Raw genomic sequence first — 576,716 nt, 5'->3', positions numbered from 1 at the left:
ACGAATGTATGAAGCTTATCAGAACTGATGATATCTAATAATGGAGGAAGAAGTATCTTTTCTTGTAGTTCGCTATATTATGACAATAATAAAAGCAAAAGGGTGCTGGGGTAAACCTACTTTTGTTACAATATTTCCCATAAATGACTGTTAATGCAAATAATATCATGGCACATACTATAAATGCAAACTCTCTGATGTCGGTATAAATTTGCTTCTATATCTATGACTGTTAGAACTATTAGAGAAAGATGACTTCTACTTATCCTTTACAAAGTTACAAGAATTATCTATAATTCGCTCTCAAGCATTATTTGGTGGTAGTTTTATATGAAGACAGCTGGCTGGTCAGTGAAATGATAAAGAATACATATTTATTATGTTGCTATAACATACTGCAGCAGAGGATGATTTTAATGGTCCAACAAGTATGGTCTTACAAGGTGTTCTCATAAATAAGCTTTCAAGAATGATAAAGTGGTCCATTAAAAGGCATCATTAAACAGTATCGCACGTTATCTCATTGTCTTTTTCCTTCCAGAATCAATACTCCTACACACAAAAGTTATTCTGCGTGAGATAGTGGTAAAATATTGAATACGGTTTACTAATAAGTGCTTGGATGTATAATATAGGAATATTGAAACCTAGGCAGCAGCAATACTGCAGAAAAGCAACATTTGTCCTTCTGTTAAAGGGGTTACAGTTATCCTTTAATGACACCTTAAAATGGATCCTAATAAGTTGTCCTGTATACAGGTGGCATATACAGGAGGCCTATATATACTATATACAGGTGACCACAGGTTTATACTTCCAGTAGTCAAAACTCCATACAAATGTTGCACTGCCTGTCAGACCATATACGTTTAGACTAGAGTCTCCCAAGAATTCCTTTTAATCAGACCCAATTGACTGAATTGTATCATTCAGTAACCACAACTCAGTTACATAGGAACTTTACTGAATGATTCTCCCTTGTGTCGTCTCCTCTTCTCCACACCACATATAAAATATATAGTCTTTTATTCAATGGCTTCCCAATGGCTCCACGGTTTCCATTTTGCATATAAAGTCTTTATTGCTAATAAGCAGGAGTTAAGCCATGATACAACCAGCAGAGGGAAACATAGGAACTTACCTGAAAACTTCACAATAGATGAACTTCATTGAAATCCACAGATATAACACATTTTGGGGTTTTAGCACTGCTTTGTCAAGTGCAACAAGTATACGCTACTTACTTCCTGACATAGTAGGCAGATTTAGATTGTATAGCAAGAGTAAACAATAACAAATGACCTATTGTTTAAATTAAGTTTTTATGTTAAACATATTATTCAGACATTTCTCTAGCCCCCACCATTCCCGAGCAAACAATGCTATTAGTTTTGGTGCCTGATATGCTATTTAGTCTCTGTACAGTCTGGAGGGCAGGGTCAGGCAGGAGCAAACAAGGGGTGTGATTCTGAGCTCTGACACTGGCTGCCTCTGATTGGAGCTCTGAGCCACACCCTCTGTCTAACACCGCCCTTCTGACATTACAAAGCTCATAAATAGCATATCGGGCACCAAAACTTACTGCGCTTGTTGTTCAGGAACAATGGAGGCTAGAGAAAAAATTCCAACTGTGCTGGATTCAGTGGATCAGCACCTATTAACAGATGGTAAGAACTTGGTTTGGGGGAGGTGATGAAAGGTCCACTTTAAGTCCTGTAAATTGTCAGATGAGCCTTCTATAAATTGATCTAAATTTAGATTCTAAATAGAATCTAAATTGATCCATTTGGCACTCGATCTAAATTTGATCTTGGTAATGAATTAAAGAGAGTCTATCACCTCCCCCCAGTATATTCAACTATCATCACCATATTACAAATCACTCTCCAGTGATAAATAACATACCCCTTTGCAACCAGAGAAATCAGTGGAAAAAGTTGCAGCTTTCTGTCCTGCGTGGAGCAGCTTTAAAAAAAGCTAAGTATAAAGCGAGTGTGGGAGCTTGCGAGTGTGGTTTGTTCCTAAGTGTGACTTAGATTAAGTGACTTTAGATTCAGGAACTTTACAAGGAAAACCCTTTCACTCTTTATTTGAATTTGTGTGTATTGCTGTAATATTCCCCGTCAGGTAAGATGAGCTCCATATTTACCAATGTTGTCCAGTGTGCATCTTGCAACATGTATGCTCTGCTTGAGCAGCCGCTTGAGGGGGCATACTGTTGTGAAAGATGCAATCACATTGCACATGTAGAAGCCCAGATCATGGATCTAAATGGGCAAATTGAAACACTGAGATCCAGTGATAACTTGGAAAGGAGTTTGTTGCTCACAGAGCAGCAACTCGATGGGGCAAGTTCAGAGGGGGATGGTAGCATGGAGGTGCAGGAACTTGAGGCAGCTAGCTGGGTGACAGTTAGAAAGCAGCGGGGTAGAGGGAAGAGTGCCAGGGAGGTTAGTCCTGAACTGGCACACCCCAACAAGTTTGCTAAATTGGCAGATGAGGGGGATGTTAGTACAGGGGTAACACTGCTGCAGCATGACGGTTCCTTTGAAAGCCATAGGAATGTCTACTCCAGTAAGACAGGGGATAGCAGCGCAGAGAAGACTATACAGGTGCTGATAGTGGGAGATTCAATTATTAGGGGAACAGATAGGGCAATCTGTCACAAAGACCGGGATCGTCGTACGGTGTGTTGCCTTCCTGGCGCTCAAGTTCGACACATAGTGGATCGGGTTGACAGATTACTGGGTGGGGCTGGTGTGGATCCAGGAGCACGTTGACACAAATGACAAAGTTAGCGGTAGGTGGAAGGTCCTTAAAAATGTTTACAGCGATTAACGGCCCCTTCACATGGCTGATACGCTGGCTGCTTTAGAACGTGTAAACGTTCCGTAGCAGCGGCGTCTAAAGCAGATCGCATTGTTTTCTATGGGAGCCGGCAGACGCGCGCTCGCCATAGAAATGAATGGGCTGCTTTTTCCATTCATTTCTATGGGGAGCGCACGTATGCCGGCTCCCATAGAAAACAATGGGAACTGCTTTAGACGCCGCTGCTACGGAACGTTTACACGTTCTAAAGCAGCCAGCGTATCAGCCATGTGAAGGGGCCCTTAGGGAGCAAGTTGAAAGCAAGGATCTCCAGGGTAGTATTCTCAGAAATACTGCCTGTTCCACGAGCCACACAGGAAAGGCAGCGGGAGATTAGGGAGGTAAACAAGTGGCTCAAGAGTTGGTGTAGGAAGGAGGGGTTTGGGTTCCTGGAGAACTGGGCCGACTTTGCTGTGGGCTACGGGTTCTATGCTAGGGATGGGCTGCATCTCAATGGGGAGGGTGCAGCTGTGCTGGGAGAGAAAATGGCTAGACGGTTGGAGGAGTGTTTAAACTAGGTACTGGTGGGGAGGGTAACAGATGTAGAGGGCAAGATAGTGTAGAAATGGAAAGAGGGCTAGATACTGTAACTGGGGGTGGAACGGGGGGGGGGGGGGGGTTAGAGCAGTCAGTAGGCAGTGGAAGAGTAGGGAAGATAAATCTATGAAATGTATGTATACGAATGCCCAAAGCCTTACTAACAAGATGGAGGAACGAGAAGTGATGATGTTGGAAGAAAATTATGACATGGTGGGGGTAAGTGAGACATGGCTGGACTCTAGCTATGACTGGGCTGTAACTATACAAGGGTACAGTATGTTTAGAAAGGAGTGTACACATAAGAAAGGGGGAGGGGTTTGCTTATACGTAAAATCCAGCCTTAAGCCAGTCCTGCGTGAGGACATCTGGGAGGAAAATGATTATGTGGAGTCCTTATGAGTGGAAATTATTGGAGGAACAAAAAATAATAAAATACTGTTAGGGGTTTGTTATAAATCTCCAAATATAACGGAAGAAGCTGAAAATATACTAATAATGCAAATAGATGAGGCTGCAAAGCATAACAAAGTCATTATTATGGGGGATTTCAACTACCCTGATATCAACTGGGAGGCAGAAATCTGCAGATCCAACAAAGGGAACAGGTTCTTGTCAATAATAAAAGACAATTACCTATCGCAACTAGTGCAGGACCCAACAAGAGGCGAGGCACTTTTAGACCTAATTTTAACAAATGAACCTGACACACTGTCAAAAGTGGAGGTTGGGGGACATCTGGGTAATAGTGACCACAACATACCGTAATAAGTTTTCTTGTACACATTAAGAAGATGTTCATTAGAGGAGATTCAAAAACACTAAACTTCAGGAAGGCCAATTTTAACCAGCTGAGAGAGGAGCTTAGCAGCATAAACTGGGACAATGTCCTCAACGTGACGGGAACACAAACTAAATGGGACATCTTCAAAAATATACTAAATAAGACCACTAGAAAACACATACCCTATGGGAATAAGCGGGCCAGAAATCATAGAAAACCAACATGGCTAACTAAAACAGTACAAAATGCAATGAGGGATAAAAAGGAAGCATTTAAAGAACTAAAACAAGAGAGTAGCGACACAGCATTAAAAAACTATAAGGAGAAAAATAAATTGTGCAAAAGACAAATAAAGGAGGCGACGATTGAGGCTGAGAGAAAAATTGCCAAGGAAAGTAAAAGTAATCCAAAATTATTCTTCAATTACATAAATAATAAGAGAATAAAAACTGACAATGTGGGCACTCTCAAAAATAATCTGGGTGTATTGGTGGAGGAGGATGAGGAAAAAGCACAAGTATTAATTGTCTTCTTCTCTACAGTGTTTAGGGCTAATGTTAACTCTCAATTAAATGTCATCTGCTTAACCCAGAAAGAAGTACGTCGCCGCCTGCAAAACACTAAAATAGAGAAATCGCCCGGACCAGATGGAATACACCCCCCAATTCTGAAGGAATTAAGCATGGTCATAGATAGACCCTTGTATCTAATATTTAAGGATTCAGTAATGACTGGGTCTGTTCCACAGGATTGACGAATAGCAAATGTGGTGCCAATTTTCAAAAAGTGGTGTAAAAGTGAACCTGGAAACGATAGGCCAGTAAGTTTAACTTCTGTGGTGGGAGAGATATTTGAGGGCTTTCTAAGAGATGCTATCCTGGAGTATCTCAATGTAAATAATCTTATAACACCAAATCAGCATGGGTTTATGAGGGATCGGTCCTGTCAGACTAATCTGATCAGCTTCTATGAGGAGGTCAGTTCAAGACTGGACATGGGTAATGCAGTAGACGTGGTGTACCTGGACTTTTCAAAGGCTTTTGATACTGTTCCACATAAACGGTTGGTATGCAAAATGAGAATGTTGGGACTGGGGGAAAACATCTGCATTTGGGTTAGCAACTGGCTCACTGATAGGAAACAGAGGGTACTTGTTAATGGTAAATATTCAGACTGGGCTACAGTCACCAGTGGGGTGCCACAAGGGTCAGTATTAGGTCCTCTCTTGTTTAATATCTTTATTAATGACCTGGTAGAGGGATTACAAAGCAGGGTGTCCATATTTGCAGATGATACTAAACTATGTAAGGTAATCAATAATGAGGAAGATAGTAGAATATTAGAAGGGGATCCAAGGACGCTGGAAGCATGGGCAGAGACTTGGCAATTGAAGTTTAATGTTGACAAATGTAAGGTAATGCACTTTTGTTGACGTAATAAAATGTATGATTAATATACTTAATAGTAAATTACTGTGTAAGACTGCCAATGAAAAAGACTTAAGGATTTTGGTGGACAGCAAGCTTACCTTTAGTGACCAGTGCCAGGCAGCTGCTGCCAAGGCAAATAAAATTATGGGATGCATCAAAAGAGGTCTAGATTCTCATGACAAGGACATAGTTATGCCTCTATACAAATCACTGGTACGGCCACACTTAGAATATTGTGCGCAATTTTGGGCTCAGATATACAAGAAAGACATAAGTGAACTTGAAAAAGTGCAAAGACGGGCAAACAAAATGATTAGGGGAATGGGTGGACTGGAGTACAACGATAGATTAATAAACTTGGGGTTATTCAGTTTAGAGAAAAGACGTCTACGGGGAGATCTAATAACAATGTACAAATACATGAAGGGACAATACAAAGAACTTTCTAAGGATATTTTTACTCCTAGGCCAGCAACAGTGACAAGGGGACATCCTCTACGTCTGGAGGAGAGAAAGTTTCACCAGAAACATAGAAGGGGATTCTTCACAGTAAGAACAACGAGGCTCTGGAACTCTCTGCCCCAGGAAGTGGTGATGGTGGATTCATTAAACAAGTTCAAAGAGGGCCTGGATGCCTTTCTTGAAGAGAAAAATATAACAGGTTATGGTCTCTAGATTTTAAGGACACGTTGATCCAGGGTTTTTATACTGACTGCCAGATTTGGAGTCAGGAAGGAATTTTTTTCTTCTTTCTGTTCTCCAAACCATTCCTATACCTTCCTTATCATTTATAAATAACCCCTTTGTGTCTGCTATTTGTAGTGATGTGCTTTGTGTTCCCCATGTCTCTGTGTGTCTGTTTTCTTTGTGTGTGTTTTTGTTAGAGGTGTGGAAAGTGCTTAAGAGGCAGGAATTAGAGGGAGGAGCTCTGTGGAGACAGTGTTAGTTGGTGAGGAGCCATCTTGAATGATAGGAGCTCCTGGTGGCATAGTGATAGGCGTGTTTGTGGGTGAAATTGATTTTTTATATCCAGCAGCGGGGTAGATTTGTCTTGGATTTTTTCTTACAACTCCGACAACAGAAGTGTTGGGCATACCAAGAACACTCTGTACCCCTGTTGTTTTTGAGATGCCTTTAGACAGTCATCTATCCATTACCATTGGGACTTTGTCAAATTTATTCAGATATTTACACTTGCCCCCTTTTCCTGCGTTCAACAAAAGGACTTGAAGAACTGAGTGTTCATTGGCACCCAGTATATCCTACCCCTTGACAGGTGTCATTGTCACAACATAATGAATGTTATTTAATTTCCCTGTCACCTGGTTTTAATGTTATGACTGATGGGTGTATGCTTTATAATTCTAATTATCTTGGGCATAAGCAATACAACAGAGCATGACATGTTCATTTATGTAGCTTAAAATGTTTTGTTGTCTCTAATGATGTCATCCATCATGTACTGGGCAGTCAACAAGACTACTTATTGGTTGCCAACTTAATTTATGATATAATTGAGAGCCAGTTGATCTTTAAGGACGAGGATAAATTTGAAGTTATTATCAACAGATTTGTTTCGAGATAAAAATCCAGATGGACAGTATAATATAATGGTAGGTTTACTTTAGATTTATTACATTATTTATATTTGCTATGTATATTTCTATACTTGTATTTGGCTTATTTTATACCATGAGCCTCGAAAGAAAAGCTCATTCATTTAACAGGGGATCTCCATGTTTCTGAACAGTGAAGACAGAAAGTACAATACTAGGATTCATTAATTTTATTCACTAAAATTACCCTTGGTGATGCCTACCCTGCTGCATTGGATAGAGGTAAGGAGGGGACTCCTGCTGTCCTAAATGCAGGAGAGAGGACACCGACATGTTGCATAAATTTTAGGAGTGTGGCAGGCTCGGAAGATTCTGAAAGTAAATCCTTAAAATAATTTGACATGTATATGGGGTGGTGGTACCTGGAGAGCCCAGATAGTGTGTATTGGGGATGTTGAGGATGAATCTAGATGATAATATGGCTCTAGGGATACAGCAAATTCTGTATCAGGCACGAGACAATTAGAATGGTGTGGGGAGTGTATCTTAAACTTAAAGCAAAATCTAAATTTGAAGATCCTACTAATATAAAGTTTGTGTGTTTGGATGTTTGCGGGTTTGTGTGTTTGGATGTTTGTGGGTTTGTGTGTTTGGATGTTTGTTCCTCAATCACAGCAAAACGGCTGAATGGATTTTGTTGAAATTTCACACATATCGACATATTGCCCAGGAAGGAAGGATAGGCTACTCTAAATGTTGGTCACTCACCCCAAATCGCCACCGCGACCCTCAAAAATTCACTCCTGCTCTGCTGTAGGAGCTGGCATTACGCCAGCCCAGGTCTTTCCACGCACCTCCTATTCGTGCATGACAGGGTGTGGGCCGGCAATGGAGCCAGCGCTGTGGCACCATACATTGCCGGCGAAGTGTGGGCGGGGCGATTAACTGGGGAGATGACAGTCAACATGGCGGCAGCCCACATGTTCCGGCCGCGGCTGCCATCCCAGGCTGCCTACACACTGCCAGCATGCCGGCCAGCTACACAGGACCGCTTATACCGGCAGATGTTGCTGCCTAGACAGCATGCACAAGATGAGTCCAGCAGGGTGGGGGGTGGCCGGTGTCCGCAACAATCGTCCCCATTAACCCTAACAGCGCCTCAGTTACAGCTAACCGAGGCGCCATGTCCTCCGCCAGCGCTGCAATGTTCCTTCTCTGCTATGTTCCTTCTCCGCGCCGGCACCCGGACCAAGCTCCGGGGCCGGCATCACGTTGCTGTGGCAGCCGAGAGCGGCGCTTCTACTGCAGGCTACGTAGCATAGGCTGCAGTAGGAGCGAAAGACCGACAGGCCGGGGACCCTGCGCAAGGCTCCCGGTTGCCATAGCAACATGACGCTGGCCCCGGAGCTTGGTCCGGGTGCCGGCGTGGAGAAGGAACATAGCAGCGCCTACGCGCTGGCGGAGGAAATGGTGCCTCGGTCAGCTGTGACTGAGGCGCTGGAAGGGTTAATGTGGACGATCATTGCGCCCACCGACCGGTATTATGCAAAGCATAGCATAAAACCCACGGTTCTTTTCCAGCCTATGCATTGCATAAACCCAGCACCTCTATTGCAGCCTATGCTATGTAGCCTGCAATCGAGGCGCCGGATTTATGCAATGCATTGCATAACACCGTTGCTTCTATTGCACCCTATGCTACGTAACTTGCAATAGAAGCGCCTGGTATTATGCAATGCATTGCATAAAACCGGTGCTTCTTTTGCACCCTATAGTACGTAGCCTGCAATTGAAGCACCAGTATTCTGCAATGCATTACCATTGTAATGCAATGCATTACTAATCACACACCCTGGGGTTTGAAACCCCTAGAGAGTGCAATAAATGGAGAAACAAAATTTACAAAAAAATGACCAAAAATAAAAACCTAATAAAAAAACACCACTTTCCCTAGAACACATTAAAAACCCATTACATACTGTGAAACACATACATCTTAGGCATACCTCCCAACTTTTGAAGAACCAAAAGAGGGACAAAATGTGCGGCGCGCGTAGTGCGCCGTGGCAAATTTGGCCCCGCCCACTTTTGTGTTGACTCCGCCCGTTCTCATTAATTTTCCATGTGCCCGCACACAGTATAATCCTCCTACAGTCACCCGTAAATTATATGTTCCCCCTCTATCTCTCCCCCAGTTTCATATACACCCTTCATCTGCCCCCAGTTTCATGTCCCCCCTCCATCTCTGCCCCCAGTTTCATGTCCCCTCCATCTCTGCCCCCAGATTCATTCACATCTGATTTGGTCACAAAACTCATGTAAGAAAGAAGCGCTGTAAAACTGAATCCCATTGAGTTCAATGGGTTCCGTCATACGCGCGCTGCCCATTGAACTCAATAGGAGGCTTGTTTTTACCTAATACCCTGTTTCCCCGAAAATAAGACCCCCCCCCCTTCACCTTCTGGATCACATACAACCAGCAGTCATGCCGGCACTCCGCTAATTGTTCCCCGCTTTGTTTGCCGATTGTTCCCCGCTCCAGCCGCTGCATAAAACATCCCCCGAAAATAAGAAAGGTCATATATTTCGTTAGCTAATTAATTATAAGAACATGTCTTATTTTCGGGGAAACAGGGTACTTTCAATGTGTTAACGCGTGTACGCTTAAAGCGCGTAACACATTGAAAGCAATAGGTAAAAAAACCTCCCACTGAGTTCAATGGGCAGCACACATACGACAGAACTCATTGAACTCAATGGGATTCAGTTTTACAGCGCTTCTTTCTTACATGAGTTTTGTGACCAAATCAGTGCTACAAAACTCCATGTGAATGGACCATAAGACACCATAGAACTGCAAAGTAAGGCTCTACAAGGAGACATAGTACCCTTCCTGATCTGTCTTTTTAAAGAGTACCTCCAATTATAAAACAACTTATCAAAAATGAATAGTAGAGGTGAAAATAAGGAACTTTGATGGAGTGCAGAATGTGGTAGGTTGGACCATTGGACCTCAGTGCCATGAGGTCTTATAGTTTGAAGGTCATATGCTGAAATGCCCCCCGGAAAGATGACCCTGTGTGCCTGAACTCACTGGGAATGGCGAGTCTACTGAATCAGTCCTATTACACTGCCTGTTTCACAGCTTGTGAGCACACACCCTTATTTGTCTTGCAATGAGGATTTTTTATAGATTCAGTAAGAAGACCAGGCTGTAATTCATTACATACCTCCACTTATTTATGTTATACTGCATGTATGTCATGTTTCACCACAGAATCAAGGGATGGGGATCTCCTTTATAGGACCCTTCCAAGATCTAGGTGGAGGAGCTGTGTTATCATATAGGTTCCTTCCTCCCCCACAATCCTACCCCCCTTTTTTGTAGAAGGGAATGTAATCAAGCATAGCCTCATTGATGCACACTTGGGTTAGCAACCAAGTGAAAGCCAGGAGTATTTACTCTCTGAGTACCTTTTCACTCTGAAGGTTGGGGAGGCTTATAGAGACCTATCTCTTAGAGAGATCTTGCAGTAGACCTCACAATGGACCTTTGGTAGCACTCCTTTTTCCTGATGGGTGATAGAAAGCATGATCTCAATAATAAAACTTTGCAATATATATTTTTAAAGAAATTACCACCTATCAGCCTAAGTTGCTTTTACATAGAAGTCTATAGAAGGGGAATTCAAAGGCTGCTGGAGAGGATACACAAATTACAGTAGCTGCTAAACTCTGATAAGACTTAATGAGTGGACTGAATGAGGCAATTAACAGCCTCTTCCTTCCACCTCGCCCTGTATAGAGTGCTGTGCATGAGCTGAGTACAAAGACAGATTCTATATAAGCAATCTGAATGAAGAGGAGGAGAAAGAAAGCAGCCTAATAAGCAGAGAAGGAAAAAGATTTATTTAATGAGATACTGTATATTACAAGCTTTCTGTTATTTACATGTAGTATTCATTTATGAAAAGTAGTTTAATAATTGTTGGTAAGCTTTAAACACTTTCCTTACTTATTATTCATTATACTTAATGTGTATTAAATATATAACATAGAATATCGTGACAATTGGGGGTAATTTAGCATCAAAGGTAAGCGGTGTTCCTGGATTTACAGAGGTGTTGGTGGCTCTGGGTGCCAAATAAACAGCAGATTAGGTGGTACAATCCAAAAGCTTTATTCAGCTTTAAACAGGAATAACAAACAGCCTAGCCCACATACAGGGCAATAGCTCACTTCTTGAACCCTCACTAATCTATTGGGACAAGATACTCTCTGAGGTTTCAGCTCACCAGTCTGGCTCAAAGTCCTTTATGGAATCCAGTCCTCTTGGGACAGACCTCCTGTCTGTCTCTAACTGCTCCACCTTCCACCCGCTCCTGCAGGTCAACAGCAACCACTCCCTCTCTGGAGTTGGGCTCCTTCTGGAATCCAGTCCTCTTGGGACAGACCTCCTGTCTGTCTCTAACTGCTCCACCTTCCACCTGCTCCTACAGGTCACTAGCAGCACTCTCCTGCTGTGTGCACTCCCTCTGGAGTTGAGCCCCTTTCTGGTATGGGTGTGGTCCAGGTCCTTTTCAACCCTGTTTTGGGTCGCTCTACAGCGCCCTCTTGGTTCACACCCTCACAATATATAAGAAACTACTTTAAAACATATTTCCATGGTTGAGCTTTACTTCTGAATATCGTCAGGAGTAATTCATTTTATATATATATATATATATATATATATATATATATATATATATATATATATATATATTAGATTGTGAGCCCCATATAGGCATATACAGGCAGAATGTTATCTACTTATTTTAATAAAGGATCAAGGGACTTGTTAATGCAATTATTTAACATACTCTCATAAATGTACATTTTAGTGGTCACCCATGTCTGATGTTGGTTAACACAACACTCCCCCTTCATCTGAAACAATAGGGCCTGTCACATTGTCCTATTCAAGCCCCATACTGAAGAAAAGAGTGTCCTTGGATAATAACCATCTCCCTCGTTTGTAGACATAGCACTATCTATAAGGAAGAAGAGCTATACCTGTATTTACACTGCCATGGTGAAGGTAGCTGACATGTTGTGTGACTCCCATTTGGAATAATTTGGATTATGATTCTAAATAACTCATCTGCAGTAATGGCATATCAGCAAGTTATGCTGTTTTTCCAGTTGGTAGGGGTCCACCCGCTGTGATTTCTGCTGGTCAGTGGAATGAAGGGGCAGTGGTACTAGAATAGAGGTATACCATGAATTATCTGCCTGTTTTGGAGACTGTATAATTATACAATATAGTTAATGACAGACCTTGCAATCTCCAGAAAAATACAAGCAGCAGGGCCAACAAAGGTGTTACACTGCTTTCCTCTCACCACTACCATTTTGTTCTAATATTCAGAAAGGTGGGGATTCACAGTGGTCAGACCCCCTTTGATTAGACATTGGTAGCATATCCTAGCCATAAGCCTTCAATATTTGCACTGAGATAATCCCTTTAAAATGAATAGCGATCTTAAAACAAAGAGAGAAAATGAACTGCTTCCGAAGACAGATCTCAGATTTACAGCCTGCATTAATAGAATTATTAAGAATAATTTTATAGGAATAATTTTTCTAACTGGAGGTCAGTATTTAAAGGAAAGAAATATATCTTGTGCATCTCGCAATAGAGAGAATAAATTACTCCTACAAAATTATCCTAAGACTAGAGACCATTTTCAGTATTATCATTCTGTTACAGGCCTATGGTGATTCAAGGAACATTTGAGCTAAAGTTTTCATTAAATACTGTCACACAGAGCATACATCAGCAGAATCATTCCTTGCATCAATACCCAAAAGGGGCTGCCCAAGTCATAGAGCAGAAGAAGCTACTATTACTGCAAACAGTGACATAAGGTCATGCAGACATCCGGTAGGACGTGTGACACGAGCTTCTGCTGTAACCTAAGATCAAGTGACATTTCTGGTGTATATAAATAATGTCAGGGGACTCTGTTTGTACTGAGGAAACCTAGCAGTACTGTATGAATATTAATATACAGTGCTATTACCTACACCATGTTTTTCCCAAAATAAGACCTACAACAAAAATAAGTCCTAGCATGATTTTTCAGGATGTTTGAGTATGCTCTAAATATATGTTTCAACTCTGAAAATAAACCCTTATTAGATCTCATTAAAAAAGTGTCTAGGCACCTATACATGTAAAAAAAACCCCAGATACAATAGACCTTCCATCAAGTAAAACAGATACCCTGAAAAGAATAGCACCCAAAAAAAAAAAAAAAAAACCCACCCCCAAAAGAACATTGACTTTAAGGGATCTATCTATACAAGATGGCACTAATGAGAGAGTTCTCCACTAGGGTTGAGCCAATCTTGACTTTTCAGGATCGATTTTAAAATCCGATTTCCGATCATTTTTCATTCGAACCCGATCTCGATCTCAATTCCGATCCCAATGCAAGTCAATGGGATTTTTTTATTAATTGGAGATCGGATTTTAAAAGCAATCCTATTCACTATACAGCATGGAATCTAACAATTGTTAGAATCCACACTGTGTAGTGAATCACTAAAGTAGCCAGAGGATTTTTTTTTTTAATCCTCTGGCTACTTAGTCCCCCCTGGTGTCCACTTACCTCCAGAGATGGCTGGTCCGGTGCCCGGTGCCTTCCTTCTTCCTTGTCTTGCTGCCGCTCCACGCTGCTCTTCTCCCTTCGCTGCCCCCTCCCTGCCAGGTTAGGAGAGCGTGGGCGGGTTAGGAGAGTGTGGGCGGGTACTGGGAGGGGAGACGTCACGTCACAAGCCACAAGCCCCACCTACCTAGCGCTTTAAACACTAACCTGGGAGGCGGGGCAGCGAGGCAAGAAGAAGGAGGGCACCGGAGCAGCCATGTCTAGAGGTAAGTAGCTGCTAGAGATGTTTAGTTTAGCCTCCCATTCGAGTGAATGAAGGCAGCTGGCGCACAGGGGGTTAAGGCTGTGTGCCGGCTGCTTCCATTCATTCCTATGGAACTGCAGCGGAGCCTTCACACTGAGTATACAGCGTATACTCAGTGTGAAGGCTAAGCAAAGCATTGTGGGAAAAGATCACTGATCTCGATCCCACATAAAAAGATCGTGTTCGGACATTTTCTCGATCGCCGATTGGAATCCGATCTTTTCCGAACACGATTGCTCAACCCTATTCTCCACAACAATAAGAGTTGACTGCTGGAAATTTTGGTTTCTCGCACAAAGATTGGGTAGTCCAGCTGGCATCACTCCATTGTGACTGCCTCCGGTAACCAGAGGGAACCAGCTGCTACACTTGTCTGCGGTGGAACACTGCTGCAATGGCAAGGGGCCTGACAGTGACGGGCCTTTGACAGGAGTGACTTAGTGTGTGTGAGCCCATCCACCATTGACACTTGCAGACTCTAATTGTTTTGGATATAAGGGACTCTGGTGAGTGGATTATTGTGAATAGAAAAAAATAAGACATTCCCTGAAAATAAGCACTAACCCATCTTTCGGAGCAAAAAATATATATAACATCCTGCCTTATTTTGGAAAAACATTTTGCTAACAACTAATACATGGCAGAACATTAGCATAGGCCTGTTAAAATGAACACAATACAGCAAATCACTCAAGGATATTGAGCCATCTGCTAAGGGCAAGTTATTAGATGTAATAAACAGACTGTTACGGGGAACACATTGCTTTTCAATATATTAAGGTTGCAGAATTGAACCAATATGTTCACTGAAGACAAATGATTGAAGAGTTAGTAAATAACATCATTCAGCAGTGATACATGGTTCCATACGTAAGCAATGTATTTGGGAATAGGACTGGATTCTGGCAGAAAAATTCAAGGGAGGTTTTGTTTGGTAAAGGCTTTTTTGCTTTGCACAGACTCGATTTGCTCCTTTCTTGACTTTAAGGCTAAGGCCCCATGGGACGATACGCAGCGCTAAAGCGCTGCGGGAAAAACTGCGGCGGGAATGCATCGCAGCGCTGTAAAAAGAAAGTCCTCAGAGTTTTCCTCTGCGGAATTTCAGTTACAATTATATCTAAGGGGAAGCCGCCGGCATTTCCGGAGATATAATTGACATGCTGCGATTTCCAAAAACGTGCCAGTTTTGGAAATTGCAGCGTGTCCGCGCTGCGGTTTTCTCGCAACATGGGCATGGGATACGCAAGAATCCCATCCACTTTGCAATTAACGTAAAACGACGCGATTTTTCCTGCAGTGTTTCCACCGCAAGAGAACTGCAGCGTTTCCGACCCATGGGGCCCCGGCCTAAAGGGCATGACCATTTTTTTACACTTATTACGTTAACTCCACAGGATAGGTAATAAGTATCTAACTGGTGGGGACAATGTCCTCCTGCATGAATGGAGCGGTAGCCGTGCATATGCCCTACTGATACACTGGGCTCTATGGAATAGGAGTATGAACTCGTACTGAAGCCCTTGTTAATTCAGTATCCGTACAGCCATTTCCAACATTTCTTAGCTCAAATGTAACGGTCAAATATAACAAGTGTTAAGTCTAAAGAAAAAAAAGTCTGTGAATGATATTGTTAAATCTTACATTATATAAAGCTAACGTGCATTAATAACCAACAATAAGAACAAAATAAACTAGTGCTAAAGGGTCAGTGGTAGGATTCGTAGCTTGGTGTCAGATGACAGTAATATGCTTTTCATCCTGATATCAAACTCAGCAATGCTATCATATCCCTGGTATAACTATGCACCATAATATCTGCAGCTGCCAATAGCTAGGGAGCCATCTGCAGGCTACAAGTCACTAGTTAAAAGTCACTCGTATAGAACATTTAATAAGGAGAATTGTGAAAGAACTCGGCATTTATTATCTGGAAAATGACAGAAAACTTATGGATGGTTGGTATATAAGACAATACCTATACCTGGAGCATATGATTGTGTCACAAACCTAGGTCGAGTTATTTTTGACATGTTAAAGAGAACCCATCACCAGATGTGAAAAGGCCAATGACATTCCTGTTCTGGCAAGAGCTGTCACCCTGAGTATTTTATCTGTTCGGTTGTTCCAAGCATATAAGTCCTATTAGTGTTTATGCTAATTAGGGTATACTAACCAAGTGGATATTACACATCATGACATACAGCATACAGATCCCGCCCCGGAGAAATGGGCAGCAACACTACGGTCATGTGGTGTTATCGCCCACTTGGCTGGTAAACCATAATATGTATTAATACTAAAAAGGCTTATATCTTTGGAATGGCTGAACAGATTTGAATAAACAAAACACCAAAATGTTTTGTAGACCCATCTACAGGGGTTTATAGGATTTATTTGACCCTAAAATGCAACTTATTTTGCAGCTTATTATCATTGGTAGCTACCAGTAACCACCAACTCTCCACATTGCCCTATTTTGTTGGTTAGGGAAAGAAGATCATTGGTGGGTAAGTACAAGTGAACAGCTGCTTGGTAGTATGTGATTCTGCCAAACTACTTATATACCAGCTTTTTAAACCTGTGAATGTGACATTGGGAAAAGTACAGAATGATACTGGGATTAAGGATAATATCACACACTTGTAAGTTCAGCATATTTGGCAAAATCCTGGACCTAACTGGGAATTTTAGAAAACTGCCCAGAACTGTTGGTAACTATGTTTCAGCTAACCACAACCACAGTTTTCCATCTTAGGCCTGGTTCACATCTGCGTTTGGTATCCGGTGAGTCCGCTTGGGGATCCTCAAACGGAATACCGAATACATTGACAAGCGCCCAGCACTGAAAGAACACGGACCCCATTATAGTCTATGGGGTCCATGTGCTTTCATAAGCTCACCTCTTGCCAATGTGTTCGATATTCCGTTCGGGAGGTCCTCAAGTGGACTCCCTGAACGAAATACTAAACGTAGATGTGAACCAGGCCTTCTACTTTTTCTCTCATGGATATAGATAGCTTTAGAAGTGGAGGGTGGGATAGATACTCATTGCAACCTTCCACTTATTTCAGAAGGCATTATGATCTATAGGGATCTACTTTCTAAAAGGTGGTGCTAGAGCAAATTTTCCTTTACAACCAAGAAGAATTTATTTGCATATCTGTAGAACACTAGAGACATGAAGTATGGAATGAGCTGTTTTCACTCAAGGAAAGGTAAATGAGGTCAAGTCATAATATTTCGACTCCACATATTTCTCTATGTTTAGTCCCATTGTAAGCACACTTCCAAATATTATGGTGGGAAATGCTATTTTTTGCCCTTGTTGCCAAAGCCTGAGATTACTAATAATATTGATCTGCGTGCACACAGTAGGTACTTTATTCAGCATATAAATTGGCTAATCCTAATGAGCTAATCAGATTAGAGAGGTGCTCTTCTCCGCCTGGCTCTAAACTAATATTACTTTAAAAGCTTTACTTTGGCTTTGTACTCCACCAGTGTTTTTTTTTACAAGATTAGAGATTTATCAGTACAATAAAAAGAACTAATCCTGCGACAGACAAAGGTGTTTTCTATAGCAGGGATATTATACAGGGATAGGGTGAAATGAGTCTAAGAAGAAAATAAACACTTGCACAGCTGTGGCGTACCCCAGACTGCCTTGTATCAGAGATCCCATCTCTGGAGTTGTCCCAGCAGAAAAGCCATATTGTCTGGTGACACTTCATACTTACTTGGCAGATAGTTTTTTGAAAAGATGTATTCTACAACTTGCTTTGAATACGAAGGAAAATGGAAGTGACAGACCTGCAGAAGAAAGCCAGATAATAATCTGGCACCCATGGACGAAAAGATTAGCATTTCCTTTCCTATAGAATGTCAGGAGGAAGACGTAGAAAGGTTAAGGACTATAATAATATGGCACATATGTTCTCTCATTTATCTGGAAGGAGAGGTTTGTGAAAATTCTCTGCGGCTTGCAGGGGGAAATCTGGCTTTAGACAGGTATGCTGATTAAAACCAAGTAGAAACCAGTAACCCGCCCCTCGCATAAGGAATATGATTTATGCTCTGCTCACCAAGGTATCTTAAAGCACCATCTCTCTCTTGAGATGACTTATCAAAGCAATATTCAACTGTTTAAGCGTTTAGCAGGCGAGGGGGCGCAGACTTTGACTAAAGTGAGATAAATTAGCCTATACCTAATTATTCCTTCAGCATCAGTTAGCATCTATCTAGGGTTCAGTGCAGACGTTTCACCCACTCACTGGTGTTTTTAATAAAGTCTATATCCAGCCCAATGCAGCTAATCATTGCACAGTCAATCATTCCGGTTTACGATGCAGCAACTACTGTTGGCTGCGTAGAGAGAGAGGAAGAGAAGATAAACCCGTATTTTAAATGAAGAACAGATTTCCATTCACATTATAGAACACAAAATCAACTATTGCATTTTATAGCTTTGAGCAATCTGAATACAAAGGAAGGAATTTATACTTTCTGGACAATTTCCATAATAGCCTATGCAATAGTGATCCCAGCATGCCTGGCTTGCAAATTGCAAACATGAAAACTCCACATAGTGAAAATTCATTCTTTATGTGATTTAACAGGAAGTTAGTCTTTTCTGATTATTTATGTATGTATTTTCACCGTACAGTTCCTAGGAAAAAAGTTGGAATCTAAGTTTTTGTGCTTGATCTTCTTCACATACAATATATAAGGCATAAAGGAAACCTATGACTTAATATGAGGCCCCTAAACCACCACCACCTTGTTATACATTCAGGGAACAGCTTTATAAGGATAATAATAATAATAATAATAATAATTAATAAAATAATACATTTTATTTATATAGCTCCATCATATTCCGCAGCACTGTACAATTTGTAGGGTTCAAGTACAGAAAAAAGATACATTACAAATAAATAGTCAATTCACACAATGGGACTGAGGGCCCTGCTCGCAAGAGCTTACAAGGTATTGGGTAAAGCGGGTGACACAAGAGGTAGCAGAGGCGGCATCGGAGGTAGCCCATGTGTAAGCAGTCTGTTTCAACATTATGCAGAAAAAGAACTTATATTGTATCACTGGCTATATACCACTTAGAGATAAATAGTCATGGGGCAGTCCTGTAGTCCAGTCTTCAAACCCTCCCTTCTTCACCGACATCCCTCTGCCTTCTCCAGGTCTCACATGTACCTTTAAGGTGAGCTTTCTAGGCATTCACAGTGCAGCAATGATGTCAGGCAATGTACACCTTACTACATGCTACTCGAGCACAAGGAAACAGAGACTTGTTGAAGGCAGGGAGATATCATTTAAGTTGGAAAGGATGGATAGAAGATGAGATTGCTTTATCATTCAGGTTACTGGTGCTGTTCCCATGACTATTCAAACTCAACAGTGTTTTACTCTCACTTTCTATAGAGTGCCATGTAACTAGAATTCATGTGGGGGACCCAACGTAAACACAATTGTTTGTCTAAATTGGAATTAAAAAAGGGTTGTCTAGTTTAGAAAGCCGACATTCAAGTATCTCATGGGGGGGAGTTAGGTTTCAGTGCTCAGAACTCTGATCCCTTATCCACATGAGGGGTGACCAGTGTCAGACTGAAAGGCCTGACACTGGTCACTCCTAGGCCTAGGGAACAGCTTCCTGCTAATAACCTACACAAAGGCTCCTTAACTGAAGTCTTACATGTGTGATGACTATTATCTGACGGTACATAGTATTTTACCAGTATGGTCATCCCCTATAGTACTGTGAAGGTCACAATAGCCCCATGGCTGGTTCATTCTCAGTACTCTATGGAAACGTCATGGCCATGGAGAATCCCATGCATGTAGAAGATTTTAGTGAAGGAGCTATCTTGCAAGCAATAGCACACAGGGCTGCCATCAGAAATGTTGCTCTCCAGTGGCCCCACACATTATAATATACTCTTCAGAGTCCCCACACAGTTCAATACACCATAGTGACTTCCACAGTATATGATGCTTGCCAGAGCCACCGCAGTATAATGCTCCACAGTGTCCCTCACACAGTATAATGCTCTACAGTGTCCTTACACAGTATAATATATTCTCTAGCAGCCCCACTCAATATAATAAGGTTCCCACAGTGCCCCCCCCCAGTATAATTCTTGACAGTGGCCGCACACAATATAATATGCTTCCCAGAGGCCCCCCAATATAGTGCTCCACAGTGGCTCCACCCAATATAATATGGCCCCCCAGTATAATGCTCGACAGTGCACGCTCATAGTACAATATGCTCCCCAGAGGCCCCCTCCAGTATAATACTACATAGTGGCTCCCCACAGTATTATATACTCCCCAGCTATTAGGAGCTCAGATGCAGGTACAGGGCCCAGAGTAGTCAGAATAGAGAGATTCAGCAGAACTGTACCTAATGGTCGCTAGCAGAGAAACCGTAACCAAACTACTACACAGCCAGTATGAGCCAAAGCCAGTCTCAGGACATTTTCATCAAAGCTCCTAGTAGTGGAGATGGACTTGGCAGAATCCCAGACGGAGTTGACAACACAGAGGAATGTGCCACAATGTGATTAACCACGAGCAGAAGCCAGAAAGCAGAATTGCAAGCAACACACCAAAAACTAAATGACAGAGCAAGGTTGGCAGCGGAGATAGCAGCGAAGCACTTTGTGTGCTGCCATATGAAGCACTGCTTTTAGGGAGAGAATTCTTCTGTTTTTCACTATGCTGTATTTTTCCATCAGAATCCATCATTGAAAAAAGCCTCTGTGGTATAGTACAATATAGGATTTAGTTATATGGATGATATACAGTACTTGTGACTTGAATAGCACACTGTGGATTTTCCTATAGAATGACACATGTACTCCTGATAAAGCTGAACAAAATATAAACAGGCGTTTTTAGGGATAGGAATTCTATACATATTAATAACTGTAAATACCTGCAATATTTTGTGTGGTGGAAACTATTCCTACAGTATATTCCACACTTAACTCAAAAATAGAGTTGTTTCAATTGCTACTGAAAAAGTTGCTTTTATTTGCACTGTCAGGTTAAATAAATCTTATGTGTAACCTGTTGTCGCTTTTCATCCTTTGCAGAAAGACAGAATACTGTTGACGGCAGAGAGATGACCCTCCTGCTCACCTCCTGCTGATTTGTTCATGCTGTCCATTTCATTCAAACCTCTTAGTGTTAAAAGCAGAAGCAAGTCCAATGCTAAATTGGTAGTTTTCTGCCGTAGTCAAGTGTTTGATGACCTAAAGACACATATACATGCAATCCAAAAGCTACATATAGATTGTTAAGTTTACGATAGACCATAACATTTTTGTTTAAGTAGTAGCTCCAAATCTTTGCTGAAACAGTGCTGGTATGTAAGGCCCCATTCACACGGAGTAACGCCAGGTGTTTTTGTGCTTATTTTGTGCTTATTTTTACGGCTGTACCATTGAGTTCTATAGTAAAATACGTCCGTAAAAAAACGGACGCAAAAAACTGACGCAAAAAAACGGACGTATTTTTCTATAGAACTTAATGGAAACGTCTTTTTACAGCCGTAAAAATAAGCACAAAAAACACCTGGCATTCTTCCGTGTGAATGGAGCCTTAAAGAGGACCTTTCATGGTTTGGGGCACAGGCAGTTCTACAGGGTAGCCATAAAATAACCTCAGGTGTTTGGAGTCGTGTGCAGGCTGGCCCAATGGACGGAATTGCCTGAAAATTTGTATGTGTGCTAATCAAGGCATGGGGAAACGGACGGCATGAAAAAAAAAAAAATTAACCCTAAAAATCATCACCAACTGTTTCCTCGTGACAATGACACCCGCATGACATTTGCATTAATGTTTCTGGCCAGAGTGGAAGTGGATACCAATTGGCCATGGAATATTCTGTGGAGCGATGAAGCGCATTTTTACCTGAATGGAATGGTCAACACACAAAACTGTCACATATGGGACTCTGAAAACCTGCATGCGCTCAAGGGGGTTCCGCTGCATTCGCCCAAGGTGACCGTTTGGTGTGGGTTCACTTCATCATTCATCGTTCATTTGGGCCCAACTGGGGTTGTCACCTGTTCCGTCACAGCAGCGAGGTAACGGACAATGCTGGAAACAGTGGTCGTTCCCCAACTCCAACAGTGGCAGTGTCTGCAGACAATCCCCTTCATGCAGGATGGAGCCCCTCCTCACATCACAAATCCTGTGAAGAACGCTCTTCGTGCACATTTTCCCGACGACAGGATTTTGAGCCGCTCATTCCCTACAGTGTGGCCACCACGCTCTCCAGATCTCACACCTTGTGATTTCTGGTTGTGGGAACACTTGAAGGAGCGTGTTTATCGGGGTAATGTCGAAACCCTGCCTGACCTCAAAGACCGCATCACGTTGGAAGTGCGCAGCATCTCACCAGAGATGTTACACGCAAGCATCGAGCACATTCTGCATAGGATGACCATGCTCACCATGCATGATGGCGGCCACGTTGAACAGTCATGCCAGTCGGTGGTCTAAATGGGACATCCCAAGTATCGACAGACGGGTTTTGCACCACGCGCTCACTGTACAGCGCCACATTATCCCCTGGTGGGGAGTTTTGGTATTCAATTTTTTTTCATGCCGTCCGTTTCCCCATGCCTTGATTAGCACACATACAAATTTTCAGACAATTACGTCCATTGGGTCAGCCTGTACACGACTCCAAACACCTGAGGTTATATTATGGCCACCCTGTATATACTGCTGGAAAGCCGACAGTGCGCTGAATTCAGCGCACTGTCGGCTTTCCCGATCTGTGCCCCAGGTAAAGCGCTATCGGTCCCGGTACCGTAGCTCTTTACAGTCAGAAGGGCATTCCTGACAGTCTGTCAGGTACGCCCTTCTTCACAGCAGCGTCTATCGTGCAGTGCTGTGTGAGCGGGGAGGAACTCCTCCCTCCCCTCCTGATAATATTCGTCTATGGACGAGCACTGTGAGCAGAGGGAGGGGGCGTTCACACTGTACAGCGCAATAGGCGCTGCTGTGGAGAAGGACGTTCTTGACTGACTGTCAGGAACGCCCTTCTGACTGTAAAGCGTTACGGTACCGGGACCGATAGCTCTTTACCCGGGGCACAGATCGGGAAAGCCAACAGTGCGCTGAATTCAGCGCACTGTCGGCTTTCCAGCAGTATATAGAACTGCTTGTGCCCAATCTGATGAAAGGTCCTCTTTAAGGAAGTGCACTTACAGTAAAATGTAATAAACCATGTGTGGTTTTAGCACTGTTCTTTTTATTTGTTGAGGTTTTTCTGAGCAGTGCAGTAGAGGGAAAAAAAAATCTTTGCTGTTACCATGAGAACGTTTAGAACAGTGGTTTCCAAACTTACTGAGGATATGAACCACTTTTAGGCAAGACTTTTGTTTGTGACCTTCCCTCCTTGCATTCATCTAGCTGCCAGCTTGTTTTCACCAGTATTAGGACTGTGCTGCCCATCTGTTTCGATTTCAAGATTGGTGTTAGACAGAGCTCTTGAAAACCCTGCATGTACATTGAATAGGCATTGTCCTCGGTACCATTGCAAACTATTCCCTGGATTGAGCCATCAGTAATGTCTTCGCTTTGATCCCTACGCTTCAGCGTTGCTCCGAGCATTTGATTCACATATTTTATTCCATATGACTCCTTATTCTATCCGATTCTGCTATCTGACAGGGTGTTTTTAAACTGGCTCCACCATGGCATATATCAGGTTGGCCACCTCCGTGATGACACTGGATGGTATGTGGGCCAGATGTTACCCTCTCAAGCGATCTCCCGGCCCTAGACGCATGGTGCTTGCTGCAGCTCCACCGCTTGGTCCAATCTATCCCTCCCCAAGTGGACTTCAGGTGTGAGTATAAGTGTTTAGAAAGACTCTGCATGGATGGTAGTCTCCTCTGCCACTCACTTGCTGTGCTGCCATTTACAAATTACTGATTGAGTCCCCAAATGAGGTAGACCCACAGTCATGCTGAAGTGGGAGACCCAACTTATCTCTTACTCAAATACAGAGGGAATGTATATTCCATCTCACCTATGAATTAGCTCCTGATACCAAGAGGCCAGCTACAAAATACTGTTTTGTTGGTATCACGTCCCTTCAAGCCTGTACACTCTTTTCCCGCAGGTACCACCAATATGTTGGAGATGTGGTATGGAGGAAGCTACCATACTTCACTTTTGGATTTCAGGTGAGGAATGGTATGGTGCAATTTTTTACTTGTGTAAGGCTATAAGTGCCATATTGAAACTTTTAAGGTTCTAAGGAACTGTAATTTTCACCCTAAAGTTATTTATATATATAAAGGTGGTAGACTAGTCCAGACCTTTAGGTGCAAGGGTATACATAGTTTTACTACTATACTGACATTATTAATGCCTAAATGACTCAAGAACTCTTGTTCTACTGATCTCTATTTATTTTCTATTTGGAGAGACAGGCTCCTCGGTTAGTATATTTTCCATTAGAAGCTTACCAGTACACGCAGTTAATAATACAGGATGCATTTGTGTCCAATGGTCTACAGAGCTACTTGGAATGTTATTTATTTGCTGTTGTCTCTCTTCAGTAATAAAGTAATTTTTAATGCCATGTGCAGTGTGCCTTGGGTCCAGAATTTGTTACTGTTTTATGGATTGGCATGTTGCTTCTGACATTTTCTTCAATTTCATTTGTTCTGATTGTAAAAGTAATGTCCGTATTTCAATAGCTGTCATCATTCTCAGTTTGAGTATAATCAAAAGACTTAGAGCTCCTACAAATAAAATTGTACCAGACTGAAAAATCTGCCGAATGATAAACTACCTGATCAAAAGCCAAGTAATCAAAGCAGTATGCTCGTAAAACTGGTTTAATATTGTCACATGTGGAAACACTGTATCTGGTTATAGGAAGGCTATATCCTTCACTCATATTATGGAAATAAGAGATACACCAGATGCAGACTGACTGTCCAAACCCAGAGCATTAGGAGGGAAACACAGTCAAACTGAATCATATAGCTAAACAGGTGGTAAGAGCGCCATTTTTTATAGAGCTACGCACGCAATTCCCTGATTCCTATCATAGAGTTAAATGATAAAACACTACAAAAAGATTACTTTATGCTGAGGCCAAATTACGTAACTATAGTCTTGTGGGCCCCGGTCCAATCTTTTGTCTGGGGCCCCCTACCTCATCCCTATAGCGAATTCTTGATAATGATTAATACGGGTGCTAAGGAGTTTAATCAACCTTAGTGTGGTTAGGGGAATCTGTGGGTCTCCTTGGTTTATGGGCCAGATGGAAGCTGCAATCTCAATACTGATGCCAGTGCTTATGACCACCCTAAGGCTCTTGGGCCCTGATGTGACTGCATCCTCTGCACCCCCTCAAGTTACGCACCTGCCGTGCCCTCACATTACGGAAACACAGCAATTTTTGTTACAGATTTGGCTGAACCAATATCAGGAGTGGCTTAAAAAAGGAATAGAAAATATAAAAGAAGTATTTAGAAGATTCCCTTCTGATTAATCCACACCTGGCTTTGGCTCAAAAAGCTGAAGCAAAATCTGCAACAAAAAATGCTGCATTTCTGCAATGTGGGGTCTCAGCCTTAAAAATGTTTTAGGCTAAGGACCAATGTTGCCAAAAAGCTGCTTTTTTTGTTGCAAATTTTGCTATGGTTTTTTGAGCAATGAATTGAGCAAAAGGTAGAAGTATAAGTGCTTCCAATATATTTCCCATTCCTTTTGTAATCACTCCTGGGTTTGGCTAAATCAAAATCTGAAGCAAAAAAAAGCAACTTTTTAGCAATGTGGGGCCTAAGGCTAAAGCCCCATGTTGCAGCTTTTTTTATTGCTGTTTTTTGAGTCAAAGCCAGGAGTGGATTGTGCTGAAGGTAGAAGTATAATAACTTCCCATGTATTTCCCCCCCAAAGAAAAAAACGCAGCAACATCTGCAACAAAAAAAGCTGCGTTTGCTCAAGGTGGGGCCTCAGCCTAAGGGCCCCTTCACACTACTGATACGCTGCCTGATTCTGAACTTTAAAACACGGTCAGCATCAGCGCGTATAAAGCAGAAAAAAAAAATAGCAAAGGCCAGTAATGTTTTCAAAAAGATTTTTAGAAAATGCAATGCAATGTTGTTCTACCGATCTTCCACTCCAGCTGTACCACCAGAATCCTTCTGTGTAAATTCATAAAGCTCCCCATAATGTCAGCTACAGGTAAACAGAATTATATAATTTAGCTCTAGGGTTGGCTCCAGAGTGAGTGACTTAGTAGAAGAGAAGGGGGATGAGAGTTTGGACGGCCATATATGGACCATGCCTGTGTTTCTATTATGCAGATACCAGTCCGGAGTTCAGTGCTATGACCCAATAGTCAGATATGAGAGCAGATCATTCTTACACACGAGTAATGTACAAACTTGAGGAACTGAAGTTAGGATCTAGAAATAACATTTGTGACGAGTGTCGACAATAAGTGAGAATACTCTGAGCGTGTGTATTACCTACCTAGTTATATCAAGTTGAGGCATCCTTGTGGTATTAGAGATGGTCCTGATGGAAAGGAAGGAGAACAGAGGGTCAGTGTCAAAACAAAGCCTAAAACTTTAACAAGGACCAGATGACTGGAATGGTAGCCTGGTTTCATGTCAAAAAGGCATATGGCTTCATAAATAAATTTAGATGGGACAGATGAGGAAGTGGAAGTGGAAGAGGTTCACACCTCGAAACGCGTCAGCGGTATCCAGCATGTAACTTTGGTCCTGTCTCCTTTGTTTTTTCATTGGGTATGTTTTTCATGATTTTTTTTCTTATAATTTTTTGCACTTCGTGTCTTGTGATTATTTTTATATGGACTATGTTTTATCATTAAAAGCTATGTTTTAATTATATTTTCTCGTATCTCCTTGTTATGGTGGACATTCATATGTTTTGGTTTTGGACATTCTGTGAAAGCCTGAATTATACCTACATGGCTCCATTCTCTGCAATGAGGAAAGAGGATGGAGTTCATCAAAGTGCAGGGGCCCTGTGGATTGAGGGAAACCGGGGTCGCTAGACCCTAGTCCAAGCTACAAACCAGTGAAGGGTAGCAAGCCATAATTTTCTGAGCGGTAGTGGTAGAACAATGGAATGCAAACTTGTAAGCAAATTTCTTTGGGTTTGGGCTTTAGACTCCAGGCTTGGGAATAAGAAGGTGTCTCCTTAAGAAAATTGGAAAGTAAAGCAAATAAATGTCTAGTAAGACTACTGTTACCTGTTGCACTAAGTTAGCCTAATGGTTGGTACTGAGCGCTGTTGCCAACAATGGCAATCATTAACTGGGGGAGGGTGTAAAAAGGTAAGAGAGTATGGTGTTGATGTAAACTGTGCTTGTCATTATCTTATGAGCTGTTACATACATCTGTATGTTATGTGTCTTAGGTGAGGCCGGTTGTCCCCTCTTGGCATGGAGGGAGCATATGTTCCACTGCCAAAATAATAGTGATATGGGAGTAGGACTCTATTTATGCTGGCACCACAGTGAGTCTATATAGTATGAAAGCCTGTGTAGTACATTGACGCCCCCTTAATTTTATTCTTATAGGGAAGCTAAAACCTATTTCTAACTATTTTCAACCAGAAAAAAATTAAAATATATTGGCTTATATTGGATAAAATGTAAAGCTCTAATTGTCTCACCAAAAAGGGTAAAACGAAAATGAGAATTGTTCTCTTTATGCAAAGGACCATAAACCCTCTGGACATGAAGGCGATAATTGAATTTCCATTCAGTTACTGATGAATTCTTGCAATTCAGTGCTCATGACAGTCAAACAAGAAGTCTGGAATTGGTACACTGGCTACTATTATTCAGGAAAGTATGTTCTGTGGAGGATTTCCCTGTTTATCTCTTAGTACCATCTCCAAGCATACATGTAAGTTGAAATACACATTCTCTACTGACACATTGTTAAAAATAGCAAAATGGGCACATATCGACCGTGTCACACCATTTTACATTTATATATGGAATAAATGTGCATAGAAATTAAGTGAGATATACTATAAAATAGATCTCACCAATATTTTGTATGGATCATGAGTAACAGACTAGTTCAGAACTGTATTCATAAGTTTGCAAACTGCAGGGTTGAAATAATCCTAGCATTCTTAGTTCGTTGCCTGCACAAATTGTGGAACATGTATAGTAATCCACTCTTTCTAACTTTCAAAAGACTGAAAGAGGGACAAAATCTGCCCCAAAGAATTTAGGTATTGTAAGTCCTACCTGGAGTCTCCCATCCTGCCCATTTTTTTATTTTTTTTTTTTATGTAGATTGTGAGCCCCACATAGAGCTCACAATGTACATTTTTTCCCTATCAGTATGTCTTTTTGGAATATGGGATGGAAATCCATGTAAACATGGGGAGAACATGCAAACTCCTTGCAGATGTTTTTTTGCCCTTGGCGGGATTTGAACACCAGGACTCCAGCGCTGCAGTGCTAACCACTGAGCGCCCCCCCTCCCCCCCATTTTGGTTCTTGACATGCCCATCCATGTCCCTTTGAATCCCAAAACAGTACAATGCCCCTTTAGTGGCTCCAACATTGTATCCTGTTCTTTGTGGTGTCCATAAAATATAATGTCCCCTTGTATCTGCTACAGTATAAAGCTCTTCTCATTGTGGTTACCACAATATAATGTCCTGATCATCGGGGTCCCCAAAGTATAATGTCTCCCACAGAAAAATGTTCTGTTTAATATGGCCTCCACAGTATAATATATCCCTTGATGTACAACCCCTGGCAAAAATTATGAGATCACCAGCCCCTGAGGATGTTCCTTGAGTTGTTTAATTGTGTAGAAAAAAAGCAGATCACAGCCATGGAAAAAAAACTAAAGGCATTTCATATGGCAACTTTCTGGCTTTAGGAAGCACTAAAAGAAAGCCGAAAAAATAATTGTGGTAGCCAGTAACCGTTAGATTTTTAGAACAAGCACAAGAAATAAATTATGGAATCACTCAATTCTGAGGAAAAAAATAATCATTAAATCATTAATGATTAATTAAAAACAAACAAACAAAATAACACTCCAACACATCACTAGTAGAGATGAGCAAACAGTAAAATGTTCGAGGTTCGATATTCGTTTCGAGTAGCCCCTCAATATTTGACTACTCTAATCGAATATCGAACCCTATTATACTCTATGGGGGGAAAATGCTCGTTTCAGGGGTAGGCAACATTCGATCAAATTATACTTACCAAGTCCATGAGTGAGGGTCGGGCTGGATCCTCCGAGAAGTCTTCTCCTTGCAGCGTCCCCACGGAATCTTCCGTCTCTGAATTCACTCTGCCAGGCATCGGGACTGGGCAGAGCCGACTGCGCATGCCTGCACTACAAGCGGACATGCGCAGTCGGCTCTGCCCAAGCCCGATGCCTGGCAGAGTGAATGAAGAGCCGGAAGACGCCGCGGGGAAGCTGCACGGAGAAGACTTCTAAAGGTAGGAGAAGAATCAGCGTTGATTGGCCGACTGTATAGCATTCGGCCAATCAATGCTGGTTCTGCATCGAACTTTTACATTCGAATAGCGAGTGGTACTTGATCGAGTACGAGTATTTCGAATACCGTAGTCGATCGAATACCTACTCGATCGAGTACTACTCGCTCATCTCTAATCACTAGTACTTTGTTGCACCACCTCTGGCTTTAATAACTACTTGCAGTCTCTGAGGCATTGACTTCATGCATGATAAACAGAACTCTTCATCAATCTGGCTCCAGCCTTCACTCATTGCTGTTGCCAGATCAGCTTTGCAGGTTGGAGTCTTGTCATGGACCATTTTCTTTAACTTCCACCACAGATTTTCAGTTGGATTGAGATCCGGACTGTTTGCAGGCCATGACATTGACCATATGTGTATTTCTTCAAGGAATGTTTTCACAGTTTTTTCTCTATGGCAAGATGCATTATCATTTTGAAAAATGATTTCATCATCCCCAAACATCCTTTCGATACATGGCATAAGAAAAGTGTCCAAAATTTCAATGTAAACCTGTGCATTTATTGAAGATTTAATGACAGCCATCTCCCCAGTGCCTTTACCTGACATGCAGCCCCATATCATCAATGAATGTGGAAATTTGCATGTTTTCTTCAGACAGTCATCTGCATAAATCTCATTGGAAGGCACCAAACAAAAGTTCCAGCATTATCACTTTCCCCAATGCAGACTCGAGATTCATCACTGAATATGACTTTCATCAACAGTCCACTATTGCCTTTCCTTAGCCCTTGTAACCTTGTTATTTCCTGTTTAGGTGTTAGTGATGGCTTTCTTTTAACTTTTCTGTATGTAAATCCCATCTTTGAAGAGTTCTGTTTATCACTCATGAAGTCAATGCCTCAGAGACTGCAAGCAATTATAAAAGGTCAGAGGTGGTGCAACAAAGTACTACCGTAGTGATGTGTTGGAGTGTTATTTTGTTTGTTTTTCATGATTCCATAATTTTTTCCTCAGAATTGAGTGATTCCATAATTTATTCCCTGTGCTTGTTCTAAAAATCTAACTGTTACTGGCCACCACAAATAATTTTCTTGATTTCTTTTAGTGTTTTTTAAAGCCAGAAATTTCCCATTTGAAATGCCTTTAGTTGTTTTCCATGGCTGTGATCTGCTTTTTTTTCTACAAAATTAAACAACTCAAGGAACATTCTGATGCACTGGTCATTCCATAATTTTTGCCAGGGGTTGTATAATGTCACCATTAATAAAGCTTCGACAGTATAATGCCCACTTAATGTTCCCTTTAATGTGGTCCTCACAATATGTCACCCTTAATGTGGCCCCTAGAGTATAATGTCCACTCCTGGTGCACCCACAGAAAAATACACAAACAAATATAGCAAGGGTGGGGACTCAAAGCTCAGAGACTGTAAGCCTCTGATTGGAGCACTGCGTGGCAACACTTTGTCTGCTCCTGTCTGACACCATCCACTTGACATCTGAGAGTCTAGTTAGAATATCAGGCACAAAAACTAACAGCGTTGATTGCTTGTGGTCGGTGAGGGCTAGCGAAAAAATTCCAGGAACACTAGAATCAGTAGAGGGGCATCTATTGAAAAGCTCCAGGTGGTGCATGTGGTGAAAAGTCCTCTTTTAGGGCTAGTTCAGACGGTGGAAAAGTTTTCCGCCGTGTGGATTTTTGACACGGCTAGCTGTGACGGGATGCCAATGCAGTGCATCCCACTTCTGATTAGGCCTGAATGAATGGGCCTAAACAGGAGCGTATCTCAAGCCACGGACACTGCGGCTGACTCAGTCGTGGAATCCGCGGCAAGATAGGGAATGTTGTTTCTTTTTTCCACTAGCTAGCTAGCAGGAAAAAAAGCGAGCAGTTCCCATTGAAGTCAATGGAAGCCTTTTTTGCAGGTGGATTTTTGAGGCAGATTCCGCGTCCCTAACTGGTTTATCCAGGAATAACCCATACTCTCCTGTCCCAGGTGCTCTGGTATACCCCACCGCGGTCTGGTCCAGTGTTGGCTGGGGACTTGTTCCTGCGGGCACATGTTAGTGACATTCTGATTCTTTCCTTAGGTTTCTAATTGGCCTAAGCGGTCACTTGCAGGGAGGACCTCTGCCAGAACAAGCCCCTGTGCACTGCTGGACCAGACCTCGGTGGGGCACACCAGAGCACTAGGGACAGGTGAGTATGTTTTTTGCTTTTTTTCACTTCTCACCTTACAGAAACCTATAACTTCTAGACAACCCCTTTAGGTATACTGTAAGTTCTACTACTGGCATCACTGGTCATCCATTTAATCCTTACAGCTATTTTTTAGACACTGCCAGAAATGCCAAGTTTTAACTACTTTAGAGCAAAGTATGTACTATTGTAAAAGAAACCGAAGCAGCTCTAATTCATAAAATGAAACGAAATGAAATCTAATATCCAACCTACACTACAGAAGTACAGAAGTATAAATTTAACCTTACAATAAAACAAATCACAGTTACCACATCCTAAAATAGCCATGCCAACTTTCTTATATGTCCTAGGAGACATCACAATGATGAGCTGTGTGTTTGTGTCTCAGACAAAATTCCCCTCAGCTTGTGTTTGCTATCAAATGACACATTCTATGTCAAGCACCAAACGTTTAGGAAAAGTGAAGGCGGAAAGGAAATGTCTGGGATTAAAGTTTTAGGAATGTTTTCAATCGTCATAAATATATTTTATGACTTTGGAATTGTGTTATATAAAATATAGTTTTACATTAAAAAGAAAATCATGAAAATGTTGAGTGTATTTTCTGATATCCAATTTAATATTTGTTAAACAGACCAATAATAAAAAGTAGGCAAAAATCTGAAAATGTTGTTCATATATTCAACAAGTCATAAAAAGGTTTGGCACATCCTTAGAAATTTTGTGTAAAGTACTTTTCCAGAATGCATTTTAAAACAGTGTTCATTGCAGCATAAGACAAAATTGGGGTATTCACAGGACATCCCATAAAATCCTGATATGGAACACTCACTTTTCGACAGAGTAGGAGTAACCCTATAGGATACAACGAAGAGTTGTCCTTGATTAACTTCGGCTCTAACCACTGATGCATGGAATTAGAGGTTAAGCTGAGTAAACAGTAAACCAATTAATGGGGGTCCCCAATGTATCAGTAGCATTGCCACACTGAGGTTATACACTAGTGTAGGATGATGATATGTCATACTGGACATTTGTTTTCAGTAGTAAGTCACTACTAATAACAGTGATTTTCTATTAACCCCTTATGGACACAGCCCATAAGTGTGCTAAGGACCAAGCCTCGTTTTTCAATACTGAAGTGTCACTTTATATGACAATAACTTTGAGACACTTTAACTTACACAACTGATTTTTAGATTGTTTTTTCGTAACACATTATACTTCATGTTAGTGGTAAACACTAGAGATGAGCAAGTAGTATTCGATCGAGTAGGTATTCAATTACATACTACGGTATTCCAAATACTCGGACTTGGTGACTCCAATTGGTCGAATTTTGGTTTCCCTGAAACGAGCATGTTTTTCCCATAGACTATAAAGGGATTTGATATTCAAATGAATAGTCGAATATTGAGGCCTACTCGAATCGAATTTTCGAATATTTCACTACTCGCTCATAATTTGCTGAAAATTTGTAAAAATCTTTTACTGCAAGTATCACTAAAACAAGATATTATAAAATATAACAACTCATGTGGTCCCTTCACTTACTTTATTAACAACATCCACTGATCCCCAACAATCCTGAAACACTGGGTGATGAGATAAGGTAAAATATATGACTGTGCCATATTAATTGGTCATCTATGCCAAACTTATAAAGGACCCCTAGTGATACACAGAAGTGTGGAAATGTATAGGAAGAAGCTTGTGCATCAACAGATGGCTGTCATACTGTGATGACCAGTGAACAGTGATCTTGTTTGATACCAGGGTTTGGCACACATCAGACCTCCATTCCCAGACCCACAACTCCTAATGTAGGACATTGCAACAACTAATATCGATACCAGGATTGCTGGGGTTCTATGTTAGTGGGTGTTTTTATACCGTAGGTGAGTTATTACATTTTATTATTTCTTTCTGTTACTTGTATAGCATCAACATATTGTGCACTACTTTACAGACATTGTCAGTCACTGTCCCACATAAGGATCACAATCTAAATTCCCTATTAGTATGTACTTATAGTGTGGAAGGAAACCCCTGCAAACAAAAATACATAAACTCAGATTCAAACTTAGGACTCCAGTGCTGCAAGGCCACAGTGCTAACAGCGAGCCACTGTCATTATATCTTATTGTAGTTAGACTTGCAATAAAGGCTATTTTTTAGTTCTTTTTCAGCCATTATAGTCAGTGAAGTGTGTATTGCAGTGTAAATTGCTTAATGTAATCAGGCTAGCTTGAGTGAATTTACAGTAGCAACATGTTTGATCAATATTCCCAGTAAGACTTTACCTCCCAGTGGTTTCGGTAGCATGCATATTATCTTTTTTCATTTCCTGTTGCTAACATAGCACAACATAATCTGCAGTGCTGTACAAGGATTGCGCTCATTCATATCAGTCCCTGTCTACAAAACTCATAATTTTTCGGTTTCAGCCATGCCAGAGGCGTTGTCTATTTATGCTGCCTCATTGTGATAGTAGAGATAGCAGTAGAGTACCACCTAGTGATAATAGGAGTCATGTCATTCAGGTATTATTATTATATATTAGGAAATTTAGTTTTAAAGATGTTTAGTATTTTTTTTACCATGCTTTCCCATTGGAACCAATCATTAAAGGTATTGTACCACTGAAGTAAGTGATCACATCTTGTATCTATTGTACCTTTCATGTCCTCCTGCACATGTGGTTTTATAAACCACTAGAAAACCAACAGTGCGCTGAATTCAGCGCACTCTCGACTTTCCCATTATGTGCCCCCGGGCTGCAGATATTGGTGCCATTAGTTTCGGCACTGATTTCTGCCTACCATTAGAAGGGCGTTCTTGACAGTCTAGCTGGGCTGTGAAGAATGCCTACCCATGACAGTACTCACGGGTAGGCATTCCATAGCCCTGCAATGATGCTAAGCTGTGAGGATGCCCCCAGTACAAAGCTATGAATGAGTACTGTCAGGTGAAGCATTTTTCTCAGCCCAGCTAGACTGTAATGGTGGGTAGAGATTGGTGCTAAAACTAATGGCACTGACATCTCCAGGCATGGGGAATATAACGGGAAAGCCATCTGTGCGCTGAATTGAGTGCACTGTTGGCTTTCTAGTTGTATATAACATCACATTTGCAGGAGAAAATGAAAGGTCCGCTTTAAGCCATTACTTACCGATCAATGGGAGTCCCACTGCCAGGACCCTCTTCAATTCTAAATCATGTTTTGCCTTTTTCACTAATTCTCCTGGCTTTTCTTCCCACCCGTTCAATAGCGCTGTGTTGCTGTTTGTTAAAGTTTACTCCAGTTTAAATCGTTACTAACTATTCAGACAACAGACTCATTTCATTGAACATGTGATTCTGGACCAAAATGTAATTCCCTTTTTCTTAACAATTTGGCTGCTTTCTGCCTCAAAAACCTCTCTAAAGTTCATGCCACTAGGTATCTCTCTTCTAGCTAATTCTAGTTCACTCTTCTGTTACTAAGCAAGTCTGTCCATAGATACATTCCATCCTGTCTCAGTGAGTGTAGAGGGATGTCCTTTTCTCTCTTCTGCTCACAGCCTGCACTGCATGGACGTGTCTACAAACTGTTGCTGAGGATTCTACAAATCTTACAGCTCATAATGCAAGGAAAGTCTTCTACGCACTTCTATATACTTCTGGCTACTGTACTAAACATCAAGCCAAAAATGCAAAATGTGTTTAAACCATAATGTGATTATTAACAGCAGAAGAATTGATAGGCCACCATGTATGAACATAGAACACATTATCCAGGAAGACCCTGCACATTTTTCAACTTTTCATGAAAACTCAGGTACCCTTTAAGTGAATACAGAGTAGGACAGTCTGCTATATCCCAAGCAGAAAAAGTAAAATTTGAATCACTCCAAGTGCATACATGAAACAGACGATTTTTCCAGAGAAAACCATGTTCAAAACATTATTATGAGCTTGTAGTGTGTTCACACAAGCCAGCAAATGTCTGCAGTGAAGTGACCTTTGCAATATGTCTTCAACACTAATTCTATTACCAACATGTTACTTGATCTTTTCTCTGAACCACAGAGCACTGGAATGTATGGTCTGCCTTGTGAATCCAGTAGAAGCAACAGCGTTTGGGACTGGGAGCTGTAAAGCTCATATGGTGCTCAGACATAGGATTTACAGTATTACACCATGTAACTGATTCTCTAGATAAACTTGTCACTTTTCTAAACAGAGGTTTTACTAGGGCATCTATAAGATATAAAGCTACTTGTCTGATAGTAAGGTTAACTGCAATATTTTACTTTTTCACGTGGATGCCAAGCACAGTATACAGCCCCCCAAATTCCAGTTCTGGAAATTGTATAATGGAGGTCTTGGGACTTCCAAATGTAACTCATGAAACAATTTTCATTTTCACAGTCACATTATTCTTTTTTGCATTGATTCACCTTTAGGGCCCCTTCACACGGAGTAAACGCGCCGCGCATTGTGGCGCGTTTACGGCGCGTGTACGCCGCGTTTTTTTACGGTGCGCGATTACGCCGCGTTAACGCCGCGTTTACGCGCGTTTACGATCATTGGTCACGCAACGGTGATGAGGGCCAAAACAGCCACGCAGCTCCGGCCTAAATTCTGACAATACCCATAGCAGGTACAGTTACAGTCAGCTTACTTGACCCACCCATAACTGACATCCATGTACTTGAGGCACACTTATACAAAGGATGCTGTCATTCAGTCTGTTTGCGCATGGCAAGCGGAATCTCACTGTCCCACCAGCTCCAGGTTTGTGTGGGCGCTTGGGTGACAGAGCCTCAGTAGGCCCCTTTTGGAGTACCCCATGCACACTGCAGCAAAAAAAACAACAAATTTGGGTGGGTTTTTTTTTTTTGCTGAGGAGGACCTACTGGAGTGGCGGGTAATACAGTCCATTCCATACAAGTAGGTAAAACCTGTTCAGATGTCAAAAAGTAGAGAGGGATTTTTGGCAGACATCTGCCTCAGATTCCTCTTAATTTACTCCCCCCCCCCAGCTCACGGTGGTGGATACAGAGCATCAGCAGGCCCTTGCAGCTTTCCACCACTGATTAGGACCAAATACAGTCCTATGAAAAAGTTTGGGCACCCCTATTAATCTTAATCATTTTTTGTTCTAAATATTTTGGTGTTTGCAACAGCCATTTCAGTTTGATATATCTAATAACTGATGGACACAGTAATATTTCAGGATTGAAATGAGGTTTATTGTACTAACAGAAAATGTGCAATATGCATTAAACCAAAATTTGACCGGTGCAAAAGTATGGGCACCCTTATCATTTTATTGATTTGAATTCCCCTAACTACTTTTTACTGACTTACTGAAGCACAAAATTGGTTTTGTAACCTCAGTGAGCTTTGAACTTCATAGCCAGATGTATCCAATCATAAGAAAAGGTATTTAAGGTGGCCAATTGCAAGTTGATCTCCTATTTGAATCTCCTCTGAAGAGTGGCATCATGGGCTACTCAAAACAACTCTCAAATGATCTGAAAACAAAGATTGTTCAACATAGTTGTTCAGGGGAAGGATACAAAAAGTTGTCTCAGAGATTTAACCTGTCAGTTTCCACTGTGAGGAACATAGTATGGAAATGGAAGACCACAGGGACAGTTCTTGTTAAGCCCAGAAGTGGCAGGCCAAGAAAATATCAGAAAGGCAGAGAAGAAGAATGGAGAGAACAGTCAAGGACAATCCACAGACCACCTCCAAAGAGCTGCAGCATCATCTTGCTGCAGATGGTGTCACTGTGCATCGGTCAACTATACAGCGCACTTTGCACAAATAGAAGCTGTATGGGAGAGTGATGAGAAAGAAGCCATTTCTGCACGTACGCCACAAATAGAGTTGCCTGAGGTATGAAAAAGCACATTTGGACAAGGCAGCTTCATTTTGGAAACAAAAATTGAGTTGTTTGGTTATAAAAAAAGGCGTTATGCATGGCGTCCAAAAAGAAACAGCATTCCAAGAAAAACACATGCTACCCACTGTAAAATTTGGTGGAGGTTCCATCATGCTTTGGGGCTGTGTGGCCAATGCCGGCATCGGGAATCTTGTTAAAGTTGAAAGTCGCATGGATTCCACTCAGTATCAGCAGATTCTTGAGAATAATGTTCAAGAATCAGTGATGAAGTTGAAGTTACGCCGGGGATGGATATTTCAGCAAGACAATGATCCAAAACACCGCTCCAAATCCTCAGGCATTCATGCAGAGGAACAATTACAATGTTCTGGAATGGCCATCCCAGTCCCCAGACCTGAATATCATTGAACATCTGTGGGATGATTTGAAGCGGGCTGTCCATGCTCGGCGACCATCTAACTTAACTGAACTTGAATTGTTTGTCCAAAATACCTTTATCCAGGATCCAGGAACTGATTAAAAGCTACAGGAAGCGACTAGAGGCTGTTATCTTTGCAAAAGGAGGATCTACTAAATATTAATGTCACTTTTCTGTTGAGGTGCCCATACTTTTGCACCGGTCAAATTTTGGTTTAATGCATATTGCACATTTTCTGTTAGTACAATAAACCTCATTTCAATCCTGAAATATTACTGTGTCCATCAGTTATTAGATATATCAAACTGAAATGGCTGTTATAAACACCAAAATATTTAGAACTAAAAATGATTAAGATTAATAGGGGTGCCCAAACTTTTTCATAGGACTGTAAATGGATCTAACCAGTGCGGAGTTCCAAGTCGCAGAATCCGAATCAGCTGTTACTGTCATATTACTGTTTTTAGCAGAATTAAATAAGAAGACTTATAGGCTGCATTAGATTGGTCTGCCCTTGTTTTTCGCAGGATTGATATTTCTAAGCAGCCATCATATTCACAAGGAAGGTGGAAGTGACATGGAATTAGTCAACACACTACATTATAATGTTTGCCATGTGGACTAGTCTTCCCTATACACTAGATAGATGACTTGATGTCACACTAACACCAGGTATATTATGTTAACTACTGAAGCTTTAATTAAAGGGACATACATTTCTGTAGACCAAAGTCAATCTGCCTAGTCCAGGTCTCATACATTTTTGATTTCACTAGATCCAAGCTACAATTTATTGTGCAACAAAAATTACTGCATTTATAGCAACAGATCTATTGAGATAAATTACCATTGCGGTTTACTATGCTAGATGCTTACTGCAAAATAATGTGAAACTGTCCCATTCAGAAAGGTGATTTATCTCAATAGCTGATCCGTGTTCCTACAGCTGGTTCTTTGTGCAGTCAAGCACCAGGGTGAGATTACAAGGAGCAAAGAACTAAAGTGTTTTCACCTTGAAAGGCATCAATCAAACATCATGAGCCGCCTGCTTCTCATACTCCTTCATAGGGTCTTGTGTGCAGATGTCATTTGTATTCTTCTCTGTTACCTCTCTTGAAGGCTAACTTTATCTGAGTGCTACATTTAATGCATACAGTCTAATGGTGCTGACGGAGGCAGGGGAAGAAATACATAACCCTTCACCAAAGGCCCCTTTGTTTTAAAGTAACAGAAAATTAACCTTGGAATTCCAATGGCAATATACTTGGGTTATGGTTTGGATCTTGGTTTCTGTGTTTACTCAGGTGGGAAGGAGTCTGCAGAAACATTTGTAATCCCAATTAAAAAAAAAGTATTCTTCCAGTGCAGATGGTAATATTAACACATAATCCCTGGGAAGTGAAAATACCAGAAGCACATGTGGAGGCCTGCCAGCGCTACAATGTGAATGACCTGACTCTAACACAGAGACTTTGGGGGAAATTTAATATTAGGGAGCGTTCACACTACCGTCAGTGTCCGACAGGTAGTGTCCGCTGCTAATGTCCGTTCAAAATCTTGCACGGACACTAGCTGTGTCCGTGACATTTTTCATTCATTTAAATGGCGATCGGGTGCGTTGTTTTGCACTCCGTGCCTGTCCTTAAGTGTCCGTTCCTAAAGATGTCCGACTTTTCAAGCGGACAGAAAAACCCGACATGTAACAAAATAACTGCCAAGGAACTGTGATTAGTAAGCTGAAGTGCCGTCCACCATGACTATTTCTAGTATATTTATATACAGTATTCTAGTATAGTATATTTGTATACACCCAAAATGACATTTTCCTCAACATGGTGGCACTTATGCTCTGCCGACCTTCAGGTACTACAGTCACACTGGACTGATGCTTTTGAGGTAATTGGTTAGCCTCTGAGCCAAGAACAGGTTCACATTCTCATCATTCGCAGTACAAGAACAGCGAGAGTCATCAAGGGGTTAAAGACACATATATGGAGGATGTTGCAAAGAGGTTATTGCTTTAAGAGGATACAACCACATTGTGCCCATAATGACAGATTCAGTGTCCTCTGAACCACAGCTACAATTTCTTAGCATAATGCAAGGGATTGTGTGAGCTAAACCATCTGTAACACTGAACTGCACCCCTTACAAAATATGCATCTGAACTGAACTGTATTACTGTGCTTTAATGTTATTGTCCCATTGAAATTAACAGACGCTTTGGTGTACCAGTACCAGTGGTAGTCACAGTTTCCTGTACTTAACAGTCATTTTCTTTTATTTAAACCAGTAGGAATTTGAGGTATAATAGTATTATATGGGGTCTGAATATACTTAGATATGCCCTTTTACAAAGGCCATGCCCCTTGAAAAAGTCCCTCCTATTGTTGCTGGGCCTCATTAGCATTCACTTCAACAATAATGAGGAGGTTTTTGGGGATCCTCCTATTTAACCTCTGCCCACCACAGCCATATTTCGAATTTTGTTTCTTCTTCCCTCCTTCCAAAAGCCAACTTAATTTATGTAATTTTTTTGTTCACAGAATTACATGGGGCATTCATAATGGTACTATTAATATTCACGATGATACACTGGGAAAAAAGTCAGAATGGGGTAGAGTTAGAGAAAAACTGGTGACGGCCCATACAGTTTTATGTTTGCATAATGACAGTCACCTCTATTACAAAATTGTCTGACCACTGTATAAGCAATGCCGCCCCTGCTACCTCTTGTGTCACCCCCTCTACCTCATAGATTGTAAGCCCCTTGCAAGCAAGGCCCTCAGTCCCATTGTGTGAAATGACTTTCTTTGTAATGTATGTTTTTTGTATGTATTTGGACCCTACAAATTGTAAGGTGCTGTGAAATATGTTGGCGCTATATAAATAAAACATCATTATTAGAGATGAGCGAACACTAAAATGTTCGAGGTTCGAAATTCGATTCGAACAGCCGCTCAATGTTTGTGTGTTCGAATGGGTTTCGAACCCCATTATAGTCTATGGGGAACAGATACTCGTTAAGGGGGAAACCCAAATCCGTGTCTGGAGGGTCACCAAGTCCACAGCAGGGGAAGCATGTCTGGGGGCATCTAACACACCAAAGACCCTCTATTACCCCAACATCACAGCCTAACAACTACACACTTTACACACTCAATACCACATCTCTGACAGTAGGAAAACACCTTGAAACATGTGTATTTGGCACTTGCAGTGAGGAGAGCTTGTCACCAGCAGTGAATTTGGCCCTTGTAGTAAGTTGAGGTTGGCACCAACATTTGTTTTGAAAATCAGGGTGGATTGAGCCTCTAACCAGCAGAGTTTGGGCAAATTCATGGTGGAGGGAGCCTCTAAACACCCCAGTTTGGGCAAATTCATGGTGGAGGGAGCCTCTAAACAGCCCAGTTTGGGCAAATTCATGGTGGAGGGAGCCTCTAACCAGCCCAGTTTGGACCAATTAATGGTGGAGGGAGCCTCTAACCAGCCCAGTTTGGGCAGATTCATGGTGGAGGGAGCCTCTAAACAGCCCAGTTTGGACCAATTCATGGTGGAGGGAGCCTCTAAAAACCCCAGTTTGGACCAATTCATGGTGGAGGGAGCCTCTAACCAGCCCAGTGTGGGCAAATTCATGGTGGAGGGAGCCTCTAAAAAACCCAGTTTGGACCAATTCATGGTGGAGGGAGCCTCTAACCAGCCCAGTTTGGGCAAATTCATGGTGGAGGGAGCCTCTAAAAAACCCAGTTTGGACCAATTCATGGTGGAGGGAGCCTCTAACCAGCCCAGTTTGGGCAAATTCATGGTGGAGGGAGCCTCTAAAAAACCCAGTTTGGACCAATTCATGGTGGAGGGAGCCTCTAACCAGCCCAGTTTGGGCAAATTCATGGTGGAGGGAGCCTCTAAACAGCCCAGTTTGGGCAAATTCATGGTGGAGGGAGCCTCTAAACAGCCCAGTTTGGGCAAATTCATGGTGGAGGGAGCCTCTAACCAGCCCAGTTTGGACCAATTAATGGTGGAGGGAGCCTCTAACCAGCCCAGTTTGGGCAAATTCATGGTGGAGGGAGCCTCTAAACAGCCCAGTTTGGACCAATTCATGGTGGAGGGAGCCTCTAAAAAACCCAGTTTGGACCAATTCATGGTGGAGGGAGCCTCTAAACAGCCCAGTTTGGGCAAATTCATGGTGGAGGGAGCCTCTAACCAGCCCAGTTTGGACCAATTCATGGTGGAGGGAGCCTCTAACCAGCCCAGTTTGGGCAAATTCATGGTGGAGGGAGCCTCTAAACAGCCCAGTTTGGACCAATTCATGGTGGAGGGAGCCTCTAAAAAACCCAGTTTGGACCAATTCATGGTGGAGGGAGCCTCTAAACAGCCCAGTTTGGGCAAATTCATGGTGGAGGGAGCCTCTAACCAGCCCAGTTTGGACCAATTCATGGTGGAGGGAGCCTCTAAACAGCCAAGTTTTGGGAAATTCATGGTGGAGGGAGCCTCTAACCAGCCCAGTTTGGACCAATTCATGGTGGAGGGAGCCTCTAAACAGCCCAGTTTGGGCAAATTCATGGTGGAGGGAGCCTCTAAAAAACCCAGTTTGGACCAATTCATGGTGGAGGGAGCCTCTAACCAGCCCAGTTTGGACCAATTAATGGTGGAGGGAGCCTCTAAACAGCCAAGTTTGGACCAATTCATGGTGGAGGGAGCCTCTAAAAACCCCAGTTTGGACCAATTCATGGTGGAGGGAGCCTCTAACCAGCCCAGTTTGGGCAAATTCATGGTGGAGGGAGCCTCTAAACAGCCCAGTTTGGGCAAATTCATGGTGGAGGGAGCCTCTAACCAGCCCAGTTTGGACCAATTAATGGTGGAGGGAGCCGCTAAACAGCCCAGTTTGGACCAATTCATGGTGGAGGGAGCCTCTAAAAAACCCAGTTTGGACCAATTCATGGTGGAGGGAGCCTCTAACCAGCCCAGTTTGGACCAATTAATGGTGGAGGGAGCCTCTAAACAGCCAAGTTTGGACCAATTCATGGTGGAGGGAGCCTCTAAAAACCCCAGTTTGGACCAATTCATGGTGGAGGGAGCCTCTAACCAGCCCAGTTTGGGCAAATTCATGGTGGAGGGAGCCTCTAAACAGCCCAGTTTGGGCAAATTCATGGTGGAGGGAGCCTCTAAACAGCCCAGTTTGGGCAAATTCATGGTGGAGGGAGCCTCTAAAAACCCCAGTTTGGACCAATTCATGGTGGAGGGAGCCTCTAAAAACCCCAGTTTGGACCAATTCATGGTGGAGGGAGCCTCTAAAAAACCCAGTTTGGACCAATTCATGGTGGAGGGAGCCTCTAAACAGCCCAATTTGGGCAAATTCATGGTGGAGGGAGCCTCTAAAAACCCCAGTTTGGACCAATTCATGGTGGAGGGAGCCTCTAAAAACCCCAGTTTGGACCAATTCATGGTGGAGGGAGCCTCTAAAAACCCCAGTTTGGACCAATTCATGGTGGAGGGAGCCTCTAAAAAACCCAGTTTGGACCAATTCATGGTGGAGGGAGCCTCTAACCAGCCCAGTTTGGACCAATTCATGGTGGAGGGAGCCTCTAAAAACCCCAGTTTGGACCAATTCATGGTGGAGGGAGCCTCTAAACAGCCCAGTTTGGACCAATTCATGGTGGAGGGAGCCTCTAAAAACCCCAATTTGGACCAATTCATGGTGGAGGGAGCCTCTAACCAGCCCAGTTTGGACCAATTCATGGTGGAGGGAGCCTCTAACCAGCCCAGTTTGGGCAAATTCATGGTGGAGGGAGCCTCTAAAAACCCCAATTTGGACCAATTCATGGTGGAGGGAGCCTCTAAACAGCCCAGTTTTGGCAAATTCATGGTGGAGGGAGCCTCTAAAAACCCCAGTTTGGACCAATTCATGGTGGAGGGAGCCTCTAACCAGCCCAGTTTGGGCAAATTCATGGTGGAGGGAGCCTCTAACCAGCAGAGTTGTGGGAAAGCAGGGTGGAGGGAGCCTCTAACCAGCAGAGTTGGTGGAAATCAGGGTGGAGGGAGCCTCTAACCAGCAGAGTTGGGGGAAATCATGTTGGAGGGAGCCTAGTATTAGCAGAATTGTGCAACGCTTATGGTGGATGAGTATGAGGATGCGGAGGAATTGGAGAGGTTGAGTACAGACATGGAGTTTCATGTTGGGGTGCTTTACACAGGTGGGCACAAAAATGAAGGCTCTATCCAGTGGTGGTTCATTTTTATCAAAGTGAGCCGGTCGGCACTCTCAGCTGACAGACGGGTGCGCTTGTCAGTGATGATGCCACCGGCTGCACTGAACACCCTCTCAGATAGGACGCTGGCGGCAGGACAGGACAGCACCTCCAAGGCATATAGGGCAAGTTCAAGCCACAGGTCCAACTTCGACACCCAATACGTGTAGGGCGCAGAGGGGTCGGAGAGGACAGGGCTGTGGTCGGAAAGGTATTCCCGCAACATGCGCCTATACTTCTCACGCCTGGTGACACTAGGACCCTCCGTGGCGGCACTTTGGCGAGGGGGTGCCATCAAGGTGTCCCAGACCTTAGACAGTGTGCCCCTCGTTTGTGTGGACCGGTGAGAACTTGGTTGCCTACTGGAGGAACTGCCCTCCCTGCCGCCAACGTCACATGCTGGAAACATCTCCATCATATTCTGCACCAATTGCCTGTGGCAAGCATTGATGCGATTGGCCCTCCCCTCTACCGGAATAAAAGACGAGATGTTGTTTTTATACCGGGGGTCAAGGATAGCAAAGATCCAGTACTGGTTGTCCTCCATGATTTTGACAATACGCTTGTCGGTTGTAAAGCACCCCAACATGAACTCAGCCATGTCTGCCACAGTGTTAGTTGGCATGACTCCTCTGGCCCCACCGGAAAGTTCAATCTCCATTTCCTCCTCATCCTCCATGTCTACCCATCCGCGCTGCAACAATGGGACGATTCGAAGTTGCCCGGAAGCCTCCTGTATCACCATCACATCATCGGACAACTCTTCTTCCTCCTCCTCCTCCATTAAACGCAGTGAAGCGGACAGATGTGTGGACCTACTCTCCAGCTGTGACGGATCGGATGCTATCCCTAACTCCTCTGTGTGATCTGAGTTATCCCTGATGTCAATCAGGGATTCTCTCAGAACACACAAGAGCGGGATTGTAAGGCTCACCATCGCATCCTCAGAGCTCACCCTCCTTGTGGACTCCTCAAAGACCCGTAGGATGTCACAAAGGTCTCTCATCCATGGCCACTCATGGATGTGAAACTGAGGCAGCTGACTTTGTGGCACCCTAGGGTTTTGTAGCTGGTATTCCATCAAAGGTCTCTGCTGCTCAACCACTCTATTCAACATCTGAAACGTTGAGTTCCAGCGTGTGGGGACGTCGCACAAAAGCCGGTGTTGTGGCACATGCAGGCGTTGCTGGAGAGATTTTAAGCTAGCAGCGGCTACTGTCGACTTGCGAAAGTGGGCGCACATGCGCCGCACTTTCACCAGTAGCTCTGGAACATTGGGGTAGCTCTTTAGGAAACGTTGCACCACTAGGTTGAAGACGTGGGCCAGGCATGGAACATGTTGGAGTCCGGCAAGCTCCAGAGCTGCTACCAGGTTCCGGCCGTTATCACAAACGACCATGCCTGGGCCCAGGTGCAGCGGCTCAAACCATATTGCCGTCTCATCGAGGAGGGCATCCCTCACCTCGGAGGCAGTGTGCTGTCTGTCCCCCAAGCTGATCAGCTTCAGCACAGCCTGCTGACGTCTACCAACGCCAGTGCTGCAACGTTTCCAACTCGTAGCTGGGGTCAATCTAACAGCGGAGGAGGAGGCGGTGGCGGAGGAGGAGGCGGTAGAGGAGGAGGAGGAGGGGGGTGTTCTTCTCGTGTCCCTGCCAGGAATGTTAGGCGGGGAGACGAGGTACACCGGGCCAGTTTGGGAAGCAGTCCCAGCCTCAACTACATTCACCCAGTGTGCCGTCAGTGAAATGTAGCGTCCCTGTCCGCATGCACTTGTCCACGCGTCGGTGGTCAAGTGGACCTTTGTGCAAAGCGCGGAACTAAGGGCCCGCCTGATGTTGAGTGACACGTGCTGGTGCAAGGCGGGGACGGCACACCGGGAGAAGTAGTGACGGCTAGGGACGGCATAGCGAGGTGCCGCAGTTGCCATCAGGTCCAGGAAGGCGGGAGTTTCAACAAGCCGGAACGCCAACATCTCCTGGGCCAGCAGTTTAGCGATGTTGGCGTTCAAGGCTTGCGCGTGTGGGTGGTTAGCAGTGTATTTCTGCCGCCGCTCCAATGTCTGAGAGATGGTGGGTTGTTGTAAAGAAACGCCTGATGGTGCCTTTGATGGTGCAGGAGAAGGAGATAAGACAGGACCAGGGGAGGATGAGGTAGAAGTCAACAAAGTGGCGGAGGCAGATGAAGTGGTGTCCTGGCTCGTCCTCTGGAGTGCATCGCCAGCACAGTCAGCAGTGGCAGTGGCAGAGGCAGAGGCAGTGGCAGAGGCAGTGGCAGTGGCGTGAACGGCAGGCGGCCTTTGTCCTGCCGTTGCTGCCTGCCACTGATTCCAGTGCTTGGATTCCAAATGACGGCGCATTGAAGTGGTGGACAGGTTGCTCTTCTCAGAGCCCCTAATCAATTTCGAGAGGCAAATTGTGCAGACAACACTATATCTGTCCTCGGCGCATTCCTTGAAAAAACTCCACACCTTCGAGAAACGTGCCCTCGAGGTGGGAGTTTTTCGGGGCTGGGTACGAACTGGAACATCTTGGGAGATTCCGGGTGTGGCCTGGCTTCGCCTAAGCTGCTGACCTCTGCCTCTAGCTACCCTTTTTGGTGCTGCACCTGCCTCAACATCCACACTACTTTCCCCGCTTGACATCCTCCCTGTCCAGGTCGGGTCAGTGTCCTCATCATCCACCACTTCCTCTTCCAACTCCTGTCTCATCTCCTCCTCCCGCACAATGCGCCGGTCAACTGGATGCCCTGACGGCAACTGCGTCACATCATCGTCGATGAGGGTGGGTTGCTGGTCATCCACCACCAAATCGAACGGAGATGGAGGAGACTCTAGTGTTTGAGCATCTGGACACAGATGCTCCTCTGTTAGGTTCGTGGAATCGTGACGTGGAGAGGCAGGTTGAGGGACAATGAAAGGAGCGGAGAACAGCTCTGGGGAGCAGGGACAGTTTGGGTTATTGTTCTGTAAAGCTTCGGAATTTTGGGAGGAAGGAAGACAAGACTGTTGGGTAATAGGAGGAGAGGAGGCAGAGTCTGACTGGCTGCTGGACAATGTGCTGTAAGCGTTCTCTGACAGCCATTGCAAGACCTGTTCCTGGTTCTCGGGCCTACTAAGGTTTGTACCCTGCAGTTTAGTTAATGTGGCAAGCAACCCTGGCACTGTGGAGTGGCGCAATGCTTGCTGCCCCACAGGAGTAGGCACGGGACGCCCTGTGGCTTCACTGCTACCTTGCTCCCCAGAACCATTCCCCCGACCTCGCCCACGGCCTCGTCCACGTCCCTTTCCGGGAGCCTTGCGCATTTTGAATTCCTAGTTAGAAATTGGCACTGTATACCAGTAGTAAAAATTGTGGGTGCACGTAACCCCAATATATTCTTTGAATTACCAGTCAGAAACTGGCACTATATGGCAGTAGCAAGAAATGAGGGTATTTGTATTCCCAATATATTCTTTGAATTCCCAGTCAGACAATGGCACTGTATACCAGTAGTAAAAATTGTGGGTGCACGTAACCCCAATATATTCTTTGAATTACCAGTCAGAAACTGGCACTATATGGCAGTAGCAAGAAATGAGGGTATTTGTATTCCCAATATATTCTTTGAATTCCCAGTCAGACAATGGCACTGTATACCAGTAGTAAAAATTGTGGGTGCACGTAACCACAATATATTCTTTGAATTACCAGTCAGACACTGGCACTATATGGCAGTACCAAGAAATGAGGGTATTTGTATTCCCAATATATTCTTTGAATTCCCAGTCAGACAATGGCACTGTATACCAGTAGTAAAAATTGTGGGTGCACGTAACCCCAATATATTCTTTGAATTCCCAGTCAGACACTGGCACTATATGGCAGTAGCAAGAAATGAGGGTATTTGTATTCCCAATATATTCTTTGAATTCCCAGTCAGACAATGGCACTGTATACCAGTAGTAAAAATTGTGGGTGCACGTAACCCCAATATATTCTTTGAATTACCAGTCAGAAACTGGCACTATATGGCAGTAGCAAGAAATGAGGGTATTTGTATTCCCAATATATTCTTTGAATTCCCAGTCAGACAATGGCACTGTATACCAGTAGTAAAAATTGTGGGTGCACGTAACCCCAATATATTCTTTGAATTCCCAGTCAGACACTGGCACTATATGGCAGTAGCAAGAAATGAGGGTATTTGTATTCCCAATATATTCTTTGAATTCCCAGTCAGACAATGGCACTGTATACCAGTAGTAAAAATTGTGGGTGCACGTAACCCCAATATATTCTTTGAATTCCCAGTCAGACACTGGCACTATATGGCAGTAGCAAGAAATGAGGGTATTTGTATTCCCAATATATTCTTTGAATTCCCAGTCAGACAATGGCACTGTATACCAGTAGTAAAAATTGTGGGTGCACGTAACCCCAATATATTCTTTGAATTACCAGTCAGAAACTGGCACTATATGGCAGTAGCAAGAAATGAGGGTATTTGTATTCCCAATATATTCTTTGAATTCCCAGTCAGACAATGGCACTGTATACCAGTAGTAAAAATTGTGGGTGCACGTAACCCCAATATATTCTTTGAATTCCCAGTCAGACACTGGCACTATATGGCAGTAGCAAGAAATGAGGGTATTTGTATTCCCAATATATTCTTTGAATTCCCAGTCAGACAATGGCACTGTATACCAGTAGTAAAAATTGTGGGTGCACGTAACCCCAATATATTCTTTGAATTACCAGTCAGAAACTGGCACTATATGGCAGTAGCAAGAAATGAGGGTATTTATAACCCCAATATATTCTTTGAATTCCCAGTCAGACAATGGCACTGTATACCAGTAGTAAAAATTGTGGGTGCACGTAACCCCAATATATTCTTTGAATTACCAGTCAGAAACTGGCACTATATGGCAGTAGCAAGAAATGAGGGTATTTGTATTCCCAATATATTCTTTGAATTCCCAGTCAGACAATGGCACTGTATACCAGTAGTAAAAATTGTGGGTGCACGTAACCCCAATATATTCTTTGAATTCCCAGTCAGACACTGGCACTATATGGCAGTAGCAAGAAATGAGGGTATTTGTATTCCCAATATATTCTTTGAATTCCCAGTCAGACAATGGCACTGTATACCAGTAGTAAAAATTGTGGGTGTATATAGCCCCAATTCTATTGCTAGGGGACTTGCAGGGTATTTCTGGGGTGAAGGTGGGGGGGCACACCGTTGGAACGGGTATCGGGGTATATATCGGGTATACGGGAATACACTGTCAGTGTATTCCATTCAGGATCCTGGGAAAGCTGGGTTGCGGCGATTGAGCCCGTCAGTGCCACGTTACACTGACAAGCTTCTCCCTGGAATTTAGCTCTTACAAGAGCTGTTGTGGTTGTCTTCTCCTTCCTATCCTAGCCTGTCCCTGCCTACCCAGAATCTAAGCCCTAGCTAGCTGGACGGAAACCTCCGTCCTCGGTGAATTGCAAGCTCAGAATGACGCGAACCTGGGCGGCGCTGTTCTTTTAAATTAGAGGTCACATGTTTTCGGCAGCCAATGGGTTTTGCCTACTTTTCTCAACGTCACCGGTGTCGTAGTTCCTGTCCCACCTACCCTGCGCTGTTATTGGAGCAAAAAAGGCGCCAGGGAAGGTGGGAGGGGAATCGAGTAATGGCGCACTTTACCACGCGGTGTTCGATTCGATTCGAACATGCCGAACAGCCTAATATCCGATCGAACATGAGTTCGATAGAACACTGTTCGCTCATCTCTAATCATTATTATTATTATTTGCGTGACTTTCTTACAGGATTTGTTTTTACGGTGTTCAAAATGACTTGTTACCTGTATTTTGCAGGTCGCCATAATTAAAGCAATATGAAAGTTATATAGTTTTTGTTATGTTTTAACACCATAAAGTCAAAAACTTTTAGAAAAAACTTCTTGGAGTCCAAGAGCCTCTTTATAAATCTCTCATTCCCGGGGCCAGTTGGGGCCTTTGTTAAGACTCACTTACTATATGTCAGTCTTAATAAATCCCACATTGTTTTGTGCATTCTCTGTGCATTTAATGCTCCGTTACAGGCCTCTATAAATCCTGATATGACGTAATATGCGGTGCCCCCTAGAGCCCTAAGTGTAGACCACAGTGTACAGGAGTGGGAATGTATAAGTGAAAACCAGCTGCTACCCGCTGGAGTAATCCAGTGGGTAATGGCCTATTAAAAAATGTAGGGAATCAACCGGCAATCATTACACCCCAGATATAGTCAGACTTGTGAATGGCATAAAAATACATCTTTAAGGCTGAGGCTCCACATTTTGTTGTGTTTTTTTGAGCCAAAGACAACAATGGCTAGAAAAGGAATTGGAAATACTGTATAATTACTAATACTTCTGGTCAATCTATTCCTGGCTTTAGCGCAAAAAACTGAAAACTACAAAAAAAATTAAAAAATGTCACAATTACTTTTTTCCCTATGCTCCCACCCGCAGGAAAAATAAAAATAAAATTCAGGTCTTTTTGGGACAAAGGGATTTAGTGTCCAAAAGACCTTGTTTTAATTCCATATGTGACCACAATTTACCGTATTTACTCGAGTATAAGCCGACCCAAATATAAGCCGAGGCCCCTAATTTTACCACAAAAAAACGGGAAAACTTATTGACTCGAGTATAAGCCAAGGGGGGGGGGGGGGAATGCAGCAGCTGCTGGAAAATTTCAAAAACTAAAATGGTCGGAGTTTTTGGGTGCAGTAGATGCTGGGTGCTGGGGAAGGGGAGGGGGTGTTTTGGTTGTCTGTCTGCCCCTTCCCTGAGCTTGAGGACTGGGTTTTTTTTCCCCCACTTGGAATTCAGTCTGGCTGAAAATATCTGCAGTGTTCCTATTAACCCCTTTCTGACAGAAGAGGAGCACTGCAGATTCCCTATATTCAGCAGACCAGGCACTGTCAGACACAGGATACCTAATGTGTTTGTGTTTCACAGTAATTTTCTACTTTTGTGTCTATTCTAGGGAAAGGAGTGGTTTAGAACTTTTAATTTTTTTTTTTTTAAAGGTTCTTTCCCCCCCCACACACACTATTTTATGGGAGATTCTATACATTGATATTGCTGCTGGTCATAGACCTCCCCCCCTAAAAGAAAAAAAAATATTTTTTTTTTGCTGACTCGAGTATACTCCCATCATCTGCAAATTGGATGGGATTCTAGCAAATCCCATATACACATTAGTATAAACCCAGCGGACATGCTGCGATTTCCAAAACCATTGCTGTTTTAGAAATTGCATCATGTCAATTATACCTATAGAAATGTTGGTGGTTTCCCTTTAGGTATAATGGAAGTAGAAAGTCTACAGAGCAAACCTCTGCACCCTTTCTGTGAAAAGCACTATGGGAAAAACTGTAATGCGTTGCTGCCAAAGTTTTTCCCGCAGTGCTTTTCTACAGTGGGCAGCTACATGGGGCCTTAGCCTTATACTTACCTACAAATGAGTCCGATGACTCTCACTGGACTCATCTCTGGTGCCTCTGGTGACCAGTTCTTCAGAGAAGCCGAGGCAAGTGCTAGTGGTAGAGGGCATGCACACTGAAGTCAAGGTGTACGCCTCTGGCTTCAGCTTTGCATATAAATGTAAAAGAATTACTTGTGAAACACACACATTAGGTATCCCTGTGTCCAAAAATCCCTGGTCTTCAAACTTATAAAAATCCGTAGCGGAAAAAAAAAAATCAAAAGTGCCGAACTGCCTTTTTTTTCGCTGTTTTAATACAAAGTGATACAAAGCAATAGACATTCCCCCAAATGGCCTACGTCAGTTCAGTGCAACATCCTCACCTTCAACTCAAGTGCATGGATCAGAATTAGGCCCGAATTGGGTTAGAAGGGAACTGAAGGTAACTGCAATAATACACCTAGATACTCATCCTAACTAATGCAATACCTACACACTGTCACAAACAAGAATGCTTACTACCTTAATCCTTTCACACATAATCACATTAATTTACATCATTATGCGGGAAGAGATGTATGACGAGGGCTCATCAACCAGACATTCAGCGTCTCCCACTCACAGACTACCTTGTCACTGCGTCCTCTTTCTGTAGATGTGCCCCAAGGCTCTGTCCTAGGATCCCTCCTGTTCTCCATCTACACCCTTGGCCTTAGCCAACTCATAAAATCTCGCGGTTTTCAATACTATTGCTACGCCGATGACATTCAGATATATCTTTCTGGGCCAGATATTACTACTTTGTTGTCCAAAGTGCCAGATTGTCTAATAGCCATAATCTCCTTCCTCTCCTCCCACTCTCTCAAACTCAACATGAAGAAAACAGAGTTCATCGTGTTTGCCCCACCTCACACAGCCCGCCTACCTATGCCATCTTTCAAAGTTATCAGAACCACACTTACCCCAGTCCCATAGGCCTTGGGATAACCTTTGACTCTAACCTTTACTTCAAGCTACACGTTCAAATCCTCAACACCTCCTGCCACATCCAACTCAAGAACATCGAATCTGCTCCTTTCTCACCCTTGAATTTACAAAAATACTAGTCCATGCCCTGATAATCTGCTTAGACTACTGTAACACCCTTTTCCACACACCCCTCGATTCCAATTCGCTTAATCCATCACTCCCCCGTTCTTCATCAGCCGTCCCTTCTGCCAATCTCTTCACTCTACCCATCACCCAGCAAGAAGAGCTCAAAATACTAACGCTGACATTCAAAGCCATCCACAACCTGTCCCCTTCATACATCTCTGACCTAATCTCTCACTACCTGCCCACATGTAACCTACAATCTACTACTCCACTCTGCTCTTATCTGCTCTGCACACAACCATCTCCAAGACATCCCCATATTCTGGAACTCACTACCGCGACACGTAGGACTATCCTCCACAATCCCAAGAAGACCTTAAAGACTCTCCTATTCAGGAAGGCCTACAACCTCCAATAACACTACTGGCAACACACCACTATCTAAACAGCCTCTCCATCACCTTCTGTCTCTACCCCTCTTAGATTGTAAGCCCTTGTGGGTAGGGCCTTAAATCCCACTCTGGCAGTTGGTCATTGTTTATTTATTATGCTTACTTATATAGCGCCATCATATTCCACAGCACTTTTCAGACATTGTCAGTCACTGTCCCATATAGGGCTCACAATCTACATTCCCTAACATTTCCCTATCTTTGGAGTGTGGGAAGAAATGTACGCAAACACAAGGAGAATGTTCAAACTCCAGTATTGTACTTGTTTTGTATATTTTATGTACTGTATGTAAACCCTCAAATGTAAAGCACCATAGAATTAATATAATAATGTACAGCACCATGGAATTAATGGTGCTCTATAAATACATAATATAATAATAATAAGTATAGTTAGCCCTGCAAAAAAATACGCACTATGCCTCCCCTTACCCAGAATTATAAAAAAGTTATGGGTGTCAGAATATGGGGAAGTGGTTAAAATATAAATAAAACTATATAAATTTGGTATCCCTGGAAACGTTCCGAAACATAGAATACAGGTGCAATATAATTATGGCTGCTCAGTAAAAGCCACATAAATGAAAAAAATGAGGTCCTTAACGTCGCACAATTTCCTCCAATTCGCACAATTTTCCTCCAATTCCACCCCATTCTGATTTTTTTTTCCAGCTTCTCAGTACAACGTACAGAATATTAAATGGTAGCAACATGAAGAACAATTTGTCCCGCAAACATTAAGCCTTCATATGGTCCTGTGAATCGAAAAATAAAAAAATTATGAGATTTGGAAGGAGAGGAGTCAAAAACAAAAATCGAAAAATGGCCCCAGCAGTAAGGGGTTAAACAGGACATATATTCGGAGGTGTACTGTATAGATGAATCCTGCTATTTGACCATATGTTTTAAAAACTGGATAATCCCTATAACACATATAATAGGATTTCCTCATGGGAGATATGGCTGAAGCTTTTTACTACACTCCCGGACAAGCCTTTGGTGAAGGATGTGACTCTATTTTAGTTATGTCCGAGCACTATCCTGAGCTCTCTCTCTAGTGTGCTTAGACATCATATGGTGTGACGAATGAAACATAACGGGATACTGGCAAGTGCCCGAATCAAACATGGCCGCTGTGAGCGCTCTCCTGTGTACGGAAATGTTTTCGCTGAAGTCATCAGATCGCGACACCAGTTGTATCTTGTTGTAGCGGGCGAAGTGGAAACCGGGAACAGAAGCAATGAACAGCCGCCTGCAGGAGATCCGGGCCCGGCAGAAGCTGCGCAGGAGACTACTGGCCCAGCAAGTAAATGCTTGTGCAGTGCAAAGGATTGGCGGGCGGACGGGAAATGCGCAGGGTCACAGTGCGCAGCCTGACTACATGGGTGTGCACGCTGGGAGTTGTAGTTCTGCACGACCGCTGAAAAGCCCTAAATTGTAATCCCTGGCTATACAGCAAGCAGAGGCGTCACACTCACCTATCAGCTATTCCTATAGCTATAGGTAACTTTTAAGGATTCTTTCTAGGCACCATTGTTATGCCCAGCCCCACATCCCCCTACCTATACCACAATGTCTTCAGTAGTGGAATCCACAGCAGGATTGTGCAGGCAGTTTATATTTCCAGCACCAATCTTTGCCTCCCCTTTTATGCAATGAGAGGCAACTTTAGGTCAGAATCTGCCTATTGGGGTGGAATCCACCTCAAAATCAGTGCCAGAAAGTAGGACGTGGATTCTCCCTATGATTTTGTGTCTGTTGTGTCCCCCAAATCAGTGGCACATTCCACCCCAATTCTGCCTCCAGGCAGAGATTGGAACAGGACACGGAATAAATAAGCGTCCTGCGCGATCTTGCTGCAGATTTCGTAGCTCGTGACTCGCTGCTGATTCATCTGGGCCTAATCTGCAGCTAACAAAGAGGAATCCGCGGAAGTTCGCCTCAAATTCTGCTTCTGAATCGGCCCTTAAAAAAAACCTGTCAGGTTTTTGTAGCTGGATTTCAAACTCAGTGTGTAGTTTGGTTCTTCTAAGGCTGACTTTAATGGGTGTTGTCTTATGCGCACTACACATTGACAACAATGGGAGGCTTTTTAACCCATTGATTTCAATGTGTTGCGCGTGTAAGACGGGACCCATTGAAGTCAATGGGATTCTGTTTTACAGCGCTCACTCTGACACGTTTACATGTCAGAATGAGCGGAGCGTTACTCAGCAGCCTTATGGAGATTACTTTTGGTGCTGTTTTTTAGCTTCCCATTGATTCCACTGGAACATTTATCTTCCTGGGGATAGGGCAGGATGGTTGTTTTTCATCTAGCTATCTCCCATTGAAATCAGAGACATTTCAGATGTTTTTGAAAAGCCTCAAAAAACAGTTGCAAGATTTGTCATACATTCACCCTCATATAATAAACATGGCGGACGCTTTCTTCTGTTATGTTGTTTACATTAGAGTCTATGGGAACAGACAAGGAAGGGTCTCCATCTCTACCATTACCGTCTGTTGTGGTCATCCTATAACAGTAGTGTGAGCATAGCTTTATTTTACTGTAACAGGTAATGAATGTGTACACAGCCCAATTTACATGACCAACAGATGTGGTTAAACAGTCCTGGATCGCCAGTCTGATGCACAGGTTTACACCCCTTGGCTAGGGCAATATAGACAAATCCAAAATGGCAAAAAAAGAAGAAAATCCAACATTGCTTGGATTTATTCTGCTGTATACTGCAGGGCTGTGAAGCTGGAAAAAAAAGTACTGACTCTAACTCCAGCTTTAAATTAAAGTGATCAATTATTTTTTAATTAGATTATAAAATTATTGGTATTGTATAATTAATTAGATGCAGTTTGTGATTATTGGGTGTCCGTTGGGTTTCCGCTTGGTTTTATACTAAAATCAGCGTAGAGAAAAGTCTTCCTTGCAGGACTTTTCTCTTCAGTGATTTTAAATGGATTTTGCAGCTATCAGTATGTGATCTGTGGGGTCTGACACCTGAACCCCAAAAAGAGTATCTGTTCTAGCAGCTGGGTGCTAGTGGACAGGTGGAGCGTGCAGTACCATTCCTGTTCAAGTAATAAGAGTGGTGCTGCAGTTCACTGGAGCCACTTCTTTTCAGTGGACGAGGCTACTGTGCTGTTCCTATTACTTGTATTACTAGAACAGATGATCTGTATGGGCCCCACGTGCCTGACTCCCACAGATCACATACTGAGGACCTATCCTGTAGATAGCTCATCAGTATAAAACCCAATTTGTGACCGCAAAACCCCTTTACGTTAAAGAATAGTATTTATTGGTTAATTGACTCACCTTGTCTCTGAAGATTTACCTACCAGGTTTAGCCTCACACTTAGGTTATTACAGTAGAGCCTTGGCTGCTCAACACATTCAGACACTGCATTAAAGCAGCAATGTGCTTAAAGGGGATTTCCAGGTTTACATATTGACCTAGGATAGGTCAATTGAAGATTGGAAGGGAATGACACTTGGACCCCTGTGTATTCACTGTTTGATGAAACCATAGCATTTGGGTGAGTGCTGCAGTCAACTTCACTGAAAACCAAGCTCCGCATCATACATTGTGTAAAGGCTGGACTTGGTTTTGCTTCATTCACTTGCTGCTGCTTGCAGAACATGAGATGAAAGAATATAACGTTACATGAGCCATGCTCAAGGATTGCTGGTGTAGCTTCAAAGAGCCGATCAGTGGGTGTCATGGGCATCTGATCTGAGAATGATGACATATTCTAAGATAGACCATCAGTCACAAAAGCCTGGAAAACCCCTTTAACCGTTTCCCAACAGGGATTGTCTGGTATTTAAATATGGCAGGTGTTCAGGAGCTGTGTGGCCGCCATAGCTGCTGGTTCTCCTCTGCATTATAGACAAGGCACCATCATGGGATAGATCACCAGTCCCCAAAACAATATCTGGGGGCATTGATCCATTGTCACAAGCAGCTGGGAACCTATTGAAGGCTCCCTGGCTTGTCACTTTACAAGTTCTATTATAGGCTGTGCTAGGCAGCCTGTCATAGATCCCTTTGTAGTTTTTCAATGCATTAGCTGCTTTGCAGTACAGTGTATTAGGAATCACACCTCTTGGGGGTTGAACACCGTGAGGGGGGTAAAAAAATAACAGTAAAAAAATAAATATAAAAAAATTAAAAATTCAAATTACTTTGCTTTCCCTATAACACATATAAAAATAAAGTAAAACACACACATTAGATATTACTGTGTGCAAAAATACCCAATTTACAAACTTATACAAATATTTTTCCCTTAAAATTGGGATAAAAGCTATCAAAAAAATAAACCTTCTCTAAAATGGTATATATATATATATATATATATATATATATATATATATATATATATATAAATGGTCCCATACAAAAACATGCCTTATACAGAATATGGTGACTCCAAGAATTTTTTTTTTTATTTTTGGAAAGTTTTGTTTTTCAATTATTTTTAAATGCTAAAAAAACACCTGTAAAAATTTGGTACAGGCATAATTGTACCAGCCCACAGAATACAGGAGACACGTTGTTTTGGCTGCACAATGAACGTCATAAAAACAAGGAAAGTCGTGCAAACCCAATTCCACTCTAATTCCACTTTAGTCTGAATTTTTTTTCCCCGCCTCCCAGTACATCATATGAAATGATAAATGGTACCATTACGAATTACAATTTGTCCCACAAAAATTAAGCCCTCATATGGCTCTGTGAATGGAAAAATAGAAAAGTTATGGCGTTTGGAAGGCAGGAAATGAAAAAACGAAAAGTTATTTTCAACCTATTTAAGTATTTCTTCTGAGTCACACTCTTAAACGCTCCTATTAAATGGCTCACCTAAACCTGAAGTCGACGCCTGCATAGTTGTTATTGTGACACCTGGTTGGTGATATGACTGCTGTGACTCCTACCAGTGCCAGCTTATACAGCAAAGTTTAGTAATCAATAGAGATGAACGAGTACTATTGGAAACGGCCGTTTCGAATGGCATGCACCCATAGGAATGAATGGAAGCCGACCGCTTAACCCCCTGCGTGCCGGCTGCGTCCATTCATTCCTATGGGTGCGTGCTATTCGAAACGGGAGTTTCGCATAGTACTCACTCATCTCTAGTAATAAAGCATCTATAGGTTACAAGGTGCACCTTTGTGTTTTACAGCTGGGAGCAGAGAGTGCTGACAATATTGGAGCTGTACTAAACAGCAAAGATGAGCAACGAGAAATTGCAGAAGCCAGAGAAATGTGTCGGTAAGTAAATGTAAACTATAGTCATATGAAGCCTTTTATCCTACTGCTGTGAGGCCTGGATGTTGTACAAGACTTTGATCGACGTGAAATAAGGTGAGGGTACAACACAATGAAATAGAATCAGACAGGGACAATATCGCTGTAGACCTGAATGGAAAGATTTCTAAAGGTTATGCATTGACAAGACAAGAAAGTTGATATTCTGTCAAAAAAGCAGAGCCAGACTTATACTGTGGTGGTGGATTTCACAATGGAAATTGATTGCAACAAGGTTCAACTGTGTAGGTGTCTCATGTTATCAGTATATGTTTTATTTCCAGGCAGCTATAGACTGTAAGGATCACTAGTGATTGATGGCTGCTGTGTATTTGTCTGCATGTACACTTGCCATCGCTCAGTGGTGGGTAGGGGGTTTGTTGTTCATGATTTCGGTTTACGTATAACTATGATCCTGCTGCATTCTGTCTTAGCTGATACCAACCTAACAATTTTTTTTGTTCCATTTTATATACAGTGGCTTGCAAAAGTATTCAAATCCTTGAACTTTTCCACAAACTTAAATGTCTTTTATTGAAATTTAAAGGGGTTGTCCAGGATAACCTAAAATCCCTACTCTAATTTAAACATCCTTCCCCCTCCTACTTTCTAAATAACATTGATTATCAATAGTTATAGTTACCCATATCTCTGCATTTCCGGAAACGGATCGTCACTACTATTCCCCCCCCACACCATCCAAGCCATCATACTTACCCATCTTCTTCCTGTCTGGGCTTCCTTCCCCGGGGGAATAGCTCCTCCTCCTCCGATGCATGCGCAATAGGATCACTGAATCCCACAATACATCTCAATTGTGCATGCTTCTGGGGGGAAGGGGGGGGGGAGAGAGGATTGAGCTGGAGATAGCGTGAGAGCCTACAACTAACAGAATGCATTGCAGCCGGAAGCTACACACCTTGTATAGGTACAGAATATGCTAGGCCTTCCCAGAGAAACTCAGAAATCACTCAAAACACTGCTAAAGTTAGATGGATGCGCTTATTAACCAATTAACAACACTAACATGTTTTGGGGGGTTTTTTGTTTTTTTTTAACTTTGCCTGGAAAACCTCTTTAAGTGATAGAACAACACAAAGTAACAGATAATTGTGAAGTGAAAGTAAAATGAAATTTTTCTTCAAAATTTTAGTACTATAAAAACCTGAAAAGTGTGATGTACAAAAGTGTTCATCCCCCCTATATCAATACGTTGTAGAGCCACCTTTCACTGCAGTAACAATGGCAAGTCTTTCGGGGTCTGTCTCTACTGGCTTTGCCCATCTGGAGAGAGATTTTTGCCCATTCTTCTTTGCAAAATAGCTCAAGCTCAGCCAGATTAGATGGAGAACGTCTGTGAACAGCAATTTTAATGTCTTGAGACAGATGCCAAATGGGATTTAGGTCTGGACTTTGACTGGGCCATTCTAACACATGAATATTTTTTGATCTAAAACATTCCACTGTAGCTCTGACTGTATGTTTAGGGTCATTGTCTTGCTGGAAGGTGAATCTCCTTCCCAGTCTCAAGTCTTTTGCGGCCTCCAACAGGTTTTCTTCCAGGATCGCCCTGTATTTAGCTCCATCCATATTCCCATCACCTCTGACCAGTTTCCCTGTCCCTGCTGAAGAAAAGCCTCCCCCCAGCATAATGCTGCCACCACCATGTGTCACAGTGGAGATGGTGTGTCAGGGTGATGAGCAGTGACACTTTTCTACACCACATGACGCATTGCATTTAGGCCGAAAAGTTCAACTTTGGTCTGATTTGACCAGAGCACCTTCTTCCACATGTTTGCAGTGTCCTCTATATGGCTTGTGGCAAACTTCAAACAGCACTTCTTATGTCTTTCTTTCAACAATGGTTTTCTTCTTGCCACTCTTCCATAAAGGCCAGATTTGTGGAGTACACGACTTATAGTTGTCCCGTGGACAGATTCTCCCACAGCTGTGGATTTCTGCAGCTCCTCCAGATGGGCCTCTTTGCTGCTTCTCTGACCAGTACTCTCCTTGCTTGATCTGTTAGTTTAAGTCAGGAGTCCTCAAACTACAACCTGCGGGTCACATGCAGCCTGCCGAGGACGTTTTTCCGGCCTGCTGGCAGGACCGTGCCATCGCCCCGGATCACTCACTAACAGGGAATCTAGTACAGGATTCCCCGTTAGTGAGTGATCGCTGCTTTCAGTTGTTGGTACAAATGCCCATACAACTGAAAGCTGTCAGTGTGGTCTGCGTGACTGCGGTCTACACTGACTAAAGAGTGTGACCTCTGCCCTGATGCAGGCGCAATGACATAAGTCATCGGTGTCAGCATTCAGAAGAAGGAGGACGTGCGGTGGCTCTTCATGGGTAAGTATAATACTGTGTGTGTGGGGGGAGGTGCATACTGAAGAGCATATAATACTGTTGGGGGGGTACTGAGAAGGATATATTACAGTGAGTGGGGTGTACTGAGGAGAATATACTGTGGGGGGGCGTACTGAGGAGCGTATAATACTGTTTGTGGGGGAGGCGTACTGAGGAGCATATAATGGGGGTGTGGGGGTTACTGAGGAGCATATAATACAGTGTGGGGGTGTATTGAGGAGCATATAATACGGTAGGGGGGCTGTACTGAGGAGCATATAATACTGTGTGTGAGGGGGTGTAATAAGGAGCAGATAATACTGTGGGGGGGGGGGCGTACCGAGGAGCATATAATAAAGTGGGGGGGCGTACTGAGGAGCATATAATACTGTGTGGTGGGGGCGTACTGAGGAGCATATAATACTGTGTGGGGGCATACTGTGGAGTATATAATACTGTTGGGAGGAGCTATGGTGGTGCGTATAATCTTAAATTTTTTTTAAACTATATTTCGGCCCTCCATTCGTCTGAGGGGCAGTGAACTGGCCCTTGTTTAAAAAGTTTGAGGAAGTATAGGTGGACGACCATGTCTTGGCAGGTGTGCAGATGTAGAATACTTTTTCCTTTTTTGATGATGGATTGAAAAGTGCTCCTTGGGATGCTCAAAGCTTGGACTATGTTTTTATAACCTAACCCTGTTTTAAACTTCTCCACAACTGTATCTCTGACCTGTCTGTTGAGTTCCTTGATCTTCATGATGCTGTTTGTTCACTAGTGTTCTCTAACAAACCACTGAGGCCTTCACAGAACAGGTGTATTTATACTGAGAATACATTACACACAGCTGGACTCTATTAACTAATGAAGGCAACTATCTTCACCGGATTTTATATAGGGGTATCAGAGTGTAGGGGGGCTGAATACTTTTGCATGTCACACTTTTTTCAGATTTGTATTTGTTTAAAATCTTGAAAATCATGTATCATTTGCGTTCCACTTCAAAATTATCTGCTACTGTGTGTTGATCTATCACTTAAAATCCTAATAAAATACATGTAAGTTTGTGATTGTAAGGTGACAAAATGTGGAAAAGTTTAAGGGGTATGAATACTTTAGCTAGCCAGTGTATAATAGCCCAGTATTGACAAACGGTCACTAAATGTATTTTATTATATCTTATAAGAATAATGAATACCTTGTATAAATACAATATTTATTATCATGGCACATGCAGTACATCTAAATGCCTGCAATGTTTTCAATTTTCAGCTTGGGCTCTTTGGTTTGGGATAGGTTTTAGTCTTTTTCGTCTCTGGCTGGGAACAAGTATAATGTTTCCCTCTTCTTACATTTGACATCAGCAGAAAAAATTCCTGCTTCATTTCAGACTCCATTCAAAAAGAAACCCAAGGAGTAAAGTCCCCTGCTTCCTGAAGTCCCCCTGTCTCTGGTAGATTTCTATAAGCAGAACACTGAATCTTATGCACCACTTCATTTTACCTTATTCATTTCAAGGTTTACTATTTGTTTGATACCTACATTTAGCAAATATTTACCTAATAAATAAGATGGAAGATAATACTTCAATGACTAGATATGACATTTAAGTCATTCTTTATTTTTTCCATCAGTTCTAATCTATGTTTACTAGATGAGCATAATAGATATTTTAAAAAAAATCAACCCAAACCAGGTTATATATCAAAAGTTCTTCAAAATAAGTGGTCAGATTCTCTTTTGCACTGATCTTTATAAACCAATTCTGTGTTCATAGATGATTTTGTGAAATTAGATATTTATCCTGCAAAATGTTTTATTTATCTTCAAAGAGCTTCATATGATACATCCGCACCTAATCTGAAGAGGAAACCTCCAGAGGAAGGGGAGGCTGATGAGGAAGTGGTAGAAGAATGCAAGGTAATGTGCACAATCTCATTTTGACCACCCCTTTAAGAGTTTCAAGGCGCAAACTGTATTTTAATAGCTATAACTTGTTCATGGCTGCGTACTTTTGCTGATAAACAACGTTCATACTTCCATTGTTTAAAGAGGACCTTTCACCACTTTTGGGCACATGCAGTGTTATATACTGCCGGAAAGCTGACAGTGCGCTGAGTTCAGCGCTCTGTCGGCTTTCCCGATCTGTGCCCAGTGTGAAGAGCTTACGGTCCGGTACCGTAGTGCTCTATGGTCAGAAGGGCGTTTCTGACCATTAGCCAGAGACGTCCTTCTGCCTCGCGGCGCCTATCGCGCTGTGCTGTGGAGCGGGGAGGAACGCCCCCTCCCTCTGCTCGCAGTACTCGTCCATAGACGAGTCAGCTTTCCGGCAGTATATAGAACTGCATGTGCCCGGATATGGTGAAAGGTCCTCTTTAATGTCCGTGGCTCTCATCATCACAGGACGTTTTTGTGATGAATTAGAGTAGGTGGTCTCTCTCATGCATGTGTATATGTGTTAGGTACTTGCCTTCTTTGGCTTGTGGCCGGTGCTTTGGCACTGCTTTTTGCCATATGTTTTGATTGTTTTTTTTGTTTGATCCATGTATGTATTCCATTCATGGAAGTTACATTTTTTTGCATATGATATATTGCTAGTCCTTTTTGTCTCTGTTACTTACACACGTATTTGATATGTATTATCTATCATTTCCCTGCGTATCACATGCTGGTATTTCTGATATTTATATACACCTTCCAAGTCTCCCTAAATTATTTTTTAATTATTTATTTTGTCTGTTATATCCTTCCATGTTTTTATTGGATATTTATTAAATTTATACATGTTTTACTATTTTTGTGTGGATTCCTTTTGGTTTGTTGGGACTGAACACTGCTGAACCTAAACTGCTATTGTACTCTGGGGTCAAGGAGACCCCAGAGTATAATAATCGGAGGCTCAGGGGAGGTCATCAAACATAAAAACCAGTGTTACTCCCCTGTCCTTACAGGACTCCCTGCTGTCTTCAGCGCTTATGATTGGCATCAGAGACCACTAAGGCCTGTGATTGGGTCTCATAGTCAGGGAGTGTTTTTTTTTTTTTGTTTCCTCCCTTCCCCTGGACCTCCATTTATACGTCTGGATCTGAAGAGACCCCCAGAGTAAAGTTACCCTTTCAATTCGGATGCGTTCAGTCCGAATGAAACTGCAAATAGAACCCTGCAAGTATTCTAACAATAGACGTAAACAAAATCATGTTGTTGATTTTCGGCCAGCCCTAACTGTAAGTGCAAACACTAGTGTATGGCCTGCACTACATTGTGTATCCGTACCTGCAGATGGTCAGCAGGTAATAGATCTGTACTGGTATGGATGCTGATATCCATGACTTCCGGTGGTTACATTTTCCCTACAATGTTTGTTATAATGGAAATGTAATAATACAGGTTCATGGACCTGATATCCGTGCTAATATCCCCCACATAACATCCATATGACCTAATAGGAATATTTTTTCCCATTAAATTAACAAAACGAAAGATGAACTCTGATGGATTAAAGAAGTAAGTTACGTAGCATCAGCCCTGTTTAGTGACCGCCGCAGTTTTGACCTTTACGTGAGAGAAGACATGTGTTTTATCTTTAAAGATTATGTTCAATGGCAAGACATATGGTGGAGAGATAATTCATGCTTAATCTAAATATTGCATGAAACACATGCAGACCAGAAGCATATTGATATACAATGTGGAGGAAGTCCTGTATGGGTGAGATTCCACTGGAGCAGTATTTGGACAAACTGTAGGATTCTGGGTTTTCCTACGTGCTTTTTCCAATATACTGTTCCTAGAGTTGGCTGATGTCTGTATATAAAATACAACAAATCTGCATAATGGGACAGATTTACTGTCTAAAGGTAAGAGAGGACGGTCTTAAATTGCCAGTTTGGCCTAGTTGTATACTATCCTGCCAAAATCATGCACATCCCCCCCTTTCCCATAAAGTCATGTCCCCTTTCCTCAGTCACATTATCCATACCCCCTTTTTAGTCAAGTCATAAAAAGTGTATAATATCAGTTTTTTGGCAGAAATTGTACCAAAATTTTTGGAGTATTTTTATTTTAATTGATTTGTTGTTTTCCAGGATGCCATTGAACCACAGAAAGAGGAAGAGAATTTACCCTATAAAGAAGAAATTTACAAAGATTCTAGCACTTTCCTAAAGGTAATAACTGCTATTTTCTTGCTTTTAAGTTTGTTTTTCATTTTCCATTGTATATAGCAGGAATTAACCACACCTGGAATTGACCTCATTTTGTCCAGAGAACCTTTTTACACAATGCAAGAACACAAAATTAGTATAGACGACGTAGTCGCTGCACTACAATGGGGTTTAGGGGGCTGGAAGGTCTTGTAAATCTATTGAGCTTGAATCATTACAAACTTAATGTAAAAGATTATACATTAATAAATTACCGTATATACAGTTTTTGTGCTGAAAAAGTCCCCCTCGGCTTATACTCGAGTCAAGCGCAGGGGGATATTGTTATATACACTTCAGACACTGTATTGTTTGCACGGTGTAGGTTGCACTCACATTCTGCTGCAGTTGTTCCATGGAGAGAAGGTTGTCCAGCCGGAAGGTCCATGGGGAGTGCAGTGGGATGCCCTCACTGTCCGGCTCCTGCGGCAGCTCCAGGCTGGTGATGGTTAAGGTGCAGCTGCTCCTCGCTCTCTGCCTTCAGCTGCCGCCAGACCGGACCACGGGGAGCGCCATCTTCCTGTGGACCCTTCCAGCATCGTCACTTACTGCACAGAGAGTCAGCAGTTTCGGCGTCGAGTCCACAGGAAGATGGCGCTCCTCGCAGGTCCGGACCTTGCCGCCAAAACTGCTGCCGCTCTGCACAGTTAAGTGACGATATTGGCGGGGTCCACAGGAAGAAGGAGCTCCCCGCGGGTCTGGGCCGGCGGTAGGTGAAGGCAGAGAGCGACGAGCAGCTGCACTTCAACCATCACCGGCCTGGAGCTGCCGCAGGACAGTGAGGGCATCCCCCTGCACTCCCCGTGGACCTTCTGGCTGGACAACCTTCTCTCCCTGGAACAACTGCAGCAGAATGTGAGTACACTGTGCAAACAATACAGTGTCTGAAGTGTATATAACAATATCCCCTTCCACCCCCACTTGAAATGAATAGTAAGAGTGATATTTCAACTATTTATCCCCTATCCATAGGACCCCCACACAACTGGAATTCAGTATGACTACAGCCAGGTTGAATATAGGGTATCTGCAGTGCTCCTATTCCATCTGGAAGGGGTTAATAGGAGCACTGCAGCTACCTTATATTCAGCCAGGCTGAATTCTAAGTGGGGGGAAAAAACCCAGTCCTCAAGCTTAGGGAAGGGGCAGACAGACAACCAAAACACCCCCTCCCCTTCCCCATCACCCAGCATCTACTGCACCCAAAACTCCGGCCATTTTGATTTTTGAAATTTTCCAGTAGCTGCTGCATTTCACCCCCTAGGCTTATACTCGAGTCAATAAGTTTCCCAGTTTTTTGTGGTAAAATTAGGGGACTCTGCTTATATTCGGGTTGGCTTATACTCAAGTATATATGGTAATAAAAAATGTAATTGTCCTAAAGTCTCTACTCTACTCTATTGTCCTCATGAGAACACTTCCAATCCTTTTCTAAGACATCCTATTATAGCTGTATGTGAAAGACCTTTCCACCCATAAGGGGAACCTTATGATCCAGGGATTAGAGTTCCAAATATCTTTGTTGTAAAACTTGTTCCAAAGCAAGTCAGATTTATATCATAGTACAGGTGAAGATAAAATCTGTAATATACACTATAAAGTGTTTCTTCACTTATGTCCCTCCTCCTGCCACTGATTAAAGAGAACCTTTCATCACCTCCACCAAATCAAGTTCTTAGCACCTGTTAATAGACACTGTTCCTCTTATTCCAGCACATTTGGAATTTTCTCTCTAGTCTCTACTGATCCCAAGTAATAAGCGCAGTCAGTTTTGGTGCCTGATGTGCTACTTAAGCTAATACCAGAAGGATGATGTCAGGGAGGGGGCGTGACTCAGATTGTGACTCAGCCAGTGTCAGAGCTCAGAATCACATCCCTTGTCTGCTCCTGCCTGATACTGCCCTCTAGACAGTACAACACCTAATTAGTGTATCAGGCACCAGAGATCATAGTATTGATTGTTCAGGAACGTTGGGGGCTAGAAAACAAAAAATCAACTATTCCACAATCAGTGGAGTAGCACTTATTAATTGATGTAAAGAGATGAACCTTTTGGAGGTGGTGAAATGTCCTCTTTATAGTTATACAGTACAATAGAAGTCTATAGAGGGCACGGAAGAGGACAGCTACTTAATTCAGAGAGACATTTGCACTGAAGAGAAACAATTGGTTATCAAGAATTACTATCCAGCCTTCCCATGACAGAAATGAGACATTTAATGCCATAGATGGCCTCATATCTCTGACTTTTGCCTTTTCTTCCCAGCCTTCCCCTCTTCATGTACTTCATTGTAAACTGATTCTGCTTGTATAGGGTGGGACAAAATCACTCAGATAATAAGAAAAGATAGAAGTAATGAGCAGCACCCTCTACAGTTGTGGTTGTAAAGCGATGTGTCATGTACTGTGTGTGTTTCATATGGTTCATGCTTACCGTGTGCAATGAGACCAGTGATACTGTGATTGCACTGGACATGTCCTGTCGAAACAAGACATGAACATCTACACTGGACAATGAGCTATGCTTTGGGTTTTGGGTATAGCCCTTTAATAACTGGAATTCTTCACTAGTGTGGCTGCTGTTCGAGCTGTCTATTCTTTGGTTTTCTTGATCTTCTATAAATAAAAGCCGTGGGAAGGGAAATCACAACACACCGTGTAAGAGTTACTTGGGAAAATCTGCTTGCCAGAGATTTCTCCGAGCGCCCGGGGAAATAGCTGTCACATAAAATGACAAAGGGGCAGTCGAACGAACAGCATAAAATCAAAGGTTCGCGCTAATGTGGAAAGGTTACTAATATATTCCGTTGAATGGTTTCACGTTTCACAAATGGAAAAGTCAATTAGCCTAGTGACTTGTCTCAGGCCATTACTTTACTCTGGACATGTAATCAGCAACAGGACCAAGCAAGAGATTTCTGCAGACCAAGTCTTTGAATGCTTCCTGGTAATTTATCTTGTGATGCTCGGGTTTGCCAGAACACTTATAAGACTACTACTACTGTATTCTCAAGCATGCCGCTCATAGCATTGTATTTAAATCCCTTTATTGAAGGGCCAAAATCTGCTAATTCAGCAATCTAAAATCTAATGTGTAAGGCCAGCCTAAGGCTCCAGGTTTTGGAAAAGCAGCTTTTTTGATGGTGTTTTTATTTTTTATTTTTTTTGAGCCTAAGTCAAGAGTGGCTTGAAAAAAAAATGGGAATATAAAGAAAGCGTTTATATTTCTGGTAAAAAAAAAAAAAAAAAACGCGACATAATCTGCAACTAAAAAAAAAAACAGTTTTTTTGCTAATGGAAGAGACCATAGCCTAAGGGTGGTGACACACTATAGGGCACATTTATCAAGGAACTTTAACTGTTTAATTTTTATTTATTGTGCTCCTTTTGTTTTTTCTGTTTTTTTTTGGGGGGGGGGGGGTTGGGACATGCACAAGATTTACTATTTATTTCTGCCTATTTTCTCGGAAAATTTTTGTGATTTTGTAAGGAAAAGGGCATGTGATTCATTTTGAGACCCTTTTTTTGGCACCTGTGACCCCCATACTGAGTGCAGTTATAACTACATCCAGGTAGATGGCGTGTCGCCCCCCGCTACTGAGTATGCCTGGTATACTAGGTTGCTTTACAGCTGAAATGCATTTTGGAAAATGCATCATGTAATCCAAGCCCAATAAAATCAGAAATGAGTCAAATCCAATGGGCTATCGGACCTCCAAAATAAAAAGATGAACGGTAACAATCGTCCAAAAACACAATCTTAAATGCATCCAAATAAAGATGAATGAACAGAAATTACATACAGTATATGATGTATATATGTCCATACTAATGTCAAGTATTGGATATATCATGTGGGTTACAGTATCATTAATCATTGCCCAATTATTTTCTTGGTAACTGCATTTATTGCCCTTTGACCTTTTCTATTTGCAGGGGACCCAGAGTTTGAATCCACACAATGACTATTGCCAGCATTTTGTTGACACAGGCCACAGACCTCAAAACTTTATCAGAGATGTTGGTATGATGTTTTCTGATATATTAGCATGCTGTCCACTTGTGATATTCCATTTCTTATGCATTACTTTTATCTAGGTGTATGTGGCTGCAGGCAAAAGCTTTATATCCCCAAGCGTTAAAACAGTCAGTGTCATTCATGGGATCCTCTGAATGGTTTTCTAGGGTTTGCAATATTAATATGCTTTCATCTCAGGTCTAAAACCTGACCGTGGAAAGTACATAATGTATATGTATCAGCAAGGAGTTAAGGGATTAGCCCTTTAATAAGTTCCTGTCTAGAGGCAGCCAGACGCATATGGGATTGCTTTATGATCTTGTACTATCTCCGATGTAATGCATGATTGTCTGCACATGTTTTCCAGGGTTTGTTTTGCAGAACCTGTTAACACCTTTTCCATTTCCTGTTTAGGATTAGCAGATCGGTTTGAGGAATATCCAAAACTCAGAGAGCTGATCAGACTGAAGGATGAGTTAATATCAAAATCCAATACTCCTCCAATGTAAGCGTTCCTTTCATAGAAATACATAAAATATATATCTAAATAATTATATATAAAGTTACTGCACTTCATTAGGTTCACGTGACTTATTAATTGACTTAATAGCCTATTTTCAGCAAGGTTCTAATTCTTTATTGAAAAGTGGGAGATGTTACCGAGATATTTACACTTTATGATAACATTACATCAGAAAGTGCTGTTACGGTAAAACATGCCCCTATAGTGCAACAGTGATGCAAGGTACATATCAAATTCGGTGTGTAATAAGTTATAATTCATATAAAATGTTCATGTTTTAAAATACAATGTATTATTCACTGACATAATCTATAATCGATGTATACATATTTGTAGGGTGTATGGATGCCCACCTATGGTGTGACCCAGCCTCAGTATTTACTTGCAGCCTGGCAGTTATTGATAATTGCATGTGGTTATGGTGGCTGGTTCATCATTAAAAGATCAGTGGGTAGTCCAACACCTAGGACCCCCGCTAACCAGCAAATTCCAAGGGGCCACAAGTTTTGTGCAAATGCTGTGATCCCTTTTCTGTTTACATTGGATGCTATTAGAGATGAGCGAACACTGTTCAGATCAGCTGTTCCAAACAGCACACTCCCATAGAAATGAATGGAAGCAGCTGGCACATACACTTTGCTGGCGGCCGTCGCTTAACCCCCCGCGTGCCGGCTACGTCCATTCATTTCTATGGGAGCGTGCTATCTGATTCCTAGGGGCCGTGTAATGTAATTACAGCTTCTTCCAATAGAAGTGATTTTGACTAGAGTCAGAAATAATATACCGATTCCGACTCCATCTTCAAAAGAAAATGATTAAATGTTTTCTGTATATTATACAGTTATTAATATTCTATAAATAATTAGATATATAGTTATATATTTACTTTCATAGGAATTCAGTCACTAGCTTTTTATTAAGTTAGAAGCAGTAAAGATGATCTGACTGATCATAAGCTATTTATGAAGAAGTCTTAGACCCTTACCATCTCCTGCCTGTGCCACCACAAGTAACCATTGACATCAACCATCCTACTAAGCAGCAGTAGCTCTTTTCCAGGGAGCTGAAGCCCCACCCCCAGTGCACCAACTACTTCATTTGCATAAGACTTCAAAGTTGTTTTTCTCCAAATCTACAAAAGTGACATAAATAACAGAGGTATTTTGTTTATCACTGTAATGTGCTCCATAAGCCTGTGCAAGCAGATGAATATACTTGGGTGAGGTGATAGACTCCCTTTTGAGCTAACTTTTGGTTATTTTGTGATTTTAAATATAATATATATATAATTTTACATTTTTATATCCATAGTAGAAAAATGGATTGCAGGTAACTGCAAAGTGACTTATTGTTCCATGTAAAAGGTACATTCATTAGGAACCTTTATGAAGTTTGTGACTTGAAATGTGGCAATTTTTGCAAGGAATCAAAAGCCAACTTTGCCAATACCTGCTGGAGTCCTGCCCTTTTTTCTGCTATTAGCCAATATTGGATGGGCTGTCGCCCACAGATCTGCGTAACTCCTGTTAAAGGCATGTCACTGTCCGGGCCCTAGCCGCTGCAGCAGCGTTCCACTGCAGCTAAGTGTAATAATTAGCTCCCCCTGGTGACCAGAAGCAGCCTCAATGCTTGGGCTCAGGAATGGAGTGATGGTCGTGTGACTACCCGTTCTGTGCGTGAGAGCTCGACACTACCGATATTCAGCCCTTATTGTTGTGGAGAACTATCTCACTAGGTCCATCTTGTACAGATAGCTATGTCAATGTCTGATTCTTTTTAGGGGGGTGTGATTCTTTTATGAGCATCTGCTTTCCTTGATAAAGTTTTTACTATGTCTGTCCTGCTGTATTCTATTTACTGTTTTACATATATAGCTGCCTGGACACTACTTTTAATGAACTGTGACTAGGGCTCATTTTTGGAGTAGGGCTTATATTTCAAGCATAAAATCATGAAAAATCATGCTAGGGGTTATTTTTGGGGAAAGCGGGTATCTATCCATCCATCCATCCCATCCATCCATCCATCCCATCCATCCCATCCATTTTAGTTGTTGCTATATATCTTTTCAAGATGTACCTTCACCCCATCAGTCAGTGCTTTGTGCTGGAGTAGGTTTACCATTGTTGCTTTAGGCTCTTTCTCAGACCTTTTCTTGTGCTTTTAAGCTGTCATGCAGCTCTTGATCCCTCCCTAGTGGCAATGCATTGTTTTTGCAGCAGATCCAAATCTCCAACAGTATTGCAACTGATGTTATGGGTAGTGTTTTAAAGAATCTGTGACTTTATAAAATGAATTGGTTTAGCAGACTGATAATTATTTTTCAGCATTTAGGTGTTTTCTGTTAAGATTAAGATGGCAGACAAATATTATCCATATCAGGCAATGTAAACTAGACAGCCAGAGTGTAGTATTCTAGCAGTAGTACTTGCATATTCCACAACTTGTTAAAATAAGGGTAGATGTTGATCCTAAGGACCCTTGTAATGGGCAAGAACTGCACCACCCTGCTGCCCACACAAGTCAATGAATATTACCAGTCACAAGAAAAGTAGTAGAAGCTTAGGGTACAGTAAAGACAAACTATAAGCTGTTAAAGTGAGATTCCAACTAAGGCCCGGTTCACATTTGCGTTTTCAGTCGGGGAGTCCACTTGGGGACCCCCCTGAACGGAAACCTATACACATTAAAAAGCGGTTACCTGGGGAAAACGTGGACCCCATAGACTATAATGCGGTTCGTGTGGTTTCTGCTTCATTTCTGCACGAAACATGCAGAGAGAAAAGTCCTGCAAACAGCACTTTTCTCTCCGCGTTTCATGTGGAAACAACATGGAATGCAGATGTCAACTGAAGCCAAATGTAAAAAGAAATTGTCCTTAAAGAGGACCTTTCATGGGTTTGGGCACAGGCTGTTTTATATACTGCTGGAAAGCTGACAGTGCGCTGAATTCAGCACACTGTCAGCTTTCCCAATCTGTGCCCCGGGTAAAGAGCTATCGGTGCCGTAGCTCTTTACAGTCAGAAGGGCGTTCCTGACAATCTGTCAGGTACGTCCTTCTTCACAGCAGTGCCTATAGCGCTGTACAGTGTGATCACACAGTACAGCGCTATAGGCGCTGCTGTGCAGAAGCATGTTCCTGACAGATTGTCAGGAACGCCCTTCTGACTGTGATTGCTCTTTACCCGGGGCACAGATCGGGAAAGCTGACAGTATATAAAACTGCCTGTGCCCAAACCCATGAAAGGTCCTCTTTAACCCCTTCCCGCCGATGGCATTTTTTGATTTTCGTTTTTCGTTTTTGACTCCCCTCCTTCTAAACCCCATAACTTTTTTATTTCTCCGCTCCCAGAGTCATATGAGGTCTTAATTTTTGCGGGACAATTTTTTCTTCATGATGCCACCATTAATTATTCTATATAATGTACTGGGAAGCAGGAAAAAAATTCAGAATGGGGTGGATTTGAAGAAAAAATGCATTTCTGCGACTTTCTTACGGGCTTTGGTTTTACGGCGTTCACTGTGCAGCCAAAATGACATGTCCCCTGTATTCTGTGTTTCGGTACGGTTCCAGGGATACCAAATTTATATGGTTTTATTTACATTTTGACCCCTAAAAAAAATTCCAAAACGGTGTTAAAAAAATTTGTTTTTGCTAAAAGTCGCCATATTCCGACGGCCGTAACTTTTTTATACATAGGTGTACGGGGATGCATAGGGCGTCTTTTTTTGCGGGGCCGGGTGTACTTTTTAGTTCTACCATTTTCGGGAAATGTTATTGCTTTGATCACTTTTTATTCAAATTTTTATCAGGATTAAAACAGTGAAAAAACGGCGGTTTGGCACTTTTGACTATTTTTCCTGCTACGGCGTTTACCGAACAGGAAAAATATTTTTATAGATTTGTAGAGCGGGCGATTTCGGACGCGGGGATACCTAACATGTATATGTTTCACAGTTTTTAACTACTTTTATATTTGTTCTAGGGAAAGGGGGGTGATTTGAACTTTTAATACTTTTTATATTTTTTTATATTTTTTTTTGCATTTATTAGACCCCCTAGGGGTGTTGAACCCCAGGGGGTCTGATCACTAATGCAATGCATTACAATGCTAATGCATTGCAAAAAAGCATCATCTCTTTTGCAGGCTGTATACACCAGCCTGCAAAAGAGAGAATTTGCAGACCGGCTGGGAGCCTTTAACAAGGCTCCCGGCTGTCACTGCAACATGACGTCGGCCCTGGAGCATGCTGCAGGAGCCGGCGATCCTTGCCAAAATGGCGGCGCCCATGCGCGGAGGGGTTAATGCCTCCGATCGGTCCGGGGACCGATCGGAGGCATTAGAGCCGGTTGTCTACTGCTTAAAGCAGTAGACACCCGGCGGCTATGACGGCCGCCCGGCTCCCAGGCGGTCGCCATAGTTACAGACCCGACACGCGCCGTACTATTACGGCGCATGTCGGGAAGGGGTTAAAGCGTACCTCCAGTTATAAACTATTTTTCATAAATAAATAGTACAGGAGATATATATATATATATATATATATATATATATATATATATATATATAAATATATGAAACTTTGTAATAGATCTTATTACATAAATATGTTTTTTTTTCTCCACTTTTCAAGCATTACTTTCTCCATATTAGTCTATGAAGAGGGGGGGTAGAAAAGTCCTTCAAATAATTGCTGTTTCTTCACTCTGAACTCTATCAACACTACTAGGTTGTAGATAAGAGGTTTCTATTGCACAGCAATAAATACATTTACTAGCCTGCAGGGGAACCCTAACTCCAGCCCTCTGTTCTCCATAGAGTTCTGCCTGTGAGAGTGAATAGGGACACTAATATGTAAACCAACTGTCAGATTGCAGATAAAGTACAGGAGAATATTCTAAAAAGAAGTGAACACTTCTCCTAAATATGATACTTTTAATCTGAGGTTTTCCCCAATTTATCTCTGCTCAGTCTTTTGCTGCTGGCTATCTGACATTCCTCACGTATTATTGTAGATCTCTTTTGATATAACTGCCGGATTATAAGACACTCTGGATAAGGAAAGTGAATTTCTTATTTCTCTGTTTTTATTGATACAGGTACTTGCAAGCAGACCTTGAGACATTTGATCTGAGAGAACTGAAAAGTGAGTTTGATGTAATCCTCCTTGAGCCTCCACTAGAGGAATATTTCCGAGAAACTGGCATTGCTGCCAATGAAAAGTGGTGGACCTGGGAAGATGTGAGTATCCTAAGTTAAATGTATGAGTCTGTAAGGCTGGTGACTAAATCGGCATTGCATGTGAGAAATACTTATGTGTAAAAGGGTATTGTTCAGTCTATTGCGGTGTCAGTCGTTAACATGTATGGGGTTGGTGAAAGCATGGGCACCTCACAGATGCTGAGTGCTGTTCATTCCATTTCCTCATAGGCGTGGCATACAGCTGTGTGTGCCTGTGGCCTTCTTTAGAATTTGCTCATAGGCGTGGCATGCAGCTGTGTGTGCCTGTGGCCTTATATAGAATTTGCTCATAGGCGTGGCATGCAGCTGTGTGTGCATGTGGCCTTCTATAGAATTTGCTTGCAGCCATGACTTTTGCCTGTAACACCATATTAAGGGATTACGGTTTATGCAGTTCCCCCCAACCATAATTTCTATTTTGTCTATAGTTGGACATTACAGTTTATGTTTTAAAAAAGACACAAAGCCATCAAGTTCTTTGATGTATAAAGAAAGGGGCAGTGGTAAACGTTAGGGTATGTTCGCACGGCGGGAAAACAAATTCCTCTTCATTTTCCGCCGCCAGCATTTTCGCTGCAGTCTACCAGCCACGGGATAATGATTCAGTGCACCAACATTCTGTCGTGGCATCCCGGATGAATGAGCATAATCTACAGGGAGTATTGCTTCTTTTTTCTGCGTCCTGCTGTGATCACTGAATACCCAAATCCACAGCAAATTCCCCCATGTGAACACAGCCTTAGATCGTTACCATTATGTGGATCATTGGGGAAAGCAAGGAATATCCATAAGACATGAGTGAATTTTTGTAAATGATTTCTGATGTTACCTGCTCCTGGGTACATACTGTAACATGTAGCCAGATAATGTGGTTTGTGCTTAGGTAACAATAAGAACTGAAATCATTCTATTCACTGCCACCCAGTAGTTCAGGGCTGTCGGCATCCAGCGCTCTCGTGCAGGCACCTTTTCTTATTTGGTCAAGCCACAAGCAGGGCAACCACAATATAAGAAGAGATTGTCTGTCATCCCCTGAGACTACAACTTTGACCAAAGGTTAAACCTGTCACCAACCTGTTAGAGGAAGTAGATTGATCTCAACCTGTACTATTTGTTCACACTGCTAAAGGAATCCATTTCATGAAAAGAATTGAATTCTGCCTCAATGTGCCATGTTTTAATTAGGCCCTTTGATCTGTCCTCCTTGGTTGTCAAAGGTCACTACTTCAATAATTTCTGAAATATTTGGATTTGTGTCTGTTCACACTTTGTTTTTGTTTTATGTGTGACATATGTATTGGAAAAGCTCCCAGCTCCCATATTGAACATATCCATAGACACCCCCCCCCCCATAAACCCTACAAAAGTGTCTCTTTTGCCTGCGCACATTTCTATTCACTGAATTCAAAAGCATTGCCTTTGTTTTTCTATACATAGAGACACATTAGAAAAAGTAACAAAAATTACAGTAAAAAAAATAGTATGTTAGTAGTATGTTTTTGTAAACAATAGCAGTCAGTGGCTGATGTTTGCCACAGTATGCCTATGGGCTCGTTCACACGTGAGCCCAGGGGAGGTTTTTGACAGCGGATTTCGCGTCAAAAACCTCCCCTTACAATGGTGGTCTATGTAGACCGCCAGGCTTCTTTTTTCCGCTAGCGGCGGGCTGCTGCTAGCGTAGAAAAGAAGCGACCTGCCCTGTCTTCAGGTGGAAGCCGCGCGGGTTGAGCCGCGCGGCTTCCGCCCCCGGCAGCACCCTCCTATGTCGGCTCATTCATTTGAGCCGACAGCGGAGGGGAAAGCCGCGACCAGGCGTGTTTTGACCAGAGAGAGACGTGGCTCGCCTCTCTCGGTGTCAAAACCCGCGCGGGCAGTTCACGTGTGAACTAGCCCTATGTAGTGGCATAGGTTGGGGGTACGCATCAGTGAATGGGATGTAAGCAGAGCCTTAGTTTATTTTGTTTTTCTGTCATCTATTCTGTGTAACAGTGAAGCGGGTTGCTTGTTTTAGCTCGGCGCTTACCTGTTCCATACGCAAAGCATGCACTTCGTCAATAAATAGAAAATAAACCCTTTCAGTTTTGCTGTTCATTCTGCAATTTACTAGGCTCGCTAAACATCTGATTATGGATTGAGGGGATTGAACATGTAGGATTTCAGCTTGTCTAATACTTTTTTTTTTTTTTTCCTGTGGGAGATAACTTGAGTCAAAGTTGCATGTTAAAGGGATCCTATCATTCAGACGTCATTTTTTCTAAGTACCACATCGGAATAGCCTTAAAGGCTAGTCATCTCCTACCTTTTGTCGTCTTCTCCGTGCCGCCGTTTGCCTCCAATCCCGGTTTCTCTCGGTATGCAAATTAGCTCTCTCGCAGCACTGGGGACGGGCCCCAGCGCTCAGACAGCACTGGGGTGGCCCCAATGCTGCGAGAGAACTCTCTCCAGTGCCACCTCCATCTTTGTCAGGAACGGCCTCTTCATTCTCTTCTTCCGGCGGTGTCTTCTTACTTCTAGGCCTCAGGCAGAGCAGAATGCGCATGCCCACAAGCCCCCGAGAAAATGGCCGCTTACAATACTATGCAATTGGCCATTTTCTCATGGCCTATGAACATGCGTAGTTTGCTCTGCCCAAGGCCGGAGGCCTTAGAAGTTACAAGCCACCGCCAGAAGAAGAGGCTGAAGAGGATGCTGCTGAAGAAGAGGAGGCGGCGCTGGAGAGAGTTCTCATGCAGCATTGGGGACGCCCCCAGTGCTGTCTGAGCGCTGGGGCCCACCCCAGTGCTGCGAGAGAGCTAATTTACATACAGACAAGAACCGGGATTGTAGGCGAACGGCGGCACGGAGAAGACGACGAAAGGTAGTAGAAGAATAACTTTCTTAAGGCTATTCCGACGTGATAATTAGAAAAAATGTTGTCTGAATGATAGGATCCCTTTAATGGTAGTAGGGAATAATAGGATACATAAAATTTGCCATGTTTGGTGAGGCCCAGTAATATTGGATTAGCATATTAAAGAGGACCTTTCATGTCCTCGGCACCACCAGTTTTATATACCGCTAGAAAGCCGACCATGTGCTGAATTCAGTGCACGGTCGGCTTTTCCGTTATGTGCCCCGTTGCAAGAGATATTGGTGCCCTTACTGATATTTCTTCACTGTTAGAAGGACATTCCTAATAGTCTAGCTGGGCTGTGAGCAACGCCCCTCCTGACAATATTGTCCATAGCGCTGTACTGTCAGAGGGGGCGTTTCTTACCAGCCAGCCGCTTCTTGGGTCAACAAGGCCTGCATTTTCTGGGCCAAACAGCTCCAGAAGGGTCTCTCCAATGAATCCCCCCTGCAGGACAACCATCTGTTCATCTCTCAAATCCTGAATGTTTACACGTACCTTTGCCATGCTTCCCTGGAAGCAGTTTGCCGTAAGATGGCTGGCAATGCAGTGGTAATCCTCCCCGTACTGTTTGGATCCATATGTGGAATGCTAACTCCACCTCTAAGAAGGCAGTTGTGACTATTTCCTTCTATCAGGACGAACAGGGCTAGCTTTTTGGTAAAAAAAAAAGTGTCACTGGTAGTGTCGGCCTCCTAGTGGCCAGGTCTATCCCATGGTGTTGCGCCCCCAAATGAATACAGGTATATAACGAGAAAAGGCTTTTATAGTGAGCATAAAGCAGCAGAGTCTGTTTCTGGCACTTCTGAGTGCAGTTGGACGAGTGAGGAGAAGGTGGTGATGTTTGTCAATCTTGTCAATGACAAATACTGTATGTCATCTTTCCTATGGACAAGTGATATTTGGTGCCGTGCTTAAGATGTCCAAATCAGAGTATTACATTGTTTAAGAGACCTAGGCAGATTTATAAGATTGACATATCTTACTCCAGTCTTTAAGTAGAACTCTCACAAAAATGTTTATTCTCTATTCTATTAGGAAGACACATAATGTAAATGATAGTGATGGTAATGTTCTTCATAGTTGCTGTATTTGTGAGGTAATCACTTTTTCTGGTTCATAACTGTGTTATGTGACCAATTTACATCATGTGTCTCTAACAGACCAGAGAATAGCACTTTTTGTTAAAGTTCTACTTTAATAAAGGCTCCGATTGGGAACAAGAGTTTAGATTCATAAAGCCAGATTGGAAATGTACGCCAGTTAGGCTAGAGCAGACCTGGGCAATGTGCGGCCCGCGGGCCACATCCGGCCCTCTGACTGTTTCTATGTGGCCCGCATAGCTAGTGGAAGGTTTTTGAAGGACCTGTGATGATGTCATCACAGCCTATCACCAGGATAGGCTATGACTCATTAGTGGGCGGAGCCACACGGGACTGTGTGCTTTCTGCAAGCTGCCGGCAATGGGGGGCTGCTGGATGATAAAGAAGAGAGAAGAGACAGCATGTGTGAGCAAGAGGGGGGAACTAGGGGCAGATGTAGGGGGCAGTTAAACTGAATTCACATGCAGGGGGGGCATATGGAGGGTGACATTAAACCATGGGTGACATGGGGCAGCTGGAGGAGGATATTAAACCATGGGGGAGTAGCTGTAGGGGGACATGTATGTCTCTAGTTGCCCCCAGTTTAATGTCCCCCTCCAGCTGCCCCAGTTTAATGCCCCCTCTAGTTTCTACTGGTTTATACTGGGGCACCAGGAGAGGGGTTTAATACTGTGGGACATTTGGAGGAAAACGTTATAATGTGTGTGTGGGGGGGGGGGGGGTATATCGTTAGGGTGACTGTAGGAGGATTTTACTTTGTGGGGCACATGGAAAAATGATTGAGAATGGGCGGAGTCAGCAGAGAAGTGGGTGGAGCTAAATTTTCCACAACGCGCATGGCCCTCTAGAACCGTTACAATTTCTCATGTGGCCCCATGGGAAAATTAATTGCCCACCTCTGGGCTAGAGGGATTGATGAATCCCCTCCCGTGTCCTGCTTTGCACAATCCCTTTATTTGGTAAGTGATCCCCAGCAATTCTAATAGGATATCTCACTAGCAGGACTTCTACTAGTGTTACCAATGGTAAGAATTCTGGTATTGCAAGTTATTCCATTCACTACCTTCAGTGTAGGACTTAGTTATACACAATATGGCTGCTGGGGGAATTCAGTGGCCTCACTGTCAGCAGACTCCAGGCTATTGTATTACATTACGTATAGTGTTCTGTGTTGAAAGCTTTTTCTACCACAGTTCGGCCATGGTATTTCAATAAGTGGCGATAACAGTTTTCAGGACAGCACGGGGACTGTAACCCAGTATAATTTCCATTACACCGCTTCTCCCATGTGTATTGTCACATCTGCTGCACATTAGAGCGCAGGTCCTGATGTCACACTTGGTGCTCTCATAGCGTGAGCTCTGCGATTTGATGGCCTGTCAGAATGTCTGCACCATATTAAAGAAGTCATTCATTTCATCGTCTCCTCTGCTCCCAACAAATCAACCTTTTTTCTTTTTCCCATTTTAGATAATGAAATTAGATATTGAAGGCATTGCAGGCTCCAGGGCCTTTGTGTTCCTGTGGTGCGGATCTGGAGAAGGTCTGGATTTTGGTAGAATGGTAAGTGGGATAATCCCTGTTATAATGCTGCAGCTGGTGACTGCTTCCGACATCGCTTGTCACAGACACACTGACAAATTAGGTCTGTATGAGGCTTTTGATGCAGGTGGGTAAAATAATATATGAGAAGATGTCAGAGATGGCTGCTACTAGAAGCGGCCATGTGCACTGTATTTGCATGGTGAATGTCATATACATGAAGGCAGGTGTTTCATTACACTGTCTACATTTACTGGATGACAGGGACACGTTTCCGAGTAATAGATTTTGCATTCTGGTGGAATTTATTACAAATTCATTTTTAAGGTGATATTAAGTGAATAGTGCATTGTATTGTGAATGATAAGAAGGAGGAAGTCCACAGCCAACAACAAATCAATAATATATTGTAGGATTTCCTGATGCGTGGACGAGGACGAAGACACAATGCAAAAAGGGAGGTATATCCAGCAACCAAGGAGAGTCCAATAGTAAAATAAAACTTAGCTTTTATTGATACATGATACAGTCCATAAAAAACATTGAGATACTGTGTGTGGGTAAAAAATTATTGTCTACAAAAACATACCTAGATGGAAAAACAAATTCACATACGCATGGCTAACCGCTGACGCGTTTCGAGTACTTCAACTCTTAGACATAGCGATCTGAGTGTATGTGAATTCGTTTTTCCAACTGGGTATGTTTTTGTAGACAATCCGTTTTTTATCCGCACACAGTATCTCATATTGTTTTTTATGGACTGTACTATGTATCAATAAAAGCTAAGTTTTATTTTACTACTGGATTCTCCTTGGTTGCTGGATATACCTACCTTTTTGTATTGTGAATGATCACAGAAAACGTTGGTCATTTTATAGTAGAATTTCCTAACAAGCCAAAAACAGTTTCTTTTGTATTACATGTAAATTCACTCACTCTTTACTTAAGGACAACTTTTATGGGATATGGACAGCAGCGCCTCAGTGTCGATAGGATAGCGGAAAGCATTGGCTTTGTAATTTACCCATCTTTCCTATGCTCCATCCCCTTCTGAATGTGCAGGGCGGCAGCATTATCTCGGTCTATCTCCCACTGCATATCTTTGCATACATTGGATGCATTCAGATAATCTTCAGTAATGGTGGCAAAGTGTACACAGCAAGGGAAAGCCTGGGAAACAGTGGTAAATTACCCCCACTAAATGGACACCATTTACATTTCCCATCTATGTACAGCCGGGTAAAAGAAAAGCAAACCCTAGTAAACTGTAAGTACTGTAGGCCAGTGATCCTTGCACATTATTTCTCAATGGTCGCAGCAGTAGCTCTGCTACCTTTGTACAATGCTTCTTTCCTGAGTGCTACTAATGACAAAACAACCAGAAACCAGGGCTGTGGACTTATAGCTGGAAATAAGTTACCAAATCCACCTTCAAAATAACATTTTGTTGGTTTAATTTTTTATAGTATACTTTATATCTATTTGTATGATTAATTAACTGAATAGTTTATTGAGTCAGTGGTTTGGCCTAACAACTCCTAGTAATTGTAACTGGCATAAATTATTGCATAAATCTATAGCAGTTCCTAGATGGCATAGATTTAACACTCTGGTACGTACAGGGCCGGAGATGTGCCTAATTCATTAAGAGGTGCATATCACACTGATGGACAGGTCATAAAGCCCAGCATATGTCCCTCCTTAATGTATGTGTCATACTCAGGTACATGAGGCTCCCTAAATCTGTAATCTAAATTTCCAATTGAAGGTAATGTATTGCACTGGCTATTGTACAAAGATGTCCATCCAAGATTCTCCAGTTCTACAACCCCTGGCAAAAATTATGGAATCACCAGTCCCTGAGGATGTTCCTTCAGTTGTTTAATTTTGTAGAAAAAAAGCAGATCACAGCCATGAAAAAAACTAAAGGCATTTCATATGACAACTTTCTGCTATCTGCTATGTTTGCAGTCAGTAATGAGGGATTGGTTGTAAATGCATTACCACAGTATGAAACTGATGTAGCAGAGCTGGATTTGACTCGGCTTGCATTACATACAGAAGTAACGGACTCCTTCTCTCAGCCCTTATCAGCCAAATTCAATTAAACCAGAATCAGAATTGCCGGAGCTCTCACCTCCCCCCTCCCCTATCTGAGGAGCTCCGTTATTTGTCAGACATACACAGCTCAGAGCTGCTGCCGAGCACTCGGCCCCTCCCTCCCCCCCCCCTTTAGAGCAGGCAGCTACCTCACTTGGGAACTGAGCAGATTAGCCCAGTCATTGAAACGGAGTGTAAACAATGAAGTGAATAAATTAAGATAGCGGCCAAACAAAGCAATTTTGATAAAGCAATGTATTTAATAAAAGTCTTAAATCCACATAAACTAGCAGTATAGATAGGATCCTTGTTATGGGACAGCCCCTTTAACTTCTACATCATTATACTAGTAACATCCTAACTAAAGTCCCCATCCCCCTTACATGGTTATATTCACCCTTACTATGCAAGGGTGAAAATTGACGGCCCTGTTGAAATAATTTGTCTAAGGACCTTATACTTTTATAAGGAAGCTACAGAAAGCTATAATATACATATACAAACACTGGAAACACATTGCACACACACCAAACGTACAGTGTGTGTGCAGCTCTGCCAGTAACTTAAAGAGGAAGGCCAAATTTGTGTCTTATCTGCCTTAGCATAGAAATGTGCATAACTTCTAGGATGTCTGAAGAAATAGCATGCCCTTAGCTCGGCCTGTAACTAATGCAAGACAGGGGCCATGTTAGCTGCATTAGTGCTTTTATGGACTTGTGATATGTCTGCACATTTATAGAGTCCTCCGAGTATACACTATATTACTTGTACAGCACTTGTGTTTACTTGTGCAGTTGCTAACCACAAACACACTAACTGTGGCAGACATATGCTATATAAAATATATTATACTATTGTTTTCATGGTCCCTTGTGCCACATGGCAAGGAATGAACAATTTCTACAGACAGCCTGTAGTTTAGTTATGTAATGTTTCATACCAGGACATATAATGTTCGATAGTCCTCACTGGTCATTGTTTCGTGTCAGTAGGAGGTAATGCTAATGCTGCCACCTGCTGGCTATAACAATGTCTCATACTAAGCAGAAATGTTGCACTTATGGATGGTCTGTGTTAGAGGATCCCTTTTATACTGGACTTTGTACAGCTGAATTGGCTGCACGGGTGATATGCTTGCCCTGTGACAGCGTCCCCATCTCTTGTGCGCCGTTTCAGCAACATGGATACTGTATTATTACTGCCCTGACTGTACTCCAGCCTCATTCTTTTCTCTAGTATTGCTAGTCATTCCCATTAAGGAGGGTGCTGCATATATAGATGGTGTTGTCAGGTTCTGCAGTAAAGCGGCCATGGCACTCCAGCACAGCTGCCCCTTCGTTCTGCTAAGTGCGAGGCTATAGTTTAGACCACCAACTATCACGCATTGACTGCTTTTCTTAAAGTTAGAGAGCAGTGCTCTATCCTAGACAACCCCTTTAATTGCACCATACATAAAATGCTTCTGAGCACGTCAATGATTTCCATCCATTTTGTGTAATAGAATGTACTTGTCACGGTTCAGTATGTTACTTACATATAATAGTAGGAGCTGCTAGTTTCTTTGATTTGTTATATATGTTATTCATCTAATATATAATTTATTCCTTAGCATAGTAGTATGACATCTATTCCGTAATGCCAGGTCTCTCAGGACGGCGCATTTTAACCTCTCTTGGAAATATAGTGTTTATTTCACTGTACTTTTTCTGGTTAATATCTGCAGTGCTTGCGGAAGTGGGGCTTTAGACGATCCGAAGACATTTGTTGGATAAAAACTAATAAAGACAATCCTGGCAAGACCAAGACCTTGGACCCTAAGGCAATCTTCCAGAGGACAAAGGTACAACGTTCCCATCTGTCACTTGAATGAGACATTTGTAGGATAAACAAGATTGTGTCTAGATTCGAGCAGCACAATTGGAGCTGTATCTTTTAAATCATTGTGCCTGCTATGGGATGTGTGCTGTGAACGCGGCAATATATAGCATGGTAAAGTGCCGCCGCATTAAAATAAAGTACCGGCTAGGAAAATACCCAAGTCTGCTCCTCCAGGTGATGGATGTTTTCATTTTTTAATGTGATGATGAAAAAATTATAGAAGTGGTGCATCATCCTGACAGATATCTGTCTGCACATTATAGCAGGTGACCATTTCATAAATCTTGAGAGGAAGCTGTAAGAAAAGCAATTTTTATACAAGCCGCACGGTTACAAACTTATCTTTAGTAAAAAGTGCATCAGTCTCACCCCTTTCTAAAATATATTTAGAGCAGCCAACCCTCTGCACACCCTCATATGTGACATCTATATGTCCTTTGCACTTCTCTCTATAGGAGCACTGCCTTATGGGTATTAGAGGAACCGTGCACCGCAGCACTGATGGCGACTTCATCCATGCCAATGTTGACATTGACCTCATCATCACAGAAGAGCCAGAAATCGGAAACATTGAAAAACCTGTAGAGATCTTTCATATTATTGAACACTTCTGTCTGGGACGAAGGCGGCTCCACCTCTTTGGTAGAGATAGTACAATCAGGCCTGGTAAGAGTAATAATTATGTCTAAAGTTTATAGTCTGAACTCTGTTCAAAGGCTGGAATGTAGAATCTTGGGTCTGTTTATTCTTTGTTCTTTACATATCATTTCCAGAACTGTCCAAACAGCTGATTAATGAGGGTGCTGGGTGTTAGACCCCCCACTCATATCATACTATGGACTTAGGTGATTAGGATTGGGGCCACTAAACTCTATGGTCTTGAGGTCCCGAACCTGGCAAGGTCAGTTCCAGATGATGATCTTTTTTTAGGTTTAGTGGCATTTAAAGGGCTTTTCGTGGTCTCATCCAGTCACCAGCTTACCACTCTTGTGGTCTCACTTCCTGTTTTGGCTGGCAAGCTGGTGGATGAGCTTAGAATAGTTCATGGGCAGATAAGTAGAGGCAGAACTTAAAGGATGCCAGCAGGAAAAATGGTTTACTGAGAATGGAGGATATTGCTTTTGCTCTTCTGTCATCACTGCTTTGAATAATATTGGGTTCCTCCTATGATACTATCATTCAATAGAATCCTAATAATTAGGTGATTATTCCAGTCAGTGGAAGACTGCTAAATAAACTTTCAATCTTTGCCTTTATAGGGTGGCTTACTGTTGGGCCTACGCTGACAAACAGCAACTTTAACTCCGAGGCGTATGCATCGTATTTTAATGCTCCTAATTCAACTCTGACTGGATGTACCGAAGAAATTGAGAGACTGCGTCCCAAAACTCCACCACCAAAATCAGATCGTGGCTTTGGTACAGCTAGAGGTGGTGTTCGTGGGGGACCCCCTGTGGGTAGAGGAGAACGAGGTAGAGAGAGGAACAGAGGAAGCTTCAGAGGAGATAGAGGAAACTTCCGAGGACGAGGAGGTCCACACAGAGGTGGATTTGCTCCCCGCTGAATCATTCCAAGAACATGCTTTTACTTTTTTCTTTTTATTCTCATGTAACAAATGTAATGCCGTTAAGAAGAAAATGTTTTTCACGAAATGCAAGTTTTAAACTTGATGTAGTTGGATACTGGTGTTTTTGTTAATATTTTTTATAATTAAAAAAAAAAAAAAAAAAACCTCATGAAATGGCTTTGTGTACTCTTGGATAGGTTGCCTATAATATAGGAAGCTTGGGATGAATATTATGACTCATTTACGCTACCTATTATGGAGAAGGACTTGTCCCAGTGGCAGTGGCCACTCTATGTAATCTGCTCTACAAAAAAATAATTTTAGGACTGGTACAAGGTTGGGTTTGGTCTTCAAATTCTCCAGGTTTAAATCCGATGGGACATCTGTGGGATTTACTGGAGAAGGGGGGGGGGGGGGAGTTTATTAGACATGTGGTTTTAGTGGTACGGGTGATCAGTGTAGTTACATCACCGATTAGTATGAGAGGCGCTGCGGGAAAAATCGCGGCGTTGTACAGTGCAGGCAAAGTGGATGGGATTCATGTGCGGCTTTGCAAATCGCAGCATGTCAATTATATGTACGGAAACGCCGGTGGCTTTCCCATAGATATAATAATAAGAGAAAGTCTGCAGCGGAAAACTCTGAACTTTCTCTTAAAAGTGCTGCGGAAAGAACCGCAATGCGTTCACGTAGCGGTTCTTCCCACAGCGCTTTAGTGCTGCGATTACGGCCCGTGGGGCCTTAGCCTTAGACGGAGCCCCACACTGTGAAAACCCTGCAATTTGGCATTGGAAACGCGGTTCCATATAAGTATAACAGAGACAGTTCCTCTGAGGACTTGGCAATGTGTTGCTGAATATATAGCATTGCTAATGTTAGGGTAATATTCACACAGAGTTTTTTGCAGGATGATTTTGAGGCAGAAAAACATGACCTATCTTCAGGTGGATTCCACCTTGAAAAAACAGAGGCACAAAAAACTCACCACGGTTTTTGATGTGTTTTGTGTGAAAACTGCAAGTGTTTTGTTAAAGGGAAGTTTCCAGGACCATACAGTGTGTTTGAGCAAAAAAAAAAAAAAGCGTAAAAAAGTAACAAAAAAAAGGCATCATGTAAAAAGAAAAAAAGTGCATCAAAAAATCATTTCCTAATTCCTGAAGCAGATTTTTTCAGCTGTGAACATATTCATGTTCGTTTGTCTGGTTCTAGTTTCTATATTCCTCCATGTAAAGAGCTGATTTTATTTTTATCTCTTATAGATGCACCGAGAGGTGGCAAGTGCAAGAGCAAATTTTGGTAAAATTTAATTCCTCCCCCAAACCATTTTAAACATAAAACAGACCATAAATACAGCTGGGTTTAGGCTATGTGTGCATGCCCACCCTCTTATCTAAGTCCTGTCTCACTGTGATATGTGCAGCCCTTGTACAATAAGTTGGGTTGCCCTCCACTGCCCCACAGGTTGCATGGGGCTCTGCTGCTGTCAGCTGCATTTATCAATCGCTCATAAAGCTGTATAATACTTACAATACAAGTCATCGCTCTTATTTTATGTCACGTGATAAGTTTGCTCCTTTCTGTAAATAACCCTGTGATATGGCTATAGTAATAATTATGGATTCCATACTACTTGAGATGATATCGATCACTGCTGAAGTCTGAGGTCAGCCCTGCTTGCATTCAGTACCATAACTAAAAGCCCTGAGTGACAAGGGAAGATTGCACTGAAAAGCTGCTGTTTTAATAAGCTCATTCTGATTCCACAGAAGACCATTTAGTTTTATGTAAGGCTAAGGATACTAGACACCTCCTAACACAAATGCTGCATAGAATATATGAAATCTAAGCAGATGAACTTTCTAAGCCGAAAATCTGTCCATTCCCTACGTCAGGTTGTACGTCTGACCATGATACAAGGTCGTCTTTCTCCCTGTAACCTATGCTCAGGCACTGAATGGTGTGGGGTTTCTTTATTATAATATAGGCAAGACCAAATTTTTTATTTTTGCCATCTTTTTATATTTGATATTTTATTATCGTTGTATTGCACTGCTATACTCTGAGCCATTGTATGTTTTTACATCAATAACAATGTACCATTGATGAAATGTTCCAGGCAAGATTACAATCATAAGAAAATATATTCTTGAGCTCAAAGGTCAATATAAAGGCACATATTGGGGCAAATTCAGGATGTTGTAATGTGGTTGTAATATGGCCACAAATCTCGTCCCAACCAGAAGTCTGATGAGCTGAACTAACAGCATTGTGGATCTATTAAATTTGTGGTCAGGACAAGATTGGTGGCCATAGTGGCGACTATGAATCAGCCCTTAGATTTGGGTCTTCCTTACACAAACAATTCTTAACTTTAAATATTTGTAAATCAGAAAAAAAAAAGGTCCTTAAATAATCCCGGTGGTGTGTTTTTTTTTTTTTTTTGTTTTTTTTTCTTTTAACTCATAATGAGAAAAGCACCTGGAAAAAATTCCATACCCAGAGAAAATATGGCCATAAACTCCTCCCCCCCCCCCCCAAAAAAAAAAAAAAAAATGTTTTATGTAGCCTTTTCAAAAATATGCTATACATCTTACGGCAATGATTTACCATGAAAAATACGTTAAAACACTGAGAAATACACTGCAAAACAGTGTGCGACTCCAGCCTTATATTCTTATCATGGAGACGTATAGTATGGCTGCTGGGGAGACTTATTTTAGCTGCTGAAAATGCGCAATGTCCAGGTAACCGGTTGTACTTTTGGGTTACCAGTTTAGTGGATCTTAAAACATGTGCTTTACATTGGACATTTTTCTCTTACAGAGGTTGCGTTGCAATGTGGTTAGTCAGAATATTCTAAACCAGGTTTTGGACATAAATAAGTAGAAATTAATTCCTTCTTTAAACACACGAGCATACTGTATTTCTTTACAAATATATGTGTATATTCCTTTGTCACACTAGTCAATCAAGAATTTCAATATATATATATATATATATATATATATATATATATATATATATATGGAATTATTTGTGTCTAAATGTGAGCCTGAACCTTAGACAATGAAATGATGGACATTGTGAAGTGGCTCACATGAGCTCTTGCAGCACACGCTACCAACCAGCACTGATGGTAGCATGGAGTCATGTGTTAGTTGACATGTAGGTGGACATTTTATAGTTTCCATGGGGTTTAAGTAAGAAGCTGGCGGATCTCTTTGTGAACACAGCAGAGAAAATCCATGTAAGAGGTTCCTCCAAGAAGGCCTTTGTCTTCAACCAGTAACTGTCTGAAAGCCATCTCTGCTTTGTCCTTCTGCTTCACTAAGACGAGCTGCAAGATTTTCACAAAAAAAAAAAAAAAAAAAAAACACTAGTTGAATATTTGAGTTTTCTTTTACTATAGTCCAGCGGTCCCTTGATATGGCCATAAACACTAGTTACAATATAGTAAATACTGGCAATATTGAATATGTATCTGAACCTCTTAGTGGCAATGTAGACTGTACAATACTTCTAGTATAACTAACGCTAAACATCTGCAGATGTTTGCAATTTTATCATTTATATCATTCATTTATGTACCCCTCCTTCAATCGATTGTGGCTCTCAACCACCAAAGTTGAATGTAAGCTCACATTGATGAAAAGGTTCAGGGCCTATGCAATGGGGCACTATGATATCACAATGATGTATTGTATAAGCAAGGATCTAGATAAGACGCTTGATCAGAGCGCTGAAATCAAGCCTTTATGAATAAGACACATGTAATAAACGCTTGAAGCAGATTTATTATCAATCTACATCAGGTTTCTGGCATAAAAAAAAAGGTCAGATACAGCATAAGTTGTCAAAGCTTTGCACCACACCTGCCACCTTCCGATTCAGAGGGAATGGTAGGGTGGGCCCATCAGCTTCACCAGATTTATTTTCATTTGCGCCAGTATGAGGAGCATCCTCCGCACAAACAGCGGATATACCTTGAATACATCATAAATCTCCTCCTATGTTTCAAAATATTATTGTTAATGTGGTGATGCCCGTTTAAACAAATGTGTATGTGTATTGTCTTATATATTGCAAACCAGATGTGGGTAAGTCATGGGTATGAAATCTCAATTTGGGGCCAGAAAACCCCTTTGAAGAAGTTTTATACACCGTTACTGAATTCAGCGAGCTGTCGGCTTTCCCGCTATGTGCCCTGACAGAGGAAATATCAGTACCGTTAGTTTCAGCACTGATATCTCCCCACTGTCAGAAGGGCAGGCCTTACAGCCTAGCGTCATCACTGAGCTGTGAGGAATGCCCCCCTGAATGTAATACAATATTGTACTGTCAGAGAGAGGGCGTTTCTTACTGCACATTTATGACACTGAGCTATAAGGAACGCCATTCTGACGGTGGGGATATCATACCAAAACTAATGGCGCCGATCGCAGCGCACTGTCATCTTTCTAGCAGTATATAAAACCGCAAAAGGTCCTCTTTAAGAAGAAAGCAGGCATGTTGATTTATGGTTTTTAAATTGGATTTAAGTAATAAGCATCTCTTCCTATGAGCAAGCAGCTCCAAGTTTTAGCCGCCATTGTAAGCTGAATGTATCTGAGAATGAATAAAAGTCTGTTGAGCTATGCTATAGTCCTAGAACTAATGATAGCGTTTAGTTATTACTGTATCTACTTATACAGTAAGATTCCTATCTGGAAGATAAAAGGCAGATATCCATAATCTTCTCAATAATGAGCTACATTTTAAAAGGCCTGAGTTAGGCGACCTACTAGAGAATGAAGGACAGGCACCTGTAGAGGACTCTGCTGCAGATGTATTACACTTTTTCACGTGTTGCTTGGCCCTCATTATAGTAATAGTTTCTACAGTGAATTGATCATTGCCTATTTTATATGGTATGCCTATCCGTCTTACAATGATAACATATACATTTAGAAATAGGTTACCACTAACATAGTACAATGTGCCACGAAAAAAATTTTGAATCTCAAGGATAAGTTATTGCCACATAAAATGACACATTCCGATTTGAAAAATTGTGCTGTGTCCTTCAGGGGCTAAGCTACATAATAGATGATCAGTGACGTCTTATAAGTGACTCTCGTACCTTCATTGAGTAGGAACTTTTGCTCTGAATGGCTTCTATAATTGTCCTAAGTTTCTTGGATAGAGGGCTGTCCAGTTCAGGAATGGAAGTCTGTAAGGAAATTGAATGATGAGAACACAATATTATAGGGATTGCACCAATTTTTAAACTTATTACCTCTCCACTATAAAGGTGGTAAGTCTCTGGTCAATGGGGGTCTCACTACTGAAATAGATGTCTTGTGACAGAGTGGTCAAGCATCCCGTTATTTCTATGGAATGGTTGAAGATAGTTGAGTTTCTTTTTAGCAATACTATAGAGATGAATGGAAGGGTAGTGTGCATATGTGACTACTGGAGATGAGCGAACACTGTTTGGATCAGCCAATCCGAACAGCACGCTCCCATAGAAATTAATGGAAGCACCTGTGACGCTGACTTTGCCAGCGGCCGGCGTCACAGGTGCTTCCATTCATTTCTATGGGAGCGTGCTGTTCGGATCGGCTGATCCGAACAGTGTTCGCTTATCTGTAGTGACTACTGCTCCGTTTGTACAGGGGTACATCGTCCCAGTGGTCAGAAGCCCATTGATCAGACAATAGTCACATATCCTATGCGTAAACTGAAAAGTTGGTACAATCCATTTAAACAAATAAAGGTACAGATGTGGTATAGTTAACCTGGATCTTGCAGCAACGTGATACCTTGCTGCAGATTGATATATTAAAAACAATATCATTGAAAAGTTACTGACACGCCCAAGATAAAATAGTTAATAGAGATGAGCGAGTAGTGAAATATTTGAGATTCGATATTCATTTCGAGTAGAGCCTCAATATTCAACTACTCGATTGAATATCGAATCCCATTATAGTCTATGGGAAAAAATGCTCTTTTTAGGGGAAACCACTATTCGACTAAAGGAGAGTCACCAAGTCCACGGGTAGCAGGAGGAGAGTGTTTAGGAGGAGCGCTGTGCAGTTAAAGCGCACAGATCCCATAGATTATAACGGGTCCGTGTGCTTGCAGTGCACTGCTCGCACAAATGATTCATGTGAGCAGTGCGCGGCAAGCACATGGATAGCATTATATACTATGGCATCCGTGTCCAGCGCTTGCAGTTGCACTGATAATCCATTCGGGGGGTCCTCCTGTAGACTCCTTCTGGACGGGAGGCAAGCGCTAATGTGAACCGGCCATTACTCGTCCTGCAGAACCAGCATTGATTGGCCAAATGCTATATACACTGTATAGCATTCTGCCAATCAACGCTGGTTCTGCAGCAGGCTCGCCTTTGCTAGTTGGGAGAGATGGCAGCTTGCGTTATGCAGGAGCTGTCTTTTTCTCATAGGAATGCATTGACCAGCATTGACTAGCCGAATACTATACAGTGTACAGCATTCGGCCAATCAACGCTGGTTCTGCTGGAGGCTCGTCTGTGACGAAGCGGAGTCTAAGATTGGACCACAATGAAGTCTGCTGTGGTCCGATTTTAGACTCCGCCTCCTCACAGACGAGCCTCCGGCAGAACCAGCGTTGATTGGCCGAATGCTGTACACTGTATAGCATTCGACCAATCAACGCTGGTTCTGAATCGAATCTTTACTGCGAACAGCGAGTAGTATTCGATCGAGTACGAATATTTTGAATACCGTAGTATTCTATTGAATACCTACTCCATCGAATACTACTCGCTCATCTCTAATAGTTAATGCATTAAATGTGAAGAGGTAATCGGGGTTTCCAGGACTATTACATTGAACTCCCACTTCCTCCTCTCAGTTATTGACATCACATCCATTGATCACATGACCATGTTGCTCAAATGAATGGGGCTGAGCTGCAATACTAAGCACAACCACTATGTAATGAACAGTGCTTTGCTTGGTAAGTAGTGAAGAGGCCACAACAAAAAATCACGGTCCCGGACAACCCCTCTAACTCATCTTCATTTGTATAACACTACAGCTTTTAGAAAATGTACGAGGCCCATTACATCAGTATTTTGTCACTAATCTTTCATACCTGATATAGCAGCCTCCATCAAAGGTCAGATGGATACAATATGAGTCACAGAATAATGTCCCATATAGATAACTGCTGCATTTTCTTTCTACCATACTTGTTCTATTAGTATTATAATATAATAAGCATCATCATGTCAATAACTTACAGCTTCTGGGGTGATGTGAGCAAAAGATGGAACGTTAAAAATTCCTTGGATGAATTCTGGAGGACAACTGACTCCTAGCCACAGGAACAGGTTTATACCATTAGCCAACAGGAATATTCCTCCATCAGACAAACGTTCCTCTGAGCAACGCACAGCCGAGGGAATGGTGTCACTCTTGGCGTCCATTGTGTGCTAGATAAAAATGAGTACAGTTACAACACCCATGCCTGCGTCTGATAAGTGCCCTATATTGTAATCCAGTGTATGTGCTGCCATAATTACAATATTCACTTACTAAAGGTAAAAGAAGTGGATAGTAAAAGAGCTGTGAGCTGGCCACATCCATGGACATGAGCAGCTGTCTCTGAAATGTCCTCTCATCAGTGGCAATCTCTGGGCTCCCAACCAAAACCTCATTCTTTAACAAGCAATTCATGTAGACTGGCAGCACTTTCATGGAGTCAGGGAGGATGAGCTGGGGAATAGAGATGGCAAAATCATAATCAGCAGCATTGTGTTTAATGAGACGTCTCATCCAACCACATTCTGTCACACATCATTTACTGCCTGCACAACGGTATACGTAACAAAAAGACATGGAAAACATCTGTACAACAAAAAGAGCTATAGTGATGTCTGATGAGGAAGAGACACTGAGAGTAATGACATTAAATCTAACTTGTAGACAATCATATAAGTGTAGTTATAATCAGGACTAGTATGTACCAGATAGATAGATAGATAGATAGATAGATAGATAGATAGATAGATAGATAGATAGATAGATAGATAGATAGATAGATAGGTATATGTCAGGAATTGCATCTGTGTTATAAATGATATGTATAGATTTATAGATTAGAAATGTTTGCTTTACATATTTAAGATAAGATAATCCTTTAATAGTCCCACAGTGGGGAAATGTCAGTATGTTATAGCAGCATAGTAATACAGATACAGGATAATAAAACAATATATTGCAGTAGTCCGTATCAGCTAAGTAAGAGAAGAAAGAAGGAAGACTTCAGGGTCACTTAGTTCTTTGTGTGGAGTGATTTTCGCTAGGTCTGGCGTAGATTATATAAGCAAATTTTACATCTTATGGGTAACTTTTTTGTTTGTTACATACCTGACTGACAGCTGAGGGGCTGGCACAGTTCTTTCTATAGCAGGCTAGCATGTGAGCTGTCTGGCTGACCAGCACATCACGGACTGTCTTCAAAGGATGATGCAAGATTGCTTTGTAAGCTGCAAAGAAACAGTGATGAGCAATGTAACATGCCTGAGCCGCACAAGTATGTCACTATAGAGTAGCAAAACATTCAGTTAATGACACAGATTTCTAAATGTACCTGATTTAGAGAAGAAGTTTATGAGGGCATCGGTTTCACAACTCTTGTATATGTCTGCAAGTTGTGAACTGCAGCTCAGACTGATGTTATGTACAAGCAGACGTCTGTGGCCAGCAATGGTTGTGTATAACAAAGCGCACTAGAATGAGAAAACACAAAATCAGACAGGTAGATAGGGTCAGCAGGTTATATACACCTAGATCTTACACTGCCTATATACATACATGTGTCCTTTGTAAATGCTCACTTGTGTGTACTTGTTTAGAGCTGGACTTGGTAGCAGTTCAGAAACAGAAACTTAAATGCCCCAGCTGAACTTAAAGGGAGTCTACTACCCCTAAAATAATTTCTAAACTACATATATGCAATTGCAGGGGCTGACAATGGCATAGTGAACATATCCTTCTCATATATCAATGCAATATTGCTGCCAAGAAAATCTACTTTTTATCTGTGTGCAAATGAGCTGTTCAGTACCTGAACCATGGCCATGTCGGCCAGAACACTCATCTTTGCTCGTGGTGACTGCACAGCTGGATTTGTCAATCTTTTCGTTACAGGGTGGAGACCATAGGTGAAAACAGGCCCCCTAGTGATCACACTGGAGTCATGGTTTCTGACTTTAAAAGATCCTAGGTAAAATCTTGCCTGTATTTTAATTGAGGATCCACAGCAGATATACAAGGTTGATACTTGGATTTCTGCTACAGATTTGTTCACGATTTTGCCCATTTTCATTCAATTTGGTTAATATTTGCTTTTCCTGTAGAAGACTCTGTTCAGTCTATGATACTGAGACTGTCACCACATGGCTGACCATTTCATTCATATGTCTGCAAAGCTACAAGACTCCACAGCAAGCAGATATATGAACACCTTTTCCACTCTATACAGCTCAATATACTGGGAAATAAAAAATATGTTATCTCCAATTATTTTATTAAGAATACCTGAATTAGTGCTCCAACATCTTCGCTGAGTTTGTCATCATGTTTAAACTCTACCGTCAAGGCTTTGTCTGAGTCCACAGCAGCCATCTCTACATCCGTCGTGTTGTTCATATATATAGCACCAAAGAAGTCCGTTGCTCTGAACCCTGTGAAATAACTATTTAAGTGCCTAGCTCACAAGAAGAGGCAAAGTCCATTCATTATGTAAAAAGAACACGAAATCAGAACCTGTCACCATCAATCTGCTAGCCAATCGACCAGCCATGTTTTAGAGCAAGAGGAGGTGAGTAGATTGATACAGTTTTGGGGGATTCGGCAGAATGTATACTTTATTGATTGAAATCTCTGTTCTTTCCATGCCTAAGAGTCCAGAGTGCAGTCCTAACCAGTGACTGTCAATTATTTCTGTAGGGATTCAATCACTATAAAGTATAAATTATACAGGGTTTGTTTTTGTTTTTTTTACCAAAAAATAATATTTATCAATCTACTAAGTTCATCCTGCTCTTCAAAATGCTGCCTGCAAATGGGACTGAATATTTAAAGCATGCTGAATGAATGAATGAATGAATGAAATCTGTATATGCGGTATGCTGTCATGAGCAAAACAAAGAACATCCTCCGTGAATTCTATGGTTTTATGTATCACAACGTAATAAAAGCACGTGTTCCTTAGACAGTCTTAAAGGTAGGTAAATACAGCCTCTGGTGAACAACAGACCATTATTTCTTTAACAAAAAAAAAGACTGGAAAAGTCATGTATGAAAACCCAAATATACACCATGATTCAATACCGTGTAGAACCACCTTTATCAGCAATAACTGGAAGTAATGGTTTTCTGTGTGATTTATCAGTCTCTCCCGTAGTTCTGGAGGAATTTTGGCCCACTCTTATTTACAATGTTCTTTCAGTAAACTGAAATTTTTAGACTTACATTTATGGACAACACTTTACAGTTGTGCCACATTATTTCAATTCATCCATTTATACACTTGATAAAGGTGCTGTGCCCAAAATGTTTTGTGTGTTTTATGGCTTTAATACACAATACGTTCAGTGGTCCAGCGCGGACTGCTGCCTTCTTCTTGGAGTATTTTTAGAGGTCTAGACATTGACTGGGCCATTGCAACACCTTCATTTTATATTTCTGTCACCCTGTTATAGATTTGCTGGTGTGCTTAGGATTATAGTCCTATTGCATGATCCAATTTCAGGCAAACTTAGCTGTTGGATAGATGGCCTCACATTTGACTTTAGAATACTTTGGCTGACGGTTGCCCAGCTGTAGCTCTTGGTATTTTTGTCATTTCTCTGAACTTTGAATGGTGAATTTACTGGAATGTGCAATCCTGGGAAGGTTGTTAATACGTTTTCCTCTTGTTATAATCTTTCTCATTGTCGAATGATTGACTTTAAAATGCTTGCAGATAGCTGTATAACCCTTCCCATTTCAATGGGCAGCAACAATTGGCTCTGTAACATCACTGCTGATGTCTATCATCTTTGCCATTGTATTAGCACTTGAATGCTCAAGACTAGAAATGAGCGAACACCGTTCGATCGAATAGGTATTTGATCGAATATCAGGCCGTTTGAGGTATTCGTTCCCAATCGAATACCACGCGGCATCCGCTGTAAAAATTCGTATCCCCTCCCACCTTTCTGGCGCGTTTTTTGCACCAATAACTGTGCAGGGGAGGTGGGACAGGAACTACGACAACGGAAGCAGTGAAAAAAATTGAAAAAAAAACCATTGGCTGCTGAAAACATGTGACCTCCCATTTATAAGAACGGCCACCACCATATTCGCCAGATTTGCAGTCAGAGATAGGGAGAGAAACATATCTGCTGAGGGCTAGATAGGCATTAGCTTCAGATAGGCAGGGAAAAACCGAAGAACAACAACAGCTCTTCTCAGAGCTATACACTGCAGGGACAGGAGTCCAGCTTTCCCTGGACGGTGGAAAACAGGGATACAGAACAGTTACTTGTTGCTATATACAAGCACACCAGCTTTTGTTAGGGGTGTCCTCACACAAAATAGCAGGAATCCGCAGCAGTTACTTCTTGCTATATACGTGCAAAACAGCTTTTCTTTTCCATTTCTTCCATTTTCCACTCCCCTTCAGACCATCCGTGCTGAAGCAATGGGATGCACTGAACTTCACCCTCAAGCCTCGTGTGGGACAGTGACATGAAATGACACTTCATCCCCCTCGTCTTCCTCCGCCAGCCAACGGTGCGAAGATGAGAGGAGTGTGCTCTGAATGTTTTCAGCCTAGCAGAGTCTACTTCTCATTTACGAAAATGGCTACACTTTGACCAGTATATCAGGCACAATGATGTAGGTTTCAAAGAACCTTTGCACCAACAAGTTGAAAAAGGGGGCCATGTGTGGACCATGTTTGAGTCTGGCAAGCTCCAGATCTGCTACCAGGTTCTGCCCATTATCACATACGCAAACATGCCTAGGCCCAGGTGCAGCGGGGAAAACCATATTGCCATATCATCCTGGATGGCATTCCTCACCTCGGAGGCAGTGTGCTGTCTGTCCCCCAAGCTGATGAGCTTCAGCACGGCCTGCTGACATCTCCCCACGCCAGTGGTACAGCATTTCCAGCTCGTAGTTGGGGTGGAGGTTGCAGCGCAGGAGTAGGCTTTCAGAGAAACCCTGCCATGAATTTTGGGATGGGACAGACCACCCCAGTTTGCACCCCGGGTCCAGACTCCACTACATTCACCCGGCCTGTCATTAAAGATAAGCAGCATCCCTGACCGCAGGCGCTTGTCGATGCGTCGGTGGTCAAGTGGACCTTGCAGCAAAGCGCGGAACTCTGGGCCCGACTGATGTTATGGGACACGTGCAGGCGCAAGGCGGGGACAGCACACCAAGAGAAGTAGTAACGGCTAGGCCCAGCATAGGGAGGTGCCCCAGCTGCCATCTGGTGACGGAAGGCCTGGGTATCCAGAAGCATAAACGCCAACATCTCCAGGGCCAGCAGTTTTTAGATGAGGCCGTTAAAGGCTTGGGCATGTGGGTGGCTTGCGCTGTACTTCTTCCTGCAATGAAACGCCTGGGAGATGGGGAGTGGCTGGGTAGAGGCGCATGATGGTGCAGGCCAAAAGGGCGGATGAGGGTGAACTCCCCAATGTGTCAGAGACAGATGTGCAGGTGTCCAGGCTGGTGTAAACAGTGGAAGAGGCAGTGTCGTCAACGCCGGGCGATGATTGTCCTGCGTTTGCGCTCTCCTACTGAACCAAGGACTTGCCTTCCAAATGACAGCGCATGCAAAAGGTGGTAAGGTTGCTCTTTTCAGAGCCCCTACTCAGTTTAGACTTGCAAAGTATGCAAACCGCACTAAATTTGTCATGTAACTGGTGACACTAGGCACTTCAGTGGCGGTAGTTTGGCCAGGGGGTGCCGCTAGCCTCCTTTGTGACAATGAAATCATCTGCCACTTCTGCTCCTATGCCCGACTCCTCAGCATACAATGTGTTATCCCTGATGGTGACGAGCTATTCCTGCATCACACACAGGAGCGGGATTGTTAAAATCAGTAATGCTTCGTCAAAGCTGACCCTCTTGGTGGACTCCTCAAGGACACGGAGAGATCTTGCATAAGTCTGGCAACATGGGCGAGTTTTGCATGAGTGGCTAGTACATGGAAAATCTTTGGCCTTGCTGCCTCTGGACATGCCTCTGCCTCTAGCCACCCATTTTCCTGCTTAGCTCACCTCCATATCTACACTGCTTTCTCCGCTTTACATCACCCCTGTCCATGCCTCTGCCTGTAGCCACCTTTTTTGCTGCTTAGCCTGTCTGCATATTTACATATCATTTGTGCAAATTTTTTTGCCCTCCTGTACCAAAACAAAGGATGAGATTTTTAACTTATACCGGGGGTTGAGGATTGCAAAAATCCATTATTGTTTGCTCTCCATGATGTGAACTATGCCTTTGTCTCTTGAAAAGCAACCTAACATGAAGTCAGCCATGTGTGCCAGTGTGTTACTTGGCATGACTTATAATGAGCTTCTAACCAGCAGTTGGGGGAATCAGGGTGGATTGAGCCTCTACCAGATGAGTTTGGGGGCATTAGTATGAATTGAACCTAGTAGAGCAGAATTGTGCAACGCTGATAGTGGAGGAGTATGAGGAGGAGGAAGAATTGTAGAGTGAGCACACACATCAAACTTCATGACAGGGTGTTTGACACTGCTGGACATGAAAATGATGGGTCTATCCAGTGGCTTTTCATTTTGATCAGTGTCAGCCGGTCAGCACTGATAGCTGACGGCTGGCTGTGCTTATCCGTGATGATGCCACCGGCTGCGCTGAAGACATTTTCCGATAGCACGCTGGCATCAAAGTAGGAAAGGACCTCCAATGCGTAGAGCGCAAGTTCCAGCCACAAATCCAACTTGGAGACCCACTAAATGTAGGGCGCAGAGGGATCGGAGAGGGCTGGGGTCGGCCAGGTACTCCCACAACATGTGCCTATACTTATCCCTCCTGGTGACACTAGGCCCCTCAGTGGTGGTAGTTTGGCCAGGGGGTGCCATTAATGTGTCCCAGACCTTGGAGAGTGTGTCCCTGGTGAGTGTGGACCGGATGGCAGTTGTTAGCCTGTTGTAGGAATTAGTCTGGCAATATGGGCGATTTTGCATGAGTGGCTAGTACATGGAAAATCTTTGGCCTTGCTACCTCTGGTAATGCCTCTGCCTCTAGCCACCTTTTTTGCTGCTGCGCTTGCATCTACATCTACACTGCTTTCACCCCTAGACATCACCCCAGTCCATGCCTCTGCCTATAGCCACCTTTTTTCCTGCTTAGCTTGCCTCCACATCTACACTGCTTTCCCCCGCTATAAATCACCCCTGTCCATTTAAGGTCAGTGGCCTCGTCGTCCAACTCCTCTTCCAATTGCTCACTCTCCTCTTACTGCAAACCGCACATGACAATAGCATGCCCTGATGGCAACTGTGTCTCATCATCATCCCTGAGGATGGAAAATGCTGGTTGCGGTTCCACAACCACAAAATTGCCAGGTAATGGCAGATGCTCCAGTGTTTGGGCATCAGTACACACAAAGTCGTCTGGTAGCTCCTGGGATTCGGTAAGTGGTTCAACAGAGGGAGAGACAGTAAAAGGACCCTTAAAAAGATCCTGAGAGGGGGCAAGGGTGGGATGACTATATTGGGAAGATTGGGCATGTTGGCAGGAAGGAGGGCCAGACTCTTGGGTATGAACACGACTGCAGGTAGTGGCTGACCGGCTGCTGGAAAAGCAGCTGGAAGCATTATCCGCTAGCCATTGTAACACCTGTTCCTGGTGCTTGGGCCTGGTCTGCGTTGTACCCTGCACCCTGCTTAACGCAGCTTTCATATCAGCAATTGTGATGAGCGCATGCTAATGTTTCTTGTCCAGTGGAAAGGATGGGATAGGATTTCACATAAGTCTGCCACCCATGGAAACTCATGGTGCATAAACTGAGGGAGCTTTGATGAATCCTTGGGTTTTGTAGATGGAACTCCATCAAAGGTCTCTGCTGCTCACACACCCTGCTCAACATACGGTACCTAGGGTTTCAGCGTGTGGTGACCTCGCACAACAGCCAGTGCTTCAGGCAGATGTAGGCGTTGCTGGAGTGTATTGAGGCTAGAACCAGGTATTGTAGACTTGCCAAAGTGGGAGCACAAGCGCTGGAATTTAACCAGTAGCTTGTGTAAAATGGGGTAAGTTGTTAGAAACTGTTGCACCAATAATTTGAAAAAGTGGCCATGTGTGGACCGTGTTTGAGTCTGGCAAGCTCCAGATCTGCTACCAGGTTCCGGCCATTATCACATACGCCAACCTACACCTGGGCCCAGGTGCAGCGGAGCAAAAGACATTGCCATCTCATCCAGGATGGCATCCCTGACCTCGGAGGCACTGTGCTGTCTGGCCTGCTGACGTCTCCCCACGCCAGTGTTGCAGCGTTTCCAGCTCGTAGCTGGGGTCGATTTAACGGATGAGGAGGAGGTTGGTGTTTCAGCACTCCTGCCAGGAATATTGGGCGTGGAGACAAGGCAGGCCACCACAGTTTGCGACCTGGTCCCAGCCTCAACTACATTCAGCCAGTGTGCCGAGATTGAGATGCAGCATCCCTGGCCGCATGCACTTGTTTACACGTCGGAGGTCAAGTGGAACTTTGTGTAACTAAGTGCAGAACTTAGGGCCCGCCTGATGTTACAGGACACGTGCTGGTGCAAGGCTCAACTCACCCAAAGGACCAAAAACACTACTGGTGAATTTTGTTCCATTCCAAAGGACTCTGTGTTTAGATTTGGCTCAGTCGCAGCTCCAGAACATGCCTTTGAAGGCAAGGTTTCCTTTAGTGGCTCCATCTCAACAGGATGATGATGGTGAAGCTTCGTTAAATCTGCTGTCGGAAGGGAAAATGGTTTCTGATCTACATCTAAAGTACTGGAGCATGTTGTTCGGACTATTAACACCTGATCAGAACCCTGTAGAGGTAATGTAGAGTCCGATATTAGAGGACCATTACCGGTAGTAGTAGTTGCAGCCAATTCTCCACCTTTGCGGCCCTCTAAATAAACGTTACCCTCAGGACTTGATGCCAAAATGTTATCAATTTATCAAAATCAAGGCCAATGTTTGGGTCCTCAGTCCAACCCACTGCATCAATCCAACACAATGAGAGTGATGGTTCTGGAACCACCGTTTTAGGGGCTAAGAATTTTAAAGGGGCTAACACTCTGCTGGTGCAAGGCTCAACTCACCCAAAGGGCAAAAAACTCTGCTGGTGCAAGGCTGAACTAAGTTAAAGGGCCTAAAACTCTGCTGGTAATAGGCTGAAGTCACCTCAAGGGCCTCAATCTCTGCTGGTAGCTCAGCTTAACGGCCTCTAACTTAATTCGGAAGGGCTCATGTTAAGGGCCATAAAAGTGAATTTTGGAAGGTCTTACCACATCACACACACACACATACACAATGACAGTTCAGGGTGGGTACTGTTGGATTTCCCATTGCCTATTCCATCTGTGGTTGTCATGGGCAACATGATTTAAAGGGGTGCTTGTTAATGTTTCTTTAGCTTAAATTTGGGTTTCTGTCCATCCATTTGGGGAAGAAAGAAGGTTTCCAGGTATTTTCCCACTTTGATAGAGTTTTTTTTGAGTGTGGAAAGTGTGTAGTTGATGGCTGTGATGGTGGGGTAAAACTGTAACTTGGGCTTGTTAGATGCCCCCAGGCATGCTTCCCCTGCTGTCCCAGTTGCATTACAGAGGTGTTGGCATCATTTGCTGAGGTGTCATAGTGGACTTGGTGACCCTCCTGAGTCGAATGGTGGGTTCCCCTGAAACAAAGCATTTTTCCCCATAGACTATAATGGGGTTCGATATTCGATCGATTCGAATAGGCGAATATTGAGCGGCTATTCGAAACGAATATCGAATATTTTACTGTTCGCTCATCTCTACTCAAGACCAAAAAACTGCCAAAACTTCTGCTGTTATAGAAATGTTCACACTTGTTGATGACCTACATGTATTAGAGTAAAACTATGAGAAATTATTAATAAATGTTATTTAGAAAGTTGGAGAGGGGGGCATGGGGGCGGCTTATGTTTAAAAGATAGATTTGTCTTGGACAACCCCTTTAATTTTTCATACACTGCTTTTGCATTTTGCCTGAGCCTTTTGTAAATAAATAATAAAATTTTGGAATTTGTGTGTTGTTCATCTGAAACTGTACTTACCTCATTTTAATATCTTTTATGGACCAGAAGTTTTTGTATTTTGTATGTAAACCATAGAGTTAAAAAAGGATATGCTCAGTGACAAATTGCCCTCAGATGTTATAGAAAGCCAGAACTCTTCTGCTGCTGTGAAAAAATTTAACTGTGGTTTTTTTCTTCAGAAATACAACACTGTCCCACATTTATCAGTGTATTTATGCCTTTTGGTGCATTCTACTGCACAGCAGATTCTTGTCTGGTTTCAGACATGTAGGCCCACATTTACTATTATAGTAAAGTGTTTGAACCAAAGACCATTTGCCCCCATTTTTTTCATATACACAGAGTGAGAAGTGTGTGTAGCGTGCTGCTTGCACAAGATTAAACACTTTATATAAACTGCACTACTGTAGTCTGCACAGACCCTGGCATAGAAAAAATGTCATCAATTTAGCCCAATGCAAAACGTAATGTCAGTGAAATATGTAGTAAAGAAAGTACATGTGGTCACAAACATACCTCAATACTTTAGCCAGACGTTACCTCAGAAAATGGCTAAAGTAACCACTTTTGATAAATATGGTACAGGGATGTCTACTACAAAGTCTCCTGTGCAGCCTTGACATTATTTAAAGGGGTCTTTCCATGAACATGATCACATCTATATTTGTAGATAATTAAAGTTAAACATTTTTGCAAATATAAGTAGTTAAAAATTCTGCAGTGTATTAAAGATTTTCTCTAACTGTCTCAGTGGTGACAGTCTGCTGTTTTAATCATTTGTGACCACAAATGCAGAAACTTTCTATGGTCTGGGACTTGTCAAAAATCCAGCCATGATCTTATTGTAGCTGTGTTATCAGGCAGGGATACTACATGTATGAGAAGATATCCCGGCCACAATAAAGAAATCATAGCTGATTTTCTGACCTTAGAAAGTTCCTGCATTCATGGTCATATCCACTGGCAACCGATCAAGACAACAGACTGTGACCACAAGATATTTAGAGAAAATCTTTAAAACTCTGCAAAATGTTTAAATACTTATATTTGCAAAAATGTTTAATTTTTAATTATCTACATATTTGAAAATACTTATGAACATGAGAATACCCCTTTAATTTTATAGATGCTTATTCAAATAAATCAAAGTCAATGGCAACTGAAAAATGGATTGAAAAACAAATGTAAATTGATGCAATTTTGTCAAATCTGCCAACCCTTGACCTCAGTGCTTAGTGCAAAAAAATTGGATTGTGACAGGCAATTTTTTAACCCAAGAATGAAAGGTACATAATGTTTTTTGGTCACGTAAAAAACCTGACCCTGATTGGCTGATTTAATTCTGTGTTCTTCAAATAATAACAATAATTTATGTAGTTATATATATATATATATATATATATATATATATATATATATATATATATATATATATATATATATTAAGGAAATGTAAATGAAAACTGCTAGTGTGACAATAGCGTAAACATTTCTAATATAAAGATAACAGAAATAAATCCAGACCTGTTCATAAAGATGACAGTTTTAATATTTTATAATAAACTGTTACCTGTACTTGTACGGACTCTCATGATAGCATCAAATCCTATTCTCTTCTCAATATCCTTCCTGAGATCACTTATAAACTGCTGTCCATCAGTATGCACCTATAGTAGTAATAAGACAAGCTAAGGGCCAGTTCACACGGAGTTTACGGGCGCGCATTCTGGCACGCATACACATGTCAGAATGTGAGCGCTCAAAACAGATCCCATTCATTTCAATGGGTCGTTACGGGCGTACAACGCACGTAATTTTGCGCACGCAATTTTGTAGCCACAAAATTACACGCGTTATACGCCCGTAACGACTCATTGAAATGAATGGGATCTGTTTTGAGCACTCACATTCTGACACGTGTATACGTGCCAGAATGCGCGCCCGTAAACTCCGTGTGAAGTGGCCCTAACATTAAAGACATGTTGACATTATTTAGCCAGTAGATGGCAGCAAAACACCAGTTGCTTGCAGGCAAGAAACCTGCCTAAATATCTAAGATAAACCCCTTTGAGATGACAGATTCCCAGTGAAGAAATGATGTAGGTGTCTGATTGCTGGTGGTCCTACCACTGAGACCTCCACTAAATGGGAGTACATATCTGAGTGCATGTGTGAACCCTGCTCTATTTACTTCTATAATGAGTACAACGATAGTAAATTGTACATTATTATTTTAGTCTCACAGAAGTTTTATACTATTATCCCCGAGTTCTGGAAACCATATGTCGCAATATGTAAGATTCAGGCTCACATCATGTTGGAATTTCCATAGGAGACTTCATAGCAGATTCCACCTAAAATAGGCAGAGAGAAAAGTCCTGTATGGAAGACTTTTCTCTCTGTTGGTTTCAGTATAAAACCGGTGCAAACCTGGCGGACCCTGTAGACCAGGGGTAGGGAACGTACGGCACTCCAGCTGTTGCAAAACTACAACTCCCAGCATGCATACTTGCTCTGCTGTTCTTGGAACTCCCATGGAAGTGAATGGAGCATGATGGGAGTTGTAGTTTCACAGCAGCTGGAGAGCCGAAGGTTCCCTACCCCTGCTGTAGACTATACCCCAGAGAGACCAATGCTAGTGTGAACCTAGCGGAAATTGTATATTGTAGAAGTTTATTTTATTTCATTATGGAATACATATTTTTTTAGAGCTTAAATTTTATTTCTTTTTTTGGGAGGGGGCAAAAGCCAAAAAATTCTATCAGCGATTTTCACTGTGCGGGATAAATAAAGAATTCAATTCATGGTTGGGTTGTTACGATTATAGAAGTATCAGTTATATGTAATTCTTATAGGTATTTTTTTAAATACCATGCTATTAAATGTTAAGGTTAGGGGGGAAAAAAGAATTTTCTTTTTATTTACTTTGGATTTTTAATTATTTTTTTTTTAGTTCTACAGATCTGTGACACATAATAATTTGATCACTGCTACACGGGCCACCACATGGCTACAATGTTTCTAGGGGAAATTGCTACTGCTCAATATTCTGGGGGGGAAAAAAAACAATAGTTTTACCTGGAAATTATTGTACTTGTAAAGAGTTCCACCAGTTAGCATTGTTACCAGACCCATGGATGCCACATCAATATACTGGTTAGGGAACAGGAACAGGTCAACACAACATGCATTTGCCACACAATCCTTGGCAAGGCTTTCATATACATTAGACTGGGGTAGGAAGAGAGCCTAGATTTATAAACAAAAAAAAATCAAACATTAATTAAAATACAGAAATGTGGGGGTTTTTTTTACATTTGCTATTATGCATATAATAATCGTATCATATGACAACCAAACAAGCCACAGCCAAGTCTATAAATGTATAAATGTATGCCCGTTCTTCAGTTGGCAATTCCACAAAGCAGCCCCCACATCCAGATAATTACTAATACATTCAGGTCTCGTGACAACATGGGGTCAATTCACATTATTGCTGTGGTAACCAATGATGACATTCTGAGAAAAAGGCTATTCCTAGGAGTGTTTGTTCCTGATCATTCCCCACTATTTTACTGCATTTACTTGCGCCAGATCATCGCTACTTTATGGGGATGAACAAATCGTTCACCTCCATCCAGACACCGCCATTTTTACTGCCAACTATCTAGCATTCCTATAATGCATCCGACAATTAAATGTTTGCTCAATTATCAGGTGAGCCAAATATTGGGTACGACTGTTCCTAAGGGTAAGTTCACACAGGGTTTTTTGGTCAAGATTTTGAGGCCGTATCCGCCTCAAAATCCTGACCATAAAGATGGCTCCCAATGAAATCAACGGCAGCCGGTCAGTTCTTCTTTCCGGGAGATGCTCATTCCTTTAGGTGGATTCACCTCGCAACATCCGCCTCAAGACAATCCCTCCCGACTAGGCTCACTCATTTGGGCCTAATCCGGAGCTGAGTGCGCGACTGGATGCACTGGCATCCAGTTGCAGCGACCCGTATTTTGGACCGGAACCTGAGACGGCCTCCTTGTGAACTTACCCTAAGTATGCTTGTTCCCCTTAACTGGCCAGATAATAGAATCATGTAAAGATGTCAACGATGCTAATCTAAAATGAAAACATCAGTCTTTTTTTATTCTGTCATCATAATTTAGACAGTTCGGGGAATATATTATTTACATGTTTTTAGTCTCTTTTTTTGCTGTCAGCACCTTTTCATCAAGGTGTGTTTCCATGCATCTAGTTTACTAAAATGGTACAAGATGTAACCTTAAGTACATTTCGATCCCACTGATGACAGATATTTTGGGTAATTTTTACACTGTAATAGGATGCTGTTGTTCCTTTTTTGCACCTTTTTTTAGAAAAGGTGCATGTCATAAATTCATCTTAAACTGTTACTATAGATACACCCCACCCACTTGACCCAACAAAAAAGTAAAATCATGAGTCTTGTGTAAGGGTAAGTTCACACGATGTAACGTGCCGCGTGATCTGGCACGTATACGTGTATACGTTTATGCCCTAAGAGGCATAAACACATGAGAAATCTTACACACATAGTGCAAAACATTAAAGGGGGACAAATGTTGAGGAAAATAGCCCCTCTCAGTGTATTCTATTGCTATGTATAGAAGAAATGGATAATTCAGTTACAGTGTTGACCAAAAGTATTGGCACCCCTGCAATTCTGTCAGATAATACTCATTTTCTTCCAGAAAATGATTGCAATCACAAATTCTTTGGTATTAATATCTTCATTTAATTTGTCTTTAATGGAAAACCACAAGAAGAATTGTCAAAAAGCCAAATTGAATATAATTCAAACATAAAAAAGGGGGTGGACAAAAGTATTGGCACTGTTTGAAAAAACATGTGATGCTTCTCTAATTTGTGTAATTAACAGCACCTGTTACTTACCTGAGGCACCTAACAGGTGGTGGCAATAACTAAATCACACTTGCAGCCAGTTGAAATGCATTAAAGTTGACTCAACCTCTGTCCTGTGTCCTTGGGTGTACCACATTAAGCATGGAGAAAAGAAAGAAGACCAAAGAACTGTCTGAGGACTTGAGAAGCAAAATTGTGAGGAAGCATGAGCAATCTCAAGGCTACAAGTCCATCTCCAAAAACCTGAATGTTTCTGTGTCTATCGTGCACAGTGTCATCAAGAAGTTTAAAGCCCATGGCAATGTGGCTAACCTCCCTAGATGTGGATGGAAAAGAAAAATTGAAGAGAGATTTCAATGCAAGATTGTCTGGATGGTGGATAAAGAACCTCGACTAACATCCAAACAAGTTCAAGCTGCCCTGCAGTCCGAGGGTACAACAGTGTCAACCCGTACTATCTGTCGGCGTCTGAATGAAAAGGGACTGTATGGTAGGATACCCAGGAAGACCCCACTTCTTACCCAGAGACATAAAAACGCCAGGCTGGAGTTTGCCAAAACTTACCTAACAAAGCCAAAAACGTTTTGGAAGAATGTTCTCTGGTCAGATGAGACAAAAGTAGAGCTTTTTGGAAAAATGCATCAACATAGAGTTTACAGACAAAAAAAAGAGGCCTTCAAAGAAAAGAACACGGTCCCTATAGTCAAACATGGCGGAGGTTCCCTGATGTTTTGGGGTTGCTTTGCTGCCTCTGGCACTGGACTGCTTGACCGTGTGCATGGCATTATGAAGTCTGAAGACTACCAACAAATTTTGCAACATAATGTAGGGCCCAGTGTGAGAAAGCTGGGTCTCCCTCAGAGGTCATGGGTCTTCCAGCCGGACAATGACCTAAAACACACTTCAAAAAGCACTAAAAAATGGTTTGAGAGAAAGCACTGGAGACTTCTAAAGTGGCCAGCAATGAGTCCAGACCTGAATCCCATAGAGCACCTGTGGAGAGATCTCAAAATGACAGTTTGGAGAAGGCACCCTTCACATCTCAGGGACCTGGAACAGTTTGCCAAAGAAGAATGGTCTAAAATTCCAGCAGAGCATTGTAAGAAACTCATTGATGGTTACCGGAAGCGGTTGTTCGCAGTTATTTTGTCTAAAGGTTGTGCTACCAAGTATTAGGCTGAGGGTGCCAATACTTTTGTCCGGCCCATTTTTGGAGTTTTGTGTAAAATGGTCAATGATTTGACTTTTTTTCATTCTCTTTTGTGTTTTTTCATTGCAAGTAAAATAAATGAAGATATTAATACCAAAGAGTTTGTGCTTGCAATCATTTTCTGGAAGAAAACGAGTATTATCTGACAGAATTGCAGGGGTGCCAATACTTTTAGCCAGCACTGTATGGAGTAAAGACGACGAGTCCATATTACCAGTCAATTAACTATAAATAAGTCAGCTAACAAGTAAAAGAAGTAAAAACTATGTTATGCATAGTACATGCTTTCATGTGTAGTGCCATAATAATCCCCAGCACAGGTGTCTGTGCACTAAAGGCTTGTAAAGTTTCCAGTTTGGCACATGGGAAATAACACAGTATCGGTTATATGGGTTATGCAGTGCGACAGAACTGCATCAATCCTGCTGTCAGGTCTTTTCCAGATTCAGAATACTAAACTGTTTTAATACCTTTTCTTTGTCGGTGTTAATCAGTCTTTTGTCATCTCGGTTCTTCAGCTTTCCTGGGGCTTCTGCAGTCGGAAGGGATGAATGGAAGATAAAGAGCTTCCCTGCACATTCTGCAGCCTGGCAGGAAAAAAGTGGAATCATTTACATGATATTTACCAAGTAAGAACTGCCCATCTTATTAATGAGTATAAGTGGATATGTATTCACACAAAGCGGTATAGTATGGTACATTAGACTTTATTTTCAACCATCCTGCAAATTCTCATTTTCATGTCAGCTCTGATATAAGTCAAGCTGCTATTTATGCACTAATTTACCACATAGGCATTTAGGAAGTCCCTACATTTGTGATTGTTTTACTTTCACTAGTGTGGGCCTGTGACAATGGCCACTGTAATATATTTATCTGCATTCTCTTCACAGCTAAAGCCATACAAACAAAGTGAGAATAGGGTTTTACTGCAAAACCTGGGCCTCTCAAAAGAAAGCAATTGCTTACAGATATCATCAGATTGTAGGTAATGTACTCAGAGTAACCTAAGAGTAGCTCTCCCTGTTAAACATAGCCGCTGCCTTGGATAGTGTCTCCATATTGTCTGGTAAAGAGGATCATGAAACAAGAACAGTATCAGTACTCCAACAGTAACAATGCTGTACACTGACTTTATTTAGTGAATTACACAGAATCCATATGGTACTGTTAATAGGTCACTGTATGTAAATTCATGGCATAAATGCATATACTGTCAGTTATCAGTGGTTCCCTATAGATTCTATGTAATTCACTTAATACAGTCTACAAAAGGAATCTAAACTTCTGGAGTACTGTCTGCTGTTCCAACCAAAGAAAAATTGGAGAAATACTGTCTTACGCTAGGTTTACACTAGCGTTTCAGTCTCAGTAGGACACTCCGTCCTCCATTCCACTTAAAATAAGCGGAGAGAAAAGTCCTGCAAACATATATCGGTTTATGACTTTGTAGAGAATTTCAACCAGTCATTGCACAATACAAATGGGATAAGAAACTACTATACAGTTAGGGCCAGAAATATTTGGACAGTGACACAATTTTCGCGAGTTGGGCTCTGCATGCCACCACATTGGTTTTGAAATGAAACCTCTACAACAGAATTCAAGTGCAGATTGTAACGTTTAATTTGAAGGGTTGACCAAAAATATCTGATAGAAAATGTAGGAATTGTGCACATTTCTTTACAAACACTCCACATTTTAGGAGCTCAAAAGTAATTGGACAAATAAACATAACCCAAACAAAATATTTTTATTTTCAATATTTTGTAGCGAATCCTTTGGAGGCAATCACTGCCTTAAGTCTGGAACCCATGGACATCACCAAACGCTGGGTTTCCTCCTTCTTAACCCCTTAGCGACCTTTGACGTACTATTACTTCATGGGAGCTTGGTACTTAGCGACCCATGAGGTAATAGTACGTCATGGTTATAAATAGTCTCCGCGTCTCAAGAGACGCTAACTGTAAGAAGGTTGCTGCTGTCCATGACAGCAGACAACCTTCTCCACGTGAATCGGGAGGTTTAACCCCCTCCCTGCCACTTAGATTGCTGAAAATGACCGATCTATTCAGATCGGTAAATTTCAGCTTTCCGGCAGCTTTCCGGCACAGATCATTGGATCTGCACCGGCAGATGTCAGTAAAAGTGACAGGGATTGGAGGTATACATACCACCAATCCCTGTCGAGTGTTTGGGGGGCGTACAGTGGCGCCAACCCTCCAGATGTTGCAATTGGTTGATCGGCACGTGTCACGGCCGATCAACCAATTGCAGGCTTGCAGGACAGTGTTAACCGGGGGTCACTTTGCTTCCCATGTCAGTTCCCCTGGGACTTGCGAGCAGAGTAGACCTCCGTGCTGCCCTGTGAGCCTTCTGTGCGTTACCGCTGCTGCTGCGTGTCTTCAGTGACATATTTGATCTGATCAGAGCTCCGTCGCTGCTGCTGCCAGCCACCCTCTCCTGTCATTCCTAAAAATCTCCCCCCAGCCACTCCACCAGCCACTCCACCCTCCCATCCCCATTCCCATCCCCTTCCCATCCCCTTCCCATCCCCCCTCTCCACCAACCTCTGATCTCACGTCTGGCTGCATCAGCTCCTAAAAAGTTCTGCAATCTGCACCTAGCCAGTGGGTGAAGAACAGAGCCTCCCTCCCCCTTCTTCCTGACTGCTGGTAAAATTAACACTTTACCAGCAGAACTTTTTTTGGAAAGCCCTTCTTGGAGTTTTTTTTTTTAGTTAGTTTCTGCAATAAAGATATAGTGTGTGTGTGTGTGTGTATATATATATATATATATATATATATATATATATATATATATATATATATACACACACTTCTATATGTATTATTGCAGTTCAATTTTAGCTAGGAGAAGAATTTTTTTCTAAACTCAGTTTTTTTCTAAAGCGCAGTGATCAGTAACAAATAAACGTTACTGATCACATCTGTACTGTTTTGCGCACTTTTTTTCTAGTTAGATTTAGTAATAAAATATATATAGACTGCTCCGTCTATTTTATATTTTATTAGTTCAATTTTAGTTAGAAGAAAAGAATCTTTTTTTTTTCCGTTGTGCTAAACTCAACGCAGTGATCAGTAACAAATAAACGTTACTGATCACATCTGTACTGTTTTGCGCACTTTTTTTCTAGTTAGACTTAGTAATAAAATATATATAGACTGCTCCGTCTATTTTATATTTTATTAGTTCAATTTTAGTTAGAAGAAAAGAATCTTTTTTTTTTCCGTTGTGCTAAACTCAACGCAGTGATCAGTAACAAATAAACGTTACTGATCACATCTGTACTGTTTTGCGCACTTTTTTTCTAGTTAGACTTAGTAATAAAATATATATAGACTGCTCCGTCTATTTTATATTTTATTAGTTCAATTTTAGTTAGAAGAAAAGAATCTTTTTTTTTCCGTTGTGCTAAACTCAACGCAGTGATCAGTAACAAATAAACGTTACTGATCACATCTGTACTTTTTGCGCACTTTTTTTCTAGTTAATTCAATTTTAGTTAGAAGAAAAGAATCTTTTTTTTTTCCTTTGTGCTACTCAGCGCAGTGATCAGTAACAAATAAACGTTAGTGATCACATCTGTACTTTTTTTGCAGGTTTTTTTTTTTTTTTTTTACATCAAATACACGTGTTAAAGCACAACACACACCCCACACTTTGAATTTTCAATAAAGTTTCAAGAAATAAAGTTTTATATACTCAAGTAAAACACCACACACACACAAAAATGTCCCAACAGTCCCAATCATCCCAAAGAAGGTTTTCAGTAGAAGAGGCGTACGCCATACTGGCCTCTGACACTGATACCGCCAGCGAGAGAGAAGAGGAACATGCCCCATTCCTTTAATTTTCCTCTTCTTCCTCCTCCTCCTCCTCATCCAGTGATGAGCAACCCCAAAGGAGGCGCCCCAGAACAATTGCTGATTTAGTTGCCACACCTGTAGAGCCCATGTGGACCCCACCACCAGAAAATTTTGAACCTCAGCTTCCTGACTTTGTTGCCCGGTCAGGAATACAAATTGAGACTGAGGGCTTCAGAGAAAATGACTTTTTCAAAATCTTTTTCTCTGATGAGTTTGTAGATCTTATGGTGGCCCAAACGAATTTGTACGCTGTACAATTTTTGGAAAAAAATGCCACCTCTTCCTATGCCAGGCCACAGAACTGGACCCCAGTAAATGCAGCAGAAATGAAGATTTTCTGGGGTCTTATTCTGCATATGGGCATAGTGAAAAAACCTAAAATTCGTCAGTATTGGAGTACAGATGTCTTGCACAACACTCCAATCTATCGAATGGCTATGACCAGGAAGCGGTTTGAAAGTATCCTAAAGTTCCTTCATTACAATGATAATTCCCAGTGCCCGCCCCAAGATGCCCCAAATTTTGACCGCTTATACAAAGTTAGGCCAGTTATTGAACACTTTAGTACCAAATTTGCAGAGTCCTACATCCCTGATCAGAACATTGCAATTGATGAGTCTCTGATCAGTTTCAAAGGGAGGCTAAAATTCCGCCAATACTTGCCCAGTAAGCGGGCACGGTATGGCATTAAAATGTATAAGCTATGTGAGAGCAGTTCAGGATACACTTATAAATTTAGGGTGTATGAAGGAAGGGACACAAGGATTGAGCCCCCAGACTGCCCCCCAATCCTAGGAGTTAGTGGGAAAATTGTGTGGGATTTGATGCACCCACTGCTGGACAAGGGTTATCACCTCTATGTAGATAACTTTTACACCAGCATCCCACTCTTTAGATCCCTGAGTTCCAGAGGAACTGCAGCTTGTGGGACTGTGCGCAGAAATCAAAGAGGCCTCCCTAGGGCACATATTGCGCAGCCCCTCAGAAAGGGTGAGAGTAGTGCCGTCTGCAATGAAAATATGCTGCTGGTCAAGTATAAGGACAAGAGGGATGTTTTTGTACTGACCACAATTCATGGCAGCGGCAGCACCTCTGTCCCTGTGCGTGGCACCAGTACCACTGTCTCCAAGCCAGACTGCATCCTGGCATACAATAGGTACATGGGAGGGGTTGATCTATCTGATCAAGTCCTAAAGCCCTACAGTGCCATGCGAAAAACAAGAGTGTGGTACAAAAAGCTGGCCGTGCACATGGTTCAGATGGCATTGTAAAACGCGTACGTGCTATCACGATGTGCAGGCCACACAGGAACTTTCCTTGAGTTTCAGGAGACAATTATCAAGACCCTGATATTTGGGGACCTAGAAGTGCCAGGCCCCAGTACTTCTGAAACTCAAGGTTCCCGTATAGTACCAGGGCAACATTTTCCCGGCGAAGTCCCCCAAACTGCTAAAAAAGGGAAAAACCAAAAAAGATGCAGAGTGTGTTACAAAAGAGGAATAAGTAAATACACCACGTATCAGTGTGACACCTGCCCTGATAAACCTGGCCTGTGCATAAAGGAGTGCTTTAGATTATTCCACACTTCCATGGAATATTAATTTTAGAATTTATTTTCCATGGAATATCGCCTCCTTATACCATCACGTATTCTGCACACAATTACTTTCATCCGGTTATGCAGTAATTTCTGCAAAATAAATTATTGCCATACAAGCTGCATCCAAATGTTTGCTATACTTGGGTGCAATTTAACACTGACGTCACTGAAGTCAAGGGGTCTAGTTTCCAAAATGGGGTCACATTTTTGGGGGCTTTCACTGTTTTGGCACTTCAAGGCCTCTGCAAATGTGACATGGTAACTAAAACCAATTGCAGCCAAATCTACCCTCCAACTATTGTTCTCTCCCACTGTGTGACCATACATCACTTTACATACACATGTGGGGAATTTCTGTAGTTGGGAGAAAATGCTTGACAATTTGTGGGGTGCATTTTCTCTTTTAACCCCTTGTGGAAATGCAAAATTTGGGGTTAAAGCAACATTTTATTGTAAAAAAGGAAATTTTTCATTTTCACATCCCAATAGTTAATTATTTTGTGAAACTCCTATAGGGTCCAAGTGTTAACTATGCCGCTTGATAATTTTCCTGAGGGGTCTAGTTTCCAAAATGGGGTCACATTTTTGGGGGCTTGCACTGTTTTGGCACTTCAAGGCCTCTGCAAATGTGACATGGTAACTAAAACCAATTGCAGCCAAATCTACCCTCCAACTATTGTTCTCTCCCACTGTGTGACCATACATCACTTTACATACACATGTGGGGCATTTCTGTAGTTGGGAGAAAATGCTTGACAATTTGTGGGGTGCATTTTCTCTTTTAACCCCTTGTGGAAATGCAAAATTTGGGGTTAAAGCAACATTTTAACACCTGTAGGGTCTAAGTGCTCACTATACCCCTTGAGGGGTCTAGTTTCCAAAATGTGGTCATTTTGGGGGGGTTTCTACTGTTCTGGCACTTCAGGGGCTCTCCAAATGCAACATGGTGCCTGAAACAGATTCCAGCTAAATTTGCCCTCCAAAATCCCAATAGCGCTCCTTCCGCTCTGGACCTCACAGCGTGCCCATAGATCATTTTACATCCACATATGGGGCATTTCTGTTGTTGGGAGAAAATGCTTGACAATTTGTGGGGTGCATTTTTTCTTTTAACCCCTTGTGGAAATGCAAAATTTGGGGTTAAAGCAACATTTTATAGCAAAAAATGTTACTTTTCCTTTTGTTGGGCCAATTCTGCTACACTCCTGTAGGGTCAAAGGGCTCACTATACCCCTTGATAAATTCCTTGAGGGGTCTAGTTTCCAAAATGGGGTGACATTTTGGGGGTTTCCCCTGTTTTGGCACCTTGGGGGCTCTGCAAACGGGACATGGTGCCTGAAAAGTATTCTAGCAAAACCTGGCCTACAAAATCCAATTAGCGCTCCATCCGTTTTGAGAGCGACCGTGTGCCCGTACATTAGGGTACCAGCACATACGGGGTATTGTCGTGTTCGGGAGAAATTGTGTAACAAAATGTGGGGTGCAATTTTTCCTTTAACCCCTTGTGAAGATGAAAAATTTGGGGCTACAGTGACATTTTATTATAAAAAAAGTTATTTTTCATTTTCACATCTCAATGGTAAAAAAATCTGTGAAACACCTGTAGGGTCTAAGTGCTCATATACGGGGTATTGTCGTGTTCGGGAGAAATTGTGTAACAAAATGTGGGGTGCAGTTTCTCCTTTAACCCTTAGTAAATGTGTAAATTCTAGGGCTAAATGAATATATTAGTGACAGAAATTGAAAAATGTAAATTTGACCTCCATTTTGCTGTAATTGCTGTGAAATGCTGCCGTCCGATCAACTTGGCAGCATTTGGCTGAATCTGGGCTGAAAGTATATCCAGGTACACTTCAGAATTCATCCGGCTACTCTTGTCTGCTGTTATGTCATCAATAAACACAAGTGACCCAGTGCCATTGAAAGCCATGCATGCCCATGCCATCACGTTGCCTCCACCATGTTTTACAGAGGATGTGGTGTGCCTTGGATCATGTGCCGTTCCCTTTCTTCTCCAAACTTTTTTCTTCCCATCATTCTGGTACAAGTTGATCTTTGTCTCATCTGTCCATAGAATACTTTTCCAGAACTGAGCTGGCTTCTTGAGGTGTTTTTCAGCAAATTTAACTCTGGCCTGTCTATTTTTGGAATTGATGAATGGTTTGCATCTAGATGTGAACCCTTTGTATTTACTTTCATGGAGTCTTCTCTTTACTGTTGACTTAGAGACAGATACACCTACTTCACTGAGAGTGTTCTGGACTTCAGTTGATGTTGTGAACGGGTTCTTCTTGACCAAAGAAAGTATGCGGCAATCATCCACCACTGTTGTTATCCATGGACACCCAGGCCTTTTTGAGTTCCCAAGCTCACCAGTCAATTCCTTTTTTCTTAGAATGTACCCGACTGTTGATTTTGCTACTCCAAGCATGTCTGCTATCTCTCTGATGGATTTCTTTTCTTTTTTTTCAGCCTCAGGATGTTCTGCTTCACCTCAATTGAGAGTTCCTTTGACCGCATGTTGTCTGGTCACAGCAACAGCTTCCAAATGCAAAACCACACACCTGGAATCAACCCCAGACCTTTTAACTACTTCATTGATTACAGGTTTACGAGGGAGATGCCTTCAGAGTTAATTGCAGCCCTTAGAGTCTATTGTCCAATTACTTTTGGTCCCTTGAAAAAGAGGAGGCTATGCATTACAGAGCTATGATTCCTAAACCCTTTCTCCGATTTGGATGTGGAAACTCTCATATTGCAGCTGGGAGTGTGCACTTTCAGCCCATATTATATATATATAATTGTATTTCTGAACATGTTTTAGTAAACAGCTAAAATAACAAAACTTGTGTCACTGTCCAAATATTTCTGGCCCTAACTGTATATTCTAATTTATTGTAATGTGATAAATGGAGAACAGATATTATAGTCCATATTACAATCTATTGAAAGTAATCTTGTGCTTAGTCCTAAAGAATCTAGAAGCAATAAATGCATGTATCTTTTTAGTCATGTACTTTGGCCTGGGGTTAGAATATAGCATAATAACACACCTTAAGGCTGTATTCACACAGAGTAACGCCAGGCGTTTTTTGTGTGTTTTTTGCACATAGCGCCGCATTAACGCTGTGTAGCGCCGCGTATATGCCGCGTTAACGCCGGTCAACGCCACCGCAAAATAGCGCGGCGTTAACGCGGCGTTAACGCGGCGCTATGTGCAAAAAGCACACAAAAAACGCCTGGCGTTACTCTGTGTGAATACAGCCTAAGTGTGTGCTCTGTTTTGCCTATTAATAACCTAATACTGCAGTTTTGCTGACTTTGTTGAATAAACGTGTGTCAATAATTCACCAGGGTTTATTGTTTACATCCAAAAACATTAAAACAGTGAAAGCTAAAGTACAGGCCCACCATAAAAGCTGCTATGGGACACTGCACCTACTGTTGTCTGCTTGTAAGATAACTTACCTAGACGTTTTATCCAGGTTATAAAACACATTTTCATACAGTTTATGAGGTGTCAATTCTAAGCTCATATGGGGGGATTTATTAATACCGGTGCTATCAATGCTGTATTGCCAGAGGATGAGGTTAAATTAAGACAAGGCTTGTCATAAAAGTAAAGGGTTTTTCCTCTTCCATCCTCTAGTTGAAGTTGATGGACTTGCATATGTACTTCAATCAACTATGTAACTATGTTCTACTCCTTTTTATTGATGTCCTCAGAATCTGTGGGGGTCTGATACTTAGGACCCCGGCTGGTCTACTATCTGAAGGGGTCGTTACGCTTGTATAAGTGATGTGACCTCTTCATTGTTTACATCGCAGGCTGCCAAGTGATGACCTTACAACCTTATCTTATTCTCTTCTAGGAATAATCCCCCCAATGAAGCTAAAATGGCTTTTCGTAAGACTCCATATGCCTGAAAAGGTAGTCTCTCCTTAGGGAGTGACATTTTCCCAGAACCTGTTCTAGAAGTCTCTCATCTCTGCCAAGTCAGTTTTCCCTACGCTGTGCTGAAGAGATCCAACCAGATCGAAACAGCGCTGTCCTCAGCTGGGATACTGACTTGGCAAAATCTCGCATCATAGCATTAAAGGCTTGTTGGAAAGTTGGGCATGATCAAGGGAGCTACCCCTAGAGGACAGCAAACAGAGGCACTGTTTCCCTATTTACATCTTGGGAAACAGATTTAGAAGTATTTCCCATAATCCCCCCAGTGGAGCTAAAATGGCTTTTTGTAAGACTCCATACGCCTGAGAAGGTGGTCTCTCCTTAGGGAGTGACATTATCCCCAGGAACAATGCTGTAATTACATTGCTTGGCCACAGACAGCAGGTAATATAGGCAGTGAACAGGTCTGACTCCTTTAAATAGCTAACCGACAGAAGTCCCAGATGTTGGACCTGTACTGATTTCTGGCGTACAAAGTTAGTGTACATTTCAGTCACCATTTTTGCCATAATCCATACCTTAACTAACCTGAACTGAGTATTTTAAATATGCAGCAAATCTATTTACACCGGTTGTTTTGTTTTATGCATTATCACAACCAACATAACTGCTGTATGGATTTCGACTTTTCTGTGAGTCTGCTGAAGAGTGCCTGTCCACCCAAGGAGGAGACTGATCCCCTCTCTTATCCCTTATGGTCAATATTGGATGTTTTGCCTTTGAAAAATAAAAGGTAACTGCATTTGTTTTCATTTCATAACAGGCATTCCTAACCTTTAGCGCCTCCATGCCAGCCTGGATAACGGGGGCAAATACAGTTTCACTTTCATTGGTGTCTGCGAACATGTCTGGAATCTGACTTAGCAAGCTGAAAAAGAAAGAATTCATCCAGTTATTATGTCTGCAACTATGCAGCACCATAAAAATACATAACTGCTCTGACATTGCTAACAGACAAGACAAAACTAGACTTTCTCTCCTCACTACAGAGAAGAGTTATTTACTGCATAGTAAGGACTGTATATTACTTGTTAATGACTGATCTGGATTCATTAAAGTTCACAAGAAAACCATCCAGCAGAGGCAGAAAGACTTCAGCCACATCCGTCACCACCATCATCTGTGGCTGTGCGAGGTTGCTGTTCACATTGTAGAAGTGCAGAACTTTATTGTAGGTAACAAATCCCACCCGGATAGCTGAGGACTCCACATTCTCTTCTCTGCAGACAAACAGAAAACCAGTTAATGAGATACAATAATGTACAAACAGATAAAAATATTCCAATGCATCATAAAGAGTCAATTCTTCAACATTTTACAGGATCAGCAAAATGACAGAGATTTCATCTAGGCTCATCCACATATAGCGGGGGAAAAAAAGCTGCGGAAAAGCTGTGTCTTCAAAATTGCAGCATGTTAATTTTAGCTGCGGAATTGTAATTGTTTTTTCCTTCAGATTCTATAGGGAAAGAGAAAAAAACATAGGAAAATACAGCCAAAACTCAATAATTTATTTTTCAGCTGCATTTCACTACGTGGGTTCTCAGCCTAAGGCTGAGGCCCCACGTTGTGGAAATGCAGCTTTTTTTGCTACAGATGTTGCTGTGATTTTTTGAGCCAAAGCCAGGAGTGGATTATGCAGAAGGAAGAAGTATAAGGGCTTACTATATATCCCGCATTTCTTTCGTAGACATTCTTGGCTTTGGCTAAAAAAAAAAAACGCAAAAAAAAAGCTGCATTTCTGCAAAGTGGCGTCTCAGCCTAAAGCTAATGCCCCATGGGACGATCCACAGCTATAAAGCCCTGTGGTTAGTCCCGCAGCGCTTTAAACAAAAAGTTCACAGAGTTTTCCTCTGCAGACTTTCTGTTACAAATATATCTACGGGGAAGCCGCCGGCATTTCCGTAGATATGATTGACATGTTATGATTTCCAAAACTGTGCCGGTTTTGGAAATTGCAGTGTGTGCGCGCTGCAGTTTTTACCACACAGTAGGCATGGGATACGCAAGAATCCCATCCACTTTGCAGTTACTGTAAAACGCCGCGATTTTTCCTGCGGCGTTTCCGACCCGTGGGACAACCTAAAGGTGTATTCTACTATCCCCTTCCTATGGAATAGGACATAACCATGAAAATGACAATTGTGAATGTGTGCTGCCACTCCACTCATCTCTATGGGCAGCTGAGTATAGTAGTCCCACAGAGTAGTCCCTCTAGACTATAATAACTAGACAATAACTGTTATTACAAGCAAATTCATCACATACACAATGATCCCATAAATGAATATTCACAGCAGTAAGTGAAATCCAGCTTGTTTTAGCCATACAAGATTTTTTGCGAAAATGCCAGTGTTTAGGCTAAAAGGGAAAATTTAATGAAAATGAACTTTCCAAAAGGAAATGACATTCCTCAAACACCATGACAATAAGAGTCTTTGAAGCAGATGGAGACGGCTAATGACTGTTACACCTCATCTTTTGTCTGAACTGGTGCCAACATGCACTCACAAATCACATTCAGCAGTCATTGATGGTTATATCTAGTAACCGGCCCAGAAAAGAAAAGTCTACTCTGGGACGTATCCCTTTACAGTTTCCCAGGACTTTACACAAACTAGAAGGCCAACTGGTGGTTATGTGCTACAGAAATCAGCAGGATTAATTTATTAAAATTTCGTTTAACCCCATAATGGACACAGGGTAGGTGTACATTAATGGTTGGCGACTTTTTTATATTTTCCCTACCCCATCAGCTGAGTTACTTCTAACTTAAAAGTCTATAAAGAGCAGTAGGGAAGGAGGAGAAGGCTACACACATATTACAGCATCTGCTAAGCTCTGCAACACTTAGCAACTAAGGCAGCTCATTTGACTCCACTATATCTAGTAAGATAACTAGTGACGCAAATACTGGGGTAGCAGTGGTAGTGGCTTCCACAGGGCCCGGGACATTACTTACTTTACATTACTGTTACTTACCTCTCCTGTGCTTCAGCAGTCATCCGGCCTCTTTGATAATGTCCCAGATGTCACGTGGGCGAGGCCAGCATCATTATGTGCCACATCTGGTCCAGCATAGAAGAGGGCCAAAAGTAGCAGGGAGTGTGCTGGAGCCAGTGAGAGGTAAGTAACAGTGTTTTTTTATGTTTGTATCCTCCCCTGGGTCTGCTCCTAGGGTTGAAGGACTGCCCTCTGTGCACCAACTACTAAATTTGCATGACTTCAAATTGTTTTTCTCCAAATGTACAAAAAATGACTTACATAACAGAGGTATGTTGTTTATCACAGTTATGAGCTCTGTAATGTGGTGGTAGTTGAATATGATTGGTGGAAATGGACTCTCTTTAATAAGATATGTTATGTTCACTTGTATATTAGTTTTATAACTGGATGAATATGTTAATCTATTTATCTTATCTATCTAATTTATTAACCATTTAACAGATATTTAAAAGGGTAGTATTAATGACTTATTCTCAGGCTGTACTTACATTACAGAGCTGGTATGAAACAAACCTGCATGTTACATAAACAGTGAAGAAGTCATGACAATTGCAGGAGTAAAAACAGACCCCCATTTATCAGAATAGTCATCAATAAAAAAGAACTAGACAGCCTCTTTAAGCAACACCAAAATGTAGGTTGTCAACAGACTCAGCAGCAAGTAAGTGACTATGCAGAAACATGGACCAGGGGTTTAGTGTCCCAAAATCACCCTGTTATAAAGTCACCCGTGCCTGCACTATACATAAAAAATCTTTATACTCACCCAGCTCATGTATGGCCCACTATGACACCTTTCTTCCGTGACCTCAGCTTCAATGCACGTGCACCAGACCATGTGCAGTGAAGCCACAGTGTACATCACCAGCTTCATAGAAGAACTGCACTGGTGCTATGAACACGAGAGATGAGTCTGAAGAGACTCTTCAAACTCATCTCTAGGTAAGTATAAAAGTTTTTTTGTTAACATGCAGTCCACAGATGGCTTTAAAATAGGGCTATTTGGGACACTTGTGGGTGTTTTAGTATCCCAAATCGACAATTGGAGCCTGCAGATGGGCTACGACTACCACCTATGTCCTGTTTCTTACAGAGCTAGAGCCAGAATTACAAGGTTCGCATAGATTTTTGTACTGGAGTTTTCTTTAATCAGAATCATTCTTAGGGCACATTACATGATGTATACCCTTGGAAGTCATCCAGTAAAAACAAGTTGAAATATGCCCAAAAGATGAATCGGTTTTAACAAGAAAGAATTATTATCTGATGTTGTTTCACTCCAGCAAAGAAGTTCAATAATTGCACTTCTCCACTGGGAAAATCTGGGGGTTTTCTGTAGTGAGATCATAGATTGCTCTACATCTTTCCAGAAATGAGGTCCTGTCCTGCTGAAATGACCTAATGGCTACATGCCGATGTGTACGGACCTGCACTAATATCACCTCTATTTCATCAACTTGCAAAGCAGCAAATAGATTTTCTCATCACGGATTTACAGAAACAGACTATGAAACAATAGGTACCATATATACAGATATATACACTGCACATAGATAAAAGTCTGCATTCTGCCCACTGGTAGTGTCTGAAATGGCTGTTTCCCCGCTACTCAACTGCTTTATGCACTGCGTACCCACAGCTAGCAAAAGGATTCCATTTAAGTATATGGCAGCAGAGCTGTAGGGTATCGTGGTGGTGTCTGACCCCCTCCAATCTCTATTCTAAGAATAGGCCATTAATATAGCTGTCACCTCCGTTCTGCCAATCATCTTCTCTTACCCAAACATCCCACTCCCGCCTCCAAGACTTTTTTTTAAGCTGCACCGCAAATCCTGTCCTCTCCTTCTAGAAGTTACACTGCACTCCTTGCACTTAGTGTCTATTTATTCACAGATACCGGCTTGTGACAGCTCATACAGCTTCAGTTACAAGCCCTCTGACCTCTTGTGTCCCCCTACCTCCTCATAGAATGTAAGCTCTTATGAGCAGGGCCCTCACTCCTATTGTTTGTTATGTTTATTTCTTTGTCACATTGTAATGTTTGATATTGTCTGTTAATGTGTCCTCTGATTTGTAAAGTGCTGCGGAATATTTTGGAACGATATAAATAAATAAATTATTATTATTATTATTAATAATAATAATTATTATTAATAATTATAATAATAATAATAATAATAATAAGAAGAAGAAGAAGAAGAAGAAGAAGAAGAAGAATATAAAGTCTTGGGCAGCCCTCTTTAAACATGGATGCAGTTATCACCAGGGGGAGCTTACTATAAACTGTGTCATTATTAAGTTTAATGTGCATTGTAACATCCAAAGGCCCCCAAGTGATATTTTTGGGTGAATATAGATAAAAAGATTGTAATTGATAAGACAGTCATATAAATATAGATAATTAGGTTGCTAGACAACCAGATAGAGGATCCACTGCTCCCAAAAGTAAATGTACCTGAGATTTGTCCATGCGTTATATGATTTCCATAGTACTACAATATGGCCAGAAGGTGGCACTAAATCTCAATAAATCACGAGATTGTTTCCTTCAACTGAATCCAGCTATACATACAGTAAATCCTGAGATTCTACAGAAGCACCGAATTCCTTGGTGCTACCCATCTGTTTCTTTGTCATTATGTCAAACATTTCCTTAGTTACCTATATACATATTGTAAGAAGCAATAAAAGTCTGCTTAAGTCTAAAAAGCCATTAGATATATCATGTAGCTGTCACAGAACATTGTTGTACTCAGCAATTATCACTTCTAAGTGTGGGAGCAAAGGGCTAATGTGAAGTGCACACAATAAATATTATCCAACACTTCTCATACAATATTTATCCAATACACAGGAAGGCCAAGCTGGTATTATACAAAGTATATGGTAACTATGCAGACAACATTGGGTATCATTGTATACATTAAAGGGAGTCTGTCAGCTACGTCTCCCTAAACTAAATCCAGGGCTGGGCATAAACTGGACATCTGTTAACTCTCAAAGAAAATGATTTTGCAAGTGCACAATGGGCATTGCTGACTGCATTTCACTTTTATGCGTGTAAGGTGTGATCCCAAAACTTCATAAGTGAAATATTTTCCCATCTCTGGCCATTAGTGTCAGTGACCATACTGGAAATATAGCACATCCATTTACAATACATACAGTAGAGGAGGGAAAACGGTGGCAAATATACTGAAGCTATCAATCAAGATCAAGGACTCAGCTAGGGAACGCCCACTTTGCACTTTCAACTTATTTGCATATCATATCAAACTTAATTTTCTCTGTAGTTAGACCTCTGTCCAGGGACACAAAGATAGGCATAGGCTCACATGTGCGTCCTTCTGGAGTCTCCTCCATAGAACCCACCAGAAATCGGAGAGAAGAGTCCTGAACGGAGGACTTTTCTCTCCACTGGTTTCAGTATAAAAACAGTGGACACTTGATGGACCCCAATATGATCTATGGGGTCTGCCGGTGTCCACAGCTAACCACTGTTTGGCGGTCAGGGTCTCCGTCATATGGGTCCCTTGGTGAAAACAAATGACGAAGAGCCCAGAGCAGATATGATATTAGCTATATAGAATTGTTTGAGCTGACAGACTGCCTAGAAGATATGGAGGAGGTATTTCCCATTAGTAAAAAAGCTGGAAAACACTGAAAGCAGATCATTTCTATTATCATTTCATTTCAGATTTGTAAGAGGAGCTGCTTAGTTATACTGGAGCCCAAGACTTTCTTCATTCCCATTAGTTTTCATTTTTCTATGTTAGGGATGGAAGGAAGGATTGTGTGGAAGTTTGGAGGCACGTTTTTCGGAATCATATTTCTTTCATTTCACTGGCATGACTGCTGGCTTAACTGGCATTCAGCTATTGATTTGACACATTTCCAATACTTAAATAAACTACAGTATGGAAATATAGATAAAACTTCAGTCTGTTTAGAAAAGTACGAAAATAAAATCTATGGATTCTGTCAGTGTTCACAGGAAACCACTGTTTTGGCATCAGGCTCTCCGTCGTTCGGGACCCTTAGTGGATCCCAAATCAAGTATCTAAATCTAGTCTGCATTCGACACACTGAGGTCTATGGGAGAATTTTCTAGACCTACTCTGTGAGGAGGCGGGGAGGAAATAAATTCTGACATCATTTATTAGAAGTAGTTGATGCAATGAATGGTCAATGGGTTTATCTACAGAGGTGTTAACTTCTGTTGTAATCCTGTTTGTCATGGAAGTAAGGTGTCTGTTGCAAAGATACCCCAAGACTCATGTTTAACATAAAATGATACAAACTACATGCAGACTTGAACCCAGGACCCCAGCGCTGTAAGGCAACTTAATATGGCAATATAAGCAAAGGCAACCTACAGAAGATGTCACTACATCTTGACAAAATCAAACATTTTAGGGTCTCCATTGGATCAAACCAATGGTCCCTCATGCTTTGCTATTAGTATTTCAACTTGTCCAGTTGTTCTGTTTTCCCCAGGTCCAACTCCTTTTTTTATGTAGATTGTGAGCCCCATATACGGCTCACAATGTACATTTTTTTTCCCTATCAGTATCATGTCTTTGGAGTATGGGAGGAAACCCACACAAACACAGAGAGAACATACAAACTCCTTGCAGATGTTGTCCGCAGCAGGATTCAAACCCTGCACATGACTAAGTGTTGCCAAGAGATTTGCCACTGACATATACTACAAACAGTGTGAACAGACCCTAAATCACCTTAGATAACTGCTATGTACCATTTTCTAACAGGAATTGAAACCAACATTACCTTGGCAGCCTATCTAGTAGAGTCTTGAGCTCCTCACATATCAAGCGGACCACACCATTTTTAATGTTGCTGTAGGACACATCTATCATGAATATAAAGGCAGGTGGAATGGGAGGCTTGTTTTTCTGAAAGATAAATATTAGTTTGTTATATGAATAATAAAATCAAAAGGGTAGATTTACCACACAAAACTACATTTCACGTGCACCACAACCATTAATGGTTTTACAGTTAGACACTATTTCCTCCATATTAAGTGTCTTGGAAAAGGCGAGTAACAAAATAATCGAATAATACAAGACATGTGACATTTTTTGTGCCACTGTGGTATATTTGGTGTAACTTCTGACTCGAATAATACAAAATATATTCCAGTCCGCACTCCTGAGATGTCCTTTTCTTTAAAATTTAAAAGTTTAAAATTTTAAAATTTAAAATTTTAAAGAAAAGGACATCTCAGGAGTGCGGACTGGAATATATTTTGTATTATTTGAGTTGCCGTTTGCCCCAGGAGTCCGGGATTTTCCAGCCGTGCACCCTGAAGATTGGACCATAAACGGGGATCTGGTGAGCTACTACTTTACTTCTATTGTTGACTTTGTAACTTCTGACTGCCTGGATTTACTTCACGCTGTCACTATTGCTGGACAATATTTCCAATTCCAAGTTGGTGAATACACAGAATTATCAATGTATTTCCACCATATTTAGGAAGCCTGGCTGTCACATTTCCCTATACATACAAATGAGTTGAGGAAGTGGGGCAGACATGAGAAATTCATTTGTCAATATTTTCATCCTCTATAATACTAGTAAATAAATTCTTTATTTAAATTTTTGCAATAAACAGGCATAAAAGTCAAACAAAAGACAAGAGCAGTATATAAAGTGCATGGCGACATAGTAGAATAACAGGACAATACCTTCAGTAACTACAGGCAATCTCAATATAGGTACAGTCCTATGAAAAAGTTTGGGCACCCCTATTAATCTTAATCATTTTTTGTTCTAAATATTTTGGTGTTTGCAACAGCCATTTCAGTTTGATATATCTAATAACTGATGGACACAGTAATATTTCAGGATTGAAATGAGGTTTATTGTACTAACAGAAAATGTGCAATATGCATTAAACCAAAATTTGACCGGTGCAAAAGTATGGGCACCCTTATCATTTTATTGATTTGAATTCCCCTAACTACTTTTTACTGACTTACTGAAGCACAAAATTGGTTTTGTAACCTGTGAGCTTTGAACTTCATAGCCAGATGTATCCAATCATAAGAAAAGGTATTTAAGGTGGCCAATTGCAAGTTGATCTCCTATTTGAATCTCCTCTGAAGAGTGGCATCATGGGCTACTCAAAACAACTCTCAAATGATCTGAAAACAAAGATTGTTCAACATAGTTGTTCAGGGGAAGGATACAAAAAGTTGTCTCAGAGATTTAACCTGTCAGTTTCCACTGTGAGGAACATAGTAAGGAAATGGAAGACCACAGGGACAGTTCTTGTTAAGCCCAGAAGTGGCAGGCCAAGAAAAATATCAGAAAGGCAGAGAAGAAGAATGGTGAGAACAGTCAAGGACAATCCACAGACCACCTCCAAAGAGCTGCAGCATCATCTTGCTGCAGATGGTGTCACTGTGCATCGGTCAACTATACAGCGCACTTTGCACAAATAGAAGCTGTATGGGAGAGTGATGAGAAAGAAGCCGTTTCTGCACGTACGCCACAAATAGAGTTGCCTGAGGTATGAAAAAGCACATTTGGACAAGGCAGCTTCATTTTGGAAACAATAATTGAGTTGTTTGGTTATAAAAAAAGGCGTTAAGCATGGCGTCCAAAAAGAAACAGAATTCCAAGAAAAACACATGCTACCCACTGTAAAATTTGGTGGAGGTTCCATCATGCTTTGGGGCTGTGTGGCCAATGCCGGCATCGGGAATCTTGTTAAAGTTGAGAGTCGCATGGATTCCACTCAGTATCAGCAGAGTCTTGAGAATAATGTTCAAGAACCAGTGACGAAGTTGAAGTTACGCCGGGGATGGATATTTCAGCAAGACAATGATCCAAAACACCACTCCAAATCCTCAGGCATTCATGCAGAGGAACAATTACAATGTTCTGGAATGGCCATCCCAGTCCCCAGACCTGAATATCATTGAACATCTGTGGGATGATTTGAAGCGGGCTGTCCATGCTCGGCGACCATCTAACTTAACTGAACTTGAATTGTTTGTCCAAAATACCTTTATCCAGGATCCAGGAACTGATTAAAAGCTACAGGAAGCGACTAGAGGCTGTTATCTTTGCAAAAGGAGGATCTAGTGAATATTAATGTCACTTTTCTGTTGAGGTGCCCATACTTTTGCACCGGTCAAATTTTGTTTTAATGCATATTGCACATTTTCTGTTAGTACAATAAACCTCATTTCAATCCTGAAATATTACTGTGTCCATCAGTTATTAGATATATCAAACTGAAATGGCTGTTATAAACACCAAAATATTTAGAACTAAAAATGATTAAGATTAATAGGGGTGCCCAAACTTTTTCATAGGACTGTATATAGCAATGCTTCCACACCCTTAAAGAGGACCTTTCATCAGATCGGGCACATACAGTTTTATATACTGCTGGAAAGCTGACAGTGCGCTGAATTCAGCGCACTATCGGCTTTCCCGATCTGTGCCCGGTGTAAAGAGCTATCGGTCCCGGGACCGTAGCGCTTTAGTGTCAGAAGGGTGTTTCTGTTAGCCAGGGACGCCCTTCTGCCCAGCAGCGCCTATCACGCTGTACTGTGGAGCGGGTAGGAACACCCCTACCTCTGCTCACAGTGCTCGTCCATAGACGAGTATTATCAGGAGGGGAGGGGGGAGTTCCTCCCCGCTCACACAGTACAGCGCGATAGGCGCTGCTGGGCAGAAGGGCGTCCCTGGCTAACAGAAACGCCCTTCTGACACTAAAGCGCTACGGTCCCGGGACCGATAGCTCTTTACACCGGGCACAGATCGGGAAAGCCGATAGTACACTGAATTCAGCGCACTGTCAGCTTTCCAGCAGTATATAAAACTGCATGTGCCCGATCTGATGAAAGGTCCTCTTTAAGGAGGCAGGGAAAGGAAAAATTGCAAGGAAAGAGAGGAGAATGGAAAAAAAAAGGTAGGAGAATAACAGAGGTTGCACCCAGTTGGCCACCTAGTACCCCTCAGAGCTTCGCATTTTTCTATCTGTATGAGATTTACCTCCAGAACATGTGCCCTAAATTTAACAAATGCCACAAGGCGACAGATATTGGCACATAGCTCACCCTGTACATCTGTATTTCTGAGTCAAGTACTTTTGTTTACTGTTAATTGTTGATATTACAATGCTTTACAGATCTTAAAGAAAATTATCTGAAAGCAACACTTTCCAAGCAGGGGTTAAACAGACTTCAATCTCTTGCTTTAAGTTACTGTGCCAAATGACAGAAAGATTAAAAATGTTCTTGTATACAGAGATAAAAAGGGAGGCTGAACGCGCCTTTATAAAAACAGAGGAAATGAGATCCACAATGCACTTACTCTGCAGTAATCCAGTGTAGCAACATATTCATAAGATCCCAGAGATAATTCTGGTCTTTCATAATGGTCCACTCTTCTGCCAATATGGTCCAGATGTTGAAAGTAGAATGGCGGGACTAGCAAAACAAACAGGAAGGCAGAACATTTTACTGAAATGATAAGCGGTGATAATGTTTCCTTACAAAACAGACTGAAACACTATAGAGTGCATAAAATAAGAGATGAACAGGTAAACGCTACACTGGAAGCCACGATAATTATACAGGTTATACCCATTCAGGCAAATAGCTGCAGAGATGGAAATAATTGCTCCTGAGTCCAGACCTTTAAGGCAGCACTTACAGTAACAACTTAGGAAAAAGAACAGAAGCTACAAAAACAGCAGAGCACAGGTAACTACACTGTTTCCATAACGGTCAAGGTAGAGAAACAGTGGGGCTCAGTTGTGCTAAACTTTGTGCTTGTGTAGCTGCCATTCTGCTCTATGGAAGCTACGGGAACAGCGTAGAACAGAACAACTGATGTAAGAACAATTCTTTAAGGACCCCTTACATAAGTCAATGAGAAAAATATGCAAATCTGTTTCCCAAGATGTAAATAGGGAAACAGTGCCTTTGTTTGCTGCCCTCTAGGGGTAGCTCCCTTGAACATCATGCCTGACTTTCCAACAAGCCTTTACTGCAATGATGCAGGATTTTGTCAAGTCAGTATCCCAGCTGTGGACAGCACTGTTTCGATCTGGTTGGATCTCTTCAGCACAGCATAGGGAAAACTGACCAAAATGTAAATGGGGAAACAGTATCTCTGTTTGCTCCTAATGTCCTTAGGGAGTGACATTATCCCCATAACCATAGGTTAATGAGTGACTGTACAATTATCATCAAGAAATGAGCAAACGACTGTCAGCTGACTGCATTTATTATGTGGGCCTAAAGACTATTTTTTGTCAGCGGTACACTCCCATGAGAACATCTGACAAATGCAAACTGTACGGGAGCAAATAATAGTTGTTCTTCCCCATACAGTACAATGATCACTGCAAGCTCATGGCTGGGCAGATTTACACAGGGCAATGACTAGGAAATAACGCTCACACAAACAGTTGTACATCATCAATCTTAAGACTGACCCCCCCACGTTGCAGAAATGCTGCCTTTTTTGTTGCAGAATTTTGTGCGTTTTTTTGAGCCAAAGACAGGAGTGGACAAAGCAGGAGGTATACTTCTCACTACTTTTGTAGCCATGCTTGGCTATGGCTCAAAAAAACACAGCAAAATCTGAATTGAAAAAGCTGTGTTTCTGCAACGTGGGGCCTCAGCTTAAATGACATTATAAGGTTAGGGTCCCATGTAGCATAAACGCCACAATTTGGCCATGGCAGAAACGTGCATTAAAAACCTCAGCATTTTCCATTACCTGTCATTTGGATTGGGATTCTGGTAAATCCCATCTACACATTACAGAAGAATATCCACAGCGGATAGGCTGTGATTTGAAGAACTGTCAGTATGTTAATTATACCTACGGAAACACTGACGGTTTCCATATAGGTATAACAGAAGTAGCCCCTGAACCGATCAGCTGTATGGAGCCACTTCCGGCACCCATCCACTTACCAGTCAGCGCTCCTTCTCATCCCCTCCTCTTCCCTCTTCAGCCTTCAATCGGCCCTGTGCTCCTCACATCATGCTGTGATGATGTAATGTGCAGCACCGGGGGGGAGGGCCCTGGAGGTTGAAGAGGGAAGAGACTGCAGGCAGGAGCACGAATTAGTAAATTAATAAGGCCATTACTAGAATTCAACTGCTTATTGAACAAATCAGTGGGGATCCGGTAGGGCCCCATAAAGGCACAAGGTCGACCAGTGGGCCAGTCCGAGCCTGTGTCTGACTGTTGGGATTATTGACTGCACAATGCCCACTTGCTTATCTTTCTCCTAAACAGAAATAGAAGGTGATAACATTTATCATAAAGATGTTGTGCCTAACAATAGAAAGGAATGGAAAGGAAGAGGTTGTCCCTAGTTGATTTGTATCTGGATCTCTGGTGAAATGCAACAGTTGTTTATTCCATAACTGGCTGTTCACTAGCAGCCTAACATATCCCACTCATTGACATTGACAAGTGCCTTTGAGATGACATAATCCATGTGTTCATCTCGCCAGTCTGTGGCTTTAAAGAAATGGCTAATCGATATAAATACACTGAATAATCTACACTAACTGACATGTCATGCACCTACAGTATATGAAGGGGAACATAGAGCAAGAAAAGTCTTGTTAAATAATATAAAACATAACCTTTTAGCTTCTGATTCGCAAGGTGTAATAGTTCAAAGCAGTATTTGTAATTCTTTAGTCTCACTTCATCAGAAGAGGACAAAAAAATGTTTTCCCATCCACTTTCATTGGAATGCAACTTTCAATTAAGGCCCGATTCACATCTACGCAAGGGTTTCTGTTCAGGGAGTCCGCTTGGGGACCCGCCAAACAGAAACCAAATCTGCATTAAAAATGCGGTTAGCTTAGGAAACCCGCAGACCCCATAAACTATAATGGGGTATGTATGGTTTCCACCCAGTTACCACACGAAAAATGCAGAGAGAAAAGTGCTGCTTGCAGTGCTTTTCTCTCCACATTTCTGATGCAGAGAGGGGAACGGAATGACCTGAATGCAGATGTGAATCGGGCCTAAGGCTTGTGCCAATGGCCATATCATGGCTCGGTTTGTAAAGTCATAATACGACTACCACAGAAGTCCTTGAGGTCTCTATTATAGACATTTCATGGGTAGTGGTAGTATAGTCCCCATGCACTACTTTACAGTCTCTAGAGATAGAGCCCTTACTGTTACGACTGCATTTAGTTAAAGTGTGTGACTGAATGGGCATCTGCAATGGGTATATGCGCTGCACAACAGTTACAGAATGTAACATCAAAATCACAAGATACATAATCTCAACATGTTAACAAGTTTGTTAAATCATATTTTTTTTCCCCAAAGCTGGTTATCCCCTACCACTCATTTTGGGGTACCTTGATGTAATGTAAGGGAGGACACACCTGTCTATTGTGTCTCTAAGGCTATGATCACATCATATTTGTATCATCCATTACATTAGCATCCATTTGTAAGCATTTGTAACATATTTGTGAAATGGATCAACTAAGCGGATGAGACAAATGCGATGAGAACTTAGCTTTAAGCTGTCTTCCAACCCAAGCCTCAATAAATTGCTGAAACCAGCACAAAACCATTTAAACCTGAAACATGGGTAAGAACCACATCAAGAAGATACTTCAGCAAAATATGCATTTATCAATGTTAAACATAGTTACCTACAGATATAACAAACCCCAGCATGTGGTACGTTTAACTTTGTTCTGCCAAAAATACTGTATGTGTGCTTGTAAAAATAAGCAGAGATGGCCTATTTAGTTTGGTTAATTTGAAAAGCCCACGTCTTGCCAAGAGGAACAAGGAAATTCTCAGCACCAGTGTCTTCAGGCTCAAGTTTCATAGTTGAAAAGATTACTGTTTTAGGGAAAGGACTGTGCCACGATGATTCAAATGAGGATATCCAAGTTAATTCTAACGTCTAGCAGGGCTTGTTCCGACAAAAAGAAAACTTGGGACTCATCCAAAATCACAGAAACACTTGCTTATGAGTCACATAGAGTCATTCTTGGACAAATATGGCATGGTATCTTCAGTGAAAATGAGCTTGTCACTGGAAGATTAATAGATGTTGAAGCCATGAAATCCATAGGCACATGGAGCTTATTAAAACAACTATTTGATTTCACGTTTCCAGCTCCCCCTCTCCTTGTGACTTTAAAAGTGTTATCTGGACGTGGTGAGAAATACTTTGCAGAGCTGAAGCCGCAGCCTTGGACTAATCTGCTTCATAAGAATTTCTTTTATAAAAGGGGTGGTAATCTTATACTTATATAAGGACGCCTTTATCATAGAAGAGAGGTTGCTGCAATTAAAACTTACATCCTCAAGTCTTTCTGTCAGTGTCATATCCACAAAAGTTCTAAATGTACACAGTAGTAGTATCACGCATAAGTGGGGTTTATTTATTAAAAGCTAAGTACAGTTGGGGAGGGGGTGTTCCTCACAGCCCAGCTAGACTGTCAGGAACGCCCTTCTGACAGTGGGCAGAGATCGGTGCCGTTATTAAGGCACCGATATCTCCAGCCTCGGGACACATAACGGGAAAGCTTACAGTGCACTGAATTCAGGTCACTGTTGGCTTTCTAGTGATATATAAAACTGCATGTGCCTGAGGACCTGAAAGGTCCTCTTTGAAAAAAAATAAAAAAAAATTAAAAAAAGATAAAAATAAAAGTATAAAAAATTTGCAAATAAAAAGTAAAAAAAACACCTTTTACATTTCAAAACCATGTACTGTAAATAACATAAAGTAAAAAAAAACTGTTAGGTATTCCTGCATGCGTATAAGTCTGCACTATCCAAAAGTAGCATTATTTATCCTGTATGGTGAACATCGTTAAAAAAAATATATATATATATATATATGTATTTTGGTCACCTTGCTTCTCAGAATTGTGGATTTCACATGGACCCCCAAAAAATGTTAACAAAATCTAACCAAAACATTATATTTTCCCCAAAATTGTGCTAAATAAAAGTATGCCTTATCACCCAAAGAATAAGCACTCATAAAGCTATGATGTCAGAAAAATAAAAAAAAAAAAGCTATAAATTTTGGAAGGCAGGGAAGGAAAGTATGAAAAATGTCATGAGCATTAACGTCTAAACCGGGACTTTGTTGAATGGTGCCAACAGAATCACCTCAGGATTAATGCTGGGAAGACCAAGGAGATGGTGGTGGACTTTAGCAAACGGAGAAGTGCTCTGACCCCGGTGGAGATCCAAGGACTGGGCTGATCACCTGTAGGCGCTGCACAGAAAGGGCCACAGCAGACTCTACCTGCTCAGGAGGATGACGGTCTTTGGAGTCCAGGGAACACTTCTTAGGGCCTTCTTCAACTCTGTGGTTGCTTCAGCCATCTTTTTCGGTGTGGCCTGCTTGGGGAGCAGTATATCAACCAGGGACAGAAAAAGACTTGACAGGCTGATCAGGAGGGCCAGCTCTGTCCCAGAGAGCCCTTTGGACCCAGCACAGGTGGTGGGTGACAGAAGGATACTGTCTGTGGTGACCTCCATGCGGGAGAACAACTCCCACCCCATGTATGAGACCTTGATGGCACTTAGCAGCACTGTAAGTGGCCGTCTGCTTCACCCCAAATGTGAGAAGGAGCGCTATCGCAAGTCCTTCCTTCCAACTGCGACCAGGCTGTATAATCTACATCAAACCAAGCGAAGATCACTCTGCACAGAAAACTAATGATTATGACTATGAACTCTTCCTTCTTTCTTCTTCTGTTCCTTAGCTGCTATGGATATCTATCTATAGTATATCTTCTCTTCTCAGCATATGTGTGTGTGTGTCTACGTCTGTAATATATTACTGTGTATTATCCTGTATCTGTATTACTTTGCTGCTGTAACATACTGAAATTTCACACTGTGGGACTGTTAAAGGATTATCTTATTTTATCTTATCCTTAAAGGGGAAAAAGATTGCAAAACCATAAAAGATAGGGCACATTCTAAAAATTCAAAAAAAGAAAAATGTTGGATGTGAACTTAAGATATGTTTCACTAAAAAAGAAGGGGTAGCTACGAGCTACAAGACCCCGAAGATACAATTCAGGGGCTACATCAACAAACTGTGAACTGTTCATCTCAAGCCTCCCCTATATTGTCATACTGTGAAATGCATGGCATTTTATCTAGCGAGCCAGTCTTGATTCTCTTCCAGTGAAGAATTTACCGTGTCTTGTGATATGTTTGATATAATGCTTATTTCTTAATGCAATGCCAAGTAAGAATGTAAACTAGAGCAACACATTGAAGACTCCTTCTAAGCACATACTTGACATTTCCAAACAATCTGGGGCAGATATATCTTTGGTGCAACCGCACATGGACCTTAAAGGGGCTCTATCACTGGGAAAAGTCATTTTTAACTAATCACATCCTTGCATAGGCTTTAGAAAGGCTATGCCACACCTACCTTTAGTATGTAAATTGCCTCAGTGGTTTCTGAATAAGTCCGTTTTTATTCATATGCTAATGAGCTTCCAGCCAGCACAGGAAGTTCGCAGCAGGCTGAAGCAGATGGCTGAAGCAATCACAGAGTTAAAAAAAGGCCCTAAGAAGTCCCCGCTGGACTACAAAGGCCCTCAGCCTCCTGAGCAGGTAGAGTCTGCTGTAACCTTTTCTGTGCAGCACATCCAGGTGATCAGCCCAGTCCAGTTTATTATTGAGAAGCACACCTAGTACTTACAGGTCTTGACTATCTCAATGCCTGTCCCTTAGAACTCCACCGGAATCAGAACATTTCTCCGCTTACTGAAGTCCACTGCTATTTCCTTGGCCTTCCCAGCATTAAAGAGGCTCTATCACTGAGAAAAGTCATTTTTAACTAATCACATCCTTGCATAGGCTTTAGAAATGCTATTCCACACCTACCTTTAGTATGTAGATTGTCTCAGTGGTTTCTGAAAAAGCCTGTTCTGTATACAGCCATTGGAAACAATAGCAAAGGGGGTGCACGATGCATCGTGCAGCAGTCTAATTAGCATATGAATAAAAACAGACTTATTCAGAAACCAGTGAGGCAATCTACATACTAAAGGTAGGTGTGAAATAGCCTTTCTAAAGGCTATGCAAAGATGTGATTAGTTAAAAATGACTTTGATAGAGCCCCTTTAACAGAAGCTACTATTGTTATGAGATTGCAGGTAAATGTGTAAGCTAATTTACTGCAAAAAAACAATATAGCTATATGTCAGGAAATCCAAACCATCACTGGATATGCTGGTTATGTGGGTACAGTGATACATAAATGTTTAAGATGCAGAAGTTCATGGCTAATGGTTACTGGCTGAGCCATTGGAAAATAAGGGTCCTATAACAGTTGCTGCACAGGTTCCCTCAGTTACGTGTCCACCCCTGCATACCATATAAACTTTATTGAAAATTAAAAACATATGCAAAAGCAGTAAACATCAATATGCAGTAGCCTACATATTTATAGTGTCAACAATTCACAACTTAGTAAAGATAAATTCACTATTTTTCAGAAAAAGTCTCAGAGTGAATATCATATACGCTTACATAACAGGACATAATAACTGAAATCAGTAGTATAAGAGGAGGACATCCATAGCCGGAAACCTGCTGAAAAAGTTCTACCACTTCTCCTTTAATACAATTTATCTTTTCTCATAACATACAATTATTTCTTCATCCTACAACCATAGTTAAAATCAATGTGGGCGTTTTCCACTTGGAGGCAATGTGGACCTGGATTACCATTAAAATATGCTGAATCAATTTACAGGATTTATCGGTAAGGAGGTCGGCCTTTTCATCTAACAAACAAATTGTAGGGTTCCTAGGACATGTTAAGTATTTGGGTCCATTAAGAAGCCACTATTGGACAGGACCACCATGTATACAGCCTAGTATCCCTAGTTTGGCAACCGCAGAAACACATAGGAGATGCTGAGAGGTATACGGTATAAATACTTGCTGGGACATGGTTACCTTGATGCAGAATTTTTAAGGCTGTCTCCACAAGGGAAACTTTCCGACCTCCCTGACTTAATGTCTGGCAGGATACTTGTCAAATTTGGGGAGAGAATTGAATATGGAGATCCTCCTCCCAAATTTCAATTTGGTATCCCTGGGAGGTTATATGCAGATAAAACAATGAGAGGAGACCCAGCCTTAGTGGAGTGTTGCTGCCTGGTAATCTTTTAGTATAGTAGGTACAGAAAGAACCCCAGAGGACTTATGCATGGTCTGCATATCATATTTTATAGTTACATTACTTTTGTAAGACCTGGAAACTGACAATATGTCTATGTTCCAATGTCTCATTTTATTTTCTGATGAACAGAAAGCCAAATCCATGGGGCAATAGAAGAAAACAATGAGCTTTTTAAGGATGGTTACAAAATAGCCCTGGGCTTATATCATTATTAGAAACCATGTTTTACATTGACTGCCTTTCTGAAAGAAATGGAAGAGGTTGTTCTAGCTGTAGGCAATGATTAATGTATATGAGTACAATACTATTTATAATCCCAAAATTAATGAAGAAAATGTGAGGGGGTGGACAAGGATCAACATATTCCAGACTTTATTACATTCACAAGTGGCAGTCTACAATATAATCTGTATATCAATTGCTCCTTTATTTTCAGCTTCCTGCTTGTTGTCAGTGAATGGGGATAATATTCTGTAGATAAACTTACTTAGAGGACCTTTCATGTCCTCAGGCACATGTGGTTTTATAAACCGCTAGAAAGCCGACAGTGCGCTGAATTCAGTTCACTGACGGCTTTCCCGTTATGTTCCCCAAGACTGGAGATATCAGTGCCAATATCTGCCCACTGTCAGAAGAGCGTCCCTGACAGTCTAGCTGGGCTGTGAGGAACGTGCACCCCCAGATTGTGAATTCAGGACACTGTCAGCTTTCTAGCAGTATATAAAACCGCGTGTGCAGGAGGACATGAAACATCCTCTTTAAAGGCAGTCTATCACTGGGGATTTCATTTTTTTAATGGCCCCGGTGGTGGCATCAACAGTATGATGGTGCTGTGTTAGGAGCACAAGGGGAACGCCCCCAAGTTCTCCCTCAGCTTCATTTACATACCGTATATGTCAAAAACAGTATATTTCAAGAACGGCTGTGAGCAGGATAGAAGGAGGGGTGGAACCAGAATAGCCTTTCTAAAGGCTATTCCAACTTGTGTTTACTTAAAAAACAAAATCACCAATGATAGACTTCCTTTAATAGTGTTCATGGTAATGCCCACCTGACATAGATGTAGGACTCAATACAATAACTCTTGATACAATGTAGCAAGCCCCGCACCTGTGTGAGCAGCATTTCAGTCTCTGTAAATGTTACTCTGTTACTACTGACACTCCCTTTAACAATAATCATACTACTTCAGCTTTGACAGATATCTATGCACCAGCAAACTGAAATTTGCTTGGCAAGCTTCATAGTCCAAACAAACTACTCTCCAAAGAGAGTTTGTCACTAATCATGGTAAAATTGTAGTAGTGGGCACAACTTTTACATCAGAAACACCTCACAGTGCCAAACAAGGAAAATGAGGACAAACACATATTGGTTCTGTGCAGTCATATCGCACATATATCACAGAAATGTTTCATAGAGGCAAGGTCACTTACTACAGTAGGTGCAAGTTCAATGACTATATGAGACTAGGTCTACATGGCGGCTTGGCTGAAAGATCGCTGAGTTGCCCTGTCAGCACTGCATCTAATAAAAGTAATTGTGACTCTATTGTGACTTGCAAGGTCCAGTGACACAATGAGCTAAAAAAAAATATTCAAACCTGGTAGATTTTTTTATGCTAATTTGCTAGTTGTCAGGGCAATAGAGAGACCTCCTGCCATTCGACATGTGTCACCACCTACCATTAGTACCTTGCATTGATCCTCCAACTTAGAGGGAAATGTTACATTGACACTTTCTGTTTGTGTGCAGGAAATAAACGCTGCTTCGTCCTCAGGAATCATGTTGTATATAACTCAGCATAGATATATACAACATTTGATGTAATGTATATAGCGTTACAAATAATGGTTATATCTGCTCCTCAGCACATTAAGTACCAATTTTACAGTATGGACTCTTCACACTACAACATTTGCAATGAATCTATGTCACAATCTATAGATTTACCATAGAATTCACCCTATGTATTGCAAAAGTTGAAATCAGCTCTGGAAATCAGCAGCATAAAATGACATACTGTGGATTTAAGATTCACACTGAAAGTCAATGTCCACTGCAGATTTTTCCCACAGCGCATGGTTGATTTTTAGTAAAATTCCATTTACAGGTACTGTAATACGCCAGAACAATACCTATTTAACAAAGAAAAAAAAGTCTGTGATTTATGACTTACCACATATAAGTGGAGGCAAAACGGGGTGCAGAACCAAGCCTTGGGACTTCACAAAGCATTTGAGCATGTAGGAAACGCAGAAGAAGTTCGCATCTCACCGAATCCTCTCAAATACGTTACTTTATGGAATCTTCAATAAAAGGATAGTACACACATATACACATGTATATGTGCGTACTATCCTTTTAATGAAGATTCAATGAAGTAACGTATTTGAGAGGATTCGGTGAGATGCGAACTTCTTCTGCTTTTCCTAAATACCTATTTAACTAGACCCTAAAACATGGATGGAAACATCAAAGCAGAAAATATTTATGACGGTTAAGAAGGGAATGCAGGCAGAAAAGATTTACCTTCATTGACACAATTGCAAAATCCACACTGGTATCGTCTTCCCCCCTCAATAAAAAGCATGAATGGGCACATATAAGCTTTACATCGGTTACAACGAATTGGTCCAGCTTCACCATGGTTCACAAGATAGAGAGGAGTCTAGAAAACAAAGACACAAGCTCTGTTACATTAATGCAGCCATTTTACTAAGTAAGAAATCATTTAGAGTAATGGCTGTCATTGATATAGAGTTTAAGTTACTTTATGCTTCTGGAACCACAAGCGTGTTCTCCACTCCAGTTTGGCAGAGATATAGTTAACAGGTACCAGTAAAATGTCATAATAGGCACAAAACAATTTGCAGAGGTCCATTAAACAGGACTACACCATTTTAAAGCTCAATGCACTGCTATTCCCCCATCTATCCCTAGGAGTCAGTATATAACCAGTTACTGGAGCCCCATCAAATGGCTGACGATAAAGAGGGGAATGATCGAGCTTTCATATCCATTACTTTCTGTGTTACCAATACCAAGTAAAGGCTGGAAGAGCTGAAAAACTCCATAATGGTTACATCAAAAAAAAAATTTCCAATATCTGAACAGGCCCTAAGACTAAGTTCACAAATGTCTTGGGCTATAAAATAGGAGACCTCATTGCAGACAGCTGGATAACATAACACAGAATGCTGAATTATTTTGTTCCGTAAAATGACGGACACCAAGGCTGAAATTTCATGTCCCGCACAGAAAGGGTCACAGCAGGCTCTACCTGCTCAGGAGGCTGAGGGCCTTTGGAGTCCAGAGGGCACTTCTTAAGGCCTTTTTTAAACGCTGTTGTTGCTCCAGCCATCTTTTATAGAGTGGCCGGCTGGGGGAGTAGTATACCAGCCAGGGACAGAAAGAGACTTGACAGACTGATTAGAAGGACCAGCTCTGTCCTGGGGAGCCCCCTGGAATTGTACAGGTGGTAGGTGACAGAAGGATACTGTCTGTGGTGAGCTCCATGCTGGAGAATAAAACTCACCCCATGTATGAGGCCTTGACGGCACTTGGCAGCACTGTAAGTGACCGACTGGTTCACCCTAAGTGTGAGAAGGAGCGTTATTGGAGATTCTTCCTCCCAACTGTGGTCAGGCTACATAATCTACATCAGGCCAAGTGAAGAACAGTCCACACAGAGAACTAAATGATCCTGAAGTCTTCTTTTTGTTTAGCTGCTATGACTCCAAGTATTTTTCTCCTATCTTCTATTGTGAGTTTATGTGTATCTCTTTCTGTAATATATTACTGTTATCATTCTGTATCCATATTATCGTGCTGCTGTAACACACTGAAATTTCCCCATGGTGGGACTTTTAAAGGATTATCTTATCTTATCTCAAATAACACTGAAAGCATGTATATAAAAGAGGAAACCCCCTTTGCTGAAAACTTGAAGTGAGTGATACATCGTATGAGTTCAGAAAAAAAAAAACTGTCACACAGTTAATAATAATAACAGATAACATTACCATTAAATGTATTTAAACATTGTATATTATAACAAGGTTATGTACATTATCAAAATAGTGCCTGGGTCCTCAATTTTTGAGATAGTACAGTAGACACTTCTAGGTAGGCCCAGCTGTCCCCTCTGTCAATTACATCCTATACAGGCAAGTGCAACTGGTATGTCAAGCTGATTTTTATTCTTTTTAAGGAGAACACTGTTCCCATAACAACATGAAATCTGGGCATCAATAACACCCAACTATAAAGAGTCAACTATCAGAAAATGCAGGAATGTCCTACAGATCCACACAGCAGTGCAAACCTCTGGAAGCTTATCTTGTTTCCATGCTGGTGTAACCTAAAAGCACTTGCATCATATGAAGGATTGCAGGATAAACCCCCACTCATGTGCATCTTTGTTCTTTGCAGCACAGCCCTTGTCACCAGTTGTAGCTCATCAGGTTATGGTTGCAGTGAGATAAGACAAGGGGCTGACCTCCCAGGAAACAGAATAGATCCCACATCACTAGGTCTAATTCTAATAATACATGCCTCACTTCTTAGTGGATCTGTGGGGGAAGATAGTTGCTAAGCAAAGCTTGTATTTATTTGTTCCTTTATCTGCTTTAACAATGACAGACAAATGGCCTCTCTACCTGCTTGGTATTTTGGATAGATTTTCTAACTTGTCATCACATCCATTACATTCAGAATTGGGAGGCAGTCGGACAGTATACTGCCGCTGCCTATGATACGATACTACTGCCCAGACATTAGACACACACATGGACAAATAATGGGATGTCCATTGCAATTCTGCAGAGAATTAAGAGCAAAACCTGACTGTAGGATGTGGATTATGTCACTGACCTTGCTGTGAATTCTCTGCACATTTCAGCCTGCTACAATGAAAGTGGTGATATTCATGTTCTGCGGTCATTTTTTTTCTGCAAAACTTGATAAATTGTCACTCTCTTTGCTGCACTTTAGATCCATAAATCTAGAGACTACATGCCAACATATCCTAATACTTTATCCCTTTGACTCTATATCTATTTTCTTTCTTTTTCTTTGTCATTATTTCTGAAACAGGGAAAATACAGAAGTGAAGAGATCAGCTATCAGATAGGACATCCTCCACAGCACATCATGTGACATACACGCCATCAGTGTGACAAGATCATATACAATACACATATCACATACAATGGGGAGATTTACTAAGCAAAATGAAGCAGAATTCTAGGGTAACATGACTTGCACCACATTTATGTCTTAGACACTTTTTAGTCTCTTTTATTAAAGAGCATTGGCTTTGCTTGAAAGGGTGTGGCCTAGGAAAAATTCCACAGTGTGAACATATCCTAAGGCTAAGGCCCCACGTGAAGGGGTTTCCTCTGCGGTCTTTTTGCTTCAATTACATCTATTGGGAAAACGTCAGAGTTTCCATAAATATAATTGACATGCTTTGATTTGCAAAACTGCAACGGTTTTGGAAATCACCACGTCAGCACTCCATATTTTCCCGCAAAGTGGGGATGGGATTCCCTAGAATCCCATATCCACTTTGCTGTAACTGTAAAACGCCACATTATTTCTGCGGTGTTTCCCCTAGGGGCGAACCACGGCATTTATGTCAAAAGTTACATTCACATTTGTAAGTATCCATGAGAAATCACTGGATTATAAAGTGCTACAATTCCAACTTTTCTGTCTAGTGATTTCTGTTAAAAAAAAAAAAAAAAGAGAGAACACCAAACAGACTTAGTTTTAGTCAGTTACTCAATACAGTCCTATGGTGAGGCGTTTTTAGGAGGTGGAAAAAAAAAATCCAAAAAAAACTGTGTGAACGCAGCCTTAAACTCCATTCGTGTCTGCTATTTTTGGGGGTCTGTTTTTCTGGTCCTTTAATAGACTAAAAGAACAGACTTCCTGAGACAGATGTGAACATAGCGTAACTCTGACCTGTCTAAGGCTCCGTTCCCATGGAGTAATGCGCCGCTCATTTAGACATGTAAACACGTGTCAGTGCGAGACGCTTCAAAACAGATCCCATTGACTTCAATGGGTGCCAGCTTATGTGCGCTACACATTGAAATCAATGAGTTATAAAGCCTCCCATTGATTTCAATTTGTAGTGTGCGTAATCCGCCACCCATTGAAATCAATGGGATTTGTTTTGAATTGCCTCACTCTGACAAGTGCTTATGTGACTAAATGAGCGGCACATTACTCCGTGGGAAGGGAGCCTAACTGTCAAATTGTCCCACTTTGGGCAGCCAGGCAACTCCCTTGCAGCTGGAACTACAGACGAAATTTATCACTACATGGTGACCATTCAGATGAATGACCATCTATGTAATACAATGTAATCGTGGCAAATCATTCTCCATTAGTAATTTTTTTGTAAGTGACTATTAAATGGGTCTTTACAGTATTGACCTGCAGCAGCATAATTTTATACAATAACTATCACTACTATAGGAGACACATAAAATAAATTGCCACAACATACACCAGTCCCTCTTTCTATGGTTAAAATTTAACAAATATAGGAAGCAGTAGTATAATTTATATGGAGCTTTTATAAATAAAATAGTAAAACAGCCCTACAAAAATATGCAAGGAAAAAAAATATTCCCCTTCAACAGCATACTGTATATTGTACTGTGTTTCCATATATTCCACAATGATCATAATTAGAGATGAGCGAACACTAAAATGTTCGAGGTTCGAAATTCGATTCGAACAGCCGCTCACTGTTCGAGTGTTCGAATGGGTTTCGAACCCCATTATAGTCTATGGGGAACATAAACTCGTTAAGGGGGAAACCCAAATTCGTGTCTGGAGGGTCACCAAGTCCACTATGACACCCCAGGAAATGATACCAACACCCTGGAATGACACTGGGACAGCAGGGGAAGCATGTCTGGGGGCATAAAAGTCACTTTATTTCATGGAAATCCCTGTCAGTTTGCGATTTTCGCAAGCTAACTTTTCCCCATAGAAATGCATTGGCCAGTGCTGATTGGCCAGAGTACGGAACTCGACCAATCAGCGCTGGCTCTGCTGGAGGAGGCGGAGTCTAAGATAGCTCCACACCAGTCTCCATTCAGGTCCGACCTTAGACTCCGCCTCCTCCGGCAGAGCCAGCGCTGATTGGCCGAAGGCTGGCCAATGCATTCCTATGCGAATGCAGAGACTTAGCAGTGCTGAGTCAGTTTTGCTCAACTACACATCTGATGCACACTCGGCACTGCTACATCAGATGTAGCAATCTGATGTAGCAGAGCCGAGGGTGCACTAGAACCCCTGTGCAAACTCAGTTCACGCTAATAGAATGCATTGGCCAGCGCTGATTGGCCAATGCATTCTATTAGCCCGATGAAGTAGAGCTGAATGTGTGTGCTAAGCACACACATTCAGCACTGCTTCATCAAGCCAATACAATGCATTAGCCAGTGCTGATTGGCCAGAGTACGGAATTCGGCCAATCAGCGCTGGCTCTGCTGGAGGAGGCGGAGTCTAAGATCGCTCCACACCAGTCTCCATTCAGGTCCGACCTTAGACTCCGCCTCCTCCGGCAGAGCCAGCGCTGATTGGCCGAAGGCTGGCCAATGCATTCCTATGCGAATGCAGACTTAGCAGTGCTGAGTCAGTTTTGCTCAACTACACATCTGATGCACACTCGGCACTGCTACATCAGATGTAGCAATCTGATGTAGCAGAGCCGAGGGTGCACTAGAACCCCTGTGCAAACTCAGTTCACACTAATAGAATGCATTGGCCAGCGCTGATTGGCCAATGCATTCTATTAGCCCGATGAAGTAGAGCTGAATGTGTGTGCTAAGCACACACATTCAGCACTGCTTCATCAAGCCAATACAATGCATTAGCCAGTGCTGATTGGCCAGAGTACGGAATTCGGCCAATCAGCGCTGGCTCTGCTGGAGGAGGCGGAGTCTAAGGTCGGACCTGAATGGAGACTGGTGTGGAGCGATCTTAGACTCCGCCTCCTCCAGCAGAGCCAGCGCTGATTGGCCGAATTCCGTACTCTGGCCAATCAGCACTGGCTAATGCATTGTATTGGCGTGATGAAGCAGTGCTGAATGTGTGTGCTTAGCACACACATTCAGCTCTACTTCATCGGGCTAATAGAATGCATTGGCCAGCGCTGATTGGCCGAATTCCGTACTCTGGCCAATCAGTGCTGGCCAATGCATTCTATTAGCTTGATGAAGCAGAGTGTGCACAAGGGTTCAAGCGCACCCTCGGCTCTGATGTAGCAGAGCCGAGGCTGCACAAGGGTTCAAGCGCACCCTCGGCTCTGATGTAGGAGAGCCGAGGGTGCACTTGAACCCTTGTGCAGCCTCGGCTCTGCTACATCAGAGCCGAGGGTGCGCTTGAACCCTTGTGCACACTCTGCTTCATCAAGCTAATAGAATGCATTGGCCAGCGCTGATTGGCCAATGTATTCTATTAGCCTGATGAAGTAGAGCTGAATGTGTGTGCTAAGCACACACATTCAGCTCTACTTCATCGGGCTAATAGAATGCATTGGCCAGCGCTGATTGGCCAGAGTACGGAACTCGACCAATCAGCGCTGGCTCTGCTGGAGGAGGCGGAGTCTAAGATCGCTCCACACCAGTCTCCATTCAGGTCCGACCTTAGACTCCGCCTCCTCCAGCAGAGCCAGCGCTGATTGGCCGAATTCCGTACTCTGGCCAATCAGCACTGGCTAATGCATTGTATTGGCGTGATGAAGCAGTGCTGAATGTGTGTGCTTAGCACACACATTCAGCTCTACTTCATCGGGCTAATAGAATGCATTGGCCAATCAGCGCTGGCCAATGCATTCTATTAGTGTGAACTGAGTTTGCACAGGGGTTCTAGTGCACCCTCGGCTCTGCTACATCAGATTGCTACATCTGATGTAGCAGTGCCGAGTGTGCATCAGATGTGTAGTTGAGCAAAACTGACTCAGCACTGCTAAGTCTCTGCATTCGCATAGGAATGCATTGGCCAGCCTTCGGCCAATCAGCGCTGGCTCTGCCGGAGGAGGCGGAGTCTAAGGTCGGACCTGAATGGAGACTGGTGTGGAGCGATCTTAGACTCCGCCTCCTCCAGCAGAGCCAGCGCTGATTGGTCGAGTTCCGTACTCTGGCCAATCAGCGCTGGCCAATGCATTCTATTAGCCCGATGAAGTAGAGCTGAATGTGTGTGCTTAGCACACACATTCAGCTCTACTTCATCAGGCTAATAGAATACATTGGCCAATCAGCGCTGGCCAATGCATTCTATTAGCTTGATGAAGCAGAGTGTGCACAAGGGTTCAAGCGCACCCTCGGCTCTGATGTAGCAGAGCTGAGGGTGCACAAGGGTTCAAGTGCACCCTCGGCTCTCCTACATCAGAGCCGAGGGTGCGCTTGAACCCTTGTGCAGCCTCGGCTCTGCTACATCAGAGCCGAGGGTGCGCTTGAACCCTTGTGCACACTCTGCTTCATCAAGCTAATAGAATGCATTGGCCAGCGCTGATTGGCCAGAGTACGGAATTCGGCCAATCAGCGCTGGCCAATGCATCCCTATGGGAAAAAGTTTATCTCACAAAAATCACAATTACACACCCGATAGAGCCCCAAAAAGTTATTTTTAATAACATTCCCCCCTAAATAAAGGTTATCCCTAGCTATCCCTGCCTGTACAGCTATCCCTGTCTCATAGTCACAAAGTTCACATTCTCATATGACCCGGATTTGAAATCCACTATTCGTCTAAAATGGAGGTCACCTGATTTCGGCAGCCAATGACTTTTTCCAATTTTTTTCAATGCCCCCAGTGTCGTAGTTCCTGTCCCACCTCCCCTGCGCTGTTATTGGTGCAAAAAAGGCGCCAGGGAAGGTGGGAGGGGAATCGAATTTTGGCGCACTTTACCACGTGGTGTTCGATTCGATTCGAACATGGCGAACACCCTGATATCCGATCGAACATGTGTTCGATAGAACACTGTTCGCTCATCTCTAATCATAATTAAAGATGAGCGAACACTAAAATGTTCGAGGTTCGAAATTCGATTCGAACAGCCGCTCACTGTTCGAGTGTTCGAATGGGTTTCGAACCCCATTATAGTCTATGGGGAACATAAACTCGTTAAGGGGGAAACCCAAATTCGTGTCTGGAGGGTCACCAAGTCCACTATGACACCCCAGGAAATGATACCAACACCCTGGAATGACACTGGGACAGCAGGGGAAGCATGTCTGGGGGCATAAAAGTCACTTTATTTCATGGAAATCCCTGTCAGTTTGCGATTTTCGCAAGCTAACTTTTCCCCATAGAAATGCATTGGCCAGTGCTGATTGGCCAGAGTACGGAACTCGACCAATCAGCGCTGGCTCTGCTGGAGGAGGCGGAGTCTAAGATAGCTCCACACCAGTCTCCATTCAGGTCCGACCTTAGACTCCGCCTCCTCCGGCAGAGCCAGCGCTGATTGGCCGAAGGCTGGCCAATGCATTCCTATGCGAATGCAGACTTAGCAGTGCTGAGTCAGTTTTGCTCAACTACACATCTGATGCACACTCGGCACTGCTACATCAGATGTAGCAATCTGATGTAGCAGAGCCGAGGGTGCACTAGAACCCCTGTGCAAACTCAGTTCACGCTAATAGAATGCATTGGCCAGCGCTGATTGGCCAATGCATTCTATTAGCCCGATGAAGTAGAGCTGAATGTGTGTGCTAAGCACACACATTCAGCACTGCTTCATCAAGCCAATACAATGCATTAGCCAGTGCTGATTGGCCAGAGTACGGAATTCGGCCAATCAGCGCTGGCCAATGCATTCTATTAGCCCGATGAAGTAGAGCTGAATGTGTGTGCTAAGCACACACATTCAGCACTGCTTCATCAAGCCAATACAATGCATTAGCCAGTGCTGATTGGCCAGAGTACGGAATTCGGCCAATCAGCGCTGGCTCTGCTGGAGGAGGCGGAGTCTAAGGTCGGACCTGAATGGAGACTGGTGTGGAGCGATCTTAGACTCCGCCTCCTCCAGCAGAGCCAGCGCTGATTGGCCGAATTCCGTACTCTGGCCAATCAGCACTGGCTAATGCATTGTATTGGCGTGATGAAGCAGTGCTGAATGTGTGTGCTTAGCACACACATTCAGCTCTACTTCATCGGGCTAATAGAATGCATTGGCCAATCAGCGCTGGCCAATGCATTCTATTAGCGTGAACTGAGTTTGCACAGGGGTTCTAGTGCACCCTCGGCTCTGCTACATCAGATTGCTACATCTGATGTAGCAGTGCCGAGTGTGCATCAGATGTGTAGTTGAGCAAAACTGACTCAGCACTGCTAAGTCTCTGCATTCGCATAGGAATGCATTGGCCAGCCTTCGGCCAATCAGCGCTGGCTCTGCCGGAGGAGGCGGAGTCTAAGGTCGGACCTGAATGGAGACTGGTGTGGAGCGATCTTAGACTCCGCCTCCTCCAGCAGAGCCAGCGCTGATTGGTCGAGTTCCGTACTCTGGCCAATCAGCGCTGGCCAATGCATTCTATTAGCCCGATGAAGTAGAGCTGAATGTGTGTGCTTAGCACACACATTCAGCTCTACTTCATCAGGCTAATAGAATACATTGGCCAATCAGCGCTGGCCAATGCATTCTATTAGCTTGATGAAGCAGAGTGTGCACAAGGGTTCAAGCGCACCCTCGGCTCTGATGTAGCAGAGCTGAGGGTGCACAAGGGTTCAAGTGCACCCTCGGCTCTCCTACATCAGAGCCGAGGGTGCGCTTGAACCCTTGTGCAGCCTCGGCTCTGCTACATCAGAGCCGAGGGTGCGCTTGAACCCTTGTGCACACTCTGCTTCATCAAGCTAATAGAATGCATTGGCCAGCACTGATTGGCCAGAGTACGGAATTCGGCCAATCAGCGCTGGCCAATGCATCCCTATGGGAAAAAGTTTATCTCACAAAAATCACAATTACACACCCGATAGAGCCCCAAAAAGTTATTTTTAATAACATTCCCCCCTAAATAAAGGTTATCCCTAGCTATCCCTGCCTGTACAGCTATCCCTGTCTCATAGTCACAAAGTTCACATTCTCATATGACCCGGATTTGAAATCCACTATTCGTCTAAAATGGAGGTCACCTGATTTCGGCAGCCAATGACTTTTTCCAATTTTTTTCAATGCCCCCAGTGTCGTAGTTCCTGTCCCACCTCCCCTGCGCTGTTATTGGTGCAAAAAAGGCGCCAGGGAAGGTGGGAGGGGAATCGAATTTTGGCGCACTTTACCACGTGGTGTTCGATTCGATTCGAACATGGCGAACACCCTGATATCCGATCGAACATGTGTTCGATAGAACACTGTTCGCTCATCTCTAATCATAATGAATATGTTACAATGCGATACAACTGGCAGTGCATGAATAGCTTTCTGTACTGTAAAATGAAACAGAAATGAACTTTACTTTTACCATCTGGCTTCAGAGCTCTGAAAGTTTTTGTTTTCTAGTAGACATGTAATACTTGTGAGGATGAAATAATGGCAGGAGTCAGTGCAAGGCTCAGTTGCATTATTCCTCCATTAACAGTCATCTGCTTTGTGGCCTCCTATCCTATCAGGTTAGATAGCTAGAGGCATGTAGGAGCTAATAATGACAGAAAGCCAAGTCAGGCAGAGGAAGACTAAAGACTCTGTGTGTGCCCAAATATGATCTCCAGGATAATAACCTCTACAAGATATTTACAGAGTAGCGAATCCATCAGCAAAGACATGTCATATTACTCAATGTGAACACTATGTCCATATACTTGTACAACAAGCTGAGATACAATCTGCCAGGAGAAGGAACAGTAACCAGTTACAATAGTGGACACAGTTTACTATGAATAATACAGCAATTTCAGGGGCTCACCCTTCAGATTTCTATTGCAGGTCCCTTCAGATGCCATTAAGTGACTTTTCTGTCAGTCAATGGCCCTGGCAATGTTGTGGTGGTCAGTTGTGTGGTATCATCAGGAGCGTCCCTCAATAGAGGACCTTGAAAAGGGGAGTTGACTTTTTTTCATTCCCCACTAGTATTTACAGCAAAGGGGAAACTTTTTTAATTGAGTTAGAGAAACCCTTTAACTGCACTGCCACACAATACTTGCTAAAGGGCAGAGCGACCATATTTACTGGGATTCTCTCTGTGCTCACTAGGGCTTTGGTTGTGTGACCTACGATCACTAGGTTGCTCTGCATCTCTTTCACTAATGTGCTTCTAGTGTACTGCCATCGCAATTTGTAGTCACAAAAATGTTTAGAAGTGTTTGACTTGAAGTTGCATTTTTTATAGTTTATTGTGAACACTCATTGTGTGAAGCTAGTAATGTATAAACTTTTTGGGAAGACAGGGACTTCTTTCTATTGTTCACCCAAAGTAGGTGGTGTGACAGAAGTAGATCTGTGAGTCCTGACACTTCAGGTTCCAGCCTAATATGGGGGCGTTCACAATTGCACCTGTGTCCGCCCTGTGCCACTCCACCGGGTTTCTGTCCTCAACCCTGAGAAACATGCACAGGGAATGGCTTCCCTGCGGTCAGCTTTCAAACCCATTCATTTCAATGGGTTTTTAAAGGTAACTGCTGTTGTCCGCCTGCGGCCTCTCCATGGGAAAACCGTTTTTTTTGGCCAGACACAAAATCCTGCAAGTACAATTTTGTGTCCGGCCAAAAAAAAGTCAGTTGGAGGATATTTAGTATTACACTCAGATGAATGGTAGGTCTCCTGGCTCAGCTGAGTCTACCAGCTCAAGAGCAGCCCTTTGTTACACTTTGGGACCTTTTGTGTATGATGTCCTTATAAAATGAAGACACATACAGGTAAGAGATTCTTAAAATGCAACCACTATAACCCCAATAACCATAATTTTTAAACTTATTAAATACTTATAATAAACGACTATACATATTTAGTGTGGTTGAACAAAGACACGGACGTGTCCATCAAGTTCAACCAGGGGACTATTTCTAATTTCAATCTTTCACACAACTGACAAGGAAGCCAATTTTCTCCTGCTTTAATATGCACCACATAAAATTAATAGGATGTGTCAAATATCTGCAAATTATACTATTTTGTCAGGTTTTTTTTTATGGCAGAATAGTGACCCTCAGGCTAAAGCCCCATGTTGGGAAACACAGTTGAAAAAAACTCTGCAGGAAAAAAGCAGCGGAGACCCATCACGTTTTTTCTTTGCATTTTTGCTGAGTTTTTCTCTGCGGGTTTTCTTCCCTTATTAAATCTATAAAGATAACATTTCCACAGGTAGAACTGACATGCGGCATTTTTCAAAAACACATGCGGTTTTCAAAGCCTCACTTTTCGGCAGCGTTTTTTTTTACTGGAAAGTGTGAATGGAATCATATTCACTTTGCAGGTATTGCAAAAAGCTGCATTTCCACAACATGGGGCTTTAGTCTTAGTGTAGGTCTTAATAGACCTAATGAAATTTAAATACTGCACAGAAATTCAAGTGTGAACCCAGACATTAAATATTCTTATTTATTTATATATACATTAGTCCTATGCCGCATGTAACCAATCAGTGGCCTTAGGAAAGGAATCGACGATGTCACTTGCATACGTCACCAGTCCCTCTCTTGTGGCCAATGATTGACCTCAGCAGTCATGCGAAGTGCAGGACTTCCAGAGGCGGCTTCACGGTGTGCACCGGAAGATACAGTGGCGGCAAACACCAGAGTGCTGGGAACAGGTGAGTGGTTTTTTGTTATGTTTGACCTTACACAGCATCCTCTAGGATTCCTGAAATTCCTGGACAACCCCTTTAATACTGCTTCAAGTCTTCAACACTTAAAAAATAGTTCTGACTACGGTTTAGACCTCCCTCATAATCTATTTTTTCAGCATTTTAAAGTGCATGCAATAAATCGTACAGTGCAGATTTACTGAGCTAAATAACATAGAATTATAACTTAATATGTGCCCAAATTGGTCTATATGCTATGCATCACAATTATCATGTATTTTAGACATCATATTTGCTATATCTGACAAGGTGGTATAACTTAGCCAGAGAGGGGCAGGGCTTGGTACGATAAGTTTAGGCTGATGCAAGCATCACACCAGCATGCTTCTTTCCCTTCTTTTGGTCCATCAGAAGAAGAGAAAAAATGACAAAATTTGGATCCATCAAATGACTCGAGCAGAACCCAACAGACTCCCTAGACCCATGATGGCGGACCTATGGTGGCCCACCGAGGGGACACTCAAAGCCCTCTCTGTGAACACCCATCTATGGCACACATCATACTGTGTGGAGGCCACTGTGGAGCAAATTGTACTGTTTGGGGGCCACTGTGGGGCAGATTGTACTGAGTGGGGGCCCTTCACTATTTATATCACACAGTATCAGTTATATAGCAGACGTGATATTATTATAGGCCATAATAGCATTGCATGGTAACTATAAAACAGATCTGTGCAATGTAAATAGTGAACATTAATTGTTCAAAATTATACCAAATGCAGCGCAAAATTGTTTCTATAATTGAAAGCCCCATTCACACGACTGTATTTTGCGGGTCCGTAATTGTCCGCACTTGTGGATCCGCACAGTATTAAGGTTAAATTGACGTGTTGTTATTTTGCAATAATTTAGTGGGTTTTGGGTTGCAGTTTGGGCACTCGGTCTCTAAAAGGTTCACCATCACTGCCCTAGACTATGATGAGGTCCGTCAGGTGAAGCATTAGACTAAAAAGGTCGTACTTTTTCATCCATCGATTTCAGACACTCTGCTGACGGACACACTCAGTATGATGCCACAATAGGTCCCATTACAGATCACATTGCAGCAAATGAAAATCTGTGATACAAATTAGAGGATCAAACAGATTTTTGATGCAAAGTCCATGCTGGATTCTTTTGAAGATAAATAGGCTGTGTGAATAAACCCTTTCAATGATTCGGAAACAATCATATCAATAATGGCCATAGGCAAACACTTTGCTAACAGAAGTCACTGCAAGCGTTGTGTGCTGCCAATTTGTGTGTAACTAAACTCTTGAGAAATACTGAAGCAATAATTTTATTGCGTTCAGCAGGTTACTGCATATTTTCAAAGCTTTGAACTTAAAATACTTTCATTTTTTCCTCATTTTGCTAAACCTGAGCTAAGCTCAGTCTTTCACGTTCCAGTGTGAGAATCTATTACTCCTACATAACTGGAAGATGAGGTCACACAGATCTGACTATAATCAATGATATGAGCAGATCTGGCAAAAGGATTCGCTTACCTCATTTGGAGGAACCACAGCTAGAGGCTTGATGACAGCAGCAAGGGGAATCTGAGACTGTTTAGCCATATCGGAAGAGGTAGGGAAGCAGTATGTTGTACATCTGATGTAACGTGGGCTGGCATTCCCTGCAACAAGAAGTATATCTGATTATGACCATTGCATATCAAATTTTTTTGGATGCTATACAAGGAAATGTGAAGAAAATTATTCAGCATGCCATAATGCTTACTATATGTTTACACAGGTTTAATACAGATCATCAGATCTGTCCGAAGCAATACTTCATTGCCCAAAATTGTGCATCTACTCCCATTATTTGGAAATACTACACGTTAATAAGGGACTGTTCTTTGCAACCGCAGAGAAACCTGAGGAACCCAGCTGTACACTACACTATTACCCAACTTGTAATGCTTCCCATCGCCCTTACATCAAAATGAAAGCGATATCTGAGCCTTACAAGCATGTTTATGTGAGATAATGCAGTATTTTATTCTCTTCCAGCTGCTTTGCAAACAATTACCTTGATCCTGTATAGTACAGTCTGTTGTGACAAGTGGAGGGACTTGTCCTCTGACGTTAGTGGTATAGACTTGTCCAGCTCTGCTGACCTTATCATTGTCAATCACTTGTATCTGGTAAAAAATAAGTTCAAAGATTTTAGGAAAATGTATAATATAACAGGGACACATGCAAAACAATAAGGCTGCAGTAAGGAGGTAAGTGGCAGCGCCCTCATTCTTCCAAAGAGCTCATTTGTATATTGACAAACACAATATCTCAGCAATGTAGACACAAATTCACAAAGCTAAAGAATGCCATCTGATTCAAGTGACGATAACCTATCTATCTACAGGAGGATAGAAAAAAAAACTAGAACAACTAAAGTAAAACTACAACTAAATCCTTAATAATGTTATATTAAAGAAAGTTGTATAACCTTCTGATTAATAAGAGTTGTGATTTTTACTTGGATCCAATGATCATTGTCACTAAGCACTATGGGTTTGGTTGCAATATGGCAATACATGGGCTCATGAATGTGCTCATTTAGGGTAAGGTTGAGCAATATGCTAAAATAACCATTATACTGAAAAGGCAGGGAGACTGGAAATTTCTAGAATTGTTGAATATCAGACATGCACTCTTTTTCAGGATAAAATGCTGATGATATAGCCAAAGTACATTTCAATATCAGATCACTGGGGCTGACACCTACACTTCCCTAGATTAGTCGTTCTCGGCAGCTGATATACAGAGAATGGACAAGGAAGCAAACAGCCACGTTCTCTGTGTAGTGGCAGACCAGGTTACTTTGGATCAGTCCCCATTGATTTGAATAGGAGCTAAGCTGCAGTGACTTGATTCAGCCCCTGCACAGATAATGTAGCTATCTGCTTCCTGCTACACTCTCCGTAAGGGCGGGTTCACACCTGCGCCCGGCCTTCGCTTTGCAGGTATCCGTCTTCTGCCCGAGAAACTGGACAGGAGACAGAAACCGGCAGTCAGTTTTCAAACCCATTCACTTGCATGGGTTTGCAAAGTCCGCCCGTGAGCCTTTTTGTGCCTGTCTGCGGCGAAACCGATTTTTTAAACCGGACACAAAGTCAGAAATGCCGGACTTTGTGTCCGGTTAAAAAAATGGTTTTGCCACGGAGAGGCATAAGATGCTCACAGGCGGACACTGACTGCCGAGTTCCCGTCTCCTGTCCAGTTTCTCGGGCAGAAGATGGAAACCCACAAAGCAGAGCGTGGGCGCATGTGTGAACCCGCTCTAAATCAGCTACTGAGAATAGATGATTGGAGGGGGTTCTGGGTAATGGACCTATGATATGTAATGAAATATTTTTAGCCTGAAATACCCCTTTAAAACTTGGAAACCTCAATCCTTCACTTGACCAGAATGAAGTCAGGTCAGGAAAAAGAGGGACACATATACCGTGTCATCATGTAGTCCTACCTAGTGACCTGAAAGCCTGGAAGCAAGTAAATAAAAGTGTGTAGTTCTGTGCACATAACAAAGGCTCTCTTATGGTAAGCATCCACATGTTGGCCAAAATGAACCCTGTATTACCAACTTTACTTATGGTTTCTATAACTTTCAAAGCAGGGTACGGCCTGGCAAAAAGCTACGTAAACATAATACCAGTTGCTGTTTCTGACACCCAAAAATATATCTACCATGTGATTTCCATTTATAATAGAAAGCACAACGCAGCACTAAACTCACTTATGGATACCACCAGTGTCTGATGAAGTCCCCTATTAAAAGTCAATGTGGTCCGAGTTCTATAATAAATTTTGTCTTTCTGGTGAGAAAAACAGCACTTCCTATAGATGTATTCTTCCCAACAAATCTGTCACAATCTGCAACAGAGCCTTACAAACATCTCCTAACAAATAATTGGATATACACAGTAGACACAGCAATAACAACACAAGATCTTACAGGGCTTGGTATAGAATCTGGGTCCAGTTTCTTTTGTGGTGGGCCAGACATTTGCTGTTGGCTTCCAGGAAAGGCACCAGGATAAGGCATTGGTGGTCCTGGTAACTGAGCACCATAGCTGTTTTCTAAAATGAGAGTAAAATATACAATTAATCTCCATGACCTTACACATCATTTTCACTTAACATCAAAAAAATATTCATTTGCCACACAAAAGTAAAGCGGTGTTTGTGAGTCTTCCCCACAGTAACTGTGTCCCTTGTTTCTACATGGGATGTTTGGTTCAATTTACATGAACATTACAGCAGTACTATGGAGGTGAATGACTTGTGATTCATTACCAGGTCCATGGAACAGACTATCACCCTGCTCAATCATCACCTTATCAAATAAGATATGTTTCCTTCCCTATGACCTCTTCTGAGCTATTTTTGTGTTAAAGCTCCTACGCAGTGCATTTGATCTTCCTATTCAGTCCATCACTTCATGATGTGCAAAATAAATAAGCAACCACAGCTAAAACTGGTAGTGGGAATGTAGGAGACAATGTGTCTTCTGGACACGCAGATGCAGATGGCCTTTCAACAATAATAATGTGAAACTAGTGGAGTGACACAGGATTTCCATGATAGGAGTAAGGGCTCATACAGACTATAAGTCTTTCCTGATCCCCTAGGATGGGATCCATTCCTGTTACATTCACAACAGCGCCCCTTTTTTTAAAGGGGTTTTCCCCTTTTCAAGTGGCAGGAATATCTTAAAAGAGCAAACATTCCCCTACTCCAGTGCTGTCACTTTGGTGGTCCCTGTAAATTTGTTTTGCTCAGCTGCTCTGATAATGTTCCCATCTGCCCATCTACCACTGCAGCCAATCATTGGCTTCATTGGTTTTGATATTGTGTCACATATTGCAGAATAAAATCTGCGGTAGAAATTCGGTGATTTCAAGAGCGTTTTTGTAAATCGCAGCATGTCAATTATACAGTATCTATGGAAACACTGGCATTTTCCGTTTAGATATATTAGAGGCAGAAAGTCCACAGAAAACGCTGGAGAAAAAAACATGATGCGTTTCCACCGCGGTCTTTTCTGCAGCATTTTTTGGCTATGGTTATATATAGTATATTTATTAGAAAAACAAACCACATTTTTCTAGGAACAATTATCATCATTTATTACAAAAATAATAATATGCATGACTCACCATCCAACAGTGTTTTCCTTCTATCTCTGCAAATACTACAGCACTGTAGTACGGTATTGCCCAGTGTCTATACTCTGCTATGATGTCTTCTAAGACTTTCTATAAGTGGTATGCAGTAAGAACACTGAACAGACCATGTTGCATTGTTTGTCCTGTACAGTATTATTTTATGCATATAAGCAAAAGCATACCTTATTAAATTAATTCTTTCTTTAATTAAATATTCAGTGATGGACTAGAGTTCATATAGCCATGTACATATGTACACATGTTTCCTCCAACACAATGCACTTTATCGTTTAATCTATAATCCTCCATGCTAACACAAAAAATACAGTTATTGCAAATATAATATTACTTACGATTTTGAGGAGGGTAGCCAAAATTGGGGGGCTGTCCTGGTATTTGTTGTTGGTAAGGAGGGTGTGCATTCATTCCATCTTGAATACCAGTTTGAGGTAACAGAGGCTCAGAACTTAAGCCATTAAAATTGCTAGTTGCTGCTGGAGGTGTAGGGAGGCCAGGTGCCATATGACGTGACTGAGGTGGAAAACTGCCAGGCATATTTGGACTAGGAGGTACCTGAGGGCTTATTGCTCCAGGAGGACCTGTGTGGATATGATGCAAAGAGTCGTTGTAAAAAGCAAGCTGCATTATACATTATAAATCAAACACAGATTTGTTATCACAGACACACAACTTAGTAGTTGACAGGTAAAATCTCAATATATTTTTTGGGTTTGGGAGTTGCACCTGAGCAATTTAGCAAAACACTGAAAGGACATACAAACTCCATGCAGATTTCCAACCTTGAATAACAGTAATGGCATCAAAGCCAACACAATGACCAGACATTTTGTAGTGACTTAAACAAGTTCAAAACAACATAACTACATAATAGCTAAACCTTTACTAGGCCATAATTCACAAGACCACCATTGGGTGCCCACACATAGACAAAGATAGGATAGACATCTCCTGACATACCTTTGCAAAAATCACAGTTTCAAGTAAAAGTAAGGAAAGATATGTCTGTATTATGCAACACTAATTTGCAATGCTATTTTTAACATCCACTTAAAAGAGAATGCTGAAAAAAGAAGCGTTATGTTCCATCATGTTGCCGATTCCACGGCGGATTCAGCAGCAGAGCCCGCGATACAAGGCTCATGCTGACTAGTCCCATTGTATCTGAGACTAATCGGCAAGCAAACTTGCAGCAGAAAGCTAAAGATCTGCTTCAGCTTTCTACCATGGGATCCACAGTGCTGGAATTTGAAGAAGGATCGAAGGATCTGAGGATCAGAACAAATATGAAAATCTGTGTGCTAGAAGTGTCAAAGGCCTCAGGCATAGGATGGTTTTTTCGTTTTTCTCTTCAGGGTGCTGTCCATTAATTTAATAGTACCATTTTTTTTTCTTATGGATCCGTGTGTCTGTTCCAAGAATTGTATTGCATGTCCTATTCTAATCCATTTTGCGCTTATTCCAATCTATGGGCCCAGGAAAAAAAAATATCAGATAGCACATGGATGACATGTATACTGTGAATTTTTCACAGATATTTTGTCAAACGACACTTGAGAAAATAAATGGGAACCGTGAAACGTTTCTCCTGTTCTTTTTCCCAAACGACAAAAATAAATGAAAGTTGGATGTTAAAAATCATGTGCAACATGGACAAGACGAACAACCTGTTGTGTTTTTCTGAATGCAAAATTGCAGTCATGTGCATGAGGCCTAATAGTAGCTAAAACAATACATGCTGAGACTTGCTCTGATAGAGATTGCCCCAGTTAAACAGATGCCCTTTTAGAATACATGGAGGTCGGGGGCCACACGGTGGTTGAGTGGTTAGCACTGCAGCGTTGGAGTCCTGGTGTTCAAATCCCGCCAAGGGCATTAAACCATCTGCAAGGAGCTTGTATGTTCTCTCCGTGTTTGCATGGACTTCCATCCAAAAAGACATACTGATAGGGAAAAATGTGCATTGTGAGCTCTATGCGAGGTTCACAATCTACTTTAAAAAAAAAAAAAAAAAGAATACATGGAGGTCATTGAGGGTGGATGAGGGTTATTGAGGACCCTCTCTGAGAAGAGATCCTTGACTAAAATCAGCTCCCATTATGATTGGTCACATTTGCTTTAGAGCAGGTAACTGCATCTTTATACATGTGAATGACATTTTTGTAAAACTTAATTTGCTATACTGTTGCACTTTTAGGCTAGCGCCCCACATATCGAGCCGCCACTAAAGAACTCTGCGAAAAAGACTGCGGCGAAAATACATTGCAGTCTTTTCGGCAGCGTTTTTCACAGAAATTCCACAGAGTTTTCCACTCTGGACTTTCTGCATCTACGGTATTATACCTATATGGAAACCGCTGCAACGGTTTTTGCAATCGCAGCATTTCCGCTGCAGAAATTTTTCTGCAATATGTGGATTGGATTAGCCAGAATCCCATTCACTTTGCAGGTACTGTGAAATACCCAAATTGTGGCATTTACACTACATGGGTCCGCAGCCTTATACAGTAAATACATAGCAAGCAAGCCAGAAACAGACTCACACCTAAACAGGAGTTGGCAGGTTTTCCAGTATCCACTTATTTTCTAAAAAATGTATTATTATAAATATACATTACCATATCCTCCTACTTGCATGTTATTAAATTGGTTTGTCATCTGCTGAACTGGTGCTGGAGGAGCATTGTTAAAATGTGTTGGAGACTGACCAAAGGATGGGTAGGAAGGAGAGGAATTGCTTGAAACTGGAGGTGCTGGAGGTCCTGGATGCCTGAAAAATATGTCAATCAATATACAGAACTATAGACAGAATATTAAACTGCACTTATGGAGGTTTTCCAGGTTACAGATATTGATGACCTATCTCCATCGATCAGCTGTTCCCGGCAGCTGCTGAAACTAACACAAAGAGAATGAACCAATGTAGTGGCCAGACTGGGCCTGGCCTCTTTCTCTGTGTTAGTTTCAGAGCCAATGGATGCTGGGAACAGCTGATAGGTAGGGATTCTGGCATCAGACCCCCTCCAATATAACACTGAAGACCTATCCCTAAGGATATGTCACTACCTGTAACCCAGAAAACCCTTTTCATCAATGTTATAATTACCTTTGCACAAGGTTTCCAGGGGAATTTGGTCCATTATACAAATGATTCTGAGGAGGTGGTGGGGCGTTCAGGGAAACAGGAGATCCAAGTTGTGCACCAGGTTTCAGCCCAGCTACAGAACATATACAAGACATATTTCAATAAACCATGTAACCACCAGATTAGTTGTTACAGCAGCATCATATGGCAGACTGTCTGTCATCAACAATTAAAATGTAACAAACAGTTCGAAGACTAAGGAAATGATTTAGGATACTGTATGTGTTAAAATATACTGTAATATTATTGCACAAATACATCTAAAATGGAAAAACATTCATTTTGATTAGAAGTTTCAATACAGACAAAGGCTTCTTCATTTCTTCTGCTCTCTACTTCTTACTAATCTGTCCTAATATTAGGTATAGTAGCAAGCACTTGTGAAAGACAGAAGAAAGGCCTTATGCATACGACCGCATGTACAGGCTGAGGCTCTTCTGATCGGGTGTCTGATGCTCTGCTCTGATATTATAGAGCAGGTCCTACCCTGCTCCATGACATCGGAATGGAACACCCCCCCCCCATTATCAATGAGGGACTAAAGTCACTTGGATGACAGTTGGATATTATCCAAGGACATTCCACTGCAAACCCCCCCCCCCCCAACCCCATCATGCACAAGCGGTTGAGGGGTTTGTTTGATGTGTATTTATGTAGTCAAATGTAGGCCTGGGCAGGAGCTACATATACAAAACAGATTTTTAATCAAGATTATTGGCTAAATTGCATTATTTATCTTAGATACATCAAAAATTAAACAATTCACATTGCCTAAATAGTACATGTTTACATAAGAGAATTCCTATGACTATAGGGCAAATTTACTCATGTTAAATGAAATTTAGACAGCATAAATTTTGACCAGGCAGTCTGAAGAGGTGCCAAAAATATCACACTGGCTCACGCTGTATAACCAACCTGTTGCATCTTCCTAGACACGTTAGAGGCTTTTCTCCTCCTTATACCAACTTTTGTTGGCTTACGTGACAATACTTTGCACCACAATTTTGGCAAATGTAAGAGTATTTAACACATACACCTTTATCTAAGTCACACCAACCTTTTAAGTAACGTAAGCTAAGGCCCCACGTAGTAAAACGCAGCTAAAAAACAATGCGTTTCACTGTGGTTTTTTCCTCACCTTTTTTATGAGTTTTTGGAGTGTTTATCTCAGCTTTTTTCCTCTCCCTATTAAGGCTAAGGCACCACGTAGCAGGCCGTAGCAAAAAAGCGCTGCGGGAAAAAATGTGGCAGCCACACATTGCGGTTTTTCCCACAGGACTTCTCACAGAGAGTCCACATAGGTCCTCTACGGACTTTCTGCTTCCTTTATACCTATAGGGAATCCACCGTCATCTTAAGTCTTTTGTCTTAATTGATTGCCAACCAGTACAACCATGAATGCAAGAATTTACTATGGTTGACAAACATAGCCAGAATTTCCTTATTGTGAGCAGGTTTTCAGGCAGCGACACTACATGCTCAAGAAGATAATCTGCTACACCAAAAGAAATTGGCTACAACCAAACAAAAAATACACAGAAGAAATATATATATAAATTTATTAATAAATAATCATGCAAAAGAGTAAAATCCAAACAGCAGAATTTTACAGAGGAAATCTTTATGTGCAAAAGGTTGGTGCTGTGGTTTATCCCACAGTGCTTCTTTGGCTATGTGGGGCCTTAGCCTTTACCAAAGTCTCATCCACTTTGCTGGTCAGATTCTTACATATTTAGCTTTGTAAATTTTGCCAGTTTTAAACTATGGCCCCAGATAGCATCCTACAGCAATGCACTGCGTTTTTTCCCCACAAACTTTCTGCTACAATTATACCTATAGGCAAACCGCCAGCGTTTCCATTGGTATTAGTGACATTCTGCAATTTCCAAAGCCGCAACGATTTTGAAAATCACAGCGTGTTCGCTGTGCGTATTTTTCCGCAAAGTGGCAGTGGAATTTGCTATGTCACACTTTGCAGTGACGGTAAAATGCTGCGGCCACGTACGGCCCTGGCCTAGATAGGGACTGGTTAGCTACTCTGTCAGGGGAAAACAACCTAAACACATAATAGTAGTTAGCGTATAATTCTAATCAGCAGAAGGAAAGAAAGAAAATCAAGTCCAGGGCCCCATGATGTAAAACTGTAGGGTTTTGGCTAGGGCAGAAACACAGAGGCAAAACAAAATATGTTTTCCATTACTTGCAAAGTGGATGTGATTCTGGTTGATTAACAGAATTTTAGGATGGATACCAATAACAAGTTCTGCAATTCTTGATACCAAAACAAGTGACCACTGTAGCCAATCACACTTCTTCACGTTTGTAAAGAAGTCACTGCTGAGGCCTGTGATTGACTGCAGTGGTCACCTGAGTGAGCACATTTTGTATTTTATTCTGCCCATTTTCAGCCCATATAGCTCATTCCAAATAAAAAGACTCTGACAACCTGTTTAACTAAATCAACAATCATCTTAATTTCTATTTTAGAATTAGTTGGGTCAAAAATTTGAAATTTTTAATGATCCAGAAATGTCAAGCAATACTGACTTTGGCTATGTCAGGAAACAGAAAAAATATTTTTTTGCCCTGAGATCTACTAGCGATTAGACAATGCTGTCTGATAGGATCTGATGTTCCTAATGCACTTGATGAATTATTCTCACCTGACTGTGGTGGAGGAGGTGCCATGTTCGTAGCCCCGGTATGACCATAGCTCGGTGACATCACAGGTGTTCCATAGCCTGGTGGAAAACCTCCCAGTCCAGGCTGGGAGTACGGAGGAGAGGACACATACCCTTGCTGGCTCATTCTTTCATTAGCACATGCAAAGTTTCTAGAAAATAAAACAATGCAAAGAGACAAGTGAAATTCTAAACATAATAACTCTGTTCCAGATCATACCGTGGTGTGGACTTGCTGGTAAAATACTACTTTATCAGGTTGTTTGCCCGTATATCTACTCTGTGATGGGAGTTGAGATAAGAAGTGTAAACCCAGCCTCTGCTCTATATTCACTGTATATCCAGCAATTCAGGAGTAACACTTTGTACACTTCTACCACATAGCACTGTAGCATTCACACAATAGCAGCAGACAATGGCCACAAATGTCAACACATCATACTCCATACCAGCTATGTACTAAGATATAGCCCCTGTAAATCTAACAAGTTGACTGGTCTGATGTGCTGGAATGAAGGCTGCAGCTCCCGAGCCTTTGTTTCTGCTACGTGAAGAAAGGGGAGGGCAGTGTGTGCTCTGAGGTAGACGTGGCACAAGCATGAGCTTTGGACATTTCAGCACTGGAATAGTTCTGCTTGTTTTCCAATACTAATCCTTAGTCAACAAGATCAGTGTAATGTTGTCAAAGAGGATGATGCGGAATATGACACAGAGGGAGGAGGAGACCTTGCAGGATGAATCACAAGTACTCAAGTCAGTGCAGTAACAAAGTGCAGAAATGTAATGACAGAAAGTAAAGTCGCTCCACTCCTAAAACAGCCAAACTTTACAAGGGGACCCATCACTGGATAGTAAGAGACTATCTGCCACCATGGACTTATTCTGCAGGGTCTAACCTTCTAAACATGCCCCAGTCAGGATCATCTGTTTCAATATTAAGTATGAGAATAAATTATAACCATGTCAATGACAAGGCATGCTGAAATCCTAACACGTCAATTATTCTGTATCTGAAGTAAAAATTATATTTTTCATATTAAATGAATCATTCCGATTAAAGTATAATATCACCCTTGTGTTACTACGTGTTAGCCATTCAGTGATCAAACTTTTTGGGGGCTTAATGACCAAGCCAAATTTTCTGGAAACTTGTCATGTAGGACTTAGGGAGGGTTCACATCTGTGCCTGGTCTCCGGTTTAGCCAATCCGCCGGGTTTCTGTCTTCTGCCCAGCGAAACTAGACAGGAAACGGAAACTCGGCAGTCAGCTTTCAAACCCATTCACTTGACTGGGTTTGCTGAGGTGACCGCCCATGTGTGCCTTCTGCCTGTCTGCGGGGAAACCGTTTTTTTTTTTGTTGTTTTTTTTTAACCGGACACAAAGTCCTGCAGGCCCGAATCAATCTGTATACAGTGTTGGCCAAAAGTATTGGCACCCCTGCAATTCTGTCAGATAATACTCGTTGTCTTCCAGAAAATGATTGCAAGCACAAACTCTTTGGTATTAATATCTTCATTTATTTTGCTTGCAATGAAAAAACACAAAAGAGAATGAAAAAAAAAAAGTCAAATCATTGATCATTTTACACAAAACTCCAAAAATGGGCCGAACAAAAGTATTGGCACCCTCAGCCTAATACTTGGTAGCACAACCTTTAGACAAAATAACTGCGAACAACCGCTTCCGGAAACCATCAATGAGTTTCTTACAATGCTCTGCTGGAATTTTAGACCATTCTTCTTTGGCAAACTGCTCCAGGTCCCTGAGATTTGAAGGGGGCCTTCTCCAAACTGCCATCAAGAGATCTCTCCACAGGTGTTCTATGGGATTCAGGTCTGGACTCATTGCTGGCCACTTTAGAAGTCTCCAGTGCTTTCTCTCAAACCATTTTCTAGTGCTTTTTGAAGTGTGTTTTGGGTCATTGTCCTGCTGGAAGACCCATGACCTCTGAGGGAGACCCAGCTTTCTCACACTGGGACCTACATTATGCTGCAAAATTTGTTGGTAGTCTTCAGACTTCATAATGCCATGCACACGGTCAAGCAGTCCAGTGCCAGAGGCAGCAAAGCAACCCCAAAACATCAGGGAACCTCCGCCATGTTTGACTGTAGGGACCGTATTCTTTTCTTTGAAGGCCTCTTTTTTTTCCTGTAAACTCTATGTTGATGCCTTTTCCCAAAAAGCTCTACTTTTGTCTCATCTGACCAGAGAACATTCTTCCAAAACGTTTTTGGCTTTCTTAGGTAAGTTTTGGCAAACTCCAGCCTGGCTTTTTTATGTCTCTGGGTAAGAAGTGGGGTCTTCCTGGGTATCCTACCATACAGTCCCTTTTCATTCAGATGCCGACGGATAGTACGGGTTGGCACTGTTGTACCCTCGGACTGCAGGGCAGTTTGAACTTGTTTGGATGTTAGTCAGGGTTCTTTATCCACCATCCGCACAATCTTGCGTTGAAATCTCTGGTCAATTTTTCTTTTCCATCCACATCTAGGGAGATTAGCCACAGTGCCATGGGCTTTAAACTTCTTGATAACACTGCGAATGGTAGACACAGGAACATTCAGGTCTTTGGAGATGGACTTGTAGCCTTGAGATTGCTCATGCTTGCTCACAATTTTGCTTCTCATGTCCTCAGACAGTTCTTTGGTCTTCTTTCTTTTCTCCATGCTCAATGTGGTACACACAAGGACACAGGACAGAGGTTGAGTCAACTTTAATCCATTTCAACTGGCTGTAAGTGTGATTTAGTTATTGCCACCACCTGTTAGGTGCCTCAGGTAAGTAACAGGTGCTGTTAATTACACAAATTAGAGAAGCATCACATGATTTTTCAAACAGTGCCAATACTTTTGTCCACCCCCTTTTTTATGTTTGGTGTGGAATTATATCCAACTAACTTTTACCCGCGACTTCGTCCGTGGGACCCACCTGGAGCGGTGCGCAGGTTTGTTCCTTTGCCTTGTGTCAGCGGGCCCTTCCTACACCTGTGGGTCCATGGACCCTCGGGACCCACCCTGCGGCCCGCTGGAACTGTTTACCTCCTCTCCCTCCTGGCGCCCGCCATCCCCCTTTCTCCCTACCCGATTCCCCATGTGGTCACTCCTTCCTCCTACCCTGTGCCCCTTTGCCCCCCAGGAACGTGACCCCTTCCCCCCCTAACCCCATGCCCCCTCCTTACCTACCCCATGCTCCCGTCTTACCTACCCCGTGGCCCCCCACCCTGCGGCCCACTGGAACTCTTTACCTGGTCTCCCTCCTGGCACCCACCACCCCCCTTTGTCCCTACCCGCTTCCCCATGTGGTCACTCCTTCCTCCTACTCCATGCCCCCTTCCCCCATCTTACCTACCCCGTTCCCCCTTTTCGCCCCACCTGAACCAGCCGACCGTGTGTCCCCTTTCCCCCTACCAACCTGTAGCCCAGTCCTCACCACACCCTGGGCTTCCCGTGCACGGATGTTCCGACTTGTAGTGTCCAGAGATGGCAGACGCTGTGGGACAGCTGGCCGAACCAGCGTTCCAGAGCGCGGCGCAGGCGACCCCCTGTCTGGCCGCAGCAGAGTACTGCAGTCCCGTGGTGAGGCCACACAAGTGGGGCAGCGTATGGACTTGCCGCTGCCCCAGGGTAGAGGCCCTTGTGCAGGACACTCCGGACCTTTCAGAGACGCCATATTGGTGTGGACAGCGGCCGGACGATAACTTCGCCCACATAAAGAAGCGGCACCCAATCAGGTGAGCTGCTGAAAGGGCTGGGATGACGTCATCCCAGGTCCTACAGCGTGCCAGGTCCTGCAGCGAATTGAACCGTGAGAAGCACTGGGCATGGGAGTGAATTGCAGTGGTGTACAGGAATTCCATGTAGCCTATCGTTCAAACCGGGACCCAAGTTATGTATGTGTCCATTTTCAGACAAATCCATTTGCATCCAAACACACAAACATCCAAACACACATACTTTCACCTTTATAATATTAGTAGGATTTGGCTTTTTGACAATTCTTTTTGTGGTTTTCCATTGAAGACAAATTAAATGAAGATAATAATACCAAAGAATTTGTGATTGCAATCATTTTCTGGAAGAAAATGAGTACTATCTGACAGAAATGCAGGGGTGCCAGTACTTTTGGCCAACACTGTATAACCATTAGATTCTGCGACAACTATGAAAGTTATTTCCAATCCTGGCCTTTCCAGCAGGAGTGGTGGTAGCTTACTGCAGGAAATATAAGCACAGATGACATACATGTAGATATGCAGGTAAACATCACCAGCAGAGCCCTTCAATGTTGGTTTGGTCTTTGTGTGACCTCCAGGACACTAACAATCACCATAGTAGAGAGCTTACACAACAAAATCTTCCATGCAACTTGTCCCATTCATTGTGCTAACCATTGGAGGTCCAGGAAGTCAGACCCCTGCATTTCACAAAACTGTAAGATATCTCTCCAATTACGTGAATTTAGGATAGTAACAGACAGGGTCTTGATAGTATAACATATGTCTGAAACATATGTCAGTAGCTGATCACAGCTACTGTAATGGTCACAAAACAAATGTTATCACAATGCAATTGCTACATAAACACTAACTAGACCTAAACACAAAGCAGCAGTATAATCTGCACAGTAACTCTTTTTATCACCTGCAATATATCCACGTTATTTCTTTATTACCCAATACTTGGTTTTTACTTCATCTGGCACTCTTCCGATCTTATTAGAAATTTGCTTTATTAAGAGTATTTCTAGGTATTACTTTTTCACATCTTTTTTGTAATACTGAATTCTCCTCACTGACTAACCAGCAGATAAAGAGATAATAAAAGCAACATGGTAGAAGAAGTATTCCTGATGTAAGTGAGTGACATCACCGGTGCCTTATCTATGACTGATGACATCACTGTTTGGCCTCAGTGGTTACCTGTGGCAAGGACTTCAGCTGGCACAAGCCCTGGCGCATGCTTAACCACACAGTAATGGCGACACCAGAGCATCGGAGACGAGTGAGTATGTTTTTTTATTTTATGTTTTACCTTCCCTGGCCTCCTGCCCAAGTACTGTAATTCCTGGACAGCCCCTTTAAATCCAGTCATGTTGATATACCGTTCATGCCTGTTCTGCGAGACATGGCTACTGCAAAAGGTGTTAACATTTACGTAGCTCACCATAATGAGGGTGATATACTGTGGATTTATCTTTTATAAGTTATCTACCTCTAAAATGCAGGATAATGTCAATAAGCAAGTTTTTTGGTACATGAAGTGATCTGAGTAACTTTAACCACTTCAGTATCGTGCCAATTTGGGGTTCAGGATCAGACACATTTTCGGATTTTTTTGTATGTGCGGTTTTAATCATTTGCGTTATACAACTAATTTCTTCGTCTTTTTTCGGTGACACATAGGGCTTTATTTTTACGGTGTTTTTATTTTTGCATGTGTTTTAATTTTTTTTTTTTAATATCCAGGAAAATATAATCAAAAGACGTGTCCGTTTTTCACTTTTTTTTTTTCTTTATTTAGTAGTACAAAGCACTACTGAATAGCTTTATAAAATAGATTTTCCTCTCTGTTCTGATCATTTTTATTTTGTATGTTGTAGTCGGGGGCGGAGCTAGAACCTGTAATAAGGGCACTTTATTGGCATATTATTTTTTATTATTTGAATTAAAATTTCTCTTTCTTTCTTTCTTTCTTTCTTTCTTTCTTTCTTTCTTTCTTTCTTTCTTTCTTTCATCTGATCACAGGTTTTTTTGTGGCAGAGGCTGATTCCCCCTGTAACTGGGGCTGATACATTTAGCCCCAGTTGCAGGAGGAATACAGACTCCTGCCCATTCTATAGAGCTGATCTCGGTCCTGTAGGACCCAGCAGCTCTAACAGATTCTGATCCCCAGTGCATCACATAACCGCTGGGTCGGAGGGCAGCCGCTTCATGGAGGTGCCCATAGTTGTGTATACAGCACTCATTGAGTGCTGAGTACATAGCGATCGGGAAGGCAGGGACGGTAATAATCCATCCCTGCCTTTTCTAGGAGAACTCCGGCTGTAGTTACAGCTGACTCCCCGTTTCACGATTTCATGCAGCTTCTAAAACTGCAAAGATGTACTGGTACGTTCTTGAAAAACAAAAGAGGGGCCACCCGAACTTACATAGTCTATGGGCGGTCCAGAAGAGGTTAAACATGTCATGGTCACTTTTCTGAAGTCTGCTATCATTGTGGGGGTTTCTCACGCAATGGTGTTGAAAGTATACTGAGAATGGCATGATTGAGTAAAAAAAAAAAATTCAGCTGAGGAATCCTGCAAACATAAACAACTCATTGGTAAAAAGGTTCGGAAGTAGATGTCAAAATCATTCTAACATTAGTAGGTGGACAATGCTGGTGCTCCAACTAATGTATCCGAACACACAACTCATCATTCCTTAGCCTAAATGGGCTACAACAACAGACTACTAGTTTGGGGCCACTGCTAAGACCTTAAACACGAAATTTCCAAAATGACCACCAAGTATCCATTTTTAGAAACCATTAATTAAATTGGGGATATTCACATTCCATTTTTTAAGGTCCTTTTTAACAGGCTGTCAAAAAATAGAACATTTCCTATTTTTGTCCATTTTCAAAGATCCATTACTTAGACTCAAGTCTATGATCTGTGAAAATGGCTGCCCCATGGATGCAAAAGGCTGTGAAATTTTTCACGCCAATTTCTATAAACAGTTGTGTGAATATAGCCTAAGGGAAACAGAAAGGTAAAGCTTCAATGGTCAGAAAATTGCATTGTTATATGGGTATCTCTAACAAAGTGGACACTGAGTTAACATAATATGGAATCTCAATCCTGTCTTGATGACAGATGAGAGAGACCCCAAAAACATCCCTCTCCTGCAGGAGTGCCAAACTCAGGGCGGGTTCATACCTGTGCCCGGTCTCCACTTTGTAGGTTTCCGTTTCCTGCCTGAGAAACTGGACAGGAGATGGAAACCGGCAGTCACTTTTCAAAGTGTCCACCAGTGAGCGTCTACTGCTTCTCCACGGTGAAACTGTTTTTTTTTTAACCGGACACAAAGTCAGACATGCAGGACTTTGTGTCCGGTTAAAAAAAAATGGTTTCGCCGCGGAGAGCAGAAGACGCTCACGGATGGCCACTGACTACCAGGTTTCCGTCTCCTGTCCAGTTTCTTGGGCAAAAGACGGAAACCCACAAAGCGGAGACCGGGCGCAGGTGTGACCCGCCCTCAACTGTGTATTACATGGATAGCAAGTAGATATCAACAGGTGCTGAGAAATACTTCATTTTTCTTGCACGCATCTCCATAGCCCTGCTGTGTGATCAAGACTCACAAGCAGAAGATTGTAGGGGTTCCTTATGGGCCATAGCAATGGGCACACAGGAGCTGTGCCCTCCATAAAACACCTGCAAAATACTAAGGAGAGAGCAAGCTCAACTTTAGAAGACAGGTGACCCCTCAATCCTGAACTAGATTCTCAACAGTTTGCCAGGAGTGTCAATTTAAAATAGTTCTTCTAAATCTATATGACATGTCCCAAAACATCAACAGAGTGGACAATAGCTGTTGGTGGAGGGGGTCACCTTTGATTCTAAAAGCAATATGGTTTCACTCCCAGCCACCTATGAAGAGCAGGTTGAATATTACAGATAGACAGATCCTATGTTATAGCCGACCACAGCAGATTTCAGAGCTTAAATCTCCCATCAGCCCTTGCTGATTCGACTCGTGCTCAGACCTTGCAGTGCTGATTTTACACCAGGCAGGCTGTAATCGGACAGAGAAACGTACAGTCCAATACATGTTCATATGGTACAGAAAAACCCATGGTAAAATATCTTGTACGCTGCGGCAGTATGTGAAGTATGGTGCGAACTTCACTAACTTCACAAAGTCATAAAAACTGCAGTTTTTGTTTCTTTAGCCTTGTGGCTCAATGGCCTTGGTTGGTTTAGGACAAATTCTCACATGGCAGATGAGTTACAGTTATAGTCATACTTCTGTAAGTAATGCTTGCAGAAACGCATACACTTATCACCAAAACAAGCACATACAGAAAAAGGACATTGTTGCTCAGTACTAGGATTTTATGCCACAATTCTGCTGCCTGTGAATATACTCTTACATCATGGTCAGACATGTGTTTGGAAAAATCTGCAGCCGACCTTTGGTTTCCTGCCGCAGATCCGCTTAAGTAAGTGACACGCCACTTTCTGACATGGATGTCAAATCTGCGCTGAAAAATTCACAGCTGTATGAGATTGTGACTGAAAACAATGGGATGCGCATTACCACGCAGAAAAAGTGGCGTATACTTGCTCAAACATCACCATAACCACTTGTCTTTTTTTTCATATTGTATATTTGTTTAAGTCTATTTTCTGTAGATGATTATATGGATTACTATCCTATCTGAGTGCATATGTAGTTTTATTCAGTAACGTTTCGGCCTGTTAGAGGCCTTCCTCAGACTCAAGACAAAAAGCCCATGTTGTCTACGTATAGATGTAGAGGCAGGGCCAGAGTTAGTAGTTAGTGGTAGAAAGTAAAAGACACATTGGAGATGGAATGAGGACATTGGTGGACCTGGTCATTGCATCTACAGCTATACGTAGACAACGTGGGCTTTCTGTCTTGAGTCTGAGGAAGGCCTCTAACGGGCCGAAACGTTACAGAATAAATCTCTACATATGAACTTGTACCACGGTTTATAATAAACAAACCTTGCAAATGACTTCATCTCCAGTGGCATCTGTATTACACTGTCTATAAGGCTTGGGAATCCGTCCTACTGTCTACCTGCTGGTGCAGTTCCCACCATTGTACGGCTATCCTGTCTAAGCTTCTCCTCTGCTCTGTTAACAGCATTTAATGATATGCTTTACAGCCGACTCGTGGCCGAAGGCTGCAATAGTCTGGAGCAGACTCATTGAGGTATATAGTAGAGCTTTCTAGACATTATCTATAGTCAGTAGTGGATGCAATGATGCATGTAATGATGGGTGTTATGTGCTGTAAAGTACAGAGGTGTGATCTTGTATAGTAATCCTGTCTGTGATGTATATGAGGTGACTGCTGCAGGGAAAACCTGTCTGTCTACTATTAGACTTAATGGCCTTGGGGAATACTGCAGGATACAGTACCTTTTCTTAAATATAGACAGTGGCATGGAAGGTAATCACATTTTTTTACATAAAAACTTGGTTTCAAATTTTTGGTGACACACTCCCTTTAAGCAAAACAAGACAAGGCTGTATAGCAAAATGTGGAAAACTACATGAAATTTACAATTTCTTTTTCTATGGTGGCTCAGTAGTTAGAACTGCAGGCTTGCAGAGCTGGAGTCCTAGGTTCAAACCCAACCAAGGACATCTGGAAGGAGTTTGTCTTCTCTCAGTGTTTGCATAGGTTTACACACACTCTAAAGACATACTAATAGGGAATGTAGATTGTGAAGCCAAGATGAGACAAGGTCTCTAAAGTGCTGTGGAATATGATGGTGCTATATAGGTAAGCATAATAATGAAATAATCTCCACTTGGAGAAAGGGATGTGAAGTGTGAACTTAAAGAGGACCTTTTATCAGATTGGGCACAGGCAGTTCCATATACTACTACTGGAAAGTACACAGTGGGCTGAAATCGGCTTTCCAGATCTGTGCCCCGGGTAAAGCGCTATCAGTCCCGGTACCGTAGCGCTTTATAGTCAGAAGGGCGTTTCTGACAGTCAGGAACGTCCTTCTCCACAGCAGCGCCTATCGCGCTGTACAGTGTGAGCGGGGAGGAATGCCCCCTCCCTCTGCTCACAGTACTCGTCCATAGACGAGTATTATCAGGAGGGGAGGGGGCGTACCTCCCCACTCATACAGTACAGCGCGACAGGCGCTGCTGTGGAGAAGGACGTTCTTGACTGACTGTCAGAAATGCCCTTCTGACTGTAAAGAGCTACGGTATCGGAACCGAAAGCGCTTTACCCGGGGCACAGATTGGGGAAGCCGATAGTGCGTTGAATTTCCAGCAGTATATGGAACTGCCTGTGCCCAATCTGATGAAAGTTCCTCTTTAAGGAAAAAGCCTGACTGACATAACTAGCAAGTCATACCATACATAACACACATAAAATCTATGCCATACGTGAAATGGAAATTTATGCTATATGTGATCATTTGATAAATTTGTTGCATTTTGGGATTCGTAATAACAGGCACCATGTGACACTAATAATAAATCTCTCCAGGGTGTACTAACTAGAATGTAAGCTCCTCAACATAGACTGGTCTAATATCACATTGTAATGTAGCATTCAGTATACTAGAGTGTAAGCTCCTCAGCACAGAGACTGCTCTAACATCACCCCAGTAATGTAGCATTCAGTATATTAGAGTGTAAGCTCCTCAGCACAGAGACTGCCCTAACATCACCCCGGTAATGTAGCATTCAGTATACTAGAATGTAAGCTCCTCAGCACAGAGACTGCCCTAACATCACCTCAGTAATGTAGCATTCAGTATATTAGAGTGTAAGCTCCTCAGCACAGAGACTGGTCTAACATCACCCCGGTAATGTAGCATTCAGTATACTAGAGTGTAAGCTCATCAGCACAGAGACTGCCCTAACATCACCTCAGTAATGTAGCATTCAGTATACTAGAGTGTAAGCTGCTCAGCACAGAGACTGCTCTAACATCACCCCAGTAACGTAGCATTCAGTATACTAGAGTGTAAGCTCTTCAGCACAGAGACTGCTCTAACATCACCTCAGTAATGTAGCATTCAGTATACTAGAGTGTAAGCTCCTCAGCACAGAGACTGCCCTAACATCACCCCAGTAACGTAGCATTCAGTATATTAGAGTGTAAGCTCCTCAGCACAGAGACTGCTCTAACATCACCTCAGTAATGTAGCATTCAGTATATTAGAGTGTAAGCTCCTCAGCACAGAGACTGCTCTAACATCACCCCAGTAACGTAGCATTCAGTATACTAGAGTGTAAGCTCATCAGCACAGAGACTGCCCTAACATCACCCCAGTAACGTAGCATTCAGTATATTAGAGTGTAAGCTCCTCAGCACAGAGACTGCTCTAACATCAGCCCAGTAATGTAGCATTCAGTATACTAGAGTGTAAGCTCCTCAGCACAGAGACTGCCCTAACATCACCTCAGTAATGTAGCATTCAGTATACTAGAGTGTAAGCTCCTCAGCACAGAGACTGCCCTAACATCACCCCAGTAATGTAGCATTCAGTATACTAGAGTGTAAGCTCCTCAGCACAGAGACTGCTCTAACATCAGCCCAGTAATGTAGCATTCAGTATATTAGAGTGTAAGCTCCTCAGCACAGAGACTGCCCTAACATCACCCCAGTAATGTAGCATTCAGTATATTAGAGTGTAAGCTCCTCAGCACAGAGACTGCTCTAACATCACCTCAGTAATGTAGCATTCAGTATACTAGAGTGTAAGCTCCTCAGCACAGAGACTGCCCTAACATCACCCCAGTAATGTAGCATTCAGTATACTAGAGTGTAAGCTCCTCAGCACAGAGACTGCTCTAACATCAGCCCAGTAATGTAGCATTCAGTATATTAGAGTGTAAGCTCCTCAGCACAGAGACTGCCCTAACATCACCCCAGTAATGTAGCATTCAGTATACTAGAGTGTAAGCTCCTCAGCACAGAGACTGCTCTAACATCAGCCCAGTAATGTAGCATTCAGTATATTAGAGTGTAAGCTCCTCAGCACAGAGACTGCCCTAACATCACCCCAGTAATGTAGCATTCAGTATATTAGAGTGTAAGCTCCTCAGCACAGAGACTGCTCTAACATCAGCCCAGTAATGTAGCATTCAGTATACTAGAGTGTAAGCTGCTCAGCACAGAGACTGCCCTAACATCACCCCAGTAATGTAGCATTCAGTATACTAGAGTGTAAGCTCCTCAGCACAGAGACTGCTCTAACATCACCCCAGTAATGTAGCATTCAGTATATTAGAGTGTAAGCTGCTCAGCACAGAGACTGCTCTAACATCACCCCAGTAATGTAGCATTCAGTATACTAGAGTGTAAGCTCCTCAGCACAGAGACTGCTCTAACATCAGCCCAGTAATGTAGCATTCAGTATATTAGAGTGTAAGCTCCTCAGCACAGAGACTGCCCTAACATCACCCCAGTAATGTAGCATTCAGTATGCAGGCTCAGCCACCAATAATGTGAAGCACATGTTATCACGAGGAATGGCTGATGGCTCCAACTTTCTTATTTTCAGAAATCAGAGATGACACCGGCTACACCAAAAGACACAATATTCTATGGTGTGAGATTTAGCCAAGAAAATCTGTAGTACACCTGTCACATGTGGACATACCCTAAAGGGGTATGAAAGCAAAAATATCACTAGACTGATGGAGGCTCTGTGCCTTAGACCACCACCAATTATTGTGGGGTCTGGAGTTCCCCTTTAAGCTCCACATAATATTCTCAAGTGTAACAAATGGGAAATCCCATAAAAAAACATGGCAAACTGCAGAAAGTTAGTTCTCTTTAATGGATTTTTTTTAGGAAACTGTCACAAAAATATGTACTAGTTAGCCTCTGCCTTGTAGATGTCAAAAAGCAACCCAAAGGACAGATAGACAGACAGACAGACAGACAGACAGACAGACAGACAGACAGACAGACAGACAGATAGATAGATAGATAGATAGATAGATAGATAGATAGATAGAGTATTGGCCAAAAGTATTGGCATCCCTGCAATTCTGTCAGATAATACCCATTTTCTTCCAGAAAATGATTGCAAGCACTTTTTTTTGGTATTATCTTCATTTAATTTATCTTCAATGGAAAACCACAAAAAGAATTGTCAAAAAGCCACAGCAAACATAAAAAAGGGGGTGGACAAAAGTATTGGCACTGTTTGAAAAATCATGTGATGCTTCTCTAATTTGTGTAATTAACAGCACCTGTTACTTACCTGAGGCACCTAACAGGTGATGGCAATAACTAAATCACACTTGCAGCCAGTTGAAATGGATTAAAGTTGACTCAACCTCTGTCCTGTGTCCTTGTGTGTACCACATTGAGCATGGAGAAAAGAAAGAAGACCAAAGAACTGTCTGAGAACTTGAGAAGCAAAATTGTGAGGAAGCATGAGCAATCTCAAGGCTACAAGTCCATCTCCAAACACCTGAATGTTCCTGTGTCTACCGTGCGCGGTGTCATCAAGAGTTTTAAAGCCCATGGCACTGTGGCTAACCTCACTAGATGTGGATGGAAAAGAAAAATTGCTGAGAGATTTCAACACAAGATTGTGCAGATGGTGGATAAAGAACCTCGACTAACATCCAAACAAGTTCAAGCTGCCCTGCAGTCCAAGGATACAGCAGTGTCAACCCGTACTATCCGTCGGCGTCTGAATGAAAGGGGACTGTATGGTAGGATACCCAGGAAGACCCCACTTCTTACCCAGAGACATAAAAAAGCCAGGCTGGAGTTTGCCAAAACTTACCTGAGAAAGCCAAAAATGTTTTGGAAGAATGTTCTCTGGTCAGATGGGACAAAAGTAGAGCTTTTTGGGAAAAGGCATCAACATAGAGTTTACACGGGGAAAAAAAGAGGCCTTCAAAGAAAAGAACACGGTCCCTACAGTCAAACATGGTGGAGGTTCCCTGATGTTTTGGGGTTGCTTTGCTGCCTCTGGCACTGGACTGCTTAGCCGTGTGCATGGCATTATGAAGTCTGAAGACTACCAACAAATTTTGCAGCATAATGTAGGGCCCAGTGTGAGAAAGCTGGGTCTCCCTCAGAGGTCATGGGTCTTCCAGCAGGACAATGACCCAAAACACACTTCAAAAAGCACTAGAAAATGGTTTGAGAGAAAGCACTGGAGACTTCTAAAGTGGCCAGCAATGAGTCCAGACCTGAATCCCATAGAACACCTGTGGAGAGATCTCTTGATGGCAGTTTGGAGAAGGCCCCCTTCACATCTCAGGGACCTGGAACAGTTTGCCAAAGAAGAATGGTCTAAAATTCTAGCCGAGCATTGTAAGAAACTCATTGATGGTTTCCGGAAGCGGTTGTTCACAGTTATTTTGTCTAAAGGTTGTGCTACCAAGTATTAGGCTGAGGGGGCCAATACTTTGTCCGGCCCATTTTTGGAGTTTTGTGTAAAATGATCAATGATTTGACTTTTTTTTCATTCTCTTTTGTGTTTTTTCATTGCAAGCAAAATAAATGAAGATATTAATACCAAAGATTGTGCTTGCAATCATTTTCTGGAAGAACAGGAGTATTATCTGACAGAATTGCAGGGGTGCCAATACTTTTGGCCAACACTGTAGATAGATAGATAGATAGATAGATAGATAGATTATTATGTATGACATAGATAGGCAGACAGATTTGATATTATTATTATATAGATATATATGAGATCGAGACTTTCTTATGATAGAGTAGTCCCTCATGCGTTTTATTTGCGGTTCTTTCTCTATCACAACTCTCAGTAAGTAGCCAGAACTGTGAGAGTTGAGTCCACGTAATAAGCTCCATATGTTGCTCGTCTATAGAGAACACATGCAGTGCCAGTGGGGCACAGACAGGTGAGGGCAGCACCTGACAGCTGGCACCGGCTACTACACTACGGTGCTCCGGGGTCACCTGTGCCATTGCCGCTGCTCCCGGATGACCCGTGTCTGGCATCCCCCCCTCAGTCACACAGAAGCTTCCATCCTCTCCTGACACGTCTGCTCTCATACCCTCATCACCTCAGGTAATACCCCGCTGTCCCTAGGTAAGCCTCACTTAGTGGAGTGTGTGGCCGGTGAGTAGTTACCTGTCCAGGTAGTGACGTCCCCGCTTTCAGCACGGTTCTACTTGTAGGGAACTTGTAGCAGAGCCGGCAGCACGGGGAGGTGGGGAGCGAGCTCTGCCACGTCAGACAGCCACAGCTGGAGCGACTGCGCGTCCCCGCCTGACAGAAGCGCGCCGCCATCTTGTGCTCGCTTCCTCACAGTCAACCAGGCAGGGAGCGCGCTCCACGTCACCTCTGGAGGATGCGCTAGCTAGCGGTGTCGTGGCGGCTCACTTGTGGACAGGGCAAAGCTTGTAGAGGCAGGAGAATGGCTGGGTCTAGCTGAGTATAGTCTACAGCTGTCACATACATACGAAGGAGAGTTGTGAAGCCATTTAAACATTGGTTGCATTCACAGGTACGGTTTTGTTGCGATTTTGAAAAAAGTTTTAAAAGAATACTGTTTTACTACAGTGTTTGGTCTCTATAAATGCAACAAAAACGCTATGTGTGAATACAAGTCTTCTGTTTTGCATCATCAAATCCAACTATAACAATGGCCCAGTGCAAATTTAGTCTAAAAATACGCCAGCTTTATCACAGTGACTGAAGTGGAATGAGAAATCTGACCCATCTTTAGACTGCTAGGGGTAAGTTCACACGTTGTTAGGTGTCGAGGAATTTGGATAGGAAAAAAATCCGCTTCAGGAATTAGGAAATGGATTTTTGAAGCGTTTTTTGACATAAGGCTTTTTTTGTTTTTTTTTTCTCCACCAGCACAGTGTATGGACCTATGGCAAAAACCTTGTCAAAAACCGTGACGCGTTTTTTCCACCTCCCATTGACTCCTGTTGGTTTTTTCAGGCGGAATCCGCCTGAAGAAAGGTCATGTTGCTTCTTTTTTCCAATAGCAGGAAAAAAAAAGCTAGTAGGAAAAAAAAAGCAGCGGATTACATAGGACTCTATTGTGAGGCATTTTTGGTGGAGGATTTTGAGGTGGATTCCGCCTCAAATTCGTGACCAAAAAACTCCATGTGAACCCAACTTTAGTCTACATTTATACCACAATGTAGTTGGCTTAAGGTATGTTCACACGGCAGAATTTGCATTCCACGTGTGAACACTTACACGCGGCTAGCCGTGACGGGATGCCGGTGCACTGCACCAGCATCCCGTCACTCCATTCCGCTCTGGATTAGGCCTGAAGAATGGGCCAAATCTGGAGGGAGCCGCAGAATCCACAGCAAGATAGGCAGCTTGCTTCTTTTTTCCGCTACGAGCTAGCGAAAAAAGAAGCGCGGCTCCTATTGAAGTAAATGGGAGCCATTTTTTGAGGCAGATTCTGCGTCAAAATCCGCTCCAAAAAACTCCATGTGAACATATCCTAACATTGTGCTAGAATTTTTTTTCACAGATGCACCATAGTGTCTAAAGATAACCTTAAGTTAGACTCCATGCACACAACTCAGTGTGTTTCTGATATGGGGCCAAGTTTGCAGCGGAGTGCATTTGGATGACACTTGGAGTGACATCCAGATACATCCCGTGATGCATTCATATCTATGGGGACTTCCAATCCATTCTGTTCCAGTGACACAAAGAAGGATAGGACCTGCTCTATAATCAACCGTGTCATCGGAAACACCCATAGACATGAATGCTTCACAGAATGCCGCTGTAAACTGTGGACTCATATTGGAAATACACTCGCTTATGTACAAAGGAGCATTTTTTTTTATTATTACAAAATGAACAGCGTACTTGTCACTATTTTTGTGGATTTAATGTCTATTCATGATGTTAGAGCACTCCTTTAGATGCCCGACGCTGCTTTGTGTTTAGGCATTTTCACTCATCTAGGGATGGCGGAAGAATGGAGACAGCATCAGAGATAGCAGTGGAATGGTATTGTAAGGTATTTTCCTTATGTGACTTGGTGGTTATGGAGTTCTCAAATAGGGCAACTAGCATATGGTTACTAGAGATGAGCGAACACCGTTCGATGGAATACATATTCGATAGAATATCAGGCCGTTCGAGGTGTTCGATTCCAATCGAACACCACGAGGCAAATGCAGTAAAAATTTGTATCCCCTCCCACCTTTCCTGGAACGTTTTTTGCACCAATAACTGCACAGGGGAGGTGGGACAGGAACTATGACAACGGAGGCAGTTAAAAAAATTGAAAAAGCCCATTGGCTGCCGAAATCAGGTGACTTCCAATTTAGACGAATGGTGGATTTATCATTCGATTAATTTGCAGTCCGATGCAGCAGAACACACTCAGCTCTGCTGCATCAGACTGCTAACATCGGCCAGCTCTGCTACATCTCTGGTGTAGCAGCTCTGCACTACTCCCAACCATCCCTCCATCTACTCCTCCTGTCACACACATCTCGTGTGTAGCAGAGCTCAGCACACACTCAGCTCTGCTACATCTCTACAACAGAGTGTAGAGATGTAGCAGAGCTGAGTGTGCGCTAAGCTCTGTTACACCAGAGATGTGTGTGACAGGAGGAGTAGCTGGAGGGATGGTTGGTGTAGCAGAGTGGAGCTCTTCTTCATCTCCGGTGTCCGGAGTAGCCAAGCTAACCGCATGGCTAGCTCTGCTTCATCTCGCCATAGGAATGCATTGACCAGCATTGATTGGTCAGTGTACAGCATTCGGCCAATCAACGCTGGTTCTGCCGGAGGAGGCGGAGTCTAAAATCGGACCAGAATGGAAACTGCTGTGGACCGATTTTAGACTCTGCCTCCTCAGGCAGAACCAGCGTTGATTGGCTGAATGCTTTATACTGGCCAATCAACGCTGGTCAATGCATTCCTATGGGAAAAAGTCCGTTCCGGCATATCGCAAGCTGACAGGGATCCCGACATAATAAAGGTACTTGATGCCCCCAGACATGCTTGCCCTGCTGTCCCAGTTGCTTTCCAGGGTGTTGCCATCATTTCCTGGGGTGTCTTAGTGGACTTGGTGACTCTCCTGAGTCGAATGGTAGGATCCCCTGTAGCAAAGCATTTTCTCCCATAGACTATAATGGGGTTCGATATTTGTTCGAATAGTCGAATATTGAGTGGCTATTCGAAATGAATATCGAACATTTTACTGTTCGCTCATCTCTAATGGTTACACAATCAGACAAGAGGTAAACAAGAATCCTCTTTTTGTCAAGGTTTCCTCTGAGGCTAGATTCACATTTGCATCCTATGGAGACTCAGTTGTAGTGTCCACTCGAAAAAGTCCTGAAAGCACATTTTTTCAGCCACCACTTTCAAATATTACAGGCACCCTACAGACCCATTATAGACAATAAGGTCTATTAGGCTCCATGTGTAGACATTATTTTTGCATTGACTTGTCTGTTGTTCCGATGTTGGTGAATCTAGCCCATTTCTCCTTAGATTTACCCTGTAAGTCCATTAGCTCCATTAGGGAGCCTGCACACGGAGTTACACTCCACTCATTCTGAACGTAAAAGTCGTTCAGAATGAGCGCGTAAAAACCAGATCCCATTGATGCCCATGGGTCCCGGCATACGTGCGCTACCCATTGAAAACAATTGGAGGCTTTTTTCCCTATTGCTTTCAATGTGATACTCGCGTATCACATTGAAAGCAATAGGGAGAAAACCCTCCCATTGATTTCAATGGGTAGTGCACGTATGCCGACACCTATATAAATCAATGGGATCTGGTTTTAACGCGCTCATTCTGAATGAGTTTTACGATCAGAATGAGCAGAGCGTAACTCCGTGTGCAGGCTCCCTTAGTCCATTAACTGTGTTGGGGTTTCTGTTCTTTGGGTCTCCTTGGCAACCCAAAAACGGAAACCCAATCCACTTAAAAAAAGGTTAACCGCGAAAACCTTTGGACCCCCTAGACCAGGGGTGCTCACACTTTTTCAGTGTGTGAGCTACTTTTTAGCTGACCAAGGCAAAAGATCTACTAGGGCGGGGCAGGGGTGGGCCTGTGGGTGGGACCGGGAGGGCTTGTGGGCGGGACGGGCTTGTCTGTTGCCGAGGCTGGACATGTGGGCGGATCGCGAGAGCAACACAGCGGCGTTCTGTGGCTGCCCAGGGATCCCCAGTGTCTGTTCACAGCGCAGGCAGAGAGTTATCTCTGGACACTGGCAGGCTGGGGCTGCGGCAGCCCCACCTGCCAGTGTCCAGAGATGATTCTCAGCCTGCACTGTGAACAGACACTGGGGATCCCTGCATCCCACGATCGACCTACAGTATACGTCCTTTGCGATCTACCAGTAGATCGCGATCGACTTTTTGGGCACCCCTGCCCTAGACTATAATGGGGTTGGCCAGATTTCCGCCCAAAAAATGCAGAGAGAAAAGTTCTGTCCGCATTTTTAAACAGAGTGGGGGACAGTCACCGAATGCAGGTGTTACCATAGCCTAAGTGTCTGGTATAAGTCAAACATGGCCGGTGATACAAAGTTTAAGCCTTTTGATAAGCACTTGTACAGTAGGTAACATCATAAGGTCTATCTCCAACCTGTGTTTGTGGTATACCATTATTTGAGTCAGTATAGTCAGTCCGTATTATTTTTTTGTATGGTCCACCTCAGAAGAGCTAAAACTGACATGGTGTTGACTTAGGGTCTTGTATGTTCTTATCCTTACATGGCCATGCATATACCAGAGTTGGGTGATTATGACCTAAATCATAATCGCAGCTAATCTTTTACCTTGTAAAAAAAATCCATTATTCCTCAAATATGATTAATGGTGATTATTTGGGCCATGCCCCATTTAAAACCACTCGAGATTCATCAGAGGTTTTGTTTGGACCATACAGAACTGAATAGGCCTGAAGAGAATATTGAGTAATGCTGGAGCCCAGGAGAGATGAATAACACTGTTTATTATTACAGATGAGCAAGTAGTATTCGATCGAGTACGTATTCGATCGAATACGACGGTATTCGAAATATTCGTACTCGATCGAATACTACTAGCTATTCGCAGTAAATATTCGATTCAGAACCAGCGTTGATTGGCCGAATGCTGTACACTGGCCAATCAACACTAGTCAATGCATTCCTATGACAAAAAAGTCAACTCCCTCGTAACCGCAAGCTGCCAGCTCTCCCGACTAGCAAGGACGAGCCTGCTGCAGAACCAGCATTGATTTGCCGCTGGCTCGCCTTTGCTAGCTGCCAGCTCACGGTTACGAGGGAGCTTACTTTTTATCAGCGCAACTGCAAACGGTGTGCAGTTAAAGCACACGGACCTCATAGACTATAATGGGGTCCGTGCGCTTTAACTGCACAGTGCTCCTCCTAAACACTCTCCTCCTGCTATTCGTGGACTTGGTGACTCTCCTTTAGTTGAATAGTGATTTCCCCTGAAATGAGCATTTTTTCCCATAGACTATAGTGGGATTCGATCGAGTAGTCAAATATTGAGGCTCTACTCGAAACGAATATTGAATCTTGAATATTTCACTGTTCACTCATCTCTGTTTATTATGTTTCATCCTGAACAATGTCTTTAACCCTTCCAGTCAGTGACATTTTTTGATTTTCGTTTTTGACTCTCCGTACAGAACTGAATAGGCCTGAAGAGCATATGGAGTAATGCTGTAGCCCAGGAGAGATGAATAATACTGTTTATTTTTTTTTTATGTAGATTGTGAGTCCCATATAGGAATCACAATGTACATTTTTTCCCTATCAGTATATCTTTGTAGAATGGGAGGAAATCCACACAAACACGGGGAGAACATACAAACTCCTTGCAGATGTTGTTCCTGGCGAGATTCAAACCCAGGACTCCAGTGCTGCAAGGCAGCAGTGTTAACCACTGAGCCACCGTGTTGCCTGAATAATACTGTTTATTATATTTCATCCTGGACAATGTCTTTAACCCCTTCCAGTCAGTGACGATTTTCGTTTTTGACTCTCCGCCTTCCAAACCCCATAACTTTTTTTTTTTTTACATTCTCAGTGCCATAACAGGGTTTAATGTTTGCGGGACAAATTATTCTTCCTGATTCTACCATTTATTATTCTGGACTGGGAAGCTAGAAAAAAATTCATAATGAGGTGCATTTGTTAGACTTTCTTACGGGCTTAGTTATGACAGTGTTCACTCTGCAGCCAAAATTACATGTCACCTGTATTCTATATGTTGGTACGATTCCAGGGATACCAAATTTATATGGTTTTATTTATATTTAAAACCCTTTAACAACACTTAAAAGTTGGCAAAAAAATTTTTTTTCTAAAAGTCGCCATATTTTGACACCTGTAACTTTTTTATATTTCCATGTACAGAGATGCACACGGCGTCTTGTTTTGTAGGGCTGGGTGTACTTTTTATTTATACCATTTTCGGGAAGGTTTATTGCTTTGATCAGTGGCGTAACTAGGAATGGCGGGGCCCAATGACGAACTTTTGACATGGCCCCCCTCTGACCGACACCGACGCCAAAGACCTCGACCAACCCCCTTCTACGCATTCCTGCGCGCTCTGTTATGCCCCATAGTGGCCCCCTGAACACAGTATTATACTCCATAGTGGCCCCTGCACACAGTATTATGTCCCTTTGTGGCCCCTGCAACGCACTATTATGTCCTTCAGTGGCCCCTCCACACAGTATTATCCTCCATAGTGGCCCCTCCACACAGTATTATGCCCCATAGTGGCCCCTGCACACAGTATTATCCCCCATAGTGGCCCCTGCACACAGTATTGTACCCCATAGTGGCCCCTGCACACGGTATTATACCCCATAATGAACACCCATAAACAATTATTATACTCTGGGGTCTTTTCAGACCCCAGAATATAATAACCGGAGATCCAGGGGGAGAAAATCATAAAAAAACCTCTGTTGCTCACCTATCTCCCAGCTCCTATGCTGTCGGCCTCTGAAGTAGTCCATCTTCAATGACGTCAGACGTAGGCCAGGGTCATGAGACGTCAGACAACTAGGCCGAAGCCTGCCCGGATCATGGAGAGGTAAGTAACAGTGTTTTTTATGTTTCTTACCTCTCCTGGGCTGCTGATCATTATACTCTGGGGTCCGAAAAGACCGCCGAGTATAATGGTAGCAGCTGTCACCAGGCCCCTAATGTCCCGGGCCCTGTGGCAGCTGCCTCTGCTGCTACGGCGGCAGTTACGCCACTGGCTTTGATCACTTTTTGTTGAAATTTATATCAGAGGCAAACAGTGAAGAAATGGTGGTTTGGCAATTTTGATTCTTTTTTCCCGCTACGGCAATTACCGTATAGGAAAAAACTTTTTCGAGCTTTGTAGACTGGGCGTTTTTGGACACAAGGATACCTAATGTGTATGTGTTTCACTGTAGTTTGTAATTTTGATATGTATTTAGGGAAAGGGGGTGATTTGAACTTTTAGGGGTTTTTTAATATTTTTTAAAGGTTTTTATTTCTTATTTTACTATTTTATTATTATATTTCTTGAAAGTAGACAACCAAAAGATTACATGTGTCTCAATGGGTTATCAATAGCCATGTCATCCTTCATGTAACTTTGTGACAAACAAATAATTTTTTGAAAAAATGCACTAAGACATATACTTGCACCTGAAACTCAAATTCGGACCCGTTCACACGTAGTTTACGCTCATGTATTCTGTCTACGCTCCGTGTATTCTGAACGTTTTACACTTGTAAAAATACAGGGGTAAAATGTAGTTAGCCATTGAGTTCAATGGCATGTTCGTATAACGTGCGCAAAAAGCCTCTTCCCCCCTCTCTCCTGAAATTCTATCCCTATGTGTCCTGTTGTACATAAATATGCATCCTACAGAATTTGTATTTAGTTATATCTGAAGAAGAAGCCAAAGAGCTTCGAAACATTATATTCACTCATCATTATGAGTTAGCCATTAAAAAAGGTATCATCTACTGAAGACTCTCAAGTTTTTTGTTTTTTATAATACACAAATCAGAGTGTGACTGTGATACCGAAATCTAACTTTTTTGAGATTGCACAGCATACTGTATATAAAAATACAACTTAATATTTCAAACATACAACCACCTTCATGCAACTTTGCAGAAATCAGAGATTACAAGCAAAAATTGCACAAAAATTTTAATTTGGCACTAAAGTCCCGCCTCTAGCAATCCCTTTCTGCAAACAAAATGTACTTTCCAAAAAACTGCAAGATGTGACATAGTAGATGAGGTTGGATGAAGAAACCAGTCCATCAAGTCCAAGCTATAACCTTACAGTGTTTTTCCAGGAATTCATCCATTTCATGCATATTGCATAGATAGATATTTACAGTTGTGGGTGTTAAAGAAACACCAAAATCGTAGAAATGTGGCAACAAATTTTGTGCATGCAAGTTAAATAGGTGCTTACTTAATATAATTTTGTACCCCCCTATACAAATTGTAAATATAGTGAATAATTATAATCTGTATACCTAACTACTGTGATAATTAGGGCTGATTTCAGATTGGTGCTTTTTTGCTCACATATTATGGATGCAACCTCTGAAGTTCCTGTGATTCATCATTACTGGTGTTAGAGAGTCATAATTCTAGATCTGATGACCTACTGGAAGTCCAGGTGATTTGTTTGAAAAAAAAAAAAAACAGCTGCCAAAATCTGGGATTTTATATGAGTGTTATCTGATTGATGAAACTTTTCCGCCTGTTAGAAAAGTTTTATGCCTACATCTCTTGTGATAATTGTTATAGGGATTATTTTAGCGTGTAAAGGATATCACTAGAGAGGTGGTTGGTCAGGACAGGGACAGTGGGGCAGGACAGGGACAGTGAATAGATGTAAACTTTACTGATGACTTTGTGTAAGTGTTGCATAAGTATTTGGTGTGACTCTTTTGGCGCTGCGACTTGGACAATAGTAAATGTCTGTGTTACAGCACCAATAAACTACCTGGTTATGTTAAGAAGGGTATTACATGAGAATGCACCTGTGATTAGGCTCAGAAGGGTATTCTGCTATGTGATAATCAAAGTGCAAAAGTAAAATATGCTCTCTGATTGATAGGAGAGGGGATAACATGGACAGAAATCCATGCTACCACTCACCCTGGAGTCACATACAGATTATGCACAGACAATGATGATCTATCTTTATCTCTGCAGTCTGATTGCACAGCCCTTTCTTCTCTTTTACCCAGCTCCAAGATGCTGCCTAAGGCTGGAGAGGGGAGGACACTTTATGGTAAGTTCACACTGTGGAAAGTGAAGAGGATCACTTTCTGCCATAGGCTTTTTCGGGCAGCTAGCCACGATGGAATGTCAGTGGAGTGCATCAGCAATCTGTTGCGGGATCCAAGTCCTGATTAGGCCTGGAAGAATGGGCCTAACCAGGAGGGTGTCTCTAGCCGCAGATGTCGTGGTTGACTCAGTCGCGGAATCCGTGTGAAGATAGGGCATGTCACTTTTTTTTCCCGCTAACTGACAAAAATCGCTAGCGGAAAAAAAATGTGTGTGACTCCCATTGAAATGAATGGGAGGCATTTTTGCAGCCGGATTTTGGGGTGGATACCGCGTCAAAATACACCTGCAAAAAACACCATGTGAATATACCCTTAGAGCTCTATATCTCCAGATCTGATACCAAGCTCATCATGATCTGATACAAAGATCATCAGGATAGCCCTTACAGATTCAGAGCAATTTGCTGTTAAAAACGCTATTGTGAATTGAAATCTGCTTTGGGATCTCAATGCCGTATAGCATTTTCACCAGTGGATCTCTAAGGCCTATCATGAGGAACTTGGCATTATTTTACAGATGACATTCTCATAGCCTGAGAAATCAGCATTAGTAGCAAGGTTGTACTACTGTACATATGTCTTCTGCTACTGAAATACCACATTGGCTGGATGTATAAATAAATTTGTTGGCAGGGAAAGGGTTATTTTATTTCGAACATTGTAAAGCTTATATAACGATTTTCCAAATTGACAAGAAAATTTTGCAATACCTTTTCTTAGGGACCACTTCAGTTCTGAAGGGGATTTTAAAGGTCTATATGTTAGCAACCCCAAAAAATAACCCCATTTTGAAAACTGCACCCCTCAAATTATTCAAAATAGCAATTGGGAAGTTTCTTAACCCTTTAAGCATTTCATGGGAATTAAAATATGGTGGAGAAATGTTAGACTTTTTTTTTTTCAATAATTCAACCCTACAATATACTAAAACATTCACAATTTGCTACGCAATTTCTCCCGAGCATGGAAATACCCCATGTGTGGATGTAAACTGCTGTTTGGGTAGGAAGGAGAAAAGCAGATTTTGCAGGAATAGTTTTCAGGTGTCATGTCTCATTGTCAAAGCTACTAAAGTACCAGTCCAGTGGAAACCCCCAAAAGCGATCCCATTTTGGAAACTACACCCCTCAAAGAATTTATCAAGAGGTGTACCAAGCATTTTAACCCTTGAAAGTAGTATTAATTTAGTTTACAGAAATGAATGTGCAGTTGTAAGTTTTTCAGAGATATGGCATTTCAGTGGCCCAAACAGAGTCCCAACTTCAGCCCAATTGAATACCTTTAGGATGAAATAGAACTAAAATTGCAAACTTGGCCCTATCAGTCCCCATCTAAATGAATGGACAAACATTCCCACTGACACACTCCAAAATTTTGCAGAGAACCTTCCCAGAAAAAGGGGAATTTCTTAAAAACTCCTGTAGGTTTAATGTTTCAGTGCCCCAGTACTTTTGTCCATATAGTCTTTGTTATTCTACCTGTTAGGTGGGGGGAGTTCGAGGAATGGAAACATCATAGACTAGAACCATGAACACAAATTTTAAAATGAATTTTCCAAACCTATAACCCTAGAATAAACATAATACTCAGGTAAACGGTTTCAATCTATTTATGCTACAAGTGATAGAAGTTGGACTATACAAGTACTTGGCCAGATGATCTGGATTGTGGTCTTCGGAAGCTGGGCCAGATGTCCTCCAGTAACACTAAAACAAATAAATTGTGACTCCAAATAAAAGTTATAGTTTGCTGTCTTGAGGCCAGATTAAATTAAGCATGAGTTCTGTGGATGCTGACCTTTTGTTAATGATCAATGCGTAATTTCTGAATAAACAATAGAAAAAGCTAAATCAATAGGGATAAGTTTTGAAAACGTATTGAGAAGAATAACATGCATTTCAATGCAATGTGAAAACAAGATTCTCTCTTCATTATTAGGTTCCAGCATGTTTTTTTTGTTGTTTTTTTTTTACTTAAACCGATTTAATTGGTTCAGTATAGATATGTTCACACATGGCATTTTCATGACATCTTTTCTGACGAAATTTTTCAAAATGTATTAAAGATATAGATCAACAAATATGCCTCAAAAAACAAGTAACCATGCGTTGTTGTCTTTTCCAGGTAAATCATCCATGCATTACAGAAAGATATACAGAAAGGTACTGTATATAAATATGCATCCTTCAGAAATGGTTTAAATTTACTTGAGAAAGGACCCTAGAGGTCCGAAACGTTGTAAACTGTCATCATTATTAGTTAGCCATTAAAAAGGTATCAACTACTGAAGACTATCAAGTTTTTTGTTTTTTTATATTTCCTACCCACTGGCTAAGGGTCAGTTCACACGTGAAAACCGCCTAGCTTATTTGTGCGAGGTAAAAAACCTCGAGGAGTTTTTTTGACGCTGTTTTTTGCATTCCACGAGGTTTTTGACGAGGTTTTTGACGCGGTTTTCGCTAGCGGTTTTCGCTAGGGTTTTTTTTTCCTATATGTGCTATAGAAACTGCAGGCGAAATCCGCGCGGTTTTTTGCAAAAAACCGCGCGGTTTTCTGTGCAAAAAACCGCGCGGTTTTTTACCGCGCGTTTTTCGCCTCCCATTCACTTCTATGCAATTCTTCAGGCGTTTTCCGCCTGAAGAAAGGTCATGTCGCTTCTTCAGGCGGAAAACGCTAGGAGGAAAAAAAAAGCTAGTGGTCTACATAGACTACCATGTTAAAGGAGAGGTTTTTGAAGCGAATTCCGCTGTCAAAAACCTCCCCTTTGCCCACGTGTGAACTAGCCCTAACACGGTACGAAAACAAACATTTTCCTTTTACAGAAAGATTGGCATATCTCTACATATGTCAAAAAGCCAAGAAAAAAGAGATATAGGATGGCACTGCTAAATGCACAAATGAAAGTCCCGACAAACTGGAGGTAAGTATGAGGAATATAACCTTATATATACAGAGCTGTGGGGGTGCTCAACAACCGAAAAAAGACTGTTAGAAAAATAGAACAAATGCAGAAAAATGAGGAAGGGCACTCACCCACGTTCACGCTTGTCTTCATAAAATGCTTCTTTTATTAAGGTAACATATTTCTTTAAAAACAAGTAGTGCAGGGAGGAAATAGAGCATATATAGGCATGAAGCCTTCATGCCTATATATGCTCTATTCCCTCCCTGCACTACTTGTTTTTAAAGAAATATGTTACCTTAATAAAAGAAGCATTTTATGAAGACAAGCGTGAACGTGGGTGAGTGCCCTTCCTCATTTTTCTGCATTTGTTCTATATCTCTACATATACTGTTAGATTAAAGGGATTCTGTCATTAAATTGTATTTTTCTGCCTACCACGTCAGAATAGCCTTAAGAAAGACTATTCTTCTCCTACCTTTAGATGTCTTCTCCAGGCCACCGTTCAGTAGAAATCCCGGTTTTAGTTAGTATGCAAATGAGTTCTCTCACAGCACTGGGAGCGTCCCCAATGCTGCGAGAGAACTCTCCAGCGCCGCCTCCATCTTCGTCTGGAACTGCCTTTCATCGTGTCCTCTTCCAGAGCTGGGTTCAAACTTCTAGGCCTGGGCAAATGGTTGCTTACACAGTAAGTGTAAGCGGCCATTTTCTTGTGGCTGGCGGGCATGCGCAATTTGAACCCAGCACCGGAAGAAGACGCATGAAGAGAGGCCATTCCAGACGAAGATGGAGGCGGCGCTGGAGAGTTCTCTAGCAGCATTGGGGACGCCCCCAGTGCTGTTTGAGGGCTGGGGCCCGCCCCCAGTGCTGCGAGAGAACTCATTTGCATACTGACGAAAACCGGGATTTCTACCGAACGGCGGCACGGAGAAGACATCTAAAGGTAGGAGAAGAATAGCCTTTCTTAAGGCTATTCCAATGTGGTAGGCAGAAAAAATAAAATTTTAATGATAGAATCCCTTTAAGTCTTTACAACACTGTATCCAGGGCCAGTGTTAGTGGTGGGGAGGGCAAACTGAGCAACTGCTCAGGGCTCCATCCCCAAAGGGCCCCTCAAGATTTGAAGCATCAGGCTTTTAGCAGTGCAATGCATCCAATACAGTTCAATCCTTTTACAGAGCAGGGCACTGAAAAGTCCCTGTTCTGCCATAGTGGACTGCCAGTAACACACAGGACGTTGTGGCAGTAGCGGTCCTGCTGCTGGGTTGTTGCTCTCCTACGGCCCCCTCCACATGTCCTGGTGTACTGGCCTGTCTTCTGGTAGCGCCTCTGGACACTACGCTGACAGACACAGCAAACCTTCTTGCCACAGCTCGCATTGATGTGCTGGTCCTTGATGAGCTTCACTACCTGAGCCACTTGTGTGGGTTGTAGAGTCCCTCTCATGCTACCACGAGTGTGAAAGCACAACCAACATTCAAAAGTGACCAAAACATCAGCCAGAAAGCATAGGTACTGAGATGTGGTCTATGGTCCCCACCTGCAGATCCACTCTTTTACTGAGTGTGTCTCTATAATTGCCAATAATTTCCATCTGTAGTCTATTCCATTTGCACAACAGCATGTGAAATTGATTGTCAATCATATATATATATATATATATATATGTATATATATATATATATATATATATATATATATATATATATATATATATATATTGGCTTCTGCCCGCAACTTCGTCTGCATGGACTTCAGAATTGGGTCCAGAGAGAAATGAAAAATGAAATCCTCCAAGTACTTTGAGTGAGTGTTCGCCGGCACAGCGCCACCCTTTGAGCAACAGCCCGTCTCCATGCTTCTGTTTCCTCCACAGTCTCAGCAGCTCTCTGGAATGCCATATATTGAGCAAATTGCTGCTGTCGATGGTTCACCTGCTCTGGCATTTCACCAGCTCTCAAGCTGGCCTGCCGCTGAACTTGTTCCTCACGGCGTGCCTGTGATTGTTCCACCATATAATGAGCGTGTTGTTGGTGTCAATGATACGCCTGCTCCAGCGTATCGGCCGCTCTGAAGGATGCAGGCAGCCCCTGTTATGTTTCAAGGGTGCCGGTTCTGGTGGGGTGTACATATGAATGTGCTGGACAGCCCACTTAATCTAATAGCAATTTATGTGAGTTATATCTGTGTGCATGTGAAGTGCTGGTATCCATCCTCCTCATGGGCTGTAGATGTATGAGTGGATGTTTTGTTACCATTTTGCACCTGTGCTCTTTCTACCATATACTGCAATAGGGCCTGTCTTCTTCTGGTATTGGGTAAGTGTGGGGTTTTTTTCCTGTGCTATCTGTGGTATAGCGGTACACAGAGTCCTGTAAGATTTGGAAATACATAGCTCTACAAGTTATGGTAAAATTAACGCCACAACAAAGTTAGTAGAAAAGTACAATTTTTCTTTAAGCTGTTATCATGTAGTTCTAAGCCTAGGTTTGCTTGGAAGACTTTTGTGGGTCTTTATCTATTTTATGAGTAAGCAGTGGAAAGTAACCAAGAACTTTTAAAAGCTTCATGCTATGGTTAATACTATAAAAGGAATACTTGCATGTTGTTACCCTTGGGAAGTTACACAGTATTGCCAAGTCAGATCTCTAGCAAAATTATTGAGTGCTTTAGAACTGATATCAAATAAGCTTTTTATAACCAGTGAAAACTGCATTAAGTGAAAAGCATTTTCATTTTTCTTCAATGTCTAGTAATAAGGAAATATCCACAATGCATTTCCCAAGGCATATGTTAAACATATACCAAGGCCCCCATTTCCCTGATGGGGGTCAAATAGAGGCTTATTGGTATCTGTTGGTCTGGTATACATGAATATATCTTATTTCTACTATATGAAGTAGTGCAGTGCTGTGCTATTCCACACAGAGGCATACCCCTATTATAATAATAATAATAATAATAATAATACATTTTATTTATATAGCGCCAACATATTCCGCAGCACTGTGCAATTTGTAGGCTTCAAATACAGACAAAAAGATACATTACAAAGAAAGTCATTTCACACAATGGGACTGAGGGCCCTGCTCACAAGAGCTTACAATCTATGAGGTAGAGGGGGTGACACAAAAGGTAGCAGAGGTGGCATTGCTTATACAGTGGTCAGACAATTTTGTAATAGAGGTTATTGTCATTACACAAACATAAAACTTTATGAGCCATCACAAGTCTTGTCCTTTAACATGTGGATGGTGCCTGGACATATAAAGTAAGCCTGAAACAGCATCATATCATGTGGGGTAATGTAGGAGCTGGAACAGAAAAGGGTTCATTTTAGGGATTCTAATGACGGTACGGAAGGGTTTACGTTAGAAATTGTGATAGGCCTGTCAGAAAAGATGCGTCTTTAGTTTGTGTTTGAAGCTGTAGAAATTGGGAGTTAATCTGATTGTCCGGGATAGAGCATTCCAGAGAAGTGGGGCACGTCGGGAGAAGTCTTGCATATGAGAGTGGGAAGTTCTGATAATAGAGGATGTAAGTGTTAGGTCATTGAGGATGAAGGTGATAACTTTATATTTTATTCTATAATGAATAGGCAGCCAATGTCGCAACTGGCACGGACCAGAGGCATCGCTGTAGCATCTAGACTGATAGATGAGCCTGGCCACTGCATTCAGAATAGATTGTAGAGGGGAGAGTTTAGTAAGGAGAAGACTGATTAGTAAGGAGTTACAGTAGTTCAGGCGAGAGTGAATCAGAGCAACAATAAGTGTCTTTAATGTATCTCTGGTATTACTATGTAATATACAATATCCAGTGGTGTAACTTTTGACATGCCCCCCCCCCTTCCTGACCGACACCGAAGACCTTGATCGACCCCCCCACACACACACACACACACACACCGCATTCCTGCACGCTCTATTATGTCCCTCAGTGGCCCCTGCACACAGTATTACACCCCATTGTGGCCCCTGCACATGGGATTATGCCCCATAATGAATACCCATGAACAATTATATACCAGAGTATAATAATCGGAGACCGAGGGGAGATACAAACATAAAAAAAAAAGTTACTTACCTGTCTCCGGCTCCACTGCAGTCTTTGGTTGTGTTGGCCATCTTTAATAACGCATGGATGTCACATGACATTTCATGCCATCCCTCCATCTGCCCCCAGTTTCATGCACCCCTCATCTCTACCCTGCCTCTAGGTTACTGTTGCTCCTCAATTGCTCCACACCACACATACATACACATTCACACACAGACACACACTCACACTCTCCATCCTGCATCTCACATCCCCCTCCCCTTCAATACAATACAATACACAGAGTGCCCCCCGACTACTATGAGGGTGCATTCACACTGAGTAAACGCTAGCTTATTTTGTAGAGTAAAATTACACTTGTAAATTTTGCTATCCCATTGACTTCAATGATATTTTTTTACAAGTGTAAAAATACGCCTGTAAAAAATACGCCTGTAAAAAATACGCCTGTAAAAATACGCCTGTAAAATGTCATTGAAGTCAATGGGATAGCAAAATTTACAAGTGTAATTTTACTCTACAAAATAAGCTAGCGTTTACTCAGTGTGAATGCACCCTTAGACAGTTATTAGTAACAGCAATTGCAGGCAAGTCTGAATACAAACCATGTGTAGAGTACTGATCCATCTACTGACACTGACCTCCCCCTCCTCCTAATACACAGATATCAGGACACTGTCCTCTCCCCTCCTTCTAATACACAGATATCAGGACACTGTCCTCTCCCCTCCTCCTAATACACAGATATCAGGACACTGTCCTCTCCCTCCTCCTAATACACAGATATCAGGACACTGTTCTCTCCCTCCTCCTAATACACAGATATCAGGACACTGTCCTCTCCCTCCTCTTAATACACAGATATCAGGACACTGTCCTCTCCCTCCTCCTAATACACAGATATCAGGACACTGTCCTCTCCCCTCCTCCTAATACACAGATATCAGGACACTGACTTCCCCCTCCTCCTCACACACAGATATCAGCACACTGTCCTCTCCCCTCCTCCACAACACACCTACATACACACTCACACACACACACACTCTCCATCTCACATTAATCCCTCCCCCTCAGTAATGAGCAGCACATCTCTCCTTCTCTTCTTCACTTGAAGGACTGTACGGGCTAAAAAGACACACCCACCTAGTCATGTGACAGCTGACGTCACACAAGGTCCTTCAGCTACAGGTCCTAAAAGCTTTCTCCCGATCTTATCGCAGTTACAACAGTTTGTCTGTGATAAGATCAGGGGGTACAGGGGTAGCTGTCACCGGGCCCCCTAATGTCCCGGGCCCTGTGGCAGCTGCCTCTGCTGCTATGGTGGTAGTTACGCCACTGACAATATGTAATGTACACCCCTCATATTTTGTAATTATTTCATTATATATTTTCATTGGGCAACACTGAAGAAGTAACGCTTTGATATAATCTGAAGTGTCAGTGTACAGCTTTGTATAACAGTGTAAATTTAGTGTGCCATCAAAATCACTCAACACGCAGCCATTAATGTATAAATCCCTTGAAAAAAAGTACACCCCAAAGTGAAAATGGACAAATTGTGCCCAATTAGCCATTTTCCCTGCACCGTGTCATGTGACTCATTAGTGTTACAAGATCTCAGGTGTGAATGGGGAGAAGATGTCTTAAATTTGGTGTTATCGCTCTCACACTTTCATACTGGTCACTGGAAGTTCAATATGGCACTACATGGCAAAGAACTCTCTGAGTATCTGAAAAAAAAAGAATTGTTGCTCTACATAAAGATGGCTTAGGCTATATGAAGATTGCCAACACCCTGGTCGAACAAAGAAGTTAAGTGCCCGTGCTCAGCGTCATATCCAGAGATTGTCTTTGCAAAATAGACATATGAGTGCTGGCAGTATTGCTGCAGAGGTTAAAGGGGTGCCAGTGCTCAGATTGTGTGCTGCAAGCTGCATCAAATTGGTCTGCATGGCTGTCATCCCAGAACAAAGCCTTTTGTAAAGATGATGCACAAGAAAGCCCGGTTTGCTGAAGACATGCAGACTAAGCACATTATTAGATTACAGGAACCATGTTCTGTGGTCTGATGAGACCAAGATAAACTTGTTTAGTTCAGATGATGTTGAGGTATTGAAAAGACACTTAAATAATTAGTATTTTTTTCACTCTGCTACTCTGAACTATTTTAATTCTGCTAGGTTGTAGATAAGAGATAATTTGTACACAGAATGAAGCAAGAAATCAATTTACTAGCTCCACCTCTTTCTTCTCTATAGAGCTCTGTGTGAGGCTGAATCCAGAGGTGAATATAATAAGAACAAGCAGTTAGATTATATTCAAATGTACTATTAATTTATAAAAAAAAAAATTGCTTATAACTGGATGGACATTTTAAAAAATTATGGCTCCCAGGCCACATGCAAAAGTGAGATATAAATGGTGTGGTTTGTGAGAATAGGGAGAAGTTAATACATATACTGTATAGGGCCAGAGTGAAGAGACTGTAAGGGTATGTTCACACGGCAGAAACCTTTTCCACCATGTGACTGCTCCACGCGGCTAGCCGCAACGGGAAGAGGATGCAGTGCATCAGCGTCCCATCGTGGCATCCCGCTCCTTAATTAGGCCCAAATGAATGAATCTAATCAGGAGGGAGTCTTGAGCCATGGTCTGACTCAGCCGCAGAAGCCACAGGAAGATAGGGCATGGCTTCTTTTTCCTGCTAGCTGAAAAAAAATTGCTAGCAGGATAAAAAAGCGAGGGACTCCCATTGAAATGAATGGGAGACATTTTTGCAGGCAGATTTTGAAGTGGATTCCGTGTCAATGTCCGCCTGCAAAAAACTCTGTGTGTATATACCCTAATACTTCCTTCACTCCTTTGTCAGTAGCCATTGTGTACTGTATAGTATACGTCTGTTGCTGCTTTTTAGAATATGGGCACACAGCTGAAAATGTACAATTCTGTCATCATTTTGTTAGTTTTGTTTTTATGGTGCTCACTCTACATCAGAGGTGTATCTAGGAGTTTAGCACAAGGGGGCTAAACATGTCCAATTGGAACCCCAACTTACCCTGTTTCCCCGAAAATAAGACACCCCCCCCCCTTCACCTTCTGGATCACATACAACCAGCAGTCATGCCGGAACTCCGCTAATTGTTCCCCGCTTCGTTTGCCGATTGTTCCCCGCTCCAGCCGCTGCATAAAACATCCCCCGAAAATAAGAAAGGTCATATATTTCGTTAGCTAATTAATTATAAGAACATGTCTTATTTTCGGGGAAACAGGGTAGGTATACTGATACTATCAGTATACAGTGACCGTATAGAAGTATATATCAGCTCTACAGAGGCCTCTACAGACCATTTAGATGAATACAGTACAGTAACATTTAGTGACTTACTGGTGACGTCTCTGACTAATTGTTCCTTTTTCCTGTCTCTTCCATCTGGACCGCCATAACCACTTCTTCCACTCTCTGTAAAGGTTGCAACACAGACATCTATGGCTCCTTGCTTTTCCAGGAAGCTGACTCACATTGTCCTTACCTGTGCACCCTTCCTGCTGCTACCCTTAGAGATCCTAATCTGTCTCATGCCATGGAAAATGTAAAGATGTTAAAGAGGACCTTTCATCAGATTGGGCACAGGCAGTTCCATATACTGCTGGAAAGCTGACAGTGCGCTGAATTCAGCGCACTATTGGCTTTCCCGATCTGTGCCCCAGGTAAAGCGCTATCGGTCCCGGTACCGTAGCACTTTACAGTCAGAAGGGCGTTTCTGACAGTCAGTCAGGTACATCCTTCTCCACAGCAGAGCCTATAGCTCTGTACAGTGTGAGCAGGGAGGAACGCCCCCCCTCCCCTCCTGATAATACTCGTCTATAGACGAGCACTGTAATGCCCTTCTGACTGTAAAGCGCAAAGTTACCGGGACCGATAGCGCTTTATCCAGGGCACAGATCAGGAAAGACGATAGTGCGCTGAATTCAGCGCACTGTCAGCTTTCCAGCAGTATATGGAACTGCCTGTGCCCAATCTGATGAAAGGTCCTCTTTAACATCTTTACATTTTCCATGGCATGAGACAGATTAGGATCTCTAATTTGAGCAGTCCCAAAGTTTTCACGGGACACTTTGAGCTGAGGCATCTTGGGAACTCCATCATGACCTTCAGCATCACCAGCTGATACAGACAGAACAAAAATTGTTACCATCTTGGGTCACCCCTACAGCTGGTGTTTCCCTGTCAGGGTCAAAGGGTTCAGGGTTAACCTTAGGCAAAACTTCATCAATATTAACACTTTTAGGACATGGTAGCCTCTGCTTTTTCCACATATCCCAAAAGAGAGGAAAATCCCTCCCTCTGATAACACTATGGATCAGAGACTTAACTACACCCACTTTGTGAGAGGTGGGGCTAGAGGTAGTTTTTATGGTGACTTCTGCAATAGGATACTCTCTAGTTTCACTATGTATGCACAAAGCCCCAATAGTTTGTCCACTGTACAGTGCAGGGTTGACCAGATCATGGTGCACCAGGGTTACCAGGCTGCCAGAGTCCAGGAGAATCAGTGCAACACACCCAGCCACAGTCAAAGGGCACATCTGCAGTTCACTCGCTGTTTCTGCCGAAAAAGCGGTTTGAGTAAACAGGGATACCTGCCTAGAAATGATGCTGTCTATGGGTTCAGTCATCAGGGGACAGTATGCAGCTACTTGACCTAGTTCATGGCACTGCCAACATTTGAGATGGTATAGGTCTCCATTTTGAGACCTGGATTTAAAATTCACAGTCCCCACTGCCTGTTTCCCCTCTGAGTGTCCTCCCATCACAACCTTCCTCACCCCCACAGTAGTTGGTACAGTCTTACCTGTCTTGGGGGTAACAGGTCTGGGAGATGACTGCAGTAGCTCTTCAGTGGCTCGGTACCATTCCACCAAACATACCAGCTGATCAGCCATTGTAGGTCCCGCTTGGCCAACCCAGTGCTGAATTTTGGGTGGAAGCGATCTGGTGTACTTATCCAGAACCATTCTCTCCACCATCTGTGCCAGAGTGGCCTCCTCAGGCTGAAGCCATTTCCTCACCAAATACACTAGATCATGTATCTGGGATTGGGATGGGAGACTCTCAGAGAAAGTCCAGTGGTGTACTCTCCCAGAATGTACATGCATGTTCACCCCGATAAATGCCAAGATCTCTCCTCTCAGTTTGGGGTAGCCCTTAGCCTCCTGTTCACACATGTCATAGTAGGCCTTCTGAGGTTCTCCGGTGAGAAACTGTGCTACTACATCGGGCCACTGATCTCTTGGCAGTTTTTCTCACTCGTTAACTTGGTCAAAAACCCGGAGATATGTCTCCACATGGTTTTTGGACGTCATCTTTTGTACCGTACTCTCTACTGTATGTCGGGCAGCGATCTGTACACTATGTGTCTCTCCTGCACCAGTACACTCTCCTGCCATTCTCTGGTCAATCAAAGCTTTGCTGAGCAGTGTCAGCTTCTCCATAAGCAGTAAGTTCATCTCCTGCTGCTGTGCCTGGGCTTGCTGCTGTTGTAGGATGACCTGCCCAAACTGCTTCACAAAGTCCTCCATGCTGGTGGTCTTCTTTTCAATTTCTCCTGCAGTCTTCACCCAGGACATAGGAGAGGAAAAAAAATAGGTGTATGTCTCTTTAAGAGTGTTAAAATTGAGATGCCTGCACCCAAAGCACCCTTTGTGGGGAAGGTAGCTCAGTAGCAGCAATGGTGCAGACCTAACCATTCAGAGACAGGGACACAAAAACTGTAGCAAACAGGTTTATTTAAAAAAAAAAGCAAAAACAGTAAGATAAAATAAACCTTCACGTCAGGCACAAAAGGAGCACAATAAATACAGCCTTAACTTCAGGCAAAAACAATGTAAAACAAAACCCTGCTCGTCTGAGCACTCACTAGACAAGAAGAACTAACTGTACAGATGGCTTAGTTAGTACCAGCCAGACAAATAAAAAAAAGGCAGCCCAGTCTTACCAGACTTACAGTGTCAGGACAGACCCAGGCTCCTTCTATCGCTCCCAGGATCTGCCCTAAAGTGGTGGCTCTGCAGCCTTTTACGGCCCAGTAATGAGCCTAGGACCTACACCTGAGGCTGAGACCTATTCCAGGCCCGCACTGGGTCACACATATGCCTAAATTTATGGGAGATATATAGGTATATCTCCCCCAGATTTCTGGATAGCACTCTGCCTGTCACCTTTTGACAGTTTTTAGATACAGACTAAGGACAGTGATATGAACCTTTGCCTCAGAATGCCTAGCTGCAGCTCTGGTTTGTGCCCTGGTCAAACTTTATTGTATAAGTACTATTATTGAGATTCAGAGGCATATAGGCATAGCAGAGAGACCGCTCAGACTCAAAGAGCATGGGATGCCATGTGTTCCATGTTAGAATCCCCTATTCTCTGTTCCAGGCAGCACTTACAACATTCCAAACTGTCTCTGGAAGCAAAATCAGCACAAGACCTATGCATTGGGAGAGTTATGAAAGGAGTCTCCAGGGCTGAGCAGTAGGGTTGAGCGATCGGGATCGGAAAAGATCGGATTCCGATCGGCGATCGAGTAAATTTCTCGATTGCGATCAAAATACCAATTCCGATCTTTTTAAGCGGGATCGAGGTCGGAAATTATTTCCCACAATGCTTTGCTACTGGCCAAGCACTCTCCTAAGCCACACGCCCCGCCTTCTTCCTAGGTCTATAACACTAACCTGGGAGGCGAAGGCAGCGAGGTGAGAAGATGAGTGAGAACAGCGGGGACTGGACCAGCAGCAGCGTTTCTGTGCAGGTATGTGGACAGCAGGGAGGAATTAAGTAGCCACGAGATTTTTTTAATCACTACACAGCGTGGAGTCTAACAATTAAAGCGTTCAATTTTTGGATTCCATGCTGTGTAGTGAATAGGATCATTTTTAAAATCCGATCTTCGATTATTAAAAAAATCCCATTGACTTGCATTGGGATCGGGTTCGAATGGAAGATGATCGGAAATCAGATTTTAAAAACGATCCTGAAATCTCAAGATCGGTTCAACCCTACTGAGCAGCTGTACAGTGAAGTTCAGCTCTACCATACTTTACAACAATGGAAACTCTTTCTCTGGAGTGATTAGACACATTTCACTATCTGGCAGTCTGATAGATGAATCTGAAGATAGCAGGTACCCAGAGAATGCCATCCACCAGAACTCATAGTACCTACTCTACATTGTGAAATAGAATGAGTAATAATAATAAGGAACAGTTTTTCATGGTTTGGGCTAGGTCCTTTAGTTCTTGTGAAGGGCAATTGAAATGCCTACCACTACATGTAATATGTGTTCAGATGAGCTGTTTAGTGCACCTAGGTCATGGTGGGATTTTAGCTGCTTAAAAGCAATGCATGTGGCTTCTCCGTCTTACACAGACTGTGCAGTGACTGGTTCATTATTCTTCTGCATTTATTTAGAATTCAATTTACTTTTCCAGAGATCTCCCACCTAAGTCCATTTTCTGAAAAGTGGGGTCTCCTACTACCTTAGACAGTACAGGATGGTAACACAACTCTCCAACCACTTGTCTTCATACTGCTTTTGTCCCACAGTCATCTAGATTTAACAGTCCTCTAGACTCAGCCTTACAGTCATCTGACTCCAACTCTTACCAAACTACAGGTGACATCCAGCTGCCACTACTCTCTTAGAGGTGATGCTTGACTCCTACGCCTGTCACAAGTAGCCCACACAGTAAAGCTATACTCACACGACAGAGAATAATAGCAGCATTATATTTAGCTTAATTGAAAGGGAGCCATTCACATGAATAGACCATCAAATATAGGTCATGTCCTATTTTTGTCTGTTTTCATAGACCATTCCATACACTCAAACACTCAAATATATGGGGGATTTATGAAAAAGGACGATGAACATAAAAAATGGACATTTGTTGTGTTGTGTGAATATAGCCTAATGCTATACAGTCACAGACATTTCATCCACCGTTTTGTGCTGGCATTTTCACTTCTCCTAAATCACATTGCATTGGAAATAGCACTTCCAGCAGGAGTGATAAAGAGGCTATATATCCAGTTCTCAACAAAATCACAGAAAAAAGGTCACCCCTAAAGGATAACCTTTATTGGTAAAAATAGAAAAATTCTCCTCTTTCGCATATAAACAAATACTCCTCACTGGCTATATTCTTACATCAAAAATCCCAATGTGTTTTCCTCTCCTTCTAGAGTTCATCAGGGGCATATATAGCATACCTGTCAAAATTGTACTGAAATGGGCAATATAAAATAAAGATTTAGTATTATATATAGAGATGAGCAAACACCGTTCGATCGAATAGGTATTCGATCGAATATCAGGCCGTTCGAGGTATTCGTTCCCAATGAAATACCACGCGACATACGCAGTAAAAATTCGTAGCCCCTCCCACCTTCCCTGGCGCGTTTTTTGCACCAATAATTGTGCAGGGGAGGTGGGACAGGAACTACGACAATGGAGGCAGTGAAAAAATTTTTTAAAAACCCATTGGCTGCCGAAAACATGCAACCTCCCAATTATAAGAACGGCCGCCGCCATATTCGCCAGATTTGCGGTCAGAGATAGGGAGAGAAACATATCTGCTGAGGGATAGATAGGCATTAGCTTCAGATAGGCAGGGAAAAGCCGAAGAACAACAACAGCTCTTCTCAGAGCTATACACTGCAGGGACAGGAGTCCAGCTTTCCACAACGGTGGAAAACAGGGATACAGAACAGTTACATGTTGCTATATACAAGCACACCAGCTTTTGTTAGGGGTGTCCCCCTCACAAAATAGCAGGAATCCACAGCAGTTACTTCTTGCTATATACGTGCAAACCAGCTTTTCAGGCAGTGTGTAACCCCAAAACAGGGATACAGAGCAATTAGGCCCGGCTATGTACGCTCAATCCAGATATCAAGGGTGTGTACCCCCAAAACCTAGGTGGGAGACACCGAAATTCAGTCAGGCTATGTACGCTCAATCCAGTTTTTCACGGTGTGTAGTACCAAAACCTAGGTGGGAGAGACAGAAATTCAGTCCGGCTTTGTATGCTCAATCCAGATATCCAGGGTGTGTACCCCCAAAACCTAGGTGGGAGACACCGAAATTCAGTCAGGCTATGTACACTTTCAGTACAGTTTCAAAGAAAACGTGGGCCATATGTGGACCATGTTTGAGTCTGGCAAGCTCCAGATCTGCTACCAGGTTCCGGCCATTATCACATACGCAAACATGCCTGGGTCCAGGTGCAGCGGGGAAAACCATATTGCCATATCATCCTGGATGGCATCCCTCACCTCGGAGGCAGCGTGCTGTCTGTCCCCCATGCTGATGAGCTTCAGCACGGCCTGCTGACATCTCCCCATGCCAGTGGTACAGCATTTCCAGCTCGTAGTTGGGGTCGAGGTTGCAGGGCAGGAGTAGGCTTTCAGAGAAACCCTGTCATGAATTTTGGGATGGGAGAGGAGATAGGCCACCCCAGTTTGCACCCCGGGCCCAGACTCCACTACATTAACCCGGCCTGTCATTAAAGATAAGCAGCATCCCTGACCGCAGGCGCTTGTCGATGCGTTGGTGGTCAAGTGGACCTTGCATCAAAGCACGGAACTCTGGGCCCGACTGATGTTATGGGACACGTGCAGGTGCAAAGCGGGGACAGCACACCAAGAGAAGTAGTAACGGCTAGGCCCAGCATAGGGAGGTGCCCCAGCTGCCATCTGGTGACGGAAGGCCTGGGTATTCAGAAGCATAAACGCCAATATTCTCCAGGGCCAGCAGTTTTTAGATGAGGCCGTTAAAGGCTTGGGCATGTGGGTAGCTTGCGCTGTACTTCTGCCTGCAATGAAACGCCTGGGATATGGGGAGTGGCTGGGAAGAGGCGCATGATGGTGCAGGCCAAAAGGGCGGATGAGGGTGAACTTGGCAGTGTTGGCAACGCCGGGCGATGATTGTCCTGCGTTTGCTCTCTCCCTGAGCAAACGCTCAGGCAAGCACTGAGCCCAGGGTTTGCCTTCCAAATGACAGCGCACGCAAAAGGTGGTAAGGTTGCTCTTTTCAGAGCCCCTACTCAGTTTAGACTTGCAAAGTGTGCAAACCGCACTAAATTTGTCATGTAACTGGTGACACTAGGCACCTCAGTGGCGGTAGTTTGGCCAGTGGATGCCGCTAGCCTCCTGTGTGACAATGAAATCATCTGCCATTTCATCATCCTCCTCTTCCTCCATCAATATACGCTGTGGCTAGTACATGGAAAATCTTTGGCCTTGCTGCCTCTGGACATGCCTCTTCCTCTAGCCACCTTTTTTCCTGCTTAGCTCGCCTCCACATCTACACTGCTTTCCCCGCTATACATCACCCCTGTCCATGCCTCTGCCTGTAGCCACCTTTTTTTGCTGCTTAGCCTGCCTCCATATTTACATATCATTTGTGCGATTTTTTTGCTCTCCTTTACCAGAACAAAGGATGAGATTTTTAACTTATATTGGGGGTCGAGGATTGCAAAAATTCATTATTGTTTGCTCTCCATGATGTGAACTATGCCTTTGTCTCTTGAAAAGCAACCTAATATGAAGTCAGCCATGTGTGCCAGTGTGTTACTTGACATGACTTATAATGAACTTCTAACCAGCACAGTTGGGGAAATCAGGGTGGATTGAGCCTCTAACCAGAAGAGTTTGGGGGCATTAGTGTGAATTAAACCTAATAGGAGCAGAATTGTGCAACGTTGATGGTGGAGGAGTATGAGGAGGAGGAAAAATTGTAGAGGGTGAGCACACACATCAAACTTCATGTCAGGGTGCTTGACACTGCTGGAAATTAAAATGATGGGTCTATCCAGTGGCTTTTCATTTTGATCAGCGTTAGCTGGTCAGCACTGACAGTTGACAGCTGGCTGTGCTTATCCATGATGATGCCACTGGCTGCGCTGAAGACATTTTCCAATAGCACGCTGGAGTCAAGGCAGGAAAGGACCTCCAATGCGTAGAGCGCAAGTTCCAACCACAAATCCAACTTGGAGACCCACTAAATGTAGGGCACAGAGGGATCAGAGAGGACAGGGCTGGGGTTGACCAGGTACTCCCGCAACATGCGCCTATACTTGTCCCTCCTGGTGACACTAGACCCCTCAGTGGCGGTAGTATGGCCAGGGGGTGCCATTAATGTTTCCCAAACCTTGGAGAGTGTGTCCCTGGTGGGTTTGGACCGGATGGCAGTTGTTAGCCTGTTGGAGGAATTAGTCTGGCAACATGGGCGAATTTTGCATGAGTGGCTAGTACATGGAAAATCTTTGGCGTTGCTGCCTCTGGACATGCCTCTGCCTCTAGCCACCTTTTTTGCTGGTGCGCTTGCATCCACATCTACACTGCTTTCACCCCTAGACATCACCCCAGTCCATGCCTCTGCCTGTATCCACCTTTTTTCCTGCTAAGCTTTCCTCCACATCTACACTGCTTTCCCCGCTATACATCACCCCTGTCTATTTAGAGTCGGTGGCCTCGTCGTCCACCAACTCCTCTTCCAATTGCTCACTCTCCTCTTACTGCAAACCGCACATGACAACAGCATGCCCTGATGGCAACTGTGTCTCATCATCACTGAGGACGGAAAATGCTGGTTGCGGGTACACAACCACAAAATTGCCAGGTGATGGCAGATGTTCCAGTGTTTGGGCATCAGTACACACAAAGTTGTCTGGTAGCTCCTGGGATTCGGGAAGTGGTTCAACAGAGGAAGAGACAGTAAAAGGACCCGAAAAGAGATTCTGGGAGGGGGCAAGGGTGGGATGACTCTGTTGGGAAGATTGGGCATGTTGGGAGGAAGGAGGGGCGGACTCTTGGGTATGAACACAACTGCAGGTAGTGGTTGAACGGCTGCTGGAAAAGCAGCTGGAAGCATTATCTGCTAGCCATTGTAACACCTGTTCCTGGTGCTCGGGCCTGGTCTGCGTTGTACCCTGCACCCTGCTTAACGCAGCTGTCATATCAGCAATTGTGATGAGCGCATGATAATGTTTCTTGTCCAGTGGAAAGGATGGGATAGGATTTCACATAAGTCTGCCACCCATGGAAACTCATGGTGCAGAAACTGAGGGAGCTGACTTTGATGAACCCTTGGGTTTTGGAGATGGAACTCCATCAAAGGTTTCTGCTGCTCACACACCCTGTTCAACATACAGTATCTAGGGTTTCAGCGTGTGGTGACCTCGCACAACAGCCGATGCTTCTGGCAGATGTAGGCGTTGCTGGAGTGTATTGAGCCTAGCACCAGGTACTGTAGACTTGCCAAAGTGGGAGCACAAGCGCCGCACTTTAACCAGTAGCTTGTGGAAATTGGGGTAAGTTGTTAGAAACCATTGCACCAATAATTTGAAAACGTAGGCCATGTGTGGACCGTGTTTGAGTCTGGCAAGCTCCAGGTTCCGACCATTATCACATACGCCAAACTGCACCTGGGCCCAGGTGCAGCGGGGCAAAAAACATCGCCATCTCATCCAGGATGGCATCCCTGACCTCGGAGGCACTGTGCTGTCTGTCCCACAAGCTGATGAGCTTCAGCACGGCCTGCTGACGTCTCCCCACTCCAGTGTTACGTTTTTAGCTCGTAGCTGGGGTCTATTTAACGGCGGAGGAGGAGGAGGGTGGTTTTTCAGCACTCCTGCCAGGAATATTGGGCGGGGACACAAGGCAGACTGCCACAGTTTGCGACCCGGTCCAAGCCTCAACTACATTCAGCCAGTGTGCCGCGATTAAGATGCAGCGTCCCTGACCATGCGACGGTGGTCAAGTGGAACTTTGTGCAACTTAGCGCAGAACTTGTTAAGATGTTACAGGACACGTGCTGGTACAAGGCTCAACTCACCATAAGGGCCAAAAACACTGCTGGTGAATTTTGTTCCAAAAGACTGTTTAGATTTGGCTCAGTCGCAGCTCCAGAACATGCCTTTGAAGGCAAGCTTGCCTTTAGTGGCTCCATCTCAGCAGGATGATGATGGTAAATCTTGGCTAAATCTGGTGTCGGAAGGGAAAGTGGTTTCTGATCTACATCTAAAGTACTGGCATGTTGTTTTGACTATTAACACCTGATCAGAACCCTGTAGAGGTAATGTAGAGTCCGATATTAGAGGACCATTACCGGTAGTAGTAGTTGCAGCCAATTCTCCACCTTTGCGGTCCTCTAAATAAAAGTTACCCCCAGGTCTTGATGCCAAAATGTTATCAATTTCCCAATCAAAATCAAGGTCAATGTCTGGGTCCTCAGTCCAATCCACTGCATCAATCCAACACAATGAGAGTGATGGTTCTGGAACCACCGTTTTAGGGGCTAAGAATTTTAAAGGGGCTAACACTCTGCTGGTGCAAAGCTCAACTCACCCAAAGGGCAAAAAACTCTGCTGGTGCAAGGCTGAACTAAGTTAAAGGGCCTAAAACTCTGCTGGTAAGAGGCTGAAGTCACCTAAAGGGCCTCAATCTCTGCTGGTAGCTCAGCTTATGGGTCTCTAACTTAATTTGGAAGTGCTCACGTTAAGGGCCAGAAAAGTGAATTTTTGAAGGTCTTACCACATCACACACACACACATCCACAATGACAGTTCAGGGTGGGTACTGTTGGATTTCCCATTGCCTATTCCATCTGTGGTTGTCATGGGCAACGTGATTTAAAGGGGTGCTTGTTAATGTTTCTTTAGCTTAAATTGGGGTTTCTGTCCATCCATTTGGGGAAGAAAGAAGGTTTCCAGGTATTTTCCCACTTTGATAGAGGTTTTTTTTGAGTGTGGAAAGTGTGTAGCTGATAGGCTGTGATGGTGGGGTAAACTGTGTCTTGGGCTTGTTAGATGCGCCCAGGCATGCGAAACGAAGCGTTTTTGCTGGAACCTTAATCTTATTGCATAAGAGCTTGTCTTACTTGGTGTTCCAGTATGACCCTGGCGTAGAGGGTAGGAAACAGAGGTTTACACCTGAGTACACCAGCTGGGGACATCAGGATATACAACAATATATGAGTAAGGGATCAGTAGGATTTCCCGAAACGCGTAAGCTTGTCTGCTGATGTTTTTACGAGTATTATCCATGTTTGTATAATTTTAGCATGATTTAGTAAAAGTTATATTTTATATGCCATTCTGGTGAAATATTGCCTCTGTTTACATTAAGTCTATTTAACTCTGTGCTGCAATCCAGAATTTCACCTTGGCAGCCAATTTTTTCATGCTCATATTTATATATTCCTCTATATGGACTACAGGTAGAGCAACCCATGTGTCTGGAATTTTACATAATATACAATAGTGGTGGGCCAAATGACGAGAACTTTTCCTATTATCGGGATCTAGAAGCCCAATTGGAGATGCTTCCCTTTAACCGGTGCTTAGTAGGAGGAAATCTTTACTCTTTGGTAGATGTGGGAGAAGATAGATGGGGATCAGGATTACGACAGCTGACTGATGGATCCAGAAACAGGTTTCTAGCCCCTCTTATATTAAAAACACAACTAGATGACCCTTGGAGGCTGTTTAACCTGGAAGGGAGGGAATTCACTTTTTATTCATCACCCCACAACTTGTGATCACACACTGACTTCCTCTTGACTTCCTGGTTCTGGGAGTATATAGCAATAGTGAAGCTCATAGTCCAGCACTCTTCTGGAAAACACCCTCAGAGGGTAACCATCCTGGATAGAGATGAGCGAATAGTATTTAAAACTCTAGTTTAGAATACCTCGCTCCATAGGAATGAATGGAAGGGGCCGCTGCGTGGCCGGCGATTAACCCCTTGGTATTCAGCCGCTTCCATTCATTCCTATGGGAGCGAGGTATTTGAAATTAGAGGTTCGAATACTATTCGCTCATCTCTAATCTCGGACGATGTTACTGGTGCTGTTCCATTCTTACCCTATAGGTTTACCTATCCCTCAGGTGGTGGACAGTGCACTGCTGGTGGCCTTATGCTGCTCAACGACAAATTGGCTGCTTCCGAGGGTGCCAAATAGGCAGATGTAAACACCCAGATGCGACATTTCCTACATACAGATTGGATTGACACTGAATGATCCAATAGATAGATAGATAGACTAACTAGATTCTTTTTTACGAAATGGAAAATGTATATATGTTTATATTTCATGCCCAGAGAGAGAAAATCTCTGATGCTATCCTTTAGATATACATCATGGTACCTACTCGAAGCTATGAAGGGCACAATGGGAAGGCTCCACATTAATTAACCATCCCTTGCAAGATGCACCCTAGTGACACCCTTGTCATGCACCCATCTGGGATGGGAGGGAGGTTTCGGGGAAGGGGCTAATGGATTGTGTTGTTTTGTTTTATACTGTTTATTTTATGTGTATTTTTCGCCCTGTATCTACCATTACCCAACCCAGAAATGAAAAGGTTCGCACGACTCAGTACAAGGGACAATTAACGTATTAATAGGTATACTTTGCTCTGTAACATTATTCCCCTATTTCTGAGCTTTTTTATATTGTGATGAATAAAATGTTTTTTTTTATAAAAACAAACATAGTTGTCACTAAAATATTGGCTTGCAGACTTGTGTGTTACAGAGCTTCTTAGCCATTTATGGTTATGATCCTATACACAGGGCTGGGCAATCTCTTTATGTATGGATCATAGAAATCCTAATTTTTAATATATTACTCTCCGTCTGTTATGTAAATCACGTATTAATATTTAATTTGCAACATCTGACCTTGTTTACTGCAAAAAAATTACTTCTAGCATGCTAAATAAAGACATTTACAGTAAGCTGGCAAGTGTTAATATTGTAAAAAAAAAAGTACTGATGCTTTCCCAGGGTCTAAGGGGATGGACATCTTCCTATGACGGTGGAGTGGGCTGATCCCTGGAGTTCTCTGAATGTATTCCATCCTCCTCCATAACCTCATTTCAATGTGCAATAAGTCTGTGAGTGGTGCTGCACATACTCATCTGGTCTGCTCACACCACGCAGGTTCAAACTAGAAAAAAGTTTTTCTCATCTTCCAGAAAGGAATTTAATCACGACCACAAATCAAGATGGGCACTGGGGATTATATATGCGTTACAATGAGTGGGGGAACACCTTGGGGCTTCAGACTGCAAGGTGGCAAAGGGTACCAGGAGCCTCTACATGTTTGCAAGGTAAGCACACCCTTACCATCAATGTATCCTATGTCTATCATGGTATTACAGCATCATGATTGTATGTTTGTGTTCTATGCTAACATTCACTTCCTCTAGCCTTTTTGGTTAAATAATTTGTAGGTTTTCTGTCTCGTAAAAAAGCATCAAATGCAAGACATGGCGTTGTAAAAAGAACTTTCCCAATTCCCAAAGTTTATAGTACAGATAGTTTGTAAGTCAGCTGCGAGAAAGTCTTTGATCATCGCTGATCTCTGGGAATTCTTCATGTCAGACTGAGAATATGATGTCTTACACATCATGTATAACATATTTACTGATGCAGCACAGATAACTAATAATAACTTTCTGCAGGAATCATGGATGTAGACCTGCTTTGTAAATAAGTTTCAGCTATATACACAGCCCAGGGGCACTGCAAGAACTAACAAATGTGGTAATGTTTACATGGGGAACATGTTTAATGTCGTTTTAATGGCATGCAAGCTCGACTTCAAAACAAGATTCACGTTTTATGTGGACCACAAGTACTGGGTAATACAACAAGCTACAACCAAATCCTGACCACACTGTACTGATGGTATAAATATATACAGTCATCCATACAAGAATACACAAACTTACACTTAAGATTCTGTCCACATTTCTTAAGCATCTAGATAATGTCTTGCCATTTTTATCATACCCAGCAGTAAACATCTGTCTGAAAGATATAACAAAGTGCACAACAATAAACGACACATTCATACCAACACAGTTGGAACTGAGCTGAATGTGTCACTAAGCATGCTCACAGGTAACTCATTGAGTTACCCAATTTATAAATAATGTAACATGTCCATATCCCAATGAGATAAATAGAAATACAGCACTTCTATATTTGTATGTGACCAACACTACTACAATATCGATCTTAGTTTAGTGTTTCAGTCTAAGTATATGCATAGTAACATTGTTAAAATGAGAAAGTGCAAAAGTCATCCTTGTTTTACAAAGTTATGTGTGAGTATTATTGGAAAAGAAAAATGACTTAAGCTTTTCTCTGGCATCTTAATGCGTGTAAACACATAGGCACAGTGAAATCCTGCCACCTAGTGGGATGCTCTTGTATTTTATTTTTTAGCATTGCTCAAGTTTCTACAGTTTTTGCGTTGAAATGTTACATATTTTGTAACAAAGCAGGGCCAGTAGGAGAGAGGCACAATTGTATCAACAGCAATCTATCATTAGATGTCTTTGCGCAACCAAATGGATACTTATCGGGATCAGAAAGTGATACTAACTAGTAAATCTGACAGCTATAATGTTGAATTCCAAGGACTAAGGAGGTCATTTAGAAACTGTCTTGGGCACCAGGATATCTTGTTCCTCCCCTGGAAACTGTTATAGAAAAAAACACAATGCCTCACTGCATTATAGGAACTTAAAGGGATTTTCCCATCTGATAAAGTCATCACCTATCTAAAGGATAGTGTATAATTTGCAGATTAGTGGGGGTCCAAGTGCTGAGACTCCCATCGATCAGGAGAATTAGAGCCCCTTCACACGGCATAAGCGCGCCACTCATTTAGACACGTATACACGTGTCCTAGCGCAGTTCTTTAAAACAGAGCCCATTGATTTTAATGGGAACGCACGTATATGCCGATATACGCGCGCTTCCCATTGAAATCAATGGGCTCTGTTTTGAAGTGCCGCGCTCGGACACGTGTATACGTGTCTAAATGAGCGGCGCGCTTATGCCGTGTGAAGGGGCCCTTAGGATATTTTGTCCTCCCTGTTCTGAATGGTCTGATTGGAGATGCACTGTTCCATTCATTTCAATGGGAGTGCTGGAGATACTCAAAGTACCAGCACTCCTATAGAAATGATTGGAGCAATGCATGAGCTGCCTGACCACTCTTCCCTTCAGAACAGGGGTCAAAAGACCTCTGTTATCCTGATCGGTGGAGTCTCAGCAGTTGGACCACTACCAACCTGTCAGTTATCCCCAATAACTTGCTCAGATGAAAACACCCCCGAGGCCCAGTTCACATCTACATTCGGGACATTCTGTTCCCCTCTCTGTATGAAAAATGTGGAGAGAAGTCCTGCAAGTAGCGCTTTTCTCTCCACATTTGTCATGCAGAAACTAAAGGTAACCACTTTTTTATGCGGATTAGGTTTCCAGGTTTTGAGGAAACCCACGTGCCGATGTGAACCAAGCCTTAAACTATGGTATTGTCTAACAACAAATTTATTGTACGTTCCAGTGATAGCCAGTTTAGCTATCAATGCAGTTGTGAGTTATAGCACAGGTTGTAACTCAGTAAATAGTACAAGGTAAGAAATGCAATGTGGAGATTTATTGTTTATGTCCTAAACTTAGACAGCTTGGCAGGCAGAAGATACAAATTAATAATTTTTTTGCACATATATTATGTTTAGTAAATCTCCTTCGGTGTGTTTATAAGGTGACAGAATATCTTACGTAAAAAAAAAAATATATATATATACATATATTTATAACCTTGGTATTATTTTCTGTTCTGGAGCAATGACAATTCACAAGCAATTGCTATATTGACAATTAGGACTGGGTTCTGATGACAGACTTTCTTCAAAGGGAAACTGTTTTAGGCAGAGTTTACATGTAGCGTTAGTTGCTACTCATATTACTGCAAATTGTCATGGTTTAGTAATGTGGCTATTGGAGAACATATGTAGAATTTACAGATAAAACACATCGATTATGTGCATTTCACCTCTAAAAATCTTATGACCAATAACCACATTGTAAAGCTTGTTGTGTTGGGCCTTACCTGATACCTTAGTATGGCCTCTGCTATTGTAAAACCGTCACACTTGTGCTTCCTGTCCTGATCATCTTCCATTTCTTCACCTTGCGCAAACTGTACTCACATCTGTTGGCCGTCTCCCGGAATAACAGTCTTATCCCTGGTACTTTGGACTATTCTCTCTTGGCCTACTTGGTCACCCGCTACCAACACTGGGCTCACTCCAAGAGGTAGAAACCTTTCAACGTAACAAAGTTCTGACCCCCATACAGTGCTTAAAGCTTGAATGCTGGGAAGGCTAAATGGATGACACCCTTAGGAATGTCCCAGACTCAAACTGGTTACGTAGCAAAGTGCTCATTCACTTTTTTTTACCCATGTATAGAACAGTCTTCCACATTTCCTGAGAAATTACCATCAACCTATCAGGATAACTACTGTCTATATGCTCTATTAGAGAATATGGATGTCATAGAGGGGCTTCACATGGAAGTCACCTAACAACAAACAGCTGTCACTTAGGTGGACCTACACAGTAAAAAAATAGCTGTCCCTAAGATTATGTGTTAAGACTAAAGCCTCATGTTGTGGAAACACAGCGTTTTTTGTAATAGATTGTGCTGCTTTTTTTTTTTTTTTTTTTTTAGTAAAAGTTGGGAGTGGTTTTAAAAGAAATGGAAAATATAATGGAAGGTCTTCCATTATAGATGTTTCCCTTCTGTTAAATATACTCCTGACTTTACATAGTTACATAGTAGATGAGGTTGGATAAAGACATCAGTTCATCAAGTCCAACCTATAACCCTACAATCCCTACTGTGTTGATCCAGGGGACTTTGGCACAAACACCCCCCATCCCCCCCCCCCCCCCAAGGGAAATCTGCAACAAAAAAGACTGTGTTTCCACAATGTGGGGTCTCAAACTAAATGGGTTTTCTGTGGTAAGACACCTGTAACCTGTAAAAAAGCAGTTAACCCTTACCCCATCCACAGTTCAGTAAGTCTGCAGAGGGAGCAGTCACTTTATACGGCTGTAACTCTTGAGCTGCAGTGACTAGAGATTTTAAAGCCAAGATCATGTTTATATCCCTCCTAGATTTTGAAAAATCACTGGTTAAAGCGGTGCTGGAAATACTCACAGCTTAACTTTAACCAGCGTGCAGGTGAACATGCACCGCCGACAGTGTAGAAGGTGAGAGTTTGTATGTTCTCCCAGTGTTTGCTTGGGTTTCCTCCGGGTACTCTGGTTTCCTCCCACACACCAAAGACATACTGATAGGGAATGTAGATTGCAAGCCCTATATGGGACAGTGACTGATTATATCTGTAAAGCGCTGCAGAATATGATGGCGCTATATAAGTAAGCATAATAAATAAATAAATAAATAATTCTCCTGTCTCTGTCACTTCAGATGATCCAAGGCGAGACAGTACCATGGACTTTTGTTTATGATATCCCCCCCCCCCATTATTAATCAGAAAGCATATTTGCCATTTAATCCCTTATACATTGCAGTCAATGCTGACTGCAATACCTACTTGTAAGTCGTTTTACAGAAAAAAATAAAATTAGACTATTTTCCCCCTTGTTAATAAAATATAAAAAGGTCCACAATTGGTATTACCACATCCATAACAACACCAAAAATAAAATTATCACATTATTCTACATCATAAACACCATAAACCTTAAATTCAGATGCCAGAATTCATGTTTTCTGCTGATCTCATTTGAATAGAAGTTGAGCTGCAATAGCAGTGAAGAGCCTTCTGGCCTCTGTCCTGAGCAGTGTAGATCAGTGTCAGGCCTGGTTCACTTCTGCGTTCGGTATTCCGTTTGGGGAGTCCACTTGGGAACCTCCCTTCCAGTACTAGTCTATTAGCGAGTATTGCCAGGATTGGGAGAGAGGGCATTCCTCACCACTCACTGTCATGGTTGGGTGGTAAAAAATACCCCCTCGCAGTACAGCGCTATGGACAGACTGTCAGGTAGAGCGTTCCCAGTTACACTGTCAGGAACGCCCTTCTGACAGTGAAGAACTCTCAGTAAATGCACCAATAACTCTCAATTCGGGGCACATAATGGGAAAACCAACAGCGCACTGAATTCAGAGCACTGTCCACTTCTAACGGTATATAAAACCCCAAGTGCATGAAAGGTCCTCTTTAAGGCCCCCAGCACCTCGGTTAAAGCTGAAGCGGAGGCATGTTTTTGGTGACGCATGAACGCCACCATTTTGTAATGGATCACTGGCCTCCAGAACAAGATCTAAGGCTGGTGATCCATTGCCATGACTGCTGTAAGCCTATTGAAAGCTGCCAAGCTTGTCTGGCAATATGTTCTATTACAGGCTGCTCTATGCAACCTGTAATATAACTGCTGGCATTTTGTAATGCATTAGCATTGTAATGCATTGTCTCACCGTTCACCTACCACTTTGTAATCACATAGGCCAATGTCGATTTTGGGTAATTCAGTTCACTTGCTACCTGTATGTCCCTTAAAGGGATCCTATCATTCAATCACTTTTTTTCTCCCTAACACGTCGGAATAGCCTTAAAAAAGGCTACTCGACTCCTACCTTTCGTTGTCTTCTCTGTGCCGCCGTTCACCTATAATCCCGTTTTTTCTCGGTATGAAGCCATTAGAAGCCGCCACCAGAAGAAGACGCTGTGAAGACCTCATTCCAGAAGAAGATGGAGGCGGCATTGCAGAGTTCTCTGGCAGCATTGGGGACACCTCCAGTGCTATTTGAGTGATGGAGCCCGCCCCCAGTGCTGCGAAAGAACTCTTTTACATACCGAGAAAAAACATAATTTTAGGCAAACGGTAGCGCTGAGAAGACAAAGAAAGATAGGAGACGAATAGCCTTTATTAAGGCTATTCAGACGTGTAAAATAAGTGATTGAGTGATAGGATCCCTTTAAGGATCGACCATTTCTGTGGTACCCTACAATTACCCCTTTCTCAAAATTGAACAATTCTGCACTTCGTGGCATCTTGCATGCGACTAATGCCAATGCTGTTTCCTACTTAACGGCGGAAGGTGTGACATACATCATGACCATAGATATATTCATTTGCATGGGTGTCCAAATACTTATTGGTAGACAGTGTAGTAGATCTCTAAAAACTTATTTCAAGATTAAAAGAAGGCTGCATCAGATATGTTAATTCACCCTAGACTGACCTGATTTTTAGCCTTCCTCACTGGTCACCTGATCATACATGCTTTTCACCTGATTTTTATGGTGGTGTACTTATCATTTTGCCCTCATGTCTCTGCTTTATGTAAGGAAGCAGTAGCCATCAGTAGAGAAATGGAGATGTGGGGTAGCACAGTGTGGGTTATGGGTTATGTAAGAGATATGCAATCAGAAAAAGATGGCAACCCACCTGTATAGGAGCTGCAATGATGACCAAAATCACAGATAAAGTTTACTCTGATAATATAGAAGAGAACACCTTAGTACTTCTTAGACGAGGACATCTGAAGTACTTACATGTACAGTGCTGGTATTTTTGAGACTGCCCATTAATAACGTAATCGTCTTTCCCATGGCCAGCTCTGCTCTTATTCCTAAGCTACAGTTGTTTTTACTACATTGACATACAGGTTTTTGTGCTTCTTTGGAATTCCCTCAGCCTAGGCCTGTATTATTTCAGACCAGGCCTTTGCTAACATCAAGAATAATGACTTAAAGCAGACATGTGTTCAAGGAAAATCAGTATAAAGCAGGAACTCCCTTCTGGACTGATGTAAGGTCCCCTGAAGAGAAAACTGTTAAAGCATGTGAAAGTGCCTCTTATCTTTTTATTTATTATGTTATGGCAATGGTTTCCATTACATTGATCAAATCCATGGCAAGACAAGTATTTAGAGTATTCCTTCCTGAACATAAAATGTTAATGGCAAATACAGCTTCTATTCCGTTTTAGGCTTGTAGGAAAAAAAATATTTCCTTTGTAAAATCATAGCCACTTTGGCACAAGCTAGACTGGATATATTTGCACCTGTCCCAGTGATGAGGGTGGGCTTGGCTGTAGAATCTACAGTCTGGATCCCAAAACTAGTCACCTACAAGTGACAGAAACAGTGAAGCAGAATAAGCTACATAGAGTTCAAAGCTGCGTTCAGGTTTCGGTTCGGAGAGTCCACTTGGGGACCCCTGGAAGAAAACCTATCCGCATAAAAAATCGGTTATCTCAGGAAACCCCCGGACCCCATAGACTATAATGGGGTTTGTGTGTTTCCCGCTCGGTTTCCACATGCTTGCTTGCAGGACTTTTCTCTCCGCATATTTCATGCGGATAGGGGAACAGAATGACCCGAACGCAGATGTGAACCAGGCCTAAGAGAATAGGGTAGAAACACATAAGTACAAGAACCAGGTGCACAGTCACAAATAGCCAGAAGTCAAGTTAGGGTGTTAGATCTATAAGGTGGTGCTGATACACACATTAAAGACTTTGGCTGTTTGCAAAAGTAGTTGCGTAGATAGACAAATCTAGCTATTGTTTTTAATGCAAGTTTCCATTGTCTGAGGTCTGCTTTTAACTCCCTTCACCAGTGAAGAGCACAAGTAGGAGACTTGTCAAGGAGTGGTGTGACTGTGGGGCTGCACAGAGAGGGTAGACCAGGCACACTTTGGCCACTAGAGACAGCAAGGTTGATCCGAGTGAGCACCATATTGCACACCATCCTACTAGTGCTGGCCATGGACTACTGAGTACACTGTCTGGCAGACAAACCAGAGACTGAGATAGAAGCCTGGACAGGAAGAGAGGTCAAAATGAAAATGTGGCTGATCAGTGTACAAAGTTCAGAGAGCAATCCAGCAATGGAAATGCATTGCAAAGGCCATGGGTGAGTCTTGCAGCAAAAATTCATATGTTCTGGATTTAAAACCCATAGTACAGGTCACATTGTGATGTGTGTTTGTGTTACAGCATATGGATGAGATTTGATTAAATTTCATTACGTATGTTGCTACTGTAGATCACAATTTGTGTCACGTATGGAATGATAGGCTGCTCAATTTCAAGGTTTTTGTACCTACTGTAAGAGGCAAATGCAAAATGCAGCTTCAATAGGTAAAATAAAGACACTAAAGCAAATCTTTTCTTTTGTTACAACACAAAGCTCAAATTCTAAAAACCTCAAAAGCAACTGCATATAATGAAGTGATGAATACAGCAGGATAATGTGGTAAAGCTGCAGCAATGTTGTGTGACACACAGTAAAAAGGATGAGCTTGGCCAATGCTTATATTTCAATTTAAGTGATCCACAAGATCATGGTTTAAACATATATTTCAGTATCCATATAATAAAAGAACAATAAGGTAATCCTTCATGTATCCCATGACCTGCTGCTATGGAGCCTGTGAAAAACACAGATGTCGGGATGAATGATATTCTAATAATGGTAAATTAGCTGTTAGATAGCACAGCAGACACAGGGAAGCTGGGGCGTAATCCACTTTAATGTATACCAGGCCCATTCTTCAACTAGGCTTTCAATTCCCCAAATATTCTCCACTTAATCTTTCTGTGAAATAAGCTGTTGGAGATCTGTTTGATGGGCTGTTTTTCTTTTCAATATAGAAGATTTAGTAATGTTGAGCACAGCTAGAACACAGGCAATGGTCGTAGTTTATGAATTGCATTCGCCAAGTGTTGACTACAACTCCAAACCCAGTTCATAACACAAGACTTTTGTATAACAGATGTAGCCTCACCGAGGAAGAAAATCAAACACGAAAATCTGCATTTATCTGGTATCCCTTTCTATAAAAGGGACTATGTATGAAAGAGAGCATTATATGGATAATAAGAGAACAGAGTAATTTTACTAAGGGACCCCGAACTTCATTTATTTAGCTAAAATAGGTTGTCCTATTAATTTTTTTAAAAAAATATGAATTTCCCCAAAACTAAAATTTGTGTATTTTCAATTTCATATGTCTTACATATCTAATCGGTTATAGTGTGAGAAATAACTAAAAAAGATATTTGGCCAACATGTTCAAGCTTGCAACCAGTGCCATAGGTCCCCATGTCTTGTAAGTCCTTAGGCTAAATCAAAAGCAATACACTGAATGAAACTTAATATAAATCATATCACTTAAAAGGGCCACATTCACCTTATATTTGATGAAGCAATGCCTCACTGCAGGATGTAGACAGGCCTAAGTGATATATTAGTGCAAAGGTGCAAATTACCAATTCACTCACACACCTATAGTACTTCATGTGGGTTGCAAGCATCCATATTTGTGCCAGGCCCTGTTACATTGATTGAGTGTATATGGAGTGCTTGTACTTGTGGGGTATACGTACAGTATATAGGTTCTGGACAGTCTGCCTGATGTAATCATATGGGTGTCACTAATAGTCTGTAAGCCAGCAATGTGCACCCCACATTATCATGTGACTGGCACATTATGTAAGGCTTATCTGTGTTCATTAAAGGGATTGTCCACTTTAAGGGCCCCTTCACACTACGGATACGCTGCCTGATTCTGAACGTTAAAACACGTTCAGAATCAGCGCGTATAAAGCAGATCCCATTCATTTCAATGGGAGCCGGCATACGAGCGCTCCCCATTGAAATGAATGGGCTGCTTTTTTCTCTACGAGTGCTCCCATTGAAGTGAATGGGAAGCGCTCGCGTGTACGGCTAGGAATGAGCCGAGCGCCAGGCCCCTTCACACGGCGAGCCGTACACGCGAGCGCTTCCCATTCACTTCAATGGGAGCTCTCGTAGAGAAAAAGCAGCCCATTCATTTCAATGGGGAGCGCTCGTATGCCGGCTCCCATTGAAATGAATGTGTTTTAAAGTTCAGAATCAGGCAGCGTATCAGTAGTGTGAAGGGGCCCTAAGACCAATATTGAGAGACAAATGTATAATAAAAAACAATACAATTAGGGGCAACACGGTGGCTCAGTGGTTAGCATTGCAGCACTTGAGTCCTGGGTTCAAATCCCACCAGGAGCAACATCTGCAAGGAGTTTGTTTGTTCTCCCTGTGTTTGCGTGGATTTCCTCCCATTCTACAAAGACATACTTAAATGAAAAAAAAAAAGTACATTGTGATCCCTTTATGGGGCTCACAATCTACAAGAAAAAAAAAGATATACAATTTCCCAATATACTTTCTGTATTAATTCCTCACAGTTTTCTAAATCTCTGCTTACTGTCATTCATTCTGTTACTTCTAGTGGATAAAAGTCTGACCATGGTCATGTGATTTACGGTCCATGGTCATGTGATTTACGGTCCATGGTCATGTGATGAGTACATATTTGGTGAAAACTTCTCTGTAATTGTTTATAAACCTAACGTAGAAAAGCACTAGGTGAAACATTGACAGTAATAAGAGTATGCTGCTTCTGATCACTATATCCTCTCCACCAAAGCACTATGCATATGTCAGAGTTAACAATGATCCCTAGTTCAAGATCAGTTACTTCTAAGTGCTTCTTAAGCAGCGGTTGAAACGTCCAGATGTTACAAGTTATGTATATGTCTGACAATAACTAAACCTATACATACAGCTAGTGCATGTCTTGTCTATATAATATAGATTAAGTAACTGTTCAGATGTTACTTGTACTGTATACCCCTTTTCCTCACAGTCAGTCATCCTACTGTACCTGTAATAGGGAAACTGGACAGAACATATATTTATTTTGCCTACAACACAGGACCCACACAATTTGTCCTCTCAATAAGGAGGGCCATGAAAAAAGCAATTGTTTTACAGAATTACTTATACTTACTTATACTCGAGTATAAGCTGACCAGAGTATAAGCTGACCCCCCTAATTTTACCACAAAAAACTGGGAAAACTTATTGACTCGAATATAAGCCAAGGGGGGAAATGCAGCAGCTACTGGAAAATTTCAAAAATTAAAATGGTTTTTGGGTGCAGTAGTTGCTGAGTGTTGGGAAAGGGGAGGGGGTGTTTTGGTTGTCTGTCTGCCCCTTCCCTGAGCTTGAGGACTGAGTTTTTTTCCCCCCACTTGGAATTCAGCCTGGCTGACTATAGGAGATGCAGATACCCTATATTCAGTAGACCGGGCACTGTCAGACAAAGGGATACCTAATGTGTATGTGTTTCACAGTCATTTTCTACTTTTATATGTATTCTAGGGAAAGGAGGGATTTAGAACTTGTTATTTATTTTTTTATTATATTTTTTAAAGCTTCTTTTATTTTCACTAATTTATGAGAGATTCTATACATTACTATTGCGGCTGGTCAATTTTTTTTTTTTTTTGCTTAACTCGAGTATAAGCCGAGGGGGGCTTTTTCAGCACAAAAACTGTGTTTAAAAATTTGGCTTATACTCGAGTATATACAGTACTAAAAAACACAATACAGTATAGGGAAGAATTTCTGATACTGTCTTATACTTAGAGACAGTTTGGAGATACACCAAATTTATCACAGTGGTCACTGTATGACAAACCTAAAAAGTATTTCTAGGGTCAAAAAAGCATATATCGTAAATGGACAAATGGCTTAGATGAAGGAAATGCTAATGGTTAAACTCAAATTTTATTGAATAGATTAAAGACTAGACAAATGACCCCCTGTCACTGATGACCAGGAATCACCCAATAAAAAATCCACTATACCCACACTATGCAAATATATGGGATGAACACAAGACTTAGAAGATAACAAGTCTTGATTATATAGGGTAAGTGGTAATGTAATACCACATGGATTTCTATGCGGCTATAATAGTGTAATGTTAGTAGCCAAAACAAATCAGTAATCATATAGGGTAGTGGAGTCATACTGTATCTGATACAGTATGACTCCTAAGCCTTAGTTCTCTGCAGCAGTCATGTTTAATACAATCTTTGGGAGAGTTACAAGAGGTCTATGTCTGCTGCCTATCATTTATTGCATACCTATGAGCCATACCAATCACAGGCCAAAGCAGGAGATTGCACAAAATCTCCAAGTTCACGAGGCACCATTTTTGTGGAGGCATATGGGCGCCATCATCTCTATGTAGATTACTTGCACCCCGAATAAGATCTGGGGTTGTGATCAGTAGCTATGACAGCTTGGAGTCTGTTGAAGGCTCCCTGGCTTGTCTCTCATTTATTTGTGTTGCAGGCTGCTCTATGCACCCAGTAATACAAATGCTAATAATCTGCAATGCATTATATGCATATTATTCCCATACAGTGAACTCTGAAAAAAGCACACAAAGCTATACACATTACCCAAAATGATATAACTAAAAAGTATATCTGTCCCTGCAACAAAAGACACCCTATGCATCAGAATATGGTGATTCCAAGAAAAACTTCTTTTTTTTTCAAAGTTTTGGATTTTTTTAAGGGTTTAAAACATAAGTAAAACTATATAAGTTTGGTATCCCAGAAATCATAACAACTCATAGAATATAGGTGTTATGTCATTTTGGCTGCAGAATGAACGTGTTAAAACAAAGTAGTTTTTCTCCATTTCCACCTCATTCTGATTTTTTTTTTCAGCTTCCTAGCACATCATACAAAATATGAAATAGTAGCATTATGAAGTACAATTTGTCCCTCAAACATTAAGCCCTCATATGGCTCTTTCAACAGAAAAATATAAAAGTTATGGGGTTTGGAAGACGGGGAGTCAAAAACGAAAAGGGGAGGGAAGGGGTTAAAACCTATAGTACAGATCACATTGTTCTGTGGGTTTTAGCAGCAGCATGTGGACTTGTAGAAATCTCCTCCACTATGCTGCAACTGTGTTTCTCAGCAGGTTAGCCACGAGTGAGTATTTGGCTGCAAATCTGCTGTAAGCGCTCCACATATATGTACCCAGCATTCTCTTATATTTGAAAATCCATCAGGATTCAACCCACTAGTACATATGTTTATAAGATAAAATAAGATAAAATAATCCTTTAATAGTCCCACCATGGGTAAATTCAGTGTCATACAGCATCATGGATAGTACAGTATTATATAGAAAGAGAGAACACATACAAGCTGATAGCAGATAGATACTAGGAGTCATAGCAACTAAAAAAGAAAATCCTCAGGATCATTTAGTTCTCTGTGTGAAGTGATGTTGATAATACAGCCCGACTGCGATTGGAGGACACAAGGAGGGGTGTACAGCATGTAGACATAACAGGCAGAATCAGCTATTTGCAGAGGTGGGGGACATATGCAGCTATCACAATAACATGTGATAGTTCCTTTGATAGTTAGTAAGATCTCATGCTCACAGCTGATAGTTTGATATCTTGCATCAGCACTATTATGTTGTCATAGCTGCATTTAAAAAAAATTCTGTAATAAATATTAAAAAATGAAACAATACAATCAAATATTCTCAAGAAAATTAGAAAGATAACACAAACTTAAACTCTTTCAAAATGTATTATATAGATCTTAGATGCAAGATTTGTTAAAGAAGTCTTGTTAAAGCTAAAGAAGCATAGTTCTCTTGCTGTGACGGAGTAATCCCTGGGATCCTTACAGCAATAAGAATAAGGCAAGAACTAATTGAACTGTACAATAGATAAAATCTGTGCCAGCAGCAATTCCCTGGGATGCGTTTTATTTCTTGTAGTACATTTTATGTTATTAGGTCAGTTAGATGGACAGATTAGTATCTGATTCTATCATGATTGGCACCTCCTCTAGTACTGGACATTAACCCTGGATTTCTTCAACTTCTATGCTATCCATCTTATTTATCAAGTCATTACTCACTATTATTTATCCATCTTTTCCAGGCACTATGTTTCCTGTGAGACCCTCGTGCAGTCATGTTTCTTATTATACACACATCAACCTCTGTCATTGTGTAGACTTGGGTTTTACTTGCTCATATGTAGGGATTTTTTGGCCTGTTATATAAACAATTTACCCAAATTACTTAGCAGGGGTTTTGCTATTTTCTTTGGCTACTCATGGGTTCTCTGAAACTGACATCTCAATGTTTATTTAATAAATGAGAAAATAAGAAAAATGCTGTAAGTAAGCAGGAAAGGTAATGATGTATTAGTCTATGGAGGCACAGCTGTAGAGCATGTGCAATAAGTATTTATACATGAAAAAGCATCTCCATAACTGCAACTAGACATATAGTAAAGCGTTACATGAAATAATGATAGGAGATACAAGAATAAAAAGAGGAGTGTACAAAGAGAACATCCGACATCTCTTACTGTTCCAACCCAAGACAAAAGTAGCTGCCATCTGTTTGTCCCTTCTCCCTTCAGCTGTGTGGCTGGGGCTGGTGAACTCTCCTGCCTGTACAGGTCCACAAGTAATTTAATGTCAAAGTACTGGTTTACAATATTAAACAAGTCAGAAAAACGTAATTTATTGTCCTTCCTTACCTTACCCTTTTGTTAGATGTGTCCAGATAATTTCTGTGTGTCACGAGATAGTAAGCATTTTGAGACAATATTATTTTGTAATATTGTATCTCAAAGTGATATCTTGTATCCTGTAGTATGTTTATGTAGCCAACCATTGGGAGATTTGTCAAATTTGGTATGCCACAAAAGTGGTCTAAAATAGTCACAAATCAGGGCTGTGTTTTTAGCGAAAATTCACTTTTCCTTGCCTCTCAATCTGTCTTTATGAGAGTCCACTGCAACCTGTGCATACTACACCCTGCTACTGACTACAGAGTGATGAAGGTCAGTATTGTTACTGAAAAGTTACTGTATGAATAGTCTACTGTTGGTGACTAAAACCACACTTGCATCGCATTATTGCATTGTCTACAATGTCTGTTACATACTGGTTTGATAAGGGATGGGACCCTACTCTGGACAACTTACTAGGAGCACCTTCTATACCGCCATATATGTTAATGTTTCTGTGAGATACTTCACTAATTTTACATTCATATTTATCTTTTTGCCGTTGTCATCCTGCTGGTGGGAACTTTCTGATGCTCCTTTCTCTGACGGCTACATCTACAGACTATTTCTGTAAAACTATGAATTGATTTAGTAGGAAGTGTTGTTATGTAAAAAAGGAGATGGTGTGTACACGTTTTAATTATATATGTTAAATGGAAAAAAAACAACTGTAGATGGACATGTATAAGGGTTGAGGGGAGACATGTAGCGGGGAGGAGGAGAAGGAGGGAGCTGAAAAAGTTACACTAATAGGTGCAGTTGCTACATTTTGCTACTTGGTGATTAAGGCTTCAGTCACACCTGCATTTGGTGGCAGTTAGGGGATCCCATTCCCCATTCTGCTTGAAAATGCAAAGAGAAAAATCCTGTTATCCAGCGGTTGCCATTATAGGCTAAGGGGTCCAGGATTTTCCGGGAGTAACTGTTTCTTAAGCGGATTTGGTTTCCTTTTTTCGGATCCCCAAGTGGACCCAAAGAACAGAAACCTCAACACTAGTGTGAACCTGGCGTTAGGGAACCTTACTGACACTGCTGTATCTTGAAGAAACACTGCACAGAATGAGGCAATAAATCAGCTCATGGATGGACTCAATGTAAACAAACAAAATGATGATAAGGAGCAGCTTAATAAGTGTAAAAGGAAACAGATTTCCTTAATAAGCTATGTTACAAAGTTTCTTATTTTTCCTGTGCACTATTTATTTACAATTTATAAATGCAGATACACTTTAAGGTAGTGTAAGTCTAGGCTTTTACCAATACTTCATCATCTATCTCTGACATTTATGTTATGTTGCAGAAAGGTATATCAAAATGCTGTGGAACTTGAATTCAGGTATATTATATGATTTTATCAGTCACCTGATTTAAGCTCTTCTAAACGCCCCAATCCTCAGCATGCATAAGGGCACAAGGAAATTAATTTATTTTACCTTTTTGGCTAGTAAACTTGTGCTGTTGAGAAGCTGGAAGATGTCAGTGGTGTAAAAAGTAGGTTGTAATGGATCCTGGTGACTGACCATTTAACTAGCTTCATAACTGAGTCTAAAATGAAACTTGAAGCCATTTGATCCCCATGAATCACCTACCAGGAAGGTCAGCCAGTGGTGGATAGGCCGAGTATGAACCAGCTTGCAGGGTACAGTGAGGGGGCTCACTGATTTTGCTTTACCAATCCATCCTCCTTCTTTTCTGTCCTTCCCTCCAACTTTCTCTCCCCATTTTCATGTTTGTCTAGTCGGTTCTCCTCGTGTCCTCCATTGCTCAATCTCAGTCCAGACTCAGAGATAAATTAATTTTTTTAGCAGGTGATGTTTTTTGACATGGCCAAAGTATAATGTTATATAATGCATATTCTTGTATTAGTGTATGCTCTTGTGTTACATTATTGTTGATATGATTTGTCTATATTTTACTTGTTTTTGTGAACTCAATTGTACCTTATGCTATAGTTCTGTAACTTACCCTGTTTTGTTGCCAGCCATGCAACATTTACAGTTTTGTATGTTTTTCATCTTTATCTAATAGAAACCATTGAAAGTAAAATGCCCCGCCCTACCTGCTGAATAAAGTGTCAGTGTTGTTAGCATTTTGCATCTTTAGCTCCTGTTGACTATTATAGTCAATAAAATCCTACTTGCGCTGCATGTAAAACATGTATACATGTGGTTGACTGGTTGAGAGGAATCACTGTGATGAAACCTTATATACAAGAGGATCCTATTTAATCTACATTGGCAAATAATGAATAGGTGTAAGGCCAGGCAAGGTTAAAATCCAGACATATATACCCAAGAATAATTTGTGTAGGAGAAGGACAGAGCAAGTTCACATGTACAAGAAAGATTTGTAAATATTTCCCAGTCAACATACCCCATTAGGAAAGAATGTTAATTTGCTGTACATGTTCTTTAGGAATTGAAGCCATTCTTCTATACACTCATTCTCCACAGCGAAGAAAACGACATGTACTTGTATCCTGGATCATTAGAAGCTTGCTTAGATTTAATTTATAATTCACATTATACTACATTCTGTTGAGCCATGGAGGCCTCTCCATACTCTACCCATATGTTTCTAAAATGATGTAAGCATCAGAAAAAAACGCAATTGGCAGTTTGTGGTAGAATTTTACAATAAAATTATGGTGCGCAGCAGGGAGTAAACCTGCTCCACTGGAACCACAGCTAAGAATCCTTACAACAGGATGCTGTAGAGTTATGTGTATGTCAACCCCAAAAATCATCTTGCAGTGCTTGTGCTTATGTACGACATATTGAACTTATCAATGATGATCCAGTACAGCCTCAGTTATTATACATAAGTGTGCAATCTATGGTGAGTTACAACTCCTGCATTATTATACATTACTCAACATGTATGGAAACAATTTCAACAACCGTTCATGGGTTACAGAGTTGTAACAGTGATACCTAATATTGTAATGTTTTACACTGCTATTTCAGAGTCTAAAGTGTTTTCATGTGCTTCAAATAACAATGGTGGTATAAGAAATAAATCTGATTATTACCATCTAGACAAATGCTAATTCAATATAAGAAACTTTACAATATATCTTATTAATGAAATATGTGTCAGGAATCTTTGTTTAGCTTCTTTTGCTTTAAGGTTACCATACCAAATTGTGAGGTTTCTGCAGTTTTCAGGCCTCTTGGTCCTCTCCTATGCTGATCCAATTAGCAGCTGAGGAGCGATAGTTAAACCCTCTTTCTGCTCATTCAGCTGCCTGCTATTTGGTTGTACCTAGTGTGGTGTTCATATCCTGATCATTTGTGCTGGGCTGTTCTATATTAACCTTTGGCTTGTTACTCCACTTATCTTTTGATTTTGGCTCTGATATTACGTATTGGAATAAGCTTTGGCTTGTTACTGGAGATCCGCTTGTCTTTTAGATTTTGGATCCAATGATACCTCTTTGACTGATTTTTTGGTTTGGGCACCTTCACTCTCCTGATTCATTTCCCTGATTTTGCCTCTCTTTTAAGTTTTTCATGGGTTCTGATCTGTCTTCAGATTGCGGTGCGTCTCCACAGTTAGATAAGTTAGGCTCACCTTAACTTAGTATTGTTTGCGCCATGTTGATTCATGCCTTTGTTCCCAATATAAAGAGTTATTTCTTAATATGCAACTGTACTATGTCTCTCAATGCCCTTGTATGCCATCCATCCTTCCCTTCTTTATGTGATCGACAAGGTGGTCAAGTGATCTGACATCTCACCAGAGCCTAAGCTCTCACGCTCACCGCCCTGCCCTCTGCCACTATGATAATTATCGCATGCATAGAAAAGCTCTGAAGATTGCCTGTCAGAATCAATGGTGCTGTAAATCAAGGTAGGTAAAACACTAGGTTCATGTAAGTGAAACCTATCTAAGGCCCTGTTCACACGGGGCACGGATGGCAGTTTTTGGTCGTGATTCTGACGTGAGAAGCCGCATCAGAATATGGCCAAAATCCACCTGCCGCGACTTCCGACGGTTGCAGCACTCCGGTCCAGTGTAGGCCCAAATGAATGGGCCTAGCCCGAAGGGTGCTGCCGTGAGGCGGACGCCGGGGCTGAATCATCCGCAGAATCCGCCTGAAGAAAGGGCAGCTCGCATGTTGCCGCTCACGGAAAAAAGAGCGCTCATTCTCCAAACCAGTTATAGGACTATGCTCATGCCACTGACCACTGTAAAGGGCTGGTTTAGGTAATTTAAGGTACTTAGGGGCTACACGGTGGCTCAGTGGTTAGCACTGCAGCCTTGCAGTGCTGGAGTCCTGGTGTTCAAATCCCGCTAAGGGCAAAAAACCATCTGCAAGGAGTTTGTATGTTCTCCCCGTGTTTGCATGGATTTCCATCCCATATTACAAAAAAGACATACTGATAGGGAAAAAAAAAATGTACATTGGGAGCTCTATGTGGGGCTCACAAGCTACATAAAAAAGGCACTTAAATAATTGTGTCTAACTTCCTCCCAGACTGCAGGCATAACACCTTTAAGAATCCCTAATGTCTCAAATCATTCATTCTGACCACCAGCTGTGAGATGAAGTACAAAGAATCAGCATCGAAGTACATGGCACTGTATATTAGAAAGAGTAATGTTAAGAAAAGGTGTGAGACAAGGTGAATTCAGGGTTCCTATGCAAATAGATTGAACCACAGCAATATAGGGCATATTGATAACCTAACACATCAATACCCTCCTTTGAGTTTTCTGTTTCTGGTCCTTTTCATTACATTGTGTTCTGTGCTGAAAAACAAGTTTTGAATTGCCAAAATTTTATTGGATGTCACATTGTAAACATTTCACATCAAACAGGTCCTTTTAACAGATGTAAAAAGTGAAAGTAAACTGATAGACATCTGTTTACATACAGATGAATGTAAAAAAAACCAGATCTGGTTATGTCCATTTTTTTCTGAAACAGACACAGAATATTTTAATTAATTTTAAATATTAAAGGGGCTCTATCAGCAAAATCATGCTGATAGAGCCCCACATATGCGTGCATAGCCTTTAAAAAGGCTATTCAGGCACTGTAAAAGTTAAATTAAATTACCCCGCCGTTTTAAAATAATAACTTAAAAAAGAATGTTCTCTACTTACTGAAGGTGCACGCTGGGCGGGCATTCAGGGTGCGCCATCTTCTTCTTCCCCGCCTCTTCTTCCTCTGACGTCTTCGGGTCCCGTCCTCCTCCGGCGCTTGCTCGCGGACACTGACAAAAAAAAAAATAGCCCGGGCGCATGCGCAGTAGCACGCGGCTTCTACTACGGCTACTGCGCATGCGCCCGGGCTATTTTTTTTTATCAGTGTCCGCGAGCAAGCGCCGGAGGAGGACGGGACCCGAAGACGTCAGAGGAAGAAGAGGCGGGGAAGAAGAAGACGGCGCACCCTGAATGCCCGCCCAGCGTGCACCTTCAGTAAGTAGATCACATTCTTTTTTAAGTTATTATTTTAAAACGGCGGGGTAGTTTAATTTAACTTTTACAGTGCCTGAATAGCTTTTTTAAAGGCTATGCACGCATATGTGGGGCTCTATCAGCATGATTTTACTGATAGAGCCCCTTTAATATTAATCGATTGGATTTTTTTTAAAGTGATCTCTGTGAATGAAGGGCAATCCATTTGCATCCGTTTTTGCCCTTATTAATTGTATCTATGAAACAGATGTTAAAAAAAATAAATAAATTATGTGAATGGAGCTTTACAGTGTTATATACAGTTTGGCTAATTTGGGAAATAATATTCTCCAGTGCTGTCTGATGTGTAGTAACTGTGAAACCATTTTTCTCCTTGGGAATTTTGTTCTAAGATTTGTCTCTGACATTTTGGGCTTGACTTTCTCTTGGGAATTTTCTTTTTGTGTCTCGGTTATGTCCACCATAAATGTGTGTTCATTTTTTTAGCAGTCCACAAGGACCATCATATGCTATCAACATTGTTTGTAATAGGTCTAACAGATGGCACAGTCATCACCTCTGTTTAAAGGTTACTGTTTGCTATTTTTCTTAAATCGGTATTGTGTCATTGCTGATGTGCCTTGCCAAAGCTTTTCTAAAATAATACATTTGCTTTAATGACCAGGAGACTCCTCAATTCATTAGTAGCTAGTGCCTGCCTCAGTGTCTGCATTTATTCCTGTTATTAAACTGGAATTTTAAAAAATATTCACAAACCTATAAAAGAAATTATGAGGGTCGTTATATCTTTCCCCAACGTCGTTTCTATGGCCACCACCTCTGCCTGGTCAACTTTTATGCCCCCACTAAGTCCCACGTGTCCCCATTTTGTACTTTACTGGACCAGCTGGATTTTTCTAAACTTATCTGGTGTGGGACTTTAGCTTTACAGTTAACACTCCCCCTCTGCTGACAAGCTCTATTCTAAGGCTAAGGGCGACATTCGCTCTGCCATGCATGGTGATTATATCCCCATAATCTGGTCACCTCTGCCAAGTCAGTTCTCCCTAGGCTGTGCTGATGAGATTCAATCAGATCGAAACGGCGCCGTCCACAGTTGGGATACTGACTTGGCAAAATCCCGCATCATTGCAGCAAAGGCTTGTTGGAAAGTTGGGCATGATGTTCAAGGGAGCTTCCCATAGAGGGCAGCATACAGAGGCATGGTTTCCCTATTTACAGCTTGGGAAAAACATTTTCATATTCTTCTTATTAAAACATAGGCATAGTCTTATGAATAATCCTAATGGGGAACTTATTTTTCATTGTTTAACTAGAATTCCCCTTCATTTGTAAACCTAAGATGAGGAATAGACAATGGGCACATACATCAATATACAATTTAGTAGTTAAATATTTATTTCAGCCTATTTTTGGTCTGCTTTAAACAAACACTATATACTTGTTATGCTGAGGTTCCAGCCTATTATCGCTCTTTCTACAGTGTGTGCAGACATCACAGAGGAATAGTGTAGCTCAAATGACATCTAGATCATTATATATTTTGGTAACAATGTTTTGTACTTTTCTCTTTGTCTCTGCTATAGCCAGAGAAACATGATAGACAGCGGCTATTCCAAGCACACACTCAAGTGAGCATGAAATAAAGGCATGTTCTCGGTTTTGGAATAGAGCCTATACAAACAAACAACAACAACCCGCACATTGTACTTACCAAGATGGCTCATTCATCTACATTCCTCCGATTCTGTTGTTTAGCTTAATTTAGCAGCCAAGCTCCATCAAATATTTCCCAAATAAACATCTTTCTGGATTGCGTGAAGCCATAAATCATCTTAAATAGTCACCCACAAAAATCTGGCTTTATTACTAATATTTATACATTTTAGTCATGTTGCTAGAAATTTAGAAAAACCTTTTGCACCACTCATTCTGTGCTGAACTTACAAGGTGGCCTATTATGACCAGAATGGTATACTCCAAATTGTGAACACTAAAGCCCCCTTCCCACAGTCAGTTCAAATTAAAGCGGTTGTCCCATCATAGACACTTATCCATTATGCCCTTAAAGCCTCCTTGTGAATGGAGTGCCTGTGTGCTTGCGTAACTACAGCTCCATTTACCTCTACTGGAGATTACAATCTCGGCAGCCACATAGAAATGAATGGAGTGACGGTCACGCAAGTGCACTGGCCCTCCATTCACAAGGAGGCCTTAGGGGGACTTAATCCTGATTAATGGGGACCTGGCGATCAGGTCCGCAGCAATTGGACCCTTATCCCCTGTCCTTTAGATAGCAGATGTGTCCTTAAAGGGGCAGCCCATTTAACTAAGTTCAGTTTTAAGCTTGTTTTCCATTGCAGAAAGTACCTGCTTTATGCAGCTGGTTGTCACACGTCAGCTTTTTTTGAATAAAATTAGTTTTTTTAACTGAACTTTTTGCAGTGCTCCCTATTTTTCAATCCATCCACTGAGTAAGGACATGTGACCTACTAGTACCACTTTGGCTCACTCACTGCCTAGTCTAAAGCAGGAACTAAAAAAAATTATTTAATACTTGTGAGCCCCATATAGGGATTTTTTTTTTTCCTATCAGTATGTCTTTGTAGAATGGGAGGAAATCCACACATACACAGGGAGAACATACAAACTCCTTGCAGATGTTATTCCTGGCGGGATTTGAACTCCAGGACTCCAGTGCTGCAAGGTTGCAGTGCTAACCACTGAGCCACCGAGTTGCCCCCACTCTACCACATAGATTGTAATCTCTTGCGAGCAGGACCCTCAGTCCCATTCTGTGAATTGAATATTATTCTGTAATATATCTTTTTGTCTGTACTTGAATCTTCCAAGTTGTAAAGTGCTTCGGAATATGTTGGTGCTATATAAATAAAATGTATTATAATTATTATTATTATGTTCTTGTACCATTTTTGCAGTGGCAAAGTGAAAAAATACGGTCAAGGCAAGCTATAGCGATTCTGTACTATGCAGTGACAAAAGGGTTTAAAGAGGACCTTTCATCAGATCGGGCACATGCAGTTCTATATACTGCTGGAAAGCTGACAGTGCGCTGAATTCAGCGCACTATCGGCTTTCCCGATCTGTGCCCGGGGTAAAGCGCTATCGGTCCCGGTACCGTAGGGCTTTACAGTCAGAAGGGCGTTTCTGACACTTAGCCAGGGATGCCCTTCTGCCCAGCAGCGCCTATCGTGCTGTACAGTGGAGCGGGGAGGAACGCCTCCTCCCCTCCTGATAATACTCGTCTATGGACGAGCTGTGTGAGCAGAGGGAGGGGGCGTTCCTCCCCGCTCCACAGTACAGCGTGATAGGCGCCGCGGGGCAGAAGAACATTCCTGGCTAACTGTCAGAAACGCCCTTCTGACACTAAAGCGCTACGGTCCCGGGACCGATAGCGCTTTACACTGGGCACAGATCGGGAAAGCCGATAGTGCGCTGAATTCAGTGCACTGTCAGCTTTCCAGCAGTATATAAAACTGCCTGTGCCCGATCTGATGAAAGGTCCTCTTTAAGGAAACAGGATGTAGCCAAGCATACTTGCGATCTTAAAACATCCTTAAAAGATAAGCAGGCTCACACTGGCCCAACGTGGTACCAGACCTTTTTATGTATAATCAAATTGTGTTAAGATTTTCAAATAAAGTAAAAGTAACAGGGTAGTAGAGCAAAATATCACATAATGGAATAATATCCAAGACACATAAAGCTAAAAGTGCAACAATGTAAAACATGGCTTAAGGACCCAAATATTAGTTTTGAAAGTATCTTGAAGTGCCCTCTGCTATTTTAACATCAGTGGGAGTCTGATAATGGCCTCTATTAACTTACCTATCCTCGCCTCTGCAGCCTTCCACTTCTTCAGCCTCCAGAAGGCTCCTGTGTGCCACATATTATGTCATCACAACATGATGTGCAGCTCACAGGGCCCATTAAAGGCTGAAGGTGGAAGCAGAGGAGGCTGTGTGCAGGAGTGGCGATTGGTAAATGAATGCAGGCAGTTGTCCCTGGTTCTACTGATTCAGTTGTTAAAAAGACAATGGGATTGCAGAACTGGGGAGAAGTGGAGCTGTACCCACTTCTGCTAAATCCTAACAGAATAGCTGAGTTCCTGTATGTAGTAGGACAGCTGCTTATTTCATGTCACATTACTGTACAGTGCCTGGTGTAAAGACAAGAGATGCATATGTGACACATTCACAGGAATTCACAAAGTTCTTTCTGTCAATTCATTCTATTTGTAAATTAGTGCATTTGTTTTACTACTTTAGACCAGGTCCCACGTGGCGTAAATTCTGCAGTTTGGCCATAGCAGAAACGCCGCAGAAAAATCTGCAGCATTTTCCAGTCTTTTCAAAGTCTAGCGAATCCCATCTACACATTGCGGAAAATTACGTGCAGTAGACATGCTGCGATTTCCAAAACTGTTGCGTTTTTTGAAATTGCAGCATGTCAATTATACTGTACCTAGAGAAACAACAGCAGTTTCCATATAGGTATAATAGAAGCAGAAAATCTGCAGAGGAAACCTGTGTAGACTTTCTATGAAAAGCACTGCAGTGCTTTATCCCACCTAGTTTTTTTGCTGCTGCCCACTAAGGCTTCACATTGTGGAAACGCAGTTTTTTTAATGCAGATTTTGCTGTGGTTTTTTGAGCGAAGCCAAGAATGGCTATGAAAGGAATGGGAAAGCTCTGGTTTTTTTTCCACAACATGAGGCCTTAGGCCCCTTTCCCACAGAGTAACGCGCCGCTCATTCTGACACGTAAACACGTGTCAGTGTGAGTGCTTCAAAACAGAATCCCATTGACTTCAATGGGTTCTGTTTAACTCGCGTAACACATTGAAATCAATGGGTTAAAAAGCCTCCCATTGATTTCAATGTGTAGCGCGCATAAGACAGAACCCATTGAAGTCAATGGGATTCTGTTTTGAAGCGCTGACTCTGACACGTGTCAGAATGAACGGCACATTACTCCGTGGGAACGGGGCCTTAGGCTAACGCTCTTTGTAGCGAGCTGCGACAAAAAAAAAAAAAATGCTGTGGAAAAGGCCATGTTTTTTTCCTCAGTGTTTTTCTCTGCAGACTTTCTGCCATAGTACACTTATACAGAAAACGCCAGCATTTCTGTAAGTATAATTGACAAATGCAAGAGTTTTTTTAAAATGCTGCTTTTCCACTGCAGATTTTTTTCTGCAATGCGTGGATGGAATCTTGTTCAGGCACGGTTCACATCTGCATTCAGGTAATTTCATTTACTTATCCGCATGAAAAATGTGGAGAGAAAAGTCCTGCATCGCTTTCCTCTCTGGATATTTCGTGCAGAAACTGAGTGGAAACCACACGGACCCCATTATAGTCTATGAGGTCCGCGGATTTCTTTAGGTAACCGCTTTTTTATGCGGATAGATTTCCGTTCAGGGGGTCCCCAAGCGGACTCCTCGAACAGAAATCCGAATGCAGATGTGAATTGGGCATTACAGGTACTGTGAAAGGCAGCAGTTTTTGCTACCTAAAATTCTATTGGTGTGTAATTATGTGCACAATAATACAATGGAGAACAGCATTTGACCCATTGGCTGATATTTGCATTCTTACAAAGTCCATGACAAAGCATAACACAAGGTAGTACTCCCTATGTAAACAGTGCTTGCTCATGGATGCAGATGGCCTCCACTTGGTGTTTTAAACAGATGTAAAAAATCACTTCGTCATTAATTTGTCTGACTTCCATAAAAGGAGGTTGTTTCTTTTTTGTTCTTTTCTGTCTCAGTAACACTGGCTACAGACTAGGCATGTTTTAGCTCTGAGTCATTGCAGGAGCAGCGCTGTATTAGGTATAGCTATCACTAGAACACAGGAAAATCAACTAAGCCCAAACACATGGCGATTATGGAATGTGACCTAACAGTCCAAATGGTGGATGCAGGCTTACATACCTATATTTGACATAACTAATGCTTTATTTTTTTTTTAACATAACTTTTATATTCATAATGGGGCAGTCGTATTGTACGTCTGTTTTAATAGAGCCCTGACTGGCGCAGGACACGAGTGATTTTGGAGCCTCTTCATAAATCATGCACATGTCCATGCTATAGAATGGTGATCTACTACAGTTAGGAATCGGCATAGATTTCCATTATAATTCATGCCGGAAAACTAGTGTCAGTTACAATAATAATGTCGGACCAAGTCCCTGTCCTGTCCTGCTCTCCGCCCTGCTTCACCCAAATCCACACAGTGTGGTGAACAAGGTGCAGAATAGGGGTTGTGGTACATGTTTGGCTCATGAAAGGGCCTTGCCCCATACGTGTGCCATAGTATTATCCCTCTAGGCCAGAAAATGGTGTAGAGGGATTGATAAATATCCTACAATATATCTGAAAAATGATGAGTTGTCACCGGTAAATGAATGTCATGAACATCAATTTACAAAAAACAAGTTGATTGTTGTTTTCATGTATATGTGCTGTAAATGCTGTATTGCACTATGACATACATTGCTAGAGGGGGTGTTCAGACTTGAGCCCTGTGTCAGGCCGCCGGGTTTCCGTCCTATTCCCCGGAGAAACTGCATAGGGGACGGCTTCCACTTTGTGTGCCGTAAAAGCTCCCATTGATTTCAATGGGAGCCTGGATCGCATACGCCGCGGTATTTTGCGGCCGTGATTTTGCGGCCGCAAAATAACGCCGTGTATACGATCCAGGCTCCCATTGAAATCAATGGGAGCTTTTACGGCGCTCAATGTCTCACACGCCGTATACGTGCCACATCACGTGGCACGTTACATCGTGTGAACTCCCCCTTAGATGAGTTTGTGAAGATTATTGCAGCTGCAACCACGTGTTAGTGATGAAGTGTGTGCAATAGACTAAGTCTGTGTGTCTAATATCTCTGAGACACAGTTGATATGAGAAGTGATGGTCCAGGAAGATAACATTCGGTTGCTGTGCAAGTAACAGACTTAAAAAGGCTGTCTAGGGATATGATATTGATTCCTGTGGCCTCTTCATTACTTTCCAAGTACAGCATCATACTCGAGTACTGGTCATGCTTCCCCTTAAAAGCAGGTGTCTGAGGACTTGAGTCTGATGCTGGTATTGGTGGTCTATAGGCTAGAGAAGCTTGCCCAATACAGGACTGTAGGTAGTCTGAAGCTTGGATATAACTTTTCTATCATGTGCTTAATGAAAGCAAGTTTGTTGGGGAACAGAAAGTACAGTAGTTGAAGTAGAGTCTCTCATGGATTGAAGAACACATTGTTGATATGAATTATTCTACCTATTTGCTAGGACATAAAAGCTGAAAACCCGTTTTAACCTATTACTTTAGTTATTAGTACTGCAATATGTTAAACTATGTAGCGTTGCAGGAGATTCAGAATATGCTTGAATATTATATTTAGCTTCTCCAGCTTCTTGTCAGCCTGACTACATTTGTGTATGTAAAATGACAATACATGGATTACTCTTTGCTTTTTGCCTTTAATGTGCCGCTAGCAAAATGACTTAAATAATACTAGTCAGTAGGTAAACCTGAGAAGCTTGGCGTTCAACGAATGCTAAGAAATGATGCCCAAAGTCATCCTGAAAAATGCTTTGTTTAAACATATGGCTGGAAATAGAACCGAACAGATGCCAAGCTATACAAAAACACGTGTGTGACCGCTGTATTGTTTTATTCATGGTTTGCAACTTGCCCTTAGACTGAGACCTCAACCAACCCTATCAGTAACAAAGTGCCTTAGTTCTTGTTACATAGGCATTAAATACAGTTCGAGAAATCCTCTTGTGGCTGATAAATATCACTGCCACACTAAAATGCTCCCAGTCTGTTTTAGACACTTTATATAAGTAACATTGGTAGAAACTATAATCATATAAAAAAAGAAAATCCCTCTTGCTTAGCAAACGTTATTATTCCCATATGGTTAGACTCATTTAGAAGCTAAAATTAGCAATGGAAGCTCTTAGTTCTGAAGCCAATGTTATCCCACTCTTTAAAAGTTTCTCTAGAATCTCATGAGTTATGATGCTGTTACAATTCTTCTAGGGAATTGTGGAGTAGTGCTTATCGTAAGTGGATTTTTTCTTTATATTATCCAGAGTCATATGATAAAAAGAGTATTAAAGGTTTATTCCAACCACAGGTTGTGCCATACATGTTCGATGCAGATCCCAGAATGGGGTTTTCCAAACCCCTGTCCTCCCTGGTCATTTGCATGCAGGTGGAGAAAAAATTAATTTGCTATTAAAAAAAAATTAGTTTGATAGTCCATTGTCCTATAAATTTATAACATTTAATAAACTTAGGGACAGATTTATTAAGACTGGCGTTTTGTACACAAGTCTTAATAAAGGCCCGTGAGAGGTGCGAGGTGCGCCTGATTTCAATAGGTTCTTTTCAAAAATCAGGCATATGCACCAGTCAGAAACTTGGGCAAATTTCCTCTATAAATCACGCCTGAAAACTGGTGTGAATTATAATAAATATTTTGGATCCAGTCATCCCCAACCCCACCTCATTGTGCTCACATTCTTGGAAAGGGGCAAGTGAGGCGCCATCCTGTGATAACATCTAGGATTTTCGTGAGGCCTTTCTTGAAGTTGGTAATTAAGAAAAGCATATCATCCACAAAGGCTGAAGAAAAATAGTTGAGGAACCAAAGGTGAGGCCACAGATTTTCAAGCTTTCTCTTACAGCCTCGAGAAATGGTTCCAGTGTTAAGATGAAGAAGGAAGGATACAGTGGAAGACCCTGTTGTGTGCCATTGGTAATGCTAAAGGGCTGAGATAATGTCCCATTTATTTTCAAGCGGGCATACGGCTGAGCATATGATGAGAGTATAACTTCTATAAAGGGTTGTGGGAATACAAATCGTTGTCAAGTGGTAGACATGAATGCCTAATTTACCCTAACAAATGCCCTCTTGGTATCTAAGGCAAGAAGCACTAAGGGAGTTTTGGTGGATTTAGCAAAACACTTGGCGTGGAGAAGTAGGATGGAACCATGCTTCCCTTCTCTGGATCTTACAAAACGGGCTTGCTCTTCATTCATGAGGTTAGGTAAAAGAGATTAAAGGCGTAGGGCCAGCAGTTTCACCCAGTACTTTATGTCTGGATTAAGGAGTGAGATGGGTTGATAGCTATTGCATAATAGGGGGTCATTTTGGTCTTTAGCTATTAGAGCAGCAAAGTGCAAATGGAGCTAATAATAAACGTGGCACACCAACATCTAGTGCACAACAGTATAAGAGCATATACGAGTCAATACTTAAAAACTATATAGACTAACAATTGCAATAGTGAAAATTGCAAAAATAAGAGTTTGTAAACCATTAGACAGCTCTCGACCAAAGGGCACTCTATAGCCCAGCAAAAACAGCATCAGAAAAAGCAAACCAGCTCACAGGAGATTCTACAATCAACAGGGGACCGGTAGGTTTCTGCTGATCTAGGTGAGGGAGTTTCTGCGGGGTAGTTGGAATTCTTCTGGACTGTGGGGACTTAAAGTGCTGTGACCATTTCCATGCATTTTTACTCAGGAGCGGCGGTAACCTGTCCATTGCAAGAGTAGGCATCCAGGACAGTACATCTACAGGAGTGATGTTAAAGGGGCTCTATCATTGAGAAAAGTCATCTAAAAGCTATGCAAGGATGTGCTTATCTAAAAATGACTTTTCCAAATGATAGAGCCCATTTAAGCTGTTCCCATATAATAGCTAATAGAGATGAGCGAGTACTGTTCGGATCAGCCGATCCGAACAGCACGCACGCATTGAAATGAATGGACGTAGCCGGCACGCGGGGGTTAAGTGGCCGGCCGGCATCAAAGCGGAAGTACCAGGTGCTTCCATTCATTTCAATGCGTGCGTGCTGTTCGGATCAGCTGATCCGAACAGTACTCGCTCATCTCTAATAGCTGTCATATAGGGTATGTAAAGTTATACGTCACTCTTTGAACTGGATAGAGAGACCGAAGGGTATAGCCATGTATACAGTATCTTCATTCCTCTCAGGATTTTGAGAAGTGACTTTGAGAGCCTTCTTTTGGCCAGAGTGTAGGGGGCCTAACGTAAGGTAGAAGGCCAGCAATAAAATGGGAGTAGGGGAGGGGCATCTTGGCATAGCTTAGGTCGCAATGTTCAATGTACTCATTCAATAACTTTCTGGGTCTAGTATAGCAGTGAAAACAGCAATGAGGTCTCCTGAAGCATATTTCAGAGAGGACTTTAATTCTAGCATTGCAGCGACAGCTGTGATTCTCTTGGTCTTCCAGTAGCATTAATGTCCTGTCTATGTGTTCCTTCTAGTGAGCCACTTACAAAGCCAGTGCTGCGGAGTGACTAGTGATGTTGGCACAGGCCTCCTCAACAACCTCTTCTCTGTGCCCCAGGTGTTAGAGTTCAATTTTTATATCAGCAAGATCCGATAGCACAGTCTGAATAGTTTGTGCCAATCTTTACACATGAAGGACTTGGAGATACCAGAGGAGATGATATATGAGCCCGAGTCTACTGCTTCATCACAAGCTTTCGTTCCTTTCAGCACCATCTTTGAAGAACTGCCATGGCTGTGCAGGTTCCCTTTCCTCAGAAATTTCTGTAGGTCTGCTCGCTGCCAAGACGTTCTGGGGGGTACAGGGGATCCCAACTACTTCATCCCTTCTGATTTTCACCATGTTTGCAAGGGTAATGTTGGTGTTGAGCTCTCCAGGTGTCTTTGTGACGGAGCTGCAGGCGGTCAGGCTCAGCCCCCCTAAATTACTCTAGTTTTTCTTATTGCTACTACTCTACAAGTCATATGCTGGTGGGCCGTCACATGGATGGAGTTCAGATCAGGTCAGAAACAAAATATACCTTAGTGTTTATCAAAGTATTTGCTCTGTGCAATGCATTTGTACTTCTACTGTATGGCTCTTTCTTGAGTTCTGTTTTAACAATATTTAAGAAGTCTTAAAGTGATGTATCCGTGGGTGATTTACATTGGTTTTCTCACAGTAAAACTAGAAATAATTTCCTTTTAGAACTCTGTCCTAGTGATAATATGAAATGTTAAAATGCATCATCTTAGATATTTCATCTACTTGAGGACTAATGATCTCCATAGGCTTGACATCTCATAAATCTTTGTAACCATAATGAATTTTCCTGTTGATAGTCCTTTAACGGAGATCAACTTATGTAATCTTTGGCCTTTTTACAAGAAAACCTTATTAAGTTGATTACAGATGTATTTCATATGGCTACAAACCGATGATAGCAACGAATCATTGCAAAGAGTCATTTCTGTCGGTAGATTTTATGTTAGTTGGAAAAGCCATCATTTTATCATCAAGCGCGTAGGGACTATATTGTTAATGTATTATGATAACATAGGCTGGATTTTATTGCTGTTTTTCTGATATTCTTGTTTTTTAGTTGCTGGTATTTTTATGACTTTTTTCAGAAAGCAGCATTCTTATAGTGTAGTTTCTGTGACAATTTTTTGAGCAAAAGCCAGAAGTTTATTCAAAAGGAATGGGAATTAAAAAGGGAGTACGGGGGCTGAGGCCCCACCTAGCGAATAGCAACTAAAAAACTAAACACAGCTAAAATGCTTTGTGTTTTTTATGTTGAATTTTATCAGATTTTTTCCTTTTCTTATTAAATCTATAAGGAAAATGCTCAAGACTCTGCTGCTAAAATGAATATGCTGAGTTTTTTTGTTTTGTTTTTAAAAAGCATGTTTTTTTTTCTTTTATAAAAAGCAGCTTTCCCACAGCTCTTTTTTTTCTGCAGTGTGTGCCTGAGATTAATCAAAATCTCAATCTTTTTCATTCTTTTTGCTGATATTGTAAGTCACTGTGTTTTTTTCTCTGCATTTCCGCAACGTAGGGCCATAGAGCTTATTCCACAACAATGACAGACAGGCATGTAATGACGGCTTTTTGACATGTCGTCACTTGGCCATTTTTAAAGCAATGAGAGCGACTGAGTGTATTCACTTGTTAATTTTTTATGGACCGTTATTTCTGTCCAACAAAAAAATGGACATGTTCTATATTTGTCCATTTGGTTGGACACACAGAACAAAATAGTAATAAATGGGTCAGTTTTTACTGGATGCAAAAATGGAGTTGCATCTGTGTGATGGCTGTTAAAAATGGACCAGTGGATTGCATCAGGCATTTGATGCCATCAAAAACAAACGCTCATGTATGGGATACAAAATGGATGCACAACGACCATGAAAATGACTGATTTATCAAAAAAGGTAAAACAGAAATGGAAACGGTCGTGTGAATAAAGTCTTATATACATCCTGTCTGGCTTTGGCTCAAAAAGCTGCATCATAAGCTGCAGTGATTTATTGAAGGGCTCATTCACACAACTGAAAAATGGCCATGTGATGGCCATTTGTGCAATGTCTGTCACACATCTGTTTTGACAACGCATTAAATTCAATGTGTATATGGAAATGTCCGTTTTTTTCATGGTCTGATTTTCAAAAACTGAAATACACTATCTTAGCCCGTGAAAATGGCCATAGATTGTGCTATGTGAATAGATCCATTAAAAACCATGGCTTCTATAATGGCCATTTTATGGTCATTTGGAAAAGAGTCATCGCATGGCCATTAATGTGTCTACTCTCTTCTATATTTCCTCCTGGTTTTGGCTCTAAAAACTGCATTAAAAAATAACAGACAAAGCTTTATGGGGCCAATTTTGCAAACACTGTAAACAGTGTAAACTTCGGATGAAACCTCTTATCACAGTGACCGATGTGAATCTGGTGCCGTATTAGACTGTTTAGTCTACCGCTACACTATTTATTTGTTGTCATTGTACACACCAAAAGAATTTTGGTGCATTTTTAGTCTTTCTCTCGATCACTCTCATTATACAGGAGGCCGGGGTCTGGATAACTAGTGCCCACTTTCTGATTTAAGACTTTGGTCTGCCAGTTGAGTCCCTCTGCTATAACTGGTACCTTGTACTTATTTGTTGTAGAACTTTCTGTGCCTGCTTCATTCTCCAAAATAGAATTTTGAGAAATCCACAAATTTAAGCGAAAACAACCTCATTCAGAGTTTCATTTGCAGAATGTTCTACTTTGTCTATAATATATGACATCACTGGTTGTCAAATGAGAAATAGTTTTGCTATATTTTCCTTAGATATGCGTGCAGCATGTAAAATATTGGGGGACTTTACTTACCCATCTAAGCCAGTTTTCTTTTCATAAATGGTTGTAAATGTGGTACATATTTGACTCATGGCTTGTTCTTGCACCAAAAATATTCCACATTTTTGATTCTGTCCCTTGCTTGCCACCTTTTGCAAAAGTGGGCAGAGTTGGGATGGGGCACTTCAGCCCGATAAATTTACCATAACTCTCACCAGAAACCTGACCCTTTAAAGTACTTTTTTTTTTTTTTAATATCATTCCATTACGATTACATTAACCCCTTTATACCAATGCCCTTCCTCCCTCCCACTATCATCTTAGCACAGACCACAGCATTCTTTCATGCAGTGCTCATAACAAATATAGCATTATATTCTTTTGAACATATAACAATTTTGTTTGTGATGACAGGAGAACGTGAACGACATTGTAAGAAAACTGACACATTGTGTAAAGTTTTGTCACTTTCTTTGGTAACAAAGCCAGTGTGTCCTAATTAGGAAATTGCTCATTTGCTTGTTTTTAAAGCAAAAAAAAAAAATTGAACTGAAACAGAAAAACACTCACCCTTTTACTTTTAGATGATCTGCCATTCCCACTGTTATTGGTACCTAATATGTATGGCCACTAGAGATGAGCGAGTAGTATTCAATTGAGTAGGTTTCCATCGAATGCTACGGTATTCGAAATACTCGTACTCGGACAAATACCACGCAGTAAACGCAGTAAAAATTCGATTCCCCTCCCACCTTCCCTGGCGCTTTTTTTTTACACCAATAACTATGCAGGGGAGGTGGCACAGGAACTTGGACAATGTAGACATTGGAAAAAAAAAATATACAGTAGAGATGAGCGAGTAGTGAAATATTCGAAAATTTGAAATTCGATTCGAGTACACCTCAATATTCGACTATTCGATCAAATACCTACTCGATTGAATACTACTCGCTCACCTCTAATGGCCACCTTTAGGACCTGTACAAGATAAGCAATGTAGATGTTATCTGAGATGAACTTTTCATGCACAGAGACTGGTAACACATGCAAACTTTTACATGCGAGTACTACAATAGCACCTTACTACTTTTTTTTATTGACATATTAGTTGTGTTAGATGTATAATAATCTCATGTACTCATATGAAACTGTGACACTACGAGGGGTTTTGTGGAGCACTAACTTAGGTTAGATTCACACTATCATAGGGCTCTCCAATGTTCTAGTCCGCTGGGGGACACCAACGATTAACAGCCTCTCTGCTAAAACAGCAGTTACCCCTGTACCCTATAAACTATAATGGGGTCTTCTGGTGTCCATCAGTTTTTTGACGGCTTTATACTGAAGATTTTTGTGAAGCTAGCCTTAACTATAAAGACTACAGAAATTAAAGATTAATTACAGATTGAGGATATGCTGCAAATGTCCATTTCTAATGCAAAGGGTTAAAGTAGTTTTCCTGTATCATTTTTATTGGCCTGTTGTTATGCTAGGCTGTCAATATCTGATTTGGGGGGGGGGGGGGGGGGGGAGGGTGACATCTGGCACCCACACTAATCAGCTGATTGGAACTCTGTCAGACTCAGATCTATACAGTCTCCAGAGCTGAAAGCAGAGGGCTTCATTCATTCATTTATTCATCCATCCATTCATTCATCGTACAGTGCAATATTACTGCAGCTCTTCACCATCAATGAAGTGAATGGAAGCTGATCTGTAATAGCGTGGCTTGGCCACTATACAATGTATGGAGCATTCTGCTTCTGACTCTGTACTTTGTATAGTATCAGTCTAAGCAGCAGTCCCAATCAGCTTATCAGTGCAGGTTGGGGCGTCACCCTACACCCCGGAACCTGGCAATCAGATATGGATGACCTAATGAAGGGCTACAAAAAGAAAAAAAGAAATGGAAAATCCCTTTGATCTACTGAAAACCAATGGCAATATCTTCATGAACACATGGATTTTGGCATGAATTTGTAGCAGAGCAGTAGCACGCACAATTGAAAGCTCATCTGAACAAAGTCCAAGTAACATAAATGTCTGTAGAGTGTTTGTTGGAAGAAATAAGCAACTTTTTCCCTTGCTCTTGAGTTATGAAAGTAGAATACAATGGCATATAGTTTAAAATAAGTAGATTTTAACTGTGATCTCTTCTTTTATAGTGTAATATAAATGTACACAGCGATATAGTTCAGTTTTTAGGTTTTGGCAAGGGTGTGTGGTCTTGATGAGAGGTGAATGGTATTTGTGTTATATCTCCATCCACGTAAGAGCCTTATTTAGTTTACATTCTGAACCTCACAGATCTGCCAAGCTTTTTTATTATATGACCTTTATGACCTCGTATGCGTTTTAAACTTCATCCTAGCTCCTTTTATGGCCGCATACTCTTGTGACTGTCACTTTTCTAGCCTACCACCTCACAAAACAAATTTTGACATCCTTTTTATTGTTATATCAGTACCATTTAAACCTATGTATACAACTTAGAGAGTCCTTTTATGGTGGTTGCCATACCAATGTAAAGCAAACACAAGCAGAGATGTTGCCTCAAGTGAATAAAGTGACATTTCTATGTACATTTACTACACTGTTGAGGCACAAGCATCGCCAACAAATGTTTTATCCTTTTTTCTCAGAAAGTAAGAAAAACTGCACTTAAATACAATTGCAGATGTCTAAAAACATATAATGAATACACCATGAATTGGAATGATTATTATTATGCAATGCAAGGAAGAAAGCCTTATTCCACTTACGCAGGATGAAACGGCACATGGCACAACCAGGAAAATAGTGGCACGATTGAAAACCACATGCAAAGCTGGTTCATGTCTTTACCATTTCCATAGGTAAAAATTTCAATTAACACTGAGATTTATTATAACATTGGTGCTGTGGTCTCCCCTCTGTGTAGATTCTGTCAGATTCATTCAACACATGACCTGGGTTGTTGTATAGGGAACATGTGAGTGCTAAATTCAGTCCTGCTTAAAATCTAAATAATGCTTAAAGTGTACCTGTCATGTCATTTGACATTTTAGGATAAGCTGTTATATGTGGATAGTGCTATTTCTGAAAGGGCCTAATCAGGAGGGAGTCTCGCGCCACGAATGCTGCAGCTGAGCCAGCTGTGGAATTTGTGGCTAGAAGGGTCATTTCTCTTCTTTTTTCCGCTACTAGTTAGCAGACAAAAGAAGCGTGCGGCTCCCATTGAAAAGTCAATAGGAGTGGTTTTTGACAGCGGATTTTGAGCCCCACATGTGTGTAAATAGCCTTTAAAAAGGCTATTAAGGCACCGCTAAAGTTACATTAAACTACTCCCCCCCCCCCCCCCGTTTTAAAATGAAACTCTAAAAAAGAATATGTTAAACTTATCTATTGTGCACGGTGGGCGGGCATTCAGGGTCCGACGCCTTCTTCAGACACTCCTCCACTTGCAGCAATGTCTTCAGGTCCCGTCTTCCTCTGGCGCTCGCGAACTGCCATTGATAAAAAATGGCGCGGGTGCATGCGCAGTAGCCAGTAGCCATTTGCTGATAGAGCCCCTTTAACCATTCGTACTATACGTTTATGCAAAGGATATTGGCAATTTAAAGCAATCCAAAGAGGAAGGGACAAGTGTCAAGATATTCATAGTTGCTTAAAGGGAGTCTGTCAGCAGTAATTTGGTTATAAACCTAATCCCAGTACTTTGTAGAGGTGATTCTACAGATTCCAAATATGCCTCTGTTATTCAGCTGTGGAACCTCCTTTTCATGTAAATTGCTGTTTTATTCATATGTAAATTACAGAAAAAGTTTGCCTTAGAATCTAGAGCAGAGACCAAATGCCAGACAAGCTATGGCATACCCAAAAGCGCTTTTCCCCACTTTTTCATATGATTTACATGATAATGGGGCTCCAATCTGATAACAAAAATACTCAAAGTATAACTCTTCAGACTCTCTTATTCTTTAATGGATAACATAGAGAGAGCTATAAAATTAAAATACAGTTGGATAGATAAACTAATGCTGTTAACTTTTAGACAATGCAAAGTTAAAGTAGACAGTCATAAACTGCAATAGATTTTCCAAAGTGTCTGTTGCTGTTTGAAAATCTGGTGATCTTTCAGACTAACTTCACGACACAATTTTGGCAAAAATTCCAGTTCAAAGTTTTGCACCCTCTTCTACAAATCCCGCTCACCTGCTTGGCGGGCACAGCAACTGTTGCCGAAGGTCTTATACACATAGAAAATGACATGTAAAGTATATATTCCACTTTTTATGCAAATTATACCACACTTCTACGGCATATTTATTAGTTTGTCTGCCCCAGTGTATTCAACAATGATAATAATAAAAAATGTTCTTAGAAAGAAAAGCATAAATATAAATGTAAAAAATCTGAATAACAAGCATATTTGGAAACTGTAGAATCACCGCTACATGGTATTGTGATTAGATTTAGAACAAATTTACTGATGAGAGACTCCATTTAACAATCTTGTTACTCTTGCACAAGCTTTTGGACATGTCATTGGAAAAACTAGCTTCTTTATAGGGTTGTGCAGTTATTAAAAATAATACCAAATGCAGATGTGAACCAGGCCTAAACAATAATTCCACTATATTATTTAACATTTAACAACATTGTGCACAATAATCTAAATGATCCAATTCTTTTGTATTCATGACCTATCATCAGGATAATATGATATAATATGAGATTATTCTTTTGCTGGGTATATCTGTGTTTTATATGGAAGCGCCTATAAGTTGACTATGGGGTTCATTTGTTTAAGACGACATTCTAGGAATCTGGTAACATTTTTGTCACTCATTAAATAACAATACAACACTTTCTAACATCAGTATCTGAAGCATTGGTTTCTCGGGCACCCAAATATTAATATCATTATTCACACTTGTGCATTTCTTAAACGTTTTGATTGATAGTTCCGGAATGAAATCATCTTATTGAAATCCGGCATATGTATAGTTGGCACAGTTGGTTTAGTCTCCGTTAATGTGGACATCGATAATATCTGGTGAATGGGGATCTTGTACGGCAGTTTTTCCTTTCCTTTTCGTCTCTGTATACGCTGTACATACTTACCTGTAGCTTCGAGTTACGCTGATACTGTCGGAGCTGCAGTTCAACCAGTCCTGGCAATCCATCCAATCAGCGTAGGGGGATGTGGACTTGCTGACACATCCCCTGTGTTCACGAACTAGGATTGGTCCACAGCATGTGCTTGTAACACATATAGAGCCACGGAGCAGGCGCTCGCTGGCTTAACATTACAAGTATTGGCATCCACCAGGGGCCACACGGTGGCTCAGTAGTTAGCACTGCAGCCTTGCAGCGCTGGAGTCCTGGTGTTCAAATCCCACCAACAGCAAAAAACCCTCTGCAAGGAATTTGTATGTTCTCCCTGTGTTTGCATGGATTTCCATCCCTATATTCCAAAGACATACTGATAGGGGGAAATGTACATTGTGAGTTCTATGTGGGGCTCACAATCTACAAAAAAAAAAAAAGTATCGGTGTCCACCATTAGGGCGCTGAGAACTGCAGTTTTAGCCTCAATCATCTATTTCAGGGTCTTTAAATATTTATTTAAAAGGTTATACTCTCCTGACTAACCTGGTACGATGTTTGTTACCAGGGGAAATGCGTTGAGAATCTGTTTATTAACCCTGAGGCACCGTTTTAGCTTATAAGGCACATGGCCGTAACACCTATTGCCAATGCCGGCCACAGGGCTTTGCGGGACCGAGGGTGAATTTTAAATAGGGACTTATCTGTATCTTAATAGAGTGTCTCTATCTGACCCCCATGTATGTAGCGCTTTAGCTTAGTGACCATGAGTAAATCATAGTGGCTGCTAATTTTCTATTGTGATAGGAGTGTTTGAGAATATTGTTTGTGGATTATTACAATGTTACTCCAGATCTAATATAGAATAACATCTATATATCTATTGGCAAGTATGCTATCAGGAATCACTCAATCCTTTTCATCTAACATAGCCTGATGTAATTACCATGGGATATGGATGGAGGTAATAAATAGAGTAGATTCGCTTACTACACTGTTCCCAGTACATATTTGAATATCGTCATGAGGGCTTCATATTAGCTTTCATATTACATTATATGGTATTGGGGATTGGGTCTACTGGAGTACTTATCTCTCGGCGCCCCTGCACATATACGCTCTAAAGTTGCTTGTAGCGTTTTATCACTGGCATATTTGACCAGTGAAGGGTGTGTTTTCTTATTTTAACTCCCAAGTTCCCAGTTAGGTGCATGGTGTGTGTGAATATCGCACACTGGGGACAATCACTTCAGGGGGTTAATGCTTCACAGTTGGGATATCACTATATATATGTGTTTTAAATAATCTCAATAAAGTATTGAAGTTTTAATCTCACTATTCAAGCCATACCTTGTAATTGATTTTGGAAAAAAAGGAAAAAAATCTATTTATAAAAATGATCAAACTACATTATAAAAATATCAATTTAATTTAAAATGTTCATTGTTTTAGAAAATTTAGAGGACCTGGCAAAGTTTATATTCCAGATTTATCACATTAGTTTCATTTGTTTAATATAGTTATGTATAGAGATGAGCGAACACTAAAATGTTCGAGGTTCGAAATTCGATTCGAACAGCCGCTCAATGTTCGTGTGTTCGAACGGGTTTCGAACCCCATTATAGTCTATGGGGAACAGATACTCGTTAAGGGGGAAACCCAAATCCGTGTCTGGAGGGTCACCAAGTCCACTATGACACCCCAGGAAATGATGCCAACACCTCTGGAATGACACTGGGACAGCAGGGGAAGCATGTCTGGGGGCATCTAACACACCAAAGACCCTCTATTACCCCAACATCACAGCCTAACAACTACACACTTTACACACTCAATACCACCTCTCTGACAGTAGGAAAACACCTTGAAACATGTGTATTTGGCACTTGCAGTGAGGAGAGCTTGTCACCAGCAGTGAATTTGGCCATTGTAGTAAGTTGAGGTTGGCACCAACATTTGTTTTGAAAATCAGGGTGGATTGAGCCTCTAACCAGCAGAGTTTGGGCAAATTCATGGTGGAGGGAGCCTCTAAACACCCCAGTTTGGGCAAATTCATGGTGGAGGGAGCCTCTAAAAACCCCAGTTTGGACCAATTCATGGTAAAGGGAGCCTCTAACCAGCCCAGTTTGGGCAAATTCATGGTGGAGGGAGCCTCTAACCAGCCCAGTTTGGACCAATTAATGGTGGAGGGAGCCTCTAACCAGCCCAGTTTGGACCAATTAATGGTGGAGGGAGCCTCTAACCAGCCCAGTTTGGACCAATTAATGGTGGAGGGAGCCTCTAACCAGCCCAGTTTGGACCAATTAATGGTGGAGGGAGCCTCTAAACAGCCAAGTTTGGACCAATTCATGGTGGAGGGAGCCTCTAAAAACCCCAGTTTGGACCAATTCATGGTGGAGGGAGCCTCTAAAAACCCCAGTTTGGACCAATTCATGGTGGAGGGAGCCTCTAACCAGCCCAGTTTGGGCAAATTCATGGTGGAGGGAGCCTCTAAACAGCCCAGTTTGGGCAATTTCATGGTGGAGGGAGCCTCTAACCAGCCCAGTTTGGACCAATTAATGGTGGAGGGAGCCGCTAAACAGCCCAGTTTGGGCAAATTCATGGTGGAGGGAGCCTCTAAACAGCCCAGTTTGGACCAATTCATGGTGGAGGGAGCCTCTAAAAAACCCAGTTTGGACCAATTCATGGTGGAGGGAGCCTCTAAACAGCCCAGTTTGGGCAAATTCATGGTGGAGGGAGCCTCTAAACAGCCCAGTTTGGGCAAATTCATGGTGGAGGGAGCCTCTAAACAGCCCAGTTTGGGCAAATTCATGGTGGAGGGAGCCTCTAACCAGCCCAGTTTGGACCAATTAATGGTGGAGGGAGCCTCTAAACAGCCAAGTTTTGGGAAATTCATGGTGGAGGGAGCCTCTAACCAGCCCAGTTTGGACCAATTCATGGTGGAGGGAGCCTCTAAACAGCCCAGTTTGGACCAATTAATGGTGGAGGGAGCCTCTAACCACCCCAGTTTGGACCAATTCATGGTGGAGGGAGCCTCTAAACAGCCAAGTTTGGACCAATTCATGGTGGAGGGAGCCTCTAAAAACCCCAGTTTGGACCAATTCATGGTGGAGGGAGCCTCTAACCAGCCCAGTTTGGGCAAATTCATGGTGGAGGGAGCCTCTAAACAGCCCAGTTTGGGCAAATTCATGGTGGAGGGAGCCTCTAAAAAACCCAGTTTGGACCAATTCATGGTGGAGGGAGCCTCTAACCAGCCCAGTTTGGACCAATTAATGGTGGAGGGAGCCTCTAAACAGCCAAGTTTGGACCAATTCATGGTGGAGGGAGCCTCTAAAAACCCCAGTTTGGACCAATTCATGGTGGAGGGAGCCTCTAACCAGCCCAGTTTGGACCAATTAATGGTGGAGGGAGCCTCTAACCAGCCCAGTTTGGACCAATTAATGGTGGAGGGAGCCTCTAACCACCCCAGTTTGGACCAATTCATGGTGGAGGGAGCCTCTAAACAGCCAAGTTTGGACCAATTCATGGTGGAGGGAGCCGCTAAACAGCCCAGTTTGGGCAAATTCATGGTGGAGGGAGCCTCTAAACAGCCCAGTTTGGACCAATTCATGGTGGAGGGAGCCTCTAAAAAACCCAGTTTGGACCAATTCATGGTGGAGGGAGCCTCTAAAAAACCCAGTTTGGACCAATTCATGGTGGAGGGAGCCTCTAACCAGCCCAGTTTGGACCAATTAATGGTGGAGGGAGCCGCTAAACAGCCCAGTTTGGACCAATTCATGGTGGAGGGAGCCTCTAAAAACCCCAGTTTGGACCAATTCATGGTGGAGGGAGCCTCTAAAAAACCCAGTTTGGACCAATTCATGGTGGAGGGAGCCTCTAACCAGCCCAGTTTGGACCAATTAATGGTGGAGGGAGCCTCTAAACAGCCAAGTTTGGACCAATTCATGGTGGAGGGAGCCTCTAAAAACCCCAGTTTGGACCAATTCATGGTGGAGGGAGCCTCTAACCAGCCCAGTTTGGACCAATTAATGGTGGAGGGAGCCTCTAACCAGCCCAGTTTGGACCAATTAATGGTGGAGGGAGCCTCTAACCACCCCAGTTTGGACCAATTCATGGTGGAGGGAGCCTCTAAACAGCCAAGTTTGGACCAATTCATGGTGGAGGGAGCCTCTAAAAACCCCAGTTTGGACCAATTCATGGTGGAGGGAGCCTCTAACCAGCCCAGTTTGGGCAAATTCATGGTGGAGGGAGCCTCTAAACAGCCCAGTTTGGGCAAATTCATGGTGGAGGGAGCCTCTAAAAAACCCAGTTTGGACCAATTCATGGTGGAGGGAGCCTCTAACCAGCCCAGTTTGGACCAATTAATGGTGGAGGGAGCCTCTAAACAGCCAAGTTTAGACCAATTCATGGTGGAGGGAGCCTCTAAAAACCCCAGTTTGGACCAATTCATGGTGGAGGGAGCCTCTAACCAGCCCAGTTTGGACCAATTAATGGTGGAGGGAGCCTCTAAACAGCCAAGTTTTGGGAAATTCATGGTGGAGGGAGCCTCTAACCAGCCCAGTTTGGACCAATTCATGGTGGAGGGAGCCTCTAAACAGCCCAGTTTGGGCAAATTCATGGTGGAGGGAGCCTCTAAAAAACCCAGTTTGGACCAATTCATGGTGGAGGGAGCCTCTAAAAAACCCAGTTTGGACCAATTCATGGTGGAGGGAGCCTCTAACCAGCCCAGTTTGGACCAATTAATGGTGGAGGGAGCCGCTAAACAGCCCAGTTTGGACCAATTCATGGTGGAGGGAGCCTCTAAAAACCCCAGTTTGGACCAATTCATGGTGGAGGGAGCCTCTAAAAAACCCAGTTTGGACCAATTCATGGTGGAGGGAGCCTCTAACCAGCCCAGTTTGGACCAATTAATGGTGGAGGGAGCCTCTAAACAGCCAAGTTTGGACCAATTCATGGTGGAGGGAGCCTCTAAAAACCCCAGTTTGGACCAATTCATGGTGGAGGGAGCCTCTAACCAGCCCAGTTTGGACCAATTAATGGTGGAGGGAGCCTCTAACCAGCCCAGTTTGGACCAATTAATGGTGGAGGGAGCCTCTAACCACCCCAGTTTGGAACAATTCATGGTGGAGGGAGCCTCTAAACAGCCAAGTTTGGACCAATTCATGGTGGAGGGAGCCTCTAAAAACCCCAGTTTGGACCAATTCATGGTGGAGGGAGCCTCTAACCAGCCCAGTTTGGGCAAATTCATGGTGGAGGGAGCCTCTAAACAGCCCAGTTTGGGCAAATTCATGGTGGAGGGAGCCTCTAACCAGCCCAGTTTGGACCAATTCATGGTGGAGGGAGCCGCTAAACAGCCCAGTTTGGGCAAATTCATGGTGGAGGGAGCCTCTAAACAGCCCAGTTTGGACCAATTCATGGTGGAGGGAGCCTCTAAAAACCCCAGTTTGGACCAATTCATGGTGGAGGGAGCCTCTAACCAGCCCAGTTTGGGCAAATTCATGGTGGAGGGAGCCTCTAAACAGCCCAGTTTGGGCAAATTCATGGTGGAGGGAGCCTCTAACCAGCCCAGTTTGGACCAATTAATGGTGGAGGGAGCCGCTAAACAGCCCAGTTTGGGCAAATTCATGGTGGAGGGAGCCTCTAAACAGCCCAGTTTGGACCAATTCATGGTGGAGGGAGCCTCTAAAAAACCCAGTTTGGACCAATTCATGGTGGAGGGAGCCTCTAAACAGCCCAGTTTGGGCAAATTCATGGTGGAGGGAGCCTCTAAACAGCCCAGTTTGGGCAAATTCATGGTGGAGGGAGCCTCTAACCAGCCCAGTTTGGACCAATTAATGGTGGAGGGAGCCGCTAAACAGCCCAGTTTGGGCAAATTCATGGTGGAGGGAGCCTCTAAACAGCCCAGTTTGGACCAATTCATGGTGGAGGGAGCCTCTAAAAAACCCAGTTTGGACCAATTCATGGTGGAGGGAGCCTCTAAACAGCCCAGTTTGGGCAAATTCATGGTGGAGGGAGCCTCTAAACAGCCCAGTTTGGGCAAATTCATGGTGGAGGGAGCCTCTAACCAGCCCAGTTTGGACCAATTAATGGTGGAGGGAGCCGCTAAACAGCCCAGTTTGGGCAAATTCATGGTGGAGGGAGCCTCTAAACAGCCCAGTTTGGACCAATTCATGGTGGAGGGAGCCTCTAAAAAACCCAGTTTGGACCAATTCATGGTGGAGGGAGCCTCTAAACAGCCCAGTTTGGGCAAATTCATGGTGGAGGGAGCCTCTAACCAGCAGAGTTGTGGGAAAGCAGGGTAGAGGGAGCCTCTAACCAGCAGAGTTGGTGGAAATCAGGGTGGAGGGAGCCTCTAACCAGCAGAGTTGGGGGAAATCATGTTGGAGGGAGCTTAGTATTAGCAGAATTGTGCAACGCTTATGGTGGATGAGTATGAGGATGCGGAGGAATTGGAGAGGTTGAGTACAGACATGGAGTTTCATGTTGGGGTGCTTTACACAGGTGGGCACAAAAATGAAGGCTCTATCCAGTGGTGGTTCATTTTTATCAAAGTGAGCCGGTCGGCACTCTCAGCTGACAGACGGGTGCGCTTGTCAGTGATGATGCCACCGGCTGCACTGAACACCCTCTCAGATAGGACGCTGGCGGCAGGACAGGACAGCACCTCCAAGGCATATAGGGCAAGTTCAAGCCACAGGTCCAACTTCGACACCCAATACGTGTAGGGCGCAGAGGGGTCGGAGAGGACAGGGCTGTGGTCGGAAAGGTATTCCCGCAACATGCGCCTATACTTCTCACGCCTGGTGACACTAGGACCCTCCGTGGCGGCACTTTGGCGAGGGGGTGCCATCAAGGTGTCCCAGACCTTAGACAGTGTGCCCCTCGTTTGTGTGGACCGGTGAGAACTTGGTTGCCTACTGGAGGAACTGCCCTCCCTGCCGCCAACGTCACATGCTGGAAACATCTCCATCATATTCTGCACCAATTGCCTGTGGCAAGCATTGATGCGATTGGCCCTCCCCTCTACCGGAATAAAAGACGAGATGTTGTTTTTATACCGGGGGTCAAGGATAGCAAAGATCCAGTACTGGTTGTCCTCCATGATTTTGACAATACGCTTGTCGGTTGTAAAGCACCCCAACATGAACTCAGCCATGTCTGCCACAGTGTTAGTTGGCATGACTCCTCTGGCCCCACCGGAAAGTTCAATCTCCATTTCCTCCTCATCCTCCATGTCTACCCATCCGCGCTGCAACAATGGGACGATTCGAAGTTGCCCGGAAGCCTCCTGTATCACCATCACATCATCGGACAACTCTTCTTCCTCCTCCTCCTCCTCCTCCTCCTCCATTAAACGCAGTGAAGCGGACAGATGTGTGGACCTACTCTCCAGCTGTGACGGATCGGATGCTATCCCTAACTCCTCTGTGTGATCTGAGTTATCCCTGATGTCAATCAGGGATTCTCTCAGAACACACAAGAGCGGGATTGTAAGGCTCACCATCGCATCCTCAGAGCTCACCCTCCTTGTGGACTCCTCAAAGACCCGTAGGATGTCACAAAGGTCTCTCATCCATGGCCACTCATGGATGTGAAACTGAGGCAGCTGACTTTGTGGCACCCTAGGGTTTTGTAGCTGGTATTCCATCAAAGGTCTCTGCTGCTCAACCACTCTATTCAACATCTGAAACGTTGAGTTCCAGCGTGTGGGGACGTCGCACAAAAGCCGGTGTTATGGCACATGCAGGCGTTGCTGGAGAGATTTTAAGCTAGCAGCGGCTACTGTCGACTTGCGAAAGTGGGCGCACATGCGCCGCACTTTCACCAGTAGCTCTGGAACATTGGGGTAGCTCTTTAGGAAACGTTGCACCACTAGGTTGAAGACGTGGGCCAGGCATGGAACATGTTGGAGTCCGGCAAGCTCCAGAGCTGCTACCAGGTTCCGGCCGTTATCACAAACGACCATGCCTGGGCCCAGGTGCAGCGGCTCAAACCATATTGCCGTCTCATCGAGGAGGGCATCCCTCACCTCGGAGGCAGTGTGCTGTCTGTCCCCCAAGCTGATCAGCTTCAGCACAGCCTGCTGACGTCTACCAACGCCAGTGCTGCAACGTTTCCAACTCGTAGCTGGGGTCAATCTAACAGCGGAGGAGGAGGCGGTGGCGGAGGAGGAGGCGGTGGCGGAGGAGGAGGCGGTAGAGGAGGAGGAGGAGGGGGGTGTTCTTCTCGTGTCCCTGCCAGGAATGTTAGGCGGGGAGACGAGGTACACCGGGCCAGTTTGGGAAGCAGTCCCAGCCTCAACTACATTCACCCAGTGTGCCGTCAGTGAAATGTAGCGTCCCTGTCCGCATGCACTTGTCCACGCGTCGGTGGTCAAGTGGACCTTTGTGCAAAGCGCGGAACTAAGGGCCCGCCTGATGTTGAGTGACACGTGCTGGTGCAAGGCGGGGACGGCACACCGGGAGAAGTAGTGACGGCTAGGGACGGCATAGCGAGGTGCCGCAGTTGCCATCAGGTCCAGGAAGGCGGGAGTTTCAACAAGCCGGAACGCCAACATCTCCTGGGCCAGCAGTTTAGCGATGTTGGCGTTCAAGGCTTGCGCGTGTGGGTGGTTAGCAGTGTATTTCTGCCGCCGCTCCAATGTCTGAGAGATGGTGGGTTGTTGTAAAGAAACGCCTGATGGTGCCTTTGATGGTGCAGGAGAAGGAGATAAGACAGGACCAGGGGAGGATGAGGTAGAAGTCAACAAAGTGGCGGAGGCAGATGAAGTGGTGTCCTGGCTCGTCCTCTGGAGTGCATCGCCAGCACAGTCAGCAGTGGCAGTGGCAGAGGCAGAGGCAGTGGCAGAGGCAGTGGCAGTGGCGTGAACGGCAGGCGGCCTTTGTCCTGCCGTTGCTGCCTGCCACTGATTCCAGTGCTTGGATTCCAAATGACGGCGCATTGAAGTGGTGGACAGGTTGCTCTTCTCAGAGCCCCTAATCAATTTCGAGAGGCAAATTGTGCAGACAACACTATATCTGTCCTCGGCGCATTCCTTGAAAAAACTCCACACCTTCGAGAAACGTGCCCTCGAGGTGGGAGTTTTTCGGGGCTGGGTACGAACTGGAACATCTTGGGAGATTCCGGGTGTGGCCTGGCTTCGCCTAAGCTGCTGACCTCTGCCTCTGCCTCTAGCTACCCTTTTTGGTGCTGCACTTGCCTCAACATCCACACTACTTTCCCCGCTTGACATCCCCCCTGTCCAGGTCGGGTCAGTGTCCTCATCATCCACCACTTCCTCTTCCAACTCCTGTCTCATCTCCTCCTCCCGCACAATGCGCCGGTCAACTGGATGCCCTGACGGCAACTGCGTCACATCATCGTCGATGAGGGTGGGTTGCTGGTCATCCACCAACAAATCGAACGGAGATGGAGGAGACTCTAGTGTTTGAGCATCTGGACACAGATGCTCCTCTGTTAGGTTCGTGGAATCGTGACGTGGAGAGGCAGGTTGAGGGACAATGAAAGGAGCGGAGAACAGCTCTGGGGAGCAGGGACAGTTTGGGTTATTGTTCTGTAAAGCTTCGGAATTTTGGGAGGAAGGAAGACAAGACTGTTGGGTAATAGGAGGAGAGGAGGCAGAGTCTGACTGGCTGCTGGACAATGTGCTGTAAGCGTTCTCTGACAGCCATTGCAAGACCTGTTCCTGGTTCTCGGGCCTACTAAGGTTTGTACCCTGCAGTTTAGTTAATGTGGCAAGCAACCCTGGCACTGTGGAGTGGCGCAATGCTTGCTGCCCCACAGGAGTAGGCACGGGACGCCCTGTGGCTTCACTGCTACCTTGCTCCCCAGAACCATTCCCCCGACCTCGCCCACGGCCTCGTCCACGTCCCTTTCCGGGAGCCTTGCGCATTTTGAATTCCTAGTTAGAAATTGGCACTTTATACCAGTAGTAAAAATTGTGGGTGCACGTAACCCCAATATATTCTTTGAATTACCAGTCAGAAACTGGCACTATATGGCAGTAGCAAGAAATGAGGGTATTTGTATTCCCAATATATTCTTTGAATTCCCAGTCAGACAATGGCACTGTATACCAGTAGTAAAAATTGTGGGTGCACGTAACCCCAATATATTCTTTGAATTCCCAGTCAGACACTGGCACTATATGGCAGTAGCAAGAAATGAGGGTATTTGTATTCCCAATATATTCTTTGAATTCCCAGTCAGACAATGGCACTGTATACCAGTAGTAAAAATTGTGGGTGCACGTAACCACAATATATTCTTTGAATTACCAGTCAGAAACTGGCACTATATGGCAGTAGCAAGAAATGAGGGTATTTATAACCCCAATATATTCTTTGAATTCCCAGTCAGACAATGGCACTGTATACCAGTAGTAAAAATTGTGGGTGCACGTAACCCCAATATATTCTTTGAATTCCCAGTCAGACACTGGCACTATATGGCAGTAGCAAGAAATGAGGGTATTTGTATTCCCAATATATTCTTTGAATTCCCAGTCAGACAATGGCACTGTATACCAGTAGTAAAAATTGTGGGTGCACGTAACCCCAATATATTCTTTGAATTCCCAATCAGACACTGGCACTATATGGCAGTAGCAAGAAATGAGGGTATTTGTATTCCCAATATATTCTTTGAATTCCCAGTCAGACAATGGCACTGTATACCAGTAGTAAAAATTGTGGGTGCACGTAACCCCAATATATTCTTTGAATTACCAGTCAGAAACTGGCACTATATGGCAGTAGCAAGAAATGAGGGTATTTGTATTCCCAATATATTCTTTGAATTCCCAGTCAGACAATGGCACTGTATACCAGTAGTAAAAATTGTGGGTGCACGTAACCCCAATATATTCTTTGAATTACCAGTCAGAAACTGGCACTATATGGCAGTAGCAAGAAATGAGGGTATTTGTATTCCCAATATATTCTTTGAATTCCCAGTCAGACAATGGCACTGTATACCAGTAGTAAAAATTGTGGGTGCACGTAACCCCAATATATTCTTTGAATTCCCAGTCAGACACTGGCACTATATGGCAGTAGCAAGAAATGAGGGTATTTGTATTCCCAATATATTCTTTGAATTCCCAGTCAGACAATGGCACTGTATACCAGTAGTAAAAATTGTGGGTGCACGTAACCCCAATATATTCTTTGAATTCCCAGTCAGACACTGGCACTATATGGCAGTAGCAAGAAATGAGGGTATTTGTATTCCCAATATATTCTTTGAATTCCCAGTCAGACAATGGCACTGTATACCAGTAGTAAAAATTGTGGGTGCACGTAACCACAATATATTCTTTGAATTACCAGTCAGAAACTGGCACTATATGGCAGTAGCAAGAAATGAGGGTATTTATAACCCCAATATATTCTTTGAATTCCCAGTCAGACAATGGCACTGTATACCAGTAGTAAAAATTGTGGGTGCACGTAACCCCAATATATTCTTTGAATTCCCAGTCAGACACTGGCACTATATGGCAGTAGCAAGAAATGAGGGTATTTATAACCCCAATATATTCTTTGAATTCCCAGTCAGACAATGGCACTGTATACCAGTAGTAAAAATTGTGGGTGCACGTAACCCCAATATATTCTTTGAATTCCCAGTCAGACACTGGCACTATATGGCAGTAGCAAGAAATGAGGGTATTTGTATTCCCAATATATTCTTTGAATTCCCAGTCAGACAATGGCACTGTATACCAGTAGTAAAAATTGTGGGTGCACGTAACCCCAATATATTCTTTGAATTCCCAGTCAGACACTGGCACTATATGGCAGTAGCAAGAAATGAGGGTATTTGTATTCCCAATATATTCTTTGAATTCCCAGTCAGACAATGGCCCTGTATACCAGTAGTAAAAATTGTGGGTGCACGTAACCCCAATATATTCTTTGAATTACCAGTCAGAAACTGGCACTATATGGCAGTAGCAAGAAATGAGGGTATTTGTATTCCCAATATATTCTTTGAATTCCCAGTCAGACAATGGCACTGTATACCAGTAGTAAAAATTGTGGGTGCACGTAACCCCAATATATTCTTTGAATTCCCAGTCAGACACTGGCACTATATGGCAGTAGCAAGAAATGAGGGTATTTGTATTCCCAATATATTCTTTGAATTCCCAGTCAGACAATGGCACTGTATACCAGTAGTAAAAATTGTGGGTGCACGTAACCACAATATATTCTTTGAATTACCAGTCAGAAACTGGCACTATATGGCAGTAGCAAGAAATGAGGGTATTTATAACCCCAATATATTCTTTGAATTCCCAGTCAGACAATGGCACTGTATACCAGTAGTAAAAATTGTGGGTGCACGTAACCACAATATATTCTTTGAATTACCAGTCAGAAACTGGCACTATATGGCAGTAGCAAGAAATGAGGGTATTTATAACCCCAATATATTCTTTGAATTCCCAGTCAGACAATGGCACTGTATACCAGTAGTAAAAATTGTGGGTGCACGTAACCCCAATATATTCTTTGAATTACCAGTCAGAAACTGGCACTATATGGCAGTAGCAAGAAATGAGGGTATTTGTATTCCCAATATATTCTTTGAATTCCCAGTCAGACAATGGCACTGTATACCAGTAGTAAAAATTGTGGGTGCACGTAACCCCAATATATTCTTTGAATTCCCAGTCAGACACTGGCACTATATGGCAGTAGCAAGAAATGAGGGTATTTGTATTCCCAATATATTCTTTGAATTCCCAGTCAGACAATGGCACTGTATACCAGTAGTAAAAATTGTGGGTGCACGTAACCCCAATATATTCTTTGAATTCCCAGTCAGACACTGGCACTATATGGCAGTAGCAAGAAATGAGGGTATTTGTATTCCCAATATATTCTTTGAATTCCCAGTCAGACAATGGCACTGTATACCAGTAGTAAAAATTGTGGGTGCACGTAACCCCAATATATTCTTTGAATTCCCAGTCAGACACTGGCACTATATGGCAGTAGCAAGAAATGAGGGTATTTGTATTCCCAATATATTCTTTGAATTCCCAGTCAGACAATGGCACTGTATACCAGTAGTAAAAATTGTGGGTGCACGTAACCCCAATATATTCTTTGAATTCCCAGTCAGACACTGGCACTATATGGCAGTAGCAAGAAATGAGGGTATTTGTATTCCCAATATATTCTTTGAATTCCCAGTCAGACAATGGCACTGTATACCAGTAGTAAAAATTGTGGGTGCACGTAACCCCAATATATTCTTTGAATTCCCAGTCAGACACTGGCACTATATGGCAGTAGCAAGAAATGAGGGTATTTATAACCCCAATATATTCTTTGAATTCCCAGTCAGACAATGGCACTGTATACCAGTAGTAAAAATTGTGGGTGCACGTAACCCCAATATATTCTTTGAATTCCCAGTCAGACACTGGCACTATATGGCAGTAGCAAGAAATGAGGGTATTTGTATTCCCAATATATTCTTTGAATTCCCAGTCAGACAATGGCACTGTATACCAGTAGTAAAAATTGTGGGTGCACGTAACCCCAATATATTCTTTGAATTACCAGTCAGAAACTGGCACTATATGGCAGTAGCAAGAAATGAGGGTATTTATAACCCCAATATATTCTTTGAATTCCCAGTCAGACAATGGCACTGTATACCAGTAGTAAAAATTGTGGGTGCACGTAACCCCAATATATTCTTTGAATTCCCAGTCAGACACTGGCACTATATGGCAGTAGCAAGAAATGAGGGTATTTGTATTCCCAATATATTCTTTGAATTCCCAGTCAGACAATGGCACTGTATACCAGTAGTAAAAATTGTGGGTGCACGTAACCACAATATATTCTTTGAATTACCAGTCAGAAACTGGCACTATATGGCAGTAGCAAGAAATGAGGGTATTTGTATTCCCAATATATTCTTTGAATTCCCAGTGAGACAATGGCACTATATGGCAGTAGTAAAAATTGTGGGTGTATATAGCCCCAATTCTATTGCTAGGGGACTTGCAGGGTATTTCTGGGGTGAAGGTGGGGGGGCACACCGTTGGAACGGGTATCGGGGTATATATCGGGTATACGGGAATACACTGACAGTGTATTCCATTCAGGATCCTGGGAAAGCTGGGTTGCGGCGATTGAGCCCGTCAGTGCCACGTTACACTGACAAGCTTCTCCCTGGAATTTAGCTCTTACAAGAGCTGTTGTGGTTGTCTTCTCCTTCCTATCCTAGCCTGTCCCTGCCTACCCAGAATCTAAGCCCTAGCTAACTGGACGGAAACCTCCGTCCCCGGTGAATTGCAAGCTCAGAATGACGCGAAGCTGGGCGTCGCTGTTCTTTTAAATTAGAGGTCACATGTTTTCGGCAGCCAATGGGTTTTGCCTACTTTTCTCAACGTCACCGGTGTCGTAGTTCCTGTCCCACCTACCCTGCGCTGTTATTGGAGCAAAAAAGGCGCCAGGGAAGGTGGGAGGGGAATCGAGTAATGGCGCACTTTACCACGCGGTGTTCGATTCGATTCGAACATGCCGAACAGCCTAATATCCGATCGAACATGAGTTCGATAGAACACTGTTCGCTCATCTCTAGTTATGTACAGTAATGTATTTCAGCATACAGTACGTCATCACATCATTGCATCCCAAATTCGCTGCAAAGATTGCTGAAATGTTTATTGTAGGAGATCTTTAGTGTGGAATGACCACTTGGTTCTACATTTCTAATAATTAAATTGCCCTCAAAGCTGTAAGGTTTAGGTTGAAAACGTTTTGTTTTGCCTAGTACAATTAGCTGTATCTTGCTAGTTAAAGGGGCTTTATTATTGGGAAAAGTCATTTTTTAGCTAAGTATGTATGCCTCAGTATGAATAACAATGGGCTCATTCAAAAACCACTGAGGCAATTTACATACAAAAGGTAGGTGTGGAATAGCCTTTCTAAAGTCGACGCAAGTATGTGATTTATTAAAAATGAGTTTTCCCAATGATAGAGCCCCTTTAAGATCTATGCATTTCTCCAACAAACTGCAGGATAGGTGACGTCAACTTCTCTAAAATTGTAATAACACAGTTAGTGTAGACAATCATGGAAGACCACATAATCTAATATCTCTCAGCCCCCTTGCACACGTATGAATGGTCAGTGTGTTATCCGGGTTTTTCCTGGATAGAACACTGACCCATTCATTTCTATGGACCCATACACATGACCATGAATTAAACAGTGATGTGAGTGGGCCATGAAATGTGGAACAGGCCCTATTCCTGACTTGCTTCTGCGACTCCTATTCATGGAGTGAATGGGACTGCGGAAGCACGGCTAGTGGACAAGCAACACAGATAACATCCATTTGTCCCCTGTGTGCTGCCCGTTCTGTTCAATAGCGTCAGCCAGGTAGCGTACGATTCTGTACAACTGCCATTAGCCATTTGGACTGATGTTATTTAAATCAACATCCCAATATTTTTTTCTTCTTGTGTTATGTAACTATTCCCTCAATATGTATAATTCAAGTAGCATTATCTAATGTCATTATTGTTATTATTACTGTATACTCATGGTCACTTAATATATGCAAGAGCATGATCACACTATTTCACCCACAGGCATATATGGTGCTGTCTCTATTTGACAATATGATGCTGTGTTGAGGCATCATGGGATTGGTAGCAGAGCACAGACAAATTTAGGCTAAGGGTATGTTCACACGGCGGAATTTGCATTCCATGTGTGAACATTCTGTGCGTCTAGACGCGACGGTTGCAGTACAAATGAATGGGCCTAATCAAAAGGATGCCTCGCACCTCAGACGACGCGGATTCCGCGATTGAATCAGCCGCCGCGTCTGCGGTGTGAGAAGGGTCATCTCCTTTCTTTTTTTTCTACTACTAGCTAGCGGAAAAAAGAAGCAAGCGGCTCCCATTGAAGTCAACTTTTACCCTAAAAATCCATTGATTCACTTATGCACTTAAATTCCACTATGTTTCTATTAAGTCAATGGGAGCCAGTTTTGGCAGTGGATTTTGAGGCGGATCCTGCTTCAAAATTCGCTGCCAAAAAACTCTGTGTGAACTGACCCTAAGGCCATACGTTGCAGGTGCAGGTTTTTTTCTTGCAAATTTTGCTGAGTTTTTGAGCCAAGGCCAGGAGTAGATTGAGCAAAATCTGTAACAAAAAAAGCTTTGTTTCCTCAATGTGGGACCTTAGCCTTAGGCTAAGTTCACGCAGGGTTTTTTGGTCCGGTCTGGACCAAAAAACGGGTAGCCACTACTGCGCTCCGGATTAGGCCCAATTAATGGGTCTAGTTGGGAGGAGGGAGTGTCTTCAGGCCGAATCGCTACACGGGGATTTCAATGCGAGACGTCTTTTTGGTCAGGATTTTGAGGTGGATATGACCTCAAAATCCTGACCAAAAAAACCCGTGTGAACTTACCCTTAGGGAGCATTCACACGGTTACACTCCACTCATTCTGAACGTAAAATTAGTTCAGAATGAGCGCGTTAAAAGCAGCTCCCATTGATTTGAATGGGTGCCGACGTGCCGGCATACGCGCGCTACCCATTCAAATCAATGGGAGGCTTTTTTCCCTATTGCTTTCAATGTAATACGCGTGGATTACGGGAGTTTTGAATAGTACTCTCTCATAATAATAATAAATTTTATTTCTATAGCGCCAACATATTCCGCAGCGCTGTACAATTTGTAGGGTTCAAATACAGACAGATACATTACAAAGAAAGTCATTTCACACAATGGGACTCTCATCTCTAGTAACTATTATTGGTTACTCAAGGTGTTCAAGAGGGTGTAAGCTTCTATGTGATTGGATACCAGTGTATTTCTTTTTTGTTAACTGTGGTATAAAATCATCTTTATTGGCATCTGGTCTTTCTGTATAATTTAAGGAAACTTTTACCCTAAAAATCCATTGATTCTCTTATGCATTTAAATTCCACTATGTTTCTAAGATTTAATAAACCAGTCAATATGTATAAAAAATTCTCATAATGCGGTAACATGGTTGATATCTATACACTGTCTGCACATTTCCAATATTCCAGTAACAGAATGCTATTACCAACTATTGCTCGGATAAGTTCTAGATTTAGTCTGAATGTTATGTAGTTACAAAAAAAACTACATGTTTATAAATCAATTTCCTATACAGTAATACTATGACTTAAACCTGGCAAATATCACATAAACTTTGGTCTCTGCTAAATGGGAGATTCATTGTGTCTCTAGTCTTCCAAACTGGCCAGGAAAAGTTTTCTTCAACAGATGTTTTATGGTTTAATTTAGAATACATCACTAGAGATGAGCAAACAGTGTTCTATCGAACACATGTTCGATCGGATATCAGGCTGTTCGATGTGTTCGATTCGAATCGAACATCACGTGGCAAACTCCAAAAAAATTTGATTCCCCTCCCACCTTCCCTGGCGCTTTTTTTGCACCAATAACAGCGCAGGGGAGGTGGGACAGGAACTACGACACCGGAGGCATCGAAAAAAATCGGAAAAAGTCATTGGCTGCCGAAATCAGGTGACCTCCATTTTAGACGAATAGTGGATTTCAAATCCGGGTCATATGAGAATGTGAACTTTGTGACTAAGAGACAGGGATAGCTGTACAGGCAGGGATAGCTAGGGATAACCTTTATTTAGGTAGGAATGTTATTAAAAATAACTTTTTGGGGCTCTATCGGGTGTGTAATTGTGATTTTTGTGACATAAACTTTTTCCCATAGGAATGCATTGGACAGCGCTGATTGGCCAGAGTACGGAATTCGACCAATCAGCGCTGGCTCTGCTGGAGGAGGTGGAGTCTAAGATCGCTCCACACCAGTCTCCATTCAGGTCCGACCTTAGACTCGGCCTCCTCCGGCAGAGCCAGCGCTGATTGGCCGAAGGCTGGCCAATGCATTCCTATGGGTATGCAGAGACTTAGCAGTGCTGAGCCATTTCTGCTCAACTACACCGTGTGCCAGTCAGCCCATCTGATATAGCAGAGCCGAGTGTGCACACTCGGCTCTGCTACATCAGATGTAGCAGAGCCGAGGGTGCACTAGAACCCTTATGCACACTCGGCTCTGCTACATCAGATGTAGCAGAGCCGAGGGTGCACTGGAACCCTTATGCACACTCGGCTCTGCTACATCAGATGTAGCAGAGCCGATGGTGCACTAGAACCCTTATGCACACTCAGCTCTGCTACATCAGATGTCGCAGAGCCGAGGGTACACTAGAACCCTTATGCACACTCGGCTCTGCTACATCTGATGGGCTGACCGGCACACGGTGTAGTTGAGCAGAACTGGCTCAACACTGCTAAGTCTCTGCATTCCCATAGGAATGCATTGGCCAGCGCTGATTGGCCAGAGTACGGAATTCGACCAATCAGCGCTGGCTCTGCTGGAGGAGGCGGAGTCTAAGATCGCTCCACACCAGTCTCCATTCAGGTCCGACCTTAGACTCGGCCTCCTCCGGCAGAGCCAGCACTGATTGGCCGAAGGCTGGCCAATGCATTCCTATGGGAATGCAGAGACTTAGCAGTGCTGAGCCAGTTCTGCTCAACTACACCGTGTGCCGGTCAGCCCATCTGATATAGAAGAGCCGAGTGTGCACACTCGGCTCTGCTACATCAGATGTAGCAGAGCCGAGGGTGCACTAGAACCCTTATGCACACTCGGCTCTGCTACATCAGATGTAGCAGAGCCGAGGGTGCACTGGAACCCCTGTGCAAACTCAGCTCACGCAGTTTGACTCCTTGTTTAGAGTTTTTTGTTGACCTTTGTGAACACTGCTCTATTACCTCTCCTATAATTGAATTTCCACCACACCCATCTCCTGCACCTTGTTTCCCTTTGCAAATCTAATAGTTAATCTTAGCCTTACCTGTGTAAGCCAGGTCTGGAGCAAGTCCTGGACTTCCTATATACAGGTCATTAGCCCACACAGGTTTGCTGGCTATTTTGACTCTGTCCTGTGACTTTGTCCTTGCCAGCTTCCTACTTCTGTTACTATTCTATTACTGACTTCTGACCTTTGGCTTCCCTTGTCACTACTCTTTTGGATTACGATTTTGTACTGCTTTGTCTCTCTGGCCTTGCTTGCTGACTTCGCTTCTGTGTTGTTTTGTCCTGCCATGTTTTGTGTGACATTTCAGATAAGGAATCGCCTCCCAATTGTCATTAGGACATTTGTGGCAATTAGGTAGAGACAGGGGCTGGGTCGAGTTTAAGGCGCACTGTCTGTTTTCTCCTTCATCCGTTGTAACAGCAGCAGTGCTAAGGAATTGCACAACTAGCTTTCCCTTACAACTGGGAAACTACATTTCTTCTGTGTATTTCTTATGTGGGTTTTTTTTTTCTTGCTTCATGTTTATGCACATGTTTAGTATGATTATTTTTGGCAGCATTGTTTTATGTCCCTATTTTGGACTTCTATTGCTGAGACATTATAGAATGATTAATGTATAGATTCTCTTTTTATGTAATCTTTATATGTTGTCCTCCCACCTCTTACCTTATTTATTGACATATGACTTATGATCTAAATTAAGTATGAATTTTTGTTATTACATTGTTTTCTGTGTGATTGTTGGTAACAGAACCTATTGATTTTTGTCTCCATGTGCCCAAGTTTATATAGGTTTGTATTACAATACTCTAAATTGTAAAGATGAGCTCAAATAATGTTCTGTCTATCTTTCCAACTATCTCTCCTATCTTATTAAAAAGAAGTCAATGCAATATTGTATATAAAAAAAAAAAAAAAGTTGCAGAATTAAGTGCACACCTCCAGACATTGGGCAAGTGTCTCAATACCACAAAAAATAGAAAAAGAATCAGCACTGACCTGATATAATGAAAAAACATAAAGTCATTTAGGCACCCATGCATGCTTGCAAAATTTCCGCTCTTCCCCCCTCCCTCCTGAAATCCTATCCCTGTATCCAGTTATATATACATATATATGCAGCCTGCAGAAAGTGTTTTTAGATATATCTGAAGAAGGAGCTCAGAGAAAGCTTCGAAACGTCATATTCTGTCATCATTATGAGTTAGCCATTAAAAAAGGTATCACCTACTGAAGACTTGCAAGTTTTTTGTTTTTTATATTTCATAACCACTGGCTAACACGGTACCAAAACAAACATTTTCCTTATACCACGATCAATTTGGCATTTTTAAAAGCTGTTCACCCATTCAAAAGACATGACCCCTGGAAGATTACCGGTATATGTAAACTAGTTTTTATGGCCTAAGAGGGCGGAAACCACAATTACTGAATAAGCGCTAGTTTACATATACTTTTTGGAATTTTAAAGTTAAAAATGCCAAATTTATCAGGAGCACAGAGAGCATTATGATGTGTGGCATGTAGTATTTTGTGCTTGGTGACAGATCTTTTCTGATATTCTGCCCTGCAGAATTGGTTGGTTGAGTCCCAACCTCAGGAACTTTATCTCTTGTCTTTATGATTTATTACTAGGTTTAATGTTCATTTACAATTAAACATAGTGGTCTTCTTCTCCTACATGTATACATACATATATCTGTCAAATCTGTTTTTTCAAAGGACACTTTTCATTTTCCCTGTGACATTTATAAAATAAAAGTTGAACTTTAGGCAACAAATACACAAAGTATCACACATATAGTATTTTTTTAATAACATAAAGCACCAGCAGATGTCAAAATATTGCACAAAATACTATACAAAAACGTAAGGACACATAATAATGTTTTACATAAACATATATTGTGTGGTATCCAGAAAGATCCACATACTAAAAGGAAAAGGCGTGCTGACCAATGCAATCGTAATGCTCATATAAATAATGGAAATTCTGCTGCAGTGTCTGACAGCAGGATGTGACTGTGGAACAGAAGCTGAACTCTGTGATATATAGGTTTATGTTATGTGGAGCAGGGTTACTAACTTAAAATCTAAGACTAAGGCCTCCTTCACTTGACCGTACTTTAGATCTTCAGTTGTGAATCAAAGTACAGACAAATGCATTTCTATAGGCCCAGACATACAACCATATTTTTTCGGCCATATGTCTGTACCATATACAAGGGCCACAAATTATAAGCATGTTCTATTTTTGCCTGCATTTCTATTTCTTGGGACGCAGCTGTACTTTACCATTAAAAGTAATGAAAGTACATGCACAGCCTCCAATTAATGGTAAATGTATGCGTACAGGAGCACTGTATGAGATCAGCCTCAGGGTGGTGACACACTATGTATCTGTATACCTATAGCTGCATCCAGTCCTAGGCCACTGGTGATTTACATTAGTATAAGGGTCCATTCACACGGAGGAAAATGGTGAGGAATTTGGTGTAGAATTTCAGCCCTTGAAAAAAAAGCCTCCCATTGACTTCAATGGGTTACTTTTTCTGCTAGCTGAAATTCCACACCAAATTCCTCACCATTTTCCTCCATGTGAATGGACCCTAAGGCTAAGGCCGGCCACTGCCAGTATCGGTAAGTAAATAAGGCCCGTTACCAGCTGGTGTAACTCCAGCCGATAAAGGGGAAAAGAAACCGCAGCGGTAGCGGCTGTCACCGAGCCCATAATGTCCTGGGCCCTGTGGCAGCCGCTACCCCTGCTACCCTGGTAGTTACACCACTGTCTGTGTATATATTTTTTTTTTTTTTCGAGCTACATATATCATCTTGTTCTTGAGAGCATTTGCCCAATTGTACACATCTTTCATTTCTGCCATGAAAGTATAGCTCACTGTGCACTGTACCTTGATGTATAAATAAAACATGACAAAGGGAGACAAACCAGGATACCATCACTGGATAGATGTAATGCTGTAGCTGATGAGCTCTGTAAACTATTTATTATTGACTTAGTTACTTATATTGTACAGTACTAAATGTGCCTTGGAAAGGTTAGATATTTTTGGTAGTGTAAATAGTTTAGACTTTACACTGAGATACCCACCAACGAAGAGGCATTCGGGTTCATTATAGACAGTGACTAGACAGGAAACAAACCTTAAGTGAACTTTATCTATGGGAACCCAAAGTATATAAAATGGTTCATGTTATATAGTAACACTGCAGTTTATTTACTGCAAAGCTAAGTACAAAAAACTGAGTTTCCACAACGTGACCCCTCAAAAGTTGGCTTTCTAACCCTTTCTGTTTCTTCAGCTTTGAATGGAAAGTACCCCATATTATGACAATCACAGTCTATCATACAGGGGTGCACAATGTAGGAGACTTTGTGTAACCTTTTTACTTATTACTTGCTGTAATTTCTATGGTTTTCTAAAGGCGCTTTAGAGTAAAGCTGCCCACATTGAGTACAGGGAACATACAGTAATTTACAGATGTTTCTACTGACCAGGAAAGTCCAACTTCAATTTCTTTAAAAGAAGTCCTGAATGAACTCTATATTACGTTTTGTTTTATGTCATTTATTTTAATGTAATGCAATATCTTTATGCTTTATGGTGGCCATCAAGCTACTTCTCATGGTCTTCATTTTCTACTGTACTAATTGACTAAAACTGATGACAAAAGATGTTTTAGGGTTTTTATAGTGTACTTGCAGTGTAAGATTACCATAAGCTTATGGTACATGCATTGGACAAACCCATAGGCTCGTACTCTTTTGACATCTGTTTGCAATATACAGAAGCACCATCCGGAAACAAAAAGATATACTACGCAGTATACTTATGCATCAGAGGTATGCTTTCAAGTTTTTTGTTAGTAAATCTTCCTAACTAGAGATAAGAGCCCTCGTTTTAGGTCAAACTTTTTCAGCACAAGACCCCAAAGAATAATAAGGAGGCACACAGGAGGTGAGTAAACATAACAAACAGTTATATTCACCTTTCCTGACCTCTCCTGGGCAACCTTACGGCATCTGCCGGCACTCAGCCTTTTCCCGGTATCCTCTTCTAGTCTCTGGCTGATGTTACGCATCCTGGGGTCGTCGCTAAGGCCTGTGATTGGGCATCAGTGGTCACATGGGGTGGACCACTGTTATGACACTTTGACCTTGCATGTTCATTGTGACCACAGAGGCCCAATTATAGGCCTCAACAATGACCCCAAGGCACTTGATGTGAAGAGGACACCGAGGGACTATCGGATGCTGCAAGGATCAGACACAAAAGACATGGTATGAAAAAATGTTACAGTGAAGTGTGACCTGCTGATTCTCAAGTTCTTTCTCCTGATAAGTGAGCAGGCCATGGCCTCAGTGCTGCCTGAGGTGGACGATCAAAACAGGCCCTCTTTTCCCCAGGACTGATTTTTTTTTTTGTTACTTACAGTAGATGTCTCTGACTCATTGATCATATTTCCTGTCTCTTCCCTTTGGACCGCGATGACACCTTCTTCCAGCTGTGATTTGTTTCTGTAAAGTTTGCAACGCAGACATGTTTGACTCTTCACTTTTCCATGCATGAACGCTTTCTATAAATGCCCCAGCAGCCTCTATTATGCCCCACAGTAGTCCCTGTAAACTCTATTATGCATTACAGTTTCCTACCCAACCTCTTATGCCCTACAGTTGCCCACTTATGACCCATAGTAGCTCACGATAAACTATTATTATACTCTAAGGTCTTTTCAAACCCCTGAGTATAATAATCAGAGACTCGGGGAGGTGAAGGAACATAATAAACAGTGTAACTTACCCATCAGGGGTTCCATCGTTACTCCTAGCACAAGCTTCGGGCCTTCATGATAATGTCTCATACGTGACGGCTGGGACATTACCATATAGTCCCGAAGCCTACTAGAAGTAACTTCGGATCCAGGAGAGGTGAGTTACATTGTTTTTTATGTTTCTTCACCTACCCTGGGGCTCCAATTATTATACTCCGGGGTCTGAAAAGAAAGACCCCTGAGTATAATAATAGCGGCAGTTGTTGAGGTTCGCGGGCCTGGGCCTGCTCCCGGTCGCCCCCCGCGTTCTATAACAGAAGGGGAAGCGGGAGTCGGCGATGAGCAGGCCCAGGGAGGTAGGTAAATAGGCCACTACCTACTGAGGATACTCCCACAGGTAGAGGCCTAATAAAACAAAAACAAAAAAGTATCTTTACTTACCTACATTGAGATCCCTTGATAGTGCCCCGGACTAGGGATCCTAGGGGTCACTGTAGATTGACATGGAGGTAAAGGACAGAAGACTGTGGAAGGGAGAAGAGCAATAGGCACTCCTGTCTGTGTATGTAAAGTGCCATATTGCTATGTGTATTCCACCTAGATACATTGCTTCTGGATAGAATATGATGCCTCACAAAGACATCATACAGTGGCACACAGATCTCATAAAGTGAATCTGCAGGACCCTTTGGGTATATACATAGGGTCATGTACGCATCTTTACTTTGCGCTTGAGCCCTCTGAGACACAGGAGAAGGCTTGACATTCTATCTAGCTAAGTACACTTGGCGTATTCTTTTCTAATCATGTGCAGATGTAAGTCGGGGTAGCTACAAGATGCCTGCAGGCAATTAGCATGTTCCCTTGGCTCCAAAATACACATCAGCACATGTGCAAGGCTTATAGAAGAACAATGGAGTGTGTCACGTTTGAGAGTTCAGCCATCCTGACCATAAGCACACTATTGGCCTTCTTCACTAATGTAATGATGTGTAAAAACAATAGTTCTAATGCAGTCCATAAGTGTTGAGGTAATGTTACATTATTTCAGGATGAATGGCGAGCTACATGATAGAAGGAGATTTCAACACATCAATAAGGTAGACACATAGCCAAGGTTTATACCGCTGATGTGCATGCAGTGCTATGGAACATAAACACTTCAACGAAGGCAGCTTTAACTATATCATCATGCATATATCAAATACACACACACATATATATATATATATATATATATGTATATATATATATATATATATATATATATATATATATACAGTATTTAACAATAACAGGGATGGTCAGCAAATGAGCTGTTTGAAACAACAGCAATGGTCTGTGAGATCCAATTCTGATTCACAGCTTATGTAACATCATACTCTTTGATCGCATGGCCTGTTTGCAGCTCAGCCCCATCCAAGTACAAGCACGGCCAGTGTGCAACAACATGTCGCTCTGCCTAGTCTTGTCTGAATGCTACAGTCTCTTCAATCAGTAATTAAATATTGGAAGGTTCTGCCACCTATCTTTGATGATTTATCCTAAGGATAGCTCAATAGTTTTATAAGCAGAGAAAACACCTTTTATATTTCAAGCCCTCCCGTAAGGTAGTGGGGGGAGAGGGCTTTGCTTGTGGGAAATTTTCCCCATCAATCAGTTGTTGAAAAGGAGCCAAAATGATATGCTTATACAAAGTGACTATTGTAATAGATGGCTGTGGATTTACTGTTCTGCTGTCCTCCTCTGTCAGGAACCATAAAACCTCTCAGCTGTAGTTATTGCAGAGCACATTACTGGACCATGCCCTAAAAGAAGATATTGAGAAATTGCTCAATATCCAGCAGTATTTTATGAGGCATCCTTGTCATATTTTACATGCAAATAAAGTTCTTACAATATTGTTTTCCTTTAATTAACAAACAGTAATACACAGTGGTATTTTATACTACACATTAAGGTAGCATATTATATTAAGGTTACGCTAGTATCTTATACACAGCACAGTCATGTAGTGTGGTAGTGGTGCTGCTCTCTGCTGCACTGCTACTGCTACATGCAAACTACAGCCATGACTTCTATATCATTATATATGAGTTGATTGCATTTCAGAATATAGTTACTATCCCTTGCACATTAGTTAGGACTGCACACAGAAAAACTTTTGGATGACAGTACATGCAGCTTTTTATGCTGGACAGGTTTGCTAGAAGTTGCCATGGTCTTGCAATGTGGTTTTCAGCCATGTGGCTTGAGCAGCAGCAATAGTTAATATGCTGTGTGTTTGATAGATCATTACATGCACACATGCTGTTATAAATTGTAGTTATACAGTAGCGTTGTAATACTTAAAGGGATTTTATCATTGGGAAAACTCATTTTTAACTAAGTATATATTTTCATAGCCTTTAGAAAGACTATTCCACACATACCTTTTGTTTGTTAATCCTTCCAACCGTTTTTGAATTAGCCTGCTTTTATTGATATGCTAATTGGCCAGCAAGGTGCACTCTGGAAGTTCACTGAACACTGTGTACTGGTGTAAACAGGGGGAGGTGAGAGCAGGGAGGCTGCTGCTGATGAGGACTTATCAGCCTTCCCTGCTCTCACCTCCCCTTGTTTACATACAACACACAGTGCTCAGTGAACTTTCTGGTGCACCCTGGAGGCTAATTAGCATATCAACAAAAGCCGGGTAATTCAGAAATGGCTGAGAGGATTAATGAATAAAAGGTATAAAAGGTATGGGTGGAAAATATATGCTTAGTTAAAAATGAGTTTTCCCAATTATAGAATCCCTTTAATGTGTAGTCATATAGAATATAAGCTAAATCATGTAATATAATAAGCATGTAACCCCATACCTCATCAAAATTCTTATTCAGGTTCTGTACTACCATCCTTTGTTGTTCTGTATGTATAAACATTGCTAATTTCTTTTAATCCATAGTATAATGGGTGACTGAGCATATGACTTCATATCAGTGGCGTAACTACCGAGGTAGCAGCTACCACAGGGCCCAAGACATTAGGGGTCCGGCGAAAGCCGCTACCACTGCAGGTTTTTTTTTTCTTAATAGGCCATTACCGGGATCGGTGAGTGATGCCATGGGCCCCACAAACACTATTATTATACTCGGGGGTCTTTTCAGACCCCCGAGTATAATGATCGGAGGCCCGGGAGAGGTAAGGGAACATAAAAAACACAGTTACTTACCTCTCCGTGCTCCATACAGGCATTGGGCCTAGTTCTGTAACGTCCTTGATGTCACTTGCCCCGGGACCTTTGTTCCGGGTCACGTGATGTCCTGACATCATTGAAGATGGCCGACACCACCGAGGACTGCTGTAGAGCCAGGGGTAGATATGTGACAGTGTTTGTTATGTTTTTATCTCCCCTCGGTCTCTGATTATTATACTCTGGGGTCCGAAAAGACCCCAGAGTATAATAATTGTTCATGGGTGTTCATTATGGGGCATAATACTGTGTGCAGGGGTCACTATGGAGCATAATAGTGTGTGCAGGGGCCACTAAGGGGGATAATACTGTGTGCAGGGGCCACTATGGGCAATAATACTGTGTGCAGGGGCCACTATGGGGCATAATATTATGTGCAGGGGCCACTATGGGGCATAATACTGTGTGCAGGGGCCACTATGGGGCATTAACCTGTGTGCCGGGTGCCACTTTGGGGCACATTAGAGCCCGCAGGAATGCGGTGGGGAGAGGGCATCCATGGCAAAAGTCTGTCACAGGGCCCCGCCATTCCTAGTAACGCCACAGCTTCATATATAGGTTATACTAAATGGACAATATTTTAACATACTGTTAAAATGATCGAGTGAAAAATTATGAAATTTAGCGACATGCTGTGGTGCCACCTGGTGTTCAGTTTGGATAGCAACATGCATGTCCAGCTAATTGGCTGAGCAGGGGTGGATTTAATTTTTTACTTTTTTCTAAAAGCCATAACTTTTTTACTTTCCCATTCACAAGGCCATATGAGGGCTGAATTTTTGCAGTACAAATTGTACTTCGTAATGGTAGCATTTAATATGCTTTACAATATTCAGAGAAACTGGGAAAAATATAAATGGGGAAGAATTAGAGAAAAACTGCATCTGCATAACTTTCTTACGGGCTTCATTTTTACGATGCTCATTGTTCAGTAAAAATAACATGTTGCCTGTAATCTGCGAATCACCACGAACAGCATTATTACATTTGTATAATTTCATTTTAACAGCTTTTAAAAAAATCTTAAACTGTGAAAAATAAAATTTTGAAACCTTTAACATTTTTATATTTCTGTATATGGGGCTGCAGAAAGTGTCTTTTTTTTTTGCAAGGTCAGATGTACTTTTTATTTATACCAATTTTTAATCAAAACTTGAGAGGAAAAACAGCGAAAAAGTTGCAGTTGGCTGTTTTTTCCTGTTATAGCATTCACTGTTTGACAAAAATATTTTTATATATTAAGCTTGTAGATCTGGCATTTTTGAATGCAGGGAATACCTAAGGGTATGTGCACACTGAGTTTTTGCAGGCAGAAAAAATCTATGAAAGCAATTAGGAAACGGTTTATGATGCAATGTTTCACATAATGCCTTTTTTAATCCTTTTTTTGTGTATATGTGTATTTTGTGTGTAATAACGGCTAGCCGTGACTGGATGCTGGTGCAGTGCATACAGTACAGTACACTGGCATCCAGTCGCGGCATTCCACTCCGGATCAGGCCCGAAAGAATGGGCCTAGTCGGGAGGAAGTGTCGCAAGGCAGACGTGCACGGCTAAATCATCCATGGAATCCGCCTGAAGAAAGGGTATTCACTTCTTTTTTCCACGAGTGGAAAAAGCCGGATCCCATTGAAGTGAATAGGAGGCGGTTTTTTTAGCAGGATTTTGACGCAGATTCCACATCAAAATCCTGACCATAAAGCTCCAGACAACATGATGGCTCAGTGGTTAGCACTGCAGCACTGGAGTCTTGGGTTCAAAAGCCATCAGGAACAACAGCTGCAAGGAGTTTGTATGTTCTCCCCATGTTTGCGTGGATTTCCTCCCTTTTTACAAAGACATATCAATATTTTTTTAAGTTAGCCATTAAAAAAGGTATCAACTACTGAGGACTTCTCTCAAAAAAAAATTTCATTTCATATCCACTGGCTAACACAGTACAAAGATATATTTTTTCTTATACAAAAACATACTGATAGGAAAAAAAAAGTACCGTATATACTCGAGTATAAGCCAAGTTTTCAGCACAGTTTTTGTGCTGAAATAGTCCGCCTCGGTTTTTACTTGGGTCATTAAAAACCCACCCATGCAGACCCGGCATCCAAACCCAGCATACAGACACCGGGACGGGTGCCGGGCCGGGCCGCAGCATCGCCACGCTCATAGCAGGAGCGTAGTAATGCTGCTCATTTCAAACTGCAGAAGTACTTACGGTACTTCTGCTAGCTGGGCTGGAATACAGACCCCGCCCGCCCCCACTCCATCACATGCCGGGTGACGTGGCCACGTAAGCTCAGGCCCACACCCGGCATGTATCTGCGTTCCGGCACTGCTAGCAGAAGTACTGTAAGTACTTCTGCAGTTTGAAATTGACAGCATCGCTACGCTCCTGCTATGAGCGTGGCGATGCTGCGGCCTGGCACCCGTCCCGGTGTCTGAATGCCGGTCTGGATGCCAGGTCTGTAACTATAATCGCGCCGCTCTGCTTCAGAGCGGTCACCATACCAACCGGCACCTCGGAGCTCCCTGCAATCATTCCTGCAATCAGATATTGCAGGCATGGGGAGCTAGAACATCTCCGCTGTAACTGTTACAGCGGAGATGCACTACGATGTCCCGTACGAGGGAGGGAGGAGGGAGTGGGCGCGACCACTCTCTGAAGGGCGATCCTAGGAACTGCGGTCGGCCGCCGGCAGAAGTGCTTCTGCCGGGAATTCCCCTCAGCGCTCCTGCCGCTGGCCAGCTGCAGTTCTCCTTCAGGTCCAGCCAGCTGGGGGTTCCCTTCAGAGCTCCTCTAAAGGCTCCCTGGCTGGCAGTGCCTCTCTTCTGCAGCCTGCAAAAGAAATGACAATGCAATACATTAGCATTGCAATGTATTGCATTAGTGATCAGACCCCCTGGGGTTCAAAAAAATTTTTTTTTTTTTAAAGTAAAAAAAAGTAAAAATAAAGTATTAGTAAAGTATTAGTAAATAAAAAGTATTAAAAATTCAAATCTTTCCCTAGAACACATATAATACTAATACTGTGAAACACATACACGTTAGTTATCCCTCTGTCCAAAAACACACGCTCTACATACCTATAAATATATTTTTCCTGTACGGTAAATGCCGTAGCGGGAAAAAAATGTTGTCTAACTGCCCCTTCTCCGAGACTGAGTTACCCCCCACACACACACACACACACTTGGAATTCAGCTTGACTACATCCAAGCTAAGTATAGGGTATCTGCACTGCTCATATTCCGTTGGGAAGGGGTTAATAGGAGTACTGCAGATACCCTATATTCAGCCAGGCTGAATTCCAAGTGGAGGAAAAAAAAAAAAACAGTCCTCAGGGAAGGGGCAGACAGACAACCAAAACACCCTCTCCCCTTCCCCAGCACCCAGCATCTACTGCACCCAAAAACTCCGGCCATTTTAATTTTCTAAATTTCCCAGTAGCTGCTGCATTTCCCCCCTAGGCTTATACTCGAGTCAATAAGTTTTCCCAATTTTTGTGGTAAAATTAGGGGGATTGGCTTATATTCGGGTCGGCTTATCAAGTCGAGTATATACGGTATATTGTGATCCGTACATGGGGCTCACAATCTACATTTTAAAAAAAAAACTCCTGTGTGAACTTAGCAAAAAAAAACACATTTTTCTCTTGCTTCCATCTTGATTTTAATGGAATTTTCAAGACAGAATCCACTTGAAGATACTGTAGGTCATGTCAACATCAGCTAGAGGAAAGAAACTGCTACTGACTCGAATTGAAAGTAATGGGAACTCCTCTTAATGTGTGATTTACCCTATTATTTATTTATTCATCTGACCTTGGGAAAGGGGGGTGATTTAGACTTCTAACCTAGAGAAGATAAAAAAAAAAAACAGAAGATGATACGCGACTATTCTAGAAACACTGTAGATTACTTTAAATGACCATAAGCAGCATTTATTGACTTATGGTATGAAAAGGATTCATGGGGTAATCCCCTTAGGGCCTGTGCACATGGCGTTAACGTGAGCGCATTTTAGCATAATACACATGTATAGAATTCACATGTAAAAATAACACTCCCATTGACTTCAATGAAATTTTTTACACATGTAAAAAACGCGTCAAAATACGCGTCACATTTTTGGCGCATATTTTGACGCGATTTTTACACGTGAAAAAATTTCATTGAAGTCAATGGGAGTGTTATTTTTACACGTGTATTCTATACCCGTGTATTATGCTAAAATGCGCTCGCGTTAACGCCGTGTGCACGGGCCCTCAAGGCCAAGCCTAGGACAAATGTTTTGAATGAACACCTAGAGTATTCCTATGACTACAGAGATCTTCCCTTGACCTTCTACAGATGTAGATCATTTGTGTAAAAGCCTACAGAACCTAGGTGATGTGTTCCTTTGTAGGCTAATTGCTTCCATCAGAGCAGTGAGATTGGTTTATTCTTAGGGGACAGAATAATCTTTACGTTACACAGCTGCCATAAACAAAAATGATATATTACAACTTAAAATGTGGAAATAACACACAGCCTGTTCTGCACATCTCCTTTATAATACAACCTGCTGTTTCCCATCCAAATAGATGTGATATATCTAAATTTCATATACATGCTGTATGTATTGTATGTATGCAGTGACTTCAAACCTTGTATGGAAGTATGCCTGCATGTCTACAAATGAAATGCCATACTGATTTACTTATCACCTTGTTTTACAGTGTGTGCTCCCTTAATCCTTTGGAGCTCGCAATAAATTGCATATTACATCATAATAGAATATATACTGATTTCCCATAACAATAAAACAACGTATAAAATGTTTAAAGGCACAGCATGTTAGTCTCCTAAACTTTAAGCTCTGAGACAGTGGGGGGGATTTACATTCTTAGACTGTCTCCCTGTTGTGTTGTTTTCATGAAGCTAGATGTATCTGGTTGGATGGAATCCTTATGTTGTTTGTAAGTACTTAAAGGAAACCTTTTACAAACTTTTGGGACGCTAAACCAACTACAGGTCCTTATGGATTAGTGGCTTAATGTTCCAAACAGCCAAATCTTAATTCTGTTCGTGGCCAAAAGTAAGAAACTGCGCAGTTCATCACTAAAGATGAAGTAGTAAACTGTACCTTCACAGTGCATCTGCCTGATCTTGGGCGCATGCACACTGAAGCTGTGCTATGACAATCATTATGGGTCATATGTTTTACTGCTTTTACTAAATAAAACCTCATTTTTTAGAAAATGAATGATTTGTCTGGTGTCACCTTATTCTGATGTCCAGAACGTTTTACTATTTTATTACAATGTGATGTGATGACATAGTGTGTGGCACATGGGGCTCCCTGAAGGCTGAAGAGGAAGTGTTAGATTGCAGTGTGCAGGAGTGGTAATGGCCTATCAATAAAGCAGTGGGGCTCTGGTATGGCCCCCTACAGGCAAAGGGCCCACTGGGGGATTCACCATTGTCCTGGTGAGCTTGTCTGAGCCTAACTAGAAATATTTAACTACACTGGAAAGTGTGGAACAGCACCCGTAGAAAGCTGTAAAACGTTGGAGTTGCAGAGGTTGTGAAAGGTCCTTTTAATGCTACCCAGGATGGAGCATTGGTCAAAAGCTGGAGCTACTATACTACCAATGGCAATATACCTGCATTATGGCATACATAGAGATGTCATTTTTGACCTACAATACTGTGGTTGTAAGCTGTAGGCCTTTCTTCAGAGACATATATTAGATATATGATACAGCCATGCTGTACAATGCAAGTAATTGCGTAAAATAGCTCTTATTATTAAAACTGACTCGAAGTTTTGCAGATTCTAAATTGCCCCTAAATAGCATGGAAAGAGATGTAAAGTATATTAAGAATAATATTAAGAAAAGACTAAAGACAATTCCTGTCAATGATAATTGAAAACAGAAAATAGCACATAGAAATGTGTATAAAGGGAGAGGTTTCATGTACCTTCACCTCATTGTAAGCACAGAAACAATGCTAATAGAATAAATTTCATACTCAGAATACATAATACCGCTTTCTACTGAAGTCATCTGCTTTTCATATTTCTAATTTTCTTAATCTACCAGTGTCTAAGGAAGTATATGAAACCCATAGGTACTGTTGTTTTTTTGTTTTTTTTAAATTGCACATGCACATTATGGGAAACAGATGGTCATGATTTTCTAAAGATGTTGTAGTCATACAGTACACCAGGTATGTGATACTTGAATAAATCTCCATCCATATGTAAAAATATACTCTGCTGATTTTATTTGGAGAGCATCCTATACATACAGTTCTATTAATCACAACATGATAATATCAGAACAAGTGACCTGTTTCAGCTGTTGCCAGAAAAGCAATGGATGGTCACGCAATTTCTTGGCGCTCTTGTTGCGATAAGGAGAAGAACAGCATGAAATCAGACAATGTGGCTGAGATGGGTTATACCTTAACGGAGGTCATAAATATCAGATTAGTGGGGGTCTGACAGCCAGCTTTGCCTCGATCACCTGTTCATAGCAGCCACTGGTCTGCACACAGGATTTTATGTTATGTTGAAAAAACTAACACAGTGGTAGAAAGTTTCTATCTTGTTTTTTACATTAGAGTGAATGGTGAAGGTTGCAAATGACAAGTGCTCCATCTGCATCCCTCATGCCGTTCTATGATGAATCAGAGCAATGGACAGAACGATAGCAGTTTGACTTATCTATAAATGACAAATTAAAGGGGTTGTCCAGGCAAAACTTTTAAAGTTTAAATAAGCTGGGGGCAGTGAAAAAAAAGCACACTCACTTGTCCCTGTTGCTCCAGTGTCCTCATGCCTCCCAGGTCGTCTGCTCTCCCGGATCTTTTTCAGCATTGTACTGAAGCAGCTGATTGGCCTCAGCAGTCACATGACCACTGAGGCCATTAAGCAGCCTCAAGCAAGCCTCAAGAAGATGACCCGTGATGTCAAGTAGTGATATTCAGGCCATTTGGTGATTGGTCTCAGCAGTCACATGACCACTGAGGCCAATTAGCAGCTTCAGCATGCCAGAAGACGCCACTGAATTGGGAGACACGGAAGGACACCTGAGCAATGGGGACAGGTGAGTAAGCATTTTTTAAAAATTTTTTTTTTTTTTTACTTTCCCCAGCTTATTTAAACTTTAAAAGGGTTATCCATTTTTGCCTGGACAACCCCTTTAAAGTCATGATTTGTGGAAGTCAGAGGCTATAGAAGGTATAAGGTATAAGTTAGGCAAACAACACTAGCTAGTCAATCATCAAAAATAAGTTTTAACTATATAAAATATATACAATATTTAAAATATATATATATATATATATATATATATATATATATATATATATTTGAACAGTCGCTCTATGAGTTATTGTATATTGTCAAAGCATCAGGAAATAGTCTTCCAGTTCTGCTCAGCCAAGTACTCTTCTAGTATCCTGTAGTACTAGGGCTTTACAAATTCTTGGAATTAAAGATGAGCGAGTACTATTCAAAATGGTCGTTTCGAATAGCACGCACCCATAAGAATGGATGGAAGCGGCCGGCATGCAGACTTTGCCGGCGGCCACCCGCCTAACCCCCTGCGTGCCAGTTGCGTCCATTCATTCCTATGGGTGTGTGCTATTTGAAACGGGAGTTTCGAATAGTACTCGCTCATCTCTTCTTGGAATCAATCAATGGTGCTGCTAAAATATCTATTTTTCCATTACCCACTTTTCTGCAGAAAAAAAAGCCTAAATATTAAAAAGCAATTAGAAGCAGCTATTTTTGACTAATTTGACTTCTCCCCAAAGAAGAGCTTAGTTGGAAAGTAAATGGCCAAGTTCACGTCCTTATTTATCAAAATGTACTGAGCTTAAATGAAAACATTTCTTGCTTTCATTTACTCTGATGATTTTACAAGTAAATACTGCTTTCATTCTGTAAGCTTCGGAAGAGTCAGAGGTCACAGTGAGATCCCACAGCACATCGTATGACAGCCAAAGAAGGAAATGTTCTACACAAGACCAATACAGAACTTCTTACAGTATGTGCTGTGACAATAATTTTAATCTGTTATTTCTGTTTAGGCAACCACTTGGAGGAAGTTCAGATCATTCAAACAAGGATCAAAAGTAACAATGAACTTTTGGTAGCTTGTAAAAGGACAATTCTGTTCCCCAGTTGGTTTTCTGGCACTGTAGGGGTAAGAGTGATGATGACATGAGGTTATTGTTATTAAACAGTGTCGGTAAAAGTTTACTTACCTAGGTCTATGGTCAGGTAAAGGTCTGAGCAGGATACAAAGAAGACGGTGCCTTGTTATGTTTTTCAAACTTTGTAAAACTATTTGCATCATAAATACAAAAATTTTATATTAAAATTAACTCAAACCCTAGATTAGATCCCTAAACATAATTCAGACCCTCGACCATTACAATTAATCAGACACATAGACCAGTCTCTGATACTAATTAAAACCCAACACCAGACTTAATCAGAATCAAGATCCGTTCCTATAATTAAATTTACTCAAACCACAGACCAGCCACTAAAGTTAATACAGAAAAAAAAATACTGTATATACTTTACTTACCGATCCCAGTTGTTCTTTCCGTCTTGGCATTGTTTCACACAATGTCATAAAGAATTGGACAACTGGCTTCTTTAGTCAATATAAGGATTACAATTCACCAGTCAAGAATTATTATTATAGCCTACTCTATTCTCTGGGACGGGCCCCTCTGATCCTCAAGTATGTGGTCAAATGGTCAGAGGCTCTGGACAGGCAGATCTCCCCAGCTCAATGGCACATCATATGGTCTCACGCGGCCAAATCATCCACATGTATAAACGTTCCGTGAAACTCAGTATACTGCTGATGTATTGGTACCACACCTCAGTCCTGCTGCACATCCTCAATCCCAGTGTTCCCACAATTTGCTGGAGATGCTTCTCTGAGGCGGTCACATAACACCAAATCTTTTAGAGCTGGCCCTTAATTCTTTCTTTCTGGACAGAGGTTAAGGTGTTGACTGGTGTGCTTTTACTTCAAGGTATCCTGCTTGGTTCCTTTCACTTACTTGCTTAATCTACACCCTTCACAGAGACATGTAAACTTTTCTTGCACATGGGGCCACACAGTGGCTCAGTGGTTAGCACTGCAGCCTTGCAGTCCTGGTGCTCAAATCCCACCAAGGGCATAAAACCATCTGTAAGGACAGATGTACATCTCTTCTATGCTAAAACAATTATAGCACTCCAATGGAAATCAGTGCACCCTTCCACGGGCCCAGCTCTTGTGGCTCATATTAAAGATGTGCACAGCCTGGAAAACCCAAATGTGTTGCTAACACCATAGAGGCCTTCCATTCAATCTGGTTCCCATGGGATAAGTACTGTATCCTTCATTACCTCTGATTCTTTCCCCCTTCATTGTCTTGCTTGTAGTGTTCTGGGTTTCATGTTATGACTTCCCATATTTGGGATGCTTCTTGCTTCTTATTCATGTTGTATATTTGTAGATCCCTTGTTTACCTTTTTCTTTTGGTTCCCCTTCCTCATTATTATTTGTACAAATATTGTTCCTTTGTATTTCTGAAATCTCATGAAAACTTAATAAAAATTACAATTTAAAAAATAATTACTATTTTATAAGTTTCATATCCCTTTAATAGAATTTCTGTTGTTTCACATAATATCAATAGGAATAAGAATATCAATTAATAATTATCAAGAATAAGGTTAAAAGGAAACATCCAAGTACCCTTGCTATTATAACTGTTTAATTGCCTGCTGCTGCTTCCATTGCCCTGTTCAAGTCCCTCTCTTTTCTTTAGTAAAATGGTCGCTGACTTCAGTAAGTTACAGACAGCACTCCTGACAAAGTCAGTGACCATTTTACTACCGAACAGATGGGAAGCAGAATCGATCAGTCCCAACAGCACTAGGTAAAGTACTCTTCTACCCATATTTAATGTGCAATCAATTTTTTAGATAAATAGTGGGTCACTTTAATGTTGTAATTCATTTTCTCAACATATTCAATTACTGTACCTGATGCCAGTGCAAGGAACATTCCTGTTTGCACTCAGTGCAGTATTTCTCAACCTGGGATAGGCCTTGTTCACATCTGTGTTTGTATTCCGTCCGGGGGAGTCCACATGAGGACCCCCCTCTAATGGAATACCGAATGCAACTGCAAGCAGAGTGCCAGTGAAAGCACACGGATCCCATAGACTATAATGTGGTCCGTGTCCTTTTACTGCACAGCGCTTCCAGTTACATTTGGTATTCCATTTGGGAGGTCCCCGTGTGGACTCCCCAAACGGAATACCAAATTTAGATGTGAACGATGGGTAACTTGGAACCCTGAGGCTCCTTGGACTCTGGTCATGGCCTTTGCAGAACACCGCATCAACTAGCCCAATAACTTACTGTGAGAAAAGCTAAGTGATTTTAGCCTGCTGAAAAATGCTTGCCAAGGATAAAGGCGAACAAGAATACAAGAATCAGGATAGGCCATAAAAATATGATCAATAGGGGACTGATACCCAACCCCCTGAATGATCATCTGTACAGAGCTGCTTTCTGCACCCATCCTGTAAACAATACATAGCTGGAAGTAGAAAGCTCCACCCTCTGTATAGTGGCCTTGTGTTGTCACTGCAGCTCAGCTCTCACTGAATGAAAAAGCCTGGACGAACCCTTTAAAGTGGAAACATTTTCTCTCGGTTTCTCCATGATAATAGAAATGGGAGCCAGTAATTTACAGGTGAAAAATATCTGAGATTTGTGTTGGGCTAGCAGATTTAGCTGTAGAGAGAGGAATACAACATTTCTACAGACGTCTTCCAAAAAACAAGATTGTTGAAAGCTAATATGTCTGATCCCTCATTTCCTCAGCATCTGCCATCAGGGGACTAATGATCAGTCCTCATGAACATGAGCACATTGGCTGATCCTGCCAAAGGTAGCATTTTGGTTCACCAAATCACCAAATAACTCCAATGTTCTGTTTTGACCTTGTGTTTTTTTTACACTCTGTTGTATGGAACCCTCCCTTGTATACTACTGTATGGTCCCGCAGTGGTATAAAAGGGTCATCAACTCCTACGTAACCCCCCCCCAAAAAAAAAAAACAAAAAAAAAAACATAAAATGTGCTGTGTATGTTTAACTGCAATTCCTCTATATAGGAAAGTACACACGTTTTCCTATACAGTGTAAAAAGGTATACCAATGCTTATCAACCTAGCATACTCTAAAAGTACACTCGTGGCTTTCTATTCAATTTCTATTCTATTTTGGATATGAGAAATACATTACAAACCATATTTCTAATTGATAACCAGTTTCAATTATTTCATCTGAAACATCAGTTCTAAATATGGAAAAAGTTTAAAGAGCTTTCCAAACAATATTAAGTTACACAATGGAAGTCATGCAAAACATACTTAAATTAGAACCGTTTTTCCCAAGATTCCCCATCATCTGAAATATCCACTGGGAATCTGGATTAGGGAGATCATTGCAGGAAATACTGATGGGAGAGAAGCAAATGCCTGTTGTATATTAACACAAGCATATGCCAGCCAAAGAAAAATGAAGCTAACTAATATTATTATAGAATGCGCATGTGTATGTGTTAAAATCAGGATTTTTTTTTGCAAAGAAAAACAGAAACTGTATCTACAATATATGTATATACAATAGCATATATACATATTACTGAATATATTGCATAGCAACTTATTTTAAAAAGTTTCAAAAATCTTCTTAAAAAATGGTTCTACTTATCACCTGAAGACGTTCTGAAGCCTAGGAAGTGTGAAATCCTCAGGACAGGTAGGCACACAGAGATACAATTTAACATCTACCTCTTCTATTCCAACTTACAAATCCAACTTTCATCCCCCAGCTAGTTCCTGCAACCTACCCCATGTGCCATCTTCTTAAAGAGACAGTGACACTCCCTGTATGTTACATCACCCCCTTTTTTTAAACAACATAACATTGATTATAACAGTTAGAAAGGAAACAATTGACATAAAGATAGATATGGACTCCAGTCTGATGATCAACAGGCAGAATCCAAAGCATCACAGCTTCGCCTCTTTGATCTGTCATGATAAGACTTTTCTTTTTCTCGCTGGATAGCATCTGCAAATATCATTTTCTGAAGTGCAAGCTGCTTCCTGTTAAGAACTGTCACTCTCGGTAATGGTGTTATCAATCTGACAGGGTTCACCAGCAGTACTTTGAAATGTGAGGCATTCCTGGTTATAGAGTGTCCATCTTGCTCAGCTGTAACCATATGTTTAGCTGCTTTATAGTATTCTGCTGGATCGTACACTGGAGATGTCTTATTGTTTTGCCTTTGATACACAACTTTCTCACCCTTCTGTATAGATAACGACTGAAAATATCATTTTCTTTCTGCATACTGTTTCATTTTATCCATGATATTGAGTTTGATGGTTGTACAGTCAACTCAGTGATGTGTATATGAGGAGTCCTGTTGAACAGTAGTTGGACATGAGCAGCATTTCTCGCTGAATGTGATGTATTTCTATAACTGTTTCAATTGAATGTGGATGAATGAATGTTTGTGTAACAATGGGGAAAGGAACTCCACAGAGAAACAAATAAAAATGCTTACATCCCCAGACAACCGCCAAGCTCTACTTTACAGGTTGAGAGTATTTTTGTTCTCTGCTTGTTAGGCCTTTATTGACATCTGAAATGATGCATGGATCTTGGTTGTTGGCTTCTATTTGTACCATTATGACTCCTAACTCCATTGGATTTGCATTCACAGTTTGGTGCATAAAGCTGGATCACAGTAGGCCATGGTTGTTATTGAACAGAGTTCATGTTTGATAAGAAGTTTGATGTCCTGGTGACCATTTGATTTCATGTTCTTGTTTTGTGAAGTGCCTCAACTGTGCACGAGTTGTAGAAAAGTTCTTCATGTATCTAAGATAGAAGCTGTATATTCCAAGAATAGTCACTGACACTGAGGAACAGAGACCATTTTAATTCCTGTTCTGTTTTGGGATCAAACTGTGTACGATCATAGAACTTCAAGGAACTTTTTAAAATTCATGTTTCTCTTTGCTTAGAGTGAGTTCCTTAGATAATAAGTTCTGGGAAATAGTACGTAGACTCAATTGTATTCAGCCTGAGTTTTGCCAAAAAATGAAATGTTATCACTGTCATTGAAAACAATAGGGATGTGTTGGATCACACAAACTGGACCCAAAGTGTACTATTGGTGTTTGTTCAGTAGCAGAGATTTTTCAAGATGCCATAGAGCAGGGGTAAGGAACCGTTGGCATTCCAGCTGTTGTGAAACTACAACTCCCAACATGCTCCATTCACTTCCATGGGAGTTCCAAGAACAGTAGCGCAAGTATGCATGCTGGGAGTTGTAGTTTGGCAACAGCTGGAGAGCCAAGGTTCCCTACCCCTGCTCTATGGCATCTTGAAAAATCTCTGCTACTAAACAAACACCAATAATAATCGTGGGTTATGTAGATAACCTGTTTCCCATAGTCCAAACAGCGGCACAACAGATGGGGTATTTGTGCCCCTGTGCGTGTTTTAGGACAGGTGGAATTTTAATTAATTAATTAATTAAATTCAACTCTGACCCCCTCCTATAAGAAGGTAAGAGGAACCTCCTCCCCTTGTGTTAGTTATAAAGTAAATTTTAGCAGTAAAAAGAAAAACTTAATAGGGAGGGAGTCTTGTGCCGCTGTTTGGACTATGGGAAACAGGTTATCTACATAACCCACGATTCCCCCACGTCCAAACCGCGGCACAACAGATGGGGATGTAGCGAGATAACCCCTAGGGAGGGCCCCCTCGGCACACAGATGATAAAATGGTCTGGCCGAAGGCAGTAGCCTCTGACCTTTGAAGGTCTAGACGGTAATGCTTAACAAAAGTAGTATGGGACTGCCAGGTGGCAGCTGTACAAATATGCTCCAAAGATACCGAATGTTTTTCCGCCCAGGAAGTAGACATTGCCCTGGTAGAATGGGCCCTAACAAATTCAGGGGGAGACAAACCCTGATAGACAAAGGATAACCTTATCGCCTCCTTAATCCACCTTGATAGTGTGGGCTTCGAGGCCTTTAACCCTTTGAAGCGCCCGAAGAAAGAAACCAGCAGGTTTTCTTCTCTTCTGAAACTGTTTGTGCGTTGCAGGTAAATCTGTAAGCACCTGACTAGGTCTAAAGTGTGCCACTTCTCCTCCTCAGGAGAAGATGGAGAAGGAAAAAATACAGGTAAGGAAATGACCTGATTTAAATTGGTATAAGAAGGCACTTTGGGTAAAAAACCTGGTAAAAACCTCAGTTGTACCCGACCAGGATAAAAAATAGTATAGGGCTCATGGGCCGACAGGGCCTGAAGTTCCCCCACCCGTTTGGCTGATGTGACAGCTAGAAGGAAAGACACCTTTAAGGACATAAACTTAAAGTCCACCTCCTGCATTGGTTCAAAGGGTGGGTTACAAAGTCCCGATAGGACGGTGGAGAGGTCCCACTGGGGGACTGGTGACCTTATGGAAGGTCTTAACCTGGTTGCCCCTTTCAGAAACCGGGATATGAAGGTGTCCTGGGTTAGCCGCCTATTCAGACATGCTGATAAAGCAGCTACATGTACTTTCAACGTGGCCGGTGTAAGGCCCTTGTCCAAGCCATCCTGCAGGAATTCCAAAATGGTTTGAATAGAAGGGCTATCCTGAGATACCCGCTTCTTCATACACCAGGTCTTGAAGATGGTGAAGATCCTACGGTAGGCCTGGTTAGTTGCCAGAGCTCTAGAGTGAGCTATGGTATTCCTGATGGCTGTGGGTAGCAATTCTAGTCCAGGTATGGACCTGTCAACTTCCAGGCTGTCAAGTTGAACCTGTTGAGATCTTGGCATACTCTGGCACCCTGAGTGACCAGGTTGTGCCATGGGGGGAGCCTCCAATATGTCCCTCGACTCATCTGAATGAGCTGGGTAAACCATGCCCTCTTTGGCCAGAATGGAATTATTGCAATCACGGATGCCTGCTCCTGTCTGACTTTCATCAATACCCTTGGTATCATGGAAAGCGGAGGGAAGATGTATGCCAGCCTGAACCTCCATGGAATCGACAGGGCATCCACTGCCAAGGGATTGTCTTCCCGATAGAGGGAGCAAAATTTCTCTACCTTGGCATTGTATCTGGTGGCCATCAGGTCCACTTCTGGAGTTCCCCACATCTCGGTTATTTGGCGGAATACTTCCTTGTTCAGGGACCACTCGCCTGACACCGTCAGACCCCGGCTTAACTGGTCCGCTATTACATTCAAGGCTCCCTTGATGTGAACTGCCATGAGATGGGTAACATTTTTCTCTGCCCAGGAGAAGATGAGTTCCGTCTCTCTCAGAAGGGCGAGTGACCGGGTTCCTCCCTGCTTGTTCAGGTAGAGGACTGCGGTTGAGTTGTCTGACAATATCTTCACTGCCCTGCCCCGAAGGAAGGGGGTGAAATGCAGAAGTGCTAGGTAAATGGCTCTGATTTCGCGCCAATTGGAAGATTTGGTCCTTTCTTACCCCAACCGGTAAGAGATGCGTCTGTTGTCAACAAGATCCAGACCGGCTGGACCATGGACCTTCCGTCTTTGAGATGGCACCACCATCTGAGTGACTGACGGGTATTGAGGGATAGATGGATGCGTGAATCCAGACTCAGAGGGCTGCGGTTCCATTTCTTGAGGACCTCGCTCTGGAGAGGGCGCATGTGCCACATTGCCCATGGGACTGCTTCCGCCGAGGCGGACATAAGACCCAGCACTCTCATAGCCATTCGGATCGAGACCCGGCGTTTCTGGCAGAGCTTTTTGGCAGCTAATTTGATCTTCTCTTTCCTTGGATGAGGAAGAGCTACTGTCATCTGAACGGAATCCAACACGAACCCCAGAAAACTCTTTTCTGTAGAGGGTTCCACATTTGACTTGTCCCAATTTATTATCCAGCCGAGATCTTGTAAGAGGCTGGTGGTGACCTCCAAGTGACTTTTTAGCAACTCCTCTGAGTGCGCTTTTAGTAGCCAATCGTCCAAGTATGGGACTATGAATAGCCCTTGAAGCCTGAGACAGGCGGCGATCGGGGCTATTACCTTCGTGAAGATGTAAGGTGCCGAGGTGATACCGAAGGGTAGAGCCGCAAACTGAAGGTGACACAGACGGTCGTGCATTAAAACGGCTATCCTTAGATACTTCCTGTGAGAAGGAAAAATCGGGATGTGCAGGTAGGCATCCTTGAGATCTAAAGTTGCGAGAACGTCGCCAGGCTGAAGAAAGGCGATGACAGATTTTATCGTTTCCATCCGAAAGTGCATCTTGTGGATAAACCGGTTCAAAAACCTGAGGTCGATGATCATTCTCCAGCCCCCTGATGCTTTTGGCACCAGGAAGACTGGAGAGTATACGCCTGCGCCTCTTTCTTCCATCGGGACTGGTTCCAGGGCCTCTTTGTTTAGGTAATCTTGAATCATTTCTTCCAGACACGCCTGCTTTCGAGCTGAAAAAGAGCGGGTTACGATATACCTGGTGGGAGGAGGCGACACGAAATCTATGTGATATCCGTGTTGAATTAGTTGTAGGACCCAAGGGTCCTTGATGTTCTGACGCCAGGCTGGAAGAAACTTCTGTAGGCGCCCTCCAACAGGTGGGGATTTCTCCCTTGGAGGGATACTCTGATTGTCAAAAGGAGGGCTTCTTTGGCCCCTCCCTGGAAAAACGGCGGCCAGATCCTCTGGACTGAAACCCTGATCTCCTGTATTGAGGCCTAGATGAAGATTGGCGCTGGGAACCTCTGCCACGAGATGTACCTGGTCTGTTCCCATAAGACTGCAGAAGGGATTTACCCTTACTGTCCGCCAGCCCCTCCATGATTTCGTCCAGCTGTTTCCCAAACAGTCTTCCTGGTTCAAAAGGGAGGGCACAGAGATTGAACTTGGAAGCATTATCAACCTTCCATGGTTTTAACCAGAGCGGTCTCCTGGCAGCTGCTGACAAAGCTATGCCCTTTGCAGCTACCTTCACTTGGTAAGTGGCTGCTTCCGCTAGGAACTCCGTAGCCAGACACAAGGAGGAAAAAGACTTCAGGAGGTCATCCCGGGGAACCCCGTCATCAATATCCTGCCGCAATCTCTCTAGATTGGCATGAAGCTGGTTGCAGACCTCAGAAGAAGCTATGCCGATGGAAGCCTGGGAGGCCGCGGCCGTATGAATGCGCCTCAGAATGCACTCAGCACGTCTGTCCATGGCGTCTGGCAGGTTTGATCCATCCTCCGATGGAACTAGAGTGCGCCGTCACAGCTTGGCCACTGCAAAATCAACTTTCGGCGGAAGCATCCAGCTAGTTTGAGCACTTTCCTCCAGGGGAAACATTTGTTTAAATTTTTTTGATTGAAAGAACGCCTTCTCAGGGCGTTTCCACTCCGCTTTCATTGCTTTGGCCAGGGCGGGCTCCACTTGGAAGGTCCTGGACCTTCTATTGGTGGAGTCTGAGGCATCCCCCTCGTCAACATCACGCCCGCCTGGGTGGATGGACCTGAGGAGCTTAGGCATTTTTTCCACGGAAAAGGCAGTCCTGGGAACATCAGATTCTTCGTCAGCAGAAGAATCGTCCATGATATTAGAACCTTCCTCCGAAGGATACGATAAGGACCGTGGTTCCCTGCGAGATCTCTTGGCCGAGTTGACAAAGGCCTCCATGGAGTCAGTAACAAATTCCTTCACCCACGCGACCATGTCGCGGAGAGCAGGTTCTTCAGGCGGAGGGGCACGGCATTGGCGGCACCTGTTATACTCGTACCCATCAGGGAGCGGAATGTTACATTCTCTGCAAGCCAGATGTTTGCGTTTTGACGTCCCCTTACGCCTGGGAGGCTCATCCTCTTTTGGAGAGGAAGACATCTGCAAAGAAAAGAAAATACACTAAGTATTTTACAGAAAAAACAACACCATAGCCTAGCTAGGGTTAACAGTACCGTATGAAATATATGCTAGTCCTTAACAAAGGGTAGCAAGGTAACACCAAGGATGCTAGGAATAGCAGAGCTTGATCCAAAGAAATAGAACAAGCAACTGCACCCTTGCACTGGCAAGGTTTAAATACCTAAAGGAGGAAGAGGAGGGGAGGAGTAGGGAAACCGCTCCTCCCAACTTCCCCCTAAGCATCCCTCTCTCTCTCCTTTTTTTTTTTACTTTATTATACTTTTCTTCTTTCTTTTTCCTTTCCCTTAAAAAGGACTTCTACTCCCTCCCCCAACAGGGGTTAAGGAGAGGAGGGGCAGAAGAAAAAGCCCCCCAAATTCTTCCCTTCTCCCTCCAACAGGGAGGGAGAGGGTTAATGCTCGGCCGGAGGAGCAGACACGCCCCACTCGGCCGGCTGTCGGCATTCCCGTCCGACCGCGCATGCGCCAGCGGAGAAGCCGCGCATGCGCAGAAAAAAGAAACTCCGTCGGAGCCCGGGAAAGCTCGCGCAGCAGCGCGAGCGGAGAGAGAGACACCGGCCAGGAGGGAAAAGACAGCCAGGGAGATGCAGGAGCACCGACAAGCCTGGAGCCGGACCCAGGAACAGGTAAGCCTGTTCTTACAGCAAAAAAGAGAAACAAATAAGGAGGTAAGAGCAACCTCCATCCACCTGTCCTGCACACAGGACAGAAAAAAACACAAGGGGAGGAGGTTCCTCTTACCTTCTTATAGGAGGGGGTCAGAGTTGAATTTAATTAATTAATTAAAATTCCACCTGTCCTAAAACACGCACAGGGGCACAAATACCCCATCTGTTGTGCCGCGGTTTGGACGTGGGGGAATCTTTGTTAAGGTCCAGTTTGTCCATTTAGTAGATGGATAAAGTTAATGGTTAATGATATATTTGTTATGGGAGAGATATGTCATTCTCTTTGAATGGCCATGTTTGTTAGGAGCATATCAACACACACCTAGTCAACACTTTCAACAATATCTTGATTCTCCAGAGATTAAAGCTCTCTTCAACTTTTTCTCCAAGATTAAATGGAGTGCACCTGTGAGCTTGAGCAAATGAAAGGATGATTTTATTCATATAAATGTGTACTTAAAATTTTTTACAGTTTTCCAAATCCACTTAACAAGGCAAATGTATTAGCCATGGTTTGTATCTCCTTATCAACAGGATGAGCTATTGTATGAATGATCTGAATGAGTCCCAGATTTATGGCAGTATAGTAGCTAAGAAGATGGTCTCAGGATCCTTGAAGGATGTAAAAGCTTGCTTTGTTCATTTTATCTTTATAACTCATCCGAATATCATGTCTTCCTACAGTAGGTAGTTATGTCTGAGTATCTTCCATATGGGAAGATTTTGGTGTAAAAACGGCTCAGCTTCAATTGTTCATTTGCATTTCTATCATTAGCTTATTTGTTATATCTGAAGGAGAATTGGTACACATGTCCGACTTTGTGTCAGGCCCCAAAAAAATGGTTTCCCCACAGAGAGGCTGCATATGGACACCGGCGATTTGCTTTTAAAACCCATTCAAATGAATGGGTTTTAAAACTGATTGCCAGGAAGCCGTTCCCTATACAGTTTCTCCGGGGAATAGGACAGAAACCCAGCGGAATGACACAGGGCACACAGGGGTGCAAGTGTGAATGCCTACTAAGCCAAAGAAAGCAATAAGATAAGATAGAGATAATCCTTTAATAGACCCACAGTGGGGAAATGTCAGTATGTTACAGCAGTATAGTAATACAGATACAGGATAACGAAACAGTAATATATTACAGAAGTAGACACACATAAGCTGAGAAAAATAAGATATACTAGGAGTCCATAGCAGCTAAGTAAGAGAAGAAAGAAGGAAGACTTCAGGGTCACTTAGTTCTCTGTGTGGACTCTTCTTCGCTTGGTCTGATGTAGTTTAATCAGCCTGACTGTGGTTAGGAGTAAGGATCTCCAGTAGCGCTCCTTCTCACACTTCGGGTGAAGCAGTTGGTCACTTACAGTGCTGCCAAGTGCCAACAAGGTCTCATACATGGGGTGAGATTTATTCTCCTGCATGGAGCTCACCACGGACAGTGTTCTTCTGTCACCCACCACCTGTACTGGGTCCAGGGGGCTCCCCAGGACAGAGCTGGTCCTTCTGATCAGCCTGTCAAGTCTATTTCTGTCCCTGGTTGATATACGGCTCCCCCAGCAGGCTACACTGAAAAAGATGGCTGAAGCAACCACAGAGTTGAAAAAGGCCATAAGAAGTGTCCCCTGGACTCCAAAGTCCCTCAGCCTCCTGAGCAGGTAGAGTCTGCTGTGACCCTTTCCGTGCCACGCATCCAGGTGGTCAGCCCAGTCTAGTTTATTATTGAGGAGCACACCCAGGTACTTATAACATAACATATATAGTAAGAATATTTTCATCTTGTTTGAGACCCACTCATAGTTTGGGGTTTACAAATACTGATACAAAATTCTGACCAAATACTGCTGTATGTAAGCCTTTAAGGGCATTTTACTTAGGCAAGTGTTTGTTGGCTGGTCATATCTTTTATGTTGTCCTAAAAATGATCATTGCCCGCAGCATCCCCATTTGTACACAAGTATATAAATTGTATATGGACCAAACCGTTGTATCAACTATCATTTGTCCCCATACACGTTTTCAGCAGGCCATGTATAGGCCCTATAACTGAGCACCAGTTAGCTTATTATATTAATAATCGTCAATTGTCCCAAATGTAAAGCACCATGGAATTAATGGTGCTATATAAATAAATAATAATAATTAATAATAATAATAATAATTGTCCCTGGCACAAATGGCTATAAGAAGCCTTAGTCATAATGACCACTTAACTGGAAAGACAGTACTAGTTTGTATGAGGTATAAACCCAATGACTGCACACTGTACCTCTTTGTATTATGTCAGTTGTCACCATTGAAGTATAGCAGTCCACATATCCACATGCAGTTCTAGGTACCCTCGATTCCATTACACATAACACAATAATTATTATATTATCATCTCTCCTCCAGAGAACAGTATTTATTTTCTTTGCTCTGATATTCTTTGGCAACTAGTGTGAGAAAGTTTCAATTTTCAGCCCCATAACCTGTCAAAGTGTTTTCATTTGGGAAAGATTCCCAGAATTAAATGTCATGTGAGCTTACAGGAGAATGACATTTAGCTGTTTTGCTCACAGCTAGCAGATTTCTAGTAATCCTTTACTTTAAATTGACCAAAGCTGATGTTTGTCATTTACAGTATGAACTACAATATATGCCAGGTTACTACGTGTTGTCTCTACCATAGGGCTACCTATTACACTTAATGTAGAAATCTAAGCACATACAAAGTAGCTGAACATAAAGCTGACACCAGGTCTTCTTTTATATTAGATTGTGGGCCAATCCCACTGAAATTGGCAGGTTTAGCTGCCAATCTAATGCAGGATGAATCAGACGTTTATTTCTGTATGATCCCTTGTTCATATGGATGGTAATCTACAGTCAGAGAATCTGGCAGCAGGCTGTTCTCCACATCCTATGAGATAAACATACACTAATTTAAAAAAAAAACACATCAGCAATCTAGGATTTTACCTAGCTTAAAAAAAAAAAAAGTAGAAATTCCTAAGCCAAAAATTAGTATGGTGTGACACACGGTCCTATTACAATATGGTGTCAACAGAAACAATATATACAGAGCTCTATCTATCTATCTATCTATCTATCTATCTATCTATCTCCTGTCTATCTATCTCCTATCTATCTATCTATCTATCTATCTATCTATCTATCTATCTCCTATCTATCTATCTATCTATCTATCTCCTATCTATCTATCTATCTATCTATCTATCTATCTCATATCTATCTATCTATCTATCTATCTATCTATCTATCATCTATCTATCTATCTATCTATCTATCTATCTATCTATCTATCTATCATCTATCTCCTATCTATCTATCTATCTATCTATCTATCTCCTATCTATCTATCTATCTATCTATCTATCTATCTATCTATCAATCATCTATCTATCTATCTATCTATCTATCTATCTATCTATCAATCATCTTTATTATCTACTATCTCTTTTATCTTAATATATTCATATAAAAAATTGAAGCCAAGCATTTGAATAATGCTTTACTTGTAGAGTAGTAAATTTGTCTGAACCCCTTTAGGGGACTGGACGTACGAAGACATGACACCTAAACTATGATTTGCAGATTTTGCACACTATACATTAATATTGTATGAATAAATACACTTCACAAATTCCATGGTTGTTAGGTTCTTGGTCTTCTGCACAGTGTCCTTGAAAATTATTCATAGGTGTTCATAAGTTAATGTATATTACAGATGGATATACTGCACTTGAGCAATATGCAATACCACTGGAGGGCATATCACATTCATTGATTTATTGATAATGCCAATCTTCATAAATCTCCCCAGTGACTTAAGCTGCTGCTCCACATGGGCTGTGTTGTGCTGAAGACATCAAACAAAATGATCTAGTGGGATCTTGTTTTATGGAGATCTGCACTATTATGTTTGTATCTCAGAAGACTTCAATGCAGTGTGGATAATACAGTGAGCATTGCCAGTTTAAGGGCCCCTTCACACGGCGTATACGCTCACTGCTTTGGAGCGTGTAAACGTTCCGTAGCAGCGGCGTCTAAAGCACTTCCCATTGATTTCTATGGGAGCCGGCAGACGCGCGCTCCCCATAGAAATGAATGGAAAAAGCAGCCCATTCATTTCTATGGCGAGCGCGCGTATGCCGGTTCCCATAGAAATCAATGCGATCTGCTTTTAGACGCCGCTGCTACGGAACGTTTACACGCTCCAAAGCAGTGAGCGTATACGCCGTGTGAAGGAGCCCTAAGTAGTAATTTATCTATTGCTGTGTAGCTTAGACATATGTAATATTTAACGATTTATACATTTTTTTCATGTCACATTTGTACTCTACTTTACCTTACTCATGTTTCTCAAAAATTTTGATCCTTATAGGAGTTTTCCCATCTCTGCTCCTTCCTCCCAGTCACAAAGTCAGCAATCATGATCATTCCACTCTGTTTCAGAAATACCATATAGGCAGGTAAAGGTTATGGAAACAGCATAGTGTTTCTGTAACTACTATTTACCTCTATGTGAGGTATAGAACAGCTGTGTTCAGATGGCTATTTAGCCCAGCACTAACACCATTGCTACAGCCTTAAGGAGAGGAAAAATGCTCCTCCTGAGAAGAAGAATAGTTAGAGGAGATGTTGAGGTGCTGAAATGTATCAGAGACTCACATCCTGGACCCTGCCATATACAAGTAGACAGGGTACCAGTTGAGACTTATTTATATCAACCCTCATATATCTAGTGGGATAGGCAGAGTATAGTATTGTTATACTGGAGATATCTAGCACTGAGCTTAACAGCCATTATTGGCCATCCCCTTGTTGTGGAAAAACTGTTACCAGACTCAATATCGTCATCCACTATGGAACTTCTACTACTTCCCCCATCCGGGATAGCTGCATTGGTTATTGTTGCCTAATCAAATTTTCATAATTTGGTTCAACTGCATTGCTTCTTCCTAGATAGTTCCTACACTTAAATTCAGGGCCCTTCTGACCACCATTACCAGGTTCAGAAGAGTGGACACTTCACAACTGGAAATACCCTGGGGGAACTACCACCATTATCAGGTACACTGCAAGCCTCCATAATACAGCTCCAATTTGGGAGATGGGCTAGAGGAGCCGGGTGTGTCCTTGGCCTACCATTCACAACATTGCTACTACTCTTCCCATTCTCCGGTTCCCTCCAGTGAGTTGTATGCAGCATGTGCTTTACACAAATGGTTGTTGGTAATGATAAGAGGATGCATTTGATTACAATAATGTGGGCTGCTTAACTATTTATTGTCCTACTCCATGCATAGTTAATGTGAATGCTCAAATGCCTAGGAACCAACAATGTACGGATATGATAGCAAGATTTTATAGCCACAGGGGATATTAACCTCTGCACATTGTCAAAGAAAACTTACAGGCATGTTATATGGGACTCCAGAGATCAATATCTGTAACATTTTTGTACAAAGCCTTCATTCTAAAGCCTATTACTATGTCATATCTCACTGCACCTCCCATTAGATCTCACAGCTAAGTAATCATTATGGTTGTAATAGATAGAAAAGGCTCTAAGCACTAGGCAGCTATAAATCTGCAATGTACATCTTTCTCTTTTCAGTCACAAAGAAGTATGGCAATATGCATAGGTATAATATGCAATTACGATAAAAGCCATGGAAGAAGGGACACCTTCAAACTACCCCTTGCCCAAGTGTCATTTTAATTCTCTTTCAGTTTAGTGCAAAGAGGGAATTGCCCTTATTTATATATCCCATATGTCACATTATATGAAAATGTACACTGTTAGGGTGCATTCACACTGAGTAAACGCTAGCTTATTCTGAACGTAAAACACGTTCAGAATAAGCGGCGTCTAAAGCAGCTCCATTCATTTCTATGGGAGCGGGGATACGAGCGCTCCCCATAGAAATGAATGGAGCTGCTTTAGACGCCGCTTATGCTGAACGTGTTTTACGTTCAGAATAAGCTAGCGTTTACTCAGTGTGAATGCACCCTTAGGTGGCATTCACACTGCTGCTGCTGTCTGCCCCGGGGTGTCCGGTGTAAACCACAGGGAAACTGGACAGCAGACGGCTCGCGAGTGGTCGGCTTTAAAAGGTGATCGCCCGTGTGCATTTTCAGCCTCTCCGCCTAGTGTCCTTTTTTTTTCCCGCAGACATAAAGTCTTCCATGTAGGATTTTGTGTCCGCAAAAAAATAAGTGGGTTTTAAAGCGCTTGCAAGCCGTCTGCTGTCCGGTTTCCCCAGGGTTTACCATGGACACCCCAGGGCGGGCGGCAGTGTGAATGCGGCTTTAGATGGTGACAACTCAGTGTGTTTGCTCTTAGCGGACATTAGGCTCATTGGGCTATGCTACAAATAATCATGCTCTCATTTCACAAAAAAATAGAAAAAACACTCATTTATTTAGATTCTCTCGACATTCAGTTTTCTTCAACTTCACTATCATTTAGTTTTCATTAGCGTAGACCAGAGGATTTTCAAAGCAAATCATAAAGTTGGTGATCTACAAAAACTAAAGGGTACGTGGACATCTTCTGAGACATCAGTGTCACTTGTAGCAACCAAATGGACACTACAGCACCATAGACCTTTTCTACTAGTGAACGGTTAAGACTTCATCCCCAGTAACACCTTCATAATCTCAGTGGCATGTCATAGGATGTTAAAGAATAGATGATAAATGCTCAAATGCTGGGGAATGCCAAAAAAACCCAAAAAACCCCAACTGCATCTGTTTGCAACCTCTTTATTTGTCATTTTTTTTATTTTTTTTTATTGGATGCTTGAACTGTATAGTAAAAATGTAAATCTAGCCTTAGCTGGAAAGGAGCAGTGGTATTGCAACTTTCATAAAAAACTCTATCCTATTCACCATCAGTTTCATTAGAATTATTTTACACCCATAAGGACTTAACCATAGAGAATATATAGCAAATATAAGGTGCTTCTAATGACAAAATCATCATTGCAACCCATCGATGCATAACGATTCTGAATGGTAAGGCCGGGTTCACATGGAGTATTGTGGCTCGTCATTTGGTACATACACGCCGGAATCTTTTGCGGGCCGTATACGCTCCCATTGTTTTCTTTTTTTTTTTTTTTTAATTTAGATTTTATTGGAATTTTCAAATTTACACAGAGAAAATAATGCATAACATGTTTAACAACATACCAAACACTAAAAGAATAAAGAGATGTGGTGAGTCGGAACAGTAGGCCAATGGCCCAATAAATGCGTGAGTAACAAAACCGTAACATTCATCATAAGTGAAAAGAAGCGTCAGGAGGTGTAATATTTCCAAGCTGTTGGACTGCGGAGAAGAATGGGGAGTAACTAAGGGAGGGAGTAGGGGAGAGAAGAAAGAGAGTATGCGAAGGGGGAAAGGGAGGGTAGGATGGGGAACAGTGGCGTAACTACCGCCATAGCAGCGGAGGCAGCTGCCACAGGGCCCGGGACATTGGGGGCCCGGTGACAGCCGCTACTGCTGCTATCATTATACTCGGGGGTCTTTGCAGACCCCCGAGTATAATGATCGGCGGATCGGGAGAGGTAAAGAAACATAAAAAACATGTTACTTACCTCTCCACGATCCTGCCTGACGTCCTTTCTGATGTCTCTGACGTCACATGAATCCGGCCTTCGTCCCGGGTCATGTGACGTCAGACGTCATTAATCAAGGACGGCAGAGGAAAGGCAGCGGAGAAGACCGCGTAGGAGCCGGAGACAGGTAAGTAACAGTAGTTTTTTATGTTTTTCCCCCCCTGGGTCTCCAATTACTATACTCTGGGGTCTGAAAAGACCCCAGAGTATAATAATTGTTTATGGGTGTCAACTATGGGGCATAATACTGTGTGCAGGGACCACTATGGGGGATAATACTGTGTGCAGGGGCCACTATGGTGGATAATACTGTGTGCAGGGTCACTATGGGGCATAATACTGTGTGCAGGGGTCACTATGGTGGATAATACTGTGTGCAGGGACCACTATAGGGTATAATACTGAGTGCAGGGTCACTATGGGGGATAATACTGTGTGCAGGGGCCCCTATGGGGGATAATACTGTGTGCAGGGGCCACTATGGGGGATAATACTGTGTTAAGGGGCCATTATGGGGCATAATACTGTGTGCAGGGGCCGCTATGGGGCATAATACTGCGTTAAGAGGCCACTATGGCACATAATACTGTGTTAAGGGGTCACTATGGGGCATAATACTGTGTGCAGGAGCCACTATGGTGGATAATACTGTGTGCAGGGACCACTATGGGGTATAATACTGTGTGCAGGGTCACTATGGGGGATAATACTGTGTGCAGGGGCCCCTATGGGGGATAATACTGTGTGCAGGGGCCACTATGGGGGATAATACTGTGTGCAGGGGCCACTATGAGGCATAATAGAACGCGCAGAAATGCGTAGGAGGGGGTCGGTCGAGGTCTTCGGCGCCGGTGTCGGTCGGGGGGGGGGGCATGTCAAAAGTTTGCCACGGGGCCCCCCATTCCTAGTTACGCCACTGACGGGGAAGATATAAAGGCGAGACAAGAGTTAGGGATGGATGAAGGATGTAGTGTTCAAGAGAGCTAAGTTGTGGGAATGGGGGGGTGGAAGTAGGGGAAAACAGTTCGAAGAAATGTAGACGAAGGAAGGAGGAATGGAGGAGTAAGCGAGGTAGAAGAGTTTATCATACATGCGGGAATGATAGCTAGTGATCTCGTGAGATGTCCGTTTATCTCTCAGTGTTATGGCTTTGAGTAAAGATGGCTCCCATTGTTTTCAATGGGAGCCGGTACCGTACACGCGGCGCTATTTTCCGTGTACGGTACCGGCTCCCATTGAAAACAATGGGAGCGTATACGGCCCGCAAAAGATCCCGCGGCATGTACGTACCAAATGATGAGCCACAATACTCCGTGTGAACCCGGCCTAAGGGGGTGTTTACACTTGCACCGCTTTCCGCCCACTGTAATTCCGGTGAAATTTCAGGAAAAACAGCTTGGGGACGGCTTGCTGGCGGTCAGTTTCACCGTGAAACAAAAACGGTTTCACAGCAGAGAGGCTGCATACAGACACCGGTGGTTTGCTTTAAAAACCCATTGAAATGAATGGGTTTTTAAACTGACTGTCGGCAAGCCGTCCCCATGCAATTTTTCCTGGAATTTCGGTAGAATCACGGCGGGCAGACAGCGGAACAAGTGTGAATGTCCCCTAAATAATTGGCAATAGCACTTAGCTACAAAACAGAATAAAACAGGATACTGGCCACAAGACTGCTTCATATTTTATAACTTCAAGAGACAAACAAAAGCTCTTGCTGATGTCAGGAAATGGTTTTGCATCAGATAATGATTTTAGAAAAGTGAAAATAAATACTGCCTAGAGCGCGCCTGTCACAGAAAGTTTAGATTCAATGTAAACAGAATATGCATCACTCCAGAAAGCTAAATTTAGCGGGTGCCTGAACTGGCTTACAATTAGGCACAGACGACGGTGACATTAAAGTGATATATACGGAGACAAATCTTTTTCATTTACATCACTTATCATAGAGACTGTATGAGGAACATATGTAGGAAATGGTGATTTGGCTTATGTAGGTGCTTATTTTATAATACCATTACTGGAATGAAGGGATAGCACACACAAAACCTGGGAAGAGAAAGATCAAAACTATTTCAACGTGACTAAATCTCGGTTCACACCAGCATTGATTCTCTTTACGGGGAATCCGTTCCCCTCTCCGCATGAAAAATGCTGACAGAAAAGCACTGCCGCACTTTTCTCTCCGCATTTTTTGATCTTTTTGGCCGGAAATCGAGGGGAAACCGAGTGGACCCCATTATAGTCTATGGGGTCCACGGATAACCGCTTTTTTAACCCCTTCCCGCTGATGGCATTTTTTGATTTTCGTTTTTCGTTTTTGACTCCCCTCCTTCTAAACCCCATAACTTTTTTATTTCTCCGCTCCCAGAGCCATATGAGGTCTTAATTTTTGCGGGACAAATTTTTTTTGATGATGCTACCATTAATTATTCTATATAATGTACTGGGAAGCAGGAAAAAAATTCAGAATGGGGTGGATTTGAAGAAAAAATGCATTTCTGCGACTTTCTTATGGGCTTTGGTTTTACGGCATTCACTGTGCAGCCAAAATGACATGTCCCCTATATTCTGTGTTTCGGTACGGTTCCAGGGATACCAAATTTATATGGTTTTATTTACATTTTGACCCCTAAAAAAAATTCCAAAACGGTGTTAAAAAATTTTTTTTCTAAAAGTCGCCATATTCCGACGGCCGTAACTTTTTTATACATAGGTGTACGGGGATGCATAGGGCGTCTTTTTTTGCGGGGCCGGGTGTACTTTTTAGTTCTACCATTTTCGGGAAATGTTATTGCTTTGATCACTTTTTATTCAAATTTTTATCAAAATCAAAACAGTGAAAAAACGGTGGTTTGGCACTTTTGACTATTTTTCCTGCTACGGCGTTTACCGAACAGGAAAAATATTTTTATAGATTTGTAGAGCGGGCGATTTCAGACGCGGGGATACCTAACATGTATATGTTTCACAGTTTTTAACTACTTTTATATTTGTTCTAGGGAAAGGGGGGTGATTTGAACTTTTAATACTTTTTATTATTTTTTATATTTTTTTTTACTTTTTTTTTTTTTTTTTTTTTTTTTTTGCATTTATTAGACCCCCTAGGGGTGTTAAACCCCAGGGGGTCTGATCACTAATGCAATGCATTACAATGCTAATGCATTGCAAAAAATCATCATCTCTTTTGCAGGCTGCATATACCAGCCTGCAAAAGAGAGAATTTGCAGACTGGCTGGGAGCCTTTAACAAGGCTCCCGGCTGTCATGGCAACATGACGTCGGCCCTGGAGCATGCTCCAGGAGCCGGCGATCCCTGCCAAAATGGCGGCGCCCATGCGCCGCCGGGAAAATGGCGCCTCCGGCGCCTTTGACAGCAACGCCGGAGGGGTTAATGCCTCCGATCGGTCCGGGGACCGATCGGAGGCATTAGAGCCGGTTGTCTACTGCTTAAAGCAGTAGACACCCGGCGGCTATGACGGCCGCCCGACTCCCGGGCGGTCGCCATAGTTACAGACCCGACACACGCCGTACTATTACGGCGCATGTCGGGAAGGGGTTAAACAGATTAGGTTTTCGTTCAGGGGATCTACAAGCGGATCCCTCGAATGGAAACCCGAACGCTGATGTGAACCTAGCCTAAAAAAAGAAACACAGAATCAACATTTAGGCGGCAGTAGAACTAAAGATTTGTGCAAAAGTTTTGCATGAATTTCCCCCTGTCCCTGTCTCTCTGATGACCAATATCTGAGTAATCAAATGTAGTGAACAGTGATGAAAATCTGAGTAATCTAGTGTAGTGAATGGTGATTGATATTTGAGTAAGCTAGTGTAGTGAACAATGATCAATATCATGTATAGAGATGAGCGAACAGTGAAATATTTGATATTCATTTCGAATAGCCCCTCAATATTCAACTATTCGAACGAATATCGAACCCCATTATAGTCTATGGGGAAAAATGCTTTGTTTCAGGGGAAACTACTCCTCAACTCAGGAGAATCACCAAGTCCACTATGACACCTCAGCAAATGAGGACAACACCCTGGAATGCAACTGGGACTGCAGGGGAAGCATGTCTGGGGGCATCTAACACGCCCAAGTACCTGTATTACGCCACTAATAATGCGGTAGCTGACTTTTTCCCATAGGAATGCATTGACCAGCGTTGATTGGTTGAATGCCATACAGAGTACAGCATCCGGTCATTCAACGTTGGTTCTGCCAGAGGCTCGTCTGTGAGGAGGCGGAGTCTAAGATCGGTCCACAGCAGTCTCCATTGTGGTCCGAGATGCAGCAGAGCCGGCCGTGCGCAGAGCCGGCCGTGCGCTGAGCTCTGCTACACCAGAGATGTAGCAGAGCTGGCCGTGGTATTTGATTGGAATCGAATATCTCGAGCAGCCTGATATTCGATCGAATACCAGTACGATCAAACGCTGTTCGCTCATCTCTAATCATGTGGTGAATGGTTAATAGCAAACTTATATTAAAGGGTTAAAAGACCAGTCCACTTGGGGACCGTGGTCTTGCACCATAGGGATTTATACTGCTCCTATAGAAATATAAATCTATATAATACGAAAGAGAGAGAGAGAGAGAGAGAGAGAGAGAGAGAGAGAGAGTTTCTTATTGCTAGAAGGGGTGAAGAGATTGGAACATCTTCTGTTCTTAGTAGTGGATGGGTCAGTGGTGTTATTTATAGAGGTGTTTCTCCTATTGTAATCTTGTCTGATTTGTTTGTGATGTAATTAGGTAATTGTTGCAAAGAAAATACCTCCAAAATTGCAAGTGCCAGTCTCAGTGGCGTAACTAGGAATGGCGGGGCCCCGTGGCGAACTTTTGACATGGGGCCCCCCCCCCATCCCAACTGACGCCGAAGACCTCGACCGACCCCCTCCTCCTCACTCTATTATGTCCCTTACTTGCCCCTGCACACAGTATTAACCCCAATAGTGTCCACTGCACACACAGTATTAACCCCAATAGTGTCCCCTGCACACACAGTATTAACCCCAATAGTGTCCCCTGCACACACAGTATTAACCCCAATAGTGTCCCCTGCACACACAGTATTAACCCCAATAGTGTCCCCTGCACACACAGTATTAACCCCAATAGTGTCCCCTGCACACACAGTATTAACCCCAATAGTGTCCCTTGCACACAGTATTAACCCCAATAGTGTCCCTTGCACACAGTATTAACCCCAATAGTGGCCCCTGCACACACAGTATTAACCCCAATAGTGTCCCCTGTACACAGTATTACGTTCCTCTGTGGACACCCATAAACAATTATTATACTCTGGGGTCTTTTCAGACCCCAGAGTATAATAATCGGAGACCCGGGAAATAAAAACATAAAAAAACCCAAAAAAACACTGTTGCTTCTTACCTGTTCCCCGGCTCCTGTGCTGTGCTGTCCTCCTCTCGCGTCCTTTGTTAATGACGTCGGACGTCACATGACCCGGGAAGCATGCCAGGTTCATGTGACGTCAGAGACGTCAGACAGCAGTAGGACGGAGGCCTGGCAGGATCGCGGAGAGGTAAGTAACAGTTTTTTATGTTCCCTTACCTCTCCGGTCCGCCGATCATTATACTTGGGGGTCTGCAAAGACCCCCGAGTATAATGATAGCCCTTGTGGGGCCCGCGGTGTCACTTGCCGATCCCGGCCCAGCCAGGATCGGCAAGTGAATAGGGCCCGTAACTGCCTATTGAAAAAAAAACCGCAGCGGTAGCGGCTGTCACCGGGCCCCCTAATGGCCCGGGCCCTGTGGCAGCTGCTACTGCTGCTACCACGGTAGTTACGCCACTGGCCAGTCTATTGTTAGACTTAGTGGACAGATTCAAAATTGGAGGATTTAGGGTTTGTGGTTTTTTTTTTTAATATACAGTAGATAGTGATATGAAAAAAAAATCAACATTCTATAAAATAAGTTTAACATAAAAAAAATTGGTTTAACAAAAGGTAATTTTCAGGTGACACATTCCCTTTCATCAATGTGCCTGTCGGGGGAATCATAATACCCCAGAGATATGCTGTCTGTAAAGGAAAATTAATTAACAGGCCAAGATTGGCTACAGCCGATCTTTGACCTGGAGAATCACGAAAACACATGGTGTTTGGTGTATCAAGGTGGATTCTAATTTAATGGTGCACAAAGGTGGTTTAAATACAATACAGACAAGAGCAGGTTGGACTATTCTAACATGGTTGGCATAAAATGATTGGTTATAAGATAAACCTGGCACATGACTATTGGCTGAGGCCTCATGTAATTTGCATATCATTACAGCTTAATGGACTTTGTCCTTAAACAAAGAAAGTTTCAAAAACACTTATGTGTGAACTAACAGCTTACACTATGTCTATATGCATATATCATGGAAACAGAGATAAGATGTCATGTTGGTGCTAAATGAGTCTCAGTGACCTCCATATACCATGAAGATAAGATATACAAATAGCCAGCTGCGACTTACTTACACAGTTTATGTGTGAAAGGTTACAAGATGACTGACAAAATACAAAGATGGAGGATTTGACTCTAACATTCCCCCATTTTGAGATGGTTGAATACAGGAATTCATATTTAGGTACTTCAGTGACCTAATGTCTACTGCCGGACTTTACCAGATTCCCCTCATATGTTCCTGTATTCTAACCTAATCTCAATCATAGTTCTGGCCTTTTATATCTTGGTCTGCTCATCCTTTTGTATATGTTTTGTATTAAATAAACAAAATGAAGATAAGATTTTTACTACAACTTGCTGATATTTACTTGTTTATACTATGTATTGTTCCTAAAATATGAGGTGGTATCTTCTTAACTATATACTTTAAACATTTCCTGTTGCGTCAAAGAAACAGCTATATATGACATGACTTAGGCTAATATGGGGTTATGAGGACATATCCTACAATCTGACACATTCAGATCTTCGATCAAAATCATATGATGTTTAAGAAACTTATTGTCCCACTTCATTGTTAAATGTTCTATGCAGGCTTATCGTCAGGACCATCTGTAACAGCATTATCAGGAGAATCTTCATCGCTTTATGTTAGATACTTTCTTGCAATATGAAGCATGGATACAATTAGGCTCTCCTTCAAATTTCACAGAAGTACTGGTTATCATCAGCATTTGGAATGGACCATCAAATCTTGGCTCCAAGGTTTTTCTCACGTGTCTCTTTATCACCATCAATCTCTTGGTTCAAATGAATAGGTCCCGCCCACTAACTTAAAATCTGAGAAGGAGAGAAAACTCAAAACTATACATTAGTCAAATGTTTTTGCCAATACATCACATAGTCAGTCAGTACACCATACCACATCTGTAAGAGTTGCCAAGAATACAACCCCCAAAGAAAGTTTGACATGGGCTAAAGCCAATTCTTCTCTTAGGAGGGTACCTTACAGAAAATACCAATACAAGTGACACACTACTTCTTCAGTAGCCGTCTATCTGCAGCCCCGTTTGTGATGGCTTTCTTCACCAGATATGCCTCAGACTTTTCTGAAGATAGATAACTATACACACAAGCACGTACTTATACCGTCTCACCTTTATTAACTGCATATAGTTAACCTGCAATCTCTGGAACGGGTACAAGGGCTCTGGGCCTGGCTCTGAGAAACTTTTCACTTTTTGGCCTACTTTGCATTTAACACATGCCATGCAGTGTCTGTAGTGATGTTAAATCCTGCAGCCGCCCATCCTCTGCTCACCAGGTCACACATGGCTACTTCTAAACACTGCTTTATGCCATCAGTGGGGACAATGCACTCAGTAAATATATTCTCTTACCACCGGAGATCAGGACTTGTACATCCTCTTTTACTGTAGTCCTGGACCATTTTTGGTGCCTCAGTGTTGTAAAACCTGAAAAGAGAGCTAAAAGGGGGGTTTGGGTCGAGTATAGTGACCACTTCTCAGTAAGGCATATCCCCTAGGCCTCTGCAACTGGGTTAGTGGCAGTGTCTGCCCACAAGTTACCTCTACTTTCCTTCGTATCAGCCTTAGTGTGTGTCCTGACTTTTGACTATACCCACCTGTGTGGGGGCAGCAGCATCACTACCTGAACAGCATGGAAATCCTTTTAAGCTTAACATTGACCCTACAGAAAGCTCTCGCTTTCCAGATTGGACCATAGTCCCACTATATCAAACACCTACCCTCAGACATTGTACCCTGTCTCAGTGATGGCTTCTAGTTCAACTTCATGAGCTGAGACCCATACAGTTCTATAATGGTTCTACTTGTGCTTGGTTTTACCCTTGGTTTACCTCATATTCAGTGACCATGACATATCTGGTGCAGAATCCACCATCATTCCCAAATCGAGAATCATCTAAAATAAAAGAACTCTCATCAGTGTTAACAATAGATTCATCATTTATTAACCAAATCAGCAAAAGTAAAATTAATTTTAAGTTATCTGACTCTCCTTACTCCTCCCCTGAAACTATTGTTAACAGGTTAGAAGGGACTTGTAGTGCAGCACAGAATGCAAAGCTTACATTATAAGACATAGATAAGACACACTGCAGCCTGAGATATCCAGCCATTGTCATCTTTGTTTCCAATGCAAGATTTATCACCCCTTGTAAACCGTGTCTTATCATGGAAGCAGCTGCGCTGACTCTCCTCACACTTGTCATAGCTGTAGTACTACATATCCCAGCAGACTTATTTATACAATCCCAAGTAAATTCAGTTCTCTAAAACTTCTAAACACTCCAGAATTACAAACAATTCATTAAGGTAAGTAAATACTCAAAATATATCAGCCATTACAGAGCAGATATGTGAGTGACTTCTGATTTACTTACACAGCTATCTAACACCTTGTAGCAAACAATGACCCAGAAACACCACTTTAACTTTGTAGAACTGCAATCTATCTTTACCTGCGTGTACATATTAGGGGCGTTCTGTGCCCCTTGTGGCAAGATAGTTCACATGTATTGCCTACCCCTATGGGGCCTAATCCCATATCAGAAAGAACATCTGAATAACTTTTTCACACAATAAATCCCGATTGTTAACATTCTTGGAATTATAGTATAAACCCATAACAAATATTTATGTTACAAGTGTAAAGCCCATCTGATATAATTGATACACATACGCACCAATACACACTGAGTACATAATACATGTACATGGTATATCAAGTACATCTCATTTACACCAGAACACACATATATATTCAACAATGGAAAGAACTTTTATGCCTCCCTTTCATAGCTACTTGTCACCACCCTCTGTGTTATCAGCAGTCAATATCTTTATCTGCTCGCTGTGGAAACTGAACATGTAACAATACAGACATGGACAAACAGAACATGTACACATAGCAGACACATGTAACATGTACATATAACTGACACACATATGGGCCCATTCACTTTTCTGAACCTTTCATACAAACATGCAACGTCACACTGGAGCTCCAGACAAAACAAAACAAATGTCAATTAAATCAAAAAGAACTTGTCTGAACTAAAATAAAAATTTTCATATATTTTGTACCGTGATATCACTTATTCTCTTGGGACGGCCAAATCTTATTCCTACAAATAGGCACAGAGTTAGTTATAATTCCCGCACAGCTAAATATTGAGGAGAAAACAAACCAAAACATGTAAATAGTTGCCTTCATCTTTTTACAAATTTGCATATTACTATAAAATAAACATAATAATGTTGATCTCATATTTATACCATTTATCCAATTTTTAAAAACATTACCATGAGGGGAGCATTCTCAAAATGGGAAACCTTTCCTGAATAAAAGGACACTATAGACATTCTAGAAATAACTTAATGTCCACCCCCAAGCCTATATACACACATATGTGTATACACATACCTACACTTAACCTGCAGTATCCTCACGACAAAACATATCATGTTTCCACTTTCCACTAACCAACAAACTAACAACACAATGCTAAGTGCCAAGCACATTAACCCTTTAGCTGGACTGTCAATGGATGCTCACTATACATTTCCTTACACTCAAAGCCTTTGTCCTTCGCTTAGGACACCAGCAATCTCTAGCCAAGTGTCCCTGGTTTCCACAATTAAAACACTTCCTGGTTTCCCTCTATCCCTGTATCTGTCCTGCCTATTCTCCATTGGTAACTCCTGCTTTTTTTTTTTTTTTTTTTTTTTTTTTTTTTTCTTGAGCGGCATCTTCTTCTCTCTCTCCCATTCCTATTAGTTCATATGGGGGTATACCCTACCTCAGAGGGTCCCTCCCCCATAATAGCTGATGGCCAGTCAGCCGTGAGCATCCCACTCCTCTAGGGCAATTAAGACAATAGAGGGTCACTTTTGACTCACCTAGTGGGACCTCCCAAACAGTCACTCTGTTTTCATTGAACTAATCTCTAATGTGCATGTTCTGGCGTAGTGCTCAGGGCAAAACCCTCATTTGGTTTCCACAGACTCCACTTTGTCTGTGTCCCTCTATCGAACACCCCTGAATCATTGCATGTACTTACTCAGATTCTACTCAGTCCTTAGTGTCCAAAACAAGGACTTTTCAATCACTCAGTACTTCCACTCTCGCAACTCTAGGGATTAAGGATGAAGAATAACTCTCTCTTCTGCACCGCTTTTTACACTCTATAACAGATGTAGCAACCAAATGACAGCATGGACAGTAGACAAAGAATGAGGTATAACATTTCCCACCCCACTACAGACAACATACTATTCAGGTTCTTGCACACTATATAATATGGCATCGATTGTTATAACATATGCAGCACTAATCTTCACTCACCGACACACAGGATCCGGGACACGTAGGAACTCAGATTAATTATTTGGCAAGAAAAGGACTTACCGTTACAGCGCCGTTTTATTCATCTGAGGTCCTCCGGGCCCGTCTCCAAATCGGTTGGCGAGTGGATCAGTACACTATCGGCTGCACATTAAACGATTATCGATGCCCCACGATGGGCGTCAGGTTCTGTCGGGGGAATCATAATACCCCAGAGATATGCTGTCTGTAAAGGAAAATTAATTAACAGGCCAAGATTGGCTACAGCCGATCTTTGACCTGGAGAATCACGAAGACACATGGTGTTTGGTGTATCAAGGTGGATTCTAATTTAATGGTGCACAAAGGTGGTTTAAATACAATACAGACAAGAGCAGGTTGGACTATTCTAACATGGTTGGCATAAAATGATTGGTTATAAGATAAACCTGGCACATGACTATTGGCTGAGGCCTCATGTAATTTGCATATCATTACAGCTTAATGGACTTTGTCCTTAAACAAAGAAAGTTTCAAAAACACTTATGTGTGAACTAACAGCTTACACTATGTCTATATGCATATATCATGGAAACAGAGATAAGATGTCATGTTGGTGCTAAATGAGTCTCAGTGACCTCCATATACCATGAAGATAAGATATACAAATAGCCAGCTGCGACTTACTTACACAGTTTATGTGTGAAAGGTTACAAGATGACTGACAAAATACAAAGATGGAGGATTTGACTCTAACATGCCCATGCTACAATACAACTTAACAAATGTTGGCTCCTTTCTTTGAGATCCTGCATTTCTTTACTCTTTCCGTCTTTTCTCTATGGAGAGCTGTACACTGCTTCTACAGTGTATGGCTGTGTGTGAAATGAAAAAGCATGGTGCTCCTTTCCTTCTGAGCCATATTGTGATCCCAAATAGGTTATGCCCATGTATACAACTTTTTTTTGTACCTAACTCACTTAGAATTTGAGGAGTGTGTGTATCTGTTCACACAAAGTGGGCACAATATGTTGAGCTCTTTAAAAATGTTAATTTTCACTTTGCAAAATAATTTTTGGGAAGCATTCTTGGTCTTAAAATGCTGGTAACAGCCTAATAAAAAAATAAAAAACAGTGGTAGTGACTGTCGCCGGGCCACATGGCAGCAGCTACCCCTACTACCCCGGGAATTACGCCACTGCTTCTGAGCCTTGTCATATTTCCAGGAAAAAAATTAGGGCCTCATGTAGAGTGTTTCCAAAATCAGGAAAAAGAACAATAACTGGAGAGCTGACGGCTTACAGTGCCATATGTTGGGCATTACATGTTGGGCACTGAAATAACATATATCTAGAAAAAAATTCATTTTGCACCATTTCTTTTTGCACCACTGTGCATTTCTTTTTGGAAACCATCTCTAGGGTTCAAATGATCACTATACCCTTGATAATTTTTTGAGGGGTGTATTTTCCAATATGATGTCACTTTCATTTTCATAGCAGTCCATTATCCCTATTAAAGGCCATATAAGTGGCTTCACCAAGGGAGACCTGGCTGCCAGCAACTTGTACGCTGAAAGTTACTATATCTCTATCATCCACCAGAGGGCAGTGCTGCTTTTCTAAAATACTGAAGAGTAGCAGAAATTCACTAAAGTGTATCTTTCTCCAAAGTGAACTCTAGAATTTCATCTTTTATTATAAGTAGTTTTTCAATACACTTTGATTTGCAAATTTCTGTGGAATAACTTGGTGCTACATAAATAAATATTATTATTATTTCACTCATGTTAATCTTTCTACAGTTACAGCAGAACATAAACTGAGCACATTAAACAATACATAAGGCATGAACTCAGTACATATATACATACACAGAAATAAGAATACATTATGGCCAGTCCTCTCTCCCTAACCAAAGGGCCAAAAGATGACACAAATTAAGATAGAGGCCTATTAATAGGTCAAGAGAACACCTAAAGGTTGAAGCCTCACGTGGCGTTTTTTTTTGTTTTTTTTTGTAAGCAAAAGCCAGGAGTGGATTGAGCAGAAGGTAGAAGTATATGAACTTCCTTCCTATTTCTATTGTAGCCACTCTTGGTTTTGGCTCCAAAAAACGCAGTAAAAGCGGCAACAAAAATCTGCGTTTCTGCAACGTGGGGCCTCAGCCTAAAGGGATTTTCTGGACTACAGATGGGGTGGGTCTTCACATGAATGGGAGGTGAGCTGCAGGAATTGGGTCCAACAACTACACAGAGAACAGAGCTGTACTTCCAGCTTCATTCTGTGTTAGTTCTGGTGGGTACTGGTAACAGGTGATTGGTAGGGGTGCCGCATGTTGGATCTGAACTCAGTGTATGACATTTCTTTGAGTTTGCACTCACATACATAGCAGTAATATGTTTTTCTTTTGCAAGGAACTGTAATAGGGATACCTCAGATGTGAAAGAGACCTCTATTGTCTTATTCCATATGGAAGCACACAGTTTTTTATTTCATATTGTAAATGAATGCAACATTTTAAAACTTGTGGCAGGTTCCATCAGATTCTGTATGCATGGAGGTACTGTCAGTGGGGAATATATTGGTACACACAGAGTCGATCAGAGCCTGCAGAACAGTGCCTGATGTGTATGGGTCTTTATGATGAACATGCAGTCCCAGGTAAATTTCTTTAGGTAGACCAATTTTGAAACACAAAGTTCTAGTACATTTTTGTCAGCTAAGAGCAAGTTCTGCATTGACCCAGTCTTCTACACTGCATTTTGTGAAACATGGCATTCTGATGGTAAGAATTGGGATTAATCCATTTATAGCAGCAATGTTATAATAAACCATCTGATAATCCAATAATCAGGAATTTTGCAAGGATAGAAATAGAAGAATGAGGAACAACAATCAACCAAAAATTCTGATAATTTGCTAATATTGGGTATCATGCATGGAGTATCAAAATTTTACTGTATTCAAAGTCCTATAAATTATATGGTTTGGTAACATGCATTTTTTTATATACAAATCAAATGGTAGCCACATTGGGGCAATGAATAGTATGTATTATACTGTGTTCAATTTGTTGCTGAGTTCTATACTTCTGTTTGCATTGCAAGAACCTTTCTAATCCTCATAGCAATGAAACCAATTTTCCATGTGACTGACTGCAGTACAGAGAACATCTTCCTATTTTCAGAGCAACAGCCCTGTCCTAATATTTGCATTGGCAAAAGTTCTTTGGCTTCAATTCATTATCATCTCTGCAAATTTTTGGCCTCCATCAGAGGGTGGAGTCATAAAAGGTTTATAATGAAGATGAAGAACGCTAGGCAGGAGGAGGTTTCAGGTTAAGTGTCCCTGTCTATTGTACAGAGCTGTCATCAGCTCACATATCCTTTTATAGCTGAGAGAAGCACTATCCTATAAATAGGATGGCCTGTCACATTCAGGTGCAGGACAGTATAGAAGCCTCCATGAGCACAGCATACAGCTCAGATAAACCAGCCAAGTCAAGCCCACAAGTTCTAGTTTTAATAAAATATTATCTATATATGATAGTGATAACTTACTGTATAATACACATGTATTAGTAATAATATATAAAGGTATATCCATAAGTGTAAGTAAAAAGTCATTGAAAAATGTTTAGTAACAGATTAACCAATTGCAGTTACGTCTGTGTAGATTAAAAGGTCTCGCCAACAGGGTAAGAACTGTCAGTGTGATAGCTAGCCAAAATTTAGCCAAGCAAAAAAAAAAAAAAATCAGCTTCAAATTCCTAAAGGTGAATTCTACAGCAAATTCTGCACCTGTCAGACTGTATTTTTCCACCTCCCATTCCCTTTAAGGGGTATTCTAAGGCGTACTCTGCCTGGAGATCAAGCATGACACTTTTTTCCGCTATCAATAAAGGCAGGTTTCAGGTGGAATTTGGAGCTGTTTTTGAAGTGGAATCCAAATTCCTCCATGTGAACATACCATAATACTGTCTAAAACTATTGGTAAATCTTCCCCATTCTGTATGTTCTTTTTCTGATATTTATATTCTTTCTTTAATATTTTGTACTTGACTCTGCTACTCCACATTTTTATAAGTGACCCGTCTTCTTCATGATGACTTGCCTATTGAGCATTCAGCACACGATTTAGAAGCCTTTTATGCACACTATGCTACGCTGTTTATTTTAGACATAGTTATGAAGCAGTGCAACCATGACTTAAGATTTAGCACAAGATTTTGTTACCGTGGTGACTGATGCTAGACTTACACACACACTTTTTATGGCTGACATCACTGTCAGAAGAATAATTACTCACACTTTCACTGTTGGATCTACTATTATCAATGACTTAAGCTGTATCAAAGTCACATATAACCCATACATGGATCTTTGGTTGTTGACAAGCATTTCTGGACCCTGACAGAAAATAATGTCTGAAATATTTATGACTTCATGTCTACAGCAATAACATTATGTCTCAACGGAAAACATGATAGTCCAAGTTAAAGCATAATTCAAGTTATGTGTAAGATCTTTTTCAATGGAGCACTAATACATGCTTTAGTTTTTTTACCTGTATGTTTTATTAGGCCCGGTTCACATCTGCGTTCGGTATTCCATTCGGGCAGTCCGCTTGGGGACCCCGCGAACGGAATACCAAACGTATTAAAAAACAGTTAGCTAAGAAACCACACAGACCCCATAGACTATAATGGAATCAATTTTTTTTCCGCGTGTTGTCCGCATGAATCATGCAGAGAGAAAAGTAGAACTAGAAGGAAATTCCAAAATCTTGTGGAAAGTCTTCCCAGTAGAGTGGAAATTCTTGTAACTTTTATTTTTATAGTGCTTTCAAAACAAATGAAAGTTGTACTATGCTTGGGTATTATGGGCAACACAGACAGTTTTTCTTTTAGACGGTTTTATAAATTTGCCTCATAATGTTCTTGCATGAGAGTGGACCCAATGTAGTTCCAAAAGCTGCTATGGTTATAGTCATACCTATGAAATAATGCTCCTGAAATGTAATTAGAATTTGCAAACTATTATTATCTTATGGCAAAATTAATAAGACCATTTTCTAACATAAGGTAATACAAATAAAGTTGTATTATCCAGTTTTCCAGACTAAATAATTCATGACCTGTCCTGAGGATAGGTCATCACCCGATACCCCGGCTAATCAGCCATTTAAAGAATCTACTGCATTTGGGTGAGCCAATGAATGTGATATCCTGAGGATAGATCATTGATCCAAAAGTTCCTGAAAACTCTTTATGTACATGGAGTGCAGGATAACGTTTTTATGAATGGCTCAGGATCTGCAGAATAAAGTAGAAAGGATAGCTTAGTGTGAGAAACATTAGGTTAATATGAGAAAATCAGGGTCGTAACTACCGCAGAGGCAGCAGAGGCAGCTGCCACAGGGCCCGGGCCATTAGGGGGCCCGGTGACAGCCGCTACCGCTGCGTTTTTTTTTTTTTTTAATAGGCCGTTACGGGGCCTATTTACTTGCTGATCCTGGCTGGACCGGGATCGATAAGTGACTCTGCGGGCCCCACAAATACTATCATTATACTCGGGGGTCTTTGCAGACCCCCGAGTATAATGATCGGCGGACCGGGAGAGGTAAGGGAACGTAAAAAACACTGTTACTTACCTCTCCACGATCCTGCCAGGCCTCCTTCCTACTTGTCTGACGTCACATGAACCCGGCTTGCCTCCCGGGTCATGTGACGTCCGACGTCATAGAAGAAGAACGGCAGCAGAGAAGACAGCATAGGAGCCGGGGGACATGTAAGAAACAGTAATTTTTTATGTTTTTATTCCCCCGGGTCTCCGATTATTATACTCTGGGGTCTGAAAAGACCCCAGAGTATAATAATTGTTTATGGGTGTCTACTATGGGCTATAATACTGTGTGCAGGGGACACTATGGGGGATAATACTGTGTGCAGGGGTCATTAAGGAACATAATGCTGTGTGCAGGGGCCACTATGGGACATAATACTGTGTTCAGGGGCCACTAAGGGACATAATACTGTGTGCAGGGCCACTAAGAGACATAATACTCTGTGCAGGGCCACTAAGGGACATCATGCTGTGTGCAGGGCCACTAAGGGACATAATACTGTGTGCAGGGCCACTAAGGGACATAATACTGTGTGCAGGGGCCACTAAGGGACATAATACTGTGTGCAGGGGCCACTAAGGGACATAATACTGTGTGCAGGGCCACTAATGGACATAATACTGTGTGCAGGGCTTACTAAGGGACATAATGCTGTGTGCAGGGCCACTAATGAACATAATACTGTGTGCAGGGCCACTAATGGACAAAATACTGTGTGTAGGGCTTACTAAGGGACATAATAGAGTGTGGAGGAGGGGGTCGGCGTCAGTTGGGGGGGGCATGTCAAAAGTTCGCCACGGGGCCCCGCCATTCCTAGTTACGCCACTGGTGAAAATCTAGAGAACTATGATCATCTAGAATGATAAGTCTGCCTAAATGATGTGTTTTTAGAGCTTGTTTGGAACTGCAGATCTTGAGTATTAATTTGATTGTATGGTAAAGCTTTCCAGAGAATCGGTGCAACTCAAGAAAAGTCTTTGAGATGGGAGTTGGGTGTTCGTATAACAGAGAAAGTCTAAGGTCATTGGCAGAATGGAGAGGAGCGGTAGGATGGTAAACAGACAAGGGAGAAGCTATAGAGAGGTGCAATACTGTAAGAGAATTTGTGGTTGAGTCTAAGAAGTTTCAATTTTATTCTGTGATGAAGTGACTGGCTTAAGATAGATGTTTCTGCAGTCAGAAAAAGAGAAAAAGGCAGAATGGAGAAATACAAGAAGTTAAGTTTTTGAAGACAAAGATACATGGTATTACAGACAGCAGACATACAATCACTGGTATTTTGTAGTAGTACAGGGGTGTTGTCAAATGATTAGGTATATATTTGGGTGTTATCAGCGTAAAATTAGTACTGAAAGCTCCCTATAATAGGATTTTTTCTGTACCTAAGGAGTTGAGTCCATTCCAGGCTTTCAGTTCGACTAGTGTAGCTTATCATCTGTGTGGAGTGACCATATGAGTCTTGAAGAAGCACCTGAGCTTTTCCAAAAAGTAGGGGAGCAAATTACAGTAATAGCCTTAAAGGCAGGGTCAGTGGGGTAACAAGTGTCTTGTGATGCCAACTTTTATCTGACATGCCAAGGCCCCTTTTCATTTACAATATGTATAGTGGTTGGGGAACCAGGCTTTCCCCAACCTCTGTCATAGTGGTATCGGGCCCCAGCCATCTCCAGCTGGACCTGTACCTTGCTGGGCCCAGTCGCAGTTGCACTCCCTGCAACCATGATCGTCACGCTCCTGGGCAGGGTCCATGTGAGTTTGGTGCATCCCCTGTGTGAACAGGAACTCTGCTGTGTTTCTTCAGGTCTGCATCTGTAGCTGTCGGTAAGGGTCATTACCTGCAATCTGTAGAACTGTACCTGTAAACAACCGCAAGTAAAGAGCCTGGTGAAATTGTGACCAGCGACTTTTGGTGTGTTTTTTTCAGTCACAATTTCTAGAAGCTCTGGTTTTGCATGGAACCAGCTTTCCTGATATTCTCATTGAGTAGTATGATATAAATGGAGACACTGTGTCCGCATAATGTCCTATAAGCTGATAATTAATACCGAATTAATTATATATTACGTCAATATATTTTTTATGATTTTCATTTTGTTTTGTTAATGCAATAATAAAATAGTAGAGAGAATATACAAAAAAAGGAGAAAGAACAGTACAATGCTTATAGTTCATATTTCTTAACTTCAGAATATTACTGATATTATATTACAGTTTTATACTTGCCTACAAGTGAACAGCCGCAGCATGCCAAAAATGCTTGCCTCAGCATTCTGTAGATGAAACTGTATAATGAAGCAATGCAAAGAATGTGACACAATGAAGTCAGAGGGAGCCATCGAGCCCCACTCACAGATAATTAGATAATTATTTAGTACTTGCAGCTCACTCCAGTGTGCTAGCCGTGGACTATCTTAGCTCATCAGTGATTAACAAGGTTAAGTGCTAATTGGTATTATAAGTACACCTTAAATGTGTATTTTTGCAAAAGACAAAGTATGCAGTACACATTATGTAAAAAGAAATACACACAAATAGTTTATAGGGCAAGGATTGGCAGAACTACATAAATATAACACTGTGCTTAAAAAAGCGAACTGCCACAACAGATTCAACAAAAATATATCTAACTTTATTTAAATACATGTTAAAGGATATATATAAAAGAGGGTAATAGATGGGATGGTACAAACCATACAAAAACATGGAGGCCCTATTATAATACTGTATAATAGCAAGTAAATGTCACTCTCATTTTATACATATAGCAGCATATATAATACTCATGGTTTCATAAATGTCAGCATAATCTCAAAATGGAGTGCATATACAGAGCAAAGTTAACATAATACAAAAATGTTGTTTACCTATGAGAGGACCTCCATGTAGGTAACGCGCCCCGACGCGAGTTTCGCCACTATGTGGCTTCGTCAGGGGGAAAATACGTTATAAAAAGATCATAAGGCTGGATTAGGCATTTTAGGATGTATTGATGTTCTACTACTAGCAGTAGTTTTATGTTTTAGGTACTGGCACAAAGGTGAGTGTAAGGTTAAGATCCCCTTCCAAGGGGTAGTCCACCTTACACTGACCTACCTGAGCATAGGGCAACAAGTTTCCCATTTTCTGTGTTTAGTAGTTTGTCTGAGAAACACAAACACAGTTCTACAGGTACTTTTACTAAGGTAGTAATTGTTCAACAAAAGAGTAACAACCCAAAATTCAACCTACCCCATACTTATAATGGTTAATATTAAATAAAACACATTGACACAAATGTAGTGGAATATATAGGCGCTGATGTTTTATTATCAGGTTACCAAAATACAATTACCGTATACACGCTGAGTATAAGCCAACTTCTTCAGCACAGTTTTTATGCTGAAAAAGCCCCCCTTGGCTTATACTGGAGTCAGGCAGCACAGAACTGCAAGGACCTGCATAAATTAAGTGAAGGGGGAGTGTCCTTCAGTGGTTGCTACAGTAATGATATAGGACACTCCCCCATTCACTTAATTTATGCAGGTCCTTGCAGTCCTGTGCTGCCTGACTCAATACTTCCCTGCTCCTGTGTCTGCATCGAGGAGAATTGAAAGTGAAAGTAAAACACACAGGTACACACTGTGGTTACTATTCCTAGTAATGCAGAGTCAATAAGTTTTCCCAGATTTTTGTGGTAAAATTAGGGGCCTCGGCTTATATTCAGGTCGGCTTATACTGGAGGTTATACGGTAATTCCACTTCTCAAAAAATACTTCAGAAAAATTAATTAATAAATTCAAATCAAATAAATTAATATTTTTAATTAAATTAACCGTAACTGTAAACCCCCATAAATAAATACACAATGAAACACAATAAAATCCAGTCCTCTCAGTAATACCTGGGAGAATATCACCCTACTAAAAAAAATTATTGCAAAATTGCAGTTCTTAAAATTAAGGGAAAAACAGGAGGGGGCACTAACTTCTCCGACCGGAATCTTCTTTCAACTGCCCCGGACCACTGGAGATGACGATATTTAAGGCCAGGATTTCCCGCCACTTTTAACAGCTGACCAATCAGCTGCCTCAATCTGCTACCAGGCAGACTTAGAACAATCAACCTAACCTGCTGGTGCCAGGGACAGCTCACCGCACTGTGGAGAAACTAACTGGTATTAAAAGTTCCTCATCGGAATTACCTAATGCTTTCAATCAATTTTAATATACATTCCTTATTGGGCTGTGCCACCACGTGACCCCCATGTCATACAACATTTTGGGGTCCCTTTCAGTCTCAACAGCGTACATGTCAAAGGTACAAATTTGACAGTGGTTCCTGGGAACACAAAGCAACCCCCTCAGTATGAGATCAGCGGATGCCTAGTTCTTACAGGGGGTTCAATTCAGTTCCAATGGGTTTTGCTTCTCAGGCCTGAAATATTTGCTGTCCATTAATGTCAGGTTTCCAGTCAGGACTGCCTCATATACACACAGCACTGTCAGGCTACTGCAATGGTTGGAAACTGCAGGATAACTTTCTCTTTATATGAGACTTTTCCACCCAGTGTGACTAGAGCGTTCACCCATGCCATCCTTCTGGAGGATGCTGTACCTTTATGCCTCATTATAGAACATCACATCATATAATACTTGGTTTTAAATTGCCCCCAATCCTTGTGCCCATACCTGTTCTTACAAATGAATATCCATTTGTGGTAGACCCTGCAGGTTGGCTCACACTGGATGGTTCCCTCCCAGTACATTAGAGATTTCTGTTTTTGTGGCCTAAAAGAGACAAGGTTCTGCCCCTCACCATACTGGTTGTTACTGGGTAACCCTGCCGTGCACTCTGGTGTTTCTGGGGTTTGTGCTTGGTTGAGAAGCACACATTACAATGACCTACCCAAAGACAGGGCAGCTGAATCCCCATTTTCTATGTTTTGAAGTCTCGCTCAGGCTCACTACTCATTCCCTGCACAATCTCACTTCTCTATGGCTCAGAGAAGACTCCCACACCTAGGACCTTCTGTACCCCCACTCAGCCCATATAAGAAGACAAACTCACATTACATATTAACTATATACAAACCTCATACTAATACAAGATTTACATAGCAAATAAATTATTTAATATTATTTGTATAGCAACTTTAATTCTATGTTTGCGTACGTTTGAAGGTTTACAGACAGTACACGAAATATGCAAAACAAGTACAATACTAACAGTGACCAACTGGAACTGTAGAATGGAGAGCGTTGCCCGCAAGGGCTTACAGTCTATGAGGGAAGCAGCAGTAAATACTTAAAGTTGCAGTAGCACAAAAGCAATAAATCATTACCAATAAAGCAACATATACAAATATACAGTACATACAGTGATTATACACAGGGGTGAACCTGCCCCTTTCACCGCTTTAGGCGAACTGCAGAAAGCCGCCCCCCTCCCTCCGGGATGAGGGGGCGGAGCGGGGGCGTGGCTGAGCGGAGGGGGCGTGGTGAATTGAAGGGGGCGGGGCTTAGTGCCGTTTGCAGGCAGAGAGCAGGCACAGAGAGGGCCTACTCTTTGCCTGAGCGTGAGTGGAGGCTGCTGGAGCAGCGCTGTTCCAGTGGCCTCCCCAAACCATCGCTCGGCGCTAAGCCAGTCCAGGACAGCTTGTCCTGGACTGGCTTAGGTTAGCAAAAATGCCGCCCTCCCTGGGGCCTTGGCATAGAGCCACCTGAAGTGGTCGCTTCAGGTTGCCTCATGGGAGGTGCGGCGCTGATTATACATCACAGACGTGAAGAATAAACAGGATATATGCAGAAACGCATTATATAAACAGCATATATCATGGGTGAGGACCCAGTCTAAGTCTTCCACCTAAGACCATACTTTTGGAAGGTGGAAGCCTCCATCACTTTACACAGGCATATGTCAGAATGATCACCAACCATAGCAACACTTTCATTTATAACTAAATGTGTAACCAAAGGGGCAGCAGCATTACATCATCTAGCTCACAATAACAGGGCAACTACTTTTCCATACAGATACTAGAAAGTAGACAGAACACATATATATAGTCAGGGCAGCAGGTGAATGAATGGCAAAGCCTAAATAGATCATGTCTGCATACTCCTTCAGACTGCACTGCTTCCAAAGATTTACTTTTCATGACTGAATACTTAGCATTGCCTGCAGGGTCCTTAATGCAGGAGCATTACCTCATAACTACTTATATTTCTTCCTCTGGAACAGAAACAAAAATGAAGATAAGCATGCTGCGGATATCTTCACAAGTAGAGTTCCATTTACATGCGGAAATATTACACCTCTGTGAATACAGCTTAGTTAAAAGCAGAATTAAAATGCACTGAATTGAGTTACAAAACTATGTACATCCTTGGACTAGTGCACAGATATATTTATGTATGCATCTCTTGAGCATCATATAGGGTTACCGCATCAATTTTACTTAGAATTCAGAAACTACTTGGTCTTTTCTTGTTTATTATTCCCTCCCATCAAGGTTTAGGAATATGCGGTCTATAGAGCAAGATAAGGAAATGGTTCATTAAATGCATGGTAATAATTACATAATCTCATAATCTGCTAATCTAATCTACTGAACACTTGAAGTGTATCTACCAAGGAATCAGGGCAAGCAGGGTGGTCCTGGGAATGAAGTGTGACTTCGCCTACACTCACACTTCTGCTTACAATCAAACTCCTTCCCATGAGTGTACTGTAAAGCCTTCCCCTAAAATGGAGACACATCAGTTTTGAGGGCACTGTATGTCCGGCCATAAGGAGTTATCTTGACTTGCCGAAAGGGGATGTAGTTGGTAGAATTTGTACACTGATTTCCTAAAAGAAATTTTAGAAACTATCTTTATCCAGTTAAGAAAGTCAACAACACAACCTATCAATAGTACCCGTGCACTTTGTTGAGGCCATCAAAATGCCTATAACACTCTGTCACTAATTTCATACTGGGCAGCGATCCCATCTTCATACCAGAGGCTATAGAGAAAATCTGCCTGGCTTTTCTAGTTGCTTGTGTATTAATGATTTTCATCACCTTCATCTGTATGTAAACCAGCACCTAAATCTGTCCCTATTCTGTTGTTTGGGTGGTATATTACATGTTACACTGGTGTTTTTGAGACTATTAAAAATATTGATTCTTGTTTTTGAGTACACAAGATTAGTAAAACCTGGACTTGTCCTCTCAAGTTGTTCAGCTCAAGTGATGTAAAATAGTTCTTGTCAGGGGTGCTGCTGGGGTTCAAGATTTATTAAATGAGGGGCACAAGTCCCAATGGCATGAGTACTGAATACTTCCTCAGCAAAGCTAAGCCAAGATCCAATTTTATCATACAATTTAAAGTGGAATGTCTATGAGAAAATAAATCTCAAGAAGTGACTTCTGATAACCGTGGCATTATACTAAAGTACCATGCTGAAATTCAGTGAGAACATTAGAAGAAGCCATTCGTGCACAAATGAAGATGTAGACTGCATGGCTAGATGCTGAATTGTATATATCCGTGGCACTGAACTTTTCTTCATGTACCTTCAGGTCTTCTGCTTAGAGATACATTAGGACTGTTATGGCTACCTGTCTTTATGGTGTAATCCCAGGAAGGAGCCTGACTTTATCCAAAGGCAAGCTCAGTAAATCTAGTTTGTACTAGTGAAGTAGGTACCTCAGGAGCTGAGCACCAGCCCGTGCGAGAGCTTGGCAATTGCTGTGTTGCCTCAAGACTACTGTCCTGATGCTAAAAAAATTTGCCAAATGTTTAGAATGTGTACTGTTAGGGTAACTGCTATAGCTGATCCTTGTTACAACAGAGCAACCTGTGGTAATAGTTTTGTGGCTGAACAACTGCTACCTCCATAAAGCACTACTGACAATGATTTTGTGGTTTCTCTAGCCTCATCCTTGCCAGCACATAAGTAAACGGGGAGGCATCCCTGTCCCTAGGTAGCTAGGTAGCTGTTGGTGAGCAATAAAGAGGTGTATTTAGTTCTACAGAACGTGGACTACCAGTGGTGGTGCTCCAGATAAATTTACAGGAGATAGTGATGATGCAGTAGATATCCACAGCGTAATTGCCATGTCCTAGGTGTGGATGTGGCCTGCCACCAAAAAAAAAATCATGTTATGGCTACCTGTCTTTATGGTGTAATCCCAGGAAGGAGCCTGACTTTATCCAAAGGCAAGCTCAGTAAATCTAGTTTGTACTAGTGAAGTAGGTACCTCAGGAGCTGAGCACCAGCCCGTGCGAGAGCTTGGCAATTGCTGTGTTGCCTCAAGACTACTGTCCTGATGCTAAAAAAATTTGCCAAATGTTTAGAATGTGTACTGTTAGGGTAACTGCTATAGCTGATCCTTGTTACAACAGAGCAACCTGTGGTAATAGTTTTGTGGCTGAACAACTGCTACCTCCATAAAGCACTACTGACAATGATTTTGTGGTTTCTCTAGCCTCATCCTTGCCAGCACATAAGTAAACGGGGAGGCATCCCTGTCCCTAGGTAGCTAGGTAGCTGTTGGTGAGCAATAAAGAGGTGTATTTAGTTCTACAGAACGTGGACTACCAGTGGTGGTGCTCCAGATAAATTTACAGGAGATAGTGATGATGCAGTAGATATCCACAGCGTAATTGCCATGTCCTAGGTGTGGATGTGGCCTGCCACCAAAAAAAAAATCATGGGAAGCAGGAATAGAACAGTCTTGCTCACTTGGTGGAGCGGTCAATTCCATTTTCCCAAATGGTGATGCCATTTCATGTAAGTATGGAGAGACCTAGTTTCTACTTGTGTGCCTGAATGCCAATGGATAACAAATCTTGCACTTTGCTATGTTAACAAATGGGGATTTTTCAGATAAGTAGGATGCGTCACCATCTATTGGATAACAAAAAAAACCCAAAACTTAACAAACGGAGATTTTTCAGGTAGCACAGGTGGATCAGTGTTTTGCTGTCAGAATGACAGTTTGTATATATTTAACAGAAAAAAAAACTCTCCCAAAAAAACTTAACAAAAGATTTTTCACCAACAGGAATGACCAGCCACAAATTAAACTACTCTATTGAAAAACAGATTTAAGACAAAATTAGATTATTGGGAATTGAAGAGTTAACTGTCCATTGTCTATATGATGCAACCGTCTGGTTCACAGCACAGTGCAGATATTCTCCTCTCTTCAATCATTTGATTTTTATCACTGCCTGCAATTGATTAACTCTGATTAAATCTTATTCTAGTTTTCCTACTCCTATGATACTCTAGTTCTATTGTAAGTTTTGCTGTTGTGTATTGCAGAAGAAAATGGAGTAATTTGTTTGGATCATGCAGTGATGAATAACACATCCGTCCAGGGGTGTAACTAGCAAAGACTGGACCCCACACCAAACTTATAATTGGCCTCCCACCACATGGCATAGCACCCCCTTTCCTAGCCCCCACATGATATAACATCCCATTTACACACACTATAATGTCCCAAAGTTGCCTCCAGACAGTATAATATCCCATAAGGGCCCCTCTACACAGTAAAATGTCCCATAGCAGCCCCAGCTCACAGTATAATGTTCCATAGTGACCCCTCTGCACAGTATAATGTCCCATAGCGGCACCTCCTCACAGTATGATGTTCCATAGCGGCCCCTTTAATGTCCCATAGTGGTCCCTCCACACAGTATAATGTCACATAGCAACCCCTTCACACATTATAATATTCCATAGCAACCATCGCACATAGTATAATGTCTCACAGTGGCCCCTCCACACACTATAATGTTCCACAGAGGTCTCCATGCAGTATAATGTCCCACAGTGGCCCCTCTACACAGTATAATGTCCCATAGCGGTCCCTCCACAAAGCACTATGTTCCATAGAGACAACTACACATTGTAATATATTCCATATTGGCCCCAACAGTGTTTGTTGCAAATACTGGATAGATTTTCATGTTTGGCAGGATCTGAAATTTTTGGGATACACCATCTATGGACTATTATTATACTCTGGTGTCTTTTTAGACCCCAGAGTATAATGGTTGGAGACCTAGGGGAGGTGAAAACATAAAAACCATGTTACTTACGTCTCCTGGGCACCGGTGAGACTCCCTGCTCTCTTCAGTCCTTTTCAATAATTCCATAGACGTGGGTTATACTGGCATTATTATGCCCGAATACAGCAGGGAGTCCCACCGGAGCCCAGGAGGGTTAGTAACACTGTTTTTTAAGTTTATCACCTCCCCTGGGCCTCCAATCAGTATAGTGTGGACTGAAGAGGCCCCACAGTATAATAATAGCAGTTCATTTTGGATGTGTTCATTTGGAACGGACCTACTAGGCAAACCACTGGGCCCTTTAAGATTGCAGCCCCGAAGTAGCAGGCTACGACTATTCCAGTAGTAGTTACGGGACTAAGTCCATCCCCTAGCTTCACTATCACTAAAATATCTTGTGTTCCTGCCCACAGCATCTTATGTACTGTATGTTACATCTACACAGTAAGTCATATACCTACCACTGATCATTTGCTGAGAGGCTTTCAGATGATGCCAGGACGTCACACACACGTCCCTTCTGTATTATCACATCAGCATTTTAGTTAGTCTGAGATGAATTGCAAAGTATTTGATTTTGTTAAAACCAGAGAATTTAGGATATTCGGGTCAAACCTGGCTTGGAACACATTGGTTCACCCTTTTCTAAACAGAACATATAAACTTCACCTTGTCAGACTTCAAGTGCAATGATGATTTATTTAGATACGAACATAAGGACATCAGATATTATGAACTCAGGTCATATATCTTATTGTAAAAAGTCCATGTCATGAGTAGGCAGGAAACACAGTAGAGGCCAATATAGTCTCAATTTGCGAATTGAGGTGCAGATGGTGAATCGGGCTGGCTTTGGTTGATTTGGGGTATAATAGTCCGTGGAGTCTCATCTTCCTCTTAGTTGGTGACCGCTATATGGGGAGGTGGGGTGGGTGGTTTGGGGTACAACAGTCCGTGGGGTCTCATCTTCCTCTTGTTTGGTGACAGCTGGACACATATTGGGCAGCGATCTCCACAGTGGCCTCTTCTTCTCCCAGTAGGATGTAGAGTTTCCTCTTCTTGTCTGCAGATATGAAGTCTGGGATGTGCGCAGAGAGTCTTTGAAAGTAGACAGCCCTCACAGCTGAGTATTTGGTGCAGTGTAGCAGGAAGTGGGTCTCGTCTTCTAGGGCCCCCTGGTCACAGTGTTGGCACAGTCTGTTCTCCCGTGGCTTGTACGTCTGCCTGTGTCGCCCCGTTTCCATCTCCAGGTTGTGGGCGCTCAGTCTATACCGGTTCAGGGTCTGTCTGTGTTTGGGGTGGCGTATTCTCTCCAGGTAGTTGGCCATGGTGTAGTCCCTTTGCAATGACTGGTACATGGTGAGTTTCTTGGAGTTATTTATTGCGCTTCTCCATTCCTCGACATACCGCTCTTTGTCTCTCTCAATGACTCCTTTTATTTGAGCCTTGTTCAGGGCATGTTGGGGGTTTTGGCTTGGCAGATGGCTGATGCTTGGTTGGGGGGCATCAGGTTTTCTCAGGGCTCTGTGGTTCAGCCAGGCTTGGTGGTGGTAAGAGCCAGGGCTGCTACCCTGTATGTGTGTCCAGAATGATAGTGGAAGGTCTCTGTTGGGCTGGAATCCCACTTTGACTGGTCTGGGTAGGTGGCTGGGTCCCAAACCTTGCTGCCATAGAGGAGGATCGGAGCGATGACTGCATCAAATATCTTCAGCCAGACCCTCAGTGGTGGTTTGAGGTGGTACAGTTGTCTTCTGATGGCGTAGAAGGTTCTGCAGGCTTTTGCTTTCAGGGTTTCTATTGCTGCTTTGAAGCTTCCTGATTGGCTGAGCTCCAGCCCCAAGTAAGTGTAGCTGTTGGTTTTCTCCAGTGTGGAGCCATTCAGTGTGAATTGTGGGGTGGGGGCTTTGTTGTGGCCCTTCTTCTGAAATACCATGACTTTGGTCTTCTTGTGGTTGATGGGTAGGGCCCATGTGTTGCTGAATTTTTCTAGCACTGACAGGCTTTCTTGGAGGTCTTTCTCGGTGGGGGACAGGAGTAGGAGGTCGTCGGCATATAGCAGGAACTTCACCTTACGGTCATTCAGGGTGAGGCCTGGGGTTGGTGAAGCCTCAAGGGCTGCAGCCAGTTCATTGATGTAGATGTTGAAGAGCGTTGGGCTCAGGCTACAGCCTTGTCTGACCCCTCGGGCCTGTTGGAAGTATGCTGTCCTTTTCCCATTCACCTTCACACTGCATTGGTTTCCGGTGTAGGAGCTCTTGATGACATCATACGTTCTTCCTTCTATTCCACTCTCTAGGAGTTTTAGGAGCAGGCCTGGGTGCCATACTGAGTCGAACGCCTTCTTAAAGTCCACGAAGCAGGCAAATATCTTACCTCTTCTGGTGTGAATGTGGGTCTTGATGAGGCTGTGCAGGGTGTAGATATGGTCTGTGGTGCGGTGGTTTGGCATGAACTCTGCTTGGCTCTTGCTGAGGACCCCGTGTTGTGTGAGGAAGGTGAGGATTCTGTTATTGATGATGCTGTTGAACACTTTCCCCAGCGTGCTGCTGACGCAGATCCCTCTGTAGTTGTTGGGGTCATATTGGTCTCCATTCTTGTAGATGGGGGTTATGAGGCCTTTGTTCCGGTCTTGGGGGAAGTGTCCGGTATTGAGGACGAGGGTAAATAGTTTTGCCATTTTGCTACTCATGCCATTTTCTTTGTTTTTCAACTCTCAAACCCCAGTCATGCTTCAGGGTTTCTGCCTATGGACTTGGTGACATTGTTGACTTTGCAGCACTGTTTTCGTTTGACTGTTGGCTATTGTTGCTTATTTCTCGTTTACACCATGCTGTACAATCTTCAATAAAACAAGTTTCAAAAAATAAATGGAGGCAGGCTAAATACAGGCTCCACAATATAGAAATACCTAGCAGCATATGTGAACATCACTGCAAAACGTTGTGATGAATGGAGCTATTTAAGGTCTGGCTGGGACCTGTTGTGCCACAGCCAGCCTTGCATATGTAGTAAATAGACCACAGAGCTTTCATTCACCTGTTGGGAGATGTTGATTGCTACCTGATCAACTGGGTCTCTGGTCTCTGCATTTGTTAGTACCCAGATATCAAGGGGTAAACTGTGTGGTTCTCAACAAACTATCTGAGAGCTACATATGGGAAAAAGTTATTTTGTAGATGACTGTATAGGCAATACAAATACTAATTGTTGCCTGATAATAGTGAAGTCATACTGCAATTGTGTTATCATTTTATTTAGGCCAATTTTAAACAAATAGTAGTAAAAGTTATGTTTTAGTATTTACTCCTACAGTGATCTAGTTTAGTACCTTGAGTAAATTACCCATCAGTGACTCTGCACACGCCTCCTGCGCCGCAGGACGCGAGCAGAGGGTGGCGCAGAGGCCCGAACAGGCAGAGATGTTACACATATTAAATGTTGTGAGAAGGTGACAGGCAGAGTGCTGGAATCCTGATATATCTCCCCCAGGTTTCTGACACATGTGTGGTCCAGGGCGGGTCTTGAGTAGGCCTCAGCCCTGGGTTATGGCTGTTACTGGGCCATAAAGGGCTGCAGAGCCTGCACTTCAGGGCAGATCCTAGGAATGAGAGGAGGTGCCTGGGTCTGTCCTGATACTGTGAGTCTGGTGAGACTGTATTATTCTCTTTTTGTTGATTTATATGGCTGGTAGTAAGCCACCTGTACAGTTAGTACTTATTGTTTAGTTAGTTGTCAGGATGTGAGTCATTTATAAAATGGTTGCGTGTTTTTTGGTGGTGTTCATCTGGGGATTTGAGCCGGTGTCCTCTGGTTCTCTGGTCAGTTCTCTTGGCCACTGAGCTGTTGGGATAGTGGTTGGGTTTCTGCCACAGTGTCTACTTGAGCTTGCTTTATGTCTCAGTGGATGTGAGCTTCAGGTGTGTGTAATTGTCGTCAACCTATCAGGTCTTTCCAGGGTCTCTATCAGGCTGACTGCTGGCTTCAGCCCTCGCTGGTTTTCATGGTTATCAGTTAGGATTGTTGGCCCAGTCTAGAAGGAGAGTTTAGTTGGAGTTGTACGGTTTCTGGAGCTGAGTTGGAAGTGGTGTGAGTTTTGTTCTGTGTGAGAGTCTGTTTTATCCTCAAACATTCCTACTCAACCCCTGCCCTGAATTTCTTGCTGCCTGTCACTGTTTGGTATTAGTGAATTTCTGTTTAGGGTTTCAGTTTTGTTTTGCCCCTGTCCTGTGATACCTTTTCCTCACTACTCCACTTTTCCTCTCCCCAATTCCTGTTGTGTATTTAGTGGTTAAGCTGCACCAGTTAGTTCTCCAGCATGTCCTAGGTAGTACTGTTTGCAGCTGCACTTATCCTTTCACTAGGGGTGACTGCATTCTAGTTTCCCAGTCCCTAGCCTCTTTCAGCTCTCATCCTGCCTGTCTGTTAGGTCTTCGTGTTTAGAGAGCCAGTAGTTGTCGGGGCCGAGCTTAGCTCAGGAACAGCTGACCAACACCCTCAGGCAGGGCCTAGTTAGCCGTCGTAGCGCTAGAGACAGCTTACCTACCCCGTTTACCTAGTAGTGCTAGCACTATTCAGTACCATGGTTGTCCGGCAACTACACAACCGTGACATTGGTGCTAAGACAAGCAGGGTTTTGTTGTTCTTTTTTTTTTGCCTGAAGCTAAGGCTGTATTTTATTTTGTGCCTGAAGTGAAAGTTTATTTTGCAGTTTTTTGTAAATAAACCTGTTTGCTACAGTTTTGTGTCCCTGTCTGACTGGTTGGGTCCACACCATTGCTGATACCAAGCTACCTTCCCCACAATGGATTTAGGATTATGTATAAAGTGACTCTGATATCATTAGGATAGATATTTGAACTAGTGCAAGTGAGCAGTACAGTGCCCTCCAAGTAAAAAAAAAATGATAGGATCTGCATGCTCTGGGAAACAGCTGATATACAGGGGTCTTTACCATTGGACCCCTCCAGTATCAAATCAATAACCTATCTTAAGGATAGACCTTCAATTTTTAAAGGTTGAAATCCTGTTTAACTGTAATATGGAGTATGCAAGGCATATGATTATGTGCACAGTATGTTGTCATATCTTTGATGCACCTTGTGGATATTGAAAAACAGGTTTTAGAAGCATTACGTGTACGGCTCGCCGTGTGAAGGGGCCCGGCGCTCGGCTTACTCCGAGCCGTACACGCGAGCGCTTCCCATTCCCTTCAATGGGAGCGCTCGTAGAGTAAAAAGCAGCCCATTCATTTCAATGGGAAGCGCTCGTATGCCGGCTCCCATTGAAATGAATGGGATCTGCTTTATACGCGCTGATTCTGAAGGTGTTTTAACGCTCAGAATCAGGCAGCGTATCCGTAGTGTGAAGGGGCCCTTATATTGTATCTTGATCCGCATTAGATTTACAGATCCTGTAATATGTTTAACTCATATGGATGGTTTTTAGTTAATTGAGTACTGCCATTTGTTTTTCATAGCTGCTTTTATTAGTGGCATTATACAGAATCGATCACTAAGAGAAATCCAGTTTAATGGGTTTTAGAGTAGTTGAAATTATCACAAGATGCCATTGGTGTGATTTCAATGGTTGTGGGGTATGTATATTCTGGGAAATATCTTTGCTTACTATGCCATGACTAAGGAATCTGTGTGTCTGAAACTTGTAAGCATGTCAATCTAGTCCAGTTGCTGAAGTCTGTAATGTGTACTTAAAGCAGAATTTTTTTATTTACCAAAGTATTGGACATTCTTGGTTTCAAGATGTAAGATCCAATGACATATTGTGATATTTAAATGAGTGCTTTTGCTTTAATGCATATTTGGTTTGGGATGAGTGGTAGGCAATCGGGCTTCAAGCAGAGCCCACTGAGTATGTCTGTTTGGCCATTTTACTGTGGCCGAGCGTACTGTTCCCACACTAGCTCAGGGCAGGGGCAGATGCATATCTAATAACTGTATAGCAGAATGTTTGCTTGGGTATGCAGAACAGCTATGAAAACAAAATGGGCAATGGCTATGTGTGCAGGGTGGAACACAAGATCGAGAATTGGATTGTTGATTAAACAGACTTTACTAAAGTCTTTAATGTAATAAAAGAGTTTAAGTAGATAAAAACTCAGTATTAGAGCCTAAATCTTCAGCCACCTGGCCTGTGCAAAGGAAGCCTCCTCTTCCTTCACACCGAGTGTAATGATGAAACTCTGTCCTCTGGTGAGAACAAGCTTTTCCAGTGATCCATGGTGTCCTACTCCGGCTTGTCATTCCTGTATTCTAATAGTTGTAGATGATGGTTCAGTGGTTAGCACACTTGCTTTTCAGCACTGGTGTCTTAAAGTCAGCCAAAGACAACATTGACAAGGAGTTTGTGTGGGCTTCCTTCTGCACTCCAAAGGTGATAGTGATATGGAATTTAGATTTTGGCCCACCTTTGCGTTTGTGGAGATGGGTATCTTTTGGTCCTTGGTAATACACTAAGTTCAGAGCCCATGTGGAAGCCAGGATCAAAACGGGTCTCCCTTTGCTTTAGCGTTGGGAGATAATTTGTTCTCTGACCCTTTTAGGACCTTTTGGCTCAAAGGGTTTGGGTTCAGTGTGGGGCCCTTCTCTTTTCAGAGAGGGTTTGCAGTCGATGGCATCCTTGTACACTTTTTTAATGTGGCATATCACCACTTTTTTGGCACTTGAGTGAAAGATGACACAATCTTGTTAGGAGTAATCGTTTAATTGTTTAATTGTTGAGTCCTGTGGGACTGCTGCCCCCTAGTGGCCTGGAGTGAGCCATCTGCACTAAATGGTCATTATCTTATCTGTTCAATATTATATCAGCATGGATGCGTCAGTGTAACATATTGTAGATATCTTGTAGAAGCTGTGTTACAACACATTGTCCCTTTCTCAAATCAACAGGGTGTTCCTGTCAGCACCAATAGTCATTACAGCTAAGTGAGATTACTTTCTCTCCGTTTGTACAACTTCTCCCCTGCTATTTCTAATACTGCAATTTGTTATATCAGATCAGGAATGCTTCTCTTTTGAGAAATACACTTTTCCTAATATACTAACTTAATAGTACTATGGTACATTTCCAAATATATATCATTACATTTATTTTAAGTAAAGAAAGCCGACATACAGTGTTAACCTGTGTTTTATCGTCCTTGGAAAGAAGGGCATTATCTGACAACTGACCTGTATATGGGTGCCAGATGACATTACTAAATGGACATTATATTGTGATATTGCATGACACAAACATGACACAACTACAACTGTATAGTAGTAATATTTGGGTGTTGCATACTATGGTTAAGAGGAAAATGTATGATGGACATGGACCTGGATATGGAGACACTAATGATCATATCTATCACAAACTTGTAATGAAAAAAAAAAAACACAAGAACATAAGGTCTAGGAACATGGAGAGAAAACCTAAAACCAAAAATTATTAAAACAAGACGTTCCATCATCCTTCTAAGCCACTGGTTGATTTAAAGGAGTTATCTAGCTTCCAAAAGTTATCTGCAAATACATCCACACCAGTGCTAAATACTTACTGTTCCCTTTGATTGGCTTTATTTTTCTTGCTGCTCCTTATATCTCTGTTATTTTCATGCAGTGAATCTGTGCACAAACTAAATTTTCCAAGATTAATCTACCTGCTCTCACTTTCTGTGTACTCCTCTCTTCTCCATTCGCCCCACAATAAAATCACAGGTAATAAATCACTCTCACATCTGAGGTCATGTGGTGCTGTGATGTTTCGTTTGCTAGCTTGAATAGCTCACAGAGAGGGGTAGTGAGCTTGCAAATGAAACATCACTCTAAGATCATTGATCTGAAAATAAATCAGAGAAACAGAATATATATTAGGAAGTGTTTTGTAGACCTTATATCAATGATGGCCAAGCCCACCAGTTTCAGCAGGACTGGTCAACTATCTAAATAGCCAACTAAAAGATAAAAACATATTTAATGTTCAAAACCCTAAATCTGTTATTTTACTGTGGTATAATTGATCATTTCTATGGAAGCTTGACATATGCAAAGCTGAAGAACCATCTATCAATGTATGAATGAATCTAATTTTGACCATTTTTTTTATTGTTTTATTTCGGAAGGGGTATCCTCATGCCTACAGTCATGAAAGATGACATAGTAGCACCTCACTCATACTGTCTCAATCCTTATGTTTGTAGCACATCTCATTTAGTTGATAACAGCATACACTGTAAGCACACATTAATGTGTGCCGGCCACACCAAAAGAGGGAGAGAATGTTCACAAGGTTTTCCTGTTTTTCTGAATTCCCCTTTATAGTGTAATACATCTTTAACAAAACCCCCGGTATTTAATTATGAAAAAGTGCTGCCCAATTGTCAGTGTGTAATAATTCATCACTCCATGCAATGATTGTTACTAATATTTATATTTCCAGGTCAAAGCCACTGGAAAGTTACATCCTAATGGAAACATCTGGCTGATGAAACATTGTTTCAGAGGATTTTGCATTAGCATCTCTTTCCTTATTGCATTCAAAATTACCGGGCTATTTACATTCTTACACTGGGGGAATAAACTAAGAATACCATTCCTTATTTGTAAATGTTGGGCTTACAGTGTTTGGCATCCTCTGCCTCTATAAAACATCCATATCATGTCATATCATGTACTGTGTATTATGATTACAAGAAAAAGATCTCTCTGAAGAGTAGTTCCAAGTCTTAAAGTAATGTACAACTACAGCAGTGTGCTTAATGTGCAAAATGATCATAGCACTGCAGTAATATATGTACTGCAACATGGTTATGCCATTTTTATGACCAGGTGGTATAGACGTTTTGCTGCCGGACCAAATTTTCGCATTCTAAAGCTTAGTCTACCTAAATCCTCGTATCATAGAATTCCTAGGGTGCAAGTAATAGCAGATATCTTTCATTTGCACAAGTCTTTTGATCTGAAGAAGGGGTTTTTGTGCTTGCTATACCCCAAAACACATAATCATTGACATTTAATTTAATAAAACCAGTGGTAAGTTATAATATCCTGTGGTTCATTTTTGCACAATTTGATTTGGAGTAAGTGCAGAGCCTAGTGTGTTTTTTCTCCTACTGAGTCTCTGAGCTCTGATTGGAGTTTATCCCTATGCGGTCTTCATTGGTCCAGAAGCAGCATGCCAATGAACACTGCCTTCCCATCATTCATTTATTATGCTCCTATAGTGGTTGTGTCCCAGTTGAGTACCCCACCACAAAGGTTTTAAGGGCATGCTGTTTGGGTTCACCTATGTAAAAGAATCACAGGTTCTGCACAGGGAGCGCTAGTTTCTGTTATTAACTTTCTTGTTACGTGCCAATGGCCTATTACAGAACTCTGAGGCCTGTAATATGGTCTAAGCAGCAACGTGAGGTGTACCCAGCATCATGAACTCATAAAGTTAGCCCCAAGTGACCGCTAAGGTCCAATCACAGACTTCAACGCCAACCTGTAATGATGGAAGTCTGAAGAGGATGCCAGGTGCCACCAGACACCACAAAGATGCCCAGGAGAGGTGAGGCAAGGTGCCGCTAACAGTTTTTTTTTTTTTTTTGTTCATTACCCCTGAGACCCCACAGTATAATAGTGTGGGCTTGGGCGAAACCCATAACTTTTGGAAAATGCTAAGGCTAATGTATTACTGTGGGGGCCAAAAAGAAGAGAGTAATATATATATATATATATATATATATATATATATATATATATATATATATATACATTGGAGGGGGGCTTTAAAAAGGGACAATATACTATGAGGGGGCCAGTAAAGGGAGCAATATACTTTGTGGGGTCCAGTAAAGAGGCTAATATACTGTACTGTGTGGGGATAAGGAAAGGGGGCAATATATTGTTTGAAGTAAAGGGGGTGTTAAACTGTATGTGGGCCAATAAAGGGGTTAATAAACTGTGGGGGTCAGTAAAGGGGGTGTTATACTCTGAGGGGATCAGTAAAGGAGTTAATACACTGTTGGGGCCAATATAGGGGATGCTATACTGTGTGTGGGCTGAATAAGAAATGTTTTCATCTGCAATGGGTGGAGTGGCCTACAAGCAGAGGGGCTAGGTCATCTCCTGAAGCTGTTTTCAGACACAGATATCTGGGCATATACAAACAAGGTGGATTTACTTGATTAAGCATTCTTAAAATGTGCAGAAATAGGAAAATCTATTCTGTAGTTAGTTCAAGCAATTCACCAGCACCTTTTCCATACAAGTGTCTGTGTTAGCTAATACAGCTTGTCCCATTCATGTAAACTGTGACTCTGTAATAAAATAGGGGCTACTCCACTGTGATGAATGGTGGGGGGCATCCATGTAAAACTGAAGAAATCCTCCTTCTTACACACATAAACCCACAAAACATAAACACATACAGACACGCGAGTGCACACACACACAAAGTTTTTCTACATATTTTCAGTATTTAAAATTCAACTTTATCTACCAATCTGCCAAATGACTCAATGCAAGTTTGATTTGTTTTCCAAATGGTCTCCTACAGGGGACCTGTCTCCAACCCTATTTGATATAGTTTATAAACAGTGCATTACACAAGAAATGGAGTTAATTTTCTAAGGAAGATCAATATGTCCTCAGTATAGTATATTGCTCCGTCTTGAGAATATTTCTTTGAGGATTCAATGAGAAGTAGGTATTTACCATGGGCCTAATGTTCTGTGCAGAAAACACATAAACTAGAGTTGGTAAATGGCTGTCAGGTATGATGATGTTTTTCCCCTATTAATGTTACAGTATTTTCAAACTATTTCATTCAATCTCTTTTCTGTATTGTAATCACATTACAGATATAATATTACTATAGAAAGTCATAGTTAGGTCTGGGATATCCCATCACTTTCTGATTGTTGGGATCCAACTGCTGTGACGCCCACTCACCCTGAGGTTGAAGGGGGAGCCAGTGTTGCTTCCATCTCACAGGTTTTCCTTGCACAAAGTACCTGTAGCCACCTGCTGTGCAGTAAACTGCAGGGCATTACCATGCTAAAGAAAAGCTGCATCATATGCCGCACTGCCACTCATGTCCGCAATGCCCGGCATGTCCTATGGCCTGGTCTATCATATCATTACATGTTGTACTGTCACTCATATTACCACAGCTATAATGCTTTCTTTAAGGGTGCATTCACACTACGTTTCCTGAAGCTTATTCTGAACGTAAAACACGTTCAGAATAAGCAGCGTATGAAGCAGCTCCATTCATTTCTATGGGAGCCGGCATACGAGCGCTCCCCATAGAAATGAATGGGATGCTTCTTTCACTGCGAGCAGTCCCATTGAAGTGAATGGGAAGTGCCGGCGTATACGGCAAGCTCTGCTCATGCTCAAGCCGAGCCGTACAAGGAAAAGCTTTCATTTGGATATATTTTGTCATATTCCAGAGGGAGATCAGTTTTAATATTGTAATAGCTACCCCCTAAAATCCCTGGATCATCATATTGTTTCTTTTTGTTTTATTTCAGGTTCGCAGTATGAGTAAGGCTTCTAATGCAGGATTATGTGTGGGAGATGAGGTGATCTCCATCAATGGGACAAACTGCACAGACATACCTTACTCAGAAGTTGTGACTCTTATTGAAAAATCAATTGATAGCCTTCAGATGCTTGTGAAAAGGTAAGAAAATAAAACACATCAACTTTGTTCAGACTTCCATTTCAAACACATCTGATATTGGAAATTACATAATACTTTTAGCTGAGAATTGTATGCCACAATTATTTGGGAGATGTGTGACACTCTTATTAAGAATTGCATGATACTTGTATTTAGGTGCCATACGCTGCAGACAATGAGCATAGAAGATTCTGCTCCATAACCGTCTCTGTCCATCAGAAGCAGTCCAAGTACCATGCAGGACTTATATACAACCTGTAGTGATGTGAATAAAGTATTTTACTTGTGAAAAAAAGCACTTATTTAGCTCCAGCATCAGACTAAGACTCCCCCTCCTCTTTACATACACCTCTATAGGCAGATGTAATCTGTTATCAGTTCATCTTGAAATGGATATACCAAAACCGTCTTGAGATGTATATATCAAAATTTTCAGATTGAAAGTCAGTTTGGCAAAGGAAATGGAAAAACAGACTGATAAAAGGAGAAAGAAGCATTTTTCTTTGCTAAGATATATTACCAATTTTCTTATAATCACCAGTACTATAGAGTTATGCAAAGATTGTTAAAACGTTACTGACTATTGAAAGGAAAAATAATCCTATAAATTATTGATAAAGTAGCAGGTGATAATCTGGCCCTCAGTGTTTGTGTGCCACATTTATGCATGTTCCTAAAACAAACATTCTTTAGAAATCCCGAAGAGAACACAAGGGTTAAATACTTGCTGGTCTGTCTAATCTTCATAATCATTATGGGTAAGGCACTATGCCCCTATATGTACAGATGTAGTACCTCGCAAATGAATCTTTCTTCCGTTAACAAATGTTCGTTTCTGGATCTCCAGACTACACAGTTGGGATCCCTGGAACGCAGGCTCACAGCCATCAGGTTACAGGTACAGTATGTACTTTGAAGGTGTCCTGGACAGGGGTGCAGATTATGCTAGGTTCACACCTGCGTTCTTCTTTCCGTTCTGTGCTTTCCGTCTTCTGCATGCCAGAAGACGGAAAGCACAGACCGGGTCCGGCCGTGAGCGGCGGTGAGCGTTTTATGCTCTCCGCCGCGAAACCGAATTTTTTTATCTGGACACAGAGTACTGCATGTCCGACTCTGTGTCCGGATTATAAAACCCGGTTTTGCGGCGGAGAGCATAAAACGCTCACCGCCGCTCACGGCCGGACATCTCTCTCACCCATTCAAATGAATGGGAGAGAGAGACTCCTGCAGGTTTCCGTCTCCTGCCTCTGTTTTAGGCAGGAAACGGAAACCTGCATAACGGAGTTCACAACGCTGATGTGAACGAGCCCTTAGCTGTACATTAAGGTGCTAAAAGCACCAAGACATACAGTTCAGGAGACTATTATTGGGGTGCTTTAGGTAAGGTGCAGAGTCTAAGGGCTCGTTCACATCTGCGCCCGGCACTCCGTTATGCAGGTTTCCGTTTCTTGCATAAAACAGAGGCAGGAGACGGAAACCTGCAGGAGTCTTTCTCACCCATTCATTTGAATGGGTGAGAAAGCTGTCCGGCCGTGAGCGGCGGTGAGCGTTTTATGCTCTCCGCCGCGAAACCGGGTTTTTTTTATTCCGGACACAGAGTCAGACATGCAGTACTCTGTGTCCGGATTAAAAAAAAAAAACGGTTTCACGGCGGAGAGCATAAAACGCTCACCGACGCTCACAGCCGGACCCGGTCTGTGCTTTCCGTCTTCTTGCATGCAGAAGACGGAAACCACAGAACGGAGACCAGAACGCAGGTGTGAACCTAGCGTAAGGTACATGATCTGCTGCTCTTAAATCCCACATGGAGACATGGACTTTACAGCGCAAATGTTCAGGTCGAGGTCCTCAAGATACTAACCAATAGATGGTCAAATTGCTGATAGGGTCTGTGCAAAGACTGCCAGATCTGGGTAAGCAGCAGGCAGCAACTCGGGCACTTTATGTAAATAGGAGGACTTCTGTCTTTTCTGTCTTTTGTTGGAAGTTTCCAGCAATGACCTAGTGCAATTCAACCATGTATTGTAATGGTGACAAACATCTCTGTAGTCTTTAAAGCTGTCCATGTTATTTGCTTGACACAAGCGGTACTTACTAGTGTCTTGTTTTCTGCCAACTATAAGTTGAGTTAGTACAGAGAAGTTTCTCTGAGAAATGAGTTTTGGCTGGCAGCAGTGGTTATTGTCAGCACAGCATGCATCCTCAAATGTTCACAGCCTTTTAAGGAGTCAACAATGCCAGAACACTGCTTGTTTTCTATCCAGACAAGTTAACAACATTGGAATTGATGAGAGTGGAGCTGAAAGTCCACCGCTTCACAGACCAGCACATTATAGAAATAAATTCAGTATAACTTTTATTTTAGAAATTGAAATCACAAGGAGGCAGTCCTATCAGTGATTGACACCTATCTCTGTATGCACTGTCATAAAGGTGAAGTTGGGAGTCACTAACAGAACGCCTCTATGACTTCTCAACATTGAAAGATAGAACACATACATGTTATAGTGAATCTTTCCCCTTGCAGTGACTGTAAAACTCTGTGGTGTTTGGAGTAAAACATTGTGATTACACAAAGTGTGGCCCTGGCCTGAAGATTTGCATAGAGATTTCTTTTAAGAGGCTGCTCCTTGGAGGAAAGATTTGATGCTTTAATTGTCATACACAAAATTAAATGTATTTAATTGAGATTTTAAAAAATGAGCCAACACAAAGTAGCAGATAATTGTGAAGTGGAAGGAAAATGATACCCGGTTTTCAAAGTTTTAATCAAACAAAAGTCTGAAAAGTGTGATGTGCAAAAGTATTCATCCCCTATATCAATACTTTGTAGAGCCACCTTTCACTGCAATTACAGCTGCAATTCATTTGGGGTCTGTCTCTACCAGCTTTGCGCATCTAGAGTCTGAGATTTTTGCCCATTCTTCTTTGCAAAATAGCTCAAGCTCAGCCATATTGGACAGAGAGCATCTGTGAACAGCAATTTCCATGTTTTTCCACAGATGCTCAATGGGATTTAGGTCTGGACTTTGACTGGGCCATTCTAACATATGAATATTCTTTGATCTAAACCATTCCACTGTAGCTCTGGCTGTATGTTTAGGGTCATTGTCTTGCTGGAAGGTGAATCTCCTTCCCAGTCTCAAGTCTTTTGCAGCCTCCAACAGGTTTTCTTCCAGGATTGTCCTGTATTTAGCTCCATCCATCTTCCTATCATGTCTGACCAGCTTCCCTGTCCCTGCTGAAGAAAAGCATCACCACAAAATGATGCTCCCACCACCATGTTTCACAGTGGCGTCTTTAGGCTGCATTCACACAGAGTAACGCCAGGTGTCATTTGTGTGTAATTTGTGTGTCTTTTACGGCCGTCATAAAACGTTTACATAGAGTTCTATAGGAAAAGACGCCCGTCATTTACGGCCGTCATTTACGGCCGTCATTGTAATGACGGCCGTAAATGACGGCAGTAAATTACAGGCGTCTTTTCCTATAGAACTCTATGTAAACGTTTTATGACGGCCGTAAAAGACACACAAATTACACACAAATGACGCCTGGCGTTACTCTGTGTGAATGCAGCCTTAGGGTGATGAGCAGTGTTACTTTTCCACCAAACATTTCTCTTCTCTGACCAGTGCACTCCATGATGAATCTGTCTTTTGGACCGACATGTCTTGGTAGGTGGATGATGGATTGCACAGTGCTTCTTGGGATGCTGAAAACTTGGGATATGTTTTTATATACCAACCCTGCTTTAAACTTTTCCATAACTTTTCCCCAACTTTATCTCTGACCTGTCTGGTGGATTCCTTGGTCTTCATGATGCTGTTTGTTCACTAGTACAGATGAGTGGATAGTATTCTAAACTCTAGTTTCGAATACTTCGCTCCATAGGAATGAATGGAAGCGGACGGTGCTTAACCCCTCGGTGTTTGGCCACTTCCATTCATTCCTATGGGAGCGAGGTATTCGAAACTAGAGTTTCGAATACTATTCGCTCATCTCTATTCACTAGTGTTCACTAACTGAGGCTAAATCACACACAGCTGGATGCTATTAACTAATTAAGTGACTTCTGAAGGCAATTGTGCACATTGGATTCTATTTAGGGGTATCAGATTTTTAATTGATTAAAATTTTGAAAACCATGTGTCATTTTGGTTCCACATCACAATTATCTGCTACTTTGTGTTGGTCTATAACTTAAAATCTCAATAAAATACATTTACGTTTGTGGTTGTAAGGTGACAAAATGTGAAATGTTTAAGGGCAATGAATAGTGTTGCACTGTACTTGCTTCTGGTACTTAGTGTTCTGTACAAGTAGTAAATGTTACTAACCTTCTTTACCAACCAGTGGCTTAATGGTATTCACTGCCTGTCTCATATTTAAGCTTAAGAGTCTATCTGTTCCATATAAAATATTCTTTAGTTACCCTTTACTGCAGCACTGTGAAAAATTTAAGTGCGTATATTCAGATATCCCATTTCATTTTATATATTGCACTTGTTTCTATCTTTAAGCAGTAGATAGGTAAAGAGAACCTAAGTATAGGAATAACAGTTATATAGCTTCCAGTGATAGAGCAAAAACACTCTGGGTGTACCTCATAAGGTTTGCAATACAATTTAAAGAACTTCTTTTCTTATTTATTCTATTCAGGGCTGAACTCGTTCTCTAAAAAGAATCAGAGGATCCTGCCTGTGATGGACCTAGGCTATAAAAAGGATCAGCTGACAATAGTACTTGGAGCAGATTTGTGATCAATCACTTCTTACTATTTCTTATCATTTGATACACCAACAATGTATTTGAGCTAAACTTATGACTTCATCTGGGGTTAATTTCACACTGCACTTCTGGTGTCTGTAGGTCCAATTTGTCAGAGAATAAGAACAATGGACACTCAGTTTGTTAGAATAAGCCTACATTCACACGAACAAAACTGAAAACGGACTTCAAAAATATCCATTTTTCGCGACCCCTTTTCACCCTACGACCAGCTGTTTTCACAGATCTCTCATACATTACAGTACATGTAGGGATCTGTGAAAAACAGATAAAGATAGAGCATGACCTATATTTTGACTGTCCTCAACAATGGACCTTCAAAATGACATTGATGTGAATTAATCCCCATTCACCAATGAGGAAATTAAAGCATCTATCACTTAATATCATCTGAATATAGGCTAACAGATGTAAACAGAAGCCTTTATTTAGTTTGTATCATTATCATTGACAGCAATGTTAAAATAAAAATGGAAATCCCTTCTGTCCGCTTTCTGTACTTTTGATCGGAAAAAAATGGAAATCTGGTAGCTCCCCTAAGGGATCAGAACAATGGACATCGATGGTAGTGTGAAATTAGCCTCATGTGGCAACACAATAACTGCAGCTCAAAAGCAAGTCTACTTTGATGTACATGATGGACAAAATACATCTAATTTTAGTTCATTTTTTTTAGACAAGCTTGACAATGCGTTTGTGAAAAGGAGTATATGGCTTACATGTGACAATCTGCACACCAATTGTGTTGTGTAGGTTAAGATGCAACATTATACACCAACAATTGTGCCAGAACTCTGGCGTAAATGTCTGGCTTTATAGTAAGCTATTAAGTGGTATACACTTTAGTCTAAAGATGGACCAGATTTATCAGTTCACACTATCTAGCTATCAGGAAAATTGGGCCATAATGTCTTTGTTTAGGCTATGTGATAATATCAATGTATAGCATACGATACATAGTATACATGATTTATTCTTATTTCACAAAGATATGTGAAGTATTTGTATAAAGACAATACAGTATCTGCAGATAGGCAAACAACAGTTGCATTATTATTACATTTCCTCTTTAACTGCAAGGTCATATGCTGGAAAATGACTAAATAATAAGATAACCAAGTCATTATGTAGATGAAAATAAGGATGTACAACATTGACATGTCTGGAGTTAATGTAGCTTATGTGTAGTAAAGGCCATCTTGCAGGTTAAGAAAGCCAATAATTTTCTATCTTTTCCTTCTACAAAATGGAGTAGTATAGTGCCAATTGTATCGGTCTTACAACATTGCTCTGTTAACATTGTAGAAATGATGGTGGACAAAGCTGTTTAACCTTCTTAGAAGGTAGAGAATCCAATAAATAGGATAGTTTGGCATTGAGATGTGCAGAATATTTATGCAGAACATGGCACTATTCAACATTCAAACCTTTTATAGTATACCTAAAATAACCTTTATTTACTGAATATGGAATACCAGTAATATAGTAAAGAGTATAAAATAAAGTATACAGAGCTAGTAGTGTTTAACTTGACTTTCTGCATAAATTTCTTCTCTGTGATATCTTACCACATGAGAAAAGATTATATTGAAATGAAAAAACAACATTCAATCCCATTTAAATAATCCAGTTAACCTTCTTTGCCACAGTTTTAACCTTCTTGGCCACATATTAAGAGTGAAGTTAAACTTTGCTACGTCTGTAGTTTATAAAACAATACAAACAGAAAATGTGCTGGCTTTTCCTTAGGTATAATAAGAGCAGAAAGTCCACAGAACAAAACTATGTGAACTCTCTTTGAAAAACGTTGAGGGAAAAAACGTAATGTGTTTCTGCTGCAGTCTTTCACCTTAAGGAGGTTGTCCAGGAATTGAAGCAACCCATGTAGCGGGAGGGGAGGTGTAAAGTAAAAAACCAAAAAAAAAAACTCACCTGTCCGCAACACTCTATTATCTGCTGCAAGTGTCTATTCAGTCTCGTGTCGGCGCCTCCTTGCTGGATATACTGGACCTCCTGCGACCACTGAAACCAATTAGATACAGGAGGTACAGGATTTTCAGAAATAAAGCAACTCCATGAGACCAAACAGACACTGGCGAGATGCAATGTGGTGCTGAGGACAGGTGAGTATGCGTTTTTCTTTTTTTTAATTTTTATTTTACACTGTCCTGTCCACCACAGGGGCTACTCCAGTCTATGGACAACATCTTTAAGGCAAAGGCCCTAGGTAGCGGCCACAAAGAAAAAAAAAAGCACTGTGGGGAAAAACCGTGGCAGCAATGATTTTTCTCGCAGTGCTTTTCACAGAAAATCTACAGAGGAAACCTCTGTTTCCTATTATAACTAAAGGGGAAACCACAAGCGTTTCTATAGGTATAATTGACACAATGTGATTTCCTAAACCGTATCAGTTTTGGAAATCGCAGCGTACGAGTGTAAAACGCTATGGTTTCTGCCATATTGCAGCATTTATGCCACATGGGGCCCCAGCCTAAAAGGGTTGTCTTGGCCTGATTTTTTTAACTGACTTAACTGATCCAGTAATGAGGCCATTATATTGTATTTGGGCCAATATCCTGTGGGGGAGACATTAAAGTGTGTGGGACATTAGAGGGTTAATATTAAAACAGTTGTCCAGGCTTAATTTTTTATGGCCTTTCTTAAGGAAATAAATAAGGCCTAATACCTAATTGATAGGGGTCCAACACCCAGCCCCATTGCTGTACAGAGCCGCTTAGCCGCTTCCTGAGGATAGGCCATAAAAACATTAAGACAGGGCAACCCCTATAATATACCTGCCCAATTCCCCACACACTTTAATTTTCCTCTCACAGGATATTAGCCCCAATCGCTGGTCCCCATACAATATAATGGCCCCATCACTGGTCCCCATACTGTATGGAGTACCAGTGAAGTGGTCACTATATGGGTGGACCAGTGAAGGGGCCACTGTATGGAGGGCCAATGAAGGCACTTCGCTGGTTCTCCTTATATCAGTCATTACTTACCTGTCTGCTTCCTGGTCCGGCTCCTCCTTGCTCCGGGCGCATTGTTATGCTATCATGTGCGCCTGGAGTAGGAACAAGTGGGAGGGGCTGGAGAGCACATCTAAAATATAGATAGTATTAGTAAATGTGACCCAGTGTATCCAGAATTATTATTTTTTGCTAAATGTTTAACAGGTAGGGTTCAGATATGGTTCAACTACAGTATACAGTTATTTGTACAGATAAATACAATGCATGTGTTTAGCATTAGAAGAGATGCATTCATGACAGTGTTTCTTTTTTTTAAACTTTTATTACAGGACTTCTAGCAAGACTCTGGCCGTGGAAAATAAAAATGCAGATGGCAATATCAACAAAGAAGAATACACTGAGAGCACCACACTACAGATCCGTACAGGCCCAGAATCTGTATCCAGGGAACATGGAATCTCAGAAACAAACTGTCCGTCTTTTTACTTAAGGACAGAACATGGTACTGGTGTCATGGAAGCAGAAAAAGACAAAGAAGTCATTTTATGCCACAAGATCACTCCTAAAGTTATTGAGACTCCAAAGGGCAACACAACAATTGACATTCCTGTGACAAAAAGTACAGAAGAAGGGCGACAAGGTGCTATGGTGGAATTGCAGTTATCCCTCTCACAAGACATGCGTTTGAGGACTGGCAGTGTTCCTACTGTGACTCTTTTGGGTGCTGAAACATCTTCAGAAGATGAGCATAGAGTACAAAAAAGTGAAACATGCCTTACTACAAATGAGACCCCTATGCAGAAGGCATCTACTACATTCCAGATAACAGGCAAGCAGCAGGCAAAAATCGTCCCAATAAGAGAGAAGGCACAAGATACAACTTTCCCCAGGGTTGAATTGATCTTAGAATGCTCTGGTAGAGAAAAAGAGTCCAGATCTGTGCCTGCTGAGGGGTGTGTTGTGTCTGTAGAGGAAGGAGGGCACTTAGAGGAACCTCCTTCTACTGTCTCCTTTGGAATCACAGGAGAAGATTCAGAGCAAGGCGAGGAGGATCAGCAGGATCACATCAGACCTAACAAACACCGGGCCAGGCACGCCAGTAAGTAGTACATATTTGGCCATTCATTATCTTTTATACAATGACACTTGCACTGATGTCTTATGGCCCATAAGCTGTTGTTCCTCATTTTCATTTATACTGCTTACTTCACATCTATTGGAATAAGACACATCTACATGTCATTACAAGAAATGTGTTTTGTATGAAAATACTCGACAGCGCAAAAGAGGTTAATTGATAGTTCATTGTACATTGAAATGAGACTTGTTGAGATGGACTATTAGCCTACAAGTCAGACTGGATGAAAGCTTGATGAGCCTTGCAGAAGACAGTTTGACAGACACTAACATGTGGAGCACTGGGTAGCTACATGATCCTTTCCATTTTGTGAGTCTGCTAGACTGTGAAATGAACTTACTATTTCTTCTGCCTTGATCCCTTTAGAGGTCAGACACAAATTCTATTCTGAGAAATAGCCTGACGTAGTCCAAAGCTACATGCTGACTTCACAATATACACTTAACTTTCCTGGATAACATTACTAGGGTTTGTAGTGGAAGCTGGAAATCATAGACTGAAACTAGAGTAGACTATGAATTAACCTGATTTCTAAGTGATCGGTGAGTAGCCCTCTATATGTGTAGATGTGTATTGTATCCAGGTCTGTTATTGATCATTATAGGCACAAGCACCAGCTATTACTAATGGGTGTATGGAGTATAGTCTGCATGCATCTCTGAGATATGACAGTGGGCTTAGGAGTAACCATGTGACAACTAATAGCTGTCATTTGTCTAATACACTATTTATTTGGCTATGAAAAATTTCCAATGTGGACACTTACTTATATTCTATGATAATGGGAACAATTGCTCCCTATAATGGGTGCTTTCTAATATGATCATTTAATGCTACAATTGCATTAGGGATCTGACCTGCAGATTTTGTTTGTAGGGCAGGTATAGAGAGGCTCTGGCCAATCTCACCACTATAGATATTTTTATTAATCACTGTATGAAAGAGAAAAATAAACAGTATGAATCAAGATATGAGCTTTTTTTTTTTTTTACCATTTATGCGTCTAGAATTGTGTGATGTATTTTTGAATATTGTTTGTCTCAGCAGTGGCTGTCATAGCATGCTGGGAGTTATGGTTCTATGGCATGTGGCATGCTATATATATATGATGTGTGTGTGGGTCTATATATACATATATATATATATATATATATATATATATATATATATATATATATATACACACACACACACACACACACACACACACACACACACACACACACACATTATAGTACTATTAGTCAGTATTACTATAATGTGATTATTGTTATGAAGGAATGTGCTTTTACATATTGTTATTTTTGGAATTACCGAAATGATAGAAAGTGCAGGTAAACTTGTTTTTACTTAATATTTCAAAAGGCAATATTTTTTTTATAATATTTAATAATATACAAAAAAACAACTTGAGCCTGAGTCAGTTTTCAACGACAGAATGACAGCAATGGAAAGGCAGCATTTGAGTATCCGCAAGGAGCGTCCGGCCAGTGTGTGACTATGTGTTTATCTGGTCAGCTGCTTGAAGCTGTCACATAAACTTCAGGGAAGGGACAGGAGTAACTGATGGAATGCAGTGCTGAGGTAAGGGTGCTGTAAATAAGAAGCTTGCCCCAAAGCTTAGGCAAGAATTCAAGGCATACTTTTCAGCACTTCGTAGGGTTTTGACACAGTTGTGCGGTAGGTTTACTAAGAATATCTTGTGTGACATGCAAAAACTAAATGTTTCTAATGAAGTATGTATTCCATACTGGCATGTGTCTCACATGTGCCTGGGAAACTGAGCTTAAATAGACAAGATGATGGCTTAATTTAGGACAAGACAAGGCTCGGTTCGGTTGACACAACTAGACTTATAGTCAGTGCCATTTTACTTGCTGATATAAGTCTCAAATATCAAAGTAAATCTGAAATAATCCACTAGCCCTATGTAGAATAAGCAATTATTTAAAAACATTGCAAGAATATATATATATATTTTTATTTTGAATTAAAGGAAATGAATGAATGAATGAACTGATCAAACAGCCAGCTAGTCATGTAAGCTGGCCATATGTAAAATAAGTTAGATTTTTTTCTGATACAATGCATACACACTGTTCCATGTATGTTTTTTACTGGACTATAATGAACTAATCTCTAATATTGTAGCTTTATATCACCAACAACCATGAAATATATTGAAGCAGGATAATACATGTTCTAAAAGGTGGAGAAGACTTGCCCTGGTTGGAATCAATGATAGTTAAAATGTATTAGGCTAAGGCCTAAACACGTGTTGTTTTTTTCTGAAGCGTTTTTCACTACGATTTCAGAGTTTTCCTCTTCAGAATTTCTGCCCCTATTATATCTATACAGAAAATGCCAGTGTTTCTTTAGGTATAATTGACATACTGCAATTTACAAAAACGCAGCGTTTTTTGAGATTGCAGCATGTCTCCTGTGGATATTTTTCTGCAATGTGTGGATGGGATTAGGCAGAATCCTATCCACTTTGCAGATACTGCAAAATGCTGTGGTTACAGCCATGGCAGACTTGCATCGTTTACACTATGTGGAGTCGCGACCTAAAAGGGTTTACCCGTCTTAACAACTTATTCCTCCATAGGAAAGTATATAAGTTGCAGGAGAATAGGGGATAAATTGTATAAGGTGTCTCCACTATAAAACACCTGCATTCTCATGAGCAGTAGGGACCCCAACTGGTCTGCAACTTATCTCCTATCTTATGGACAGTGGATAAATTGCTAAGTTGTGGAAACCTCTTTCACATTAACAACTGCAAAATTATTTGGACTACTTATTACCATTGCTAAGGCTATGGTTACATTTAGCTGTCAGTCTTAGTAGTGGATTTTGTTGCGGCTCACCTTTTGGCCTCTGCAGGCCCGCCACCTTTGCATTGCAGAGATTAAAAGCCAATGAGGAAAACCCATAGCAATAACTGACCTGCCATAAGTTTCAAACCCTCGGCAGCAGTCACCTTGTGATGCAAGTTTTAGTCTCAGTATTTAGATAAGATTGGTTTAATCCACTGACCTACTACTGGGATTACTGCCTGTGTGGCCCCAGACTTTTGTTCACATGCCAGATTAATATTACTCTATTTACTATAACAGAAATTCATTCCAACATTATAATGGGACCATAAAGATCCCTGAACATGCTGCAGAAATAGCCTTATTTACATGTATGGGATGTATTTCAACAACAGAAATTTGCTACATGTAAACATGCTCTATCACCAGGTTCACATTTATGTATATTGATCAGAATTTCAGATCACCCTTTATAAACCAAAACCAGAAGTGGGCCGAAGACATCAAATATGTGTAATTAGAGATGAGAGAACACTATTCGAAACAGCCGTTTCGAATAGCACGCTCCCATAGAAATGAATGGAAGTGGCTGGCACACAGACTTTGCGCTTAACCCCCCGCGTGCCGGCTACGTCCATTCATTTCTATGGGAGCGTGCTATACGAAACGGCTGTTTCAAATAGTGTTCACTCATCTCTAGTGTAAATCCTTCCATAACCTCCTCTCCTCCTTTGGCTTACAAATACTGTTCCAAAATAGTGACCAAACTGTGTATGTGTAAAAGTGGCTTTAGAAGTAAAACTAGTCATGTCGGAACTATTACAATTATCATTGCCAATGAAGAATCATTACTAAGTCTATGGTGCTAAAATTCATCAGCTCTAACCAATATTAGTCTTCTCCATTGGTCACAATACATTATTAATGCTTCACAATATTTCTTGATAATTGCTACAATTGTTACAGTTCACTATATTCCGAGAATAACTGTGGGGAAATGAAAATGCATGATTTTTCAATTATTCTTATTCTAGGAAATATCTTTTTATTCCCAATGAGATTTGTTATTTAATAATAAATTGAAATATTCACTGTATGAAGGCACTTGTGTATATCTGTGGCAGCATTTTAAAATATTCCAACACAAAGTTACTGTAGTGTTAATATATATATATATATATATATATATATATATATATATATATATACACACATATATTACTTTTTTTACATATTATTTTGACACCACTGTAAAAAAATTGAGAAAAAATTGAATAGATTTTCAACTCATTCAAACATATTGGAGTCAAGCCTTAGCACCTCCTACTTGAATGAGTTTTCTTTAAGCAACCTTTCCTATCCTCTGTAGTGGCGATAGATCTATCAAACCATATCCTACAAATCTTGTGTAGTATAGAGGAGTCCTTCTGTACTGCAGGCTCAGGGGACCACAGATAGACATCCGTGTTCACATGCTCATGCTGGTGGACAGTTTGCTATATACACACATGGAAAAAGACCCAAACTGATTGAAGCTGCCAATGAGATTGGATCTGTTACATGGATGGAAACAGTGACAAATTATTTAAAGTGAGTCTATCAGCAGTAAATTAGTTATTGGTTCTAGACCTGATTAGCTCATAATCAAATTACTGCTGACAGACTCCCTTTAAATTTAATTAATATAATAGTTCAACAAATTTGTGACAGTTGTGTCTGCATTCTGAGTGAATAACTTGTAAACAAGTACCAATAGACTAACACCGTATGTTTGTGTTTTCAATTTTGTTTAAAGTGGTTTTCTGTCACCCCAAAAATGAGCTGAGGGCATTGAAGGGTTTCAAATAAAAAAAAATATATATTATACTAACTGTTCTTGTCTTGCTGTCCCATCCACGGGTCCCAGTGCTCTACACCAGTCTCCATTAATAGCATGTGAAGTGCAGGAACCTCTGCATGAATGATGGACCTGCACCTGACTGCTGTGGTCAGTTATTGGCTGCAGCTACCACATGTGGGGCCATTGATGTGACAACAAGAGCACCGGAACCAGGGCTCTAACAATACAATTTTTGATTAATAGTTTAACCCTATTAGCTCATTTTATTTGGTGGCAATAAAAACACCTTTAGGCAAATCAAAACAATTTTACTCATATGACATCATATGACAATTGGTATACTGTATTACCAATGGGCATCAACCACCGCATACATCAGCTGTGTCTCATACATCTTCAGATAACTTATCAATTTGCATGATATCAATATAATTTTGTTTATATGTTTTACATGTTCAGATTTTTTAAAGCCTGCAAAAGTATAAAGTTGAAACATCCAGAAGGATTATGTATCATGGCTAGAAAGGTACCTACCCAAACCAACCTCTACTACACTAGCATTTATATTGGACAAGATTTCTATTTCTGCTCTGAATGTATGCTTTGAATAAATGTGTACTATATAGCGTACAATTGTTTGTGATTTAATTTGCTTTATTTTATCTTTTAATTCAGGGCTCAGACGCAGTGAGAGTCTCTCCGAAAAGCAAGTTAAAGAAGCCAAGTCTAAATGTAAAAGTATTGCTCTTCTCCTGACTGCTGCTCCCAACCCCAATTCCAAGGGGGTGTTGATGTTTAAAAAGCGCCGGCAAAGAGCCAGAAAATATACGTTGACCAGCTACGGCACAGGGGAGCTTGAACGATACACGGGTGAAGAAGAAGACGATAACGAGGAAGACGAAAATAAAGAGAATACTTTTGAGGTCACTTTCTATGGGGCAAGTGAATCTGATGTAGATGAAGATTTCTTATCAGATCCTGAAAACAGTGCACATATTGTAACTTTTGACTGGGACACTGGACTAGTAGAGGTAGAAAGGAAACTCAATACTACTGAAGCAATGGAGGAACTTCCAGAGACCAAAGGTAAAGGGGTCCTCATGTTTGCAAAGAGGAAGCAGAGGATGGATCAAATAACAGCAGAGCAAGAAGAAATGAGGAAACATAGTATGGAAGAGAAAGTGTCAATCACACAGAATGTAAATAGTACAATTTCATATGAGGCGCACCAGCAGCAGCAACAACAGCAAACCATTAAGGCCCAGAGCTGTGTAAGCAAAAGCTATATAGAAGTCAGCAACAGCCAGCAAAGGGTGCAGAATGGTACTGTTGGAACAAATGAGTCAAATATTTCATTTCAGTCTTCTATAAACAGAACAGCAAGACCCTTTGGTGGAGCTCAAAATCAAACAGCTTTGCCTTTTTCACCGAACAGAAATATAGCAAGCCCTATGTCAGATATACCTGCACCACCTCCTTACTCTTCAGTCACTCCACCTCCAGAACCAAGATTTCACGTGTCTTCACCAGTGTCTGGTAAAGCCCAAGCAGCTGTTTGGGCTCCTTCCTACTCTACAGAACAAATTGCTTCTCGAGATGAAAGAATTGCAGTTCCAGCAAGCAAAACAGGGATCTTAATGGAAGCGAAACGTAGAAGCACAAAACCTATGTTCACCTTTAAGGATCAGCCAAAAGTTAGCCCAAATCCAGAACTTTTAACACTTCTTCAAAACCGAGAAGGTAAACGTGCTACTGGAAATGAGTCAGGACCAGAAGAAGACTACCTCAGTCTTGGAGCAGAGGCATGTAATTTTATGCAAGCTCACAGTGGCAAGCTAAAAACACCTCCACCTGTTGCCCCTAAACCATCAGTCAAGTCGCCAACAACAGTGACACCAACATCACCAGTTTGGATCCCACCATCTGCAGCTGCAGCACAGCAACCATTTGTAGTCCAGAATTCATTTCAAAGCCAAGCTCCTGCAGAAGCCCCTGTGGCACAATCAAATTTCCATTACAATCCTCCAAACACTCTTAATTTAACTGCTCCCCCCAGAGGTCCACCTAAGGTATCTACAAGTTTAAGTCAAATATCTAAACCTAAAACACCACCTACAACTCCATCAGGGTCAGTAGGTCCAGCCTATGAGATGCCAGCTTTAAAAGGAAAAGGAGCAGAGCTGTTTGCCAGAAGACAGTCTCGGATGGAAAAGTTTGTGGTGGATTCAACCACTGTGCAAGAAAAGGCAGCTCGACCACTCTCTCCAACTCCATCTTTACCATGTTCATGGAAATATTCTTCCAATGTCCGAGCTCCACCTCCATTGGCATACAATCCAATCCAATCACCACTTTATCCCCCAGCAGCAAACAAACCTGGATCCAAGACTGGAACCTCAGCTGCCAAGAAAAAGCCAACAAAAACACTGAGCCCTCTTGAAGTAATGAAACACCAGCCGTATCAGCTTAACTCTTCTTTATTCACATTTCAGCCACCTTCTGCTAGCACATCAGATACAGAAGCATCTAAGAAAACCACTAAGTCAAATGTTCCCGCTCCAGCAAAACAAGCTCAAGTTGCAAAGCCTGTCAATGCTCCTTACATTAACGCCCAACCAACACCTGAATATTCTCAGCCAGTGTACAACACACAGCCTTCCTTCCAGTCCAGTGTCTTCACTCCTGCCAGCGACTCCTACCCCTCTGTGGCCTATGCCATGCAACCTAGACAAGAATCACCAGTAGCAACACTGATTGCTCCTCCAAGGCCGAAATTTTCTGCAAAGAAAGCTGGTGTCCCAGCCCAGGTGTGGAAACCAGAAGTTGGTGAAGAATAGTATTCAGTTTGGAAATGTATTTCCACTTGTAGAGGGAAAAATAGTTTGTAGTGGTGATCTGACACCGACATACGTCCTGGCTATACTTAATACCATAACATTGTATCATCCTTTATAATGGGTCCAAATCATTTATCACCTTTTAAAAAATATATTGCACATAGGTTTTCCTATATATATGTGTGTACATATAGATATATTCATTACAGTACTTGGCAGTAATTGATGTCCCAATTGGATGCATACATTTGTATACTATTAAGTAATCAGGACTGCGGGGTTTATGCTTCAGCAATGAGTGTAGTGACAACTGGTCACGACATATATAAAGCTATTATGCAATTACTCATTCTATTGTCGGTCCAGATCCCCAGTATTTTTATGTTAACTTATATCTGTCTAGATCAGTGAATTGATCGTTATGATCTACCTGAGCCCATATTAGAGGGGTATTTAGAAAATGATGCGTTTTCTTGCAGAAGTATACTTATAGTTAATTTATTTTGGGTGATGAGTGAGTTTGTCATCTTTGATTTATTTTTCTTAACTAAGATTGGTCATAAAAAATACACTAGGTAAATGTACAGAATGTTATAGTAAGGATCATGCACAATGTGGGCCAGATACAGAAATCATGTGTTGTCGTAGTCTTCAAAAGCGATATTTTTGGCCTACAACTCTAGCTATGGATAGATAATATATTGAAAGGTTGAAACTGTAGGTCAGAGTACATCAGTTACGGTTGAGCTAAGTATGTTTATACAGCTATGGTGGGTGGTTCAGTATATTTTAGTATGTTTTCTGAAAAGCAACATTTCATGGAGGTAACTATTATAGAATGCTCTTAGGAAGCATCTCTAATCTACGAATATAGCCCAGTTAACCTGCGGCCATCTTTGCCAACTGCAAATATTTTATAAATACAGTATATAGAGCTACTTTTTTATTAACAAAAACTTTTATAATTATAACTACACATCTATCTGTGCATTTTCCATTTTTTTATAACTGAAACCAATTGTAGCTTCCACAAATCACAACTGATCTTTTTAATATGGTAGGGGCCACCACTTTTCTGTAGAAAGGGCTAGTGGATGTGAAGCGCTGACTACACTTTTCAGCAGCTATTGAATATAGTATATCATATTTTGACAAAAAACAGATTTTGCACATGTACAGTAAGCTCACTTTGTGGATAGCAGTTTCTTAAAACCACTACTTGCACTTCATTTTATTATGAGGTTTGTTCTAGTCATTTACTATTTCTCATGGTCCCAAAAGTAATTTTACGATCACAACAAAAATAAGACTGCAACCTCAAAATACAAAGAGCATAAGACCATAATTATTAGTGTTATAGAAGCTAAAGCTCATTATTTTTATGTTTAAATGCACTTAAATTCCACATACAATATAGATTTCTCAGATCCCGAAGCCATTATAACAATTTGAAACCTACTGCCCCATTTGTCTATAGTGCAGAGAGTATATCACTGTACTAAGTTTATCAGGTTGGTACATACTTATGAAACGTCCCCTCCGGGTTGATTCTTTCACAACCATCTATTCTAAGTTATAAAATCCCAATGTTTGTTGCTCCTACTCCCACTTCCCCTACATTTAGTAGACAAAAGTAGATTTACCATAAAGATGGCCATACACATCCAAACCCTTTCATTTTGGTAATTAGAGCCAATTAACTAATGTGTATGAGGGTTTCCTGACACTCCCCCGATGGTAGCTGTCATGGATGTTGGGGCATGAGTTCAATATTCAACATGTCCTATCCTTATTTTCATGGGGGAATAAGCCACTGGCAGAGTTGTCTTGTAGCAGTTTATTCCTCTATCTCTAGGATCTGAATGAATTGCTATCACGGTAATTTGTATGGTCATCTTATGGCTAGTTGACACTTTCTTTGTTTGCTAACATTGCGGCCAGTGGAGTGGATGAGCCCCACCTATGGGAAATGAGAAAGGGTCAACATAAGCTGAAACCCCTCTCTCAGTGAGCTCAACTCTGTCATAGTCACTAGCACTACAACTATGGTACCTATGCTCTTGGATTTATAAGTGGAGAAGACAGATTTCATACACATAGATCACTGACATCAGCCTACATACCATATGCTTTTTAACACCTGACGATCTTACACCGAAGATCTCAATAATGGGACACTTTGCTGCTTTCATATACTTTTTCTGATTGTTCTTTCTATATTTTTTGGTTTACATTATATTTTGTTGGTTACGATATAACAGTAAATTAGAAATGGCCCTAGTAACATGGTTGTAAAACACGAATCAATTTACCCAAAAAGAGAGAGATAATAAGCACATGGGTTTGCACTACAATTTCTTAAAACCACTTTTTGATGTTCACACAGATATGTTCTTGTTGAGTTTTATATACTTTTTCTACTCCAGGTCCCAACTGTTTGCAATATCTGCTAGATACAATGAGTAGTGCAGTTTACAGCTCTCATATAGCGTAGATGCCATCCAGTTTATTATAGCCAATTGCATGTGACAGATATTTTTTTACTTTTCTCCGTCCTGTTGTAGTATCTTCCATCTCAAAGTTTCCCAGCCTCAATTGGTGATTTATTGGTGAGCAAGCCTATATTAATAGTCTTTGTATTTAGTAAGTTCATGACAGTGTCCCATAGTGCTGCCTAGTCATACATACAGCTGCTTCTAGTACGCACTAGGGACACTTCTCAGCCTCTTGAGAAAGAAGCTAAGTAATCAACAATACAGGAGCCCGTCATGTCTCTGGTATTTACCAACTGTACTATGTAAACCTATTGAATTTAAGAACCTAATTTCAGCTGAGATGCCTGTCTTCAGTCCAATTCCAGTAGGCCCTATGAGTGAGCATGTCCTTTTGGAGACGGGTTAAAGTTAGAGAAGAGATAATATTTCTTACTAACTATCTAAAGTATGCGTGCTGTATTTAGACTTACACATATAAATGCTGGCTTTCAAGTAACTGAAAATCATATATAAAACCCAGCATGGAAAAATACCTTTAGTGTGTAAAGTTTGCGAATAGTGCCATTGTTAATATGGTACTATAAAAGGGCATAACTTAAAGGGGTTGTCCGGGATAAAAGCTAATCCCTACACTAATCAAAACACCCTCCCCCACCTACTTTGACATGACATTTTGACATAATTTATCAAAAATGGATATTTACCCATATCCCTGTGGCAGTCACATTTTCTGGTTATCCATTCCGGAAACAGAACATCACTACTATGTCACTTATACTACATCAGTAAGTATAATGGGGTTTTGGGGGTGGGCTTAGTTAGTTGGGAAGGGCTATTAGTGGATGGGATAGCTAGAGAGATAGGGAAGAGGTGGATGGGAGGGAGGGAGGAAGAAAGTGGGAGGGTGAGGTGAGAGGGAGCTAGTGTGAAAGCTACATAACAGGAAGCTGTACCTCATAAACAAATGCAGAGGATGCAAGGAACTCCCAAAGACACTTAGAAATCACTCAAAATACTGCTAAAGTTATTTGGGCGCATTTATTATCCCATTAATAGCACTAACAGACCTTTTTTTAAAGAAAAAAATATTTTTTTGCCCAGAAAACACCTTTAAGCTTACAGTCTCATATAAAATATGTAATGAACCCCCACATGTCATGTTCAATTTATAATACAGGCATCTTTCTATGTGACAGAGGGGCTTTTGCACCACCTCATGCACCAGGGTCTAAGAGTGACTACTACACCTGCATCAACCTATAGCTATTGCTAAATGTGAAAGAGGGCACTGAAATGAATAAGCTTTTCTACATATTCTGCACTAATGGAAGAGCAATCTACTCATTATATGAACTGAATGTCCTATAACTTCATTGTACCCCTAAAAAATATTACTGGTTACACCCCTGTATTTATTAGAGTCACATTCTGTTTCATTTTCCTTCTTCACGTTTTCATATTTCCATTGTTGATTTGCTGTATTTTTCACTCCAACATTAAAAAAAAACTATTCCTGTCTTCTCCTTCTGTCTCCTGTATCTTCTTTTAGTGCATGCCTATTTTAGTTATTCTTCCTTGTTAACTGATTGGGCTACTATCAGTTCCATAATTTATCCTTTAAAGGGATTCTACCATTAAACCAACATTTTTTTCTATTTACCACGTTGGAATAGCCTTAAGAAAGCCTATTCGTCTCCTACCTTGCTCAGTCGCCTCTGGCCCGTCGTTTGTAGAAATACTGTTTTTTACCAGTATGCAAATGAGTTCTCTCGCAGCAATGGGGGCAGGCCCCAGCACTCAAACGGCAATGGGGGCGTCCCCATTGCTGCCAGAGAACTGTCTCCAGTGATGCCTCCATCTTCAGCTGCATCCTCCCCTTCTCTCGTCGTCTTCCGTCTGGGTCAACTCCGATGCCTGCGTAGTCAGCTCTACCAGTGAGACACAAGTAGAGCCGAGTGTACATGCTGGCCAGCGGCCATTTTCAGGAGGCCGCTCTTGCTCTTGTAGTTCAATACAGGAGTGGCCTCCCAAAAATGTTTGCGGGCCGGCATGCACACTCGGCTCTACTGGTGTCTCACTGGCAGAACCAACTGCGCAGGCGTCGTAGTTTGACCCAGACAGAAAACAGAAGAGACGGTTGCAGCTGAAGATGGAGGCGTCACTGGAGACAGTTCTCTGGCAGCTGCGAAAGAACTCATTTGCATATTGGTAAAAAATGGTATTTCTACAGAACGGCGGGCTGGAGGCGACTGAGCAAGGTAGGAGATAAGTAGCTTTACTTAGGGCTATTCCGACATGGTAAATAGAAAAAATGTTGGTTTTGTGGTAGAATCCCTTTAAGGCTGAGGCCCCACGTTGCAAACCCCCCCCCCCCATTTTACCTGCAAAGTGGATGGTACAATGGAAGCAGAACATTCGCAGAGGAAAACGCTGCAAACTTTCTGTGAAAAACCATGATACGTTTCTATGGTCTTTTTGACAGCATTTTTTGGCTATGGATGGCTACGTGGGGCTGTAGCCTAAAAGGGTTTTCTGATTTATTTTTTTTTAAAGTCTTCTATGTTTCCTCACTTTCACCACTACGTCCCCTCCACTGCTTGTTGTATCCACAGTGTCTAAGGCTAGGTTCACACCTCTGCTGGGGGATTCTGTTCCCCATTCCACTTTAAAAATGCAGAAAAGAAAGTCCTGCAAGCAGTGCTTTTTTCTCCGCAGACCCCATTATAGTCTAAGGGGTCCGCAGGTTTTATTAGGTAACCTTTTTTAAGCAGATTAGGTTTCTGTTCAGGGGTCCCCAAGAGGACCCTCCAAACAGAATCCTGAATGCAGGTGTGAACCTAGCATAAATCTCAAAAAATCCCTTTTAGCTCATCATGTGACAAGGACATTGCATAGCTTAGAAATATATTGCAATTTTACCAATATATTTGAGGGTATTCACCAATGTTATTGATGATCTTTCCTTAGAATAGGTCATCAATATCAGGTTGGTGGACTGATTCTTTGCACCCGCCTGGATCTTTTTTCACCTCTTCTCTGGCCAGTTACGTCATATTAATTGGTCACATGACCATGCAGAAGCTCAGTCTTATATACCGTATATACTCGAGTATAAGCCGAATTTTTCAGCCCAGTTTTTGTGCTGAAAAAGCCCCCCTCGGCTTATACTCGAGTCAGCAAAAAAAAAAATAATTTTTTTTTTTTTTTTTTTTTTTAGGAGGGAGGGTCTATGACCAGCTACAATATTAATGTATAGAATCTCCCATAAAATAGTGCAAAAGAAAAAAAAAAAGATTTTAAAAACATAAAAGTTCTAAAACACTCCTTTTCCTAGAATACATACAAAAGTAGAAAATGACTGTGAAACACAAACACATTAGGTATCCCTGTGTTTTTAAAAATGCCCGGTCTACTGAATATAGGGGCTCTGCAGTGCTCCTGTTCTGTCGGGAAGGGGTTAATAGGAGCACTGCAGATCCCCTATATTCAGCCAGGCTGAATTCCAAGTGGGGGGAAGAAAAAACCCCAGTCCTCAAGCTCAGGGAAGGGGCAGACAGACAACCAAAACACCCCCTCCCCTTTCCCAGCAACTACTACACCCAAAAACTCTGACCATTTTAATTTTTGAAATTTTCCAGTAGCTGCTGCATTTCCCCCCCTAGACTTATACTCGAGTCAATAAGTTTTCCCAGTTTTTTGTGGTAAAATTAGGGGGGTCGACTTATATTCGGGTCGGCTTATACTCGAGTATATACGGTACATGAATGGAATTGACTTGCAATACCAAGCAGAGCCACTATACAATAAATAGCGCTGTACTTGGTATGTCTAATAGTCAAGGGTGCTGACTGATTTACAATCGCTTAATGCAAACTGATAGTTTACAGTACAAGTATCTTGAAGTGGTGAGGATCGTGGAACTGAAACATAAAGTATATTAGAAACTTGCCTATTTTTTCACTGATACAGTGATTAGGTTTACTGTACATGAAACCAGAAAACTCTTATAAACGCCCAGCTGAGCCCAGAACTGAATTCAGAGTTCTGTAAAGTTTAAAGATGACCTTTCATGTCCTCAAAAATTAGGCCATAGAAGCAATGACACTGAGGTGTGAGGTTAGCCCCTCTGATACTGCTGTGATAATGGTCGCTGAAAATAACAGTACTGATAATCTCTGGGCAGATACCTGCAAAACTGAAAGTGTGCTGAAGTCAGCGCCTTGTCAGCTTGGCAATGATATAGAACATGTCTTCTTTAAGGCCAGATCCCCACGTTCCGAACATGCAGCATTTTGGCCATGGCAGATACGCCGATGCAAAAAATACTCTGTTTTTCATTACCTGCAAAGTGGGTGGGATTCTGACTAATCCCAACCACACATTACAAAAAAATAAATCTGCAGCAAAAAAGCTGTGATTTCAAAAACATTCACATTTTTAAAAACCGCAGCATGTCAACCATACCTACAGAAACGCTGGCGTTTTCTGTATGGGTATAATAAGGGCGGAAAGTCCACAGAGGAAAACTCTGTAGACTTTTTGTGAAACACATTGTGGGAAAAAAATCGTGATGATTCTCTCCCATTGTCTTTTCCGCAGCGTTTTTTGCAGCAATTGGCTGCGTGGGACTTTAGCCTCAAGTTGAAACTCAGCATTCTTTGTTCAAGACTCACTTGTTGATGTGAATTCTGCATGGTATTGTTTTCACTATAACCATTGTATAGTAACCTTAGCCTAACCTAAGAATTAAAGGGATCTTATCATTCAATCACATTTTTTTTCATTAAGACGTCAGAATAGCCTTAAGAAAGGCTATTCTTCTCCTACTTTTCATTGTCTTCTCCGCGCCGCTGTTCACTTGAAAATCCGTTTTTTGCCAGTATGTAAATGAGTTCTCTTGCAGCACTGGGGGTGGGCCCCAGTACTCAAACAGCACTGGGGGCATCCTCAATGCTGCCAGAGAACTCTCCAGCGCTGCCTCCATCTTCTTCTGAAACGAGGTCTTCACCGTGTCTTCTTACGGCAGTGGCTTGTAACTTCTAGGCCTCAGGCCTAGGGCAAAGTCGACTGCGCATGCCCGTGGCCACAAGAAAAATGGCTGCTGACACAGTATTGTAAGTGGCCATTTTCTCGTGGCTGGCGGGCATGCGTAGTCGGCTTGCTCTAGGCCCGAGGCCTAGAAGTTACAAGCCACCAGTGGAAGAAGACGCGGTGAAGACCTCGTTCAAGAAGAAGAAGGATGCGATGCTGGAGAGTTCTCTGGCAGTATTGGGATGCCCCCAGTGCTGTTTGAGCGCTGGGGCCTGCCCCCAGTGCTGCGAGTGAACTGATTTACATACTGACAAAAACTGGATTTTCAAATGAACGGTGGCGCAGGGAAGACAACGAAAGGTAGGAGAAAAATAGCCTTTCTTAAGGCTATTCCGACATGTTAAAGAGAAAAAATTGTGATTGAATGATAGGATCCCTTTAAGTAGAAGAATTATGAATTCTGCTCTGGAATATAATGCAGACTATAACTGAACACCAATGCAAAATAAGTAATTTTTGTCTTAAGAAATAGCTCTGGGGAGATTATTTTCTTGTTACTTTGGTCTGCTGCTCAATCCTACTCCGAAGTCCTTACATTAACCCAGCCTTAGCTGCCGAGGGAATTAAACAAGGCCATCCCTTTCGTAACAAGCAGGAGACATTGCACAGCCACACTTGAGTACAGAAGTGGACACGTGTTAACACTTCAGCAAGATAATTCTAGTGGAAAATTAAGACTATTGAAAGTAGCATTGTTGTGTGCTGTAGGTCGTGCGGGGACTGACTATATTATTAGGTTAGAAGAATTTCATACAGTGACATGAATCCCTATTATCATTGCTTGGATTCATTTGGAGCCTCATAATCCCCACATAAAGAATCAGCAACACAAATATGTCTAAATATATATATATATATGTGTATGTGTGTGTGTGTATAGTTTCTGCAATATTTAGTGAGTATAGATTTTAACCCCCGTGTGGTAGGCCTTTGTTATTTTTACCATGAACTTTTTTTTTTTTTTTAGTTTGTACATCATTGTATTACAGGAGGGTTTTTTTTTTTTTTTTTTTTATCAACCTCGCATATGATGCCTTTTTTTTCTCAAACTGATATGTATTTTTAAATGCCACCATTTTGGGGTATGTATATGTAATTGACTTGATACATAAGGGATTATCAATAGTGCGGCACAGAATGTCAACGCTTAATAGTTTTTCAATGGCTTATGTTGTCTTTGGTAAGACATCATGCTGCAGCAATTTATCACACAGCAGAAAGTCAAGTTAAGTTTCCACATTTGTAATATATTATAATTTCACCAATATTTTTTAGATTTTGTTTTTATGGCATGATAAGTATCATGATAACTTTATTCTCATTATGTTTTTTGTAATACCACATTTATATAATTGTTTTTATTTTGTTTATTTATCATCCAATTATTTTTATATCATTTTTCTACTTTTGCTCAGTGAGAACACTCAGAATTTTTTTTTTTTTGTGTTGCCATATTCAAGGACCCATAACATTTTATTTTTCCAGCAACAGATTTGTGAGAGGGCTTGTTTTTTGTCGGATGAGCAGTAGCTTTTTTATTCGTACCATTTTAGGGTACATATGACTGTTGTTTGCACTTTATTCAACTTTTTTAGAGATGGAGATTGATCTTTTTTATATTATTTAACTCTAAATATTAATTACACAAGGGGACTTGAACCAGTAATCCTTTGAAGGCTTGCATGATGTACTGCACTACTTATATGCAGCCTTATAGGCATCCCTAAATAGTAGACCTAGTGGCCACTGTTAGACACTCTACAGTCACATCATAGGTAGACTAGGGATATAGACGGAGCCCCTTCCCTATGTCAACCACATAGGTGTGACTACCAGTATTCACTGCAGCATCTAAGGGGTTAAATGGTTAGCCAACTAAACACCCTGTACAGCTGACATGGCACACAGAGCTCTACAGTAAGTCTATCATAAATAGGCATATTGCTGGTCATTAAGGGTTTGGAAAAATAATTTTAGATAATGTGGTACTATTCTATATGGAAGGCATGTAATAGGATTTTAAACATTTTTGTTTCTTTTTATATTGTGATTTAAGTCAACAAGGAAAAAAATGGCCAAAAATATTAGGCACCTGGAAGAAGCAGACAAGGGGTGTGATTCTGAGCTCTGGCACTGGCTACCTCTGATTGGGGCTCTGAATCACGCCCTTCCCCACACCCTTCTGACATTACAGAGCATAAATAGCACATCAGCCATCAAAACTACCTGTACTTGTTGCTCCAGAACAGTAGAGGTTAATGGAAAAATTCCAACTGTGCTGGAATGAGAGGAGCAGCCATATCGACAGTAAGGTGATGTAACATCCTCTTTAAGGGTCAAGTTACACTTTGCTGCATCTGTACATGATACAAATTATTCCGATAAATAAAACTTTTTTTCCCACTGATATTATAATAGATAACTGTGAATTCCATATTATTATCTATTCCTTCATTTTAGAGACCATATTTCTAGTGACAGTAAGAAATGTCAAGTCTTACTTAGAAAACATTCAGGAATCATTGATATAAGGTTATGCATAGTTGCAGACATTTAGCACTTTTCACTTTTCTTTATAAATAAGCCCCAGCCAATTACTATATTCCCATAAAGAACATGCTCCCCTGACCAAGACAAACCAGGTCCACAATGTTCTCATAATAGTACCAGTTGATGTTCTTCCATGAATATTACCCCTATAAAATAGCTCCAGTCAGAGTGGCAGAAGTAATAAGGCGAGATAAATCCTTTATTAATTGTTCCAGCCACAATGCTCTATTAAAGTGCTTTTCTGGGCTAAAAATATTCATGAGCTTTCCTAAGGATAGGTCATGAATAGAGATGAGCAAATCAAAACTCATGAAGTGAAATTCAATTCAAATTTCAGGAAATATTCAATTCGCATCAAATCTGGATTACCTCATGCTTCGTGGTAACGAATCGCATATCAGGTGGCACTGGGAGCGGGTGTTATATGTAACTGACAGCTAACACCCTGCTCCATAACCCCCGGTTATGCCATGCTACATGTCCCCCTCAGCATCCCCTGCGGTGAGATCGCGGCGTCAGCTCCTGAGGGAGCCCACTCAGCATAAGCGTTGGGTATGGGGCCCGCGGCCAGCTGGAAATGGCCAAGGCCCTGGACCACCATGAGAAAGCCTGGTTCCCTGACTACTATACTATACATACTGCTAATGGAGAGGGGCCTCACGATTGCTGAGGGAGGTGATGAAAAAAATAACAATTTTGATACCTGTCCTTGGCTTAGCATTCACTCCAGAGCTCTACTGGCCGGTGACTGAGGTCCTGCTTCCCAGGCCTGCGATTGGGCCCCAGCAGTCACATGGAGCGTGCAGCGTAATGACATCATTGCGACCCCAGTGATCGCTGAGGCCCAATCACAGGCCCGAGCAGTGATGTCTGGGGAGCAGGACCTCAGACACCAGCCTCAAGAACTCATAAGGCAAAAAAGAAGCGAGGATACACAGGAGAGATGAGGCATGATGCGTATAAGTGTTTGTTATTTTTAATCACTTTTTAAGCACTTTTATCCAAATAAGAGTAATGTAAAAGCAGGGGACAGTGCAATGTATGGTTAAACCCAGAGCAGTTTGTATCCACTGCTTACCATACGTTTTTCCATAGATATACATCACTTTCACTTGATGTAACTTCGGCTGTGTTTGCCTTAGAGAACTATACATTGAATACATGGCTTCCTGGGAGCCCTGACAGTGTTACACACTATTTTTTAAGCCAATTTAAGCTGTGGTTTATACCAAACTTGTGCGACCCAAGACAAATCTTGAGCCTGAACCACCCAAACCCGAAACAAATCTTGAGAGGTTCGCCCATCTCTAGTCATCAATATCAGAACAGTGAGATCCAATACTGGGCACCCACACCTTTCAGAAGCTGATACACAGAGAATGGAGCAGGAAGCCGATAGCTCTGCTCTCTGTGTAGTGGCGATACCAGGTTACTGCAAAACAACTTCCAATGACAAAGACATTCTCACTATGGGAAATAAGCAGATCTGTCCAGGATGTAATTAGGAAAGCAATGCCTCTGCTTCCTGCCCTCTAGGGACAGCCCAGAACATATTCTCACTATACAGAGAACAGAACTGTCTGCTTCCTGCTGCATTCTCTGTATATCATCTGGTAAGAACAGCTGACCGGTAGGGGTGCCTCAGCAGCCCATGTATGAGATTATCCTTAGGAAAGTTCGTCAATATTTTTATCCTCCTTATTTCTCCTGATCAAGTAGACTTTAATTAAAAAATAAGCTATGATTTTATAATCACCATTTACAAGTGACCATTTTCCCTGAGAAATGGAATACTTTTAAAATTTGTGGCATTGTTCGGTATAAATACTGAGAGTAGAAATGTTTTATAACTCCGCATTATATGTTTCTCGTATCCTCACAAGCATTGCTTTAACATCCATCTGTTCAGATAGGAGATATATTCAATGTATCCCCAACTGGGGTCAATCTATTTTTACATCTGTTTGGTAGTTATAGTAAATGATCCAAGTATATGCTCTGCGCAAACACTGTTGAATTGTTTAAAGCAAAATGATGAAAGTAAAGCTACAAAGCAGGCATGTCCAGTATAAACACCAACTAAATGGATTTCATTTCTGCTGTCCAATCCCATAATCTGGTAAAGTAACATTGCGGGAGAAACATTCCAGTTAATCTTATTCACTGTCACTTTATGAAAGTGCTATACCAGATGATAGTTGCAAAGTCATTACCAATGCAATTTATATATATAACTATAAATGCCACAAGGTAAAGGGAGTGACAGGGAGACACTATCCTCTATCATGTACTCACCCACTTTCATTCTCCGTGGCTTCTATTCATAACCTTAAACTAGGGGGATTATTGAGTAGTGGCTTCTCATGAATGGTGACTATATCACGGCCAGCATATCTGTTATGAATGGATGGATGATGACAAGATACATTATCATATTGATATAAAGATCTGTAAATGTTGATGGTCTACTCTGACGATCTATGTTCCCAGAAACAATTCACAATCATGGTAATATATATATATGATGGCAAAAATCATTATTTAAGGACTAATGTTTTGGCAAGTATGATGGGGCATGTTCACATGTACCTGTTACATAATATTTGGAATGTTAATGTTAAAGGGGTTTTCTATCGATGGTGTGTTCTATAACTTGAATGCTGCTGTTCCATGTGACCGACAAACGTGACGTCATAGGCACAGGGAAGAGGCCACAGCACCCGTATGGGTCTCAGCCTATATAAAAAGTTGATCGTAAGGATAGGTCATCAATATATAGGTCCCAGAAATTTTCTGGAATGTGTGGATGGGATTCACTAAGGCCCCACATAGCGAAACACAGCAAAAAAAACTCAGCATTTTTTCCCTGCAGTGTTTTTCATCGTGTTTTTGCAGAGTTTTTCTCTGTGGACTTTCTGCCTGTCCACAGCTATAATTTACACGCTGCGATAATGCAACTTTTCTGCTGCAGATTTTTCTCTACAATGAGTGAATGGGATTAACCAGAATCCCACTCACTTTGCAGGTACTGTAAAACACTGGACCTCAATGTTAGATAATACCTTGTGCCACTTTTCATTAGATGCCACCAGAAACTAGTAAATCCTGATACTTGAGGAATAGTAAACATATTGCTCAATCCTATATGTTGTCCAAATATTTATCATCTAAACAGGTTCACTCTGCCTTGGATTCTTGCATTGTGACTAAGCAATAAACATGATAGCTACCAATATGACCCCATACTCTATAAAAAGTCCTTAAGACAATTTGCTAAATCACTGCCTGTAATCCACGTGGCAGAGGAGGGAAAGGAGTCATCTTGGAAGAAGAGATGACGTTACAGTAGATATATTTCGTGATATTCCCATAAATATTTGCATTCAGGGCATTTAGTGTAGAATCACATGCTGCAGATTTGTTCTAGAAATTTCTGTGATTGGAAATCAGTTTAATTCTTCACCTGGATTTCTGCAAGGCCCTTCAAGATGATTGGGACAGTTGCAAAAATTTCTGAAACAAATCTACTGTGTGTGAATTCAACCTTAAACATCCATGTTGTTAAAATAGGGCAAGTTATATATGACAGGATAAAGTCTAACTAATTTAAGATTGATACTATGGACAGGAAATGTTGGGGTCAGTTAGCTTGCCCCTCTATACCTTATATTGTTGGAATATCTAATTCTACAGATGTATCCCTCCTTACCTTATCTCTGATGAATATTATGTGTATGTACAGATATGTGTGTGTCCCAATGATTCTGAGATATTGCGTCAGAAAGTAATACGCTAAACATGTCTATGCATAGCTATTCAGTGTTCTCAGCTGCCTGTCAAGTATTTTCCACTTACCCTGAGCCTCTACTTATTATACTCTGGGGTCTGAGGAGACCCTAGAGTATAATAATAGCACCGAAGCGGAGGGGCGAACCTTATAGGGCCACTGTGGAGCATGTTAAACTGTGTGATATCCACTGTGGAGCATATTGTACTGTGTGGAAGCTACTGTGGAGCATATAATACTGTGTGGGGGCCACAATGGAACATATAATACTGTGCGGAGTAACTGTCGAGCATATTATACTGTTTGGGAGCCACTGTGGATCATATATGGTCACTATGGAGCATATAATACTGTGTGGAGTCACTGTGGGGCATATTGTACTGTGTGGGGGGCACTGTAGAGCATAGTATACTGTATGGGCGGCCACTGTATATTATACTGTATGGGGGACACAGTGGAGTATATTATACTGAATGGGGGACACAGTGGAGCATATTTTTACTGTATGGGGCCACTGTGGAGCATATTACATGGTGTATGGTCCACGTTGGAGTATATTATACTGTGTTGGGGACACTGTTGATTATATTATACTGTGTGGATCCCCTTCACTATTCACATCACATGCCATCTGTTTTATAGCAGCCATGCACTATTATTACAGGTTATTACAGGTTATAATTACATTGTGAGTTGATTATAAAACGGATACTATGTACAATGTAACGGTACAATGTAAATAGAGTCACAGGGCTCGCAAAAGCACCACATATATCTTCAAAGAGTTGATCAGAATGGGAGTTGGACCTCTGCTGATCTCTTAGGGCCCCTTCACGCTGTAAACGTTCCAGATCAGCGGGGTTTAAAACATATCCCATTGCTTTCTATGGGAGCTGGCATACGCACGCTCCCCATAGAAATGAATGGAAAAAAGCAGCCCTTTCATTTCTATGGGGAGCGCACGTATGCCGGCTCCCATAAAAAGCAATGGGACCTGTTTTAAACACTGCTGATTCGGAACATTTACACGTTCAAAATCAGCCAGCATATCCTCCGTGTGAGGGGGGACTTACATCTCTCAGGATCTGTTAGAACCATGAAGATCTGCTGTTTTCTACAGCTCCCGGTATTGTTTACATGTCAGGCGCTACACCTGTCATTCACTGTATTCTTGATAATTGCAGTTGTGGGTAGTAAACCTGTATCCCTTTCAAGTATCTGAGATACCACTGCAGCACCCAAAATCATCACTATCAAGAATATGCTGTAGGGAGGGAGGTGAGGGTAGGAAGCCCTGGACAAAAGTATGTATCAGGGCCTACAAGACTTTAGTGATGTCACTGGTCACCAGTACCCAGCATATCAACCCAGCCCCATAGATAGCCTCTTTTTCTGACATATTGGCGTATTTGTTCTCTGATTGACAAAGCTGTGTATACCTAACCCTAACTAGCTTCAGGTCTGGGCTCATATGCTGAGTTCTGGTGACAGACCCCCTTAACGGGGTTGTCCAGGAAAAAATAGCCGGGGGCAATGAAAAAAAAAATCATGCTCACATTTCCCCAGTACACTAGTGCTTCCCAGCGCAGTCCGGTCTTCTCTGTCCAGTTTTGACATGTGGTGGAAGGTCCTAGCCACATGTGGCCGATGAGGCCAATTATAGTGAATATATACTGCATATATATATATATATATATATATATATATATATATATATATATATAGTATATAGCAAAGGCCTCTTCCTACGCCCTGCTGAGGCCAATCAGTGGTTGTTGAGGCCAATCAGCGGTTTCAGCAGAGCTCGGGAACAGACCCATGAGAAGACACCAGAACAGAAAGACTGGCAACGCTAGAAGGACCCTCGAGCACCGGGTCCAGGTGAGTACTGCCGACAAATATCTAATGCGTATAACTATCCTTAGCATTTGCTGGTGAGCATTGTTAAAAAACTTTGTTCACTTCTGATTGTTTATCAGGTTTTCTAGACACCTAAAAAAGATCCGTTGCCATATGCAGCAAATGGAATTGGGGGACATTCTGCTGCATAAAACTGTATTCACATTCCATCAAAAATACTGGATAAAATAGTCCTGCAAGCCTATGGTCTCCATAATTGTTAGTGGGACTTGTTGGGCTCTGTTTGATACCACAGGATACCACATAATGGTATCATGTAAAAGAAATTAGTGGATAGTACAATATACTGCAATAAATCAGTATTGAAGTATATTGTATTGCTGATCAGACCCCATAAGATTCAAGTCCCCTATGAAATATAAAAATAAAGTATATTTATAATATATATATATATATATATATATATATATATATATATATATATATATATATATGGTTTAAAATGTAGAATTTCCAATCATATCAAAATAAACATAAACACCTTGGGTATCCCTGAGTCTGAAAATGCTGAACTATGATTATATAAAATATGTATCCCATATGAAAAACACAGTAGCAGGAAAAGAAATACAAAATGCCCAAAGCTTTTTTCACCTTTTTGTCTCCCCAAAAAATGTAATAAAAAGGGAACAAAATATCAACAATCCCCAAAATGGCATAAATAAAAAAAAGTACAACTTGTTCCACAAAAATAAATTAAAAATATATATATATATTTTAAAAGGAATGGAGTAAAAAACAAAAATGTAAAAATGAAAAATGACTGTGGCAGAAATGGGTAAAATTATGGGGAAGTGGGATGACGAGACTGTAGGAACTGATTTCTATCAATTTGAGCCATGGCCTAGAGACACGGTAGGAATCAAAACCACATTCTACATCAATGTCCCCACATATATACACATGTAATAGAAATCCCACTGTTCTTAACTACACTACTTTATACATATGGTTCTCATTTTCTAGGATATTTCGCTATTTAGAGAAGTCCTAGCTATTAGTTCCTTCCATGTTTGTGCAATATTTTACAATAACACTAGGTGACAGCAGATACTGACCTAATAAGCAGCAGTAATCTTGGATTGTTTTAAGTGCTGTATTAGTTGCTAATTCATACACAGTGCAGTTCCTTCTGCATTTAGCTGGTCTGGAAATACTGTTGTAAAAAGAACAGGTTCCAGTTTTATCTGGAGATATAGAAATAAAAGCAAAGCATAGTTCAGCAATGGGATCTAGAAATATAATTCTCAGTTGAGGCTGAGGCCCCACATTGTGGAAATGCAGCTTTTCTCTTTGTTGCACAGTTTTGCTGCGATTTTTTGAGCCAAAGCCAGGAGTGGATTGAGAGTGAGGGAGAAGTATAAGAGCTTGCTATATATTTCCTATTCCTTTTGTAGCCATTTTTGGCTTTGGCTCTAAAAAGCTGCGTTTCCACATTAGCCTCACACAGTGTGGGGTTTTTCTTGTATGAAAAAACATCTCCAGCGTGTACTTTTTAAATACATTTTAAGGGCTCGTGCACACAGAGTTAACGTGAGCGCATTTTAGCATAATACACATTTATAGAATACACGTGTTAAAATAACACCCCCATTGACTTCAATAAAATTTTTACACATGTAAAAAAACGCATAAAAAAAGTCTCACGTTTCTTGGTGCGTTTTCTGACGCGTTTTTTACACCTCTAAAAAATTTCATTGAAGTCAATGGGAGTGTTATTTTAACACGTGTATTCTATACACGTGTATTATGCTAAAATGCGCTCACGTTAACTCCGTGTTCACGAGCCCTAATGGTGTTCATTAATTTGTCATTTTTATGTTTTTTTTCCCTGCTATTTTTGAAGTTCTATTGAGAAAATACAAAAAAATGCTACAAAAATGGCAAAATTCTAACATTCCTTTATATTATCATATACTTTTAATTAACATCTGACACAAAACACTGCAAAAAAAACCCACAATCATAAACATTACTAAATGTTATGTGTGAAATTATTCTTCGGCTATGTTCACATCTGTGATGGCGTCTCCATCTTTGTGTCCGCCTACATTATGCATTATGCACACACAATTATTGTCTGCCGCTTTCAGTTTAAAAACGCTGAACTCCCAAGGACCCCATTAAAGTAAAGGGGGTCCTTCAGCCTCTGAATCTTTCCCCTATTTTAGAAGTCTGTTTATCCATTGTTGTGGTCCTGCTGCAGATGTGAACATAGCTGTAGATGGTCAAATACATAAAAGAGTGTGTCGTAGGTTTGGTGTAACCTGTAAAACAGTTTGATCACATGTTGGCACTGAATGAGGCAGCAAGTAAATCTGCAGAGTAACACGGTGTCACCCACACCACGACAAACTTGTCACCTTTGCAAATAGTCCAACCCTGTCTTGCTGAAAGATACTTGTTTCCATTTTCTGTAAACTTAATCTCTGGGTCAGTGAAAGACGTGAGATTGATATTGTTGGGAGAGTGACAACTTATTCTGCATGTCCAGGACATCACTGGAAAGAGGTTGACCATAATAGTAGGCAAATCTCTCAGGCAGCATGTCCTCCTTCAAATATACTGATCTTTCCCCTGTTCTTGCAGTCTTCCTCCCTTCTGGGGGTTGGGTCTAAAGTTTACATTTATCTAGAATGGGATCTGGGATCTGTATTTGTTTAGGGCATCTGACCCTGTATCCTCCTATTTGCTTTAGGTCTAGGATTTAACTGCATTAAAGGGGTTGGCCACTTTCAGACCAATATTAAAGAGACAAATGTTATTGTTTGTACAATAAAAAAATTACAATTTTCCAATATACTTTCTGTATCAATTCTTCACAGTTTTCTAGATCTCTGCTCAGTCATTCCGTTACTTCTAGAGCAGACCTGGGCAAAGTCCGGCCCCCGGGCCATATCCGGCCCTCTGACTGATTCAGTCCGGCCCGCACAGCTTTGACTAGGGAGGCGTGTCTCGGGGGGCGTGTCTAGGGGGCGTGTCTTAGTGCCGGCCGAAGATGGAGATGTGGAGCGTGTCATAAAGTAATGAGAGATGTAAGGTGAGCTGCAGGGGGGAGAGAGAGAGTGTGTATGTGTGTGTATATGTGTGTCTGTCTACATGTGTGCGTGTCTATATGTGTGTGTGTCTATATGTGTGTCTGTCTATATATGTGTGTGTGTCTGTCTATATGTGTGTCTGTCTATATATGTGTGTGTGTCTGTCTATATGTGTGTCTGTCTATATGTGTGTCTGTCTATATGTGTGCCTGTCTATGTGTCTGTCTATATGTGTGCCTGTCTATATGTGTGCCTGTCTATGTGTCTGTCTATATGTGTGCCTGTCTATATGTGTGCCTGTCTATGTGTCTGTCTATATGTGTGCCTGTCTATGTGTCTGTCTATATGTGTGCCTGTCTATATGTGTGTCTGTCTATGTGTCTGTCTATATGTGTGCCTGTCTATGTGTCTGTCTATATGTGTGCCTGTCTATGTGTCTGTCTATATGTGTGCCTGTCTATATGTGTGTCTGTCTATGTGTCTGTCTATATGTGTGCCTGTCTATGTGTCTGTCTATATGTGTGCCTGTCTATATGTGTGTCTGTCTATATATGTGTCTGTCTGTATCTGTCTATATGTGTCTGTATGTGTGTGTCTGTCTATATCTGTCTGTCTGTCTGTACATCTCAGTAACCTAGGGGCAGACATGGAAGGGGAATGTTATACTAGGGCAGAGATGGCAGATGGAGGGGGGGGGGACGACATGAAACTGGGGGAGAGATGAGGGGGGGACATGAAATGGGGAAAATAAAGGGGGATATGAAACTGAGGGAGAAATGTAGGGGGGGGACATGAAACTGGGGGTAGATGAAGAGGGCACTTAGACTGGGGGGACATTAAACCGTGGAGGAAGCTGAAGGGGGACCTGTCTGCCTCTAGTTGCCCCCAGTTTAATGTCACCCTCCAGCTACCCCTATGGTTTAATTTCTGCTTCCCAATTTTAATGTCCCCCTCTAGTTGCCCCCAGTTTCATGTCCCGCTCCAGCTGTCAATTTATTGCCCCCCTCCAACTACCCCCACTGTTTAATGTCCCCCTCCAGCTGCTCCAGTTTCATGTCCCCTCTAGTTTCCACCAGTTTATACTGGGGCACCAGGAGAGGGACTTAATACTGTGGGGCAGTTGGAAGGGAACATTATAATGTGGGGGCATATAATGTACGGGTGACTGTAGGAGGATTGTACTGTGTGGGGGCACATGGAAAGATGATTGGGAATGGGCGGGGTCAACGTAGAAGTGGGTGGAGCTAAATTTGCCATGGCACGGCCCTCTAGCATAGTTTCAATTTCTTATGCGGCCCCATGGGAAAATGAATTGCCCACCCCTGTTCTAGAGGATAGAAGTCTGACCATGGTCATGTGATTTACGGTCCATGGTCATGTGATGAGCACACAGGTGCACAGCTGATTACCAGGCAGATGTCTGATTACTGTGCTGTGACTATAACGAGCGGCACCTGTGTGCTCATCACATGACCATGGACTGTAAATCACATGACCATGGTCAAACTTTTATCCTCTAGAACAGGGATAGGGAACCTTCGGCTCTCCAGCTGCTGTGAAGCTACAACTCCCATCATGCTCCATTCGCTTCCATGGGAGTTCCAAGAACAGCAGAGCAAGTATGCATGCTGGGAGTTGTAGTTTTGCAACAGCTGGAGAGCCGTACGTTCCCTACCCCTGCCCTAGAAGTAACAGAATGAATGAGCAGAGATCTAGAAAACTGTGAAGAATTGATACAGAAAGTATATTGGAAAATTGTAATTTTTTTATTGTACAAACAATAACATTTGTCTCTTAATATTGGTCTGAAAGTGGCCAACCTCTTTAATGCAATTAAATCCTAGACCTAAAGCAAATAGGAAGATACAGGGTCAGAACTTTTTATTATAGAAACCATAACATTTGTCTCTCAATATTGGTCTAATTTTTAACTAAGCACATACTTGCATAGCCTTTAGAAAGGCTATTCCACACGTACCTTTTGTATGTTAATACCCTCAGTCGTTTTTGAATGAGCCTGCTTTTATACATATGCTAATTAGCCAGCAATAAGCACTGGAAGTTCAGTGAGCACTGTGTGTGTGTGTGTGTGTGAGAGAGAGCAGGGAAGGTGGATGAATCAGCAGCAGTAGCAGCCTCCCTGCTCTCACACGCACACATAGCAGACAATGCTCATTGAGACTTCTGTTGCTCATTCAGGGGATTGAGAGGATTAACATACAAAAGGTATGTGTGGAATAGCCTTTCTAAAGGCTGTGCAAGTATATGCTTAGTTAAAAATAATTTTTCCCAGTGATTGAGCCCCTTTAAGGGCTGCCTTCTCTGTTGCCTGGATTTATTTTAGGATGTGATCAAAGCTGTCATATGCATTATTTGGGATTAAAATCACATAAGTTTAAGGTATGTCTTATATTATTGGGTCAAGAGGCCAAATTTTTGTTCCACATATATCTTCTTAAGCCCACATTCAGATGACCCTGAGTGAACGTGGAGCGCCTGTTTTCATGGACAAAAATAAAGCACAACCTATATTTTGATGGTCCGTCAAAATATTAAGTTATGTGAATAGTCCCCATTCACATAGTGACTGATTTCTCATTGCTTGTGTGCCAGAAAACTCATGGGCAAGGCATGAAAAAGTAACACTTTTTTGGAGCAAATCAGATATTTTAAGTAAGAAAATGTTAAGTTTGGAACAGGTACACCCAGGGATGGACAGTGGACACAGACACCTGCGGACCCCTGTGGAAGAACAGTTATGGGCCCCTTGTTTAGCTATATCTCAACATAGAAAGATGTGTTCCTAACAATCCAGCACCTAATGTTGAAGTTCATTAGTTTAGTCCTTTAGCCACAATCTAACAGACAGTAGAAAGCTGTGGTGATGGTGATAGTATGGTGATAGGGCCCACTGACCTACCGGGCCCTTGTACATTTGCACAGGTTGCACCAATTGTATATTCGCCCTGTGTACATAATTTTTCTCAAAGAGGGTTTTGTGCGGTTGGGACACTGACACTGTCGCACTTATCATCATTTATACCAGGTTTCTTGTGTAAATGATGCGAGAAATTTACTCCAGCAAGTTGCTGGCATAGAATTCTGTTTTGATGCAGGCACCTTGTCATAATTTAGACCCATACTCCGACAGGACAGGGGTCGTGAAGACCAGCAAGGAAAATGATGGTAAAATAATCCAACTCCATAGTCAGTTCAGAGTCACTTATAATACTATACACTACAGTCCATAGAGCCATCAGATTCATCTTCCAGCATGAGAGACAGTGATAACCCTGGCACATTTTCAGATCACTTAAATTTACATTGTGTAACTAGTAGTAAATGTAAGTGCCAATGTGGAATGTGGTAGCAAACTGAAAATCTATACGGCACATAACTTTTCATTATAGAATGATTATGCCTATTTACAGAAGACTACACAACCTATGAATGCTTTGGAGAAACATGCAGAATGTAGCACATCATATTCACTTCTCCAGATTACTCAGCTCTGGGATGTTTCTTCTTCAAGTAGGAAGGAAGTTCTTAAATGCCAGACACCTGTTTCTACAGATTTTCTGAAAAATTCCTAGAGGGTTATACATTCCTGAAAATAACTGATGTCATCCTGCTCATAAATATTGTGCAAAGCAGTATTATGTGTGATACAGCAAATGATAGCACTGGACAAGAAATGCTTTATCTGCCCCTGACCAAGCTTTTTTGAGGGACTGCAATTGCATTAAGGGTTCCCCAGGAGTGGAAACATTTTTCAGGGGCTCACCTTTAATAAGGTTGGGTATCACTTGCTTAGAAACGGCAGAAAAACGTTCAGTGATTATTTCTGATGGCTTTGTGGTATATTCAGTTTTAACCTTTCCAACAATTCCAGTAACTATAACTGCTATATACTTCTGCGCAAGGCTGCAACATCAAGTTAGTGTAAAAAAACTTACCATGTTCAGTTTGTGCAAATTTCAGGGCCTCTGAAATATAATACAGTTTCTTGCATTTACTACAGGCTGCCGTTACAAAAATATACAGTACATTTGTTTGTATACAGCATTAAACAACACAGTCAATGGAGATTTAACCCTTTAATGAAGTATGGCGGTGTGGGCGTTAATGTCCTGTGACTTTTTGCATATTTTCCATGCCTGCCTTCCAAAATTCATAACTGTTAATTAGTTTTCTGTTGATATAGCGATATGAGGGCTTATTATTTGCATGACAAGGTGTAATTTCAGTTGTGAATATTTGGGGGTATAAATAATGTTTTAATTAGCTTTTATTAATGTTTCTGCGTTGTGTGAAAAGATCTACAATTTCATCATTAAGATTGCAGGAATAACATATTTATATGTTTTACTAAAAAATAAGCAATTTGCCAGAGGTCATCATATTCTGATGTCTATAACTCTTTTACTGTGTAGGGGAAGGTCACACTACCATTATGAATGTCCGTTGCTGCCTACCATCATAGGATGACAGCAACTGACATAAGCTGTGACCAGTGGTGTAACTAGGAAAGGCGGGGCCCCGTGGCGAACTTTTGACATCCCCCCGACATTCCTGCATGTAATATTATGCCCCACAGTGGCGCCTGCACACAGTATTATGCCCCATAGTGGCCCCTACACACAGTATTATACCCCATAGTGGCCCCTACACACAGTATTATGCCCCATAATAACGCCTGCACACAGTATTATGCCACAGAGAGGCCCCTGTACACATTATTATGCCCCATAGTGGCCCCTGCACACAGTGTTATTCCTCATAGTGGCCCCTGCACACAGTATTATTCCCCATAGTGACCCCTGCATACAGTATTGTAGGATACAACTATCACCTCTCCTGGGCCCCCAGCGCACTTCCTGTTAATGTCGGCCATCTTCAATGATGGAAGAGATGTCACTTGAGCCGGGGCTTGTGTCGCAATGCACAAGGACACAAGCCCGACCCATGTGACGTCTGGGACGTCGCACTAGTAGGCCTGAAGCATTCTGGAACCAGGAGAGGTAAGTAACAATGTTTTTTATGTTAACCTCACCTCCCATGGGCCTCCGATCATTATATTTAGGGGACTGAAAAGACCTCCCAATTATAATGATAGTGTTTGTGGGATTCGCAGACGCGCGACCTTGCTTACCGATCCCAGCTGCTGCTCACAGTCTCCTTCACAGAAGCAGAAGCGCTGGCGGCTGTGAACAGGAGGAGCCAGGATCGATAAGAGTAGGTTCAAATATATCAGTTGCATCAGTATCAGTTTTTCTGTCCTTTAGTTATTACAACTGATGCGAAAATGCATCAGCTGGCATCAGGCTTTTGCACAAATATTTCTACTCCAAAACCATCAGTTGTCATCAGTTGGCATCAGTGTTTACCATCAGTTTTTACTATCACTTTTTACCATAAGAGTGGTGTATGCGTTGTACATGGGTTACATGAGTGTGCAGGCTATGTGTGAGCTGGGAGCTGAACGTCAAGGTGCAGATCAAGATAGGGAGCCTAGAAGGGAAGCGCGAGCAGCGCAGCTACAAGGTGGTGCTGGAGGATCCCATGCTGAAGTTCTCTGGTCTGTACCAGGATAAGTGTTCTGATCTCCATATGACATGTCGGGTCTATGCTGATGGGACACCCCTCGCCCTCTCGGTTCAGACGGCGTACAAAGCTTTTAGCACCCGATGGAACTGGAATGAATGGCTGACTCTCCCAGTAAAGTACCCTGATCTGCCAAGAAATGCGCAACTGTCTCTCACTATATGGGACATCTATGGACCCGGAAAAGCCATTCCTGTGGGAGGAACTACAGTGTCTCTGTTCGGGAAGTGTGGAATGTTCAGGCAAGGGATGCATGACTTAAAGGTGTGGCCAAACGTTGAAACTGATGGATCCGAGTCGACTAAAACACCTGGAAAGACAACGAGCCCATGACTGAAGATCAGATGGCCAAGCTCACCAAGGCTCACCAGGAAGGTCATATGGTGAAAGTGGACTGGCTGGATCGACTGACTTTCCGAGAGATTGAGATGAGCAATGAGAGGGAAAAGCACAGCTCCAACTTCATGTATCCGATGATCGAATTTCCTCGTGTGAAGAAAGGCGATCAGGAATACACAATAGTTTACTATGAAAAGGATGGGGACGAGTCAATTCCAATTCCTACCACTGATGAGATTGTAAATGTTCCTGATCCTGGGCTGTGTGTGGAAAATCTGGTGGAGAGAAAATACCACATACTTGCCTGAAGGCTATGTGTGAGCAAGAGGGGTACATGAGTGTGCAGGATGTGTGTGAGCAAGAGGGGTACGTAGGCATGCAGGATATATGTGAACAAGAGGGTGACGTGGGGTGCAGGCTGTGTGTGAGCAAGAGGGGTACGTGGGTGTGCAGGCTGTATGTGAGCAAGAGGGTGATGTGAGGTACAGCGTGTATATGAGCAAGAGGGGGAATGGCGGTGCAAGCAAGAGGGGGGGATGGGGTGCAAGCTGTATGCGAGCAGAGTTTTTGCAAGCAAGGGAGAGAAATGGGGGTGCAGATCCTTTCCACCACACTCCTGCTCACCCACAGCCTGCACCCCCAAGTCACCCTCTTTGCTCACACACAGCCTGCACACTCATGTACCCCTCTTGCTTACATGCAGCCTGCACCCCCATTCCCTCCTCTTGCTCACATAGTTAGCACCCTCATTCCCCCCTCTTGCTCACACACAGCCTGCACCCCCATTCTTCCTCTTGCTCACAGGCAGCCTGCAACCCATTCCCCCGATTATACACTGACCTGTACAATCTGGAATAGCTCCGCTCACACAAGAGACTGATCATATCTTAGTAGTTTAAAGGACCTTTGATGATGATAAGATAATAAAACAATTGCCCACTGTAAATAAATCCAGTCCTTGAAATATCACAGTTGTCTCCTCTCTCTGTATTGTCACAGTAGCTAGCATGTCATTCCAAAATAGTTTCCTGGCTAACATGATGTCATACAGTCATGCTCTCTATTTTTACCAGTAACGCACTGCAAGAAATGTAGGCTATTTAATTCTCCTGAGAATAGAAAAAAACACTGAACAGGTTGGGCTCAAGATCAGTTTCAGTGGGCAGCAGGCCAACATTTTTTCCTACCTTTTATTGATCTAGACAACAAGTTTTATGCAACAGTAATATACCTGTAATAGCACTGTAGTTATGGTCTATAGTAGGGCTTCTCAGTCACTTCTGAAGACTGGCATTATTAACACCAGTCTTCATAATCCCATTGCTGGTGGAGGGTGACTCTCATATATGATGCGGTATACATCTTGTCATGAAAGAGGCACATCCTCTGCAGAGCCTTGCACCCGGAGGGAAATCTATGCCAGCATCTGCCTGTCATAAATGATAAGAAATGTGGAGGGGATGATGGCCCACCCGCCTCCACGCCATCACCACATCCCCTTTTGGGAAAATAGCAATGGTGATGTAGAAAACAAAAAGTTGCAAAGCTTTGTGCAAGAACCCGATTTATTTGCTAGCTAGAACATAGTGCACATGGGCTTTATCATTGATCGCTGTCCAATTACTTTTAGTTATTTTCAACTATGTCCCCTGAGATCAGTAGAAAGTTACAATAAGCACAAAAGGAGTCCGTTTTGTTGCTAGACCAGAGAATGTTGCAACCAGACAAACGCCTGTGCAATATAAAATCACTTTTGTCCCAACTGACTGTCTAATTTCTTCTCACCAACAATTGAAAGACTACCATTATGGGGTCTATTTGGTTAAAATCCTGCAGTCCTTATGTAAATCAAAGGCTCACTATTGGTCGTGGCATCTAAGTGGTTAAGTAGCAGTGACTAGGACTACTGACGGCTGACTGCTCAGCTTCTATGTCCATGCCAGATTGCCCCAGGCCACCTTAACCATACATGTATGGAAGATTTTGCTAATGGATTAAGCAATGTGTTATAATGTTAACGTAATGCACTTGGCAAGAGCTATGCTGCTACTTCCATGCAACTGGAGGTGGTTAGGTTACAAGTATGCATGTGAATATGTGTTGACATCAGAGCTAGTGAGAACAGAGACACCGGCCCCAGATCAAGAAATGCCTCTAGCATGGTGTTGGGTGTTGCTAGGTAGCTATTGAAGAGTGCATTTTGTCCATAGAGTTTAGTGTACTGCAGCCAAGAGGAGAAATGGCTATACGCCACCTTCAGTACTTTAGAGTAGATAAAAAGTTCCCGTCAGTAGGGTGGGTCAGTCAGATGCACGGCACATGGCCGCTGCAGCCCTCAGTGCAGCACTGTCACAAAAAAAGTTCCCGTCAGTAAATGTCACAACAACAGAAGGTGCAAACAAACAGAACAGCTTTGGGTTCCCATGAAAATAGTACATTACAAATGTTTGTCAGTGTTGGTGCAGTTCTCCCTCTGCCCCCGATAAATTGGGAACCACTCTACCACCAAAAGACATTTGATCCTTTTCATTTGAAGGTTCATACCACCCCAACCACATTACTTCAGCCCTGTTACATCCCATGTATCTTAGAACCATCTTAAGGATTCAAAATACAAGGTTTGGTAATCTAAGGGTGCATTCACACTGAGTAAACGCTAGCTTATTCTGAACGTAAAACACGTTCAGAATAAGCGGCGTCTAAAGCAGCTCCATTCATTTCTATGGGAGCGGGGATACGAGCGCTCCCCATAGAAATGAATGGGCTGCTTCTTTCACTCCGTGCAGTCCCATTGAAGTGAATGGGGAGTGCCGGCGTATACGACAAGCTCTGCTCATGCCGGAGCGTACACGCCGGCACTCCCCATTCACTTCAATGGGACTGCACGGAGTGAAAGAAGCAGCCCATTCATTTCTATGGGGAGCGCTCGTATCCCCGCTCCCATAGAAATGAATGGAGCTGCTTTAGACGCCGCTTATTCTGAACGTGTTTTACGTTCAGAATAAGCTAGCGTTTACTCAGTGTGAATTCACCCTAATGGTAGCTAAAAGATTTAGCTGATGTCAGAGTTTTTCACAAATTAGCATTACATTCATTAAGTATATAGTATGGGTGCAAAAGCCCTCAAGAACCTGACTTCAAGGTCCCCAATATGTCCACAGCGTAAAATAAGTAGCCCTAAGTAATTGCTAAAACATTATCTTGTGAACAATGGCGAATAAGGAGATGTTCACACTACTTTTATTTCATGTAAGTTGCTCTTGACTGCTATAGGATAAGAGCAAGGGTCATTGAACGCAGATGCAGTTGGAGCTTGGTAGCACCCCCAGATTGAGGACACATAATATGATTTTGCAGCAGATAATCCAGTTTGCCAACTACATGTACGGTAGCAGCATATTGGATGAGATTTTTGCATGCAGTGCATTGTGATCTGTGCTGTGGGTTTTAAACCTGCAGCATGTTAATTAATGCTGTGGGTTCAAAGTTCAAAGGGGATGAGTAGCAGAGAATACTGTAAATGTGCTGCTTCAAAAACAACCTACATTCAGGTGGTTTTACCATGGTTATTTCTAGGAAAACATTCTGTTGAATGTTCCCTGATGGAAATTTTCACAGCGTGTTCGATGTGGGTGTCCCCAGACTAAGGTGGTAATGAACATTACATAAGTGTGGGTATCTCACACTAAACACTTAAACAGCTAGAGAAACAAGCAGATATTGTTGTTTGCTGCTGTCTATAGTGTAAATTACCATTATAATATTACAGCAATAAAATAGAGCTCATAAATTCCTCATATTCACTAAACCTGCATATGTCAGCCAACCTTCAGTTTGACCTTTGCTGTAGCTATGGCTGTTAATTCTAAGTGCAATTACATTCTGCCTCATGTGTATGCTGCCGGTGGCACTCACTGCTCTACTGCTCCCTATAGCCCAGCTCAGTTTCCTGCTGAGCAGATAATGAACATCCTAACTAGGTCTCTTACATTGCAATGTTAGTCAACCAGTTCTTCACATCACTATCTAATTCTCTAATTAGGTCATTGACAATACAGAAACATACATCCAGCAAAGTCTTCATGTCTTTGTTCAGTTCTCAGACTTTTGTTATTCATAATATATGATCATAATGTCTTATCCTTGTTCAATATAAAAACTACCTTGAGGCTAAGGTTTCACATTGTGGAAACGCAGCTTTTTTTGTTGCAGATTTTGCTGTAGTTTTTTGAGCGAAAGTGAAGACTGGCTACAGAAAAAAGGGGAATATAAACCCTGTTTCCCCCTAGCTAGCCCATACACTACTAACTCTTCCTAACTTAACCCCTTCCACCAAATCATACTTACTAGAGATGAGCAAGTACTATTCGAAACTCCCGTTTCGAATAGCACGCACCCATAGGAATGAATGGACGCAGCCGGCACGCAGGGGGTTAAGCGGCTGGCCGCTTCCATTCATTCCTATGGGTGTGTGCTATTCGAAACGGGAGTTTCGAATAGTACTCGCTCATCTCTAATACTTACCTGTCTTCCTGTCTGGATCTTCTGAGCACGGGAGATCACTTCCTTCTGCGGGGCCTGCTCCTTCTCCTCTTGACATCTGCTGTTGCCTGTGCAATAGAGCTGGAGTGCCAGCATGCCCCAGTAATGTTCCATGCTAAGAAGATCAGGACAGGAAGATGGATAAGTATGATGGGATTGGTTAGTATGGGTGACACTCAGTTTCCAGAAACGTGGAAACGGAGTTTCACCAGAAAATCTGAAAATGTGCCTGGGGGACAATCTAGATAAATATGCATCTTTTGTAAAGTGAGTAAGTTACAAGTTAGGCTGGAAGAGGGTGTTTAGTCTAGTGTAGAAGTATTATTTTATCCTGGACAACCCCTTTAAATGGATAAAAAGGAATAAGGGTGCAATATAAGGTAGAAGTTGCCCATGTTGCTAAAACCCCGCCCATATGAGGAGTATAATTATGCTATCACTGGCGGCTGCAGGCGGGCAGGGTTTCAATAATTTCAGGCTGCACCTCGGATTTTAGAGTTTCAAATTGTGCCGTTATGGATACATAAGAAAGTAAAAGTCACTATGTTGTCACTATAATGTTAGATATCTAGCTATTACTAGGGATGACACTATGTATGACACTACTGTGTAGGTACAGTATGATAGAGCTAGAATAGGATAAAATGTGATACTACTGTTGGTCATTGTGGTATATGATGCTACAGTGATGTAAAATCCTATGGTGCTACTTTGCTATATAACACTATTGTAAACCATAATGTTGCATGGTACTATTGTGAGGCAGTATATTGTAAGCCAATGCTATGGAGCGCTAACTTTTTTTTTTACTGTACTTCACAGTGACATGAAAAATTACCCTTCTATAGAAATGTATAATGGAACATTGTGTCGGTTAGCATATGCCATACAATATTCTACAGAGATGTGCTGTATGATAAAATTGTCAGCCAATTTGTATACGACAGTATGATGAGTCAATACGTAATATCTTTCAGGGCATAATATGTAGCTTTTTGTGCGAACAATGCAATGTAACACAGTTTAGAAGCAAACGTTATAAATCTTCAGAGCAGAAAAAATGAGATAACAGAATGCCAACAGCAGGAAATAACTGAATGTTTCAGTGAGCTGAGTCATAAAGATGTAAGTTTTATACAACCAAGTATCTTCTTGAAATTCACGCCATCTTCTGTATTTGCAAGTCCTTTTCAACCAATTGTCCAGTTTTCACTTCTATGAAGAATTATGTAATAAAAATATAGGGCGCCAATATGAGATACTTTAATCCCTTCCTCCCCAGCTGTATTATTTTCTCGCCGCCTTCCATAGGCCATAACTTTTTTATTTTTTCGTTTACAGAGCCTTATGGGGTTTACATTTTGTGGGACAAATTGTTCTTCATAATGGACCAATTTAATATTTCATGCAATGTACTGGGAAACTGGAAAAAATCTGATTGGTGTGGAATTAAAGAGAAACGGCGTTTGCACCACTTTTTTAATAGGTTTTGCTTTTATGGCATTCACTGTGCAGCAAAAGTGATTTGTTATCTTTAGAGTTCAGCGAGTAGTGAAATATTCAAGATTCGATATTCGTTTCAAGTAGAGCCTCAATATTCAACTACTCGATCGAATATCGAATCCCATTATAGTCTGTGGGAAAAAATGTTCGTTTCAGGGGAAACCACTATTCAACTAAAGGAGAATCACCAAGTCCACGAGTAGCAGGAGGAGAGTATTTCAGATGAGCACTGTGCAGTTAAAGCGCACGGACCCCATTATAGTCTATGGCTTCCGTGCGCTTTAACTGCACAGCGCTTGCAGTTGCGCTGATATTACGTTCAGGGGGGTCCTCCTGCAGAATCCTTTCGGACGGGAGGCAAGCACTAATGTGAACCAACCCTTACTCGTCCTGCAGAACCAGCATTGATTGGCCGAATCCTATACACTGTATAGCATTCGGCAAATCAATGCTGGTTCTGCAGCAGGCTCGTCCTTGCTAGTCAGGAGAGCTGGCAGCTTGCGTTTATGCAGGAGCTGACTTTTTCTCATAGGAATGCATTGACCAGCGTTGATTGGCCATTGTACAACATTCGGCCAATCAACGCTGGTTCTGCTGGAGGCTCGTCTGTGAGGAGGCAGAGTCTAAGATCAGACCACAGCAGTCTCCATTGTGGTCTGAGGGGGTAAATATTTGCCACAAGCCAAACATGCTGAAACACATTCATTTATAAGGACAAAGTATGTAATGGTTAAAAAAAAAAAAAAAAAATTGCTGATAAATAATAATATATAATTTATGTTTTGTTTTTTTGTATAGGAAAAAGATGGAAGATCCATATCATTCCCTGCCAGAAGTTTTTCATCTGCTAGTTCACAACCATTTGGTTCTCCATTGTCTCCAGCTCTTTTCGAGCCTGCACCTGGTTACATTGGCAAGTCAGCAACAACACCTGAAACACCGGGCAAGAGGTTAACTCCTTGGGAAGCAGCAACTAAATCTTCATTGGGGTTTGTGGATGATGCATTCTTGCCACAAACCATGCATGAATCTGTATCTGCCAATGTAGTGTCTGCTGCACGTCGAAAGACTCTACCAGAGCCCCCAACAGCCTGGAAGTCCTCCTCTACTTTGCCACCTACTAATAGTGCCTATACCTATAGGAGTAGACCTAGTATTACAACCACACCACAAAATGTAGTGCCTGCACCTTCTATGCAATGTGGTTATCAGCTCAGGTATCCTTATCCCAGCTCATATTCCATGAAAAATGCAGGTTCTGTACCATTGGAAACTAGGTCAGAATATGGAATGTCTACAGGGTGCAATCCAAACTTTAATCCTTATCCTAGGGCCTGGAGGAGCTGAGTATCATGTCTAAGTATTCAATTATGTTAATGGCTCACAAGTTATAATGTTCGTCCAATGTTTTGGACTTATGTGGGCTTATCGTGAATTGGCAAGAGCCAGGAGTATGAAACTAAAACTTGAGATCACAGGGATTTAATAATGCACATCATGTCATATTTAAACAAAAAATGTGTTGTAAGGCTTCTATACAGTATTAAGAACTGCAGCATCTACAGTCATCACAATACATGGTTTGAAATCAGCATTAAATTTGTATAACAAGTCGAATACTGAAGCCCCTTAGCATGTAGTGATACCCAAAAAAGGCCTGGCTATTAGTTGATTTTCCCTATTATTGAGCTATAGCTGCAGTCCAAATGCATAGACTCTTGTGTTCAGCAGCTGTTACCCAATAGTCCAGTAGTGCTACAAAAAGTCACAGTGTAACCCTGGACCTAAGGGCCCCAATATGTGGATGTCGTGGCAGCCATAACATTGCTGTTTTTCAACTCAATATACGTTCCCTTTAATTGTTATGATTTATTTTTAGAGCAGCGTTAATTCCATGGTACTCTAGCTATAAAAGGGTTTACCTATAATACACAGTCTACACAAACACAAAAATATTAGACTAACGTACTGACCAATTGTTGCAGTGGGATAGAAAATGCTTCCTGCAAGTGGGATAGAGACAATAGGTGAAGGAAGAAACTGTTCAGGTGGTGGTCTGTGGCAGGGGGTTATTGAGGATTGTAGGCTTTCCTGAAGAGATGAATCTTCAATGTCCTCTTGAGGGTTGTAATTTGTGGGTATAATCTTATGTATTGTGGTAGTGAGTTGCAGAATATAGAAGATGCATGGGAGATGTCTTGGAGGTGATTGTGTGAGGAGCGGATAAGAACAAATTGAAGTAGAAGATAATCGAGGATTACCTGAGAGGAGGTAGCAGATTAGTTCAGAGGTGTATGGAGAGGATAGTGGACGGGCTTGTATGTCAGTGTTCGCATTGTAAACTCTTTTCACTAGGCAATGAGTAGGCAGTGAAGGCTTGAAACAGTTCAGAATTATGTTTTATAGAACAAAGAAGCTGGCAGATATTTAGCAGCTGTTTGCAATGGCAGTGTCTGATACCATAGTTATATCATCTAAGGGAGGATTTTGTGCTAGTCTGGGATTAAATATTTCTCTCTGTGCTATTTGATCTGCCTTGCTGGGAGTTTGGAAAGAAAACCAGACAGTACAGAAATAATAGCCTTAACTATTAACAATTAGAAGGTAAAGAAGGTAGAGTTCCTTAAGGATACCTAGTTATAAAATGTTTCCTTCGAGAGTTTGAGAAGAGAATAAACTGAATAGAAAGATTGTTAGGAAGTGTATAGAAAAGGTTTGAAATCCTTGTATTCCCCATTGTAGATTTATTATATACATGGCAGATCGAAGCAGACAGAGGATGGGTAACAATAAGAGTGTCGCTCCAATGACATGAAAGGGGTTTAAAGGAGCAGCAAAGTAAAGTTATAAATGTTTGATAGCGTAAAAGTCATATGGAAATTAACCTTAGTAACCATGGTAGGCAGCTTCATCCTAGACACGCTGTCCAAGAGAGATGTAAATCCCACCCAGGATATGTGACTAGCAAGTGGACAGCATGACTAGACTAAAGCTCCATGAATACTTACATATGACTTTTTATACTTTCAAACATTTGTAACTTCATTTAGTATAACAGAAAGGTTAGAGAGAGACATCAATGGAAAGGAAATAACTTTATCCTGCATATGATGGGACCAACGTATGGTCAAAAAGCCACACGACAGGTTCTCCTTAAGTACCACAGAATGTCATTGAGATAAATGGGCTGCCATGTAATAGCAGGTCCTCCAGAGTTCTTTTTTTCCATAGATAATTGAAGAAGATCCTTGATATAAGCAAACCTTTACTATATGTATATATATATATATATATATATATATATATATATATATATATATATATAGTACAGACCAAAAGTTTGGACACACCTTCTCATTCAAAGAGTTTTCTGTATTTTCATGACTATGACGATTCACACTGAAGGCATCAAAACTATGAATTAACACATGTGGAATTATATACTTAACAAAAACGTGTGAAACAACTGAAAATATGTCTTATATTCTCGGTTCTTCAAAGTAGCCACCTTTTTTTTGATTCCTGCTTTGCACACTCTTGGCATTCTCTTGATGAGCTTCATGAGGTAGTCACCGGAAATGGTTTTCACTTCACAGGTGTGCCCTGTCAGGTTTAATAAGTGGGATTTCTTGCCTTATAAATGGGGTTGGGACCATCAGTTGTGTTGTGCAGAAGTCAGGTGGATACACAGCTGATAGTCCTACTGAATAGATTGTTAGAATTTATATTATGGCAAGAAAAGAACTGCTAAGTAAAGAAAAATGAGTGGCCATCATTACTTTAAGAAATGAGGGTCAGTCAGTCCGAAAAATTGGGAAAACTTTGAAAGTGTCCCCAAGTGCAGTTGCAAAAACCACCAAGCACTAAAAAGAAACTGGCTCACAAGAGGACCGCCCCAGGAAAGGAAGACCAAGAGTCACCTCTGCTGCAGAGGATAAATTCATCCGAGTCATCAGCCTCAGAAATCACAGGTTAACAGCAGCTCAGATTAGAGACCACAACAACTGTTAAGAGGAGACTATGTGCAGCAGGCTTTCATGGTAAAATAGCTGCTAGAAAACCAGTGCTAAGGACAGGCAACAAGAAGAAGAGACTTGTTTGAACTAAAAAACACAAGGAATGGACATTAGACCAGTGGAAATCTGTGCTTTGGTCTGATGAGTCCAAATTTGAGATCTTTGGTTCTAACCTCCGTGTCTTTGTGCAACGCAGAAAAGGTGAACGGATGGACTCTACATGCCAGGTTCCCACTGTGAAACATGGAGGAGGAGGTGTGATGGTGTGGGGGTGCTTTGCTGGTGACACTGTTGGGGATTTATTCAAAATTGAAGGCATACTGAACCAGCATGGCTACCACAGCATCTTGCAGCGGCATGCTATTCCATCTGGTTTGCGTTTAGTTGGACCATCATTTATTTTTCAACAGGACAATGACCCCAAACACACATCCAGGCTGTGTAAGGGCTTTTTGGCCAAGAAGGAGAGTGATGGGGTGCTATGCCAGATGACCTGGCCTCCACAGTCACCAGACCTGAACCCAATCGAGATGGTTTGGGGTGAGCTGGACCGCAGAGTGAAGGCAAAAGGGCCAGCTGGTGCTAAGCATCTCTGGGAACTCCTTCAAGACTGTTGGAAGACCATTTCAGGTGACTACCTCTTGAAGCTCATCAAGAGAATGCCAAGAGTGTGCAAAACAGTAATCAAAGCAAAAGGTGGCTACTTTGAAGAACCTAGAATACAAGACAGATTTTCAGTTGTTTCACACTTTTTTGTTAAGTATATAATTCCACATGTGTTAATTTTGAATGAGAAGGTGTGTCCAAACTTTTGGTCTGTACTGTGTATATATATATATATATATATATATATACGCATAGGAGAATGAAAAGGAAAACTGGAGGAAATACTGAATGCATGTGATTCAGAAGACTGATTGATAGTGAGAATAGTGTGAGCTATTAAATTATGTGAGGTATGTGAATCCTATCTGCCAAATAAATGAAAGTGAACAATGAAAGTGAGGTTTATAGATGACTGATCTAATGTGATATGCATTCAGGAGACTTGCATCCTGTTCCTACAAAAATAAGCAAAGCCTGGTAAATATCCTCCACAATTTGCTATTAAAGGGGTATTTCCATGAGCAGAGCCATATTTATAGACAAATAAAAGTTAAACATTTTTTCCAAATCTAAATAATTTAAAATTTTGCAACTTTTTGGCCTGGGGCCCCACATTAAAAATACACTGCATTTTACAGTACTTACAAAGTGGATGTGATTTTAGCTAGATCCAGCCACACATTGCAGAAAAAAATCCACTGTTGAAAGGTTGCAATTTCAAAAGTTTTTGAAAATCGCAGTATGTGAATTATAACTGCGGAAAATCTTGTTTTTGCCTATAGGTATAAAGGGGCAGAAAATCTGCAGTGGAAAACTATGAAAAATGGTGCAGAAAAAACGTAATGCGTTTCCACCAGTCTTTTTCGGAGCGTTTTTTGGCTGCGGCTCGCTACATAGGGCCTTATCCTTAAAGATTTTCTCTAACCATGTCAGTGGTAACAGTCTTTTTCCTTTGATTGGTTGCCATTGGATATGACCATGAATACATGAACTTTGTATTGTCTGGGACTTGTCACAATCTCTCATGATTTCCTTATTATGGACATGTTATCAGGCTGGGACACTACATGCACAAAATGATAACCCAGCCACAATAAGGAAATGCTGGCTTAGCTTTTAATTCTCTACCATTTTAACTATCTTTTCGTTCATGGAAATCCCCTTTAATACAGTGGCATACTCTGTACATACTTGGGTACAGTTGTAAAAAGTTGTTCAGGTCATCAGATTGTATGAATAGTTCTAGATGGGATGTACACTTCTGTTGTTATTGTAAACACATCCGTAAAGCTTAAGTTTAATTTGACTTTCTGTAGCTTGACCAAATTTTGCAGTATGATGTCTTATCAAAGCCATTGAAAAGCCATGAAAAGAGTTAACATTCTAAAATTTAGTTTTTTGAGAAACAAAAGGGTTGTTCAGCAAGATTTAGATATTCTACAAAGATACGATTACTTAGCTTACTAATGTACTTTATATATGAAATCTGCAATGATGTCCCTATTTCTGTAACCTCCTCCTGTCCTTAAAGGGATTCTATCATTAGTGTCAGTGGTTTTGAGATTTTGAGACATTCCGGGATAGCCTTTAAAAAGGCTGTTTTACTACTACCTTCTTTTTTTCAATTCTCCCCACTGTTCCATTGTAATCCTGGTTAATCACTATATGTAAATGAGCCTACCAAGCACCCTGGGTTTTCCCAAGGGCCTCTGTGCACCCCCCACGTCATACCTTTATTGACGCCCCTCCATTGCTTGTGCTTCATCTGACCCTCCTCCTCTCTGGATGTTCTTCCTGCCAGATCGCACTGCTGATTTGAATTCTCGGTATGGGCAGTTCTGCTCCGTTCAGAGCGGTACTGTGCATGCCTGAGCACCATTTTGTTGTTGCTTGCTATAGAACTCAGCCGTTCTAGAGAACGGACTCTGTGTGTGTTTCCTGTGTGTTTGCATAGAAAGATAACAGACTTTATCAGCTTTATCAGCAAACTGCAATTAGTTGAACTGATTGTCCTGCTGGCAGAGCTATAGATAACAGTGAGAGCAGTGAGTGATGTCACTTGTCCTATCACACAAGTCTGTGGTTATGGAAACACTGTGTAAACAATGGGAGTAGTAAGTTCACATAGCAAGCAAACAAGGCAGCATTTCTAAAGCAATATATTTAGGAAAAGTCTTCAATTTACATAAACTACCAGTATAGACTGGATCTTTGAAATGGGAATATCCCTTTAAATACAACACTGACCCAAAGATGGGAACAGGGATATACATAGAAATCATGGGACCCCATAGCAAAAGTCAGAGTTGGTCCCCCTTTATATATGTCATTGACACACATAGTGGAGAAGGCTAGTAGAGTGGTCCTCTGAGGAACCATAGAATGTGAACATTGCTATAGATTGCACAGTCAGTCTTTGTTTTATGGATTTAGTTTTATCCAGTTATCTAGAACCACTTGACTTCCTTTCTGGGTGACAAGTACTGTAGCTACTGTACAGAAGTGGACACAGGACGTTTCCTTTAACTATACATTATGCTCAGTGCTACACAAGCATCTTGTAGATCTCTCCCATTAAGTACCAAGAAGCACAAAAAACTTGTACAACTTCTGTACTGATATGGGGGAGCCATTGTGTGGGAAGCAGAGATAGGATTTAAAACTGTACAGTCACGGCTACAATTATGCACTTGGAGCACAGTGGATGTCATATTGTCACACACCACACTACTTATTCAGTTGCCATCTAAAGAGTGCTTTAATCACAAAAGTCAAATAATGTTCTAGATTTGCTATACACGTTATTGAGAGCTTTCTGTACATGAGGCAATTATCATTTCTTCTAGCCATGCTGTGAATATATTGCTCAGCCATCGCAATAATTATGATCATCAAATCCGATAAACTGTGGGAATCAAATTGCTATTATGCCGAGTTCCTACTAAACTACAGTCAGCACATTTAGTGCAAATGGGGCAAAGGAAGAGATTGATGGCTCTTGCTGTAATGTGAGCATGGTCAGTTGAGCTGCTAACTGTAGTTAACCCCTGCACAGAAGTTCCAAGAATAAATGAATGTATTTAGATATGTAATCCAGGACTTCAGTATTTCTTTTTTAATGTAGATTGTGACCCCCATGTGGGGCTCACAATGTACAGTACATTTTTCTCTATCTTTGGAGCAAGGGAGGAAATTCACACAAACACGGTGAGAACATACAAACTCCTTGCAGATGTTTGTCCTTGGCAGGATTCGAACCAAGGACTCCAGTGCTGCAATGCTAACCACTGAGCCACCGTGTTATTCCTTGATATTTCTATTAAGATAAACGTACTTACTATACTATACTATACTATACTATACTACTATACTATATTAAGTCCGCAGGACCATGACTGCATTCCATCAGATATAGTGCCACTTTTGTCTGTAAGTTACAGTATGTCTGTCATTGGACCACATTCCCATTCACATAAATGAGGCTGAGCTGCAATACCAGATTTAGAACATGGACAAGAGTGGTGCAATTTGTGGAAGAATTATGTATACTGTATATGCGAGAGTGTATAGACTTGCATTAAAATAAATGTACATTACACAGTATACATTTTTCTACTTTATACGAAAACATAAACTACTATAAAATACTGAAAATGTTTACTACAGTATTCCATGCTGCAATAACAAAAAAGATGGAAGCCAAAGGACACGTTTTTTCTTCTGCGCCCAGTGAATATGCTTGGCATATATACAAAGCACTTCTTCTGGTATATACGCCAAGCATAGCGCCATAACATGGTGCAAGCAGGTCTATAAATGTGTATGACATGTTTTTTAATTCCTGCCCTTTTACTATGACAGAAGTGATTGGCCATGTATACGGTTTGGATATAGTATTGCTTTGCACTAGAGCATTTTGAAATGTCAGGTATATTTTTTAGCATTTACTGTATGTGCCTTGAAATCCCTATACATATGTCAACATTCTTATGCTGTATATAATTCTGTATATAATTCTGCTTTACACGGTTGCGTCTTATACTATGTTCCACATTGAAATATTGTGCATGGATTCCATGGCAACCCACGACTAGAATTAGTCTTCAACAATAAGCTAACCTTTACATTAACTGTAGTCAGTCTTCAATATAGCAGAAGGATGGCATAGCATGACTATGACTGTGGTTTCACGAGAGTGATGGGGAACATACATTCTCTTCTCTTCACAATATGTAGGCGAATATTCAGGCATATGTCATGCATATTCACCAGAAATTATTACACAAGCACAGCAACGTATGTTACATAAGTGAGCAATGGGGGTTTGCCAGTGTCCCTGCTGTTATGGTATCCTAAGTATAGTATATACTGATAAAACACATTGAAAATGATTGGTGCCGGGTATTGGTACTGTAGAGATCCAGATGGTATAGGGAGTCTTACAAGAAACACTCCTTGGGAAAGTTTGCAAACTGGTTTGACTGATATACCATGTCATGTTTTAAGACTCTTGAATGGGTCGGACATTGACATATTGACCTACAGGATTGCTACCTATAGGTGGCACTTTCTTCTGGTAGATGGATGACTTCTGGACTCAGTATGAACAAGCATGTAGGGGTTGACAACTATCAGCTTCAGAGGAATGCATACCATATTTTTCTGGCAAACTATCATTGTATTCTGAGGCGGATTACAGAGAGTAAAAATAGTATTGCATTGTGCATATGTCATTTTGCGTGCCTTTGAACTACACGTCTCAGTTTTTTTCTATCACAATACTTTCAAGCGTTGTACTCAGTTTGGTGTCTTGTAATGCTGAAAGCAGGCATGTGTGTTTATAGTGGCTCTAAAGTTTAGGCTTCTTACATCGGCTCCCCTATTGTGTGTGGTCCCTGAGGTCTCTGCTCACAGTCTGAACTGACACACTAAACATATTAGAAAGCTTGTATAGTCCCCATGTTTGAGTCATTTAACTCAATGGTTGTGTGGTCCCAGGGTGTCCCTTACTGCCTCTGTGTGAACTTACCATTATGGGAGATCCACATTGGAACTAGTCAGAGTGTGTTAGCCACCATGGACTCACAAGTGGCTATCAATGATGAGACTTCCAGCTGAAGGCAAAAAGAATTGTGAAAATGGAGATGTAGAGTATGTAGCAAATATGCCGTACAAGCATATAAGTGAATTTACCTTTTACACTCTTGTCTCAGACCTTCGATTGTCACCCAAGTTTTGTGTCCAATACCTTTATTCATTCTGATGTTTTTATCTTTGCAGAGTTAATCACGTATTTGAGCAGATGAGTTGTATTGTTTTGTATTGTTGCATGTTCTGTATTTTATATCTTTTTGTATACACATTGTTGTGATCAATGATCCCCAAATGCCAACACAGTCATTGCTTTAACTTTTATGCTATAATGGAGAATATAATTCATGTATGTGCTGATTACAGTATACACCTTCTACATTTAATAAGGTATATAGTGGAGTATACACCTTCAACATTATGGTCCATCATATACAAGCCGTCAGTCTTGTTTGAAGAATTTTAGGACACACAAATTTTTGTTAAGTTACGTTTCTGAATACTTGTGACTATAGCTGTAAATATACATTAGAAAATGTATTGGTTTTCTACCAGTCTATAAGTTGCCCATTATTTTTTTCCATACAGAAGCCTTAGCAATATTTCTACTTTAAACCTACTTTGGTAAAATGATATAGAACTGTATTATGAGAAATGTCCTAATATATTGTGAACAGTAAATCCCTCCTTCCACGAGTGATGGAAACACAGCAAACACAATCCTTCATCCTCTGCAGCCAATTGGTGTAACTTGAAGCCCCTGAGTTCATAACCAAATCTTTACAAGGGTCACACCTATCAGTGCCATTTATGATACTGTTGTCTGTATTGGTGTCCTCCCTCCAGATATCAGGGCTTGGGTGCAATGCTACCTATGCATGCTCTATAGCTACTAGAGACAACAAGCTATGTCAGTGCAATCCTTAGCCCTTATTATATAGGCAGAATGTAGCAAACAATATTCTGTAATGTGCTAACAGGATCTAATTACAAACAAATAAATCTGAATTCCCTCCAGCTGACTTGTTCTATATTCACATGTCTCCTGGTGGGCGTAATAATCACATATTAGGAAATTACCCACAATTCAATTTGCTAATATTTTAGTCAAAGTGCCTCTCTGTCATGAATCTGTATCCATATAAAATAAGTGAAAATGCTGAATTATCATATTCATAGTATATGTAAATTCTTGGTTATTTCACAAATGTAAAAATGCGAACAAACATATAGAGCATACAGAATGTATGTAGTGGTTACATAATGTAATATACTGCCTTCTGAACCTGTATTGTTCTATAAGCTGATCATTGTGGGCTGTGTACTGTACCAGAGTACTTGGGGACCATTGATCTACTGTAAATCACTTAAGCATCCTGATATTATGTTAGGTTTCTGTGAATGTATTTTTATTGCTTTATGGACTTTATTTTCATGTATTGGTTGCCCACAATAAAAAGACCACTTGGAAAACTCAGAACATAAAGTATGTGATTTAATAAATGTGACTTCAAAGCACAAGCAGAACATGAATTAATGTTTTGATATGTGGGCTTTTGGATAATCGCTTAATCTCTTTCTCTGTACAATTTTGCTTTAGATGCACTGAATTCAGGAGATTATTGGAAGACAAGGTCAAATAGCAGGATATAGTGTCACAAGTGCAGCAGAAGGAAATGCCCATATGCTGCTGTTGTAAACATGTCCCCTTAGAGCAGTGACACACTAAAGAAAGCACTCGCTGGCTGCACCATGCTATGGCAAATTTCAGAATATTACATAAACATACCTCACAACTGATTTCCGGGGGACACTCACGCTTTCCTACCCCTGTCCCGCGGTCCCGCGCAGCTCCCTACATGTCCCGCTATGTCCCTTTAATGATTTACTAGTCAATCCTTCCTCCGATCACCACGGGAACGGGAACGCTCGACTATGGTTCAAGGACTTTGTGTGACATCACACGGTCACGTGACTAGGTTGGCTTGTCAGTGTCCCGTGCAGTGAAGAGAGGAAGAGATCCGTGTAAGGTACTGAGAAGGGAGGGGGAAGGGGGGATGTGAGATGCAGAATGGAGAGAGAGAGAGTGTGAGTGTGTATCTGTGTGTCATTATACTGGGGGCAGAGAAGGAGGGGGGACATGAAACTGAGGGAGAAATGGAGGGGGGATATGAAACCGGGGGCAGAGATGGAGGAGGGGACATGAAATAGAGCAGATGAAGGGGGCACTTAAACTGGGGGACATTAAACTGAGGAAAACTGGAGGGGAGTATTAAACTGTGGGAGTAGCTGGAGGGGGACCTATCTGCCTCTAGTTGCCCCCAGTTTAATGTCCCCCTCCAGGTACCCCTACGGTTTAATGTCCACTTCATCTGCCATTTATTTATTGCCCCTCCAACTACCCCCATTGCTAATGTCCCCCTCCAGCTGCTCCAGTTTCATGTTTAAACTGGGGCACCAGGAGAGGGACTTAATACTGTGGGGCAGTTGGAAGGGAACATTATAATGTGGGGGCATATAATGTATGGGTGACTGTAGGAGGATTATACTGTGTCGGGGAACATGAAAAATGAATGAGAATGGGCGGGGTCAACATAAAAGTGGGCGGAGCAAATCTGCCACGGCGCGCATACCACGCCGCTCATTTTGTCCTTCTTTCTGTTGTTCAAAAGTTGGGAGGTATGCATAAACACTGAGTATACACATTGTATTAGATATAGTGTTACAGACTATAATGCATATGTTCCTTTTCACCATTTTTTCTGTAATATGTTGCGGGATGTTTGGCGAATATTTTTGTAATACACTTTAATAACCTATTTCACTTCATGCTAGTAGAAAACCAACTCTAAAGATCTCCCTAGCAGTGTTCTAACTAACTGCATATTCACATGAGTGCGCTATGCACTTAAAGGGATCCTATCATTCAAACACAATTTTTTCTCATTAACACGTCAGAATAGCCTTAAGAAAGGCTATTCTTCTCCTTCCTCTCGTTGTATTCTCCACGCCGCCGTTTGCTTGAAAATCCAGTTTTTGTCAGTATGTAAATAAGTTCTCTCACAGCACTGGGGGTGGGTCCCAGTGCTCAAACAGTTCTCTCCAACAGTGCTCTCCATCTTCTTGAACGAGGTCTTCACCACGTCTTCTTCCAGCAGTGGCTTGTAAGTTCTAGGCCTTGGGCCTAGGACAAAGACGACTGCGCATGCCCGTGACCACAAGAAAAATGGCTGCTTACACAGTATTGAAAGCAGCCATTTTCTTGTAGTCGGCGGACATGTGCAGTCGGCTTGCCCTAGGCCCGGGGCCTAGAATTTAGAAGCCACTACTGGAAGAAGACGCAGTGAAGACCTCGTTCCATAAGAAAATGGAGGTGGCGCTAGAGAGTTCTCTGACAGCATTGGGGATGCCCCCAGTGCTGTTTGAACACTGGGGCCCGCCCCCAGTGCTACGAGAGAACTCATTTACATACCGACAAAAAACGGATTTTCAAGAAACGGCGGCGCGGAGAAGACAACGAAAGGTAGGAGAAGAATAGCCTTTCTTAAGGCTATTCCGACATGTTAATGAGAAAAAATTTTGATTGAATGATAGGATCCCTTTAACTGTGAAAATGTATGACCAAAATCTGGAGAAAGCAAATAGCAACAAGGTGATTTTAGAGAAAAAAAAAAAAAAAACAGTAATAAAATCCCATAGCTTGCTATTTACATATTGATGACCTATTCTCAGGATAGTTGATTAATATCAGATTGCAGGGGCATTCTGTCGCGGCATCCCGCTCCTGTGTAGGCCTGAATGAATGGACCTACACTGGAGCGTGTCTCAAGTCATTGAAGTCAATGGGAGCCATTTTTGGCAGTGGATTTTCAGGTGGATTCTGCCTCAAAATCTGGTGCCAAAAAATTCAGTGTGAACTAGCCCTTAGGGGACCACAGCATTCAGATGAGCACTGTAGCCTCTTCACTGAATACCAAACACAGGGCCATACATTAATAGGGACTGAGCTTGGTATTGCAGCTAATCCCCATTCATTTGATTTCTGTACCATCTGACCAATAAATGTGATTTTGAGAAAGTGAAGAGGCAATGACATATGACATATTGGTGACCTATCTAAGGATGGACCATCAATACGTTAGTCCCAGAAACCTCTATAAAATGCTCCATTACTGGATCCATAATGTACTCCCATGTTCAGTATTGGTCTACAATTACTCTATAATCGGAAATGTTGAGAACTGTAAATCTGTAATTAAAATTGGAGGAAACAAGGAAAAAGTTGTACTGGTGGGCAGTATACTGTGTGGGGGCCAGTAAAGGGGGAAATTATTGTGTGTGGCAGTCAATAAAGCAGGCATTATACTGTGTGGGTTCAGTAAAGGGATGTTTTTCCATGTGTGCGGCCAGGAAACGAGGTGTCATACCATGTGGGGACCAGGAAAGAGTTCATTATACTGTGTGGAGGTCAGTAATGGGAGCATTATACTGTGTGGACACCAGTAAAGGGAGTTCATAATATGTGGCAGTGAGGACAGGGGGCTTTATATTGTGTGGTGTCCAGAAAAGTATGTGTTATATTGGGTGGGAGCCAATAAGGGGCTGATCAGTGGATACAGCTCTGTTTTTGCTTTCCACCGCAGGGAGCTATAAATGGTAGGCACCATAGTGAATAACCAGGATGCCTGGGACTGTGGGAATTACACTTTGGGAAGAGGGGGGATTATTGGATGTAGGGAGAGAATGGCTCTATAGGTCTTCTTTCTGTCCCCCAACACACACACACACACACCTTGGCTGTAAGTGAGGTGGTTTGTGCCGCTAGTAAAGGGGAAGGAGAGTGTATAGGGATTGTTATATAAAGTTGTGTTGCGAGCGGCCTCTTCCTCTTCCAGTGGCGCTGGTCCAATGCCCACTAGCCCTCCTGCCCACCCCCCTTTGTTTGCTGTATGCCTGTGATGGGTTATTTTTGTTTTGTTTTTCTATCTTGCTGGCGGTTGTTGATGGTGCACTGCTAGTGGGGCTGATTCTGCGGGGAACACCGGTGAGGTGCAACTAGTTACTTTAAATGCTAATAAAGCTGTAGCTGTCACTTAGCCAACAAGAGAGCCTCTTGGCCTCTATTTATTTATACTTGTATTGAAGCTACTGTTCCTTCATGAGTTTTGTTCTCTATCTTGGGCTTGTGCTTAGCGGAGAGCCATTGGGAGCAAACAGGGTAACGTCATTTTCCGCAGTCTGAGGATTCTCAAACAGAAATCTGCCTCAATTTCTCTTCATTTTCTGCCACCTGAACATGCCAGTACTCTTCCCTGACCCTCTGAGAACTAAAAAAAAACAGCAGCCTTAGATCCTAAGGACCTGTTGAAGATTGTAGTTTTTTGTTTTTTTAAAAATGTAAATAGTGAGTCCCATACATGTACATTTTTACCTATCAGTATGTATTTGTAGAATGGGAGGAAATCCACGCAAACACAGGGAGAACATACAAACTCCTTGCTGTTCCTGGCAGGTACCCAGGACTCCAACGCCGCAAAGCTGCAGTACTAACCACTGAGCCACCGTGTTGCCCCAGCTGTAGTTTTATTCTTACAAAACCACAGTACCATTATGCAGCAGTGACAGTGACTGCTCTAATGGCTTAGACAACAATCTAACTAATTAACCTCTTAGATACCACAGTCAACACAGACTGTGACACCTCTGAGTAATGTAGAAAATATAAGGGTTGATTTATCGGGAATAAGGTTTTCCACCTACCGGTGTGCCAGCAGTGTTGTGTGCGGAGGGGAGAACATGGAGCCAGCAGAGATGTGTATGTAGGGAATGTGAAGGCAGCAGAGCTGCATTTGGGGGAGAAAATGGAGGTAGCAGAGCTGTGTGTGTATAATAGGCATATGTGAAGGAAGAATAAGCAGAACAGAAGTGGTATGTAGAAGAACAGCACAATAGAGGTCAAATATGGCAGATTTTTTTTTTTTCTTCAAATGGGACTAAGTGCAGTAGTGCAGGATCCCGAATGAAAGGTTCACCCTAAAATGGATCCTGCTTTCAGAAAGTTTGGAAACCACTGATCTAACTTTTATAAAGAGGACCGTCTATTTCACAACAGTACAATAAACTTTGATTTCCACATTATTATTGATAGTAATTTGGTATTATGTAGTTAAAAAAAATGGGGAAGTGTTTACTGGCCTCATACAAGGAGGAAGCACACCTTACAATAGGCATTAAAACCTGTTTTTGACTTCATAGTAAAAACAAATGAGTCGAATCCATGTTTATGAACAAGGTAGCACATGGCAATCTAAGATTACACGAGTCCTGTTCCAGGCATAGGGGTAGAACAATACCCGGGTCTGCAGCTCTGTAAATGTTCTAATTCCGCTTCCTGAAAAACAGTGAACTGCATGAGCCATGTCCCCCTAGGAGGTCGAGGATAAGAAATGAGGCAAAAGTCAACATGATACAATATACACAAACATTTTGTATGAGCTAAGGACTCGCTATTACAGCATGATTTTATACTAAAATAATACCAGATTGTAGAAAAGATCCTTCATATTTGCTTTCAGAAATACCTTTAAGCAAAACCACCCATAGCGTTCACAAATACATATTCATTATTTTTATTCAGGAAGGTCAACAGTTTAGCAGACAGCAGAAAAATGCCAGTAAAACCAAGAAAGGGAATAGGGAAGCAAATCTAAGGTTACACAATATATTCACTAGAAGCTGAGAATAGTTGTACATTATTATAGGAATGGCAGCAGTTTTCTATACTTCACCTTCATTAGGTTTAATAAGTACATTTTGTGTATGCTCCCTCTTGTTAGAATAGTTCAGTCGCGGTTATATGGGATTATTCATTAATGAAGCTTATGTCCCTTTAAATGCCTGCACTGCAGCATGTACTAGTCCCACTTTATGTACAGAACAGCACAATGTTATGGGGCTAGTCTTTGCATGGACAGCTGATGTAAGGGACACCTTTACACTGGCATTATCATGGAATATAATCCAGAATGGCTTAAACAGCAGGAACAGATTTTTCCAGTCATTTTATGTCCAGTTTAAAAAAAAAAAAAAAAAATTAACTGTTTATCCTGAGCCTCCTGATGTTGGTAAATAATGATAGAGTAAGGTCCGGTTCACATCTGCGTTCATTCAGGAAATCCGCTTGGGGACCCCCCTAAAGGAAACCTATGCGGTTACATAAGGAAACCCACAGGCTCCATAGACTTTAATGGGGTCCGTGTGGTTTCCACTCTGACTTTTCTCTTCGCATATTTCATGTGGATAGGTGAATGAAATAGCCCATACGCAAATGTGAACCGGGCCTATCATAACTGCACACTAGAACTTCACTGACACCTACTGTAGGACTAATTCTGGAGGATGTATGTACATTTTTTGCAATCTCTATTGTCACCTATGAAAATCAGTACAAGGCAGAAGAGGAACACCCAGGGGTGAACCTACCCCTTTCGCCGCCCGAGGCGAACTACAGAAAGCCCCCCTCCCCCCGGAGGAGGGGGCGGAGCAAAGGGGCGTGGTGGAGCGAAGGGGGCGTGGTGGAGCGAAGGGGTGGGGCTTAGCGCCGTTCTCCAGGCACGGAGAAGACCTGCTCTCTGCCTGAGCATGAGGGGAGGCTGCTGGAGCAGCGCTGCTCCAGTGGCCTCCCCAAACCACCGCTCGGTGCTAAGCCAGTCCAGGACAGCTTGTCCTGGACTGGCTTAGATAATCAAAAATGCCGCCCTCCCTGGGGTCCTGACATAGCGCAGGCTGAAGCGCTCGCTTCAGGTCACCTCATGGGAGGTGCAGCGCTGGTCCTGGACTGGCTTAAATAATCAAAAATGCCGCCCTCCCTGGGGTCCTGACATAGCGCCGCCTGAAGCGCTCGCTTCAGGTCGCCTCATGGGAGGTGCGGCGCTGGGAACACCTTAACACATCTTAATGTATATCGGGGTTCTTCTTTCAAATACTCCTTTCCCTCTTTGTTGCACAGTACCCGTATCTGTTAATACAACTAAATGAGTTATTAAAAAACTTCATACTTCAGACAATCCGCTACTTTTTAAGACATTTTTTATTTCATTTTAGGTTAACAAGCAAACATTTACAGCATTATTGGGGGCAGCAGAGAACGTAACAAACTGCTATGTGTTAATAACATGACCGATATAGGTGAAAAGCTGATCTGGCCTGTACATATCTATAGGAGGGTGTAATAAGTCATGTATTAACTACAAGGTAATAAATGATGCTGATCGAAATATATATATAAAAATATTGATCTGTGAGGTCTCAATTGGCCTATAATAATATATTTTACATTTAAGTCAGACATATGATCTTTTATTGCAGGATGTAGACACGATTGTTATGTGGTAATTGGTTGGTGTTGATAAAAATAACAAGTACATGAAAATAGAGCAAGGTGCATGCAGAATACTTGTATCAGTCTGGAACTCCGAATTTTCTTAAGACGTATTTATACACAGGAAAGAGGACCATATTTGCCAGTAGGCACCAGAGGTCCCTAGCCAAGTGGGCAGCACTTCTCAAGTGCTCTGTTACAATGCAGCAAGCCCCCTCTATGCCCTTCTCCCAAACTCCAGCTGGATTTCAGTTTACTTTATGTTCAAAATCCTCACTTGGGGTGTCCATATTGGAAACATAAGCACTTCAACTTTCACAAATAGAGACAAACGATTCAGGATATAAATAATCCCAAAAAAAGGTATGAAGTATTCAACATACACAAAAAGTGTTATAAAATGACATACTTTATTATCATTAATAAAAAGTTATATACACATATAAAGACACATAGAACACCAATAATTCAAACGAAAAGGACAACCCACAGATACGGGTGTAACACTGTCAGACCACTGGAGTAGAAATACACAATGACACTAAGAAACTATCTGTTACCCACATGGCAAAATGGGCACACATACATATCTAGGTGTACATCATCTCCCTCCTAAAGTATGTAAGTATATGCAGTATAAGGGAGGAGAGAAAAAATATATACTCACAGAAAAAATATATACCAGGGGGTAGGGGAGACCCAGTAAATCATGCAAAGTAAATGCTATACATGTTCATCCATACCCTTACATGGCATATCTGAATAAACTCAATAGTAAAGAGACATGAAAAGTTAATCCTCAACATAGATTGGCAGAAAGCCCAACAGACATGCCTGAGGGGAAGAACATAAATCCCTTACCCATAATAAAGTGATCCGCAGGAGCCCGTAGCTGTGGGGAGTCCTAGCCCGACGCGCGTTTCGGCCGTATGACCGGCCTTCTTCCGGGGGTCACTGTTCACTGTTCATATTGAACAATATACTGTTGTACATTGGGTGCTCTCTTTTTCATGCTGGCCATACAATTACGGTATTGCATGAAAACGGATGGTGCGATGTAAACAGTATAATGTCATGGTGTTTGTATCAAATTCACAAGAACAGCTGATCTAAGGGGGTCCCAGGTGGCTGAGCCCTATTGATCTTTTATTGATGTCCTATCTTGAGGACAAGTCTTTAATCAAAAGAAGTTGGACAACCCCTTTAAAGTGCCCCCAATTTGTTATTACTGGAATGACTGAAAGTGCACGCTTACAGAAACATTACAGATTTGAGCATTTCATAATTCATAATATACATCTAAACGGGCTTTGTAAGATCCATGCATGAGAAACAATGCCATTCAGATATACAGAATACATTTTCAGTCGCAGACTGTCTAGAACAAAACTGCTGAGTGTGAATGTACCCCTAGGTTTAAAGCATTGCTAGTTTCATTGAAAGAAATAATCTCCAGCACATTGGCATTTTGCAGGATTATTTACAGACTACAGAGCAGAAGGCATTGCCAAGCGCACAAGTGCAGTTCATATTACAAGAAAAAAAGATTTGACAGATGACCTCCAAAGTGAGAAATACCATGTGACACCACAGCACATTGTTCTAGCACAGTGCCACCAGTCTATTACAGAAAAACACTCTGATCTTTCCTGTTACCCATGGGGCGTAAGATTGTGTCCCCATCACTCCTATCAATTTCAGCAAATGATATCAAATGAATAAAAGACAGAAATACATTGTAAGTTGAGTTTTCATTCATGCTAAGTTTAAAAGCTATAAGAGCTAGGAGTGTTGAATCTATATTTAGCCAGCTGATGTCACTGAGATGCCAGGCTGCGGAGAGTGCTTGAGACCCCCGATTTGCCTCCATACCAGTTACTATGCATGGAAAGTCTGTCCCGGAGTAGGAAGGTCATTCACACTTGTAGCACAGTAGAAGAGATCCATTCAATCTGCCTGCTTGGGTCCCATCAGTGCGGCACAGGTAAGGACTATGGCCATAGCATGTACTTGTACATATTGTCACCTGTTCCTTTATTCTGCATAGTCTCTAAACTCTTCCTATTCCTGCTACTTGGTAATGGAGAAGTTGGTAAAGCTCAGTTTTAAGAAGCAGAAAAACCTTTGAAGGTCGGTGAAATATATAACAACAAATCTATTTTAACCCTCCATTACATAAAAGAGACCAGAGACCCTCCACTACATTGTGATGTCTTGCTATAGCAGAAGTATTGTCGTCATAGTCAGAACCATCATCATTTTCCTACAAATCTCTTAATCTCGGTATCATTTTGTTAGACACTTGTATAATTGCCCCATAAAGGAACACGTGACATTATTTATGTATTCCCATCATAGATTTGTGCTTTAGATAGAAACAAAGCTGTCTTAATCTCGGTGAATTTGCATGGCGGGCAGACCTGCGCAATTTTGATGGTTTATATAAGTTGTAAAGAACTCGGCCAGTTATGAAGATTATGTTGCTAAGCAACTACTTTTGTTACTTGCTCTAAATAGGAATACCAGGTTCTATTTATGAAATGCTAAAAGTCACGTGATAAAGTAAAGTAGCAAAATACTTTGGTTTTGGCGGATTGCAAATAAGATGTTTATAGTTTATTCCAGAGCTAGAATTAACAAATTAACCCCTCACTGCCTGCTCTATGTTTTATAAGACATTTATTCACTGATTAGACTAGCATTGAGATTAGAGAACGTTACAAGCATACATACACATACACCATACATACATACATACATACATACACCACACATACATACACCATACATACATACACCACACATACATACACATACACCATACATACATACATACATACACCACACATAGATACACCATACATACATACATACACCACACATACATACACATACACCATACATACATACATACACCACACATACATACACCATACATACATACACCACACATACATACACATACACCACACATACATACAACATACACCACACATAGATACACATACACCAGGGGCCACACGGTGGCACAGTGGTTAGCACTGCAGCCTTGCAGCGCTGGAGTCCTGGTGTTCAAATCCCGCCATGGGCATAAAACCATCTGCATGGAGTTTGTATGTTCTCCCCGTGTTTGCATGGACTTCCATCCCATATTCCAAAAAGACATACTGATAGGGAAAAATGTACATTGTGAGCTCTATGTTGGTCTCACAATCTACATTTAAAAAAAAAAAAAAAAAAAAAAAAAAAAAAAAGATACACATACACCATACATACATACCTACACCATACATACATACATACAAACAACATACATACATACACACACCACACATAGATAGACATACACCATACACATACATACATACACATACTGTACAACACACATACATACACCATACATACATACACATACACCATACATACATACACCATACAAACACCACACACACATACACACCATACATACATACATACAACACTCGTACATACACATACACCACACATACATACAAACAAACACACATGCATTATATGTATTATCATACTTCATGATGCATAATATCACAATGATCGACTCCCACAGTTTTTGCTTTGTATTTTTGTCACTATATTGGATTCAGCTGTTATTTTCCAGAGGCTGCACAAATGTAATGTGTGACTCATGTTTGTTAGAACAGAAATACAAAAGCATCTTCTCGCAATGTGCAAAAGCCTTGTAACACATGATATGATAACAATTGAAACATCAGCCTCATACAGAACATATCACTACAGGGAAACAAGTAACAGTAACCCATGCAATGCTGAATCTCAGCATATCTTTTTAAGCTCTCTAAAGACTATTTTTTTTTTTTTTTTATTTCAATTTAAAAATTCATTTTTATTCATCTACAGCATGAATACCATCATGTCAGTGGTGCACTGTATACAACAGGACATTCTCCTAATCTGTATTTAATCTATACCCTACCATAGGCCAATGGTCAAACATATGCTGCCTTGTCCTTTTTTATATTTTTGACTGGGATAAATCTGATTTCCACATCCTGCTGTATTGAAACATGTATGTGACTGCACTTTTCAATACAGCTGTATGTCGTGGTATGGGTAGTGTATGTCAGAATGATGTGACTGTATAACCATGAAGTTACATGTATTTGGCCATAAGTTCTGTGGTAACATTTCATCTATAAACAATATAAAGTTAGCCTAGCAGGTGCATAGAAATCATATATCATATATTAAGCGTGCATAATTCTGAACAGGCAATGAATAGATAGTGGTAAAAAAGACAGGCCACACTTCCCATTTGTTTGTGAGTCATTGCGATAATGTATATAATTACGTACATGAGAATTGTTGTATTACTTACTATTACCATATTACTTATTATTGTTAGGAAATATTTACATCATGAACCCATCTTATATAATGTTAGAAGCGATCTGAATATAATTAGTACAGTGTCAAGTCATGTTCATAGGAGAATTAAATTCCTCTACAATTTCTAGTTTTGTCTAAAATTTTGCCACACTCATTTCCTGAACATCTGCAGTCCTGGGGGAGTCGGTATTATTTAGATGGTAACATGTGGACAGATGTGCACTATTATTTATTGAAAACTATTGTTTAAAGGCACATTTTCCTGCTCGCTGCCTTCGGCCTCATTTTCAGTGGGAGATAATGGTGTGAAAAACCTACTGTAGCTTGTAAACCTCTGAGTGTTACACAGCTGCATTTACAGGGGCCATATTGTTTCTCTGGATACCTTTAGTATCATCCAAATTTTTTTCAGTAATCATGGCATCTGTAATATGTACAATTTAAGCATTTCCGATAGAAAGTACACAGCTCAAAAAAATATAGGGAACACTCAAATAATACATCCTAGGTTTGAATGAATGAAATATTCTCATTGAATACTTTGTTGTGTACAAAGTTGAATGTGATGACAACAAAATCACACAAAAATCATCAATGCAAATCAAATTTATTAACCAATGGAATCCTGGATTTGGAGTCACACCCCCCCCCCCAAAAAAAAAAAATAAAAAAAATAAAATAAAATAAAATAAAATGGAAAAACACACTACAGGCTGATCCAACTTTGATGTAATGTACTTAAAACATGTCTAAATGAGGCTCAGTAGTGTGTGTGGCCTCCACATGCCTGTATGACCTCCCTACAACGCCTGGGCATGCTCCTGATGAGGTTGCGGATGGTCTCCTGAGGGATCTCCTCTCAGTCCTGGAATAAAGCATCTGCCAACTTCTGGACAGTTTGAGGTGCAACGTTGGGGATGGAGCAAGATATTACCATTACTGACCCACTGCCAAATTGGTCATGTTGAAGGATGTTGCAGGCAGCAGACCGCTTTCCATGGCGTCTCCAGACTCTATCACGTCTGTCACATGTGCTCAGTGTGAGCCTGCTTTCATCTGTGAAGAGCACAGGGCGCCAGTGGCGTAGTTGCTAATCCTGGTGTTTTGTGGCAAATGCCAAGCATCCTACACGGTGTTGGGCTGTGAGCAGAACCCCCAACTGTGGATGTCGGGCCCTTATACCATCCTCATGGAGTCGGTTTCTAACCATTTGTGTAGACACATGCACATTTGTGGCCTGCTGGAGATCATTTTGCAGGGCTCTGGCAGTGCTTCTCCTCTTCCTCCTTGCACAAAGGCGGAGGTAGTGGTCCTGCTGTTGGGTTGTTTCCCACCTACGGACCCCTCCACGTCTCCTGGTGTACTGGCCTGTCTCCTGTTAGCGCCTCCAGCCTCTGGACACTACGCTGACAGACACAGAAAACCTTCTTGCCACAGCTCGCATTGATGTACCATCCTGGATGAGCTGCACTACCTGAGCCACTTGTGTGGGTTGTAGAGTCCGTCTCATGCTACCACGAGTGTGAAAGCACAACCAACATTCAAAAGTGACCAAAACAATAGCGAGAAAGCATTGGTACTGAGATGTGGTCTGTGGTCCCCACCTGCAGAACCACTCCTTTATTGAGTGAGTCTCGATAATTGCCAATAATTTCCATCTGTAGTCTATTCCATTTGCACAACAGCATGTGAAATTGATTGTCAATCAGTGTTGCTTGGAGTTACATTGCGTTGCTTAAGGGTAAGTTCACACGGAGATTTTTGGTTAGGATTTTGAGGCCGTATCCGCCTTGCAATTCGACCTGTAGACACTCCTTCCTCCAGACTAGGCCCATTCATTGGGCCTAATCCGGAGCGGAGTGCGCGGCTGGATGCCGATGCAGTGCACCGGCTTTCAGTAGCGGCTACCTAGCTTTTGGTACGGAACCTGAGGCAGCCTCCGCCTCACGTTCCGGACCAAAAATCTCCATCTGAACTTACCCTAAGTGTTCCCTTTATTTTTTTGAGCAATCTATATTCGAAAGCATGAATTCATAGTGAGTTTCTTATATCTTTTATGTCCTTGAGCTTTATATGACATTGTATATTTGTCCTGTATAGTTGCACTCATATACCAGGCTATAATGTAGGCATAGCTATAGCAGAGGCAGATGTAGCAGGAACAGCTTCTGCTGAAGAGCTCTAAAGGCCCGTCTACCCCGCACCCCCTCAGTCACCATTGCTTCTTTTCCTCTGCACAGCTATTTGCTGGGACCAAAGTTGTATTTGAGTTCACAGCAATTACTGAAACAAAAAATGTGGGTTTAAAGGGGTTATCTGTAGGGTTGAGCGATCGTGTTCGGAAAAGATCGGATTCCGATCGGCGATCGAGAAAATTTCACGATCGCGATTGGAATTCCGAACACGATCTTTTTAGGTGGGATCGAGATCGGTGATTATTTCCCACAATGCTTTGCTACTGGCAAAGCATTGTGGGAAAAGCTAACAATGTTAGCCTTCACACTGAGTATACGCTCCGCTCATTCTGGGAGGCGGGAGCAGCGAGGCGAAAAAGAACGAGAACACCGGGCACCGGACCAGCCATCTCTGAAGGTAAGTGGACACCAGGAGGGACTAAGTAGCCAGAGGATTAAAAAAAAATCCTCTGGCTACTTAGTGATTAAAAAAAATCACTACACAGCGTGGATTCTAACAATTAAAGCGTTCAATTGATAGATTCCATGCTGTATAGTGAATAGGATTGTTTTTAAAATCCAATCTCCGATTAGTAAAAAAATCCCATTGACTTGCATTGGGATTGGAATTGGGATCAAGATCGGGTTCGAATGAAAAATGATCGGAAATCGGATTTCAAAATCGATCCTGAAAAGTTAAGATCGGCTCAACCGTAGTTATTTGGTTTCTATCCTGTTTCTCCTACATTAAACCCTACTCCAAAAATAATTTTTAGGGTTTTTGGAGTAGGCTTGAAATATAAGCCCTACTCCAGAAATAAGCCCTAAATATAGTCAGCGCCTCCAGCACTAGGGAATGTCATGTGACGTTATCGATGAGACAGAGAATAGGCTCCAAACCATCCTAAACAAGTGCCCTGCTACCTCCCGCGACAGCAGGGCAAAATCTGCTTACTCACTACCGAGTTGTGCCTCCTGCCTCCCAAGTCCCCTTTCCTAGTACTACCTCCTGGTTCCCGCCTCCCAGCCACTACTATACTGTGGATTTGGATACCTATGTGACCAAATATCAGGAGCCACAAATGTAGCCGCTCCACTACAGCACCTCCCCCTTAGTATAAAGGGGAGGAGATAGAGAGGGCACGGGCCACTGTCACACAAAGTGTTTAGAGAGAGAGAGAGTGCCAGTATGTTTGCTTAAGAGCTACTGACCCTGCACCATCAATTGTGAATGTAAGTTACTAACTCTTACCATTTTACAAAATTTGTCCAAAGAGAATCAGAAAAGATTCTGATTCGTTCTGGTGCCTGAAAAATAAGACTTACTCCGAAAATAAGTCCTAGCACTTTTTTCAGAGATAAAAATAATATAAGACCCTGTCTTATTTTCAGAGAAACACAATAGTAATGATGGTGTATCCTTAAGATCGGACATCAATATTAGAGCTGCAAGAGTCCAACACCCACAAATTGCCAGTACTCCGGCTCCACTTATTGTTTACATTCTGGAAATCACTCTACTCACTTGCCTTACAAACTGAATCCAGAAAACCTCTAAATACCAAAGTAAATTATTATGTGTGCATTGATACAATTTTTAAAAGGAGTAATTAAACTATGGGTCATAAATAGAGAGGGTACCATTCCTACCCGGGTCCCATAATATATCCCCCAGTACTGGACACAAGAGGCTTGTACTTACAGAAACTATAGTTCATCCCATCACTTATATGAGAGAATGACAAGTATGTCCTTTCAAACAGGTAAGTATTGGAACTGATCCAACAGAGGTCCAGTTCCGCGCTCACTCGGGAGTGAATGATGTTCAGTGATTTGATTTTCACCAATTTATTATAACAAGATAACGCGTTTCAGGGTAATGGAGTCAGACAACACACTCCACCCCTTCATCAGATCTTTGTTTCTTTTGCCGAGGCATGTCACTCGGCAAAAGTGTGGAGTGGAGTGGGTGGAGTGTGTTGTCTGACTCCATTACCCCGAAATGCGTTATCTTGGTATAATAAATTGTTTGTTGAAAATACATCAAATCACTGAACATCATTCACTCCCGAGTGAGCGCGGATCTGGACCTCTGTTGGATCAATTCCAATACTTACCTGTGTATATCCATTCGACCCTATGTCGTGTACCGGTTGACGCTACCACTTTTACTCAGTCTTCTTAATGCACAAAGATGCATATGTGACAGTTATTGTTTCCCAAAAAAACAAATCCAGGACTTGGTGAAGCGCGGTGACTCTTACATCTTTTTGTATTGTGCCAAGTATGACCTTTTGATAATTTTTTCCTCCTACATTTACAAATACAGCTTAAGGAGAAGGTAGTGCAGTAACTTAAATATCCTGGGACCCAATGAAAATTTGTAATGGGGCACCCACTTACTACATGCTATCTGTAATATTGTAGTCTTTTTATATTGTAGAGAAGCCTTTCGGCCCCTCGGGCTTCAGGGCTCAGTAGCAATAGCTTCCTCTGCACTCCCCATAGCTACACCCCTGGGAGTGGGCCAAATTAACACCGCCCATGAGGAAAGGGTATAGGGCAAAACTGCATCTACCAGGAGCAGTCATTATCAAGCTGTCCCTATAGTGCATGTACAGCACAGTATGGGGACATATTTTATGTATAAGTTAGGGATATAGTTTTAGTATTTAGTAGATGTAAGACTGCTGCATGAATTAGCATTTGCTAGAAAGTACTTTCAGGGTCAAGTATCTTGATTGCTAAGTTATTTGCTTTACAATGACACATACAGAATATGTTATTTTATTGTGTAATATTTTCCGTCTATGATTCATGTTTATGTTGTTTATTATTTTTTTTCAGCTCGTAGTAACCAGTGTGAAGAAGACAATGTTATCACACACTGACCTACAAAAAGAAAGACGTGCACAAGCCTCAGCCATTATGAGGGAGATTCAAGGAACGGGTAAAAATGAGTATAAAATGTATATCTAAAATGTAACATAATGAATGTTGTCACCATATCAACAGCCATAAATAATCTGCAAGAATATCGTGCTTCCTCAGTAGCTAAGCCTTTTGTAGTTGTCGCTCCCAGATCTATTTTCAGATGAACAACTGCTGTAATGGAATGAATGTGAGTAACAGCTGACAGATAGTCTACTTGGATTGACTTTCATCTTTGTCTTTAGGGTTAACGCCGTAGACAGCTTCATGGTAGGGATAAGGTGGTGAAAGAATGAAAAAGTCACTACCACTAAGTCAAAAGCCTATTAAAAAAATTACAGGTACCATGTACAAAATATGGTATTAGATAATTTTATTTTTGTGACTCACATTGTTACTATGATGGACTTTTTTTGTTATAAATGGTGCTTGGCCACAACTGTCAGAACACCCATTTTCACCAGTAGGTGCTATACACCCAGACTTGTCATTCTATATATTAGTCAGAGCTGGGTGGTGACCACAGGTGATGTAGAAGGTGCAGCCTTGTCCCGGGTGCAGACAATTTACATATGGATTAATTTGATATTCTTTGCAAAAAGATTGCACTTTTGCCAAAAATGACTTTGCGTAGGAATGCACCGAGTAATGTAAACATTTCTTCATAATCACTATAGTCAAGGGAGTAGGAATGCATTACAATGGAAAACAAGTCCAGCAAAGTTTAACCACCTTCTGAGATGGCCAGAGCCAAGACTTAAAGGGGTTTTCCTGGACTAAAATTTTGATGACCTTAGGATTAGCTTAAATACAAGCCATCAATATCTTAGTTTTGGAAAACCCCTTTAATAAGAATCTTACTGTAGTGGGACTGGTAGGACAGTGAGGCGTTAAATGTCCATAACTGGGGTTATCGAAGATAAAGGACATGTGTGTGGCTGTCAGCTATATAACACAGCCGGTACCTGCTCTGTGGGCTCATCACTTGTAGCCTAGAAAGTCTAGGTGTACTCTTTAGCTTTAGGCTACTACTAGATAAAGTAGAACATAGAGAATAACTATAGAAAGATGTAATCAGAAAATGTGTTTTCAGGTTTTGTTTTATCACTTTCCCCGTAATTTTCTAAATAGTGTAGAATCCAGGGTTGTAACTTGAGTGAGTCCAGAGTATGTAGTTGCACCCTGGCCCAGGGGCATTATGGAGCCGATAAGCAGTGGTATCAATATTGAAGTCACAGTAGTTTTAGCTACCATCTGGCCTATAAGGCAAGGGGCCCATAGGTTAGCCTCACCACATTAAGGCTGATTAAACTTATTTGATCTCTTTTCAGATTTCCAGAGGTGTAGATATAGGGGACGCAGCTGCAGAAGTCACTACTGGCCTTAAACCTGGGAGGGTGGGGTGGGGGACGGACACTTAAAATATGCTGCTATTTTAAATGGTAAAATGTACAAAGCCCAGAAGCTTCAATCCATGCCTCTGTCTATGGTTGTGTCCTAAGTGTGTCACATAAGATGTTTTCCTTCTCCAGCACTGACTATGGCAGTGGCTGATAGTAGACACAAATGCAGGATTGTAGGGGTATATATTGTATATATGAGTCATCTGGGAGATATCTCAACTCTTCAAAGCAGAGGTACAGTGCCTTGCAAAAATATTCATATCCTTTGAACTTTTTCACATTTTGTCACCTTACAACCACAAACTTAAATGTATTTTAATGAGATTTTAAGTGATAGACCAACATAAAGAATCAGATAATTGTGAAGTGGAAGGAAAAAGATACGTGGTCTTCATAATATTAATCAAAAATCTGAAAAGTGTGACGTGCAAAGTATTCATTCCCCTATATCAATACTTTGTAGAGTCACCAGTCACTGCAATTACAGCTGAAAGTCTTTTGGGGTCTGTTTCTACCAGCTTTGCCCATCTAGAGACTGAGATTTTTGCCCATTCTTCTTTTGCAAAATAGCTCAAGCTCAGCCATATTGGACGGAGAGCGTCTGTGAACAGCAAATTTATGTCTTGCCACAGATGCTTAATGGGATTTAGGTCTGGACTTTGACTGGTCCATTCTAATACATGAATATTCTTTGATCTAAACCATTCCATTATAGCTCTGGCTGTATGTTTAGGGTCATTGTCTTGCTGGAAGGTGAATCTCCTTCCCAATCTCAAGTCTTTTGCAGTCTCATACAGTTTTTTTTTCCAGGATTGTCCTGTATTTAGCTCCATCCATCTTCCCATAAACTCTGACCAGCTATCCGGTCCCTGCTGAAGAAAAGCCTCTCCACAGCATGATACTGCCACCACCATGTGTCACAGTGGGGATGGTGTGTACAGGGTGATGAGCAGTGACACTTTTCTGCCCCACATTGCGTTTGCATTTAGGCCAAATAGTTTAACTTTGGTCTCATCTAATCAGAGCAACTTCTTCCACGTTTGCTGTGTCCCCTACATGGCTTTCTTCTTGCCGCTCTTCCATAAAGGCCAGATTTATGGAGTGCATGGTTTATAGTTGTCATGTAGACAGATTCTCCTACTGCATCTCTGAATTTCTACAGCTCCTCCATGGGTCTCTTGGCTGCTTCTCTGACCAGTGCTGTCCTTGCTCATTCTTCAGTTTAGGTGGACGGCCATGTCTTGGTAGGTTTGCAGTTGTAGAATACTTTTTCCATTTTTGGATGATGGATAGAAAAGTGCACACTAGGATGCTCAAAGCTTGGGATATGTTTTTATAACCTAACCCTGCTTTAAACTTCTCTGTAACTTTATCTCTGACTTGTCTGTTGAGTTCCTTTGTCTTCATGATGCTTTTTGTACACTAGTATACTCTAACAAACCACTAAATTACACACTGCTGGACTCTATTAACTAATTAAATGACTTCTAAAGGCAATTGATTGCTCTGGATTTTATTTAGGGGTATCAGAGTACAGGGGGCTGAATACTTTTGTATTTCACGCTTTTCATATTTTTATTTGGCTAAAATGTTGAAAACCATGTATCATTTTTGTTCCACTTCACAATTATCTGCTACTTTGCGTTGGTCTATCACTTAAAATCTCAATAAAATACATTTAAGTTTGGGGTTGTAAGGTGACAAAATGTTAAAAAGTTCAAGGGGTAGGAATATTTTTGCAAGCCACTGTAAAGTTCAAGGCTTTAGCCTCCAAAGCAAAATCTGTAGGGGGGCCTCTATCTACCCTGGGCTATTTAGAATAGTGGTAGCTTTTATGTGGCAGAGGGACCTTTGGTGCCCCCTCAGGGACCAATAGTGACTGTTACCACTGCACCCTGCACTCTAGCAATACCCTTGATTCCGGGAGTCTCCTGGGCATATTTAGAGAGTTGGCAAGTACAGGTATAACCACAACCAACATGACAAAGTCCTGGGGCTAATTCATCAGAAATTTGAAAAGTTGATCATAAAGGATGGTAGTACCGAAGATGCTGTTCACATTATGTCTAAGCCTTGTGACAGGTAACTACAACAGTAGGACTTCCTGAGATATACCTCAAAGGGACAGCTCCAACCTATGCGGCTGTATAAACATACTATGGCACATGTCACCTATAATCCTCCATATTAAGAAAACACATACTGTACAGTGTGGTATGTCTTTTTTCTACTGGATTGCTAGTCAATTACATAAATCTGTCTATATGCTTTACTGTGGATCAGCTGTACTTCTGTGATTTTACCATACACAGGAATGAACAACAATGGCCAAAAAGCGCATCCTTATTAATACATATTGTTTGGTCTTTGTTCATTGTATGATTTGCTTATTTAATTGCTTAAAGTAGACCTTTCACCACCTTCAACAAATCAAGTTCTTAGCATCTGTGAATAGTCGCTGCTGTACTGATTTCAGTACAGTTGGATTTTTATTCTCTAGCCTCCACCATTCCCAAGCAACAACCACAGTTAGTTTTGATGTCTGATGGGCTATTTAATCTCTGTAATGTCAAAAGGGCAGTGTCAGACAGGGGTGTGTGGCTCAGAGCTCTAATCAGAGGCAGCCAGTGTCAGAGCTCAGAGTCACACCCCTTGTCTGCTCCTGCCTGACAACATCCTACTAAAAGTACAGAGACCAAATAATATATCAGGCACCAAAACTACCAGCATTGATTGCTTAGTAATAGTGGTGGCTAGAGAGTAAATTCCAACTGTGCCAGACTCAGCAGAGCAGTGTTTATTAACAGATGTGAAGAAATGGGGTTGGTGAAAGGTCCTCTTTACTGCTGAAATGCTTTATGACTTAATTATGCAAACTGCTTTATAAATAGCTAAATGCACTGAGCATAAATCTTATACTGGATGAAGAGATAATACCTGGTGCTGGGAAGAAGCATATACAAGCTCCATTTCAAAAATCTAAAGTAGTCTTTGTATCAAAATTAGAAGTGTGAATGTGCTATAGGTTCAGATTTTGGAGAGGGTAATGTTAATATAAACTGGATATTTGATAGACTATGTAAGAATAATATCATAGATCTTCCAGTGTATCCACAAAATAAGGAAACCTATTCAAATAATTTTACAACTCAAACATATTTGCAACTTAGCACATCTTCATTAGCATGTCTGGCATTTCCTTGGCACTTACAATTCGTGTTAATCCCAGAAGTAAATGTGATATCCACAACAAGACAGAATGTAAATGCTATATACATAAAGTATTGGGTCAGTAAAGTACTCTTAGCCAGCACTGCCACTGATGCCAGCAAATTTATCAATAGTTGTAAAACATAAATAAGTTAAAAACCCTTTATTATATTGGGGTTCTCCAGAAATGCAGATCTTTTTTATGTGTAAAGGAGTCATTTTGTAGCTGCATATTTTTTTACATAAAGTATAGCATGGTGACCATCACTATGCCACCATTCTGAAGCAATCAGCATACCTCCCGAACTTTTAAAAGACAGAAAGAGGAACAAAATGTACGGCTCACTATGCGCACTGCGGCAAATTTAGCTCCACTCACTTCTATGTTGACTCCGCCTATTCTCACCCATTTATCCATGTGCCTCCACACAGTATAATGCTCCTACAGTCACCCTAACATTATATGTCCACAAATTATAATGTCCCCCTCCAATTGCCCCACAGTATTAAGTCCTTCTCCTTGTGCCCAAGTTTAAACTGGCAGAAACTAAAGGGGACCATTAAACTGGGAGCAACTAGAGGCAGACATGTCCCCCTCCAGCTACCCCCCACGGTTTAATGTCCTCCTCCAGTTGCCCCCAGTTTAATGTCACCCTCCACCTACGTCCCCAGTTTAATGTCCTTTCCTTGATTTTTCCCCAGTTTAATGTCCTCTTCATCTGCCACCAATTTAATGTCCCCTCTTCATCTGTCACCAGTTTAATGCCCTCCTTCATCTGCCCCCAGTTTAATGTTTCCCTTCATCTACCTTCAGTTTAATTACCCCCTTCATCTGCCTGCAGTTTAATTGCCCCTTCATCTGCCACCAGCTTAATGTCCCCCTTTATCTGTCGCCAGTTTAATTTCCACCTTTATCTACCTTCAGTTTAATTGCCCCCTTCATCTTCCCCAGTTTAACTCCCCCCTTCATCTGCCTTCAATTTAATTGACCCCTACATCGGCCCCCAGTTCTCCGCTCTTGCTCACACATGCTGTCTCTTCTCTCTTCCTTACCTTCCATTAGTCTCCTTCCAGAAGTATCGGTGTAACGCGCACATTGTCCTGTAGTATCCAGAATAGCTCCGCTCACACAAGAGTCTGATCACATGGTCATGACTTCCCCAAACGTCCTTTAGCCAACTAGGTTTTTAACACTTTAGGGGCATAGCAGGACTTCATGGACATAGCGGGACACACCATAAGCTATCTGGGATGGCGGGACAGCAGTGTAAAATCAGGACTGTCCTGCTGGATGCAGGGCGGTTGGTAGCTATGCAATCAGTGCAGTTAGTTTGGGTGCCTGATATGCTAATTAGGCTCTTTACTGTCAAGTGTTTAGTCTCAGGGACAAAAAGGCAAGGGGGAATGATTTCAAGTACTCTGACAGTGCCCATTCAAAGGCAGGCAGTGTCAGGTCACTGCTCAGGTTCATACCACATGGTTTGGTCTAGCCCAAGATTGCTCAGGAATTGTAGGGGCTAAAGAAAATATTCTAGAATCAGTGGAGCAATGCCTATTAAAGGATGCAAATAATTGGAGTTAGTAGAGGTAAAGGTTTCCAAGTGTGGAGTCCATATACTCAGATCTGTCATCTCTTGTATCCTAATATGAGGCATTGAAGTGAAGGAATTTTCTTAACCAGACTTTCCATTACACATATTTTATGGTGAAGGGTACATTTTTATGTACAGCCAGTTCCCTTCTCAACATGAGGTATGCAAATGAATTAAACAAAAAAGCGACAATAGCTTGGCAAGCAAGTGTTCATAGAAAATGGGAAATTTTTGCATGTGGGCCTAAAAGTTACTAGGGATGTGCTGACAACAATAAGCAAACTGTATGTTTGTGCCTATACAGATTGCATTGGATGGGTAAAGGTCCTTTAGACAAGAGCTGATCGACATTTTACTTTGTTGATCTGCACTTGCCCTGGACAGAAATCTGTCCCTGTAAAGATCCTTAAAGGGGCTCTATCATTGGAAAAAGTCATTTTTAACTAATGTCATTTTTAACTAATCACTTACTTGCATAGCCTTTAGAAAGACTATTCCACGCCTACCTTTTGTATGTAAATTGCTTCAGTACTTTTTGAATGAGACCGTTTTTATTCATATGCTAATTAGCCTTCTCCATGCACTCCGGAAGTCTCTTCATGCACTGTCTGCTGAGTTTGCCAATGATAGAGCCTCTTTAACAGTGTATTTAAAGGGGTTGTCCCATCACAAGGATCCTATCTATACTGCTTATTAATGTGGATGTAAGACTTTTCCTAAATACATTGCTTCAGCAAAACTGCTTTGTTTGTCCACTATCTTACTTTATTCAATTTTTTGTGGCCATAGCCCTGACTTAGCTGCTCATGAGTCAAGTGATGTATCTGCTGCTCTCAGGGGGGAGGGGGGAGGGGCTAAGTGCACGGGAGCGAGCCTGTGTTTCTAGCTATTCCTGTGTCTACACCACGTGACCTAGCTTCCTGCACTCAGATAGGGGAGAGGAGCTGCTTTCATTTCTTCTGTTCTCCCAGTTATCAGGTTAGCTAATTCAGTTGTGTTCATTATGGCAGAGACAGGCAGTCTCTGTATGTAACACAGAATGGAGTTGCTGCTGCCTGTACTTCATAGTCCAATGTGGGCGGGCGGAGCTACACAGGAATTTGGGGGTGGAGCTAAACGGCAGGTTGCATGTGAAACCCCGCCCACCAAATGATGCAAGAAACCAGGAAGAAAGAAGATTTTACAGCAGTAAAGAATGATGAGTATGTGAGGTGGGAATACCCCTTTAAGGACAAGGATCACATATTTGCACTGTGTAAATAAGATGGATTGAGCAGAATATATGCCCCTATATCAGTGCAATACTCCAATACTTTCCCCTAAAATATGATATATAGTTTTAAACTAATCATATTATTAGAAGAATACAAAGTACAGAGAATAATAAATGGTGTGACATGAGCTTTATAAAAAGGGTTAAATAAAGAGATTATAGAAATATCATTAGGACCGACCCCTTGTGTGTTACCTGTCAATTATCCAATTGTCTGCATTTGTCTTATTCAGGAAATTCAGGTGCTGTGGCTAATAACCAGTTATTATTGGCCTTACATCCATTGAAACATATTAATGCAATATAATGAATATAATACATAGCCCCTTACATTCCGCCTATTGTCTTTGCTTTGTACTCAACACTATTAATCATCTTCTAGTTTTATTCCTTCTGTTGGATAACATGCCAATATTTAATGATAGCAATGTTCACCTCCCTGGCAACTTACACTGACCTTGAGTTAATGAATGTACAGTATTCATGTGACCTTGCTTCTACCAGTATCTACAAATGAAGATCACGAGTCCTTTCAAGGACTCTTTTCAAGAATGTTACCTTCAATTAACTTCTACTAGTAACTATTTATGTTCACTGAAGGAGTAACTAAAACATAACTTTTAATAAATACAATTAAAATACAATCCAAAATAATTGTGTGAGTAGACAGGGCTATTGGCGATATGTCTGTGGTATAGTATAACAACCACTATGATACTATGGCTTCTCTGTCTACAATTCACACCATTACAAAAACCCCTAGATGCTACTAAAGGAGTTTACACAAAATCAGAAGCCTGGGGTGATTCAGGCTACTGACTCTGCGGCAAGGTTACCCAGGAGCTTGGGCATACTCAGAGCTCTTAAACCCTCTCTCTGCTGTGGATGTTGGCATAAATGAACCTTGCCACACAAACTAACATTTCTCCTCTACGAGTTTCCCTAGTCCTTGTTCATCAGGAGGAGTGTATGAAAATTCTTTCGTAGCGAGTAAATGCAGTTCCCCTGCCCCAGATGGTAGGACAGGGTACTTCAGGTATATGCCCTGTCCTACCATCTGGGGCAGGGGAACTGCGGTTTCGACCAGAGTCAGTAGCCTGAATCATCCCAGGCTTCTGATTTTGTGTAAACTCCTTTAGACAGAGAAGCCATAGTATCATAGTGGTTGTTATACTATACCACGGACATATCACCAATAGCCCTGTCTACTCACACAATTATTTTGGACTACGTTATTTATAAATCCTTTTAATTGTATTTATTAAAAGTTATATTTTAGTTACTCCTTCAGTGAACATAATTATTAGAGTGACAACCCTTCAATGACATATAGTAACTATTTATGTATAAATCTATAAACCAGGATGGACTAGCCTCTAATCTTCAGTGTGTAATCCTGGGCAAAACTTTTTAAACTAACTGTCTGTGTACTTATATGTAACTATAATAATATATTGTAACATAGAAAATGCAGTACTTAAACACTCTGTAATAGGTTTAGCTGGTTTTCTGCTTGTATAAATAATAAGGTATGTTCACACTTGGCAGATTTGTTGCAGAAATGTTTGTGATTGTCGCATACCATATATCTGAAGGGAGTTTGTGAAAATTCAAGCACATGCTGCAGAAACACCTCTATTTAGCTGCCTGTCTTCCCCTGTTCCCTAATGCAGACTACTAGAGATGAGCGAACAGTGTTCTATCGAACTCATGTTTGATCGGATATTAGGCTGTTCGGCATGTTCGAATCGAATTGAACACCGCGTGGTAAAGTGCACCATTACTCGATTCCCCTCCCACCTTCCCTGGCGCCTTTTTTGCTCCAATAACAGCGCAGGGTAGGTGGGACAGGAACTACGACACCGGTGACGTTGAAAAAAGTAGGCAAAACCCATTGGCTGCCGAAAACATGTGACCTCTAATTTAAAAGAACAGCGACGCCCAGCTTCGCGTCATTCTGAGCTTGCAATTCACCGGGGACGGAGGTTTCCATCCAGTTAGCTAGGGCTTAGATTCTGGGTAGGCAGGGACAGGCTAGGATAGGAAGGAGAAGACAACCAACAGTTCTTATAAGAGCTAAATTCCAGGGAGAAGCTTGTCAGTGTAACGTGGCACTGACGGGCTCAATCGCCGCAACCCAGCTTTCCCAGGATCCTGAATGGAATACACTGTCAGTGTATTCCCGTATACCCGATATATACCCCCGATACCCGTTCCAACGGTGTGCCCCCCCACCTTCACCCCAGAAATACCCTGCAAGTCCCCTAGCAATAGAATTGGGGCTATATACACCCACTATTTTTGCTACTGCCATATAGTGCCATTGTCTCACTGGGAATTCAAAGAATATATTGGGCTTACATATAACTTCAATTCCAGGGAGAAGCTTGTCAGTGTAACGTGGCACTGACGGGCTCAATTGCCGCAACCCAGCTTTCCCAGGATCCTGAATGGAATACACTGACAGTGTATTCCCGTATACCCGATATATACCCCCGATACCCGTTCCAACGGTGTGCCCCCCCACCTTCACCCCAGAAATACACTGCAAGTCCCCTAGCAATAGAATTGGGGCTATATACACCCACTATTTTTGCTACTGCCATATAGTGCCATTGTCTGACTGGGAATTCAAAGAATATATTGGGGTTACGTGCACCCACAATTTTTGCTACTGGTATATAGTGCCATTGTCTGACTGGGAATTCAAAGAATATATTGGGGTTATAAATACCCTCATTTCTTGCTACTGGTATATAGTGCCATTGTCTGACTGGGAATTCAAAGAATATATTGGGGTTACAAATACCCTCATTTCTTGCTACTGCCATATAGTGCCAGTTTCTGACTGGTAATTCAAAGAATATATTGGGGTTACGTGCACCCACAATTTTTGCTACTGGTATATAGTGCCATTGTCTGACTGGGAATTCAAAGAATATATTGGGGTTACAAATACCCTCATTTCTTGCTACTGGTATATAGTGCCATTGTCTGACTGGGAATTCAAAGAATATATTGGGGTTACAAATACCCTCATTTCTTGCTACTGCCATATAGTGCCAGTTTCTGACTGGTAATTCAAAGAATATATTGGGGTTATAAATACCCTCATTTCTTGCTACTGGTATATAGTGCCATTGTCTGACTGGGAATTCAAAGAATATATTGGGGTTATAAATACCCTCATTTCTTGCTACTGGTATATAGTGCCATTGTCTGACTGGGAATTCAAAGAATATATTGGGGTTACAAATACCCTCATTTCTTGCTACTGCCATATAGTGCCAGTTTCTGACTGGTAATTCAAAGAATATATTGGGGTTACGTGCACCCACAATTTTTGCTACTGGTATATAGTGCCATTGTCTGACTGGGAATTCAAAGAATATATTGGGGTTACAAATACCCTCATTTCTTGCTACTGGTATATAGTGCCATTGTCTGACTGGGAAATCAAAGAATATATTGGGGTTACAAATACCCTCATTTCTTGCTACTGCCATATAGTGCCAGTTTCTGACTGGTAATTCAAAGAATATATTGGGGTTATAAATACCCTCATTTCTTGCTACTGGTATATAGTGCCATTGTCTGACTGGGAATTCAAAGAATATATTGGGGTTATAAATACCCTCATTTCTTGCTACTGGTATATAGTGCCATTGTCTGACTGGGAATTCAAAGAATATATTGGGGTTACAAATACCCTCATTTCTTGCTACTGCCATATAGTGCCAGTTTCTGACTGGTAATTCAAAGAATATATTGGGGTTACGTGCACCCACAATTTTTGCTACTGGTATATAGTGCCATTGTCTGACTGGGAATTCAAAGAATATATTGGGGTTACAAATACCCTCATTTCTTGCTACTGGTATATAGTGCCATTGTCTGACTGGGAATTCAAAGAATATATTGGGGTTACAAATACCCTCATTTCTTGCTACTGGTATATAGTGCCATTGTCTGACTGGGAATTCAAAGAATATATTGGGGTTACAAATACCCTCATTTCTTGCTACTGCCATATAGTGCCAGTTTCTGACTGGTAATTCAAAGAATATATTGGGGTTACGTGCACCCACAATTTTTGCTACTGGTATATAGTGCCATTGTCTGACTGGGAATTCAAAGAATATATTGGGGTTACAAATACCCTCATTTCTTGCTACTGGTATATAGTGCCATTGTCTGACTGGGAATTCAAAGAATATATTGTGGTTACAAATACCCTCATTTCTTGCTACTGCCATATAGTGCCAGTTTCTGACTGGTAATTCAAAGAATATATTAGGGTTATAAATACCCTCATTTCTTGCTACTGGTATATAGTGCCATTGTCTGACTGGGAATTCAAAGAATATAATGGGGTTATAAATACCCTCATTTCTTGCTACTGGTATATAGTGCCATTGTCTGACTGGGAATTCAAAGAATATATTGGGGTTACAAATACCCTCATTTCTTGCTACTGCCATATAGTGCCAGTTTCTGACTGGTAATTCAAAGAATATATTGGGGTTACGTGCACCCACAATTTTTGCTACTGGTATATAGTGCCATTGTCTGACTGGGAATTCAAAGAATATATTGGGGTTACAAATACCCTCATTTCTTGCTACTGGTATATAGTGCCATTGTCTGACTGGGAATTCAAAGAATATATTGGGGTTACAAATACCCTCATTTCTTGCTACTGGTATATAGTGCCATTGTCTGACTGGGAATTCAAAGAATATATTGGGGTTACAAATACCCTCATTTCTTGCTACTGCCATATAGTGCCAGTTTCTGACTGGTAATTCAAAGAATATATTGGGGTTATAAATACCCTCATTTCTTGCTACTGGTATATAGTGCCATTGTCTGACTGGGAATTCAAAGAATATATTGGGGTTATAAATACCCTCATTTCTTGCTACTGGTATATAGTGCCATTGTCTGACTGGGAATTCAAAGAATATATTGGGGTTACAAATACCCTCATTTCTTGCTACTGCCATATAGTGCCAGTTTCTGACTGGTAATTCAAAGAATATATTGGGGTTACGTGCACCCACAATTTTTGCTACTGGTATATAGTGCCATTGTCTGACTGGGAATTCAAAGAATATATTGGGGTTACAAATACCCTCATTTCTTGCTACTGGTATATAGTGCCATTGTCTGACTGGGAATTCAAAGAATATATTGGGGTTACGTGCACCCACAATTTTTGCTACTGGTATATAGTGCCAATTTCTAACTGGGAATTCAAAATGCGCAAGGCTCCCGGAAAGGGACGTGGACGAGGCCGTGGGCGAGGTCGGGGGAATGGTTCTGGGGAGCAAGGTAGCAGTGAAGCCACAGGGCGTCCCGTGCCTACTCCTGTGGGGCAGCAAGCATTGCGCCACTCCACAGTGCCAGGGTTGCTTGCCACATTAACTAAACTGCAGGGTACAAACCTTAGTAGGCCCGAGAACCAGGAACAGGTCTTGCAATGGCTGTCAGAGAACGCTTACAGCGCATTGTCCAGCAGCCAGTCAGACTCTGCCTCCTCTCCTCCTATTACCCAACAGTCTTGTCCTCCTTCCTCCCAAAATTCCCAAGCTTCACAGAACAATAACCCCAACTGTCCCTGCTCCCCAGAGCTGTTCTCCGCTCCTTTCATTGTCCCTCAACCTGCCTCTCCACGTCACGATTCCACGAACCTAACAGAGGAGCATCTGTGTCCAGATGCTCAAACACTAGAGTCTCCTCCATCTCCGTTCGATTTGGTGGTGGATGACCAGCAACCCACCCTCATCGACGATGATGTGACGCAGTTGCCGTCAGGGCATCCAGTTGACCGGCGCATTGTGCGGGAGGAGGAGATGAGACAGGAGTTGGAAGAGGAAGTGGTGGATGATGAGGACACTGACCCGACCTGGACAGGGGGGATGTCAAGCGGGGAAAGTAGTGTGGATGTTGAGGCAGGTGCAGCACCAAAAAGGGTAGCTAGAGGCAGAGGCAGAGGTCAGCAGCTTAGGCGAAGCCAGGCCACACCCGGAATCTCCCAAGATGTTCCAGTTCGTACCCAGCCCCGAAAAACTCCCACCTCGAGGGCACGTTTCTCGAAGGTGTGGAGTTTTTTCAAGGAATGCGCCGAGGACAGATATAGTGTTGTCTGCACAATTTGCCTCTCGAAATTGATTAGGGGCTCTGAGAAGAGCAACCTGTCCACCACTTCAATGCGCCGTCATTTGGAATCCAAGCACTGGAATCAGTGGCAGGCAGCAACGGCAGGACAAAGGCCGCCAGCCGTTCACGCCACTGCCACTGCCTCTGCCTCTGCCACTGCCACTGCTGACTGTGCTGGCGATGCACTCCAGAGGACGAGCCAGGACACCACTTCATCTGCCTCCGCCACTTTGTTGACTTCTCCCTCATCCTCCCCTGTTCCTGTCTTATCTCCTTCTCCTGCACCATCAAAGGCACCATCAGGCGCTTCTTTACAACAACCCACCATCTCTCAGACATTGGAGCGGCGGCAGAAATACACTGCTAACCACCCACACGCGCAAGCCTTGAACGCCAACATCGCTAAACTGCTGGCCCAGGAGATGTTGGCGTTCCGGCTTGTTGAAACTCCCGCCTTCCTGGACCTGATGGCAACTGCGGCACCTCGCTATGCCGTCCCTAGCCGTCACTACTTCTCCCGGTGTGCCGTCCCCGCCTTGCACCAGCACGTGTCACTCAACATCAGGCGGGCCCTTAGTTCCGCGCTTTGCACAAAGGTCCACTTGACCACCGACGCGTGGACAAGTGCATGCGGACAGGGACGCTACATTTCACTGACGGCACACTGGGTGAATGTAGTTGAGGCTGGGACTGCTTCCCAAACTGGCCCGGTGTACCTCGTCTCCCCGCCTAACATTCCTGGCAGGGACACGAGAAGAACACCCCCCTCCTCCTCCTCCTCTACCGCCTCCTCCTCCGCCACCGCCTCCTCCTCCGCCACCGCCTCCTCCTCCGCTGTTAGATTGACCCCAGCTACGAGTTGGAAACGTTGCAGCACTGGCGTTGGTAGACGTCAGCAGGCTGTGCTGAAGCTGATCAGCTTGGGGGACAGACAGCACACTGCCTCCGAGGTGAGGGATGCCCTCCTCGATGAGACGGCAATATGGTTTGAGCCGCTGCACCTGGGCCCAGGCATGGTCGTTTGTGATAACGGCCGGAACCTGGTAGCAGCTCTGGAGCTTGCCGGACTCCAACATGTTCCATGCCTGGCCCACGTCTTCAACCTAGTGGTGCAACGTTTCCTAAAGAGCTACCCCAATGTTCCAGAGCTACTGGTGAAAGTGCGGCGCATGTGTGCCCACTTTCGCAAGTCGACAGTAGCCGCTGCTAGCTTAAAATCTCTCCAGCAACGCCTGCATGTGCCACAACACCGGCTTTTGTGCGACGTCCCCACACGCTGGAACTCAACGTTTCAGATGTTGAATAGAGTGGTTGAGCAGCAGAGACCTTTGATGGAATACCAGCTACAAAACCCTAGGGTGCCACAAAGTCAGCTGCTTCAGTTTCACATCCATGAGTGGCCATGGATGAGAGACCTTTGTGACATCCTACGGGTCTTTGAGGAGTCCACAAGGAGGGTGAGCTCTGAGGATGCGATGGTGAGCCTTACAATCCCGCTCTTGTGTGTTCTGAGAGAATCCCTGATTGACATCAGGGATAACTCAGATCACACAGAGGAGTTAGGGATAGCATCCGATCCGTCACAGCTGGAGAGTAGGTCCACACATCTGTCCGCTTCACTGCGTTTAATGGAGGAGGAGGAGGAGGAGGAGGAGGAAGAAGAGTTGTCCGATGATGTGATGGTGATACAGGAGGCTTCCGGGCAACTTCGAATCGTCCCATTGTTGCAGCGCGGATGGGTAGACATGGAGGATGAGGAGGAAATGGAGATTGAACTTTCCGGTGGGGCCAGAGGAGTCATGCCAACTAACACTGTGGCAGACATGGCTGAGTTCATGTTGGAGTGCTTTACAACCGACAAGCGTATTGTCAAAATCATGAAGGACAACCAGTACTGGATCTTTGCTATCCTTGACCCCCGGTATAAAAACAACATCTCGTCTTTTATTCCGGTAGAGGGGAGGGCCAATCGCATCAATGCTTGCCACAGGCAATTGGTGCAGAATATGATGGAGATGTTTCCAGCATGTGACGTTGGCGGCAGGGAGGGCAGTTCCTCCAGTAGGCAACCAAGTTCTCACCGGTCCACACAAACGAGGGGCACACTGTCTAAGGTCTGGGACACCTTGATGGCACCCCCTCGCCAAAGTGCCGCCACGGAGGGTCCTAGTGTCACCAGGCGTGAGAAGTATAGGCGCATGTTGCGGGAATACCTTTCCGACCACAGCCCTGTCCTCTCCGACCCCTCTGCGCCCTACACGTATTGGGTGTCGAAGTTGGACCTGTGGCTTGAACTTGCCCTATATGCCTTGGAGGTGCTGTCCTGTCCTGCCGCCAGCGTCCTATCTGAGAGGGTGTTCAGTGCAGCCGGTGGCATCATCACTGACAAGCGCACCCGTCTGTCAGCTGAGAGTGCCGACCGGCTCACTTTGATAAAAATGAACCACCACTGGATAGAGCCTTCATTTTTGTGCCCACCTGTGTAAAGCACCCCAACATGAAACTCCATGTCTGTACTCAACCTCTCCAATTCCTCCGCATCCTCATACTCATCCACCATAAGCGTTGCACAATTCTGCTAATACTAGGCTCCCTCCACCCTGATTTCTCCCAACTCTGCTGGTTAGAGGCTCCCTCCACCCTGATTTCCACCAACTCTGCTGGTTAGAGGCTCCCTCCACCCTGCTTTCCCACAACTCTGCTGGTTAGAGGCTCCCTCCACCCTGATTTCCACCAACTCTGCTGGTTAGAGGCTCCCTCCACCCTGCTTTCCCACAACTCTGCTGGTTAGAGGCTCCCTCCACCCTGCTTTCCCACAACTCTGCTGGTTAGAGGCTCCCTCCACCCTGATTTCCACCAACTCTGCTGGTTAGAGGCTCCCTCCACCCTGCTTTCCCACAACTCTGCTGGTTAGAGGCTCCCTCCACCCTGATTTCCACCAACTCTGCTGGTTAGAGGCTCCCTCCACCATGAATTGGTCCAAACTGGGCTGTTTAGCGGCTCCCTCCACCATGAATTGGTCCAAACTGGGGTTTTTAGAGGCTCCCTCCACCATGAATTGGTCCAAACTGGGCTGTTTAGAGGCTCCCTCCACCATGAATTGGTCCAAACTGGGGTTTTTAGAGGCTCCCTCCACCATGAATTGGTCCAAACTGGGCTGGTTAGAGGCTCCCTCCACCATGAATTTGCCCAAACTGGGCTGTTTAGAGGCTCCCTCCACCATGAATTGGTCCAAACTGGGGTTTTTAGAGGCTCCCTCCACCATGAATTGGTCCAAACTGGGCTGTTTAGAGGCTCCCTCCACCATGAATTGGTCCAAACTGGGGTTTTTAGAGGCTCCCTCCACCATGAATTGGTCCAAACTGGGGTTTTTAGAGGCTCCCTCCACCATGAATTTGCCCAAACTGGGCTGTTTAGAGGCTCCCTCCACCATGAATTTGCCCAAACTGAGCTGTTTAGAGGCTCCCTCCACCATGAATTGGTCCAAACTGGGGTTTTTAGAGGCTCCCTCCACCATGAATTGGTCCAAACTGGGGGTTTTTAGAGGCTCCCTCCACCATGAATTTGCCCAAACTGGGCTGTTTAGAGGCTCCCTCCACCATGAATTGGTCCAAACTGGGGTTTTTAGAGGCTCCCTCCACCATGAATTGGTCCAAACTGGGGTTTTTAGAGGCTCCCTCCACCATGAATTGGTCCAAACTGGGGTTTTTAGAGGCTCCCTCCACCATGAATTTGCCCAAACTGGGCTGTTTAGAGGCTCCCTCCACCATGAATTTGCCCAAACTGGGCTGTTTAGAGGCTCCCTCCACCATGAATTGGTCCAAACTGGGGTTTTTAGAGGCTCCCTCCACCATGAATTGGTCCAAACTGGGGGTTTTTAGAGGCTCCCTCCACCATGAATTTGCCCAAACTGGGCTGTTTAGAGGCTCCCTCCACCATGAATTGGTCCAAACTGGGGTTTTTAGAGGCTCCCTCCACCATGAATTTGCCCAAACTGGGCTGTTTAGAGGCTCCCTCCACCATGAATTTGCCCAAACTGAGCTGTTTAGAGGCTCCCTCCACCATGAATTGGTCCAAACTGGGGTTTTTAGAGGCTCCCTCCACCATGAATTGGTCCAAACTGGGGGTTTTTAGAGGCTCCCTCCACCATGAATTTGCCCAAACTGGGCTGTTTAGAGGCTCCCTCCACCATGAATTGGTCCAAACTGGGGTTTTTAGAGGCTCCCTCCACCATGAATTTGCCCAAACTGGGCTGTTTAGAGGCTCCCTCCACCATGAATTTGCCCAAACTGAGCTGTTTAGAGGCTTCCTCCACCATGAATTGGTCCAAACTGGGGTTTTTAGAGGCTCCCTCCATCATGAATTGGTCCAAACTGGGGGTTTTTAGAGGCTCCCTCCACCATGAATTTGCCCAAACTGGGCTGTTTAGAGGCTCCCTCCATCATGAATTGGTCCAAACTGGGGTTTTTAGAGGCTCCCTCCACCATGAATTGGTCCAAACTGGGGTTTTTAGAGGCTCCCTCCACCATGAATTGGTCCAAACTGGGGTTTTTAGAGGCTCCCTCCACCATGAATTTGCCCAAACTGGGCTGTTTAGAGGCTCCCTCCACCATGAATTTGCTCAAACTGGGCTGTTTAGAGGCTCCCTCCACCATGAATTGGTCCAAACTGGGGTTTTTAGAGGCTCCCTCCACCATGAATTGGTCCAAACTGGGGGTTTTTAGAGGCTCCCTCCACCATGAATTTGCCCAAACTGGGCTGTTTAGAGGCTCCCTCCACCATGAATTGGTCCAAACTGGGGTTTTTAGAGGCTCCCTCCACCATGAATTGGTCCAAACTGGGCTGTTTAGAGGCTCCCTCCACCATGAATTGGTCCAAACTGGGGTTTTTAGAGGCTCCCTCCACCATGAATTGGTCCAAACTGGGGTTTTTAGAGGCTCCCTCCACCATGAATTTGCCCAAACTGGGCTGGTTAGAGGCTCCCTCCACCATGAATTTGCCCAAACTGAGCTGTTTAGAGGCTCCCTCCACCATGAATTGGTCCAAACTGGGGTTTTTAGAGGCTCCCTCCACCATGAATTGGTCCAAACTGGGGGTTTTTAGAGGCTCCCTCCACCATGAATTTGCCCAAACTGGGCTGTTTAGAGGCTCCCTCCATCATGAATTGGTCCAAACTGGGGTTTTTAGAGGCTCCCTCCACCATGAATTGGTCCAAACTGGGGTTTTTAGAGGCTCCCTCCACCATGAATTGGTCCAAACTGGGGTTTTTAGAGGCTCCCTCCACCATGAATTTGCCCAAACTGGGCTGTTTAGAGGCTCCCTCCACCATGAATTTGCCCAAACTGGGCTGTTTAGAGGCTCCCTCCACCATGAATTGGTCCAAACTGGGGTTTTTAGAGGCTCCCTCCACCATGAATTTGCCCAAACTCTGCTGGTTAGAGGCTCAATCCACCCTGATTTTCAAAACAAATGTTGGTGCCAACCTCAACTTACTACAAGGGCCAAATTCACTGCTAGTGACAAGCTCTCCTCACTGCAAGTGCCAAATACACATGTTTCAAGGTGTTTTCCTACTGTCAGAGAGGTGGTATTGAGTGTGTAAAGTGTGTAGTTGTTAGGCAGTGATGTTGGGGTAATAGAGGGTCTTTGGTGTGTTAGATGCCCCCAGACATGCTTCCCCTGCTGTCCCAGTGTCATTCCAGAGGTGTTGGCATCATTTCCTGGGTTGTCATAGTGGACTTGGTGACCCTCCAGACACGGATTTGGGTTTCCCCCTTAACGAGTATCTGTTCCCCATAGACTATAATGGGGTTCGAAACCCGTTCGAACACACGAACATTGAGCGGCTGTTCGAATCGAATTTCGAACCTCGAACATTTTAGTGTTCGCTCATCTCTACAGACTACATTTCCCATTATGCTTCTGGCTTGCAAGCGGCAGACACGGTGTAATCACACTGCGTTCACTCTGCTAACTTCCAAAGCATCAGTGTATTCCTATGTGATGCAACATCTGTTCTCCCCCGCCTTGTGCTTTTGATAATTTCTTCATGTCAGTTCTTACATTCAAGAGGTAGAGTAAATCTATAAATCATGTAAATACACTGGAATGCCTGCACACAGCCCACACAGTTAGGACAGTTAGAGTTCCAGAATATAACTCTGCATCTTATCATTTTAAGGACTCACCTACAATATCACTGCAGTTCTGGTCTCTTACATAGAACTGAATTTATATCTGAAATTATGTCTGACACTTTCCAATCAGAACTGAGTGTCGTACTATATAAGAACCCATCCTATCAACATGGGGTAAGGTAATACCCAGTTAATACAGTATTTATACATACTTTAAGGAAGAGCTGATCCTCTTGAAATCCAAACCTTTTGTAAAGTGTATTATTATGCAACTATTAGATCCGTGGTGACAAACCTATGGCATGTGTACTAGAAGGGGCACTCAGAGCACTAGCCAGGCTCCAACTACCTCACACACATCAATCACATGCTAACAGAGAATCCAGGACAGCTGTCCCAGATTCCCCAGCAAGCGAGCGCTCCTTTAAGGTGCATCTGAAAATGCATATACAGCTGAAAACTGTCAGTATACAGAAGATTGTGACCCCTGCTCCAACACAAGTTAGATGACATCACTGCAGGAGAAGAAGGAAGTTGTCTGGCTGTTCTTCGCAGCAGTGTAGGTATGTACAGAGATGTAACGATCATGGTTGCAGAGGGTACAACTGTGACCAGGCCAAGAAGCCTGTATGAGGTAGAAGTATGAGGCCTGCAGCTAGCTGGAGATGGCCAGCGGCCCCACAACACTATGATAACGGTCGGAGAAAGCCTGGTTCCCCAACCATTATATACTGTATATCGTTAATGGAAAGGGGCCCGGTCTTACGTGATATATGTACAAGGCGCCCGGGCCCTTACCAATAGTAGTCTGCCCACAGGAGGCAATTAAAAAAAACACTTGTACACAACTCTCTTGGGCTTCTGATGGTTCCCAGCATACTCTTCGGGGGTCTGAGGTCACACGCCCCAGAGGTCATGGGCCTCAGCAGCCATTTAGGGGATGCTGGTGTAATGACGTCAGTTCACTCCACATAAGTGCCTGTCGCAGGGAAAAGAGGACTGAAGAGGATGCTGGAGAGACAGAGCGTGGATGACTAGGAGGAGCGAGGCAAGGTGAGTATAAATGTTTGTTAGTTTTACTCACCTGAGCTTCAACTTATTATACTCTGGGATCTGAGGAGACCGCATGATATAATAATAGCGCTAAATTGAAGCAGATGGCAAAAGTAATTGTGGGATTGGCATGAATTGGCTCGAAGGGGGCTCATGGGAGCATTTTATACTGTGCAAGGCCATTGTGGAGCATGTTATACAGTGTTAGGGCCATTGTGGAGCAGATTGTACTGTGTGGCTGCCACTGTGGAGCATATTATTCCATGTGACAGCCACTTGTGGAGCATATAATACTGTGCGGGTCCATAACTGTCCATAATTGTGGATCTGCAGTTACCACACAGTTACATATTCATTTCAATGCATGTAAAAATTCTATTTTTGTTGCGATCTGGCGTTTTAAACCACAAAAAAATAGGACATGTCATTATACTGACCCATTTAATTATATGGAAATGCAAATACAGCCCTACACATGGCTATGGTCATGTGAATGAGACCGTATTGTGTTTTTGTTTTAATACAAAAGATGTTAATGTATGAGTTGTTTATTCTAAAATAAAACCTTAGTATTAAGGGTAAATTGCTGGCACTTTGTGATAAACTAGTGAGTTTTGGGTTGCAGTTTGGGCACTTGGTCTCTAAAGGGTTCACCATCTCTGACCTAGATGTTTCAATGGACTATATGTCAAACACCATGACTTCATGGGAACTAAACTGCTAAGGGAGTCACAAATATGATTCAGTTTCCTTTGAGATCCTTCAACTGCCCATAAAAAAAAACTGTTGTGTTTATCTGGATTTATGTTACAATGGAACAGAACAGAGGCAGCAGCAAAGTCAGCTATATAACAATGGATTCCTAAAGGCAATACATGAGTACATTCATAGAAACCCATTTCATTCTTGATTGTATTCAATTATTTTACAGCAGGTTCACATGCTTGACTTTAACCACGCTGTACGTAAAGCAAATTACTTCTGAAACTCTCTGGATTACTTAGATTATATTAATTCTCTTGCTTTATTTGGCTATGCTTTAAAATATAGAAGCTTGGAAAGCTGATTAATTTTCTTGTACAACACAGATGTAGAATTAAACTATCTATCCCCAGTCATTACTTACAGCCGGTTATAGTAACTATTGGAGAGCCACAGATTGTAGACCACTGCTGTAGAGCTGTAAGGCAGTGGACTCTAAATAGCGAAGAATAATGTTATGTTTGTGTGTATCATGCCCTTAACTTTCACCTTTCAGATAATACATATGATCATGATCAGTGGCGTAACTACCACCATAGCAGCGGTAGCAGCTGCCACAGGGCCCGGGACATTAGCGGCCCGGTGACAGCTGCTACTGCTGCTATCAATATGCTCGGAGGTCTTTTCGGACCCCCGAGTATAATGATCAGGGCCCCTGTTGGTAGAATACTTTCCACCAACAGGGGGCCCCGAAGCTGCAGCAACGGCTGAGACACAGGAGCTGCAGGTCTGGCTCCTGTCAGCGCTGCAGGACGTTCCCCCTCTCTCCCCCCTCCCTTTCTCTGCTGTCCTCTGCCCACCAATGAGAGGAGGAGGCGGGGCTTATCCCTGCCGTCCAGCACAGAAGAGAAGAGGAAGAAGCTGCTCTAGGAAAATGAAACTGAAGCTACACAGGTACGTACTGGGGTTACTTATTACTATCAGGCATTTGGGGGGATTACTTGTGTTTTAGTAACTCCATGTGCCTCATAGTAATAGCAGTTAACCCCATCATCTCCCTCACATTAACCCCTGTTTGCCTCACCATAAGAGTTACTGATATGTGAGACATATGGGGGTAATAGTAATGAAGATACTTTATTATTACCTCCATGTCTCTCACATATCAGTAACTCTTATGGTGAGGCAGACAGGGGTTAATGTGAGGGAGATGATGGGGTTAACTTCTATTAATATGAGGCACATGGAGTTACTAAATTGTAATGCACAGGACCAGATTTTTTTTATCCACAATTTGTCCTGGTATAGCGGTCAGCGGTGACAGTATTTAGTCCTGTAGGGGCCACTAAGGGACATAATACTGTGTGCAGGGGGCCACTATTGGGTATAATACTGTGTGCAGGGGCCTCTAAGGGACATAATACTGTGTGCAGGGGCCACTATGGGACATAATACTGTGTGCAGGGGCCACTATGGGGGATAATACTGTGTGCAGGGACCACTATGGGGGATAATACTGTGTGCAGGGACCACTATGGGGGATAATACTGTGTGCAGGGACCACTATGGGGGATAATACTGTGTGCAGGGGCCACTATGGGGTATAATACTGTGTGCAGGGGCCACTATGGGACATAATACTGTGTGCAGGGGCCACTATTGGGTATAATACTGTGTGCAGGGGCCACTAAGGGACATAATACTGTGTGCAGGGGCCACTAAGGGACATAATACTGTGTGCAGGGGCCACTATGGGACATAATAGAGCGCGCAGGAATGCGTAGGAGGGACTCGGTCGAGATCTTCGGTGTCGGGGGGGCCCCATGTCAAAAGTTCGCCACGGGGCCCCGCCATTCCTAGTTACGCCACTGATCATGATGATATTACAGCATACACACTCACTGACAAAAAAAAAAAAAAAAACATCAAGAATTGTTGGAATCTAATTAAACTTTATATGTGTGAATGTAATGATGATATAGGTAAATGATGACAATATTAGAGTGAAGGTTTATTGGAGAAAACTGATGCACCACATCTAGCCTGGATACAAGATGAGATGTGGTTGAGCATGGAGATATACAACAGGGGTATAACTAGCAAAGATTGTGCCCCATAGCAAACTTTTGACTTGGGGCCCCCCTCAGAGCATAGTGCCCCCTTTCTAGGTCCTCACACAGTACAACGCCCAATTTACCCACACTATTTTGTCTGAAAATGGCCTCCAGATAGTATAATATCACATAATGGCCCCTGCACACAGTATAATGTCCCATAGCAGCCCCTGCACACAATATAATGTTTTATAGTGGTCTCCATAAAATATAATGTCCCAAAATGGCCCCTCCACACAGTGTTATGTCCCATAGTGACCCCTGCATATGGTATAATGTTCCATAGCAGCCTCCATACAGTGTAACATCCCATAGTAGCCCCTCCACACAGTATAATGTCCCACAGTGGCCCCTCCACAAAGTATTATGTCCCATGGCGGTCCCTCCACACAGTATTATGTCCCATGGCAGTCCCTCCACACAGTATTATGTCCCATGGCAGCCCCTCTACACAATATTATGTCCCATGGCAGCCCCTCCACACAGTATTATGTCCCATAGTAGCCCCTCCACACAGTATTATGTCCCATGGCAGTCCCTCCACGCAGTATTATGTCCCATGGCGGCCCCTCTACACAGTATTATGTCCCATGGCGGCCCCTCCACACAGTATTATGTCCCATAGTAGCCTCTCCACACAGTATTATGTCCCATAGTAGCCCCTCCACATAGTATTATGTCACATAGTGGCCCTTGCACACTGTATAATGTTTCATAGCAGCCTCCATATAGTATAATGTTCCAGAAAGGACCCAACTGTGTTTGTTGCAAATATTACAAAAATTTGGAGTTCAGAAGAATCCAAAATTTTTGAGGTACATTACCCATGAACTGTTATTATAGTCTGGGGTCTTTTCAGCTCAATGAGCAAATCCGCCTGAAGAAAGGGCAGCTCACTTCTTCGCTGCTTTGTGGTCTCCATAGACCACCATTATGAGGGGGCGGATTATGACGTGGATTCTGCGCCATAATCAGCTGCCTCTGTCCCCGTGTTAACTAGCCCTAAAAGTTTTGCCTGGACAACCCCTTTAATATTGTTAATCATGCAAAGAAGGCAGAGGAAAGATGTGATGTATAAATCTGAATCTTTCACAGATATTTGGCAGTGCATATGAGATGTAACTCCATAGGTACATATCTAACATAAACAATGTATTCTCACTTTTGAAATGCAATCATAGTACCCTGTTTGCAAATTTCTGTTTTGCCTTGTATTACTGTAGTTTGTGTATGTTTAACATATTTAAAATATGAAGATTTGTGATTGAAATTTGAAAATTTAACATATTTTAGTGTCAATACCTGGAAAGAGGCTAACCTCTTAATATTATTTGAAGATCAGTTTTCTATTCAACATTTAGTATAATACTGTACTATAATATTGCATGTCATATCCGTATTTGTTCCTAACCACAGTTGAAAGAAACTTGGACACTTGATGATGTTAGGAAATGTCAGTGGTTGGCAGTTCACAATTGCCGTCTTCCTGTGGTAGGTAAATAATTACAGGAATGGAGAGTTATAGTTTCTCACCATGCCTAGAGATCAACTTGTGTCTACATTGGACTTCATCCATACTGTACATGTGCCAGGGGGGTCAAATGTTACAAACCTAGTTAACTAAATTAATGACCAGATATTCCTACACTTGAAATGTAAATGCGTTCAATAAATAAGAAATTTAATTTCTGAGACCTCAGAAGACCTCCACATTTACTGATATTCTGCATATCCCGGCATATCACACAGATGGAAAAGCCTTAATCTTTCCCAGCATGTTTTTTTAGATGTATTACACTGAGCCATATGGAAATATGACAGCCATGTCCTTAAAAGAAAGAAGTGACAGATATAAGAATGTGCAAAACACACAGCTGCCATAGTAGGGTTAAATCTACTTTTTCCCTACAGATCGTAATCACTGCCTTCAGAAAGTATTAAGCCCATACTTGCCAGCATGTGGGATCCAAGCTTGGAGAGAACGGCAAACTCTGCCTACTGTATGGGTGGGATCATGCCCCTTGTGAACCTTGATTCACACTGTTCAGATTTTTATTTTGAAAACCAAGTATCACTTTCCTTCCACTTCACAATTATTTGTGTTGGTCTATCACTTAAAATCTCTAAAAAAAAATACATGTAAGTTTGTAGTTGTAAGGTGACAAAATATGAAAAAGTTCAAGGGGTATGTATACTTTTGCAAGCCACTGTATGGTAATTCTGTATTTAATTGTGACAGTTAATATATAAATGATATATATTTTCTTGTTGTTTTGTGTAAGACTTGGGTTGTTGCCAGGTGATTTTTCCTAAATACTCTATGACTGAGGCCCCACGTTGCAAAAACACAGCTTATTTGTTGAAGATTTTGCTTTAGTTTTTGGAGCCAAAGCCAAAAGTGGGTTGAACTTCATATATATATATATATTATAATTCCTTTTGTAGCCACTCTTGGCTTTGGCTTAAAAAAATGCAAAAAAAAAGGCTGCATTTCCACAACGTGGGGTCTCAGCCTTTATGTTATTATAGTATAATAAAGTCTCTTCTCTTTGTACATTGCACCTACTTTAATGTCTTTGGGATATCTGTTCACATGCCCAACTTCATTCACATAGTGTTCTTTGGGAGCACTGCAGCAGTTTTTGTTCTTTTGCCAGATCTGTGCCTCTACAAAAAGTTTGGAGGGTCTGCAGGCAATTTAAATTCATGGCTTCATAAGTTTCTCGAACATGTACTACCATGGCAGGGATCTTATAAAGAAATTAAAAAAATTAATAAAATGAAAAATGGGGTTTTATTTTGTAAAAGTAATAAAAAAACAAACAAAATGTTCACATCTGAGCCAGAGTCTCTTTTGGTGATTCTGTCACAGTGACCACCGAAAATTGATGGGGGAAAAAGTCCTGCTGGATTTAGTTTTCAAGACAGACACCCAACAGACCCCAATTATAGTCAATGGCTCTGCATATAAACATTGTTTGGGAGCCTTCACAAGGACTTTATGCTCACTCATTCTGAATGTAAAACTCGTTCAGAATGAGTGGCATAAAAAACAGATCCCATTGACTTGAATGGGTGCTGGCATACGCGCGCTCTCCATTGAAATCAATGGGAGACTTTTTTACCTATTGCTTTCAATGTAATACGCGCGTATGCCGGCACCCATTGAAGTCATGGGATCTGTTTTTTACACCGTTCACTCTGAACGAGTTTTACGTTCAGAATGAGTGAGCGTAAACTCCGTGTGCAGGCTCCCTATTAATGTTTTGTCCACCTCTCTATTGTTATGGTCCTATGACACACCAGAACAGCAAAGAGTCAGCGCTAGAGTGAACCTAGCATAAGGCTATAGATACGCGTTGTATTGCTTTTTTGGTGGGGATTTTTCTGCAGTTTTTGAGCCAAAACCAGGAGTGAATTCAAAAGGAATAGAAACTATACAGGAGAGACCTATTCTACTTACTGCTGAATCCAATCCTGTCTTTGGGTCAAAAACTTCACCAAAATCTGTAATACCGCCTGGACATCCCCTTTAAGGTGCTTTAAAAAAAAATGCCCGTTTTTTAATATATAGTGTTATCCGCAGCATTTTTAGATAACATTACATTTCATTCACTTTAGTGGGATTGTAAAATGCATTATTTTTCTGCTGCAGTTCTGCAAAAGCCAAAAACGTTGCAATTTTGCTGTATATGGCCTTAGCTTAAAGTGGTTGTCCGGGATAAATTGATACTTCTAATCTAAGGTAAATCGCCCCAGGCACATTTTCCGATAATGTTCCGGAAACAGAACTAACACAACCCATCATACTTACCTGTCTTCCAATCCGGACCTTCTGGGCACGAGATGTCACTTCTTCTGAGCAGGCAGCACCTCCTTTTCTTGATGTCTGCTAGCTGCCCACGCCTGAGCAATACAGCCAGAGTGTCCGCATATGCAGTAGCGTTTTCAAAAAATGTTTTTTAAATCGCAGCAGTCAATTATGTGTACAGAAACTCTGTTGTTTTACGTATAGGTAGTTCCGTGTAGGTTTAATAGAAGCAGAAAGTCTGCGAGGGAAAACTCTGCAGACTATATGTGTATTAACCTGCGGAAAAAAAACGTGATGCGTTTCTGCCATGGTCTTTTCCACAGAGATTTTTGGCTGTAGCTCATTACATGGGGCCTTAGCATTAAGTAGATTTTACACTGTTATTGCTAATACTGGTCTCAGAAGCACACGTTGGAGAGTTTTGCTGGGCTTGGTCAGGTTAATATCTAAGAGCAGACATTGGATCAGAAGGAAGTCTACAATCTCCCAAACAGTATATTTTGCTAGACTGAGTGTAGGTTGTTACACGGAAATAAATATTATTACAGACCACAGGTCAGCCCATCCAACCCCACATTTCTGTGAAATAATTTTCTAATTTCAAATCATAAACCACTAGGAAAAAACAAGTATGTTGACTGCTTTGCTGGGCAGCATGCCAATGAGAATGTGTGTGATCATGCTTGATGTGGACATGATGACGATATTACCTTGACCACATGTCTGGCATGCACTAAACGTTCTGGTAGTGATGGCATGTATAGGCTTCTTGTTTTCAGGATATTGATTGTGATTTTAGAAAAATCTGATTTTGACAGGCAGATCTGTGAAATGTGTCATGACAAATTATACAATAGCAAACTATACAAGATATATTATATTATACAATATCACATTATTATTAGAGATGAGCGAACAGTGAAATGTTCAAAGTTCGATTCGAGTAACCGCTTAATACTTGACTGTTCAATCGAACATTGAACCACATTATAGTCTATGGGGAATAAATACTCTTTTAGGGGGAAACCACTATTCGACTCAGGAGGGTCACCAAGTACACTATGGCACCCTAGGAAATGATGCCAACACCCTGGAATGCAACTGGGACAGCAGGGGAAGCATGTCTGTGGCCATTCAACATGCTCAAGTCACTGTATTATGTCGGGATCCCTGTCAGCTTGTGATATGCGGGAGCTGACTTTTTACCATAGGAATGCATTGACCAGCGTTGATTGGCCGAATGCCATACAGAGTACAGCATTCGGCCAAACAACGCTGTTTCTGCCAGAGGCTCGTCTGTGAGGACGCGGAGTCTAATATCGGACCAAATTGGAGACTGCTGTGGATCGATCTTAGACTTCGCCTCCTCCAGCAGAACCAGTGTCGATTGGCCGAATGCTGTACTCTGTATGTCATTCGGCCAATCAACGCTGGTCGATGCATTCCTATCCCGAGATGTAGCAGTGCTGGCCGTGCGCTCAGCTCGGCTACACCAGAGATGTGAGCCCTGCTGCACACTCAGCTCTGCTGCATTAGAGATGCGCTGAACCCTGCTGCACACTCAACTCTGCAGCATCAGAAATGCACTGAACCTTGCTGCACACTCAGCTCTGCTGCATCCGGAATGCTTAGGCATCGGGCCTGGGCAGAGCCGACTGCGCATGCCCGCATTCAAGGCCGGCATAGGACGCAGGACGCTGCGCAGGGAGAAGAATCCAGCCCGACCTTCACTCATGGACTTGGTAAGTCCCCCCATAGACTATAATGGGGTTCGAAACCCGTTCAAACAGTCGAACAGTGAGCGGCTGTTCGAATCGGATTTCAAACCTCGAACATTTTAGTGTTCGCTCATCTCTAGTTATTAATAAAAGTTAATTTTAGTTAGTTGCTATTTTTGTTCATATGCATCGCCTATCAAATCCACCTCTGCTACATCAGCTTCATATTGTGCATCTTCCAGTGATACTGTGCTAATTTATTTACAACCATCCCTCATTACTAACTGCAAACATGTACTGCTATGAAGTGAGATAGCAGAGCTGGCTTTGTCTGTGAGATAGGAAGTGAAACCCCACCCAACAATTTACAGAGAAAACCAGAAAGTGAACAGCCTGCAAGTTGGTGAGCAGGCGAGTTGGGAATACCCCTTTAAGAAATAAAAAACTTTAAATAAATTCGACCTAAGTTAATGGTGTGCATCCCAGGGGACCAATATCATGCATTTATTACTATTTACTGTCATTTTTTTGAGTTAATGCAATATGAACAGTCATTTGGTGGCTGCTATATCTGTATAGATTATAGATCAGGGGTCTCAGACACATGCCCCGCGGCCCGCACATGGCCTTTTCCCCTATGCTAATAATCTAGCTGAATCAGCCACCAACCCAGTTCTATTTATCAGTTGAATAGTCCGTACATTACCTATGGAACAATAATTGTATGTTTTTGCTGTTACAGAGTCAAGTGATATTAACCTTGGAAAAAAGATAAGTGTGCCCAGAGAAATAATGCTGGAAGAACTGTCTCTTCTCAACAACCGAGGAGCGAGACTTTTTAAAATGAGACAGAGAAGATCTGACAAATATACATTTGAAAACTTTCCTTATGATATGAAGCCACAGACCAATGTGAGTATCCAAAAATGTGTTACATTGAATATTATGTGGCTAAAGGGGTACTATGCCTCCTTAAGGGGATGTCACTTTTACAGGCCATATATTCTAACCTTGCATGCTCTACTAGGAAGTCTGTGATAGGAATATGCAAATATTTTCTCTTAGATCTGAAAAGCTCTATCACCACCTTTTTGAAGGTAACTCCCTATACATTAATATGTGTTTTTCTATGAAACCTGGTGACATTGACTGAGATATAAGGCAAACCAGATCATCTACAAACTGGAAGGTCACCTGAAAAGGCATTGTCTCCCTTAGGGGATACTGTATAGTAAACCTTATGACCCACATCTATGACCACTCACCTGGCCAGTAACCTGCATTGCACTGTTGAGTGCCAAGAATCTCAACACATGGAAGAAAGAACGTCACACTTGGAGTGCTGGAAAATTTCATATATTTTTATTCAAGCAGTGATGATAGAAGTAGAGTTAAACGTTTTTCGGTATAACAATACCTTCTTCAGACTATTGATGTTTGAAGCAATAGACATAAGAGAGATATCTCCATGTAAAGCGGTAAGAATCAGCATGAACTCCATCTGTTTCCATACAGGGTCCGCTGTGTGATAGGTAAAAGTATTGGAATCAGTATGAATATGCGCTATGAGCAATGGCAATGACGCCGGGTGAAAAAGAGCGCTCTTGTTTTTCTTGCAGCCATCTCCATTCTGCTACAACCAGGTGTTATTAGCATTCCTTCTTTATGTGCTCCTCAAGGGTCAGGATCTAGTTTGGTGTAAGGGTAAGTTCACACTGAGATTTTTAGTCAGCATTTTGAGGCTGTATCCACCTCAAAATCCTGACTAAAAAGACGGCTACCATTGAAATCAATGGGACCCAACAGGTCTTTATTCTGGGAAGTGAGGTGCTCATTCTTCAGGCCAAGTCACCTCGTGATTCGGCCTGAAGACACTCCCTCCTCCGGACTAGGCCCATTCATCGGTCCTAATCCGGAGCAGAGTGCGTGGCTGGATGCAGGTGCAGTGCATCGCCTTTCAGTCGCGGCTACCCAGTTTTTGGATCGGAACCTGAGGCAGCCTCCGCCTCAGATTCTGATCCAAAAAATCCCATCTGAAATTACCCTTAGGCTGAGTTCCCATTGAGTTTTTTGGTCAGGATTTTGAGGCAGAATCCGCCTCAAAATCCTGACCAAAAAAACTGCTACCATTTAAATCAATGGGAGCCGGTCATTTCTTTTTTCCGCGAGTGGTCTGTTCCGACTCCCGGAAAAAAGAAGCAACATGCTCATTCTTCAGGCAAATGCCACGGCCGGTTCAGCCTTGGACGTCTGCCTGAAGACACTCCCTCACGACCAGGCCCATTCATTTGGGCCTAATGCGGAAAGGAGTGCCGCAACTGGATGCACTGCTACCGGTTACCAGTCGCAGCTACCGGTTTTTCTACCTCAAATTCCGGACCAAAAAACTCTGTCTGAACTCAGCCTTACAAGGTGCTTGTTTATGGATACATATTAATGACTATAGTGATAAAGGTTTAATTAGTTTGCCCCACTTTTTGTGATAGTACCACACGAGCCCTACATAATAGCATAACACATGGCTTACCTGACAATGTCCAAGTGTGCAAGTAATACAGATGGAAATAAAGCTAGTCTTGGGTATCCTGTACTGCTGTTATTCATGCATGGGAAATAGATAACAATCAGTTTGGAAATCCTACTGTGACTTTAACACCGGCATCATTAGAAACTAGCCCGACTGGTTTAACCCTATACCTGCTATTTTGTGTTAAAGGCAAATTTGCTCAAGCATGTTGTGTTCATCCATACAACTGAATTTACAGCTGTGCCATGTGCAATGGTGTATATATATATATATATATATATATATATATATATATATATATATATATATATATATGCAGCTTATCTTTAGATTTGGCCATGTGCATGTTTAAAGTCCCTATATCTTGTACAGAGGTGTTATATGAAGTACTTGCAAACTTTGTACCAGGACCCTCAGATATAATGTATTGTTTGTAGTAGTCTTCTCACATTATTTTAGAGACACCTAATGGGACCCTAAGCTTCCAGGGTCCTGGTGCCACCATATCCTCTGCACCCCCTCAAGTTACCCCCTGATCTTTTATTGGGATTTACAGTTTTAACACAATATATTGGCAAGTCATCTAAAGAGTATGTAGAAGTTTTACTCCTTTTTTTTTTTTTTGCTCAAAATATGATACCTATGCATGTCTGGATTCTGGAACCTCCTATGATTGCTAGAATGAATGTGTCTTCCTAAGGTTCATGTCCCTTCGACGCATAGCCTGGAGATTAGCGTATTTTTGTGCCATGCTTTTGGGTTCCCTCGTGTTTTTGATGGAGATCTTAGTAACATATGCTCACATGGACAATGACTTAGATATTTTCATCTTCTAGCCAGCTCAGAAGAAATAAAAGATTCAGTGCTATAGTTTTTTTTTTTAAATGTAGATTGTGAACCCCACATAGAGCTCACAATGTACATTTTTTTTCCTATCAGTATATCTTTGGAATATGGGATGGAAATCCATGGGGAGAACATACAAACTCCTTGCAGATGTTTTTTTTTGCCCATGGCAGGATTTGAACACCAGGACCCAGCATTACAAGGCTGCAGTGCTAACCACTGAGCTTTGGGGCCCCTCAGTGCTATAGTTTTTATGGGCAGTATAGTCGCTTTTGGTAATGATCAATATTGAACATGAAGGCCTCACAGCTATGAACACATATGAGATTCTGAAGGGCAGCCATTCCACCAAGCTGTTTGGAAAACAGATTTCTAGAGAAGAAAGAAAGCAATAAGGTAGATCTGATACTATTTATCCTACGAAACAAAGCAAACACACATAAAAGTGTGGTTTCCTAGACACCTGGGTAACAATTGCCTTTTAGATGTTTCAGAGTCTGTTTTGCTGAGAAATAAATAGTTCACATGGGAACTTGAACATTCACCAAAGTTTTACTAGAAAATCAGAAATGCAACTTTAGAACTGAGAATCACCAAGGAAACTAAAGGGATCATGTAATGTGAGGATACAGAGATTAGAAGGCTGGAATCTAATTTATAGGCTTGATTTACAGGTTTTGTAGGAATATTGTCTCTTTCCCAAGTGTGTGCAAGTAGACGTGGAATTGTACTCCACCTGAAATAGGCGGAGACTGTACTGTATCTACAGTCTCTACTTTGCAACATCTATAGCTGGGTCCCTTCCCCCACATGGACGTGAACAGTTACCATTTAGGGGCAGTAATATGTTCAGGTATAATAGGAACTTATTAATGCAGTAAATATATGGATACAGGCAGATGGGGATCAGAATTGTCAGTATAGCCATTTCGGTAGAGCTTTGAGTTTCTCCAAGATCTCCTTCAGTTAACGGTTAATCCCCTCTATGATGAATGTATGCCTAGTAGGTGCAGATGGATAACTTATTTTAGGCTAAGTCCCCACCTAGTAAAACACAGGTAAGAAACACTATGGGAAAAAAACACATCAAAAAACATTTTTTTCTGTTTTTCTCTGCAGTTTATATTTCCTTATTATGGCTAAGGCCCCACATTGCAGAAAAACTGATTTTTTTTATTGCAGTTTTTGAGCGAAAGCCAAACTCATATTCGTGACATGTTTTCAGCGACAGGCCACACAATGCATAGCAAGTTGCCACTGCAATACCCACCTAAAAACAAGTATTATTTGCTGTGACTCACTGGCAGGTTTCTCAGTCGGCCCCCTGTGTCTTTCAACCTTTGTGGAAATATGCAGATAAAATTGCAGCAATAATAGATATAACAACCGTTTATGTCCTCTGACATGTGTCATGTTACATAACACTGCAAAGTTGACCGTTTGCTGAATTCAGCACATTGTCAGTTTTGCAGGTTTGTGCCCCGTTGCCAGAGATGTGTGACCCCAGTGATTACGATGAATAATTTGTGTTATACAAAACATCTGTACTCCAATACTATCAAATTTTTTCATGTCCTCACTATGCCCATTTACAACACAAAACCATCTCTACAGCATTTATGGGGGTCCACCTCAGGGGACTAGCATATGTAGCTGGCATATTGGTCAATAAATTGTTGGGCATATAAATTGGTATAAATTGGTCATCTTGAAATTTGCGAAATCCTCAGAGAAAAAAACTTTGTAAAGGTTAATTTCAGTGAAGCCTTCTGTCTCAAATTAAATTCTTGAATTCTTGAAATCTTTTTTGGGGAAGGGAGGACATCTGTTCATGAATTTCAGGAGTTGCTGCAGCTATTGTTCTGGGGCACCTCCATGGGGGACCCTCATTATTGGAAGATGAAGAGGAGAGGGAGGAGGAAGAATAGAGTAATGGAGCATCTTCCTCTTCTCCTTTGCTGGTTGAATCAATGTCAGGAAGTCTAGAAAGGAGTATGCCTCCTCTGCTGAAAACAGTTTTTGGTGTCTTCAGGAGCTTTGTGATGTTTATTTGTGTTGTACTTTACATGTGTGTTCAAACTTTATAGTGTGGAGTGTATTTTATGCTTGAAAACATGAGACAGAACTATTAAAACTATATAAGGCTGTATTCACACGGAGTAACGCCAGGCGTTTTTTGTGTGCTTTTTGCACATAGCGCCGCGTTAATGTTGCGTAGCGCCGCATTAACGCCGCGCTATTTAGCGGTGGCGTTGCCCAGCGTTAACGCGGCGTATACGCGGCACTACGCGGCGTTAACGCGGCGCTATGTGCAAAAAGCACACAAAAAACGCCTGGCGTTACTCCGTGTGAATGGAGCCTAAGACTAATGTCCCATTTTGTTGAAACACAGTGTTTTTGGCACTGGAAACGCAACAGAAAACACTGAGCTCTACAATACAAGTAAAATGAATGTAATTTTGGTTAATATCAACCACATACTGTGGAAAAATGTGAAAAAATGCAGACTGTTAACTTTAGCTGCAGAATCACAAGCTTTTTCACAAGCTTTATCATGGGGGGGAAAAAATGCAGCAAAAAATGCAGCAAAAATTTAATACAAAACATTGATGTTCTTGCTGTGTTTTTCTAGTCTCAAAGCAGGACTGTCTTAGGGTTGGTTCACATCTGCTTTGTATTCCGTCCGGGGAGAGCCCGGAATACAAACGCAATAGCAAGCGCTGTGCTGTAAAAACGCATGGACCTCATAGACTATAATGGGGTCTGTGTGGTTGCCATAAATCGTGCGGACAGCAAAGTAGTTCCCAATCTTTCCTGTCCGCATGATCCCCTCAGAGATCTGGCGGTAAGCACAGGGACACCATTATACTGTAGTCTATGGGGTCTGTGCGCTTTTATAGCACAGCATTTTGCACTTGCGTTTGGTATTCCATTCGGGGGGGGGGGGGGGGGGGCATGCAGACTCCCCTGGACGGAATACAAACACTGATGTGAACGAAGGCTAAGTTGTCTACAGCAGAGGCATGACTAGCAGTTTGGATGCTATGGGCAACTAAGATAGTTTTCCTTTTAGACAGTTTAATAATCTGCCCCACTTTTTCAGTATACAGTTCATACATAACTGATACACTTTTATGCTACATAACAGACCTGTTAAATATGATAGACAGCTATCTCAGATGAAGAATAAGAAATTCTGTATATGAAGTCCGCTTTCTGGAAGTTACACGTGACATTAGTCACATTGGGTCAAGAAGTCAATGCAATTATCGTCAAAATTCACCATGAGAGGTAATTATCTTCAATATTGAAGTATAATGGCTGTCAGATTGACTGATTACATAAAACATGAGTTTTGGGTGGCCATTTTCTGAACGGTTGAGCTGTGGGCTCCTTTTAAAGAGTCAAGAATAATGATAGTAATAATGGAAGTCACATATTGATGGCAATAGCTATGCGTTCTGAATGCTGAGTAGAATGATGCTGCTTCCATCATAGAGTTTCTAAGGGCTCTGCACCAGATTCCCTCTTGCTATACTGTGTTGTACACTATGTCTGTACATAGTGCCTGAAACATTCCCTTTCATGATACATTGAGCTACAGGAGCAACTGACAGTACATCCGTATGCATAGTTTGACATGACGTCATTGACTTCCTGCTGTACAATGCATTAGTCATTGTCTGATCAGAGAAGCACATGACTTCACAACACCTACCTTACTGTTTTACAGGTCTTATTAAGACTGTACAGTGTGTACACTATCATAGTTTAACACTTTCTTCACTCTACATGTAACATTTTTATTTTGGCATGCTCCATCCATTGAAGACTAGTGAAAATTAAGGGAGTTGAGAAACATAGATTGGACTGGAATCGATAGATATTGAAGATATATATTATAAAGAGACATTCAGATTCAACTGGCCATAGACATAAATACAAACATTACAACTTGTAGCAGAATGTTTGTATGAAAAGGAAAATAAAGTTTGTTCTATAACATATTATACACTTACATAGCCCTGTACATGTATTTTTCTCATTGAATTGTGAACTAAACACTATGAGTTTGCTATTTATGTCCAGATTAGCAGATGTCTGACACCTACACTGATCAGTTTGAAGAGGCCACGGTGCTTCAGTAAGCAAAACTTTCTCTTAAGTTGTGATGTTAAGTTTGGGCTGCAGTCCAATGATGTGGCTGCAGCTTTTATCCATGGAGTTTATCTCTTCAAACAGCTGATTGGTAGGGGTGCTTGGTTTTGGACCCACACTGATCTGACACTGATAACCAACCAATCCTTGTTTTCCAATGTTTTTCAATGTTTTCTTTGCACACACCTCTAAATATATATGGTGCACTTTGAACTGCCCGTGTGCCGAAACCTAATATCTATGGATTTGGTATCATAGTTACAGTCCTATGAAAAAGTTTGGGCACCCCTATTAATCTTAATCATTTTTAGTTCTAAATATTTTGGTGTTTGCAACAGCCATTTCAGTTTGATATATCTAATAACTGATGGAAACAGTAATATTTCAGGATTGAAATGAGGTTTATTGTACTAACAGAAAATGCGCAATATGCATTAAACCAAAATTTGACCGGTGCAAAAGTATGAGCACCCTTATCATTTTATTGATTTGAATACTCCTAACTACTTTTTACTGACTTACTGAAGCACAAAATTGGTTTTGTAACCTCAGTGAGCTTTGAACTTCATAGCCAGATGTATCCAATCATGAGAAAAGGTATTTAAGGTGGCCCATTGCAAGTTGTTCTACTATTTGAATCTCCTCTGAAGAGTGGCATCATGGGCTACTCAAAACAACTCTCAAATGATCTGAAAACAAAGATTGTTCAACATAGTTGTTCAGGGGAAGGATACAAAAAGCTGTCTCAGAGATTTAACCTGTCAGTTTCCACTGTGAGGAACATAGTAAGGAAATGGAAGACCACAGGGACAGTTCTTGTTAAGCCCAGAAGTGGCAGGCCAAGAAAAATATCAGAAAGGCAGAGAAGAAGAATGGTGAGAACAGTCAAGGACAATCCACAGACCACCTCCAAAGAGCTGCAGCATCATCTTGCTGCAGATGGTGTCACTGTGCATCGGTCAACTATACAGCGCACTTTGCACAAATAGAAGCTGTATGGGAGAGTGATGAGAAAGAAGCCGTTTCTGAACGTACGCCACAAATAGAGTTGCCTGAGGTATGAAAAAGCACATTTGGACAAGGCAGCTTCATTTTGGAAACAAAAATTGAGTTGTTTGGTTATAAAAAAAGGCGTTATGCATGGCGTCCAAAAAGAAACAGCATTCCAAGAAAAACACATGCTACCCACTGTAAAATTTGGTGGAGGTTCCATCATGCTTTGGGGCTGTGTGGCCAATGCATGCATCGGGAATCTTGTTAAAGTTGAGGGTCGCATGGATTCCACTCAGTATCAGCAGATTCTTGAGAATAATGTTCAAGAATCAGTGACGAAGTTGAAGTTACGCCGGGGATGGATATTTCAGCAAGACAATGATCCAATACACCGCTCCAAATCCTCAGGCATTCATGCAGAGGAACAATTACAATGTTCTGGAATGGCCATCCCAGTCCCCAGACCTGAATATCATTGAACATCTGTGGGATGATTGAAGCGGGCTGTCCATGCTCGGCGACCATCTAACTTAACTGAACTTGAATTGTTTGTCCAAAATACCTTTATCCAGGAACTGATTAAAAGCTACAGGAAGCGACTAGAGGCTGTTATCTTTGCAAAAGGAGGATGTACTAAATATTAATGTCACTTTTCTGTTGAGGTGCCCATACTTTTCACCGGTCAAATTTTGGTTTAATGCATATTGCGCATTTTCTGTTAGTACAATAAACCTCATTTCAATCCTGAAATATTACTGTGTCCATCAGTTATTAGATATATCAAACTGAAATGGCTGTTGCAAATACCAAAATATTTAGAACTAAAAATGATTAAGATTAATAGGGGTGCCCAAACTTTTTCATAGGACTGTATATATATAACAGTTTATGATATTTTCTACCATGAGTTATAGCAAATCTGTTAGTCCACTGGTGCGCCCCTCCCTCTAAACCATCCCTAGTTGTGGCAAATGAGGGATAAAATAGAAAACGTTATAAATTTTTGCACAAAAATGTGTACATCAAAACTTGCAACACTAGAAATCAGATACAAATCTCTTGATAAATTTACCCCTGTGATCTTAATATTTGGGGCTAGTTTACAAGGAGTTCCGCGTGTGCGCTGGCATCCCATCGTGGCATTCCGCTCCAGATTAGGCCCAAATGAATGAGCTGAGCCTTGCGCCGCGGAATCCGGGGCAAGATAGGGCAGCTTGCTTCTTTTTTCCACTACTAGCTAGTGGAAAAAAGAAGTGAGCAGCGCCCATTAAAGTCAATGGGAGCCATTTTTGGCAGAGGATTTTGAGACGGATTCCACGTCAAAATCCGCTGCCAAAAGACCCTGTGTGAACTAGTCCTTACTGCTAATTTTTTGCCCACAGTCAATACAGCCTTAAACTCCATGGGTCTACATCCTATACTTTATTCATGCTTTTTCTCCTTTGTTCCTTTTGTTCTTTTCTATGCAAGGAGAGGTAAATTTGGGAATACTTAATTTAATATATTGTCCCTATGAAATATTGTTTCATGGTTAGGAACACTTTTGCCCAAAATGTCCATTTGAGGGTCATATGTAACCACTAGGGGTACCTTATTGCCATCCTCTTTCTGTTTGTACTCTAAGAGACTGCTCCTTTGAATTCTCGTAGATCTGTGGATCTGCTCATCTACAACCTGTGGATTTTATCCTTGTTCTAAGAGCATATTCCTCAATGTTAGCAGGTGTTGTTTCTTGTCTTCACTGTCTGAACAGATCTGAATGTACTGCACAGTTTGGCTGTAGATGCATTTTTTTAATGTGTTGTGGATGAAAGCTGTTCCATCTCAGATATCCTGGCCGGCCTGTAGGTTTATGGTAGATTGTAGTTTATATAGTCTTGTTATTGATGTATATGGATGTGTCCAGGAAATGTAGTTGAGATTTAGAGTAATTGAGAGTAAGTCTGATGGTGAGATAGAACTTATTGAAGTTTTCATAGAAATATAGTGGTTCCTTTTCTGAGCCTGTCTACATTATTAGCAGATCATCAATGTACCTGAACTATGCTAAAGATTTAGTTATACAAGTTGATAAAAACTTCTCTAGTATCACCATGAACAGGTTAGTATACTGCGGTGATATTTTGCTACCCATAGCGCTTGCCATACACTGTAGGTATATATTTTTGTGATGGAGTACGAACCTGATGAGTTGCAGGGCTGGCTCTGTAGATTGGTTACTTTATTGAAGAAAATATTGGCATTCAGTTATACCATCCTCATGAGGAGTGTATATAGGCCAGAGGTTCTCAAACTTATTTCTTCTACCGCCCACTTTGAGAATCAATTATTTTCTAGTGCCCCCTAAAATGTATAACTTTAACGCATCTTAAAAATCACAATCGCAATCATTACATTAATGTAAATATAGCGGCCATACAAGTCTTATCCTGATTCTGAGTTCAAACTTACATTTTAAATGAGACTGTTCTAATGAGAGCAATAAAACGTAACTTCATAAATAAGATTTAGAAAAACTTTTATTCAAATTAAAACAAACATTTAAATATTAATACTAATCTAATGTGAAGGGAGAATCTGATGATTTTTAAACAAATTTCTTAATATCAGACTTGGATTTACTCAAAAACAGCCGTAGGTAACCGCGTTTGGTAACATGCAAACAATTTCTCTTTTTAGTTAGCAGTGTTGACAAAGCACTAAATCCATGTTCAAACAAATCCAATCAAATAGGGCAGGAAAAAGAAAGAAATAATCGATGTAGTGTAGTAGGTAGATTTTGATTTTAGTTTAAAATATTAGAAAAACACAAATCAGCCATTTCCCCTCTAAACCGCTGCAACACCCCCCAACTTTCTCTGGGCCCTTTACTGCGCCCCCCCCCCTTCCCCAGAGGTCTCCAGCTTCCACAAGGGGCATCATCGCCCACTTTGAGAAAGACTGATATAGGCGTACTGAGTTTGCCAGCATACAGGTTTTTTGTGAGGTCATGTAGCATTTATGTGAAATACCTCCACAATATGGCATCTGATAGGGAAAAAAAGCTCTGGATGTCTCTGAACAGGGGTTCAACTAGCAAAGACTGGGCACCATAGCAGACTTTTGACTTGGGCCCCCCCATAGCATAGCGCCCCCTTTTCTGGCCCCCACACAGTATAACACCCCATTTACATTCTATAATGTGCCAAAGTGGCCTCCACACAGTTTAATGTCTCAGTGCTCCCACCCCCTCACAGTATAATGTCGCATAGTGGCTCCTGCACACAGTATAATGTCCCATAGCGGCCCCTGCACATAGTGTAATGTCACATAGTGGTCTCTCCACACAGTATTATGTCCCATAGTGGCCTTTCCACAGTATAATGTTCCATAGCGGCCCATCCACACAGTATAATGTCCCATAGCGGCCCCTGCACACAGTGTAATGTCACATAGTGGTCTCTCCACACCGTATAATGTTCCATAGTGGCCTTTCCACAGTATTATGTCCCATAGTGGTCCCTTCACACAGAATAACTGTTGCGTGTGCTGGCAAGAGCTGGAGAATGCACCTTATGCCACAGAGAATAGAGGAGAGATGTGGAGAGGGATGCACAAGGCAGTGGCTGGGCAAACCTGTAGGAAGATGAGGACAGCAGTGGAGGTATTGGACCACATGGCGAGAGAAGAGGTTAAGCCGGTGGTCACAATCTGCCAATGTTACAGTTCAAATTGCATATCTAATATTGGTAATACATCTGTGTGTATGAGGCTTTAATAAGTGGGACATTTAGGCATTTTTCTATGTCATGAGCAATATAAAGTCCTTTCTTGTCAGTGCGTTACAGGTTTTATGGGTTGTGGAAAGGGCTGTTGCCTTATATTGCTCCTTTTAATCCAGATATTTATACTGTATTATGGAAGTGAGACTTATTTTCTGTAATTTCTCAATTTCTAGTATAGGTAGCTGATAAGCAATCCCTTTCTCCAAGTAAGAATATCTTAAAACATTATCCTGTATTTGTCAAGGCAACAGAGAACACTTTTGCTTGGAGCACCCTGGATACATGTGACGCATCAGCCGCAGCATTATGAGTGATCTAATCTTAGAATTACTAGGTGTTAGATGCTATCTGCTTCTTATTCCTGAACAGACTTATAATTTGGAGTCACAATCCAGTATAGGACAATTGTTGCATTGTTATATAGCACAACTGCACATGATAACTATCCTCACAAATAGAACACATCATCTCAGTGACCTGTACTTCTGTACCAGCCACTTATTCAAAGCTTCTACGTCTGACAGAAAATGAGTCTGCACCTAAACAGTTGCATTGAATGTCCATACAAACTACATGGTCAGAACACAGTGTGGGCTGAATACAAAAGCCGGATCATAAGCAAGTTACGCACAAAGCCACATTACACGTGGGGAGCAGATGATTCATTTTCTTGTTAATATTTTACTTGAGTTCCTGCCTCCACAGGTGGCTGCAGACTGAGAAAGCTGAATGTTTTGCTTGAAACCTAACAGTACTCAGTGTACAATAATAAAGCATCTGGGTACATTGCGAAACATGAGGAGTGATTCAATGGAAGAGAGGTCATTCCATGTTGCGTCTCATCAGCTGACTAAACCTGATTGGTCTCACACTTGCTACATGGCATATGTGTCTGAAGACGTTTCTATAACATCATGACTTCATTGTGTCTATTGTAACACAAAGATTCAGTAATGATTGTCTACAACACTACCGGATATGGGCAAATAAACACAATTTATTTTGTAATACAACTACTGGACAGCTGCAGCATTCTCTATGATATTCTAGATAGACTGACTGATATATAGCTGGATACATAGATAAATAAATAAATGATTTATAGACATATGATAGATAGATAGATAGATAGATAGATAGATAGATAGATAGATAGGAGATAGATAGATAGATAGATAGATAGATAGATAATAGATAAATAGATAGATAGGAGATAGATAGATAGATAGATAGATAGATAGGAGATAGATAGACAGATAGATAGATAGATAGGAGATAGATAGATAGATAGATAGGAGATAGATAGATAGATAGATAGGAGATAGATAGATAGGCGATAGATAGATAGATAGATAGATAGATAGATAGATAGATAGATAGATAGGAGATAGATAGATAGATAGATAGGAGATAGATAGATAGATAGATAGATAGATAGATAGGAGATAGATAGATAGGCGATAGATAGATAGATAGATAGATAGATAGATAGATAGGAGATAGATAGATAGATAGATAGATAGATAGGAGATAGATAGATAGATAGATAGACGATAGATAGATAGATAGATAGATAGATAGATAGATAGATAGATAGATAGGAGATAGATAGATAGATAGATAGGAGATAGATAGATAGGCGATAGATAGATAGATAGATAGGAGATAGATAGATAGATAGATAGATAGATAGATAGAAGATAGATAGATAGATAGATAGATAGATTGTTATATCCAAAAAAAAACAGCAGCACTCGACAAGCTGAAAAAAAGGGAAAATAGACTTTATTCACCCATGTGTTACAGCTCTTCCATAGAGCCTATGTAACATCTCTGCCTGTTCGGGCCTCTGCGCCATCCTCTACTCGCATGCTGCGGCGCAGGAGGCGTGTGCAGTTTGATAATCTGCTTAAAGTTTTTAGTTGCACTGTTGTGAACACGGCTCTAGTCCGTAATTGGATTTGCACCACACCCGTCTTCTGCCAATGTTGCCTCTGTTCATTAAGTGTTTGATTTTGTCTTGCCTGTGATTGACAGCTTTCCTTCCTATCAGGTTCAGGGCGGGTTCTTCCTCCCCTATTTAGTCTTGGCTCACAGTCACACTGGTGCCGGTTATTGCCTCTAGCTTTCTGGTTTTGCTTGCTGTTATATTACTTGTATTCTAATCCTTGACCTCTGGCTTCCCTACTGACAATTCTTTTGGACTCCGATTTGGCACTGCATCGCTCTCCTGTTACCGAACTCTGGCTAGCTGACCTCCCTTTGTTGTTGTTCGTCTTGTCTGCGTTTTGTGTTTCACGTATTCAGGGAGGGACTGTCTTCGTGGTTGTCGCCTATTACCTAGGATAGGGTCTGGCAATAGGAAGGGAAAGCGGGGGGCTTCAGCTTAGGGCTCACTGTCCCTTGTGCCCCTCCCTCCAGGGTTCACCAGCAGCTCCTGGGGAATTATCGTCTGCTATTCCCTAACAGCCTATTTCAAGGACTGAACACTGGACTAATAAAAAGTCCCATAGTTTATTTTTATATGAAAGGAGTTTCTGGCACTCGCAGGGAATCATGAAGAATTTTTGCATTTATTTGCATCCAAAATTATTAAACGTTTCGATCAACATGACCTTCATCAGTATGACGGATGCATGGAGGGAAAGATGAAATTCAGCGAAAATTAGTTTATCTTTATATTTGAGTTCAGTCTGTTGTTTTGGATTTGGCTGGATACATAGATACCGTATTTTTCGGACTATAAGACGCACTTTTTTCCCCCAAAATTTTGGGGGAAAAGAAGGGTGCGTCTTATAGTCTGAATGTGGCGCCTGGCATCCGCTGTAATAGAGAGGCGGAAGCCGGCAAGTGATAGACGCCGGGGCCTGAGACTTCGCTGCGCTCCTCTGCCCTGCCTGAAGCCAGCAGCGGGAGGAGTGATGCTGCTATTCCGCTCCTCCGTCCCCCCACCGCTGGCTTCAGGCAGGGCAGAGGAGCGATGTCTCAGGCCCCGGCACCTGTGATGGCTTCTATCCCTCCCCGGCATCCGCCTCTCTAGTACAGCGGATGCCGGGTCAGTATCGGTGGCCTCTTCTCCCCCGGGGCCGGTCCCCACCGGCCCCATACCTGTGACGTTGCAGGCCGGCTCCTGCGCAGCGATATCGCAGGAGCCGACCTGTTCGGGTGACAGCCGGGAGCCTAATGAGGCTCCCTGGCCTGTCACTGCTGTATTAGTATTGCGGCTGGTCTCTATGACCAGCCGTAATACTAATAGACAGAATGTCCCATAGACGGCAATACAGTTGTATTGCCGTCTATGGGACTTGCAATCAAGCGACCGCAGGTTCAAGCCCCCGGGGGGGAATAAAATAGTTTAAAAAAAAAAAAAAAAAAGCTTTAAAATATATAATAAAAATATAAAATAAATAAAAGTTCTAAATCACCTCCTGTTTTTTTTTCAATACAAGGTGATCTAAGAAATAGACATTCCCCAAAATGGTATAACTAAAAAGTACTTCTGGCCCCGCAAAAAAAAAACACTCTATGCGTCCCCGTACAGCTGCAGGGTCACCTGTCAATGTGGCCTTGCAGCTGTTGCAAAACTACAACTCCCATATATTAAATATTTTACCAGTTTTTGCTTCAAAATTTTTTTTCCCTATTTTCCTCCTCTAAAACCTAGGTGCGTCTTATAGTCCGAAAAATACGGTATATAAAAATATGATTGATTCATTGATATACTGATGGACGGATAGATCCCTATTACCAAACGGTAACCTGTATGGCTCTTCATCCTTTGTAAATATACAGACTTTTTTCATATTTCTTTCTCTGCCTTCCAAATTTCATAACTTTTTATTTTTTGTGTCAAAATAGCTTATTCTTTGCATTACAAGTTGTACTTTCATTTACCATTATAATGTTTTGATTACCTTTTATTGAAATTTTGGAGGGGGGGCTAGATGAATAACCCACAATTCTATCATTATTTTCTTTCTGCATTGAAGATGACATGGCAACTTTGTCCGTCAGGTTATTATGGTTAAGGGGTGTTTACACTTGCGCCTGCTGTCTGTCCGTTGTGAATCCACCAAAATTGTAGAAAAACAGATTGGGAATGGTTGGTAAACAGTCCATTTAAAAAGTCATTCACTTCAATGGGATTTTAAAGGAAATCCTTAGGTGTCCGTTTGCAGCTTCTTCACCGTGAATCCGCTTCTTTTGAACGGATCTGAAAGTCCTGCATGACGGACGGACAGCAGGCGCAAGTGTGAATGAGGCATTACAGTAATAGCATATTTGTATTGGTTTTATCATGTTTTATCATGTTTACTAATAAGACATAATATTTCTAAAATAAAGGATTTTTCTGGGGTCACAATATTCTGTTTATTTTTGTACAATCCGTGTTTTTTTTAATTAAATGATGGGTTGGGTTTTTTAAAATCTTTTTATACTTTATTTTATTCTTTTCCTGTCCCACAAGCGTACTTGAACCTAGGGTGCACATTGTATTGAAACACATTGTATGTAGGCTTCCAATGTGCAATAGGGAAAAGCAGTCAGAAGGCTGTTGCTCAGCCTCCTGGCTGCCATGGCATCTCCCCAGACCCTTTGATCTCACCATAGGGGGTCTAAGGTGAGGTGGGGGGCAATCTGAGAAACCATCCAGATGCCATAATCACTATTGGCCATGGCATCTAAGGGGTTAAAGGGGTATTCCCATGAACATAATCATATCTATATTTGTAGAGAATTAAACGTTAAACATTGTTGCAAATATAAGTTGTTAAAAATTCTGCAGTGTTTTAAAGATTTTCTCTACCCATCTTCGTGGTGACATCTTTTGTCTTGATCGGTTGCCATTGGATACAACCACAAATGCAAAAACTTTCTATGGTCTGGGACTTGTCAGAAGCTCAGCCATGATTTTCTTATTGTAGCTGTGTTATCATGCAGGGACACTACATGTATCAGAAGATATCTCGGCCACAATAAGGAAATCATAGCTGATTTTCTGACCTTAGAAAGTTCCTGTATTCATGGTCGGATCCACTGGCAACTGATCAAGACAAAAGAATGTGATTACAAGATATTTAGAGAAAATCATTAAAACTCTACAAAAAGTTGAATTACTTATATTTGCAAAAATGTTCAACTTTTAATTATCTACAAATGTTAAAGTAGTTATGTTCGTGGGAATACCCCTTTAAGCTGCCGGAGTATTTTTTGATTCTAACAGCTAGTTCCAGTATTGGCCGTGTACAGGTTAAAGGAGCATTCCAAGTAAAATGGATACACTGTGTTATAATTATCCATAATTGAAAGATTCAGCATCAATTCCTTGAATAAAACTTAACTTTTATTGTGAAAAAGTCCTCCGGAACATAAAGTGCTCCATATAAAATTCAGTTATAAAAGTTCATGATGGCAGAGCTGAACATGAAAAACGTCTGGCTGACGCTTTTCGGGGCGTTAGCGCAGCCCCTTAATCATAGCCAGGTAATGATTAAGGGGCCCCTTAGTCTATACACTAGAATCATATCACATGTAGAGTTTGGTTTCAAAGTTCAATTCACAATTTATTTCAGTTTATTATGTTCAGATTTATTGAAGCTTTAAAACTCAACTAACATAGTGTCTATCAACAATAAAAACTTACAGGAAAGAACTCGAAGGAAATGCTGAAAGTTTCTGTTGGTAGTAAATTAGATATAATTGCTTCTGTGTGTTACATAATGTTATGTTACAGTCACCACAGATGCAGCATCACACAGTGACATCATTATGACACGGCTCAAAGTACTAATTATTTGGGAAATTCACAACCACAATATCTTACGATGACATCATATTGTTTGCACTAACACCTGACACTTCCTCATACCAACGCTGTACAACAGATACAGCTTTATATGATTCTGCAGTTAGCAGCTTGACATGATCATACATATAGTAGGTGTAGCTGAATACTGTACATAATGTACAATTGTACTACACTTACAGTACAGTCACATCTGCATTACACTCTTCGTAGGAATATCACTAAATCAATATTACTGTACATTTTGTCATAATGAACCATATTCATACAATACTCTCCATATATATATATATATATATATATATAGTATATATATATAATTTATTTTTTTTTTTAATGTAGATTGTGAGCCCCATATAAGGCATATTTTTTCTTCCTATCAGTGCATCTTTGTAGATTGGGAGGAAATCCACACAAACACGGTGAGAACATACAAACGCCTTGCAGATGTTGTTCCTGGTGGGATTTGAACCCAGGACTCCAGCACTGCAAGGCTGCAGTGCTAACCACAGAGCCACCGTGTTGACCCACTCTCCATATAGTTTTGTAAATGCAGCTTTTAACTATAGATTTCTTTCTGCAATGTAAAACACAGCATTTTTTGCCACGATGTTCCCGCAATGGCCAAAAGGCTGCATTTTCCCAGCTCTTCAAGGTACTGTCATTAGTTCCTGATATTCCTGCTGACAGACTCCCTTTAAATGGTATCAGTCATACTATCCGTTGTTCACTAATAACAAATCTGCTGGTCAGATCTATTAATATTGGACAAATATCATCCGCATTTCGAATTTTAATAATAATCCAGAACTTCACGAATATCTAACCTTGCAATCCCTATTATCTATGTTTTCACATTTAGCAAAACCAGGTTGATCGAGTTAATCAGAATGGAAAGACAGAAGACTCATCTACTGAATTTACCCAACAAACATCTCCACAAACACCTCCTAACACACCAGATCCAAGGAGTCCGCCAAACCCTGACAACATTGCCCCAGGTAGGTTTTTATTCTTGCACATTCCCATGCCTTCACATTTACTATTGAAAATGTTTCTACCATTGTATAATAACCAGAATTATATAATGAGCAGTATTACGCTATTATCATATGTGTAATCTGCAGTGAATGCAATTGAAAGTGTTTGTTACATTCTGACTGTATTGCATGGGTATGCTGAACACGGTGTTGTCCGTGTACTGCCAGTGATAATGAGAACAGATAGTTAGCGTTTTTATTGGGATTAGATGAGAGATCACTTATTCATTTTACATAATGACATGTAACACCCATAGCTAAGTCAGCAGCCTGCACTGGCACTATTCTGCCCTCTCTCCAAGTATTACAGTCATAGTTATCTTGAACTATGGAAACTACTAAATACACATTTACATACACATGAATATCGCAGGATTACAAATGAGTAATGAAACCTCTCACCATAAGCAGATTCCTAGTCCCTTGGCATACAGTGACCACAAGGGATAAATATACTATCAATGCACTGTTACTGAACAAAACCCAGAATAGCAAGGCCAGTAATGCCACTATACATGGGATAAATAATAGTGCCACACCATAGTACCAACCCCCAGTCAATAAATAATACCACCATACAGATACTGAATAAATGCTATACTAAAACTAATATTACCAACATACAATGACAATATAGTGGCAGATACCAGTTCTCTGTAGGTAATCTGCAGACTGTCTTTAAGTGGATCTCATTAGCTTATATACTGTACTTTTTTTCTCTTCTAGTGTCTTATAAGGTAATAATGACCCCCTGTGTGCCCCATCCAGTCATATTACTTCCCTTTTCTGCCCCACATAATGATAGTGCCCCCAAAACAGGAATAATGTCCCCTTTTGGGGTTTCTATATAGTAATGTTTAGTAACGCCCCATTTTGGCTGACATACAGTAGTAAATTCCCCTTTCTGCATAAAGTAACGTAACTAAGAATCGTATTTATCAGGCCCCTATTGATAATTCCTCTTTGTAGATAAAAATTAAGATAAAAACCTCAATCTTTGCCACATGGAGCAGCTGGATCCTCTTCCCAACCTCATACTACAGCCGATTGTACACGACTTTATGAACGGTCAGTGTGCTATCCAGGTTTTTCCCAGATAGAACACTGACCCATTCATTTCTGTGGGCCCGTACACATGACCATGAATTACATCATCACGTGTGCTGGCCAACAGTACAGAAAGTAAAATATGGAACAGGTCCTCTTCCTGTCTGATTTTATAGCCCTGCTTCCACGGTTCCTATTCATTGAATGAATGGGGCCGCAGAAGTATGGCCAGAGCACAGGTGACATCCGTGTAACCCCCATGCGCCACCCGTGCAGTTAATTAACAACAGACGGGTAACACACTGTCGTGTGCAATCGGCTTAATTGATAGAAACATAAGGAGTGAAGGGAAGAGGGAGAAACTCATAGAAAATGCTGATGTGATCACTTGTAAGCTGGGGAGTGCACAGGGAGAACAAACCTATGAGTTATATGGGATAACTAGGTATTAGAATTAATTGATCAGACATTGACAGGGCTACAGAAAAAAACTTGAAGATGAGGACTTCATACATTGTTCCCACCCATAGGCTAACCAAAGAGATTTTTGATCACAGATTATGTTGTACTGACAATATTGAGTATATACTGACTAACAGACCTTTCCCTGACAACAGTCTTCAGGATTAGCAGGTATTAGGCCTAGTTCACACGGGGCATGGTTAGGCGTATTTGGGTCCTGATTTAGAGGTGGGAAGATGCGTCAGAATAGGGCCAAAATACGACTGTCACGGCCTCCGACAAATGAATGGGCGTAGTCTGGAAGTGCTGCTGCGAGGCGGACGCCGGGGCTGAATCAGCCACGGAATCCGCCTGAAGAAAGGGCAGGTTGCTTCTTTATTCTGTGAACGGCAACATGCGAGGGGGGCTATATGGAACAAATTATGTTAGATACTGAGTGGGAATTTTCATAGATGAGTTAAGGCAGAATAATGGTGGGGGTATCTCTGATAATTCTGAGGTCATATGGTAGCTCTTAATAGAAATAGCTCATGTTTGTACAGCAACTAGGGTTGAGCGATTGGGATCAGAAAAGATCGGATTCCTATCCCGCCTATAAAAGATCGGGAACGGAATTCCGATCCCAATCGCTCAACTTACCTGCACAGAAGTGCTGTCGCTCCCCATTCTTCTCGCTCCTCTTCTTTCTCCTTCACATGCCTTCAGAGCGCCTGAAGGAATATCAATGAGAGAGGACCGGACTGAGAAAAATGGGGAGCGGCAGCGGATCTGTGCAGGTAAGTGGACACCATGGAGGCTAAGTAGCAGGGGATTTTTTTTTAATCACTACAAAGCACGGAGTCCTAAAATTTAAACAATTTTTGGACTCCGTGCTGTGTAGCGAATAGGATCGTTTTTAGAATCCAATCTTTGATAATTGAAAAAAAAATCCATTGACTTGCATTGGGATCGGAATTGGGATCGGGATTGGGTTAGATGGAAAATGATCGGAAATTGGATTTTAAAACCGATCCTGAAATTTCAAGATTGGCTCAACCCTAACAGCAACCTATACTTGAAAAAACAGATCATACTGTGATCATGTGTCTCACTGAAAAGATGAAAACAGGATAAGAAAAGATACTGGGAGGAGACAACTATTATTAATCCAGATATGGTCTATCAGACAATACAATGAGAAAAAAAAATCACCAAAGTTTTCCTATAAACAAACTGGAGGTCAGCCAATCCAAAATTGGAAGGAAACAGAGGAGTGTAGCATGGCCCCTGCACTAGGATGGCTTGCAAACCCTTGAAGTATTCCATATTTCTCTATATGTTTAGTGTTTGTTACTCTATTTGTTTTCCTACTTATTTTAACGCTTCTCCTTTAACTTACCAATGGACATTTAAGGTTCTTATTTACATATGTAGTTGGAGGTTCAAGCAAGTTTGTAACAGTTTTCTATATTATAATATTTATAACTGACACTCGTGTATTCATTTTGAGACTGGGATGTCTTTTCTATGTTATTTGAGTTATAGTATACATTTTTTCAATAAAAAGATACTGATTTAAAAAAAAAAATGCATACATAGGAAGTCTGTAACCTATATAAATATATATATAAATACGTAGCTGGTCAGTTGAGTCTGGCATGTGAAAACTCTGCTAATATTCTCTTAATTAAGTCTGTTCATTAAGTAGACAAAGCAGCTTTTCTGAAAAAGCATCTTAGCTTCTTTTATACAGATCCACCCTGCATGAAGAATTCCTAACATTCACAGCCTCACCCGGATAATTGTGTGCAGTTACTGGAGTTTTACATGATAAAGTATTATGAAGTGCTACAATCATGTTATTCGCACATTGTGGTTCCCTACTCCTCCCTTGGTTTCCATTCACTGCTGTACAGAAAGAAAATGATATATTCTTTCTTTCCAGATATACAGTATATCAGCCAAAGGGCCGAACCCACTATCCTGCAGTTTCTGCACACTTGTGTTATGTCTCTAGTCTCAGACTTTTACTTTTTATATAGCTACCTTATCTATGCTGATAACAGAACTAACATTACAAAGCAGACTGACTTTTGCTATTCTTTACGCCAGTGTTAGGCAACCTTCAGCACTCCAGCTGTTGTAAAACTGCAACTCCCAGCATGCTACTTGCTCTGCTGTTCTTGAAACTCCCATGGAGGTGAATGGAGCTTGTTGGGAGTTGTAGTTCCATAGTAGCTGGCGTGCCGAAGGTTGCTGACCCCTGCGTTCCACCATAAGTGTACAAGTATCAGCTGTCCACTTGCATGAAGGAAGTTACTCCTTACTTCAGTCAATGGGATAACTTGACACATAAGACACAGGTATATAAAATTGCTCAGGTCCACCACCTCCTGCTTATTATATTATTGATTCATTTATGAAATTTCCTATAACATATAAAATGTAATTGCTAGAAACATTTCTAAGGATGGATTCACATCTGCATTGACGTGTATGTAAGAGACTCTACGTCAGATTCTGCCTAAAAAACAAAGCAGCGAAAAGTCCTACAATGAGTATAAAACCAGCAAAAACCGGATGGAAACCCGTTAGATCCCCTTATAGCCTATGGAGTCTGCAGGCTTCTGCGTGTAACTGCTCTGTAAGCAAATGCTAGTGTGAATTACCATAAGATGCAGGTTTGCAATCAATATGTTGGAAATACATGCTTATATCCCGTTCCACAGCCACGCCAAAAAAAAACCTAAAATACCTATGTCCATCTACTGTCTGTTTCAGCACACAAAGTGATATCCCTTATGTGGGCAATTTCATTGTTTTAACACCAGTGTCAAAATTGTTATGTCGATCGATTCCAACAACTTCCTTGTAATATCATCTTTCTACCATCCTCCTAATAGCCTTACATTTTATAGTTATGCCCAACCTCAAACCTACTGCCTAATAACCTATTCCATTGCTTTGATTTCCCATCATTACTCCTCATTTTTCTCTATTCTCCCTCCCTACTACTTATGACTCATTTAGTTATGCCATCCTTCTGCCCATTTCTGCTTGGTCTGTGGCTGACTTAATTCCTACGCCAACATACTTTCCAGTTGGCGTTACGTATTACAGCATAAAACGTTCCTCTGGAATCAACCAAACTCAGTCTTCTCTGCCTGGCTTCCAGACTGTGAAACTTGACTCATAACCCCTTGAGAAAGTATTTCCGCTGCTAAGTCCAATGATGGCGTGCTTTACAGCACTTCAGCCCATGCTCAGTATCATACCTGTGATCCCAATCTTGTATATGGAAACCCAAATTATCATTCTCCCGAACACTTCTGCCATCATTGGTAGTTTGCCATTTTTGAGTCTTCTTCTGCATTTTTAATGTTGTGAATGAAGTGGCTGAAACCATTTGCTAAAAGTGATGTCGCCATTCATTTGGGTATATAGTGTATACCAACCAAGTCTGTACCTGCCCATCTATGGTTATCCAGAGTGAGGTGTTTATGGTTGAAAACATACGATACCCAGGATAGATGCTTAAAATGTGAATATTCAAAAGTGTTGTACAAAGTCAAAGATACACTGTCACCTTTTATTCCAAAAATAGTGCCATAACTATTGATGGGGTTTATCTAGTATTGAAGATATAATCTGTTGAAATGAAGAATTGCAATACTATACGCACCCTGTGGACATGGAATTGTTTTTGAAGAAATGTAAGAATGTTTTAATACTAAAACTTCATGTCATGTTCCTGTTGTGTCCCTTTATTTACCCAGGAATTACAGGTCCTCTTAGAGAAATTCCTCCAGAAAAATTCAACGAGACTGCTGTTCCTAAGTATTACATGTCTCCCTGGCAAGAAGCAATTGTAAATGAACCAGATCTGCTGGAGGCTCTGTATCCCAAAATGCCTATGCCAGGAGACAAAATGGAGACTCCAGACTACAGAAGTTTCAACAGGTAAATATTTCAAACAAATTCACTGCCTTCCAGTCTGCAATGTCTCACATTAAACATGCATAATGAGACATTTACAACTGTATTTCAGTGTAGATTAGTACTATAGTCTAAAATCCAAAACAAGAGAGAGACTTCTGATCCTTTTTTTATTATAAGGGAATATTAGAACAATCCCACCACGGGAAACAAGGGAAACTGTAAAGAAGGAAGTAACTTATTCTTATTCTTATGGTAGAGTTGGAAGGGACCTCAAGGGCCATCGGGTCCAACCCCCTGCGAGTGCAGGTTTTCCTAAATCATCCCAGCTATATGTTTATCCAGATTCCGCTTGAAGATTTCCATTGATGGAGCGCCCACCACCTCCCGTGGCAGCCTATTCCACTCTCTCACTACCCTCACTGTCAGAAAGTTTTTCCTAATGTCTAATCTGTATCTCTTTCCCTTTAGTTTCATCCCATTGCTTCTTGTACTTCCTTGTGCTAATGAGAATAGGGTAGATCCCTCTGCACTGTGACTACCTTTCAGATATTTGTAGACTGCTATTAAATCTCCCCTCAGCCTTCTCTTCTGCAAACTAAACAATCCCAGTTCTTTTAGCCGCTCCTCATAGGACATGGTTTGCAGACCTTCCACCATTTTGGTTGCTCTTCTCTGGACTTGCTCCAATATATCGATGTCTTTCTTGAATTGAGGCGCCCAGAACTGTACACAGTATTCCAGGTGTGGTCTGACCAGGGAAGAGTACAGCGGAATAATGACCTCTCTTGATCTAGATTCAATGCTTGTCTTAATACATCCCAGAATTTTATTAGCCTTTTTTGCAGCAGCACCGCACTGTTGGCTCATGTTGAATTTGTGATCTACTATTATGCCCAAGTCCTTTTCCCCTATGCTATCACTTAGTTCTATTCCTCCCATACTATATATGTTTTTTACATTTCTGTTACCCAGATGTAGAACTTTGCATTTGTCCCTGTTAAATACCATTTTGTTCGCCTCAGCCCATTGTTCCAGTGTGTCTAAGTCCTTTTGAATACACTCTCTCTCCTCTCTAGTGTTGGCTATTCCTCCTATCTTCGTATCATCTGCAAATTTTATGAGTTCCCCAATAATTACATCGTCCAGATCATTTATAAAGATATTAAAAAGTACTGGGCCCAGAACAGAGCCCTGCGGCACCCCGCTTTTGACTTTCTTCCAGTTCGATGTGTAGCTATTTAGTATTACTCGTTGTGCCCGATCATTAAGCCAGTTGTGAATCCACCTAACTGATTTTTTGTCAAAGCCATACTTAATCATTTTTTCAATAAGAAGGTTATGTGATACTTTATCAAATGCCTTACTGAAGTCAAGATATACTATGTCCACGGCATTCCCTTGGTCCAACCATTCAGTGATTTTGTTGTAGAAGGAAATCAGGTTAGTCTGACAAGATTTATTGGTCATAAAGCCGTGCTGGCTCTGGTTAATTAATGCCTTCCCATCCAGGTACCGAAGTATATGTTCCTTGACAATTTGCTCAAAGATTTTTCCTGCTATCGAGGTCAGACTTACCGGCCTGTAATTTCCTGGATCGTCCCTTTTCCCCTTTTTGTAGATGGGGACAACATTTGCCCTTTTCCAATCTAAAGGGACCACTCCTGTTTCCCATGACTTACCGAAGATTATAGCAAGGGGTTCTGTTATTTCCTCTGCTATCTCTTTCAGGACTCTAGGGTGTAAATCATCTGGTCCTGGGGACTTGGTTTCCTGTAACTTGGCTAAGTGCTCTCTTACCAGACCTTTGCTTATAGTCAGCTTGGAGTCCTCCTTCCCCTCATCTCCATCACCATTAATGTCGATATTTCCATTAGTTTCTTGGGAGAAGACGGATACAAAATATGAATTTAGTAGCTCCACCTGCTGTTCCACCATGTTAACTGTTTCTCCTTTGTCATTCTTCAGGACTCCAATGGTCTCCTTCACTTTTCTTTTGCTTTTAACATATCCCCAAAATCCTTTTACCTTACTCTTTGCTTCTTTTGCAAGCTTCAATTCGTGTTCAGCCTTAGCTCCTTTGATGCTTGTCTTGCAGAGTCTGCAGACTGCTGTGTACTCTTCCTTAGGTATAGTTCCCATCCTCCACTTTTTGTATGTTTCCTTTTTCCTTTTTAGCAGGTTATGTAATTTTTTGGTCATCCATCCTGATATTTTTAGGTGCTTCCCATTTTTCTTCCTTCTAGGTATTGTTAGTTCCTGTGCTTTAATGATTTCCCTACGGAAGATTTCCCACCCTTCATGTGCATTTTTGTACTTAAGAATTTTGCACCATGGAATTCTGCTAACCCTTGCCTTCAGGCTCTTGAAGTCTGCCCTGCTAAAGTCGAGCCTTGAAGTCTGTGTCTTCTCAGGTCTTCTTCTTCTTGCAACCCCAAACTCAAGTATAGCATGATCGCTGAATCCCAGTGTCCCTGCTACCCGTAGTCCCTCAACCATGTGCTCTTTGTTGGTTAGGACTAGGTCCAAAATGGATGTTCCTCTCGTGTTTTCTTCTACTAGCTGGGCAATGAAGTTGTCTGCTAGAGAGGATAAAAATTTGATGGAGCCTTTACTCTTGGCTGTATGGGTTTCCCAATGAATGTCAGGGTAATTGAAGTCTCCCATGATCACTATTTCATGTTTCTTTGAGAGCGTGGTCATTTGCTGTGAAAAAATCTCATCCATGTCTTCTGTCTGTCCTGGTGGTCTGTAATAAACGCCTAGTATGATGTCCTTATCATTGTTTTTCCCTTGAATTACTACCCAAATAATTTCCAGTAGATTATCATTCTGTAAAACTGTAATTTCTGTGGAGATGTGTTCTTTTTTAACATACAATGCAACTCCACCCCCTCTTTTATTAGTTCTATTCTTTTTGAATAAGTTGTATCCTTCCATCTGTATGTTCCAATCATGCATGTCGTTCCACCAGGTTTCTGTGATGCCGATAACGTCATAGTTTTCCTTGTGTATCATCAGCTCTAGTTCTCCTTGTTTGTTTCCCATGCTTTGTGCGTTTGTGTAAAAACATTTCAGATTGTGCTCTGTTGTATCCTTTTTCGTAATTTCCTTCTGAGTATCCTGTCTTGGGTCCTCTTTACCACATCTAGTAACCTTGTTTAGTATGTCTTTTAGCTGCATGTTCTTGTCTTTTCTTTTTTCTTCCCATCCCCTCTTCTTCTAGTTTAAAGCCCTTCTGATGAGTGTGGCAAGTCTTCTGGCAAATATGTTTTTCCCAGGTTTTGTGAGATGTATCCCGTCTCTAGCAAGGAGTCCATCATAGAGGTAATTCACGCCATGGTCCAAAAATCCAAATCCTTGCTCTCGGCACCACTGTCGAAGCCAGGTGTTTACCTCTAGTATTCTATTCCATCTCCTGATGCCATGACCATCAACTGGGAGGATTGATGAGAATACTACCTGCGCATCCAGTTCCTTCACTGTCTTCCCCAAATTTTCAAAGTCTTTATAGATAGTTGGTAAATCATTTTTTGCCATGTCGTTTGTACCCACATGTATCAGTAGGAATGGGTAGTCGTCCTTGGAGCTGAGGAGGCTTGGTATCCTATTGGCCACATCCTTGATTTTTGCTCCTGGGAGGCAGCATACTTCTCGTGCGGTTAAGTCTGGCCTGCAGACAGCTGCCTCTGTGCCTCTTAGCAGTGAGTCACCCATAACCACTACTCTTCTTTTCTTCCTTGCAACACCATTTCTTGTTGCTCCTGATTGTCTCTGGGTGACTTTTGTTTCTTCTTTTGCTGATAGGTTATTTTTGTCATTTTCATCCGCCTGCATGAGAGTTTCATATCGGTTACTTAGCTGTGTGAGTGGTGATGGCCTTGTGATCCATTTGCATCTCTTGGTCACATGTGTCCAGTTTTCTGCCACTGTAGGTTCTCTCAAGTATTCTTCCCTTACTGTATTCGGGGGACTTGCATCAGTCTCTGCAACTGTAGGCTCTTTAGCACTTTCATCCCCTACTGTGTTCTGGAGGCTTGCTTCAGCTTCATCAATGAAGACCTCACTTTCTTTGATGCTTCTCAACGTCACTATTCTTTCTTCCAACCTCTGCACTTTTTCTTCTAAAAGGGCCACTAGTTTACATTTCATACAGGTGAAGTTGGCTTTATGGTCCGGCAGATCTGTAAACATATAGCAAGTGTTGCAGCTCACCATGTGGGTTTTCTCCTCTTCCATGTTGCTCATTAAATTTGGATGAATGATCTTGTATATGTTTTTTTTTTGTTTTGGTTTTTTTCCTCGTCTGACGCCGTCTACGAAGTGTAGAAACTCAGAAATATTCAGTGGCTCAGTGGTCAGCACTGCAGCCTTGCAGTATTGGAGTCCTGGTGTTCAAATCCCGCAAGGAATTTGTATGTTCTCCCTGTGTTTGCGTGGATTTCCATCCCATATTCCAAAGACATACTTATAGGGAAAAATTGTACATTGTGAACTCGATGTGGGGCTCACAATCTACATTTAAAAAAAAAAAAAGGAAGGAACTTCATAGAAAGGAACTAAAATGAAATAAATACTTTATAAACAAAGACAGAAAATGCTGTCAGAAAGGTTCTTTGAATATTTAGTTATGCTTTAAAGTAAAGACATAGTGTAAACCTTAAGGATGTAAAATATAAAAGCACTTATAGAAACAGTGGACAATATTCCAAACCAGTTGCCCAATGCAAGGTTTTTCCAAGATGAGTCCTTGAAGAAGCCTCATTGGTCAAATCTCTGGGTTCTCAGAATGGTGTAAAATATCCTGTATAGTTAAGCAGTATCTTCCATGTGCATATTTGCTAGGAGAAACCTGTATCCCTTTTCGTGCATGTATTTTTCTCCACAACTTCCATTCCTTGACTATATACTGAGCGGCTTCTGTTTTTGCAATAAAAGGAGTTTCCCCTTCTCCCAAGCATATGCCTCCACTGTGTTACAGAGTGTATTCCAGTGATAAACAATATACCTTTATTATGTATGTCACTTGTATAGATTTGGAGAAAAACAACTTAGCATAGAAGCCTAATGTAAATGTGCACTTGAAGCCGGCCTTCAGCCCTGGGAGAACCACTTTTGTTGCTTGGGTAGGATGGGTGATAGGGAGAATTAACTCCCACCGCACAGGCAGGAGATGATAGGGGTCTGAATGGCAAGAGAAGCTAAACGGCCGCCCCCAATGCACCATCTACCTCACTTACATAAGGCTTTAAAGGTGTTTTTCTCCAAATCTACATAAATTACATACTTCTGTATGTAAGGTATGTTGTTTATCACTCTAATGTGCTCTGTAACATGATTGCAGAAGTAGAATTTACTTGGGGAAGGTGGTAGACTCCCCCAAGGTTAATGGTCTATTGACAAGATGGAGTGGGCATCTCAGGCAACTTATGTACCATAAATCTCAGTGCAGAGAGCAGGAGCAAAGGATATAGAATTCCGGCATCATAGGAGATCAAAGAAGTACAATTAATGTGGTTATGCGGTTTGTGGGCCCAGCTGGCTTATAGAGCTGATCACAACTGCAAGTGCTCTGACGTCTATGGCCCGACCACTTTCATGTTGGTGTTTCTACCAAAATTTAACTACAGTATTTCCTGCCTATTTTTTTAGACACATTTATTAAGCTTAAACCCATGAATCTAGGACAAAAAATGCAGAACCAATATAAAGTTTATCTAAAGTTTTTAGTGGACAGATTTTTGGTGGACAAATTTGAAGGTGGTAAGGTGGTATGAACTAGACTAGACAGACTAAAGAGGTAGCAGACTTACTATGATACTATGATACATGTGGTGCATTGTAAGACTGTCCAATCTAAATTTCCTCTGTTTACAAATCAGGCAGGATTAGTATATCTGAGCCATTGTTTTTAGTGATCCCTTTACTCATGAGTTTCTCAGTAACATTAGGTGTACCTGCTTGATAGTAATGTCCTCCCATCTGTAGACATAACAACAAGTAGAATTTGCTATTCTTAATTCCACTCATCATTTCCACTGTTAACAACCTGATGTGACTGTGTACAGTAGCAAAATTGTGCTATTTTCCAAGTCTCTCGTATGTGAGAATTATTTGAGGATAACAAGGCCTTATGAACAGCTGTTGGAAATAATTATTGGATGCTGTGATGTCACTTCCAGAATGACTCATGGAGACAAGTGAAGATCTGGCAGGAGAAATAAAATATGAAAGAACTTAATAGCAACATTAAGTTAAAAAGATATTCATTGTTACTACATTTTCTCATAGTAAAAGAATGACATTAATTCCACATATATAATTTCTAAAATTAATAATAATAATAATAATAATAATAATAATAATAATAAGATAAAGTTATGGGTGTGTTATAGGATATAGGGTCAGAAGGGCTACTATGTCTCCTTAAGAAGATTGCAATTACAAGTAAGTCTTCCTTGATGGAAAAAGGAAATTGTTCCAGCCCCAACCTTTGTTTCCTATAAATCATTCCATGGTTTTCTAGAAGCCCCTCATTCAGTCAGTTAGTACCCTGGTTAGCACTGATGAGGGGCAATAATCCCAAAACACCTGTCTGTAGATGAGGCTATCTTACTTTTTTATTATACCATTAGGTTTCTGGAAAACCAGAAATTGATTTTTAGGAAGCTACTTCCAACAGGTGCAAGAGCAAGTTTCCTTTTCCTACCATATTTTATAGGATCTTCTAATGTTTTTCAAAATGTTTTCTTGGCTTTTAAAGAGAAGTTATGCATTTGTAACATGTATGTATTCCTTGTATTCTTAGTGACATTCTGGATCACCCTTTCTTAAAGGCTATGGATGCTTTTAACATGGACAAAAATTCTGTTTACTTATATTTGTGGAAGTTGCAGGTTGTAATCTCCATTCTGTCAGTCAAACCCACTAATATATAGTTCACATGCTGCTGTTAGTTTCAGAAATTTCTCAAGTGAGTGTTCCCCCCACATCCAGACATGAGACATGCTAATTTTAAGGTCTGCGTGTATCTGTATAGTTTCATTCCTGTTCTGATTTTCTCTTGAACACCTCATGAAAGATCTTTTTCCCTTGTACTGACAGACAGTGATGTGGTGCGATTGCCCCTCTCCTTCCTCTGCAGATTCTGCTTTGGATGCTCTTCCTCCTTTATATACTAATACACCACTGATGTGGTTCACCACTCCCCTCTGCAAACTGTTACCTGCTTTCCTTCTTACCCCTCATTCACATCTGCGTTTGGTAATCTGTTTGGGGAGTCCACATTGGGGGAATACCAAACACATTGGAAAGCGGTGTGCAGTGAAAACAAATGTTCCCTATAGACTATAATGAGGTCCGTGTGATCTCCGCATGGTGTCCGCATGAAACATGCGGACAGAAAAGTACTTCATGGTCTACTTTCAAATCCGCATGATTTGTGCGGGCAACACACAGACCGATTATAGTCTATGGGGAACGTGTGCATTCACTGCACACCGCTTATTAATGCGTTTGGCATTCCATGGGGGGGGGGGGGTCCCATGCGGACTCCCCAAACAGATTACCAAATGCAGATGTGAACGAGGGATTATCTATACTGTGATACAATATAGTCTGTGCTACCTGCCCTCTCTGAAGTTTGATTGTTGATCTTAGGTTCCTTTTACCTAATTGGAGAAAAAATCCTCAGATATTGCTTAGTCCTGAGATATTGCTACTATCAGCTATATAGAAGTGCACATCCTTATTTAATTCCTCTGCAAATATTTCTTATTCCACTGCACACAGGTCATACTGTAAATAAGAAAAACCACACATTTGTACTACAACCCGTCCAAAACAGATTGACATCCTTAGCATTGCAGAGCCTTGGTCCACTAAAGGATCCTCCAGCCTACTGGCAGTGTAGACCAACCTTGGTTAAGACTTAAAGCAGTAGTCCAACCTCAGCCTCAAAGAGGTTTTCAGGAATTAAAAAGCTACATGCAATCAGCACTATAAAATAAAAATGCATTCATACTTACCCGCAGTCCAAAATAAACACAAACAGCCTTCTGTGGCAATAAAGATAATAAAACCTGCTCGGTTGAGCTCTAACTAACAAAATTGTCTATATCAAGTGCCATTCTACTAGGCACTGGACACACCATAATGACAAGTAAGTTTTTTCCACTTACAGGCATAATACAGTGTCCCAGACCTAGTTCATCCTGAATGCATCCAACCCTGAGCTGCTCAACTCTTGTGTCTGCAGCTTTTTATGCCGATGCATGGACTAGGGATTGGAGACCCAACCACCTCCCTGGTCCAATTTCAGGCCCTTTGCAGCTTTTCCACAAAACCACTCCAGACACCAATCTAGTGGAAATATATCTTCTTTTCATGAATTTCCCCATCAATGTCTCACAATATACATATTGTTGTTGTTTTTTATTATTATTATGATGACAATGAATAGTTAATGTCATACCAATTTTTTCTAACAGTGGAAAATGTGGAATATATTCTAGATGCCTATTGTATTTAATGCTATGACCTTATGGCTGTTTCTCTTGGAAAGAAGAGGAATTTAACAATGATTTGTGCCCTGCCAAAATGAATACAGATTAGCTTGACCATAATGATATAGTCCCAGGCTTCTAAGAGACCTGAATAAGGAATAAGGAATCTTTATAAAATTGTGCCCATTGTCTCATTTAACCTCTGTCAAAAATCAGAAACTGGACACAAATGTTTTATTAAAATACATAAAATACCAATTTACAATCTATCATCCATTACTGAAGATATATGTATGTCGTATTCAATATTACATACAGAGCTGCATTAGGTATGGGGAAACTAGGCCTGAATAGGGCAGCAAAGAATTAGATTTACCGGTATTTCCTTTTTATAATTTTTTGGTGTTATTTTGCTAATTTGTCTACGAAATGTCTTTCTCATAATAAAAATTAAAAAATGAAAATATCTAACAGTAGATAATGAGGTATATAGTAGATATACAGTGGAGAAATTTTCTAATTTAACGGAGTATTATTGGTAAATTTAGGTTACATAAGGTTACATCCACATAAGATAAGTTTGATGTTGATTTTTATCACAAAAAAAGCTAAAATGAATTGGTTCTTCTAGTGAAATTCAGTGGGTAATCTCTGTATTCCACTATTTTACCCTTTGCATTTTCATTCACTGTGCTGATATTGTAAAGTGCTTCAGATCCACAACAATTAAATCTTTTGTGGGTATACCCTAAGGCTCTGTTCAGACCTATATGTCTAAATTAAACATTTAATGGAAGCTTTTGACGCATATCTTTGTATAGACCTACAGTGTTATATGTCAGCCAAGTGTATCCCCAGTATAGGAGACCACAGAAGTCTGCACTGGGTGCATGGGGACCTACGGATTTGGTGATTCAGTGTAGATTTAGGAAGCTTTTCTGACACAAACGCTGAACATAAATAAACAATGAGGTCTGAACAGAGCTTTATTTATATGCAGGCTTTTAGATAGTCTGTCCCAGTAGGTGCAGTTCAAATGTTTTGAGTCAAAAGTTTGGGCACACCCTTTCATTTCATTTCATTTTCTTTTTTTTAGTTTTCTACATTATAGATTCATATTGAAGACATGAAAACTATGAAGGAACATATATGGAATTAAGTGGGAAACAAAAAACTGTTATACAAACCAGAAAATGTGTTATATTTTAGCTTATTCAGTAGACCACTTTTGCTTTGACTACAGCTTGGCAGACTCTTACCATCCTCTCAATGAGCTTCATGGGGTAGTTACCTGGAATAGTTTTCCAACTGTTGTGAAGGAGTCACCGGAGGTGCTGAGCACTTACTGACTTGATTTCCTTCTCTCTGTGGTCCAAATCATTCTGGACCATCACAAATGGATTTATGTCTGGTGATTGTGAAGGCCATGTCATATGATAAAGCACTCCATCACTCTTCTCCTTGGTCAAATCACCCTTGCTTAGCCTGGAAGTGTGTTTGGGGTCATTGGTTAAAAAAAACAATTATTGTTGCACTAAGCGTAAACCAGTTAGGAAGGCATGTTCTACAGAATGTTGTGGTAGCTACGCTGGTTAAGTGTGCCTTGAATTTTGAATAACCCAACAATATCACCAGCAAAGTACTCCCACACCTTCATACTTCCTCTTTCATGCATCTCACATGTCATAGCACTTGGAAATCTTACATTTTGACTCATCAGAACAAAGTATAGATTTCCACTGTTCTATTGACCATGTCTTTGTTATCTTAGACCAGGCAATTCTCCTTGTTGTTGATGTTCCTCAGTAGTGTCTACTTCGCATCAATTTGTCCATAATGGCCTGATTCTGGCAGCCTGCTTTGACCATTTATGTGGGCTCTAATCTGATGTGCAGGTAATTTGCACTTTCTGAGGCTGGTATTGAGGAGCGAAAGGCTAAATTCACACTATCATTGCTGTCATCTATCATAGAAAGACAGCATCTGTCATAGAATGACTGTATCCCCCTCTGTCTTTGTCCATTACCTTTCACTCTAATCTAAATAACATTACAGAAGCTGCTTTCCATCATGTTTGTTTAGCTTTGTAACAAAAAAAAAAAAGTCCAGCATGCGACTTTTTCATCCATCAGAAAAGTAAAAATCATGACAAAAAAAAGCTTCTTTCATGTTTTTTATATTGGGGTAAATGCACACCGAAAACCCAACGGCGATAGCTCCATTTGTATCTATCCATCCTGTAAACCTAGCTGAATAAGTAATCAAGAGGCCCCACATCAATAATTGTAATGATGCCCCCTCTAGCATGACCACCTTAAAGAGGACCTTTCATGACCTCATGCATATGTGGTTTTATATACTGCTAAAAAGCCAACAGTGCACTGAATTCTGCACACTGTCGGCTATCCCGTTATGTGCCCCATGGCTGGAGATACTGGTGATGTTAATTTCGGCACCAATATCTCCCCACTATCAGAAGGGCATTCCTCACAGCCTAGCATCACCGCCCCCTTTTCCCACATCCATAGACTTGTACTGGGGGGTGTTCCTCACAACTCAGTGTCATCACTGGGCGGTGGGCATAACTCACAGCCCAGCGATGACACTAGGCGATTTTTACAGTATAGGGATAATGCACACAGCAATTTTTACAGTACAGGGATACTTTCCACTATGACATCACAGCGGAAAAATTCCTAAAGTAATGAAAGCACATTCAATTTTCCACATTCTATTCTATCATTCATAGGTATCAGTAATTGCACCCTAGGTAACTCTTGGTCTTCTTTTCCTGGGGCAGTTCTCATGAGAGCCAGTTTCATCATGATGGTTTTCACAACTGCACATGTGAGGGTACATTTAAATGTGAAATTTTCAAGATTGACCGACCTTCACGTTTTAAGTAATGATGGACTGCCATTCCTCTCTAATTATTTGAGTGATTCTTTCCATAATGTAGGCACTGTAGGGAACTGTGTACCAGTTGTACCTCTGTACAACACAACTGGTTGTCTTAAATGCATTATGAAGGCAAGAAATTCTAAAAAGTAACTGACAAGGCATATCTGATAGCTGAAAACCATTCCAGGTGACTACCTCATGAAGCTGATAGAGAGAGTGTGAAGACTATGCAACACTGTCATCAAAGCAAATGATAGCTACTGAAGAGTCTAAAATATAATACATATGCGTGGGGGGAGGGGTCATAGCACTTATTTGTTGACTACTTAATTCCATATGTGTTGCTCCATACTTTTCATGTCTTAATATCTACATAAAACTTTTGACTGGCACTGTTTTGTTATCAGAATTTAGTAAATGAATTAAATTTAAATTATCACTTTTTTGCACATCCTGAATGACACCCCACTGGATCTTGGAAACTACAACTATAAGCTGCACCAGTAATGGCACCACCTTAGACTATTTTTATACCAGCTACAACTCTAATATTATGTCAAACCTTGATGAAATATGAAACACAAATATAATGAGCAAGTGAAATCACCAAACTACTAAGACTAAAATGAGCTTTTACACCAAATTATATTATGGCATGGTACTATAGTCCCATTGTGGGACTATTAAAGGATTATCTTATCTTATCTTATAAATATACCATAATTTACTCATAGGCGGTGGTCAAACTGGAAAGCTCCCATTAAAAAAAGACCAGCAGCAGGGAAGCACAATGGCTCTTTAATGCTTTTGGCACAACCACAATACACTGCAACTCAGCACTATACCCTGAGTGGGACTAAGATACAATTCCATTATTTTAGGGATTATTGGCGTTCCTAGAGGTTAGACTCCTATAATTATGTTACAGCTACCTACAGAAGAAAGACCACTTTAGTTCAGGGAGACTCAGCATCTGGCCTGAAGTTGTTAAAACTATGCAATCATATAAATGTTTGCTTTTCCATTTAAAACATTGATCTTATTAAAAAGTATTTATTAATATAGATTTTTTTTTTTATCTTTTGTTATTACTACCAGGGCGGCAACTCCATTTGGAGGATTTGAAAAAGCATCTAAGATGATCACTTTCAAGATCCCAGAATATGACATGCCTTCTATGAACAACCTTACCTTTGACCTGTCTATAGACCCTCTAAGAGCAAGAAAGTCCTTTAACAGAACACCCCAAGGATGGACTTCAGAAAACCCTCATATTATAATCTCTTCTGATATCATCTTCAATCCTAACGTCCCAGAATCTGATGATCTATAAATCTTATAAGAAAACTCTAAGCCCAAAGGGTTGTCCTCCCATGTACAGTAGTTTAGTTATGGATTCTATACTGTTTCTGATATATATTTTGTAACCCTCTGTAGTCAGATATGCCAAGTTTTCAGAATGTATCATGATTTATTTTTGTAACTGATATATTCAGATTATTTCATTACTATCATGGTAAATTGTGGCCTCAGATTAATCTTTTCCTGATAAAATATTATGAATAAATCACAACGGTGAGTTCACTACTGTATATTGGCCTAGTTTATAATTTAAGAGTAGTTAAAGGTACTTCACAGCAAGAGATTATGTTTTCTGTAGTGCTCTTGTTAAAATATGTAGATCTAGAGAACAGGACGCCTTCTATAATGCAACATAATAAAAAACATACTCCTTGGCACTCCGGTGTCCATTGGCTCAGCCGATCGTTCACACACTATTCCTTGGTACCAGGAAGCCCTGCACCTGATGTGACTGATGAGGCTAATCTGCAGCCTGAGCCATAGCCGGAGAGGGACCAGTGACATACACTCACCGGCCACTTTATTAGGTACACCTGTCCAACTGCTCGTTAACACTTAATTTCTAATCAGCCAATCACATGGCGGCAACTCAGTGCATTTAGGCATGTAGACATGGTCAAGACAATCTCCTGCAGTTCAAACCGAGCATGAGTATGGGGAAGAAAGGTGATTTGAGTGCCTTTGAACGTGGCATGGTTGTTGGTGCCAGAAGGGCTGGTCTGAGTATTTCAGAAACTGCTGATCTACTGGGATTTTCACGCACAACCATCTCTAGGGTTTACAGAGAATGGTCCGAAAAAGAAAAAACATCCAGTGAGCGGCAGTTCTGTGGGCGGAAATGCGTTGTTGATGCCAGAGGTCAGAGGAGAATGGCCAGACTGGTTCGAGCTGATAGAAAGGCAACAGTGACTCAAATAGCCACCCGTTACAACCAAGGTAGCCAGAAGAGCATCTCTGAACGCACAGTACGTCCAACTTTGAGGCAGATGGGCTACAGCAGCAGAAGACCACACCGGGTGCCACTCCTTTCAGCTAAGAACAGGAAACTGAGGCTACAATTTGCACAAGCTCATCGAAATTGGACAATTGAAGATTGGAAAAACGTTGCCTGGTCTGATGAGTCTCGATTTCTGCTGTGACATTCGGATGGTAGGGTCAGAATTTGGCGTCAACAACATGAAAGCATGGATCCATCCTGCCTTGTATCAACGGTTCAGGCTGGTGGTGGTGGTGTCATGGTGTGGGGAATATTTTCTTGGCACTCTTTGGGCCCCTTGGTACCAATTGAGCATCGTTGCAACGCCAAAGCCTACCTGAGTATTGTTGCTGACCATGTCCATCCCTTTATGACCACAATGTACCCAACATCTGATGGCTACTTTCAGCAGGATAATGCAATGCCATGTCATAAAGCTGGAATCATCTCAGACTGGTTTCTTGAACATGACAATGAGTTCACTGTACTCCAATGGCCTCCACAGTCACCAGATCTCAATCCAATAGAGCATCTTTGGGATGTGGTGGAACGGGAGATTCGCATCATGGATGTGCAGCCGACAAATCTGCGGCAACTGTGTGATGCCATCATGTCAATATGGACCAAAATCTCTGAGGAATGCTTCCAGCACCTTGTTGAATCTATGCCACGAAGAATTGAGGCCGTTCTGAAGGCAAAAGGGGGTCCAACCCGTTACTAGCATGGTGTACCTAATAAAGTGGCCGGTGAGTGTATATGAATGACATGACTGATCCTTCTCCAGATAATTGGCGATGTGGAGTGCAGGGCTTCCTGGAGACGGGTGAGTATTTTTTTGTTTAATGTTACACCTGCCCCATCCTCTGTCCTCTTCCCATGGCAGCATAACCCACGTGACCGCCTGTACATTATACACTAAGGTACACTAATCACACAAGGTTTGCCCAACAAATACTTTCAGTACTGTGCTGGGGACCATAAAAGTATAGAGCAGCGCTGCTGGAATAGTCAGGGGTAAGAGGCCTCGGGGCAGATAGCTTGCCGGTGTAGCAGCCTGTGTTTGCTACTCCATCAGTTGGCCTCCCGGGAATTTTCTCCTTGGTTCACCTGACAACGCCTTTAATCCATTTTTTCCAGAAGATCAATTTGAAGCTCTAAGGCCTTAATTTGTAACAAGGTCCCCACCCACCCTGCCATCTTACCCGTGACTGAGTGGTCTTTAGGCTAATTCCAGCATCAGGTACCATATGTGACTGTTCCCTCTAAATCTTTTATGCAAATAAGGCAGATCCCTTCTTCAGCAAGGTGAAGGATATGTGAGAGATAAAGAACACACTTTATTTATCTTTATGTCACATTTCTATATAACGCTACATCATTTTATATTGTATTATCACACATAAGTATTGTTAGCTCCATGCAAGCTCTGCCTCATATAGAGACCTGACAAAGCCTGAGTTGTCGTAGTTACATAATGTGTTTGTTTATCAGCTACACTGGATTTCCTATGCAAATTTAATAACAATATTTATGATGTAACTGTGTCATGTCCTCATATTTTTCCTATGATTCACATCTATGCTTTAAATATAGAACTGCTCTAAATATGTTTGTGAAAATAATTTTCTTACAACAATAGTTAAATCCAAGCAATTCCATGATAGACAAGCCTGAAAAAAGCTAATGAGATACAGTAATTATTTGCACAAAGAGAGTTATGAACAATATGTAGCTACTGAGTCAATATCAAATTCTACTGTTTTATTTAAAAATTGTTCAAGGGTAAATACAATAAGAGAGATTTTATAGGGTATCTCTAACCATAAAATATGGAACCTACAGTAATCAAGAATTTGTGGGTTCCCAAGAGCCATCACATGCCCCATGAGATTGCCAGTGCTTCTTTCTGTGGGGCAGCAGATTATGGAAGAGATTACTTTAGATCAATAGCAGATACCCTGCTTCTTTAAAATTAAGCCCTATCCTGAAAATAAGCCCCAGCTTGGATTTGCAGGGTTTTTGGAGTAGACTTGAAACATAAGCCATACTCCAAAAACAAGCCCTGAATATAGTCAGCACGTCCAGCACTAGGTTTTGTCACATAACATGACGGAGAATAGGCATACCATAGCTCCCAACTGTCTTGGAAAAGTGCCCTGCTACCTCCCGCCACAGCAGGGCAAAATCTTCTTACCTGCTCCCAAGTCCCACTTCAGAGTCTTGCCTCCTGAGTCTGTCTTCCGAGTAACACCTCCTGGGCTGCTACTAAGCTGTGGGCTTGGCTACCTAACTGACCAGATGTCACGTGCCACCCCTGCTTTCTCCCACAGATGCAGCCATGCCATTACAGAACTTTTCCATTAGCATAAAGAGATTGTAAAGGAGAGGAGCTAGAGAAGGCGCAGTGTCACTGCCACAAAAAGTGTTTAGAGATATATAAGTGCCAGTAAGTTTGTTTAAGACCCTCTTACACTGCAATATCACTTGTGAATGTAAGTTAGGTTACGTTTACTAACCCTAACCGTTTTACATGATTGATTTGGAGAAAATCAGAAAAGATTCTGAAAAGCTGTTTTACACTGTTCTACCATATAGGTGACAGGGAGCTATGAAAACAGTATAGCAGAGCTACACTCTTTCTGTAGGTCCACTGTTATGGAAACAGCATAGCTAAATATACTATGTTTGTTACATAGATTCCATTCACCTCTATTGTAATCACTGAAAACTTGTGGAGCAGTTCCACTTGCCTAATGGTCAGGCCTTATGGCCAGCTATGTCCATCTTGGCTATGATGGCTGAGATTGGAAAAAGAGGAGTAAAGGAAGATCTGGTTAGAAAATAATCCCAAGACAGCAGGTAAACTGTCTAGAAGTTATGATAGATAATACCACACACTGAAATCAGGTCGACCTGATTTCCTAGATCTCAACTGTCAGAATCATACACAGGATACCATCACCCCAAAGATACCATGTAAAAAGTGGCCTGCTTGATCTTGCCGCTGACACCACTGATTTCCACAAGACATCACACTAATTGTGTTCATTAACCTACACCTAATCTGCTTCAGCTTTCCACAACAAGGAGTAGAACGACCATAAAATACGGAGGAATCTGATGCACATGTAAATCTCAAATGCCTCTTCATATTCCGGCATGTGAACCTAGCCATAAAGGAGGAAGCCACATTTTAAATATTGATGGTCCCTTAGGACACAACCAGTAATGTTAACATGCGAGCTGTCGCAGTGCTCGCTTGACATATAATGTGTAGTGGTGAGTTTAAATACTGCAGCAGTGCACATTGTATGGCAGGTGAACATCACAGCACCCCAGACACCACACTTCCGACATCTCAGAACATCTGATCTGCAGGAATCCTGGCTGTCATACCCCGTGGATGTAAGAGTGATAGTTATAATGTATAATGGGGACAATGAATACTATAGATGACAGGGCACACTGTAAGGGATCCAAAAAGGGGTGTGAATGTGTGCTAAAGCGGGCCTGAAAAATTTTATGTCATACTCTGTGTGACTCAAGCAAGGCCCTTCAGGTGGTTTAGAGTTCTGTAATGACAGGTTCCCTTTACAGCCCTATTCCCAACACAAGTGATCTATAAATAAGCCCCTACAGTATGTTGTTACATATATTATTTACAGCCTCCCCCTCCCATCTCACCCTACACAGCACATACTGTAAATAAAAAGACAGTAAATCAAACCAGCTTCACTTACCAGACACTCATAGTCGGTGAAGGGGTCTTCATGAAGTAGCTGCAGCACCAAAAAAGTAACCAGAGGGCTTTATTCTGGTCATGGAGGAAGAGATAATACAGACCTGGACCCCTCCTCCAATGGCTCCATAGCCATGTGGTCTCCATTGGAGATACAACACTGGTCATGGGAAGAGATATATAATCTGTACAGACATCCTACTAAAAGCCAAATTTGCCTATAGTTTGTCCAATAGGGGCTGTATAGAGAAAAAAAGAAGATATCAATTGCAATATAACATCTCAATTGTATCTAATGCTATTGAAAAAAGTGGAGACCGGAGTTGTAATATTGTGGTTATTCAATACACTACACACATCCTCAGAAACTAAGGTGAGGGCCAGGCCAGCAAATTAAATGATAAACCATTATCTGGTACATTAGCTGCACTAAGTGCACACGGCTGCAATTGTTGTAAGTACATAATATAGAGCAATAAGAGGACTAAACAGTTTTATTACACATGGAACAAAAAACATAGAGATGGCCTTTCCAGTTGACAGCTATTACTTAGCGGGGAGATCACACATATCTTTTAGCTAAGTGATAATACATACTCAGAAACGTTAAATAAAAAATCCTATTGTTTCTATTCTAACATTATCCAGAAGCGATAAAACTTTTTAATAGGGGTTTTGACCTTGGTTGTTCACCTTGAGATTCTGTCATAACAATTTGCATGTAAAAAAAACATTCCCCATTCATAAACACATAACTCAAGTAGTAAAGAGAATAGTATCTGCTGGTAATGTGAAATATATTAGGTTTGTTTCATTTTGACTGACATTAGCATATGGTTGTTATGGTGCCTTGGAGAGATGGGACTTTGCTCTGGATGGTCCCTCATCTTTTGCTGCTAGGTGGTAAGAACCCGAGTAGGACTCACGTTTCCAGAAGAGCTGGATTAATAGCAAACAAGGGGATGGAGAATCGACACAAATATCCTGAAAAGCATGTAGAATGGTAAACAAACACCAGTCCCATCTCTAAGCAACTGTTTCAACCATGTCTATACATGGCCAATACCGAAGTTTTCTTATCCAACAGAGAAGCGTTTATACAAGTATGAAGGAATATAGGGATATGTATCTAATTTACAATATTACATTCTCTTATGCATATGTGAAAAATATGAGCACATAAAGTATCATGGGACAGGACAATTTAGCATTAGTTATTTTGGTGGACAATGAAATTAATTATTCTGGATTCCATTATTCCAGATGGCCCTACCACTGGTATTACAACAAAATCATTGTAATGTTGACATGGTCTTCATACCAAACTCTGGATATAATTGGTATGAAGAAGTCACTGAAGAGGATAAACCTCCATTCCAGCCTTCATTTCCATCTTGCTGTGCACCACAATAGCCTTTGAGAAAAATGGAATATGGTCACTAACCATTGACGTGACCCTCTAGCTCAGGGGTCCTCAAACTGCGGCCCGCGGGTCACATGCGGCCCGCCAAGCACTTCTGTCTGGCCCCCGCCGGCAGGCGTGCATTTATAATGAAGCTCCTGGGGAGCTCGGGCCAGGCCATGGAGCGCACTTCACTTTACCTATTGAAGGGCACCGCTCCTGATGTCTGTGCGACCTGCTCTGCCTCCGGCCCACTGTTTAAAAAGTTTGAGGACCCCTGCTCTAGCTGGATATCTGGCTTTTAGCCCAATCTTGTACAGCTGGTTTGTGTCAATGCTATTTACTGCCCTTGGGATGTGACAACCAATGTATTTCAGTTTAATGTATGTGACATCCATGTATTCAATCAGAAGATCTGTCCATGCGTAGGTTCACCTCCACACACCACTTCCAGTTCATTATTGTTCTACCAATCACTGGGATACGCAACATTGAACAGTGCTGACGTTATGGCCAAGGTGCATGGCAATGTATCTGTCTGCAACCTTATTAACTTGGCAAAATCTGAAAGTGTTGGGAAATTCACAATAAATTTGATTTATGCTGACATCTCTTGAGGACAAGGTGTGTATTGAAGCAATCGGTCACTGACAGTACTGCCCAGTGCTGTCACGGTCTCATACATGTGAGCAGTCAGCTCACCACGGACAGTATCCTTCTGTCACCAACCACCTCTACTGGGTCCAGGGGACTCCCCAGAGAAGATGACTGATGCTACCACAGAGTTGAAAAAGGCTCTAAGAAGTCCCCGCTGGACTCCAAAGGCCCTCAGCCTCCTGACCAAGTAGAGCCTGCTGTGACCCTTTCTGTGCAGCACATCCAGGCGGTCAGTCCAGTCCAGCTTATTATTGAGGAGCACACCCAGGTAGTTATAGGTCTTGACTATCTCAATGTCTGTGCTCTGGATGTCCTGGATTCAGGACACTTTTCCGCTTACTAAACTCCACCACCATCCCCTTGGTCTTCCCAGCATTAATCCTGAGGTGGTTCCGCTGAGACCAGTCAACAAAGTCCCAGTTTAAGTCTCTGTACTCCCTGTCGTCTCCGTCAGTGATGAGGCCTACTATTCCAGAGTCTTCAGAGTGCTTTTGCAAGTAATAGCTAGGTGAGTTGCACCTAAAGTCAGCAGTGTACAGTGTGAAGAGGAAAGGGGCAAGAACTGTACAAGGTAATTTTGGACACTAAACCTCCGAGCTATAAGGACTAGAGATGAGCGAACACTAAAATGTTCGAGGTTCGAAATTCGATTCGAACAGCCGCTCACTGTTCGAGTGTTCGAATGGGTTTCGAACCCCATTATAGTCTATGGGGAACATAAACTCGTTAAGGGGGAAACCCAAATTCGTGTCTGGAGGGTCACCAAGTCCACTATGACACCCCAGGAAATGATACCAACACCCTGGAATGACACTGGGACAGCAGGGGAAGCATGTCTGGGGGCATAAAAGTCACTTTATTTCATGGAAATCCCTGTCAGTTTGCGATTTTCGCAAGCTAACTTTTCCCCATAGAAATGCATTGGCCAGTGCTGATTGGCCAGAGTACGGAACTCGACCAATCAGCGCTGGCTCTGCTGGAGGAGGCGGAGTCTAAGATAGCTCCACACCAGTCTCCATTCAGGTCCGACCTTAGACTCCGCCTCCTCCGGCAGAGCCAGCGCTGATTGGCCGAAGGCTGGCCAATGCATTCCTATGCGAATGCAGACTTAGCAGTGCTGAGTCAGTTTTGCTCAACTACACATCTGATGCACACTCGGCACTGCTACATCAGATGTAGCAATCTGATGTAGCAGAGCCGAGGGTGCACTAGAACCCCTGTGCAAACTCAGTTCACGCTAATAGAATGCATTGGCCAGCGCTGATTGGCCAATGCATTCTATTAGCCCGATGAAGTAGAGCTGAATGTGTGTGCTAAGCACACACATTCAGCACTGCTTCATCAAGCCAATACAATGCATTAGCCAGTGCTGATTGGCCAGAGTACGGAATTCGGCCAATCAGCGCTGGCCAATGCATTCTATTAGCCCGATGAAGTAGAGCTGAATGTGTGTGCTAAGCACACACATTCAGCACTGCTTCATCAAGCCAATACAATGCATTAGCCAGTGCTGATTGGCCAGAGTACGGAATTCGGCCAATCAGCGCTGGCTCTGCTGGAGGAGGCGGAGTCTAAGGTCGCTCCACACCAGTCTCCATTCAGGTCCGACCTTAGACTCCGCCTCCTCCGGCAGAGCCAGCGCTGATTGGCCGAAGGCTGGCCAATGCATTCCTATGCGAATGCAGACTTAGCAGTGCTGAGTCAGTTTTGCTCAACTACACATCTGATGCACACTCGGCACTGCTACATCAGATGTAGCAATCTGATGTAGCAGAGCCGAGGGTGCACTAGAACCCCTGTGCAAACTCAGTTCACGCTAATAGAATGCATTGGCCAGCGCTGATTGGCCAATGCATTCTATTAGCCCGATGAAGTAGAGCTGAATGTGTGTGCTAAGCACACACATTCAGCACTGCTTCATCAAGCCAATACAATGCATTAGCCAGTGCTGATTGGCCAGAGTACGGAATTCGGCCAATCAGCGCTGGCCAATGCATTCTATTAGCCCGATGAAGTAGAGCTGAATGTGTGTGCTAAGCACACACATTCAGCACTGCTTCATCAAGCCAATACAATGCATTAGCCAGTGCTGATTGGCCAGAGTACGGAATTCGGCCAATCAGCGCTGGCTCTGCTGGAGGAGGCGGAGTCTAAGGTCGCTCCACACCAGTCTCCATTCAGGTCCGACCTTAGACTCCGCCTCCTCCGGCAGAGCCAGCGCTGATTGGCCGAAGGCTGGCCAATGCATTCCTATGCGAATGCAGACTTAGCAGTGCTGAGTCAGTTTTGCTCAACTACACATCTGATGCACACTCGGCACTGCTACATCAGATGTAGCAATCTGATGTAGCAGAGCCGAGGGTGCACTAGAACCCCTGTGCAAACTCAGTTCACGCTAATAGAATGCATTGGCCAGCGCTGATTGGCCAATGCATTCTATTAGCCCGATGAAGTAGAGCTGAATGTGTGTGCTAAGCACACACATTCAGCACTGCTTCATCAAGCCAATACAATGCATTAGCCAGTGCTGATTGGCCAGAGTACGGAATTCGGCCAATCAGCGCTGGCCAATGCATTCTATTAGCCCGATGAAGTAGAGCTGAATGTGTGTGCTAAGCACACACATTCAGCTCTACTTCATCGGGCTAATAGAATGCATTGGCCAGCGCTGATTGGCCAGAGTACGGAACTCGACCAATCAGCGCTGGCTCTGCTGGAGGAGGCGGAGTCTAAGGTCGGACCTGAATGGAGACTGGTGTGGAGCGATCTTAGACTCCGCCTCCTCCAGCAGAGCCAGCGCTGATTGGCCGAATTCCGTACTCTGGCCAATCAGCACTGGCTAATGCATTGTATTGGCGTGATGAAGCAGTGCTGAATGTGTGTGCTTAGCACACACATTCAGCTCTACTTCATCGGGCTAATAGAATGCATTGGCCAGCGCTGATTGGCCGAATTCCGTACTCTGGCCAATCAGTGCTGGCCAATGCATTCTATTAGCTTGATGAAGCAGAGTGTGCACAAGGGTTCAAGCGCACCCTCGGCTCTGATGTAGCAGAGCCGAGGCTGCACAAGGGTTCAAGCGCACCCTCGGCTCTGATGTAGGAGAGCCGAGGGTGCACTTGAATCCTTGTGCACCCTCAGCTCTGCTACATCAGAGCCGAGGGTGCGCTTGAACCCTTGTGCACACTCTGCTTCATCAAGCTAATAGAATGCATTGGCCAGCGCTGATTGGCCAATGTATTCTATTAGCCTGATGAAGTAGAGCTGAATGTGTGTGCTAAGCACACACATTCAGCTCTACTTCATCGGGCTAATAGAATGCATTGGCCAGCGCTGATTGGCCAGAGTACGGAACTCGACCAATCAGCGCTGGCTCTGCTGGAGGAGGCGGAGTCTAAGATCGCTCCACACCAGTCTCCATTCAGGTCCGACCTTAGACTCCGCCTCCTCCAGCAGAGCCAGCGCTGATTGGCCGAATTCCGTACTCTGGCCAATCAGCACTGGCTAATGCATTGTATTGGCTTGATGAAGCAGTGCTGAATGTGTGTGCTTAGCACACACATTCAGCTCTACTTCATCGGGCTAATAGAATGCATTGGCCAATCAGCGCTGGCCAATGCATTCTATTAGCGTGAACTGAGTTTGCACAGGGGTTCTAGTGCACCCTCGGCTCTGCTACATCAGATTGCTACATCTGATGTAGCAGTGCCGAGTGTGCATCAGATGTGTAGTTGAGCAAAACTGACTCAGCACTGCTAAGTATGCATTCGCATAGGAATGCATTGGCCAGCCTTCGGCCAATCAGCGCTGGCTCTGCCGGAGGAGGCGGAGTCTAAGGTCGGACCTGAATGGAGACTGGTGTGGAGCGACCTTAGACTCCGCCTCCTCCAGCAGAGCCAGCGCTGATTGGCCGAATTCCGTACTCTGGCCAATCAGCACTGGCTAATGCATTGTATTGGCTTGATGAAGCAGTGCTGAATGTGTGTGCTTAGCACACACATTCAGCTCTACTTCATCGGGCTAATAGAATGCATTGGCCAATCAGCGCTGGCCAATGCATTCTATTAGCGTGAACTGAGTTTGCACAGGGGTTCTAGTGCACCCTCGGCTCTGCTACATCAGATTGCTACATCTGATGTAGCAGTGCCGAGTGTGCATCAGATGTGTAGTTGAGCAAAACTGACTCAGCACTGCTAAGTCTCTGCATTCGCATAGGAATGCATTGGCCAGCCTTCGGCCAATCAGCGCTGGCTCTGCCGGAGGAGGCGGAGTCTAAGGTCGGACCTGAATGGAGACTGGTGTGGAGCGATCTTAGACTCCGCCTCCTCCAGCAGAGCCAGCGCTGATTGGTCGAGTTCCGTACTCTGGCCAATCAGCGCTGGCCAATGCATTCTATTAGCCCGATGAAGTAGAGCTGAATGTGTGTGCTTAGCACACACATTCAGCTCTACTTCATCAGGCTAATAGAATACATTGGCCAATCAGCGCTGGCCAATGCATTCTATTAGCTTGATGAAGCAGAGTGTGCACAAGGGTTCAAGCGCACCCTCGGCTCTGATGTAGCAGAGCTGAGGGTGCACAAGGGTTCAAGTGCACCCTCGGCTCTCCTACATCAGAGCCGAGGGTGCGCTTGAACCCTTGTGCAGCCTCGGCTCTGCTACATCAGAGCCGAGGGTGCGCTTGAACCCTTGTGCACACTCTGCTTCATCAAGCTAATAGAATGCATTGGCCAGCACTGATTGGCCAGAGTACGGAATTCGGCCAATCAGCGCTGGCCAATGCATCCCTATGGGAAAAAGTTTATCTCACAAAAATCACAATTACACACCCGATAGAGCCCCAAAAAGTTATTTTTAATAACATTCCCCCCTAAATAAAGGTTATCCCTAGCTATCCCTGCCTGTACAGCTATCCCTGTCTCATAGTCACAAAGTTCACATTCTCATATGACCCGGATTTGAAATCCACTATTCGTCTAAAATGGAGGTCACCTGATTTCGGCAGCCAATGACTTTTTCCAATTTTTTTCAATGCCCCCAGTGTCGTAGTTCCTGTCCCACCTCCCCTGCGCTGTTATTGGTGCAAAAAAGGCGCCAGGGAAGGTGGGAGGGGAATCGAATTTTGGCGCACTTTACCACGTGGTGTTCGATTCGATTCGAACATGGCGAACACCCTGATATCCGATCGAACATGTGTTCGATAGAACACTGTTCGCTCATCTCTAATAAGGACCTGTGGATGGTTTAGTGACCCAAATCGACCTGACAGGTTCCCGTTAAACAAAAAGACATTCATGAGGCAATGATCTTCACGTTTGTTTACTTACTTGTTTCTCTCTAAATAGTATATCAAGTATAAAGCTCCATTCACTCTTCTACATATTCAGGGTCCTGGAATTGCTGGTGTTGTGGACCTGTTTTCTTTGAGTAGAAATAACTGGGCCCCGTAAAATATTTTTTTTATTACCAACTGTATTGCACAGATAGCCGCCTGACAATATGTAAGAGGGATAAGCTTGTATTAGAGGAATTATCTTTAGATATGTCACTGCTAAATGCAAAGGATATAACTTCGGTAACCAAAAGGTTTCCGTTCATTTAAGCTGTGCTTGAAGATTTAATTTTAACTTTAATAAAAATAGGAACGTTGGTTAACACATTAAATATGCAAGTTATTATTGTTATCCATTTTGCCAGTGCTTGATTTTCCCAGTCGTAGCCAAAACACATTTCCTAATAAATTGACTTAGAAGTAAACACCACCTACTACTCTTTCCTATATACTGTAATCCTTCAGCCTTAGTAATAAACCACAGATCGCCTGTGAGTGGTAAAACTAAACAGCAGACACCGGGGGAGTTCTGCTGAGATAGCAATAAATCACTGATGAGATTAAATATGCATGTTACACAAAAATGTTCTTTGTGGGAAAATTTGGTTGAGCTTAAAACAGAGTACAGAACGTATCTTTATTAGTATGCTTATGTATAAGCTGAACTTACTGTATGGGCGGATGGAGCTTACAAAAATATAAGCACCAGCATATTTAGACACAGATTTAAAGGGGTATTCTGGTAATTACTAGTTATCCCCCATACCCAGGACAAGGGATAACTGCTGGATAGGTTGGGGTAACTTATAATATGTAATGGGGCTCACACTTATCATGTGCCATCTATAATTCTGATATATTCTTTTGTTGTACTGTAGAAAGGATTTTGGGCCCTCTGAGGCTCCAGGGCCTGGTAGTAATACAGCATGTGCACCCTTATAAATGGAGTTGAAGGTCAAGCACGTAAACTGCCACGCCATTCATTACTGTGAAAAGGCCAAACAGAAGCTTTCAACTGTCTCTGGCAGTCCAACAGACTGGAATGAAGCAGCGACAAATATCTGCGCCTGCCAATCCATTTACACAAAGAATATCATTCTTGTGATCTGTGAAGGTCCTAGTAGTCACAAACCAGCACATCACCACCTCCACACCCGCCACGCTGATCTATCAGTTATCCTACATTTGCCAACTTGTACTTACTAGAATCCTATGTTAACCACTACTTATCATATCTAGTATCTTCCCTACCCTTTGAGCCTTGATTAGTCTTTGTCCAAAGTGCAGGGGTAAGAAAATGAAGGCATCAAAGAGGTTTATGGCTGCCAGGATGGAGAGGAATCCATGGTACCAAGCTCTAGAATGATTGATAATATGCCTAGACAGTAGCAGCAACTATGGAGAATGTGTAGATGCCAGCAACAGGTAGTAGAGAAACCAATGGTACTGTGAATAAGAAGAAATAAGGGGGAAAAAGTTGAAACAACCTGCAAGAAGACATAGGTAAGGTTAGTAATAGACTTGGATGGTGATTGGTGATTTGATGATCTATTTGTGTCTTTGTAAATAAAAATAAAATCTTCACAATTTATTGTCAACCACTAAATGGATCAAACTAGTTTCCAGGCTTTTTTGTACACGTTTAAATCCCTTTTTTCCTATATTGGAAAGGACTTTTAAAGAGGACCTTTCACGTGCAGTGTATTACATCGCTAGAAAGTTGACACTACGCTGGATTCAGCGCACTTTCCCGTTCAGTGCCCCCGGTGAAGAGCTATCGATGCTGGTACCGTAGCTCTTCAGTGTCAGAAGTGCGTTTCTGACAGTTAGTCAGGAATGCCCTTCCTCACAGTAGCGTCTATTATGCGGTACTGTGAGAGGGGGTGTTGCTTACCGCCCAGCCATGACACTGAATGGTGAGGAACTATCAGGAGTAGTGTAGGCGTTCCTCACCGCTCAGCGTCATGGCTGGGCAGTAAGGAATGCCCCCTCTCACAGTACAGCGCAATAGATGCTAATGTGAGGAAGGCCGTTCCTGACTGTCAGGAACACCATTCTATGGGTGCGTTCACATGATGTAACGTAGAGCGCGATCTGGCACGTATACACGTGCCGGCAGATGACGCGCTCAAAATGCTCCCATTCATTTCAATAGGAGTTAGGAGCGTATATACCGCGTTATTTTGCGCCTGTGATTTTGCGGCCACAAAATCACGGCCGCAAAATAACGCAGGGTATACGATCCTAACTCCCATTGAAATGAATGGGATGTTTTTGCAAGTGCAATCTGCTCACACGTGTATACGTGCCAGATTGCGCTCCACTTTCCTCTGTGTAAACTCACCCTGACACTGAAGAGCTACAGTAACGGCACCGATAGCTCTTCAGTGGGGGCACAGAACGGGAAAGCCGATAATGCGCTGAATTCAGCGCACTGTCGGCTTTTTAACAGTGTATTAGATCGCATGTGCCCCGAGGACGTGAAAGGTCCTCTTTAAGCTAATTGATTATATATGTTGTGTTCTAAGACTAAGTTATGGTCTATTCTAAAAAAGCATTAGATCAATGTATAAGATTGAATTGTGTGGTCCATGTCTTTTTTCTCCATTGTATTAAGGTAGGTCTGCCCCCTCACTTGATACCAGCACTCCCCCCATTTGGCCCAGGTGTTTTTAATTATCAGGGACCCACCTACAAGCTCTTAGTCCTCTGACTGAGGCAATATGGTAAGGTGAATTTTTTTGAGATCTGTTCATAAAGTGTGGTACTGCATGGTGTCTGCCTCTCCTGTGGTGCTGTGCTTGTGGCCCAGAGCCTGGGGGCTTGATCTAGTGGCAAGGGTGTTGCTGGACCGCTGGGTCGCTCCCCCTGTAGGTGCTGCATTGCGGTGGTGGTGGTCACTGTGCAGCACCGCACCCAGTAGAGTAGGGACCCACTTTATACAGAGGTCGCCATGAAGTGGCTAGTAGGCTTATGTACCATGATCAATATGTATACTAAGAACCTCATGTTCATTTTTGTAGATTTTGCTGAAAAGCATTCGATCAATGTACAAGATTGGGATGTGCAGTCCATGTCTTTTTTCACCATAATTTATTATGTTCTATTCTTTATCTAATTGTTGTTACTTCTACTAAAAATTGTAGCCTCACGAAAATATAGTTTATTTGTCTATCGCTCAAGAACCACTCAATCTACTGTGAGTGAAGAGACTAATAGTTGCCTTAGACCAGACCTGGGCAATGTATGGCCCGCGGGCCACATCCGGCCCTCTGATTGCTTCTGTCCGACCGCATTGCTTTTGGAAGTTTGTTCAAGGACCTTTGATGATGTAATCACAGCCTATCACCAGGATAGGCTATGACTCATTAGTGGGTGGAGCCACACGGGACTGTGTGCTTACTGTAAGCTGCCGGCAATGGAGGCTGCTGGATGATAAAGAAGAGAGAAGAGACAGCATGTGTGAGAAAGAGGGGGGAACTAGGGGCAGATGTAGGGGGCAGTTAAACTGAATGCACATGGAGGAGGGATATTAAACTAGGGGGCAGATGGAGAGTGACATTAAACTGGGGTCAATTGGAGGAGGATATTAAACCATGCTGAGTAGCTGGAGGGGGACATGTCTGCCTCTATTTGCCCCCCAGTTTAATGTCCCCCTCCAACTATCCCCACTGTTTAATGTCCCCCTTCAGCAGCCCCAGTTTAATGTCCCCTCTTGTTTCTGCTAGTTTAAACTGCGGCACCAGGGGAGAGACTTAATACTGTGGGACATTTGGAGGGGAACATTATAATATGGGGGTGTATAATGTTAGGGTGACAGTAGGAGGATTATACTTTGTGGGGGCACATGGAAAGATGATTGAGAATGGGCGGAGTCAGCATAGAAGTGGGTGGAGCTAAATTTGCCGCTGCATGCATGGCCCTCTAGAACCATTACAATTTCTCATGTGGCCCCATGGGAAAATTAATTGCCCACCCCTGCCTTAGACGGTCTTAAAGCAAAGTGTTCTGTATTCTTGAGCCAATACCACCCAGCACCAGCTCTGTCCCTCAGTTAGAAGGTAGGTCCTATACGACTGCTCCCAAGGCATAGACTGACTACAGTGACTAGTACAGTGGAAACTTAGATGTTCCTATGGAATAATAGTGTAGATCATGAGTCACTTATATGGCTGTTACATTTTTCATAACTTGTATTAGAAACATGGAGCATGAGTTGTACTCACAGATGTACTTAGTCAATGCAGCTGCACTGAGAGAACATTCTGTAAAGAAATAGATGCTGTTGCGTACATGTGTGACGGTGACGGGCAGGTCCTTAGTCTCTGACAATGAATTTACATAGCAGGACCCATGGATACTCTCTGTCAGAGTCTGTTGAATATGTGGATATGAGGTGGCATTGATCCCACAGTACAAGAGGCAAAAAGTAGATTTTATGGAATTCGCTACTGACTGAAAGAGTTGTCTTTCAACATATAGAATGGAAAGATAGTGGTGAAGCCCATAATCATAATGCATTATACAACACAGAGTAACTTCCTATCACCTTGCTATTGGGAAATACAATGATTTACATTACACAAATATTTCAGATTATGCAATATCATTTTACGGTCTGTCCCACATTCTATTCTCCTTTGGTCATGTATTTTTTATTGACATCATCCATCATTAGTCAAAAGAAGGATAACACCCAAATTACATTTTCAATAAGTAATTATTTTGTACTTGTAAATGGAGTGAGACACATTTTGACTACCCCAAGTCAGCTGATATGGTAGGTAACATGCCCAAGAAAGTTGTTGAAGTAGAACTTCATATCTCTGCAAAAAATAGTTTAGTAACTTACGTAGAAATTAAATTTCTTACATATTTTGTGAATCATGCCAACGTACAAAAATCAATCATTTAAAAATACCAAATACCAGAATTATTTTAAATACTTTCTGGCACAAAACATAAGAAATAAGTCTGTAGCAGTATTATTCACTCTTGCATGAACCCATGCAGAAAATCATAAGCAATCCATGAAAATAAAATTTAATGACATGAATGAATTATTTGTAAAATGTTCAGAAATGACCAAGAATGATACATAACTGAACTAATGTTTCTTATTGTGTCCTTTAAATAATCTCTATACATTGTGGGGAAGTTAGCTCGGTAGCAGCAGTGGTGCGGACCCAAACAGTCAAGACAGGGACACAAAATGTGCAGCAAACTGGTTGATTTAGACAAAACAGGAAAATAAATAAACCTTGACTTCAGGCACAAAATGAGCAAAACAAAATACATCCTTAACTTCAGGCAAAAACAAAATAAAAAAAAACTGCTCGTCTGAGCAACTAACTAAATAGAACTGATAACCTATCTATATGTGTGGCTTACTACCAAACACACAAACAAAACAGCAATATTGTCTCACCGGACTCAGGGTTACAGGACAGAACCACACACCTCCTTTCACCTCATGGAACTGCACACAGTACAGGATCTGCAGCCTTTTCTGGCCCAGTAATGAGCCAAGGAGCTACACCTGGGCTGAGGCCTACTCCAGATCTGCCCTGGACCACACATAAGTCAGAAACCTGGGGCTGATACATCTGGACTCCAGCACTCTGCCTGTCAGCTTCTCACAACGTATAAAGCTAGAGTTGCACAGTCAGTCACTGTGGCTGCAACACATGACACACAGCCAAAGATCACAGTAATGCTGTCTTCATTGTAAGTAAGCAAAAGGTAATATGGTTGCACTATAGCTCAGAAGTTGTTGCACTATGGTTGGAAGAAATCCATCAGATTTGTAATTCTTGTGATCATCATATCACGGTCTCAATGTGACAGTAATAACTTTCATTACTTGCAGTAAAGGCAGTGCTACCCTCTGAGCTTTAGCCAAAGTCAACATGTAACCCTAGCCCTAAATCAGGATACCGTAGCACATCTGACCTTAACTGCTCAAATACATCAAAATATTAGGGAAAGATTAACATGTGGACGTCATAGGGAAGTAGTTCTATATGCTCATTTCCAGTCTCATCACTCAGCATACTACAAGCTGTTTAGTGGGTACAACTGGGCCCCCTCTTTACCAGCTGAGTAATGCTTAAGAAATTTTAAGTCTATATGTACTTTTTTTTCCACTGAATTTCATCCAGTTGAACCCATTGTATTTTTCTCAATGGATATCCAATATTGCCTCTGATTCAAACTAACACAATACTTTCATTCAGATAAGCTGTATAATTAACATCTTAAGCATAATATACAAGAAAAGTAACGGGATTAAATGGATTTATTCCTTAACAATGATTAATAAGTCATATTATTGTCAATTTAGGGATAAGGCTTAAAAATATTGGGTGGGAATTATTTCCTTCTGACATGCAATTCTTTGTCCCACTGTAGCGTTCACTCACTTGTCAAGATGATGTCTAGAGAGTGTGTTGTTATGACAATTGAGGAATCAGATGGAGACATGGCACCTTCAGGAGACCTGCCAAGGCCAATTATGTAACAGGATTGAAAGTAGGACAGATTGGCTTAATCGCTGGAACACAATCTTTTTTCTTTTCAGTGCAGATTTTGTGGACATTCTAAGTCCTTATGTAATGTTAAGTTTTACATCACAAGATCTTATTCCACAATAAGTAATTATGGGACAAGCATATGAAGTATATATATATATATATATATATATATATATATATATATATATATATTAATTTATTAATAAACATGAATGTGACATTGCAACATATTACATAGTTCTTTGTTTATCAGTGTATACAAGTCACTGTATAGAAATGTGTCAAGAAAATCTACAAATTCACAATGGTAACCTGAGAATGGCACTAACCAATGGAACTAAACTAAATATAAAGTCTGTTAAGCTCAAGGCTCACTACCCTCAAAAAGGTCTCATAGGTGTTACACTGTAAAAATCAGTAAGTACTCCACAGGGTTCAGGATAAGTGGGTTTATTAGATAGTCTATATGAGACAATGCATTTCAAGCTTGTGCCAAGCTATTTTTGAAGCCTATATATATTGTATATAGACTTGAAATAGAACTTTGTATTAGCTTCAAAATGCGTTGTCCTGTTTATACTAATAATTCCACTTGAACCTTGCCTTGAAACCCATGGATAAATAAATCTCCCTAACCTAACTCATGGAACCTACCTAACCTAACCTTTTCTTACAGTACTGACATTGTACACTACTGACTTTAGATGCAACTCATCTAGCTATTACTTACAAAAGTACCCTGAAGACTCTGCAATAGTAGCCCTCATCACTGACGGAGATGACAGGGAGCACAGAAATACATACATTGTACAGAAAGGGTCACAGCAGGATCTACCTGCTCAGGAGCCTGAGGGCCTTTGAAGTCCAGGGAACACTTCTTAGGGCCTTTTTTAACTCTGTGGTTGCTTCAGCCATCTTCTTCGGTGTGGCCTGCTAGGGGAGTAGTATACCAGCCAGGGACAGAAATATACAGGCTGATTAGAAGAGACAGTTCTGTTTGGAGCCACTCAGAGGCTAAGTCCCGTTTTGGCCATACTGAGCATGACCAGTGAGGTCATGGCCACCGCCCCTGTTGGGCGGGGACTTGCCTTTATATAGTGTGAGCCAACGCCTGCTGAAAATTGGTTAATGACAGCAGTTCAGGACTAGGTTCTAGTATTCAGGCAGGTTGCCAGACTAGGCCTCTGTGTGGGGATACCTCAGCCTCAATCTGGGCACTGTTAGTAAGGACCAGTAATCTCCTGAACTGTCAGCTCTACACTAGCCTATTTGGACTGTCTATTCCCATTGTAACTCCTGGTTGTTTAAGGAGTCCTTTTGTGTTGCTGACCAGAGATGACATTTAACCCTTGGCAGCTTGAACCGCACTAACGCCGCTGCCAGTGAAGTTAACTGGTAGTCTGCATTCAGACATACGGCCGCCTACCTGGGCCCTGTGGACCTCACTGCAGTCTAGCGGTTCTGTAGTTAAAGAATATTATTTTTATATTTATACACAGAACCGTAACAATCTGTTGCAAAAGTCTCATAGAGTGAACTCTGGCATGATATAGAGTGCAGGAGAATGGGTGTATCTGTCAATCATTTCAACATGTAAAGAAGATGTTAAAATAGTTGTGACAAAGCATCTGTTAAATATTTCTGTTGTTGCTAAATCAGAATACAAAACTCAAGTAATGTCAAACAAAACTGTAATGTTAGGCCTAGTTCACATCTATGTTCGGTAATCCGTTTGGGGAGTCTGCATGGGCACCCCCGAACGGACTACAGAACGCATTAGCAAGCAGTAAGCATTGAAAGCACACGGACCCTGTAGATTATAATGGGGTCCATGTGCTTTCTGTGCAGTCTCCGCACGAGTCATGCAGACTTGAAAGTAGATCGTGAAGTATTTCTCTGTCCGCATGTTCTGAGCGGACACCACACGGAAAGTACACAGACCCCATTCTAGTCTACTGGGTCCGTGTGCTTTCATAAGCTCACCACATGCCAATGCGTTTGGTAGTCCATTCGGGCGGTCCCCATGTGGACTCCCCGAACAGATTACCGAACGCAGATGTGAACCAGGCCTTAGGTACACGCATGACACTATATAACACAAGAATAGAACTGGCCCCTCATTAATGATGCCATATTTACCAGAGTGGCAATTGTAAAATGTATATTTCAGACCCTATAAACGTACACTAAACTAACATAAGGTTTACCCTATTGCCACTTTCCAAATACCTACTACAGGGGCCTGCATTTTCCCTATTCCCTTATATTCCTTACCCACTTGTTTATTTTTGGTATAGTTCATAGAACTGTGTCCATATATCTGTTGCTAGCATTTCAGACTATGTTATTATTATTATTATTATTATTATTGTTTATTTATATAGCACCATTAATTCCATGGTGCTTTACATTTGGGGTTTACATACAATACACAAAATATACAGGTACATATCATACTAACAGTGATCGGCTGGCACAGTGGGGTAGAGGGCCCTGCCCGCGAGGGCTTACAATCTATGAGGGGAGCGGGGTAGAGACAGGAGGAGAGGGGGAGACTGTACAGATGGCAGTGTGGTGATAGTGTTATTGGAGGTTGTAGGCCTTCCTGAATAGGTGAGTCTTCAGGGCCTTTTTGAAGCCTGTGATTGTGGGGGTCAGTCTTATGTATCGTGGTAAGGAGTTCCAGAGTATGGGGGATGCACGGGAGAAATCTTGGAGACGGTTGTGTGAGGAGCGGATGAGGGCAGAGCGGAGTAGGAGGTCGTTGGAGGATCTGAGGTTATGTTTGGGCAGGTAGCGGGAGATGAGGTCAGAGATATATGGAGGGGACAAGTTGTGGATGGCTTTGTATGTTAGCGTTAGTAGCTTGAACTCGATTCGCTGGGCTATGGGTAACCAGTGGAGGGACTGGTAGAGGGGAGCAGCCGATGAGGATCGGGGGGTGAGGTGGATTAAGCGAGCAGCGCAGTTTAGGGTGGACTGGAGGGGGGCGAGAGTGTTAGCTGGGAGTCTATGGAGAAGGGTGTTGCAGTAGTCTAGGCGGGAGATTATGAGGGCCTGGACGAGCATCCTCAGTTTTGGGTGAGGAAGGGGCGAATTCGGTGGATGTTCTTGAGTTGGAGGCGGCAGGAGGTGTTGAGGGCTTGAATATGTGGCTTGAAGGGTAGGTCAGAGTCCAGGGTTACCCCAAGGCATCGGGCCTGTGGGACAGGGGTAATTGTGGTTCCATTAACTTTGATAGATGGGTCAGGTGGAGGGGCCATACAGGACGGGCTGAAGATGATAAACTCTGTTTTATCCATGTTGAGTTTGAGAAGGCAGGAGGAGAGGAAGGAGGCTACGGCCGCTAGACAATCTGGAACTCTGGCCAACAGGGAGGTCATGTCTGGTCCAGAGAAGTAGATTTGGGTGTCGTCGGCATAGCAATGGTACTGGAAACCATGAGATTCTATGAATTGGCCCAGGCCAAGGGTGTAGATGGAGAACAGGAGGGGTCCTAGGACGGAGCCTTGGGGGACACCTACAGAGAGAGGGCGTGGTGAGGAGGTGGTGTGCGAGTGGGAGACGCTGAATGTGCGGTCGGTGAGGTATGAGGAGATCCAAGAAAGGGCCAAGTCTGAGATACCAAGGGATGAGAGAATTTCTAACAGGAGGGAGTGGTCAACTGTGTCAAAGGCAGAGGAGAGGTCGAGGAGGAGGAGGACAGAGTAATGGCGCTTGGCTTTGGCGGTTAGCAGGTCGTTAGTGACTTTTGTCAGGGCAGTTTCAGTGGAGTGCCGGGGTCTGAAGCCTGACTGTAGTCTGTCAAAGAGCAGGTTGGACGAGAGATAGGAGGAGAGTTTTGAGTGGACATGCTGCTCAAGAAGTTTTGAGGCGTACGGGAGCAGTGAGATGGGACGATAGTTGGCTGGAGAGGACGGGTGGAGGGATGGTTTCTTAAGTATAGGAGTGACAGTGGCGTGTTTGAAGGCTGAGGGGAAGGATCCATTGGTTAGGGATAGATTGAAGAGATGGATTAGGGCTGGAGTGATAACTTCAGTGAGCTTGGGGATGAGATGTGATTGAATCGGGTCGAGCGCGCAGGAGGTGAGGTGGGATTTGGAGATTAGGGAGGAGAGTTTTTCATCAGTGATGGAGGAGAAACAGGTCAGGGATGAGGAGCAGTAAGTAGTTGGGTAGAGGGGTTGTCGGGGGAGTAGGGTGAGATTGTCTCTGATGGTGTCAATTTTAGTTTTGAAGTAGGAGACGAAGTCGTCACCTGAGATAAGTGATGTAGGACGGAGGAGGGAGTTGAAGGTGGAGAATAGTTGTTTGGGGTTGCGAGAGAGTGCGGATATGAGTGTGGTGAAGTAGACCTGCTTGGCGGCGGTGAGTGCGTTCTTAAATGTGAGAACTGCCTCTTTGTACCTGAGGAAGTCCTCCTGGGAGTGGCTTTTCTTCCAGAGGCGCTCTGCAACCCGCGAGGCACGTCTCAGTTTTTTAGTCTGGTCGGTGTGCCAGGGTTGTCTATTGGTTGGTCGGGCTCTGGAGTTTGTGTAGGGGGCCACAGAGTCCAGGGCTGAGGTAATGGTGGTATTATAGAAGGTAGCAGCGGCATCTGTGTCCTGAATTGAGGATATGTTAGCGAGTGGTAGGAGAGAGTCTGAGAGGGTGCAGGTGTCAAGGCGGTTGAGGTTCCTGCGGGGGCGTGGTGGTTTAGAGAGTGGGGGGTCCATTGGAGAAGAGAGGGCAGAGAACGCCAGCAGGTTGTGGATGGAGAGTTAGAGAGGTTGCATATGGAGCAGAGGCGGGTGAATATGAGGTCTAGTGTGCCCCCTTTGTGTGGGTGGTAGAAGAGGACCAGAGAGAGAGACCAAAGGAGGTGGTGAGGGACAGGAGACTGGAGGCGGAAGGGTGGTCTGTGTTAATGGGGATGTTGAAATCCACCATGATGATGGTGGGGTGTCTGTAGATAGAAAGTGTGTGAGCCAGGTGGTGAAGTGGTCGATGAAGGCAGCAGTAGGTCCTGGCGGTTGGTATGACGGCCAGTCGGAGGTTGGCGGGTGAGTAGATACGAACAGAGTACACTTCAAAGGAGGGGGGCTAAGGGCAGGTAGCGCTTGGATAGGGGCGAATGAGCACTTGTCTGACAGGAGGACGCCTACGCCTACGCCAGGTTTGTTGTTGGGGCAGGGAGTATGTGAGAATTGCAGACCTCCATAGCTGAGTGCAGCGGGGGAGGCAGTGTCTGCGGGTGTCAGCCATGTTTCAGTGAGACCAAGAAATGTAAATTCATTGAGGATGAAAAGGTCGTGGATGTTAACTATGGACGTGGACTATGTTGGTGCTATATAAATAAGAACAAGGAAATATCCCTATAGCCCTTGCAGCAATAAATTGTCCCAGTTACAAATTAATAATAAAGCAAGGTGATTCATTGTGCTGACCTCAATTCTATCACTGCTTATGGAAAGTTTCAGGAAACGCCAGTATTGCCACTGTAAGAAAACGAAGATACAACAAAGTTTTGTTTGCCCACAAACAAGCATTTGGACATGGAGCACAGACAGAGAACTGTCCAAAAATCTGTATGTAATCCAATGATTCAACAGGAATAGAATGAAGACGTGAGTGAATAAAGTTGAATAAATACAATGCTTACTGCTATTACAGCTTCCAAAAAGATCTTACTTTATAGTATTATACAATCAATTGTCTTTGGTGACCAGGCTAAGGACTGTTCCGGAGTGATTATTGGGGTTATTGTACAGTAGCAGCAGCGTCATTTTTCCTATTGCTCATGTGTGTAAATTACAGTAAGAAATACATAGTTATTCCTTCTATATGTCCAGATCAGTGTAAACTTGTGTAAGAAGACACTCTCCAACTATTTTCTACCTTTAATACATATTTTTATCCCAATTTTTCTATATACACAATTCAATCAACACATCAGAAGGGATAGGTTTCCCAACCGAGGATGATTCTGTTGCGATATTCATGAAATCTTATTTATTTCTATTAGGATGGTTTCATGGTGGATTAGTTTAGTTATGTAACTCTATATGATTAACATTAGTGTCAACAAGACGTAATATACAGATTTGGTAAAGAACAGTGATAATGTTACAAAACATTACCTGCGGAATATGTCGTACAGAATTGAATGCAGAGTAGATGGATGTGCGGTATAACAATGGAATGTCACATGCTAATGACTGCCACAATTGTTTTCCTGTACTTGTTTTATTTTTGCAGATAATGATAATGGAGTGGCTTAGCATAGCTCTCGAGAAGTATGTTCTAGTATCAAGAAAATCAGGAAAAAGAACACAGTGTACTTGAGTCGTTCGAGCCCCACCCTCGCAGCACAGAAATATTTTAATGACTGCAAATCAACACCCTTGTTCATACTGTGTGAATATCCCTACTAGAAGCCTTCAAGGATTACATTCTTAGATAGAATTCTAACCTGTAGGAATGTGAAAGTACAGGAAGTGTACACACAAACGTGTAAAGACGAGGCATACAAGGGTGTACAGCATAAATTTATGTGGTCAGGATTTTTCCCAGCCCCATAAAATGCAAGACTGCTATCAAGCATCAAATAGAACTAGTTACCACATTATAAATAGTAGTATCAGATGTGGTGAATAAAAGTGAATATCCACCTTGAAAGCCTTTTAAATCTTATAATAGAGAACTAAATTATCAACAATTATCTTAACCATACGGCTTCTATTGCTCCCTATGCAAACAGGGGAATGGTTGATAATTTATAGAGACAGTAACTAAACACCATGTCACTTCCCTAAAAGTTTTGTCATAAACTGTTATAGTATTTGCAGCAGTCTACACCATGTTCCAAATTATTATGCAAATCATATTTACGTGTCATAATATTTTGATTTTTAATTATACTCATGGATGGTATTGTGTATCAGGGCTTTTTGGGTCACTGAAATCGATCTTAAACACTTGTGATAATTAGTTTGCTAAGCAAGCCCAATTAAAGAAAGCCTAGTTAAGTAGGACGTTCCCCATCATTAAGCAGGGTATAGGTTTCAAGCAGGATGGGAAAGAATAGGGATCTCTCTGCTGCGTTAAATGGTGCAATGGCTTGGACAAGGTATGAAAACATTAGATATTTCACAGAAACTTAAAACATGATCATCGTACAGTGAAGAGATTTGTAGCAACTTCAGAGCACAGATGGGTTTGTGCAGATAAAGGAATAATGGGGAAGGATTCTATATAAGAAATTAATTGGATTAAGAGCAGCTACTAAAATTCCATTATAAAGCAGCAAAAAGATATTTGAGACTGACGGTACCTTTAGAGTCCAATGAACCTCCAGGTGTAGGATCCTTCAGAGGATTGCAGTTATGCATAAATTTACTATTCGTCCACACCTAAACAGTGCTCATAAGTAGAAACTGTCGCAGTTGGCCCAGACACACACGAAAACTACCTTTGTAACAGCACTTGTTTACTGATGACTGTTGTGCAACCCTTGATGATCCCAATGGATGGAGTAGTGATTGGTTGGTTGATAGCCACCATGTCCAGGCAGGACAGCAAAGTCAGCAAGGAGTTGGTGGAGTCATGTTTTGGGCCAGAATCATGGGAAAAGAGATAGTAGATCCTTTAGGTCCCTGAAGGTGTGAAATGACCTCTGCAAAGTATATAGAGTTTCTGACTGACCACATTCTTCCATGGTACAAAAAGAAGTATCATGCTTTCCATAGCAAAATCATCTTCATGCATGACAATGCACCATCTCATGCAACAAAGAATACCTTTCATCATTGGCCGTTATGGGCATAAAAGGAGAAAACTCATGGTGTGGCCACCATTCTCTCCTGACCTCAACCCTAGTGATAACCTTTGGAGTATCCTCAAGCCAAATATCTATGAAGGTAGAAGGCAGTTCACATCAATATAGCAGCTCTGGGAGGCTATTCTGTCATCCTGCAATGAAATTCAAGCAGAAAAGTTTAAAAAATTCACACGTTTAATGTATGCCAGAATTGTTAAGGTGATATCAAAGATTAGGTCGTATACATGTAACTTGACCTGTAAAGATGTTTTTGATTGACATAGCTTTTGATGTGACTGCCCTAGGCACATTTTCTGATGAATCGGATTCCCGGAAACAAAGCATTACCAAACCCCCCGTCCCCATCATACTTACCTATCTTCAGTCTTTTGGCATGAAGTGTCACATCCTCTGCTTCTGCCAGCGTTTGCAAAATAGAGCTTTATTGTACAGTCACCGACAGAAGTAAAGAGTGAATACTACGCATGTGCAAGAAGGTTTACAGAAGAAAATGCTGGCGGGACTGAAGAAACTATTCTCCAGGACACAGAAGAAAGGTAAGTATGATTGATTGTTATAAAGGGCAAATAGATAGATAGGAGTCCGTGGGCTAGCTAGGGAAACAGGGAGGGGGTGTGAGAGAGGGAGTGAAAGGGGGATCATGGGAGTTGCAGGCTAAGACAGCAGGAAGCTACCCATGTACACAAATGCAGTGGATGCCAGGAGTTTCCAGAGAAAGCCAGAAATCACTCAAAACACTGCTAAAGGTACTTTGGGGCAATTATTAACTCATTAATACACTGTCTACCAATAAGTATTTGGACATACATGCAAGTGAAGATATCTGCAGTCATGATGTATGTCACACCTTCCACCGTTAAATAGGAAACAGCATTAGCATTAGTGCATTGGCATCAGTCGCATGCAAGATGCCACGAAGTGCAGAGCTGTTTGATTTTGAGAAAGATATCTGATGGCTATTTTTCCCAACTCCCTTATACACATTCACGATCCACTCAACCAAGAGCTGCACATGTACTGAACTGGGAGTTCGAAGAAAGCCCACTTATGTCCCAAAAAAACCAAAAAAACATCAGGCAACTGAAATCCAATTGCCTGATCATTATCTTCCTTGACATCTTCCAAGACAGGAGAGTTGGGAGACTCCTATAGACATTAGATGGTTGGCTGAGCCCCATACACAGTCACTATTGTTAGTTTTGGTGCCTCATATGCTAATAGGCTGTCTACTGTGAAGTGAGTAGCCTCAGGCCAAAGCAGACAAACTACTTCATCATGAACAGTAAATGTAATAAAGCGCCATGACTAAACATCACTGGTGGCTTTATTAGTGTACAGTAATGTATACACAGTGAATGAAAGATGTTCAGGTGTAAGGGAGCCCATTGTGGGAAGGGCCCAAGTAAGACTGGACAGGCCTCATAAGTAAGTTTATATTTGTATTACAAGATTGATTGTGAGTGATTGGCTTGGGTCGACCTTTCTATTTATACTATAATACTATGGGGTTCACAATTTCATTTTGTCTTAATTTATCTATACTGATATATAATTTTTACATCTCCAGTCTAAAATAAAATGTGATCATCACCTTAGTATATAGCATTGATTAAGGTGTTGCATATACAGGATTTAGACCTTTGTGTCTCTGTGACTACAGACTACAATCTGCTCCTGACCTATATTCTCTTCTAATTGTCCCCGACTTCTTGGTAATGTACAATTCAAATGGTAGATTCCCTTTCAATTCATTATGATATCCAATAGAACTAAATTATATAGACATTCATGGTTAAACACATAAATTGCATAATGCTGTAACTCTATTCAGATATATAAAACGAATGTCAAGTAAAAATGCTAAATTTATTTTAAAAGACACGAAGCAGCAATGTATATAAAAGCATAAATATTTCTAAATTCCAGTTATATAGCTCAGAATCAGACATTATAAATGTCCAGACTTATATGTGTATAAAACTCTTACAGGAAAGGTGCAGTTAATTTTTAACCCATTAGTGACCAAACTATAGACTTTCTACAGGGGTCAATAATGGACCATTTACAATACGATTGGCTTTCTATATCAATTGCATCAGAATGCTGAGGGGTCTCTCACTGGGCATTGACTGTGTACTCACAGACAGGCACCCACTTCTAACTCCTGGGTTCGGAAAACAGCCAAAAATCGGCTTCTTAACTCTTTACATGACAAAGTTAATAACCACAGCATTTACATGGTTTTGAAGGGAGGGGCTGCCTCCATTAAGAATCAACACCCCTTTGAATGCAATTTAATGGCAGGTGGGGGTGTAATGATAGCCCCCATATCTGCCCACAGTATACCCCTAATAAAATGTGTCAGAGGCAAGGCCCAATAGTGTACATAGGGAGACAAAAAAAAACTATTAAAACATAACACACATGTTGAGCATTGCTGCTTCCATAATGACCAGATCAGTACAATTGTAATGTTATTTTACCCGGAAGGTGAATGGCGTAAAAGAAACAAAAAACTAACAAAAAGATGGTTGAATGTTTTGTCTGCAAGTCACCATAAAACGACATTATAAATAGCAAAAAGTATAATGTTACCAAAATAGCATCAAATAAAACTGCAAAAAATAAGCCCTCAAACAATTCCCTTGACAAAAACAGTCTTGAAAAGTGGCAATGCAAACAAAATAGTTATTGAAAAAAAGTAAAATAAATAAATAAATAAATAAATAGCTTTTAATCAGTTCCTGGATCCTGGATAAAGGTATTTTGGACAAACAATTCAAGTTCAGTTAAGTTAGATGGTCGCCGAGCATGGACAGCCCGCTTCAAATCATCCCACAGATGTTCAATGATATTCAGGTCTGGGGACTGGGATGGCCATTCCAGAACATTGTAATTGTTCCTCTGCATGAATGCCTGAGGATTTGGAGCAGTGTTTTGGATCATTGTCTTGCTGAAATATCCATCCCCGGCGTAACTTCAACTTCGTCACTGATTCTTGAACATTATTCTCAAGAATCTGCTGATACTGAGTGGAATCCATGCGACCCTCAACTTTAACAAGATTCCCGATGCCGGCATTGGCCACACAGCCCCAAAGCATGATGGAACCTCCACCAAATTTTACAGTGGGTAGCATGTGTTTTTCTTGGAATGCTGTTTCTTTTTGGACGCCATGCATAACGCCTTTTTTTATAACCAAACAACTCAATTTTTGTTTCCAAAATGAAGCTGCCTTGTCCAAATGTGCTTTTTCATACCTCAGGCAACTCTATTTGTGGCGTACGTGCAGAAACGGCTTCTTTCTCATCACTCTCCCATACAGCTTCTATTTGTGCAAAGTGCGCTGTATAGTTGACCGATGCACAGTGACACCATCTGCAGCAAGATGATGCTGCAGCTCTTTGGAGGTGGTCTGTGGATTGTCCTTGACTGTTCTCACCATTCTTCTTCTCTGCCTTTCTGATATTTTTCTTGGCCTGCCACTTCTGGGCTTAACAAGAACTGTCCCTGTGGTCTTCCATTTCCTTACTATGTTCCTCACAGTGGAAACTGACAGGTTAAATCTCTGAGACAGCTTTTTGTATCCTTCCGCTGAACAACTATGTTGAACAATCTTTGTTTTCAGATCATTTGAGAGTTGTTTTGAGTAGCCCATGATGCCACTCTTCAGAGGAGATTCAAATAGTAGAACAACTTGCAATTGGCCACCTTAAATACCTTTTCTCATGATTGGATACACCTGGCTATGAAGTTCAAAGCTCACTGAGGTTACAAAACCAATTTTGTGCTTCAGTAAGTCAGTAAAAAGTAGTTAGGAGTATTCAAATCAATAAAATGATAAGGGTGCCCATACTTTTGCACCGGTCAAATTTTGGTTTAATGCATATTGCGCATTTTCTGTTAGTACAATAAACCTCATTTCAATCCTGAAATATTACTGTGTCCATCAGTTATTAGATATATCAAACTGAAATGGCTGTTGCAAACACCAAAATATTTAGAACTAAAAATGATTAAGATTAATAGGGGTGCCCAAACTTTTTCATAGGACTGTATACACACACACACACACACACACACACACACACGCAGGCAGCAGTTGGGTGAACTCACCCAGCGGTTTCGATTGGACCAAACAAGAAGAGAGCCCAAAGTATAATAATAGCTTGTAAGTGGTGAACCCTAAAAAATTGTAGGGGCCCCTATGGGATACTATACTGTTTGGTGGGGCCAATATGAGTCATTATACTACGTGAAGGGGCCACTATGGGAGATTATACTGTGTGGAGGGGTCATTATACTGTGTGATGGGGCCACTGTGGATCATTATACTGTTTGGAGGGGCCAATAAGGGACATTATACTTTGGGGAGGAGCTACTATCAGACATATACTGTGTGCTCTGTTAGACATTATTCTTAAAGGGTTTTCCACACTCATCTGTTATTGGTGCTCTGATATCTGTCACCAACTCATGTGTGGCATAGGGCTTCCAGAGATTGAGACATGGTGCGTGACCAAATGGTCTTTGGAGGCAGACACTGGAGTGCTGAGGCAGCTATGTTTTTTTTAAAAAAAATGTTATACCTGCCCAGAGTTTCTAAGTTTTGGATGGGGGGGGGGGGGGAGCCATTTCAATTTCTGCCTGCAAAACAATCATTCAAATATACAGTCCTATGAAAAAGTTTGGGCACCCTTATTAATCTTAATCATTTTTAGTTCTAAATATTTTGGTGTTTGCAACAGCCATTTCAGTTTGATATATCTAATAACTGATGGACACAGTAATATTTCAGGATTGAAATGAGGTTTATTGTACTAACAGAAAATGCGCAATATGCATTAAACCAAAATTTGACCGGTGAAATTTGAAATTCTTCTTCTCTGCCTTTCTGATATTTTTCTTGGCCTGCCACTTCTGGGCTTAACAAGAACTGTCCCTGTGGTCTTCCATTTCCTTACTATGTTCCTCACAGTGGAAACTGACAGGTTAAATCTCTGAGACAACTTTTTGTATCCTTCCCCTGAACAACTATGTTGAACAATCTTTGTTTTCAGATCATTTGAGAGCGGGCTGTCCATGTTCGGCGACCATCAAACTTAACTGAACTTGAATTGTTTTGTAGAAAGAAATGGTCCAAAATACCTTTATCCAGGATCCAGGAACTGATTAAAAGCTACAGGAAGCGACTAGAGGCTGTTATCTTTGCAAAAGGAGGATCTACTAAATATTAATGTCACTTTTCTGTTGAGGTGCCCATACTTTTGCACCGGTCAAATTTTGGTTTAATGCATATTGCACATTTTCTGTTAGTACAATAAACCTCATTTCAATCCTGAAATATTACTGTGTCCATCAGTTATTAGATATATCAAACTGAAATGGCTGTTGCAAATACCAAAATATTTAGAACTAAAAATGATTAAGATTAATAGGGGTGCCCAAACTTTTTCATAGGACTGTAACAGAGTACAGTATTACAGTAGGGTAACAGAGTAACAGGCTTATTGGAGCACAATAAGTGTAGCAGTGGGTGCTGCTCCTTCTGGTCATCACTGACATGTTACTCTTCTGCAGCATCCCCTGAGTCCTCACTGGCATTCTGTATCTCCTGGAGGGCATGGATATTAATGTACCCTTGTGCCTCAACGGTGTCCTTCTCTCCTGCCCTATTTTTGTATTCGATGTTCATTGTTTGATTTTCTTAGTTTTGTTCCAGATGTCACAGCATGGTGAGAGAACATTCCCAGAGAAAAATCTTGAATATGAAAGTAGGTCCCACACGCCTGCTGCTTCACAGCGGGGCATTCGAAGAAGAGGTCTTGGAAGACTGGAAAAATTGTCATGGTATGGTTATCGTTTGTGGAATTTTGTTAGAAATTTTGGTGTTAATAAAGCTGTGGCCAACCCCATACTTACCTATAACAAGTGTGATGTTTTTCATTTAAGGTTATAGGGTGGTAATTGGTAATCGCCATTTGGGGTGGAGTGACGGTAAGTAATCGCCATTTGGGTTGGAGTGACAGTCAGTAATCGCCATTTGGGGTGGAGTGACGGTCAGTAATCGCCATTTGGGGTGGAGTGACGGTCAGTAATCGCCATTTGGGGTGAGTCCATTCAGTCGGTCCTTCCCGTTCCTGTAGGACACATGAATGATCCCATGCTTTGATGAGTGCTCCCATGACATTGTGATACTCCTAATGACTATAATTATTCAGTAATCTATAGTAACAATTGCATGTAAGATACAATGTGCCCATCTCTCTTTAGTAATTTTCCCATTACAGTTATAAATTGATTTAGAGCAAAGTAGACATATTAATGATACATATTTATTAATATAATGTGACATTTTTCTCCATATATAGTTCGCTAATTTTATTAAAGAGCAATTGACAACGACATCCATTACAGTACAAATATGCAGTAAACTGCCAAAAAGAATTGCACCTTTCAATGCCAATAAGTATGTGCTCTTTAACTTAGTCTTTCGTATTTTCAAATGCATACCAGGGCTATTAAGGTCACAAGTTTAGGTCAGGACCTATGATTTGTGCTTCATTCTCCTGTCAAATAATTTTATTTAGCATATGACTGATGCAAACATTACCGTAGTCCAGTTAGCTCTCTGCATTGAACAAGTAAGCATGTTAATAAAGTAGGTCAGCACTTTGCTGGAGTTCCTGGTTGTTTCTGGCTGATGCAAGCTTATACCTGGCTCCTATTCAGTTCTTCCCGTCGGCTACCTACTGCTGTTTTAACCTGATCTGACAACCTGCTAGCCAGTACAAAGTGTCTGGAGTTTACAGTATAGAAACTGGAGAGTATCAGTTACATATTTAATGGGTAATAACCTCTTGACGTCATAAAACAAATATTAACTGAATGTGACATTCCAAATTTTACTCAATCTGATTTTAAAATTGCAAACATAAAAGTCATGTCATTTTAGACAGTGCACAGAACATATAATAAACACAGGTATATAAATATATGTAGGAATATGTATATGCATACACATATACAGTATACATATCACTGCTAGAAACAGATTGATGTTTATTATGCTCATATTAGAGTAATGCCTACACATAATATTGACATTTGTACTTTTCACACATCTACTAACGTATTGTTAATGTTAATATTTTACTGTAGATTGAAAGGGTCTGTGGAAAAATGAAGTTGACACAGTGCTGCATTCATGCAATGTTATCAGAAGAACTAGACCAACACAAACTGTTTGTTCTTTGGGAGGTTTGCCACCTAGCAACAGCTGGTGGAGACAGAGAATAGATCTGAGATCTAAAAGAAATAATGTATTGTTATATCCAAAACCAACCATATTTTCATAACATTGTAAGGAACATTGTCGTGCAAAGAAAATCTAGCATTGTTGTCTTGATAGTGTCTTCTGCTGCCCCATGATATCTAAGTGAACATTAAAAGGTATCCTCTATTCCACGTTGCGGAAACGCAGCTTCTTTTGTTGCAGATTTTGTTGCCTTTTTTTTTTTTAGCCAAAGTCAAGAATGGCTTCAAAAAGAATAGGAAATATACAGAAAGCTCTTATACCTCTACCTTTTGATCAATCCCATTCCATTTTGGTCAAAAAAATGCACCAAAATTTGCCACAATAAAAGATGTGTTTCCGCAACGTGGGGCCTCAGCCTAAAGGAAAGAAATTTAACATAAATTGTTTCATTATGGGTACATATACCACAGCACAAAAAACCTGATAGTAGGATATAGTTAGTATATGTAGTCACCCCCATATCAACATGGGAGGCCGTATCATTTATTCTACTTCACTGCCATAATCTGATAAGGGACAAGCACAAGAAGATCCCACAAGGGATGTCAAGGAAATCTTTTTTTTATCTTATATGCTTTCAGGAGTTTATAGATGCTGAATTTAGGTGTTCCAGGCTAGTTCTAACACAGGGTCTTATGATCAGAACCAGTGCCTGACTACTTGGCCACCCTGCCTCATTTCTTTTTGCTCTTGTTCACAGGTACATAAGTGAAATTTTTCCAGAAAATTAAGTATTTCTCCCAGAAAATTATTTCAGTTAAACCTGTTTTGTTATACACACATTTATTTCCTTTGTGTATTGGAACAGCACAAAAAAAGAAAAAATCCAAAAATGATATAACTTCGTGCACAAGTCCAAAAATGGGCCAGACAAATTTACTGGCATCCTCAATTTAATATTTGGTTACACTCTTTGGAAAAAATAAGTGAAATCAATCACTTGTTATAACCATCAACAAGCTTCTTACACCACTCAACACTTTGATAAATCTGGAACAGTCAAATACTGTCTAGTCTAAGTTTGCACTCTCTAAAATTTACACAGTATTTGTAAATCTTTCTATTTTACAAAACCAAAGAGAGAACTGGACATAAGAGGAACTTCACCAGAAAATTTGAATCAGAAGAAATCAGGTAAGTTAATTATGCATTATGTATTTATTATGGAGTTGTATTGTGAACCATACTGTAGGGCAGAGGTCAGCAACACATGGCAAGAGAGGTATATTTTGCTGGCCCTGCAGCCAGCACAGGACCTGCAAGAATGAAATGAAGAGGGAGAGTCCATTCAGTGCTCTGTTACAGCCGAGGTAAAGGACGCTCCCCCTTCTCTTGCTACCCTCTCTGACCACCAATGAGAGGGGTGAGCAAAACCCAGGAGGTGGAGCTCATCAGTATACAGAACAAGGACTCTGCCTACTACAGCAATGAGCTCCTGCCATGTGCATCCTGCAAAGGAAGAGGAGGAGGAGAACGTCCCCCAGCAAAGTGAAAATAAAAAAACACAAAAGTACATACTGGGGTTACTATTCCTATTAATGTCAGGCATTTTGGGGTTATTAATTGAGTTTTAGTAACTCCACGTGCCTCACATTAATAACCCCATCATGTCCCTTACATTAACCTCTGTGTGCCCCATATAAGGGCTTCTAATATATGAGACTCAGGCCCATGCACACAATTGTTTTTGTAATTGTGTGTCAGGGCCAAATTGAAGCGCTGCAAAATATGGCGTAGGTCCTATAGATGTATATAGTTGCAGCCCTGTCAATTCATTTTTAATGTTTAGGACAGTGAAAAGTCAGTGCAGGAGTCCTAAGGGAGCCTTCACACGGAGTTACGCTCCGTTCATTATGAATGTAAAAAGTTGTTCAGAATGAGCGCGTAAAAACCAGCTCCCATTGACTTGAATGGGTGCCGGCATAGCAATAGGGAAAAAAGCCTCCCATTGATTTCAATGGGTAACGCACGTATGCCGGCACCCATTCAAGTCAATGGGAACTGGTTTTTACGCGCTCATTCTGAATGACTTTTTACGTTCAGAATGAGTGGAGCGTAACTCCGTGTGAAGGCTCCCTTAAGGTTTTTCTTTTCAGGTGGTGACAAACAATTTTAAATGTAATTTTTGCACAAAAACTTGTATTTTAAAAGTGAGAGAAAGAACATATATATATATATATATATATATATATATATATATATATATATGTATAATATAATTTTATATACTGTCAGAAGCTTGTAGTCCTATTTAAGCAAAATGAAAATATTTATTTGACAATATCTTAAGAATTTGACGTGATAGAGCAGAACGGTTTTCAGATTTGAAATCAACATAAAAAACTGCTTAAGAAACACAATGACATTTAAGATATCCACGTCGTGTTTTCCAGTGTGATTGTGGGTTACACATGTACTTACATTGCTTTTAAGGTATCCAGGCAAATAGCAGTAAATGCATGTGGCTGAGAGCACAGTATGACAGCACCTCTGTGTTATGGTTTGTGCTATATGACTTTATTGCACGGCTCTCATCTTTTATTTTTTAATTAAAAAAATTTACATAAAAAAAACGCTGCCTACCCCTGCTGTAGGGTCACTTTAAAATCAGCGTTAGTTACAAGCCACGTTGCAACCACAGGGACTTCTGTAGTACACATAAAATGTCTGTGCACATTAAATAACTATTGAAAAGCGTACGATTTCCAGTCTGCATGGATAGACATTATTGACAGACGGTATTGAATACATTTCTATTTATGATTCTTTCGCCTGACTAGGCTAGATTTCCTAAGTGGAAAAATAAAGATGATATTTCCAAGAACATCTGGATCAGCCTAAATTCTCATTTTGGAATCAGATGACTCAGCCTCAATGGAAAAACAAAGTTTGAACTTAGAAAAATTCTGAACTATTTCTCTGTATGAGATTATGCTTGAGGAAAAAAAATTTCTGCACATATTTTATTTTCTTCCACATTTATAGTCTCCAGTAAGTTTTGTCTATTTTATTACTTTAGTTCTTCTCTTTAGATATGTACAAGTAAAAATAGTAGACTATAATCGACCTAGCAAGCAGGGAACTATACCTGATAAGTTGGGATCTATGGCGGTAAAGGTAAAATATACACTCGATATCATAGTTTCACTACACTGAAGTTAACACTACATTGGTTACAGCTCAATTTCATAAATAACATTTTGTTTGCAAGCTGGATGTTTGCATATTGGCTCCCTAGAATAGAATCTGCACTCAATGACATTGAGCAGAAGTGTGTCTGTGCCCTTCATTCACGTTGTCAGTGAGTCATGTAGGGAGTATAGTTTAAACCACATCCTAACCAGCAGATGAAATCCCTGCTACAGGGGCACTCCAGTCAATACGCCTGTTATAGGCATGTGCTCAGGGTACATAGGGTTCAGGATATAAAAATATTTACACCACCTTCAATGAGTGAGCTAATTCTGAGATTTAGAATACTTAATGTGTGAAGAATATAAACTCAATAAATGCAAAGCAAATCTAAAAAGTGGTTTCTCGTGAAACTGTCTTTAAAGTAAAACTCCTCCTTAGGATTCCTCCTTAGTATAGCCAGCAATGTAATTCGAGAATCATTGTAATATATCTGATTAAGTCCATCTCCTTATTTAAACCAGATTTTCTGGAACAGATTTAATTTCTTAAAATATTTCCTGTTGTCAAAACCGTGATACCACCAAGGATGTCATGTTAGCCCTGAAACATGTTAGGGGCAGGGGGTCAGCCTAACCTGCAATGTTGATCCACACGAACGCAATAACCCGGTGAAGTAGAAGCCAATCATCCTAATCTTGGGGAAAAATTCCTTCACAACTCCAAATCTGACAATCAGAATAAATCCATGGTTTAAAGACCCATCCCAAACTTCTCTGGTGCTATATGCAGGGGGTTGTGGACCACCCATGCCACATACATTATTTGGTCTGCTTCCAAAGGCATTGTCTATTGTCTAATAATCATCCTTTAACCCGTCCCACACATGGGGATCTGTACTTCATTACTGGGACTTCATTACAGGTCACTACCTCTCGGTGTGGTCCTGCTATAGGTTGCAGCTGGCGGAAGTGAAGAGAATCTTCTAATACAGGCCAAGTTTGCAGGCAGGCAGATACTGCTCAGAGCCATGGACAGGCCAAAGGTCAAGGTGGATAACACTGGTTCAGTAGTCAACAGGAATTGGGATGAGCAGATAAATACAGTCAGGGAACAAGCCAAACATCTGTACACAAGAAAACTGTCAATACACAAAACAGCAGATAACCTCACAGGAATGAACTAAGCTGTGAACCTTTATAGTACAAGCTTCAAGACATAGTGGAGCAACTATAAATAGATTCTAAGCAACCAGGATTGACTGGGAAAGATTAGGGTGCATACAAATATCAGCAAGGGAGCGTGCACACTATAGGAGCTGGAAAGAGAGGAGGGAGATGAGGCAAGCAGGAGAGAAGGATGCTGGTGGAGAGCAGAGGTACACTGGTGTCTGTGGCTGCCGGGAGGGACAGTATACCAGTGGGCATGAAATGCTGAATGAGTTGCAAAAAAGTAACCTGGTGGCGGATACAGCAAGGAAGAGCTGCACCATTACCAGGGATACATCTGATAGTTACAGTCTTACTGTTCGTACAGCAAAGAACCTCTTCTAGATTATAGAAACCTTTTTTCTTCTAATTGCAGAGGACAAATCCTTGTTACAGATAAAGTCCTGGGTATGAATAGTTCCTGGCAGAGGATTATATATTTAACATCTTCCTGTCTGTTGGTATGAAGAATTGCGCATTTTAAAGAACACTAAATGAAATAAAAGTTTTAGCCTGGTGGAAGTAAGTTTATTTTATTGGCTCCTTGGGTGGCATAAGATATTGTTTATATATTGCCTTACTACATGTTCTGAGCTTATTATTAATTTGCATAATCTCAGTTCTACCATATATCATATATACTGACCATTTTCTTTGAGTTGACTACCCCCCAGATGTCTTTGCAAAGAAAATTTCTTACATCTCAGAGGGGTTTCACAGGAGACTTTTATTCAATTTTTTTTTTTTAAATGTAGATTGTGAGCCCCACATAGAGCTCACAATGTACATTTTTTCCCTATCAGTATGTCATTGTAATATGGGATGCAAATCCATGCAAACACGGGGAGAACATACAAACTCCTTGCAGATAGTTTTATGCCTTTGGCGTTATAAAAATTTTTCACAACTAAAAAAAACCCAAAGTACTATGTGTACGGCCTGGTTCACACCTGTGTTCAGTATTACATTCGGGGAGTCCGCTTGGGGACTCCCGAATGGAAAGCTATACACATTAAAAAATGGTTAGCTAAGGGAGCGTTCACACTACCGTCTGTGTCCGACAGGTAGTGTCCTCTCCTAGTGTCCGCTCAAAATCTGGCACGGACATTAGGAGCGGACACTAGCTGTGTCCGTGACACCTGTCATTTATTTAAATGGCAATCGGGTGCGTTCTTTTGCACTCCGTGCCCTCCCTTCACTGTACGCTTGTAAAGATGTCCGACTTTTCAAGCAGACAGAAAAACCCGACATGTAGGGTTTTTCTGTCCGCTTGAAAAGTTGGTGTAATTTGTAGTGTAATTTGTGAAATTTGTCTGGAAAGCATGCCACCCATACTCAACTCAACTGATTGGTGATTACTATAGATCCACAATTAGGGTTGTGCAATTGGAATCGGAAAAGATCGTATCCCGATCGGCGATCAAGTAAATTTTGCAATCGGGTTCCGATCCCGCCTAAAAAAGATCAGGAACGGAATTCTGATCCCATTCGCTCAGCTTACCTGCACAGATCCGCTGCCGCTCCCTGTTCTTCTCGCTCCTCTTCTCTCTCATTCACACACCTTCAGAGCACCGTGCGCACCCCTGCCTCCCTAGGCTAGTGTTAGAGATGCTGGGAGAACGCGGGGCTTGTGACTTAGGAGAGTGTGGGTGGGTACTGGGAGGGGAGATGTGAGTGATGCACTCACGTCTCCCCGCCCTGTACTCGCCCACACTCTCTTAAGCCACAACAAGTCCCACCTACTCCCACCATCTCTAACACTAGCCTGGGAGGTGGGGGCGTGCACGGTGCTCTGAAGGCCTGTGAATGAGAGAAGAGAAGCGAGAAGAACGGGGAGCGGCAGCGGATCTGTGCAGGTAAGTGGACATCAAGGGGGACTAAGTAGTTGGGGGATTTTTTTTAAATACCTACACAGCATGGAGTCCAAAAATTGAAGTGTTCAATTTTTGGACTCCATGCTTAGTAGTGAATAGGATCGTTTTTAAAATCCGATCTTTGATCATTAAAAAAAATCCCATTGACTTACATTAGGATCGGAATTGGGAACGGAATCGGGTTTGAATGGAAAATAATCGGAAATCGAATTTTAAAAACGATCCTGAAATATCAAGATCAGCTCAACCCTATCCACAATACATCACTATAGTTCCACAAAGCAGTTCCTCAATGTAACTCGATCTACATAGTACCAAAATACTTCAAAAATAGAAGTATTATTAGTTTAGTTTTGTCAAATAAAATGAAGCGAATGAGACATCTAAATGATATCAATATTTTGCGTGACCATCCTTTGCCTTCAAAACTGCATCAGTTCTACCAGATACACTTGCACACAGTTTTTGAACAGTTCTTATGCGATGATGTTGAGCTCAGGGCTCATCATTTCCAGGAGTCATCCTTCAAAAGACAGTCAGACCAAAATATGATTTGATTTAATCTCTTTTTTGTCCATTCACCTCATCTTGTTAATTGACAAAATAAACTATTGGCACTTCTATTTTTGAAAACATTCTAACTTTGCTATATTTTTCCTACATCTTCCTAAAACTTTTGGACAATACTGTATATATAATACTACTTATGCTAGGTTCAAACCTGCATTCGGGTTTCCATTCTTCTTCTTGGGGATACCCGAACGGAAATCTAATCTGCTTATAAAAGCGCTCACCTTCGGAAATCGGCGGGACTCATTGACTATAATGGGGTCTTCCGGGTTTCTGCCGGTTTATACCCGAAAAGGGCAGAAAATGCAGAGAGAAAAGTGCTGCTTGCAGGACTTTTCTCTCCGCACTTTTAGGCTAAGGCCCCATGTTGCAGAAACGCAGCTTTTTTGTTGCAGATTTTACTGTGGTTTTTTGATCCAAAGTCAAAAATGGCTACAAAAGGAATGGGAAATATATAACAAGCTCTTCTACTCCTCCTTTCTGCTCAATCTACTCCAGGCTTTGGCTCAAAAAACTACAGCAAAATCTACAACACAAAAAGTTGCGTTTCTGCAACGTGGAGCCTTAGCCTTAAAGTGGAATGGGGAATGGAATCCCCAGGTGGAGACCAGGCGCAGGTGTGAACCTAGCCTTAGCTTGTCAAAATCCTAGCATAGTACAACAGTTCAGTAGAATGGAAGATGGCACTCATTGTATGTAACTATTGTTGTTTCTATGGCTATTTATTTTAGCTTGTTTATATAGAACAGCTTATGATGTTGGTAGAAGAGTTCTGCATTCAGCATATTCGCTCTCAGAATTAAACAGGAATGTGCTGTTATTTTACACAGTTATAATGTATCATAACTTTAAAAGAAAAAACAAGACGGGCTCAAAAATGTCTTTCCAAAAGAGCCAAATATCTCATCAATCAAACTGTAGACAGACCATCTGCCTCAGACATGTGCACATAATTGAAATGTATTGTACATTACATAACACAATACCGAATGGTACAGTTACAGATGATACAGTGAACAGTTGGTGCGAGAGTTACACTGCTTTACCTCATCAGATTGATAATGCAAAGGTTTAGTGATGGGCGCACAACACAGTCTGCAGTGTAAACTCTAAGGGTCCATTCACACGGAGGAAAATGGTGAGGAATTTGGTGTGGAATTTCAGCACTGAAAAAAAAAAGCCTCCCATTGACTTCAATGGGTTCTTTTTTTCAGCTTTTTTCTACTTGATAAGTAGAGATGAGCACATTTTTCAAAAATTTGATTTGGCAGTTTCACCAAATTTTATGATATGATTCGATCCAAATTAATTTGTGGCGAATTGCGATAAAAAACAGCTATTTTCTGGTTGCAGAGAGCCTGTATAGTGGTGTAGAACATTGTGCATTGCAGTGGTTTTAGTGATGTCCCACTAGGGACCTGCACAGATCGCTGGTTCATCACTATAGACTGAAACACACGCATAGGCTGACTTCCTCACTTCTGGGCAGGACCAACCATGTACTGGGGGCTACTAGTAGCACGGGGTCACTGGCTAGACCCAGAGCTGCAAAAGATGCTGAGGGGGACAAGTAGCATGGTGGAACCCCTTGGATGCCGCAGTCATGTTTGACGTTCTCAGAGTTCCTTGCCCCATGTCCTCACATGTGCAGTAGCCATTTTATGAAAAAATGTGATTCGTTACCAAGAAGCGTGAGAAAATCTGGATTCAATGTGAATCGAATATTTCCTGGAATTTTGATCAAATTCCACTTTGTCAGCATTGATTCGATCATCTCTAGGAATAAGTAATACGTTTGTGGGGAGTTTTTAAATGGATATCACAGGTTTTTTTAATGGCTTATACATAGAATTGGCCATCAGTATATGATCATTGGGGAGCCAAGCTGTTTGGGACTGTTGCTGGGTCTGGTACTATTAGGTGTACAGAGCAGGAGTCAGGAAGCTTTGTGCATTGCATGGTGGCTGTGCAACAATGCTGCAGTTCAGCCCTTTGGTTCCAGCTCTGTACACTATACAGTACATGGCAGCAGCCCTAATCAGCTATTGATATGTATGTTCTAGATGACAGGCCATCAAAAAAATCTGTAATACCAAGGTCCACATTGCTATCACGCTGCGCTTTGGTCATGACGGAAACGCCACAGCAAAAATCACAGCAGTTAAAAACACTGCATTTTACATTACCAGCAAAATGGATGGGATTATGGGAAATCCCATCCAAACATTGCAAAAAAAATCCACAGCGGAATTAGGCTAAGGGTCCATTCACACAGAGGAAAATGGTGAGGAATTTGGTGTGGAATTTTAGCGCTGAAAATATAGCCTACCATTAACTTCAATGGGTTCCTTTTTCTGCTAGCATTTTCCTCCATGTGAATGGACCCTAAGATCCCACAATGTAGAATAGCTGCAGATTTTTCTGTGAGCCAAACTCAGGAGCGGTTACACAGGGAATGGGAAACATTTCATGCCTGGCTTTGGCTCAAAAAAAAATGCTGCAAAATTTTGAACAAAAAAAAGCAACTTTTCCGCAACTTGGGCCTTAGCCTTAAGGATCATAAAACATTTTACACAATTGTATTCTTCCAACTTTTTGTAATTTGGGAACAATCTTCTTCTTTTCCAGAATTTTTCTATAAAGTCTATAAAGACATGGTGACCTTAGACCCAATGAACACCTTTGGCATGAATTGAAACACCAGATTTAAATCAGACCTTCTCATCCAACATCAGTACCCACCCTCACAAACTCTCTTTTGACTGAGTAGGCACACACTCAAAAATCTTTTAGAAAGCGTTCCTAGCAGTGTAGAGGATATTAGACTGTAGCTGCACAAAGATTCTTTGGAATGGGATGCCCACAAATATATAAAGGTGTGATGGCCATTTGTCCATATGCACATATAGAGTACCTATATTTCAAACACTCATGGAGAGTATAGCTGATCATAGAATTTAGGTTTATCTCAGTAAACGCCAATAGCTGCTGTCCTAGTAAACAGGGGCTGGATAATCCTAACACTAAGGCCCCATGGGACGACGCATTGGGGTTCTTCCCGCAGTGCTTTAAACAGAAAGTTCGCTGAGTTTTCTTCCGTAGACTTTCTGTTACAATTATATCTATGGGTAAACTGACGGCATTTCCATAGATATAATTGACATGATGCGATTTCCAAAACCTGCACCAGTTTTGGAAATCATCGTGTGTCCACGCCCCAGTTTTTACCACAAAGTAGGCATGGGATTCGCAAGAATCCCATCCACTTTGCAGTTTCTGTAAAACGCGGTGGGCAAATTGCTGTGTTTCCGACCCGTGGGGCTCTGGCCTAAAGATGTCTAGTTCATGCTTCCAAAAACACTACAATTAGATAAACATTTTCATAAGACTGTAATGCCCTTGTAGGAAAACATATATTAACCCCTTAAGGACGCAGGGTACTTTGGGCCTTAAGGCTCAGACCCTGTTTTTCAAATATGACGTCTTTTACTTTATGTGAGGATAGCTTCATATTGCATTTACCTATCCAGGTGATTCCAAGATTGTTTTTTCGTGACACATTGTACTTTATATTGGTGGTAAATTTTGGTCATTATACTTTGCGTTTGTTTGTTAAAAAAAGGACAATATACTGAAAATTTCATAAAATTATCAATTTTGAAAGTTTCTGTTTATTCTCGTGAAAACAAAGACAGTCATAACACACAAAATTCTTCCTAATTAACATTTCCCATATGACTACTTTATATTGGCATTGTTTCTTCAATGTCTTTTTACTTTTCTAGGAAGTTAGAAGGCTTGTAACTTTAGGAGCAAATTGTCAGATTTTCAAGAAAATTTAAAGATTTTGTATTCTAGGGACCTATTTAGTTGTGAAGTGACTTTGAGGGGCCTATATAATAGAAAACTCCCATAAATGACCCCATTTTTGAAACGGTAGTCTTCAAACTATTCAAAATTGTATATAGGAACTTTATTAACCCTTTAGGTGTTCCACAGGAATTAATGCAAAATGAAGGTGAAATTTCCAAATGTCACTTTTTTATGCACATTTTCCATTTCAAACCACATTTTTCCGTAACAATGAAGGGGTTAACAGCAAAACATAACATAATATTTATTTCTCTGATTCTGCAGTTTGTAGAAATATCCCATATGTGGCCCTTCTGTGCAACGTGACTCAATACGTGTTCTCAGAAATCAAAGAGCACCTTTAGGGATTTTGGGCAGCAATTTCATTAGGATGGTTTTTAGACACCATGTTGCATTTACAGAGCCCTAGAAGTACCACAATAGTGGGAAACCTCCAAAAGTGACCCCATTTTGGAAACTGCATCCCTCAAAGAATTTATCAGGGGGTGTAGTGAGTATTAGTATCCCAGATGTGAATGCACAGCGGATGGTGAAGAGTGAATATGTAAGCGGTGCGGAGGACATTGGGAGCACCAAATTCCCTACTATGTCAAAATAGCTCCTATGATTGGGGGGGGGGGGGTCGCTTTGGGGGTCTCTTCTATTGTTTTTTCTCTTGTAAGCTGCAAAACTGGTCTGTACCCTGATATACGGTCGCACCGCTTATATATTCCCCTCCTGACGCATTTGGCGATTTTGGGTTTTTTTTGTCTTCACATTATTCAAGCTATATTTTTTTTATTTTTGTGTTGATGTGGCCATATGAGTGCTTGTATTTTTCCGGGGTATGATGCATTTTGTAATGACTCCATTTTTGGGTGCCTATAACTTATTGACTATTTTTTATTAACTCTTTTTTTGCTGGATAAAAAAAAATAAATCAATTCTGGCATTGCATTTTACTTTTTAAATGTTTTTCCACATGGCCTACAGCATAAGAATCATGTGAACTTTATTCTGTGGGTCGGTACGGTTACGGTGATACCTCATTTATAGTTTTTTTTTTAATGCATTAGTAATTTTGCCGAACAAAAAACCATTTGGGGACATAAATCAATGATTTTTGCATCGCCATCTTCTGAGATGCGTAAAATTTTTATTTTTCGATTGACAGAGTTGGTTGAGGGCTTATTTTTTGCGGGACAACCTGTGCTTTTCATCGGTACTATTTTGGTGTACATACGACTTTTTGATCACTTTTTATAGCATATTTTTTAACGTGAGATTGCAAACAAAATCATTATTTTCGTCGTTTTTTTTTCATTTTTTTTCTTCACGTTTACCATATAGGTGAAATAATGTTTTAGTTTTATGGTACAGGTTGTTACGGACGCGGCGATACCAAATATGCATTGTTTTTATTATTTTTTAGGTATTTTTTTATTTAACTCATTTGATATAGAAAAAGGGAATTTTGGGGCTTTATTAATTTATTTATTTATTTCACACACTTTATTAATTTTTTTTTACACTTTTTTCACATTTTTTATTTCTCCTATTAGTGTACTTGAACCAGCAATACTCTGATTGCTGGTCCAGTACTATAGCCTGCAATACACGTGTATTGCAGACTATAGAGGAAGTGAATCTATGCAGACGCATAGATTCACTTCCTGCAGCACGACAGCAAGGATCCAAGCAGGTAAGCAGGGGTCCTAGCAGCCCGGGGTCACTAACCAGACCCCGGGCTACATAAAATTCATCAGGGCACCCCCCAATCTTGCCGCGGGGGGTGCCCAGGGGGGTCCACATGTACCGCAACTCTATCGATGTCGCGGACATGTGTCCGCGGCATCAGGAGGGTTAATACCGCCGATCGGAGCGGAGCTCCGACCGGCAATTCACTGGGGCAGCTTGTCCAGGCCCTCGGCTGTGTAATGCAGCCGAGTGCCGGGTGTAATGGCGCAGGCACAGCTTCTGTGCCGGCGCCATTACTGGTCAGTAATAGTACTGACCTGAGCGCGAACGTGCTACTTGCCAGGACGTACTATTACTGACCAGAGCGTTAAGGGGTTAATTGATACCGTAACTTTTCTGGACCAAAACACGTCACCGTATTGACACATTTTTTGCTCCAGAGAACTGACAGCATCATAACCATTTTAGACGGAGTGCTATAAGGATAACCCTAAATATGTGAAGAGTACAGTAGTTTAAATATACCTAGGTCATACTATAAGGAAAATGTTTGTTTTTGTACCGTGTTAGACAGTGGGTAGGAAATATAAAAAAAACAAAAAACTTGAGAGTCTTCAGTAGTTGATACATTTTTTAATGGCTAACTAATAATGGTGACAGATTACAACGTTTCGAAGCTCTTGGCTTCTTCTTCAGGTATATCTAAAAACAATGAACCCATGTGACAGATTTATCCCTTTCTGCAATGTTTGAAGCAGGGTCATAAACTTGTACTCATAAATCTATCTCTATTTTCTTGATTTAAAATTCCCTCTTAAAACCAAAATTTTCATGTCATTGGTGATATTATGATCTAGGTCCTACTAGTAAGTAAAAGGATTTTCAATTTGTCTGGTGCCTGGTTTCCTTACAGTAAAATGTTCAGTTGTAACTTACAAATGAGACCTGGTCCCAGCATCCGGCACTGCAGAAAACTCCAATCACTGGCATTTAAACCCTCAGATGTTGTGTTCAATAGGATCTGAGGGGTTGTTTACTATTGTAGCTTTCCCTTTCTTTACTTGTCTATCAAGTCCTGCCCAAGACCATACATACTACAGTGTATTGTACTAGGGATCCTATGATCTAGTTCCCTAATGGGGGTAAAAAAATAAAAAATTTGAAAAAAAGTTTTGAAATGCTAAAAAAATAAAAAAACTTAAAATAAACACAAAATAAATTTAAAACATGTTTACATTCCTTATAATGTAAACATTTAATAAACAATAGAAAACAATAAATGTTTAGTATCACTTCGTAACACTCTGTACTATCAATAATTCATTATTTATCTGTAAATAAAAAAAACCCTTTTTTTCCACTAGCGGAACCCAAAAGCTAGCAGAACCCATTGAAATCAATGGTGTGGAGGAAAATTCTACACCAAATTCCTCACCATTTTCCTCCATGGTGAATGGATCCTAATGATTTTTGAAACCACAGCATTTGTACTGCAGTTATTTTTCTGCAATATGTGATTGAATTAGCCAGAATCCTATCCTCTTTGTAGGTACTATAAAATTATGTGGCCAAATTGCTGAGTTTTTGCAATGTTGGACCCTGACCTGGAGCTAAGGCCCCACATTGGAAAATCTGATTTTTTTGTTGAAGATTTTGCTGTGTTTTTTTGAGCCAAAGCCAAGAGTGGCTGCAATAGGAATAGGAAATATATAGGAAGTACTTACACTTCTCTCCTTATCAAGTCACTCCCAGCTTTGCCTAAAAATACCGCAATATAATCTGCAAAAAAAAGCTGCCTTTCCGTAACATGGGGCCTTAGCCTACAGCTACGGCCCCATGTTGCGGAAACGCAGCTTTTTTTGTTGCAGATTTTGTTGCGTTTTTTTTGAGTCAAAGCCAAGAATGGCTACAAAAGGAATGGGAAATATAAAAGAAGCCCTTATACCTCTACTTTCTGCTTAATCCACTCCTCAAAAAACCGCAGTAAAATCTGCAACAAAAAAGCTGCTTTTCCGCAATGTGGGGCCTTAGCTTCAAATGGGTTTTATGGCCCAAATTTTTTATTTTTTTTTTAAATGTCTGTTAATGCTATGAATGGGTTCATAAATGCACCCATATACCTTTAGCAATGTTTTGACTGATTTCTGGATGTCTCTGGGAGCTCCTGGTATCTCCTGTAGTTATTTACGGTTCAGCTTTCTGCAATGTAACTTCCACACTCAGGGTTGGACTGACTGACCCCAAGCCTTGACTATCAGTCCTCATTTCCCCAATGCAGAAGCAATGCTCAGGGGCCCGATCGGGATTTTCAGGGTTCGGGTCGGGCCCCTGTCCAATGCATTTGCATTGACAAAATGAGGACTGATAGTGGCAGGGGCTGGATCGGTAAGCTCATGGGCCCCAGGCGACCGGCAGCACTGTAATGATTAAAGATGGCCGGCTGCCGGCAGTTTCCCAGGGCCCTGACACACAGAGGCCTCCTGCCAGTGCTATACTTTCCCTATTAATATAGGGAAAGTATACATCAGAAGGATTGAGAACACCAGGGGCAGCAGCTTCTATCGCTGCCATCTTATGAAGAAGTTTCTCTGCAGCCCGGACTTCCCCCCTCTTCCTCCTCCTCACAGTGAGTCATCTCTTACATCGTACCGTGTGGCGACACAGAGGAGTCTGCTGCGATATTACACTTTCTGCTTCACAGATGTGAGTATATTTTTTTCTTTTTTTGGTAAAATGTAATATTTAATATGTATATGTGTACATTTTTTAACCCTTAAGTCCTATCATGGTGTCTATCATACATCACTACCATACACATATCACTATGATAGACACCATGATAGGACTTAAGGGTCAAAGTATGTGTCATGTATACTGTGTGAGTGCTGTATGTTTGTATATAGGTATGTATGAGTATATACAGTATGCTATAATAATGTGTATGTGCGAGTGTATGTATATATGTGAGTATATATAGTATTCATACATTCATATATGTATATACATGGCGTATATATGGTATATGAAGGTATAGAAGTGTATATATGCTATTATATATATATACATATGTGAGTATATATGAATGTATACAGTGGCGTAACTACCGCGGAAGCAGCGGAGGAAGCTGCCACAGGGCCCGGGACATCAGGTGACAGCCGCTACCGCCGCGTTTTTTTCTTTTTTCTTAATAGGCGGTTACCGGCTGGAGTTATTCCAGCCGGCAACGGGCCCTATTTACTTACCGATCCTGGCTGGTCCGGGATCGGTAAGTGACACCGCGGACCTCACAAAGACTATTATTATACTCGAAGGTCTTTGCAGACCCCCGAGTATAATGATTGGAGGCCCGGGAGACGTAAGAAACATAAAAAACTGTGTTACTTACCTCCCCAGGCTCCGGTCAGGCTTCAGCCTAGTTGTCTGACGTCACATGAATACGGCATGTGTCCGAGGTCATGTGACGTCCGACGTCATTAAAGAAGGCCGACAGTGGAGGACTGCAGCGGAGCCGGGAGACAGGTAACAGTGTTTTTTTATATTTTTATTCCCCTGGGTCTTTGATTATTATACTCTGGGGTCTGGAAAGATTTGTCCAGGAATTGGAGCAACCTATGTGCTGGGAGGGAGGTGTAAAATAAAAAAATAAAAAGCATATTCACCTTTCACCGTTGCGCCGTTGTCTGCCGCTAGTGTCCATTTAGTCTCGTGCTAGAAACAATTCCATTGGTGGGCCCTAGACACCCCAGTCTGACCCTGTCCACACTAACCTTACTCCCCCCTTCCTCTTTCCCTCCCTCATTTCTCTTTGCCTCCCTCCCACACACCCCCCTCTAGCTATCCCACCCATTACTAGCCATTCCCTACCTAGTCAGCCCAGCCCCGACTCCATTTTGCCTGGATAACATCTTTATGTGTGTATGATAGTTGTTACTACGTTATACCTGGTATTATTATGGGGCACATGTATGGACTTTAAGGTTTGCACGTCTGTATTGGAATAAAACTATTACATCCTGTAATGTTTATTAAGACTGTAAACACTGAAGAAAATATATTATGTCAACAAAGTTTCAAACCGTCACATATTACAAGAAACATGATATTTACTAGTTTCATGACTATTTTTAAGACCTCAAGATACGGACATCACTGTTTACTGAGTGTTTGTGTTGTTAGTCAGCCACGTTTATAGTCTAAAGTGCAGTCAGACAGTAATAAAATAAACAATCACATTTATACTTGTTTACAGTTATTGCGTCTGCACTAGTGTGGAGAATGAATATTATTGTATAGTTTGTGTGGTTGGGTACTGCATTCACCATTGAATGACCAGGCCTAAAAAATTGACAACTCTTTTAAGTTTTAAATCACCTGGGGGAATTGAAAGAAAAAAGTCACCTGTCCCCAATACTCTGGTGTTCTCCCGGCACATTCCGGTATTACCGGATATCAACACAATATTAGTGCAGAGACTTAATGAAATATAAATTCTGTTATTTGTGAGTTAGGCTGAAGCCCCAGGTTGCGGAAACGCAGCTTCTTTTGTTGCAGATTTTGCTGTGTCTCTTTGAGCCAAACCTAGGGGTCGCTACAAAAGGAATGGGAATTTATATAGGAAGTTCTTATACTTCTACCTTCTGCTCAATCCACTCCTGGCTTTAGCTAAAAAAACGCAACAAAATTTACAACAAAAAAAGTTGCATTTCCGCAAAGTGGGGCTTCAGCCTTAGGCTGCTTTCACACGAAGTAATGCTCTGCTCATTCTGACACGTAAACACGTGTCAGAGTGAGCGCAGTAAATCAGAATCCCATCGACTTCAATGGGCTCTGTCTTACGTGCGCTACACATTGAACTCAATGAGAGGCTTTTTTATCTATTGCTTTCAATGTGATACGCGCATAAGGTCAGCGTCAAACATGACCCCGAGGCAGCGGGCATGCTGCCTAGGAGTTATAGTAAGGCCTGAGACTGCAATGGATATATCAGGGACAGATCTATTAGATGGTGGAAACAGTAGTAGTTCAGTCTTAGAGTGATTTAATTTCAGATAGAGCGAAGACATGATATTTGAGACAGCAGAAAGACAGTCGCTGATGTTCTGTAAGTACAGGGGTGACATCACGGGAAGATATGTATAATTGGGTATCATCAGCATAAAGATGGTACCGGAAGTCAAATCTGGTTATGGTTTGTCCAATGGGGGCTGTGTAGAGAGAAAAGAGCAGGGGGCCTAGGACCGAGCCCTGAGGAACCCCAACAGCATGGGAAAGAGGGGAAGAAACAGAACCTGCAAATGATACACTGAAAGTGCAGTCTAAGAGATAAGAGGAGATTGGTGGGATTGGTTGAACCCCAACTTATTAGCAAGTTATGATAGGCCCTAACCTTTGTGGTACAACCCCTTCACTGTTCACACAGGTAAAGCTTTGAGCAAATTAAATACATAAATAAATAAATAAATAACTAATTTGGTTACATACTAGCCCATACTATGCTCATTATTGTTGCACAGTCAATACTAAAAGGAATTTCTTATCTTTTTACCAATGAGGTTATTTGCACATTCCTTACCCAGGATTCTTAGCAGGGCATGCATGTTCTTATAAATCCCTGTATCCCTAATGATGCACATTACCCCTTCTAACCCATTACATTCAAGTAAATCAATAGGGGGTTTTCTGTGTTTTGCTGAACCGATTCATGTTTCTGGATCAAGAACCAATCCTAGGAAATGAAAATAGTGGTTAGAGATGATTTATGGCCATAACTGTAGAGTTTGGCATTACCATCATCAATAATAATCCAAGGTGCAGAATAAATGCAATAAATAGGAGGGTTTCCTTGCAGGAAGATTATTTTTAAAACCTTCTAGTCATTGTGAAATATTGCCAGGTGATATGTTTACATTGCGTAGCATGGTTATTTGCATCGATTTCTTCCTCGCCTTTACGTTGTGCGCTGGTTAAATAAAGTGTTGAACCTTTGTTGACTCTTTATTACAGATGGAAATTACACTGGAGAACGGGAATGGCAACTTTTCTTACCAGCACTAGATCACTGCTAACCAGTCAGTTCCATCTCTAACATTATAAAGGCCTAACTGGTTGCAATCGGCAACTGCTCTACTTTTCCTTTGCAACAGCTTGAACACCTTATACCTCAATAACATCTCTTTTCCTTATAGTACTTTAGTGTCACTCTGACATCAAATTAGGAAAATGTGTTGGTTGCCATGGGCAAAAGCAAGACAATTTTTAGACCGTCTCATAGATCTTCCTGTTTGTATTAGGGGAGCATTGACCCCTTTAGAGGGCTTATTTCGAACCATGGACCATTAGGACCAAGTTTGGGGGTTTTTTTGTACATTTTCTGCCATTTTACTGTCAATGTTTTTTGTGTTTTACATTTTGTGCCATTTAGTGTACGGTGTAACATTTTACCTTTATATTTCAGCAATGTAAATATGTATAGATATTTGATGTTTAACTTTTACAGAACAAATTCCCCCTTTTTAAAGAAATTATTGATTTCTGTCATTGCTTTCTAAGAGCGTTCTATAAGGTTTTTTTTGTTTGATCAATGTACCTAGACTTGTGTTTTGTTGGACAAGATGTAGTTTCCAGATATCTGGTTGGACAGCACTCAACTCAGATATCAGGGTGGACCACCTCCATATTCATTCTTGTCCAGAAAACACTAAAGTTAAATAGCACTTCAAAGGGTTATGCTTCTTAAAGATTATTAAAGCCACAGTTAGGGGCGTAACTCACAAAGACTGGGCCCCATAGCAAATTTTTGACTTGGGACCCCCCTCCACAACATGGTGCCCCCTTTCCTGGAACCCACACAGTATAATGCGGCGGAGACCACGTCTAAAGGTAAGAGACTAATAGCCTTTCTAAAGGCTATTCCGACGTCTTATCCACAAAAAAAAAAAAAGTTTTAATGGTAGAATCCCTAGTATAACCCTTTGGAGTGCTGTTCATCTTTACTGTTATTTGGACAAGATGTTGTTTTCAGTTGTACCATTTTGGGCCACATGGACCTTATTGATTACCTATTATTAATATAAGAGGGTGGATAGAAATATATCAATTTTGATTGTTTTTTGGAGTCCACTGCACAATTTAAAGAGGACCTTTCATCAGATTGGGCACAGGCAGTTCCATATACTGCTGGAAAGCCGACAGTGCGCTGAATTCAGCACACTATCGGCTTTCCCAATCTGTGCCCTGGGTAAAGAGCTTTCGGTCCCGGTACCATAGCGCTTTACAGTCAGAAGGGCGTTCCTGACAGTGCTCGTCCATAGACGAGTATTATCAGGAGGGGAGGAGGCGTTCCTCCCCGCTCACACTGTACAGCGCGATAGGCGCTGTTGTGGAGAAGGACGTACCTGACAAAATGTCAGGAATACCCTTCTGAATATAAAGCGCTACGGTACTGGGACCGATAGCGCTTTACCCGGGGCACAGATCGGGAAAGTCGATAGTGTGCTGAATTCAGCGCACTGTCAGCTTTCCAGCAGTATATAGAACTGCCTGTGCCCAATCTGATGAAAGGTCCTCTTTAAGTAACATTTCCACTTTATTGTACAAATAGTTACAATTATGGCGACACCATATTGTTTTTATTTTTTATACTTTCACAAAATTAAACCACTTTTTATTGAAAGAGTGTTTTTTTTTTAGCCAAATTACAATATCACAATGTCGGTTGGCACCCTATAAATACTGAGAGTGCCAGCGGTCAGTACTATGACCCTTTGTAGTGAAAGCAAGGCTAATTTTCTCATGATGTAGGGATCATGAGGACGTTGTCTCTATATGTTCTATTGATATCCTATGTGAACGGTTCAAAGGTGGGACATGTCCTATTTTTGACTGTTTTCATGGTTGCCTGATAGGTTCAGGTTTATGAGGGATCTGTAAAAAAAAAGTTGTTCCAATTTTTCTAGAATTGTCTAGTATTTGCCGAATCTCAACAAATTCGGTTTGCTCCAAAATCGGTGGAGGATACGCAGACCTTACCTAAAAGTGGGAATTCTTGAAGTTTAGAGTGTTCTCAGGTCAGGACTTAAAAACCCCGATTTTACTAAAGAAAATGTTGGTAACTATCGTTTAAGCTGGGTTCAAAGGTCACAGTTTTTTTGCTGATTAACAAAAACAGAAAGCTAGAAAGCAAGCTGGGGACTGATCAGACAGGACAGACACCAATACATTGGCTATAATCATTATGGTGAAGCATGATATAGATTCGCTCAGAATTTCATAGACTCCAGCACTGTTTCTGAATTCTGCCTGGAATTTAGTAACCTGAGTGGGACTGGTAACTAAGAACAAACCGCCTGACAGCCACATCAAAAGGGCTATGGTTTATAGGCAATGTTTCTATAACAACTACACAGACAGACATCATTTAGCCGTTTTATCTTGTCATTGTGCCAAAAGCAGTTTGGAGCAGTCAGCCCAGTCTGAGCAGAGTTTTGGGTGAAGCACACTGTATGTATATGGTGACCATGTGCGGTCGGATGTGCCCAGTGCAGGCCATACATAACTATCCCTGGGACTACCGGCTTCTCCCCCTACCCCTCACAAACCGGTCTGACAGACAAGCCACGCCCACTACCTGCCCTGGACGTCAGGGGGCCAATGAGTAGGGCGGTGATTGGACGCCCCGCCCCCGCACGTCACGTACAGGTGAGCTCCGGAAAAGAAAACAAAAAACAAGGGGGCGGTGTAACGTGCAGCTGCGTACTGACTACCGACCGCCGAGAGCCCTGCGTGTAGAGGGCGAGGCACACAAGAGAGACCGGGCTGCAGCGGCGGATTACTAGCCGAGTCTACAGCGCTAAGGAAAGCTACGAGCTCCTCCTATCGCTCCCTGAAAGCAGAGAGCGGCTCCTCCTCCCCCGCACGGCGGCCGCCTACTTCTACACGTCTCCCCAGCTTCTCCTCAAAGCTGTACAGAGCTGAGCGGCTCCGGGACTACATAACACGTGTGCGGCCACCAGGAGAAGATGGAGCCTTCCTGGCCACTAGGGGCAGGAGCGACACCTGTGTGAGAGGCGCTGTGTGTGGACCTACCTGCTGTGCCTTGTGTAACCTGCGCCGCTCCTACCCTGCCGGAGGGACATGGCCTGGGTGAAACTATTCCGCCGCCAGGCGGGGGGAAACCTAGGGAAGGTCTACCAACCGGGCAGTGTCCTCTCCTTAGCGCCGACCAAAGGCCTGTTCAATGAACCGGGACAGAACAGCTGCTTCCTGAACAGCGCCGTGCAGGTGAGCGGCCATACTTACCTGTGTTTACCGAGCTGCGTGTAGGTAGCTGTGTGTACATGATGGTGGGTGTAGTGTATCCCTGGTATCTGTGTACATGGTATTGGTTGGAGTATATACTTAGAATCTATTTACAGTGCACTGATTGGTGTATAACCCTGGTGTCTATGTACATGGTGCCTGTGTACATGGCTTTGGTTGGAGTATATCCCTGGTGTCTATGTACATGGTGCTGGTTGTAGTTTATCCCTGGTGCCTATGTACATGGCTTTGGTTGGAGTATATCCCTGGTGTCTATGTACATGGTGCTGGTTGTAGTTTATCCCTGGTGTCTATGTACATGGTGCTGGTTGTAGTTTATCCCTGGTGTCTATGTACATGGCTTTGGTTGGAGTATATCCCTGGTGTCTATGTACATGGTGCTGGTTGTAGTTTATCCCTGGTGTCTATGTACATGGTGCTGGTTGTAGTGTATCCCTGGTGCCTATGTACATGGTGCTGGTTGTAGTGTATCCCTGGTGCCTATGTACATGGTGCTGGTTGTAGTGTATCCCTGGTGCCTATGTACATGGTGCTGGTTGTAGTGTATCCCTGGTGCCTATGTACATGGTGCTGGTTGTAGTGTATCCCTGGTGCCTATGTACATGGTGCTGGTTGTAGTGTATCCCTGGTGCCTATGTACATGGTGCTGGTTGTAGTGTATCCCTGGTGCCTATGTACATGGTGCTGGTTGTAGTGTATCCCTGGTGCCTATGTACATGGTGCTGGTTGTAGTGTATCCCTGGTGCCTATGTACATGGTGCTGGTTGTAGTGTATCCCTGGTGCCTATGTACATGGTGCTGGTTGTAGTGTATCCCTGGTGCCTATGTACATGGTGCTGGTTGTAGTGTATCCCTGGTGCCTATGTACATGGTGCTGGTTGTAGTGTATCCCTGGTGCCTATGTACATGGTGCTGGTTGTAGTGTATCCCTGGTGCCTATGTACATGGTGCTGGTTGTAGTGTATCCCTGGTGCCTATGTACATGGTGCTGGTTGTAGTGTATCCCTGGTGCCTATGTACATGGTGCTGGTTGTAGTGTATCCCTGGTGCCTATGTACATGGTGCTGGTTGTAGTGTATCCCTGGTGCCTATGTACATGGTGCTGGTTGTAGTGTATCCCTGGTGCCTATGTACATGGTGCTGGTTGTAGTGTATCCCTGGTGCCTATGTACATGGTGCTGGTTGTAGTGTATCCCTGGTGCCTATGTACATGGTGCTGGTTGTAGTGTATCCCTGGTGCCTATGTACATGGTGCTGGTTGTAGTTTATCCCTGGTGTCTATGTACATGGTGCTGGTTGTAGTTTATCCCTGGTGCCTATGTACATGGCTTTGGTTGGAGTATATCCCTGGTGTCTATGTACATGGTGCTGGTTGTAGTTTATCCCTGGTGCCTATGTACATGGTGCTGGTTGGAGTATATCCCTGATCACATTTGTACATGGCGCTTGTTGGAGTATATCCCTGGTGTCTGTGTACATAGTTCTGGTTGGAGTATATCTAGTGTCTATGTACATGACGCTGGTTGTAGTGTATCCCTAGTGTCTGTGTACATGGCGCTAGTTGTAGTATATCCCTGGTGTCTATGTACATGGCGCTGGTTGTAGTGTATCCCTGGTGTTTGTGTACATGGCGCTGGTTGGAGTATATCCCCGGTGACATTTGTACATGGTGGTGATGATTACAATCATAGTAACTTGATTGTGAAATGTGATGCTGGTACACATGTAGCCACATAATGCTGGTTGTGGGCATGAATTGAATCATGCTGGTTTGTGTACCTGATGATAAAGTTTGTTGTGTATATATCTGTGAGGGTATGTTATTTCATATTTCTATAGGATGTTGTTTATGCTGTGTGTGTACACTTAGATGATGCTTTCCAATCTGTATTTACAGGATGCTTGCTGTAATGTAATTTTTTTGGACCTGTACATAGAATTCCCCTGGCTGTTGCCTGTGTTTCACAAGATGTTTGTGTGCATTGTCATTTTTTGTGACAGCACCCGTGTGCATGTGTTGGATTTGGCTTCCTGCCTGTGTACATCTATAAGCACCATGTACTAAGCATCTGTGCAGATAAGTAGGCCTATACCTATGTGTGTATATACAGTATGTTTGCCTTTCTTTTATTTATAAACACAGTTTCTATTCTTCGTGTTTATTTTCTCTGTTATCATTAGACATCTGTGCTAATAAATATAATGTACACACTGATACTATTTGTGGCCAGGATCATATGGTATATTGTAGACGTTCCACATCTCTCCAAGCTGCATCCTTTTGTTTTGTTTTTTTTCTGGTTTCTACTGTGAATGTACATAAAGCATTCATGGTACAGTTTCATAGTATTGTGCTGACCTGACAAGAGGCGCCTTTAACAAATGTCAATTAACATGTGAATAATTTACATTGTATTGCATAGTACAGCATGTCTTGGTATCCTATTGATCTGGCGCCATACTGATGTCTTGTATTCATTCATTATTGCTTTGTTACTTAATTACTGAACTGTGACTTTGGGACCATGTTCTGTCCATATCCATCACAACTAAAACTCTCTCTTATCTCTTGTATTGGTATGAGAGCACTGTTGACTCTTTGCATAGATTGGCAAGGGTCTGATAACCAATGTGACATGTTCATGTGACACAATGTTCACCAGTCACATGGCCTGTGAGCAGGTCTGAAAGGTGCACATTCCCTTTAAGTGGGCAGTGTTGTGGATTAGTGTGGCAGTTTTGCCAATAATCTTGGGTACATAAATTACACTAGACTAAAGGAGCCTACTTAATATGACACTGCAATATGGTAAAACAAAAAAAATCATAGTATGAAATAATTGCAGTTTTAGGGTGTGTTAAGCGAAAATTGTTAAAAGGCATACAGCTCTTATTTTGGCACAACTTGGGTGGTCCAGGCAGTAGAAGCCGATAGCAGGTTTCCATTATCATTCATGCCAGTTTTCTGTTGCAAGTTCTATTGTCAGGTCGTGGATGTCCGGCTTCCACTCTCCTCACTCCTCAATCTGCTCGATTTTTGAGATTTTGGAGAACCAATAAAAAGTTGTCATTTTTAGCAGACTCACAACTGAATAAAAAAACTGGTATTAATAAATGCGCTCCACCCCAATTCTGTCTAGTGCATCATTATAATGCAAGTTCTAGTATATGGCACCAAAAATGCTGCTCTTGTCACTACTGTTCTACACTGTGACTCTAACCTACAGCCTTATAATCTCCTGCTGGTAGGACGTGTATTTATTCTGTGGTTTTTGGTCACAGATGACATACCGCCATGTGTCCAGTGGTGTGCCATAACATGCACTACTCTGGTGACAGCACATTTGTATTTCCCCCACCTACAAGTTTTTAAGTGGGTTAGAGGCAGGCCAAATACATTAAGGTGGAATAAATGCAGCAAAGTTAAAAAAAAAAATTTAAGTAGACACGTTAATAGTTTGTTTTGTAAACTAGGAAAGTGAAGTGAATTAACCAAAAAAGGAAATATAAATCACATCAATACTTGGTAGGGCATTCCCCCCCCCCCCCCCATCCCTTTCAAATCAGCATCAATACTTCTAGGTACATGTGCCCACAGTTTTTAAAGGAACTCTGCAGGGAGATTGTTCCACACATCTTGGATAATTTGCCACAAATCTTCTGTGGATGTAGGCTTGCTCAATCTTTCTGTCTCAATGTAATCCTAGACAGACTGGATGATAGGGCTGGGCGATTATGACCTAAATCCAAATTTTGATTGACCGTGCATTTTACCTGTATTATGATTAACTAGCTGTTACCCGCGACTTCGTCTGCGGTGATTGTAGCAGTGGGTATATACAGGCGTGGGTAAGGTTTTCGTACTGTGTATAAGGTATGGGATATGAAATGTAACTTGGTATCTTGTTGTTTCTGTAATTCAGAGAATACGTGAGACTTTTGTGTTGAAGTTAATTTGTATTTGAGCTGCTATACGGTGTTGGTATAAACTTTACATAGTGACTTTGGGACAGAAGTATTTGAAGTTAACCCTTTCCCGCCAATGGCATTTTTTGATTTTCGTTTTTGACTCCCCTCCTTCTAAACCCCATAACTTTTTTATTTCTCTGCTCCCAGAGCCATATGAGGTCTTAATTTTTCTTGGGACAAATTTTTTCTTCATGATGCCACCATTATTTATTCTATATAATGTACTGGGAAGGAGGGAAAAATTCAGAATGGGGTGGATTTGAAGAAAAAATGCATTTCTGCGACTTTCTTACGGGTTTTGGTTTTACGGCGTTCACTGTGCAACCAAAATGACCTGTCCCCTGTATTCTGTGTTTCGTTACGATTCCGGGGATACCAAATTTATATGGTTTTATTTACATTTTGACCCCTTAAAAGAAATCCAAAACTGTGTTAAAATTTATTTTTTTTTTTTTTGAAACGTCGCCATATTCCGATAGCCGTAACTTTTTTATACGTGCCTGTACAGGGATTTATAGGGCGTCTTTTTTTGCGGGACCGGGTGTACTTTGTAGTTCTACCATTTTCGGGAAATGTTATTGCTTTGATCACTTTTTATTAAAATTTTTATCAGAATCAAAACAGTGAAAAAACGGCGGTGTGGCACTTTTGACCATTTTTCCCGCTACAGCGTTTACCGAACAGGAAAAATATTTGTATAGCTTTGTAGAGCGGGCGATTTCGGACGCGGGGATGCCTAACATGTATGTGTTTCACAGTTTTTAACTACTTTTATATGTGTTCTAGGGAAAGGGGGGTGATTTGAATTTTTAATCCTTTTTATTTTTATATTTTTTTTTACTTTTAAACTTTTTTTTTTGCATTTATTAGACCACCTAGGGGTATTGACATGGGTGGGCGGTGTCACGGATTGTCAGAGCGGTGGGGGTCGGCAAACATGGCTGCTCCGGAGCGTTAAAGAGAGCCTCCTGGAGTATCGGTAAGGTGAGGGGCAAGGTGGTAAAGTATATGTGATTGTGTGGGGTTAGGGACGAGGCTGTAGAGGGCAATATGAATTTTGTGGCTTGCTATGGTCCAAAGTGTGTGAGATTGCAGAGATAGTGGTGTGAGTTTGGGTTTTGTGGGGGTCCTGGCACAAACGTATGTGCGCTATTGTGATGAAAAGTAGCCTATTGTTTAATCGGGTGTATTAACTATGTTTGTGGAAAATTTCAGCCAAATCGGTCGAGCAGGTTTTCCGTGATTGAGGAACAAACATCCAAACACACAAACTTTCACATTTATAATATTAATAGGATGGTGATTAAGTCACACCTCTTTTAAACTATGACCCCTATACAGTATTTCTGTGTGTTTGGTGAACCTAGCGAAAATCATCTGGTGGCTTTATTCTAACTGATCACGGCTGAACCTAAACTGCTAATATAATAAGTGGAGGCCCAGGGAAAGTGAGGAAACTTAAGAAAATGTTACTGACCTCTCATTGGCTTTGGCATGACTCCCTGCTGTCTTCAGCGTTTCTTACTGACGCCAGGGACTGCGCCTAAGCAGTCCCTGACAACAGGCAGCAGTTCAGAATAGAGTGGGAAGCCATCCAGGAGAGGTGAGTAACACTGGCCTCTGCTTATTATGTCCTGGGGTCTGAAGAGACCCCACTGCCCGTCCAATACTGAATTCACATTGGCGGATGAAAGTTGCCTGCACAAAAAAAATCAGCGTTTCCGCAATGTAGGGCCTTAGCTTTAAGGCTGAGGCCCCACGTTGCGGAAACGCAAGTTTTTTTTTTTTTTTTTTTTGTTTTGTTTTTTCTTCTTTCCAGCCAAAGCCAAAAATGGCTATAAAAGGAATGGGAAGTATATAAGAATTACTTACACTTCTACCTTCTGCTCAATCCACTGCTGGATTTGGCTTAAAAAACCACAGCAAAATCTGCATTTCTGTAGTGTGGGGCCTCAAGCTAAGACCCCACATTGCGGAAACACTGCTTTTTTTTGTTGCAGATTTTTTTTTTTTTTTTTTCCAGTCATATCCAGGAGTGGATTGAGCAGAAGTGAGAAGCATAAGAACTTTATATATATCTCCCATTCCGTGACAAAATCCGGACCAAAAACCCAGTGTGAATTTACCCTTGGTAAGGGTAAATCCCCATGTAGATAGCCACAGTGGGAAAACCACGATGGAAACACATCAGCTTTTTTTCACAAAGTCTGCAGACTTTCTTCCCCTAATATACCTATACAAAAAATGCTCACGTTTCCATAGGTATAACTGACTTGCTGCGATTTTTGAATACACAGCATTTCCGCTATTTTTTTTTTTTTTTTCTCTCTGCAATTGTATGGATAGGATTAGCCGGAATAACATCCACTTTGTTGGCCGTTTTCCGCCTTACACTAGAAAACTGGAGTTATCGTAAATCTGTTGGGCTGAAGCATCCTGATGTCCGCCCAATTCTATAAAAAGCAGGTGCACATTTTTGAAGCAAACTGCTGTGTGCCAAAAATGTGCTTCATGTGCGCCAGAAACCTGGCATGCTTATTTTAATAAATCCCCCTCCCCCACACTCTCTCTCTGTTGGAGAGTCAGAACTTTGGTCCTACTCCTGAGGAATAGAAGGGGGTGGTTAATTCACCAATACAGCCACTATTAAGAAGATTGCCTTCACTACAACTTAGGGCCAGTTCATACATGCTGAGGTGTTCCGTCCACATGAGGACCCTCCCGGACGGAATACAAGCGCAACTGCAAGCGCTGTGCAGTTCAAGCGCCCGGACCCCATAGACTATAATGGGGTACGTGTGCTTGCCGCGCACTGCCCGCATGAATCATTCTGGACGGAACACATCAGCATGTGTTAACCGGCCCTTACATCATGTACCTTTCTTAGTGGTCAGAGAGAGAAAAAAATTTGTTGGCGTTTTACTTTCTAATTCCTCACGACAATAGGTTATGCTTTTCGGACATTTTAAGTTAAAAATATAAAAAATTGAATATGCCTTGAACAAGGTGCATATTGATATTGTGTATTAACTGTTATGTTATAGAACAGGGGTCGGCCAATTTTTTTTATTTTTTTTTATTTGGCATGTCGAATTAAATGGGAAAAAAAATGACAGATGAGGTCCTCGGAGTGCCGCACAATAATTATAAGACTGACGACCCCTAAACTAAAGTCATATACCACAACCCATAACACAAGGCTGCTGCCACCAGATACTTCAGGTCACATGTGCTTACTGCTATTTCCTTGGATACACCTGTACTTTTTCATTAGAAGCAATGAAAGTCCATGTACAACCCCCAGTTAGAGGTAAATGTACTGTATGTGTCCAGGAGCATCGTATGGCAGCAGCCTTATGGTGGAAACACACTATGTATCTGGATACAAAAACACACCTTTATACAGAATAATGTCCCATAGCGGCCCACACACACAGTGTAATATTCTAGCTTCAATAAAATTCCAATTGGGTCACATTTCTGATTGTATCAGGAATATCAACTGGGCAAATCTCCAGTAAAAATTCCTTGTCTACACCTACATATTTGGCTAGTTTTTATGAGTATTAGTCTAGCCCCATGTTGCAGAAAAATGTTGTTTTTTTTTTCTTTGTTGCAGATTTTGCAACTCTTTTAAGCAAAACCCACGAGTGACTGCAAAAGGAGAGGAAAATATGAAGTAAACACAAATTTTTCTTCCTTCTGCTAAATCTAGTCTTGACTTGGACACAAAAAAACCGTAGTAAAATCTGCAACAAAAAAAAATTTAGGCTGGAGCTCCACGTGGCATAGGTGCTGTGGTTTGGCTGTGGTGTTACAGTCCTTGCAAAATGAATGGGATTCCAGCGAATCCTATCTACACATTGCAGAAAAATATGTGCAGCAGAAATACTGCAATTTCTAAAACTATTGCATTTTTGGTATACCCTTCAGGTATAATTGAAGCAGAAAGCCCCCAGGCGAAAACTCTGAGGACTTTCTGTGAATGCGCTGATGGAAAAACTGCAATGCGATTCTGCTGCGGTTTTTCCCACAGTGCTTTTTTGCTGAGGCTCTCTACCTGGGACCTTAGCTTTACAGCATTGGCATCCATTGACCTCAATATTAAAAAAACAAAAACAAAAAAAAACTGATGCAACCATAAAGTATGCTAAGGTTAAGTAGCCTGCCCTAGGGTATATGGTTGAATGGCAGTTTACTTGTTGAAGTTCTATCTTGCTGTCTCATAGTGGATTTAAAGGGGTTTTCCCATGAACATATACATATTAAACTTTCTAGAAAAAAAGTTGTTAGCAACCCAGTCATGATTTGCTTATTGCAGGCAAGTTATCAGGCAGGGACGCTGTCTTAGAAGATAACAGAAAGCCACCATAAAGAAATCGTAATTGGGTGTTTGACAGTGTATGTCTATGTTCATGGGGAAAATCCATTTAACTGCACTGAAAGCATTACAAGGAAATGTGAACTGAGACTTGCCACAGGTTCTGAATCTGTAAAAGAGTTGTCTGATCTCATTTTCTACTTGGAAAGTTTTACACAAAAATGTCTGGTTCATGGACAGGAAGCTTCCTGATTGAAAGAGTCCTTTTCCTCAGAACTGTTGATAAGTCACCAAGGGACCTTTAAGAGGAGGAAGGAAATGCTTTTGGACTCCAATACATTTCCTTTATGAGTATAAAGAGAATGCGTGTCATATTGAAAGCGCTTGCTGTTACCATTTTTGTACAGTGTTAGGAAATTGTTTAGGAAAGCAGTCTTTTTGGTTTAATACTTGCCTTTTCCTTTTAAGGTCACCATAGCGAATGCACAATAGAACAAGTTTACCTCTTACTTTATTTTACTTGTGTTTTTTTTGCATTCAGACAGACCTGAAATTCTGTGACACGTTTATTTGTATGGAGAAATATAGACACCCCCTGATTTAGGGCAGCGTAGCGGAAGAATTATAACATGTCAGGAGTAGAGATGAGCGAACACTGTTCGGATCAGCCGATCTGAACAGCACGCACCCATAGAAATGAATGGAAGCACCTGTGACGCTGACTTTGCCGGCGTCACAGGTGCTTCCATTCATTTCTATGGGTGCGTGCTGTTCGGATCGGCTGATCCGAACAGTGTTCGCTCATCTCTAGTCAGGAGGATAGGCCTCCATCTATCTACCGTATATACTCGAGTATAAGCCAAATTTTCAAGCACAGTTTTTATGCTGAAAAAGCCCCCCTCAGCTTATACTCGAGTCAAGCACAAATTTTTATTTTTATTTTATTTATTTTTTTTTGGGGGGGGGGGGGAGGGGGGTGTATGACCAGCCACAATAGTAATGTATAGAATCTCCCATAAAATAGTGGGGGGTAAAAAAAGATTTAAAAAAATTAGAATATAAAAATAAAATGTTCTAAATCCCTCCTTTCCCTAGAATACATATAACAGTAGAAAATGACTGTGAAACACATACACATTAGGTATCCCTGTGTCTACTGAATATAGGGTATCTGCAGTTCTCCTGTTCCGTCAGGAAGGGGTTAATAGGAGCACTGCAGATACCCTATATTCAGCCAGGCTGAATTCCTAGTGGGGGGGGGAGAGACACTCAGTTCTCAAGCTCAGGGAAGGGGCCAAACACTCCCTCCCCTTCCCCAGCACCTACTGCACCCAAAAACTCCAACACTTTTTTTAATTTTTGAAATTTTCCAGTAGCTGCTGCCCCCCCCCCCCCCCCCCCCTCTGCTTATACTCGAGTCAATAAGTTTTCCCAGTTTTTTTTTTTGTAGTAAAATTAGGGGCCTCGGCTTATATTCGGGTCGGCTTATACTCGAGTATATACGGTATCTATCAATCTCTCTATCTCTATTATTATTATTATTTATTTTTAATAATCTGCAACAAAAATAGTTACATTTCCACAACTTGGGGCCTTAGCATTAATCTATATCTCTTATATTATTAATAGAGAAAAATCTTCCCTTGTATATAAATTTTTAAATTTTTATTAAAACCCTGCTGGCTAAGAAGGCCATTATTTAGAGCAAACAGCCACATTCCAGCTCTACTTTCCTGATCTATCGTGGAAATAAACAAATTGACCATTTTGAGCAAAGCTTTATTTCAGGACTGGCCTGTTTATTGTGTGTAGTATAACACACTTGACTACATTCCTCTCCAGGTAGGTCAGAAGCGAAGCTTTAAGCTGCTGTTTATCCATTAAAGGCCATTTTGACTTTAAAGAAACATAAAAGCCACTGACAGTTGCTTATGAAGTAACATAATAGGCTATTCTCCTTGTAAATCCAGCACCCGTAACCTACCCTTGCATTGCAACTCTGATTTTTCTATGCACCTTTACATTGAGAAGTGGAATTTCATTTGACTTAGATGACCCGTACACTCTTCCATTGCACTACATGTGGTAACACCCTCCCCCCCCCCCTTCCCTTTACAAGGTGGCCTCTTCATAATTCATATGGACGTCCCTACGCCAGAATGGAAAACTACAGCATTTATTATCTAGTGTAGATTTCCAGAGTTACGCAAACCAAAAAACCAACGCGAGCACACACACACAAAATTGGTGGAACAGACAGCACTGAGTTGCACAAGTCCTGCTGATTCTTAAACTTTGTTTACACAGTGTTTTTTGCATATTAAAGGGGTTTTTTTTTTAAAAAAAAAAAACCTAAAAAACATGCTGTTAATATATAAAAACCTTGTGCATTTTTTTTCTGAAAAAATGCACCATTTAAGTCCACCCTTAGTTGGAGGCATAGGTAGTCTATGGTACTTTCCTCTACTTCATAAATCACAGTAGGGAAGAGGTAATGTTTATCACCATCAGTACTACAGAGAAATGTATCTGCACTGAATATAGGTGGCAAGCTCTGACACTATATCATAAGTTATGTTTTATTGTGAGGGAAAATGCACATTAATAATGCGCACACACTGTGTGAACAAGATTTAATAGACTGTGTCTAGATGTCAACCAGATTGTTCAACTGGTGCATATTAGGATGTTTGTATGGTTGGGCTAGCAGCGAGATGATTTCACTTTATTGTGTTTTGTTTTTTGCATTCAGACAAACTTAACTCCATGACACATTTATTTGTATGGAGAAAAAAAAGACCTGGACTGTTTATCCCAATCTTATACATTGATCCAATGCTTTTTCATTCATATTTTTCATTCTGTTTATCTTGCAGGTTTTGTGGCAATTGGACATCTTCCGCCGCAGTTTACGTGGGCTAACTGGACATGTCTGTTTAGGAGAAGCGTGTATATTTTGTGCATTAAAAGTAAGTCATTGGTTTCTATTTGTGAAGATATCTATGGTAAATGACGCCTTCACTTTTGTAGAGATTTTTCTGGATAAAATATAATCTTTATTGTTCCAATAATAAAATTGTGACTATAATCTAAAATGCCCAACTAAAAGCAGGCAGGCAACGCATGTGTTTCAGTAATGGTGATGGGGTCACCGGATATAGAGAGGCCCTATGTTCTGAATACGATAGGGCTATGTATATACCACTTATTAGAAACACCCACTGCCTGAGTTTACAGGTGCCCAGTAACAGATGGAAATACTTAAATAAAGCAAAGTAATATCTATGTTAATACCACTATTCATTTTAAGCTGAGTTTTATGATGGCACTTCTTTGGTGAGGTTCTTGATTATTTTGGCAGATAAAGAGATAGATAGATATATATATATATAATTTTTTTTTTTTTTTTTTTTTTTTTTTTGCTTTGTCATTACCTTTAGGTTTTCCAGTCAAACAAGTTTCCTATTTGCATTTCATTTTGAGTGTTGACTAGAAAATTCTTGGATAGTTCCAACTGCTGGAATTGTTTACTTGTTTTTCCTGTTGTGACTACTATGGCATTCTTCTCTTAGAAATGTTGTTCTTGTGACATATTTTACTTCTCAGCTTCATAGTATTGAGCAGGTTTTCCAGTGTTATGGACAGAGATGAACCACATTTCATTTGCCGTCAGCACCATGCTGGTCCTCTATTGACTTGAGCAGATGACTCGTATTGTTTTGGACTCTCTAGCTACCAGTTATACCTGTTATCAGGCAGCTTGTACCTAGCAATCTGTGTCGCAGGTTATGCATTTCTTTAGCTCGCGCTAGACTTGGTGCTGAGGACAGAAAAGGGACATTAACTATAGTGGTTTTTTTTGTTTATTTTTGTCCCCTCCACCCATTAAATAAATATTCGAAAATGCAGTCTCCTGTTGTTGATCTATTGTCAGCTAACTAGTCTGTAAGCCCACTAGAATGTTGCAAGCTATAGTATAGCACTTCCAGTGGTTTGTATCATGGAGATGGACAGCATTTTAAGTCCTAAACCCCATATAAGGAAATAAATATCTTGTTGCCATTTACAGTGTAAGTGCGTTCACACTACAGTTGGTGTCCACTCAGAAGTGTCCGTGGCTATTATCCATTCAAGGTTTTAGCAACGGACACTAGCTGAACTGTCAGAAGTTTGGTAAAATTTTCATTCATTTCATGGGGCAACATGGCTCAGTGGTTAGCACTGCAGCGCTGGAGCCCTGGGTTCAAATCCCACCAGGAACAACAACTGCAAGGAGTTTCTATGTTCTCGCCGTGTTTGTGTGGATTTTCTCCCATACTCAAAAAAAAAAAAAAAATCCATTAATTTCAATGAGATTTTATCTGTCGGCTTACACCCATGTCCATTTTATCTCCAGCGAACAAAAAAAAATCCAACATGCAGGACTTTTTCTGTCCGTTAGAATAAAATGGACAGCAAGTGTCATGTACATTAAATTCTATACGAAACTGACATATAATGGGCAGCAGCCCCATACTGTGCTTTATGATAGGTGTCCATTTTCTTTTCTTTTTTTTCTTTTTTTTTTTTTCTAAAATGGACACTTTCATAACAGACTCCCAACGGTAGTGTGAACCCTACCTAACAAATTCTATCTTGGTCGCTGATCTTCTCTGACCAGGATTATCTTTTCGAGCCTGTGGTCACTTAGTTTTTGGTTGAGAGCGGATTTATGAACATTATCTACATTTTGGACAGATGTAGACTAGACCATCATAAGTTGCTCCTATCAAATTATTTGATTCTGTTTGATACATCTGGAATATTGTTACGGTCTGGAACACCCTTCTAACAGTGGGCAGACATCGGTAATGGCACCAATCTCTCCAGCCCTGGGGCAGATACAGGGAAAGCTGACAGTGTGCTGAATTCAGTGCACTGACTACTTTCTAGCTGTATATAAACCTGCATGTGTCTGAGGATGTGAAAGGTCCTCTTTAAGCTAGTCTTTGTAAATCTTTTCCAGTTTGCTACCTGTGTAGTTGTATAGGATTGTATATAAACCTACTGAACGAAGTACCACTTATTTGCAATGGTGACAGCTCATTGAATGGTTATGATTGTAAAGTTGTTTTAATTCTCTTGCCTACAGTCCATATTTTCCCAATTTCAAACTAGTCGGGAGAAGGTACTGCCATCTGATGCCATGAGACTTGCACTCGCTGAGAGCTTTAAAGATGAGCACCGCTTCCAGCTTGGCCTTATGGATGATGCTGCTGAGTGTTTTGTGAGTATTGAGTTTTTTTTTCTTCAATGCTGATACCTTTGGAGCATCAGCTGAATGTGGCTTGGAACACAGTATTGTAACTGCTTTACATGTACCATCTGGCATTAGCCACATTCATAGACTTTTTTTTTTTTTTTTTTATTTTTTTTATTATTGTACTTTTGCTTTTCAACAGTTCACCTGCTACATATTTAATAAGTTTTCTTCCAATTATGTGCCGCTTACAGGAAAACATTCTGCAGCGAATTCATTTCCATATTGTGCCAAACAGTGAGGGCGATATGTGCACTTCAAAATCCTGCATTACCCATCAGAAGTTTGCAATGACCCTGTATGAGCAGGTTGGAAACTTTTGTTAATTTTCATTTTACAAATCATGGCCTTTTTCCTCCTATTTTTCTTCTAATATCTGCTTGTTTACTTCTCAGTGTGTGTGCCGGAGTTGTGGAGCATCATCGGATCCTTTGCCTTTTACAGAATTTGTGCGTTACATTTCCACTACTGCACTTTGGTGAGTGTTCTATACCTTTCCTAACTGCATTCAATGATGAGCATTGTTATATGCTGATCAGCACACACTGTCTTAGGCTACATTTAGGCCGGGGCCCCACGTAGGATAAACGTTATGGTTTGCCCATAACTGTCGGTCGCAGTTTTGGAAATCACAGCATGTCAACTATAACTACGGTAAGGCTGGTGGTTTCCCTATAGGTATAATAGAAGCAGAAAGTCCACAGAGGAAACCTCTGCAAACTTTCAGGGAAAAACCATGATTTGTTGCGGCTGTGGATTTTCTTGCAGCGCTTTTCTGCTGCAGGACACAACGTGGGATCTCGATATCTATTTTATCTATTTACTGACATTGAATCTAATGCTGTGGGGTGATGTCTGGTAAAAAGAAAACAAAAAAAACATCATACAACCATTATTCACTGTTGTGTGAATGTAGCTTCACTCCACTTCCCTAAAATCCAGTGCGCTATGTTGGCCTCAGCTAACCTAGTTATTTTGTAGTAAGAAGGGGATTATGCTGAAACTTCAGCCCATTCACCTCCCTTGTACTTTGTGCTGTGAAAAAGTGTTAACATGTATTCAAGAAATTCCTTTTTAATAACTCTTAACCTTTCCAACCAAATGGCTTACTGTAGAAAGTTGTGAAGGCGTAATGAAATTTAAGAATTCGATTTATGGGTTGTAAAAGGAGACCTATGAATTTGGCTGTCTAGCTTATAAACAGCAGGTGATTCTGGACTTCGTTGGGTGGTATAGCAAAGAAATAAGGATATTGCCAAAAAACAGTATTGGACAGGGAATGTGAAACATGTAATACCTCAAATGATTGTAAAGAGTGTCTGTCGTGTATTGTTTGTTTACCAGGATTCCTCTACCCTACTGTCCTAGTGCTGCTCCCAGCTTTATTATGGACTACCCTCTGTGGTGGTTGTTTGCTTTTAATAGTATTTTTCTGTGGTACTGTAGATGTATTGCTATACAGCCTCTTCTTCCAGATTTAGTTACATAGCCTAATAGCAACTTTTACACAGCAATGATCTTTGCATAGACGATATCTAAGTGAATGGGGAGCTAAAGTCTCTAACCGCTTTTGGAATCGCGGCATGTTATTATTGAGCACCTTTCTAAAGGCGAAGAGCATTTCTCCAGTATCTAGCATTTTCATATTAATCCTGTCAAAAACACATTTCCATTTGTGTTTCAGCCATGAGTGGCAGGAAATTACTTCCCTCCACATTCTTATTTCTAGTGAGTCAGAGGCATTATAAGCTTTGTTGGGAAAAGTTTTTCCAATCTTCGGATAAATAATGCGCAGTTACCGAGGCGTGGGCGGATTTTAGCATGTTAATGTTTTATTTAAATTGCAGCCTCTTTGAATTGTGACTCAAGCTGTAAGTGCACCATGTTATTTGGGCCCAGGGTTCCAGACACAAGCAGATGTTCTTTCTTTGGGCTGCTGTGCTGCCTCTTTGTATGAGCTACCATGAGCATTTAGCTTAGAAATTCTGACTTTCGGAATGAAAATCACTTTCACTGTCAAAGTTTTAAAAAAGAGCGACTACTTACATCATGTCTGAATGGTGAGCTCTCTGCAATTTAGCTGGAGCGTGGCGCCACTAATGGGCTTTAACCTTTGCGAGAAATGAGCACATATAAATATAATTGTATGGTGAGCCTGTATAAATGCCTTGTCTCATGCTGCTTCTAAGCAGGTTCCCACATACCCGTTCACATTAGCTTTCTAAATTTATTGCAACTAACTAGTGTTCTGTAGATGGCTTCTTTGCCAAGGGGGAATTGGAAACGCTAGTGTTATCTACTCCTTTTATATTTGCTGGGCGGGCAGGGGACCTTTGTTTTATAGATGGTTGTAAGAAATAGTGTATGACCATATGAAAACCAGAGTATTATACTTTATAACCTCATATTGAAGTCAGCATTTACACTAGGGATCCCATTTATCTGTATCCAGTGCAGAGAGAATTGCATCAGTCTCATGACCCAGGCATCTGAAATCCATATGCACTTATATAACCTCAAGGGATTACAAAGTTAGCAATCTCAACTAACCTCAGCACCATTGAGGCACAAAGTTAACTTGGGCACACAAGTAGGAAGGAAGAGAATATACCCAGTCTGTAAGATTGAATAAAGGCTTAAATTCATTCAATCTGTTTTCCTGCAGTGATGATCTAGAGGGCAAAATCCATATGTTAGTGCTGTATAGGGGGTTAAATAGTTGCAGAAACATATCTTTGTGGCTACAAACTGATAAAGTAATGCAGAAAATGTAACTTTTTTTTTTTTTTTTTTTTTTTTTTTTTATGGCGATGTAAATCAGCCTGAAGGTGTACCAGGGTGGTGCTAATTTGGGAAATTTGTAGACAAATCTGGCAATTCAGTACATCCCCTGGTGCACTTGCAGGCTTCATTGCATATCAATAAGATGATTCTCTGTAAGAATAGGTATGTGGCCACAAGGGTATGTTTCAATTCCTATTAAACGCTCATTCACTGCTATTTTTGGTTTGGGAAGCATTTTGGACCTGATAGATTCCCTTTAAGGCCGGGGCCCCACGGAACGTAAATGCCACGATTTGCCCTCAGCGGAGATGCTGCGGGAAAAAATCGCGGCATTTTACAGTGCAAGCAAAGGGGGTGCGATTCATGCGAATCCCATGCCCACTTTGCCGTTGCGGCTTTGCAAATTGCAGCATGTCAATTATATCTATAGAAATGCCGGCGGCTTTCTCGTAGATATAATGTTAAGAGAGAGTCTGCGGAGGAAAACTCGGTGAACTTTCTCTTCAAAGCACTACGGAAAGAACCGCAATGCGATCACGCAGCTGTTCTTTCCCGTGAGGCCTTAGCCTAAGAGAGACTTCCAGACCCCTGTTGAACTCCTTGTGTATTCACTATGATCACTTCCCTTGGTAGCTAGTTCCGTTGTCTGCTCTTACAGTAAAGAACCCCCTTTTATGTTGATGTAGAAATATTTAAAAATGCAATTGGGAAAAGAGCAACTATCTTTACATAAAATATAGCTTATAATCTCTAGAGGTTCTGTATACAGTGACTTATGCCTTGAAATGTGAATGATAGGTGATAACTCTATTTAGACTTGCATTACAAAATCAGAGAAAATGTTTAACTCAGTACTGAAAAAAAAATAGAATCATATTTTATTGAAGTAATAGTGTGCAAAGCAACTGTAAAATCTGCCTTGTTAGTCAATATTAATTTACGACTTTGGTTGAGTTTACATTTCTCTGTTTCAGTGTGAGCTTAATATACATGAAAGGAAACTGCAGTAAAAATGAAAGGGCCCTAGGGATCGGTAATAACTATAGCAATAGATAGTAATGAGAAATGAAGCATATAATGAATAGTAAAGACACAGAATGTATTCCCTCTGCAATGTTCTTAACACCTGTGTACCTTCCATGTCTTTTCTAGTAATGAAGTTGATCGAATGCTGGAAAGACATGAGCGCCTGAAGCCAGAGATGTTTGCTGAGTTACTACAGGCTGCGAACACAGCGGATGACTATAGAAAGTGTCCTGTAAGTGCTATAAAATTGTCACATTACTGTGACTCTACATGAATCTTCCTCCTGAGCAGGGAGTAGCTGAAATTTGTGAGCAAAGTCAAATGAGTAAAATGGGGTTTTCTGATTTATGCATAAATGTGGTCAAGGGCAGGGACTTTTGTAACATAAAATAAGAAAAAAAATAAATAAACCCTTATACATGCATCCTTTGCACACAAGTGTCTTGCCACAGTTTTCTGTCTACTTGGCTGCAGTGGTGATGTGCCTGTATGGCAACCGCTGTCCTCAACACTTTTGTGATGTATTCTGCTAAGGCCAGTGATTGACTTTAATGTCTATATTCCTTTAGAGCAATTGTGGCCAGAAGATAAAGATTCGCAGGGTGCTAATGAACTGTCCGGAGATAGTAACCATTGGTCTGGTGTGGGATTCTGAGAACTCGGACTTGACTGAAGATGTTGTTCGGAACTTAGCTACACAGCTCTACTTACCTGGGGTATGTATCCTCATTGTAGTCCATGAAACAAATAAATATCACCAATATGTTTTTGTACATTATAGAGACATTATAATATGTACCAATATATGAACTAGATTTTGATGACATCTTTTACTTCCAGTGTGGTGAACTAAAACATTTCTTGCTTTTCCCTAGTTGTTTTTTAGAGTTACAGATGAACAAGCTAAAGAAAGTAGACTTTATCTTGTGGGTATGATCTGCTATACAAGCCGACACTATTGTGCCTTTGCCTACCATACAAAAAGTGCCAGATGGGTTTTATTTGACGATGCATCAGTGAAAGAGGTAATTGTATAAGTTTTTATAAAATGTCTAGATCTTTTGTTTAAATTTTAAATTTCACAGTAACTTTTTTTCTTTCCCCTTGTTTATTCAGGTTGGTACCAAATGGAAAGATGTGGTCACCAAGTGCATTCGGTGTCATTACCAGCCTTTGCTACTGTTTTATGCAAATCCTGATGGCACTGCAGTGACTACAGATGATGCTCTCAGGCAGGTCATGCACTGGACACCTTACAAAAGAATCTTCACCAATGAGGATACAGGTGTGTTTTATGGAAATGAAGCTTTGCTGTGGTTTCTTTAGTGTTAGTTTTTTTTTGTTGTGATAAGCGAATCTTCAGTGTGTGTGTGTATAGGTATAATAATAATAAATTTTATTTCTATAGCGCCAACATATTCCGCAGCACTGTACAATTTGTAGGGTTCAAATACAGACAGAAAGATACATTACAAAGAAAGTCATTTCACACAATGGGACTGAGGGCCCTGCTCGCAAGAGCTTACAATCTATGTGTGTGTGTGTGTGTGTGTGTATATATATATATATATATATATATATATATATATATATATATATGCGCGACCATTCATCTTAATGGCTGTGATCATAGCAGCAAGGAAAACGTAGACTATCTTTGCTTCTTTTGGCAAAATTGCCTATTTGCCAAGAATGAAGGACTGCTGCTCTTTGAAGAAAAAGGGGTAGTCTTCTGGCCAATCCACCTTTCCTGTTTTCATCAAACTGGTTATTACCACCTGATTTCATGAAAGTGTAAATGTGAAACGCTATAGATTCTCTTGTACATTTTCTTTCCTCAGTTCATGAACGAATATCAACATCCAAAAAGACAGACTACAACAGAGATCGTGATGATTTTGGAGAACACATTTATCAGAACAGTGGTTACAAAAATCAGAATGATCCAGGATATAATGGCAGTGGTGTTCAGTCAAGTGCTGGCAGAGGACCTGGTATGTAAAACTATTTCTAAGTTATGGTCTTTACTATCTAAAGGGGTTGTCTGTAATGGGAATATAAACAGGTGACAATCTTTTCTAGTCAAAGTGTAACTAAACTCTTAGGGTGCATTCACACGATGTCTTTTGGCACGTAATGTGCCACGTAGACGCCGCGGGATCTTTTGCAGGCCGTATACGCTTCCATTGTTTTCAATGGGAGCCGGTACCGTATACGCGGCGCTATTTCGCAGACGTGATTTTGCGGCGTATACGGTACTGGCTCCCATTGAAAACAATGGGAGCGTATACGGCCCACAAAAGATCCCGCGGCGTCTACGTGGCACATTACGTGCCAAAAGACATCGTGTGAATGCACCCTTAGACAACTTTTGATTTTTCTGGCAGTATTTCTGCAATTAATAAAACTTGAAATGTATTTTTATTAACAGCTTTTGGATCCTTTGTATGAAATCCTGCTTTTTTTTTTTTTTGCTTCTGCACGGAGAGCTGTTCCTGCCTCACTGAATAATTGTGTACAGGGCGTACAGGGCTCTGTAAGAAGTAGAGGGGATAAAGGAGGGTCACTTCAAACTGTTATAGCTAGGGCATTATAAAATGTACAAACTTGCTTTTACTGTTATATTAGAGAGGAGATTCTCTATAGATGCAGTGCTTTCTATATTTCTAGAGATATCACTGGTTGAAAACAGTCTGGGTTGGGATATCTACATCACATAATATTATGCAGCTTCATATAAATTTCCTAATTCTGATTGTTTTCAACCACTGCTATCTCTGGAAATAAGAGATGGCACTGCAACCTTAGTGCCATATGAAATAAGAGTATTAACACATTTGCCTCCTTTCTGGTGACGTTAAGTATATTACAAAATTTATTAATGACGCAATTGCTGCCAGAAAATTAAATTTGTCTGAAAGTTTAGTAACGCTTTAAGTATCCTGCCACAATGCAATTTAATATGTGATAGCGTTTTGTGAGTGTTATTTGCAGAGGTTTTCTTATATAGGGTATGCATACCCTGACTGTGCAGGCATCTGTTACTCTAAAGCGGCGTTCACACTGCCGCTGCTGTCAGGTTTCTCAGGGGTTTGCCACGGACACCACGGGGCGGATATCAGATGGCTTGCGAGTGGTCGACTTTAAAACCCATTCATTTGAATGGGGTTTTCAAAGGTGACCGCCTGTGAGTGTTTTCAGCCTCTCTGCTTGGTGTCCGGTTTTATTCCGCAGACACAAAGGACACTTGTAGGATTTTGTGTCCGCGGAAGAGAAACGAACACCAGGCTGAGAGGCTGAAAACGCTGAGGGGCGGTCTCCTTTGAAAACCCATTCAAATGGTTTACCACAGACATTTCAGGGCGGACAGTGGCAGCAGTGTGAACGCCGCTTTATACTGTATAGAAATGCACAAAAGGATTCTCTTGGTATAAAGCATAATGTGCACCACCTAAATGGTCTAATGGTTAACTCAAGCCTTATGTTTTTGATTGAAGTTAAATTAGGTCGGAATGATCACCAGGAAAAGTTAAAAGACTTGTCTCGAGAATGTGCTCAAAGAGCGAATAACCTAAAAAGTTCATCATCTTCTCAAAGAAAAACTGTGGATAAAGCACAGAAGAAGGAACCTGCCAGGCCGAAAGGTAGTTCGATTTATTTCATGCTATTGATTTACAATAAAAACGGCAAATTTTAGAACATGAAACTGTTCATTTCTTGTTTACAGGTTTGAGGACTTGGTTCTAAATCTAAACCTGGTGTCTCATGGTTATGCTAAATGCCTACACCTGATATGTATAGATAAGCCATCTCTTCGTAAACTTGCACTAATAAAATCCCATTTTCACCCTCTTTAACATCTGTTGTTTTCAATGGAAATATCATCTGAACTTTTACCAAATTGACTGCAAAATTCTGCACAGTAGATGATCTTGAGACTGGAGATTAAAATGTTCTCCCGTTTTTTTTTTTGTTTTTTTTTTAAATTTATTAATTTAATTTATTTTCTGTTTCAGAACAATTATCCGGAGGTATGGTATATCCATCAAAATCCTTCTCTGGAACACAACTAAAACCTGCATCTTCCCCTACAAGAAATGGTTTCAGACAGTATCCCGACCCTCACTTCTTCAGCAGTCAAGGAAGAGGGCCATATAAGCAGCAGAGATCTGAACAGCAGCCCAGGCACACTTCCTCCTCCACGACAGGGCAGTCCACAGTCCCTGAATCCAGGCAGTTAAGTAGAGTGAAAAACAATGCTTCGTCTGGCTATGATACAGACAGCAGTCAGGAATACAGAGACAAGACAAATGGCAAAAACAAAAAGCCCTGGAGACCCATGCGAGAAACTCTAAATGTGGACAGCATTTTTAATGAGAATGAGAAAAGTCCATCAAGCCCGCGGCATACAACACAGTCTAATAACAGACACCAGCCTGTCAAGGATCAAAATGCTAATCAAAAAGAGAGTCCTAAGAAAAAGGTCCTAATGACTATCTATGAGGATGAGATAAAACAGGAATCTGGCAGCAGGAGTTCTTTAGAATCTCTTGGAAAAGGTCAGAACGAGAGAAACAAACTTAATTCAGAGTCCAAGATTTACCATCTTGACAGCTGGCAAATGCAGAGGGCCGAATCTGGGTATGAAAGCAGCGATCACATCAGCAGTGGCTCAAGTAATCTGGATTCTCCAATAATTGAAGGAACTAGCTTTGCTGATATGAAGGGTCTTCAGGAAAGTCTTTGCAGGTAAATTAGAAACTGTATCATAACTTTGTAGTACAGGTATGGGTGCTCTTATTGTGCAGTTTTGATGGTTTTTTGAAGCCAAAGATAGGAGTGGATTTAAGAAATGTTGAATCTTCCTGCATATTTCGCCCCTTCACCAAAATGGTACATATGAGAGCAGGTTGATGTTTCTTGGTTCACCTCACACCTTTTAACAGCCAACTATACTGTCAAAATATCCAGGTACAGTGAAAGATCATTGAGATGACCACCTAAACTGCTTTGAAAAGTGATAATTTTGGAGGATGAATTTCAAAGGGGAATGGGGTGGAGCTGGAAATCTGTCACAGGAAATCTGGTCTAGATAAAGGGATGATCAGAGTTCCTTTAGACAGGATGTAAATTAATGTAGGTGTGATGTACTTGCTTCATATAAAGTACCAAGCTTCCTATTATCTGAATGTACCCATGGTCTCATGCACGTTAGAGCCCTATGCACAGAGCTGGCGTCACTGCTTTCTAAGATGACTTCCATCTATTGGCAATACACCCACCCCTTAGCTTAAAAGCTTAGCTTCCTTCTCGTTCTGGTGATTTAATGAAGATATGTGGATATAGGAGTTAGGCCTAAGTAATAAGCATGAACTCTGCATGCATTAAACTCTTATTTACGGGAGGTGTGGTCCATATAAGTTTGTTTTGCTTACAGATTTAGCAACTGATACAAATTTATATGCAGGTTGTTGTTTTTTTTTTTGTTTTTTTTTTTCCCCCAAAGTTGTTCTGGCAACCAGTGGTGAAAAATATCCAAAACCCACAGCAGCAAAAGGGTTAATGCAGTTCTCCTGATGTGAGACTGTTATATTTAAAAATGTTGTTATTCACATGCCTGATTCTGTAAAGAAATTGCAATTCAATGTTTACAGACGAAAGGGGGCATTTACACTTGTGCCACTGTCTGCTCACCATGATTCCACCGAAATTGTATGAAAAACAGCTTGGGGACATCTTGCATATGGCCATTTTAAAAACCCATTCGTGTGTGTGTGTGTTTGTTTGTGTGTGTGTGTGTGTGTATGTATGTATGTATGTGTATGTATATGTATATATATATATATAATGTGTATTACCATATATACTCGAGTATAAGCAGACTTATCCTCGGCTTATACACAAGTCAGGGTCCACGGAGCACAGAAAACTGGAAGGGGGAGGTGCTTTAGTGCTACTGCTCTGTGATTGGCTTGTCATGAGGTCATGTGACTGACGTCATCAAAGGTCCTGTAGCCACTGGTATGTAACTGTATCTGCAGATAAGGTTGAGTCTAAATCCTAGTAGCTCTGCCCACACGAGTCTGATCACATGGTCATGACATCATCAGAGGTCCTTTAGCACACTAGGATGTAGCATCTACCCTGCAGATGAGTGGCCAGGATTCATTGTGTCTTATGGAAGATGTCTGTTGTATGGAGGAGAGGAAGCTACAGTAACGTGACACACACAGGGACCTTCCTTTAGTTACTCTGCCTATTAATGTCAGGCATTTGGGGTTATTAATTTAGTTTCAGTAACTCAATGTGCCTCATATTAATAACAGTTAACCCCATCATGTCCCTCATATTAACCCCTGTGTGCCCCATATAAGGGTTACTAATATGTGAGACACTTGAGGGTACTAATGAAGGACCTTAATTATGAAGATACCTAATTATTACCTCCATATGTCCCACATATCAGTAACTCTTATGTGAAGCACACAGGGGGTTAATGTGAGGGACATGATGGGGTTAACTGCTATTACTATGAGGCACATGGAATTACTAAGCTGACCAGACTTTTTATCTGCAATGGTGGATTCCCCCCCCCCCCCCCCCAGGCTTATACTCGAGTCAATAAGTTTTCCCAGTTTTTTTTGTGGCAAAATTAGGGGTCTCTGCTTATATTCAGGTCGGCTTATACTCTAGTATATACAGTAAATTCAAATCAACCCACTTTCCCTCGAACACATTTAAAAGTACTTAAATACTGTGAAACACACAAACAGTAGGTATCCCTGTGTCCGAAAACGCCCGGTCTACAAATCTGTACAAATATTTTTCTCGTACAGTATATGCTGTAGTAGGGATAAAAAAAAAAAAATCAAAAGTGCTAAACTGCAGGTTTTTTTTTTTTTTTTTTTTTTTTTTTTTTTTGTTTTGCACCTGATTAAAAATTTTAATGAAACATGATCAAAGCAATAGCAGTTCCCCAAAATGGTATAAGTAAAGAGTACAGCTGGTCCTGCAAAAAAAAAAAAAAAGAGCCTTATGCTTACACGGAAGTATAAAGTAAAGTTACAAGTGTCAGAATATGGCGATGTTTGGAAAAATAAATACATTTTCACACAGATTTGGATTTTAAGGGGTTAAAATGTAAATCAAACCATATAAATTTATCCTCTGATTCTTACCGAAACATAGAATACGGGTGACTTGTCACTTTGACTGCACAGTGAACGCTGTAAAAACGAAGCCTGTAAGAAAGTTGCACAAATGCACTTCAAATCCCCCCCCCCATCCTGACTTTTTTTTTTCCTCCAAGCTTCCCAGTATATTGTACAGAATAATTAATGGTTGTATCATGAAGAAAAATTTGTCCTGCAAACATTAAGACCTCATATGGCTCTGAGAGCAAAAAATTTTTTTTTTTTTAAAAAAAAGTTATGGGGTTTGGAGGGTGGGGAGTCAAAAACGAAAATCGGCAAATGCCCATGCAGGAAGGGAGTTTAAAAACCCTTTGAAATGAATGGGTTTTTAAACTGACTGTATGCAAGCCATCCCTGAGCTGTTTTTTCTGCGATTACGGCTGGCGGACAGAGGTACAAGTAGGAACGCCCCCTTAGAAAATGCACAGGTTCCCTCTGAGTATCGTATTGACAGTTTTGTATTCATCAAGAATTCAGAAGAGAAGGACCTAGGGGTTCTGGTCTCCGACAGCTACAGCAAAGAAGCCAGGCATTGGGGAGAGCATTTAGAATCCTGGGCTGTATAGCTAGAGATATAGCCAGAAGACAGAGGTTGTGATCCTGCTGTATATTGCACTGGTGAGACCACACCTGGAATACTGTGTCCAGCTCTGGAGACTTCACCTAGAAAACACTGAGCTAACATGGAACAGGAATTGTATAAATAAGATTCAGGAGGGAAGTGTGTGTGTGTGTGTGTGTGTGTGTGTGTTAGTTAAAAAACAGAAAAACACCCCAAGGACAAAGGAACACAATGTCAGGGAATATTTCAGTGAAACACTAGTTGATTGGTGGAACACAAGGTAACAATGTAAGGGCAGGCTAGATGGGTCATGTGGTCTGTTTCTTTCTCTGTTACATGTATTCATTGGTGCCATTTGTATTTCAGTGACCATCAGCAGTCAGGAAATGGATATCTCTCTACCTCTCCACACAGTAGAAGCCAATTAAATGGTAAGCCATTGGCAAGGTATCTGAACTGTAGTTATTTTCTGCAATTGTGGTTTGTCTTGTAGGGCTCGTTCACATGGGGCAAGAGGGGGTGGATTTTGGCGCTGAATCCTCCTCAAAATCCGTCCCCTCACAAAAGATGTCTATGTAGACCACTAGTGTTCTTTTTTTTTTTTCTGCTAGTGGCTTGTTCCCGCTAGCGGAAAAAAGAATCGAGCTGTCCTTTTTTCAGGGGGATTCCACGGCTGATTCAGCCGAACTAGACCCATTTATTTGGGCCTACTCCGGAGCAGGAAGCCGGAACTGTTGGAAGCCACCACGGTCACGGCAGGTGCATTTTAGTCCTATTCTGATGCACCCTGTGTGAACTAGCCCTTATAGCTTTAAAGCAAACCTGAGCAGATGTATATATTTTTGGGGAAGGGTTCAGTATAATTTGTCATTTATTCACTGAAATATCTGCTAATTCTATGCTGAGAGGTCAAATAGGTAGTCCTAACCTTAACAGCCTAACTCTACATGACTGCCTCCTTGACGTCTCCGCAGAGATGTAAGTGACAGGTTTGTGTGTGTGTGTGTGGGGGGGGGAATTCTGTGTAACCTATGTATCAATCGGTTCAGCTCCTCCTGCTCTATAATATGCTGCCTTCGTTTTCCATGGGACAGGTTCTCTTAAAGGGGGTTATCCAGCTTCTAAAAATTCTCTGCAAATACATCCACAGCAGTGGAAAATACTCTGTTCCCTTGTGCAGGCTTTTGTTCGTTCTATTTTACTTTAAAGCTTCTTGTATCTCTGTTATTTACATTCAGTGAAACTGTGAAGAAACTACATTTTCCATGATGCTTCTGTCTGCTCTCACCCTGTTTGCTGCTCACAGAGGGGGTGGGCTTGCAAATGAAACATCACACCATGTGACCTCAGATTTATGTGATATCATTGGAGGGGAGAGCAGGGAGATGCATCATAGGAAATGTAGTTTCTTCACAGATTCACTGCATATAAATAAGTGATTCAAAGAGTCTCAGGTAAAATAAAGCTAAGAAAAGGATGTACAAGGGAACAGTTAGTTTTTTAGCAGTAATGTATTTGCAGATTTTTGAAAGCTGGACAACCCCTTTTATCACCATAAGAGTGTGTGTGTGTGTGTGTGTGTGTGTGTGTGTATATACCGTATTTTGTGGACTATAAGGCGCACCGGACTATAAGGCGCATTACCCATGAGCGCCTTATAGTCCTGCCTAGGTCCATATATAAGGCGCACCGGACTACAAGGCGCAGCGCTGTCCGGTGCGCCTTATATGATTGAAAGCGGCGGCCGGCAGACTTTGCTTCTATTGAAATGAATGGAAGCGCTTGGCACACGAGGAGTTAAAGGGATTCTACCTTTAAAAGAACTTCCTTCTTGATCACGTCGGAATAGCCTTAAAAGACTATTCGTCTCTTACCTTTTTACCATAGCCAGCGCCGCCTTCTCCCTGAGCTGTGTTCGCGCCTTCCGTGTCGTCTTCTTTGGGCCTCATGGATGACGCATGCGCAGTCGGCTCTAACAGGCTCTCACAGCCAGAGCCGACTGCGCATGCGTCATCCATGAGGCCCAAAGAAGACGACACGGAAGGCGCGAACACAGCTCAGGGAGAAGGCGGCGCTGGCTATGGGAAAGGTAAGAGACGAATAGTCTTTTAAGGCTATTCCGACGTGGTTAGGGGGAAGAAGTTCTTTTAATGGTAGAATCTAGAGTTGAGCGAGTACTGTTCGGATCGGCTGATCCGAACAGTACTCGCTCATCTCTAGTAGAATCTCTTTAAGCAGCGGCCGCCGGCAAAGTCTGCATGCCGCTTCCATACATTACAATGAGAGCGCGCTATTCAAATAGTTAGAGATGAACGAATACTATTTGAATAGCGCGCTCCCATTGCAATGTATGGAAGCGGCATGGAGACTTTGCCGGCGGCCGCCGCTTAACTCCTCGCGTGCCGCCGCTTCAAGCCTTATATAAGGCGCACCGGACTATAAGGCGCACTTTCGATTTCTGAGGAAATCGAAGTATTTTATGTGCGCCTTATAGTCCGGAAAATACGGTGTATATGTGTATGTATATATATGTGTGTGTGTGTATATATATGTGTGTGTGTGTGTATGTGTATATATATATAATGCATATGTATAATGCAATGTATGTATATAATATATATATATATATATATATATATATATATATATATATATATATATATATATATATATATATATATAATGTGTATGTGTATATATATGTGTATATATATATGTATATATATATGTATATATATATGTATATATATATATGTATATATATATGTATATATATATGTATATATATATAATATATATATATAATATATATATATAATATATATATATAATGCATATATATATATTATAATTTTTTTTTTCCCAGTTCCTTGTAGAATAGTGCAGGCATAGCCAAGTGTTTGGAGACCGAAGAGAAAATTTTAGTGAGGTGTTTGTATGGTATTCTGATGTAAAACTTAAAGGGGTATTCCCACATACAAAGTCTCAATATTTACAGTGCTGTTTGGCGCTTCTTTTTCAAGACCTCTGCAATTCACCCTGGTTACTGGATGTCGGCATCTGGGCCAAATTCTGACTTATGGCAACCTTTTCTTGCCCAGTCCAGTGGTAACCCTTTGCATACAGATGCAATTCTGTTAGCACCTGTTTTTATTCCATTAAATGAAGCCATTGAACAGATGCAGAAAACTCCCTAAGGCGTTTTTGCAGACGGATTTTGACACTGAATCCCATTCATTTCAATGGGAGCTGCTCGCTTCTTTTTCCCGCTAATCACCTTCGACCCCCTTTTGGTACGCTAACTGTAGTTTACTTGAATTATGAGGGGACTGGATCTTGTGGCCATAATGCAGCGAATTACCCCAGGTCCATAGCGTCACATTCACTGGTATAAATGCTTAAACACACCAAACAGCACTATCCTATAAGGTTCTGTCTAAAACAAAAAAGTAACTTTCCACATGAAGTCATAAGTTGGCCCACCTCCCTTGTTCAGATAATGCAGCATTGATTCTACAGGCCAGAACACGAACATCTGCCATATTTAGTTTTGCAAAGAGCCCTGGGCCAAGCTTCTCAGCCGAATCACAAGCTAGTTTTAGCCATGCATGGTTCTCTGTGTCAGCAGAAGAGAAAAATAACGCTTCTATTTTTACATGGACTGGAATCCTGAAGACAAACCCTTCTGGTGTCAGTGAGCATTACTCACATGGAGGCCTGCCTCCCTCATAGTATGTAGTGTCCCTGGTGGATCACTGCCGCCATCTGCTGTGTTCTTTCTGTCACTACTGTTGAATAGTTTATTCTTAATAACTATTAAAGGTAGAATGGTACTATACAGGATGTCACACGTCATCACGTAACTGTTTGATCTTCAAAAATGTACTGAAAAAGTTCATGTATTTTTAAGTTACAGAAATACTTCTATTTTAGGCTGGATGCAATTGTTGCAATGGATGTGGCTTCTTTGTGGTTTATTCTAGTTCAGCATGACTGTATCACTATACTGACTATATGACACTATATTTTTGTGTTTTTAAGGTTACTTCAAAGATTGTAATGGTATTGAACGTAATAGATATGAAGATAGGTTATCGCCAGTTCCACGTGAGCCCATGCACATACACAGTCCAACTGGTCAAAGGTAGGAGTGGAATTTAATTTCCTGTTTTGTGTTATCAGGGAATTTTTTTTTTATTTTTTTTATTTTTTTGTCATCTTTAACTCTTAACCCCTTAGCGACCCTTGACGTAACTGTACGTCCTGGGTCGCATGGGGATGTATGGAGCGAGCTCACACGCTGAGCTCGCTCCATACACGGCAGATGCCGGCTGTATAATACAGCCAGGACCTGCCAATAACAGCAGCGGTCGGTGCCCGAGCCGATCGCTGCTGTTAACCCTTTACACACTGCGGTCAAACGTGACCGCAGTGTGTAAACGGCGCCGGCGGCATGGGCGCCGCCATGTTTCGCCGATCGCTGCCCTCCTGAACGTCACATGAGGGCGGTGATCGGTTGCTATGACAGCCGGAAGCCTATTGAAGGCTTCCAGGCTTGTCTCTGCACTAGATCTATTAGATGATGCCAGAGGCATCGTCTAATAGAAGTGCTGCGATTTTCCTATTCACTGCAATACTGTAGTATTGCAGTGAATAGTATGAGCGATCAGACCCCCTAGGTTTCAAGGTAACTAAGGGGTCTGATCATAAATGTAACAGAAGAAAAAAAAAAGTTTTTAAAAGTATTAAAAAAATAAAAAAAATATAAAAGTTCAAATCACCCCCCTTTCCCTAGATTAGCTATAAAAGTAATTAAAGAACATTAAACATAAACATATTAGGTATCCCCGCGCTCCAAAATGCCCGAACTATTAGAATATTAAAACATTTATCCCGTACTGCGAACGGCGTAGCGGCAAAAAAAATAAAAACAACCAAAAAGCGTTTTTTTCAACACTTTGCCTCCTATAAAAAATTGAATAAAAAGTGATCAAACCATCAGATCTTTCCCCAAATGGTATCAATAGAAACGTCATCTTGTCCCGCATAAAAAGACACCACAACCAGCTCCATACATGGAAATATGAAAAAGTTACAGGTGTTAGAACATGATGACACAAAATTTTTTTTCTATTTTGCAAAGTTTATCATTTTTTTAAAAGTATCAAAACATTTCAAATACTATATAAATTTGGTATCACCGCGTTCGTACTGACACGTAGAACACAGGTAACATGTCTTTTGTACCAAACAGTGAACACTGTAAAAATTAAACCCATAAGAAAATGGCGCAAATGCATTTTTTCTCCAATTGCACCTCATTCTGAATTTTTTTCCAGCTTCCCAGTACATTGCACAGCATATTGAATGATGCCATTACAAAGTACAATTTGTCCCGCAAACAATAAGCCATCATGTGACTCTGTGAACTGAAAAATGAAAAAGTTATGGCTCTTGAAATGTGAGGAGGGAAAAACGAAAATGCGAAACCAAAAAATGGCCTGGTCCTTAAGGGGTTAAACATTCATGGATACAGTTGTGTGTGTATATTAGTATATATGGCATCTGATAATTCGACTTCCTGGATCATTACAGATTATACGATACTGGTTTCCAACTACTGTTAATCTGAACTTTTTGTGACGTCCAGTCTCCCTTTCCTTAGGCCACTCGCCTCAGCAGTCACATGATATATCCTAGACAACCCCTTTAAGGCCAAATTATAAAGTGCTCATGGAAAACTGCTTCTACAGTAAACAGCAGTTTGCCATGCTGCATGTAACATGTAAAACCTGGAAGAGAAGTTGTCTGCCAAGTAAAGCTTTGAAACCGTCTGTGTTAGATTTTGCTACAAGATTAGGAAGTGATCAGATCTTAGACTGTTTTATAATCTTATATCAACTTCTTTCTCCTAAAGGAAACAAATTGGTGACCGCAAAAAGGACATCCGCTCACCTACTCTGTCATTACGTAAAGAATACAACTACAAAGAGGGACAGGTGACCAAACCAGAAGACTCTCGGGAAAGGTCTTATCACCTGTCGCCCTGCTCTCCAGAAAATTGCTGCTTGCACATTGAACATTCGCAGATGATGCAGACGAATGGACAAGCCATCTCTTCTAGCAGTCTTTCTGCACAGTGCAATAGGGTACAGTATATGAACACACCTTATTTTGCATCTGATGAAAAGCAGTCCAGCATCAGAGAGGACGGCTGCTGTGTAAATCACCATGATCCTACAGATTTACCTCCTCCTCTTCCTCCCAAGAAGTATAACCGAAGTGCTATGTCCAGAACTGAGCAGAATTTGGCACTAGCAGCCAGTGCTGCACATCTAGACACCTTGTCTCATGTACATTCAGTCAGCGCTGAGAGGCATTCACCTGGCGAATTTATCCGACCCGATACTGATGTAGACTACTATCCAAAGAAAGATGCGTTTCACAGCAGTGATCTACAAATAAACATGCCAAATTTGTCTGGATCTTCAATGTATGACTGTCGGTCAAAGATGCTTCAGCAGACCATGGATCCTGTTTCCCATGTAAATGATACAGTCTCCCTCACTACATATTTCTCTGTGGACAACTGTATGACTGACACTTACAGGCTAAAATACCATCAGAAGCCCAAGGTCTATATGACTGAAAGTACATCATTCCACAGGGATCCTGGGCACTTACAAGTACCTGAGACAGTCACTGAACCTTCATACCATAGAAACCTTGATAATGCTCATCATTCACTTTCAAGATCAAAAGCGTTTGGGAGTGTACCTTGTAATAGGTAAACTGAGTGACCACCATGTTATGTATGAGCTCAAGTCTCCTTATGTAGAGGTATCCTATTTGACTGGTTGGTCAGACATTGCTGAGGGTCGATTTAGTTACATGGCATTCATGTTACTGGAAACAAAATTGCAGATTTGCTTGCAAAGTTAGAACTCTAACAGCCCATGAATGTGGCTGCTCCTATTCTTAACTTTAGAGGCCACAGAACATTGCTTATTTTGCACCATATCTATGTATAGATATGTATTGATGACCTCAAATCTATAACCCAGGAAGTCATAATTGGCTCATAAAGAAGCCAACATTTCACTCCAGTTAATAACTGAATGAGATTTCATAGGTCATGGTAGACCAGTTACTTGGAATTTGCACATAGAATTAGGAGTTACCGTAGTTGGAAGCATAAGTGACATTTTATTGGGGGCGAGATTTACTGTTTAGCAAACCTGTAACCTATTTTAGTTTTGACATCTATATTTTTGCATAACAAGAGAAAAAGTATAATAAATTAGTTGAGACTGCCATCTACATTGTTTAAAGCCCCATCCAAGCAAAAAGTTTTGCCTCCTGGCCCTGTAGTGCAGTGTGTACGGATACAAAGTGAACGATCCATTCACTCATTCGGCACCGTTCACTTTATTCAGCCTTCAAACATTGAGAAGGCTGGATATGTGATGGATAGATCAACCTGCCAATTCACACATCCTGATTTTTATGTAAGTCTTTAAGAGTGTAAGATCCAGTCTCTCATAGAAAAATGGACTTCCAGCTGGTGTGTGAAGCAGCAGGTCATTCTTTCCATCATATGACCAGCAATTCACTGCTCTGTGGGCGAGTGCGTTTTTCACTTTGTATAAGTATACCCTATACAACAGGACCAAGATATAAAACGTTATGTCAGAATGGGGCTTTAATGTTCAGTTCTGCTGTTGGCTTGACTGCTGTTTTGATCAAGCACAAAATGAGTGACCTTCTGTCGACAAGGAACAGGATTGCATTGACTAATGTGTCTATGAAGTGCCCGTTGTCATTGCTGCCACACCTTGAACATGCAGAGGCTTAAATGGAGGTCCTGCATATGTAGTTTCAATATGTATTTTATATATGATATGAAATTTTATATATGCACTATTTTCTATGTTAACACTATTGAGTTAAAACTTGGTAAAAAAAATTTAATCGGCAGAACTGTAGTAGTAATGTATTATAACTTCTCCTCGAGCATCCCATACACTTAAGATTTTGATCAGTTTTCTGCAAGAAGGGTTGTATGTAGCCACCACCTACATGACACACCAAACTGACCGAACAAGGAGTTGGTGGAAAAAACAAACACTGGAGCAGATTTATGGGAACTCTTGTAGGAGGGTCTTGGTTGCCTCTTCTGCTGACATTGGTTGTCATAAAAATTGTCTTGCTATGTTTATGGGCTGACACTCAATATTCAACTAGCATTGGCACTACCAAAAGCAAAAGTCAAATCTTGGTTTTACACTTTCATTACAATTTTCCTGTTTGCTTGGAAAACAAGTAATCATATGCCCTAAACATGCCATGTTTTCTGGAATTGCCACAAATATTGCCTCTATGGGTCAGAATATGAACCCTTTTCTGTGATTTCAGGACTAAGCACTATAGACTGGAGAAATTAACATGATCATGCCAGTTTTCTGACTCAAAAATGAGTCTCTTGGCATTTTGCATAAAAAAAAAATGCTGCTTTGTACTTTTCACCTTGCTAACCCTATAGACCAACAGATTTACAACTTGTGTAAATCCTAGTTGAAGTCTTTGCCAGTTCCTGGGACATCTGTCATAGGAGGAATTGATCAAGATTGGCATAGGAAACTCCAGTCTTAACACACTTCTTCCTGTGTGTGGCACCATGTAGGCTGATTTAACACAGTCCCTCAGCGTCCTTATCACGAACCCTGTGCCATGTATAGTGCCATGGCACTATACATACCATATTCTCAACTGGAGGCAATGTGTTTTTGGGAGAATAGCTGTGTAATATCATGAAATGGATCATTTTGATAAATTTGGTCCAGTCAAAAAATCCTGGGAACTCTTCCAAGAAGATATTGCTGTAAATCCTTCTTTACTAAACAATGGCAGTTTTGCTGGGGATTAAAAATTGGGATTAAAACTAGAGATGAGCGAACAGTGTTCTATCGAACACATGTTCGATCGGATATCAGGGTGTTCGCCATGTTCGAATCGAATCGAACACCGCGTGGTAAAGTGCGCCAAAATTCGATTCCCCTCCCACCTTCCCTGGCGCCTTTTTTGCACCAATAACAGCGCAGGGGAGGTGGGACAGGAACTACGACACTGGGGGCATTGAAAAAAATTGGAAAAAGTCATTGGCTGCCGAAATCAGGTGACCTCCATTTTAGACGAATAGTGGATTTCAAATCCGGGTCATATGAGAATGTGAACTTTGTGACTATGAGACAGGGATAGCTGTACAGGCAGGGATAGCTAGGGATAACCTTTATTTAGGGGGGAATGTTATTAAAAATAACTTTTTGGGGCTCTATCGGGTGTGTAATTGTGATTTTTGTGAGATAAACTTTTTCCCATAGGGATGCATTGGCCAGCGCTGATTGGCCGAATTCCGTACTCTGGCCAATCAGTGCTGGCCAATGCATTCTATTAGCTTGATGAAGCAGAGTGTGCACAAGGGTTCAAGCGCACCCTCGGCTCTGATGTAGCAGAGCTGAGGCTGCACAAGGGTTCAAGCGCACCCTCGGCTCTGATGTAGGAGAGCCGAGGGTGCACTTGAACCCTTGTGCACCCTCGGCTCTGCTACATCAGAGCCGAGGGTGCGCTTGAACCCTTGTGCACACTCTGCTTCATCAAGCTAATAGAATGCATTGGCCAGCGCTGATTGGCCAATGCATTCTATTAGCCCGATGAAGTAGAGCTGAATGTGTGTGCTAAGCACACACATTCAGCTCTACTTCATCGGGCTAATAGAATGCATTGGCCAGCGCTGATTGGCCAGAGTACGGAATTCGGCCAATCAGCGCTGGCTCTGCTGGAGGAGGCGGAGTCTAAGATCGCTCCACACCAGTCTCCATTCAGGTCCGACCTTAGACTCCGCCTCCTCCAGCAGAGCCAGCGCTGATTGGCCGAATTCCGTACTCTGGCCAATCAGCACTGGCTAATGCATTGTATTGGCGTGATGAAGCAGTGCTGAATGTGTGTGCTTAGCACACACATTCAGCTCTACTTCATCGGGCTAATCAGCGCTGGCCAATGCATTCTATTAGCGTGAACTGAGTTTGCACAGGGGTTCTAGTGCACCCTCGGCTCTGCTACATCAGATTGCTACATCTGATGTAGCAGTGCCGAGTGTGCATCAGATGTGTAGTTGAGCAAAACTGACTCAGCACTGCTAAGTCTCTGCATTCGCATAGGAATGCATTGGCCAGCCTTCGGCCAATCAGCGCTGGCTCTGCCGGAGGAGGCGGAGTCTAAGGTCGGACCTGAATGGAGACTGGTGTGGAGCGATCTTAGACTCCGCCTCCTCCAGCAGAGCCAGCGCTGATTGGTCGAGTTCCGTACTCTGGCCAATCAGCACTGGCCAATGCATTTCTATGGGGAAAAGTTAGCTTGCGAAAATCGCAAACTGACAGGGATTTCCATGAAATAAAGTGACTTTTATGCCCCCAGACATGCTTCCCCTGCTGTCCCAGTGTCATTCCAGGGTGTTGGTATCATTTCCTGGGGTGTCATAGTGGACTTGGTGACCCTCCAGACACGAATTTGGGTTTCCCCCTTAACGAGTTTATGTTCCCCATAGACTATAATGGGGTTCGAAACCCATTCGAACACTCGAACAGTGAGCGGCTGTTCGAATCGAATTTCGAACCTCGAACATTTTAGTGTTCGCTCATCTCTAATTAAAACCCCATTGAATTGGGCTAGTTGTATTTATTTGTATTCTCCTTCCAGACTGGTCAGATTTGTCATTGTATAACTAAAGCAGACACCCTGTCTATTAAATGCATTAGGTCTTACTACTGTGCAGTAGCAAGCAAAGGGACACATTTGTCAATGGCCGCTTGCGTCTGGGTAGTAGCCGAATATATTTTTTTTTATCTCTATACAGAGCACTAAAAAAAATAAGCCTGATTAGGTGTTCCTGGTAAATGGTGGTGTTTCACTTTAAAATCTGGCATTGAGGCTACTAGACTGGCAATTTTGGCACATGCATGTTCATGATGCCTCATCTTTCATAGGGATTGTACTTTGTGCTGCATTCATTTCAGTGAGACTTCCTCATTTCCTGCAAATACACAGCTGCTGCTCCATTCACATGGGGGATACCAGACTCCCATTCTCAAGATCAACGGGTTGGCAGTCAGAGACTTGCCAGCTATCTTGTGTATAGGCCATAAGCATGTTTTTCGATGTCCATAATATGAGTTGAGTTTAGGAAACTCAAAAATGCACCTGCAAATCTACCAAATTGCTTTGATCATATAGGACCAATATTCCAAATCGCAGAAGAGCATCCATAAGGCCTTGTTTGAACACGGTAGACATTTTTGGTTTGTCAACATACAATTCTTTAGTATAATATGTATTATGTGGTATAATACATGGAGATTTTGCAATGGACTTGAGGAACAACTGAGTTGGCTTTGAAATCATCTTAAGGGTAAATTCACATGGATCAGATTTGTTTCATACATTTCTGTAGTTATACCATACACTTCAATAAGATTTTCAGAAATTCATGCACTCTGGTTTGTGAACATACTTTTAGGCTGTGTTCACACTGAGGAAATTGCTGTGGATTTGGTGGCGGATTTTGCCCCTAAATCCGGAGCAGATGCCTCCCAGAATCCTCCTCCCAATATGGGGGCAGATTTTGCCCCTAAATCCAGAGCAGATGCCTCCCAGAATCCTCCTCCCAATATGGGGGCAGATTTTGCCCCTAAATCCGGAGCAGATGCCTCCCAGAATCCTCCTCCCAATATGGGGGCAGATTTTGCCCCTAAATCCAGAGCAGATGCCTCCCAGAATCCTCCTCCCAATATGGGGGCAGATTTTGCCCCTAAATCCGGAGCAGATGCCTCCCAGAATCCTCCTCCCATTGTTTTCAATGGGAGGCAGAGATTGCAGCAGGACGTGGAAAAAGAAACGTCTTGCTCGATCTTGGTGCGGATTCCGCAACTGATTCAGCCGTGGTGTCCGCAGCTCAAGATTTCTTGCTGACTAGGCCCATTCATCCAGGCCTAATCAGTACCTGGTTGCCGCGTTGGAATGCTGATGCACTGCATCGGCATGCCATCTTGGCTAGTAAATGCCAGTGGCGGAAAATGAAGAGTACTGTATATACTCGAGTATAAGCAAACCCCCCCCCCCCTTCAATTTTGCAACAAAAAACTGGGAAAACTTACTGACTCGAGTATAAGCTGAGGGGGGGGGGCTTTTTCAGCACAAAAACTGTGCTTAAAAATTCGGCTTATACTCGAGTATATACGGTAATTCATTTTCCGCTGTGTGAACATGCCCTTAGAATGCACTTGTTATGCACTCCCCTATTGGTAAGTGCTGCTTTATGAATTTCCCACGTGAGAAATGTGATATTAAAAAAGATAATGAACATCTGCAATCCATGGTACATTGTCTCTTAAATTCTGTCGGACTCTGTTAACTACAGATGATCGCAGTTGCAGGGTGATATTGTTTTATAGTCACCATGATGTGCATTGAGTTAACTTTTGTCTTATATTTTTAAACACTAGCTAAAATAACTGAGGTAATGTTATATTTCTCTGAGGATGAATGCACATCTTAAGATCCACTGACTTCTGGATTGGACTTAGTTCAGAAGTCGACACACTAGTTTGTCCAGCCCTGTCTGGAACAGAGGCCTTGAGTCTATTGACTGCTTAGAAAGCATTGCCTGTGTAAATGTAGTTCTGTCTGCACACAGTTAAGCCTTTCTTCAGATACACTCCAGTGAAATTTGGTTTTATTAAATCTGAGCGCTTTATTTTACCGGTTTTATAATTTCAATGAAATGTGTCTTGAGTACAAGTGACAACCTCTTCTTTGTAGAATGTGACCTCTTCTTCTCTTTGTATGGCTTTGCTTTTGTGCCTATTTATAAATATATATTTTGTGTCCTAACATGAAAAATATAGATTTGTACTACAGGAAATTCTATTTTAAAATGGCTTGTAATATTAGAACAATCTTTGTCGTAACATTTCCTTGTTTGTGTTGGGTTTGAAAAATTGAATTTTTTGTCTTTTTTATGTTGACTTTGCAATGTGTTTTTGAATTTTGTTGCATATTTTTTGTAAATTTTTGTAGCGAGCTAGACAATTGATATTGTGTTGATATCAAAAGAACGTTTAATGTGCAATATTTAGTGGACAACTGCTTTTCTAGAGTGATTTACTAACCTATGAGCCTAACCTATTTTTATATAGAGTAATATGAATTATCCAAATCAAATTTATCAACATGTACGATGTAGAAGATGCCCAAAAAGTGTGAACTGTGTTGGCCCCGAGTTGCACCCGCTTTCCTAGGGGTTGGACTACAAATCTTGAAGTCATACGTCCATATTTTATAATAAGCGAAATGCAGAGTACTTTCTTGTGAATGTAACTGAAGGATCTTTTTATAGTAAAGCGTTATCAGGGATGTGAGCACATTTATTGCTATCAGAGTAACTATTGCACAGAGATGATGAGCACAATATTTTTTTTTTCTCAGTAAAATATGGTACAGAGATGTTGTTTGCCTTCATGTGTAAAGTTGGGGCACTACTTTAATACTGATTATGCTACTGTATAATTAGGACTTGAGAGCTTTAAATCGCAAAAAATAGGACAAGGGGTACTACTTTTTATATTTAAGGGCAAACTTTGCACTAAATCCATCCAGCTCATTGAGCACCATTGATCCAACACTGGCACAGAATGATTGTGTCTGCTAACTTCCACATTCTAAGCACAGAAGGTTAGCTGCCTCTGCGGTGTTCCCAAGCTACAATAATGCAGATAAACTTGTCCAGCAATGATACATAACAAGTGTTCTCTGTAGCAGTGGTAATAAGGAATATTGGAAGGTTAGGGGTTACATTGTTACAGTATGACATCGAATTGTATATTGATCATATTATAATCTCTGTATAAAGCCTCTGAATATGACCACATGTGAAGACAATCAAAGAACAAATGTTTCAGTAATAAATTGTATTTTTTCCAAGATATACAGTTGTCTTGATTTCAATATATTACTTGCGCTATGTTCACGTCTGCATCGCTATGTCCATTGTTCTGGTCTCTTGCAGGACCAGAACAAATAACACACACAGAGCGCTCAAATGGCCAATACCAACAGTGCCTGGCAGACTCCGATGGGATCCATCAAGTATCAATTCTTTTAAACTGAAAATACCAGACAAGTCGGACATCAGCATTTTTTTTTTTTTTTTTTGATCCAGTGTGTTTTGCTGGTCTTTGTGACAGAGTCTCCAAATAGAGACTTTGA

The 576,716-nt window shown here is 41.8% G+C and overlaps 5 protein-coding genes and 1 pseudogene across 8 annotated transcripts; 5 read left to right on the top strand and 1 right to left on the bottom strand.

The window, feature by feature from the left end:
- The first annotated feature begins 54,600 nt into the window (after positions 1–54,600).
- On the top strand, positions 54,601–86,246 carry METTL14 (methyltransferase 14, N6-adenosine-methyltransferase non-catalytic subunit). Its single transcript, XM_075265340.1, has 11 exons — positions 54,601–54,715; positions 58,597–58,685; positions 62,897–62,984; positions 65,150–65,230; positions 69,203–69,290; positions 69,699–69,789; positions 74,909–75,050; positions 80,514–80,606; positions 84,412–84,528; positions 85,022–85,232; positions 85,826–86,246. The coding sequence occupies exons 1-11, from the start codon at positions 54,650–54,652 to the stop codon at positions 86,128–86,130; spliced, it is 1,371 nt and encodes a 456-aa protein (XP_075121441.1). The 5' UTR covers positions 54,601–54,649; the 3' UTR covers positions 86,131–86,246.
- A 2,931-nt stretch (positions 86,247–89,177) lies between these two features.
- On the bottom strand, positions 89,178–178,997 carry SEC24D (SEC24 homolog D, COPII component). Of its 2 annotated transcripts, none has more exons than XM_075286100.1 (23): positions 178,900–178,997; positions 164,041–164,210; positions 161,336–161,447; positions 160,848–160,999; positions 158,565–158,810; positions 156,999–157,123; positions 155,073–155,184; positions 154,547–154,674; positions 140,773–140,911; positions 130,368–130,483; positions 126,801–126,925; positions 120,032–120,223; positions 119,778–119,871; positions 110,029–110,145; positions 106,528–106,698; positions 105,020–105,116; positions 95,706–95,851; positions 94,756–94,894; positions 94,533–94,651; positions 93,699–93,878; positions 93,404–93,595; positions 91,253–91,342; positions 89,178–89,470 (listed from the first exon to the last, which is right to left on the bottom strand). In XM_075286100.1, exons 2-23 carry the CDS (start codon positions 164,183–164,185, stop codon positions 89,330–89,332), a joined length of 3,078 nt encoding a protein of 1,025 aa, XP_075142201.1. In that variant the 5' UTR covers positions 164,186–164,210; positions 178,900–178,997; the 3' UTR covers positions 89,178–89,329. The 2 variants fall into 2 exon arrangements, with proteins under 2 accessions (XP_075142201.1, XP_075142209.1); XM_075286108.1 differs by lacking the exon at positions 178,900–178,997 and adding an exon at positions 164,508–164,576.
- Positions 178,998–211,026: 32,029 nt separating this feature from the next.
- On the top strand, positions 211,027–389,094 carry SYNPO2 (synaptopodin 2). 3 transcript variants are annotated; one of them, XM_075286089.1, is made up of 5 exons: positions 211,027–211,237; positions 340,309–340,460; positions 348,559–349,328; positions 354,702–356,833; positions 388,531–389,094. In XM_075286089.1, exons 1-5 carry the CDS (start codon positions 211,133–211,135, stop codon positions 389,077–389,079), a joined length of 3,708 nt encoding a protein of 1,235 aa, XP_075142190.1. In that variant the 5' UTR covers positions 211,027–211,132; the 3' UTR covers positions 389,080–389,094. The 3 variants fall into 3 exon arrangements, with proteins under 3 accessions (XP_075142190.1, XP_075142173.1, XP_075142181.1); XM_075286072.1 differs by lacking the exon at positions 388,531–389,094 and having other exon boundaries at positions 211,031–211,237; positions 354,702–360,881; XM_075286080.1 differs by lacking the exons at positions 211,027–211,237; positions 340,309–340,460; positions 348,559–349,328; positions 388,531–389,094 and adding an exon at positions 349,823–349,909 and having other exon boundaries at positions 354,702–360,881.
- An 18,620-nt stretch (positions 389,095–407,714) lies between these two features.
- On the top strand, positions 407,715–481,897 carry MYOZ2 (myozenin 2). Its single transcript, XM_075286288.1, has 6 exons — positions 407,715–407,809; positions 415,233–415,335; positions 445,234–445,403; positions 463,448–463,586; positions 468,890–469,073; positions 481,553–481,897. The coding sequence occupies exons 2-6, from the start codon at positions 415,260–415,262 to the stop codon at positions 481,785–481,787; spliced, it is 804 nt and encodes a 267-aa protein (XP_075142389.1). The 5' UTR covers positions 407,715–407,809; positions 415,233–415,259; the 3' UTR covers positions 481,788–481,897.
- On the top strand, positions 466,347–466,445 carry LOC142190919 (U6 spliceosomal RNA; annotated as a pseudogene).
- A 54,760-nt stretch (positions 481,898–536,657) lies between the features above and the next one.
- USP53 (ubiquitin specific peptidase 53) lies at positions 536,658–571,344 on the top strand. The gene is made up of 15 exons (XM_075286061.1): positions 536,658–537,204; positions 548,410–548,502; positions 550,665–550,799; positions 551,027–551,140; positions 551,228–551,310; positions 554,769–554,874; positions 555,212–555,358; positions 555,518–555,667; positions 555,759–555,927; positions 556,484–556,636; positions 558,140–558,286; positions 558,659–559,391; positions 562,764–562,828; positions 566,439–566,541; positions 568,315–571,344. Exons 1-15 carry the CDS (start codon positions 537,058–537,060, stop codon positions 569,186–569,188), a joined length of 3,219 nt encoding a protein of 1,072 aa, XP_075142162.1. The 5' UTR covers positions 536,658–537,057; the 3' UTR covers positions 569,189–571,344.
- Positions 571,345–576,716: the final 5,372 nt, after the last annotated feature.

Source organism: Leptodactylus fuscus, chromosome 1 (genome assembly GCF_031893055.1).
Source record: "Leptodactylus fuscus isolate aLepFus1 chromosome 1, aLepFus1.hap2, whole genome shotgun sequence".
Classification (NCBI taxonomy): domain Eukaryota; kingdom Metazoa; phylum Chordata; class Amphibia; order Anura; family Leptodactylidae; genus Leptodactylus; species Leptodactylus fuscus.
This window is presented reverse-complemented; position numbering and strand designations above follow the sequence as displayed.

Coding starts and splice junctions, on each gene's coding strand:
- METTL14 (XM_075265340.1), top strand. CDS start 54,650: ATGAACAGCCGCCTGCAGGAGATCCGGGCCCGGCAGAAGCTGCGCAGG. Junction 69,790..74,908: donor AAATCCAATACTCCTCCAAT/GTAAGCGTTCCT, acceptor TTATTGATACAG/GTACTTGCAAGCAGACCTTG. Junction 75,051..80,513: donor AGTGGTGGACCTGGGAAGAT/GTGAGTATCCTA, acceptor TTCCCATTTTAG/ATAATGAAATTAGATATTGA.
- SEC24D (XM_075286100.1), bottom strand. CDS start 164,185: ATGAGCCAGCAAGGGTATGTGTCCTCTCCTCCGTACTCCCAGCCTGGA. Junction 95,852..105,019: donor GAGAGTCCGTACAAGTACAG/GTAACAGTTTAT, acceptor GTTATTTCACAG/GGTTCAGAGCAACGGACTTC. Junction 94,895..95,705: donor ATGTTGGAGCACTAATTCAG/GTATTCTTAATA, acceptor TTCTCATTCTAG/TGCGCTTTGTTATACACAAC.
- SYNPO2 (XM_075286089.1), top strand. CDS start 211,133: ATGGGCACTGGGGATTATATATGCGTTACAATGAGTGGGGGAACACCT. Junction 211,238..340,308: donor AGCCTCTACATGTTTGCAAG/GTAAGCACACCC, acceptor GTTTTATTTCAG/GTTCGCAGTATGAGTAAGGC. Junction 349,329..354,701: donor ACACCGGGCCAGGCACGCCA/GTAAGTAGTACA, acceptor CTTTTAATTCAG/GGCTCAGACGCAGTGAGAGT.
- MYOZ2 (XM_075286288.1), top strand. CDS start 415,260: ATGTTATCACACACTGACCTACAAAAAGAAAGACGTGCACAAGCCTCA. Junction 463,587..468,889: donor CCCTGACAACATTGCCCCAG/GTAGGTTTTTAT, acceptor TTATTTACCCAG/GAATTACAGGTCCTCTTAGA. Junction 469,074..481,552: donor GACTACAGAAGTTTCAACAG/GTAAATATTTCA, acceptor TATTACTACCAG/GGCGGCAACTCCATTTGGAG.
- USP53 (XM_075286061.1), top strand. CDS start 537,058: ATGGCCTGGGTGAAACTATTCCGCCGCCAGGCGGGGGGAAACCTAGGG. Junction 537,205..548,409: donor TCCTGAACAGCGCCGTGCAG/GTGAGCGGCCAT, acceptor TTTATCTTGCAG/GTTTTGTGGCAATTGGACAT. Junction 554,875..555,211: donor ATGACTATAGAAAGTGTCCT/GTAAGTGCTATA, acceptor ATATTCCTTTAG/AGCAATTGTGGCCAGAAGAT.